Source organism: Centropristis striata, chromosome 20 (assembly GCF_030273125.1).
Source record: "Centropristis striata isolate RG_2023a ecotype Rhode Island chromosome 20, C.striata_1.0, whole genome shotgun sequence".
In the NCBI taxonomy this organism is placed as follows: domain Eukaryota; kingdom Metazoa; phylum Chordata; class Actinopteri; order Perciformes; family Serranidae; genus Centropristis; species Centropristis striata.
This window is the reverse complement of record NC_081536.1, coordinates 4346491-4923206: the sequence shown is the minus strand read 5'-3', so window position 1 is coordinate 4923206 and position 576716 is coordinate 4346491. Positions and strand designations below refer to the sequence as shown.

Here is a 576716-nt window from a genome sequence, read left to right as displayed (position 1 = left end):
TTTCCTTCTCTAAACCCCCTTGCTGTCTCCTAAATCACTTGTGCAGCACATGAGCCACCATCCTCACTCCCACAGCTGCACTTGCTCTGAAGCTCTGAACTACAGAAAGTGGTGTTGAGTGTAAGCAGATACAGACCTTCTGTCCACACCAGAGCTGAAATAATGACCAGGATATTTCTTTAATTATAAACTATGCAAATTTGCATAGATCTCAATTAAATGTCCTATCCATCTTTTTTATCAGTCCCGTTCAATAAATAACCAACAAAGCTTGTCATAAAGTATTTTCTTGGAAGTGTTGTAAGTTTTAATGATGTTTGACTTTTTCTGCTGATAGAAGAGTCAACTGTCTAATCCTGTATCTATTAGTTCCTGTATATAACTATTAAATCAATTATGTTTATACTACTAAACTAATTGTAGCATCGTTTTTCTTATGGTAGTAAATACTTCCTGTCATTTCACTCCATTTTAGTTAAAAAAGAGTTCAGCCCAAAATCAAAAATACATATTTCCCTCGTATCTGCAGTGCTGTTTATCAGTTTGTTTTGGTGTGAGTTGGTGTGAGTGTTAGAGACATCAACCACAGAGATGTCAGCATTCTCTTAAATGTAAATGCCCTTGCGAGCACTTTGCTTGTGGTGCTCAAAACAAAAATATATTTAAAAACTCATCAGCATTGTCTCTTTTCAAAAGCCATGACCCACTCAGATAATCAACAGGCCTTGTTGTGACCAGTTTCTTGGAGAAACTCTTTCTTTCTGGTATAATTCCAAAACAATCTAGACAGAGAAACAGCACTTCAGGTAAGGAAAATTATATTTAAAGCAGAAATTTGTCACATTATTGATCTCTGATTCTGACCTCATTAGAGTTAATTATGCACCAAGTTGGTTAAACCTTTCAAAAACACTTCCTGTATTTATTTTGATTTCAGTGTAATTAGTGTAAAAAAAAAACTATGTGCCATCTTGCTGCTGCACTTTTTTATTTATTATTATTTTATAGCATTCTTTAAGTCAGCTATGAAAGTCATGGCTGACAAACATGTAAACTTTAAATATGCCAACACTAGCAATACAAAGTAATTTTCTCAGATGTTCAGAAAAATACATAATGGTACAATCATACTTGCTTTGATCAGTCAATAGTGAGGCTTGTGTTGCAGTAAATGATGTGTGATTACTACATTAGGGCTTCTAAACACTTCAGCGAGGCCTATGAAGGATGTGAGATTGCCGTGTCCGTGTCATATCCCGCACAGGGTGCAGCGGAGGGTGAGCCTCAGGTCTGCTCCTGGTTAGCTCAACAGATCTTAATCTTCTGGGTGGACTGAGCCCAGCATCTGTGGTATTCAAAGACGATTGATGGGCAGCATTCCTTGATTTTTTCCCCCTGCCCTTCCCCGTGCCCCTCCCGTGATGTAATGACATTATCAATTAGCCCCCATTAATTTAGCAAAAACAAATAAGCACCACAGTACACCTCCCTTCAAGCATGTGGTTCTGATTTCCTGGCTGTTTGTCAGTGGCCGCTGTTTGGTTAATCTTTTGGCCAAGGTGCTGTGGCCAAGAGAGGTCATGCCTTTCTCCTCCCTTCATCTCGTTTCCTCACAGCCTTTTGAAGGGCTTCATCAAGTCTGTGGCACACTGTTAACTGTTAACTTTCCTCAATCTGTCTGGCTTGCTTTCTTTGCAGCCATAATTCTGATAAAAGTTACATTTACTGCTATTTTAGAACGTGTATCTGAAGTAATATAATTTTCTTAAGCAAATGTTGTTATAAATTGCAAGTATTTCTGCAAGTAGTAGTCCAAGGCTGTGGTGAAAAGTTAGCTATTGGAAGCTTTAAAGCTCCATTCATAATGTTAATAGTCAAATTCGAATGTGGTGCAGCTTTTTTTTTGCATGTCTATTTATTCTATTTAAATCTGATGTAAACATTAGTGGCTGATCTGTACTATTAGCTAGCTCAGAAGTACTAGGTGAGCTAGAGGCCTATGAATCAATCTCCAAATTCATACATACATACATACATACACTACTGGTCAAAAGTTTTAGAACACACCAACTTTTCCAGAATTTAATTGAAAATTATGCAGTTTAATGTCTCAGTGTACTCTGAAATTAATGCACATTTGCAACATTTAAAATTCTTTATTGAGCATGATAGTGTTTTGAAAGAAAAAAAAAGATTCAAAATCACATTTTATGTTGGACTAAAGGACAAAAAAAGACACAAAATTACTAAAAAAAGACACAAAATGACTTACAAAGACATGAAAAGAATTCAAAAATGGACAAGACCCCATAGAGTTAAGTTGTTAACCCACTTCTTGTTCCCTGAAAAAGGCCTACCGTTACTTGTATAATTCTGAAATGTACATTATCTTTCAGTTTTGGTTAAGCTTACCTTTTTTTATTTACCTCTGGCAGTTCACCACTTACCTTTGTACCATTTCAAGCTGTTCATTTGACTTGAACTGCTTGAATTTCAATAAAAAACTGGAAAAATTGGGGTGTTCTAAAACTTTTGACCGGTAGTGTACATACATACATACATACACACAAGTACAAGTGTTTACAAATACAAGTACAAGTACAAGTACAACTACGAGGCAAGAAGAAAAAATATTCTCTACATGAAACTGTTTGAGTAGTTGGGTCATGATGAAAGAGACATTGGTGTTGAGTTTTTCCATTATATTCAAGAGGAGGCAGATTTGTAGCTCCAACACTTAGCAACTCACACCAAAAAATGTAGATTGATAAATATCACTACAGAAAGGCGAAACAAAATGTATTTTAGATTTTTGGAGTGAATTCTCCCTTTAAACCTGAGAGTCCAAGCAGCTAACTTCAACAACTTGTTGGCTTGATTTATTTTTTTAGACAGTAGAAATAGTTTTTAGTGAGAATAACTGTGGTTCTTTTACTCCACCCGTTGTGGTTTAACTCAAAGATTAAATCTGCCCCCAGAAACCATTGTAGGCTGTAACTAAAAGCCCATTGTGCTATTTCTAAGTGAATCAGTGGATATTGGTCTCTGTAAATAGTTCTACCCATAATAGCAAGGATGGAACAAACACACACACACACACACACACAAACACACAAATATACAAACAAAAAATTAGGAGCAAATTAACCTACAGCAAACAATATCAATATGCATAATATGGATTTTATGTTATTTACAGGGAATTAAAGCTAAGTGGGAACACATTAAAATGAGCCTAAGGAGAAGTTGACAACCTCCACTGTGAGCCCCTGAGTCCCAGAGGAGCAGTTCATACATAATACTCGACCCCTGCAGGAAATTGGGGCTTCCCCCCCTGTATCTCTGTAAAACATATTCCACTGCAACAAAGGCTATGGAAAGTAGCCCGCTTTTTTATATTAATAATGAGGTTAAGACTGACGCTCATAGATTAGACCACAACGTCTGGCTGCACAAAGACGAGAAGTTGACCCCCTTCTCTATATCCTGACTGTGAAGTGACAGAGAGGAAAGAAAGTTACAGATCATGTTGAAGTAATTCTCTCTATATATAATAACTCTTTACTTTGGAATGTTTCACCACTGTTGGAGGCCTTTTACGGAAAGCGACATAGAAAGAGTTTTCGTTTTTATTAGTTTTCTGATTGTTATGACTGAACCGGTACTAACTTGTTAATTAAAAAGTCTTGTTGAAGAGGACCAACATGAAGTAAACACTAAAAAAACACAGTATGCACTATGACAGTGTTTACAGACTGATTAATAAAAAAAACATCAACAGATTTTAGTTTTGTGGCAGAAAACCACAATCAGGTGATGCAGTCATTAATGGTCAGTAATGTTCAGTTTAACATGAATTACAATGCTTATTTATGCTTATTTAGGAGTTTATGTTGCTAAAGGGACATAGTTGCAACGGTATATTTTATTTTAGGGTAGGCAATTAAATCAATATTTTGTGTCAAGTTATTGATTTATTTTGTAGGTTGCCATATAATAAGCAGTCTAATGAATAGCGAGAGGGTTATCATTTGCAAAATTATTATTTATTTTGCACACCATTAGTAGGTTTTTACTGCAAAAAACTGTTCTTCTGGTACACAAGAAGAGATGTGTTTGTTTGCAGCCACAGTGACAATGTTTTGTTGAGAAAAAAGAAAAGAAAAACTTAGCATGAGCAGTTACCATGGCTGGACAGATAAGGGCATCAACAGATAATCCGAAGAAAGGGATCACATATTGATTGATCAACACATGGTCGATAGTGTTAGCAGTACAAAAAACCCCTAAGTGTTAAATCTGAATACAAAGATGACTAAAAAGGTTTACCGAGGGTCAGTATCAAATACAAACCACCTGCTCCTGGGTCAGTGAATCTGGATTAGCTATAGGGGTTTGTTCTCTTTTCATTCAGTAAATCTTCTGTCTGAATGGCGTCACGCTGCCTTTACTCAGGCCACATTGACACTTCTCTGCGCCACTTCAATACTCATGGCTCATTTACTAACCAGGACAGATTTTATTGTTTCCAAGGACCACTTTTTTAAAAGTGGTGACATGCTCAATACGCCATGATTCAACTTGAACTTGAACTCATCGTTCCAAAACCATCAGGTGATGGAAAAGGGTTAAAGAGTTTATCTGCTTGCAGATTAAATGAAAAAGCAATGATTTTGGTTATGACAAAATCTTAATCTAGACTCCTGTGTTTTCTTGATAGCGGAGCACGTGTTGGTTATGTGATTGCTTCCCCTGCCTATCCTATTTACTTTAGACTGAAGGGAACAAAATCTCCAGCTTCTCCTCCTGGTTGCCACACAGTAATTCCTGAAGAGAAATCAAGGACCTTGAAGCGTGTTAATGCCCACATATTGAAGTCTTACAGCATGGTTAAGATACAGTACCTATGAGGGAGCACAGATAAGAAGGTGTGGACAGTGATGCGAAGTTTCTGTGCAGCATGTTTGTGCAATATTGCATCTAAACACTTCAAAGGTGGTGTGACTCATCTCTGGACTTTGCACCTGACTTGTGCTTAGCCAATCAGCAATGTACATATTTATCCCAGAATCAAGTCTGGATTAGCAGCTTTCTAGACAGCACTTTAAAGGAGATTTCAGCACGAGGTGTTAGATGTTTTTTCGGTTAAAAATGCAGCTGAATAATATTTTACAAAGCAGATAACCTTGTGAAGTTATTTATGTCTGTAGTAGGATAGATGAAAAACAGTACAAAAACTATGTGTTAACATAACATTGCTGGCCTACATTTTAGCCATAGTTCTGAGGATATGATGGCAAAAGCACAATAAGAGTTAGTGTTAATCACTGGCACCTAAGAGACCAACTCAGTGCTGCAACACACTGTAGCTGTGTCAAGGCGTACAATGCCATGATTGCATGCCTTTCCACTGCACCCCTCACTGAAGGGAATAACTCCACTGACCCATGATATTGTGGTCCTGATGGCAGCAAGGGAGGTTTTAATGGTAAAGCAGCTATAGCAGCTATAGGGACTGAAGCCTTGTTTGGGACCAAAGTTAGCAACTGTCTGGTAACTCTCTTACTTTACACAGCAAGGTACAAAGGCTTTTTTGTTTTGTTTGTTTGTTGTTGTTGTTGTTGTTGTTGTTGTGTTATTATATTATATTATATATATATATATATATATATATATATATATATATACACATACATATATATATACATACATATACATACATATATATATACATACATACATATACATACATATATATATATACATACATATATAGATACATACATACATATATACATATATATACACATATATACATACATACATATATATATACACATACATATATATATATATACACATACATATATATATATATATATACATATATATATATATATATATATATATTCTTATAAGCCATAATATATAATAATATAATATAATATTATGACTACCTGTTCTAGTACTATGATGTACTGTAGTTCAGCATGTGGTCTGTTTAAGTACCCCAGCAGAAGCTATGGCTTGATGTCAAACACTGTACTGTCTGTCTATTTCATTACATTCAAATGTATTTAAAAAGTGGAAAACTAGAATATAATCGGATTGATATATAGAATATCAGTGTTAACTGCAATGTTCTTCTTTCATTAATTAAAGTAATAAAGTTTCAATCCATTACTGTTCCCATCAGCTGTTGACGTTACATTTTGGTTAAATAATATGCATGCTTATCGCACTTTAAGCTAACTCTTAGCTTCATCAAGTGACACAACAATACCTGACTTGGTACGCAAAAACTGCTATATTCTGATACTGCTAGCCTGTTTCAGTGCTGTTGCCACATTTCTCTGTGGCACTTTATTTTGAATCACAGATGAAAGTGGAGAAAATGATAGTTATAAATATACAACATACACATATAGAAGCTGTAACTTTATTTCTGCAGCCTTTAGACCACTTATTGCTACTGATTGGTCAGTTGGACACCCCCAACATGATTTATGAGGTCTTAAATCAAGCCAAGTCAAGTTTAATTTATTAGCTGTCTGGCTAACTTGTGGTTAAAGCTTTTAAGATTTGTTAACATTTGTCTTTATTAAGCTATTGCCTTTAAAATATACTATGGTAGCACATGTGTACTTGGAGATATTTTAAAAGCCCTGATACATTAAATAATATTCTACACAATTTGGGTATGTTAGTGATGCTAAAAGTACTCTGGACATCATCGTTATATTCTGACCCATAATCACAGTGAGGACCATTCTCTCAGGCATTATTGCTATAACAAAACAACAGCTTCCTATTTCCTTCCTCTCACATATCCACAGCTGCATGTATGTATTGGCTGGGGGATAAGAGAGAATGGAATTTCTCCTTTGATTTATATGATGGACCTGGTTTTGACCCGGTACTACTGCTGGAAGTTTGCCATCACCCCATTTAGTTATCAGTAAGCACTTGAAAGTGACCAGACAACGTTTTTATGCCACGTTTGGGTCATTCTGGGCAGCTCGGGCATTTAAGGAGTGAAGTGTCTTGTCAGGTGTAATTGTAAATATGTCATGCACGCATGTACTCGCAGCTTCATTTATTACGTCTTAGCAGAATGGCCAGAAAGCTGAATTTATGAAGCTATCTCCAGTGACAGTTATGTTTCCAAAGTTTACAAAAGTGTATGATAATAAAAAGTGCAGGCAGAAGCCATACCTACTCTGTATGTTGTAAGTAAAGTTTCATTATCCTATGTTAGATACAATGGTACGGCAACGAGTAGAGTAGCTCCTTTTTTATCTCTAGAAGAGCTGGTAAAACCTTCCAATGACCACTTGTAAAAATGTCTGTTGGTAAGCTGTGTGGTAGTTGGATGAGCAGAAAGGAAATCTAGAAATAAATAAAGTGGATAAGCTCCATCTTTGCCCTACAGCCGACTGGGTACCTCTCCTGTCTGCATGATAATGCTTTTGTCAAGGCTTGTGACCCAGTTGGTACAAAGCGGGAAATTACGTCATTTGCAAATATGCTTTTATTCCATGATAGTGTATAATTGTACAAATGAAATGAGATTATCTCTCTAGTCCTCCACAAACAGCCATGCAGCTTTATAGGGGGGGATTGGAAAAGACTGATAATTTGCCAAAAAAACCCGTGGCGTGGAAGCATGTACTCAACCTTGGGCCCAGGTTATTTTAAGGAAAGCCAATCTTTGATCAGCCAAGCTGAAATGGCTAAGATAAGTGGGAGCTACATCTCGCGGCAGGACCGCGCACCAGTCTGATATTGCTATTTCCTCCCTGGTTTCTCAAGAGCGGTAAATAGCTGCTGCCCCCACCACTCCCCCCACTGCACCTCCTCCCCTCCCCCTTATCTACTCCCCACTTTCTTCTGGAGATCTCTGTCACTTTAATCCACAGAGTCTGCCGCTGGTTAACAAGGAAATCCTGTGTCAATTATCACCAACCACTTCCTGCTGGGAGAGCAGCGGGGAATCAAAGGGGTCTGAGAGTCTTTCACACCAGAGAGGAGCAGTAGGCCTAATTAAATGGCCCTTGTGTCCCGCTGGCTGCCGGTGGCCGGTTGACAGATAGCCCAGCCCAACGATAACCTCCTTCAGCTGATGATTGTTTTGATAGGGGAGCTAGTAGGCACTTTGGGTGCCCTAAGGTTGGCAGATTGCGATCCAGGGGTCCAAATTAACTCACATCCAGGACGCAAAGGTTTAAAGAGACAAAAATGAGGACTAAATTCTTTGAAATGAATGTTATCATAATGTAATGTTGGTATAACAGATGTAACAGATTCATGCTGAAATGGAATCCTGGCTATGAACGCTTTACAGTGCAACATGCAGTTTTAGAAAGTCCCTATAAGCCTTCACAAAAAATTCAGTCTCCTAAACTACAAGTCAGAAAAAAAAACAGTCATTAAAATTCTGGTTTCATAAATGTGGGAATGTGAACCCGCGATGCATCATTTGCACACTAGTGGGTGAAGCGTGCATATTAAGATTTGATATGCCATATTTTATCTCGATTCTCAAAACCCTGCGTTTGGGGAAAAAGGGAGGTTATTTGAAGCCCAAATATGCAACGCTCAATTCCCGGACCACTTTCAGGCGTGGGGTCTGTGAAAGCACAACTTAAGGTTCAAACTGCTTTATATCAACTTTAAACATCATATGGGGTCAGCAAATCACCAACCTGACTGCCTTGTAGTTGTCATTTCACTCTTAACTGTCACTTACAGGTATCTTGTGTCGCCTGCATAATGTCAGATTAAGCTATCACCCACAGTCACTGCCAAAAGTGGCTCTTTCTGTTCATTAAAAAAGTTACCTTCCAAAAACTCACCAGAATTATCATTTCAAATAGTGCCTGTATGAAATATGGTTCCCAGAGATTGGCTATGGATTGTGCATGATTGATAGAATAGGTAATTTGCGGGTCAGGTGGAAGTGAATGTGAATAAATGTGTGGTGAGCCTGCACACAGTCCAACTTTGTAGAATATTTAACATTTAAACAGGCTAAATATAATGCTGAATTTTTACATTGCAGCTGAACGTTAAGAACAAAAAACAGCTGAGCTGAATGAAGTTCATCACAATGTCTTCCCTCTGCCTCTCTCAGCCTCCACTCCTGTTGGAGACAGCATCAACCCCCAGTGCCTTGTCCACCTTTAAATTTTCATATGGAGGAAAGGGGCTGCAGAAAAACCAATTTACTAACAGAGCGACATCATCTGTTTGGCCGTTTATCTCTGACACACCACCCCTCAGTCCAGTGTTGACAGTACATGATATTCCATTAATCTGCCTAATGAAAATTTAACCAGTGTTATAAACAAATAATTGGCCATTATCCTCTCAAAGATCCCGAATAAATTACTTGGGCGTTTTTCATGGCTTCTGAAAGAAGAAGAAGCCGGCCCCTCCTGATTGATGTTGGAATAAATGCGGGGCCGGCTCCGACGCTGCGAGTGGGTCTCGGCTAAGCCTGTGATTGACTTAATGAGAGTCTTTGGGGTGAGTAAATGTTCCAAATTGCTCAGTCATTAGCTTTTGCTCGGCTGTCTGAAGATACCCCCGGATCTGCAGCGCGGGTCTCTCCTCTTGTACCATTCCGCCTGCAATTACATTTTCATTTAGAGCAAACCTCTGAAGTCCGATAGGCAGGCCCCTTTTCATTATGCTGGCCTCCTTTTTCTTTTTTATCTAAATGGTGTGAAATGTCTCTTCATTTAGACCAATTAAAGTTGAAAAAGACTGCGCTGTAATGAATTATCATACAAATTATTTACTTAATGCCACAATCTCTCTCCCTCTCTCCCTCTCCTCCTCTCTCATCCTCCTCTCTCTGGCACCAGGGATGCACAGAGTCAGGCAGACGGGGAATACGGTGTGAGAGGAGACGTGGTGGGAGTCCATAATGGATCCACTTTGAAATTGAAACTTCCTTCGAAATGATACACATTTTGCTGAGGTTATGTCTCTCTTTGGCATTTATCTATGCCTTGCACGAACCGAGCTCTGCATATGGACAATCTTGACTAATGGAGGAGGATGGGGAACCCAACATCTGAACAAAGGGAATAGTATGTCGTCAATATAGCTCATTTCAGATATTTCATTTCAGGAGATGTCTAAGCTCTTCTTAATTAAGGACAAGCTTATGGTTTCAAATTAACTCATTTAATTGAAGGGACCAGTTCTTGTCTGCAAGACGGTGTGGAGAATGTCTCCAGTCTCCTTCCGGAGGCTGTTGGCTGACACATAAACACTGGGAGAGTTCACAACTATCACAGCAGCCCCATCCATACCTCTGGGACCGCCTCTCTCTCTCTCCCTCCTCAATGAGACACACACTGCCAAAGACTCCCTCTATTAGCTTTTCACCAGCAGAACAGCTATTCAGCGCATATTCTCCAGCCATTATTTGTGTCAGCAGCCAATGCACCATATTAGGGCTGTTTTTCACCAGCCGACATAATGGGGAGAGGAATGAAACGGTATATTTTCTCTCAATGTTTTGTTTTTTAAAGCCAGTCAATTCACAGCCTGATCGTGCTGGGTAAAGCTGGTGGAGCTGAAGTGACTTGTCACCATGGAGACGGCAGCTTCTACTTCATGCCAGAGCAGTTCGGCTAAAGCCCCAAGATGAGGGGGCAGCAGAAAGGGGCTGTTAGTTTGTCCCCAGCCCAGCCACAGCTTCCCTTACTACAAATGAGGGGGACTGGCCCGACCTTAGATGGAAGCCAGATTTGTCACCGGAGGCCATATTTAAAAAAAAAAAAATCTCAGGCTGGTGAAATGTAAAGTCCCTGCCTGGATAAATTACTTTTTACGCCATGAAAAGTCCGAAATCTACGGGGAAAAATAAACCCAAGAGGGGTCAGTTTCAGAGGAGGTGTCAAAGTGTTGTTAAACACACTGGGCAATAATCTTAAGTACTCCATGATTTGCACTAATTGGTATGAAATCACCCACAGTGCTTAACTGCAGCTACCGCTTCGGTTTGCTGCATCTGCTCTATGTCAGGGCCGATTCTTTGTGACAGCCTGGAAATACAAATACAAAATTGCCATATGGATCGCCCACCTTTGAGCTTAAGCTACAGGTACAAAGACTGAATGGATTCTCACCAGAAAATCTCCTCTAGTGCTTTTTGCTTTCTTATCAGCAGTAAAGAATACAAGTGCTATTTGCTGTCATTATCAAGGAACACATAAAAGCTGCAGATATTCTCCTGTGCAAAGGGAGCTATTCTAAATATTATGACATGAAAATGATTTAAACACAATGACAGGATTGCTGTTTGGCAACTTAGACAAGTATTTAAAGTGGAAGGGCGACAGAATGTCATAATATTTCCAGATATGTTCATAATACAAAGCAATATGTTGCCTTTCAGCAGGAGGCATGTGATTGTGACAGTAATAAATGACTGCTGTGATAGGATACTGTAGGAGTTGCATGTCAAAACCACCTCACTTAGATCTGTCATGGGATAGCGAGTGTCCCGTAACCACATATGGCAAGACGGGGCTGTTTGCTCTCTCAAACATCAAGCTGTCTGGGTAATCATACCCAAGTACTCATTATGTGTGGCATGCACCCTAATGCATGCTAATTGCTGCTTATTAATCTAATACTTCCATTAACAGAGCTAACTAATTCTGAAGCAACATATAAACAATATAGAAGCCATTTATAATTGTTGATAGTAATTAAAAGGAAAGTTGCACCGGGGCTGCAAGATATTGGGAGAAAAAATGACATTGTGATTTTTACTTCCTGTGATTTACATTTTGATGAGAAATCATACAGTTTACAATTTCCACCAAATTACTTAAATAGCTCTTTTTGGAAAGAATTTTTCATTTTAAATTATTTATAAGTGGACTTCCCTATGTTGTGCTCTCCTGTTCCTCGCACATTTTCAGGTTGTAATTTGCATCTAGCAGGCCTGTTTCTTCTTTTTTTTTGTTGATAAATTGATAAGGAGTAATAGAGAATGATGCAGAGCCTGCATGTCACTCACATGCAACAACGTCTGTGTATCCAAGAACCCTTAAACTGGAGTAAATGATGGTATATCAGAAAGACTTCTTTTGTACATTAGTGTTTTGCTTCCAGCTTTGTGGCTCCGAACAGTAGTTGGGAGAACTCTGGCTTCTTCATGCTAACTCATTTAGCTTTCATGTTAGCCTTGCTCACAGCGATTAATTTGATTATATACTCTGGCAACTCTGCTGTGAATTCTGTTGTAATAACATAGCATACAAAAAGGTGCTATATTTCAGAATCAGGACAAGTTAACCCTAAATTCTAAAGGAGGTAGCTTTATCTTCTGTCCGAGTGCAGATCTTCAAAACAAATGTGTAAGTGGTGATTTCAAGTGAATAAAATGGCAACCTGTCATGAAATGCTTCAGAGCAGAGTCATGAGTCGTCTTAAACAGTTAGGTGACACGAGCGGAAATTCTTTATGGACCTTCAGGCTAACATTACCTCCCTGTTACTTTAACACAAAAGGCCTTGTTTCTTCAGTATTAATAACCAAGCCTCACCTAAAAAATTAATTTGAAACTATGCATACACTCCTGAATAGGAGAGGGTAAAACTATTAATTAAAAGTGGAACAGGTTCTTATTTTAGTGGAAAGTGGAAAAATTATGAGCCTTTGTTAAGGAAGGCCCAGGAGCAAAGCTTTCATTAGCCTACATGCATGGCAAAAGCAATTCATCAACTGTAATTTTGCCTCAATGGGCAAAAAAGAGGGATCAACCTCAGCATGCTATTTATGGAGATTTACGGAAGTCTGGGAAATGCTAATGTGATTAACATTTATCTACAACATGTTTCGAAATGGCCCTCATGTCCACGTTTTGCCTTTAAGATTAAGTTATTGCACTTGCTCGAGAAAAAAAATATAGAGTGATACAGAATCTGCTTTGCATTGCAAGAGCACACAATGATGATTTTTTTTTTGGGGGAGAATTCTCTGTCACATTAGTGGAGGATTTCTTACCCCCCCCCATCCCCTCCCCTCTCTCTAAATATCTCTCTTTATGTGTGTCTGTCCCTAGATGAAGGCGCGGCGAGCAGAGCGGCGCTTTTGTCCTACCGGAGTGTCTCTCTCGAAAATGTGAACTGTTCCACGGATTAGCTGAGCAGAGATTTATTTAATGCATCCTCATAGAGTATTGTTGAAATCTATTTTGGGATACGGAGCTTGCCAAGCTCTAAGCCTGGTAATATATGCCTGCTACAGTTTAAGAGAGAGGGTTCACAGACCCTCTTTATGTTGGGATCATATGGATCATACAGAGTCATTGAATATGAAAATATTGAGGGCTGGTAGCACATTTATTGTTTTCACACAGGGCCCACAAAAAGGCTTGTTTCCATGCCCTCCCTCCTGTCTCTTGTTTGTTTGGCCTGTTTAAATATTTGATGTCCTAGAGAATGATTGTGATATTCACCAGATAAGATACTGCACATGCATATGCCATGAGAGGCCCCTATTTAAGATAGCGGCTTAAGGTTTCTGAGAGGCCAACAAAGCCATGGATGGAAAAGACTGCAGTGCATTTGCATTTAAGCGGTGGATTTAGCTAGAGCAGAATGAATACTAATAATGTATCTAATTTAAAATGCTAAGTATTTACCTTAGAATTTATTCAGCCATAAAACCTTATAAATAAAATCAAAAGACACATTTTTATTCAATATCTATAATAGTGTGTTTACAGCAAAAGGATGGTCTATGTAAATTTCATAAAGCATTTATTGAGCACTATAAAATACATCACAAATGTAGTCACAGTAATTTACTTTCAGTTGAAATGCTTGAGACCATTGATCAGTTTCAAGTTGCTGATATCAGCAAAGTCCCGAAAAACTGAACCAACAATCCCTAGACTCTGACTACACTTCCCAGCATGCCTCGGGGGGATAAGGTTTGGACCGCTTCTCCTTACTGTGAACGGGTAGCAATGTGACAGAGAGTGACACAAAAGAGGAAAGCCAGGGGGTGTGCAGGAGTGGGGGAGAGGGAGCCGGACAAAAGAGAAGACATGGGCTTTGCACGGAGGACATGATAAAGCCAGGAGCATTATCGTCAGTGTGAAAGACGGGGGCCATACTTCAAACGGGATTTTCTCTCCATGACAGGATACTCCGCTGACGCAGAGCAAATAGCTCTCTGTAGCAGTATATAGCTTCAGGGCTTCTAGGCTTCTTTGTAAATTCAACAAACTACAATGCAATGATAGGATCTTATACAGAGGAACCAGAAAGCTGGGTATCAAAATTATAGATAAGTAAATATAACGGTAGCGAGGAGAAAATACTTAGGTAAAGAATTAAAACACATATTTTATTGGATTTTATTTCATTTTATGGTTGAGAAAAAGTGGTTCCTGAATAAATAAATGAGACTCACTTGAAAGCAATACTGGCAACTGCTGCATTATTTTAGCTGCTATAAAGGAGGCTTTAAGCTTTACAAATATGACTCTTGCAAGGAAGCCACGGGGTTCAATCAATTAGTCTGTGATTATTATTACTTCTGTTGTTATTACTAGTCCCAGCAGCCAGGCTGTTATGGTAACCCTAGACGCGGTCCATACTACTAATCCTTGCCCCTTCCCTAACCTTAACCTTTACTCTCTTAATCAACATCATATTCGGAGCAAGTGGGCAAAATATTTACATGTTATCTCTTGCAGCATTCAGTGAGAATTTGCTTTCACTCTGGGAATTCTCAGCTGGAGTTGTGTGTGCCGTGCATGTAGGAGTGTGTGCGTGTGTGTACAGTATATGCATGCGTGAGTGTGTGTTATTCTGTCCGGGCTCCATTGTTGGTTTTTCATCTTTTGTCTGAGTTGAAAGTCACAAGGACATTAGGGTCCCAATAAATTAGAAGAAGAAAGGCTCCCATTGTAGATGGGCTGTCGTGGGTGGTGTAACTGTGTCTTTATATAGATCTGTCTTGCACATTATGGTGTTTCTGACAAATAAGAGTTTAGGCTCGGCCTTAGAAGTTGTGGTAAAATACAAGATATTTTGAGTTCATAAAGGCAAAAAAGACAGTAGTACAGCGACCACAGCTAGACAAGTTTATATCCCAGACTGGTGGAAAAGCTCTTCTCTTATTTTGTTCAATATTCAACCCATCTGTCCTCAATTCTCAAAATGACTATTGAGAAGTTTGATCCAACAGCAAATATAAACTGGACAGCCAGATAAAGGAAAAGCACGAAAACATTGAAGCAAGCAAACATCGCAGTGAGACAAAGATATTTCCTATGCAAAGCTCGCACACAATGTCATGTGTGATAGCGACGAATCCCGTCCAAGTCACACGCAGGGGGGTTGGTGGGGAGACAGAAACGAGGTCGGCTGCCTGCATCTTCCAATGATTCCCCCTCTTAGCTTTGATTCTGCTGATCCAGTATCTCGCCATATAGCAAGGGACACAAAGCAGATTTCAGCTTTGGGCTAATCTCATTAAGAAACTCTAACCACCCCTATGAGTGGTGGGGGGGAAAAGCAACTCATTCTGCACTATGCCAGAGCCAAGGCTCAGGGAGGCAGGTGTAATGTTACATAATTAGCCTCTAAACGGTAAAAAGGAGATTATTGCAAATGGCCTACCAGCCAGCACATGCAGTGGACCTGGTCCCTGAAGACTCACAAGTCTAGTGGAGCTGAAAACATCCCCGGGGAAGTGATGTGTGAAAAAGGAAAAACAGGTTATTTGCAGTAAGTGTGTAATGTAGGGTGGTCAAGGCCCATGTTCATTTTGGCAACTTTTTTAGATTTAGTCTCAGTCATTAGATCAAAGTGCTTATTTGTTTTCATGTAAGTAATTTTTATCCTTTATCCGTTTAGTCTTTTTTAGCTGACAAAAAGTCTTCTTTTAGTCATTTATTTTAGTCAAAATGTTTTCTATTTAATTTTTCACCAATTGTTGTTTTTAAATCTTGGTCATGTGTTAATGTCCTTGAAACATTTTAGCATATTTAGGCCTAAGTGTCATCATCACTCTTCAACTGCACCTTAGTCAACATCCTCCTCCTCATTAGATTATATTTCAGTTCATCTGCTTTATCCAAGACCAAACACTTTGTCATTTTAGTCAAATTTATATTACATAGGATTTTATGTACTCATTATCTGATGAAAAATACAGGTTGAATGAGTAAGAATGCAGCCTGACTCAGTTGTCCCCACCTGGTCCGCATCACCTTGATAAGTCTGCGTTAATCAACCACCCGAACCCAACCAGACACACAAACCGCAAACTTTATGCCTTATAGAAGAAGTGGGCGATATGGCCCTAAAAGAATATCACGATATTTCAGGGTATTTTTGCGATAACGATATTCTTGACGATATTACAAAATACTGAAAAATATATAGAAAATATTATTTTTTAGTCTGTATAAATAATAAAAAATGTACAACAAAATAAAAAATCAATCATAAATCTAAAATGTAGTGTAAAGTAGTGGAAATCTCAACAGTTGCCAAATACAAAAAATGTACTCTTGACTTGACTTGATCAGCAAATAATACAAATAACCATCTAGGGGGGCATTTTTAAGTAAAATGCACAAATTTCATCCATTTTGAGAGCTACATGTTAGCAATCACCTCATATAACATTTTTCACAGTCAACAGAACTTTCCACTCGGACATGGAGTAGCCAGACAGTGTTGAAAAATAGCTGGCCAAGGGGTCTGGGGGCATGCCCCCTCAAGAATTTTTTTGGTGCCTCTCACACATTCTAATGCCACTATTCTGTCATAAACACTGATCTTAATCATTGCCTATTTTAATTAATTATTATAAAGGTGAATAAGGGTTCTTGTATGTTTTATTCTGCTGAGCAGAGACACAACGCAAAATAACTTTATAATATGAATAGCGTAAATATACTTTCAGTAGTTTAAAATGTGACGTTAGTGCAGCACATGGGACTACAGTCTAGGTAATTGATGGGAAACCCTTGCGGCGATTTGTCAAGAAGTAGGAATGTTGCCAATAACATGATATGCATTTATTTTACCGGTATAATTGCGAACGATACAACATGGCACATCCCTACATTATAGCAGCAACATTGTCAGGAGTGAGGAGGACATGAGACAGACAGAGGGTTTGTAGGAATAGTTTTGATTTTTTCTGTGTCCCTTATTTGTCATGCTTTCGCTGTTTAAAGGCTTTTAGTGTTATAATGTCGGCGGTGCCATCTTATCAACATTTGGCCAACATCTTGTCTTTGTTTGGGAAACAAAGGTTGTTGATTAACATATTTCGTCATAGTGTCTGTTTTGAGTGTAAGTAAGGAATTTAAAACAAAGTAGTTGATGGCCAGTTTGGGGCAATAGGAAGACAGCAGGAACCTGAATTGACATGTAGCTTTCCTCCATCTTTCTTCTCTTTCTCTTTACCAGTGAAAATGTTACTTTTAAATACATTAAAACTGCATGAGGGGAATTTAGTGAGGCCCAAGTTTGTGCCCCTGCTGAGATGTCCTGTCAACCACCAGCAGGGGCTCTGCTGCTGACTCAGGGGCAGAAATGGCTAACAGAAGAATTGATGAAGTCGGTCTGATCCAGGGAGCCCACACCTAGTCACTCATAACCTCAGGACTGGATTACCATGTCAGATTGTTGCCATATGTGGCACGGCGCACCACTCTGGCAATGACAGTGATCAACTACTACCGTTCACCATAACCATCCAACAAACATTACTGCCAGAGTTCAAACACTGCACGGACTCAAATAAAGGATTTCTGCACCACGTCCAAGTACAATACCCTATATTGTCCAGCAAACATGCTAATTAGAGAAACAGATGATCTGAAAGTCTCTCTGGGCAGAGCCAGTTAGGACAAAGAAAGAATGGCGGCATTCCTTTGTTGCCTCTTCAGACACGCTGAAGCATCGGCTCGTTGTTACATAAAGTTGTATAACAAATGAGCCTGGGCTCTTTGAACTGGCTGACCACACAAGCCTGGAAGAGTCACTAGGAGCCCAACATGTGGCAGCAATAAGATGGCCCCGCCCTCCGCAAGACATGTGGGAGACACTGCATTCCATTGGAGCTCATTAAAGCTAAAAAACAAATCCAACAAACACTGCCCCAGTCTTAAAGAACAACCATGAAATATGTAGGAGAGGACACGGCAAACGAATCTATTTATTCATCTACTTTTTAATTATTTCATTATTTCCATTGTCTGTTGCACGCCGAAGATGGAGAAATCCCCAAATTCTCATAATTCCATTTGCTCATCATTTCAGGAACTTTATTGAGTCACTGTGACTGACAGCTGAATTTTCAGACACGTTTTAAAGACAGTGACATTTACCATGGCTTTTATAAAGTGTACAGATGTGGTTTAGTGTTTAAACCTGTCATTGAATTTGGCTTATTTATAATGCTGTTTGTTCCACCAGTCTGCCCAGTTAAGCTATGTGTTGTCTGTTTAACTTGGCTATAAACAGACTGTTGCTGACTGTTTGAACTCCTCCTCATACATTCACATGAGCAAAAGGGCGTGCTTGTTTTGTTTTTTTTACTGTTATTGTAAAATGTGACATGATATTCAGTTTGCGTACATGACTTCACAACATGAGGCTGTGCATTATGAGGATCCCAGAGTGTATTCACTTAAGATTGATAAAAACTCAATAAAATCAAATGCCCACCGGGGAGGCAGCTTTCTCGCCGTAGCAGACATCTGGCATGATTATTTTCAGCTCTTCAGCTAATCCTCTCTAAATGTAAACTGAAGAAAAATGTGCCAAATGGCTTTAGAGCAAGACTGAATTTTGGACTTGTGGAAGATTTAAATGAGTTTTATAGAAATGTTAGAGGCATTATTGGAAAACACAGTGAGACAATTGTAATTACTTTTCAGCCTGTCACATTTATAATCATTATCCCACTTTTTAGACATGCCAATTTTTGACTCCTGTTAACCATTGCAGCTGTGGAGAAGCCACATAACATACAGCAGGGTTTTTTTCCCATGTTTTGATGTGCTTTCATCTGTGTTGCTGGGCGTTAGATGTTTGATATGTAGCGTTGTGACTGGAAACGCTTGAGTCGTGTGCATGCCATTCAGAGGTGGCCCAGTAAGAGCTAATCTACTTGTCAGGGTTGACTGCCAAGCATATCAGCCCACACACTTCACAATATGACTTTATTCATACTGTAGATCTGGGACATTAACTGTCTCTGCCCACCAGAACACAACACTTACGCCCACCGCTCCCCATGAAAGAAACCTACATTATAAGTCTGTGCAAGTGATAAAAACTGATCCACATCCTTTACACCTCACATCTACAACCCCCGTTACCTTAAGACTATAACCTGAGCCCTGTTGAGACACATGCTCTGCTCAAACATTCACTTTAACAGCACTAGCTTTATTTTTATGCGAAAAATCTACAGCATTTTGATATCTCTATTCAGTGGACTTCAGGAAAACTGCCAGCAGGATGTTTGGATAACGCTTTACTTTACAATGATTCAGTTCTTATACAGCTGAATTTAAAATAAAAAGGCTTAAGGGGCTATAATGTTTACAGCAGCTGTATCATTAGGGACGTCTCAGATGGCTACCACCATAGTCACAACAGATTCAGAAACATAAATGCTTTGTGATTAAATGATTCGACCCAAAAATGGATTTCATGATGACTCTGCTCTGACAAATGCGGCGATCGCTTCCAAGCAGATGACCTAAATCATCTTAAATAGAAAAACTGCACATCACTTCTGACTTGGAACAGAGAGATGCATTTGATCAGGCTTATGGCACATTGTACTATAATAAAAGTGGCTGGCATGATTTATTGTGCTTGAATAATGGTGCCTCATGGGCATTTCATAAATCTCTAATAGGGCAGTGACCTCAGTCGCCGTCACTTCATAAATCTATATCAACAAAATTGGAACTTCAAAACACACATAATATAGCAAATATGTCTAATATGTTTGCTTCAATTAAAGAAATTGAGCACAGGTCAAATAGGCAGGGTTCACATATACATTAAGAGTAAGAGCAATTATTTAGAAAGTAATAACTCCTTGATAAAGAAGAAAGGACACACAGACATCTGCAGTCGATTAAAGCCTCACAAATTTACAATGAGGCGGAAGAGGGATGTCAAGTATTCACACTAATTTAATACAGGGTCTTCTTGACCCAGCTATTATGAGAAGGATTCTTTTGCATAACATATTGTAATGATAATTTTAACTCTAAACCGTAACGCTGAAAAGCTGTCACAGAAAGGGCCGTTGCCAGATGGAAGAAATATCGCTCTGGACTGTATTATAGCGAGACAAAATGAAAATAAGAACGTATCCAAAGTTTACAATAGCAAAGCTATTCAAATAAACCAATAAATAAATGAGAGTACAAATGTGTAAGCCTCAGGGCAAAGAGAGGATCTCGCTGCCAAGTCACAATCTCAATCTCAGTTTGTACTGCACCACAAGGGGCAGTGTGCCGTACATGGCAAACAAGGGCTGCAGTGCTGCTTTGATTTACTGCAGGGGTGGGCTCACACAAGTCACTTAAGGTTGTCAAGTGTCTACGGCTGCATGGTGTAGGATAATCGGACAAGTGAAACAAATAATGGACATTTAACACTTTTACGATTTAATACATCTGATCCTTCATGTGAGACACATGCTTAGTTCCCTGTCTTTAAGTGTTTTTATTACAGAGCAAGTAGCAGGGTGCCTCATGTGTATCTGAAAAACCTTAAATTGTTGTCGAACTCTAGCTTGCACTATTAATACGATGTTCTAAGGGCAATATACTGTACTAATATTAACAAGAAACCTGAGCAGTAGTCCATTAATTCCAAAATGGCAAACTATTAATTTTCAATATGTCATTAAAATAGGCTGAGAGGAATGCTGAATATTTTATATGACCAATTAATAGCTTCTTAGTGGATGGATTTTATTTGAATTAGCAGACCGACCGCCTCACTCTCCTTTTTAATTTCCCAGATTAGATTGTTTCAAAGGAAAGGGAATAAGTTTTCACTGGTACTACTGACAATAGCAACATATGTGTGGGGGTATGAAGGTATCTGCTGAAGGTTTGTATATATATTTAACACTGATTCTAAAAATGTTGGCATGTTGTCAAAAATGTAAATAAAACAGAATGTGAAAATTTGTAAATCCTTTGTGAAATATGTACAAAGACCTTAAAGAACTTAATTTTTTTAATGTGCACTCTGAATTCTGAATTTGATGCATTCTGTATTTTATTTATATTTTTCAAAGCATCCCATCTTTTTGGGAACTGGGGTTGCATTACATTTTTCACTTTCCAATTATCGTGGCCAAAAGGATTCTTGATATATCATTGTCAATTGAAAATGATTATTAACAGAATATCAATATTTCATTTTAAATATCACAGTTATTGTCAATACTGGTGTATCATGAATGCATATATATATATATATATATATATATATATATATATATATATATATATATATATATATATATATTAGATGCTTTGTATTTCATAGTTTTAATATGACTTAAAAAGGAATACATTTAAGTACAGTATTTTCAAAAATAAGGAGTCTGTTTTAAGCATAAGAAACACTGGTCATTTTTATTTTCATATTCACGGTCGCACATGAAGTTGAAATAATTTTGTTTTCAGACACAATATTCTGTTAATTGTGGTTCATTTTTATTGTGATATGTTTGGAAGAGATTGATTAATAAAGTTTTGAGAAGATATATACTTTATCTGTCAATATTAAATCCTCCAATCATTTCACGGAAAGAGGTAAAAAAAAAAAATGATAGGCGATCGTGTATTTTCTTTATTTTAAGAAAGAAAATGTAGTATTGAATGTAAAAACAATTGAAAAAACATTTACATTATTTTTGTAATAAGAAATGAAACCTTTTTTTTTCATACAATAGCTGGTGCCTTTCAGTATGTTAATTTGATTAGAAAACATTACTGACTTTATGCTTCAGATTCCATTACTTATCAGTTTATTCCTTATTATCTTGCACATTGAAATGTAATATATATATATATATATATATATATAAAAATAATGTACCCACAGCTGTATATAGTCCACTCTAGTTTGCTGTATTAATTATACAATAGACCGGTGCATTGTTTGGTCATTTATGGATTTACAGTTTGGGAGTGCAGGTTTTTGGGTTAGCTTTACAAAAAAAAAAAAAAAAGCCTGCCAGCTGACCCAGTGAGGGGGGCTCCAGGTTGAGGTCTAAGTTGGGGGGCTGTGAGGGTGTGGAACTTGAGAGCACAACCTGAATCACTTTCAATCTATGTACCAAATTGATAGCGATGAAAATAAGACTCAGAGACACAAAAAAACACTTGTTTGCAGATTAATGTCTTGAATGGAGGATTGTGAGGGTGCTCTTTGTCGCAGGCCTCACATTGTGCCTCGGCTCTCACCTGAGACTAATGCTTAACCACACTGGGCTGAGCAGCACAAATGGGACCATTTTAAAAAAACAACAACTATAGTTTGCTTTACAAGAAATGTCCTTATATACTCTAGATATTTAGTAATAAACAAGTAAGCCAACTCATTGGGGGGGATCATTGCTACTGCAGCACAGTTTGTTTTTCCACAATGTCACATTTAGGCTCTAATATTCTGCGGGAGAATGAATATATTTGTTGACTAACAGCATGGATAAAACTCTTAAATATTCAGAATTTTTAATCTGGTTTAACATTTCCACCCGTTTTATGCAAATTACAGTCTATTAGCATAATCTCATTTGAGAATACATCCTTTTAAAGTAAAAGATTATAACCTATTTTTTTAAACACATATAAATCAAATGTTATATTGAAATGGTAATGTTTTAAAGTCTGTGTGCGCTGCAGAAAAGATGCAAATTTACATATATACTTTTTTTTTTGCATTAGTGGCTCAACACTACATGAAAAGATATAAAACGAAGCTAAAACCTCTATGAGGGAAAACATCCAACAGCTTAAATGTCTTGGCACACATGAAACATCCATTTAAAGAGCTACAATAAACAACTGCAAATATTCTCTTTGTGTCTTTTTGCCCAACATATATGTAAATACATCATTTCTACTGTTTTTTTTAATACTTTTCCGACACCAACACTGTTGTTGACAAGATTAAATCAATAGTGCTGGAGAGGAGAGGAGAGGAGAGGAGAGGAGAGGAGAGGAGAGGAGAGGAGAGGAGAGGAGAGGAGAGGAGAGGAGACCTTTGACCTTTAACAAACCCTTTATTAGTCCAATTTTATAATCACAAAAATGCAAAGAAATTAGACATACGCCCTTATCACTCCACAAAAAAAACAACCAAAGAAATAAATAAAATAAAATAGATACATATGTATACCCATACGGATACTCACACACACACACACACACACACACACACATATATCACACATACATATATATACTAGATATATACATATACATACACATATCACACATACATACACCACATATACATGCATATATATCATACATACATATACACTTTTTTTTGCTGGAAAGGAGAGGAGAGGAGAGGAGAGGAGAGGAGAGGAGAGGAGAGGAGAGGAGAGGAGAGGAGAGGACATTACCTCCAGGCATTTAAGTGGAAACAGGGTCTGTAAAAGCTTCAGCGAGATATTGGGATGGATAAAGATGTAAGAAAGAGCCATTATGCTGCTGAGGCGGGGGGACTCTATCTCTCTCTGTCCCCTCCTCCTTCCCTCTTTACGTCTACCTTGAACTTGTAAGGAGTTCAGCAGGTCTGAGCCTACAGTCCAGACAGGCCTCTGGAATGCGAGTGCGGCCACTCAAGCCCGTCTGACCTGCCACCATACCAGCTCCATTTCACTGGGCTAACTTACCTATTCATTTACAATGGGACTTCAACTTTATCTTCCCTTGTAACACAACATTAACTGCCAAAGAGCTGGAAATGCATTATCAGCCCGCCCCAAAGCTTGGATTGCTTCCCTCATAAATAAGATCATTATACGAGTGGTAATCCCATTAAATAGATCATTTTACAAATATCTAAATCCAATTAATAAAGTGTTTTCAGAGGGGGTGCAACAAACACTGCCTTTTAGAGAGCTGACATGCTCTGACTCCAGCTCTTTGTTCCTCACTCCCTTAGTAGCAAGGGTGATATTAATAAATACAACCCCGAGCCGGATTCACTCTTTGAAAGAAAACTGGGGTTCGGAATAAAAAAGTAAGTGAAAAATCTATAAAAATGAAAATATTTAATTATTTAAAGTTCATTTTATGGGGGGTTTGGAGAACCTCCCTATAACAGTGACTTCTTGCGTTACCTTTCACTTCGACATGTATTGCACTTGCTTGCATAATGTGCTTATAGGATGTCCTTATGCTGTAATCCTATAAAAATCCCTGGCTGGACTGGGCCGCATGAGCTAAAAGCTTTTAAATGATTGCCAGATGGTTTAACAAATTAACCATTTATGGAATTAATCCAAACTAGTTTCCTAAATCATTACCATAACTCATCAGCGCAAGTGCCCTCCAAGTGCCCTTTAACTTTTGGACGTGTGTTCCTGCATTGACCATGTCACATTCTCTGGACCATTAGCCAGAATATTAGAGACAGAAAACTGTTTTACTAATTAATTGCCGTTGCATACACTAACCATCTGTGAGCAAACGAGGCATTATAATCCTAAAGTAGATGCCCCTCAAGTGCTTGTGTTTGTTCCAGTGAACTAATAAAGTGCATAATCCGATAAAGGATGATATCCTAAGCTTTGATTGCGCCTGAAGTAGTTGTATTACCTTTGTGGAAAGTGCGCCTGGCATGGTAAGAATGTTTTCGTATCTTTTCATGGTTTTTAATTGCCAGCTGAAGCTGTTAGGAAAACAGTGCTGTGGTTAAATGAATTAGAAAACAGTGCCCCTGGGTGATGTTAACACGTTGCACTCTCTCATCTGAAGCGTATGTACGGCAGCTGCCAGTGAATGATCTATGTGTCATTTATATGGCTGTTTATGGTACAGAGTGAAGGAGACCACAGAATAATTATGGTTATGAATGTGTCTTTCACTATCTAGATGATTCTTTTGTCTTGGGGGTTCATTTTAATAACTCTGAGATGATTTAAGTCACATTGGCAACAGTTTCTACTGCACTCCAACCTGTCAAAGAAATCACAAAGCCAAACATATGTCTGTATCTGAACATGTGATACCATTAGAGTGAAAAGGTTTTTTTTTAATTCTGGGAAGCTCCATGTGTTGGGAGCAGGGAGGGAGTAGCTTTTAGCACTGCAGCAGACCACAACTCAGCATCCTAATGACAGCATCATTAGAAGTATCATAGCAGTAATTATTCTCTTCATCTCAGGGAAAGTCTACAAAGAGGGGCTGGTGGAAAAAAAAAAAGGCTGAGACCAATCTCCCCCTCTTCCACTCTGCTTTCCCCTGTCTAATCTGTCTTTTTCTAATGAAGAGGAGGAAAGCGAGAACAGTGGAAAGAAAGAGATGTCAAGATTGAGGTCGGCCGCCCCCCTCGCGGGGTCAAACTCGAGGGGTTAATACCTGGTGTCCGACACTGCACATAAACTCCGCTGAGCTCATCACACTAATTAAACAGACACACATCCTCTCGGAGCTCCGATGGCCAATCGCTGCCAGCTAAAAAAGCAGTCCATTCATGGAGGTTGGCAGGGTGTGCATGTGGGGTGGGCTAGGGAAATGCTACCTGCCCTTCCTCAGTTTGATTAATGTGAAGAACAATGGCGCTCTTGTGGCCCACCAGCCTCACTCCACTTGGTTCTGGTTCACCGCTCGAGGAGAGGGGACTGCATGTTCCAAACTCGTACCCCCAGACGAACCACCACCCAGTCTAACAACTTCTCGACGACTGCTGCTGTCTCCTCAACACCCATCTCCTCGTCCTCAGGCTAGTCGCGTCAAAATGCCGTCTGAACAAAAGCACACAATGTCATTTAAATCATGCAAAAAATAAGTCTTTAATCTATGAGAGCATTGTTTTCTCAAGAGATCGCTTGTCCTATAGTTGGATTTTCCTTTACTTAGCTGCTCCAGTCATTTTACTATTTAACTCAAAGAAACTGCAACTAAAGTCAACACCAGTACAGTCAAACTGAATACATTCATTTGAAAAATGTAACATGTTTAAAAAAATGTTTACACAAAATAAAGATCTGAGTTGTAGCTGAGTTTTAAATATTCAGTAAATAGGTATCATATAAAAAAAGAAGACCTAAGGAATCCATCGTTATCAAACACGGGCTAAATAAGGCTGCAAAGGCAGGCTACATTTTGGCAAAGAAAAACTGGCATTGCCATTTTCAAAGGGAACCCTCATTTGCCATTTGAGGATGAAAATAGGTTCTTTGGGTATACAGGAGTCTCCCCTTTACAGTAGGTATAGGTCATGATTTTCAAATGTTTGAATCCTCATTAAATTATTAAAAAAGAAGATAAAAAGATTGCAGTTGAGTCACAGAGCGACAAAATGGATATTTATTTATATGAAAATGTCAAGGATTATTTCTTTAATGTCTCATTTGTTTGTCTTTCTGCAGACTTACCAATCCTTAAGTGGATGCATCACTTACAAGTTAAGTTAAGGCCTTTATTCTCTGACCATCTTTCTTTCTTGCTGTTGCCATGCAGAGTAACAGACAACCCGCAATTACATTCAAGGGATAAAGACCTCAACGTCATCTCTCTGAGGGAGTGACAGCATAATGTTACGTGTGTCAAAACTTGCTTCGACATAATTAATTGCAGCACTCCCTGGACTCACAAAGACTTGTAGAGCTCTACCAATACTTTGCCAATACTCTCTGCCTCAGCTTTATCAAAACAGAGAGACAAATTGAGCCACCTGCATGTCTCCAAAGTTGACAACTCATCTCACTTGCAAATTGCAAGTATTTTACTCCCTCTACAAAGGAGTCCGTAGAGGCAAGCAAGCTTCGCACCAGCCAAGGCTTGATAGGTCTTCATGCGGCTACGTGACACTTTGAAAACAGTGTAGACATTTCATAATACTGGAGGCTGGAAAAGGAACACGCAGAGTCTTAATAGCGATCGTCCGTATGGCTGAGAGCACAGTGCTGGTCACACATTCTGAGATGTTTAGAGAAGTCCTTCACAATTATTTGCAATGTGTGTATGTTTGAAAAAACAAACCTTGACTAGTGTGCTTTAAAAGGCATATAGTGAGGACTATGAACTCAAGCATGTTGGTTGTTTGTTTAAAGACAAAATGTGCATGATAGTACCAGTATTTTTTATCAGCAAAATAGGAAGAATTAACAGATTTGAATGTAGGGTCTTGCAGAGATAACCCTTACTGAAATGAGCGTGCTAACCAGCTAACTACTCAAATTACTGAGACACTTGAAACACTGACTTTTATTTACATTCACTTTATATTTTTAAGTAAATTTTTATCTTGTCAGTAGTTCAACTCATATGTGAATTGGGATGTATTTATTGAGAATTAGTGTTCATGGAAGTTTGATTGCTGTATGTCTGGTACGTTCAAATAAAAAATAGTTATCACCAGGAAATGTGCTGGTGGGAATGTAGATGTAAGTGACTTACTGTGAATCGCAAAAAAGAGAAAAAAAGAGAAAGACTGAGAGGAAATGAGGCGAGAGAAAGATATTTCAATTCCTTTCATTAAAACTTACTACTTTGTATTTTATGGTATTGTAATCCTCTCTATGAGCAATTTTGTAATAGCATAAATCATTATTTATCTCAGATTAATTAGATTAAAGACCTTTTAAATCTCTTCTGGTGCAGAACGCCCATGGAGCTTCTCTTTTCACAGTGAAGAAAAACCAATAGATCTTTCCTGACGATCACTTTTTGTAGATTAGAGGATTGTTATTAATTGGTCAATTGGCTAATTGTTCTTTTTCTTAATTAGTCACCGCAGAGGAATAACAGGCTTTGTTCAGTGACCCTCATTTACAGTAATGTGCTTGTCACATTAGTAAGGATTCATGAACAAGCAAGCCACATGCAAGCCAAAATCTAAATTGTTGGGCAGAAAAATAGAAGTGTGTATTTGGAGAACTCCATACTAAATAATATAAATTATGAATCATGCCACTGATCCAAAGCATAAATCTTATCATGCATTGGCTATTGCAAAATAAAGGCAGCAAACTGAACACTGGAATTAAACTACTAATCTGCATATTGGAAGAGGAGAAAACAGCATCTATTTTTTTTATTTCATCTAAGCAGACAAGGTTTAATAGCACAGTTTATTTGCAGAAATACCTACTGTGATATATGCAGGATGAGGAAAGGTTGCACATGTTTACATTCACACCTAAGAGCTGCCTGGTATTCAAACTGCTATGCACAGAGAGCAGAAAATAATGGGTATGAAACTAAAGCGCCACTGAAAGTGTCAGTGTTTGTGAAGCTACTAGACTGTTTGTTAACACAGAAACAGTACTTCTAAATGAGTCTCAAACTGCACATCTACATTTAATAACAAAAGGACAAAAAGCATAACCTCTTTGGCAGAAGCAGCATCGAGAGCTTTATATGTTGTTTCTCCTAACACAGCCTGTAATAATCAAAGTAAAGCAAGCACCGATATTTAAGTCCCTCTCAGGTCTGTTGGGTCTTCGCTAGTGGTTCCTGGTATGATTTAGGCCCCTTAATATATATGACCACCACAGGCACAGCATATCTGAGGCAAACACAAACTACAAGAGTTTAGCAAATGGCTTTAGTTCTAAACAAAATGCTTTTCAAATAACTGTAATAGATATAAGCACAAGAAAACCACAGGAGATTTGCAATGGTATCTGACAGCATTTCAAAACTAGGTAAGAAATTAGGTAAAGTGGGCCTTAACCACTGGCTTCGGTCTGTGGCCCATCTAGAGAAGCGTGGGCAGGAAAAGAGTCATAAAACAACATGTGTCTAACTGCCCCTGCATGCAGCACATTAACCGCTGTGACATGCTCTGCAAACCTGCCTGATAACCAAAACATCCTCATGCCTGAACAACAGAGGCTTAGCACAGGTCAATCAAACAAGGCCTTTTTTGCATGCATTTGGGTTTTCCATTTTTGATTTGATACTTTATTTATACCAAGAGGTAGATTTGGTGTGCAGTCGAGTGAGATGTCTCAGCACAAAACACACAGCATACAGACATTAAGAACACAACAGACAGATGAAAGACACAATAACCATTAAGCAAATAAAAAAAAAAATAAATAAATAAAAAAAATTTCAAATATGATATTTTTTCATTAGCTGTTTAACATCAAAAACTGAGAAGACATGTAACCAATGACATCCAACTAAACTAAAAGTGATGGCAGGCAAAAATATTAATGTTAATTCTCTGAAAAGTCTAACTTAGCCCAAAAACAACAAGCTGACTGAATCCAGAGTCACTTCAGTAACAGGTTATTACTTTCTATTAGCACAGCATGCATTGATGTCACATCCTCCTGGCCGTGTCTCCTACTGTTAACTGTCCAATGCCATCATCTGTAAGATGACCAGAGAGCGTAGCTCAACAAGCAGCTCTGTATGCGAGACCATGAAGCCAGACACTCAAAGACATTGGCAGACTTTGCTGAGCTCAGCCCAAACATACAACACGGTCCCCTCAAACCTGGGCTTGTTTAGCTGCTGGCACCCGAAGGCATCAGTCAGATGTATGCCAGCTGAGCTGAAATGTGCCCACAGAGTACACACTGCAGCATCACTACCAGCACTCGTGCCCTCACCTTGTCTACCTTGGCACTTTTTGAGTTTGATGGAAAAAAAATGGCCCATTGCAAACGACAAGTCAAGTGCCAGACAGCATATTTATACATCTTAATTAGCAATAATGACGCCCAGTACCTGCCAACGGTCTCATGCCAGTGGTGACTGTGTCGTGTTGACTAGAGTGTGTGTCTGTTGTTTGCCTTCTACTTACATGAGAATTGCACAAATAAAATAGGTTAAAGGATCCTGTGTTTTGCTAAAACCATTAGATCCGATAACAAACATGTAATGATGATGAATCTTTAAATGCAGGTAACACTCGAGGATGAAAATGTTTAGTCTGATTGAGCCTGTTACATCACTTAATGATAACTAAGCTTCTATGTAGAGAAAGGTAAAAACCTGCAGGCTGCAGCATGCCTCATATTTACAGAAGATTATGAATGAGCAGGAGATGATTATCAGTTGCTCTCACAGTTTGTCATGTAACAGATCATTCATTTTAAAGGACCTGTCAGGACATGGTGAATGACTACAGCAGATTCTCATGATGTTTTGTTTCAAGTCTCCATGATTTGAGGCTGTGTTTGGATGCAAACATGTTAAGATCTGTCTTCAGCGATAAGTTTGAGCCCTGCACAGCGAGACATTCTTTATGGAGGTAATGGAAACAAGTTGCATGGATTTTTTACCGTGAAATAGGCTACAGCCATCCTCCTGACGTCTGGATTTATGGCCTGGTAATTCCCCTCTGGAGTAATTTGGCTGGTACATCTGCAGCTTAGCAGCATTCCAGCAGAGCTCTCCTGTGCTGTGAAGTCAGGAGATGACTGATTGATTGATTGTATTACTCTAGTTTTAACATGGCTTTACTGAGCTATTGCAGTGAAGTTCTAATGTGATCTATCCACTGCAAACTACAACTGCGGTTGACGCAAGCAGTGAGCGGCCTGCCTGCTGCTTCTGGGTTATCCTGCTGGGATGATCACAAACCATAGTTAAATAATGGACTTAGCATACGGTAATAACCCATAGCAATTACAATACACATACTGGCATACTTTTTTCAAGATTGCAGGAAATCCAACCTCCTTGCTGCTTTTACACTAGTGACCCCTGTACAAGCTCTTTGTGGTGCCAATTACAGGAAAAAATGACTAAACGCAAGCCAATGGTCTGCTGACAGCTCATGTTTCCTAGCTTTTAGGTGATAAGTCCCAGGCACGTGCTGCTCAGACAGTGATAATGAGACCAGCCGCTCACCAGCTTTCTGAAGAAACACTGCGGTCCTTCGAGTTCAACCTGTTCCCCCAAACAGCCAGGCCTGCAATAAACACAAAACATTCAAGTCTAAAAGAGGGTCTAACACACAGGGTGAAATCAGACTTGAGAAAGTTAGTTAGTGAAATTACTAAACTAAAAGTGACGAGTGTGTCATTATCCACTGTTACATGCTACTGTTTGTCCCTACCAGTGGTGTAAGAAGTATTCAGATCCCTGACTTAAATAAAAGTACTAATAACACACTGCATTCAAAACTTATTTAAGCAAAAGTGCAAAAGTATCAGCATCAAAATGTACTTAAAGTATCACAAGTAAAAGTATTTGTTATGCAGAATGGCCCCACACAGATTGTATTATATATTCCAAATTTATTTGGAAATTTTTGTATTGATGCACTTTTGTAAGCAGAGTTTTAATTTTGTAAAGATAGGGTAATTTTAACTACTAAATATACTGTAATGAGGTTTAGTTAAATCCTTAATTAAATTTAGAATTATATATATATATACATAATTCTAAATTGTTCATGTTTTATGTTAAACATTGACCTGTTTTTTATGTTAAATCTAGACCTGTAGAGTAACTAAAGCTGTCGGCTAAATGTAGTGGAGTAGAAAGTACAATATTTGCCTCTAAAATGTGGCGGAGTAGAAGTATAAAGTTCAAAATTGTACTTAGTACAGTACTGTACAGAAGACAGAAGACTTAAAAAACTGCCAGAGGATTGTGAGATCTGACTTGAGCTTTATGTAATTTTCGTCAATAGGTTCAATGCATGCTTCGATTTCGTTTTTCTGTTTTTTTTAATGGGTTGACATTCATCTACAACAAAAATACTGGCATTAATTGGATGACAAATATTATGCAAAGAGGCAAAGAAGAAGTAGAATAATGATGCAGGTTTTTTTTTTTTTTTTTTGCAATGCACAATGCACAATGTTTTGCTTGTGAATGAATGAAAAGTATAAAGTTACATAAATGGAAATACTCAAGTAAAGCACAGGTACCTCAAAATTGTACTTAGTACAGTACTTGAGTAAATGTACTTAGTTACACTCCACCATTGGTTCCCTTTACAGCCCTTTTAGTATAATGCTGCTGTATGACCTGTGTCCAGAAAATAACATGAAGCAATTCACATTTCACTATGTTATTGTTATGCTACATTAGCTGTCTAGGTGTAAATGTTGAATTGACATTAATATTTAGTAGTAGTTTCATTATAATATGTTTAGCTATTCAACTTGCTAGCAAAAAGTCCTCCACAGCTACTTTAGATAGCGAACATTAATGTTAGTAGCATCTATGCTATGTTAGCTTTGTGGAAGGTATGATGTATGGTAGCGTTACCGAAATAGTGAGTCCATTAAAGTTTAACTGTTCTTTGTTTTAAGTTACTCTTTTTATAACAGTTCTCCTCAAACCTTCATCCAATAACAACTCAAACACATTCCACAAAGATGATTGTTACATTAGCGATGTAGTGTAACGTTAACGTCAGAAAAAAATGTAAACATGACATTAAGCACCTTACTTAATGGCATTTAAAAACACTGCTAACTTAACTGCACCTGGTTCATTCTCATTTGTTTTAGACTTTTAACTTGATAGCAGAATTAGCCAACATCAATGTCTAGCTAGCGAGCGAGCAACAACCACGCAAAAACATCTTAGCTAAAGCGAGCTAAAGCATATGACAGCTAACGTAACGTACGTGAGCTTGTTAGCAACGACACCGCAACGTTACCTTAGTTACCGCCAGATATTATACAGGTTTGACATAGCAACCATCATTTAGCAAAGTATTAGTATTAATATGAATGCTTTGAAGTGATGCCACGCGACCTTGCTTTTTATGTACAGTAGGCAACGTTAGTTTACAGAAAAATGTGATAAAGTTGTTATGGTGATATCGGTTGATAAGGTCACTTACCTATCAAGGTGTAACTGCTCAGCAGTTCTGCGCATGCGTGTGAGCATTATTTGAAAGGTGGCATTGGTCTGTCAAAATGCCACTGAAAATCTTAAATAAAGATACGGAAATAAAGAATCAAAATATTCTCAACATATATTCACAGTAGGACACTATACCTCGTTCATAATCAAAAACATAAATAAAGATTTCATAAAACGTATTATTATAGGTTATTATTGTAACCGCTTTGGCTGAGGTCTGACCTGATATCTGACAGCTTCTCAGGTTTGTCACAACACTATAACTCACTGAATCCTGTTGCTATTTTGTACCTAACGCTATCCATGTTCAGTAAAATTTCTTGTCACAGAAATATTTTTTGTCCAATGACAAACCAAAATTGAGATATTGGACCATTTAATATTTGAGAAAACAGGATTGATGCTTTCTGCACACTTTACTTAACCTGTTAAACCTCTTTTATAAATAGAAATGTGCTGTATTTAAAAAAAAAACAACAACACCTCTCTGACTTGTTAAAAATGACTCACTTGCTTGTCAGTTGACCCTGTATTCTTTGATCTTTGACAAAAGCTCTGGCAAGAAAGAAAATAAAAGTTCTTTTCTATCTTTGTTTTAATGGACAAGGATAATTAATATACATATGTTTTAATGTACACAATAAACTGTATGCGTTCACTGACATCCCTTCTGTAGCTATATGAGTTCTGCTCCATCTCCTTCACCCTTGTTTGCTATTCAGTGTTGACAGATTCTCTCTTCTCTCTGGTAGTCATCTGGCTTTGTTCACCTGATATGAGACGCGTGGCAGCTATCAGAGGAAGACAATGCCATCAATACAATGCACAACGCTTGGTTCTACAGCACGTTTGACACCTGATTTATCTCAAGCACCTATTCAGATTAGTTAACTATCCAACAAAGAGTCCTGCGTCGGAGGAGTGGGTGGGGTCTGATACTCTGGGGAGTTGGAGGGGTTAACCTTGACATCTGGCCCCCGATCATCCAACAAGTTCAGGCCAGCTGCCCAAATAGGTCTGCTTTTTCCGCTTAAAACACCTCATCCATCTGCCGAATTTCTCCTCATACAAGTTTCTCCATGATTGCCCGAGGCGCTTCCATTCACAGACGCGTGCGGGGTGACACTGATCCCTGCTATGACGCCCATCCATATTTAAAGGGGTGTGCAGGTGACCTGTGGGTGGCCCTCTCTGGCACGCGTGGGCTCTCCTGCACCCACAGAATCTTACATAACACGTTTGTTGGATATTTCCTCAAATTACAGCAATATGATATAATGCACAATGAACTAATGGGCTTTAATCTAGCAGGCACTCAGGTGACACGTGCCGTACAAAAGCTGGGATGTGCGAAATTCGATCTGTTGATGAATGTGTAAGGATGACAATGAGCATGCCAATTAGCTTATGAATACAACAGGTGACACCTACATAAAGCCCAATTACACACTTATTTGTGTTCAGTGTCTCCCAAGGCAGGCTATAAGTTAACGCGGAAGATAAAAAATTAATCATGATGCATGCTGCCAAGTCTGTCAGACTGAATTATCTTGAAATTAACTTTATGAGCATGGCTGCATCTAAACTGACACTTACATTTAGCCTCATATTCAGCAAACTTTCACCTGATTATTCAGTCATCATAGGTGGTTATGTCCCTATTTCAATCACCTGTGTCAGCTAAAGATTGTTTCATTAGGGAAATTATTTTGTAATTTGTGTCCACGGTTACCACAACAATGCATCTTCCACCTTCAGCTCCGATGTGGCGTTCAGTGGCAGCTGCTGCGGTGTTGAGGTGAACCTCTTCAGGGACCACCAGACTGAGATGACAGTGGCGAGGTCGTGTTTTAACCTGCTATGTGCTATGCGGGGTGGCGGGGGAAGCAAAACCGTCCCACAAAGGCAAGCCCCTGGTAAACAACACAAGTGTTTCTTGTCCCAGAAGACTTCACACAGTCTTGTTGCACACATAGGCAAATTAGAGTGGAGTTTTAACAAGCAATCTTGCTACTCAGTTGTCAAACGATGCCACTTCTCTCTTTTGCCAGGAAGGCATGGGAATTTCTCCAGAACAAAAGGAAGAGTTGCTTTAAGGAGGGAGAACACACAAATCAGCACAATTAAAAACACTAATCGTGGTTTAACTGGCAGTGAGATGAGAGTTAATTGAGAGTGGCTTTTAATTTATCCGTAAGAACGATAGGACAGGTGTTAAACGAAAGAAACAGCTGAATAGAAATCCACTTTATGGAAGATTTGCATCAGATTTACACTGCTGAGTTTGATTAAGCGGATCTACTGCAAAATGTAAGGATGCATATCATACAATTTAATTTACAGGCTTTTTTTCCCTGAAAAAACCCCCCAGAAACATACAGCAGCCGTTTTATTTACAGTGAGTTTATTGAAAAAGACATTGGAATTTAATTATGATGGTGATGATAATATCTAAAAGTTAATGTTTGAAACTGTAGTACATGGAGAATGAGTGAATATTAAGAAATGCGTCACCAAATTCTTATGAATTAGTGCTTGTGTTGGCACTTTATATACAGTCATCATTAACAGCATTATTCTGTTATCATTTCACATACATCTTCTAGACCCCAACGTGATTCCAGAATTACAGTAATAAAAAAGCCATACATTCTTGTCCCCACACATCCAGGTATGAAAGTCTTGCATATTGGCTATTATGTGAAGAAAAAAAAAAAAAAACCTTCTCCTGTGAAAGGACTTTTTTTTTACACACTATACAATTCTCAGTTAAATACATTACAATAAGGTAGTGTGATGAGGGTTAATGAAAAGTAACCCAATCTAGTGGAATCAATAGTTTCTAGATCAGGAAAATGCCATATGATTTGGCAATAATAGAAAGTGTTACATAATCAAAACAAGTGTTTGACATGCAGAAATGAAAAGAATCCGAACACATTTACTTCATGTTATTACATTACAAAGCACGTGCCTGCAAGGCCCAGAACACATCTTCAAAAGTAGACCAACAATAAGATATTAAAATGTCATGTTAGGTCTTCACCATATTGGGGCACTAAACTCCTCAAATGATGTTTTAATTGTGTTGGCACCTCCACACTCCATACAATTCTGTAAACTCAACGAAGCTTTGCTAACTGGCGAGATCTTTTATAAACACAGTCATCATTTCCTTCAAAACTGTGTGCCACATTACAAGCACCGTCAGGGGATTTAGCGGGAGCTTAAGTCTTAGTGTCTGGCAGCTGTATGTGGCCTATGGCAAGCAGCATCATATTATCGGTAGAAGACTTAAAAGACTGCCAGAGGATTGTGAGATCCGACTTGAGCTTTATGTCATTTTCGTCAATAGGTTCAATGCATGCTTCGACAACATGGAAAAAATCCCCATAGGTTTGCACTGTTTGTTTTTTGTTTTTTTTAAATGGGATGGACATTCATCTACAACACTTACTTCAATGCATGTGCAAAACAATCTATATAAATAAATTTAAATTACGACACAAGCCTTGGCCAAATTTTATAGGAAATTTTGCCTCCAAGCATTTCGAGTGCTTTGCATATTCAAACACTGGCATTAATTGGATGACAAATATTATGCAAAGAGGCAAAGAAGAAGTAGAATAATGATGCAGGTTTTTTTTTTTTTTTTGCAATGCACCCCTTCACAATGTTGTGCTTGAAAATGATTTGAAAATGCTTTTCATTTAGATTTGTGTTTTAGCCTGACATCTTCCAAAGCACCAAATTATATTAAAACATAAAGCAAATGTAGCAATCAAGCTGAAAGAAAAATGACAGGCAAAATTAATTAATTTGAACTACGCACCCTACATTTTTCATTTGAACTAAATAACCTCAGGGTCCAAATGTGTTTATTTATTAAGACCTTATCTTTTGTTATTTCCTCATTCTAGCAGAGCAACGGTGCTTCGGACACATTGTAGACCTGAGTGTAAATCACCTGCAATGTGGCATACAACCCACATTCCAAAAAAGTTTGGACTGGCTGTGTAAACAAAGTGTAATTACCAAAACAAAAGTTTATCAGTTTGGACATAAAATACACTGTTGCTGTTCAGTTTTCAATTAAATATGTCACAAAGGATAAGCAAATTATGACATTCTCTTATCAGTTTTCAACAATGTCCCCTCTCTTTTGGAATCCGGGCTGCACAATAACTCTCACACACATTTGTTTTGCTAGCAAGAGAAAATGTCTTCAAACTAAATCGTTTGCTAACGTCAGTTTAGCCCAAATGACAGATGGGTGGTTTTATTCAGTTTTAGACTCTTATTTTTTTACACTTTTGAAAAGTAATTGACCTCGTGTTTTGACTGAACCTCAGACAGAATTAAACCCCAGGAAGCACCTTTTCAAACATTTTACAGCACAACAACATGTGCAAATAGGATGGAAGCCTAATGCGTCACTTGAGAAAATATTTGCCCTGTTTTTCTCGATTAATTAGATAATTACCTCAATAATGGAAAAAAAAGGCTCAAATAATTATCTTAATACTTCACAAAAATTAAAAGCAGAATATTTTGCTTTAATTATATTTTAAAAAATATATATAAACAGAATTTTTTTCTCACAATTAATTCCACAACAGGGCTGTTTCTTCCCATGAAAACTTCATAATGGCTTCAATAGCATAATGGTCTCAAAGTTGAAAATTCAGATAAGTATCTCATTAATTCCCGAAAAACAAAAGCAGACTGAGTTGCTTGAAAATTCTGCTACAGAGCATTTTTTCCGATGAATATTTTCAGTATTCAGAGATTATTATCTCATAAAAATGAAAATTTGTCAGAATACTAGGATAATGGTCTCAAAGTTGAAAAAGACTTGCTGAGTTGCTTGAAAATTCTGTTACAGAACATTTTTTCCCACGATTATTTTAAGAATTCCGAAATACTAATTAATGATAATAAATAATTATAAATTTAATGAATGAAAAGCAGGGCAAATTTAATTTTCTTAAGTGCTTCTGCTTCCGTAATGAAGTGATATTACAAAGTGACTATACAGTATGTACAGTGGAAGTAGTGAGAGCTTGGCAAGGTCCATAAACAACTGGCTAACTACTAATACAGACTAGTTAGTTAAAGCAGCTGGTAAAGCCTGGAACATGAGGAGAGAGTTTACACTTCAGCACACGTAGGAAGGCAATCAGTGAGAAGCTTTTCCAGAATGGAAAACAGATTCTTATCCACATATCTTCTTAATTAGAATCACATAATACTCGTTTTATGAACTGATTCAAACATGTTTAGCTTTACAAAATATGTGCAGATCAAATAACCATTCTCCAATACAAAGGAATTTATCCAACATCTGTGTCACACCATCACACGAAACCGAACATACCGACAATAACTTGTTGTCCATAATGAAGCTTTGTCAGACTAATAGAGAGAAGGAAGAAAGGGGAGAAAAATCACCCATATGAAATGATCTCTTTGGATACACCAAATACTTTAAAGGCAAGCAAGGTTCAATGGCCTTGTTAGAGTACTGTATATCTTCATACATTTCAGAATTATGTATTTCAAAGCCAACCAGAATACATTCATTAACGAGAGATTTTGGCTTCGAGTCCAAAAAGAGATCACACACCTTCAGAAATACCTACTTTCGCAGCAGCACAAATAATTAGTACATGACAAACTGTGTTTTTTAAGTGGTGTAACATTCATGAGAAACATAAATTAACAAGTGTCTTTGACTGTCGACATTCCATGGATACAGTGTAGCACTCAACTGTGATTTGGTATCATACAGTGTAAAGGTCAAATATTGTACAAGACTGAAAAGTAATTACAAAAAAATAGATATAAATACCAGAAATAATACCAGCTAAAAGACAAAGTGGATCATCGTTTGATAAAGAGGTTTGACCGATTATAAAAATGGAACTGTGATAATACAAAGTGTGTTTAACACTGTACATGAAGCTGCTTTCCACTCAAGAGGAAGAAACTATTAAAAATGTAAACCTAAACTTCAGTAAGTGATTTTACTGTTGTTGAACATCTAGCTCGAGCACAGGTATAGGTTGTTAAAAACGAAATAAAAAAAAACATAAGATTAACCGTTGACTTCATTTTAGTACCAGCAGTGCGACCAAACAGCCGCCTCGTCGTTCACCCAGTATTTGTTTAGTCGAAACTGATAAAATTCACAGAATTAAGGAGTTTAACATGAAAACAACATATGTTGTCATGACATTGGCATCACAGATTGAGGCGACATATGAGATGACATGAAACTGTGAAATGAGGACAGTTAGCTTCTGACACAGCCAGTCAAACTGTTGTTTGTGACACACATCGGTTGTTTACCTCTAACAATTATGAACCGATCATCATTAGTACTCAGTGAACTGCTAAGACACTTTTATCTTACTGTGAATTAATGTTTTGATAATACAAAAAGAAAAAAATAGCTGAAATACACTGAGGCACAGAACATATTTAATGTGTGACTAGGTAAACATATTGATGCTTATGGGAATAAAATGTAAAAAAAAAAAAATGTATCAGTAAGACCGTAATATGTGAATACTTTCAATTTCTTTTGATTTGTACTAACTTTACAGTGTTAATACAGCAGAAATGGTGATGAGGGATGGGGTTTTGGGATACAGTAGCGTTTTTACCATAAAGTACCATATAAATACATTAAAATAATGGAAAATGAAATAAAGATTGTTCAGCATATATCCGCATGTGCAGTTAGGTACCATTAATACAATCTTAAGAAAAAAATTTATTTGAAGGAAATGGAAGCTTGAACTCCAAGTTTTTCCAGTTAACTGAGTAAATATTAACTAGGGATGCACGATATAAGTTTTTTTATTCAGTGTAACAGTCTACTAATATGTTGGCCGTGTTTTGTGTTTGTGACTAAGCAGCCATAAGCTTTTGGTTCAATAAAAGCATTTCATTTCGTAATGAGTATTTAACACATTGACATGTCTGATTTGACTGATTATGTCATTTGAATTTTGCTCTGTAAGAGCCAACGTACTTTTGTAAGGTTTCACTGCTATTTTGGGCAGTGTTAAGTTAAGTATTAAAGGGGAGGCACAATAAACTCCAGCTTCAGCCTCAACCTTTTTTTTTTTTGGTCTAAGTAATATGTTGTTCCTGGTTTATTTTTATATAATGATGGAGTATTATGTAACCTCTTGTAACTGTATGATCCACCAGTTATACTCTGTATAAATGACCACTAAACTGTAAATAAGTTTTTGATAAACTTCACTAGTAAAATAAATGAACATTTGAAGAGTCAGAACTGTTTTTGTTGCGTCAACAATAGTGATGTTAGTAAGATTTGGTTCGGTCAGAGCTTTGGAACATTAAGTCATACATTTTAGCTCAGGTGTGCATAAACTACAGGTTAGTAACTCTCCTGAAATACATAAATGTGATATTATCAGTTATCTTATCAGTGTCGACCATTAGAAGCAGGTCATTTTTGGGGATCAGTATCGTGCATCCCTAATATTAAGAGATGAGTTTGACTCAAACATGTGATTAAAATGTAAACAAGAACATTACCAGCAGAATGTAAAGCAAGATACTCAAGTTTTGATTATTGCACTTAAAGTCAATAAAATGATCACTTTCAGAGAGTGACTGAGACCCTTCTCCGGTCTGAGAAACTTAAATGATAGTCATCACAAATAAAATAAAGAATGTCAGTAACTGATAACAGCAATAGTACATTTGTTCATTTTTTGACAACAAAAAAAAAAAAAAATAGAAATGCATGACTCAGTAAGCTAGAGGGAAACCAGACTCCCACAAACTGTCCAGCATCTTCTTACCATAACTCTCCTCCAGTCCTTCTAAGAATACCCATGAATCACAGGAGAGCAGAGTTCATCCACATCTGCAGCACAGAAGAGGCTCCGAACGAAGCCAACGCTGCCTCCATTAATGTGTTTCGTACTCAAGGTGGCAAGCTTGTAACTTGTGCTTCAGTGTAAACACAGTAACAGTAACTACAGCTTCATCTTAGCAACTACTTCACCGTCTTTTCAGCAAACTGCACACAACTGCGATTCAACCATCTGGTAAACAAGACTTTGCACCTTCAGAGCTTCTGGGCAGATGATGGCAGCTGTATGTGCAACAGTGGGCTCTCAAGTGCTTACAATATACAGTACAGGCCAAAAGTTTGGACACACCTTCTCATTCAATGCGTTTTTCTTTATTTTCATGACTATTTACATTGTAGATTCTCACTGAAGGCATCAAAACTATGAATGAACACATATGGAATTATGTACTTAACAAAAAAAGTGTGAAATAACTGAAAACATGTCTTGTATTTTAGATTCCTCAAAGTAGCCACCCTTTGCTTACTACAGCCATTCTCAACCTTGGGGTCGCGAGATGATTTCTGGAGGTCGTCAAATCATTTTGGAAGTCAGCTCTGTCTCCACTGTGTTAAAGTGTTAATATGTTTTTGTCTTTTTGGTCATTTAATGTCTTTTTTGCCCATTTTGTGTTTGTTTTTTTTCAGTAATTTTGTGTCATTTTTTGGTCATTTTTTGTCTTTTTCTGGTCATTTTGTGTCTTTTTTTGCCCATTTTGTGTGGGTTTTTTTTTAGTGATTTTGTCTTTTTTTGGTCAATGTGTGTCTTTTTGGTTATTTTGTGTCTTTTTCTGGTCATTTTTTGTCATTTTGTGGTCAATTTGAGTCCTTTTTTTGGGTAATTTTGTGTCTTTTCTGACAAATCCCAAATTAGCAAGTTATTACTTTACAAGGAGTCTCTGGCTTGAAGCTGACTGTTACAAAAAATATATAAATGCACAGACAGAGAGATGTTTTAGTTGTTGTCTGCTCCATTATTTGTCCAAAATTCGTCGTATCAACTGAGTTTGTCTGATCTGAACTGTGAGATTGTGTTCAGTGAGACAACATGCATGTTAAATTGGGGGTCGCGACTCAAAAAGGTTGAGAACTCCTGGCTTACTAGAATATAAGACATGTTTTCAGTTATTTCACACTTTTTTGTTAAGTACATAATTCCACATGTGTTCATTAATAGTTTTGATGAATTTACAATGTCAATTGTCATGAAAATAAAGAAAAAAAACATTGAATGAGAAGGTGTGTCCAAACTTTTGGCCTGTACTGTAGCTAAACCTTAACTTCAAAAATATGGATTTGATTTGACATGAATCGATCGACACTGATCCTTTAAGTACCTAAAAATGCACCGCAGTAAGTATTCATAAAGTAATTTTAAAATCTAGGAATGCAAAACGAAGAGGGCAAAATACCTGTGTCCTAAAATAACCAAAACATTGAAAAAGTATATAAAAACTACATATCTTGAATAAAAGTGTTTCTAAAGCAAACAACCTAAATCAATCATAAATTTGGCTTTGATCAATCCCATTTGTTCCCACTTATTTTAGCACATTATACTGATGCATGCTAATCTTTTCATCCTGCTTCTTTTCTCTCTACTTTTTACTGAGTTTACCCGCCTTCTTTTTTGGCTCATAGGGTGTCCGTAGAATGCTCGGCGTCTCCTCCATGACGCGCACAAGTAGGTTATCGATGTAGTCTTCCAGCTCCCTGATGTGGGCGTCCTTCTTCTTCACCACTTCTTTCTGCTTGATGAGTTCCTGCACAACTTCCTCAAAGGACAAGTTGCTGTAGGCGGCCACACTTTCCTTTTTCACCTCCTGGAAAATGGGAAACAAGTAAATAAATGCTCAGTTTAACTCCAGCAGATTTTGAGGTTACATGCTTCATAATCGCCATTTTTTTGCATAGCTTTTTCTTTGTAAAAGTAGACTAAAATGGTTGAATTATCTTCTATGAAATGTCAGTTTCTGATAACAGAGGCAAGATACGCTCCGAGTTCACTCACAATGCAACTGAGAAAACAGACTAATTAGACGTGTCGGCCTAACGTGACATAAACTGTCATGTGTTTATCCTTGTTCTCTGTTGCTAATAAAGACTAATTGAGAGTTGTTAAGATGAGACTCTCCTCAAGGGATTGAGCACTGACATGTCAATGAATTCTATGGCAGATGTGATGATCTAATACTGTGTAACAGTGTTTATAATGAGAATTGAGAGCAGTTTAACGGCTCTAATGGGACTCAACAGAAAGCAGCTAACATCTTGAGAAACTTGTTCTCCTTTTTTTTTTTTTTTTTGAAGTTTTAAGCATCTAAAAGTATGACCTCTCTAACTAGAGATGGTTTTGGCAAAAACTCTAACAAGCTTGACAGAACTTAAAGGTTGGGTCTATTATTTTGAGGTTTTTATATTATTATGTAGCTTTCCAGTAGTGTTCCTTGTTTATTCAAATTCAAACGTTCGGTCAAAGTACGTGTTTTAGCAGCTAAAAGCAACTTTTTCTTTTGCTCAATATAACTTTATCCAAAGGCAGTGTGTTTTAGGAACTGCTGTGTGGACACCACATTATTTTGGATCTGAGGCTGAAAATCATAGAATTACATATGCTAACTAAAACATCAAGGCATCGGTGGATTAACAACTCCTGTGTTCTGTGAAGTAAAATGACTGGTTTTGTCAAAAGAGTCTGGTGGCTTTGAAAATAATGATATGTAGTGCTTCAGATGGGGCTGCAGCAAGCATAAAAAAATCAATGTGTATATCAGTTTAAGTGTATGTATATTAGTCAAGTCAGGTCAAGTCAAAGTTTATTTAAAGAGTACATTTTTAAACCTCAGTTGACCAAAGCGCTGTGCAGTTATTAAAAAACAATAAAAATGGTACACAAAAATAGTAATAAATAAAGAAAAAACACAAAAAACACCCAATAAAAACAGTTAGAGTTAGAGTTAATAAGGAAATAAAAGAGTAAAAAGTAAAAAATATTACAATATTAATAATATTTTCACCGTTTACCTTGCCGTCACCCTGTACTGAAGCTGTTCTCTATGCTCTCTTCAAAGCCAATTGACTCTATTGACAAAAACAGTCACTTTACCTCACAGAACATAAGAGTTGTTGGTCAACCAATGCCTCAATCGTTTAGTTTGTTTGTAACACTGTGTGACTTTCAGACCGGAACTAACGTGGCGTCTACAGCACTATATTCTGTGCGCTGATTTTACAACCTAGCATGCCTATCGCCGAGTCAGTTATTTAACGTTTACAGCTTACTGTAGTAACCTACGTCACTGCTATTTATTAAGTGGGCATCTCGATTTCTAAAAAACAGTGTTTTTTCTCAAAACAGAAGACAGGAGGAGTCAGCCTTTAACAAAAAAGATTTCCTAAAAAATGGAATCTTTGTTCTGAGGTGGAAATGCCAGGCTGCATATTTTTGCAATTAAAGGTCAGGCTCATAAATACCAAAACAAGGATGCAACCCAAACCCGGCTTTGCTCTTTGAGGACAACCTATGTGGACAGAGCAGTGTGGTACGGTATGTGCAGATCATATTGCGCGGGTACGAGAGGAGCTGTAATCGTTTTTAATGAGGGACGACTTTATCGCTTCAGTGCTGGGCATCCTCCCCTGAACGGATAGAGCAGCAAAGCCTTCGCCCTGTTTAAAATACCACACTTATCAGCTTCCACTCCCATGCACCATTCAAGCCTCTACTGCTGGGTAAAGACAATGCAGAAAGACCTGGAGCGGGACTGCTTACCAGGTATCTTATCGCCTCTAACAGCACAGAGGCTACAGTGGGGCGACACAACCCAAAATGAAATATTTGCCTCCGAGATTAAATGTCCAATGTAAGGAGGGTTTCAAGAACAGAGCTCGGTGACCTATTCCTCACACACAACACAAAAAAGGCATCTCGCTGAAAGATACTGCACTTAAGCCATCCGAGAGGGAATAAGAGACCCGACAGACATATATATGGATGCTGGTTTCACATACAAGCATGTGTACGTGCACACGCTCACGCTGCCTCGCACGCGCGCGGCATAATAATCAGGAGCTTTAGTGGCTGGTGACAAAGGCCTGGAAATGACCATGAATTGGCAAAGTAATGATGACCATTTTTCTGCGATCAGTAGTGAGGAGAAGATAAGGCGCACACTTGGCATTCTCCAGTTGTGTCATTACAGTTTCTAATGAGCTCAGCTTTGAGAATCTAAAAGCTCAGTCCTTTGAAATCTCTCACTGCCCTCCCTCCCCCCCCTCGTGTGTGGTTAATTAGGGCCTTGAAGCGGAGGAAATGGGAGCTGCCATTTCTGCAAGGCACTGCGGCATGCACGGGGGCACATGTGTGGATACCGACAGCCCTCAACACCCACAAAGAAAGGTGAGGAAAGCTATTATCAGCATTCTCTTCCTCATTTAGCCATCACTTTAGCTACCGCTCCCACCGCTCCCTCATAAATACCAATTTTGCTGTGTAATAGTCAGCAAATTTGCCTTTTTGCCAAATAAGAAAAGCAAAAGAATTTAAGCTTAAAACAAACTACAAAAAAGGGTTAAAACCTCATGTACAAATAATGTAATCATCGAAAAAAATATATACATTTTCTCCAATTATAGAATAAGTGCAACACACTACTATGAAATTTCACACCACTTCAAATTAGAGAGATCAGATCAGACATGATGACCGATGTGTGCAGCTGCTAATTAGTTGAATGGCACATCTGAATTTTCAGAGGCCTCAGAGATCAATGTCACCAGCTGCTATGTCAAATGAAACTCAAGAGTTCTCAATTAAAAATCTGCATGGCACTACACAGAAAGTAATGACACAGATGCAACTGCTGGGGTCACTTCTTCTCATTTTTTTAAAATCTCAATCATTGTCAGGTAATACTGACAACGTGCAACAATATCACCTGACAAATCATTTGTTTTCACCAGAAGGGTTGTGCCATCTCTCATTACCTTTTTCTTGCCATAGATGTCCTTCGTCTTAGGTCCAAAGGTGATGTCTTCATTTCTTGTTGACTTTTTATCACTGCAAGGCAATCAGAGAGAAAGTCAGTATTTACATGAAGGCATTATTACTGTGAATATTTTATCACCACTCTACTAATACAGTGGCTCTAAGTGCTTATTCCTGAGCTGATAAAGCAGATTTGGATATTCGTGGTAACGGACATAGCTTATCAAGAAATAAAATATCCATCATGGCATGTTTTGTGAAATAGTTCCTAATAATATACTCTAAAGCACCTTTTTTGTATTCCTGCACCACATAATAAATGACCACTGAGCTACTGCATGACAAAAGGCTGCAGTAAAGATGATGGACTAGTGCCTATAGAGATAAGTGGTTAATTGGGTGGTCTATCTCTGCAGAGGATCTCATTACTATAGCTCAGAGGGCTCTGTTATCAAGCCCAGGCTCTCTAAAGAGCCACTAATGACACCTTCCACTCTGATAAACCAGAACTTAGCCACAGTGCTCACCAACTCTTTATGTAACACAGGAAATAGATGGAACCGGCTCGGTGGAAATGTTTAAACAACAATAGTTGACAACAGAATGAGAGAGAGAGAGAGAGTAGGAGGGGGGTTATCAGATATAGTTTTCAATCAACAAAGTATTTGAAACTTTATGGGAATGTAATAACTAATATCCTGTAGTATAGTGGTTGTCCCACGGGGTAGTAGTAGGGTCACATTTTGGGTTTCTGAGATTATTTATGGAATATGATGAAAAACATATAGGAGTGATTTGCTACAAATGTATAAGAACACATGCTGAAAGCAGATTTTGGCTCTGTGGATGGTGGCTAAATTTAAAGAATGGAAAAAATGGATATTACAGTGGACCATATTAGGAAGTTAGTTATTAAAGTTGTTTCCCCAGAATCCACCGGTGGACATGACTTCAGACAAATAAATAATTTTTTTTAAAATCACTAAAATAACACCATTTATCAAAGACAAAAAACTCTCAAAACAAAAATTATCGTTGTAAAAATTACACAAATCTAAGCATTAAAAAGTGAGATTTCATCAAACATTTAAAATTTCACCAAAAACAAACCATTTGCACTAACAATATCATGTAAAAAACATTAAATTCTGCACTGCTCAGTGCAAGTGTGAAGCCATTAATGACTGAGATGATCGATGATGTGATGTTTATAAAAATTAAGTTTAAAGAGCACGGAATATGTTCAACCTTTTTACCCATAAATGGGTAAATATAAAATATTATGCTTGCTAAATTGTTATCTAAAAAGGTGGCATGCTTTTGTGTTCATTATCTTGTCAATGTCTGTAATCATTAAGAGTTAAAATGGTATTTTGTAATATTTTATATACTTGCCTTGTTTTGTGAGCTGAATAAAGCATGCTGCACTGAAAGAGAGTTGTGTGGTGTATTTTAATTTTCATGACCCACAGAGAGCAAACAAAAAAGGACTACCTGGCTTTGTAGTTAGAGATGAACGGGTTAGTGTCTGCCTGCGAGTCTCCACTAAAGGGGTTGGGGGACCGCAGGTCTCCAGAGCTGCCCGACCGGCCACCGTTGCTGGTCTTGCGGCCTTCCTTCTTTCCCGTCACGCGTTCCAGTAGGCTGACCTTCTCCTTTTTCTCCTTCCGCTCCGCCCGGTCCCACAGCTGCCCGTGCTCCCCCTCGAATGGGTTGCGGTTGCGTGGGAGCGTGGCATACTTCTGTGGCAGGGTGTCACTGATATCAGTGAAAGGGTCACTGTGTGCCTCGCCATCCTGGTAGCTGGGCACCTCGCTCTGGGAACGCCTGTGAGGGCCGCCTGCACTCCATGGAAGAGAAACAAAAAGCAGAATGTCAACTTATGACCTAGATAATGCATATTATCTACTAATAACACTTAAAAAAAAAGGTAAAAAATGTTATTGTTTTGTTTAAAGTTTTGCGATTATTATGTCAGAATTTGCGTTGATGTAATCTGTGCTGTACCACTGATCATTAGAAGAGGTACATTCAAAACTGATCAATAGTTTCCTGTCCTTAGACCCTTTTTGCAGTTTTACGGAGATAAAGGAACACGTAAAAATCACAACTAATGTGTGTATTTACTATTTGTAAGTTATTTTTGGTGAGCTTTTTCCAACTAATACCACACCACAAAAGAAACCTTTATTTTGGGAGCAGTAAAGACTGTTTTTTATATTATTGTGTTCTTTTTATTGTGTTAACAAAAGTGATTTTGTTTTGAAATAGCTGCAGAATATGAAATCATCCATCTTCGCTCACTACATCACAACCTTTCTTACCCTCAAATGTGCTTAAACTACAGGTTATGAACCTCTTTTTGAAAAAAAAAAAAAAAAAAAAAGTTAAATTAGCAGGCTATTATCCGGTAAAAAAGTCCATATTGTGCATCCCTATCAGACAGTTTTGATATCTGCCTATTGCTTATATGTAAAAAAAAATCTTTATATATCCCTAAAGCTCTGTGACTCTTGTCAACCTCTACTGATAGCCACTAGACAATGCAAAAGCATCTCATTAAACACTTAATACATAATTATGACCAGGTAAGCAACTACAACATTGTGTTGAGAGACACCACACCACGACGCAAAATACTACCATTACTACACTGCGCTGTCATTTTAGTCCTAAAGAATGAGGCCTTTTATTTTTCATACATAGCTGAAATATTTGAGATATCTCCCCTCTCTCCTTGAAAATGAAAACATAAGGTAGCTATGACTCGCTGCCAAGTATTGAAACTGCAGAAAATCTGAAAAATAGAAGCTTTGGTCCTCACCACTTTCTTCTATGGAGTTCATGGAGTCCAGCTTGGGCCGAAAGTGAGTCCCAATGAGATCCGACATGGAATGGGCTGCAGAGAGTTTATGGGCCCCCGCGAGTAGTGGTCTCTTTGCCTTCGCTTCGGGCTGTGGTTGTGGTTCTGGGGCGAAGGACTGGCGGTTCGGCTCGGAGTCGCACACAGCTGAACGAGGCAGGATGGCTGACGATGTGTCACTGAAGCCGCCGTCGTGTTTGCGACCCTTCATTTTGTCCTTAAGCTTGGAAAAAGGCGAGCGAGGCTTCTCCTTCATGGAGAGGTCAAACATGCTAGCTGTCATGTTGTTCCTCATGAACTGGATGCTCACTTGGATGCGGCCTCGTTCTTTCCTCTTCTTCCCAGGCTTGGACTCCAAGGAATACCAGCTAAAATGAGAGTGGAGTGAATTCAATGAGACAATTTATATAAAAAGAGCAAGATTTAGGAAAATCTTCTGAGTTGATTATACGTAATTCAACATAATTCAGGAAGACTGGTATACAAAGTCAGAACGTGGTAAAAGTCTTTACACTATTACACAATATGACAAAAGGAAAAAATAGCCCACATTCTTTCTAATGTGCTCTACCTACTTCTTTGTGGACATCACTGAAAAGGCTAATTTGAGCAGACTAATCCAAAAGCTACACACAAATGCAGCAGCTTAAATCGTTTGAACTTTTTTTGACACAAGTGAGAATACAATTTATCATTCAGAGGATAAACATTATTCTTTGCAAACTGAACATAAGAAATAGCCTGCTGCTGAATAATATAGACCATTTCAGGCTGCTTTTGGGCTCCTATTTGTTTAACCTCTGCTTTTTCAACTGGAAGTAATGGGATTTATGCTTTCACTCTGAGCGAAATAAAGTGGCATTTGCACAAATCTGGCCTTTGTTCAGAAATGCAACGACAAGCAATTGGGAAATTGCAAAGCCGCGTCGCAGGGCAACCCAACAGTTCATACATGCTAATGAGACATATCCTCTGTGTTATAGGGCTTGTGGCAGTGTCCTTTAAGAAAGCAGCATCAGGATAAAACAACTACCAGTCAATGTATTTATAGGCCTGCTACTGATGCATTAATCAGGGAAATATTGCGGGTGTATTATTAACTATGGTCACATCAGTACACAATATACTGTATGCATTTGCACTCAGCCATCTCTATCATGGAGAAATTTGATCTGCGACTGCAATGAGAAGTCAACTAATGCTTGGTCAATGGACATTTTTGGACAATGGGTCATTTTTCATGCAAAAAATGGCAGAAAATGCTCTTGAATATGGACTTTTTTTTCCTGCTTTTTTCCGTTTTATATCATTTTAAACTGAATATCTTTGGCTTTTGACTGGCAAAACAAGACATTTTAAGACATCACAGTGGACTTTGAGGAACTGCGAGGACATGTTTCACGATTTTCTGACATTTTATAGAACAGTTAATTGAGAAAATTAATGGCAGATTTATTAACAATGAAAATAATCATTAGTTGCAGCGCTTGTTTGAGCAATTGCACTGTTTTTTCTTGAAGAAGCGAATTTACTTAGATGCAACATTTTACCTTAAAATCAGTACAGAATAGTGCATATTTGCATATTTCTTGTTCTCTTATAATTACTTATATTTCTTCCTGGATTTACATGGAGATTTGTTAATATCCCTTGAATTCCAGCATGAAAAATGAGCTATCACAGTTCAACCCAAAAAAAGCTGTTGGTATTGGCTTTTTAGAAACCACAGCTGTTGAACGCTATTCTAAACCGTCTAGCTCGTGGTGCAGGAGCCCAGTCATGAAAGGCCTTGCTGGGTCCGATTCCCAGGCTGTGCGCCGCGCTCAGTCTGATCAGCAGCCACAGCATGCCGCTGCCGTGGGGCCGGGGCTGCACCTCACGTGTGTCTCAAGGCCAAGATAAACCTCCCTGTGCTTGGAACCACAATCCTCCCACTCGGGCCCGGACCGCTGGGAAACTCCTCACAATCAACAAACACAGGTGTGCGATAATTATGGGCTGCCTACTCAGATATCAAGACGGGCTTTCCTCCCCAATATGTCAGTTCAAAAACATTGCGGATGGTCTGTGGTGAACACAGACCCACTGTGGAGTGTGGATATAGTATCGAGGGTCCTGGCGTCATTGTCAAGTATGCCTGCAGTGTGGGATTAGGCCAACAAGCAATGTGAGCATATTCATTACAGAACCTGTGTTGAAAACGTGAACGGCCTCGAGGTGCATCGACTCAGGCCCCTAAAACAAATAAAACCCATCCACGCTGATTAGAACATATTGTGATTCTCCCTACTGATGGGCAAAGAGGAAGTGTCCTAATGTCTTTCTATGTTGAAATATGCAGCGGGCTAATTAACACCAGATCCAGTTTGGTTATTCTGTTCCTGTTTGCTTAATGTGGGGTTAAAAAACGTGTGTGTGCTGAACTTATAAGGGTCAAAACCCCCCAAGTTCAGTCTAATATACAGTGTTACTGCCTACTCAAGCTATGATTGGACATTGGCTTAGTTTACTCTGCATTTATGCATGATGTGCTCAAGCATTTGATGCAGAAATTTCACAAAGGGACAAACCTTAACCAAGCATGCAGTAGGCACAGGGCAGGTAAACAGCCTAAACAAGTTACCTGTTATATAAAGGGGTGACTCACTTAAAACCCTTTTCAACCAAAAATTAAATGGGTTCTATTCTGACCGTTCTATTCAAACCATTATGGACATATCAGTATCTCTGAATATGTTGTCTGGTTTTCAATTTAATACATTTTATGCATGTATAATATCGTTAATTATTCTACAATAAAGTAGTCTTGTGTGTACCTTTTCAAAGTCACAATGGTGCCAAATCAAAGCACAAAGAAAAGGTCTATTTTCATTTCAGCACAAAAAAAAAAAAAAAAAAAATCACTATACGCTGAATTTTTCCCCTCTAAAATTGGTATCAGTCTCATAAATCCCATATCGGTCAGGCTCTAGTTTGCATGCCTAATTTTTAACTACTCTCCACATTTTAACCAAAATTAAACTGCATCAGAACCCGAAAAGTTGGATCGAGCTAGACACAAAACATTTGCCTATTTTCTTTGGTCTGAAGTGCGAGCCGAAGTGGGCGTGTCATATCTTACAGGCTGAAAAAAGAGGCGTCAGTGATAGTCTTCTACATCTTATCATAAATAATTGGTCAAAAGATATTTAAAAAACGGAAAAATAGCTGAAGAATAGTGAGAAAATAACAGAAAAAGCAGAGGAAGGCATTCAAAGCATTTCCACTAAATTAAAACACTAAGAGAATAAGTACACTCTACACAGAACAGGCCGAGATTCAGACCATGTTCCCTTGAAGCTGTGAAGAAAAGGCCAATCCCACCTTTGCCAAACAAAAGTACAGGAGTGTCTTCCAAGACATGTTTAGCCAGCTCCACTTGTTTCAATTAGGCCAACTGCTGCTCACCATGTCAGTGATCAAGCTAAAAATAATCTCTCAACAATGTAGGCCAATTCATTGCTAAGCCTTAAACAACCCAAGGTCAAAAAGATGGAAAAACTCAACCAATCAGTGGTCAGTAACTGAACACAAACGTACTACCAGATCTGTGATAGCTCTGTTAGTTAGTTTAACAGTGAAGAAACAATCTGGTCTTTCTGTAAAATGAGAACACCTACTGAGCTACAAAGAAATCTGCTCTTTAAATTAAAACACGTCCATCTAATAAAATGCATTTCTAAAACAAGTGCATAAAGAGAATAAAAGGAACATGTTGTTGTATTTAAATCATGTGGTGTACATGAATTTAATTAAGAACAGAGTGCAGAATATAATGCACAAAACACAACACATTGGTATTGTGTGTAGCCTAATATGGGAATAACACGTGTATAAAATGTGACAAATAACTATTTTAGTCCATGCTGTAATCCACTTATGACTGGAATTGTTCTGCAAATATTTTCCACTTCCCCTCAAAACTCCAGTCCTCTACAAACAACACACGCATGACTGTGAGCTGGAGCTGCAAAGTCTGTGAGTGCAAAACAAGTAATGCACACAAAAGAGCTCAAATACTGTACATGTGATTTTAAAGACGTATGAAATATGCTCTACCGAAAGTTATGATTCAAACGAGAATAATCAATTCAATTCAGTGGAATCCATAAACAGGCATACCCCACTGCTCAAATTTGAATTAGTTTATAAACTAAACTAATAAGCTCATAATCTAGGTTTGTAATATAGTTTTTTTCTCACTAAGTGCACCTTCCTTCAAATATTATTTAGAAAATTGTCAGACTTGTCTGTTGTAAGGAGATCCCTGTGGTTCTTTGAAGTTTTGCAACATTTAGGGGATGTATTATTGTCAACGCAGTGTGTAGGTAAGGGATGGATTATTATTTCCATTTATGATTTTCACTGCATTACTTTATGCTGCCCTGATAATACAAAATACGCATATGGCCAAAACATGTCTGTGTACATAAAGCGGAGCAAAAATTTATGTTGAGAATTTTGCAGTAGACATTGATTAATCTTTTCATTTTAAATTGGTGACTGGTAAATTTTTATGGGTGTTAAAAATGCATTACCAGAAATAATTTCGGCAATCATCAGAGTGTGGTTTGCAGTTCATCTTTTTTTAAACTTATTCCTGGACAACGACCAAATCACAACAAATCAATGCAGATCAGTACCTTTTTGTTTTTGTTATAATTGTTAATACATTTTTATATATTTCTACTTGTTTATATTGTAAATTGTTAATATTTTATTATATGTTTTACTTGTTTATTTGCTTATATTTCTAGTATACACTTCGGTTTACTATTTATTGTTTTTGCTATCCACTTTGCTACTGTAACACTTGAAATTTCCCTGTTGTGGGACTAATAAAGAACATCTTAATTGGAGAGTGTACGTGTCTTAGAAGAAAAGAAAGATCCCACACACTGCTGTTGTTTCGGCCACTCTCGACCTTCGTCAAGAGTATAAAAATGGACAGGCGATGGGCACTTGATTGGGCTCTGATTGACGGCTATGCTTTATAAGTATGTTGGCTACAGGGGATCAAAGATCCACCAGCTGGTCCAGGAGCTACTACTGGATGATGGCTGGTTCAAGGCTTTTTTTAGGATCAGTCAGGGACAGTTTTGCCTCTCAAATACAGCTTGTTGTCAAGTTTTTTTTACCATGGGTTAATATCTTGGACTTTTCTTCTACAGTATGTGATACTTACTCAGTTTTCTTTCGTTCCTTGTTATCAAAGATTTCATTAAGGTTGATGGACCTCTGACCGAGGAACTTGTCCATCCCGACCAAGGAGCGATGCATCACGATAAGGCAGAGTTCATACACTTCTGGGTTTCCCTCCAAAAGTAAACCAGGCAATTCAAAGGAGGCTTCCTCTCTCCAGACAGGGTTAAGCGTCTTCTCTGCCACAGATGTGGAATACTTTTCTTTGCCCAGCTGGATGATAGTGTAGGCATCGTTGGTGCCATTTTTGCCCTTAGGCTGTAAACCGGTTGCTTGAAGAACAGTGGCTTGGACATGGGTTGGAAACCACTTTTGAGACTGCTCGCTCAGTGACATTGTCAGCACTGGTTATCAACTGAAAGACATTAAAAAAGAACTAAATTATATTTTATGGATTTAGTGTTTTTAGTGAGTGTGATATGCAAAAAGCAACAAACATGATTCACTATAGTCTGCCGTCCATGTCAGTGTGGTTTATGTGCCTACAGCTGTGATCATTATAAGCAATGAAAAGCCTGACAAACTGAGCAAGCCTCATCTTCTGTCAAGTCACAGATGTCCAAGCCACTGGTGAGTCATCTGAAAAAACACAGAAGGAAGCAGAACAGCATCAGTATCTTTCCCAGAACCATAACATGACTCATGTGGGTGTACAGGGAACGTTGATGTTATGCCAACTAATATTTTCAGCCAGCTTTGGTAGCAGTCACTTGCACCAACATGTGATTTTGAAGTTATTTGAGGAAATATCAGACTAAAACAGAAGTTTCATTGTGTTATACGATTTTGAACATCCCCTATAAATAGACCTCCCTAAACTGGAGTATAAAGAAACTAGTGATCTCATCCAGTGACACAATATGGTATTGGTTGTTACTGAATTGGTGACTGACTCAGAGGGATGATGGAGTGATTTTGTTCACATATTACCTCTTAAATGAATCATATTTGAATACTAAGGTTTTAGACCAAGAATAACCTTACATTGTACACAAATTTAGTCAAGTAAAATGACCATGAGTGTTTTTTTCACTACATGCCAGCAGCTCCAGGTTTTATCTCTACATGATTCATCTCTTAAGTCTGCTGTTAAACTTGAAACGAGAGCGTGTTTCATTCATTCACAAAATAAACGTCACAAGGAAACTCGGCTGTATATGACAAATATGAATTTTCCTTTCAATTAGCAACTTTTCAGAGGTTTATCATATGATAACGAAATGAGCCGTTTCTCAGCTGATTGTCTACTCAAACATTAAGCAAAGTTATATATATTTAAACACAACATGTACTTATGAGGTTTAAACGGAGCTTTGCTATTGTTTTTGTTATATTCAGTTAGGCTGCAGGTTAACGTTAGCTGCTAGCTGCTGAGCTAGCAAGCACTCACAGCATCACACACACACACACACCAACACACACACACACACACATAGCTGCTTACCTCGGTGTCATGTTCACTAGAGGGACATTCAGCACTTCTGCTCAGCACAGACTGGCTTCACAAATACATTCATGCGACAGTTCCTGAGCAAGACGCTAGCTAATGTTACTTGTTGTTGATGCTGCTGCTGTTGCTATCCATTGCTATTCACTTCTGTCGGCCAGCGGCGAGCTTTACTTCCTAGTCTGACGTCACTTCCGCCTCACCCCGGTGAAAGTTCACTCATTAAATTTTTATATATATATATAAAAATATATATATATAAAAATATATAAAATATATAAATATAAATTATATTAATATATAAATATAAATATATAAAATATATAAAAATATAAAAAACTATAAGCGCGACTATATATATATATATATATATATATATATATATATATATATATATATACAGTTTTTTATTTTGAACACACAAGCTGGCGCACTACAAACTGCGATAAAAACTATTTTTAAAATGTAGATATGAAATTCCATCATCCGTGTTAAATATTGGAGTATGTATACAAACAATAGCTAAAGGCAGAAAACAAACAGGAAAAAGAGAATAATTAATTATATCGTCACCCTGTTAAAATAATCGCCGAACTAATTTTTTCAAGTTTTGCAGGACACACAAAAACTTCACCAAACGTGTAATGTATGACATTTATTGATAATTTCACTCAAAAAGGATGTAACAAAGGATGGCTATTGGCATAGTAATAACACTGTGTGTAAATGATGTAACTTAAGAGAAATTAATGACCAAGGCAATTTTTTGAACATGACTTTGTGACTTAAGCAAGATATGGTAACACTTTATTTTGGAGGAGTCTACATAAGAGTCACACAAGCCTGTCAGAAACATGACATGACAAGTATCATGAGCATTAATGTTACTTCAAAGTGTCATTAATGTTCATGACACATCCCATGTCGTGTTTATGACATGTCATGTCACTCTTATGTAGACACCTTCAAAATAAAGTGTTACCATATCTTGCTTAAGTCACAAAGGCATGTTCTTAAGTCACACATTTGACATAGGCCATTATCCTTAAGGGGTAAAATCACATGATCTGATCAACTGAGGATGTAGGCGATTTTACCATAGGTGGCCGGCGTCATGAAGCAAAAAACAACAACAATTTTGACAAAAAATGACTTAGGCGATTATTTAACAGTGTGATGACATTTAGTCACGCTCATAGTTTATGGTTTAAACACACAAGCTGGCGCACTACAAACTGCGACAAAAATCTTAAAAAAAAAAAAAAAGTAGATAAATATTGGAGTGTGTATACAAACAATAAAGGCAGAAAACAAACATGAAAAAGAGAATAATTAATTATATGGAAAAAATGATTAGACCACCCTTGTTGTCTTCAACTTCTTGCTCATTTTAATGCCTGGTACAAGTAAAAGGTACAGTTGTTTGGACAAATATAATGATAACAACAAAAAATAGCTCATAAGAGTTTATTTTAAGAGCTGATATCTAGACATTTCCCATGATTTTCGTTATTATGATTTAGGTTACTATCAAGAAAGCCATGGAAAATGTCTAGATATCAGCTCTTAAATTAAACTCTTATGAGCCAGTTTAGTTGTTATCATTATATTTGTCCAAACAAATGTACATTTAGTTGTACCAGGCATTAAAATGAACAAGAAATTGAAGAAAACAATGGCCTAATAATTTTTTCCATGACTGAATGTATCCCGCTGGAGGTGTGCACGTTAGCTGTACAGGTAAGCAGTAATGAGAGGCTATATTTTATTTTATACTCTCCTCTGTAAGATGTGGTTATGTATGTGTGTGTGTGTGTGTGTGTGTGTGTGTGTGTGTGTGTGTGTTTGGGGGTGCTCTTTACTTGAGAGAGGTAAATCATACAAACATGGGAAGTGCTTTTGTCTCATGAGTGGGACATGGAGGTGCAGATAAGGGGTTCACTTGAATGAACACAGACATGCTTGTCACCCCACTTGACAAGTGCATCTTAACCAAACACACCTGCCCATGTTGGTTTTATCGTTCCGCCGCAACCAGTGCAGTATGTACACACCACTGGCCTGAGGCTCCGGCTGGGCCATCCATCAAACTGAGATTATTGCACATATCTAGAGTACATCTCTGAATGAAATGCTAAGGCTTAGTGAAATATTAGGCTGTACAAAAATGTGAGGGAGATAGTGTATAATACATTTGAGGATCTCACTCTCATGTTTTGCATTAACTGTTGGTATAAACATTAGGGAAATAATTACAGTACAATGTCACTTTGTGTCACTGTATGAAGAATGTAGCAAAATGTAGCCTATTGGTATCACAGCTAGTGTTTAAAAATGTCTTTTTAGTTTAGTTAACATCATTTAGTGAAGTAAAAACTAATTTTCACCAGACAAACACTATGATTTTTACCAGTATTTAACCAAAGACATATTTGATAAACATTTTAATGGTAATGTGCATTCATTAACGCTCCTCTTAGGTTAGATTTTTCAGGAACAGCAATAACCAGGGGCATGTTAAATCAAAACTTCGTTTTAATACCTACATATAAAATATAATGGTTTTACATGACATTGTTTTTTTTTGGTTTGTTTTTTTTAATTTACATTTTAATTTTTTTTTTTTTTTTTAGGAAAAACTTAACTTTATTTTTTAACTTTCAAATGGGTCAATGTGACCCGCAACATAAGAGGAGGGTTAAAACGGCATGTTTGAAATTTTTCTTTAAATCTATATTTCATTATAAAATGCAAAGACATTCAATCCCTTAAAATAGTTTCCTAATAACACAATAATATCTGTAGGATTGGAAAATCCTTACAGCTGTTTGACAGTGTATAAATATTCTGTTCCTCTCTTTACCTAAGCTATATGATGTTATGTGAAAAGCAAAATGTGTCAATGCAATCTAATATCATGAATCATATCACAGTTGCAATATCAGTTTAAGTAATTGCAATTAGATATTTTTACCAAATTGTTCAACCCTAATCACATAGACCATAGATCAAAGGTGCTATGAGTAATTATGTCTACTCTACTTGATTAAATGTAAATATCATAGAAGGCTTGTGCCCCATTTTACACATTTTTAGACGTATTTGGTATATTTGGTATATATATATATATATATATATATATATATATATACGCATCAACATAATAAAGTAACTAATATTTTTTCAAACAATTTATTCACAACATTGTTTTTTTATCCATAGGCAGTTTCTCCAAAAAAACTTTCCTTCCAGAAAATTCACTATATCACTATTTGTAGATATTGCAATGTGGTATTACAAAAGACTGATGATTGTATCTAAATTACACAGTAGTGCTAGAATTTAAAATATAGTTGTGTGTGTTTCCACAAAGTTTGGCTGCACAGCGTGAGTTTCTAACTAAAGTATTAAAATCCCTTACTTCAATAAAAGTACTCACACTACACTGTGAAATTACTCCACTACAAGTAAAAGTCCTGCATTCAAAACTTACTGACATAAAAGTACAAAAGTATCAGCATCAAAATGTACTTAAAGTATTAAAAGTAAAAGTACTCATTATGCAGAATGAAGTCACTCAGATTGTGATATATATATCCTAAATATATTATTGTATGATTATTATTATTGATGTATTTATGTAAGCAGCATTTTAATTTTCTCAAGGATTACTTTTATCTTCTTAACATACTGTAATGAGGTCTCATTTCCACAAATGTCAAATCACTTTAAATGATGTTTATGTTAACTCTTGACCTGAAAAGTAACTAAAGCTGAATGTAGTGGAGTAAAAAGTACAATATTCACCTCAAAATGTAGTGGAGTAGAAGTGTAAAGTTACATAATAAATAAATGGGAATACTCCAATAAAGTACAACTCAAGGTTATAATAGTTTTGGATTTTTCATTAGTTTTAGTTTTAATTTCGTTGTGAATTTTTGTTTTCAAATTCAGCTAGTTTTAGTCCGTTTTTAGAGTGAGTTTTCTAGTTTTAGTTCAGTTTTTAGTTTTTGAAAATGCTTAGTTTTAGTTTAGTTTTTATTAGTTTTAGTGTTAGTTTTAGTTTTTTTGTAATGGGCTATGTGTTGGGTGCGAGATTCAAAGAGATCATAATAAATTTTGCCTTTATTTCCTTTGGTTTATTCATCTCAGCGCCAATAAGGTTATTAACTCTTACAGTTCTGGGTGTTTTGAATTTTGGTTCTAGTGTAGACGTCCCAGTCTCAGTAAACATATTTACCAATGTGTTGCATGTTCCAATAGAAACACTGAATTATGAATGAAAAAAGTTGACAAAAACAAAAACTAAGGACGTTTTCTCTATAATTTTAGTTAGTTTTAGTTAGTTTTGTAACCACACAATACAGTTTCAGTTAGTTATCGTTTTTTAAAAAACTCTCGTTTTTATTTTTATTTCAGTTAACGAAAAAAAAAAATTCAATTCTAGTTTTCGTTATTTCGTTAGTTTTTGTTAACTATAATAACCTTGGTACAACTTCATCTAAATTGTTTTTAAGTACAATATTCGAGTAAATGTACTTAATTTCCACCACTGCTAACTACACTTTGAAGATTTCATTGACTCTTGAGTGTATGGTGGCCGGCAGGGACAAAGCTGAAGACAAGCAGAAACCCAAAGACTTTAACAAGTGTTTTAGGGGCTTCCCTGTGTACACAGTGGAATATGCTTAAACTACTAAAGTATTAACACTGTACAGCTGCTGGTGTTTGTGATTTATTCAGTCCTGTCACTACTCACATTCCTTTTCAGGAATATTTTATAATCTGTTGTGGTTAGCAGCGTCAGGTTGAGCTGAATGAAATAACGACCAGAGGCGTGCATATACACCATCAGGGTCACCACACTCTTCCTTAATTTGACAATAAGTCAAACACTTTCATATATTACCCTCCATAGGAACATAATACCACTGTACGTCTCCTCTGTGAGATAAAACATGAAAGACACTGCATTCCAACATCACTTGTATCCTTTTATTACTCTCCTCTATTGAGAATACATTGGTGGATATAAAAACAGAACATCACGCTATAAATTAGAGAGTAGTAACGTAAGGACCTACTTTCTGGGGGGAATAACGCTGAAGGTCATAAACCGTCCGACATCTAAGTGAACCTGCATGCACGGCCGGGTCCACATGTTGAACCATATTAGCTGTGGCCCCTAACGGCCGCCATCCACCCTGTGCACATGGTTCTGGTTTAGGCCCCTTTCTTCAACACTAGATAGGTTGTTTTACATTTATTAAACACTTTAAAAAATCTCTGGCTGCAAGATTGTCCATCTGTTGAGGACAAGAGAAAATATATGAAAGAGGCATAAGGCGCAGCGGGGAGAGAGGAAACAGTTGTGATGTCAGTGCTGGTCTTAATGTGGTGCAGGTCTAAGTTCTGGACGGATGACTGATTTAAAAGGTATAGCTTTTAGCCGAGTGAACAGTTAGATCACAGATGAATTTTAATAAAAAAAGAAGGAGAAAGGCACACAAATCACCTCTGCTTTGCTCTCAGGAATGTTTTTGTGCACCGCTTTGATATATAGGTGCAGATGTGCGACTGCAGCGTGACGAGTGCAGCTAAAAAGAGCTGCTAAGCTGGGGCAACATGTCAGTCCGGTGACTCCCTAAAGGTCTGCCTTGTAACCTCCAAAAGAGTAACTAAAACTAACAATAAAACACATCCACAACTCACCGTTCAATATGTGTTGTTGTTGTTTACTGACTCAAAACAAGTGAAGTGTAGGAACATCTAGCGAATATTTGGTGAATTATCAATATTAGAGGAAAATAAATTAATTCTGAATCCAACCATCCAATTAGCATAGGTTTGTTTGTGCAGGAGGTGTTCCCTCCTGCGTGTCAATCAAAATATGTGCACAGCTCTCTACTCTGCAACCAGTAATTACACAATGTTCCCTCTTCCTCGTTTTACTAGATCTGATTGTGCCACAAAGGCAAAGCTGTGCAAAACTCTTCTTCTACCTTTGCAGAACAGGGTACCAGGATGTGTTGTGGACGCCAGGTTGCATCCTTCCTTGTAGAACCAGAGCGATTGTTGTGTCTACTGTTATGACTGTGGTCATATAATAGTTATTGTTTAGCAAACTGCATTTGTATGTGTGCCCTGTGTTTTTGTTTTCCTTTTTTTATATGCAGATTGGAGCGTGCCATAGCCGTGGTGTTATTGGTGGAGAGGTTCCACGCCTGGGCTGGGATTGGCTGCAGCTGGAACCACATGGTTTAAATGGAGCCAAGATGGCGGCCGTCGGTGGCAGCAGGCTTTTTCCTCATCCTCATCTTCTCCCAACCGGTTCACACCTTTTGAGTTAACTTGTGGTTTTGGACTTAATTCCCTCGTTTTGAGCAGTACGGGTGGGTTTGCCAGGTTTTGTTTCTCGTTTTCTCTTGTTTAAGTAGGTAGGGAGGTAAGATTTTGTATCTTTTGGTTTTTCAGGTAAATTTATTATTTTTAAGATAGGATTGTTTTGTTTGTTATTTTGGCTTTAGTCCACCCGTAAGTTGAAGAATATTTGTATTTACCTAAGTTCTCTTTGTAAATAAATATTTACCCATTCTTCAAACTTATCTTTGTTTGTGGCTTGGGAGATGGGGAAGATGGGGCCTTTTCATGTTGTGCTCTAGGCCCCCTAGACTGGGGCATAACACTACGTTTTCAGTAGTGACAGCAGGTCTAAGCCTTGTCCCCAATTCTTTATGTGACAAGGGACAACCTCTGTGGCTGAAGTGCAGCTGCTAATTACATAACTTTTTTTTATCCTACCAAAATAAGCATCCCAAATGAAATTTCTCCACTACAAGTAAAAGTCCTGCATTCAAAACTTATTGAAGTAAAAGTACAAAAGTACCACCATCAAAATGTACTTAAAGTATCAAAAGTAAAAGTACTCATTATGCAGAATGGTTATAATAATTATTATTATTGATGCATTTATTTAAGCAGCGTTTTGCTGTTGTCCAGATAGGGCTCATTTAAACTACTTAATATACTATAATGAGGTTTAACAAAAAAAATGTCTAATAACTTTAAATGTTTCATGTTTTTTATGTTAAATATTGATGTGAAAAGTAACTAAAGCTGTCAGCTAAATGTAGTGGAGTAAAAAGTACAATACTTGCCTCAAAATGTAGTATAGTTACATTAAATGAAAATACTCAAGTAAAGTACAAGTACCTCAAAATGATACTTAAGTACAGTAGAGTACTTTCCACCTCTGGTTGGTTGTGATTTTCTTGGAGAGAGGCTGTAGGTGCAGCTGAGGAGTCATTTTATTGAGCTATTAAATGGTCAATTAACTGAACTTTGGAGTGCTTTTCTAAATTCTCAGAGCCAGGATCAAACTGTCCACCCCGTTAGTAGTGGACCACCATATGAAGTGATGGGGACGAGGGTCAGCACCTCCAAGCTTGAGACTATGGTCTACTGGAAACCAATGCAGGGTAATGAAGACATTAATATATCAATCTACTGTTCCACTCATGAGCTCTGGATAGTGACTGAAATAACGAGATCGCAGACAGAAGCTGGTGAGATGAGCTCGGTTTCAGAGGCGGAGGACCTCTGAATAGAACCTCTGTTCCTTCATGGTGGAAGGAGCAGAAGTTGAATGTAGTTGATGTGGTTCAAGTATCTGATCAGAATGCGTCCTGGACACCTCCCTGTGAAGATATTTCAGGCATGTCCAACAGGGAGGAGACCTATAACAGTCTCAGAACATGCTGGAGGGATTTCATATCCCATCTTCCCTGGAAGAAGCTTAAAGAGACAGTTCACCCTCCAAAATATAGATATTTACTCTTATTCTACTCTACATTAAGAGGAGCAATATGTGACAAACAAAACTAACTAAGTGGACAATGCTATAACTAACATTGTGGAGAAATTAAAAGACTTAAGTGAGATGAATAGACTGAGAATTTTCTCTTATTTGGCAAAATAGTTAAATACATTTTGTGGGCACAAAATGCAGTATATTGTATCACAGTTCTCACCGTATCGCAAAATGCTTAAAATCGCAATAATATCGTATCGTGACTCAAGTATCGGGATAAAATCCTATCATGGGGCCTCTGCTGATTCACACCTCTACTAACTATACGTGTCCCCACCAGGCTGGTAATGTAGCGTCTTCCTCCCCAGCTCCACCCTCTCATCCAAATATGGTCACATCTGGCTCCAAAAAAGTGACGACGGCCAATGAAATGCAATCGTGGCTTCCAAACGGTAGTCCACAAACAAAGGGTCAAAGGGTCATTTTTTACCGAAAGTTAAGACAACACAAGGATTAAATAATTGCCTTGATAATTCTGGTAATACCTGAATGTGTTGTGGAGAAAACAGTAAGGGTCAATTGTTTAAAGACACTACCTATAAATGCAAGAAAATAAATCCAGATAGTAGCCTCTCTGTGTCCCTGAAGGCATCTAAATTAGTGCATTCTTACATGCACAGTTTAATGTCAGCAGCACACTCTGAGGTCATGTTCAGCGGGGCAGGGGAACAGGTGTTCGTCCTGCACCAGTATGAAAAGACTCTAGCCAGGCCAGAGGAAGCACCCACACGTGTATGCCCTGCAGTCAGCCCCGTACAGGATGAAATAATTCATCAGAACTGTTCAGAAGAGACATTGTGAGGCAAAGTTCAGAGGCATGCTAATGACAAGAGCATGTTCGCAGAGAAAAGGAAAACTGTCAGCTCTGAATGAATTGGGAACGGCAGAACAGAGGTTAGGCCATTTCAAACTCCTTATATCTTTGTATAATCCATGTAGAGGGCTTGCAAATGTCCAAAAGAAATTGGTGGTTTTGTAGCACATGGTTCATGCATTATGTTGTGCCCTCTTGGCTTCGGTGGATTTCTTTAGGCTGGTTCTACTACAGCGCAGCCTGTCGGATAGTCCCAGATGAAAAAAGGTGGAGAAAGAATATTGCTTTTTTGCCTCCAATCCCTGTCAATGCTATTTTGTCAATTGAAAATATAACATATGCAATACTTTAGTTTTTAAAACCCTGCTGCTCGAGACAGAATTCTCCATAGTCAGAATAAAAATGCATCTGCATTTTACAGTGGAATGATTTATAGTCATTTAAAGTAATGAATGTAGAACATGCTCCAAATGAGTGTCTCCAGATTACCATTTTTATAAGTCGGGGGAATGTATGGCGCTCTGGCATTTGCATAGCCAACAGGATATATGGTTATGTATCTTAACTTAACAAGCAGTGAGACATTTAAATGTAAAACAAATATTGCATTTTGGAGAGACTGCGCGCACACAAACACACAAACATAAAGTAGTATTACCTTAGCCCTACAGAAAAAATGAGTGGGATGTATCATTACGTTCAGCAGTCTTCAAAGCTAGAAGCAGAATGGAATCAGCTTATTACCAGTCTCTACAAGGATAAACATCCCACACAGCTACTCAGTCTGCACAGTTTTATAGCAATTTGCCTATATTAAGTATCAAATTAACATTTTTCTTCTACACACATATACACATTTCACACAATATAGCAAAGTCAGGCTAGGATGAGATGAAACTTTAATAATTCCTGCAGGGACGCTGGGCCTGTGGAGTTGAAAACTGAGAGGAATGACAATTGGGTTTACATAAAAAGAATAATTTATAAATAGATGTAAGAGTGTGAATTATCTGCAAATTTCGCATTTCAGTTTCACTACACTTGCACAATACATTTAACAGATATGGTCCAAATGGGCAGCGGTGGAATGCAACTAAGTACTTTTACTCAAGTACTGTACTTAAGTAAAATTTTGTACATTACTTGAGTATTTCCATTTTATGTAACTTTATACTTCTACTGAGCTGCATTTGTAAGGTAAATATTGTACTTTTTACTCCACTACATTTAGTTGACAGCTTTAGTTACTTTTGACATGAAAATCACGATACATTTAAAGTGATAAGATGTTTCCTTTTTAATTAAACATAAAACAGTATATTATGTAGTTAAAATGAGCCCTATCTTGAGGAAATTAGAATGCTGTTTACATAAATGCATCAATACAAATAATTGACTGATATATTTAGAATATATAAAACAATCTGAGTGGGGCCATTCTGCATAACCAGTTATTTTACTTTTGAAACTTTAATTACATTTTGATGCTGATACTTTTGTACTTTTACTTCAGTAAGTTTTCAATGCAGGACTTTTACTTGTATTGGAGTAATGGCACAGTGTGGTATTAGTACTTTTACTGAAGTAAGGGAGCTGAATAATTTTTCTCACTTTTTTTTCACTGTAAATAGGTCATATATTGGCAACCAGTCACAATATAGCATTATGAAAAAGCATGTGAATAACAAAGTATTGTATTGATCAGGAGTTCAATGCTTTTAAAAGACCATATTTGTCACTGATTAATCCCAAAACGGGGAAATTTCCAGAGAGCCAAACAGCAGAATAAACTAGAAATATAAGAGAGGTATTAGCAAATAAACAAGTAAAAAATATATTATATAAAGTATTAACAACATTTTTAACAAAAATAAAAACTTTAGGAACATTATTATATTATATTATTATACTTATATTATTTATTAACTAAATTCACTTTTTAGATCTTGATGATAAACAGATAATGAACATAAATACATGTGCATTTACATCAGCCCAGCTTGATTGTTCACCAAAATAAGAGTAAAATTTTAGTGGTGGTAGTGCTTTTGAAGAGCAGCAATTATGTTTTGCTTTTATATACGTTGTAGTAATTCAATAACATGGGTGATGGCAGACTGCACCTGTAAATGTGGTTTTGCTCTTAAACAAACCTGTTTACATTATTTATATTGAGTGGACCCTGACAGATATGGGATACAAATAACTTTTAAAGAGAATTTAACATTATTAAAAATTATACATACAATTGATTAAAAAAAACAAACAGAATAACGAATACATTTAAATAATATAAAATGCGAAATAAACATCAGTGCATTTTTAGTTTCAGTCAGTTGCTGACAATTTAAATATAGAATTGGTAAAAAATAAAAAAAGCTTTATAATACAATTTCCTAATCATCCCAAACATTGTTTCCATTGCATTATATGATCTATACATTTATATACACTACCGGTCAAAAGTTTTAGAACACCCCAATTTTTCCAGTTTTTTATTGAAATTCAAGCAGTTCAAGTCAAATGAACAGCTTGAAAGGGTACAAAGGTAAGTGGTGAACTGCCAGAGGTAAATAAAAAAAGGTAAGGTTAACCAAAACTGAAAAATAATGTACATTTCAGAATTATACAAGAAGGCCTTTTTCAGGGAACAAGAAATGGGTTAACAACTTAACTCTATGGAGTCTTGGGCTATTTTGTCCATTTTTGAATTCTTTTCATGTCTTTGTAAGTCATTTTGTGTCTTTTTTTTGGTCATTTTGTGTCTTTTGGTGTCTTTTTTTTTGTCATGTTGTGTCTTATTTTGGTCATTTTGTGTCTTTTTTTAGTCCTTTAGTCCAACATAAAATGTGATTTTGAATCTTTTTTTAACTTTCAAAACACTATCATGCTCAATAAAGAATTTTAAATGTTGCAAATGTGCATTAATTTCAGAGTACACTGAGACATTAAACTGCATCATTTTCAATTAAATTCTGGAAAAGTTGGTGTGTTCTAAAACTTTTGACCAGTAGTGTATATATATATATATATATATATATATATATATATATTTTGTGACAGGCAAATGTCAGCTGATGATATCTGCAACCGGTTGGACTCTTATATTGAGTGAATGAAATTCATATTAAAATGTATCTGTGGGTAATACATTAAAATCCACTGACAAGCGTTCCCAATATAATATCAGTGTTATTGCTCTGGCTCTCTGTCACTAAACACACTGCATGCTGAAGTGTTATGCTGAACCTGAATTAATAATCTACAGGAGACATGATGTGAAAAATGGATAGATGATTTCTTTGTTTTCCCGCAGGGCGATCTCCAGTCATTTATAAGGTGAGCTGGAGAAAGAGAGTCTTGACGGTTTGACAAAAGTTGCAGGTGCTAAGCAATTGATGCCAAAAAAACCCGGGATATTGCCCTAATTGTTTCCTTGGCAGCATAATGTCAGGAAGGTCATGAAAGAGAAGATAATGTTCCTCCACCTTTGGGTGATACATGCCCAAATAGATGACCTTTGTATTCTCTCTGCTAAAGGCCAAGAAAGTGTGAGCAGCTACAAATGACACATTTCACAGATTACCCTCGAGAAGACTTGTCAGGTTGGATGATAGCTGCCATCATCTGCCATCACGGATGTCAGCACCTCAGGAGTAGTGGTGGAAGAAGTATTCAGATCCCTTACTTCAGTAAAAGTACCAATACCACACTGTGAAATTACTCCACTAAGTAAAATTCCTGCATTCAAAACTTATTGAAGTAAAAGTTCAATAATCAGCTTCAAAATGTATCAAAAGTAAAAGTATTGTTATGCAGAATGGACCCACTCAGACAGGGCTCATTTAATTATTTGATGTACTGTATAAGATTTAATAAAAAAATAAAAAAAAGTCTAATCACTTAAAATTGAACAAAAAGTTTAGGTAACACTTTACAATAACCAACTAAGTGATGTTTATAGATGGTTTATAGACCAATTATTAATCATTTACAAAGTGCTATACATATTTAATCTTGAAATGTTTTCAACCAATTTCTTAAAGGTATATGAATCATTTCATAATCATTAACATACTTAATATGGTGTTAAAAATGTTATAATGAGTGCAACTAAAACTATTAATGAATTGTTAATTATAATTTAATTGTTTGTTAATAGTAAATTAACTAGAAACTTTTAATATACCATCTGTTTGCCATTTTTTAAATGATTTAGATAGTTAAACATTAATAAATTATCTATTTACAGTTCTAAATGGCCTATATACGGTTTATAAATGATGATTAAACATTAATAAATTATCTGTTTATCATTTATAAATGATGGTTATTGTAAAGTGTTACCTAGTTGCCTCCAAATGTAGTGGAATAGAAGTATAAAGTTACATAAAAGGGAAATACTCAAGTAAAAGTCCTGCATTCAAAACTTACTTAAGTCAAATTACAAAAGTATCAGCATTAAAATGTATTTAAAGTATCAAAAGTAAAAGGACTCGTTATGCAGAATGGACCCACTCAGATTGTTTAATTTATTCTAAATATATTATTAGATTATTTATATTGATGCATTTATGTAAGAAGCATTTTAATTTCCTCCAGATAGGGCTCATTTTAATTAAAAGAAAACATCTTATCACTTTAAATGTATCATGATTTTCATGTCAAAAGTAACTAAAGCTGGTAGCTAAATGTAGTGGAGTAAAAAGTACAATATTTGCCTCAAAAATGTACTTGAGTAGAGTATAAAGTTAGATAAAATGGAAATACTCAAGTAAAGTACAAGTACCTTAAAATTGTACTTAAATACGGTACTTGAGTAAATGTACTTAGTTACTTTCCACCACAGGAGCATTAGTGATCAAGAGTAGAAATTGTGTAACTCCAAATTTAAAGCCTTGTAGAACCTGATAATATAATAAATTCCCGTTAATGTAATAACCCCGATAATGTAATAAAAATCTGCACTTGAGTCCATTCAAAATGTAAAAAAAACTGATATTGTAATAACTTCCCGATAATGTAATAAAGTGCATTTCCCAATAATGTAATACACTTTTTTACCAATAATGTAATAAAGTATTACATTAATGGGAGGTTATTACATTATCAGGTTTTATTACATTTTCAATGGACTCAAGTACAGATTTTTATTACATTAGCGGGGTTATTACATTAACAGGAATTTATTACATTATCAGGTTCTACAAGCCTTAAAAGAGAAAATATATATATATACACTACTGGTCAAAAGTTTTAGAACACCCCAATTTTTCCAGTTTTTTATTGAAATTCAAGCAGTTCAAGTCAAATGAACAGCTTGAAAGGGTCCAAAGGTAAGTGGTGAACTGCCAGAGGTAAATAAAAAAAGGTAAGCTTAACCAAAACTGAAAAATAATGTACATTTCAGAATTATACAAGTAGGCCTTTTTCAGGGAACAAGAAATGGGTTAACAACTTAACTCTATGGAGTCTTGGGCTATTTTGTCCATTTTTGAATTCTTTTCATGTCTTTGTAAGTCATTTTGTGTCTTTTTGTGTCTTTTTTGGTCATTTTGTGTCTTTTTTAAGTCATTTTGTGTCTTTTGGTGTCTTTTTTTGTCATTTTGTGTCTTTTTTTGGTCATTTTGTGTCTTTTTTTAGTCCTTTAGTCCAACATAAAATGTGATTTTGAATCTTTTTTTAACTTTCAAAACACTATCATGCTCAATAAAGAATTTTAAATGTTGCAAATGTGCATTCATTTCAGAGAACACTGAGACATTAAACTGCATCATTTTCAATTAAATTCTGGAAAAGTTGGTGTGTTCTAAAACTTTTGACCAGTAGTGTATATTTAATGCCTTTTTTGGGGGTTTATGTCTATGCAGGAGAGTGGTGAACCAGTTGAGAGTGTGTGCTCCAGTGTCTGCTGAAGGTATGTGGTCATTGTTCCCAGGAGTGGTTCCTCGCTCAGGTCAGACACACTGCTGCCCTCCCATCATCCCTCTTGTTCCTCTTCTTCTCCAGGACACATCACTGACACTTTCTAATCTCCACTCACTACATCTTCACAAGGCTTAACATGTCTTCCAGATGTCGTGATCGCAGCAGCTTTAGCACGTTCACCACCTTTTTTAGCGGCGTGCTTTTAAAGCATATAGGTGCTGAACGTGCACTTTAATTGATACAAGTCCTCATACTTCGGTGAGGTGACGATGTATTGATAATTGGAAAATCATTTTTACATTGTCAGTGTGTCAACAAAGGTCAAGGTCTGTGATGGAGAAATGCTGAAGTATTGTCTAATTTTTGTGTCATATCACCCACAAAAGGTTACCTAGATGACATTAAGCGGAGCTGACATCTTTGACTGGCAATTTGAGGCTCATGACCTTTTTGTGATGTACACAGTTGGAACTGTACTGGGATTTCTTGATATTAAAATGACAGCTGATCATGATAATTTTAGTAGATCTCGCCTTTGTTAGAGGTCTTTAAGCATTAAGGTGTGCGGGACATTTCTATTTAAATGTTTAAGTCAGCTGAGGTGTGTGGTTTTACAAAAGCTGCTCACCGCTCCCACACAAACACAGCTACCTAAGGAGCAGTTAGGAATCAGGGCACTAATGACTCTTATTTCATTGCTGCTGTATTCACACTATACACTGTAAAAATAAAAATAAAAGGTAAGGTACACTACCGGTCAAAAGTTTTAGAACACCCCAATTTTTCCAGTTTTTTATTGAAATTCAAGCAGTTCAAGTCCAATGAACAGCTTGAAAGGGTACGAAGGTAAGTGGTGAACTGCCAGAGGTAAATAAAAAAAGGTAAGGTTAAACAAAACTGAAAAATAATGTACATTTCAGAATTATACAAGTAGGCCTTTTTCAGGGAACAAGAAATGGGTTAACAACTTAACTCTATGGAGTCTTGGGCTATTTTGTCCATTTTTGAATTCTTTTCATGTCTTTGTAAGTCATTTTGTGTCTTTTTTTGGTCATTTTGTTTCTTTTTTTAGTCATTTTGTGTCTTTTGGTGTCTTTTTTTGTCATTTTGTGTCTTTTTTTGGTCATTTTGTGTCTTTTTTTTAAGTCCTTTAGTCCAACATAAAATGTGATTTTGAATCTTTTTTTTTTACTTTAAAAACACTATCATGCTCAATAAAGAATTTTATATGTTGCAAATGTGCATTAATTTCAGAGTACACTGAGACATTAAACTGGATAATTTTCAATTAAATTCTGGAAAAGTTGGTGTGTTCTAAAACTTTTGACCAGTAGTGTACCTCAAAAGGTAAAATACCGGCAGCTGTGATTGCCAGAACTTCACCGTAAAAAAATACAGTGAGTGGGTTTTCTACTGTAATTTAGACTGAGTAGTGCCTTTATTTTTAGGGTAATTGTGTCCTTGTGACATTATGGTATTTCTCCATTAACTTTACATGAAAAAACTGTGTTTTCTACAGTTTAAAAGTTTTGTACCATTCCTTGTTTTACACTAATAAAGAGCGTCTACTACGGTGATATTGAATTTTAAATTTTACGCCCTATTTCTGAGGCAATTTGACAGTGTTTTACTGTAATTTCTGCAATCATTGTTTACAGTGTAAAGAAGAAAAAAAGAAGTGGATGTAGTCACCATGAAGTCACCTGTAGGTTTTATTTAAAAGCCTTTGAATTAGTTATTTTGGCTGTTGCCATCTTGTTTTTGTTGTTGTTGTTGTTGTTTTTATTTGATATTGATTGCAATTATATTTTTGGCTGGTGGAAAACAGATTATAAACAAAATACATTCCCCAGAAAAAGTCTTTTAGAATAACCAAATACAAGATATTATAAAATATTTCTAGGTGACACAAATGTTACAAATAACTTTCATGGACTGAAATCACACAATAAAAGGGTCAAAATGCACCCAAAGTTCACCACCAAAAACAAGTTCACAGCTATTTAAATGAAATGCCATTACTGATTATTTCAGAATACATGCACTGTATATGACCTTTATTAATATATGTCCGACTGCTTAGGAACTGAGTTGGAAATCACGTAAATACATGGTGAAAATGAACATTTGATCAAATAATCATCTGGTGATATTCTCAATAGCTTTAATGGATTCTTTGACCCAGAAAATGTATATTTTGACACAAAGATTGACCTTCTAAGTGGCTTGGAAGATATATTGGTTCTCATAGATTTTATATGGCTGCCATCTCTGATCTGCAATCTTGATAAAGTGGCTCCCATCAAAAATTGAAATTTAATACTGTAAACTACAAAAATGTCTGTATATCCATAACTGTACATCCATAACTGTACATCGTCCATTGTTATCACAATAAAATATTGTTGAAAAAAAAATTAAAAAATGAAACTTATGGTGATTGAGAGCATGTGGAAAAAATTTTGTGTTTTTTTCCGGCATGTCCCCTTTATTTAGCTAAGCCGCCTGAACATAATTTACACCATGAACATCACACTGTACTGAAGAATATTTGAAACTAATGATTGAGACCATAAACGGCTTATGAAATAGGGTCTCATAGACTTCTATACAATTTGAATTCATTTTGCAACCAATGAAGTCGCCCCCTACTGGCCATTAGAAAGAATGCAGATTTAAGGCACTTCTGCATTGTCTTCACTTTTCAGACCTGGAGGTTGCAGCTGGACTCTCACACACAAACCGTTGTTGAAATAATTAATGACTTAAAGAGAAACCAGAGTTTTCATCAATGCACATGCGGCAAATTGAGTATATATGAAAACTTCCAGTGTTGCTCCAGCGGGATTATCAGTAATATGTGAAACAAACTCAATCCATGCATGGTGACGGCACCTGACAGTTAATCCTTTAAATTTGAATTGATTCTGATAACAGCACGGTGCACTGTAAGCCTTTCCATCTGTTTGTAAATAGTTACCCATTTTCAATTATGAATATGTTAAAAACCTCATTCTAATGCCTGCAAAAAAGTCACATTCAGTCATGGCTTTTGCCACAAATTTGCTATTTTCCAGCAGAAAGGCCAATTTGATGCTCATCATGTGCCCTGGTGTACCTAAGAGCTGTTTAAAGAACATCAATGCAAAGAGGGATTAAATATTCCTGTATTTTGCTAATCATTTATGAAATGCATAATTATCTCAGCTGCTTGTTGAGTGGATTAGGAATCATTGATTCTCTCTCTCTCTCTCTCTCTCTCTCTCTCTCTCTCTCTCTCTCTCTCTCTCTCTCTCTCTCAGTGTATATATAGAGTCTACCTAACCCTTTCAAACTCCCCAATAGAAAAATTCTGAATAATACGTACGTATATAGTTGGCAGAGCTGCACTCCGGTTCATATTTCATGCAATGTGAATGACTAATCCATGAAATGTGTGGGTGGGATGATTAACACAGACACCAGCACTGAAAATATGTTTGCTTTGAAACTCTGAATGTGATATGAACATGAGACTATGAATAATTGGCAGAGAATGGGAGCCTGTGTAGATTTAGAACTCAGAAATGCAGTTTATGACTAATTGTGTTAAGTGAAAATAAAGTGCACTTTTGTTCCTTGGATAATTAGCTTTTTAATGTTGTTGATTGTGGAGGCTCTCCTGGGCTCCACTGCTTTTGGAGTGAGCCCTCTAGCTCTCCCATGGGGTAGCAGCGCTTGTTACATGTCAGCCTGCAGGCCAGAGGAGAGCATGGGAGGCAACACTTGTTAAGAAACCAGCATGCACAGAAACTGTTCCAACAGCTACACAAAGTGTTGGATTTACAGTCGGATTTTCCAACTTCATTAAAGTTGTTCCTCACTGAGAAACATGCTCGTTAAAGCCCATTTTTAGCAGCTTATTTTACACACATTTACACTCTCAATACATTTAGTTAATAAACGCACAATTTTGAGAACTCCCATTGATAACAGAGGTCATTTTCTTTACAATCAAGACTGCACATTGTAAATTGAATAATTTGGGGTTTTTTTAACTGTTGCTTGAAGAAAACAAACAATTTGAAGACGTGCGTTGGGTTCTGTATTCTGCACATTTCACTATTTTCTGTCATTTTATAGACTAAACAATAAACTGATTACTAAAAAAGAATCATCAATAATGACAAAAATCATTTGTTGCAGCCCCAAAACTTTGACACTGTTACAGCAGCAGCTAACTCTGATTTTTTGTGTGGATTAGTTCAGAGTAGTATTGCACATATTATTTTATTATTTTAAGAATAAATAACAATTCAGTAAACGTATATCTATATATTTATTGGTTGCATTTTGTTTGACAAAGTTAGGAAAGCATTGTTTAAGTTAAGCCTATTGCCTTACACGTAAAATAAGGATTATTGTCACTTCCACACAGCGAAACAGACAGTTTACTAATTAAGCACTGGTGCTGGATCAATATTCAATTCAATTCAATTCAAAGTTTATTGTCATATACACTATAGAAACACGTTTCCTTGCACAATGAAAATCTTACTTTGCCAGATGCCAGAGAAGACTGACGTGAGAAAAATAGAATTTGCTAAAAATAGGATAAAAAAATAAATAAAATATGTGCAAAAATAGAAAGAAAAAAATACATGTATGTAAATATATACGGTTTTGAGTTATAAATAGTCTTTAAAGTGCAAGTTGCGCAGTATGCTGTGCAATAGTGCAAGTCAAACGTGGGGTAACAGTAAGTTGTTGACCAAGAGGTAGTACAAATATATTCATTAGTGCATACATCATAATAACTGGATAGCTTATACTGGTTAATAGCTAGTTAGCTATTGTGGAGTCTGATAGCAGTGGGAGAGAATGAGTTCTTGAGCCTGGTGGTCCTGCATTTCACACCTCTGGATCCTCGGTGTCTTGCCATGTCTCTACACTGTCAATCAATATGTGCTGTGTGTGAGTCTGAGTGTGTGTTTGTGTGCTTGCATGACTAAATGCGTGTGTGTGCATGTTTGTGTATGTATACTTACAAATGTGTATGTGGGGCAGGGAGGGGTGGGTTTTGTCATTTTTATTGTTTGCTTTTATTCTTTTTTTTTTTTTGTAAAGCACTTTGTGTTGCATTTTTATGTATGAAAAGCGCTATATAAATAAAGTTTGATTTGATTTGATTTGATTTGATTCTGTGTGTGTCTCCGGCCAGTACCAAAGCCCAGGTATCGCTATCAGAACTGACAAAATGCATCCCTATGACACACGACAAACTATTTGCATTTAAAGCAACTAAATCATTGGCAACACTGCTACACTGTAAGAGACCAATTCCTCGGTTGGCCGATTAATCAAGCCAATTAATGCAATTTTGAGATAACCACCATCGGCCGATGCCTGCTTTGATGAGGCCAATTAACAAGAAGTGTCTACACACACATATGGAGGCAGCCTCGTCACTGTGCTGCTGTAGAATGAAGTCAGTAAACACCAGGGATGCCACTGCATTAACATTGTTTATTTAATTTTACAAGGAGATGCTGCTATTTGCTGATAAATGCCCTTGTTAACTCCACTAAAAGACTTTGTAGTTTTTATTTTATTTTGAAAATACTATTTATTTTTCAATCATAAGTTCTTTCTGCTGTCTTTTTAACAAGTTTAGTTTGATTACCTGAGTGCAGATCTACTTGCACATACAATACAGACATTAACAATGTTAATAAAGTGTTCAATAGATATTCAGAAATGTTGTTACATTTATTAAATGCAATGGGGAAAAAAATCAGATATATCTATTGTTTGCATCTGGTATATGCTGTCATGAGCTCTAAGGCCATGCTCCTTGATATGATAATAATTTTGCAGTTCTAATGCACAGAGAGGTTTGGATGTAGAAAATAAGGCCTTTGAACAAACCTTTCATATTCCAAGAGCTTTTTACTACTCATAAATATGCAAATAACAACATAATTCAAAAATGATTTGAAGTATTGAATAGTGATAAAGTTATGTACAAGTTTCAGTGATATTTTCCCCGAACCTGTGTTGTGTCAGGATCTCTTGCACATGCTCCCTGCAAAAAACTGGATAATTAGTTATTGAAAACACCTTGAAATGTAACTGAAATGTATTCACATAGCAGGAAACTATTTAAGGGGTGTGAAGGAGCGGGAAATTTTGCTTCAGAAAGAAGTGAAGGAAGAAGAGGATTTAGGAAAAGCAGAGGACAAAATAGGAGGCGGCGAGGAGAGAGGCAGAGAGTAATTACTGGATGTAAAGGCCACAAACAGAGCTCCTGCTGTCGCTGAAAAATCAAATCTGTCAGCAATTAGAAGGAGGCCAAGCAGCACTTGTCAGTGGACAATGGAGCGAGAGGAGAGGAGGTTAGCAATTATTAGAGCTGATAGAGTACCTTTATTTATCTAAACAGCAGGTTAGTTGCCCAATCTCCTCCTTTGTCACTTGTTGCTTATGTGAAAGGGGTACCACTTAATCCGAATAGTGTTCCTTGTGGCAACCAATGGGTATTATGCCCCAGCCAAGAGCTGGAGAGGGCTGCTTTTCAGCGCGGGGTAGAATAATCCAGGGGTTGATCTCATGCTCTTGCAATGCTTCCTTTGCTCAAAGCGCTGATCAGGATCCCTTACGTTTGAAGCTATTTATTGGAAGTTTAGGCAGGGAAGAGAAGGGGGGGCACTAGTCTAAAACATGTAGTCATTATCAAAGACTTCTGCTCCTCGAAGGGGCAAAAGCCCACAGAGGAGGGATTTGAGATGTGTGGGGAGATTATTTTCATTTAAAGCCAACTGCAAATACAGAAACTCAGTGGTTCTCACAGAAATATATCAGCATCATGTAAACTAGGGAAGACTCTCCTTTGTTTAGTTAATGAAAGAAATGGTATTACATGGCAGCTCAGGAGGGAATATTTTGGCAGCAAAAGACTCATATTAGTGGTTGCTAAGGATGTAAACTTCTCAATTAGTTTAGTACTTAAAATGAAAAAAAATCTCACCTGAGGTTTTAACACTGTTGGAGAGTGTTGAGCCAGTTTGATAACACAATATAATGCTGCAAATATTATAGCATCATGAACACACATTTTTTTTTATTTGGTCGTCTGTTTTTGTTGTTGTTGTGGTTATCCTTTATATTATTCTTTGTATGTTATTTGTGTGTACATTATGTCTAATTTGTAAATATGTTTCTGAGTCTTTGTTGTCTAGAATTGTGTTTTAGTGTTTTGTTTTCATATTGTGGCTCGTAATAAGTAATCCACTGTTCTTTTCCTTGTTTCTTCGTTAATAAAAAAAAAAAAAAAAAAAAAATGAACACACATGTTTCAGTTGACTACAGCATGTTCTTCATAAATGTTGATATTATTGTATTATCACTGGTGAAAAGTAACTAAGTACACTTACTCATGTATTGTGCTGAAGTACAATATTGAGGCTTTTTTTTCTTCATATTTTTGAGATACTTTACTTTAATATTTCCACATATGTAACTTTATACTTCACTGTGTTTTAGGGGCAAATATTATACTTTTAGCTGACAGCTTTAGTTACTTTTCAGTTCCAGATTTAACACAAAAATTATGATCAATTTAAAATGATTGTGCATGTTTATAAATTAAACCACCTAACAGTATATATAGTAGTTTAATTAGACCTACTTGGACGACAGTAAAATGCTGCATACATAAATGCATCAATCATAATAATCCAATAATATACATGGTTGCCCATTAAGTTGGAATAATTTTGTTTTCAGACACAATCCTTTGTTAATTGTGGTTTTATTTTCATTGATATGTTTGCAAGATATTGATTAATACAGTTTTGAGAAGATATACACTTTATCTGTCAAGAATAAATCACATTTTCACAATTTCATGGAAAGAGGTAAAAAAAAAAAATCCAACTTGTATTTTGAATATATAAAACAATCATTGTGGGGACATTCTGCATAACATTTTTCCCTTTTGATACTTTAAGTACATTTTGATGCTTATAATTCTGTACTTTTACTGAAATAAATCTTGAATGCAGGACTTTTACTTGTAGTGGAATAATTCTGCAGTGTTATATAAGTATTTTTACTTCAGTAAGGGATCTGAATACAGTTCACTCCACTCCATATTTATTTCCCCCCAAAAATAACATCATGTTGGGAATAAAAAAGTTCCTTACACTTTGTATAGGTTACTGAGTGCAGAGCAGTGTTATGCATGCTGTGTTTCCAGTGTTTGTACAACACGTCTGCCACATTAATATTATAATGTTTTCTCGTGGTGTCTATTAAAAGGTAAAAATTTGTTGGTGCAGTTAATTGCATCAGTATCTCACAGGTGCAGAACACAGCAGCAGCTTCACTGCAGTTTTTACATCAAGCAGCAAGAATAATTTCACTTTGACAAGTCAGCAATACTGCGAGGGAAGAAACGGGGTGAAGTGACTATAAATTATGAGATAAATTGCAAAGTTCATGGTTCTTCACATGGAAGAAGTTGTGTTAATAATTAAGGCCAAACTGAGAATTAAACTCTGTAATTTGCTGATGATGTGAATTCATTCCATTAATGACGTGTGTATATTTGTAATGTTTCTGACTTGAACTGTGGAAGTTAAAGAGTGCAGTATCTTATAATGCGCTTGATAACTCTTGTGCTGACACAGGCTAATTTCCTCAAACATCCTTAACTGGAGACGGAATTAATATCAACTTCACTCTGAAATGCTCTGTTGTTCAATTAAAATTCAAATTGGAAATTTTTATTAAAGATGTTTCAACTAACTTTAAGAATAACAAGAATCTGCAAAGTTTATTTGAAGTATCGTTGTGAGTGAGGGGGTTACAGTTTCTGGATAAACGTCTAAAAGGTCTTTCTAATTTTCAATATAAATATTTTTTATTTGCTTATGCAATTGCCTGAAGAGCTGTGAGTCATTTCCAATGTGTTTGGGCAAAATTAGAGTAAAGTTATTGCTGATTGTAGTGCCTGGACACGCTATCTCTGCAGCCCTTCTTACTTGAGGCCTCGTGAATCGTAAAGAGGAGGATATTTGCGGTGATACAGTCCGATTGTCAATAAAGTATGCAGAGCGTAGTAAAGCGGTGTCTTAAATATTCCTTTATATATGGAACCCAGATGTGAAAAATATGAAATCCCATAAATCACTGGAGGCTGATTAGCTCCCTACGTTTGGCCATTGAAAAATGCATAAGAACATCACTCATGGCTCAAAGCAGATTTCTGAAGATTACAGAGTTGCATATTTTCTAAATATTGACAGGTTTTAATGTGGTTTAGAGAGCACTCAGATGGGAGAACAAGCAAGCAGGATTCATAAACCGGAGCCTCCGACGGCTGATTCTTTAAGTCGACATCGAGGTATTTCCCCGTTTCTCACACATATAAACATGTGCTGCTGAGATGCATTACTGCCACGAGACAGAGAGACTCATTTGTACTCATTGTTAGGTTCAAACTTGTACCAAAGTGATTTCTATTTATCAGTTTTAAGGTCGGAAAAACAGAGAAGCCATTCATGTGGATTCGGGAGTTCAGTTAGCGATGCTGGAAAAAGTAAATCTAACACTCTTTTTTCCACCTTAATTTGAAGAAAAATTTGTCTGATTGGAAACTTTGTCGAGGAAAATTGGTGGTCGTGAAGAACACATGAAGAACATTGTTTCGTTTCTTGAAATTGCTTTCACAGCTTAAACAAATTTAATAAGACTTCTTTTGATTGACAGGAGAGCGCTCTCCCACAATGTCTTCTTTTTGCTCTCACATTCCTCGTCAGCAGCTGTGCGCCGTTTTGAATGAGATGAAGGCTGGAAATCTGTGCTGCACGCACACACACACACACACACACACACACACACACACTCATACACACATATGCTATCGACTTGGAACAAGTGGGACTTTTATACAAGTCTTAGCGGGCCTGAATGTGCTACTCATGACACATTTCACAAGTGTTATTTTGTGTCATTGAGAGTTTTGTAAATCCAGTCGGTATACAGTGCAAGCTACAAATCACAGCGGTTGTTATTAGAAGGTGTTTTGGACCCAAAAACACCTTCTGCATAACCAATTTAAATCAATTTGAGTTTTGCTATAGTCTGACATTTGCATTTCTGGAGAATGCTGCACAGGAAGTGATGCATTTTCTATTTTCTGCAGCCGTGGAGGTCTGTGCAGGTGGCACGGCTGCAGCAAAAAAGCAATCCAAAATAATTATTGCAAGTTTAAGTGTGATAAGAATGTATTATTGCAGATCAAAACCATTTGTTGACAAATGCAAAAGTTTTCTTTAAAATCCCAAAGTTTTGCTTGTTGTTGGGCTGAATTTTAAGGCGGGACCTTCGATTAAAGCTCTGCTGTCACTCCTATCGAGACTGAACAATAAAGACGTGTCTTGCAAAAGTTTAGGGTTTGAAAATGTACTTTTTATATGCAATAATCACTTTTTAATAGTAATAGTAAAACAATAATCAATAGTTGCTCTCAAATCTATTTTTCCATTGCAGTGTGGAAAGTTCTGCTCTCAAACCTGTTCTGTTTAATTGTATTATAATGACACCCCATAGATCTCCAGTACTAAAACACACAGTCAAGCACCGAAAATATCTCGCAAATAAAACCCAGATTACCACTTTAGTGAGTCTCCAGTGGAGATTATTTGTGTTCCAGCGATGTGTTTGAGTGTTGTTACGTTCGTCAGCTTTCCCAGCCTCAGCGAGTCAGAAGCACAGTGGAGGTCTGTGCAGGTGGCACGGCTGCAGAGCCCGGCGGGGCTTTTCTGCTCCCTCTCCCCCTTCTCCACAGGTGCTTATTAGCATATATGAGCTGCCACATGTTCCCAACCCGGCCACCGCCCGAGGGGGCCAAATCAGTCTTCGCCCATAATCTTCACAGCCTGACCAGGCCCTCGCTCCCACTAACAGGGGCACATGGCGTAGCGTTTATGAAGCACAGCAGAGGTATTACCCCAGCGTTTTCTCTCTTTTTTTCTTCACTCCTCCCTGAACTGCTGGATAACCTTTCTAAGCATCTGCCCCTTTATTTCCATATTTCAAGTTTAAGGTCAGGATGAAAAGAGATATCGATGCACATAATACATATATGTAAGAGATATCTATTCTCAGAGGCAAAGAGTAATTCAGTTGCAGACTTTACGTTGCGAATGTTCTGTTAACAGATATCAAACGGCTTCGTACTCGGCCAGCGGTTGAAATGTTTTGCACCTGGTCGGCATGACAGAAACCCATTGTCATCTTAACAGCCCCCCACTCTGTGAGACATGTGAATGGTTCCGCTGTGTGTATGTGAGAGGGCGAGAGGGGGAGCGCGGCTGGATGGGAGCTGTCCGTGTTTGAAGTGGGCATATGGTCGTCGCATTTGCATTTAATGCCCTTCAGATTACTTGTTTTAACTCGTGCTAAACACTTCACTCGGTTGGGGCTAATTTGATGAGGTCATGGTATGACCCCATGACCCCCTCTCTCCATGTTCGCTAAGTGAAACCAGCTGAGTCACAGAGTCAGAGGGGGGGGGGGGGGGGGGGGGGTGGAAGGGGAGCGTGGGGGGGGGGGGGGGGGGGGGTGGTGGAAGGGGAGCGTGGGGGGGGGGGGGGGGGGGGGTGTCTCTGCGTTGTGGCTGGATTGGCCTGACAGTCGCTGAGCCTCACTTACCCATCAATCTGGAGCGCCACGTTCACTGCTCAGCAGACACTTTGCTGGTGTGAAGCTCTCTCTCCGGCCGCCACGGAGCTCAGCAGCTCCCAAGCAAAGCATCTAGTCAAAACACATTCAATAGACCTGGAAAGAATAACAAATGCCCAAGCTCCTTATCACTCCACTTTCCACTTTGAAGATGTTTGCAAGAGCAGATTGGGCCAATATACATTCATCCAAGATGTGTGTGTGTGTGTGTGTGTGTGTGTGTGTGTGTGTGTGTGTGTGTGTGTGTGTGTGACCTGCAAGACCCCTATTAGGACATTTATTTTCCTTTGCATGGCTATACTTTCTTATGTTTCAAGACTCTTAACAAGAGGTTTAACTATGACTTTATAACACCAGTAATCTTAAAGGGACAGCTCATCCCCCTACATAAAAACTACAGTGTTTTAGGTATGGATATATAGATATAGATGCCCTTAGAGATGTATGAAATGCTGTTTAATCCACAGACCTTGCTGTGAGAAAGAAAATAGTTCCTTCATGAAAACTGCTCACAACAAGGTCTGTGGATTATCTTGAGTCATGGGTCATGATTTCTGTAATGGGACATTGCTGTTGACTTTTCCAAATGTATTTTTTGGAGCTTTCTGGCACCACAAATCAAGTGCCATATAGTGTGATTATATTTGAGAGAAGGCAGATATCTCAACTCTCGGCATCTCACGCCAGAGCGATCTAGACTGATAAATAGCACCACAGGCAGGTAACAGGGAGAATATGTGATATATTGGACAAAAAAAAAAAAAAACCCCAAACCCTATAGTATTTATGTATATAACATTTACATATATTACTGTACGTATGCACTTTACTGCCTTTTTGCACTTCTGGTTAGATGCTAAACTGCATTTTGTTGTATAAGTACCTGTACAATGACAATCAAGTTGAATCTAATCTAATCTAATCTAATTGATTGATTGATTGATTTTTATTTGACCATTCTTGATATAAAAAATATGAAACAGCAACCTGTGTCATACGCAATACAAATAGACAAAAAATAGTCAGGGATGACACAATAAAGCCCTAAGGCTTATTTCCATTGTGGTCCCTATAAGGCAGGAGACGGAGGTAAGTAGCATCTAATTTGTGGTGAACTGTCCCTTTAAGATTCTATTTTTTAAACAATATTTTTATTTTTGATTACATTTTAAACGTTGTTTTGCCGTCTATCATCATTTTAAAATAATGTTAGCTTATTAAAAAACAGCACAGCCATGCATAGATATGCATATGTAAACACGTACACACATACAGGCACACACACACACACACACACACACACACACACACACACACTCCTCTCGACATGAAAGGCCGTCCATAGTAATAGTAAAAGCCCTCTTATGGAATGTTAGTGAGGCCCGTTGAAGTACTGATCCACAGCGGCAAACCGGCTCTTTTCTATTGCTGCAGACTCAAGTGTTGTCCAGACTCCAGAGAATAGTCCCGTATGGTCTGAGGGGCTACATTTTCCTAACCTCCAAGGCCACCGCCGCGAAGGCGCCTCAAGAGAGCCTCTTTCGTGTCAAAGGGGGAAAGCCATTCAACTCGAGGACGGCCTCTGGCTTTTGATCAGTTCACAAGTTACAGTTTTGCCGAGGCCCTTTTTTCATGCAAATGGGAAATCTTCAAACACTGTGCGGAAATACATCTCTTTCGGATGTACCTTAATAGGTAGTGCTTTTAACATGGGAACTTTCACAGCCAAGGACTTGCTTGAAAGCCTCCTCAGAGTAGTGAAAAGCACGCTCAGCACCCAGGTGTAGACGGTCCCCTCTAAGAGCTTCATTCTGCCCTGCGTTCCTTCTTAGCCAGCGCCTTTGTATGTTCACTGGAGACTTTATTGACTCCCAATTAAGGGATTAGGATAAAGATTATTGGAACCATTTTCAAAACACATAACATTTACTGGCTTTCCCACACCACTTTGGATCACCACTCGTGTTTTGGCACACATTAACTTTATTGTTATAGATGGAACAGCTGTTTCTGAGCACAGTGTTATTAAAATCGGCGCTCTAATACTCGCGGCATCCAGGATAAACTGTTGTTTTTACAAAATTGTGTTTTTCAGAAGCTTATGTGCGACAACAAATTATGTATTTCCCATACATGTGCTCAAATAATTACATAATCCTAACTCGTGAGGCTATTCGCAGTGTGAGGCTACGTACATATATATACGAGCTCTATTCCAAGAGGTCTTTCCCAAGTGAGTTTAATTTCAAAGGTGTTGGAATGTCAGGTTTTATTTGGGGTGTCTCTGTGTTTCATGTGTTTCTCTTGGCACTCTGAAACTGCCCATTATGCTCCTATTAAAGTTCATGTTGCTGGAATATTGGGAAGAAGGAGGGGGTGAACCAAACTCTTGTCAAGGTCATGTTCCAATGGAAAGAGCCAACAATGCCAGTGCTAATCCCTCCCCCTCCACCGCGCTCTGACCCCATCCCGTGCCTTGTAGAACTCTGTGGTGGGAGAGGACAAGAGGCCCGGCTTGTTCCTATACTCAACCCGGCATTAGGCAGCCCAGAGCTCCTGGATTATCTGCCAATTAGCACCAATTGTGCCGGACGGCATTAATGTAATGTTCTATATTTTTTTAATACCGTTTAATTTTTTGCTCCTCTTCTCTCCCCTCCTTCTCTTTCGCCTAATCAAGATTGTCAGCACTCTCTTTTGCCTTTTCTCATTTAAAATAAAAGAGTTGGGGTTTAATTTGGCATTAAGGAGCGTAGAATATGCCTTGCCAGCAGAGCGTTTGTTGGAGAGAGAGAGAGAGTTAGCAGGGAAAAAGGGGGGAGAGAGAAAGAAGGGAGAAAATCATTTTATGGGAGATACTGTGAAGGACTTGTTTGAACAGGCCGCGAGCCTCAGTGTCCTGCTATATTAGTGGGGAAGTCAGCTTTGTGCCGGAATAACGTGTTGCCTCACTATTGTGCCCCCTACGGTGGAAGGGTTTGGTGGGTTTGGATTAGGAGACTCCATTACATTACCCTAATAACTGGATAAAGCCGCCTCATCCAGTGCAACTGATCCTCAAGTATTAGCGCTCATGGCTCGTTACAGCATTTCAGCAGCTGATCTGCAGACAGTTGATTTCTCATTATAACAGACTGATAGAAACACACAGCTGCAGCAGACGGTGCCCGAGCATGCCGTGATGTGCAACTTTCATCTCAAGAGAAAATGTGTTATTTACAAGAGAATTCCAAGGGACTATTACAGTCGTTTTCCACTGATTTAGATTGGCGTGCCAATAAACAAAGTCAACAAACCTCCCCGCAATTTAAAACGCTAAATGATAATATTTAGTCTGCTATGAGGGAATTTCCAGAGGTGAATTTTATTGCGGCAAAAAATGTTTTATACTTTGCACATAATTGACTCTGTACTACCCATAAAAGCAGCTAATCATTATAAAGCATGGCAGTTTCACACAGTTTAATTATACATCTGTTGCAGATGTTGGGGCATGTCACAGGCTGCATTATGAGAGCATATTTTTATTGTGATCTCTTTTCCCAAATAGTCTCATTTACCTTGTATAAGCTGTGCGAGTTGTTTCGACACAGCGCGAGAGGGAAAAATAAAGAGGAGAAGAAAGAGGGAGAGAAAATGAAAAAAGTGAAGGGAAAGAGTGTAACACGACAGCAAACCAAGTGGTGAAAGCAATGAGGAAATTTTTTATTAAAATGCTAAATTTTTGTCATTTTAGATCAAAGTGAATTGATGGAGAATGACCTTCATTACAACGTTTGAACATATAAAAAAAGCGCCGGCGTGAGAATGTGGCAGAGGAGCGAACAGATTACATATAAAGCCCAGCTTCTTTGATGTTAACTGTCCAGACCAATTAGGCCCGAGGACATGTGTGAGTCCTGACGCTTTCATGGATGGATTCAGGTTGACTCTCTGTGTGCTGCAACCACACACCAACCTGTCCCGGAAATTTCCTCTAAATTAAATCACATTTTTTACTGTGATTTTTAAAATCATTTTCATTAGCAGCAGTGGAATTAGTAGTAAAAGCAGTTTCTAGTAGAGTGTGCATTTGTAGAATTATAAAAAAAAAAATCACAAAAAAAGTGGATTAAAACATGCAACTAAATATCCTGTTATAAAAAGTAATTTAATATATAAATATGAGACGAACAGCGTTAAATCTCCTTACATGCACTCACAGTGTGTCCGAGGTCTGGCTGCTGTATGGGAGGAGCTCAGGTGAGGCCAGAGGCCACTGGTCATTAGCGATCCAGCTTCCCTTCATAGTGTTAATATGGGGTCAGGCTGTGGACTAGAAATCCACAATCACAGCTGGCACATTCAGCATCTCCACGGTTGCTGTTTTCACTAGTGGAGTGAAAACAATCCGCCTGCTGTTCCCCTCGGTCCGCCGGGCTGACCTTGCCCTTGGGCCACACCACCGTACACCACCCCAGCTGTTGTCACTCTACAGCGAGGGGGAAAAAGCCCCGCCGCCGCTGAGCCTGCCTGCCCCTCTTGCTGGGACCTTTTTCTTTGCTGTGGGCCCTTCCTGCAGGTGTGCTAAGGTCCTAGCTCCCCCTGTTTGATTACGGCGCAGGCCAAACACCAGGGCTCGCCTCCTCCCCGGTCCTGCGGGTTTGATTCAGGGCCTCCAAATGCCTTTTAGATCCCTAATCCTAAACACTTAAGCCCTTCCTGATGGGTTCAGCTCCAGGTCCCGGCGATTTAACCAATCCAAATAGAGAGAGCACTGAGGGGTCGAGTTCGGCCGAGTTGCCTTTTGCCCTTTTTTTCTTTTAATTCAGTGTATTAACCCTTTTCCCATTGATTAAAGATCTAAGGATGCAGTTGTAAAAACACATGTGTCATTCTTATATTTTAGGTAATGTTACTAACTCCTCACTCTTTACATTTTACACTGCTACTGCCACTTGTATCCTCACATTTACACCTTCACTTTCCAAGTGAATCCCTCTCATTCAACCAGAGATGCTAATAAATATGAACGCAGATAAAACAGTGGCTCGCAGAAAGTCTTTTAAAGATTCTGAAATTGTAAAAATATGTTAATTAAATTAATGTCAGGTAAAGTTCTGCATATACGTGACCATTAAAAGAACTCCAAAAGTTTAGTTTTTCTCACCAAGCGTTTAATTTTCCCCATTTTCCCCGTGCTGTTTGAGTAAACAGGGCTGTCCGGGCCTCCACCTGTTTCAGGGTGCTTGAGAAATGGACTTTTCCTGAAAAGTCTGTGACCTCTGACCTCTGCAGAGCAGGAAGGGGCTGCCAGCAGGCAAATGCCCTCCTGTGTGGCCAACTGCCATTTAACCCCATAATTGTTACAAGGCAGCTCCTGGCCGTCCAAAACTTGGTTTCCGGAAATCGCTCTTAAACAATCAAATAAACGCACATGCAGGGAATTTACCATGCCCACGGCCCTGAGACGGAGCTTGTGAAACAGTGATTACACATTCACTGGTTGGACTTGACACTTTTGAAAACATTCATAACTTTCTATATAAATGTATATCTGTGTTGATTATGTAAGACATATAATATATACAAACCATTCAAGGAACTTGGACAGAATATGGAGTAAACTTGTAAATAATATACAAAGAAAAGGTCAGTTATCTCTGCAGAAAATTACTTTTTTGCATGATGAAATGAATTTATGACAAGTTGAGAGGATAATAAAATTTGTATTTTTATGTTGTGCTGCAAAAAAAAAATGTTTAAAAAGTAATCTAGCTTTAAAAAAGCATGTTTTAAAGTTATGTCAACCACAACAAACATTATAAGCTCATAAGATATTAATTTTCCATTTTGAAAAATTGTAATTTTGAGTCCTACAAAATAGTACAATAATACAGTTCTTAATTGAAATAATGGGTGAAATAATTCTGCTCTTGCAGCCAACATTTCACCAGTTAAGATCATTTAATTTTTGTGTGGTGTTGAATCACAGCTGGCCTCAGGCTGTGTTGTAGATACAGTATCCACTTTACCTTTATCATGCAGCGCTCTGGCCCATCAGGCTTTCTATGTGGTTGGCTGCACTTGGTTATTTTTTCCATCCCTGCACATTTGCTTTTTGCTCGGCGCTCACCTCCAGACTCGGGCTTAGAGTGTTTCCCCAGCAGCCTTTCTGATAGCGGTGCGCTCGGTGATTGCTTCCCAGGATCAGAGCGGCATGCAGCACGAGCAGGCGGCTCAGCATACCACACATGCTGCGAGATCAAAGGTCATTCTCGGAGGCCCGGGATTATGGGGGAGGTAAAATTATATTTTTTATCCTTCTGCTTTGTTTTTGATCACCCTATCTGACCCACCTCAACCTGCACTCCCACGCCACCTCTCGCTGCAGCCCTTTTTACACTCAGGTGTTAGTTTTCAAGAGGGGGACTCGGGGGTGAAGGAGGGCTGAGGACTGCTAATGTAGAAAAACAACAGACAGATTGGATGCAACCTTGAGCAAGCGGGTTTGGAAAGAGCTCTAAAGAGACTCCCAAGGTCAGTGGATGTGGGAACTGCTGCTCTCTCCTGGGTCTGACGGAAATAGTGACCAAATCAAAGACGGCTCGTGAGTGATACGTTTACTGAGGTCACATCTATTTATTACTGCAGGAGGAGAGTATCACATATACAGCAGGTCTATAATGGAGCGGACAGTAATGATGCCTGATGTATGTCATCAGAAGTGTGAATGACTTGTCATCATTGAAGTTATTAGCCAAGTGACTACAGCTTATATAAACCTCATATTTACCTGAGTGTGTTTATTCTGCAGGAGCGTCACATTACTGCGTGTGTGCATGCTTTTATTTTGGTAATCAGGCCAGCAGAAGATGCTCTCCTTTCTAACTTTTAACTACAGAGAGCTGCACTTCATTTGCACGCCGCAGAGTGTGTAATTAACACAGAAAGCATTGCATTGTATTAATGTCAAAATTGTTCAAATTTGTAAACAAATAAAGCAAATACACAGTGAGAGTGTGTCATTGACTTAGTCTTGTAATTTCAAGGCTATTGCAATAAATGTCATGGTGTTTTCCACCATTGTAAAGACACCCAACATCAAACACTTTTAAAAGAAAAAGTGTGTATTCTAATTATTAATTCACAAAAATATTACCCTATGTGTCAGGGTATGTCTGTGGGGCGTATTTGTTTTGTAAATATTTTTTAAATATGTCTGCCACCCTGCATGTATTCATTCATCTGGCAGAATTAATTATGATGTTTAGTAAACGCTGGGTTTTAATGTTGACATTCAGGGAGTCCGAATTTATGTAGGTGTATTTATTCTAGTTAAACAACAAATACAAGTTTAGAGGCAAGCAAGAGGGCATAATAAAAGTGCTTGTGTTTAGTTTTATAAGTGTTTAAGCATATTCTGAAATAAAAGGAATTATGCAAAATAGGGGAAAAGGGCACAGATGATAATTGCATTTTAATGAGTTCAACCTTTTGACGCAAAAACAAAACTTTAAGTACCGTGTAACTACATAACTGAATACAATTCAAGCCAGTTCAATAAAGGAAATGACTATTAATCATTTAAAAATACATAAAAGTTGTAAAAAGTTATGCTTACTGTTATATTTAAATGGATTAACTTAATAAGTAGCTTCAGTTTAGCTTTTAAATGCACATTTTAAAGGCAACATGCATGTTTTAATGTAGCATATTTTCTTTTTTTGTGATTCCTCATCAATGTTTTTTTCCTGATACATCTTATAATTTAGTTTTAATATTAAATGCATGAGAGGAAAGAAGGTAAATACACACTTAAAAGGTGGAAACGTTAGTAGAGCTATATATATTTTTTGCTTCAAACACAAAAAGAAACAAACATCTACCCCACAACCAAAATAAATAAACAGTCATACGCTGTGGGAACATCTTGTAATATAAGTGTAATCTCTGTTTTTAAGATGTATTTTCTGCTTTTTTGTGGATGTAAGAGGCGAGCCGGATAAATAGTGGATGACGAGACCCTGCAGAGAGGAAGACGCTGCCCTCCATGTGATTCAAAATGCTCTGACAGAGTGGGAGAGGACCATTAAGTGGTGTGTTATTTACACATCATAAGCCAGTCTATTATATTGACATCCAGACGACCCAGTCCACCACTGTTCTGTGCACGCCGCGGCCTCTCTCTCTGTTTGCTCTCAACACCAGCATGCTGATTGGGTGATTTTCTGATATGACATTCCAATGCTCCGGACTATGTGCAAGATCTTTTCTGTCTGAAATAGTCCGAAAGCATTCATTACCCGCCGAGAAATGAGACAAAAGGTCAAGGAAGCGGTGTGACGGGGTGGAGCCTTGTGAAGTGGAGGTGGGGTTTACAATCCAATTGGGGATTAAGTTATCTCTTATATCTCTTACTTACAATAAATCCACACGTCTCCATCAGAAATGTCTTGTTTAAACTGTGGAGGAGCATGAAGCAAATGTTTGACTTTATTTAAAATTCATTGTTCAGTATTACATTGCCGGCTGGGGTGAGCCCCGAGATTGCAAAGGTGAGCAGACAGGCTGTATATTTTTATTCTGATCCAGAAATTGCAGAATTGCCATCCAGTTGTTGTCCTCCGCACCATTCTGCCATTTACCAATAGCATCAAAATATTTGACATCCTATAATGGGATCGCATCCAGAGTAATTCTTGTAACTACTGTTGACATAGGTGCCCCAAGTAAAATAAATCTATTTTGGCCATTGATGTGAATGAACTCTCTGTGAACCATTTCAAGCATTAATGCAGATAAAGAGAATAAATTCCCTTTACCCAGATCATTAGAATATAACTACCTCAGAGTTATTACTGAGGCTCCACTGTGAATACTTTGCAATAACATCTCAATAAAACTGTGGAACCATTTTCTACTCAGGAATATATATATATTTATACAGTTGCCCTACAAAATAAAAGATTTCAATTTCTGCAGAATATGAGAGGAATTACAAGAGTTTTACATTCAAAAGCTGGTAAGAGAAATTACACTTTCAATTTGTCTGAAATGATTTTCAGAGCTCAAGAAAATTATGTTGCTGTTTATGTTCTTCAAAAATCTCTCTCTGTCACACACACACACACACACTCACACACACTAGTACAATACAGTAGCCTTTGAAAATAGTCTTCACAAGCAGGGGAGAAATGCAATTATGAGAGGTCATCTTTTACCCCAAAATATTTGTTTAACCGTTTCAAGCACTGCAGGCACAAGTACAATACATGTTATGAATTTTGACGGGATCATCGACCAATCATAAGCACTTATGCAAAAGCAGAGAGGGACGCTCTGTGAAAACATTCATGGCTTCAATGTGTGATCACAACTAATCCAGCTGGGTTTTGAAAAGTGAATTATATATTCAATAGGTAAATAATATTGCACTTTCATATCTGAAGTATTTTTTAAATCATTATTATTTAGTTTGCCAGTATAGTGTTAAATATATAACACACCAAAGTTTGATCCTTAACTTTACATTTTTGTATTTTTTAACTGTATGTAGGAGATTATAGAAAATAGGACATGATAGGAAAAAAAAACTTCAGATGAAAGCAGCCAGTTATGTCGATCCTATTACAGGTTAAAAGTCTGGTGAGTAAAATAATAAGTCCTTGTTAGACTGAGGATCCATGCGAGCTCCTGGGAGACCCTGAGCCCCAGTTTGGGCACCACGAACACAGCAGACACAAGTACGATCTCAGTGTAGCCGCTCCAAGCATCACAGTGAAGTCAATGGACATTAAAACCATTAAATCTCTACATATTTATGCAAATAATTTTATTGTGTTTTATTTATTGGAATATATTAGAAATTAGACTTTTGATACTGCAGTTTAAAAGAGTAAACAATGCACATTTTAATGTTTATTTCCCTGCTTTAAAGTTGAGTCAGATCTTGATCTAGGCAGAGAGACGGGAGGGCAACGCAGCATTGCTTGTAAAAAGAAGTGTGTTTGAACTGTATGCATTGAAACTCTAATGTGGAAACTGACATGACTGAAATCTTCCAAAAACTTATATTAAATTATAGTAAATCTAAGCTGTACATTTAAATTGGAATTTTATTAGTTTTCTCTCAGCATTAAAAAAACTACTAAAAAATAAATTGGAAATGAACTCAAAATGAAAGTATTATCACTAGTGTTTATGTTTTATCTGGCAAAGTAAAAAAAAAAGGTGTTAAATCAAGTTAGAAAGACTTTATGTATCAACTTGATTAAAACATTTACTTGAATTAATTGCTTTAGAAATGACAGGTTTGTTAAATACATCTAAAACATTTTTTTTTTGCACACACTTGTATCAATTCATCTTAAAGGAATTGAAGTATCTCAATAAAAATGCAAAAATCCGGCGCTCTTAATTGCTAAACTATTAGGTTAATTAAATTAATGAGCATTTTTATACCGATTAAAATCTGCAGCTACTCGAAACTGATAAGTAATCTCATCCAAGAAGACTGCATCAGCAATAGCACCAGTGGAGTCTTTTACAACTGACTTATACTCTGACTATCTTTGTGTAATAAATACTTCATTCTCCGAGTCGAACGCTAGATTGAGGTTTTTTTTTTTAATAGAAAAGAAACAATGAAAACAAATGAGAAGCTGATTGGGATCTGTGGTAAACTTGGCAGACAATTTCCTCTCCTCACCTCTCCCATGAGTAGCAGCACCCACCGGGGCTGGAGGCGTCCCACTGGGAGAGCCTCTCTGTGGTTATCATACCCCATCTAGTGGCTGCAGTGGGTTAAAGGAGGACGGTGACAGCAGCACCTTTAGACTTCAGCTACATCTTTACACTAAAATGTTAAAACAGTCAAGATAGATACATATAGATTTTAGAGGGGGGGAAAAAAATATAAATAATATAATAATAATAGAGATTTTGGATGCAAATGAGTGCAAAATGAAAAGAAAACAGAGACGTAATTTAATTCAATTTGTTTGAATATCTCATTAAGAAGAGCCTCAGTGTGGTCTGACAGTATAGTAGTAGCATGAGTCTTTTAGGTGCAAATTCAATTTGATTTAGAAAAAAAAAGGCTTATGGAGGTGTTGAGACTGAAGCGGTACACGGTTCATGTTACAGAGATATGAAGCTATAAGAATGTGTGAAAGCAATGCCCTCTAGATCCCCTCTTTTCACAACCCTATTATCCAATTGAAAACTGATCTTCGGCGAACTCCCATTGTGCGCCTCTCTCAGAGAATAAATGCACCAAAATTGATCTCAGGTCTCTGAAGTGGGCCCGCGGAGCTGCAGTTTACACATGGGACCATTTTATTCACTTCTGGTGGCAATTTACAAACATGCAAAACTGAGAGCTCTCCACCACAACCTGAGAGCCAAACACAGGAGCTCCACCTGTCTCATAACCTTGTTGGAGCACAATTTTCCTGCCTACACAGGGGGAAAAATGTAGCTGTGACAATGTCAAACAATGTGTGTTAACAATTCCACTTAGTACAGTGGGACTGTCATGCAGAAAGAGCAGCCAGTTGGAGGATCTGCTAATGTATTGTGACTCCTGCTGTCAGCAGCTCAGCTCTACACTCTCTTCCTGTAATTTCCAGCCATCTCCACTGCATTGATACCGTTTCAAAAGGCTGAAGCTGTGGGGGCTATTAACTGTTTGCTCTGGTTTTGATGTTTTACATTGTAGGAGAGCAAAGAAAGATGCTTTCAAAACACCCATGTGGCCCAGCTGAATTAAAGATGTTCCTGTTGAAAGGATGATCAGACGGTTTTGTGCCACATTTAAGGGTTTCTTGTAAGTCCCGGCTTCCAGTCTCAAACAAGGGGGCTGTTTTTGTCACTTATTTTAGAAATCAAGCATCACTTACCCATTACCCACCCACTTACCCAAGATGCAAGTCTGTAAGCAATAAAAGAGCCCAAACCTAAAGCGCAAACTTAATAAAATGGAATATGTAAGCAAGGAATAATGTATTTTAAAAGTGCAGCATTCATAAGCAATATATAAACAACTGAAAGATGGTTTATAATATATATATATATATATATATATATATATATATATATATATATATATATATATATATAATAATTATCTACATTATAACACACTATAAAGTCATGGCAAGCAGATATAGTGTTTAAGTTTAAGCTAGTTCAAGGATTTATTTCAACCATAATTGGTGTATAAACAGATAATTGCTGATATAATAATGGTACAGTTGTAATCAAAATTGTTAACTATAATTATATCAATATATTATTGGACTTAAAGTGCTTATTAGATACATTTTATTTATTTCTGTAGGGTATTTATTATTTCCATTTGTAAGCCACTTTTAGAGGTTTCCATGATAATTTAAGTGGTGTACTAGCAATATATATATGAACAAAACCACTTCACATAACACGTGGTGTACCACAAGGATCTGTTTTAGGACCCTTATTATTTCTTACCCACCAGTATATATATGTTAATAAAAAAAATTTATGTGAAGGATTATGCCAAAGTGTCAGTAAATGGTGATGAGAGATTGAACTGGAAGAAACATTTTGAATTTGCTGGAAAGAAAATAGTTTTAAGTCATGACGGTTTGATTAATGTGCTTTGTTTAATAACTCCTTTGTGTCTTTTTTTGTGTTGTTTAGGGTTGGTGTTTTTGATAATTCATAAACTGTTCATATACCAGTTGTGGATGCTTCATATGATTTAGATTTGTTAAAAATACATTTTTAACAAATCTAAAAAAAAACCCAAACAATAATAAAAAAATGTATTTATTATGATTGTGCACAAATACATTTTACAAATACCTAAATGTGTCCTTACAGCTGCTTTTAATGACACTTTGTGTTTAGGGGTTTATTTACTTCTAAATGCTAAGAGACTGTGTGAAAATTATTGCTTTTTTGTTTGCTTTTTTTAAAGCAAGCAATATTTTCTCTGGATCGTACCACTGGCTTTGAGGAAAGAACAGCAATACTCTCTACCCAATATCTGACAATAAATGATTAATGGCAAACATAACTAAATAGTGAAAATAGACCCTCTCTATTTTTTAGAGCTGGTGAATATCACAGACAAAAAAATAGTTATGTGCGTGAAGAAGAAAAATAAATACTTAGTTCACTCCTAATCATTTTCATACAGTCCCTTAACAAAGGGGGTTAAAAAAGTGTTTCTATAATCCTATTTACCACATTATAGGGTTGTTTATGAGCCCTTATCTTGAAATTCCTACATCTCGGATTACACTTAAAGAATAGTTCTACTCTTGACCATATACCTCAGAGTCTGAATCAAAACAAACCAACAGGAGCTGCAGGATTGAGCTGTAAAGTTTCTCTGCTAGATAAAAAGCTGTCACAAGCCCTATTATATGGTTTATAATTATAAAGCCCTCAGCTGTTTCAACCTATTTCCTGAGCATCCTTTTAATCAGGCCATAACCACCATTACATTTGTTCATCCATTGGGTGATGCAATCCCTGAAGCCAAAGCTCTCTATTCATTAGATTGTTTTAATGTGCCTGAAAGCGGTTGTGCAAATAAACAAGCGGTTACAGTGAAAAGAGAGGAATCCCTGAGTCTAGCAGGGACTACAATCCAACTTGTGCCTTTTATCTTATTAATCCCACGCAACGTCATTTTGCAGGTCCCCGAAAAGGACTTATAAATTGCGTCTAATGGGCCTTAAATCAAGCACTAATTAAAACTGCATTAACCTTAATGAATCAGAAAAATTGAGACCCCAATTTATTGGAGTTGTGTTTATACAAGGGCTGGTTTCAATAATACATGACGCAACCGACTGTGTGGGATGAGCCGGTCTTCCTAATGCGAACCTCCTGTGAGTGTGTGTGTGAGCATCAGTGTGGTGTGTTTTGGCCCTCGTCGTCATTACAGGCCTTGTTAGAGGTTAACTTTAGCAACATTCAGGCGTCTTTAGCGCCGCGGAAAGGAGCCGGAGCCGCATGGTGCCAATCAGCGTCACAGGTGTTCATAATTGTCTGTCTAATTGCTTCATTACTGGTGAGGAGGCCTGAGCCCCGTCTGCGCTTCCACCACATCTGGATTTTGGGAAGCCCTCTCCAGCTCAAACGAGAAGCTCTCTCCTGAGTTTTAACATGTATCTGCTTGTTGCCGTGATTTCCCAGGAGCGCGTCATTTATTTGTACGCTGATTCTGACTCAAACGCCTTTAATGGAAATTCCCATGGCTGCTGGGGGTGGAGCACTTATGGCAATTTGTTGACGGGGAGAGAGCTCATTTGTTTAGCCGTGAATGATTGTGAAAAGACGTAAAAACAGAAAGAAAATACAACATGCAAATGATGTCAGTGTAGTCTTGTGCTCCAGTGGAGTACGGGGAAGTTTGTCCTCCCTCTCTCTGAGTGTGTTTTTGCGTGTTGTCCCAGTCACTTGTACGGTTAGAAGACCCTTGAGATTTCCCTCAAGAGACCTGCTGTCCTAATGAATCAAGCCTCTCCAATGTGGGAAGGACCTGAGGGAGAAAAACTGTGATTCTTTATTACTGAGGCTTCAGCAAACCCACCAAACTCACCAGAGGTCCCTCTTCACTCTTGTTATGTCAGATTCCTGACTACCAAATGACAAAACAAAAACCTGCACGGAAAGACCTTTAAAATCTTTAAAAATCACTCCTGAGTAGTCACAGTCTAATAGCTGCAATACTTCTCCCCCGTAAGGAAATGGGCGATAGATTAGACTGAGGTCAGCGCTGTTAATGAGACATTTAACATGCCATTTGCAGGAAGTGCCCCGAGATCTCCCCTCTCTCCCTCAGATAAGCTCTATGACGCCCGTGTGAAATGGTACAAGAGGGAGCCGAGGCTCAACCTCAAACCTCCAGCCACCTCTGCCCACCCACACGGGCTGTTATGTATCCAGGCTCACGTCAAGCCCGGGCCTGCGCGCGCCAATTAACTCCCACCCATATGGATTTCAACTGTGGCTTTTGGCAGATGTTTGTCCAACCCATCTCTCAATTTGGTGCACGAGGGACTTGGTGTCACCTTTTGGGAGTTTGGGAGATTTCTGTCAGATTTTGATTATCAGTCTTCATCAGGTGGATTGGTGTTTTCCCTGAGGTGAAATTACGGCCCGATGTGGCTGTTATTTATACATGCAAGTGATCTCAGTCGCCGGCAGTGCCAGCAGTCGCTCATGGGAGTCGATGCCATTGTTTGGCTGCTAAATCTGCACTAAAATTGCATGGAAAAACGTGGATTATATTCATGTCAAATGATTAAATTCTCTCCTATACAGTTAATTCAATTATTAAAGAGATATAGGTACAGTTTCTTTGTCGCCTACTGTCAGATGTACATGGGCATGTCTTGACTTGATTCTCCCTGACAACAGAGCTACAGGCTGCTGAGTCTTCAGTCAGGCATGTTGAGGTCCTCGGAGAGATCGATGGTGTTTCATATAATGTCAACACTCTAAACACAACATGCTAGTTTTGATTTGTATCATGCCTCAGACATTTCCGCCTCTTACTGATGCTTGGCGATTACACACAGAAACCCAACCATTATGACGTAATTATATTTGACATAATGAGCATCTTTTGTATATTGATTGTGTTAGAGCCTCCCGCACTCCACCCTGGTTCTTTTTTTCGATACTTGTTTTTTTTGTTTTGTTTTTTACAAAAGACTCAAAACGACTGAATAAAGTTTACAATTAATTTAAAGAATAATAGCCAAATGTTATGAGCAGCACTGGACTCTGCAGTGTTTTGGAGCACAAGACAGAGTACCAAAAAGTTTCAAATTTTTCTTCTGGGTGCAGGACTCACCACTACAATAGGTTGGGCTTGTCACAACTGGTTAATTTTGGGTGGTGACACAGCAGCCAACCGATACTGGACACCACTCGATATTTAATTTCAAAACTAGACACCTCATGTCTGTTTAAATTTTTGAAACCTACAGTGTTGATACTTGTGTGTATGTTTTTTACATTAAAACATTATTGAAAACCTATTTATTCTCCTTGGTGTTCAGTCCCAGCTAGGCAAGAATCCTTGGCTTTTTTACTTTTTATTGTTTTATTTCCGTTTAACTCTAACTCTGCTTTTAGATTGAGTTTTTATTACTGTTTTATTGTTTTTAGTATTTTACTGTTTTCATAGTTTTTCTTTATTACTATATTTGTTCATGATTTTTATTGTATGTTAATAACCGTACAGCACTTTGGTCAACTGAGGATGCTTTTTAAATGTGCTCTATAAATAAACTTTGACTTGGCTTGACCCTGATCTAGTTCTAACCGGTTTTCAGGAAAGGTTCAGTATGAGGGCTTGATGTGCTCTCTTGACCTGCAGCTCAATAGAGGAAGTGAGCAGTTACAGCTAAGCTAAGCTAAGCTAAGCTACATGTCCCTATCCTTCAAGTGTCTATCCGCCTCCAGAAAGTGGAAAACATGCTTCGGTTTGCCATTTCAGGCTACACCTTCTCCCCAACTACAAACTGGAGTCAACATTTCCCGCCATTGTCTTCCTCGAATTGACCCAACAGTGGGTATTTCAAATACAAGTGGTGAAATATTTCATGTTCTTTGCAGCTTATGTGCAATAGACTTGGCAGCAACACAATAGCTATGGGAGGTGATTTATTTTCTTAAAGTAATTAAATGCCTACTTGATCATTTTTTTCTGGGAAAATGTGAGAATGTGGCAAACAAATTAAAAGAGCACTCCATGACTAAACCTATCCCTAGGATTGGTGGAAACATCACAAGCGAAACAGGAGCCAAACCTTCTTAATCTACGTAGCGACATTCGGTAGTTTCTGAGGAAACAATTCGGAAACATGCATTCTATTTCTGTTTGCGCCCGATTATTAATTTCAATTTATGTAACCCCACTTACTCCCACAGTTTAATTAATGATGCTTGTTATCAGCTGTGTTTAAGAGGTAATGGACAATGCTGAATTTTGAGTGTTTACAGTGCTGGAGAAAAATCCCGCTTTACCCCTTTGTAATGGACTGCCAGCAAACAAGAGATTAACAGTGTTTGTCACTCTTCCTGCAGCTGTGTTATAGTGCAAAGCAAAGAGGGGAGGAGGGAAAAGGAATTAAGCACATAACTTTGAAATGGTGACTTGAAATAGCTACCATGGTCAGAAGAACTGGCATGCCCCTCCATCACCTAATCCATACCATAATTCCTGATCTAATTAGAGGGAGGCTCAGCGCTGCCATAAAAGAATAAAGAACACAGACAGACCGTGTGCCCAGGGAACGGAGGGAATAAGAAGTCAGTGGAATAGAAAGAGACAGAAGTAGGAGAAGGAGCAAGAAGAGGGAGGAAAAACAAGTGTACAGTGCAGTGAACTGAACAGGTAAACATGGCTGACCGCTGATTTAAAGCACCATGTAATGATCTTTTACACCTACTCACAAGCAGTATAACAGTGTTTCTATTTTGTACATATACAATAAATGTTAAATCTACTCATGACATTATAGACTGAACTGTAATACTATCTATGTGGAAACAGGGAACTCTTATTTAGTTCACAATCACTAATTAAGAGCAGCAAGATATCACGATTCATTTGGTTTACCTCATATTTTCAGGAGGAAAAGCATGAACAAAAATGAATGGAGCCATTGTCGATTTCAAGCTGTCAGAGTTAACTTCACACTTCAATTCAAAGGACATTGAATACTATTTTGCTACATAGCCTACTACATTACTGATGCAAATAGAAAAGTGATGACTATTGAACTGTACCAGCCAGGACAGACAACGCTCCAGACCGGCAGTATCCAAACATCTACAACAGCCTGATCAACTTTCCTTCGTGCTACTCTGGAGTCTTTGAAATGAACGAAGGAATCTTGATTCACGATGAATATTTACCTTTGTGGTCAACCGGCTAAAATTTGCTTTGTTGTCATTGGAATGGTCAGTGTTAATAATAATTAATCGATGATCGATTTAATGGTCTTTAAGAATTGGAATTTTTAATCGATCTGTGTATTTTTTTATTTTAATTTTATCTCTGACTGCCTATCAGTACTCACTGAACTGAAACACGGCCGAGCGTTCAGTTCTGCGGCTGTACGTCAATAATCCTAATAATAATCCTAATGAGTTGAGAATTAAGTTGGATAAAGCTACAGTTTGCAAATGGAAGTTGCAATAACAATTATAAACCCACAGAAATACAAGAGTATTAATTTGAGCAAAACTAGCTTACTGTATCAAACCTTGCTAGCATAAATTACTAGGTTTAATTTTATCAAAAACTTATTTAAACACAAAACACACTTAAATATGCAAGATTGCTGTGTAAACTTAACTCATGGCTCTTCTGGCGCTAGAACATAAAACATTGAACTCCTTGATGTTATCTCAACAGTTTAATCTCAGTTGAGTTAGTTTTAAGATCGACAGGAAGTATCCTTTCAAAATAAAAGCGTCTGTTATCAAAACAGGCTTTTGCATAGTACTGTATACAAATCTTTTATTTTGCCCATGTGTGCATGTTTTATACATACTGGAATATGTATAATAACATAGCGATTAATCGATTAATTGGTCGTTAACGTTATAGATGCTCAAGTTGGCATGTTTCTTCCAAATGCCCATCCTTAGTAAGTGTCCCTATTGTAAACTTTAGTTGTATTAAAAGACTTCAGCTGTTCATTTTGAATTACGGCTACACCTTGCTAACAAAGCTAGGTAGCTAGCATTAGCATTAACATTCATATGCTATTCATTCGTACCCTTAATATGACCCATAGTAGTGTTTCCCAGAATAGTGCTCTTACCCATTGCAGGAGATCGTTGTTGTGAAAAGGCAGAATTTAAAAAAAAATATTTTTGTATGCCAAAATGCCCTAATCCTAACTGAACTCATGGTAGTCCACAAACCAATGGGTGATGTCACCGTGGTTGCATTAATTATTTTTATTAAATCTATGAACACCCATCAGTGTGGGTCGTAATAAGCTGCACAAATACACAGGCTAATACAAATTATATTGCATTACTTTTCGTCGGTATAAAAACAGTGAATGAGAACAGCCTCTACACAATCATGGCAGTAATGATGAGCACAAATTACTAATGTATGTCCAAAAAAATAATAATTCAATAGTACACATTTTTTACTTTGTTTTGGCTTCGTAGACTATTACTCAAACAGCAATAACTTGAATAAAAGCAGAAATGTTGCAGGAAAACATAAAACACGTCCTCAATCTTTGTTTGTGGTGCCGGAATCTAACATTTTCCCTTTCATCTGGACAAGATGAAGTCATTTAAACCGCCCGAACCTTGCTCGGCTTCAAAGTGTCCGTTTGAGGTCTCAGACTGGACACTTGCTGCAGGTGCAGTGTTGGAAACTCTGATGCAACACCAGAAATGGTCGACCCCTTCCCATACAGAGGGGGGAGGGAGGGAGGAACGGCGACGGAGCGAAGTGAAGTCACCTCATGTGTCTACCTGGTCAGACATGCAGCCTAAATTCAAATTTCCAACATTTGAAGACCTTTCAAAACCAAACTGCATAAAACCAAGTGGGGAGATAAGATACCTCCCCTGGGTACTCAGGTGAAAGTAATAAAAATCATACTGCTGCCTCTCCAGATACAGTAGAGCTACAATAAGTTAGCTGAGGATTACGCTGTTGAATAGCCGGAGGCTGTGCGTGTATCATCAGCTTGGATAACTGCACTATTGCATACTACACAATCGTGCATTGCCAGTAATGTAGTCTGCACTGTGAATTACATTCATGGGGATGTCAGTAAACTCCCTTGTGATGTATCTTTGTGGGTTAAGAAATGAAATACACTGATCCACAAGTAAGATAGATGTGCTTACCAAGGTCAAGGAGGCTCCCCAGCGTAATTACACGACTAGCAAACACAAAGGGCATTGTTATTGGACAAGTATAATGCTGCACATTACCAGAGCAACACAGCTGTTTCTATCAGCGAACACTAGCTTGGGAAGACATAGGGCGGGCATCAATTTAGCCTACTTATCTAAAGTCTCTAATTACTTGGTTTATTTGATAAACAGAACAAGGAGAATCCTTAAATGATTCTGCAAGATCCAAAGGGGATTAATTTCTTACTCCTTGAAAAAACAAATCACTGGTAGAATCCCTTATTTCACTCTTTAATCACACATTAATTAGGAGCAATAGGGGCACCAGTTACACTTGGCATTTGGTGAGATTGCAGGAGGAAAAAAAAGGGTCTGCATTAGCCTCTCCAGAGGAGGAGGCGAGCACATCAGGCTAAGACAAAGACGACACAATCAGACAGAACAGCAGGAAGTGTGAGCTGGGAGAAAGGGGGTCTGAGCTTCTCAAGCCCCATTCCCGCACAAAGCACATGTTTTCTCAGGCAAACCCAGACTGGATACTGGATACTCACTGCACCCTGGAATGATAGCCTGGAATAAATATCGTACCACTGTTTTATTCTAATAGGCGACAAAGATCCATGCTGCTCTTAGGTGCCATCAATAGACATTATAGTCTTAAAGGAACACTCCACCGTTTTTTCATATTAAAACATGTTATTCGGTCAAGTAAGACGAGTTGATACAGACCTCTTGCGTCTCAATGCGTGCACTTAATCGCCCTGGCGCGCGGCGCCACTTGGCTAGCAATTAGCACAGTAATAAAAAATAAAAAAACTCGGCGCAGTAATATCATCACTCCTGAAAAATCTTCTCCCCTCAGGAGTGATGATATTACTGCGCCGAGTCGAAGTGCTCCCAAGTGCTATTCCGCCATACATTATAGTTATCCTTTTTATCCGCTTAGAAAAGCGCCACGTTTTATTTTGTGTCGCCATACTTGGTCGTTTAACTACTCGTGTAGCTGTATTTAAATAGGGAAAACGTGGAGGAGTTTGATCGCTTCTAACTGTCCATCTGTTTGGATCCTAATGAATGAACTGGGCTAAGCTAAGTGCTAGCCAAGTGGCGCCACGCGCCAGGGCGATTTAGTGCACGCATTGAGACGCAAGAGGTCTGTATCAACTCGTCTTACTTGACCGAATAACATGTTTTAATATGAAAAAACGGTGGAGTGTTCCTTTAATTACTACAACTTAGTGGGTAATAAAGTATGTTATGTTGTTGATAGAAATATTCTTATTTAGTCACAACATCTCTTAAAGAGGGGGAAAGCTCACACATACCAGATAAGAAGTCCATTGGTTCACACACAAGTATTAGTAAACCAAACTGTCAAAAGAGGAGAAAAAAAATCAGTAGACATGGTCTCACATATGGACCAGTTATGAAACAGCTTAACCATTAACACTGTTGAGATAACCATTAAGAGCAATTAGATTATGTGACAAAACATACAGCGCCAACACACAGATCACTGAAGTGAGAAACAGTTGCGCATGAACCTGTAAGTGTCTGTAATAGCAATAAAAGTGTCCAGTTTAGAGCGTGAGGAGCTGTCAGTGGAGGTTTGAACTCTGGGGGATTTCGCAGTTACAGAATAGCACCGCAGGGGAAAAAAAAGACTGAATGCATGGTGCAAAGCAGGGGTTAAACACATCAGCTATGTTTACATGCATGGACTCACTTAATGAATGTCCAATTAAGGTTGGTTTGAGTTATGCTATTTACAACCAGCTGGCAAAAACACATGGAAAGCCTCCTGTGTGCTCATATGACAATGTCAGTTCTTAAAGCTGCTACAAGGAGTTTTTAACTGGTTATGAATCAGTTTGGATTTAATACTGATGCCTCATAAGCAAATCAGACCTTTATAATGAATTATTATTTTAAAATGTTTCATTAAAAGTTGCATTTTCTTTCACTTCAAATGGCAAAATCAAATGCACGCACTAGCCAGATCAAGATCCGAAGGTGGTGGTGCTCATGGAAACACTACCGCTTTTGTCCACAGGGGCCGCCAAAATCAAAGTTCTTGTAGTGACTGCTTGTAACAGCGGTAGCATTATCATTTTGACTTCAAAATGCATTTATAACATTTATGTTTTGTTGCTATTACAGGTGTGAATCACCAGAGGTCCCATGATACGATTTTATCCCAATACTTGAGTCACGATACAGTATTATTGCGATTTTAAGCATTTTGCGATATGGTGAGTATTTGATAGATAGATAGATAGATAGATAGATAGATAGATAGATAGATAGATAGATAGATAGATAGATAGATATACTTTATTTATCCCAAGCTGGGAAATTACAGTGCGTATTGCGATACAATACATTGCGATTTAACTGTATAACTGCATTTTGCGTCCACAAAATTACAGCCTATTAGCCTAAATAGAGAAACTTTGCAGCTTTATTTCAACAACTTTCCGACACAATATCCTGACGTGATGCCTATAGGTTCCTTAGATCTTCTTGTTTCATATGATACCAGTATCTCCAGTATATTCCTAAAAGTGAGCCTGCTACAGCCTTTGAAAAAAAAAAAAAACGGCAAACATCTTGACCGCCCGCCGGCCTAAATATCAATACTTGGCGGCCATGAATCAATAATATATTGCCACGCAAAATATCGCGATACTAAGCTGCATCATTTTCCCCCTCACCTCTAGTTGATATATGGCCGATTTATCAAATGTCAGCTAAAATCCCAGTTATATAAAGCGACAGCAGCTTGTCTGTCGGCCTCTATGGCAGTGGCCGACAGGCTGTCTGAGGGGCGGAGGCAAAAAAATAAAAAGGGCACCATCTGCATGTGGTGCGACATTAGCACGCAGAGAGTTTTCTAGTATTCTAGTAGGCTATGTGGCTCTGCATCACGTCCTCTAAATGTTAAGGCCACTTCACATTTTCTAAACTGGATGGCACCAAGGGTGGGGCAGTCAACGTGGCTCCCTTCCCCTGAGTCCACCATTGCTGCTAACACAAAGGTAAATTGACAAGTCCAGAATAAGTAAAGGGTTTATTGGCACAAAATATTTGCACATTGGACATGTCGATAAAACACTGACTGACTTAGAACTGACTTAGAAGATACTAACTTGTTATTTCAGCGTCACATGTAACAGCTTGAACAACCACACTGTAATAAATTATTTTGTAGTCATTTCATTTTACTTAATATATTTGATAAAATGTATTTAATATAAATGCGTCCTTGATTTTGAGGCAGTTGTTTAAGTAACTTTAATATCAAAATGTTTGAGATAGAATCTACTTATTCTGATCACATTAAATATAATCTTTATGTGTCTGTAATTCTAAATCAAGAGCATTTTGAATGAATCCAACACAATAGAATTAGTCTGTTTTTAATTGACAGGCACTTCCTGTTAAGTTATTATTAACTCAACTTGTAACGTAGTTAGATTTAATTAATAATATTGCGTGCAATCTGTTGCCTCAATTTTATTGAGTAGTTGTTGTTTATCTTTTTTTACAGTGCATGTAGACCTGAAATTAGGTCATGACAAAATTATTATAACCCAGGTGGGGCATTTATAGTACATCTGGGTTATCATATGCATTTTGTTGTTGCAGGACATGCTTATTAAAGGGGTGGGAGTCATCAGACGACCCATGATACGATATTCTCACAATATTTGAGTCCTTATTGAAAATCAATGCAATTTTCCAATAAGTAAGTATTGCGATTACATATATTATTACCTTTTTCAACTACATATTATGTCCCCAAGGGAAGAAATTGTTACCATTGATTGTATCTAATAAGATTAAGTGTTCAGCCTATTCATCTTCTATCAGGTTAAATGCTGCAAAATAGAATTGTTAAGCAGGCCAACATTGTCATAAAAGCCTGTAATCAATGTTGCATGTGTAGAATCCTGTATAAGTAGTAGTGGATAAGTTTTATCTGTAATTTTTTCATTGTCATTAAGTAGACAGCTGTTTTAAGTGCGGTTTACACATTGATTATAATTCTGAATTTGCTATTACAGACATAATACTCTATTACAATATAAGTAAATAACGCAAAATAATTTAATTCAAATTAAAAATATTATAATAGTACCAATCATTTGAATTTGTACCTGCAATATTAATCTTGTATGTATCATGTATTTTATTTTCAATTGTTTTCCGTGTATGTATGTATATATTTTGAGTTTCTTATTTTGCACCAATGGGAGTTGCACTCCAATTTCGTTGTGTATGTATACAATGACAATAAAGGCAATTCTAATAAAATATTGGTAGCTGTCATGTTTCGATTTAATATTGCCATGCAAAATATTTTCCCCCACCGTTAGTGCTCATCCACATGTTTTCATTCAAGCTGTGAAATAACCTTTTAAAAAGCACTAAACCTTCAACATGACAGCACCTGAACAAAAATACTTCTCAATGATTTTCACTTAATATTTCGGGGGGTCGACTCCTCATCTAAGATGAAAACGGTATTGAACGCAATGAACAAAATGGCCTGTAAAATGTGTTTTGAAACCATTACGCTCTCAGTCTGTTTTCTTATTTCGCGAGCTTGAATAAAGAGGTAGCTTCTCAAGCAATCTCGGCCTTGTTTGTTTAAGGTAATTACTACTTGTCCTCCCATCCTGCCGGCCCAGATGATGCATGAAAATTACCATTCCCCTACTTCAATCAAAGCTGGAAAAAGAAAAGGGAGAAAGGGGGGAACAGAGGACGAGCAGATGGGAGGGGGAGGCGGTGCGAGAGGAACTCTGTGAGACACGCAGAGCTCCCTCCCTGCATGACAAGAAAGGGCACTGTCTCTGATTAATTAGCTGGAGTTGGTAATCAGTTTAATAAGACTGAAGTTGATGGTGAGAGGTCCCCTTTGGCAGAGCCACGCTAAGCTTAGCACTCTGTTCAGGGCCCTCGCTTTCTTCCACCAAGTAAACACGCAGTGTCTATTTACATAAACAGTTGTTTCTTTTTTGTGGGGGGCTAGTTTTCCTTCCAAACTGCCTGAAAGCCTAACACCACCGCTTAAGTCACTCCCAACAATGGCAGCGGGAATTGCAGACAAATTCATGAATTTTTCAACATATGAGAACTAATTAAATTGAGGCCTTTTTGAAATGAATATAGTGTGAGGTACTCACTGGCCCTACGCACACAAAGAGGGTTTAATTCAGCGATTGAATTTTGGCTTGATAGCATTCAGCCTTTTACCATGGTGAGCTATACAGATGGCTGGGGTCCTTTTCATTCTTTTCTCTCTTAATGGCAAATCTCATTACGGCAGTTATCACTGTATGGAGAACAAGAAGCGGACGATGGGCCACAAAGCCACGCGGTGCAGGAATTTGCTACCTGTCTGTTGCGGAACATGATACTTACTGTTAGGTCAGATCGTGATGAGATTTTAAAATGACACTTTGTTTAGATGAGTCATGTAACAGCACATATAAACTACTGTAGTTACGTAATAGCTCAGTTTTATAAACAATAAGCAGCAGAACAGACCAAATACATTTTATGGCGACAAGGGTTTAAAATGGACCTTTTAAATAGTTTAACATTTTGGGAAATACATTTATTTGCCGTCTCGTCAAGAGCTACAGGAAACCACTGATACCATTCTAATGTCTTTTTATTAAATATGAATCTGCAACACAAAGACAGTCAGCTTAGTTAACAGTGTTGGATAACTAACTACACTACTGGTCAAAAGTTTTAGAACACACCAACTTTTCCAGCAGTTAATTGAAAATGATGCAGTTTAATGTTTCAGTGTACTCTGAAATTAATGCACATTTGCAACATTTAAAATTCTTTATTGAGCATGATAGTGTTTTGAAAGTAAAAAAAAGATTCAAAATCACATTTTATGTTGGACTAAAGGACTAAAAAAAGACACAAAATGACCAAAAAAAGACACAAAATGACTTACAAAGACATGAAAAGAATTAAAAAATGGACAAAATATCCCAAGACTCCATAGAGTGAAGTTGTTAACCCACTTCTTGTTCCCTTTAAAAGGCCTACTTGTATAATTCTGAAATGTACATTATCTTTCAGTTTTGGTTAACCTTACCTTTTTTTATTTACCTCTGGCAGTTCACCACTTACCTTTGTACCCTCCCTAGCTGTTCATTTGACTTGAACTGCTTGAATTTCAATAAAAAACTGGAAAAATTGGGGTGTTCTAAAACTTTTGACCGGTAGTGTATGTTACAAAGTTTTGTGCTTAATGCTTAGTTACTTACTTAAATGACGTTAAGCCGGTCTTCTTTGCCATCTCGCCAGCTGAGCGACACACGAGCACTGGCACAACCACACGATCGGACACCTTCCGCTAGTAACAGCTAACATTACCATCTGTGGAGAAGACAGAACAGAGTAAATGCATCAGGGATGGAGTAACAGTAAAAGATGGTTTAAATTGCAAAACTAACATGTTTTGTTACTGCTTACAGCAAAAAGTAATCTCATTTTTGTGCAGCAACCAGAATGAGCATCCAGATTATACAAACTGGACCTACTAGAATATAGAGCGGGCCTCTATTCACCTACACTTATGGGCTATTAACTGCTGATAAACAGCCATTCAATGGTGTGATAACAACTTCATCACCTGCAGCACAAAGGCAGAGAAAATCCATTTTTGGAGGGATGGATGGATGTGTCAAACAAACACAGGATTTTCACCCAGGAGGCCAGTGTTAGTGACCCTGTGAAACCAAAAGACAGCATTGTTATTTTAAGTTTATCTGTTATCTTTCAACATAGATAAGTCATGCTCTACGTCACATACTTAACCGATGTAACATACTTAACTGTGTCCACTTGTTACATATGGAAGTAGCTATTTTAACCCTGAACCCCGATCTTTTTCCCAACCATGACCAAGTAGTTTTTGGGCCCTAACCCAACCAAGTATAGGAACTGTATCTGTAGCTTATATCCCTGATTGGACACATCTGCAATGCCGCACTTTCCAATGTTTGACGGTAATTTTGAATAAGATCCCCACCACCAGTGTAGGTGTAATTGATTTATACATATTTGACAATCTACGTGTGAAATTTAGTTTATGTACATGGAGATTTACATGTCTAACTACAATACGAAAGTAACTGATGAGAGAAAGCAGTAAGAATGCTCGGGTAACACTCTGGTGACAATCTTAAAAAGTACATCTGTAATTTACTGTGTTGTATTTTATTGTGAAGGACAGAAGTACGGTCGAAGTACGATGGTTGATAATGGTGATATTTATTTATTTAGCTTACCCAGAAACATCAAATTTCCCCCGAAAAACTACAGATAGCACACAGCTAACTCACCGGCGTTAGCATCATTTACTTATTCTGGTAAACCTGAGGCTAACGTACACGATTAAAACGATTTACAGTCTGAAAGATAAGAAGTTAGACTCTAGTTTCACACCACTTTATTAATTGGAAACATAACATGATAATTTATATTAGTAGTTAATGTGAAATTTTGATAGAATGTTAGCCAAAAGCTGTCTGATGTGGGATACAGTTACGCTAGTTTAGTGTCCCAATGTCAACAATGTGTTAAAAACATTTCACATTATTAAATAGACATGTCATATTCCATAAGAAATCATACAAACCATGGTGCATATGTTTTCATAAAAACATGTGCTCCAATATCAGCAGTTCAAAAGTAAACAGCAACTTATTTTTCAATTTGACAATTCCAGCTCCCCAAACTCAGACAAATCAAATGATTGGTCTTTTCTTTAACTACAGAAATCTATTTTCTGCATCATGTTCTCTGCAACTCTTTTCCTTTCTCCAGACCGCGGTTATAATTAAGACCATTTCTGGCTTATTTCAGAACACTAAAGATAAATGAGTCATATGAAGCCTCTCACATGACAAAACCTCTATAAAAGTATAATTTAACTTTCCACATTGTTCACTCTGCCACACTTAAATCTAATAAGTCATGACTTAGACTAGTCCTGGAATAAAAAAAACAAGTTGTTGCCGTCATGGCCGAGCAGTTTCTATCTAAAGTGAACTCAGAGGACTGAGCCAGAGATAAGGGCGCACCACATCACCCCGTGGCGTTAATGATCGTCCGCTGTTACAACACAAAGACAGTCAAGTAGCAGATAGAGCACCGAAATAATTTAAGCACTGCTAAGTGGTCCATTGTCATTCAAATGATAAATTATGCTTGGCAGAGGTTTTAGAGTCACTTTTACAAAGCGTTGCTATTGTTTGTGTCGAGACAAGGTTTTAAGGAGTCGGAATAGAGGGAATTACTTGGGAGAGTTTGGAGTTTCTTGGGGTTTGGACACAAATTGGTTTCCCTGCTCATCGGGCCTGCCCTGACTGTGAGACAACCCTCCGACATGGCAACATTAGTGCTTACAAAGGACCGCGCTGCTCACACAACAGTGTTGCAATGAAGATTTGGAGTCAACATGGAAGCTGAGATCTGTGTTAAAGCTGCAAAATGTTCAGGTGAAAGCTGTACCGACTTTCTATTACAGAGAGCATTTTACATCTTATTAGTAAATTATACGTTATACTTATTTACTTATCGAAAAAATGACATACATATGGTTATACATACTATTATTCAGATCCATTACTTCAGTAAAAGTACTAATACCACACTGCATAATTACTCCACTATAAGTAAAAGTCCTGCAATCAAAACTTACTGTAGTAAAAGTACAAAAATTTCAGCATCAAAATGAATTAAAGTATCAAAAGTACAAGTACTCGTAATGCAGAATGGACACACTCAAATCGACAAAAAAAAGAATCTAAGAACACACAGTTGCCCATAAAGTTGGATTTTTTTTTAACCTCTGTTAGTTCTGGTTTAATTTTTTCCTGAGATATGTTTGGAAGAGATTGATTAAAACCGTTTTTAGAAGATATACACGTCAATTAATAAAGCACATTGTCACAATCATTTCATGGAAAGAGGTAAAAAAAAAAAAATGAAATCCCAATTTTATGAGCAACCGTGTATATTTGGAATGTATAAAATCTATGTAAAGCTATAAATCTATGTAAGCAGAATTTTAAATTTTGTGAAGATAATTTTAATTATTAATTAAAAAAAAGTCTAATAACTTTAAATGTATCATGTTTTTCATGTTAAATCTCAACCTATAAAGTAACTAAATGTAGTGGAGTAAAAAGTACAATATTTGCCTCAAAATGTAGTGGAGTAGAAGTATAAAGTTACATAAAATGGAAATAGTAAGTAAAGTACCTCAAAATCGAGTAAATGTACCTACAGTATTTACTTTCAAATGCTACTTGTACTTCTTGTACTCCTTAAGCAGAAAGGCCCCACTCAGATTGTTATATTTATTCCAAATATATTATTTTATTGTTATTATTGTTGCATGTATGAAAGCAGCGTTTTCATTTTTCTCAAGATGGAGCTCATTTTAACTATTTAAAATAGTGTTATGAGGTTATGAGTCTAATTTTTAAAAAAAAGTCAAATCACTGTAAATTAATTGTGTTTTTATGGAACATATCTAAATATGTGCCTCAAAATGTAGTAAAGTAGAAGTATAAAGTTATATAAAGTGGAAACCTTTGTGGCACCTCAAAATGTACTAAAGCACAGTACTTGCACAGACTAAATGTACTTATTTACATTCTACCACTGTTTACAGCAAACACATAGCTGTACAGAATTCAGAAATGTGTGTTATTTGCTTATGTGGGTCACAAAGAGGCATCAGTATTAAATAGAGAGCAGTTAAAACTCTGTGTAGCTGCTTTAACACAAACTATGTATGTAACGTGAATCATTTTAAGTTCACTCATGGAAGTGGAGGTTAAAATGACCTTTACATTTAAGGGTTAATTCAGTGTTGCTGCCAGTGTCTTGTTGCAGTCCTGCATTATTAGTATTAATTGATCAATAACAAGTCTGGAGCAGTTTCCTCCCCCTTCTAATCAAGCCAGTGTTTGTAATTACCTGCTCTACAGTAGGTGAGTGTTCTTCATAGGAACTCAGCAATAAATTACCACACAAGCCAGACTTACTGAGGTCTTTCCTGGGACAAATCAAGTTAATGTTAATTACACCATTAAATTCATTTGCTGAGTGTAAATCCCCTCCGGCTGCTTGAGATCATGCTGTGTCCATTCTGAAGATACAAAGGGATCTCAGGCCTGTGTGTGTGTGTAAAAAATAAAGCCAGGACAGTGTGAATTATATACACTGTAAAACTTTTTACTGTAAAATTACAGTAAATTACTGGCAGCAGTTTTGCCAGTAAGTTACTGTAAAATTTACAGTACCTCTACTGTATTATAGAAATACAGGTCCGTTTACTGACAAACTGTCTTGTAACGCAGGAAAAAAATAGCATGACATTTGAATGTTTAACTCTAAATTGTGTTACAACTAATCCATTTAAACTCTATATTAGGATTGCTGGAAAAACAACACATTGTATGTGATTATTTCAGCCCAGACAAAAAAGAAATAAAATAAAACTTGTCTTATTTTCGAAAATAATGACTTTATTTCCCTGACATGCTCAGCTGAAAACAGTAAATTCCTGAAAAAAAAAATATAATTTTGATCGTTGGAATGCCTGAGCAATCATGATAACTCCCACAATGCATTGTTTTCACAGCAATGTACTGTACAATCATAATACAGCAAGTTACTGTTAGAATTTGACTGTAAATTTACAGCAAAGTCTTACAGTGTAGTAAAAGTGTGTTTATAGCAGACCATACTTTCATACTTTATATCAACTTTATATGAATTACGACACACTCATTATTATTTACCGTTCGTTTTTAATTTTTACCGTTCTACCTGTTACTTCCTTGTCACTACCTTTCAAAATAAAAGCACCAGTTTCACACTGGACGGCGCCTTTTCAAAATAAAAGCATCGCAACATTGTAAAACACCTAGAAAATGTACAAACATGAAAAACAAGCTATATAATACAAATACACCAATAGGAACCTTGCTAAAGGTCATTTACAGTTGTGTTTAAAACAAAGGGAAAAGTGATATAATGATTGGTGTATTTACTACTTTTTACTACTATATTTGATTTACTCCACAATAACAGTCTTATAATAACATGTATTTTTATCAGTAGCAGCTCAAAACAAGATAATTTACTGTATTTTATAAAGTGATTAAATTAATATTAAGCAGAATTTAGTTCAAAGTTTTGGTCCAGCCCCCGTAACCTTCGTGGTATTGGTCATGTGGCCCCTTGGGAAAATGAATTGCCCACCCCTGGTTTATAGACTATAAAGCATGCTCGTTGTTAGATATAGACTACAATAAAAGCTGTAACATTTTATTATAGCGCCATATGTTGGATGTTGTAACCTGGCAGTCCACATAAATGGTATTCTCTCTCTTCAGGTACTTGGCCCTGCTTAAGATGTCATTACCTCTGTTGGGACTGTTAAATGGTTCCATAAAGAAAAATGAAATATTCATTAACTTGGTTAATAATTCATTCAGATAAAATGCAGTATGTGGTTTGCAGAGTGAAGATGAATGCATAATGAGTGCACGCTCAGCATATTTGTGCTTGGGAATGTTTTTTATTTCGCGATAGCAAAAGAAGAGAATTAATTGAAAGTTCATTTTCATTTTTTTGTTCTATAAGTTATGCTAAATGATAAAATAGATGCTTTCCAAGCAGTTTCAAACTAAGAAACAATTAAGAGGGTGTATAAGTGACCCGCATACTACATACAGTATGGCTTTTAATTACGGAGGATGTGCATTTAAACTGTCTTTATCAAACTGTAAATGTTAGCTTGACCCAATTCCCACCGTTTGAGGGGAACAGTGTGAAGCACTTTGTACTCTGCTGCCTGAAAATTGGAACCATAACCTCTGCTTATCATGTGACAAGGCTGAAACAGTATATTCATAATTTCATGAGAAGTTTTGCCATTACTGAAAATATCCAGTTGCTGCTCCAGATGTCACATCAAAAGTGTCCAGACTGGCCACGTACAGAACCAGCCGTAAGTGTGTGCAGGCTGTTTCAGTTAACAGCGGAGTGGTAAAGTGTTCCCACACCGCCACACTGCAGTGTAAACAGCGCTCATCCAAACACTGTCAAACTAATTTCCTCACACCACAGAGGTTCATTTTGGCTTTCAGATGAATCATTTCTTTCTCTAATTATCAATTGTGACACCCACAATCACTGGAGGACTGTAGCGCTGAATAAATGGCATATCTTTTGTGTTATAATTCTGTGCATCTTGACAAACATGACCCATTAAACAACCCTGTGGCCTTTTTCAAGAGCGATGAGTACACTAATTAAAACTGCAAAACATCTGAGAGGGCTACAGACGTGCCAGAATTAAACAGGTCATTAAATCAGCCGGGGAATATGTCAACATCCACACGGCCTGTCGCTCACACAATGTTACTCTAGGAAGAAGGGAACAAATATACCTGTTGTGAACGAAAATGTGCTTGTAATTTACATTTCACACGTTAAAAGTTGTTGTTTTTTTACTATGGTGGCTCTGAGGTACAAAACACGACATTAGACAAAACACAATAAACAGGAAACACAAAATTTGGTAGTGATGTTACATGATCAGCCCTGTCTCTAGGTCCAAACATTTTGTCTGTCCTTCGCCAAAAAAGTCCTGCATTCAAAACTTACATAGGTAAAAATACAAAAGTATCAGCATCAAAATGTACTTAGAGTATCTATAGTAAAAGTACTCATTATGCTGAATGGACCCACTCAGATTGTTTCATATATTCCAAAAATATAATTACATTATTTGTATTGATGCATTTATGTAAGCAGTGTTCTAATTTTGTAAAGGCAGGCGTAATTTAATTACTTAATATACTGTTATAAGATTTCAGAGATCATGTTTTTTATGTTAAATCTCGACCTGAAAAGTAACTGAAGCTGTCAGCTAAATGTAGTGGAGTAAAAAGTGCAATATTTGCCTAAAAATGTACAGTACAGTACTTGAGTAAATGTACTTATAAGTACATTTAATCAAGTACTGTACTTAATTGCTCAATTTTGAGGTACTTTCCACCACTGCTTATGTGGCAGCTTATTATTATCCAACAAAGATCTCCAGTCTTAACAACTTAATAGGTCGTCTGTATGTACCACCAAAAATGACCCATATGGGCCTTTCACTGGTAGAGAGTGGACCAGAGCGTTTTAAAATTAAAAAAGTTTAGTTGAATTTATGCTACAAAACCACTTCTCTAGGTTTAGGGGGGGAAAAAATTCTGATTAGGCGTTATAAAAGACAGTTTGTAAAGTAAATAAATGCACCTAAATGTCAGAAGTGAAGTAGATATGAGGACGATGTGACTAGCGGAAGTGACAAGTTACTTAAAAATGTGACGCACGATAGATAAGTGATGTTTGAATCACATCGTTTACTTTCCTTTTCACATGGGAAAGTCATCGGTTTGTATTGGGTCATTTTAAGTGGAGAACAGCCTCATGACTCATATTTCAGTGTGCCCTCTAGTGGTCTTAGTTATTATTACAAAAGCCAAAGCAGAAGTGAGGATACAAGAGTATAAAGAATAACAAGGCCGCTCAGGGTGGGTGTCCCCAGTAATACCAAAAGTCAACATTGTTCCCTAAAATAACGTATCTAACCTAACTTATATGCATAGCTACGTTAAGTTCTAGATCAGTTGTTCTCAACCTCTGGGTCGGGACCCCAATTGGGGTCGCGAGATGATTTCTGGGGGTCGCCAAATCATTTTGGAAGTCAGCTCTGTCTCCACTGTGTTAAAGTGTTCATGTGTTAATGTGTTTTAGTCTCTTTGATCACTTAATGTTGTTTTTTTTTGGTCATTTTGTGTTGTTTTTTTGTTTTTAATTGTGTGTCTTTTTTTGATCATTTTGTGTCTTTTTTGATCATTTTGTGGTCAATTTGTGTCTTTTTTGATCATTTTGTTTCCTTTTTTTTGGTAATTTTGTGTCGTTTTTTAGTCATTTTGTGTCTTTTTTGGTCATTTTGTTTCTTTTTTGGTCAATTTGTGTCTTTTTTGGTCATTTTGTGTCTTTTTTTGTCATTTTGTTTCTTTTCTGGGTGATCTGAACTGTGCGTGTGAGATTGTGTTCAGTGAGCGGGGGTCGCGGACAACATGCATGTTAAATTGGGGGTCGCGACTCAAAAAGGTTGAGAACTACTGTTCTAGATCATGTTTTTCATCACCTACGTAACTAGCTCACACCTGGCAGTAGTTATTTTACATTAAAATTGTTTCCTTAAAGTAACTTAACCAAGTAGTTTTGTTGCCTAAATCAAATGTGACTATTTGACAAAGTTTAAAACCTAAAATATCTCTGACTGCGTATCAGAACTCACTGAACTGAAGTTGGATAAAGCTTCAGTTTGCAAACTGAAAATTGCAGTAAAACACAGAAATACAAGAGGATTAATTGAGCAAAACTAGCTTACTGTATCAAACCTCGCTAGCATGAATTACAAGGTTTAATTTTATCCAAAACTTATTTAAACACAAAACACATTTAAATATGCAAGAAAATTGTGAAAACTAACTTCATGCCTCTTTGAGGGCTAAAACACTGAACTCCTTGATGTTATCTTTACAGTTTAATCTCAGTTGAATTAACCATTAGTGTCACGACCGTCAGGAAGTCTCTTTTCGTCCTTTCAAAATAAAAGCGTCTGTTCTCAAAATATGCGTTTGCAGTACTGTACATCGTCACCCTGTTAAAATAATCGCCTAACTCATTCTTTCAAGTTTTGCAGGAAACACAAAAAAACTCCACAAAAAGTGTAACAATATGACATTTATTGATCATTTCACTCCAAAAGATGCAACAAAGGATGGCTATTGGCATAGTAATAACACTGTGTGTAAATGATGTAACTTAAGAGAAATAAATGACTTAGGCAATTTTTTGAACATGCCTTTGTGACTTAAGCAAGATATGGTAACACTTTATTTTGAAGGTGTCTACATAAGAGTCACACAAGCCTGTCAGAAACATGACATGACAAGTATCATGAGCATTAATGTTACTTCAAGGTGTCATTAATGTTCATGACACATCCCATGTCATGTTTATGACACGCTCATGTCACTCTTATGTAGACACCTTAGAGTAAAGTGTTACCAATATTAGTGTCAACAATAAAACACTGATGAACTAAACTGATAACTAAACAATTTTACCATAGGTGGTCGGCGTCATGAGGAGCCGATTATTTCAATAGTGTGACGATATATATCTTTTATTTTGCCCATGTATGCATGTTTTTATACATACTGGAGTATGTGTAAAAATATAGATGCTTGAGTTGGCAGGTTTCTTCCAAATGCCCATCCCTAATGTTTAGGTATGAGGATGAGGGGTGCTTATTCAGGAACAAACAGCTTACAACTAAAGTGAATTCTCAGTCATGTTTTGAGGGAAACATATTTTATGGCAGACACTTTGTGAAACTTTGGCTGTTTGGTTGGCAACAAATCTGCGTGGTCAAGTTTCGAAATAGATAATGATCTATTCTGTCTGCAAGGTCTGTTATGCAAGTAAGTCAGTGTTGATTTTCAGTTTTACACATGATGTTAACAGTGTCTTGATTGAAAGTCATGTGTTTTTATGACCTCCTCCATGGACGCCATGCTTCCACAGACTAAATAGAAACATTTTTGTGGTAAAAAGCCCCGAAACATAATCTGGGAGAAAATACTTATATTGAAACGTAATTGATAATGCAATCTTGATGTATGGGGCACCTGAAATGATTTGGGTTGTATTTTCTTTATTGTATTTTATTAAAAAGTTTCACAGCTCATGTTGTTTTGCCTCTATACAATAGTTGTTCCGGGAACAAGTGAAATTTCCTTTCTGTGAAAATTACATCCACTTAAACATGAATGAAGTTAATATAATATAATAGAATAGAATAGAATATATCTTTATTGTCTGTTCAACAGAGCAGAAATTTGTCTTTCGACACGGCTATAAAAATTCATGCAAAACACACAACAATTACATGAAGTGAGATAAAACTACAACACTTCAGTAAAAACACAACATCAATAAAAAGAAGGACGTGGGGTACAGTGTTACCGGCCACTATTTAGTATAGCGACTGCAGATGGTAGAAATTACTTTTTATTAATGTTTATGTTGTATATATATAGGATATAAAATATTACATAAAATATAAAATATTTTATGAATCTACTATTGATTGAAGTCTTAATTTAAACAGAAAATTCAATGAAAATCGGTCTAACAAGTTGAAGCTACACAGTCAATCATCACATTGCAGCTAAAATGTTTTCAAGGGACCTGAACAATAGAAACAAAGCAGCATTACCATGTCTGATGTACACATTAGGTGGGAGGTGTTTTGAACGTGGCTTGCCTTTATCAGCTGCATCTCAGAGATCTCTCCTTGGAGTTAATCCTCTTCTACCCGGCGATAGCAGCAAGTGATAGTGCTGATGTCGTGTTACCAGCAACATATGTTCCCTTTCATACAACAGCAGCTTTTCAACCATTTAATGGGATTGTTGTTGTTGTTTTTCTCCCCCCCCTACTCCACACAACAAACACTTTTCCTAGAAGTGGTTCGACATGTGCCCAAGGAATTTGTCTCCGCGTTTCACAACAAATCAGCCTAGGTCAGGGGCTAAGATTGGCCTCCAGGAACAGACTATTGAAAACAGCTCCTCAACATGACGAGAAGGGGAAAGTGGATTTTCCAGCTTAAAAGCAGAATCATCTCTGCTCAAGGCATTATCCTGTGTTCCAAGAGATTAATAAAGTGAGATGCTATTGATACGACGCCACGCTGCTCTTGGATCAGCGCTGGCCATGTTCACTGACAACTACTAGCTTTAAAAAATGGCTACATGGCTTTTATTAATGGAAAACATATTTTAACAGATGCCTTTTTGCCTTTTGCTTGGAATGCAAGCTCCTCCACTGAGATGATAAATGTGATAGAGAGCAAAACCTTCTGGAAAAGTTCAGAGGAGTTGTGTTATGTTTGTGAAGGGGATGATTTCTATGAAGCCCAGTCTATAATACTTAATAAACATACTTATAATGCATTAGAATCTGCTTATTGCACTGTATAACTATAGCTATAAACACATGTAAATATTCACAACAATAATCACTGCACATCATAATACTTTTTCATTGCCTGTCACTTACAAATACTGGTGTAAAACCCATATATAATATATATAATGCATTATAAAAATGCTTAAGATGTGATTATAGGGTTAATATTAGCATAATGCATCATGTATAACAGTGATAATAAGGCACAATAACAATATCATAATGTATTGCTACTATGAGAATTATAATACATTATGATCCAAGTGACCAGCAATTATAATACTTGACCATAAATCATAATAAAATGCTTTAAAATGTGTTATGATTTATGGTATAAAGCAAAATGAGTGCATATAACTATAAATATACAGTGCTATGAGCAGTTTAAATGCATTCCAAACATATACATAGTTGTAATGTATTATATACATGGACTTAATAGAAAGTTTTACCTTCATAAGCTATAAACATAATTATAATGCATTATAATCTTCTTATAGCACTGTTTAACTAAATCTATAAACACATGTAAATATTCACAAGCCTTATGACAACAATCATTGCACATCATAATACTTTTTCATTGCTGGTCACTAACAAATACTGGTTTGCAAACCCATGTCTATAATGCATAATAAATATGCTTAAAATGTGATTATAGGGTTAATATAACAGTGATAATAAGGAATAATAACAATATCATGATGTATTGCTACTATGACAATTCTATTACATTGTGATCCGAGAAAAAACAATGTCAGTAAGTGACCTGTAATTATGAAGTATTATAATACTGGACCATATAAGTCACTATAAAATGCCTTTATATGTTATGATTATTGTTATAAAGCAACATTAATATTTTTGAGTGCTTATAACTATAAATATACAGTGCTATAAGCAGTTTGAATGCATTTTAAACATAAACATAGTTATAATGTATTATAGGAATAGGCTTAATAAAAAGTTTTACCTTCATAAGCTATAAACATACTTATAATGCATTATAATCTGCATATTGCACTTTATCATTATACTTAAAAACACTCATAAATATTCTAAATGCTTTTATACCAACAATCATCAAATTTTAAAGCATTTTATAATGACTTATAAGGTCAAGTATCATAATTCTTTTTAATTGCTGATCACTTACACACACTGTTTTTGCAAACCCATGTCTATAATGTATTATACACATTCTTATGATGCCTAAAGTTACATTATAATGCTTTATAACAATTATCATGCTTTCTATAATGTATTACAGCTATGAGAGTAATAATACACTATGACCCAGTATGACCAGCAATTATGAAGTATTATGATACTTTTGAGTCATTATAAAATGCTTTATGATGTTAAGATTACTGCTATAAAGCATGATAAATAGTATTAAATGTATAATTATGCAATGCTATAAGCAGATTATAATGCATATAAGTATGTTTAGAATGCATTACAGTTGTCACCTCTATGAAATATACAATAATCACACCTGTAAATAAAAGATTATTAATCCATTTCTCGAGGAGTTATCCAAAAGCTTTTGAAGGCTCTAAAATGTGACTACTTTTTGTCTCGTTAATAAAGCATCTCTGATGTTTCCTCACTCCTCAGTCAAGATATATTTTTCATAGCAGTCATCAAAGTGAAGAAATCCCATGTTGTACTTTGATGTGCTTAACGCAGTTTTAACTCGCGTCTCATTACAGAGATAATTAATAGTTTAATTAGCACCAATTCTCACCAACTGACAGCTTCTCAGACACACAGTCATATGATTTGCTTGGATGGAAAATGATACCAAAAGCTTGATTTTTTACAAATTTCAGCGTTTGTTTCTCACACTCGTGTCATATCTAGGTTTGTTCAGCTCAGGTGTTTTGTATCATAATTGCCTTCAAACTTTTATTTCTGATGTTTAGTTAATTTTTCCTGTTTCAGCCTACACAGCAAAGCTATGAGAATCCTGCAGCTCACCAGGGGACAAAGTGCCCAAATATGTGCAATGCAAACAACTTAGGTGGGATTAATTTTAATTCTCATTACCTTGAAGCAAAGCAATCATTTTCTATGGTTGGAAAAAAAAAAAATATTAGCAAGCATTATGAATAAAAGTAATTATCGTGCTTGTGCTTTTTTGCATGCTGTTTGCAATTAACACTTCCTGGAATCTGAATGAGCGTTTCAGAAGCGCGAGTGGCTGTGGAGGCAAACGCTGCAGATCAAAAAAAGATCAAAGTGGGAGCGAGAGGAATCGACGCTTCTAGACGAGTTTACAGATGCTGAAGAGAGCTCATCACACAATGAGCGGCGAGTGTTAGGCTTCGAGAAACAGCGCGTGCCTCTTGTTCGGGCTGAGAAACAATAGCATGTCTCCCAGCATGGGTGAGGGCCAACAGCAAAGCCTCTGTTTCATGTCTCACCCCCTCCTCCTCCGTCTCCCCACCCCCGAAAAACGTTCACTCAACTTCCAGTTTACAACTGCTCACAACTGTTTACAGCAGCCAAATTTCATTTTCTTCTCCCAAATCCTATCGCACATTATCCTGTACATTGCATTAGGGCCCTAATCTTTCCTTTCTCTTCCTCGGAAGAAGAAAGGAGCGCCTTCGTGATTAACCCACTTTACAGCAATAAATAAACGCATCATCCAGTAATGTACACCAGATTTAATTTGAAGGGGGGGAGAGAAAAAAGGCCAGAACGCTCAAATCACTGAAATGTAATGAAAAATAACACAATGCAGACACCAATGGGCGCCTTAGGAATTAATTTGAATGCTCCATAATTTTGTCTCTCTCTTGTACTCTGTGGATTGGTTTTTCCTCAGCCAACTGTGTGACTTTTCCCCCCCTCGCGCTCTGCTGTTGAGAAGTCTTCAAAATATACAAAGAGAATAAAAAGAAACAGGATCAGCCCGCCATAAAAAACACGACTTTTATCAAATTAACTTAATAAAAAATAACAGTCGCTCCTCTGCGTTTTGTCACATGAAGCCCATGTTGCTCTTGGTTTCCCATCGTCTTTTAGCCTCAAACCTGCAACACAGGGAGAAAAAAAAATAAATTACTGAATACATTTGAGCTGTCAGCTTCAATCTGTGCGTGAGTAATCATTCAAAGTCCGGCTAATGCTGGTTTCAGTAGCTCTATCTTCACTGTACTTGAGCCCAGAGTGTCACACATGGAAGATATGATGGCAAACACAAACATGAGGACAGAGAGAGACGTCCTACCCCCAGGCTATTTGGTTCTTCCTTTTCTGCGCTGCCCTCAAAGCTTCCTCTTCCTGTTTGCGTTGCACATAGTCACGGCAATCAGCGGCTTGAGCGATTTTCACAGCCAGCTATTTAGAGGCAGACAGAGGAGAGGCCTATTAGAGAATGGAAATCAGTCTGTGGCGAGAAAAAGCCTTGTGACTGATGTGTCAGGGAGGCTTCTCGTCAGCGTCTCTGCGTCCCCGTGCTGCCTCCTCCACACCACAGCACCACCGCTACATGAATGCTGCCCTGCTCTTCCACAATTGAACACATTTTACATTAGGACTGGTGAAAGGGTACAAGGTACAGTGTGTGAAAATGTAAATTAACAAGTAAAATCACACATTTTATGTGTAATTAACATATAATTATGGATTAATTAAACATACTCTGCTTTATTTTCACTGTAACTCAAAAAAAAACAAGCTTGTTTACTCTCTACTCTAGTCTGGTTCATTACATACTGTATATGCACTTTATGTGTTTTTTTTATGCACACTGTTCATTGCACCTTATTTGTTTCATAGCACCAACATTTTTATACTGTATATTCATATTTATTCTGCACTGGAATTCTATTCTACTCCTTAATACATACTCCTTCTTTAGACACTTTATTTTTTATTATATTTTATTGTATTTTTATATTTTATTGCTTGAAGTATGCCTAGGTTGTTCTTTTATTTAATTGTGTTGTTATTGTCTATGTGTGTAATGCTGCTGCTACACGGTAATTTCCCAGCTTGGGATAAATAAAGTATATCTATCTATCTATCCAATAAGAAAAAAATACGCAAAAACATACATCACGATATTACTTGCAATAAATAAACAGATATTAAAGTTCTCCTGCTTTCAGTGGGCAACACAATGCTTTTTGAATGAAAGAAATGAAGGAAATTATTACATTCAATATTAAACAAATTGAACATTGAGCTGAACACAAAAGTCACCGTTAAAAAATAGAATAGTTCCATTTTAAAGCTATGAAGTTTCAGTTTTCTACTGATACTCAATTCAAACTAACTCAATAAATCCTTATACGCATCACAATGGACGTTCTACCAATTTGCCTTATTACAACTCTAAGCACCAGTTCCTTTCATTCACACCTTCCTCCTTCAGCCACGCACAGCAGAACAGCAGCACTCGTCTAATACAATCCCGATTACAAAAAAGTTGGGATGCTGTCTAAAATGTTTATATAACAGAATAGAGTAGATCTTTTGCTAATCCTCTGTGGCATATATGCAATTGAAAACTGTACAAAGAGATAATAATTTATGTTCAGACAGATATATACTAACTCTAAAATCTGAATTTAAAACACTCTGTTTGTATTTACATTTTACACAGTGTCCCAACTTTTTTGGAATCAGGGTTGTAAACGTCACTTGCATGTGTGCAGATTCTGACCAATCAGGCGATTCCTAGCAGCGAAGGGTTTTCTGAGAGTGAACAGCATTGTGTGTATCATGTGTAAAATAGAGACACACACTGAATGTAATATAATGGAATTATAATGGAATTATAAGGGCTGCACCAAATGTACCAAATGTACCAAATAGCTGGACCATTTAAAACCTCTGTTGAGGTTATTGAACAAGGCTTCAAAAGTCTGTCGCCATATTTTATGACGTCATAACCTCCAAAAAAAACCCTCCCCAATCTTTAAAGTGATTCATTGGATTAAATATGTCAGTTTGTTGAATTCAGGCATGAATACATACATAATTTGTGTGCAGCAAGTGGGAGAGCAAAATGTTTTTTGAGTGAAAATTCTGATTTTGAAAGACTAACCACCAACAAATATAGATTAAGCCAGAATATACTGTTAGATGTGAGATTTTTTAAGTCTATCTTACTACAATAAATTTGACTTTTGAACTTTACAATTGAATATTGTTTGGATCATAAGGATTGGAAACAATCCTATGCAGCCACCACTGGAATGTAACACTACAAGTAGTATGATAATAGTAATATTCAATATTAGTGTAGCCTCATCTTTGTCTGCAACTGTGCAGAAATACTGGTTTAACCACAATGAATGGATAGAATTGAAACATTGATTTAAAATTCAAAGGTCATAATTATGAATGAAAATTTTCAGTACAGCCTGAGTTACTTTATTGAATGTCCAATATTGCAGTCTTTAGCAATGTGTTTATTGTCCAAGTTGACCATAAAAAAAAAATCGACATATTGTGCAGCTTTACTGTCCAGCAAATCTTCTCCCCCAAGACATCTGGTGGTTTTGTTATGCGTTTTTGTATAAATATGAGCTTTCCTGTTTCTTAGAGGGATGCTTAAGCTAAAACAGTCAGTTGCCTACCCACTCAAAAAAAATGTTGATTTTTTATTATTTGTATAAGTCTTTAAATCAGGGAAAAGTGCCATAACCTCACTGATTTCATCTCATCGTCAAATATCAATATTACCTGGTTTTCTGTTACAGTAAATTTAATATCTGTAGTATATTATTTGTACTGTTAATAAGAATAAGGCATCACAGAACGTGAAAGGCATTTCTTAATACTTTTTGGACCACACAATTAATTTAAGAAGATAACTGGCAGATTAATCAATAATGAAAACAAACAGTAGTTGAGATTTTGTATTTATTCTTTAAAAATCCAACCCTACAGTATAAATAACACAGTGCTCAAAATGTTGATATATAAGAGTGTTTTGAGTGGGGGTGAAGTGCCCCGTAGCTCCATGAATTACAGGAGCAGTGTTTTATTAGAATTATTCTAATCAATTTTGCCTTTTGTTTGAGGTGTTTTAAGAGGAAGTCATATTTTTAAGCTCCTGGCTTATAGTTCCTCCCCCACATTGTTTCTTTCTTTGATTATTTCTTTTTTTTTTTGTTTAATGTGCAAATGAAATAACGGGAATAAATAAACAATGAGAAACAATGTTCAGCATTTTGCCATTTTTTTTTACCCCCTCCGCCTCAAAAAAACAACATAGCAATGGCATTTTTCACTCATCACCAGCGTAAAAGAGACTTTTCTGTTTGGAGTACTGCAGGCAGTCCCTGAAAATCACAAGTGAAGAGAATGACCGTGACTGCAAGAGGCAAACATTCAAATCCCAGGGAAGACGTATGTATTGTGAAGCAGAATAATCCCAATAACCCCAGTCACACAGAAGCACGGGAAACAAAGAGAAAAATCCTGCCTCCTCTGTCACTCCTGAGATAGGTTTATTATTCAAGCAAAGGCAAACTTTGATAAACAACTTGGAACAATTTCACCAAACCTTTGGGTAATTCTCTGTAATATTCACAGTACAATCAGGGGGGAAAGAAAGTCTTAAGGTAATGAAGAAATGTGCCACCACTGCGCCACTTGAAAAAAAAAAAAAAAAAAGACCTGCTGGAAAAAAATGTTTCAATTATAATTAAGTGGGATAAACTTTATTAGAAAGACTGAAACTAAAATATCTCCTAATGCATGCTGGGATTAAGCAGGTCAGAGCGAGCAGGCAGGAAAAATTAAACTCTAAAGGCTTTTTATCACCATATTTCAGGAACCAAGGGTGTAAAATGTTCTAATTTGGGATACATTAAAAGCCATAAAGGTCTTTCAAAAAGATTAATGGTACTTTGCTTGGATTTAAGATAAGGGCTTCGGCTGGCTGCAAGTACTGGGCTCCGGCTGGGCCCTCAAGGCATTCATCTATACAGTCACTGGAAGATTTGTGAAAGCGTCTGCATAACCTGAAGCGCTCATGCTACGACAGTTCTCCAGTTCTTTTGCCATTTTATAGGTTTTAAATTCCTCAAATCATGTTTTCACCTCTTAAAGAGAGTTATAACGGGTGATTGCTCCAACATTTGCAGGAGATCTGCGAGCAGATACAACCACACCAGGGTTTTTTTTTCTGCTGCTTGATGGAGTGGTGTAGATGCTAAATGCTTTAGAGTGTCTTGCGATGAACGCGGAGATTATAAACCAGACGTTTATTAAATTGTTGACAAATCTGAGAACAGCTCCTGGTCTCTGTGTTTGCAGAGCCCCCTCCCCACTTTGGCTCATTCTGGGTGAAGCTGCATGATGCTAAATGGTTTCATTTGGAGATTTACAGACAGAGATTTTCCTTTTTTCTCCCTCCACACCAGGATTACCCACATTAACCTGCTCTCCTGTGGGGTTGCATTTGAAATGCAAAAGGTCTTCCCTTCCCAAACATTCCAAAAGCAAAATTAAAACCCACTTCCATGCCCCTCATTTCTCCCCTCTTTTAAATTCACAACATAGCGTTTACTATATTTAAAGCATTAAAGGTCTTTAATTCTTTTCCTTTTTTATCAGTTTAGTCTACAATCCCTGATTGTCTTTACTGGGGCTCAACATTAATGTCAACCAAGTTACCTAGGAGACAGAACAGATCAAAGAGACAAAAAAAAAACCCCTCAAATGTCTGATTAATCAAGCCTGCAAACAGCTTATTTCTTTTAGCCTGCATGCAAGTATGAAAATGAGATTCCGAGAGCAGTACATTGTGCAGATTTGTTCATTCTTATCTGAACAAAGCCAGCGGCAGCTTATTTCATGGATCACTGGCACTGTCAGCGCTGTGGCGCTGAGCAGGTGACGGCTCCTCTTTCTGTGGCGAGAACAAAATTAGCAAAAAGTCGGCACAAATTAGCCTCTCATATTTTCAGTAATATGACATTATTTTTCATTTACTTTTTTGATCCACTTTTCAGGATTTTTTCCCCCTCCCCTTGCGTGCATCTTAGTGCCAAATCCTTTCACATCAGAGGCTGCTGGAAAAATAAGAATGAGCGTACAAAGCTGGAATAAAAGCAGGAGACAGGAAACCTCCTGCATTCTTTGTTTATGTGGCTCCTAAAAGGCAATTCTTCCCACTCCACTACATATTAATATACAATTAAGTGTCCATCACAGCCATGTTTCTCTCTCTTGTGTGGCCTGGGCACAGCGCTGTTAAAAACAAGGTTTATTCAGAGGATTAATACTCTGACCTTTGGAAGATTTAAGGGCAAAAAAAATCATGGTACACAATGCTGGCACTGCAGCAGCAGCAGCTTAAGGCCACTAGGAGGGTTAAGTCAATAGTACCGTTTTCTGTTCATTCATGTTTGGGTCGTCATGGAGATTCAAGTGGAGACCCAAACATGGGGCCCTAAATACAAAAAAAAAAAAAAACCCTGCCATGGCTGCTGTATAAGCCATACACAAGACAAACCAAGTCTGTCTTAATGACAGTTTCACACACTGTTTTCATCTGTTCTAGTGCATAATTTCTGAGGTGTTTGATAAATAAAGGAAGCATTAGGAAGTCTTTATGAGCGGCGCAGGGTTCACAAAATACTGTGGCAATTAAACAGCAAGTGCAGAAAGACAATAGCTGAATGAAAGAGGAGAAAAATACATCTCCATGTGGATAAAGTGTTAAAGCTCCTATTAACAATAAGAAATAAATGATGGCTTTAAGGAAGAAATGGCCTTAAACCCATTCATAAATTTCCTATCCAGGAAGCCTCTTCCAATTAAAACGTGTGAGAGGTGGATTAACAAGGGCTATATGGCTTTGCCTCGCTAAATCACCTCCCCGAGCTGCTCTGCTGCATTTGACGTGTAAACGATTAATGACCAGCCTAATTCCCTTATCACACTACCTTAATGCCTAAATAATGTGGCCTTAGTCAACTTTGGAAAGCAGGGCTATATAAGAAAGGAATGAATATCAGATTAGGCAGCTTGTGTGTTATTTCAGCATAATTTCTAAGGACTGAGGCGGAGGAGGGAGAAAAATGTGGTGCTGGCCGCAAAGCTTCAGTGTTGCAGCGACATCGGGGAGGTCAAGAGATCAAGAGGTCAATCAATACCACCCATATCGCATTAAAGAGAAAGGAAGGCTAGGTTTCATTCACTTAGTTCATTTTGACACAAGTAATAGACTGCAGTAAACACAGAGAATGCAAATCAACCAGTTTCAGGTTTTGTATGAGACAATAGATGTGATTCACAACATACAAACCTCAAAGGTTAAAAAAAAAACTAAATCTATCAATCCAATTACCAAAACTGTGGAGAAAATATCAAGATTCTTTACTTGAGTAAATGCAAAACCAATAAATATATATTTAATGTAGAAGTCCTGCTTTTAAAAGGCTATTTAACATTTTATTAGCAACATATAGTGAAAGAATCAAAAGTACTTAATGCAAAATAATGGCCCCTGAAAGTGTTATAGTCTTATGTATTGCATCATTAGATTATTCTTCCTGATGCATAAATGTGTACATTACAGTACACTATTTTATGTACTATACTGTAATGTACTTTATTACCCGTGTGTTTTTTATCTACTGCTGATTTTAATGAGTTTTCTCTTTCTTGTTTCTGGTTTCTGTAGCACTTTGAGATTTCTGTATGAAAAGTGCTTTACAAATAAAATGTATTATTATTATTATTATTATTATAGAAGGTTGCCACTAATTATTCACATTACCCATTAGTCTACTAGGTGTTTTCTCCATTAATTGTTTGGTCTTTAAATGTCAGTAAATAGTGAGAAATGGCCATTGCAATTCCCCAGTGCCAAAGGTGAATTGTTTAAACTGCTTGTTTTGTCCAAACAAAAGTGCAAACTACTTATTCAATCATTTAACATGCAGGACAGGAAGCAAGCCTTATATGTAAAGAAGCTGGAGCCATAAAATGTTTTGTGTTTTTGCTGAAAAACTGAATTAAAGCATTAATCAGTTATCATAATAGTTGCAAATTGGGCTATATTATGATATCAGAAGTTCGGTACACATTTATTATGGTCAAAAGGAATCTGATTATGATATTATTATAATATATCATAGAATAGAATCAATAGAATATTAACAAAATTCAGCTTTTACTGGGTTTTGTCTCTTTTTGGCAAATTAATGGCAAATTAATGTAACATAATAATGTTGTGTGGGGATGTGAAGAGATAGTCTGTAACCATAACTGTATAAAAGTGTACAAAAAGAAGAGGAATTATTCAAAAGGCACTGAATTATTACCATGAAATTATCATATGTGTATTATGAACATGATACCATTATTGGATCTTGTAAATATCTCAGTTATAATCATTCTGGTATTGCAAATAAAAACTTCTGTCCACTGACTAACTGAGTGATCGATTAATTGTTTTAGCTCAAATGTATACAACTGGGTAGTTTATCATATAATAATGCATCATATTTCATCGCATCATCATATGTTTTGCATGTGACATGTTAATATGTGAAGTAACTGGAGCTGTAAAAAAAAATGTTCTGGAGCAAAAAGTACAACATCTCTGAATTAAAGTTGAGTGAAAGTATAAAGTGGCATGAAATGAAATAATCAACTTGCATGGAGCTGCTACTAAGTATGGAGAATATCAATTATTGTGCTCAGTGTGCACATACAAAGTACATCAAACTTGTAGTTAAGCACACTACTTGAGTAAAAGTACTTAGTTACATTCAAATGCTACAGCTGATATATTGATTTCTGAACTGCAGCTGCAGCAGGTTAATGGTAACTTGTATTTTAATGGATTACGATGTGAACCTATTAATAATTACAATATGGCATTATTTCCATTACAATGCTGAGTCCAGTATCACAACATGCACCTCCATGTTTTTTTTACATAATCTTGCCTCCACTTTGACAAACAGAATGACAAAAAGAAAGCCACTCCAGGGAAAGGCACAGTAAAACAGCCATGTCTACATTTTTCTCCATTAGTAATCTGATGCTAGATACACATGACATGTCATCTTTAGGGAGTAGACAAAAAAAAAATCTCTAAAAGTTCGCCTGCTTTGTGCACATTCCATTATCTCGCCTCTTCTGAGTAGGGTAGGCTTATTAGCAAGCTTTGAACTCACACTTACAATAATATGCCATCAACAGTTTTATAAGCTAATTAGAAAAAACAGTTTAATTAATGAGTGACTGGCAATAAAATGGCAATCATGAAAAAAGAAACCGAGGGTGCTAAGCTTCCACTACCACCAATTAAGGCCTAATTACAAACAAATTATATATGTGTTTTGCTGTGGGCTTTAATTTAAAAAAAATGGCTTTAATTAAAAGAGAAAACATGCTAATTAATTAAACAGCACACAAATCTACATTGAAAAGTATGCTTTGTCTATCAAGTAATTAATGAAATACAATAATCCAAATGAGATTCCCAGGCATTTGATAAAAGCTTAGTACCCATTTCAAAATCCATTTCAAAATTAATGGGCGAAAATTTAATGTGAGTCATCCAGAGATACAATAAAAGTTCATTCAGTGATAAATTGCTTATGCTGAAGGAAAAATGAACAAAGAGGAGAGTTTCCCTAAACTCTGTGCGAGGTGGCCTGGGGGGGCGTGCAGGGGAGACGGAGTCGGCCTCCTACTCGGATGCGGGGCGGGGAAAGTCAGAATCTGATAAAGCTCACTTTCCACAAAGGCGCTGCTCATTAATTTTTTGATTACAAACACGGGGCATGGCGGGGAGAAGGTGGCAAGAAGAAAAAAAGGTGCTAAATAACATAAATATCATGAAACACTCTTAGTTCAGCTCTTTGTTTCAACTAAGCCACCATGTCTCCTCCGAAAAAATGCCGCGACACCTTTGTTTCACAGCATTTAAGCGAAGCTTTCCAAAGGGTAGATTTCAAGGACAGTGTGGCTTTTCCTTTCAGCTGCTGCTTCTATTGAAGCCGGGACATAATGAGGGATATTATAACCATCCGCAAGTTCAAACACTACAGAAACTATAAATGGCTCTACTTAATACATATTCATTAGGTTAATCATTGTACATTAAGTGATCTAACTATTAGGAGTGAGCTTTTCTTAAACAGTTTAGACTGATAGGGTTAATCATGCTCAAAACGGGGTCTTTAAAGAGGTCTGCCAGTCAAAGGTCATCCAGAGATCAGGAAGCAACTGGTCACAAATGAGGCTGAGTTAAGATTGTTGAGCCAGAGGGCTTCAGGCAACCAGTTAGCAATCCAACACAACAGCAGGCCAGTAACACAAAGCACAGCTCAACACTAGGCCTGCCACGATAATTACTATATCGACTTATTGTTAGATATATAAAAATGGCAACATGGTCTCACAGAAATCCGTGAAATAGCCACGGATTTTGCTTGACTCAAAATCCGTGGAATAGCCACGGAATCACTCAAATTTCCGTGAAACTGACACGGATTTCGCTACAATGCAAGTTAATGACAGTCATATCCCGTGGCTATTCCAACATACAAAGTGATTATGTACATTCACTGAGTGAATATTTAGAAAATAAAACATATATTTCTCGCTAGAAATGTGATCAAAATCCATTTTTATGCAGAAACAAAGTCAAAATATGAATTTTTTCACTAAAAATGAGAGAACTGTCCACCATGTTTTTTGTTCTGACCGCCGGAACCTTGAAAGTCACATGACTTGGAACAAACCAATAGGAACAAATATCAATGGGATGGCCACGGGATATGACAGTCTTTAACTTGCATTGTAGCGAAATCAAAAAAAAAAGTCAGTTTCACGGAAATTTGAGCGATTCCGTGGCTATTCCACGGATTTCGAGTTAAGCGAAATCCGTGGCTATTTCACTGATTTCTGTGAGACCAGGTTCAAAAATGGACACAATTGTTTTTTTCTGGACTCAATATATTGCCTTTTTGTGCTTTTTTGTGCTGTGTTTAAGGTAATGCTTCAAATGTTTGACAGACAGCAGGAATTGCCAAAAAAAACGAACTATATTTCCCAAGCAGCCATTCCAGCTGTTTATATGTTATTTTAATAATAGTCAAGTCAAGTCAAGCCATATTTATTTGTATAGCGCATTTCACACATGTAGCAATTTAATGTGCTTCACACAAAACAATGAAAAATAAAATAAAATAAAATAATAATAAATAAAAAAGAATAAAGTCATATAATACATAATGATTATTTCATTGCGATGTTTTGTTGACAAAGCCTGAAAGTCTATTTTATTTTGTTATAGTTTATTTATTAATGTTTTATGTATCTCGGATATTTAAATATTTCTTTTCCACATTTTAATTCCTATGTTTAATTTTCTCACGATTTAAAAATGTATTGCTGTGGAAAAGGATGTAGTTATTATGCTCTAATATAGTTCTAAAACTAAAACAACATCGATACAATGACATCGTTTATCGTGATAGTTTCTGGGAAAATATATCGTCCTAAAAATGTGTTATTGTGACAGGCTTACTCAACTCAAGTGGGTACGATGTTACACTGGGATATACACTGTAAAAACTGAAATTACAGTAAAACATGGTCAAATCCCATCAGAAATATGGCGTAAAATAAAAAATTGTATATCAACATAGTAGACACTTTTAATTACCGTAAATCAAAGACTAGCACAAAACCTTTAACTTTTACTGTCATAGAGTGTAGAAATAATTTTCATGTAAAATTTATGGAGAAATACCATGGTGTCACAATGACACAATTACCCTAAAAATAACGGGATTATTCAGTCTAAATTACAGCTGCCAGTATTTTACCATAAATTAAACAGATTTTTTTTTTTTTTTTTACAGTGACACCAGTTATTCACCATTTCCTTCTTCAAACAATGTAAGAAATAACTGGATAAGAGACAAAAATAGAATTAGAATGTGTTCTTGAAAGATCCACAGCTGTTCAGTATTTTTATAGACAAATAGACAAAGAAAAGCATCAAATAATTGTTTAATTAGTTAAATAGTTTCTGATCAATTCTATCAATCAACTAACCAGTAATCGAGTTACTGTTGCAGCTCTATTCCATACATACCTTCACTACAATTTAACGTAACTTTAAATAAGTCGACTTTTGGTTCCACACTGGGAAACAAACTGTTGTTTCCTGGGTCAGCGTCATGTGTTTAAACCATCCAGCTGACTTTGTCTGTTGTCTATTTAATTGTCAAGCAAATTTTTAGCAAAACGTCAGAAATTGGAGTTATAGACTGCGCTTTACGCATGGCTGTATTCAGGCAGTAGAAGTAGAGGTTGGGAACCGGAAACAAAACAAGTCGTCTTGGCGATCTAATACAGCCACGAATGAAAAATTGAGAGAGGTCTTCAGGAATTAGTTTCAATTGGGCAAGTTTGAATTGTTCCTTCATCTCAGCTAGTATTGTCCATGTTTCATGCTATCCGGAGATAATGGGAATATCCGGAAATAGGCTAAAAACAGGAAAAGTTGATCAGTTACGAGATTGAAATGTTTGCGTCACAACTTAGCACAACTCTTGTGTCGTGTAGTGTGGAGATCCTTTTCCACAACTGAGGAAGTCTTATAAAATTTTGATACTACTGATACTTTAAAAAATGCACATAAAACTATGTTTCTGGAAACACCGCTCGTGTGATTGGATGGAAATGTAGCCAGTTAATAAAAGGATCAATGAATATAACTATAAGGCCAACTTACTGCAGTAAACACCTGCTAGACACATTTGATCATCACTTGAATCAAAACTCTTAAAAAAGACTAATTTCAATAGGTCAAGTATCATTGACACTTTTCCTATCGCTATAAGCTCAACACCAGGTATTTTTTATATACTCTGACCCTCCATAGTGCCCAGCTCTTTTGCACTGAAAACAAAAACTGCCTTTTAAAACATACGTTTCTTTGCAGGCCTTCTTTCTTTCCTGTTGTTTCTGAAGAGGCCGGCAGCCATGCAACTACTTTTTATTTTTCATATTCTTTAGCTCCTGGAAGTAATGAAATGGACTTGACACCCCCTATTGTTACAGACTGAGAGAGTTTCTGTTTTGAAGTGGTAATGCCACTCTAATAGCTGTGATGAGTGCTATGGGGGAACTGTAAGCTCTAACATGGCGTGACAGTCTTTTGTGGTGAAATATGCCCACTTACTATATATAAAGTACAGCTCCTGACTATTTCAAAAGACCTCAGTGGCTCAGTTTCATAAAGAGAAAGAAGAGTGAGGCAGTAATTATTTGTTGTAAGGATAATGCATGAAATAGTACAATGAGAAGGTTAATTAATGTGACAAAAGAAGTACTGTACAGTAGCACTCATCTTGATTTAGGACACAGCGCTAAATCAAGACACCAATACAAGTCCTCTCTGTAAAGGATCATCATAGTAGTTTAGTACTACATTTTATTAGCTATGCCAATCTAGCTTTAGAATCTTGTATTTTTCTGATTTAAAAAGACTTGAAGTAGTATAATACTTAATTTTATTAAGGTAATTAGAGGATATTAGGTATAAGAACCTCGTAGCTGACTGTGAACGTTTTCTCTATGCCGACGATTCTGCTTTGTTAGTTCAAAATGTGTCAGTCAACTTCGGTACATTTCACTAAATTGAAGACTATAACTTTATAATTTTCCTCAAATAAACTTACTGAAACAGCTGCTAAAGGATCAAAGACTTTCCTTTTTAGCAAAATATTTGGTTCTTCCTGTCCAGATGGTTTCTAGATTGTGTATATGTATATATGTATTCTTTTTCTTCTGTTTTTAGCTTTTTTTTAAATCCTTTTTTGTCCGTCATCCTTTTTAATCCTTTTTATTAGACTGTTATGCTTTCAACCTGTAGCACATTGAGATTTCCTTAAAGGTAAAGTGCATTATAAATAAAATGTATTATTATTGCAATGGAGTCACAATAAAAGGTCACATCTTCTGGTTACCTTTCTCTTCTTTTTCTCATTCACTATGCAGGTAATGTATATTATTATATGGTCTTTCAAAGCAAGAACAGATCTAAGACTATTTTCAGGTGTTGAGGTGCACTAGAGACCAGCATAGATATAGTATTTGGCTCATCAATATTCAGCCAAAATATATAGATACGCTTCTACTGGATCAATCCTAAAGTGTGGAACAATCTGGGAGATAACCCGAGATACCAAGGAATCTACTTTCACTACTTAGTAATCATTTTTATCCATTCTAGGTATGAATACTAAGTGCATTATTCAGCACTAAATGTGTGTAACAAATCATATCAACCCAAAAATTGCTACAACAACTTATGGGACTTAGTTGAACATGGTAATGGACTTCAGATAGAAGATATATGTACTTACTGAACCACTACATTACATGCATGTACATTACTGATTATAGCTGATTTTTGACACATGCAGAAGTGCAGTAAGAAATAGGACATAAATTAAAAAATACAGCAACAACGATGGAGATATTTTACGGTAGAAGACTGGGGCCAGTTGGAGAAAAAAATTATGAGAGGATGATTTTTGTTTTCGGTAAAGTTGGAAAGATATTCACAGATTTGTGTCAATAAGTCATCAGAGTAACATTGTTTTCAGAGAAACGGTGTCTATCTGAACAGTTAGGTAGACTGCTAGCTACAACCTGATTTTCATAAATGTCATAAAATGAGCAATAAGCACAATATTTAAGGGTGTAGTTGAACTAAAATCCCTCAACACATAAATGAGCTATTCATGGTAGAAGGCTACCATGACTATTGTTTTGGGTAAAATCTGCTTTTATGTAATTTATGTGAGTTTTTTAGACATATACTGTATTATATTATATGCATATTTTTTCAACATTGTATTTAGACTTTTTTTCTCAAATTTAATGATTTTTTTTTTTCCTACCTGGTCCTAATCCTCTTCTGTAATATCTAGTTACAAGTGAGTAAAATGATGATCTGACCCAACAAACGCCACGCAGCGAAAAACAAAACTACAGAGGATAATATCACATTTTTATAATCGTTTCTCAAGTGGCCATTGGAGAAACTGCAGTTTGTGGGCTTCATTTTTCAGCCCCGGAGGTTGGCGCTTGGTCATACTACACTTTAGATGACATGAAAGCCCCACTGTGCTTTGTAGTACGGATGAGTTATCAGTTTTTTGCACTGGCTCATTTACCAGGAATGGCTGCAAAATCAATCTGTCAAATATGAGCTGCTGGATGCTATCAGGCCTCCTGACAGGCTGTGAGCCATTTATACTATGTGTGTCAGTCACTCTGTGCTATGCTAATTACTGAATTAATTATCCCATATGTAACTGGCAGCAGTGTAACATAATGTGCAGTCAGGATGGAGACCCAGTCTTCTTAATTGGAGGACTTGCACCTTTTAATCTAGTGAACTCGAAGGACTACTTTAAAGACGAGAAGCCTTTTTACATTATTTTGTGTCTTCTAAAGCTTGTGAAAGGGAATCTAAACGTGTTGAGGAGGATCAACAGACATCTTTATGAGAAAAGAATCCCTATCTGCATAGTTTAAAGGAATACATTAGGGAGCTCTGTCTAAGCAACATAGACATAAATAATATTTTGTTACCTAAAAGGGGATGTGATTTCTTTGCACCATCTTCGGGGGCGTTAATACTTTCACTTAAAAGCAGAGCGTGTCTTCATGAATTCATCTAAAACAAAGACTCACAGCCTTAGGAAATATTTAAAAACTGTAATGAGAATAAAAAACCTCAACCTGCAATATCCGAGCGGCGCGTCTCAGAAGTTTGACAGATGAAAGAACATGTATCTCAGAATTTGTAAGGAGCCTTCAAAACAGGTTTTTACCAAATTGTTTTAATGTTCAGATTAAAAAGAAGAAAGTAGAGCAAATGGAAATCATTAATTGATTTGAGGGAGCTCGAAACAGCAGAAACAAACATTTTCGTTTTATAAAAGGGGGGATTCTGACAGCAAGCGCTCTATCTTCCTTCCATTTGCCTTTGCTTTGAGGAGATAAGTGGGAAACCGTTAGATTGAGGATGAAAATACACTGAGACATTGTCATCCAACATGTACCAGCGATTTCTTAACAAAACAATGCCTAGAGGGACAAACAGGCCTCTTTAGTTCTTCACAGCTGTCGGAATGCTTTTGCATTTTTTGCGAAGAAAACCTGTTCCTATTCTTCCAGTGAAAAGCCTGCCACAATCATGTCTTGGTGTTATGACCGTAAACAAATTAAACATCTAAGCCATTGCGTACCAAATGAGCCACTCAATTATAACCTTGAAATTGATTCTGGCCACAGCGGGGATTATTGATCCTCTAAATGTTTGTCACAGTGCTCCTGTCAAAAGTGAACAGGAGTACTGTAAACAAACATTGGTCCTAATTCTATCTGCATTACAGGCTACATCGTTTAACATAAAATAATCTGCTCTAACTGACTCAGAATCTGTCAAACTTTTTGCCACTTTTCTGCACACTGAACGCTTTTTTTCTTTGTATTCCCAAACTGAACGATAAAGAACTTTACGTCGCACAGGTTTTTTGGGGGATTTCAAAATGGTCAATTGACTACACTCTTGTGAAATGAAGTTATCGCTGCTAAACAATGAGTCGTGGCTGCCAGACTGCTGTCACGTCCCATCACGGTTCTGGCAAGACGCGAGGCAGGTGCCAGGAAGGCGAGAACCTCGGCTCAGGCTAAAACCAATCCACCAGCGCTCTAAGAGGCTTTCTGAAAGTACAGCGCAGGTGCCACTCACAGGAGCTTTTGTTTAACTTCCCCATATTTGACCACTCTGCTAGCAGTTAAGATGGGAATATAAGGGCTCTGATGCTGCACACTAATGTCCATTACACACTGGAGATGCAGGGGCCATGCATGTAATGCCAATTCAGTTAATAGTACAACTGCTTCTTTCATTTTAAAACACAGACCCTTGTTATCACAGACTAGCTTAACTGACTTCTAAAGCTTTTTTTTTTAAAATAGCATGCATAAAATCTCATAAAAATACACAACCTGTGCTTCTGTTTAGAGTCTGTATAGTGTCATTTCTTGCTAATTATCACCTTTTTGGGTGACACGTCCAGTTTGAGGTCAGATAATGTTATCTACTGTGATTCATGATTCACTCCTACAGGGATGTAGCGACCTAGCTTAATCATCAGTACATAAGACAAAAACTTAACTTGCAAAGGTGCAAGCATGTGAACATTAAAAACACCAGGAAAGAAGTTTACTGTGACTGCTAAGGTGAATAGTGCTTGGAAAAAGTTGCTAGGCAACCAGCTGAACTCCAAGAAGTTACTGGTCCCGACCAAAATCTGCAGCTGCATCCAAAATCTCTAATATGCAAAAAATACCCAACATGTGTACTATCACTCAACATACTTTTGTGCAAATTAATACTTGTGGTTGCAGATGAAACAATAAGGTTTTTAATGTATAGAAATGAAAATTGAAGTTTTATAGCAGTTTCTCTGCTTTGACTACCGCAATGCATAGTGGGATATTTATGCCGGCATACTTTTGTGGGTTTTCACACTGAATTATTTTGCTGAAATAGTACAAAATTCATGGACTATTGGTTTCATTTTAAGGTTTGAGATATAGACCATTTTACAGTAGAAAGCTTTTGTACTTTCCCAGAGAGCCAGAATAGCCATTTCATCTTATTTACAGTCTTGATGCTTAGCTAAGCTGCTGACTCAAGCTTCATATTTAGTCCAACTGCATGAGTGGTACTGATTTTTCTCATCTCACTGCCAGCAAGTGATAAAAAGCATAGTTCCCAGAATACAAAACTCCTTCTTTTAAATCAAACAATTTGAGATTTTTTTAGTCAATTTTCGAAAAATTCTGCAACTTTAGCAACAAAATGTTTAGATTGCTTCAACTCTGACTGGCTTTTACTCCATACAATAGCATGGGCGGCTTATGGCATTTAGCCATTCTAAAGTAACGGACACAATAGGGAATGTTCCCTGATAAATTAAAAGTACATACCTATCTATAAAAGCAAGAAGCATCTGTGTGTCTGTGTGTGTGTGTGTGTGTGTGTGTGTCTAGGGCATATCTCGCTGACCGTTAGTCAGACTAATCTAAGATTTCATATGTGGCCTGTGCATGGCACGAAGGTGTGCATCCTTGATTTTGAAGATTTTTAAATTAATTTTTCAAAATATAATTATTTACATAGGACGTGTTGCGCCATTGCACTGTTTCCTATGGGACGCCTTTTAGTGGAGCTCCGCCCCATTGTGTGATAGGCCTACACCTGGTCAGTAACACAATTCACTCTGGATTTCCACGCCTGACTCATCTCATCTGTAAGTCTATTTAGCCTACCTATCTTTCGGAGTTTTAAAGTGCGCTACAAGGTTCGATTTTCCAATAATATTCAAATAGTTTCCAGCGAATATCAATGTTCAATGTGAATGTGCTGGATGGTGTGCGGATACATACTTCCTACGGTCACTGCACTAGTCTTTTCAATCTAGATTGTTTTGATGTGCCTTTACGTGTCCCTTTAAATAATTAAACCTGGTGGCCGTAACTTGAACCTACAGCACAGTATAGAATCCTTACATTACATTATATGGGAGCCTGCTGTGTTTGTATGCTCAAATATATTCTCTGAACCAGCAGCACCATCTACTTTGCAACTCTATTGCAATCCAGCACCAACAATGAAATGTGAGCCCATGGTGTTCTACATGTTTGTGTTGCTATTATTACAAAATGAAAAAGCTGATAGGACGCTGTAAGCAACATGCATCATGAAACAAAGAAGTTTAACTTTGATGCTCAAAGTACAGCAATTCCCCCAGTGGAGAAGTAACACCGCAGCTGTATGTCTTTTTAACCACAATTATATGTGTGTGTGGGCTACATTTTATGCTAAATTAGTTTCAAACCACTTGATCCTTGATGCCTGCCAAGGCGGTTAGTTACAAAACTTCAGGCACTGCATTTAGGGACATGTACACTTCAAAGGTATGAAACTCTTACCTGGAGAATGATTTAACAGTTGGCTTGAAAGCAATGTACCCTTCATTAAAAAGCAGAGCCAAAAGTCCTTTAGACACTGCAGCACTTCAAAACTAAGGGGAGGGCTTTCCATTAACTCAATGGAAAAGGGCTGCAGGACTGAATGGTGGGTGTCTGCGTGTGTTTTTGTTCCTCTATGTCTTTGCAGCAGAAATGGCCACGGATCCATTAGCCTGATTTGTCACAGCGGGAGCACCCCAAAGATCTCTTATCAGCACAACGTACCTCTCGAGTGGCGAGTCTGTCGCTCATCTCCTCCGCCTTTGCAATGTCCCCTTCAGCTATGGCCCTCTCTATGCTCTTTTCTAGGCCGGACTGCAGAAGAGGGAAAAAAAATTCAGATTTTTTTTTTTTTCTTGAAATAGGGGTAGAGAGAAAAAAAATCAAAGAGTAACTTCAAAAGTCCCCAGGGCCTTATTTTTAATATGATTGCCATTACTACAAATATGTAGATTTCCCTTCACAAATGAAAACCTTTTTGATTGGATATTAGTGGGGAAATCTTAGAAATGCTACAGGAGATTACCAAACATAAATGTGACTCTTTAATTACACATTTCCATTACAGGCCTAAGCAGAAGGGGGTGCAGAGAGGCCCCCGGTTACTGATGGCAAGGCAGTTCTGCTGTGATGAGCCTATCTGAGGAAGCGGAGCACCAGATTTCTTCAGCCCCCAAAATTTCATCATGCTCAAAAAATACACTGGAAAGAGGCTGTAATTATTAATGTGTCTCCTCTGATGTATTGTTTGAGGACCTTGACTCAACTGTAAAAGTGCGAGGATGATACCATCAGGCTTAAAAACGCAGAATTAGTATAACAATTTTCTCCAGAACTCTGGTTGCTTGGTCTTGATTTCACTTTATATAGTTTATTGTTCTGCATATAATATGTAGCTGACACTGATACAACCTGACTTGTGATCTCAATTATCGTCTATTGTAACTCTCTAACAAAACTCCAACTGACAGACCGCCATCTTTTATGCAATGAAACATGTTTTTAAGGTCACTGAAGAAATGCTGTTAGCAGATGAATAATGACATCCGGCTGCTTTGACAGCTTTTTCCTCAAGTGAGGGCTGTGTGAAAGAATTAAAAAAAATATGATATATTAATTACAAGGAACTGCATTTGAGGGATGAAGGAGCCCCTCATTATGTTGATGTGACAAGTTCTGTTTCATTCAGCTTGTTAATCATTTCTTTTATCCTTTTATAGTTGCCCTATTCAAAATGAGGCTAAAATCAGCAAAAACTCAATTTTATGCTGCTCTGAGATAAATTAAGCACAAAATACTCCAAAATAATCATTAAAAGGATTTCAAATTGAAATGAGAACAGTTCCCATTCACTGGGTCAGCTATAATGTTCATCAAGCTTGCAAATATTTTGCTTCATTGGCAATTTGCAAGCCTGTGCATAAAATGTCCATTCATCTTTAAGTGCAGAAATCTATCTGAAATAAAAGAAAGTTATAATTTATTTTAATGATGAATTCCACAGCAGTGGTACATACCCATTTATTATCTCACCATTAATTTAAATGTTCTAGCTGCAGTCACAGCGGTTGTATCAGGTACTCTAACCCTCTCTTTTGTCAAGTGAAATTTAGATTTTCATTAGGTTTCTTGCAGAGGAGAAAACCTACATTTCACTTTAATCTCGAGCACACAAGAAAGGAGATTCATCCTAATCTTATCACTAAATGTAGCCAAACATAATCCTTAATATTCATCTCAGTGTCAGGTTGAGTTAGCATAAGGATTCTTCTAATCCATATGTCATATCACATAAAACAATAAGTGGAGACAGTGGCACGGAAACACAAAGGATAGGAAGGTGTTACTAACAGCTACGACTGACACAGTATTAAACCTCTGCAGATAAGTTGGAAGGCAGAAGTCTTTGTTACCTTCGGAGGGGGTTTGGAACATGCAGGGGGATGAAATCGATCATTTACACCAAAATGCTGTTTAAGCTCATCCCAGTGCTTCTCCCGCTCCTCCTGACGCTCTCTGCTGACGGAGAAAATGTGAGTTAATGTTTATTACATGTAGCCCAGCACTGTGATAAGCCAAACTAGTGCTGTCCATCCTACTCTCTTCAATGTCTGTGCTAAAATCAGATCCATATGTCTAGATGAGCAACTGTCACACAGCATGGTAACATCATTAGTGCTGCTAAAAAGATATAATGTTGACACATACTGCCTCATCAGACTTCCTTCAACACAATACTACTATGATGCTACACTGGCTGATACTCAGAAGTTGCTGACTTGCAGATTATTTGGCAAATAATTTATCTGTTTTTGCATGTCTACTACAAATCACATTTTCTAAAGCATACAATTGTTTTTTAACCACTGAATTATATTTCTGTCCTTATCTATTGCAGCTTCCATGTCTGCTTTTATTTTTATTAAACACTGTTATCATTGTGTTATCGTGCTGCACAACGTCTGAGATTTGGCTGCATTCACATTAACGTTTTATTTCTGTAGGCCACAATTTCAGATACACACAGTTGCACAACCAAAATTACAAGAATCTTTATATAAATGAATTTATCTTTTTAGACATTATGATTTGGTACCTTGTCTCTGTCGGTTCCTCACTCTCTGTTCCTGCTAAATGACATAGGAGACATAGTTAAGGATTTATAAGTTAGTTTGCTACAAATCAGCACAGGCTAAACATAAAATTCAAGGAAAACTGTTGGGTCAATAAGGTCATCCGTCATATACAGTATTCAGAGTTTAATATAGATGAGAGTGTTATTATTATTACTATTATTTTATGTTATTGTGTTATAAAGACTGATTGGAATGCTTTTGCACACTGGACTAGACAAAATGCATGCTAACAAAAGCAGCCATTGTGGTTCAACATAGCACAAACAATACATTTTCATTGTATTACCACTGACACCTTTCTTGTGTCGTCTTCTTTTCTTTCTTCTGGGGACCTTCATTGTTGGCATTTCATCTTTCTTCTTCCGTAGATCCTGGAATTTCTTAAACACACACACAAACCAGTGGTGGAATGTAACTAAATACATTTACTTAAGTACTGTACTTATGTCTAACTTTAAGGTGCTTGTACTTTACTCAAGTATTTCCATTTATGTAACTTTACACTTCTACTCCACTACATTTTAGAGGCAAATATTGTACTCCACTACATTAGGCTGCCAGCTTTAGTTACTTTCAGGTTGAGATTTATAAAACACATGATCAATTTAAAATGTGTAGCTATGTTTATAAATGAAACCACATAAGTGTATATTAAGTGGTCAAAATTAGCCCTACCATTACAGTAAAATACTGATTATAATACTGCATCAATAATAATAATAATCCAATAATATATATAAAATATATAAAACAATCTGAGTGGGCTCATTCTGCATAACGAGTACTTTTACTTTTGATACATTAAGTACATTTTGATGCTGATACTTTTGTACTGTTAATTCAGTAAGTTTTGGATGCAGGACTTTTACTTGTAGTGGAGTAATTTCACTGTGTGCAATTAGTACTTTTACTAAAGAAAGAGATCTGAATTATTTTTCCAACAATCAATCAAATCAAAAATCAAAATTACTTTATTTATCCCGGAGGGGGAATTCAGTAAGTCTGTAGGCACAAAGGATCTTTAACACTGACACAAACTAAATTCACAAACTGAGACAACCAGACTGTCCTCTGCTGTACACACATTATGTTATAATATACACATAGTCCAATAGGCTTAAAACTATTTAACTCATATTTTATTAGCTTTAGAAGCACTGGGGGTTTAACATAAATTGTAAAAACAAGATAATAACACCACAGCTACACTGCAGCTAGCTTGTATTTCACACAATGAATGGTAAGCCCTGCTAACTGCATAGCAAATCAACATACTTGCCACATTTCCTGGGATATACCAGGCATACTGCATGTCGGGGAATCACTGTCTACATCACTGGCAGTGTGAGTGGACTGTGCCTCCACCACTGAGACTGTGTTTTCCCCTGCAAAGCTGTCACACTTCTCTCCCTCCCTCTTCTCCTCAACATTATCCTCCTCGTCATCTGGACTGAGGTCGTCTTCGGTTAAACCATTTGGCAAGAGTCCGCTGTACATTTAGAGTCAGTACTTTATAGTCGAATTATAAGATAAATATATGATTTAGCTTTACAAAAACGCTCAGAAATTGGTAAATTATAGATGTTGTTGCAGTTGTTGCAGCAGACGCTTATTTCCGGGTAAACACTGTGACGTTTTCGATTTGAGAGCGCCGATTGGTTGATAGTTAGCAATGTTGAGTACATGATCCAATCAGAGTCGTGCGTACAAAGGCTGAGAGGCAGGAGCTCGAGGATGAGACAAAGCCTCTTATTGGCTGTTTCGGTAAAAACGACGGTCAATAACAGTTTAGATTTGTTTGGCTGGCAAAGCGGGTTTATGTGGTAAAGTTTTCCGTCATAGAGACATTCACAGCATATAATAGAAACCCTGAACAAATTTAAGCAGTTATAGTCGTCTAAGGTAGTCTTTTTAGTGAAGTAAAGTCAAGAGCAGGCTGTTGTGGAGCATTTCTAATTGAGGTGAGCCAGGCTACTGACAGGTCCGTGAATTACCAGGAATCATTCAAATGTTAACCTATATTTGTGTCATGTTCTCGGCAAGATAAGCTTCCTTCTATGACCAATGGTTCGCAATTTGCTCAAAGTGCTTTGGGCATTACATTATTATTAGAATGATTAGCATGCAAATCTTGTATAGCCGCTGGCACTGGCACAGGCACATCTACCCTTAAATTGCTCTTTCACACTCATTCACATTAGGCTTTCTTTTGGTTGCATCTTATTGCAAAGCCAATAATCTACATAAATTATAGCCAGTATTTTGTGTGCCATATGAATGTAGACTAAAGAGTGAGACCTACAACACTAATGTATATTTAAAAAGGTCAATAGCCAGACTCAGGTAGGATGGACACTGCATATGGAAGAAAAAATAGAAAAAGTAGAAAAAGTATCTCAGGTAACCAGCAGTGTTGTAAATGACTGGCTGAGAATTGTGGGAAATTATTCAATACTGGTTCAATACTACTTAGTGACTTAAGCGGCAATGCCAAAACAACTACAACTACAACAAAAAATATGTATAATTTTCTATTTTGTTATTCTTTGCATTTAACATAAGAGACCAAACTGTTCAGGCTGACATACAGAAACTTTACCTCAATGAAATACATTCTGGCAAACATTGGCAAAATAATGATTTAAAGCAGATCGGGCTGAAATAACTGCCTAATTACCATTAATCCATTAACAGAAAATTAATTGACCAACAAATTGATCATTAAGCTATCATCTAATTAAATGTATCAAGTGAAAATGTCACACATTCTTCCAGCTTCTCATTGCTTCCACTGTAAACAATAAACAAAATTAATTTTATAATTAATACCTGGAGATATTTGAAGACATAATTATGGGCTTTGGGATCTTGTGATTGACATTTGTTAATAATATATTTTTTGACATTTTGCAGACGTCAAGATGAATCAGTTAATTGAAAAGATAATGGATAGTTTAATTGATAATGAAAATAGTATGAAGTTCAAGCCTTGCAGCGCTAAAATCAGAAACTGGCAACAAATTCATCAGACCTAGTATGCCAGCAAAGCTGCAACAATTAGTCTAATAATCAATTAGTTGATCGACAGAAAGGCAATCAGTAATTTTGGTGCAGTAACTATAGAAATTCAGTCTTCAGCTTCTCAGTATGGATATTTCCTACTTTTTTCTGCTTTGTAACATATTAAACTCAATATTTTGGGGGTTTGGATGACAAAACAAGACATTTAAAGACATCACATTGGACTTTACAACTATTTTCTGACAATTCAAGCAATTATTGGATTAATTGAGAAAATAATCTTGATTGGAAATAAAAATAATCGTTAGTTGAAGCCCCAGCTTCTAGCTTTGATACTCATTGTTACGGACAGGTTTTCGTCGCTAACAAAAAGGGAGTGAGTTCTTATGCCCAGCCCTGTCTTGTGGCCAAAATATATAAAAAAAAAAAACCTGGAGACCTTATATTCTCCTTGACCTTCCTGTACCCTCAGATGAGAGATTTAAGCAGTTGAGCTTTGCAAAATGTAGTGCATATTAAACTGGGATGATAAGGCTTACGCTATATTGAATGTCATCTGGAACATGTAAAATCTCGATCTCATCCTCTAAAATATGGAACCATTAACTGGTATCACTCACTCAGCATTATCCTGACTTTAATTACTTGTGTGACAAGTTGATGAGCACGGCAGCCTCTGAAGGTAAATGAGAGCTGCAAAGTCCCGTTAATGCTAAACAATTTTGGCATTACAGGTCTGAATCATTTCCTTATTGATTACTCGACTTTGTGTTCTATTTCACACTTGAATTAATGTCTCTCAGCTTTCCCACCATCCATCTCTCTGTCTCTCTGTCTCTCCCTCTCTCGCTGTGTCTCTCTCCCTGGCATGTGCTCCAGTTCATTATTTCCGTCATTTCTTGGTAATTTGGAGTTGGCTGTTTAAAACTTAGAGCCTCTTATTAAGTTTTGGCCATGGTGGATAAGAGGCAGGACTGTAAGAGCACAGAGATAAACTAATCATCTTAAAACCCTAATTATTAGTATCTTACTGTGACAGACTGTTTTTGCGAGCCAGCCAAATTGAGCCTCAAATGAGGAAAGGCATATCTGTGGAAGTGGTAATAATTTTAAGTCATCTCGATCTGGCTTGGTGTGGCAGAATTCATTAGTGCAGATTAGCACTGTGTGTACAAAGTAAATGAGATATCTAATAGCAAACGTGGAGGTCCGGGGACTCTTAATTTCCTTCCCAATATGAGGGATGATGTTAAGAGGTGATTATTTATAATTTTAACATTGTGACTTCTGCTGTGTAGATTCGTCTGCTCCTTTACCAAGTGGTTACACTAAACAGTGTCACTAAACTGTTCACCTCTCACCTTCCTTTGGATTGCAGCTACAAAAAGGTGACGTACCCCAAATCAGATTAAACTGCGTTAACTCTGATGCAGAGGCAAGCTGATTTTATTTTTTTTCAGCGAGGATATGAGGGAAGTTAATTATGTGTGTAAGGAGAAGGTTGGGGAAAAAATAATAAGATTACAAAGAATAATTTGCTGATATAATTACACCAAAATTGGGTACACACAATTGTAAAATACATGTATTGCTTGACCTGGGTTAGCCAGTGAAATAAATCCTCCTTCTATAGCCTTTGTTAATTTGTTTTTATCATCTCCAAGTGGTGTTTGTGCAGGCAGTTCAATTTGCATGTGTAATTCCACTGTGCAAATTGACAACAAGTAGATAATTCGAGGAAATAGGCTGGTTGCAGGCCCCTGCTATCTTCCCGAGCCTATTCATTTTGAGGAACCGCTGAGGCATGAAACTCATACATCAACTATTTCCTGACAACGCTTAGGCTTATTGTCCCCTAAAATGTCATTACAGCCATTATTTATGAAGCTAATTCATTTATTAAACCATATTTACTCTGACAGAATTTGTCACATTCTATCCATATCCCGCGCATTGCTTTTGAACAATGTCTTTCAATGAGTATGTGTGAGCACGTACGGCCTCGCAAAGTTTTGAATCAACTCTATTTGTCAGTCATAATAGTTGGAATATTGAGGGGGAAAACAGCAGCAGTTCTCCGTTTTATTGGCTTTATTCATGGCAAAAAAGAATATACCTTGCGTCACAGAAGTCTTACAGAAAACGCTTTGTAACAACCTGCTTCCTTTTCTGTGTTTTTGTCTTAACAGGGCAGAGTGTATGTAATCAGATGGATTGCAGCTATTTTAGCAGCACTGATAAATCCCCCCTCTGACAGCCTCCTTCCCAAATGAGTGTGCATTAGTCACTTTTAACGCATTGCAGTCAGACATGTGAAGCTAAAGAGTTCTCGCGTCGAGCCTCCTGGCCTGTTGCTGCTGACTTATGGATCTGTCAGTTTAGCGCAGCACACTTCGTGACAGTGTGGATAATTTGCAATTGTGAGTGATGAAGTAACACATACGGGGGGTCATACATTTTAATGTTACATGTTCGCTCTGGATAATTCCGTCATACCATTCTCCTGCATCTCTTTCTTTGGACTTACCTGTCACCCAAAAGCACTTATCACAGCAGTGGCGATGAGTTGTGTTTGAACTGTTTTACAATATTGATTTGGAGGCATGACATTTTAATTAATACTGGGTGTTAGCTGTCATATAGGCAGCCAGCCTCATTGGGTAGAATATGAGACAGGCGAGGTGGGGGCAGTGAAGATAAGACTAAAGCACTTACTGTGAAAAGGCTGTAAAAAGGGATCAATGTGGAGGGAGAGAGACAGTCATGGGCTGAATTTAAGGTGGGAAAAAAACAGTAATATCTGCGCTCACTGTATTTCTGTCAAGGTCTATTCTCTGGCCGATAACACAAATCACTGAGACACAGCGTGGCCCGTGTCTTCCACAGGTTGCAGAGTACATCATGTTATTGGGAGTCTGTGTTGCCAGCGTGCTAAGAGACAACCAGGGGGGAAATTAGGTAACTTTGTAGCACTCCATTGAACAGCAATAAGCTTTTAGGGCTTAGCGAGCATAAACACATTAAACTGATGAGATTCATCAGCACTCTTGTGTCAAATCTATTGTGCCCACAGGCAGAGCTCAGCGGCAGCAAACTGCAGATAGAGAGAGAGAGACGGGTTGGAGACAAACCAGTCCTGTGTCCTCTGGATGTTTCCTGGTTTACCCACACTGACGCAGGTGATGTATTAGCTAAAATATGAACCTCAGAATTTTGATTTTTGCTGTACTATTTCACCTTTTGACTCGCATAAATATTAGCCGCTTGAAATGCCTGGAACTAGCAAGAGATTTAGAACATGGCTCTAGGGATGTACCCAAATCTGAATATGTTATTCACAACAGCACACTTAATGCCACAAAAGCATATTTCTTCTACTCACAGTTGCTTGTTATTATCATAGACTGTATGTAAAGAGCTCCCCAAAAGTGAAGCCAAAACATCTCAGTCACCCCCTAGTGACTGGCTGCATTATAGGTCATAAACCCCGCCCCCTCCATGTTACTGGATTGGAAAAATCATTCAAAGTACACGTCAAAAATGTTTTTCCTAAAGGTGTTTTCTGTTCAAGTATTCATTTTTCTGATAAGTTTAGTTTTAATTTGTAATTCAATGTTTTTAATTGGGAGTGTAAGCTGTAAATGACTCACAGTTATTCAGGCTGCTGGGCTGAGTCTGGCTCCAAATGATGTCACCAGCGCAAGATGGCAGCGGCCATATCTGGGATATTCTGGCTTCACTTTTATAACTTCTTCTTTTCAGTTATCAAACATTTTTTCAGTTTCTAATAGTTTAGTGTCTAAGTGTTAAAGGGGGTGGGGGTGGAGTATTAAATATACAGTATGAGATGCAGAATTATATCTCACGACACATTATATACCAATAGTTGCCATGCCCATGAACATTAGGTTAGAAAATACCACATTTGCCCAATTTAAAAGGACTTTCGGTACACAAAGAGAGATCATTTTGTTGGATGAACAGTACAGATAGTGATATCTCTGTTCACCTTTTCATGGCTCCAAAAAATCAGTGGTTATTTTCCTAATTGAGTTATCACTCCATTTTTGATTATTGAATTAATGACTGTATTTGATGTAAGAATAATAGTAAAGAGTATTAAAAATATAGCTGATGCTGTGCTAAATTAGCTGAAGAGATAATTTACTGGAAGATATAGACTCAACAAAGAAAGCAAGCTAAACAAATGTTAGCAATCAAATATATAGCTTTTATATACAGGTAAGAAGTGGACAGCAAATTGTCTATAAAGCTTTAATGTGCATTTTGAGAGTAGATTGTGTACTGTATATGCAGTGTGCTTCCTTCATATGCCATTAAAAGCACTTTATCTAAATGTTATTGCACATGTTTATATGACAAATTAAATGATATACATATACAGTAAAATGCAAATTTGCTCTAACCTGCAAATATTTGGTATTTTTGCATGACTAAATGACTAAAATCATGAATCGAATGACTTATCCATTAATTGCATGATAACTTGAGCACAATAGATGTGTTTGTGGCCCGTGTGAAGCTGTGTTAAACCCACACGCAGCAGAGTAATTGTGGTTGTAAGTGAAAGTCTCTAAACAGCAACCTTTAAACAGGAGCACGCGAGGCATTTGTTCATTTGCAGTTAGTTCCCCATATTTGATGTTTAATTGGTGTAATCTCAGAGCTGCAAAGCTGGAGGACTTTACCCTGATAAAGTGATACATTTAAATTGAAATATTTCTTCTCAAAGGTAAGAAGGCCCTTCAACTTCATTTCACCATTTATCTGTTGTCTCTTCTTTTCCAAATCACTGTAGCCTCTTGCCTTTTGGATAGTTTCACTGGAGGCAACCAGATTGGCATGAAATTAGCTCAGTTTGAATCGTTATATGGTCCAATCAGATGAGCTGAGATTTAATCTGGGCTGGCCTGCCCTACCAGAGTCCGACCCCTCAGATGAAATGGACTACATATTCATAGGTTCTCTTGCATGGTTGATTATGACAGCATAGATGGAAGGTACAACCTTTCTTCTGTTTATCTTTATTCCATTTTTTTTCTGTGTGGGAATGAAGATTGAATTCTGAATATGAACCCCGACCCCCCTCCCAAATGAGTCAAAACCAAAAGACACAATGACATGGCACTCATCTTTCACCAGTCCAAATTAAATGATAAAAATAATCATATTTGCTAGTTCATATTTCATCCCAAGCCACAGTTTATTGTCTAATTTTTGAATACGCTCTATATTTCCAGCAACTGCAGACATATTTTGTAGCTAAAAAGTGTGCGTGCCTTTGTAGCTGTTCATTACTTTGCCTGCCATAAAATAATGCCTTGGAATAATGGGAAATATTACCTGATGAATTAATTATGATGATAGCATCTAGGGGAGGAGGCTTAAATGCCATCTTAAATTACATGCAGACATAAGAAAACTTTCAACTCGTCTCATTTACATAAAAGGAGCATACCTATGCATAAATATGAAGGCAAGTACATTCTCTGGCAGTTTATGGCCATTCATTGTAGAAATTATAAGTCACATAAATGAAAAGAAGTGTGACAAATGTTTCACCTCTACTTGTGAAATTGTGATCTTTTCTTCTTATATATGAAAAGCTTTCTGTTGTCACCTCTTGATAATACAGTGCAGGATTACTGGATGATTTTAATACTAACTAAATAATTTAATAAAAAAAACTATGTAGTATTATCTCAAAGGTTACACCCTATCAATTTAAAACTAAATTTGTTTTTACAATGAAGCTGTGGCAATTTTCCCATTATTTTATTTGAATGTCAGAAGTGATTGTCTCCTGCATTTTTAATTGACTTAATGGACAAAATGGCAATTTAAAAACAAGAAACGAAAGTGGTCAGTTCGCTGATAAGAAATGCTCAGTTGTACTGAATCAAAATACTGATGTAATTCATTGTTTTCTTTCATCATGTGCACTGGGCACCAAGGACCAATAATATATAACAAATAAAAGAGGTTTGGTAGAAGAGATTGGGGACAGGATGTGTTATCTGACGGACGGTACAGTGATTCAGTGCTTCAGACATAACTGGACTGAGCTGCAGCATTATTATTACTCAATACAATCACAATAATAATGTGTAGATATGATGTGATTGTAATGGATGCACCAAACCAAGAGAATCTTATCTTGATTTAAATATCGTCCTTTAAACATGCCTTCTTGGCCTTCATTTGCACATTAAATTATGTCTTTTTTTGTGGCAATTCTCAGCCCATATTGATCTCTTTTAACTTTCTAAACTAACTGATATATCGTTCGACCGATTATTATCAATCAATCAATCAAACTTTATTTATATAGCGCTTTTCATACATATAAATGTAACTCAAAGTGCTTAAAATTATTTAATAATTTATTTACTCAAATTATTATTGGCCGAAATTGGTCTAGCACAAGCATTTCGATAACTATTGGTATTGGCTGTCTGATACACGATTGATAATGCGGAAAACAATGCTTGGGGTGATTTAGAAAAGGTGTAAGCTCTTCATTTTATTTTTTATTAATTCTTTATTTCACTTGCCATGTTCATTTAGGTATTTTATTCGTATTTATTCCTTATTTTCTCAGTTATCATTTCTTGAATTGGTTGACAATGTATTATATTGTATGTATAATGTAAAATAATATATAATAATGTTAAATATTCATCAATGAAATTAATCATTTAAGAAAAAAGCCTTTTGAGAACCTTTGCAGAGTCATATATTTTTTTTTTCATTTCATTTTATTAATTCTTCTTTTCGAACCGAAAAAAAAATAAACAACATAAACTACAACAGCGTAGGCTAGATGCATATACATATTCATACACATACTCACATAGACACCATTAAACAGATGTACATAAACATATAAACATTTACACACATACAGTATATAAAGCCCTATACATATACATGCATCTGCCCCGTTTAAGTAATAAGATAGAAATAAGAACCAGTTAACTTAATATTCAATATCGGTGTACTATCAAAGAAAAGCTGTTACGCCATATGAGTTATTGGTACATTTTGGGCTCAAAATGTCTCGCCATGTGCTTCATTTTCAGAATTATCTGAATGCCTGCATGTATTTATTTGCAGTGCAATGCAAAAAAAAAAATCTATTTTTCCTCCTTCACATAAGAGCCCATTGCTAATTAAGCTCATGTGCACCTACAGTAAGTTCACAGGTAAGCTCTCCATCACGGCATCATGGCACAGGAGGAGGAAAAAAAGCCCCCATATTGTGGAAATCTCCTTCTCCTTAGAGAAAGAGAGGGGGAGAGAAAGTAGAGAAGGAATGCCTTGCCTTCCTCATTACACTGCTGTCATTTACTCTTCATCCCCCGTACTCTTTAGTGGCATTAAGACGGGATGTAAATTTGACAGTTAACGCTGTTAGAAAATGGCTAGTTCAAGAAGGGCAGGAATTAGAGATGGGCATTAGACGCTGATAAGCTCCTTTCCTCTGCCGCGGCGGCTGCTTAACATTCATGGGAAAGTCATCATCAAACAACGTTATCACAGCTCTGTTGACGGCTGAGGAACATCATCACTATGATAATTTTTTTTATAGCTGTGAGCCAAAAAAGCACTCTTTTATTTCAGCGGTTTGTTAATGAGATAGGAGCTTGTTGGTATGGGCAAATGCAAACTTGCCACTCTCCAGCGTTTGTTTGAGTCCCCCCAGCCTCCCCCCACATGCCTCCCACTGCACCCCCTCCACACTGTTTAATGTTGCGGGGAGGGGGGAGAGGTATTTTTATGTACTCCTTTCGAAGTGCTCTGTGTACATTGCTGAAGGAGGGCCTTTATGTGTACCTTTGCAGATCAGTCGCTCAAAGAGAGGAAAACACGGTTATATCAACAAACGCTCTCTCCTAACAGCCCTGTAGCTGGCACCTGTCACTCACCTGGGATTTAGCCATAGATCTGAATAGAGGGAGAGTGTTGATGGTTATTGAAGCTGAGCAAACTCCCACCAGCAATAGCTTGTGATCAACACTGCTTTTAACCATGAAAAGGCTTCTTAAACTGTCAGATCTTGAGGGCTCCAGTAATTACGGCTATAAATCATTTGCATTGTTTCTTCCCATTCAGTCATTACGTTGCTAACAGCTCGGTTCAGAGGTCCCTTGCACCCTAATGCCACTGGAGCAATTCACATGTGTGCTAGCTGCCAAGCTAAGCTAAGCAGCTTTCCTATGGATAGGGATGCAAACTGTGGGCTGTAGATACCAGAATCTGATTTTGGCTTTATCACTGTTTGTGTTTGTGGAGTGGGTTAAGAGAGATTTAATCTGTAGAAATCCTTACCGAGGGAGATGACAAATCATCTCTAACTTGCTCTAATTACTTCTAAAAACTTTTTGTGTGCGTTACAGTTAGCGAGCAAAGGTGGATGAGGATGATATGTAATTATACTAAAAACATTTCATTCATAATATAATTTGTTTTACAACTGGACACATGTCGATGTTAGACAATATAGCATATATATAATATTTGAATATATAATGATAAATAAAATTGTAATGATTCTAATGATTAAAGGTTCATATTCGGTAGAAAATAGATGCATCCATTCAAATGACGTACCTCCATGAATCCTGGCTATCCTTCCCTAAAATAGGACCCCATGTATCTTTTGTACAGCATCTTATTACGATGGATATGTAAGTTTGTAGTGAGCTGCGCCCTCTAGTGGCCGTCGAATTCTAAAGGACTCCGAGGCTGAATTGACGTTACGGCATGTAAATGTGAGAATAAAGAATAAAGGGTCTCCTTATGGAGGGATGGATAGGTAGGTGGGTCAAACAAAACAAGACTTTAACCCAGGATATAATATATAATATATAATATATATAATAATAACGTCTGTGCATCATGTTTTTTTTGTCATCAATGTAACTAATTTATTTCCGCTGGTCACATCGGCCATGTAACTACCTCACTCATGCATTTATTTAACTTATTTGATTACATCTTTTGTAATGCCTCACCATGTAGTTTTTAAAATGTCCCGATGTGTGCTATTGTCGTGTCTCACTTGAACTATTAGCTAAGCTGCCCCCAAGCTTCATGGTGGTTCTGCTCCGGTTCATCAGTACACTTAAACTTTCATAAAACAAGCACAAATATGGATATCTATAACGTTGAGCCTTGAGAGTAAGCCAAAATATCTGTTTCAACCTCTTGAGACTGAAAGTTCTGAGGTTAAATTAGTACATTTAAATCATTTACATTCAGGAGCATACATTATTATTGCAGTGTTGTTATTAATACGGTAGAAATATCCATATAAAAAGAAGAGCTATGGCGATGGAAGAGAAGTCAAGCACTAAACAAAGAATAAATAGCTAAACTACTACATCATGTCTTATTCGAGGTCCTGTCTCAAAGTTTATTATGTAACTTTTCCTTTCTTTAAAATGTCTAAAAACAACTAGACCTATGTTATTTATTTTGTTAAGTTGTATTATATACATATATATATAAATATATATACAGTACAGGCCAAAAGTTTGGACACACCCATCTCATTCAATGCGTTTTTCTTTATTTTCATGACTATTTACATTGTAGATTCTCACTGAAGGCATCAAAACTATGAATAAACACATATGGAATTATGTACTTAACAAAAAAAGTGTGAAATAACTGAAAACATGTCTTGTATTTTAGATTCCTCAAAGTAACCTCCCTTTGCTTACTAGAATATAAGACATGTTTTCAGTTATTTCACACTTTTTTGTTAAGTACATAATTCCACATGTGTTCATTAATAGTTTTGATGAATTTACAATGTCAATAGTCATGAAAATAAAGGAAAAACATTGAATGAGAAGGTGTGTCCAAACTTTTGGCCTGTACTGTATATATATATCTATAGATATATAGATATATATATATATATATATAGATATAGATATATATATATGAGTGGTAGAAAACTCCCATGATCCCATGATCCCAAGTTCCCAACGTCACCAAACGTCTTTTGTTATTGTTTGGATCGAATGACTCGTAGCAGCAGAAAATTACACATTGTGCTTTTAAGTATCCAGTAATTGTTTTTTATTCACATCTTTGTCTTGACTTTAGTTTTGCAACTTTCAGCACGTTTTAATTCTCGTCAACCAATGAGAAAAACAGTAGTTTTTGGTGCTTCTGGTTGAGTCTTCAGCAAAGATTTTTCTCTGGCACTCAACATGTCATAAGCAGGTAGAAGAACACACAGCAGCAAAGTGCCTGTCTCCACGATGCAGTGGAGCTCCTGGTAATCATTATGGCAGATGTAGAAAACCAGCAAAAGTCAACACTTTCTGGCATAGAATTACTCTAGACATAGAATCATGCATAAAATTTCAACATGTCAATTAAAATTCTGTGCTCTTACATACTGTAGTGTGAGGAAGTGCTTTTCACAGCTTTTTGACACAGAATCCTTAATGATGATTGCATGGCACCTCTGTTTATTGGAATTCAACAAATGAATGGATGCAAAACAACAGAAACAGGACGACGGAGCAACAACATTGTTATGTGACTTGTACCTAAAAATATGTTTTTTATGTGTATGAATTTAAAAAATGTTACTTTCTGTGTATATTATTTTATAGAACATGATGACATGGGTATGCCATTACAGTCATGGAAAAAGTATTAGACCACCCCTATTTTCTTCAGTTTCTTGTTCATTTTAATGCCTGGTACAACTAAAGGTACATTTGTTTTAGAGGTACATTTTACATGTAATGTCTTACATTTGTTTGTACAGAGGTTTTCTTTATAATGATTTTTTGTTACTATCAATAAACCCTCGAAAATGTCTAGATATCATCTCTTAAATTAAACTCTTATGAGCTATTTTTGTTGTTATCATTATATTTGTCCAAACAAATGTACCTTTAGTTGTACCAAGCATTGAAATGAACAAGAAATTGAAGGAAACAATGCTCTAATAATTTTTTCAATGACGGAATTTAAAGTATTTTTTACTGAACAGATTATATAGTTAATGCTATGACACTAAAATGAATTGTTCCACCATAAAGTCAGGAAGCCAGATGTTATTTAGACATCAACACAAATAAAAATCTGTTTGAAATAAAACAGTCGATAAACACTATATAGTACTTTGCCTTAAATTAGGGCTAGTTAACACAGTGAGCTTTGACTTATACAGCAAAGTATTAAACCTTATTAAAAGCCTTTATAGAAATGAATTGTGCACTCTAGAAAAACAAATCCACTTTATTGTTACTGTTTGTTTATTGCATATAGACTTTGTTTTATGAATTGATTGGATGGAAAACATTTGTTTTCACTATATAGAATATTTTCACTGAGCGATCGGTATGAGAACGGACAAAGCCGCAGAGTATGGTTGTGTAAGTCAGCTTGTTGTACAAGTTTGGAGTCATTTCATTCCTTGAAAAATGAGCACAATGCAAATGAATCGCAGATGTGCTGCAATCCTTTTGGATCCACAGTAATTCTGCCTTTTGAGCCGAATCCACAGCATTATCTCCACTTTGTAGTGGTCTCTGAGCCCATTGTCATGTTAGTTCAATAGTCCTCTGTACTGTAAACCACCATTGCTCTGTGTGAAGCTCTGTTATTTAGTGCCACTTTGGAGGATAGAGCTTGATCTGGTGTGTTTCTGGGCACAGAGTTCCTTTAGCGGGGTTGAGAGTCCTGAAAAGCATTGAAAATAGATGTGATCATTTACTAAAAGGATTTTTATTGCTTTGAAAATACTCTTTTCAATCAAGATGTAATTAACCCAGCAGTGATTTCATATTTTTAAGTGTTTGTTATTGTGAAACTATTCAGTTTTCTGATAAATGACCAAAATCTTCAGTAACACTTTCTATGAATCCCATGTCTATAATGCATGATAAACAAACTTAATAGTAATAGTAAAATTAGAACAATTTTCATAATTCTTTATATCAATAATCACAACACATATTACAGCATTTCATAATGACTTACAAGGCCAAGTATCACAATACTTCATAACTCACACTCACTAACATTGATTTTGCAAGACAATATCTATAATGGAATATATTCTATAGTCCTTAGCCTCCTATTCTAACCCTATAATCACACTATAATGCATTATAACACTGATTATAATGTATTACACCTATGACAATTACAATACACTATGAATCTACACAAAAAGTGACCCAAAATTATAAAGTATTATAATACTTGACCTTTTAAATCATTCTAAAATGCGATACTATTTGTGTTACAATTATTGTTATAAAGCATTATGAATATATATGAGTGCCTATCACTATAATTATACAGTGCTATGAGCAGATTGTAATGCATTATAAGTATCTGTCTAATGCATTATAGACATGGGCTTCATAGGAAGTGTTCCCTAGTCTAGCAGAAACATTTAGAGCTGTGTTGAAGGATTCTTTGTAAACTCCTCATAACTAAGCCACAGTTTGGTTTTCCTTATTTATGATAATGAAATGTAATTCCGCCCTTCATTGACATTACCATTGCTCCCATATTTCAAAAACCATTACTTAATCACATTGTCAAAATCCCCATTTCCTCTCATCAATCCTACACTGAGCTTTTTATTTGTGATCCTCTCTTTCTTTTGCCCTCACCCGTTTTATTCACTCCATTCCTCTCGTTCAGTGTTCGCTCCACATTGCTGTTTATTTCTTTGAGGATGACTGGATTACCCCTACTGAAATAGCTGTTACTCCGATTTTAGGTCATCTACCAAAATCCATTAGGGGAAAACATACAAATAACCCCACTTTTCTCTGCCATCCACAGTGGTCTGCTCCTGTTTCTCATCTTGTGGCTGCAGAGGCTTACCGTGCTATTAATAGTAGGTAATCTATCTCCTAATATATTTATGATTATTGTGTGGTGTTGGAAATAAACACTTCATGTGGTGGAAGGCTTTGGTCTGGCTTTACCACTTCTTCTTTATACTATACTAAACATTCTTGTGTCATTTTATTATCAATAACAGAGAGGCAATGAGTGAGCCAGCTGCAGCACTTACTCATAATTCATAATGTATTAATTTATAATTAGCAGGTTTAATGAAACTGATACTGCAATATTAGTTATTAGGTGTACAGTTTCAGCAGAAACAAATCCGCTCATTCAATGCAATAAAAAGTGGCCACATAAAAGAAATAAAGTGAGGAAGCAAAGAGCATTGAAGCTAACGAAGTGTATTACACACTTATTAAAGTAATTTTCACTTTGCCTCCCAGACCTGGCCAAAAACACTTTCAAATTCTCATTGTACTCCGAGGTAGGCTATGTGGAGCTTTTTTTTTTTCCTTGTTAACTTTGAAGTAAGCTCAAAAACGTATAGGTAGACAGGGGTGGCATCAAATAATCAGCAACTTCAAAAAGCATGCGGCCACTTAGCACTCCTAAAGCTAATGTCCCCGAGACATTCAGAATGGAAATTATTCAAACTCATTTAGTGGCAGCAAATTGGTCTAAGTTCAATCAGAAAACAGACTGACACTGAACAAGAAGTGCAGCCTAATTATACTTGTTTGTCAAATGAAAATTTCATTTGGGCAGAAATGAAACCTTCGAGCAACTTCTTTTAAGGTGAGCTCCTAGTTGTATTATCAGCTAAATGCAGTAAAATCCATAATCATATGATGATAATGAAAATGGAGCCAATGTTAACATTCAGGCTTTCAATGCCCCGGGCACACGGCGATAAAAATTAAGTACCATAGTCCTCTGCCAGGCACGCTGACACCCGGGCTGGTCTTTAGCCTCTTAGATGCGTTTTTGCATTTTAAAAACTTTATCAAAGCACTGTTGCAATGTGGAAAATGTCAACGTGAAATGCACTGAAGGCAAATTGGAATTTCATTAATAGTAAAATTATTGCTTTTGACTGATGTATTACTATGCTTGTTAAGAGCTGGAGAGTGGAACGCTCGTCTGTCTGGTCGGCAGTCTTGCCTCTTCTTGTCCCATGCCATTTGCTGAAAGTTAGAGATCTACTTTCCAGCTGAAAAATAGCAATGAAGTTCTGAAAGTTGCAGGAAGTGAAGAATATCTCGCCGGAGACATTGATTTATAGCGTAGCACTAAATCTAAGGAGGATGCATGTGAAGATACTGGGCTTATTGAAAGAAAAAGAGACGGGACGAACAGGATAACAAAGCTTTATTGTGTTAGATAACATAATTATCTGGGTAGTATATGTGTGTCTCTGTGCTGTTACATGGAGCTGATGTGCTCCTCATGATTGACCAACAAGGTGTCTCCTCATTGTTAAGCGTGGTGACATCTAATCTTAACTATAGGCCCCAGAGATCCCACCGTGGATTGGTATCACAGGTAAATAGAGCTAACCTGGTGTGAAGGTATCACTTCACTGAGACTTGTGCTCATTCATGAAGCCGCTGGTGTTTATTGATTTACCTTGTAATCCTCTCAGTGTCAATGGCGTCAATGATGGAGGAGAAAATGGGGAACGGCGTGTCAGATGGAGGACGTTTTCTGACAGCAAAAGGAGACAACAGATTAGCTTTAATGGGAATCTGGTATTCATGTTCTCCTGTGGGGTTTGGATGTGGGGCACTGGAAAGCTAGTATTATAATGTGGTCATTTGGTATTTTTTAAGAGCCTTATCTTTCATTTTCTAAGCTAAGGACATTTTCAGTGAGAAGATGTGAGAAGAGTGAGAGAAAAAATATATATGAATTAGCATTAAAGCAAAGAAATCAGCTAAAAGACCTGGCTGATACGACATGATAGATTTATTGTACAAGTTTTGAAATACCATATTTTTTAAATTAATCTCTGAAGAGTTGAAGTGAATTGGCGTCCAAGCTGTTGTTTTCAGGTTAGAGCAGCTTTTTAAAAAAAATTTTTAAGCTAATTTAAGAAATGTTGTATGTCAGCTATAGGCAGTTCCTTGCTTTACTTTGTGTTTTAACTCAGTGAAAAAGGAACAGATTCAAAACTGTCTCAGTCCGTTTCTGTGTAACTGTACATCTGATACGTGCAGAAGCATTTGACAGCTTTATGTATATTTTATTTAACTTTATTTTAATTTATTTTCCTTTTTTCCCTCAACATTTCCTGTATATTATATCATAGTGTCACAGCAAGGATAACAGATTGTATTTCCATGTTCTCTTCGGGCTACATACAATATTACAAGACAAAAAGTAGCTTCTGTTATTGGGCTGTACACAATTGGTTTGTAATAAAGACAATGAAGCTCTCGTCAAATGAAAGAAGTATTGAAAACAACATCTCTTCCAGCTCTCTTTTCCAAATAAACATGATTGCAGTGATTTAATATTCAGGACACATATGCTGCTTATTTGCAGGTAATTGTATTGTTGTGTTAATATACAGTGTGCCTCGCAATCTAATGAAAATACAAGATACAGCAATGTGCAATGTTGTGGAAATATAAACACACATGCTATACAATTGTGGGAAAATAATGACACATGATGCATAAAACAAAATGCTAAACACAAAAACATCTATTAGCTACAATAAAAGGGTTATACATTTTGAAGCTTATATATTATAGCTCAAAGGGATTGCTCAAAGAAATACCAACAGGACCATTTTCACAAACAGCGCTGATTTAATTGATCAGCTGGTAAATTCCAGTAAGCCCTGTTGATCCTCTCATGGCATGAATTATGGTATTTTGTCTTTAGACTGTCGGTACAGATAGACCTGATCACAGATACATGCCATGGTCAGTGGACAAAGGCTTCCAGTGAAAACAACAAGATTAACTAACAGTGAGCTTTGTATTTTATTTGATTGATTGCACAGACAAAATGTGTCCATATTCTCCAGCTAAACATATTAGAAATTCTACCTCATTGAGATGAAAATCTGATAATTACTGTAAGTGTAACATAGCAGTGAGTGAAGCCCATAGCAGTACCTTTCTCCTTTAAGGTCTACATTTAAACATCACTGACAAGTTAGATAGCTACCTGGTATTCAGCTGCAGGCTTTCTGTATTTTCAAAGAATTCAAATCACACAATGTTGTCACTCTTTTCATCTAGTTTAATGACACTATTAATTGGATTTGTAATGATGTTTTAAGCAAACTTATTTCAGCAGACATCTTTCAAGCAATGGCCTTCATGATAACGATGAATAGTGCATGTCTGGCATACGGGAGCTGCGGATTAGACGCCGAGGTGTTTCATAGTATTTGTAGTGGAGCTCTGACCTCTTGTGCCTCATTGTGGAAGTGCAAAATCCTCATGCTACACTGGCACTGGTGGTAATAACAAGCTCTGTAATGCAATATCGTTGTAAGTATGCACTTTAATTTTAAAAATTAAAGCTTCTCGGAGGCCTCTTTCACAGCTGCTCCATATGTAGCGCTTTATGAACCCCTCAGGTGACTTCCAGAGAAACCGTCACAATAGTCCCTGTAGGAGCGGGCTGGGTGACATTTTGAAAAGCCCAAAGAAAATGTTCCACAAGGATCCATTTATGGGCTGTTCACAGTGGAACTGTGAAGGAAGCTTTATCAGTTTCTGAAAGGACCGGTGCTGGTTGACCCAGGCTGCTGTACCCACCTGCAATAGAGCAAATTTGGAGTCAATGTCATCATCAAATCTGCATTTAATTAACATATGTGTAGTGGTGCCCCGTGGCTCTATTGTTTCACATGGTTCATGACCTTTGCTGCCTGATATCCCCGACACAGTCTCGTCATTGCTGTCACCCTCCACTGCACACACTTCAAGCATTAAAAATTCCATAATCCTTCAACAATACTGATTTCACTCCTGTCATAAGTCACAAAGCAGCAGGATAAGTGACCTTTTGCTACCTCTCCATGTTACTGTTGCTAACTTGGACAAACAATCCCACCTGGCATCGTGCCAACCGGCAAAACAATGGGACTGTGTCACCGATAGTCTCTCAGAGGCCACAGATAACTTTTGGAGACGGACCAGTTTGATATCATCAAAAATCCACCAAAAGGACTCTAGCATGCTACAGAAGGGAAAAAAAGTCAAAGATTTCATATATAGCGGAGGACACAGTGAGGTACTAATGCTTCAGGGTGTTTCTCTCAGAGCTAAAGGAGACTGTCACCTGACCTTACCATCTGTCGATAGCAAGTAACTCAAGAAATCTGTTTAATGGAGCTTCCAGGATCAACATGAGCTAATGTGGAAAACGATGAGGAAATGTTGATTACAGCTGGTACTTTGTATCACACTGAACATCGACAACTGACCACAGTTAGTGTCGCTTTATCTTTTTATACAAAAGCACTAAAGTGGTTATACCCATTCTTTATTGTATATTATAAAAGGATATGATAAATGCAGTTGATGCTGTGTAATAGTAACAAAACAATCAATGATTACACCAAGAAAATTATGCAGAAAATATAAAATCAGGACAGTTTCATATAACAGTGTCAGTGTTAAACTATTTACACAAGAACCTGAATTAATGCATGTAATGTGCAGTTCACCAACTTTGTTTAATCTGCTATATATTCTCAAATAACCATATCAAGCTGCCTTTAAAGAACCTAAAGAAAATAATGAAATATTTCACCATAAAACATTATATATATATATATATTTATGACAGAGCTGGTAGATTTAATCCATTATCGATTATCATTTTTAGATAAATTCAAAATATTTTCTCTTAAGGCATTGGTGGTCTCTTGAAGCATTTTGTGTTTGAATTGTATAGTCTGTATCGCCAGTTACGAGTTAAGAGTCCTGAATTATGATATAATATACCACTCAAAGTACTTTTTTATTGAATGCAAAGCAGATGTTGTTTTGTGGAAAATGTGTTTTTTCACGTGGCACATTTGATATGTTGAAGGAACTTTTATTCATCTTTATTCTCCTACTGTCACCTGTGATCTGTAAATCTCAAACTACGTGTAACGCGCGTATTTAAGCCAGTACAAGGCGAGTAAGGAGATTCATGGAATCCTTCATATTGCTTTTGCTATTGTTGATTCATCTTACGAATCCATCTTTGTCAGCCCGATGAATCCTAATGAAGCAGAAATCTGTCACATTTACTCCACAATGAGGGTAGCTGGCAAACTTTCTCTGGAAAATGAAACTATTATCTTCAACTAGACACGCACAGGGCTCAATATAAATAAATAAAGTCACACTTATCTAGTGGCCAGTGTGATTACTGTAGCCAAAGCTGACATCCAAATTGACTGGCTTATCATGTCGAAGTGATTTCAGCTGAGTGGAGACTGTAGATGAAAGCGAAATGATCTTTAAATAGTAGTTAAAGATGGCTGCTCGATAAGTTGTTCCACAACAGTTTTGATCAATGAAGCATGCATTCAATATATTGCCTATTTAGATATGTGAGATAAACTTAACTGGGCCTCTAAATGATTCATAAATTATATTTCCTTCAGTACAAGGTAATGACTTTATGGCCTTGTTGAATTACCAGCGCTGGGACGTATTGAAAATGCTTCAGGAAAATTACTGGGAGCTGGAAAAGACACATTGCGAACATTAGAGAATATTTCCTGATGTCTCTTGTAGGGCTGGGCGTTAATTCAATATGATAATCTATTGCCTTTCAATGGAATTGTATCATGATGAAATTGTTTATCGTGATACACAATTATGAAGTCTAAATTGATAGATTAAATTTTAGACTGACGTTTTGTTTTTACATCACACTTAACCACTCAATTCAATTCAAAATTTGCCTTTAATAAATGAGAAAATTCTCCTGCTACTGCTTGTCAATAAAAGACGAGAAAAGCGTCATAGAAATTGCACAGTCCATTTGCCATATTTGTTGAATTAACAGTTACCTGCTATATCTCGAAATATATATATACATATATATAATTTGGAGATATGGACTGAGACATCAGGATAGATTCTGGCCATATTGCCCAACCCTATTCTCTTGTAATTTATTTTTAGCTTTAATCAGAGCTCACCATTACTGGAATTTTGGGGCAGATGTGGATACCGATATTAAGGAGTAAAAAATATTGATGTTGATATATCACTCCTATTTATATTATAATGTTTAGGCAGTTTAAGTGTGCTATAAACCTAACCAAACCTAACCCTGCCAGTTACAAGAGTCCTTTTTACTTGAATGCAAAGAAGACATTTTTTTTCTGGAAAATGTGTTTTTTATGTGGCACATTTGATATGTTGAAGGAATTTTTAATCTGTAAATCTCAAGCTGTAAAGCATGTATTTAAGCCAGTACAAGAATCACCAATTACCTGCTATATTGCGTTATATATATATATATAAAATTTGGAGATATGAAATGACGCATCAGGATTTTGGCCATATCGCCCAGCCCTAGTCTCTTGTAATTTATTCAACTATTAATCAGAGCTCACCATTACTGGAATTTCGGGGGAGGATGCGAATACTGACATTATGGATTAAAAATTGATGTTGATGTATCACTACTATTTAATGTATAGGCAGTTTAAGTGTGTGTTTTTTTGTTCCAGAATGCAAATGTTACTTTCCTTAACATCTTTACACATGTATTTTGCTACAGTGACTTTAAGTTCTTGTCGTGTGTTGAATGACACTATAGGGTTGACTCGCTTACGTCTGAGCGCTCTCTGCTGGACGAACTATGTGATGACAACATTTCTAAAATAACCAAGCATCTTTTTCTGATTTATATTCTTTTAAAAAACCTTCATATTGGTGCATATCCAACAGAATTTACACCAATACTGATATAGCCATGATAAGCCAAAATAGGCCGCCAAAATCATCATCTGTCTGATATATAGGTCTGGCTATACTTTTATTAGGGGTGTCACGATTCTCAATCAATATTTATTGAAATTAGCTTTCAATTTCGACTATCAAAATCATATGCAGAATCAACTGTTTGAATAAAAACCTTAAAATCATAACGTTAGCCTCATAGCATATTTGCCTAAGTCATATTTGAACGTTTTCGGTAAACAAGAAAAAACACAATTTTTAGTAAGCCCATTGGTATTTTTAATTGATATTGTAACAGTAAGTTCAAATAGAAGTGTGAACAAGTTTGCATAAAAAATTAAACACATCGATTTCATAACAGATAAAAGTGACTTAGGCAGAATATGCCCTGACTAAGGCAATTTTTCTCTTTCATATAAATAATGTAGTTTGGTTTGTATGTAGCGGCAAAAATGCCTAAATCAAAGAGATGACTAAGGCAGAAAGTGATTTTGGACTCTAACATGTGTTCTGATAGGTTGAGAACATAGGCAATAAGGCAGAAAGATGCAGCAGTGGTAGGAGAGTAAAGGTAGGCAGATATCACAATTTGGCCAAAAAATGACTTAGGCAATTATGCTATGAGGCTAACGATAAAGTAAAAATCGAATCGGGGACTTGGAAAAGATACATTCATACACATACCAACCTGGTCTCACAGAAATCCGTGAAATAGCCACGGATTTCGCTTAACTCAAAATCCGTGGAATAGCCACGGAATCGCTCAAATTTCCGTGAAACTGACACGGATTTCGCTACAATGCAAGTTAATGACAGTCATATCCCGTGGCTATTGGTTTGTTCCAAGTCACGTGACTTTCAAGGTCCCAGCGGTCAGAACAAAAAACATGGCGGACAGTTCTCTCATTTTTATTAAAAAAATCTATATTTTTACTTAGTTTCTGCAGAAAAAATGGATTTTGATCACATTTCTAACTGAAATATATGTTTTATTTTCTAAATATTCACTCAGTGAATGTACATAATCACTTTGTATGTTGGAATAGCCACGGGATATGACTGTCATTAACTTACATTGTAGCGAAATCCGTGGCTATTTCACGGATTTCTGTGAGACCATGTTGATACATACATACATACATACATACATACATACATACATACATACATACATACATACATACATACAGGAAAAAAATAAATAAAACAATTATTTAAAAAAAAGGTATCTCTTGTTGAAGCACTCGTCTGGCCACAGGTGGAGTTAGTGAAAGCGGCCTTGAAGCAGTATTTCAGGAGGAAGCTCTGACTACCTCATGTCTAAAAGCCTACGAATTGAATTTGCCGTGCTCTCATACGACAAAGCCTGTCAGGTGGGAGCTCCGGCTGTGGAAAATGTCAAAGCTATTTTCCTCTTTACTAGTCAATGCAATGCTTGTTTAATAGTAATTGGAATCTTATCCTGCTGTTTGCTCATCATTTCCTGTGCCTAGTTATTCCACACCTAAACTCCATTTAAGTTTTTAATAACATTTTAGAATAGTTCCCATTCAGGTAAACAGAATCTGATTACCTTGATGGATTGGAAATGTATGTCTGACGGTAGTTTATTTGATTTATTTATTCAAGGGGCCTCAAATGGAGGCACTTTAACTGAGGCAAACAAATGGTTGCCGTACCTCTTTCCAAGAGCAGAGTGGTTTACAGAGACTGTGAGATTTTCTATTTTGTTAGCCTCCGCACTTCTCTATTCCACCGAGGAGAGAAACTAGAATGAAAATAATGTCTTCATTTGTTTGTTCGGACAGCCTTGTCAGCCTATCATTGTTGCAAGCCATAATGGGTTCCAGTGGGGTAGTTTGTGTGACTTAAGATATTTCTAAAAACGGAATACATGCACACTCAGTGCCAGAGGCCAATGAGCAGGAGTCTAAAACTATTCTGTGATAGTTTTGGATTTCCCTCTCTCTATAAGCCTTTCATTGTGTTAGAGGGTCTGCTTTGTACAAGTGCTTGCCAGCTGCTTACCAAATGAGGTTATAGTGTTTCCCTATCAACTGTAAATTTCAATAATTTGTTGGAGGGGCCTCTCGCTGTCAGTTTTTATCATATTATCAATGACGACTCAATTTTCCTCTGCCACTCCATCTCAAGCACTGACCCCCGGCCCTATTACAGTCCTGTAATGAAGTGCAATGGAGTGGTAATTGGTCCACATTATACCAGATCAGGTAACATTAGACTTATTTTCTTATCACAATGAGCCCTGCTGGTGACTCTCAATGAGAAACCAAACACAGTTCCTTTCTTATGCAGGCTATCATCCAAATAACATTTCAGCTCGAGACCCTTTCCCCTATTTCAGTTTTCCATTTCAAGATTGCACTCCATGTCCTCGGACCGCTGCTTTGTTTCTAGCTTCCTCCACTTTAAAAGTCTCCCAAACAGCCTCAGTGGCAGTGCAGATATGAGGTAGAGCTTTCCCGGGATGGGGAAGTACAGTAAATGAGACGGTAACACGACCATTATTTCGGCGATATTAGACGTACAGTACTCTGCTCCCCTTCTGTTGCAGCCTCCTGCTTCGGAGTGCTTGATGCTTAGTGACTCCAGTTTGATGTTTTTCACGTTATTCTGTCATTGTAGAGTTGCACAAGTATTTCACAGGCTCATGAAAAAGTGCAAAAATACTGCAAAATATAAAAAGGTTTAGATAACGCTGCATTTCACCCTGGAGTCACATTATGAGGCCATTATTAAAATCAAATGCAGTTGTGGAAATTGGTACAAATCCATTTTCTCAAAACCAATTACAGTAATTATGTGTCTCTCCCAGCTACAGAATAGATTTTTGAGTTAAGTAAGAAAAGTTGGTAAAAAAAATATTTCTGCCTAGGTTTAGATAATTATGCCAAAAAATGAAAAGTGTATTTTCTGGTGTAATCAACTCATATTAAAGTACACATCATTCAGAGCATATCGATCTCAACATGGCGTTAGCTAAGCCGGTGTTCTGTCAAGATGTGCTACTTAGCGGTTCTGCACATGAGTGGGAACATTATTTGATCTGGGATATTGGTCTATCAAAATGTGCTACCCCTGATATCTTAAATAAAGATATAACACAGTATCAAATTATGCTTCCCAATATCTTACAGTACACTCACCTTTGTTTTTAATAAAAAAGAAACATATATAAAGATGTCATAAGATTTCATTTGATTATTTGTCATTGCATATCACTACACAACAAAATTAAGATGACATCAATCACTTACTAAGCAGCACATAAGGAAGATAAAAAGTGAGTCAGCATAAATAAATAAATAAATAGATAAGGAGTAAAATACAAAAATCAATTAAAAAGTGTCATTAAAGTGCAACTTGTATTTTTTGGCTTAAAACAGTGATTTAAGTTGGTAAAACTTGGAAATATAAATTATTGTAATTTAGGGCAATAATGTAAGTTAGCACAACAAAGGAAGCCAGTTGTCTGCTCAAAAACAAGTTGGTGAGTTGTTGTTACTTATATCTTTAAGTTGGGGTTCAAAACAAGGGAAAATAGTTCTGCTAACTCTTATTTCTTTGTTGTGAAATGCAGGAAAGCGGTGAAATTCATTAGCGAAAGCTAGCGGCTAAGTGATGCTAGCGGCTAACTGCTGCTAGCGGCGCTGCTTGTTACAGCTTCAAGAGTATATATAGCGGCGTTACAATCGTGCCACTTCAGCACATCGCAGAAGTTAGCAGAAGTAAGGATTAAAAATTATTACAATGTAAAATTATAGGGTTTTTATTTATTTATTTATTTATTTTTTAAATAAAATTATAAGTTAGTACAACTTACAGTTGAGTTGAGCAAACTCAAAAACAAAACTTAAAATATTTAGTTTAATTGTCCAACTTAAAATTTTATCGAAGTTTGTTGCCATGAAATTTTGAGTTCACCCTACTTTTCTTTTTTTGCAGTGTAGCATTGCAACAGGGCAGAACAATGGCGGCTAGCAGCGAATGCTAACACAGCCAACAGTCCTAATGGGGGGCCGTTACAAAACAATGTTGAGGGTCCAAAAGGCTTTATCAGCGGCTACCACAACAGTTTGTTGTTGTTTGTTGTCAACAAAGAACAGAATCTCAAACTGAAACACACATGAAGGGAGAGTGACTTAATTCTCTGGTCAGGACACCATTACTCCACTGTATATGTATAGATATTATATACTATCTGTACATAGAAAATAGAACTTACTACTTTTTTAATTAGAGCAAGACCAATATGGGATTTTGGTTATAACCGATATGGTAATTTTTTGAGCTGGAATGAAAATAGACCTTTTTTATGTGGATTGTGCACCACTCTGCAAATGTACCCATAGAGTTACTTTCTCAAACACAAAACTTTATTTAATAATATTTAACATGAATATATATTATACAAACAATCTATTATATTACAGATAACTGGAAAAATAAATAATAAATAGGAATAAAATAAACAGCTAAATAAACATTGTTCCTGTTCAGTTTCAGTCAATTGCTGACTATTCAAAAAAGAAGAATTAATTGAAGAAAAATTAATAGCTAACCCCATTTCTAAATCTCATATTTTCTGCATTATATATTATGTAAAAAAAAGTTTTCATAATGGCACATATCGGACCGCCTATACTGATATTACAGGCCTTTGATTAATATCCGTTGGGCTCTAAAATTATCTTTATCTTTATCTTTAGTCATTCAGCAGACGCTTTTATCCAAAGCGACTTACAGGAAGAATAAAAGCAAACAATCAAGGTATAGTGCAATAAGAGCTATTAGTGCATCAGTAACTGCTAGTAACAATAATAAGTGCTGGTGACAATGTTAATGTGACAAAATTAATATTCTGAATTATGTGTATAGCCCAGCTAACATCTCAGAATGACTCGGAAACTGCACATGTTTCAGATAATATTATATCATATTTATTTTTATTTTTTTTATTTTTAAAAATGCAATTTCAATTTACAATAATATTATGTTACTTCTTTCAGTTTTACTAGGCTAATGTTATGGCCAACTTGTGGCCATTGAGAGGTTGTGATTATTCTTGTGTTCATTTTTTGTTTGTTATTTTTGTGTTGATGCCTGTTGTCTTTGTTGTTGTATGTCTGTAAATTGTGAGTGTTTTGTTTTGTAATGTACTTTAGGACCCCCTCGAAAACGAGAGGATTCCTCTCAAGGGGTTTATCCTACTCAATAAAATTTCAATAAAAAACAGTAACGCTTTATAATAAGGTCCTTAATAACCATTAATTAACAAGTAATAAGGCATTGTTCTCCCTTTAGATCCGGTAGTTGCAAAAAGCATAGTTAACTTATAGTTAACTTATAATAGATGAGCAATAAAGTATATTTTAATATCAATAAGCAAACAAAATAAGATTAATAAAGGCATGGCAAAGACATAATGGGTGGGTCATGGGTGTTTGTAATGCCATTATTAACACTTATATAAGCTTATAAACACACAATAATGTTAATAAGCATCTAGTAAGGACTTACAAGGGCCTTATTACTTGTTAATTAATGGTTATTACAAGGACCTTAATATAAAGCGTTACCGATGAAACTATTTACAGAAGAGCAAATATGTTTTGTTTTGTAATGTACTTTAGGACCCCCTCGAAAACGAGAGGATTCCTCTCAAGGGGTTTATCCTACTCAATACAATTTCTGATGATGGGTAGTCGTAAAGCAGAAACAATGCTCTTCCTGGTCAGCAGTAAACTGTCCATCTCTATGTAACGTTGACTAATGCAGTGCCAGCGTAGCCGAATATCACAAATCTGTTAGTCCTTGCATGAACCTTTGTGCTCCGGGAGGCAGGATGTCAGGTCTCTGTTGTGAACTGACGCACGCTCTCTGGCAGGGTCGCTCTGTGTGCTGAAAACACACTGCAGACTAAAAAGACAGGATATTGGATAACAAGGTTAAAATATAGAAGCGAAAATATTCTCTTATTAAACTCAGGCTGCAGGGATTTGATTTGAGCCACCTAATAGATAGTGGTTTCAAGGGAGCCCAAACAAAAGGTAACGGGCCGGTCATGCTTATGGTAGCTAATGGCAGAGTTAGAAGAAATTAGGGGATTCTTTTTCTACAGGAAATTGTACTTAAAGGCGGGTCATGGATCACCCTGCTCTTCACAGGCAGCTTCAGAAGTCAGAGAGTGAACTTCTGCCGCGGCCATTAAAAGGTCTACGTCGGAGAAAGAGGTCAAAGCAGGAACAAAACTAATTGCATTATTGAAGAAAGGCAAAGCTGTGCAAATTGATTTCGTGGCTGAAATTCACGGGTTAGACAAGTGAATAAACTCCTCTCTCTTGATTTTGTAACTATAATTAAAGAAACTGAAGATTGAGGACAGGGCAAAACCTACATATTATACAAGCCAAAATAAACCAAACACCAACAAAAAGGTTTTAAACTGTGAGCCACAGAGAGCAGCTTCTTGGCTTTGATTGGACAAGTGTCTGGAAGTTTGTTCTAAAGAGATGTGATGGTGTGGTGTTGGTGCATGTGGAAAAAGCTGTTTCAGGTGCTGCTGCAGAAACTCCTGTCAGGGCTTTGTTGGGCTGCGATCAGCTCCATTAATTCTCACACAATGATGGTGATCACTGGTGATTGCTTTGTGTTTATTGGCAATTCCTTCAAGTTGGTCGAGTGGGTTTAAGCCACGCCAGGAAAATATACCTCAAGTGTAGCCTTCGACACTTTCACATGCAGCAGTAATGTGTGTGGAAAGAGGTTTCAGCTCTGCAAACTCTCTGAAGTTTAACCACCTGTTCATACTTTAGACTGAGCCCTGAGTCATTTGATTTAACCCATAAGAACCCATGGTGACACCTGTGTAACAAACACTTTAAATCTTCCACAATCTCCCATATTCAGAACAGAAATGTGAAAAGTAGCTAATTTCAAAAAGCTTATTTTTGTTACTGACCATATTTCCTGAACAAATTAAAGTCACAATGTATATATATACACTACTGGTCAAAAGTTTTAGAACACACCAACTTTTCCAGAATTTAATTGAAAATTATGCAGTTTAATGTCTCAGTGTACTCTGAAATTAATGCACATTTAAAATTCTTTATTGAGCATGATAGTGTTTTGAAAGTAAAAAAAAGATTCAAAATCACATTTTATGTTGGACTAAAGGACTAAAAAGACACAAAATGACCAAAAAAAAGACACAAAATGACAAAAAAGACACCCTAAAGACACAAAATGACTAAAAAAAGACACAAAAAAACACAAAATGACTTACAAAGACATGAAAAGAATTAAAAAATGGACAAAATAGCCCAAGACTCCATAGAGTTAAGTTGTTAACCCATTTCTTGTTCCTGTATAATTCTGAAATGTACATTATTTTTCAGTTTTGGTTAACCTTAGCTTTTTTTATTTACCTCTGGCAGTTCACCACTTACCTTTGTACCCTTTCAAGCTGTTCATTGGACTTGAACTGCTTGAATTTCAATAAAAAACTGGAAAAATTGGGGTGTTCTAAAACTTTTGACCGGTAGTGTATATGTTATGGAGATGCAAACAAAAAGGAAATTAGTTGTTTGTTTTTATTTATTATTGATTTATTCTTATTTTGTGACTTAAAAACAAATCAGACAAAAAATGTATTGTTAAACAGCACTATTAATGTCACAATTTTGATAAATGTTGTGGAGATGCAAAGAAAAAGGCAAATCTGTGTCTCTGTAAGCAGAAAATGTGTCTAGTTTTTGTATTCAAAAATAAGAAATATCATAAACATAAATACCATAAACACCCAATGTAACGTATATGTCACATCACAGATCTTTGACATTTAGGAGTAGAATTTTTTTTTTTTAAAACATCATTATGTGTTCTATGTGGTCCACTTGGTCTGTGGTATATCCCCCATAATTTTCCTTTAAGGATAACTGGGTCTGGGTTCTTATGGGTTAAAGTTGTACATCTCTTTCTGCTTGAGTATTAATATCACAGTTTTTGCCCTTTACGTAAAGCAAAATATTTCTAATTGGTTATGAAACAGAGTTAATTTAATACTGATGCCTGTATATGGCCTACATGAGCAATCAAGTAGGCCTGTCACAACAGCCACATTTTAATTGTATGATATATTGCGCCAGAAATAATTGCAACATTATTGCAATTTTAAGACCATTTTATATCATTGATGATAATGATAGTATAATAGGAGTACATCCTTTTTAAAAAGCAATACCACTTTAATTGAAATGAGAGCAAAACAGCATAGTTTAGTTTTTATTTCCCAAATAATTTGGCTTAGGCACGACAAAAAGTCTTATAATGGCCAAGAGAACCTTGCTGTCTGTATGGCATCATGTTTAATAAAGAGGGTGATATCATACCATACATGGACATGGACTTGATAACTTGAGCTGAGCTTGATAAGTAGTTATTGTGATTATTGTAACATGCCCCATAAACATGAGCATCAGTGAGAAGATTGGCTATTTATATACAATTATTCTTAATGATTGTCACGAGAGTCAGATTCTTAGTAATATCAGATGAAACGGTAACGCTTTATAATAAGGTCCTTAATAACCATTAATTAACAAGTAATAAGGCATTGTTCTCGCTTTAGATCCGGTAGTTGCAAAAAGCATAGTTAACTTATAGTTAACTTATAATAGATGAGCAATAAAGTATATTTTAATATCAATAAGCAAACAAAATAAGATTAATAAAGGCATGGCAAAGACATAATGGGTGGGTCATGGGTGTTATAATGCCATTATTAACACTTATATAAGCTTATAAACACACAATAATGTTAATAAGCATCTTGTAAGGACTTACAAGGGCCTTATTACTTGTTAATTAATGGTTATTACAAAGACCTTAATATAAAGCGTTACCAATGAAACTATTTACAGAAGAGCAAATATTTACATTTTCCCAGACAAAGTTTGGTGTTGAGTAGCATGTAAGCAAGTTAAAAGGAAGGAGATTTTTGTGTCGAGAAATTTATTTTTAATGTCATATTTTGTGGTTATGGCTAATAAGCAGAGGATTTTTTTTTTTAAAAAGCTAAAAAAGACATTAGTGGAGCTTGGGCAAGTCCACATTGGTCAGTCATTCAACAGATGGAGAGAATTATAAAAGGATACAAAACCCATCCTGAATTGGCCCTCTTCATTCTAAAGAAGTATGTAACATGTTTAATCTATTAATGAAATACATCTTGAAATACTTCAATTTATACTTTTTTTCACACTTGCACTTCACAATTGCAGGAGTTAAAGGAAATTTCCATTTGTTTACATGTCATGTTCTTCATACTTGTAGCATTCCTGAAAGTTTATACATTATATAGTGAGTAACTTCGATTGTAAAATTAAAGTAAACAATAAGGTACATAAGTAGATAAGTTAATAAAAAGATAATAGTAAGGTTAAAAAAATATTTATATATACATTTTATTGTAGTTTTGTTTGTTTTAAAAGGAAAAATAGTAATAAAAGTCAGTTGCTTTTTTCTTTCACCCACTTTCAAAACAAACCCCTGTCCTAGCCAGATAAATATCTCTCCAAATCACAAAATGAAACTTCCTTGTAGGTGCTTTAAGTAATCAGTTAATTGACATTATTGCTCAGTTATAAATCATCATTTTGCATCATCACAAAGAGTTGTAGAGTCACACAGCAGTCATTTTCACATCTATAAAATGTGACCTATTGCCATGTTGGATTGTTGGCAGAACTCAGTGTCCATGGCATATAAACTACATTTTTGTTCAATTTTTGTAGGCACTGTGTAGCGCATAAATTCCAGAGTACATCTTCAGCTTTCCAAGGCAAAAAAGTAAGAAAAAATCCACACAACTGCACCAGAAGTTCATTAAGTTCTTGTGCATCCCTCCAAAAGCAAGACAAGCTGCATCCACATTCCCATGGAAGATTTGTCCGTATTCCTCCAGCAGTTTTCCTCTGTTGATGTGGTGTGGGGATGTTTTCTTTAGTTCAGTCTTCCACGCCAACCTAATCTTAAGCTGAGGAAAAGAGTTGGTGTTTGAAATTGTTGTAGAGTTCCTGCCAAGTAAAGATGCTCAAACCAACCCTGCAGTTAATACACTGCATGTTGTTGAGCCTGTCAACAAATATAATACATTTAAACCTTACCTATGTTGGGATACCTGCTCTTCTTCTGCTAGTTGTCTGCATAGTGACAGGTGATGGAGACGCTCTGTTGGCCTGTGTAAGTGATAGTCTGCTGCCCTCTAGTGGTTCTATCAGCGCAGTGCCTTGTGTTGTTGCAATCAGATGTTTGACGTTAATGGAAAATTTCTTGGAGAACCTGAAACTTCACATCCGTAGATATAGTGACACCTTACAGATGAATCATTCAGCTTGTTTGGGGTAAGAAATATGTACGTGTGTGTGTGTGTGTGTGTGCTTGTGTGTATGTAAGTGTGTGTCATCATTTTCATTCAGCATTTGAGTCCACACATAACCCAGAATCAAGATAAATAAACTGCTATGATTACAAGTTTAATCTTAAGCATTTATACAAAATACACCTTAACTAGAGCCTGATCGCCTATTTGAAAAACCCTACTTAGCCACAGATTATATATATTGTCTACTCTGCCTGTTGTCATAATTATCAATACTTCTGACATTTTGTTTCTTTGATTGTCTAAATATTCAACTATTTCTTTTTATTTATTTACAAGATTAACACTAACTTTATAACTATGCTATGTCAGAACTACTTATTTCTGTATTTAATTTATTTATTGTAATGTCTTAACACTTTTTTCTTGTATGATGCTCAGGATGTTTATTGTGATGTCTCTTACTTCAAATTCTGTCAGGAAATGTTATGTAAAATTATTAAAATGGTTAAATAAAAAGTTTAAATAAATAAACTAGAGCCTGATCAATACAAGATTTTTAAGAATCGATTAATTGTTGAGTGGAATGAAAATAAACTTTTTCTGTGTGACTTGTCCACTGACTTTACACCGATATGGCTATGCCAAAGTACTCTTTATTAAAGAATATTTAAAATGATTATGCATTATACATACCATGTGTTACATTGTAAACCAATTCCAGAAATGAACAGAGAAAATATAGAATAAATGGAAATAAAATAATTTGCTATATAATGCTGTATGTTCATGATCAGTTAATTGCTGACCTTTTAAATAATGTATAAATTAGGAATAAAATAAATAGATTAAAAAAAATCAGTGTGTGTGCAGTATCGGCCACTTAAATAAAGAATAAAAAATAAATAGTAAAATTAACAGTGTATTTTCAGTATCAGTCAATTGCTGGCCATTTAAATAAAGAATAAATAAAAAATAAAATAAAAAAAACTGTATGACACAATTTCTAAATCACCCCAGGCATCATTTTCTGCATTGAATGTTCTGTAAAAAGGGTTTTTATATCAGCGAATATCTGAAAAACATATAAGCCTACGCCATTAGATACTCACATGTCATGTCTATTGTAATACATGGTGTAGCTGCATAAATATCATATGGCCGTATAATGCATATTAAGCTTTATAATACCCAGAAACAGTGTATGAGCATTAAAGTCAGTTTTACTTCCAGTAAGATAAATAAACATGTAGTAGTAATAATAAGAATTATATCTGTGGTAGTAGGATTTTAAGCATAGGTAGCACGGTTATAATATTACTGTTCTGAGATACGTGTGTTGATTCATTTATATAGTTTATAGATTATATAGATATAGTTTCACTTATCACTCTTGAGTGTGAAACCCTGAAGCACTGCACCTTCACAAGGAAGTGAAAAAACGGAAGAAGCATATGACTCACACACAACAGGTGAACTGTGTGTGTGTGTGTGTGTGTCTGTGTGTGTGTATGTGTGTGTGTGTGCAGTATTTTTGAGAACAGAGAGCAAAAGTGTTTACTTCATAAAATAATAGAAGCTTTGTATTAATCTCATTTCTGCATCAAGGTCTGTGTCTGCATGTCTCAAACTTCACCACAGCACCTCTGAGCTACCTCTTCTTTTTTATTTCTTTACCTCTTCTTCTTTTTATTTCATCTTTGCCCTGAATAATCTACCATCTACCATCTACAGATGACTAATGAAAAACAGCCATGTGTAATCGCAGACATGTTGCACGACATGACACCGTGACACTGTGGTGCATTTCTCACTTCTTCAACTGTTTCAGGAAGTGGGGCAGTGTCACCAAAATCAGGAAACTAAGTGTAGCTATTTATACAACTGAGCAAAGGGCTATACAGTATCGGGTGAAAGCTAATGTAGTCTCAGTTGAAGAGGAAAGGAGCTAGAGTCAAGAAAGAAAGAAACAGAAACAAAAAAAAGGACATATTTTGGCAAATGATGCTTCTTGTGGGGTGATTTTCTGCTCTTTTCACAACCATGGAAGAACCCATCTCAAGTAGTAAATCAGGTAAATATGACATATTATCTTCTGCCAGTTTCAGCTGGTGAAAATATACGTAAAAGACAGATTTTTACACAGTATGGATAACTCTTTTTGACTGTTTTATTTTACCTTTAAAATACATGTTTATTTTATTTAACTCAATTTAACTGAAACTTCATTGACAATTCTTTTTTTTTTGAGCTAATGAAAAAAAAAGAGGAAGCACACATGTTAGCCTTCCTGTATGGTTAAATTTCCCACACGTCTAAATTTGAAACTTGTTATCGGACCATTAAGAAGCAGATGGCGAGTCGTCCGCCCTGTCAGCGGCCGCAGCGCTGATGAAGGTGAAATAGTCGTGTTGGGTTTCTTCTCCAGTTAGCGTGTACAGAGGTGAACTTGACCTGATTAAACACTGTAATGAGTCAAACAAAATTACTCTGACCAGTGTTGACACAGTGCAATGTTTGCACAGCTCCTTGTTGGCTCGCCACTGAAATATCAAACAAATCGGACATTCATTCTGTAACCACAGTCACCTTGACGTTTCACGGCCGGACAGCTGGTATGTTGTGGAGCATTTCCACGACAAACATTACCCACTGCAACATGGAGACCAACACATAATATGACCAGTGTCATATCATTAGTGTAATGTTCAGGCCTGATTACAGGATTGTGATTCATTTTCCACGTGGTCCGGCTGGATCAGCAGTGTTTAAGGAACTAATGATTAATATTTTCCAGTTTATCCAATCCAATCCAATCCCCTTTATTTATATAGCACAATTTTAGCAAACACAAGGTTTCCAAAGTGCTGCACAAACAATAAATACATAACACAATACAAAGAGATGTAGTAAACAATAGATCAGTAAGATGCGATAAGATGCAATAAATTAAAAATGGGATAAAAATAAATAAAATAAAATGTAAAATGTACTGCCCGCACAAAATAAAATATGCATGAATACAATAAAAACAAAAAATCAATAAAAACAAAAAAATACATAAAATCATAAAATCAACACTCTATGTGGTGTTAAAAGCCAACGAGAAGAGGTGGGTTTTAAGAAGAGATTTAAAATGAGACAGTGAGGAGGCCTGTCTGATGTGCAGCGGCAATTCATTCCACAGTTTTGGAGCTGCAGTTTAATGCTTTGAGAGCGCGTGAATGCATGCACTGTAATAATAATAATAATAATAATAAACTTTATTTGTATAGCACTTTTCTTAACAAAGTTGCAAAGTGCTTTACAGGCAAGAAATAAAAACATAGTGGAAGACAGAAAAAATTACAATAAAACAACAAAGCAAAGTAAAGTACAATGCAGACAAGTTGGAATCACAAATGACCAAACATAGAAGGCAAGGCAAGGCAAGTTTATTTGTATAGCACAATCAACACAAGGTAATTCAAAGTGCTTTACATACACATTAAAAACAGCAAGACACAATTGAAAACAGTAAAAACAGTCAATTAAAACAGGGAAGATACAGCAGGATAAAAAAAGAGATAAAATAATAAAAAGCACAAGTCAAACATTGTGTAGTTAAAAAGTAAGGGCAGTAGAGTAGAGCAGATACGTGTTAAAGTTAAGAGTACGCTGCAGTAAACAATAGTGTTTTTAGTCCTGATTTAAAGGAGCTGACCTCAGATCTACAGGTAGTTTGTTCCACAGGTGAGGAGCAGAATAACTGAAAGCTGCCTCGCCCCGCTTAGAAAGTGGCACGAGCTGGGTGAGAAAACAACAACCAAGAGATTAAGTAGTTAAAAAGGCTTTGCAAACAATATTGGGATATGAACTACCAAAGACATGTGAGATATTATATCTGTGTAATCTGACGAGGGAAAATGTACAATATGAAGACGTATATCTGGTTAAAATTCTATTGGCTGCGGCGAAGAAGGCAATCACCCGGAAATGGTATAGGGAGGAACCTCCCACTCTGAGGAACTGGCTGGACACAGTTGAAGAGATTCTCAACATGGAAAGACTCACATATATATTGAGACTCCAGCATGCAAAATTCGAAAAGAAATGTGAAAAGTGGACAGACTACAAATCACAATACAGAGACACCACCGAAAATTCTGATATCAGAGACATTTGAGTGTTATTTCTAAGAACATGTACCCCACTGACGCTGAGCTGTGTTTTCTATTGTTTTATACCAAAAATTAATAAAATTTGAGTTAAAAAAAAAAAAAAAGGCTTTGCGATAAAAGAAAGTTTTCAGTAGGGATTTAAAAGAGGCTAGTGATGTAGCCTGTCTGACCTCAAGGGGTAGAGAGTTCCAGAGACTCGGGGCCCTAACAGCAAATGTCCGGTCACCCTTTGTCACCAGCCGGGATCTAGGGACCACCAGTAGAGCCCCATCCACAGATCTTAATGTACGCGTTGGGACATAGGGGACCAGAAGATCAGCAATATAAATAGGGGCAAGGCCATTTAGAGCTTTAAACGTGAGTAAAAGAATTTTAAAATCAATTCTGAATAAAATGGGTAGCCAGTGCAAAGCTGCTAAAACTGGAGTTATGTGGTGGTATTTTTTGGTTCCTGTTCAAATTCGGGCAGCAGCGTTCTGCACCAGTTGGAGTTTGTGGAGGGAGCTCTGACTGATTCCAGTATACAGTCCATTGCAGAAGTCCAGGCGAGAGAAGATAAAAGCATGTAAAACCTTGTGTAAGTCAGAATGGGATAAAAAAGATCTAATTTTGGAAATGTTTTTAACCCATAAGAACCCACGGTGACACGGGTGTCACAAACATTTTAAATGTTCTAGTAATGTTCATGTATGTTTTCTCAAGTACATAAGTGTGTTTTTTAGTGTCCTACAGCTACAGTAGCTTGTTGAGAAGCCGTCCAATAAGGCAGTGTTATTTATATTTATTTATTATCGATTTATTACTATTTTGTTACTTAAAAACAAATCTGAAATGGAATTTGTTGTCTAACAGCACTATTAAAGTCACAAGTTTGATATATGTTGTGGAGATGAAAACAAAAAAGGGCAGATGGTTATTTGTTTTTATTTATTATTGATTTAATATTATTTTGTTAGTTAAAAACAAATCTAAAAAAATAATTTATTGTTAAACAGCACTATTAATGTCACAATTTTGATATATGTTGTGGAGATGCAAAGAAAAAGGCAAATTTGTGTTTCTGTAAGCAGAAAATGTGTCGAGTTTATTTATTTAAAAATAAGAAATATCATAAGGTCCACTTGTTCTGTGGTATATCCCCCATAATTTTCCTTTTTAAGGATTACTGGGTCTGGGTTCTTATGGGTTAAGCTGGAAGAAACAAGACTTTACAGTGCTTTTTACCTGTGCATCAAAACAAAGCTCAGCATCAAACATACTACATACTAATCACGCTGTCATGTATTCTGTTTCCCCAGCACATGAGCTGCTAATTCTGCACGCGTCCGAGGCACAGGAATGGGCGACGTATTTGCAGCAGATCTTGAAATCCTCCAGAAAATTCCGCAAAAGGTCAATTTTGCTGTACGCCGTCGACCCGGCCGATCACCCGAACAGATACGACTTTGAATCTTTCCAAAGCTGCAAGTGCATCGTGCTGCTGATCACGGGAGCCATCCTGGACATGCTCTGTGAGCCCGAGCTGCAGGAGGCTCTTCAGACACTCCTCCATCCTCCACATAGAGTGGTGGCGCTGCTGTGTGGCATCACAGAGGATGACATACCAATGGAAATGTTCCCAGACTGGCCGTACTGGAGGAAACTTTATGCTGACGACGAGCCTGCTGTCTATGTTTCCACTGTTTTGGAGTCAGTAGCTGACAGTACGCAAATCTTATCACACTTATATGATTTGTTTTTTGTGCATTTAAAGAACTCTTTTGTGGTATATTTTTTTAATCTTTTCACCCAACAGCTCTTTAAACTTCAGATTCAGAAGGGTATTAATTAAAGAGTCAGTTTACCCAAATTACAAACATATTATCACACTACTATTAACCTATTTATATAATAAAGTTTTGAGATAACAAACTATGCACCACTGCAAGGAAGTAAATACAATTTGTACTGTATAGTCATGGAAAAAAATATTGGATCACCTTTGTTTTCTTCAGTTTCTTGTTCATTTTAATGCCTGGTACAACTAAATGTACATTTGTTTGGACAAATATAATGATAACAACAAAAATAGCTCATAACATTTTAATTTAAGAGCTGATATTTAGCCATTTTACATGGTTTTCTTGATAATATCCAAAATCATTATTAGGGAAAACCATGGAAAATGGCTAGATATCAGCTCTAAAATTAAACTCTTATGAGCTATTTTTTTTTGTTATGATTATATTTCTCCAAACAAATGTACCTTTAGTTGTACCAGGCATTAAAGAGAACCAGAAATGAAAGAAAAATGTTTTTTTCATGACTGTATATGGTGGTCAAGATTTGACAAGAAATTTAAAAAAAAAAAAAACTCATCAGTATCAAACAATGTCCAAAACTGTTTTTGTTTTTCCGTGGGATTAATTCCGTGGGAACAGTACAAGAGACGTCTGTGGTCTGTGGTCAACACAAATTAAGTTCCTCTCGCCTACATTCTGTTGAGGTGGTGTGAAGAGTTTCAGAGGTCCGTACCTCAAACTTGAGCATATAAAAACTGAAACTAACATCAGAGAAGAAGTGTTTTTGTGTGGGTAGACTGAGCCTTTAGCCCTCATTGAGCAGTCAAATTATGTAGACTACAAAGGTTGCCAAAGAAGTATTTATGATAATCATTTCTCTGTTGGTTTTTTTAAAATTCAAAGGTAAACGAGTGGAGGCTGGGATTGAGCATGAAGCTCCAGCTGCAGCAATAACAGAGCTGGAAGTCACAGCAGCCTCTTCAACTGAAAATCCCCCCACTGAGGAAACAGAGGAATCTGTTCCAGAGGAGCTACAAGAAACTGTCCTGCAGGACGAAGAAGTGGTGAGCTCAGAGAATTCAGCAAGCGAGGAACTTGGTCCACCTGCAGAACTCACCTGCCTCACCGTTCAACCAAACAGAGTTCTGTGCGGGGTAAGACTGAAGTATTGATTGATTGATTGTCTTTATTTCGAACATGCAAGCAAGTAAAAAAACAACAACAACAAAAAACCAAGTTTAAATATTAATAGATGAATAAATAAAAAACAAAACAAAAAAGCAAAAAAAAAAATTGAGAAGACAGACACTTTCTGCAAGCTCGAAAGGGAGTAGGAAGAAGTAAAAAAACGTATCGAGTCCTACCCCTTAACAGGTCTCTATATCTATATACATATATATATATATATATGAATAATCAATATAGTCATATACAAATATTATAAACAATTATATATATATATATATATATATATACTATAAACAATTTATATTACATTGTAAATACCTATACATGTATATTGTAAATTACTATATAAATATAAATATTATAAACATAAATACAATTACTATGTGTATTACAAAACTACAGTCTACATATGTCCATGTTACAGAGGCTTTTCTAAATTTCTGTACTTTGTGAAGATGATGTCTTTATATTTGTTTTTAAACTGTCTTATGTTTTGGCTTTTCTGTACTTCCACACTTAACTTATTCCACAATTTAACTCTGTAAATGCTATGTATGATAATACTAATACTGATCAGTGCTGCTTTCATGCTGCTACTGTGTGTAATTAGCATGTATTCAACAATATTTCCTCCTTTTTTTCTTAACTGTGTTACACAGGTAATTAAGTGCAGGAATATAGAAAATTAACTCTATGGAGTCTTTTTGGGCTATTTAGTCCATTTTTTAACCCTTTTCATCCTGCCTGTATACACCACTTAAAAAATGTCTAAATGCCATGTTGGTATATTTCTTCTCAGCACAACCTCACCTATATGACCTAATAATAATTGCTTTTTTATTCTGAATTACTGGATCATCATTTTGAACCAAAAAGAAACAAAGAAATACCAACATAAATGGGATCTTGTGATTGTGTGTGATCCTGTCATTCAACTCTGGTTTTTATTCTGGTGTGACTCTATTTAACAATTTTGGTCATTTTGTGTATTTTAAGTCATTTTGTGTCTTTTTTGCTCATGTTGTGTCTTTTGTTCTGTCTTTTTTAGTCATTTTGTGTCTTCTTCTGTGTGTTTTTTTTTTGGTCATTTTATCTTCTCATGCTGCGTCCTTTTTGGTAATTTTGTGTCTTTTTTGGTAATTTTGTGTCTTTTTTTGTCATTTTGTGTCTTTTTTAGTCCTTTAGTCCAACATAAAATGTGATTTTGAATCTTTTTTTTTTACTTTCAAAACACTATCATGCTAATAAATGATTTGAAATGTTGCAAATGTGAACAAAGGTGTCAAATCTTACATATAAGCGGGTTACATCCAGTTCTATCATTTTATACAAAAGATATTTGAGCTTGTCTCCAGTTTTACTTGGTATATCATCATCATGCAGTTTACAGCCAGAACTTTAGCGGTAAATCTACAGTAGGGTTCCACGCTGCTTTGTTTTCTAGTCTGGATGTGATGAAGAAGTAAAGCTTTGGTGTTTTTGGAGAAGAAGCCATGTTCATTCTTTTTTCCATTCTTTTTTTAAGGACCCGGAGAGACTTTATATTATTTTTACACATAAAATAGATGATCAGTCGGTACCAGAGGTGGAGTTTTCATCTGAAAATGTAGCTGCAACAAGGGTCCCATGCACTGTGGAGAACGAATACACTTTAAGTGTTACTGCACCTGGTAAGTATCTCTAGGGAGTCATGGGAACTTAAACTGATTTTTTTTTCTGATCTTAAAAACTTGAATTTAAATGAACTGTTTTCTGTTTTCCCACTAGATATGGCTGCTGGAGTGGTGTCACTCACCCTGCACACTGAGCAGTCCTGTGTCAGTCTGAGCCCTGTAACATATTACACCAATATGGGAGAAGTCAGTCGGTGTCTTTTAAACGCCACTGATCCTGTTAACTTCATCTGCCAGGTGAGAAAATAGAGTTGTTTTATTATTTAAAAAATTGTTCTCAAAGATTGTCATTTATATAAATGGCTGTTGGGTCTATCACCTGTTAAGGTGTGTGACTATAGCTGAGCCTATAACAAAGACAGAGAAGTTGTGTCCACACAATATATAATGCTCCCATGAACATATATTTACAACCCAGATTCTAGAAACCATAGAACATAAACAAACTGAATGCAATTATTTGAACATCATTTTGATCTACATTCAATTAAATACAATACAAAGACAAGATATCTAATGTTCAAACTGAATTATCACTATAATAATCACTAAATGTAACTAAGTACATTTACTCAAGTACTTTGCTTAAGTACAATTTTGACATACTTAACTTCCACATATGTAACTTTATACTTCTACTCCACTGCATTTTGAGGTAAATATTGTACTTTTTACTCTTAGTTTCCAGCTTTAGTTACTTTTCAGGTCAAGATTTAACATGAAAAACGTTATCAATTTAAAGTGATTAGACATTTTTTTAAACAAACAAATGGTGCTCATATAAATTCACCTTTTATAATAATCCAATAATATATTTGGAGTGTATATATATATATAACTATTATATATATATATATATATAATATTTTGAACGCAGGACTTGTTGTAGTGGAGTAATTTCACAGTGTGGTATTAGTACTTTTACTTAAATAAGGGATCTGAATACTTTTTCCACCACTGCAGAACAAGACCTGTCTCTGCCTCTAAAGAGATCAAAACAGAGATTTTTGGGGTTGTAACTTTAATAGCTGTTCAGGTTATTGAACTCATTTTTTACTTTCAGGCCTTCAAGTTGACGTCCAATGCAACTGATTCACTGGACAAAATGTTAACTGACTCGTTAAAATCCAGGATGCCTGCAACTAGTCTTCAGCTGTTTGGAATCAGACAGATTGAAGAACACAACATGGCGGCAAGTGAGTACAAAACTCTGATTTCTTGTTTTATTAGTTGCCAAAGCTAAATATCCCAAAGTTGGGGGCAGACTTGCTGTTGTTGCAGATGAATTACAAGAATATTTTATCCATAATTTTTATGGTTTTAATTTATTTTTCTATTATTTACTTCTGTATTGTATTTATCTATCATCTACTTTACTATTACTGTTATTATTATCCTTTTTATTGTTATTATTATTTTATTTATTTATTTTTCATTATTATTATTATTAGGGGTTAAGGCAAGAGTTGGCCTTTGGGGCCTGATTTGGGAGGGGGGTGGGTTTGGGTGGAATTTGAAGTTCTACTGCCATTACTGATGCTGTAAACTGTATGAAAAAATGTTAATAAATAAATTGTTTAACCCTTTGATGCACAACATATTGACCCCCCTTCTAATGCACAGCATGGGTCAAAAATGACCCGCATTCATTTCCCATGTTATCTAATGCTTGCTGTGTGTTTCTGTGCTCTATCTTTTGATATCAACTTATTTTTGATTGAATATTCCAAGTATTCTTTAAATATCTTGTCTTTGAGAACAAGAGATCATTATTTAATTATAATTTAAAGTTTTTGTATTATTACATAGCTAACTTCTTGGCTAAGTAGCTTGCTAAGATAACTGCTTCACCAAGAAGTTAGCTAAGTAGTTAGCTTAGCAAGCTACTGAGCTAAATACTTAGCCAAAAAGTTAGCTAAGTAGTTAGCTGAACAAGCTACTTAGCTAAATACTTAGCCAAAAAGTTTTAAAAAACTAGCTAAAAAATAGATATTGGTCATTGACCCATGCTGTGCATTAGAAGGGTAGTGACACAAAAAGGGATTTATTTCAAAAAATGATAAAGGAAAACATAAAAATTAGGATGTATGATGATCAAAAACAAACTAATTGAGGAAAACCTGGAATACTGAATGATGAAAATAATTTATTGCAAAGATATTGAACATAAAAACTCTGTCGGGTCACTTTAGACCCATGTTGTGCATCAAAGGGTTAAAAAAAGAATTTAAAAAAAAAAGAATATTTTATCCACATTTGCATTGATTTATTACGCCTAAACCTCAGAAAGTGGAAGCTGCTTTCAGGAGTCATCATACACTAATATGAATGGTTTTATCTGACTGTTTTCTGTCCTTTAGATCAGCGTGATGAGGAGCTTCCCACGCTGCTTCACTTTGCTGCTAAATACGGCCTGAAGAAGCTGACCACCATTCTCCTCCAGTGTCCCGGGGCTCTGCAGGCTTACAGCGTGATGAACAAGTATGGAGACTACCCAAACACGCTGGCGGAGAAGAGTGGCTTCAGTGATCTCAGACAGTTCATGGATGAATTTGTTGTAAGTTCAGTGATGAAAGCTTGTCTTTATGTCGTATCAACATAACAACATGTTGGATCTTTTCTTCTCAGAGATAGATAGATAGATAGAGAGATAGATAGAGAGATAGATAGATAGATAGATAGATAGATAGATAGATAGATAGATAGATAGATAGATAGATAGATAGATAGATCTAAAAAACACAGAATAGAACAAGGACACTTAAGAAGTTAAAAAAGAAGATCAGTTGGTAGGGTGGTTGACAAGATGAAGGTAATAATTAAACTGGTGATATGATGGCAACAATGCTATAGTGACTAGACGGTATATAATAATAATAATAATGATAATGGTACAGTATATAATATAATATATATAATATAATATGAAATAATAGATAATAAACAATATAAAAATAAAATGAAAAATATAAATGAAGTAATTTTAAGTAAAATAATGTGATATATATTAATAATAGTAATAATAATAATAATAATAATAATAATAATAATAATAATAATAAATAAGGCCGGTAAGGCTGGTGTAATAATAATACTAGTATATTACAGTATATAGTAATAATAGTAATGGCAGCAACAGTATATATAATAATAATAATAGTAATAATATTAATAACATAGCAAAGTGTCGTGCGTAGATTTAGTGCATAGATTTAGTGCATTTCAGTAATAAGAGTCAAAATATTGTGTCTTTGTACTCAGTGTGTGCCCGTTTCTTGTGTTCAAACAAATGTAGGAGACAGCAGACATGCTCAAGTGTCACATTGAGGACTCCATCAACACAGACGAGGCTGCAAAGATCTATGAGCGAATGTCACCGACCTCTCAAGATATCATGATGAAGTACTCGGGCGGCTCAGAGGACATATATGAGTCAATGCTGGGGATTGACCCTGAATGTGCAGAGGACCTATGTAAGATTAACATGATTTTATTAATTGGTCTAATTGTGACGGCTACTGATCGCTTGGTTAAATGTTGCTGATGATGCTGTTGTTTTGTTTTTTCAGATGAAGTGATGGATGCAGTAGAAGAAAACCCAGAGGAAGCAATGCTGAGGAAGTTCTTCCAAGGTATAGATGTGAATAACTGAAGCAATGATCTTGAATAGCAATATTTATACTAGGGATGGGAACAGTTATTGATGATTGATTAATGGTTTTTAAGAATTTGGTCAATCACATGGAATTTTTAATCAATCTGTGTGTTTTTTAATTTTAATTTGATCTGTGACTGCATATCAGTATCACTGAAATGAAACACGGCCGAGCGTTCAGTTCTGCGGCCACACGTCAATAAACCAATGAGCTGAGATTTAAGTTGGATAAAGCTACAGTTTGCAAATTGAAAGTTACAATAACAATTATAAAACACACAGAAATACAAGAGTATCTACTGGAGCAAAAACATACTGTATCAAACCTTGCTAGCATGAATTACTAGGTTTAATTTTATCCAAAACTTATTTAAACACAAAACACATTTAAATATGCAAGATTACTATGAAAACTGACCTCATGCCTCTTCAGGGGCTAAAATGTAAAACATTGAACTCATTGTCGTTATCTTTACAGTTTAATCTCACTTGAGTTAGTTTAACAGGAAGTCTCTTTTCGTCCCTTCAAAATAAAAGCGCCCGAAATCAAAACATGCCTTTGCATAGTACTGTATATATGTATCTTTTATTTTGTCCATGTATGCATGCTCTTATACATACTGGAGAATCAATTAATCGATTAATTGATTGTTAACGTTATAGATGCTCACCCATCCCTAATTTATATTATATTATATTATATTATATTATATTATATTATATTATAGATTAGATTGGATTAGATTAGATTAGATTAGATTAGATTAGATTAGATTAGATTAGATTAGATTGGATTAGATTTATTTGTCATTGCACAGAAATACAATGAAATTCAATGCACTCACGTACTGGACTCATAAAAAAGCATAATAAATAGTAAATAAGATACATTCTCATCATCTCATCTCAATAAATAGTAAATAGAAAAGATGCATTCTCATCATCTCAGCGCTTAGTATGCTGTAGTATTATAAAGTAATATGGTTATTTTGTGGCTTTCAGCAAAACCAGCTGCCAGTGTAAAAAAGGACAATAACCAGCACCTTAAAAGTGAGGAAGAGGAAAGGGACTTGGATCAAATTGAAGAAGAGGAGGATCCATACAACCTCTGCCCAGAGGACATCTACGATGTGGTGGATGCAGACGGGACCTATATCCCAGGAATCATGAACCGTCCACCTGCCCCCATCCCCAGACCTGAGTCCGAGTCTGAGCCTGAAAAGCCTGAGAGGCCTGAGACCTACATCTCCAGAGGTACTGATCCGTCTCTTCTTCTGTCCCCAAAATGATCTCTTTATATAGATAGATAGATAGATAGATAGATAGATAGATAGATAGATAGATAGATAGATAGATAGAGAGAGAGAGAGAGAGAGAGAGAGAGAGATAGATAGATAGATAGATAGACTTTATTTATCCCAAGCTGGGAAATTACAGTGTAGCAGCAGCATTACACACAGAGACAATGACAACACAATTAAATAATTAAATAAAAAGAACAACCTAGGCATACTTCAAGCAATAAAATATAAAAATACAATAAAATACAATAAAATGTAATGTAAAAATACAAATAAAGTGTCTAAAGAAGGAGTATGTATTAAGGAGTAGAATTCCAGTGCAGAATAAATATGAATATACAGTATAAAAATGTTGGTGCTATGAAACAAATAAGGTGCAATGAACAGTGTGCATAAAAAACACATAAAGTGCATAATGACGGTATGTAATGAACCAGTCTATTTGTCTTTTTATGCATCAGATTTTCTAAAATTTCTCCCTAGAAAAACTAAATAACTCAATTTGTTTGACAGTGTTTTCAGATAAAGCTTCGTCCCAGAGTCCAACGATGGAAATGGATTATCCTGCAGGTAAGGCAAAGTTCAAATCATTGGAAATAACATCGAGATTTAAAAAAAAAATGACATTGCAAGTTTATAAACCAATTATTAATCTCATTCAGTGTGTTCAACCTCAATATGGAAGGAGCCAATTATATATTTTTATGATTTAAAATATTAAAAAGGTTAATGGAACAAGCCTGGCATTTCTATAATTCACTGTGATTTGTGGTAAAAACTTAATGACATATCTCTCCAGGTTTCCACTTTTTTTGGAAACTTTTGGGATAATGTTAATACATAACACAATATTAAACATCATTCTAGTTGTTTTTAGACATTTTAATGTGGAAATGTTACAAATTATCTCCATTTAATGCTACTAATGAAGAATAATACTAATGCTACTATTAAAGGTACTCTGCAGATTTAGATTATCAATACAAAAAATAAATCAGCTATTAAATTATGATATATTATTATTAATGTTAAATTAATTATTAATGTTTATTAAGTCAAGCATCCCAGTAGTATGAAAATTAACTTCTCCTTTGCCAGATGCAACGTTAAAAGTGATGAACACATAAATGCATCAATAACTATAATCCAGTAATATAATATATATACTGTATGATTTTTAAATGAGCCATTTTCAATAATGAGCACTTTTACTTTTGCTACTTAAAGTACACTTTTATGCCCATACTTTTGTACTTTTGTACTCATACATGTTATATATCAGTGGTTTAATCATGTAAACTCATTTTTAAATGAGCAGGGTTTTTTTTAAATTTTGCCCCAGCAGATCATTCTAGCTAACATTTAAATTACATGTGGGCCTCATTTCTCAGAGACAGTGGATACAAATAATGAATCAGAGAAATTACCCTTTAGATTTCAAGTCAATGTGGTTTCACAAGCCCCTATACGACATATGATACTGTAGTTATTTTGGGCGGGTGGTAAAGATTGTTGTTGGCATTCGAATGTGCCAGTTTGCTCACATATAATCAGACCTGATCGAAAAGATTAAGATTTTTAAATACTGCGCTTCACACATCTGAGCTTCTCTGAATCTGCCTGTTGAAGTTTGTCTCAACCAATGAGCTCAATTCTCACCAGCTTTACACATGAAACAGTTTAACAACTAAAAGAAACACCTTTTATTTTTACTGCACATTACTTTTTCCACTTACTAGGGAGGAAATAATCACTGGTGGAATTTAACTAACTACATTTACTCAAGTACTGTACTTAAGTACAATTTTGAGGTGATTTTAGTTTACTTGAGTATTTCCATTTTATGTAAATGTATACTTCTACTTCACTGCATTTTAGAGGCAAATATTGTACTTTTACTCCACTACAAAAGCTGCCAGCTTTATTTACTTTTCAGGTTGAGATTTAAAATAAAAAACATGATACATTTAAAATGATTAAAACAATTTTATAAATGAAATGACATAACAGTATATTAAACAGAGCCCTACCTTGACAACAGTTAAACACTGCCTAGATAAATGCATGAAAAAATATAATAATCCAACAATATATATAGAATATATAAAACAACATGAATGGGGCCTTTCTGCATAAATACTTTTACTTTTGATACTTGAAGTACATTTTGATGCTGATACTATTGTACTTTGACTTTAGTCAATTTTGAATGCAGGACTTTATCTTAGTGGTATAATAGTGGTATTAGTACTTTTACTTAAAAAAGACACATAATTACAAAAAAAAGACACAAATTTAAAAAAAAAAAAAGACAAAGAACTGCCAAAAGACACAAAATAAGAAAAAAAAGACACATAATTACCAAAAAAATGACACAAATTTACTTAAAAAAAGACACAGAATTACCAAAAAAATAACACAAATTTACTTTAAAAAAGACACAGAATTACCAAAAAAAATACACAAAATTACCCAAAAAAAAGACAAAGAACTACCAAAAGACACAAAATTACCAAAAAAATACACAAAATTACAAAAAAAGACACAGAATTACAAAAAAATGACACAATTTTACTAAAAAAAGACACAGAATTACCATAAAAAAGACACAAAATTACAAAAAAAAAGACACAGAATTACCCAAAAAAGACACAAAATTACAAAAAAAAAGACACAGAATTACCCATAAAAGACACGAAATTACCAAAAGAAGAACACAGAATTACCAAAAAAAGACATAAAATGACAAAAAAGGGGGTTATTTTATAACTAAAAAGGTTTTAGGGGGTTATTTTACAGGCATTTTTACCAGGTGTTATAGGCCTAAATGGGTTAAATAAGACATCTGAATACTTCTTCCACCACACGAAATAATGCAAGGTAGATATTTTCACTCTTCTGTTTTTTCACCCATGCAGCTCGGCCTGTGGGCGACCCTCCCCTTTCTACTTACGACCCGTACGCTGGGATGAAGACACCTGGACAGAGGCAGCTCATATCTCTGCAGGAGAGGGTGAAGGTCGGGGAAATTACTGTGGACGAAGCCGTTCAAGAGTTCAAGGCCTGGCAGTATGACCATGAGCGGAGGTCCAGCTCCATACGCTATCAGCAGGTAGATCAGCGGCACAAACTTTATTATGGTCCTTCAGGTGCTGATCAGTGGTCAAAAGATGGATCTAATGTGTGGTTGTTGTTTTTTTTGTTTGTTTCTTCAGGAAAATCTGAAGAGATTACGAGACAGCATCACCAGACGTCACAAAGAGAAAGAAAAGACAGGAAAGGATATCGGTAAGATTTATTAATTTATTTATTGATAGATCAAATGGCTCTAAACCTTTTTCTTATATATATATATCTCCTCAATAAACTGACTGTAAGCGTATTTTACAGTGATAAAGTGATTAATTTGCGGGCAGCACACAGCAGAAAACCATATCCTGTTGTTTGAAGAAAAGTTGATATTTGATGTGGTCTCTCATCTCTTAGAGTATGAGATAAGTGCTCCGCTGCAGAGGAACTTGTACTGGAGCACGAGAGAGACGTTAGAGTGTTCTGTCTACGAGCCGGCGCCCAGAATGTCGGCTCCGCCTCCACCTCCCCCGACCCAGAGCATCCAGAGAGGCAGCTGGAAGACAGGAAGCACGTCCAGCACTTCCAGTGAGTCCTCCTGATTTTTTTCTGTTCGTTTGTTGTTTTTGCAACACTTTGGCTCAGTGGTCAGAACTAGTGGTCGAATAATATGGGTGCCAATATTTAGAGAGTAAGACTGCCGATGGCCAATATAGGGGTGTGCCATATCGTATCGTTCACGATAATATCGGTATATTTTTTTTATGGTTAAGGAAAATGCATATCATGATATCGGCAATGTTCCTACTTCTTGATGTAGTTGTTAAAGTTGTTTTAATCACAAAAAGCTACATGCTTCCTGTCGCTAAACACATGCAGCTTTCAAAATAAGAGCACAGTGTGTTAAGAGAATACACCACAGAATTTACAAGAAGTCTGTCAAAATAAGATGCCTTGAATAAAACTTACAAAAACCTTTATTCTCCTTTACAAAATTTCATTAAAATATGCCCCCGGAACCCCTAAATGGTTATTTTTATTATTTGCTCATATTCAAGAGTCAAGAGTAATTTTTTTTGTTTTTGCCAACTGTTGATATTTCCACTTCAAATTACATTTTAGATTTTTATTTGTTTATACAGACATCATATTGTCTATATCTTTTTCCAAATATCGTCAAGGATATCGCTATCGCAAAAATAGCCTGCAATATCGTGATATTCTTTTAGTGCCATATCGCCCATCCCTAGGCCAATATATAATGCTGATTACATTTTTTGTTTGCATCTTATAAGATACAGCAATTTAATGAATGCAACAAAATTGCTCAACATTTATTTAACGCTGTTGTGGTTGGCATTATTTTTGTTTGCTTAAGAAACTCTGCACTCAGTCACTTATATTAATTTAAAAAGAAATGTGTCAACTTAACCCTCCTGTTATGTTCGTTTCTCAGGAACAGCAATAATGTTCGTGGGTCAATTTCACCCGGGGCACGTTTAATTATCTGAAAGTGTCAGAAACTAAAAAATACCCAATAATCATTGTTTATATTTCATTAATAACTCCATTACTAACCATTTTAATCAATATTTAGTGCAATGGTGTTCTTTACCTCTCACTGATCATGGTTCAATGAGGATAATTCACTAATTTTTAATTTTAAAAATGCATGTTAAGGCAAAAGACCTACATATAAAATACAATGGTTTTACATGACACTGATTTTTATTTTTTTTATTTGACTTATTTATTTATTTATTTATTATGGAAAAAACACTATTTTTAAACAAGAAATGGGTCAATTTGACCCACAACATAACAGGAGTGTTAATACATTTTCGCCCGCAATAAAAGACTACTTCTAAACTTTGTAGAAAAAAATGTTTACGTGCACCTAAATGCAGCATTTATCAGCTGATAGCAGCATCTCTTTGTTTCTGATTGAGAACGGAAACGAAATTTGTAAACCAACTTAAACCACACTGGCACGGCTGCCACCATATGTGACTGTAGACATCTTGTGGTAATCAACCATGTGAGCGGGAGCATCAGTCGATGTTTGTTATGTTGAAATGGCATCCGTCGTGTCTGCAACTTTTGACCCAAAAAGGCAACTAGAGGGGAAAGTTCTTCTGACTTAAAACAATATAAGATATTACTTGTTGTCCTCAAGGTTATAATAGTTTTGGATTTTTCGTTAGTTTTAGTTTTATTTTCGTTGTGAATTTTTGGTTTCAAATTCAGTTAGTTTAAGTTTTTTTTTTTTTTAGTTTATTTTTTGAAAATACTTAGTTTTAGTTTAGTTTTTATTAGTTTTAGTGTTAGTTTTAGTTTTTTTGTAATGGGCTATGTGTTGGGTGCCAGATTCAAAGAGGTCATAATAAATTTTGCCTTTGTTTCCTTTGGTTTATCATCTCAGCCCCATTAAGGTTATTAACTCTTACAGTTCCGGGTGTTCTGAATTTTGGTTCGAGTGTAGACATCCCAGTCTCAGTAAACATATTCACCATGTGTTGCATGTTCCAATAGAAACACTGAATTATGAATGAAAAAAGTTGACAAAAACAAAAACTAAGGACATTTTCACTATAATTTTAGTTAGTTTTAGTTAGTTTTGTAACCACACAATACAGTTTCAGTTAGTTATCGTTTTTTTAAAAACTCTCGTTTTTATTTTTATTTCAGTTAACGAAAATGTTTTTTCAATTCTAGTTTTCGTTATTTCGTTAGTTTTCGTTAACTATAATAACCTTGGTTGTCCTGTGTTCTCTACGTCTCTCTGGCTGCCAGAAAATGAAGCATTTCCTACCTTTGTCTAAATGAAATACTAATAGTCATGATAATGGTGGCCATATCATTATGTGTGAGAAATATGATACGTAATGGTTTGCCTCTCTTACATTTCTAGGTTGAGACGTTTTCTGATTGCATTGTTTCCAAACACTAGACAGTCCACAGCTTCCTTATTCTGTTTTAATACCGTATGACGCACAATGGGCGCCCTGCAGTGACCTTTTCATTTCTAGGGAATATAATTGAACTATATGGCTACTGTGTTTCTTTATGTTCCTCAAATTTAAAACTCTTCATTCAATGCAAAATGTTTTTCCTTTTTGTCCTATCTTGGTAAGAGCCAACCACTAAGAACAAAAATAAGAGGAAATGTGTTCATGTATGCCTTCCTGCATTGGGTCCAATGTGTCAGGTACAGTGGTGGCAAGTAATTCAGTAAATTTACTCAAATACTGTACTTAAGTATACTTTTGAGGTACTTGTACTTTACTTGAGTATTTCCATTTTATGTAACTTTAGACTTCTACTTCACTACATTTTGAGGTAAATATTGTACTTTTTACTCCACTACATTAAACTGACAGCTTTAGTTACTTTTCATTTTGAGATTAAACATGAATAACATGATGTATTTAAAGTGATGAGACATTTTTTTTAATTAAACCTCATAACTGTATATTGAGTAGTTTAAAAGAGCCATACCTTGAGAAGTTTTAAACACTCGAATAAATGCATCAATAATAATAATCCAATCATATATTTGGAATATATATAACAGTCTGAGTGGGGTCATTCTGCATAATGAGTACTTTCACTTTTGATACTTTAAGTACATTTTGATGCTGATACTTTTGTACTTTTACTGCAGTAAGTTTTGAATTCAGGACTTTTACTCATAGTGGAGTAATTCTTCAGTGAGGTATTAGTACTTTTACTTAAGTAAGGGATCTGAATACTTCTTCCACCACTGGTCAGGTATCTGTAAGCAAATACAAGTTTACAGGATGCTAACAACATTGCCATTCTGTCTCTGACTTTCTTTAAATTCATCGTTCTCACCATCCTGATCTATAGTGGTTTCTCATAACACTTGGTCTTCTATGTATGAACTGTACATACAAGATAAACATAGATTTAAACTTTCTTAGTAACAGCTTGTAATTCCTGCTAATCTGAAACACACAACCCTCACAAACCATTTTAAAGAAAAGGCTACTGACAGATGTCTCGACTTATGATGAAGATGCCTTATTCCTGTCATGTGTTTGATATTTTAAATTTCTCTTATAACTCTAGGAATGTAAATGAGATCAAATGGCAGAAAAACTGATAACAAATCTCTGAGCTTTGTGTATTTAGTATTTAGGAGATTCACTCTTGTTCTGTTTATTCTAGGCATTGTCTTAGATTAAGGTCACTACCGTAACGCAAACGTGCGGGGCCTCCCCGCGGCCATAAATATAGCCTATGTATTTTTATTTTTTGGGGGGGGGGGGTATTGATGAGCAAATTTCCATACCACCCTCTTCAAGTCCAGACTGCGCGCACGTTTATTTTCGATACTCAGCATGGCCAGCCCCGACAGTCTCTCTTGTGCCATGGTGCTTCTCAGATAAGTCTTAATTAATTTACGTTTTGAGAATGATCTTTCGGCACTTGCGACAGTTACAGGTAGAGTGAGAAACACTTTAATAGCCGTGGCAACATCAGGCACACTTGGCAATATGGAGTGGTGCTTTATGAATAGAGTGTGTGCCAAATCTTGAACTGAGCCACGCTCGATTTCTTTTATGGTGGACATGAACGCGGTTCTAAATGAAAGCACTTGTTCTGGAAAATCCGAAGACAAGTCATCTTCGTATTGGTCTGCTAAAGCAGCGGTTCTCAACCTTGGGGTCGGGACCCCAATTGGGGTCGCGAGATGATTTCTGGGGGTCGCCAAATCATTTTGGAAGTCAGCTCTGTCTCCACTGTGTTAAAGTGTTCATGTGTTTTAGTCTTTTTGGTCATTTAATGTCTTTTTTTGGGTCATTTTGTTTCCTTTTTTTGGTCATATTGTGTCTTTTTTGGGTCATTTTGTGTCTTTTTTGGGTCATTTTTGTCTTTTTTGGTCTTATTGTGTCTTTTTTGGGTCATTTTGTGTCTTTTTTGGGTCATTTTGTGTCTTTTTGGGGTCATTTTGTGTCTTTTTTGGTCATATTGTGTCTTTTTTTGGTCATTTTGTGTCTTTTTTTTAGTAATTTTGTGTTTTTGGTCATTTTGTGTCTTTTATTAGTAATTTTGTGTCTTTTTAAGTAATTTTGTGTCTTTTATTAGTAATTTTGTGTCTTTTTTGGTCATATTGTGTCCTTTTTTTGGTCATTTTGTGTCTTTTTTGGTCATTTTGTTTCTTTTCTGGGTGATCTGAACTGTGCGTGTGAGATTGTGTTCAGTGAGCGGGGGTCGTGGACAACATGCATGTTAAATTGGGGGTCGCGACTCAAAAAGGTTGAGAACTACTGTGCTAAAGCACTTGCTGATTTATACAGTTCATCACTGGATTTTGACAAAAGTTCCTGTGGGCGTAAAAACCCAAACCTCCGTGCCACCTCTTGCATGCCCTGAAACCTGTGTGTCACCTGCGCAATGGCAATGTCTAGAGCTGCTTAAAAAATACTGACACTTTGAAGTGCTCCTCTGCATTCGATAACCTTTCATCCTCGCATAACTCATCAAAGTGTCTTTTGGTGCGATCCCATGACTGGACAAGATTTTGCGCAGTTTCTTTAAGGCTTTGAAACTCCCCTCTGAGTGACACAAGGGTCTCAGATGCACTTGCTAGATATTTGCTTGCCTGCAAAATATCAATGTTTTGTTTTTGGAGACTTTGTGAAACAATAGTTTCCAGAATTTTACCCTGTATCACTGTTTTTATTTTAAATAGTCGTTTTATTTTACGTTCAAAATACAGACAATATCATGACCTGAACCCTAAATGTTACAGTAAAAAAAAAAAAAAAGTAGAAAAAAAAAAAAAAATGTTTTTTTTTACAGGCAGGGACGGGGCCCTATGGTATGGGGGGGCCCCCCCCGCCTCGCGGGGGCTGCGGGGGTATACTTTACGGCCCAGATTAAGGTCATTTTAAGTAAATTATTCAAAGACAAAACACAGACACAACAGCTTTCCTGAGAGTTAATCTGCTTTAATGTTTTCCCCATATTGCATTTTACATTTCACATTCATATCTATAGGGAGGTATAAAAAAAATCCCTCTTTTACAGCTTATTAAAAAAACGATTTTTTTATTATTATTTATTATATTGTTTGCTGTTAAAGGGATTTTTCTCTACTCCCCATTATGTTTATGTTGTTTTCAAGGAAAGCTCTCTTAAAATAGTATGGACACTGAGCTGTGGTTTAGTATGAATTATGGGTTATTTGTGTCTTTTATAAAGGAACTGTTCATTTAATTTCCTGTACTTTGCAAAAAAATGTAATATGTCAACAAATTGCTGAAAAATAAATGATAAAAAATCTCAGAAAAGAGCATACAAATAATGTAAGAGCACAAAGACTGTGCTTTGAAATGCAGCGATAAGCAAAGTTAGCAGAATTAGCCACCAGCCTCATGATTCTCACATGCAGTCCTTCCACTCTCTGTCTTATCTGGCTTTGATCGCTCTCACCTCTCCCTGCAGACATAGTTATATAAGTGGAACGTCTCTGTGGTGAGACTATGAAAGTGGTCTTACGCTATAATCCACCACAAGGAGTGACCTCAGGGAGACTTGAAATCCTGTGTTTTATTTCTCACATTAACTTTGTGTTTCTTTACATCAGGTACTGAGAGCAACAGACTGAGCACCCACAGCACCTTCAGCTACAGCAGCGGCACCGAGCCTGACTTTGAGGTGAGCATTCATTTGTTCAGTGCACAACACAGAGTCAACCTCACAAAGTCAAACACTGGCTTTTTTTGCTGCATTAGCATTTTTTGTGTTTCATATTTTTATTGATGTGTATACAAAAAAAAACAGAGGGACATACCTACATCAGGGTACATTGGTGTCGACATTAAACATGTTGTACACATCCTTAGATTTAAATTGTATGATTTTAAGAACAAACAACAGTCACACAAAACGAAACCAAATAGACTATACAGTATGCATTAGCATGTTTTATGTTTTATGTTTTATTAAAGGATCCCCATTAGCTTGTGCCGTGGCAGTTGGCTAGTCTTCCTGGGGTCCACATTCCAACAAGTAATACTCAACAGTCCTACAACAACTTTAACAGTAAAAATACATTCCAAAATACATTAGAAAAGTGCAGCACATTCAATTTAAGAACACAAAAAGAGGTATTTATTGAAAAATTGACAAAAATGGATTACATATGTCTCTACCATAAAACCGGATTTCAGGTAATCTCAGATTGAACGATCAGAATACTTTAATTTCTTTGTACCTTTCCCCTTTTTATTTTATTTTATTTTATTTATTCATTTAATTTTGGGTGTTTTCCAATCCCCTTTTGTACACTTTTACTTTTTTCTTTGATATTTTCTGTATTTGTCTATAGGTCTTCATGTTGATTGTTTGTTTGTTCATTTCAAAAACCAATAAAAAGTAAATTACAAAAAAAAGAAAAGAAAAGTGCAGCACAAAAGTTCATTACAAAATGCAGCACAAATTTAAAAGACAGTTTGTAGAATCAAACCATTGAATTATAGCCATTTGGATTAAATGTTTAGGAATAATTGGTCAAATGCATTTGATCAGAAAACAAATAAAATACAAAAAAAAACAATACAGCTTTAACCAGTATCATTGATTGTAATCCTGGACATCATGAAGCCAGGCAAACATCGCTTCTATAAAGAGTAGCGTGCTTTCAACCAAAATAAAGGAAAAAAATTTAAATAAACCCCCCCAAAAAATATAATAAGCCCAACACCTAACATTAACCACTGACTGCATCTATAAACCAAACAGAACCTTCACTTTCTCTTGTGGTGCTGCACATGTCTGACCCTGTTCTCTGCACTACGAGCATACATGACATAAGTTCATGTGGTAGCCAAAGAGTCTAGTGTTGGGTTTCATTCTGGCTACTTCAGTTCTTCAGTTCCTAAAATACATACAAGTCCATTGTACCTGTAGTTTAAAAGTTGTCAAAAGTTGCAGACTGCAAGACCCAAGTTTCTTTTCTTGTGAAACCTGTGACGTTTGGCACACATTGCTCAATAGTTTCTGAGAAAGCACTTGTCTAAGTGTTATTAGAAATGTGATGGTTTCAACTTTGACGCTCTTATTGAAACCCCTTCTCATATCATATGCATCTTGTATCTGATAAAGGTAGATAGGCCTGCAACTAACAACTTCCTTCTTCATTAATTATCTTTTAAAGGGGGACTGCACTTTCAACCACTCCATTTTCAAAACTCATACATGTTATTCACTTGGTCTAAGACCAAGAGTGAGTCAAAACAATATAAGTTAACATGAAATATAAAAACAAGGCTAGAGTAAAGTTCTCATGTGTGATGTCTAAAGTCTTGGTCTGAATTGAGAAAGGTGTTATGAATAACACAGAGAGCAGCCAGGGGGATGGTTTGTGTAAAAGAACATTTCCTGTTGCAGAACTAAGAACACTACTACAACTGAGTAGAGCTAATTTGGGCAAAAAAAAAAAAAAAAAAGGAAACGAACATCCTCTGGGTCAACCAAATCGGTCTACGTTCAGTGGGCGTGTTTGTAAAAAGTATTGCAAAATCACAAAAAAAGTTTTTACATTTGGCAAAGTTGGAAAAAATGTTACATAAGAGCAAAATGCAATAAAGTGCAATGGAACAGATTCAGCAAAAGAAAGACGATGTACAAGAAGCATATTCAGAACTCAAACTCAGTATGGTCTTCACTCTCAAAATATTGTTCAGATGCTGGTGCCGAGAGTGAGAACTGAGTTAGGTAAGAAAGCTTTTAGTTACGCCCCTTTATCAAGGAATCATTTGCAAAAGGACTTGAAACTGTCTGAGCTGATCACAATCTGGGAATTCAAATCAGTTTTAAAGGACAAAGAAATCGCTTCCCTCGGCCAGTTTGACTGCTACATATGAGTCGGCTACTGATGCTCACTCAGTGTTGTTCTGATGTCTATATTTGTATTTAATGTCTGTGATAACTGCGTTTAATGTTGTAACTTGTCTCTTTTTTATTATGCTTTCTTGGCCAGGTCTCTCTTGGAAAAGAGACTTTAAATCTCAATTAGGCTTTTACCTGGTTAAATAAAGGATGTATATATATATACAGTACAGGCCAAAAGTTTGGACACACCTTCTCATTCAATGCGTTTCCTTTATTTTCATGACTATTGACATTGTAAATTCATCAAAACTATTAATGAACACATGTGGAATTATGTACTTAACAAAAATGTGTGAAATAACTGAAAACATGTCTTATATTCTAGTAAGCAAAGGGTGGTTACTTTGAGGAATCTAAAATACAAGACATGTTTTCAGTTATTTCACACTTTTTTTGTTAAGTACATAATTCCATATGTGTTAATTCATAGTTTTGATGCCTTCAGTGAGAATCTACAATGTAAATAGTCATGAAAATAAAGAAAAACGCATTGAATGAGAAGGTGTGTCCAAACTTTTGGCCTGTACTGTATATATATATTAAAAAAACTGCCGCTCCTTCTCGGGGAAGAGTCACAGAGCTGTAGATTAGCAGCAGTCTATGTTTCTGCCTGTCACACACTGACGGACAGCGAGTGACACACAGCTGTTGGTTGTTTTGTTTTTTATTTTTTCTTCTTTTTTTGCTGGGACAGTTGGATTGTATGATTTATATATTGATTGTAAATATTGTTCAATGATTGTAAATATTGCTTTCTTTTATTGTTATTAGTTTTTCTTTTCTTTTAAAATGAATAATAGAATTATAATAATTTATTGTAAATATTACTTTCCTTATCTTATCTTTTTTTTCTGATGCTTGCTTTGGCAATATATACATTGTTACGTCATGCAAATAAATCCAATTGAATTTAATTGAATTGAATATATAGTACAAGAGTTTCTTAAGCCATTAACTGAAAGTTTAGCAGGCTGCTGTCCTCTGAGGAGGTCTACAGCAGCGACTAGTGAGGTGGAAGGACCCCGGACTGTGCTTGGATTATTATTTCAATTGTGGTCACATAAACAGAGTGACAGTGGAGCAAGGGGGATGAGACAGGCAGAAATGACGTATTTCCATCCAGCTTCCTTCCTTCATTTTTTGTTGCTGTTGCGTCCCCTCCTTCTGTAATGCTATAATGGTTTTCTGAGAATTGGCGCCTAACGTGTTATGACTGGAAACAAGCAGTCATTTGCATTTTCTTTTGCTGTTTTTAAAAAATATTTTTTGTGGAGCAGCTACAGACTTTATACTTATTGACATTTGTATGACACTTAGGTGATCCCCTATAATATTTTTCGATTATTCGATTAATTATAGGGGCATCTCAATAAATTAGAATATCATAGAAAGATTGTCAGTAACAGTTTTGTTTGCAGTGGATGAGCAGCTGTTGCTCTGATTATGTCTGTTTTCTTATTCATTTATTTGGACATAAAATACAAAGTTTTAAGTCATTTTTTGAATGTGTGTGTTTTGAATTTTATTCTTACTATAAAGGATAAATGTAACATCATCTTGTCTTTTTTTGACACAATTGTTACTCAAACAGGTACATAGGTGCATCTCAATAAATTAGAACATAATAGAGAAGTTTATTTATGTCAGTAATTCAATTCAAAATTATTAAACTTAATTTATTTAATTTCTTATGGCTTACATTTAATGAAGACCTAAAATTCAGTATCTAAAAAAATGTTTTTAATATTACAAAAGATATTTAAAAAGTATGTTTAATGTGGAAATGTTGGCCTCTGAAAAGTATGTCAGTCCATATGACTCAATACTTGTTTGGGGCTATTTGACTTGAACTACTGGAAATGGACATTTCCATCATATTCTAATGTGTTGAGATGCACCTGTGTTTGGTCTATAATGAAATTTAAAAAAAAAATCAAAAAATATTTATTAAGGTTTAGTCATTGCACTTTCCTGCATGTCTTCACCTCTATCAAATAAAGCCAACAAAGGCCAAAAAACAACTTTAAAAAAAGATCCAGTAATCAAAGTTTTTGAAGGAAAATGGAATGCTGGGTTTGTCAAAATGTGTTTTCACACTATACATTTAATTTTTTTTTTTTCAAAAGGACTCTATAGATAGTCTTCCTCCTCCACCACGACCTCCACGCACGTCTGATGCTCCACCCTTCACGGCTCCCCCCAGGATTCCTCCACGGGTCCCAGAGAGGTCAGTTTTCAGCCCGATGATCGAGTTTACTTACATTTAGTCATTGAGCAGACGCTTTTTTTTCTTCATATCTATTTTTTTTCAGTACAAGACATAACTTATTCCAAAGCTGTTTTCCACATTTTTGTTTTTTAAAGGGTACATTAGAACAAAGAACCACAAAAGAAAAATAAATACAAAACAAAACAAAAAACATAGTATTATAATAATATATAATAATATATAGGGAGGCAAAAAAGCAGAGAAACAGAAACATTAACTATTATACTAATAATACCAATACATAAATAAACACAGGATGCCAAGTATGCTCATTAAAAAAATAAAAAATAAAAATAGATTTTAAAAATACCTTAATAAAATAAATATATATATATATATATATATTTTTTTTTTTTTATTTATCTTTTTCTTCTTTCTTCTTCTCTTTATTTTCCTTAATGAAACAATTCATTGAATAAGCAAACAATTAAAAATGAATATCTTATTTACTTATTTATTTATTCTTTTGGCATTGCCTCTTGTAAAAAATGCATAAATGTGTCGGGATGAATTGAATATGTGATGAAGCCGTTAATATTTGTAATTTCATAACCTGCAATAAAGTAATAAAAAAATTAAAAATTAAAAATTAAAATTGGATGCATCAGACCGGGTCCAGAGAGGTGAGGGTACTCACATATGTGATGACAGGCTGCCATCTTTTATAAAAATTGGCTCTCAAGGAATATTTAATTTTTTCTAAAGACAGAAAAGACATTAAATCACTCATCTGAGCAGACGCTTTTATCTAAAGCGACTTACAGGAAGAATAAAAGCAAACAACGAAGGTATAGTGCAAAAAGAGCTATTAGTGCATCAATAAGTGCCAGTGACAATTCTTTAAGGAGTAGAATTATCGTGTGGTGCTAGGTTTACTGATGTTCCAATGCAGAAAAATAAATGAACTGAGCAATGTCATTCAATAAAATTGTATATAAAACAATACAGTGCAGCTGCTAGTGTAACAGAAGTGAAAGAGTGAGAGTGTTGGCGTGTGACAGAAGCAGAGGCGCAAATAAAGTATCTGCAGGCAGAGATGAGTGAGACAAGAGGCGACAAAGAGGAAACGTTCACCCACCAGTGATTCACAGCTGTGCATTAGCATTAGAAGGAAGTCAAAGTGAGAAGGAGATGAAGGCGGCGATGTTCATGTTCTGTGTTAACATATAAATATCTACACAGAGATGAGACAGCTCATGCTGTGAACATTTTAAAATAAAAGCTCAGATCAAAGTGACTCTAAAAGTGGTTTGATTGTTAAGTTAATTCCTGTAACTTAATGAAACTGACGGTCTCATCTCTTTAAAAAGTAATGTGGTTAACAGTACATGTGTGCTGCAGCACACTAGTTATAACTCATTTGGTTTGTTCAGCTGTTGAACACATTATATTTGATGCATTATAATGTACTGTGTGTTTATTTTTGCTGTTTGACCATGAAAAATCTTACTTGAACAGTAAGTCTTTAAACTGTAACTACTAAAAATAAATAAATAAATAAATAAAAATAAACTGTAACTACTAATATAATTCTGCTTTTTCTTTTAGAGAGTCTGTTCATCAGTCTGTTCAGTTGGCATGTAAACACAATATTTACAGCTATAATTTCCTAGCTTGGGATAAATAAATAATATCTATCTACAGGGCAGCTACGTGCCTGGCCTGTTGAAATCCCCAAGTTCAATAGTTCAATGGTTAAATAGTGTTTGGTGTCATCGCATTTCGCAAGTAATGTTACTTAAAAATAATTTGATTACATCACAGCAAGAGTTAGTAAGTGTCACATGCTAGTGGGATTCATTCTTGCTCATTCCATGGCACCATGAGATAATTTTCATGAATCAGATGTTCCAGTTTTTCCACTCTTTACAGTTTCTTTACGACTGCATCAGAATCAATGATATTACAGCTCAGTCTGTTTCTCGCAGGGTGCCAGACAAGATGCTGCATGAGCGCTACATCACCTGCCCGACCCGAGCACTTCCTCAGAGACCCTCTCCGAGACACGCAAACATAGCACCTCCTATACCTCGCCGCCTGCGGTGATCGACACATGTCTGCTTTTGCTGGGTTTAGTTTGAGTGTTTTTTAAAGAAAAAGACTGTGTGTTCCTCTGTTAAAAACAACAACATCAGAATTTAACAAGATGGATACACACAAAGAGACAGTTTCTTATTTTGTGTGTCTTTTGCTTTTATTTTTGTAAGTAAAAGTGTCCCTAACAGAGTAATTGAGTTTCCTGTTGTATGTGTATTTGTGTGTGAGTGAGTCTATAATACTTTAATGTTTATGTTATGGTGTGTTTTTTATTGTAAAAACCTTTTTCCTGTTATAACCCTGGATTATATTCATATACTGTAGTATTTAAGTTCTTTTTGTTCTAGGTCTTAACTTTAATGTGTTGGTTTAAAAAAGGAAAATAATTAATGGTGTAGAGTTCCTCAGAAAAATGTTATATTCCTTTTAGTACTTAATTGTGACATTTCATAGTACCTCAAATTATGTCACCATTCTTAAATGACTTAGAGTTTGATTATGATGAGTGTTTTGTTTTTTTTAGCTGTGGAGTTTTGTTGTACATCAGACTTTATGTAACCTCTTCATAATGAAATATAAATATAGTTATTTTATACACTTGAACATGTGGTTATTCTGATGGTCTCCTTCACAATCTGTCCAGGTTTTGTTACTTGTGCAATATGAGGTTTGGTCACTTGGTGGCGCTCCTTATTCTCTGTTTAATGCTGGGCCCTACTAAAATGTTTTCCACTTATGTGAACACTTTTTCCACAGTTGATTTTATTTCATTAAGCATGCAGCAGTTTAATCAAATTACAAATGACTTCACTGTTATGAATATACATGAATCCTGACTGCCAAAACTGTCCACTCAGAAGTTCAGTGAGGAGAGACACATGTGCAAAGTGTGAGAGAGTGCAACCAGACAGAACTTCTGGCCAGAACTTTTCAAAGTAAAACAAATAAACAGCATCAAAGTGAAAAAATAATAATCTGAAGACATATGTAGTGTCACGCGTACAGGCATGTTTTATTATTTAACTGCTTTGTGTGTAGATTTGTGGTTTATAATCCTATGCTGATTTCCCTCTGTTAGATAAACAGTGCTGCAATCCAGGCTGAGAAATACATTTATGAATGAATTAAGTAACATTAAAGGGACCACTGTTACAATTTTTTTAATTTTGTTTCCTATTTTAGAAATATCAAATCATTTAGACCCCAGTGCAACAAATGATTTAAGTATTTTTTTTTTTTTAAACCATAGCCCAAATCATATGTACTTAGATAGATAGTAGATTTTTACCTAATTGTGGTTTTAAGACCCACTAGGCCTATATTTGGTTTCAGTATCATTGTTCCGGTTTCCTTGGTAACATTAACTGCCCAGCATAAAACCGCAGACCCAGTTAGCAGCTAGCTAGGGAAAAAATTGTGGTTTTAAGCAGCTAAAGACCCTGATATGCTTTTATAAGAGCTCAACAAGCTCATGTGAGATTGAATATTGGACTTAAATTCATCAAGTGGTGTAAAACAGTACTTTTAATCGAGGCTATCAATGTGCCGTTTAAAGGTAATGTTGGCTAACACGGTAAAGCTAATGTTAGCAATGAACTTCACGCTAATGTGTCAGTGCTGTGTTCACAGCTTATTCGGCTGACCGAATTATTATATTAATGGGTAGTGCTTTGAGTTAGGTCGACACATCTCCGAAATATTTGTGTGACTAGTATACTGCCCAACAAAGCCTAACTGCAGTAACTACGCAATGGGTTAAACTGAGAAAAACAGCTTTAAACTTTTAAAACTTTTTTTTAACTGGCCAGCCAAATGGGTTATAGGTAGGTAAGTGATATGACACTTATTTCTAAATGTATTGAAATGTCATTTCAAATGCTCAAAATTCATGAAGATTTATTTGCCCTTTGACCCCAAAAATGTAGTTACTGCACTCTGGTTTTGAATTGCTGTAAAAGGTTCTAATAGTAACTACAATGTTTTAAAAGTGTTTAACATCTCTATTCAAATATGTGTGTGTGTTTTAGACATACTATTATAAAGTAATGTTATATTTTAGTCTTTATTATTTAATTTTTTTAAATAAAAATGCAATTTTTTTATCCATTTCCCTATCAAATAAACTTATAATTTCTATTATTCTTGTCTTCACTATTCAACACAATGAAATGAATGAAATACAAGGCTACACTGTATCACAGTGGATTCTGTAGTTAATGCAATTTTTACATTATTATTTCTCTGAAATAAAGCAAAACTGAAATCTAAAATGTTGTCACAAGATAAAACGGACATAAAGGAGTTCATTTTTAGTTATAACTCAATTTCGACCAAAAATGTAGTTACTGCAGTTAGGCTTTGTAGGGCAGTATACTGCCCTACAAATTTTTTCTTTATTTCAGAGAAATAATAATGTAAAAATTGCATTAACTACAGAATCCACTGTGATACAGTGTAGCCTTGTATTTCATTCATTTCATTGTGTTGAATAGTGAAGACAAGAATAATAGAAATTATAAGTTTATTTGATAGGGAAATGGATAAAAAAATTGCATTTTTATTTAAAAAAATTAAATAATAAAGACTAAAATATAACATTACTTTATAATAGTATGTCTAAAACACACACACATATTTGAATAGAGATGTTAAACACTTTTAAAACATTGTAGTTACTATTAGAACCTTTTACAGCAATTCAAAACCAGAGTGCAGTAACTACATTTTTGGGGTCAAAGGGCAAATAAATCTTCATGAATTTTGAGCATTTGAAATGACATTTCAATACATTTAGAAATAAGTGTCATATCACTTACCTACCTATAACCCATTTGGCTGGCCAGTTAAAAAAAAGTTTAAAAAGTTTAAAGCTGTTTTTCTCAGTTTAACCCATTGCGTAGTTACTGCAGTTAGGCTTTGTAGGGCAGTATAGCTCCAGCCTTTATTTCGGTTTTATTATGAAGTGACTAGGTTTTATTGTGAAGGGACGGCGGCCCGGCCCCCGGTGCTCGGTGCTTGTGTTGTGCGGCGGTGTTGACGCAGCTGAGGCCGGTGAGTGTGAAGCGCTGACAGGACGCTGGTGGAGAGCAGCCGTCGGCGCACAGAGCTCAGTGAAGTGTGTCTGCTGCAGCAATAACACTGGATTACCATCACACAGAGGTAAGCATGTTCCTGCTCTATCTGCTGCATGTCGCTGCTGCGGCTCTTTCATGTTTTCTGGGGATCCATTATTATTATCCCATGCCTAGTACCCTTTTTTTCCTCTATTTTTTTTTTTTTTTCTACATTGGCACCATAATAGCTGACTTTGTATTATTATGCAAAACCAGCAGCACTTAATGCATTTCTTCCCCATCACTCAGACATTGATTGTGAATTCAGCAGACTTTATCTAACATAAATGCTTTATGAGTCAGGCGATTTTGATTTTGCATCCCAGCAGAGAGAGGCGCTCTGGCTTTGGGACAGTTACTGCAGTACAGACTGATCCATACAGTGGGAATGCGACCCGCCATGGGTGCCGCACTCAGAAGCTCAATGTCTTGGAGAAAAGGCACATACTTAAGTCTGGTAATTAAAGGCTTCCTGACTTTACACATGCTAAATATTGCCAGGTATAATTTATTTAAAAAAATCTTTTCTAGTTTGGTTGTTTCTGAAGTTGTCAGGTAGCAGTGAGACATTGTAGCGGTTGTCATTGTGAGTCATAGGAAGCTACTCCACATGCATACAATAAGGCTGTGACATCAGGACCATGCACGTAATGGAATGCATATTATGCGGCATGGAGGTGTAAGCAATAGTTTATTGAATAATATTTCTCTGTCATTTTTGTCATACTCTTGTCAGATTATACTGTTGCCATATTTGATTGGATTATTTTGAATGGAGGGTAAATAGTTTGAGTCCATGAGGTGCATTAGATTCAAACAGGATGCATTGTTCTTTTAGAGGAATATTTTTAGTACAGTTTCTTATTTCCCACTTGAGGGACATCTGTGTGAGTATGAGCAGCTGTATTGTGCAACTGCACAGTAGTATTTGTAAGTATTCTCTGCAGTTTATTGACACAGTGGACCTGTATGTTAGACTTCATGCTCTCCCCTTGACAAACAGGTCTGCCTGAGGCCTCATAATGAACAGCATGTGACATGAACAACTGCCTCACAGCACAAGTGTGGAACTATAAAGACACATTGTGAATCAATAACACTCACCTCAGGTTGTACATTTCACAGTACTACAATTAGAGAAAAGGCAATTGTGATAAATGGGAAGTTGTACACCAGTATATGAAATATGGTAAAAGAAAAAACAGAATAGTGTTGATTATTGTGCTAATTTTGAGCTAAATGGCTACCACAGGTTAAAAAAAATTGCTCAACACCAGCCATTAAAATTCTTTAAATTCCAGGGTTTTTTATATCCTCCTAACATGTCCCTGTAGCGTATTTCTAAATATTTCTAATTGCAATGTGAACTCTGCTTCTCCGCTGAGTGTTCCTCAGTTTATGGATGCCATTAAATCCCAGGAGAAAAACAAAATAAATCATCACCCACATTGCAAAGTTAGTTTCTCCACTTTCAATGAGCCATGTCATCTCCCTCTAAAACTAAGCAGATGTATTTGTCTTGTTAGCCTGTGTTTTCATTCATAATTTTACTACATTGGGGACTTTCTTTTACTCCAAGGGATCTGAGTAACATGACGCTAAACAAGCTTGATAAAATATTAACCCCAGCGCAAATAATTAATCAAACTGCTCCGAGGAGAGAGGCACAGCACTCAGACTGATTTTCCAGAAATCCTACTTTCTGTGTGTCATTATGTAGACGTTTTGGATTCACACTGCTTGTCTTATCACTCGGACACATTCAGTATAGATAGTGTATCTAGACAGTGTTTACTCAGAAAGAACAGGACCTCCATTAGCTACATATCAGAGGACTTTACGTGTGTTTGACCAAGCCACAAAGAGTTATTGTTATTATCATAAGTGTTTTGTTATTGAGTGGAACTATTTTAAATCTCCCTGAAGACACAGCTTGTGTCCACTCTGCTACTGCTGAGTATTGACTCAGTCATATTTAGGCAGCGTATGAAGCTGGTTGACGACATGTCAGCAGAAGAGTTGTAGATGTTTACTCAGAGATTGTGAAAGGTTTGCGTGTGTAGATGGAAGTCATATAGGGGCTCAGCCGTCAGCTATTTGTTCAATCAGTCTCTCAAATAGCCGCCGAATTTCTTTGAACTTTTGCACATGTTGTTGTGCAATTAAAGCAAGTCAAATATCAACTATGTGAAGGAGAAGTTTGTGTTGATATAGAAATTATTCTCTATATTTATTTGAGATTGAAGTCTCAGTCTTCAAGGATGATTTTTGTCTGTATTATTCTAGTTTGGGGTGTCATAAAAATCTATCAACAGGATTTTAGAATACAGAGTCACTAATGTTATCCCATTGAGGCCTAAAACGCTTGTAAAACCTCTGGCCGATTTTAAAATAAGCCCCTAAAACCTGAAGTTTTTCTGGAAATTCAACAGAAGTGTCAACGCTTCTACTAAATAATAGATTTTTCAGCCTCTGTAGCAGATAGAAATGAAATTCAAAAAGTATTTGAGAGCTTATACAAATACTACAAAACGACGTATCCGCTTTCCAGGCTTCAATGGGTTAAAGCAGAATGTGAATGGCACCGACCAGTTATAAGCCAGTAAGATTGAGTTGTTGCTTATTGAAAGACACAATAAATCAAGGTCAAAGTGTTGCATTTCAGTCTTCTGAGCTTGACAAACAGAAATGATAACCTGTGGAGTAAGCATGGGACCTGTTGGTACGAACCCAGCACAGTTGTTAATATTTTATGAAGCCTGTTCAGAGTCACGTTACACAGATCCCCCTGGATTTGAGATGAGCCACCCTCGGGAACATGAATCTCAAAACTGAATTTCAAAGATTTGCCGGAGCCAGCTGGCCTCCAGATCACCCAGTCTAGATTTCTGCAAAATCATCTCCATTTTGTTTGGAAATTTGACACAGAATGTAAGAAGATATTTACTAGTTACAATATATTTAAGTTAAATGCATTGGTGGAAAACATGCACAACTCCATTACTTGAGTCAAATATTACTCTGATACAAGTAAGTTTTTAAAGTACTGAAATACTTTATTGATACACATATTATGTTGTTTTGTTGCCACAGTGCATTTACACAACCTAATGCCTCTGAAACAACCTCCTGAATGCACTGACTTGCTTGCTTTTTACTCACAAATGTTTCATTGCACATACTTATAGTAACAACCTTAGTTGTGAAAAGAAGAGGGTGCAGCGTGAAAAACTTTAAGACTATGATTTAAAGTACTTTGGAACCTTAGATTGTTGTGGAGTCAAAAGTGCAATATCTGATTTTCAAAAGAAGTGGCGGAAAAGTTTCTCAAAAACCGTATACTCAATTAAGCACACATACTAAAAAAACGCACGGTACAGTACTCAAGTAAATGTACTTTGTTACCTTTCACCCCTGGTTAAATGACCATGTGGCATTATAATTTGTTTGCTTTGCCAAATCAGTTTGTCTTTCTCTCTTTATATTGAAACATATATATACATAATATATCAGCTTTATACAGTAGTGTGGGCCTCCTGTCTGTACCCATGTGTTAAGAATGAGTATAAGTTAATTATTAGCTATTATTAATTGCTGTTCTGAATGAAATGCAGAGTTAAACTTGTCCAAAGCAAAAATATTCAATGATATGCTTCTCTTTGTTAACCCATTGAGGCCTGAAACACCTGTAAAACCTCTGGGCGATTTTAAAATAAGCCCCTAAAACCTGAAGTTTTTCTGGAAATTCAACAGAAGTGTCAACTCTTCTACTAAATAATAGATTTTTCAGCCTCTGTAGCAGATAGAAATGAAATTCAAAAAGTATTTGAGAGCTTATACAAATACTACAAAACGACGTATCCGCTTCCCAGGCTTCAATGGGTTAAGGTATATTTGTTAAAATGATTCCTATGTGTTTGTCAGAGCTCATGCAACCAGCTGCTCTGTGAAGCTGCATTTCAGCAGGACATGGACCAAAACCTTTGCAGTGACAGTGTTTGTAGAAAACAGCCTTGTCTTTACTGTGAATAACGGATGGCTTTGGACACCAGGTTTCTGTTTTCACTCCATGTTAATGTTACAACAGGTTGCTAAGCAACCCCCTCTTCTGCCCCCCCTCAGCCGCTTTCTCCATCTGCTACCATTGGCTGAAGTGGATGGTGAAGTGAAGTGTTATGCTTTGGCTTTTCAAGGTCCGTGACACAAAGAAACACCCCCCCCTCACGATCAAGAACGCATGTAAACAGGGCAGTGAAAAGACAATTTATGCTTCAGTGATGGATGTAAGCAGCACTCTTCAGCACGGACGCGCCACCTCCACCCTGCTGCTCTGCGTTGTATGTCACCAACTGATGGAAAACAACAGCATCACAGCAGTTGTTGGAAGATATTTTAATATGAAGCAGCATGTGTCCTCCTTACTCATCATCACACAAACCAGTGGTGCAGTGATGACAGTGACGCATAGCAGGTTTATAAATCACTAACAATAAAATATAATAAAAGTCTAATATATTGCGCCGTCACGTTAGGGGTGTGCCATATCGTATCATTCACAATAATATCGGTATATTTTTTTTATGGTTAAAAAAAATGCATATCATGATATTGGCAACATTCCTACTTCTTGCTGTAGTGGCGTAAGGCTAACAATTAAAGTTGTTTTAATCACAAAAAGCTACTTACTCTCTGTTGCTAAACACATGCAGCTTTCAAAATAAGAGCACGGTGTGTTAACAGAATCCACCTCAGAACTTACAAGAAGACTGTCAAAATAAGATGCCTTAAATAAAACATACAAGAACCTTTATTCTGCTTTACAAAATGTCATTAAAATATGCCCCCAAAACCCCTAAATGGTTATTTTTATTATTTGCTCATACTCAAGAGTCAAGAGTAAACGTTTTTGTATTTGGCAACTGTTGAGATTTGCACTTCACACTACATTTTAGGTTTTTATTTATTTATACAGACTAAAAAGAACATATTTTCTATATCTTTTTAAGTATTTCGTAATATCGTGAAGAATAATCGTTATCGCAAAAATAGCCTGAAATATCGTGATATTTTTTTCGGGCCATATCGCCCAGCCCTACGTCATGTGTGAAGCCTGGCTGTTATTGATGGAGCTGCCTGTTGTGTTTGTGTCTGGGTGTGACGGGACGCGTCAGACTGGGCCGGCATTCCTGAAATAGACAGATGATGGGGACCCGCTGCACGCTCATTTCACACGAGGATACCTTCATAGCACTTAAAATTGCTGGATTATCACATCGCTGTTTATATTCACGTTTAGCCGCCATATCCTATGACTCAATTATCAAGTAGTCCTGTCACATAGGCGCTCAGAGAGTTATATTAGGGAACACACTCAGAGCTTCCAATCCACGTCGGAGTCAAAACATCCAGCAGAGATGAGGAAACACTTTCAGCACTCTCTCAGACAATGATTTGAATTGTCATCACAGCTCACCTAATGTGGCCCATTATCTAAGCCAGGAGGAATCTGTTGTGCACAGCTGAGCTCGTTATCTAGTGATGACGCGTGTCCCTTATTCATATTCCCAAATTAAAATTGCAGAATATTATCTAGAGCCCAACTAGTTTATCGGTCAACCGATATTGTTGGCTGATATTGACCTATGACGGACATGTCAGTATTTACAGGTGGGGACATATATGTTTTCTGATATGCAGAAATATGAAAACTTTTTATACAGAGCAAATAATGCAGAAAAAATGACATGGGGTGATTTCGAAATGGTGACATTAGCTTTTTATTTATGTCTGATACTGTTTTTGTGTTTGTTTTTTGAGTTTGTTTTTTGACTGATACTGAATATACACTGATGTTTATTTAGCAATTTATTCAATTTGTATATTGTTTATTTAAAAGGTCCAAGTGATGCTGTGACTTATAGTACAATTTAGCTATTTTTGTTTATTTATCTTTATTATTTAAATGGTCAGAAATTGACTGATACTAAACATTCTTTGATGTATATTAAGCTAATTACTTTATTTATTTCTTCTTTATTTACATGGTAAGCCATTGGCTGATGCTTAACATATGGTACAATTTAGATTTTTTATCATTATTATTATTATTGCACAATCCACATAAAAAAGGTCTATTTTCATTAGAGTACAAATGATCCTCATATCAGTGAACAGTGAATTTTTCACCTCTAAAATTGCTATCATAAATCACAAATCCCACAATGGGCAGGCACTGATATTATCTGAAGAAAATGATCATTATATTGCAGTTGTTGTGGATTTCTTTCCAGTTATGTCACTCACCATGTCCCAGTTATTTCCTTATTTGCTCATAAGCTTTTCTTATTTAGAATTTTTCACTTTGCGCCTCCTGAAGTAAACTCTCGAAGCTCCCTAAAGAGACACACCGCAGGGCTACTTCAGTATTCAGTTTAAAGTTTATCCTCACTCCGGGGCCTGTGATCCAAGCTTTCTCACTCTTGGAGTGCAGCCCGGAGCGCTTGCTGTGAAGATGTATCACCCTGGGTAAACTGTCAGCTCACTGACATTCTTATTACACTGGCTCTAAAAGCCTAGCAGGCACGTTATAAGCAGGCTGGCTCTAACACAGCATCTGTAACAGCCCATGCGGCCAACTGCAGTCCTCCCCAGGACCGTCCCACGTGCCAACCAAGTGTTCTCTGTCCTGCAGATCTGGACATGGTCACGTCCAATAACTGTCAGGGCTTCTCATGGACACGCTGGCAGGCTGCGAGCCTCTCAGCGCCGAGGGACACATCTTTCATTGGCTGGTTTGACGGGTGCTTTTGTTTTTTTTTTGCCACAGAGAAAAGGACATTTTTAAAGGTCACAAACATCCTCGAATATGACCGTGATGCCACAGGATCGCTGTAAAGTCGTTATATGTTGCTGCAGTATTTCATTAGGGTTCAGAGAATTAAGTCATAGAAGCAGTGTTCATATAGACTCAGCTTAAGCTCCATCCATTATCAACATGGATGTGTAATCCTGCTCTGAGGCCTATAATGACAGCATGTGTAAGTTACATACATTTCCTTTTATGCTGCAGTTGTTTGAAATGAACTTCAAATAGCTTAGAGGAGGAATGTGTAGAATCCCAGGCTGCTGTCCAGCGTGGAAGCTGTTTATGGAAGAGAGTTGGGAGGGTGGAGGGGTCTTCTCAATTAGGGGGGATAAGCCGCTGCTCTGGAGCGGCCCTTTCGAGCCATGTTTGGAGCTATTTGGTGGGATCCACGCACAGCCCTGGACAGCTTCTCTCCTCTCTGCCATTTGTTGACAAAGCAGAAGTCAAACTGCGTTACGTAATAGCCCTTTCTGTCCGTCCATAGTACAGCTCAGCGTGTGATGAGAGCTCTTTTGTGTTAACATAGCTCACTTTTAAGGCGGCCTCTGACTGCCGCACAGAGACCCCCTGTGTGAAATACATCATAGTTCAACTTGGTACCACCACACCTTTGTTTAGTTTTCACGGGGGGGAGACGCTCAGCATCTGGAGCCAGATGCACATAAAGTGATTGTTGCTGTTCTGCTCCGCTGCTCATTGATCTCATAAAGCAATTCACGGAAAAATCAATTTTTATTTGAAAAAAAAGTACTGTATCTGCTCGGGTCAGATAAACTTGTTGGATGCCGTCCAGTTTGTTTTTCCCACATCTAATAAGATGAAGGCTACATGAAAGCAGCTTTCCTTTGATTGTTTTATTTATTACTGTAATTTAAGAGTTTTTAAAATGTTCCTTGTAAATGATTTATTTAAATTAAGTTCCACTTCCCACTATTCAGAAGCTGTGATTGGTCACATGGCTTTATTCTGGGCTTTATAGAGAGGAAATTAAATGATGTATCTCTGTAGGCCGAACCAGAAGTAGGATCGCCTTGGGGTCTATTGGGAATTCGCCTATGGGAATTGTGCATTTGATTTTGGATCATTGCAGAAAATAAGCTCTGTGGCAAACAAGTTTCTGCTGATGGTCTCCATCAAGCTAACCAGCTGTTTTGCAGCTAGTGAATAGGGCTGGGAGCGATACGGACCAAAAGTCATATCCCGATATATTTAGGCTGAATATCGATATATGATATATCCTGATATTTTTATCGCAAAGTGAGAGCAAATGTTCAGTCAAAGTCAAAGCCAAATATGACATGTCACAAGTAGTTTTATTGAATACGTTTACCTAAGTGAACATAAATACTGTATAACAACAGGAGTACCTTTTTTTTTTTAAACCAAAGCTCCATAAAGGCACATTTAAAAAAAAACAACTTAAATATAAATATGAGAAAAGAATGACAAACATTACATAACAAAGAAAAAAATAACTATATCAATATATGCGATATGGTCTAATTCCATATCACATTTAAGAATATATCAATATATTTTTTATATTGATATATCGCCCAGCCCTACTAGTGAAACCTAATAATTTCTTTATTAACCTAATCTACACTTTTTAAGGACACATAAAAACTTCAAAATTAACAAGTGGGGGTATTTACTAACGTATTTTACGTCATACAACAAAAATACAAACATCTCTCCAACTCCAATGCATCTTTATTGCATTTAAGAGGTTACATCCCAGGGCGCTAAAATGCTAACTTACATCCTGGCTTAAGAACTCATTCCTGTAGCGCCCTATTGTCAGTGGCAGTTCTAGACCATTTAAAACAGCAGGGACCAGGCTTCAGTTTGTTACGCTCCACAATTGACTTGGTAGATTTTTCTGCAAGAATAGCATTTTTTTGGCAATTGCTTCTGTTGTGAAAATTGCTAAGTACCCCCTTTTTGTGAATAAACCTAGCAAAGCCATACTGCATTGGATTAGCATGAACCGTGCATGTTTTTAAATGTGAGGCTCTTGATTTCCCATAGCTACCCAAGCTGAAGCTAGGCTAACTCTTTCATATGTTTGCACTAAGCTAATCAATGCCTGGCTTCAGCTCCATCATTAAAACATAAGAATAACACTGATCCTTTTTAAAGCGATTTAACATCTTTACAAATATTTTGCTGTTCCTATTATCCCAGTGAGAGTAATTACAAAGCTGCCGATGTGTTTTTGTATGCTCACCAGCTGTTCTCACAAAGCCTCTTCAGAGCTGAAAGAAAAATAGCAGTTATTATAATAAACTATCAAAAATTGATGACAGATTTTTTAAGCTTTAAAACACATTTTTGGCAAGTAAATAAAAAGCAGAAGTAAGATTGACGCAATATGTAAGCGCTCTAGTGCAGGCGAAGATTAGAGTCTCAATTTTGTCCAGATTTTCTGTTTTTTTCTCACTTATGTCATTGTCACTGAACGACATCTTTGAGTTTTGAAGTTATTGTTGTACAGAAAATTACAATGATGTCACTTTGGGTTCTGAGAGCTTTTTTAAATTAAACATAAAATTGAGGAATCAATTTTAAAACAGGATCTTGCTATCTTACAATTCTCTCTCTGAATCACTTATCAAATATTTTTGGCATTATAGCTCTATTCACACATTACCATGCAGTCAGTAATAGAAATTGTAGTCATTCATCATGTTGACTGAGGTATGACAACTTTATATACAGTTGAGTCATCCAGTAGTGAATTCCAGCCGTCCTCCACTGGTCTATCTGTCTCTCATCTATTGGCCCCGCAGGAGCATTTGGAGGGGGCAGGAGGGTTTTATATGGTGGTCTGCTGCACAGTTGTTGAGTGGGTGCCACATTCCCAGGTGGCATGTGGTGACAGCTCCATCTGGGCACGCCTGTTGTCAAAAACAAACAGACCCCCTACATAGCGTGGGTCAAGGTCAAAGCTGGGACCGTCCCACCCAGACAAGACCCTCAAAGCACAGCCAGACGCCCCAGGAGGCTTCAGAGGGACCTGAGGACTAAGGACTCGCTGTGCACATCATCGAGGAGGTAAAGCACCTCTCTAGATCCGCAGTGACGCTTTGGGACGATCATAGCCTTTTGGGAGTTTCTTGTTTTGGAAAGGCATTTTAGTCACAGCCAGAAGCATTCAGTGGGAGATTTATGCGTCTGTGTGCGTGTGTTTGGGTTTCACATAGTCGAGCTGAGAGCTACAGATTGGATGAATCATCTTGCTGTTGCTGCATATTCCTGCTTTTAGGTAATCACATAGGTTTGAGCTGAGTGTGTTTCATTGACTGTGATTTCCTGGCATCTTCACTGATAATTTTAATGCATGAATAACACCTACACTGTAAGAAATTAGAGATTTGTACAAGGTCTCTGAGATTCAGATTCAGATTCAGATTTGACTTTATTAATCCCACAGTGGGGAAATTTCTTTGTTACAGCCGCAAAGTTTCACACAATTAAGATAAAGATAAAAAATAAACAATCTAAGAAAAGACATTTAACAATATACAAATATACAATAATAATAATAGTAATAATATACTATATACAACTTAGTCTGAATTTTAATCTCAAGAGACAACCAGAATACATCAGAGCTCAGTGCTGTAGTTTGTGATAGTTGTTATAAGTCTTCCTTCATTTTCAAAGAAACACCAAAATCCTCATCCAGGTCTGTTGGTGCGTTATGAGACTGCTAGTCCTGTTTAACAATGTTAAATCACGATGCGTCAGTAAACCATGAAGCCCTGGCCGAGAATGTGAGCTTAAACCTCGCTAATACTTTTATCTGATGAGCTTCTCGGTTTCACTCGCTATCTGCTGAACTTTGATCCCCACAATTTAACTTAATTCCCATTTGTTTGTGCCATATAGATCTGCCTCCATTTGGGAAGCAGAGACATCTAAAAGCTTCTTAGATAATAAGGAGTGACGGTGCGCTTTGGAAATTGCATTTTTACAGGAGCCTGGCTGATAAAAGTCTCCTCTTATTATCCTGTTTGTCTTGGCCCAGTCACTGCTGGCCGTCCCAGAGCTCCTGCACTGGTTTGTCTTTTTCACAGGCTGGATGGATGGATGGCGTTCTTTGCCCGGCTCTGCTCTGAGGCATCTCTTCCTAAAAAGGCCAGAGGGTGATCTCTGCTCTCGTGTGTTTATACAGAGAGCTGAACGCTGCGTGCTGTCATCTTCCCATTATCTATCATATGTGAGAGGTTCAAAAACTCCCACATCTGTTTATATACTGTATATTTACCATCTTGGGGTTCATCTGAGGATATAAACGGAAGTAGAGTTGATATGGGTGTAAGCACTCCTCAAAGGAATGTCTGTTAATGGTTTTGGAAATGAGATCACGGATACATCGTCTCCCTGGGATGCAGGGGGTCAGGAAGCAAGTTGATTTTATTAAAGAGAGAAGGGAAATAAATACACAGCGCTTCTGATGCTCAGGGACAGCTCAGCTCCAAGACTGGAAGATGTTTTAAAAGGTTTTCAGCTTCGTGTCCCCCGGGGACTCGTTTGGAATCGCTCCCATTTTCCCTCATCCATTTAGGCCTATTTGTGGAGGTTTCCAGCTGGAACATGAGTCCCCTGCCTGTTCTGCAGGTTGGCTTATTTACCGCCATGTGTAAACATCGAGCACACACAGTCCCACGCAAACTCAGAGGGGAGCAAGCAAAGATACAACTTTAGAAATGGCTTAAAATTGACCTTATAGAAGAATTTGTAGTTTTTTCCAAACCTCATTATCCTTAGCTTACAAATGCATCCGTGAGTGTACATGTATGCTTGAGTGACTGTTTGAGTGCCTTTGTGTGTGTGTGTTTGTGTCTTGACTCAATCAGCCCTTTTCTTGGCATTTTAAATGGCGACGTCTCCTAAATCAGTCGTGCTGGTTGAGCAAAATAGGAGGCCCAGCGGAGCGAAGGGAAGTGTTTCACAGACACTTTTCTGGTGGCCTTGGTGTTGCTTCTGCATGCTCCACTGATGCAGCTCAGATTAACATATGTTTGTTCTAGCTCACACCCTCCCTTCTTGTCCTTAAAGGGGAACACAGATACACATTTGAATTCAAATGATTGATCCAGGACAGGCCAAACTTCCTCCTGAAACCAAAAGAACTTGTGGTTTTTCAGGGTCAACTGCACCTACAGATTGTTATCAGCAGTTTATCTTTTTATTTTAAGTGAGTTTTAACTCAGTCAACATTGAACTGAAATGGTTAAAATAGAATCATTATCCACAAATCTTCTTTCCTAATTCATTTCACATGTAGGAGCTGTAGACATCCAAGATGAGATTGTTTTTGGCTTTTTAATCATAGATATCACTGTCCAACAGCACATGAGTATCAGTGATATTGGTCTTAAAGTCAACAGATTGTTCTGCTGTTTGCTTCTTTTGCTGCAAATTTTAATATCAGTGAGATGAGTCTTTGTAGTTCTTATCAGGGCTGGATCCTACTAAGAAAGCAGTATTTGATATATTACATTTTGCCATATGAAACACTGAAGGTTATTGCTTTTTTAAAGCAAACAACTTTCCATTAATAAAGTAGTTCATACTGTGAATGTGTCATTGATTACTCATAAACTATGAAGTCTTGTGTGTTATAGACTAGATTTAAACAGATGACTGGAGGTCCACCGCCTTCCTGTCTGGCTGCATTGTATCTCATTTCAGTGTGTAACCCAACCATAGCACTACCACAATTTCATTAGCCGTATGCGGTCGTCAATTACAGCTATTGGTTGCATTGACTTTCTACAGTAGAAGCTACAGGCAAGCTATTCCATTCAAGGAATCTTCTCTGTGTGTAATATTGCTTCAGTGCTCAATAAAACAATGTACAGGCCCACACTGCAGCAAAGCACTAGCCTGGTTACCAAACGTACCCCGATCCACAACTACTGTTAGATATACTGATATCTGCATAGTGAAACATGGTTTTTCAGTGTGAATACACAACACATTCAAAATCACATGTGATTTTGTTAAGAAAAGTTTCGAACAAACAAAATAAACAGAAGGCATGTCACTTAAAGCAAATACGTAATAGGAATTTTCATTGTGTGTTGATTTTGGCAACTCCTTGGAGTATTCATGGGCATGACCGTCTCACATATACAGATCTTGATCTAATCCATTTGTTGAATGACTGACCAAGGTTGACTCGTGTTTTCACCTGTGCTCAATCTCTGTCTTTTAGCTTTTTTCTTTCTTTGGTCAGTTCCTTTCTTTTTCTCTTTTCTGATTCTTTCCCAGTATTGTTTTATTGTTTTATTAAAGGATCCCCATTAGCTTGTGCCGTGGCAGTTCGCTAGTCTTCCTGGGGTCCACATTCCGACAAGTAATACTCAACAGTCCTACAACAACTTTAACAATAAAAATACATTCCAAAATACATTAGAAAAGTGCAGCACAAATTTAAAAGACAGTTTGTAGAATCAAACCATTGAATTATAGCCATTTGGATTAAATGTTTAGGAATAATTGGTCAAATGCATTTGATCAGAAAACAAATAAAATACAAAAAAACAAAACAATACAGCTTTAACCAGTATCATTGATTGTAAACCTGGACATCATGAATCCAGGCAAACATTGCTTCTATAAAGAGTAGCGTCCTTTCAACCAAAATAAACGAAAAAAATTTAAATAACCCCCCCCCAAAAAATATAATAAGCCCAACACCTAACATTAACCACTGACAAAGTACATCTTTAATTTCTTTTTGAAGGATATTTTGCTTTTTTCTTGACGGATATCAACCATAAGCACAAAGTATAACATCAGAAATAAAAAATTGCTAAAGGGAACTCTCCTGCTGCTTCATTTTAAAGGCCAAATGTAAACTGGAAAATGTAAACATAGGCTCTTCTGGTCTGCATTTTGTCCTGGAGCCTGGCCCGGTGACAAGCATTAAGAAAAACTATTGTCTCGCTGATGTTCTCATATGCTTATATAGGTAATATAGTTGCAGGAATATTAAATAGAGGCTGTTTTATAATCAGGTAAAACTCACTGCAGCTGCTTTAATCTACTTTTTTAAACCAAATATATAAACATCGGTCGTGCTTAAACGTCATGACATGTGATTGTCTTTACTGCATTTTGTTGCTGTACCAATCAACCTCTTTGTATATGCCCGCAGGCTGATGTTTAATAATATATTTCATTGATTTATGTGCAGTATACTTCCCACATATCTGCTCCCTTCCTTCTCAACACTGTGTTGAATATTCAAATCCCTGTGTGTCTCCTCTAGGGCTCTCCAGAAGGGGGCAGCGTAAGACCGAGCACAACTCCCAGTAAGTCATCTCACTTTGAAAGTACCACTGAGTTATGATGCTTTTAGTTTAGTAATTGGATGCTGATGAAGCACAGAGACATTGAAATTATATTCAAACACACAAACACTTTTATTTAAAGCTGTTAATGGAACGGAATGATTCAACATTTTTCAATCTTTATCGAAATCAACCAGTAACCAGAAGCCAGTAGGAGTAGTAGCCACCACAATAAGAAATACAAAGGACTATTTAAAAACCCGTGCACCTCATATTTATTGTATATAAATTGTTCTTTTACTTTTTTTTACTTTTGATACTGTGTGCTTTTTAACCTGTTTGCTGCTGGAAACTCAATTTCCCTGAGGGAGCCATCCCAAGGGATCAATAAAGTTTTATCTAATCTAAATTCTTTCTCCTAAATTTGATGATTTTGCATTCACCTTATGAGTTACTTGAGATAATTTTCTAACAATTCAGCCACACTGAAAAAAATCTCCATGTCTTGTGTGTGTGTGTGTGTGTGTGTGTGTGTGTATTGAAGTCCCATCAGGTCCTCGAGCAGTCTGCGCTGTCAGGATCACGCCTCTGACAACCATGAAAGGCTCTCCTGACCTGATTCCTGCCGCAGGTGACGTATCCCTCCACCTCATCAATCTTTCAGTGCCTACAACTGTGGGACACCTCATACTCACAAAGAAAACTTAGAAGGATGCTTTTAAAACTCACTTGTTAACAACGTGATGTCACTTTAATAACCAGCTGCTCTACTTCGAGTTCTGACAGTGAGATCAGAGCAATTAGCTTTACAGGGCAGTCGGATATTAATTTGATGGCCTGGTTTTGATGTTACAGTGCTATTTCGGTCATTTGGGGCATGAGGTAGCAGTAACTTAGATTCCCAGCAGCTCTGGAGCAGGAAAACGCTGACTATAAGACTGCCATGCCTTGAACAATGAGGAGCTGTAGAGGTGATGCTCTTATTTTTGAATGTCTTCAGACATAGACCCCAGCAGAGTGTGCAAAGGGAAAGGAGTTGTGACTCTGAGGGCCACCCTGGTCCACATAGATGATGAGGGCTGCATCAGCGAAGAGCCAAATGTCATCACAACGCCAAGTAAGTCCGAGCGAATGCCGCAGCTGCTTCATAACAACTCTCCACATGATGAAAAAATATCCAGAGGACGGTAATAGTTGCGTGTGAAAACAGGACACGTCACTGTAGAATGTGGACGGATAATGTTACTGTAATTTAAGAAGCATTTCATCATGTCTATTAGTCGTAAAAATTCCTCACATGCCTTTCAGAGTTGTGTTTTGATATCAGGATTATATAACTGGTCACGTTTTGGAGTGTATGCTCATGCAGAGAGCACACTCCGGCCGCGATAAAGGGCGATTGCTCATATTTTCATGAGAGTGTCAAAGAGCTTTATTGTTGCGGCCGGCCCACACTGGCTGCCTTGACTGTGGGCTTGTTTGTTACGTAGAGCACATTGGGACCGGCCTGGAGGCTGGCCAAGGCTTTCGGGGGGATGCTTTAATTGTTGTACAGCCTGAATATAAAGGCCATTGGAACAAACAGCCTTTGCAGCTCACTGAATGGCCGCTTTGTTCTGATGACAAAGTTCAGAGATTGTGGGAGAATCTTTTTTTTTTTTTTTTTTCCTTTTCCTGACCATATTAACATCTCCCCTCCGAATCCTCCAAGAAAAGCAATCACGCCGTGCAGAATGAAATGGAGATTTATTTGATCAGTAATTAGCTGTTATGGTTTACTGAAATACTGTCCGTTTTAGCATCATCCCCAGTGATTTTATTCTTGCTGCGCTGGCTGCTGAACTGAGAAAGTTCTGGACTCTTTTCAGGTGGCTGGACAAGCCAGATTAATGGAGACAGCTCTAAAGCAGGATTGGCTGAGGGAGGCAGCAACATCACAGCTGATTTACCTCCTGTAAACAACACTCAGTGCCAGGTACGCTCACTTCCACCTCATTTAACACGGGATCTTTGTTCGGCCGTTTGTTGTTTTACACTTATGAGAACTGTGTGAGCTGTTTATTTTGAGGTCTTTATTTGATTTCATTGAAATTCCTAGAACAACTTTGCATGAATTTAACAGTGTATTTTATTTTATTTTCAGGCCAATTCGCCGGAAAGCATAAAAGAAAATCAGGCTCCAACCTTCACTGACATTCAGAACTGCATCACGCCGACCTCCAGCTCTGTTTATCCCTGCACTAGCACAGTTAACCCCACCATAGTCCTGCTGCAACACAACAGAGGTGAGCATACCACTGTGTGACTTGTGGAAAATAGGATTCAAGAAGCATTTTCAAATCTTTTTAAAGGGGACTTATTATGCTTTTTCAAATTTTTGTTGTATATACAGGGTCACCCATAAAGTTGGAATTAAATACCTTTGACCTCTTTCCATGAAATGATTGCGATAATATAATTTATTCTTGACAGATAAAGTGTACAGTCATGGAAAAAAAATTGTAGGCCATTGTTTTCTTCAATTTCTTGTTCATTTTAATTACTGGTAGGCCTACAACTAAAGGTACATTTGTTTGGACAAGTATAATGATTACAACAAAAATAGCTCATAACAGTTTAATTTTAGTGCTGATATCTAGCAATTTTCCTAAGTTTTCTTATAACCAACATCATTATCAAAAAAACATGGAAAATGATTAGATATCAGACATAACATATTAATGGAAATGAAACCACAACTAACAGAGGTTTGTGTCTGAAAACAAAATTATTCCAACTTCATTGGTGACTATGTATAATTATACAGTGTTGGATGTTCACATTAAATGTGGCCAAAGTATCACATAATATGGAAAATGTTATATATATAAATATATAATAATATATTTATTACCTGTTAGCAAAACTCTCAGGTTTGCAACCATTCTTAAAACTCTTTTTCCAACTGTTTTTTTCTACTCTTGGCTCAAACCGATGTCAGTTCGTGCCAGGTTTCTATATTTGGTCATCTTGTCCAGTTACATCACTGCAATATTTGCATTACGCACACTGCTACATGTAGCTACATGCTAACATCAGGGAAACCTGTAATCTTGGTTGCTGATGTTGTTAACTTCTCCCCAGTTTTGTATCACATTCCTGCTCAAACATGTTTGTTATGGTATAGTTTTTCATTCGGAGGCTTTTATTGCTTATTTTTCATGATGAAAAGTGTTGCTACTGTGCTGTTATTGCACTGGGACATGTAGCTACATGCTATCATCAGGAAAATTGTTAATTTATCCCTAATTGTGGATCAGATAAGTGTTGGAACAAGTTTAGATTTTGAAGTTTTTGGTTTTAAAAGCTTCTATTAATTATTTTTCATGGCATAAAGTGCTGCTACAGTGCTGTTTTTGCACTGGCACATGTAGCTACTTACTAACATCAGGAAAACTGTAATTTTGTTTGCCAATTTTTATTTTTTTCACACCAATTTTAGGTCACATTCCTGCTGGAACATCTTCTCGTAGAAAACCAAAAATACATTAGTATGCCAGAAAATTAGCATAATATGTCCCCTTTAAGTTTTTTTGTGAATATGCTTGTCAGCTTGACATTTTATCTGTAAATTACTATTAACAAGCTGTCTGTGATTCATTAGCCTTGTCTTGTTCTGTGTCACACATAACCATCATTCCTCACTTGTGCTGCATTGCTTAGTCACATTGCACTGTCCTGTCCTTGTCTGTCTTTGTCTCACAACAGAGCAGCAAAAGCATCTTTCTCATTTTGAAGGTATGCACTGGGGTCCTGCTGATATTTCTAATGTATTTTTCATTTCTTAGACTTAGCCAACATCAGTCACAGCAATATTATTTGTTCCTTCACTGAAGCATCTGTCACCCTCCCACTGCCATGACACAGCCTGTTAAATGTGTTAGCCACCAGCTTCATAAAGTGAATGAGTCATGTTTTATGCGTCAATGTGTTGAAAATATTAGGAATGTTCATTTGTTGAACAGATTGTACCAGGCAGTAAAGAAACATCATGGTTATGAGTTCTTCTCTATATGTTTTTCTGCAAATCACATTTATTTTTTCCTTATATATTGCTTCTTCAAAACCTGCGTCGAACCAGATTTCATGTCTGTTTGCTATAGCAACATAAAGGTTACATAAGAGCTAGATTAAGATTTTACACTTACTTGGCACCTGACACATTTCTTTATTGGGGGTCACATTAAGTGTCACATGCTACATATGTGCTACGGATATACCTCAGGGTCAGCAGTTTGTATCATGAAATAGCTTTGCTACCATGAAGTAAAGGCACAGAAATGGAAAATTACAAAAAATACGATATCAATATTCTTACCATGAGCATGTTGGAAATGCAGTTTAGGGACACTTGAAAAATGAAAAAACATTATATTTGTATATATTCTTCAAAGGAAATGTACTTTTTGTGATATTTATCAGACAATTCCTTATTTCCCAATTGTTAATATTGTAGTTTTTATTTATTGTGTGTCATATTGTGATGTAAAATGATATAGTTGTTGATTCATTCGCATGAAATGCAACATTTTTAAATTGTTCCTTGGCACAGAATATATTTTGTGCATTACATGAAGCATATGACATACAGTGCCCAAAGACTCTCCATGTAGTTTGATTCACATGCATACTAATAATTAAGTGGCATTAGTATTAGACCACGGCCTCAAATACACATATCTTTTGTTCATATTTTGCTGCCTTCCATTTACTGTATGCAGCCCACATTATCTTTATACCTTCATGTAATTCAATACTTTTTTTTTGCATTATTTTGCCAGAAATGTGCTGTGAACTTCAAATTAGACGGGCTAACAGGGTTTTTGATGTTATTTGTTACAGACCCAACCCCAGAAAGGGACAAAAGCCCTGATCCTGGGAGAGACTCAGTCAGTCCAGTCCCTGATATGGACTGGAAGAGGCTGAGGCTATCACTGAACTCCCCTGTCCTCAGTCCTCTCAACAAGCCCATTGTGCCTGTACGGGTGAGCCACAAAACCTTCTGTCGAATGAAGACAAATCTACTCACTGCGGATGTTTAATGGCTGTTTTGTTCATTTGATACACAGGTCTCTAATGTTACAGTAAAAGAGTCTTTATATAAAGCACATTACTTTACAATATTGTATTGAGGAATGACCTTTCTGACACCCTGAGGGCACCACAGTCCATAGACAGTTTTTAAAAAGGACTAAACACTTTTTAGCAAATCTTTTGGTTCTTCCCTTTTGGATGGTTTCTAGGTTTTTATTTTATTTTTTCTGTTTTTAGCTGTTTTAAATCCTTAAATATATATATAATTAGACTGTAATGCTTTTAACCTGTAGCACTTTAAGTGCATTATAAATAAAATGTAATAATAATAATAATTATTATTATTATTATTATTATTATTACATTTTATTTATAATGCACTTAAAATATTTATATTATAAAATAATTATCGTTATTATTATTATTATTATTATCATCGTTATTATCATTATTATTATTATTAATAATAATAATAATAATAATAATAATTATTATTATTATTATTATATATGATAATAATAATAATTATAATAAAGTATTTTGTTGATTTATGCTTATTTAGATTTTTTTTTCCTTTTTTTATTATTTATTTGCAATAAAATTATTATACAGGAGATGTTTCTGACTTGTAATAGCCGGTGATATTCCAGGGTTGCATACATTTGTCTGTCATCCTCATTTATTCATGAAAAATGTCCACACCTTCATTTCAGAACACTGAAAAGTCCAAAGACTGGTACAAGACCATGTTCAAACAGATCCACAGAATACCCGGTAAGAGAAAATCATCATTTCCACATTATGTCTTGTGACCATGTCTGATCTGTTTTGCCAATCATGTTCCTCTGTTGGTGTCCAAGCCCTGTGTGTGTGTTTCTATATGTGTTTGTATGTTATGTCACGCTGTGCTCTGTCTCTCCATCACTGTGCTCAGGGCCTATTGAGGAAAACCCTTACCGCCCCACCTACATTTTCCCCGAGAACTATGACATTCAGATGAAATCAAAAGGTATCCGATGGCAGTGACTCCACTCTCGCTGGCTTTACTGATCTGCAGCCATCTCTTTCAAATACTTTAGCTGTGTTTAACCCTTTCATACCATGGGGCAAGAAATCCCTGAAGATGCCCAAAGTATTTGAAAGGCTTTTACCTAATGTTTTCTGATTTCTGTTCCATACCATGTAGCCGCTTTTTATGTTTGAAATTCACTGCAGGTTTCGTGCAGATTTCCTCGTCAACTAAACTTTTAATGTACTGGGACATTTTTAAGATTTTTGGATTCAATAGGCCTATTTACAGAAGATATTTTGACATGTTGGAAAATGGAAAAGCACAGGTTCACATGATAAAAGGAACTTTATTGGAGGCCTTGTTTTTTAAGTGTATATTAGCGTGTAAGACAGATTCTAAAGCTTCAACTTCAACTTCTTCTCCACCTGTTCCATAAACAGAAGAAACATATCTGGTGGCTATGACTGATTATATTTCACCATTTTACGTCCTTGCTGCATTCCAAAAATTGAACTAAGTTAATCTAAGAATGCAGCCACTGGAGTATAAAAATAGGCTCTTAAGAACGCTTGCATGCTGCATCAGTGTCACTCTTGCTCTTAAGTGTGCTTTCAGCGCTATTAAGTGTGCTTTCAACTGCATTGACAGTAAAATATTTTAGGGCGTGAAAAATGCCGTTATGTGAAAAATGTGTCTGGGCATTATTAGAAATGTACAGTGGTGGAATGTTACTAAGTACATTTATTCTAGTACTGTACTTAAGTCAAACTTTAAGGTACTTGAACTTTACTTGAGTATTTTCCTTTTATGAAACTTTAAACGTCTATTTTACTCCATTATATTTAGCTGCCAGCTTTAGTTATTTTTAACATGAAAATCATGATAAATTTAAAGTGATAAGATTATTTTTTCCCTCATATTAGTACATTATGTAGTTAAAATGAGCCCTATCTTGAGGAAATAAAAATGCTGCTTACATTTATGCATCAATACAAATAATATAATAACATATTTTGAATATATAAAACTATCTGAGTGGGTCCATTCTGCATAGCGATTACTTTTTACTTTTGATACTTTAAGTAAATCTTGATGCTGATACTTTTGTACTTTTACTTCAGTAAGTTTTGAATGCAGGACTTTTACTTGTATTGGAGTAGTTTCACAGTGTGGTATTAGTACTTTTACTGAAGTAAGGGATCTGAACATGTCTTCCACCACTGGAAATGTAATAGCTAGTGCTTTTAAAGTTGATGCTGGGCACAGAAAGTGAGCAGATTTCAGCTTCTGCTGCTTCAATTTTAACCAAATATGTATTTTGCCAGTCCCCCAACCTAATGGAAGTATACATTTATAAATGTACTGTACCTTCTAATTAATTAAATTGATTGGGCTTTTAAAATATAACTTTTAAAGCAATTACTGATGAACATGGTTTTTTACTTTGATATTGACATGTTGAAGGATGATGCACGAAGCCTTGTAGTGTCATTTTACATTCACTTAACTAATTGTAGCAAATTCCAACACTAATTACTCATGGCCTTTCTCTTTTTAATGTTATTAATGTAATATTAGAAGCTTCAGAAGGTTGATTATGCAAATATTTCATTATTTGTGAACGTCATCATCACCCTACAGAAAAGCATGAGCAGTCTTGTGATGTAGTGTGCTGTTGTCGCCACTAGATGGTGCTGCAGTCCTGCACAGAGACTATGGACTGTTCTGTCCTGTGTAGAGTCTCACCATACAACCTTCATACTGTGCACCTCTTCTAACAAGCTTCATCAATCAATGCTATGTAGATGATTGAGGTTAGGTTTTAGTTTTGGTTCAGACATAATTTGTATGCACAGAAGGAGCTGCCTAAAAGCTAATTTTTCATCTTTAGCTGCACCGTGTGCATACAGTATATTCTCAGTCTCAGCTTTACATGATTTCCTCCATGTGTGGTTGTTACTGACATGATTCTGTAAATGTTGTTCCGCATCATCACTTATTCAGAGATAATTGTGAGTGTGACCTTTTTTGCTTTACAGTGCATTACTTATTCAGAGAGCCTTGATGCTCGTCGATGCTTGCATCCCTTTTTAGCTCAGTAATGCTTCCTGTAAAGGGCTTTGATTTGACACCCTTTGATTGTGTTTGGTGATGTTTGCTTGGCCTAATGGAAGGTGTGAGACATAGAGGAAACACAGGGAAAGGGTCTTTTTAATACCGTATGAATTATTTAGTTTTTGCTTTATTCATTACTTTTTAAGTAACAGAGCATAGGTCGATACAAGCTGTAATAAATGTTTCTTGTTTGTTGTCTGCACCTCTTTCAGACGATGGTCCCACTCCCCTTGGTTACTTGGAAGAAGGTGAGTTTTAGAATTGGGCTTTCATACTTGAGTAAACTTAAGGTTGTGCCCACTTAAAGCCACTTAGCAGCCCTCTAGCATTTGCATTTACACTTGTGACATTCATCCATGTGAACTGTAGTGTGTAGTACACGACATCAGCAATGGTGAGCCTAGGTTGTTTTGTTTTTTTTGTATTGTTTTTCCTTACTATAAGTATAAGTATTATTGTTATTGCAATGCATACAGTGTTTTTGGTTTTGTTTCTTGTTTCTTTTGTTTGTTTGTTTTTTATTTTGTTTTGTTGTTGTTGTTGTTGTTGTTGTTGTTGTTTTTTGGGGGGGGGGTAATTCATACAAAAAACAAAAATTATGTGAGCATTGGTCCAAGTTTTCTTTTGTGAATGTTGTATTTTTGTACATGTTCCGTACTATCAGCGCTCAATAAAAATAAATGTCAAAAAAAAAGAATTGGGCTTTCATGTAAAACTGTATATTATCCATTATAAGTATTTATTGAGATGTATCCAAGATAATACTTAGCGTTTAATTTACACATTGCTAACCATTCAGTTGATGCATTAATGCTGTCGATGTGCCTGTTTTCAGCAAGAGCTGTCCCACGCTCAAAAAGTGATGCCGAGGTCGATTCTCGAGGCCGGTCGATGCCTGTGCCAACACGGTCCTCTTCCCTCAAACCGTCTGCCAAAAGGTCAGCATCCTCCATCTGCTCCAGCCCTCCTTATGACATCCACTTTGATACTAAACACAAAAGCACACTGTGTTCATGTTTGTCCGAGAAGAAAGGAGATGTTTACGATTCAGAATACTTAAAACACCACGATAAAACAGTTATATTACTCGCCATAAATATAAGAACTCCTGTTAATGTCTGCTTCCCTCTGAACCTCAAGCAGTTTCTGGAGGTTTTTATTGCTCCTGTCAAATTTTACACTATGGAAACAGCACAATAATGACTAAAAGACAATATATTTTTTGCAGTTTAACAGTTATAACGCCATAAATTGCTTAAAATTCAAGTTATAGACTTTGATCATTTCTTTCAGAAAAACTTGAAAAAATGTAATTTAAATATATACATAACATTGTACAAGTATTGTATTAATATAGTATTGGGGGGGATAGGAACTCCACTTGCTATACATATTACACAAAACTGATGACATTTTTACAACCTCTCTTGTCCTCTCCTCTTTGTACTGTGTAAACAACCTGCAGTTCTGTCCAAGTTTCACTGAATTTTAGTCACATGACTGTGGGTCTCATCATTCATGTCATTCATGACTTCACAGTTGTACTACAAAGCACAAAATGCTGTGTTTTTACAGGATCTGCTTGGTGCAAATGTTTATACATTTATATTTAGTAAAATTGTAAATAAGACATTAAGAGTAAAGTGATTTTTGATCAAATATAATCTTATTAGGCTTCCATTTGGTTGGTGGTACCATTCATCACACATGATTTGTTCAAGGACCATCAGAAATATGAAAATACAACAATAAGAAAACATGCTTTTAAAATGTGCCAGTAGGTTTTGGGATTGAGAGGGTTAAACACATGGTTTTTCTGTGATATAAGCCACATGTATCTTCTTAGAGTACGACATCACATCCAGAAAAAAATGTGTCTTGTGATGAACAGTTTGTATTGGTCTTTATTTACATACAGTGCTAGTAAGCATGACTAAACATGGATATGCACCGCAGGGCAAAAACACAATTTCTTCTTCCTGACTTTGCAAATCTAATGTTATTTTTCTCCCCATTGGCTTCTACTTCTGTCTCCCCCCCAGTTTGTGCTGGAGTAGTGATTAGTCTCGCACCTCTTCACACACACATGTCAGCACTGACACAAGATGATCTACTCTCAGAGAAATGAGTGATAGAGTGATGAAGGAGGACAGGTGATGGAGGATAAACTGTTACCCAGTAGAGCGGCAGATGACATGTTGAGAACTGACCTTCCTCTTTTCTCGGGGGTTATGTATGACGGGGGGCATTGCCAAACACGTCTTTGTCCATTTTGGGAAAATGCTGCTTGATGTTTGTGATGCCCAGAAATAATTTAATTGAAGAAAAGTGTTATTTTGTGGATTTGGCATTTCTTATTTAAGTCTCATTTCTGTCCTTTTACGAGTAGTAATTTTAGCATTAGCTGTCTATTACAGTAAGAAATTCTCCCAGGAAATGCTGCACTCTGTTTTTCGTCACCAAGTCAAATCTTGTTTACCTTATCGAATTACTGACATGGCTCAACCATGAATTGGATTTTCTGTCACATCATCATTAGAGTTAGAGAGAGACAGGAGGAGAGAGAGCCGGGATAACGAGGGCGGACGTCATGTTTGAATTAAAGAAAAAAAAAAAACATCTTAGCCTATGCTGGTTGCCATGGAGACTACTTGATAAGGATTGGCTCTCTTCCATCCCACACCCCACCCCTCCCTGACACCCGCCTCTCCACAGGAACGAGTGGGAGCCCCCGGATAAAAAGGTAGACACCAGGAAGTACCGCGCCGAGCCCAAGAGCATCTTTGAATACGAGCCGGGGAAATCGTCGGTGCTGAAGCTGGAGAGAACGGTATGCTAGCCGCCTTCCTGTCTGCCTCTATGTCTCTCTCTCTCTCTCTCCTTCTTTCTGTGTGCATGTTGTGTAAGCTGTCCCCCACTCCAACCCACCATGCACACCCCCACCCACCTCTGTATCTAAGCTCCCGGGTGGCAGCTTCACTAACAGCTCGGAAGGCGACGTATGTGCAGCCTGAATCGCCATGTGCACCACATTCCTAAAGGGTGTCCTGTTGCGGTGACACATGATCCTGCTTGGCGGCAGGGGAGTATCACTTACAAGGATAGCCATTGTGTTCCTCTCTTCAATTTAAGGTTATTGGGCCGAATCAGCAGGGTGTGAAAGGATCCCAGGCAGATACTAAACATGGATCCTGTGTGTGTTTTCTTGAGAGGAAGTGTAATGCTCTCTAGCCTACTTTCGTCTCTAGCCGTGGCAGTTTGTGCTGAATCAAATGGCGCGGCATTATTCAGTGTCCTTGAGGGCTGTCTTCTGAGGATGAGCTTTGTTGTGTATAATAGATAATTGGTGGCTGCTCCCTAGATCTACAGTGTGATATTTACCCAACGAATACATTTACATTTCTGACGTTTCAAGTCTTTTTATGTCCCTCTTACATAATGGAGGACGTGGAGGTGATCAGTACTGTGATTAAGTAGTTAGTTGATTATGTAATTATTGTTTGTCTGACGCTCGGTTACATCAAGGTAGTGGATGTCCTTAGTCCAGATCTGGCCCAATCCCAGTGACAACAAATACAGTCATTAGAGAGAGTTCGCTCCAGTTCATCCTGGCACCGCTGGACAATAATGGACTCTGTTGTCGCTCACTTATCATGGGTCAGCGTTCTTGTCGCTGGTTATTTTCTACGTCAGGTCTATTCTTTGTACTCTCTGGTGCTTCAAGTTGTGTTGGCAATAACTTACTTTAGACCTTATGAATAATATATATTTTTAAGATGATTATATTACATTGCATGTGTTGTTGGTGTTGATCGGTAAGTGTCTGTCGATTAGAATAAAAAAAAAAACATGTAGTTCACATTGAACTTTTTGAGTAAAAGACTAATTTTCAGTCAATTTTGATGCAATAGCCATATGTACATATGTTCATAAAACCTTTTTGGTGGCTGAAATGGTCCCTCCTGTCCATACTGGCCTAACTAGTTCCAATGAAAAGGATGCAAAAACTGCACTGGAAAGTCCAACAGGCTTTAGCAGTCAAATCAAACTACCAACGTACCTTCCAAAGACCTAAAACCATTTTAGTGCAAAATTTCTTCTTTGAATTTAATTAAACAGTGTTTCCGTACTGAGCTGCAGTAGAGGGAAAGTAACCCCAGCGTCTATTGTTCGATTTAGCTTCTGGAATAGGGGCAACTATGTTGGGGTTTTGGAGTTGCTAGTGGACGAAAAAAACAAATATCCAGGCAAAAACTTCCCCTTCCCCTTCCATGCACTTTTCATTGTTTAAAGTCCAATTAGCAACTTGAGAAGCGAGAATGAAGTTGAGAGACAACGTCTACGACTGGATTGTTGGAAGTTTGCTAAAAAGCTAAATCGTTATCAGATTATAGCCGATGGTTTCCCAAATTACATTTCGTCCAATGTGTTCCACTTCTATTACTCTCCACATGGATTGTTTACCAAAGCCCGCTAAAACATGATTGGCCAATACTACTCGGACCACAACCTGACTACGAATGGCTAACTGAACAACTCAGATGCCAAAATATTCTCTCATCACCTGATTATAGAGATAACAGTAACCTGTAACTTTCTGAATCGACGTATGTGTATGTGGATATTGTATTAATGGAAGAGTTTGATGTTTTGGGGAATATGATTATTTGCTTTCTTGTTAAGAGTTAGAGTGGTTTCTTCTTTTTTCCCTATTAAAGGGTCTTTTTGAGGAGTTTTTCCTTGTCCGCTTCAAGGATCAAAGGACAGCTGGTGTCGCACCTTGTACAGTCTGTAAAACACTTTGAGGCAAATCTATAATCTGTGATTCTGGGGTATATAAATAGAATAGAATTGAATGAGCAGAATGGCACCACTCTCATATTTTTTCATTAAATGTATAGCTTGAACAACCTCACAGTGAAAAGACACCAACTTTTGTACGGATATGATACGTTAATTAGCAAGAGGTGTTGGTAGTTGGATTTTGTTATTGCTGGAGCTGTTTCTTATCTTTATGCTAAGCTAATAGGCTAAATGATAGCTAGCAATGAGAACTGATAAGATTTTGTCAATACCAATGTCATTATTTTAAAGTTCTGCATATCTGTGAATTTGTTAACAAAGCCTTTATTGATTGCTGATCAATTTTCTGTTTGGAAAAAAGGCAGGCCTAGATTGTAGAAAAAGGTCTTCCAAAATATACGACCACAAATATTTATTGTTCCTACCCTTCAAATACGACAAGCGGAAGCAAGTTAAAAAGTAACTCCTGTGTGAGAGTCCTGTGTTTGTCTGACCCATCCACAACCCTTCCCGCTTGTGGACCTTGTTGTTCTTTATACTCTGTTTCCTCCTTTGCTTTTACAGTCAATGACATCACTTCAGCTGAGGTGTCCTTCACAGTAACTATTGTAGATAACTACAAACATAAATATGGGGTGTTTTAAACTGCTGTACAAATGACACATTGGACCATTTTTTTGTCCAGTCTCTGAAACACAATAGACCAGGGGTGTCAAACTCAAATACACAATGGGCCAAAATTTAAATCTTGAATCAAATCGCGGGCCAACATTGAACAAATAAACCTTTTAATATATACCAAACATGTTTTGCTTTAACATTGAATATGGAACCAGCAACGCTTATAAACATACAATATATAACTAAATAGTGCAGACATGCAAAATCAAATTTCAAATAAAAAACACATCAATGTCATTCATTTATTAAATAAAAATTAAATAAAAATCGTATGCCTCTTTTCTATTTGCATCCTTCTGATTTAAATATCAAAATGAACTTTTTCAACAGGTTGATAAATTCTGACTTTCTTTTCGCCATTTTTGGGAAGGGACAGCTCGGAGACAGGTCTAGCTTGATGTTGCTATGACGACTGTCACAGAGGAGCGTTTCTGGGTCCTGTCCTGATTGACGCGCCAAAAGAACAGCAGGGCATTGTGGGATTTGTAGTATTAGCGGTAAATGCGCCGTATAATACCGGCGGGTCAGCATTTATAGTACAATAATTATATAATAATTTGGTATTGCCTCGCGGGCCGAATAAAATTACACTGCGGGCCAAATTTGGCCCACGGGCCAGAGTTTGACACCCCTGCAATAGACCAACAGTCTTTTAAGGAAGCCATGCTTTGGATAATTTCTTCCTCTATGCCATGACTCCTACTGGTTACAGCAGCTTAGATAAATGTGTTTTACGGCATTGTTTTGCAATGTGTAACCTTCTGAAAAACATGCTGGCATTGATGAGAGGAACTGATACACTGGGAGGCATATGATTAAGATGGATTAGACAATTTGGAACCAGTTCTCAACTGGAACCGGTTCTTGATACCCACCCCTACTGTCAGCTGTAGCTTCATATTTACCATCAGAAACAACAGTGGCATCAAACCTTTCATCTTACTCTCTGCAAGAAAGCAAATAAGTAAGACTTGAACAAATCTGAATCTATCCTTGATGTATAGTCGTGAAGAAATCAGGAGGTACCTTCTTCAATGGAAACACAGATAGTATTGCTGATAATTATTGTGTTGGGTACAAACATGGGCTCAATCAACAATATGTGACAGGCTCATTACCTTTGTGTGTATATTCTGTGCTGTCTGAACTGTCTTCTCTTTGTCTTTCTCCTCTCCTCTCCTTCTCGTTGCCATGCCCCTAGACTCAGGATGTAAATCCAGAAGATGTAGATTTAGAGAATGAGCCTTGGTATAAATTCTTTTCAGAGATGGAGTTTGACAAAGCGGTAAGTGGTCGCTGTCTTTAAAGTGACAGTATATTATATTGTATTGCATGTGATAACATCCATGTTTAAATAATGTCTAAACAAACTGTTCGTCTATAAAGACTACTCCAGTTTCCACTCCCACTTTGCCTTGCAATATTCTTCTGAATATGTTTTTTTTTTTATTTAATCTGTACATAAAAAGTTATGACAGCATGTGTAAGAGGAAAACAAAGAGTTTCCTCTTGAACTAAGTTTACTACCATGTGTCCCATCAACGTGACTTAATGAGACTACTGAACAACCTTTATGCATCCTTTTTCTCATCAACTCTTTGTTTACTTTAAATCTTCACTGTTTTTGGACGTATATCAGCAATCCAGGAAACGCTTTTTTAAGCCCTTGATATAGCTGCTGTCATCCCCCCTCATCACCTCATACAATTTAAAAGGAGTTTGTCCCCAGTAGCGTCTAAAATAGACAACTGAGATCTATTTTTGCCCTCTTCAAAAGTGTCTCTCAGCAATTTATTTGTATCTGTGATGCTGAGTGAGCATACTCAGCTAGGAAACAGAAAACTGTCTGACCACTTACGTTAGTTGTGGCTTTTACCCTGTGCAATTTATATAATTAATATTTAATAAGGCTGATTATTGATTAGGATTTGTTATACTGCAGGAGGAGAACAGGTGTCCATGATAAACAATCAGTTAAATTATTACAGGGCTGTTGTGAGTTTATAGATAGATAGATAGATAGATAGATAGATAGATAGATAGACAGATAGACAGATAGATAGATTACTTCATTCATCCCCGAAGGGAAATTCGGTTGTCACAGCAGTCCGGTATTCAAGTACAATAAAATACAATAGAATAAAATACTGAGGTAGCATAAATAAAAACAACAATAGAAAAAAAAACACAGAATAGAACAAGGACACTTAAGAAGTTTAAAAAAGAACATCAGTTGGTAGGATGGTTGGCAAGATGATGGTAATAATTAAACTGGTGATATGATGGCAACAATGCTATAGTGACTAGACGGTATATAATAATAATAATAGTACAGTATATAATATATATAATATAATATGTAATAATAGATAATAAACAATATAAAAATAAAATGAAAATGAAAAATATAAATAAAGTAATTATAAGTAAAATAATATGACATAATATATAATAATAATAATAATAGTAATAATAATAATAATAATAATAAATAAGGCCGGTAAGGCCGGTATAATAATAATAGTAGTATATTATTATCACCATCCTGTTTCTCTTGCATCAGCATCCCTGTTCCTCTATGTTGTTAACTCGTCACCCCAGAGGAACACATTGTTTTGTTAATTTTTGATGTGCACTTTGCCAACTACTATACATATTGTAAGCCTGAGGCCTGGCCTGGATGATTCATCCAGAAGTCATTCTACACTTGTAGAGGCTGCAGTCCTTACAAGCATTAGGCTCCAGGATAATCCCAGGCCCTTGAAATAATAATTGCTGCCAGTCTGCTATCTGGTATATTTACCAAAATACCCCAACGGGCACAGGCATGTTGAAGCAGTATACAGTGTCATGACACATCCAGGCCTCGGGCCTTAGTTGGCACCAGACGAGCGTGGCACTGGCTGCCCACAAACAGATGTTGGTTCTACTCGCTGGCTGTCAGTCAGAGCCACACCGCCACACCCTGGATCATATGAGGTGGCACCACTGACTACGCCATGAGGTCATGTCCTAGCATCAGGCAGACACGGAGGCAGGGCCTCTTGTTCAGGTTAGTGTATATATGTGGAGGAGGTTTAGCGGTGGAGGAGGTTTAGCAGTGGAGGCGGCCGACTCTGTCTCATGGCAGCCTGGATGTTTGCCAGATGATCTGGGCTCGATGACTGGCTCCTGTTTAATGTCAAAGTCACTTCTAAAGCTGCACCTGGTATGCGTAGCATTTGACCTTAAGGCCCAGCCAGACACTCTGGCTCATTGGAGTTTGATTGACATATCAGTACTCACTATGTATTACCAAAGGAGAGATATGGTTGGAAGTCTGCAAAAACCACACTGCTCATGGGTTAAATGAAAAGTTAAGCCTTTGTGGCTCTGATCCAGTTAGCTCTTATTAATAACCTTCAGAGTGCAGTGGAGAACCATTTCTACTAATGAAGTAGTATTATAAGAGGGGGAAACTTGTTGACAAGGAGGGTTTTTTTTTTTTTTTGGTTTTCTAGTGTCTTGTTTGTCAACAGGAATACAGAAACTCTACTGGCCAAGTTTTCATGAAGTGGAAGGGTGTAGTATGGGCCAAGGAGGAACCCAATACATTTTGGAGCAGATCCGAATCACAGGGTGGGCACACAATTATTTTTCACTTTTGTTAACTTTGCAAGATAAGGCATTTGGCCTTGGCAGAGGTCTGCGCTGTCCGAGTGCTCTAACAGTCTTTTTGTGGTTTCACACCACTAATTATCCAGTTGTCGACAAATTACCTCTAAAGAGCAGGCTTAGTGTAAGTAGCACTATAGATAATCCTACAAGACTGCACTATGTTCTCTTCTTATTTATCCTGTCCTGTCAAATCATCATCAATCATCCACCAGCAATCACTCCTAGACACCTTAATAATAAACTTTATTTGTATAGCACATTTCATACAGGAAATGCAGCTCAAAGCTCTTTACAATAAGGAAATTACAGGCGAGTGCACATTACAAAACACATAGAATTAACATAAAAATGGATAGAAGGAGATTATGATTGGCAGATTATTGGCAAACAGATCAAGGGAACCGTGAAATATGATAAAGAAATCATTTTTCTTATTATTCTGACAGCATACGAATGGATTTGCTTCAAAATCTAAAGGGTTCTTCCTTGGCCCATACTACATCCTTCCACCAAGTTGACATACGCTTTGGGGAACTAGGAGGGACATTTTTCACTGTTTTCTTACAATTTATAGAAGAAGGGATTCATAAAAAAAATAAAAAGCAGATTAATCAATAATATTGGGATATATTTAGGATGTTGCAACTGTGTTTTAAAGTGTGAGGGGTTATGAGATGGCAATTTAGCTGGAGATAAGAGGACAGTACATTTGGAACATGAAATTCAGGCCAGTAGTTTTTCTGTAATGCTGACAAACAATCAAACAAACAAACCACACCGAAACCCTAACCTCCTTGACGGAGGAATGCGATGAAACAGAATACATAAAATGCACAACATACGCTGGAACATAACACCGCTGAGTAACACCTGTGTATATTCACAGTAATGGACCTCTTGATTAATATTAACAAGAGGAGTCTGAGGACACACCCAGTGACACTTACTGTCAAACATGGACTCATCGATATACGTGGCTAGCTGGAACTGGAATTCCACACATAACTATGGTCAGGAAGAGTGTTTTGGCCCCCTGCAACCGCCAGAGTGACTCCATCTGTCGAGCATATGCTGACGAGGGGGCTGCTGCCACACTGTCTCAGCGCTGAGTTACACAGACGCCCCCCACACACCCACCACCACCTGACATATTCTAAAGGAGGCAACTCGGTAAGCCCGCCAGCTCATTGTGCGTTCATATTTAACCTCTGTTACACACTTAGCCTTTACCTTTAAGCATTAAGCGGAGAGATGAGGGGCGCTCATGGCTATAACCGGCCCTTCACACTGGGGGAGCTGTTTGTTTTCATGAGTACATATCAACACAAATAAGGTGCTGGAAAGAATGAGATTCATGTTACCATGACCTACTCATGATCGCTATTTTGAATATGAGTAGCCGGGGACACCTGTTAGGAAACATGCACATGAAATTGTGCAGAAACGTTGTCATCGGTGTTCCACTGACTCACAGAGGCCTCCGTTCATGTCCATATACAGCTTCGGACATTTCACACTCTTTGCTGCTTCGAGCAACTACTTTCATCTTTATCTGATCAGTCACACCAGTTTTAGCATCTCTCTTTTACGCTCTCCACCCCCTAGCTTCTATCTGCCCGTTTTATTTCTTAAGGTGGGAAAAAAAGTGGAAAGAGTAATGTGATATTAAGTGATATCAGTGTGGGATTAGTGTCAAACTGCCCAGTTTCTCCCTTTTGTATGAAGAAAAGTTCACATGAACTGACACTAATCAGGCATCTTGTAAATAACCAGATTAAGATTCCATTCCTTTACTCCAGATAAGCCTTCCATGCTTGTTTCCTGTTTACTTTCCACTGATGCTGTGTGTGTTTAAGCCCAATTACCCAGGGGTGCAAGAGGACACTATCTTGTCCCCTTGATATCAGATTTGATGTGGGGGGGGGGGGGGGGGGTAGGGGTAGGGGGTGATACAAGACATCGCGGAGCAAGGAAGTGCGGCAGATTATTCAATGACACTGGTGTGTTCCCTGAGTCGACATGGAACATTCGGCTTTATAAATAGATCGGACTACAGACCTGCCAGGCTGATGTTCTGTTCTTATAAAGATAGGCATTTATTCTGAAAGGTTATAAATGATCATCCTGCCCTGGCAACTAAGTGGAAAGGCATGTTGTGGCAAATGAGCTGTCGAGAATGCTCCTTGTCTGGTCATCGGTGTGTGGAAGCGGAGACTTGGCCGCGCCGTGGGGAAGTGGATGTGGTATTAACAACAGGGCCAGGCTGGCTGGGATGGGGATTGTGCAATCGTATTTGCAAACAACACTTGCGCTCTTATTCATAGTGCCCGTGTCACGTCTGTTATTTTTACCTGCTGTGACGTCCGAAAAGAGGAAAGCAACAGAAACAGTGGGCTAAAATTAGTTGGCTTTAAACCATTCAAAATGCTAGTGGGTTCTACCACACTTGTGTTTTGGAGATAATATCTGCTTATGAATACCCACCTCCTTTCCTCTTGTAGTCCTTTTAAACATTATTCACTCACTCTGTGCTCACAGTTTATTTATTTCTGCCTTTATGTTTGTTCTCTTTGTCTTTATAACATTGTTATAATGATCTGTCTACAATGAATATGTTTTACTGTATTCTTTACTTTGTCTTGAAGCATTTGTGTCTCTTTTTGGCTCTTTAAGTGTGTGAGATAGAGTGTCGAGTGCGTGCGTGCGTCTGTCTGTGTGTGTGTGTGTGTGTGTGTGTGTGTGTGTGTGTGTGTGAGTGTGTAATTCGGCCTGCTTGCACCACCAGCTGGTTAATTGTCCCCCGGTCTGGTCCGGTGGTAATGAGAGTGACTCAATACCAGACAAAAGAGACGGCTTCACTGAGATGCAGCAGCCCATTGGCTGAGCCTGTGACAGCCCCCTCCCCGCATGGGCGCCCCCTGACCGATGCACGCCCACCCACCCCCCAAACCCCCCCCCTCTCCCACTCTCCTCACTGCCGCTTGTTTTCTCCAACTTGCATGCAGGCCAAAACACACGCTTTACTCCTCCATGCCAAGCCCAGTCCAGAGAAGCTAAGAACCCCGGGTGCTCGAGACAAAAACCCAGAGCAGCGAGTGAACGGCACAGAGGAAAAGAAGAGAGAATCTGAGCGTAGCTAATGCCCCTGCTTCTGTTCTAGCTGGAGGAGACCTTCCTGTGGATCTATCAATGACTTCTTTGTTTGGTTTGTTGCAGAGTGCCCCCTCTTTCAGCCCCCTGGAAACAGCCTCCGACCTGCAGCAGTAGTAAGTCCATGCCTCCTTCTTATTCCAATACTTGTGCTTTACATCTCACTTCCTCCTTCAAGCATGTTGATGATTATTTAAGGCATGTTATGGGGATAAATGTCAGTGAGAGATTTCTCCACCCTGTAAAGCTCGCCCACCCTCAGTGCGGGGACTCTTGCTTCCTGAGGAGATCCTGTTAATAAGGCGAAAAGCTAGCAGAACAGTGTGTCCTCTGTCTGTATTTCATGGTGTTTTTTAAAGGGGGGGTGGGTGGTTGTAGTGTTGAGACATGGCTGCTATGTGGCGATTTATTTAAAGACAGCAACCTGGATGTCACTGGGAGAGAGGGAACTCACCCAGCTGCTGCATAACTTTAAAACCGTTATCTTCCTCTGAATGGGTGTGTGTGCACAACTATGAGCGGCAACTGGATTATGAAAGAGGATGCTAGCTGCTACTAAAACAAAGCTTAGCAAGCCTTTGATCTTTTTTGTTTTTGTCCGATGAGATTGACATCTTCTATTTTTGTTTCTGTAATAAAATGTAAGGAATTTAAGACTGAGCCATGGTGACTGTCTCGCGCTTCAGCCCAGGGAAAATAAACTTCCTCTCTCCATTTCTGCAAAGAACTTTCCATCTGCTACAATCATTATGTCATCCTGGCCAAGTATTTGAAAAAAACCCTTCCCAAATCCAACTTTTTAATCCCTTGATTTGTTGTTAATTTTTGGAAGAAATTGTCTCATGGGTAAGGGGTGGTGGAAGTTCACTCACCCAAACTTTTCAAAGGAAACCTCAAGTCATAAACTGTCTTCCTTCAAAGGCACATATGTTTAGGGCCGGATGTTTTTGTCCCTGGGGTCCATTTGAAGTCAGATACATTTTGAAGAATGTTCTTGTAAAGATATCATTTCATTGTAAAATGCAAAACCATATGTGCCAGTGTAGTGCCATTAGATGAATGAATTAACTCCCAAGTGCATGACAGTTCTTACTAAAATATTTGGAAGATTGATATAGATCATCCTAAACTGTATGTATGACCTCACACTAAGAGCTGCCATCGTGATGCACAACACATGCTCACTAAGTGATATTTAAAGGAGCTCCTCATCATTCCAGTGTGATAGATAAACATTACAGTAAACCTGCTGTACATCCTGTCACTGATTCTCTCAGGTAGCATTCTGACTCATGATTTAAAGGGACAGTTCATCTCAATCAAAAAATATATGTTTCTTTTTACCTGTAATAATACTTAACAATCTAGAATGTTTTTGTGAGCTGGAGATATCGACCGTAGAGATTTCTGCCTTCTCTCAATTATAATAGAAGTAAGGTGCGAGACTTGTGCTGCTCAAAGCGCCTAAAATATAAAACTCAACAGTCTTTCTTTCCAAGAATCACAACCCGGCTTCTCAAGATAACCCACAGACCTTGTTATGAGCAGTTTGATGTAGGAACTATTTTCTTTCTGGTGCAGTTCCTCCAGGAAACTGCTCACAACAAGGTCTATGGGTTATCTTGACTCACCGGGTCATGATTTCTGGAAAGAGACAGCACTTTGAGCAATCCAGTTCCATTAAATATGAGAAAAGGCTGACTTCTCTTCGGCCATTACCTCCGACAGTCAGCAGCTGTTGAGGAGCACTACAGGTATGAGAAAAATATGTTTTTTAGGGGTGAATCGTCCCTTAAACCAGGACCACCCCAGGAAATTGTCTGCCTCCCCTGCTGATATCCTGTATATTATTATATCCTGAATATATATTATTTCAATACTTCTGAGTAACGTCATGATCTTAATGGCTCTCTGCAGTCAGCAGTGCACACAGCTATGAAAGAGCTTTTTGTATTGAGGTAGTGAACAAGGAGACTAATGTAACCATACATGTGTGCAAGCTTGTAAAACTCTGATTTGGCAACTCTGCAAATGTAAAAGCCCATTTTGGAAAATACATTCCTCTTTTTCCTAACACTGGTGAAAAAAGGGGTTTGTATGGTTTTTTAATTGATGATACTGGAGGCTCTGTAAGTTTAACGATCATGTTTGTCTGCACAAATAGAGGTGCAGTGTGAGAAACACGTGAGCGGCATGTGAAAGAGAGTAAACCTGACAGTTGTACAGGTGCATGCCATGCGCTGATGCACCATGTGGGAATGTTCAGGGAATATTTATAGAGATCCGTCCAGTCGGCCTCTCTGGAATGCCAAGATATGTGCGGTAGCTAATGCCTTCTCTCAGCCTCTGAATTCTGCACTTTTTTTTCCTCAAGTTTGTTTTTTTCTGCCTCTGATTATTTTGTCTCCCACAAGTCTGCGAAGACAGGAATTACCTCAAGATACACTAAATAAGAACCATATGACAGCTCATTACCCAATTTGTGCGCCTCTGGTTATCATAAAAAACATGTAACACAACTCCTCAGAATTGAATTTGAATGTGCTTAATTGGCTGTCTGCGTTCCTCTCGCCGCCATCTAGCTCCTCGAGCAAGTCTGGACACAGCGAGGTGGAGAAGGACGGAGGATCCCCCACTAGCGAGCCTGGGGCTCCAGAATGCGACCGCCATGTTTACAAGAGTGTCCTGGAGGGCGGCGACATTCCCTTACAAGGTCTACGGGCCCTAAACAAGCGCCAAACCAGCTCCTCCTCCTCTAAAGGTAGGATAACAGACAGTCTGCATATGTTGCCAGTTAAATGGCAGGTGTGTGTATGTTAATGGGTGTGGGGGATAGACAGGATAGATGGCCATTAAAGGTCTTTCCTGCTGAGACATAGCCAATGACTACAGACACTAATGTTGGACAAAGTGTCAGACAGGGATACATGTGTTACCGTTTACCTTTCTGTTGGAATCCACACATTTTCTTTGCTCCCAGACCTCACAGCATTGGCCAATCACCTCGCAGCATCCATTCCCCCAGCAGCTTTTGATTTATTATTGATGCCATGGATGTTTCCATCAAACGTGTGTTGGCCATCTGCTTTGGAAAACTCATGGAGGGAGTGAGGTTGTCTCGCTAAGTCGATGGAAGCTAACCTTGGAGAGTTTCCCCCCTCCCCTCCTCTCCTGCTCCAGTTGTTAGCCGCCGGTCGCTAGGCAGGCTTAGGGCAAGACTCCAGAGCGTTCCAGCGCCAGGGAGAGCGGAGGGCCAGAGAGGGGATGGATGAGGAGGGGACCAGCGAGATAAACAGACAGGGGTGAGATAAACAGGAGGGACACAGAGGGTGGGTCGGCATGAGGAAGTCAGCTGTCAGTGTGAGGTCAGGGGCTGGAATGCCTGCGCACATGGCCGGGGTGAGAAACGCTGAGAGAAGATGTAAGGGAAGAAAAAGGAAGGGACAGTGTGACCCAGTACATGTCGTTACATTACATCTGGGAAGGCACACAATGGCTGCCACTTCAGAAACTGTCCTCTCAGAGTTAAAGTTTGATATCGTTAGCCTCATAGCATAATTGCCTAAGTCATTTTTTGGCCAAATTGTGATATCTGCCTAACTTTACTACATACAAACCAAACTACATTATTTATATGTAAGAGAAAAATTGCCTTAGTCAGGGCATATTCTGCCTAAGTGACTTTTATCTGTTATGAAATCGATGTGTTTAATTTTTTATGCAAACTTGTTCACACTTCTATTTGAACTTACTGTTACAATATCAATTAAGAATACCAATGGGCTTACTAAAAATTGTGTTTTTTCTTGTTTCCCGAAAACGTTCAAATATGACTTAGGCAAATATGCTATGAGGCTAACGATATACTTCTACAATAGTCAGTTTTAGCTGAGTTTTTACCCAGTTGAATTAAAGTACATAAATTTTGCACTCCAGTCAACTGACTAGCACGCTCCTTCATTAGCCTCCTGCTCAAAGAGATAACAAAGTGTTAGAAACCAAACACTTCATCATGTGTTTCTGTCTTGTGCTCATGAAATAAGAAAATATCTGTTTTTTAAAAGTGAGCCTCCTCGGGGGCTTTGCAGCAGCCAGGACTCTTTACTTGCCACATGCCTTGGAAAGAATATCTAGCTCACTTCCTCAGTGTGTGTTTTTTGGTAGATATGAATGTGACAGATGGGTCACTCATGCTACAGAAGTGTCTCACAGTATGCGAAAGTGTTGTATCACTTCCAGGTTCCATCTGTTGTGCTATCACCAGCGTAGCATAGCCAGGAACTGACACGATATATGTCTCAAAGGTCTTTGACAGTCATGTTTTACTGGGCAGGTTGACTCAGGATACATTTTTTATTTACGGCCATGTAGGGGAGTAGTATATTAACAGCTGTGCCGCGGGACATTTATCACTGCAGCCGCGTGTTTAATTTTCTAAAAGTAGAGGAGGAGAATATATGCAGGGGGTTGAAGCGGGACAGGCAGCAGTCATGTGGGTGGAATTATTTGATTTTTCCCCCCTTTTTTTAATCTTTTTATTTTTAAATGTACTGATACTGCAGTCAGTGTTAAGAATTCCTATATGACCTCCAACATCACATGACATTTCATGGCATATTGCTGTTATAATACTTTTGTTCCACTTGTTATGTTTCTGTTTACAGTGATATTGATAATGCAAGAATCTGTTAGAGGGTAAATTTCCCCTTGTTCCATTTTTACAAGGCATAATTCTTCACTGCAGAACCATGCTGTTAGTATAACAGTCATCTAAGGGTGCTCCGGTCAGGATTTTTGGGTCTGATCACCAATCGCTGAAAGCATTATCAGTTGATTACGGATCATCAATCAATCAATCAATCAATCAATGAAACCTATAGCTTTATTTATTTATTAGCAATATTATTGGCCAAATGCAAATCTGTCTTCTATCCTCCAATATTATTGTAATTTATTCCGATTTTATTCCAATATACTTGAGATAAAGAGAAAAAGTAAATGAATAGTAGGGAACAAAACATAAAAAAGGGAAATAAATCACACCCTTTGTCCTCAAGTCATTATTATGTGTAACAAGTGAACAGCCCAAATAATAATTATAATGAAATTAATCTACTCTGAATCTACTTATTCTCAAATAAACAGAAGCACATGGCTCATTATTATGCAGAATGATGTCATCAGACCTTTCAGGGTGCAGATATTGTGCATCATCATTCCAGTCAGATATTCTACTGTCTATATGAATTAAGAAACATGTTTTGCTGCTCCAACTCCTCCGACATAATGCCCGATGCATGCACTGCCACACTGACCAGTTAAGCCATTTTTAGTGTGTTTAAATACATTTTCTCGTGTGTTTTTGGCATCATCTGATTGGCTCTACTAATCAGCCTTTGAACAAACAAATATTGGTCGATATGGTCAGTGGCTGATCGATCAGAGCACCCTTATAGTCATCTATTACTTGATGCACAATGCATCAAGTCTGCTTCCTCTTTTCATCTACTTTTGATGGAACTTGTTCTCTACTTTAGAAATGTGCCTGACTCTGTTTTAGTGTGTGTGAACCTGTGACCATTGTAATCTAATATGTTGTTTATTCTGTTGTCCTGCATGCTTGCCAGTGGATTATAAAGGTGGGAATGGCTATATAATTTCACCCTGCTCCTCTGTAAATAGTCGATCGGTTCTTGCCAGTAATGCAATAGGTAACCAGTGTAAGAGTATGAAGCCTCTATCTGCTGCCAAAGCCTGCATTCCCCAAATCCTGCCCTCTAAGTTCAAGCCCAAGCTGCTGCCGCCCAGTGGTGACAGTCAGGAGAGCAGGACTAAAGCTGTCAGGCACCCGAAGGCCCACAGCTGCGAGGATCTGTACACGGGGCCATGTGACTCAGACTTTGCTGGAGCAGAGGAAAGAGAGAGCGGGCAACATTCAGACTCTAAGTCCAGCTGTGGCACTGAGTGCGCGGACGGCCTCAGGAATGTTTCCCCTGCAATTAGGAGGAGCGCATCTGATTTTTCCAGCCTGTACCGGACAATGCATCACATCCAGCGGCCCAGCTCGGTCGGCTGCAGCCCCAACGGCAGCGTCCGTAGCCTGGCCTCCCTTTTTGAGAAGTCAAAGGCCGACGGGGGTGAGAGGTCAGAGGAGGATGACGGGGGGAACATTCCACGGGATGCCGTGTCGTCACGGGTCAATGAGTTTGAAATGATCATCCAGCGGTCTAGCTCGGCACCCAGCCGCTCCTCCTCCCTGCCCACCCTGCACTCCGGCCACAGCCACAGCCCCAACCACAGCCCCGCCCACCTCTACATGGCCTCTGCAGTGTCAGCGGAGTCCCTTCTGGTGGCTGACGCCACCCAGATAGATGCACGCTCCCCAGCGGAGGCAGAGGGCAAGAGCTGTGTGGAGGAGGCCTCGTCAGCAGGCAGTTTGACTGTGGAGCCTGCTTCCTCCTCAGAGGACAGTCACACCACCAGGACCGTGTCCCCCTGCAACACTGAGGCCGAGGTTGAGCAGATCTTCAGTAAAAGTTCCCCAGAACTAATCCACCAAAATGTTAGTGGATCAAAGAGTCCCTCAGCACTGCTTACAGCCTCCCCTCCTCAACACAACCATCTCCACCACCACCACCACCACCACCTCCTGCACCACCTGAACCATCAACTCCTCCTCAAACCCAGCAAATGCAAAGGCTCTTGCCCGGCCTCCTACACCCGCTTCACCACCATCCTCAGGCACGAGAGGCAGCAGGCCACGACCCAACAGGAGAAGCCACTGGAGAAGAAAACCACGCTGCCGGGGAACCTCTTCCTCATGGGCCCCGCCCCCTTCAGGTTACGGAAGAACCTGCAGTCCCATCAAACTCGGAGGACCCTGTTGGCCACCAAGGTGATGATGGGCGCCCAGAGGCCCTGCGCTTTGTCTCCTGAGCCCAGACCTCTGATCCCTCAGCGCCTGTCCTCCCTCGAGGTCCTGGAGAGGCTGAGTAACGGGGAGGGAAGCAACACTGACCACCTGAGTAACGGGCAGGGCTTGGACGCCAACGGGAACCTACTGCAGCCGCTGGCAGCTCACCGCAGAGGTGGCTATCTCCATCCCTTCACCACTGTCACCCTCCTCTCTCCTCCCTTTGTGGTCACTCATTTATCTCGGCTCTCTCTTCACCTTGTGTCCCTTTTCTCCACAAAGCGACGCCGCCGCCCTTCATCTCTAGTCTGTGTGCTGTGTTTAGAAGTGACAGGGAAGCCTCCATCTCATTCTGAGTGTGCTGTTTGGTGCTCTCCCATTTCACTGTGAATGAGTATGGTCCCACAAACGCATCAAAACACTTCAGTGACTGTAGGAGGTTCAGGCAGCTTTTGGTAATGTATATATCTCCTGGTGACATCAGATTTGAGTTGTATGCAAGAGTGCCAGAGCCTGCATAAGCCTTACATCAACCGTCTTTTATTACATGCAAGATAAATTAAGATGAAACATTATTGTTGTCTTTTTTATGATGAAAAATCTTCTCCTTACACGGGCAATTCATTTGACCCTTTTACTAAATTTCCCACCATTCTCTGTAATGTTTAAGCAGGATATTTCAATATAACATTGCATACGCTCTCTCAAACTGATGTTTCACCATGTCTGTTTTTTTCTGTTTTGGGAACAAATACATCTGCCATCTTTCATTCTCTCACCATGAAAGGTTTGTTTTAGCCAGACAGGATGTTCCCTGCTTTGATTTTTCTTTTATGTAACAGCCGGGACTTCATAGTCATTACTTGTGGCCCTTGCTGGGACACAGAATGAAACATTTATTGTGGTGTGGGTTAAAAAAATAAGTCATGAAGATACCTAGCTAATATATAAAAGGTGAAACTTCAGTAAACTAATGGATGCTGGTTGGTCGATCAGTAAAATCATGATGTTGTGTTTATTCTTTTGGCCAAGATACAGTAGGTTTCATATTTTCTTTCCTGCATTTGTTTTTTCATGAACACACATCGGATCATTCTGTGTTCATTCCTATGTGCATGCGGGAATACATTTTTGCTTTTTGGATGTGTGTGTGCTTTTTGTTTTAGTGTTGCAGAGATTATGGTGTTCATTCAAAGCATGCGTAGTTGTACTTATTGTACTTTTTTATGATTCTGTTCATTGGAATTAAGGAGTTGACTGCAATATCATCATCTTATATTTGAAACGTTTTGTGTTCTGAGTCTGATTTGTATTAAGTTTGATGGAAAAGATGCTTCACAGCGTAATCTTCTTTCTGTTTCTGTTTCAGACTCGTCCCCAGTTCCCGGGGAGAGCCAGGATGAAGTGTTGCGAAGGCGTCACGGTGACAAAGAGGTGAACTTTCACCTCACTGACAATACTTTAGTCAAGAGCTGTGTTATGAATGAGGAAGTCATTTATTATACATAAAAAAAGAACCTGTCGCATGAATAAAAGACCATAAGATATCTGAAGGGGACAAACAGTTCAGTGTGGTTTCCTGGCAGAAAATCTTGGAGGAGCAGCGGCGGCTGAAGCGGGAACAGGAAGAGGCTGACACGGCGTCGAGACGACACACAGGCATTGTCCCGACGCACCACCAGTTCATCACCAATGAGCGCTTCGGAGACCTGCTTAACATCACAGATAACTCAGAGAAGAGGAAATCAGGCATAGAGGTACAATGCAGGGATGTGTCTTATCCTTCTGTAAGCAGATGCTTTGTCACTTTGTGTGTGAGTCAGGCTGAAGAGAGGAGGAGGGGGGTGATGGGGTGTCAGCAGGATTTCTACAGACACAGATGGTTTTCTCTTCTGAGTCAGGGTCGGTTGAATTTATCACTGAATGTCAGCAGCAGGCTTCCAGGCTTCACTTTGACACTGTTTAGTAGCTGCTGTATATATCAGTGTCACTGGAATTAGTTGCACCCTTGTTGTGTTTACCAAAGTGTGCCTGCTCCATTGGCAGACCAGTCTCACAGTAAACAACCTCCAGTAAGGTTCGTACTGGGCGTGCTCCAGAGGACAAGTAACCCAGTCTCTCACAAGCACCTCATTCCTGTCATTGTGGGAATATTTATGTTCAGACGGGGCACTGAAAGGACGACTCGGGCAGATTTACAGCTCACAACAAATTCCAGAAAAAGTTTTTCTTAAAGGGAAAACTCTGTATATATATATATATATATATATATATATATATATATATATATATATATATATATATATATATATATATATATATATATATATATATATATAATATAATATATTTAGAATATTTTTTACCTTGCAGTCAGACAGCACTGTTTAAATTTTGGTCAATGTGTTTTTATTGATTGATTGATTGATTGTCTTTATTTCGAACATGCAAGCAAATAAAAAAACAAAAAAAACAAGTTTAAATATTCATAGATGAATAAATAAAAAACAAAACAAAAAAGCAAAAAAAAAATGAGAAAACAGACACTTTCTGCAAGCTCGAAAGGGAGTAGGAAGAAGTAAAAAAAACGTATCGAGTCCTACCCCTTAACAGACCTCTATATCTATATACATATATATATGATGAATAATCAATATAGTCACATACAAATATTATAAACAATTATATATATATATATATATACACTATAAACAATTTATATTACATTGTAAATACCTATACATGTATATTGTAAATTACTAAATATATATATATAGATATTATAAACATAAATACAATTACCATGTGTATTATTGATTTTTCATTTACGAAAAGTACAGTCACGACATGAACAATACAAACATAATGAACAGAGAAAGATCTAAATCAAGCACAACATAAAACCAGCCAACAACAAACCAGCAAATAAAAAAATCCCATAAAAAATAAGCACTGTTTAAATGTATGTGGGGCTAGCTGAAGCCGTTCTCTAGGATCTCTTCAAGGCCACCAGACTCCATCGAAAAAAACAATAATTTTAGGAGTTGTATGACTTTTAAAGAGTTAGTTCAGATTCACCAAAGTCACACAATAACACAAAAAACTAACCAATCGAGGCGGCAGTAGACCAGCAACTCACGTGTTCTGTGAGGTAAAATTTGTGTTTTTGTTGATGGAGTCTGGTGGTTCTGTAGACAGCATAGAAAAGCTTCTGTTTCCCATCAGAAAGGGCTGTCTGATGGCAAGGTAAAGCAGTGGAAATAATTAAAATATAGTGTGCACTTAAAGTGATATCGATCTTTTTAAGGTGGCTACAATCCAGTTTGCTAGTATGTGTGGCGAAGGCACACATGACAAAACTAATAATAATAATAATAATAATAATAATAATACATTTTATTTGGAGGCGCCTTTCTTGGCACTCAAGGACACCGTACAAAAGGATAGGAAAGAAACAGCAATAAAATACAATATAAAATACAATACAATACAATACAATAGACATATTGACATATTGGACAGGGTAAAAGTCTTCAAAGGGAATAGGCAGTTTTAAACAGATGTGTTTTGAGTAGTGATTTGAGAAGATCAAACTCATTATAGTCAGTATATAGAAGCCAAAAAGAGACATAATTGTAGGTGCATAAAGGTATGGAGTATTTGGATTATTTCAATGCCTCAGGACGATATGAAGAATAATATGTATGTGGTTATGAATTAAATATGACCCAAGTTTCTTTTTATATTACACAGAGAACTCCAGCCATGGCTCGCTTCGACTTCAGAGCAGAAACTCTAAAGTGAGTCATCCATCCATCCATCCATCTATCTATTATGAGTCTTGCAACAAGTGGTATTTGTTGCATACTTCAAAATTGTTTCATGTAAGTAAACAATCTCTTTGAAACACTTGCAGGGAATTACCTTTTCAGAAGGGAGACATTGTCTACATAATACGACAAGTTGATCAAAACTGGTATGAAGGGGAGCATCACGGAAGAGTCGGCATTTTCCCTCAAAGTTATGTTGAGGTATGTGAGTTCTCTCTGTGTTTCTCCACTCGGAGAAGTGAAACTAGGACAAATATTTGAAATGTTTCGTTCAGTTTATCATATTTTATTTCATTATCAATTGCAGTGTTAGAGATGGTTTGCATAATGTTTTTGCTTCACAGTGTGATTCAATTTGTATTTTCTTAGTCAATTCTTTTTTTTTTTGTATTTGTTGCCTCCTCCAGCTCCTTCCCCCCACAGAGAAAGCCCAGCCAAAGAAAATGGCCCCAGTGCAGGTACTGGAATATGGAGAGGCTATCGCTCGCTTCAACTTCAATGGGGACACAGTGGTAGAAATGTCCTTCAGAAAGGTACGGAGTGTGAATTAGTCACTACAAACTTATTTAGGAGCACTTTAAAGACACTTTTAAGGATCTTCTGACACATACAGTACAGGCCAAAAGTTTGGACACACCTTCTCATTCAATGCGTTTCCTTTATTTTCATGACTATTGACATTGTAAATTCATCAAAACTATTAATGAACACATGTGGAATTATGTACTTAACAAAAAAGTGTGAAATAACTGAAAACATGTCTTATATTCTAGTAAGCAAAGGGTGGCTACTTTGAGGAATCTAAAATACAAGACATGTTTTCAGTTATTTCACACTTTTTTTGTTAAGTACATAATTCCATATGTGTTCATTCATAGTTTTGATGCCTTCAGTGAGAATCTACAATGTAAATAGTCATGAAAATAAAGAAAAACGCATTGAATGAGAAGGTGTGTGTCCAAATTTTTGGCCTGTACTGTACAATAAAGATGCTTTTATCATTTTGTTACTCAGCTTTGTTTATAAAAAAAAAGGAATTTCAACAATATTAGTTAAGGAGATAGTTTGGATGTATTGAAGTGAGTTACATATCCACAATGAGTGTAATCTGCAATCAAATACACTGACTATGGAGAAGTATCTACATCTCCACTATCCCTTTAACATATTCCAAACCAGCCTCTTTGCTGCATGTCCTCCCCTCTCTCTATCTCCCCTGCCTGCCTTGTCTCCCTCCAAAATATCTGAAAAACAAACAATGTTTTGAAGCTATGAAATCTGTGTCTGCAGGGAGAGAGGATCACGCTGATACGCAGAGTTGATGAAAACTGGTATGAAGGCAAAATCTCAGGCACAAACCGCCAAGGAATCTTCCCCGTCACCTACGTAGAAGTGAACAAACGGCCCCGGGTCAAAAATGGAGTAGAGTATCTGGACCCTCCTGTCAGTCAGTCCCCACAGCGCAGCACCAATGCTTCTCCTCAGGTAAGGAGGCCAAACTGGGATACATTTATCGATACATTCATCTCAGAATCCAGAAGTTCTCTCACCTTGACACCCACTTTTTAATTTAATTTTTTTTTTTACCCCATGAATTTGTCTCATCTTTGGTTTCCTTTTCTTTCTCTCATCTCCTCTTCTTCTCTTTACTTCCTCCTCCCACGTTCCTGTTGCTCTATAAAAGCTGTATCGTAATCGTCTGACCACCTCGCCCCTGCCCCTCCCTCGCTCCCCCCGCCGCTCCGTGTCCCCCGAGGTCCACGCTATCTCCTCCGAGTGGATCTCCCTGACTGTGGGAGGAGGGAGCCCTCCTGCCGCCCCCACCCCTCCCTTGCCGCCGCTGCCCACCGTGTCCTACCGCTGCGGCGAGTACCTGCCCCCGCCCTACTCCGCCAGCCCCGTGCCTCACATCACCGGCAGCCCGTACTGCGTCTCCCCCGTGGCCTCCCCATCTGCCTCCCCTCTTCCCCCGCCTTACCCGCCCAGACCCAACTCAACCACTCCCTTCCTCACGTTCACCCCACCTCAGGGGGGGGACTACCTGCTCGCGCCTCCATCGGGGCCGGTGCTGGAGGGCTGGCTGAGGGGGGAGAAGGATTTGACAGAGGGGGAAGGCGCAGAGGGGGACAGGGGGCACGCAGCCCCGGGCAGCAGGCAAAATAGCCCTGCAGAGGTATCTTCTGCATGGTGTGCGGTGTTGCATCTCAGGCTCACTCAGTTTGATTCCCTTAATTAGATGTTTGATGACGTACAGAAGCCGACATTTCTTTGTGGAAGACGTGACTAACTTGAAGTTGATTTGAGCCCCATGGTTGAATCTGCTGGTTTAGTGGAGGCAGAATAAGAAAATAAACTTGCCACACTGCTTAAAGCTGCAAGTCTGCATGTTATTGTGTGTGCGCTACTAACACGCAAGTGTTTTACAGTGTCTGTCAGTGTTTATTTAGCGAGTTTCAGATTTCCCAGCTGTAAAGGACTGTAAGTGGAGCTATTGTGCTTGCATTTCCAGGATCGATTTGAGAGCTCAATTTACTTTCTGTCTATAAAATTCAGCATTTGGTTGCATGTTGTTGTTGTTGATCCATGCAGAGATGTGACAACTGCTGCCGTTGGAGTTGGGAAGTTTATTTAGGACAGTGACATATTTATTAGTGAGTATTTATAGGTTTCACATGTTGGCTTGTGTTTCAAAAGCTGCTGCGAGGTTGAAATGTCCACCTACACAGAAATGCAACCTGACTGTGACTGTAGTGTGACGGTGTTTACAGCAGGTGGATACGTGGTGCAAGCTTTAGAGAAAAGCTTTTATTTTGAAATGTCCTTGCTGATTTGACATTTTTGTGTTGCAGTTTGTGAAGAATGAGGCTGATCATCATGGCCGGAGCTCCAGAAGCCCTGTGATGCTGTTTGACATCCAAGATAACAACAATGTTAACTCATTTGCGGTAAGATGGTGCAGAGCTTTGTTAAGTGACTTCATCATCTTTATCACTTTTTAACCCATCACCTTCAAAGATCCATTTGACTCACATCACCTTTAACTCTCATTAAGTCTTGTGGTACATTTTGTGGTTTGACATTTTGGGTAGAAATGTATTCGCTTCATGCTGAAAGTTAAATAAGAAGATCAAAATCACGCTCATATTTGTTCAGTATAAAGCTGGTGGTAGCAGCCACTGATCTTAGCTTAGCATAAAGACCAAAAATGGGGAAACAGCAAGCCTGGCTTTGTCCAGAGCTTATGAAAATCTCCCACCGGTGCCTCACTTATTAACAAAACATGTTAAATGGTTTCTTGTTTAATCCGTGCAAAGATCAAAGGATTTGGGAGTTAAGTGACACATTTATCTGCACGTGAAAGTCACCAGAGGAGTCCTGTAATGCTGCCGTCCCATATAATAGACAGATGAGGTGGTTTGGCCACAAAAAAACTTCAAAAAGGGATGTTGAAGAACCAGTTAAATAAGTATGAATGGTGCAAAAAATAATAATAAATTTACATTTAAACAGAAGTCGACAAAACAAAACTGCTGACATCCAAATCTATTTCTGGGCACTTATCCATACAAATGAGCACACTAACACACAAGGAAGGAAGGAGGGTGAATACAGGTACAGGTGCATCCCAATAAATTTGAATATCATAGAAAAGTTTATTTATGTCAGTAATTTAATTCACATTATATAGATCCATTACACACTGACTGAAACATTTCATGTCTTTATCTATTTCATTTCTTCTAATTATAATGATTATGGCTTACATTTGATGAAGACCTAAAATTCAGTGTCTCAAAAACGTGTAATATTACAAAAGACCAATTTTAAAAAGTATGTTTAATATGGAAATGTAATATGTCCATCTATATGCACTCAATACTTGGTTGGGGCTATTTGACTTGAACTACTGGAAATGGATTTTTCCATGATATTCTAATGTATTGAGATGCACCTGTATACTCAGACAGTGTGAGAAAAAATATGTGTTATTAAAGCATGTAAACATGTTCTTGTAGAAACCCAAAATACAAGTATAAACCTGAATATGAGCATAATATGTCCCTCTTCAACCCCAGATAACCTAGCTTTCATTTTTAAACTCGGTCTTTATGCTAAGCTAAGATAACCAGCTGCTGGCTTCAGCTTCATATTAAACGAAAAGACATGAAAGCTGAAACTCATCTAATTCTCAGCAAGAAAGCCAATAAGAGTTCCTCAGATTACATTTACCAAAACTTTGAGCTATCTCCTTAATCTGTACCTGTCATCTTCCCTTTAATACTGCATGTTCATACTGAGTGGAATCCTGTGAAAAAGTGAACTAATATTTCATGTTTCCTGTCTACATGCTCTCTCTCTGGTGTCTTGCCTCTCCATGCCTCTCCTCCTGGGCTCCACCAACGCCTCCTCTGCTTTTTCTCCTGGCTTTTAACGGATCACTTCCTTTTCTGCCTTGCTACTTACTGGACCCACCTTCCTGTTACGCCCTTCACTCCCCTCCTCCCTCTCTAACTCCTCACCCCCTTCTTCAACTTCACCTCGGCCTCTTCCGGGACGCTGTCTGTCTTTCTCTGACGACTTCATCTTCTACTACTACTACTACTACTAGGAGGCAGTGTGTAATGAGATCTTGAATATAGCTGAGACCTCGGTGAGGTACTGCAGCACCCTGTCCCACCACCCTCATGACTCTGTCCATAGACTGCACCCCCACCCCAGTAAACAATCTCTCATCATTTCCCAGCAACCCCAGTCACACAGCAGCAGCCCGGAGCCGAGCCGTCTCAGCTGTGGAATGTGAGTCAGATCTGTGTTTCAGTTTCACTTTCTCACCATCTGTTTTTGTGATTTAATATGACATTTTTTTTACTGATTCATTCTCAGCTATGCAAGCGTTATTATATATGTATCCCTGTGTCCCGCTCCAGTTTCCAGGCTCTGTACAGTTATGTGCCGCAGAACGAAGACGAGCTGGAGCTGCGGGAGGGAGATCTCGTCAGCGTCATGGAGAAGTGCGATGACGGCTGGTTTGTCGGTATGTGCCTGCAGGCCTCGGGGTACATTCCTCAGAGACACAGTCACACTCACTGTGTCACATCCATCCTTATAGGGTTTCTGCACGGTGACAGCAAAGGACTGTACGTGTGTAATGTGCATGCTCAGGGCAGAAGCAGACTCATTTTCACATCTTTCCATATAGTGTTTCTGAAGAATGACAGCAGGGGATTGAGTGCAGAGTTACAGGATTTTTCACTTACCCAGCAAACATTAATGGGACTGTGACGTCATGTCCAAAAATGGACAAAAATGGTTACTGTCCAACGCCAAAAATAGCAACAAGGTTATGAGGTGAAAGGCCAGGTGGTGACGTTGTTTCCACGTCCAATAATGGTCCAGTCAGACCCTCTTACAAACCTGGGAATATTATTATTATTGCTAAGAAAATGTAAAATTCACGTGACTTTGTTTTTTTAATACATTTGATTGAAAATTAATTTGGTTGTGATCGGACAGCCGCACTGTTACATCCAAAGACTACACAACAGTCTTTTTCAACACAAAAACATTCAGCATTGTGCCAACTATACAGTCATGGAAAAAATGATTAGACCATTGTTTGCTTCAATTTCTTGTTCATTTTAATGCCTAGTAAAACTAAATGTACATTTGTTTGGACAAATATAATGATAACAACAAAAATAGCTCATAAAAGTTTAATTTCAGAGCTGATATCTCGACATTTTCCATGTTTTCTTCATAATAGCCAAAATCATTATCAAGAAAACTATGGAAAATAGATAACAACATAGATATTAGCTCTTAAATTAAACTCTTATGAGCTATTTTTGTTGCTGTCATTATATTTGTCCAAACAAATGTACCTTTAGTTGTACCAGGCATTAAAATGAACAAGAAATTGAAGCAAATAATGGTCTAATCATTTTTTCCATGACTGTACATACCTACGTGTAAAATATATTCCCTATTGTCTCATTGTTTTTAAGCCTACAGTGTTTGAAAGAGTCAAAAGTCTTTATCCAAGTGGTGCTTCATTAGATATGGGAAAAATTGCCTCCAGGGCTGGCCTTCTAGACAGGTGTATTATAGAGGCTAAAATATGAAATTGTTGAGATGGATCGATCAGCAGGTCAAGGAGACTGGGGTTTGAGTCCCGTGCAATACAGAGAGCATTGCTGTATTCAGACGTGTTATTTTCAGTTTTTCTGATGTATAAAGCTGCTGACTGTGTGCATACATTTTAACAAAGTAGCTGAATATGCCCATTGTGGTAACAACGTTGCTAGAGCATCCAGGAAGGACATCCAGCTGACGTCCAAGTAACGTCACGGCTTCATTTTGGAACTATTTTTGAACCCGAACGGTCATTAAATGTCTCAGTGTTTGCTGGGTAAATTCAGATATAGCTTAAATATATTATTTTTGTATCAAAACAAGGTCGTTTTAGCCTTTAAAGGAATACTTAAACACCAAAATGATCATTTGTAAATTAAAACCTCACCCTGTGTTACCTTGGATTTAAGGGAAAAAAACTTCTGGAAAACTGAGAAATTCTTGATAAATTGAAGTAATGACGCCAAAATAATATAAAAAAAAATTTACATATATAACAAAAATTTCCATGAATATAATAATATAAGTGTTTGGGAGTCACTGTGCATACAAGTGGATAAATGGGATTTTGATTATGCAGCAGAGAAGGTCTTGATATAGTTAGTCTGTTGTTAAATGCAGTCTCCCTTTCACTTCATAAATAAAGAGTTTTGTTTTTTTTTCATACATATCTTTATTGGGTTGTCAGGACATAATAGATATTCAATCAGAAAAGGTACAATTCACCCATTTTTCCCCCTTTTACAACAACCCCCCGCCCCCCGAACCAGAGAGTTACATTCACATAAAATAAGCAAAAAACAATAAATAGTAATGATAATGAGAAAATACAACTCTCTCCCCCTCAAAGAAAAACAGGAGGGGTGAACAGTAGCCAAATAAACAATAATAAAAAACGAAAAATAAAAATAAAAATATACATATATACATACATACATACATATACATACGTAAATCAAGAGTTTTATAGGTTTTCAGATACTTAATTTACCGTTGATGCAAGAAAAGTTTTCTTCAATCTGTAAAATAATTCTATTACTATTCTATTATTTTTGCCTGATCCATGTCTCTGTTTCTTTTCCCTTTCTTTTTCTACAGGTACGTCAAAGAGGACAAAACAGTTTGGGACTTTCCCTGGGAATTACGTGAAGGAGGTGAAACTGTAAAGATCTCTTATCCGGCTGTAACACATGGTTGCCTGTCAAGCTTGGGAAGTCATAACTATCGCGCATGGCTGTTGGTTAGCATAGTCATTTAGCCAGGCGAATCCATTTTGTCTGGGAAAGTGATCGGTTCGGCCTGAGGTATGTCAAACTGCACAGGGAGGCGGAGACGGAGACAGCTCACTGCCCAAACCTCAGTCTGGTGTACACCTTGACAACATTTTACACACTTCTTGACAGAATTCGTCCGTCTCCACATGTGGAATTTTCTCCATGAAAACCTACCGCAAAGTAGCTTTTATTGTACAGATAATAGCTTCCATCTTGTCCATGTAATTTACAGCACACAAGTGTTTACGTAGCACCTCATTCAGGAGGCTGGCAGCAGAGCAGTGTGAGGATTAAAGAGTGGATCTTATTACCTGAACTGGACTTGGGAGGATTCAGAATGTATTTTTATGGGATGTTTGTTTTGGAGCTGTTTGTCATGAGCTACCTTTCAGGACCAGAGGTGGTTTTTATGATTTGCTGTGTAAGATGCAAACCACGCCTTTACTTCCAAAAGAAAAGCTTCAGTGTTTGGATCAACATACCAGACATGTATGAGATTTAAAGTGGTGGTTCATTCTTGGACTCTCTCCAGCAGACAATTTTCCTCAGCTTCGATTTGATGGCTTAAATCCAGCGCTCTTCAAAGTTTTAACCGACAGTTTAACCCAAAAACCAAAAATACATATTTTTCTTCTTAACTCTAGTGCTTTTTGGCAGTCTGGACTGTTTTGGTGTGAGAGTGTTGGAGAGATAGACCATAAAGATATCTGCCTTCTCTGAAATATAATAGAACCAGATAGGACTTTACTTGTGGCACTCAAAGGGACCAAACAATCTGTTTTAAAAACTCAACAGCAATGTCCCTTTTCAGAAATCACAGATAGATAATCCACAGAGTCAGCTGTAACTTTCAGGTTCAGGTGAGCAATTAATATTGAACCGTTCCTTCTGTGCAGTGACACAGTTGGCAGTTACGGTTTGGTAGAAAGAGAATAGTTTCTTGCAGCTGTTGAGTTGTTCAAATATAATTTTTTGGCGCTCTGAGCAACACAAGCAACAGACAACTACAGGTGCATCTCAATAAATTAGAATATCATAGAAAAGTTTATTTATGTTAGTAATTCAATTCAAAAAGTGAAAAAAAAAACACATTAAATAGATCCATTAGACACAGAATGAAACATTTCATGTCTTAATTTATTTATTGAAGACCTAAAATTCAGTGTCTCAAAAAAAAAAGTAATATTACAAAAGACCAATTTTAAAAAGTATGTTTAATATGGAAATGTTGGCCTCTGAAAAGTCTGTCCATCTATATGCACTCAGTACTTGGTTGGGGCTATTTGACTTGAACAGGAAATAGACTTTTCCTTATATTCTAATTAATTGAGATGCACCTGTATACGGCTGATATCTCCAACACTAAAACAATCTAGATTGATAAATCACACTACAGATGAAAATATGTATTTTTGATTTTAGGGTGAACTGTCCCTTTAAATACTCACATATGAAGCCTCTTTAGAAACTGGTGTGACATTTTACTTTGTATTACATTTTAATCATCATTAAGTCAGTATTTGAAGAACATCACAACATTCACCACTCAGTGCTACCTGAAAGCTTTAGATACCGGTTCAGTATTGCCTTCACTTTCTATCCAAAGGTTGTTATACAACAGTTATTACAAAGTCATGTGCATGACGAGAAACACTAAAATGTGCTTAAAGTGTGCTTCTCTTTCCCCTGTTCCCACAAAACACAAAAACAGGAAACGTGTTGCATGTCTGATAAAAGTGAAGAGAAACTGTATATGCACATCCTATATTTTCACAATCTATTTATTTGTCCTTTTATACCTCTTACGTCCAAATCCAAGTGAACTGTTTGCTGATGGGTGGTGCCTGTAAGGTAGCTGGTGGTAAAAAAAACAAAAGAAAGAGAACGCCTGGCTCCAGCGCAACCACAGGACAGGCGTGGTAGCACTTAACTTCCTGTTTGGTCATTTAGGGAGACTCCAGCTAACAGATAATAGTAGATTAATCACAAAAAGCTACGAGTGAAGCCAACAAGGTGTCTTAGAAAATAATCGTACTGATTTTTAAAAGCATATTGAGATTTTAACCATGCCCTTACTGACACGATTGTATGTTTTAGCCATGTAAATGTGTACAGAAAACTTTTAAGAGGCCTTCCAAATATGGCTACATATTTTCATATGTAATGACTACAACATGGGTAATACAGTTAGTGGAATGATTTCAGCATTACTACAGCATGCACTGTAAAAAAAAAAAAAAAAATCAAAAAGAGATTGACGAATCAAATCAGAGCATGAAACACGATCGGCTTCAATAATCGCCACCTTTAGCTTAAAGCAAACAGAGGTGATGACAGGGTTAACAGGCTGCTCTTTGAGCTTCAATAGCTCCCTGATGGAGGATCGCTTTGAATATTGCTATCAAAGCATCAGAGCCGAGTACAGAGCTCCCACATCTTCAGCACCATCAGATTCCTGTAACAGACGCCACATGTCAGAATAGATCCTCCACACGCACGGACTGCAACAAGATAGCTATTGTTTTTCTCTGCTTGTGTTTTCATCAAATTCCTCGTTGTCATCAAACCGCTGCACTGTGCTCATCAATCCTTGGAGCTGTCAAATAGTACTTGCAAATAATGCTCGGTGCTTGTTTTGACCTGCTCGGACTGGCACGCGGATGCAGTTTGTAGGGAAGTATTTTAAGTTGTGAGCTTTCTGACGCTCCAAGTAGCTGATCCTTTCCCACCAAATCCACACATTTCTAATCAAACGGTGCCAGACTATCAGTGGGCCTACCTTTTTTTAGTATCACTCTTTATGATTGCCTTCAAAAATCAGATACTATAATGTGAAGTATTGAAAGATAAAACAGTGCTGCCCTACAAAGCAAAAAGGCAGTAACTGCATTTTTCGTCAAAAATGAGTTATTATCATTTTCATGACTTTCAAGGCATCCTTTGTTATGTGACAAAACATCATATCTCAAATGTGTGTCGTTTTGGAGAAAAATGGTAGTCGTTTGTACAGTAACTAAACTTACAGGATTACATGATAACTTTAAAGTCATTTTTCTCAGTTCTGCACTCTGCGTAGTTACTGCCTTTTTGCTTTGTAGGGCAGAGTAGCTCTCACTTAGATCTAAAAGTGTATGTTTACTATATCTTTGTTTCTTTGAATGTGTTAGCTTCAGTTGTGCAGTGATGATGAACATTGACCTGATTGGATCGTGGTTTTGAAGCTGTATCTGGCTGCCACATAGACGATATATGAAGTTTTGACAAAGTGCATTAGTTTAACGAAATTCAGTAGCAAACAAGTGTTTCATCCTGTTGAGACTGAATCACCACTGACAGGTTTGCCAACGTCAGCAAAGGAATGTTTTCTCAAGATAACACACTGCATTATGGGTTTGCCTGTATAGCACTGATATAATATTCAGGTATTTTGTTACACCACAAGAGCATGTTTTTCCCTCCGCTGCTGGCTAAACATTTTTGTTCCTGTGTAACTCCAGCTCTGCATGAATGTGCTGATAGGTTGGGAGTGTGTTGACCTGTAGGTTTTTTCTTTTTTTTTTTTTTTAAAACAGCGTTTCTTCCCCCGGCAGAACAAAAGGAGAGATAAACAATCACTCATAACACAACACACTTTAGATTGTTTCTGTCATATTGTGCTCCAGAAAAACATCACAGGATGTATGAATGTATGAATATATGAATGTGGCGCAATGCACACATAATATGTAAAAAAAGAAAAAAAAAGAAGAAAAAAAAAAGTCTGACTATTGAGCAGCATGGCACAAGAAGGATTGTAAATATGTAAAATAAAAAATAGACTGCGAGCGACTCTGTCACTTGCAGTGGTTTATTTACCTGAAGGATTTTTTGGCAAAGCACAGAGTGGAGCATTACTGAGCACAGGAAGTTTGACGCATACGTACATTACGCTGCCATTTGTGACGATCATAATGCCTTATGTTAGATGCAAAATTGTGCCTCATTTTCATTATTTTTTTTGGAAAATCACTGAAATGTACCCATGACATATTTAATGTAACCATGGTTTTTCCCATTAGTCCTAGTCTCTGTAATGGGAGAACATTTACTAAGAACTTGTCAGTTTCTGTGCAAGTACCTAAAAGTGTGACACAATGCTTTAACTTAATGATTAATAATCATGAGAATGAATTAGTTTGATGAGACACACAACCTGCAACAGGTTTGGTTTGTTTGCTTCAATTTGCAGTGCTGTTACATTGACAATATTAAAATAAAGATACTATACACTGCTGTGACTTCGGTATTATGCAATATTTAATAAACCATTTAAAACCATTTGGGGCGTTACTTGTATTGATTTCTAGTAGAGCTGTTGGCTTTTATAACATTTTAAATCCTGCAACATATAAATATTTGTCTGTAAATAATAAATATTTGTTGTCGTGTGTGGCAACCTCCAGGCATAAACCTGCATTCTTTCTAATAACCAGCAGGGGGCGACTCCACTGGTTGCAAAAAGAAGTTGATTCTGTAGAGGTCTTATAATAAGTTTATGGTCCCTATTGATTACTTGTATTGATTTCTGGCACAACTGTTGACTTTTATAACATTTTAAGTCCTGTAGCATATAAATATTTGTCTGTAAATAATAAATATTTGTTGTCATGTGTTGCAACCTCCAGGCATAAAACCTGCCTTCTTTCTAATGGCCAGCAGGGGGCGACTCCACTTGTTGCAAAAATAAGTTGATTGTATAGAGGTATATAAGAAAATGACCCGGCTTCTCACTTGATTTATTACCTCAGAAAACATTCTCATAATAAGCTTATGGTCCTGATCGATTACTGTATTGATTTCTGGCAGAGCTGTGGACTTTCATAACATTTTCAATCTTGTAGCATATACATATTTGTCTAAATAATATAGATTTGTTGTTGTGTGTCGCAAAGCTCCAGGCATAAAACCTGCCTTCTTTCTAATGGCCAGAAGGGGGCAACTACACTGGTTGCAAAAAGAAGTTGATTGTATAGAGGTCTATTAGAAAATTACCCTTCTTCTTACTTGATTTATTACCTCAGAAAACATTCTCATAATAAGTTTATGGTCCCGATCGCTGGTTTCAAGTCGTCTTCAGTTAAACATAATGTTTATTTGCTTAAAATTACAACCCTGTGATGGGTTGATATCACTAAGATTGTCACTAATTGTTAATATCTTGCTTTTAAAATAAGTTATAAGAATGAAAGGAAAGCCTATTTCAACCCAAGACCATAAGCTTCTTTATAATGTATGCATGACTATTGTAAAATGTGTTAATGATAAGCAATTGTGACAAATCCAATCCAATCCAATCCCCCTTTATTTGTATAGCACATTTAAACAACACAAACGTCTCCAAAGTGCTGTACATAAAATCAACAATAAAACAAACAATTCCATATACCAATCAGCAATAAATAATAAGTGTATAAATCTAAAATGATGCCATAAATAAAACAATACAATCAAACAGATAAACATAGTAAAATAAAATAAAAGACATAGTTAAAAGTAGTAAAATAAATAAAAGACACAGAGGACCACAAAACTCACGCAGTGTTAAAAAGCCAAGGAATAAAAATGGGTCTTGACAAAGGTTTATCAGTGGGTGCACATTGTTTTTAAAGGCACATTGTCTGTGGCTATAATGTAATGGTGAGTGGATGTAAATTTATGTGAGCTAAAGGTGGAGCTGTTAGCTGAACTGTGGATCTGCTGATCTTTTGTTTTAAGCAGCTCATCATTTAAACTACATCGTGGATAATTATTTAAATGAATGCTACATGGGTGAATTAAGATAGTAAAGAAGTCAGGAAAATGTCTGTAATGTCAGTGAGTTTACATAAATAGTTATGGTACTTATTTCTGCAAAATTCCATTAGGGTGATGACGTTGACAGATGTGTTTGTACAGCCTTAACAGTCAGGAGTGGAAGTACTTTCACTAGTTTATGTCTTACAACATTGTAAGGGCTTCACTTTAAGGCCCTTACAGACTTGTCTGGCATGTCTGGAGGCCTGCTGAGGATGTACAAAGAAAGGACGTGTTTCATTCAGTCAGTCAGTCTGCCCTGAGCTTTTTCTCTCCACTTTCAGCAGAGATCCCCTGGCAGGAATTCAACTTTTGGGAGCGGCACATTCCACATCCTGGGATTTAGCTCTACCATAAATGGTAAGCTTGCATATAACACGGTGACGTACCGGCAGGCCGACATCCCTAAAACAAACACTGGAGTTCATCTGAGAGCAGAAAAACACGAAGAGGTATCACTCTGCTCTGCTTTTAAACAAGTTTTATTCAGGTAAAAAGTTGATGTGACAGAGGCCGAATACTAAAAGCATTTAAGAGCTGACGTTTCATTTTTGTTGGTCATATAAAAACTTTAAAAGGTTCACTACAAGTCTGTTAAATGTTTTTGAACTGGTATGTATTTGTGCTGGATGGTTTTGGCCACAAATCAAGTACAAATTCACAAATGTATTCAACACAGCCTTGCAACCAACATTTTTATCCAACAGAGATGTTAAAAACACAGTTTGTGTCTGTTAAATAACAGTTTTGTTTGCAGTGGATGAGCCGCTGTTGCTCTGATTATGTCTGTTTTCTTATTCATTTATCGGGACAAAAAAAAATACAACGTTTTTAGACATTTTTAGAATGTGTTTGTTTTGAATTTTATTCTTACTATAAAGGATAAATGTGACGTCATCTTGTCTTTTTTTGACACAATTGTTACTCAAACTTGTACATAGGTGCATCTCAGTAAATTAGATCATCAAAGAAAAGTTTATTTATGTCAGTAATTCAATTCAAAAAGTGGAAATAACACATTATATAGGTCCATTACACACAGAATGAAACATTTCATGTCTTAATTTATTTAACTTCTTCTAATTATAATGATTATGGCTTACATTTAATGGAGACCTAAAAAGTATGTCCATCTATATGCACTCAATACTTGGTTGGGGCTGTTTGACTTGAACTACTGGAAATTGACTTTTCCATCATATTCTAATGTACTGAGATGCACCTGTAGTGCATAGTGAATTTGCTGGGGACATGGGTGGATCATGAGACAACGTGCAAAAGGCCCCAAGACCTCTCCTACATAGACTTAATAGTCAGGTTTTTTCTGTTGTAAATAAATATGTTTTAATATACACTAAGTTTACACAAAAAAACACAAAACAGATATGTTATACTCACCAAAAAAGTAAGTTCAAGCAAAGAAAGCACACATATTGATGTTATATTTCGTCACACTGTTAAAATAATCGCCTATGTCATTTTTGTCAAAATTGTTTTTTTTGCCTAAATCATCTCCTCATGACGCCAGCCACCTATAGTAAAATCTCCTACATCCTCAGTTGATCAGATCATGTGATTTTACCTCTTTAAGATAATGGCCTATGTCAAGTGTGTGACTTAAGCAGATTTATTATGCCTAAGTCAAACATGTCTTTTTGTGACTTAAGCAAGATATGGTATATGGTATATGTCATGTCATGTTTCTGACAGGCTTTTGTGCCTCTTATGTAGACACCTTCAAAATAAAGTGTTACCATATCTTGCTTAATGTTCAAAAAAAGTCATTTATTTATCTTAAGTTACATAATTTACACACAGTGTTATTACTATGCCAATAGCCATCCTTTGTTACATCATTTTTGAGTGAAATGATCAATAAATGTCATATGTTACACTTTTGGTTTTTGTGTTTCCTGCAAAACTTTAAAAAAATTACTTAGGCAATTATTTTAACAGGGTGATATGTCGTCATGTCTACAGACTTTCTGATAAACTTGGAATGTCAAATTTCAAATTCAAAGCTTAATATGGATGAGGGTGAAAAATCTAAAGGTCTTTTATTTTGACATCCTTTGGTGTCCCTGAGCCCCTTTTCTGGCTGAGCATCCTGGTACTTTACAACAGCATGGTACACATTAATTCATAGCTTTATCCTCATCCTTCATCCTCCATCCTTTGTTACATAATTTTTTAGTGAAATGATCAATAAATGTTTTCTTATTCATTTATTGGGACAAAAAAAATACAAAGTTTTTAGTCATTTTTAGAATGTGTTTTTTTTTAATTCTTACTATAAAGGATAAATGTGACATCATCTTGTCTTGTACACATTAATTCAAAGCTTTATCCTCATCCTTCATCCTCCATCCTTTGTTACATCATTTTTGAGTGAAATTATCAATAAATGTCATATGTTACACTTTTGGTGAAGTTTTTTGTGTTTCCTGCAAAACTTGAAAAAATGAGTTAGGCGATTATTTTAACAGGGTGACGATTTTAGTTTCCGGGACCTTCATAAAGACAAAAAAAAAGTTGGTCCGATCAGCCCTGGTGTGTCCTGAGCAGTGATCCACGTTGTGAATACACGATCTTTGTGCTCTCACTTTATCAGCGTGGAGACTTCAAACTCTATTCGTCCAAGTGTAACCTGAGGGCCCACCCACTCCTCTGATGCTGCACGGCCAGACTTAAACTTCTGACTATCGATTATTGCACATGTCACAAGCAGTAGGAAGTCAGCTGCTTCTCTGAGACACATCTCCACACACAGCGACACTCGGCTCTGTTCTAACCCACATCACCGTCATGCCTCTCCGGGTACAAGTGATGGGTCCTGGCCCCTGGGGCTTCAGGCTGGTCGGCGGAAAGGACTTCGAGCAGCCGCTGACCATTTCCCGGGTAAGTGTTACATTGTAGCCTACTTCAGTAAACCACACGTGAGCTGGCTGTCCGCACACACTAACACCTCTCGTTGTTTCTTCTTCTCGACTTTTCTGAGAACAGACTGTTGCGTTAACAAAAGGCTAACGTGACTTCAGAGGCTAAGCTGCTATCACTGTAATGTGGCTGACGTGAACTATTGTTACAGTGTCGGCATGTTCAGTTACCCACAATAATGCGCTATCCAGTGTTAGCTTCAGTTTTATTTCCTCATTTCAGGTTATTTTGAGAAACTTCAGTGTACAGGTTTAACAAAAATAGTGTCGAAATGACCAATGCAATAGGTATGTCGTCATGTCTACAGACTTTCTGATAAACTTGGAATGTCAAATTTCAAATTAAAAGCTTAATATCGCCACACTGTTAAAATAATCGCCTAAGTCATTTTTTTTTGGTCAAAAATTAGTTTTTTCCCCCCACAAATCATCATGGTAAAATCGCCTACATCCTCAGTTGATCAGATTATGTTATTTTACCTCTTTAAGATAATGGCCTATGTCAAGTGTGTGACTTAAGCGGATTTATTACGCCTAAATCAAAATAAAATGTGACTTAGGCAATTTTTTTAACATGCCTTTGTGACTTAAGCAATATATGGTAACACTTTATTTTGAAGGTGTCTACATAAGAGTGACATGAGCGTGTCATAAACATGACATGGGATGTGTCATGAACATTAATGACACTTTGAAGTAACATTAATGCTCATGATACTTGTCATGTCATGTTTCTGACAGGCTTGTGTGACTCTTATGTAGACACCTTCAAAATAAAGTGTTCCCATATATTGCTTACGTCACAAAATTGCCTAAGTCATTTATTTCTCTTAAGTTACATCATTTACACACAGTGTTATTACTATGCCAATAGCCATCCTTTGTTACATCCTTTTTGAGTAAAATGATAAATAAATGTCATATGTTACACTTTTGGTTTTTGTGTTTCCTGCAAAACTTAAAAAAATTACGTAGGCAATTATTTTAACAGGGTGATATGTCGTCATGTCTACAGACTTTCTGATAAACTTGGAATGTCAAATTTCAAATTAAAAGCTTAATATGGATGAGGGGGAAAAAATCTAAAGGTCTTTTATTTTGACATCCTTTGGTGTCCCTGAGCCCCTTTTCTGGCTGAGCATCCTGGTACTTTACAACAGCATGGTACACATTAATTCAAAGCTTTATTGGGCATCTTGCATGTTTTACAGTTATGAATCAGAATATGACCCTCCACTGTGTACTTTGCCTGAGTGGCGGCTGCTGTTCCTGCTGTAAATGTTGTTACAGTGGTCGCTCCACTCCACCCATGGAAAAGTGATTAGGAATTCCTGGACTGAGTCTCTCTCTCTTAGTTTCAATCCTTTATCTTTGATAGAGGGTCTGCCCTCCAGGCAGCTCTCAGCCTGAGTCGCTGACTGAAAACACTTCTCTGCAAGTGGGTTTGCCTGTGTTTACTGTAAATAATGAAATGTGTGTAAAGGTATTTCAAGGTCAGAGTTAAACAACACAGCAGGAGGATTAAGCTGTGTTGTTTTTGCGTAAGTGGTGTTTATTTTTCAAAGAATCTTGCCAGAAATAGATTTTTAAAGGTACATTTCATGTCAAATACCTTTAAAAGCTATAATCCAAGCTCACATTCAGTCCAAAAAGTTTCTTATCAGTTATATGTCCTGTGTTGTAGGTCACTCCTGGGAGTAAAGCGGCCCAGGCCAACCTGTGTATCGGTGACATGATTTTGTCTATCGACGGAGAACCGACGGAGAACATGACTCACTTGGAAGCGCAGAACAAGATCAAGGGATGCATAGACGAGATGGTGCTCTCCGTAGACAGGTAGGATGTAGCAACATGTGCCAGACTTATAGTCGTAGCCGCAGGCCTGAAAAACACTGAGTAATATGAGACAGCTCAGCTGCAATCCAGGTGTTCAGCAAGTGACGTGGTGTTGATTCATGCTTTTTTTTTTTTCTTTTTTTTTTTACAAGTCTGCCCTTTTGTTTTACTGGCTTTAGTTTGAGAAGTGTATGTGTTGTAATTCAGTGCATTACATCATAACTTTCTTGTAGATTTCAAGCAGTAGGAGTGTTGAAATGCACTCAGCAGGCAGGTTGAAGCAAATGTGTTTGTTCAAATTAAGAGGGAATGTATTGAATGCAGGGCCCCACCCTGCAGGGGAAGCAGAAGAACGTACCTCCAAGGGGTCTGTTGCATTCAAAGACACAGGCATGGTGTCCAGTTTAGAGCCAGACTGATGTGGGATTTTTCTGTGCAATGCAAATAGCAAATTTTGTGAGGAAAAAAATGCACTGATTACCAATATAACCTAAATGTTTGAGCTGGAATGAAGATACACCCTTACCATTTGGATTGTGCACCAATATGATTATGCAATGGTACTAAGAAGGCTGCAAAATAACTTTATTAAGGAGTATTTAACATTATACATGCAATGTATAACATTTTCAACAAATTCTGGATTGTGTACCAATATGATTATGCAATGGTACTGAGAAGGCTGCAAAATAACTTCATTAAAGAGTATTTAACATTATACATGCAATGTATAACATTTTCTACAAATTCTAGAGATTAAAACTGCAAAAATTTAGAATAGCGACACTATTTTTAAATTACACCCAGCATTATTTTTGGAATTATATAAATAAAAAATAAAAAAGTTTTAATATCTGCACATATCTGACAACAAATATGCTGATACCAATATGTCTTTGATCATGACCAACATCAGCCAATAATCTCCTTTGACTGCAATCATGTTCATGTACGGCCATGCAGTACAAAAATCTCTATATTTAAAACTAATATGTATATGATTATTTTGTCATTTCAGCCTTTATCTGTAGTCCTGATGAATGCTTCTTCTTCTTCTTCTTCTTCTTCTTCTTCTTCTTCTTCTTCTTCTTCTTCTTCTTCTTCTTCTTCTTCTTCTTCTTCTTCTTCTTCTTCTTCTTCTTCTTCTTCTTCTTCTTCTTCTTCTTCTTCTTCTTCTTCTCCAGGTCAGAATCTAAAATGTGGTCGCCGCTTTCATCTGAGGGAGGGAAGACAAATCCGTACAAGATGAATCTTGCATCAGAGCCAAAGGTGTGTGTCTCCACATCAAAGCAGGATGAGCTTTTAAAATGACTACCCCCAACTCTCTCCTTTTATTTAGCCTGATCCTTACAGGTAGCCATAGAGTTTTCTAGAAGCCTACACGTTCTTTTCCCACCGCGCCCACAAAGCCTTGTGGGTTGGGTTTTTTTCTTTACACTGCCAACGATGAAGTCATTGTTTACTTCCCAACAGGAGGTTTCCTAGGAGACGGTAGTTTATCAGCCAAGCACTGACGCAAGCCTCAGTTCCTGCCCGCTGAGTGGAAAGTTGCGGCCAAAGTGTGTATTCATGTAGGAAACGGTGTGATGTGTCTCAGGCTCTGTGTGTTTCACAGGTCACAGATGTTGTGCATTTTTCTCACACACACAAAAACACGTGTTTGAAGCACTTGTCTGGAGTCTGTCACTTTGAAACCAACGCTTCATGCTTTTAAGGCCATTACTGAATGCTAGTCTTGTCGCTTATTTTGTGTGTAAGTTTATACGCTCGCAGAGACTCTTGAGAATTCTAAAATGTAATTGTCAGATGTTTAAAGCATGAGCTATATTTGGAGGCATTTCCGTGTTCCCACTGTGAAGCATGAGCTAGATTTGGAGGAATTTATGTGCCCACTTTCATGTCATGCCACTGCCATGACGTTATTCTCTTTAAAGACAGTTATAGCTGGCTATAATTAGCTGTAATTATGGCACAGTCATACATTATCCTGTTAAATTATGTGTGACTAGAAGCAGCAGTTTTAAGAAGCAAAATGAGACTGTTTTCATTTCCAGTTGAACAATATTTTCAGGTTTTTAGTCTTCAAAAGGGTGCAGCTGCAACATTATTGAATTCATGGGAAAATGGGAGTCTTCAGATATTGAGTAATTCCTAACTGTCATGATGGCAGCTGCATGTTTGTGCATGCTGATAAAAAGTTTATTGGAAGGCGTCAAAAGTTGTGGCCATCATTGCATCAAGTCTGCAGTATGAGTTGCATGTGTCAGACAGTTTTTTCACAAATCTCTGCACTCACTTGCATGGTGCTTGTTCTCTCACGAAAACTTTTTAACAGTACAATTTTCCACTTATTTTGTGATACAGGAAGTGAAACACATAGGCTCCACCCACAACAGGAGCGCTCTGCCCTTCACTGGTTTTGGCTCCAAAGTTGTGACCAACCAGTACAACAGCCCCTCTGGTCTCTACTCCTCAGAGAACATCAAGGACTTCAACTCGGCTGTGGACGAAGTTCAGACCATGAGTTCAGCTAATGAGCCCGACAACAAGTAAGATACACCTGAGATGATGCACCTTTAGACCAAGTGGTCCAAGCTGAGACTGGATCCTCACGGGGTCTAGAATAAGTCAAGACAGACCACAAAGCAAATGATGACCTAAAATATAAAAGCATTCAGTCAGTATGGATGTACACTACTGGTCAAAAGTTTTAGAACACACCAACTTTTCCAGAATTTAATTGAAAATGATGCAGTTTAATGTCTCAGTGTACTCTGAAATGAATGCACATTTGCAACATTTAAAATTCTTGATTGAGCATGATAGTGTTTTGAAAGTAAAAAAAAGATTCAAAATCACATTTTATGTTGGACTAAAGTACTAAAAAAAAGACACAAAATGACCATGAAAAGACACAAAATGACAAAAAAGACACCAAAAGACTCAAAATGACAAAAAAAAAGACACAAAATGACCAAAAAAAGACACAAAATGACTTACAAAGACATGAAAAGAATTTAAAAATGGACAAAATAGCCCAAGACTCCATAGAGTTAAGTTGTTAACCCATTTCTTGTTCCCTGAAAAAGGCCTACTTGTATAATTCTGAAATGTACATTATTTTTCAGTTTTAGTTAAGCTTACCTTTTTTTATTTACCTCTGGCAGTTCACCACTTACCTTTGTACCCTCCCTAGCTGTTCATTTGACTTGAACTGCTTGAATTTCAATAAAAAACTGGAAAAATTGGGGTGTTCTAAAACTTTTGACCGGTAGTGTAGATTGTTTATGACTCATTACATCAATATATCATCAATAATCTGATGTTGTTTAAGGGCTGATTGTTGATTTAGAAGTGTGTGTGTATATTGCATTTGTTTTGCATCAACATACTATTGTTGTATTGTGACAACTTTTATGTAAAGCTATTATTTTCTTAACATTTTATGAGGATCCAGCCAGGAGATATCATTGATAAAGTTATAGTCACACACTTCAAACTGCCAACACAAAGGCTGATTGCCTAAATCAGGGGTCTCAAACTCAAATTACCTGGGGGCTGCTGGAGGCAGTATCAAAATGACCAAAAAAAGACACAAAATTACTAAAAAAAAAAAAAGACACAAAATGACAGAAAAAAACCTAAATTACTTAAAAAAGAAACAAAATGACCAAAAAAAGACACATAATTACCAAAAAAGCAACAAAATGACCAAAAAGACACATAAGTACCAAAAAAGACACAAAATTATTATTTTTTTAAAAGACACAAAATTATTAAAAAAGACAAAATTACCAAAAAAAGACACACAATTATTAAAAAAAAGACACAAAACTACCAAAAAAAGTAAAAAAACTCACATTAAACTTTCATATCAAGGTGGGGGCCACAAAATATCGTCACAAGGGCCGCAATTGGCCAGAGGGCCGCAAGATTGAGACCCATGGCCTAAATAAAACCAATTTACTCATGGAACCTTAACAAAAAGTAAACATTTGTAGTAAAAAAAGACAATGAACACAACTTTATTTCAAATAACTATGAAGCTATTAACATGGAAAAACGGCTGTGTTTTCATCCAAAAGGTGTTTTGTTTATTTCCTGGCTGAAATAGAGAACAATTCAAATTTTTCTGACTGGAATTAATTTCAGTTAATTGAAATAAAATCATTTTTAAAATGTAAAGTGTGTCCATATACCATCAAGTTAAAATCAGAAAGGTCAAAGTTCGACAACATGCTTCACTCCCTCCAGGTTGATTACATGCTTTAACTTCATGTTAATGTCACTCGCTTGTTAATGATGATTTACTGGAGTTTCAAAGTCCGTTTGGTTGAAACGACCCCCAACAGATTTTTCTACTATCTTCCAACAAGTCTTCAGGACAAGAATGCATTTCAAAAGTTAGACTTTGATCAAAGAAGTCCAGTGTTTACTCTTAAAAGAAAGGATCACAATGCATCTAAGAATCGTTTTGTTTATTGATTAAAACCAGTCATTCATAGGTCACTGATTGGTCTGCTTCTTACTGCTGGAATAAGTTAACTCTGAGTGAATTTCTGATTAGTTTGCTCAGCAGAAAATGAGCTTGCCAGATAAAAAGGCCAGCTCCCAGATGGCTGGGTGATACAAGTCTTTACAAGTCCCAGTAATGTCTCCTATAAAGACGTGCTCACTCTAGTAAAAAAAAAAAAGTGAGTGTCACTCACTTAATACTACCTTTAAACCAGGAAATATGACTATGAGACAATATGAAACTATTTTAAAATACGTTGGATACTAAATAGAAGTGTAACTCTTTTTAGTCCTAGTGAAAATAAGAAAGATGCAAGGTTTTATGATCTCTTGGACTTTTATAGCCATCAGTATCAGGAATAATAAAAAGACTGTTTGTTTTTTTGTCTCCTAACAATGTTTTGACATTCAAACAGTGGTGGAAAAAGTATTCAGATCCTTTACTTAAGTAAAAGTACTAACACCACACTGTGCAATTACTCCACTACAAGTAAAAGTGCTTCATTCAAAACTTACTGAAGTAAAAGTACAAAAGTATCAGCATCAAAATGTACTTAAAGTATCAAAAGTAAAAATACTCATTATGCAGAATGAACCCACTCATACTGTTTTATATATTATTGGATTATTATTATTGTTGATGCATTTATGTAAGCAGCTTTTTAATTTTCTCAAGGATTGATTTAATCTTCTTAACATACTGTAATGAGGTTTACTTTAAACATTTTTAAATTGATCATGTTTTTTATGTTAAACCTCAACCTGTAAAGTAACTAAAGCTGTCAGCTAAATGTATTGTGGTAAAAAGTCCAATAATCACCTCAAAATGTAATGAAGTAGAAGTATAAAGTTGGAATAAAATGGGAATTAAAATTAAAATGGGAATACTTAAGTACAATTTTGATCAAAATTGTACTTAAGTACAGTACTTGAGTAAATGTACTTAGTTACTTTCCACCACTGCATTTGTGACTCCTATAAACATACTAAATGTGCACATTTGTCTCGTAGAGCTCCATCAGATCCATCACAGGCAGGCAAGCGGCCGCCTGTAGCTGATTCAGAGGTTTACAAGATGCTGCAGGAGAACCAGGAGTCCGACGAGCCTCCTCGACAGTCTGCCTCATTCAAAGTGCTGCAGGAGATCCTGGAGACGGGTACGGGTTACTGCGCTTTATTACTCACAGCTAGAGTGTTTTTACACTGGTCTGTTGTGGTTTGCTTGATTTATCTATTTATCCTGATGACTTGTTGCTTAGAATTACAAAACCCTGATGAAAAAACAACCTGGTCTCACAGGAATCCGTGAAATAGCCACGGATTTGTTTAACTCAAAATCTGCGGAATAGCCACGGAATCACTCAATGCAAGTTAATGACAGTCATATCCCGTGGCTATTCCAACATACAAAGTGATTATGTACATTCACTGAGTGAATATTTAGAAAATAAAACATATATTTCCCGCTAGAAATGTGATCAAAATCCATTTTTATGCAGAAACTAAGTCAAAATATTGATTTTTTCACTAAAAATGAGAGAACTGCCCGCCATGTTTTTTGTTCTGACCGCCGGGACCTTGAAAGTCACGTGACTTGGAACAAACCAATAGGAACAAATATTAACTTGCATTGTAGCGAAATCCGTGTCAGTTTCACGGAAATTTGAGTGATTCCGTGGCTATTCCACGGATTTTGAGTTAAGCGAATCCGTGGCTATTTCACGGATTCCTGTGAGACCAGGTTCTATTGCTGATGTGCATACAAGTAAAGAAAATGTTCAGAGTGTTGATCTGTGTGTGTGTGTGTGATGTTTGTAGGTGATCCTGATAAACCGTCAGGATTCAGGAGTGTGAAAGCACCCTCAACAAAGATTGGATCCTCAGTGGGGAACACAGAGAAGTTGCCCATGTGTGACAAGTGTGGATCTGGGATTGTGTAAGTGTTTTATGATTCCTCAGTACTGCAGCTTCAGTGATATTGACTGTTTGTCTTGCTTTGTGTCTTCACTGTTGGACAACTTCCACATTGTGACGCAACAGGACGCTCCTCAGTCTTCTCTCTCTGGAGTTTGTCTCCACCTTGTGGCTGAATGTAGTGAAGGCTGATTATAAAGTCTTGTAGCAGTGGTTGCCTTGAAATCTGCCTACATTTATTGATTATCTTATTTGAGTGGACTTTGCTGTTTTGGATATTTGTTTATTTGTTTATTGAATGGATCCCCATTAGCTGACGCCTTGGCGACTGCTAGTCTTCCTGGGGTCCCTAAAAAGACATAGAAAATGACATACAAACAACATTACATACAAAAACGGTACATACAACAAAAACAATAACAAACTCAATTAATACATACATGCAATACTGTTAAAAAATTCCACATTCATATTTACCCGACAAATGCTATACTGCAAAAATCATTAATTCAGATGTCTATAGTGTCCATATCAGCTGTATACACTTATAATTTGTAATTTTATTAGAGAACATTTAAAAGAAAGAATCATCCGGCTACAGATATAGCAGAGAAAAATAAATAAAATAAGAAAACAAAATAAATCGCAACATATTAGAAATCATACAAAATGCCTTACAATTCTGTGTTCTGTGGTGTTATTTGATTTTACCAGACTGCATATTTAGGGAATTTGCTCACATCAAGTCTAGTTAAGATCCACTTACTGACTTAGTGGATAATTATGTGTCCAGACACTCTTTAAAAGCCTTTTGATGATAGGATTTGTTTCCTTTTATTTTTTTTAAACTTTCTTTTTATTGATTCTTCAGTGAAAAAAGAAAACACAAACATATAATTATACACACAGAACAGGTACATCAGACAGGGTATATCCATAGCAAAATACAATGGCAGGTTTTGTTCTAAACAAAGGGCTTGCAGAAATTAGGCTGATGAATCGGGTCTAGAGGCATTAACCCATTGAAGCCTGGGAAGCGGATACGTCGTTTTGTAGTATTTGTATAAGCTCTCAAATACTTTTTGAATTTCATTTCTATCTGCTACAGAGGCTGAAAAATCTATTATTTAGTAGAAGCGTTGACCCTTCTGTTGAATTTCCAGAAAAACTTCAGGTTTTAGGGGCTTATTTTAAAATCGCCCAGAGGTTTTACAGGCGTTTTAGGCCTCAATGGGTTAAATGCCTTTTGATTATAGGATTTTCCGTGTTTCCTTTTTAAATGTCTTGTCTTTTTCTGGAACCAGAAAACAAGAAGCAACACCAATTTGTTCCAGTGAGATATTATCTGTCTTTATTGAGCTTAAAACAATTGGTATGCAGGTTGTATAGTACCAAGTCATAAAGAAATGGTTTTCCTGTGAGAACCTGACCTGGACTCCACCCAGCATGTTTAGGATGAGCTGAAACACTGACTGTGAGCCAGGCCTGATTACCCAACACCACTGTTGGACCTCACTAATGCTCCTGTGGCTGAATGGGAGTTAATCCGTGCTGCCAGGTGCAGAAATGTTGTGGGAAACCTTCCCAGAAGTCTGAGGCTGTTAAAGCAGCAGATTGATGCCTATTCTGTTCAGCAATCACATATAGGTGTAATATTCAGATTTCTAAATACTTTTGGCCATGAAGCATGAACCAAAGGAAACGGAGCCAAATTCTTTCAATCTAGCTCATGAATTACTGTCCGGATAAACATAATTTTTATGCTAACTAGGGACAGGAATAATTAATCGATCGATTAATGGTCTGTAATAATTTGGTCGATCACGTGGAACGTTTTTGATAGATCTGTGTATTTTTTATTTTGTCTCTTGACTGCGTATCAGTATCACTGAACTGAAACAGCGTACGTAAATAAGCCAATGAGCTGAGAATTAAGTTAGATAAGGCTACAGTTTTCAAACTAAAAGTTGCAATAACAATTATGAAACACACAGAAATACGGTATTCATTTATTATTATTATTATTAGTAGTAGTAGTAGTAGTAGTATTAGTGTTAATTTGAGCAAAAATAGCTTATTGTATCAAACCTTGCTAGCATGAATTACTAGGTTTAATTTGATCCAAAACTTATTTAAACACAAAACACACTTAACCCTTTATCAGGCGAAGAACCGTATTTGGTAACTTCAGCGGATATCCAAAAATAAAAAATAAAAATATTTTGAGAAAAAAGTTGCAAATTTACTAGATTAAAGTGGCAGATCTACAAGAAAAAAGTTGCAAATTTACTATATTAAAGTGGCAGATCTACAAGAAAAAAGTTGCAGATTTAAGAGATTTAAAGTAGCAAATCTGTGTGGAAAAACGTCACAGATTTATGAGAAAGAAGTGGGGAAAAAAGCAACTTTTCTCGTAGATTCACCACTTTAAATCTCGTAAATCTGACTTTTTTCGCACAGATTCACCACTTTAAATCTCGTAAATCTGCGACTTTTTTTCTTGTAGATTTGCCACTTTAATCTAGTAAATTTGCAACTTTTTTCTCGACCCCATTTTGATATCCACGGAAGTTACCAAATATAGTTCTTTGCCTGATAAAGGGTTAAATATGCAAGATGCCTGTGAAAACTAACCTAAAACATTGAACTCCTTGACGTTATCTTTACAGTTTAATCTCAGTTGAGTTAGTTTTACAATCGAAAGGATCAAGTGTCTTTTCATCCTTTCAAAATAAAAGCGTCCGTTATCAAAACAGGCTTTTGCATAGTACTCTCTATACATATATATATTGATATCTTTTATTTTGCCCATGAATGCATGCATATATTATCGATTCATTGATCGTTAACATTCTAGATAATTGAGTTGGCAGGTTTCTTCCCTAGTGCTAACCAAGTTAAATTTGATCTTTTTGTCTCTTCTTCAGGGGGATGGTGGTAAAACTGAGGGACAAGTTCCGTCACCCCGAGTGCTACACCTGTACAGACTGCAACATCAACCTAAAACAGAAGGGACATTTCTTTGTGGAGGACCAGATTTATTGTGAGAAGCACGCACGTGAGCGGGTGACCCCACCCGAGGGCTACGATGTGGTCACCGTCTTCCCCAAGTAGAGCGCCGCCCGCTCCGCTCCGCCTCGGACTGCACGCCACTATAGGACATCATGACATAATCCAAGACATTCCAACCTTTAGCTCGTGCTACTCCTAAGAGTATAAAATGGTCTTCTCTGTCATTATGCTTCAGTACAGTCACTGGTAGGCAGGACGGTAAAGAACTACATCTTTGAAAATGTTGATTTGCACATTAACTTTGGCATCTACGAAAAGGAAAATCTATGAGATGATGACATTCAGTATTTCTCTGTCGTAAAAAAAACAAATTTTCCATTTGAATGGCAGCCACTGTGTTTAAGTAATATTTGTCTTTGTACATGTTCAGTTTGCTCTTTTGAATCATGGAAACAATGAAAAACTCTTTCACCCCAAGGGACATGTTTTCTACAGTTTTATTAAATAAATAGACCTACTTTTATGAAAAAAATAGAAAAAAACACACATTTGAACATCATTACCAAATAAATATTTTTAGCTTAAACTAATTGTCTTGTCTTCCTAAATCACTGATTGTGCTTCAAACTGTGAGTGCAACAGGGTCATGTAATCACATTCTAAAACAAAAATTAAACTTATGGCTTACTTTTTTTTAAAGTTTTTTTTGTTGTAAACTCAATTTAAGTGCTTTTTAAAGAATATATTTACACCAAGGATGCACCGATAGTGAAATTCTGAGCTGATAACAATATTTAAAATAACAACGTACGGAAAAAGGATCAATATCAGGTCAATAAGTCATCAGAGGAACATTGTTTTCAGTGAAAAGTCACAGCTATCCAAACAGGTAGACTGCAAGCTACAACCTGATTTTCATCAATTTCATAAAATGAGCAATAACCACAATATTTTAGAGTGCAGTAGAACTTAAATCCCCCTCCATATAAATGCTGTTCTTGGTAGGCTACCACAACTATTGTTTTGGGAAATCTCCTTTTATGTAATTTATTTGAATTGTTTAGACATATATTAGACATATTGAGGAAAATCAGGTTTTAGCTTGCAGTTTACTTCACCATACTCAAAAACTTGACTTTATTCTCAAAAATTCGACTTCTTTCTCAACATTGTACTATTTCAACATTTTCTTGAAATTTTGACTTTTTTCTCAACATTGTACTATTTTAACATTTTATTAAAATTTCGACTTTTTTCTCTAAGTGCATAATGATTCCCCCCCCCGCCCCCCTCCTCTCATTATTTTTTCTCCTACATGGCCCTAATCCTCTTCCGTACAATTGGCTGATTTTGTTTCTTTGTTTTTTTCTAAATTATTTAATTTCAGTTACTTAAAACAACAATTTTAACTGATAAACTGTTTTAAACTGTTTAAAACTATTTGTTCCGAGTCTGAGTCAGAAAAACAAAATTTAGCCAGTGCAAAATTAATACAACACATATGTCAAAATCAACATCATTCAGGCCGATTGCAGACAACAAACCAAACCGGCTGGTGCCGATAATCGGCCTATCGGGGCACCTTGACATACTGGCGGTCATTCATATTTCCTCATGAAAAGTCAACAGTGCCAAGTGTTTGTGCCGCCACTCTCACCACCAAATGACTTGAAATAAAAGGTAACACTGGACTGATCTCTTGTTAAAATCTTACACTTCATTTGTTGAGCGGAAGTGAAACAGTTTCTGGGGTCAAAGTCAGCTGAGGTCCCATAAGCAGACTCTGCAGGTGATGCTGAGTCCCACTCGGCGGATGAAACACTCAGCGGGCTGCTCAGATCAGACCCGGAGTATTCCGGCGCGTGTCCGCGTTGCTCGGCCATGCGCAGAGTCTGAGTCAGAGCCCAGATGTAGTTGTGGGCGAAGCGCAGAGTTTCGATCTTGGTCAGCTTCGCGTCTTCGGGCAGCGCCGGCAGGATGCTCCGCAGCGCGTCCAGAGCCGAGTTCAGGTTGTGCATCCGGGAGCGCTCTCTGTCGTTCGCCTTCATCCTGCGCCGGCCCTTCTGTCCGGACTGCTCACACCTGCCTCTGTGTTTTAGGCTTTTCACTGAGGAGGCTTCAGGCGGAGGTTTCTGAAGCAGCTTTTCACCGGAAGTGTCCCCAGCTTCATTCACAGGGCTGCGAGAAAACCTGCTGAGCGTCAGCGCGTCTCTGGATGTGCGCAGGTCACTGGGGGCGCACTGCGCTTTAGGGGACATCCTGTGCAAATGAAATATTATTTTTAACAGAATAAAATATCTATAATGCATAACAACAAATATAAAACAGCATTTGCCACTTTTTAGAGGTATTTTCAATAATCAAATAATTAATAAAGAGTAATTTAATCAAGTCCTGTCTCTAAAAATCTGTCATTTTTTAAGCTTTAGAGTCTGAAAATCATTATAAAAAGCATTTATAAAAGCATCTAAGGTGCCACTCATTTCTAACGCAGGTTTTCCTTTTGAAATTAAGTGATAAAAAGAGACATATGGCTGCAAAAAGATGAAGCTCCAGATTTGGACAGACTTGAGATGGATGGATATATTTGCACTTACTTGACAGGTGATGTTTGGGTGAAGAGACAGCCAGTCGTCCTTGTTGAGCCTCTTGTAGCTGGAGGCAGCAGACACTGTATATGTGCAGCTGACAGTGAGGGATGGATGCGCATCTCTGCTATTTTATATGGCCTTTATCTTATCTTTTTGCACGGTGGACGCCTGAATCAACAGCGCCTGTCAAAGGGGCCAATCAGCTTCCAGGCAGCGCGTCCTTCACCCTCTCCCCCTCTCCCTCTCATTCTTCACACTGCTCTATTTCTTTGTGTATTCTTTGTCATTTTCAGTCAAAAACATGTGTGCGCTAAAGTGCCATGCATAATAACAATATTTTAGAGTGAGATTAAACTTTTTCTTTCCTTGTGTGCCTTTAAAATCAGGGAGCATTCAGGACCACTGCTGGTTCTGAGCTTCTTCTTTACTGTTTAGTATATCATTGTATTATATAGTTCATATTAAGTATTTATTACTTAATCTCAGAGCCAACATAGAGATAATACTATTGGGGTTTTTTATTTATTGGGGTTCAGTGAGTACACGCTTGTTTCTGATATTTAAGGAAAAAAATCTGAAATTCAGTCAGATCTGCAGCTGAACTGTATTTTTGCCATTTAAAGTTCAGGACCTGAAGAGTTATACGCATAAAAAGGTTCTGACATACACTATATAAATATATAAATATATCTGTCCTCTTTTTACGCATAGAAAGTCTTCCTCCACATTCAAACTTTATAAGAATAAACTGAGTCTAGATGGTAAGTGCTCATCTACATTGGAAGCTCTCAGGTTCACTCATTACTGTATTTTACTGTCATAGTTTATAATGTTAATAAAGAGACGCTGGAAAGGTACTTAACTTGGCTGGTTATCGTGTATTTTATGCGTAAAGGCTATGGAAATGTGGGAAATTTTTCACACATTATTATATTTATTCCTAGAAAGCTTTTAGCAGGCTTTTGGAGCAGGAATTAGCTTTTGCAAATCTTATCAGATATCTTTATCTATAAGGTTACTTGTTATGCCACATTTTACGCACTCATAGTGTTGGCACATGCCGTGCAGAATACAGAGTGGCCATGGTAACTTTGCAAACCGGCTTCTCAAATCACGTTCAAGTGCAGCACATGAGTGAAAACTGTGGTAAGAATAACAGCAGCTTCGCGATTAAATTATAAATAAAATGTTTATTATAAAATATGTGTTGCGTATTTTGGTTGCCACATGGCCTGGTTAGGTTGGTATTAAATAACTTTAAAGTGCTGCAGTTTTGCTCCTTACATGAGTGTTGCAAAAAGAATCATTTAAGGACTAAAATAACTCTTTGTTAGTTTAAGAAATTTGATCTATATCGAATAAAATGTTATTTTTAATGCCACATATATTTGGACAAACATTTGCTTTATGCGTTAAAGCGCAAAACTCACGTAGTTGGACAGATAATTACGCATGGGGCCACCCAGCACAGAGCATTCAAGAGGGTGAAACCTGTTGTGTGGACTGATAGTACAAAGGCTCTTGTTGTGTGCCACAACAATAAAAGCTCCATATCTTCTCTAATGTGAGTCCACATGTGTGCGCTATGACATCTCCAAAAACATGTCCACTATCGCTACAACTCAGGGGCGCATTAGATTGTGTATTGTAACTTTACTTTTAGAAAGTTAAAGATTAGTAAAATATGTCAACAACATGCAGACACGTGTGAGCTGAGCTGAGGGGGAGCGGGGGAGTGTGGCAGAGCTCAAACATGATTTACAATTGCCAACAAAGGATCACAAAAAGCTCTCCTTAACTTTCTGTCTAAATATGTGTTTTGGGACCAATCTGATAACCATATGCTTTCAATAAACTGGACAAATACACTAGTGAGATACGAGATGGTGCCTTGCTGTTATAAAAGGCACGAAAAGTCTAAAGTAAACTGAATATTACCACTTTACAAATAATCATTGATGCCAAATCCATATTCGGGTAGCATGGACAGGTGTGGGTTTGAAGTTAGTCAGTGTCTCTCCTTGATTTTTTATCAGTGTGCTGTAGTGTCCTGCTTGTTATGCAAAGTGTAGGCAAACATAAGCGGCCAGTTGCTGTGGAAATAGCAGATATCGGAGCAGACTTGGTACGAAAAGTGATTTAACAATATTTAACAATAAACTGAGTAAGCTCCGGAGCAGGTGATACCTGCCCGATGCTCCTGATTAATACTTCCTCTACTACTTCACTTTACAGTCTCCTTTGCTTATTTATTAAGCGAAATCTATTTATTATTATTTTAGCAAACAGAGGTACCAGGTGGGGCTTTATTTTCGTCTTCAGCTTTTTGTTTGAAGGACGTTTTGAGGGGGGCAATCAAAGTCCAACAACTCGCTGACCAGATTGTTGTCATCCCAAACTAGCAGCGAAGCCATTCAATGTGCCCCCCTCCTCTTCTTCTTTCTGCCAAAGAGCTGCCGGGAGGGGGAAAAAAAGAAAAAGGAAACTTCTTCAAGAAAGAAAAAACATCTTAAAAACATTTAATTGCAACCCGGATGCCATATGTACACCTCTTGTGAGACCCCTCAACAATGTGACTGCTTTTTTAGAAAGTATGGAGTGCGCCTTTGGAGACGTGTGCGCTTTTGGAGAGGTGCGCGCGTTGTGACCAGAATGACCCTGAACACACTTTACACAAGAAGTAATTCACTTTTAATGTGCTTTGGAGTTCCCTTTCACAGGCAATGCATTGTACCTCTCACCTCAGCTTTAGAAGACAGTGTACACCAATTACAGTGGAATAGCTGTCCTATGGACACAGTTTGTCTTTTTGAAAAGATGTAAAGCACGAATAGGGCCGAGGCTGCAAGTCGCCCTCTTTCACTCCCTTAAACTAATGCACTTTGTTTTTTTCTTTATTCTGATAGCTTGTTTTCCATGTTAAACCGTGTGTTCATTAGTGGCCCTTTGTGGACAAAAAGAACCAATGTGCATTTTCTACAAATGGATAAAATCCATAGAAGACATGTGGCATTAAGGATAAGTTTAACTATAATTTACCTATTGAACATTTATATATTGACTTTTATATGAAAAGTTTATGCATCAGGAGGACCTTTTTTGTTGGGCATTTGTTTTGAAAGTCTTAAGAGACATCCAGGTTCTGTGATGTTCTCTGATTATCTGACACACATTAAATACCTTATTTCATGTTTTGACATATATTAACCATATATTAATTTAGCTGACTGGCAATAATACGCTATCTGGTCCCTGTAAACGGTGGTAGAAGAAGTATACAGATCCCTTACTTCAGTAAAACTACTAATACAAGACTGTGAAATTACTCCACTACAAGTAAAAGTCCTCATTCAAAACTTATTGAAGTAAAAGTATAAGTAGCTAAATGTACTCAGTAGTACTTGTTAAGCAGAATGGATCCACTCAGATTGTTTTATATATTCCAAATATATTGTTAGACTTTTTCTATTGATGCATGTAAGCAGTGTTTTAATTTGGTAAAGATAGGGCTCATTTCAACTATCTAATATACTGGTATGAGGTGTAATTAAAAATAAAAAAAAGTCTAATCACTTAAAATTGACCTGAAAAGTAACTAAAGCTGTCAGCTAAATGTAATGGAGTAAAAAGTACAATATTTCCCTATAAAATGTAGTGGAGTAGAAGTATACATTTACATAAAATTGAAATACTCAAGTAAAGTATGCATAGTTCAAAATTGTACTTAAGTACAGTTCTTGAGTAAGTGTACTTAGATACATTCCACCACTGCCTGTAAATGTGGATCTGGTGGACAAACTGACATTTTTCTCACAACTCTAATAGAATAAAATCACATAAGGAGTCAACAGAAGGATTCATTGTTTGAGAAAGGCAGACCACTCTGAAATCTTAAAGTAATTGGATCCCAATAAATTATAATTAGCTGATATTTACATATTTTCTGTCAAGATGTAAAAAAAAAAAAAAAAAAAAAAAAAAAAAAAAAAGGAAGATAATTTATTTTTTAATTTTGGTAATTTAACAAATGAGCACATGGATGTAAGTAGTGCACAAAGTAGCCTGGGTTATTAACTAATTATTAGTGGAGTAACATTACAAACCAGCCTGTATAAAGGATAATAATGAGAAGCATGTCACACAGTTTCAGCCATTCTGTGCACAACAGGATCAGCTCACAAATAAAAAATAAAGATTTTGCTACGTCCATATTACATTAATATTAAAACAATAATACATTTGTTGTTTTTTTTGTACAGTAACATTTTCACTTTAGTTCAACTGCTTGAAAACCATGAGAACGGATCTATCGTAGTAGGAAAAGTGATTTAAAGTGCAGCATGTTTCCTCATCACGCTGTTGTTGATGTTGTTGCAGTGCCGCTGCTCGGCGGCTCGAGGCGCTGAAAAACAACTCCTAACGATGCGTTCATGTGATGTCGAAAATGTGGAAACCATAAGTAGAATAAAGGTGAACAGTCTGACACAGCTTTAAATATGATTGTGCAACAGAATTATTTTTAATTTTGCAGAACTTCACTAACACATGACTATTTTCATGTCACGAAAGGATAGAAACTTAATATGTAGTGCATGCCAGAGTCGTCCAGTTGAACCCACAAATCTCTACATTTGGTGAATTGAATTTTTTTGTATAAACTTAAGGATTAGATTTTATTTTATGGGTTGAGAAAAAATTGTCCTACTTTTTTGACAAGAACCCTTTGGAACATGTTAAAAAAATCTTTGTCACAAAGATGGAAATAGGTCTGATTTTGTTAACTCATGGGAAGCTGGTGGGTCCCTGAAACAGAATGCATATGAATGTAAATGAATAAATAAAAATAAAAAATGTCACGGATTTTGACTTAGAAGCTCAGTATTTCTAAAATCCCGGATGTGTTTTCTAAAGGTTTCAGGTTCATTGATTGGAAGCCCACGAGTAAACACAACCAGAGAAAAAAGTCTGGTCTCAATGCAGGCTTTATTTAGGTCACAGGGAAAATTATGCAGCGTTGGACTCAGACTGATGTAGCAGGATCCCAGTCAGAATGTGCCCCAATTTCTTTTTTTTTTTATTAAAGTATTTATTTAATTTTTAATTTTTCAACGTATAATACAAACACTTACAAACAGCCGAGACAGACACCAAAAACAGACAGGAAAAAAAAAAAAAAAGAAGAAGAATAAAATAAATAAATTAAATTAAATTAAATTTAGAATGAGCCCAGATTTCTGTAATAATTCATATTTCATATTTCTTGGGCTGGGCCCGCTACGTACAGAAACTGGACTTACACACAACCAAGTTCTATTGACCAGTTACCATGACAACAGCTGCTCATGCCGTACAAAGTTTGTTTTACACAATGTGTGTGTGTGTGTGTTGTTCTTACAGGTGAGTATCTATGAGTTACAAAGCCTAAACATGATAAAATACAACTTGTAGTCACGTCTTACTTCTGTGAGAACCCAAACTGTGCTCTCTCAGGCCTGTGGAAAAGAGATTATAAAATCACTAGCATAGTAGAAAGCTACTCTGGTGCACAGAATTAGCAAATTACAGTAACTATCTGAACTGTTGGCTTTCTTATAATTATCCAAATATAACAAAAAAATCGATACAGCATCGTATTGCGATATTTTGCCTGGCAATATTATATCGATTCATGGCTGCCAAGTATTGATATTTAGCTGTCCGTCAATATTTCCTGTATTAGTTTTTTTCCAGAGGCCGTATCGGGCTCACTTTTAGGAATATATACTAGAGATACTGTAAATAACACTGCAAAGTTAGGCTGTTTTTTTTTAATGTTTCATGGTTTCATGGTGTTTTTCAAAGTGGTCATGTGACCTCTGATGTCATGCTGTCTCGATGAAAATAGGCTCTTTGGGTTATTGTGTATCATTGTGGAGAAATAAAAAGATTGAAGTGAGATGAATAGACTGAGAATTGTATCTTATTTGACACAACAATTATTGATTGAATTACATTTTTCTGCAGAAAATGCAGTTAAACAGTTAAATCGCAATACTCACCGTATAGCAAAATGCTTAAAATCGCAAAAATATTGGATTGCGACTCAATTATCAGGATAAAATCGCATTGTGGGGCCTCTGATGATTCACACCACTAGTAAATACAGTCATGGATAAAATATTAGCCCACCCTTGTTTTCTTCAATTTCTTGTTCATTTTAATGCCTGGTACAACTAAAGATACTTGTTATTAATGATTTTGGTTATTATCAAGAAAACCATGGAAAATGGCCAGATATAAGCTCTTAAATTAAACTCTTATGAGCTATTTTTGTTGTTGTCATTATATTTGTCCAAACAAATGTACCTTTAGTTGTACCAGGCATTAAAATGAACAAGAAATTGAAGAAGACAATGGTCTAATATTTTTTTTCAATGACTGTAGGTCTGTTTTTGTTAGCTCATGTGAGGCTGGTGGGCCCCACACTCCTGAAACAAAAGACAAATGAATGTAAATAAATAAATGAATAGATACAAATAAAAAATGTAATGGATTAAGGCCAGAAGCTCAGTATTTCTAAAATCCTGGTTGTGTTTTAAAGTCATGGAAAAAATGATTAGACGACCCTTGTTTTCTTCAATTTCTTGTTTATTTTAATGCCTTGTTCCAATAAAGGTACATTTGTTTGGACAAATATAACAAAAATAGCTCATAAGAGCTTAATTTAAAAGCTGATATCTAGCCATTTTCCATGGTTTTCTTGTTAATTATTTTGGTTATTATCAAGAAACCCATGGAACATGTCTAGATATCAGCTCTTAATGACTTAATGCAGTTCATACAGTTAGAGAAAATAAAATACACTCTCAGGGGATCTAGGGATAAATTCTTTTCTGTTTGGGATCCAGTGCTGACATACTTGAGTAAATTTAAGGTTGTGCCCACTTAAAGCCACTTAGCAGCCCTCTAGCATTTGCATTTACACTTGTGACATTCATCCATGTGAACTGTAGTGCGTAGTACACGACATCAGCAATGGTGAGCCTAGGTTTTTTTTTTTGTATTGTTTTCCCTTACTATAAGTATAAGTATTATTGTTAATGCAATGCATACAGTGTCCTTCATGTTTTGTTTTGGTTTTGTTTCTTGTTTCTTTTTTTTTTCTTTTTTTTTGTGTTTTTTTTTTTTTTGGGGGGGGGGGGGGGGTAATTCATACAAAAACAAAAAGTTATGTGAGCATTGGTCCAAGTTTTCTTTTGTGAATGTTGTATTTTTGTACATGTTCTGTACTATCAGCGCTCAATAAAAATAAATGTTAAAAAAACACCCCAATATCTATGTTGTTATTTATTTTTTCCATACTTTTCTTGATAATGATTTTGGTTATTATCAAGAAAACCACGGAAAATATCTAGATATCAGCTCTTAAATTAAACACTTATGAGCTATTTTTGTTCTTATCATTATATATGCCCAAAAAAATCCTTTAGTTGTACCAGGCATTTAAAGGAACAAGAAATTGAAGAGAACAATGGTCTATTCTATCATTTTTTCCAAGACTGTATGTGTTATTATTGCTATTGAATACACTGGGTGTTGGGGTTTACTACGAGCACTAGAACGCAGCATCAGCTCTTGCCTAAACCCTTTAGTTGTGGGCCTCAAAATGTGCAACGCTGCAGTTTCTTGAACAGTAGATCTACAAATCATACGCGGTCACGCGCACCAGCTGACTGACCTGGTCAGAGCTTTGTCAGATCTGCGCATGTCCGCATCAGGCGCAGCTTTAACAGCCTGCTGGTTACTTCCTGAATCAGGGTTAGCTTGCTGCTGTGTTTGATAGTAGCATGTAGATGAGAGCTGGAGACTCAAAGCAGCCTGCTGGAGGTGACTTTCCTGAGTAGCAGACAAAAAAACAGCACTTTCTCCTCGACAACATGGATTACTGGGTAGGTGTCGCTTCACTTTAGTCTGTTTTTATCTGAGTGCAGACAGTGTGGGACACAGGACGGTGAGCGGTGCAGCTACAAGGCGCTTTGAGAGGCGAAGACTTGTTTATCTACAGAGACGACTTGTTTTGCTCTCAGTGATGCTCCAAGTCCACAAACAAGCGTGTGTGACTGTGACCTTTTATAACAAAGCCTTATGTTACAGAACTGGTGTTGTAGAAACGCTAAATTAACCCTATAAAGCCAAGTGTATCATATTTGATACTCAAGTTTTTGAGACCTCTACATCATCAGTGTGATATTTTTTTCCTGAAAAACCTGACGTGTTGAAAAAAACAACAACCGAGCAACAAATTGCACAAAAATACAAGATATAGCAAAATGTATATGCAGGTTCCACTGGTGAATCAGTCATTGCTGCGTGAAAACTTAATTTAAGCAGATGTATGATGATGTGTTATATGGAAAAAAATATTTTGCATGTTTAAGGAAAAAGTTTAAAAGAAAGTAAAGCCTTAAAAGGTTAAAAATGTTGGGTTTTATATGTTTTTGTTAGTTCAAGAAAAACAAACTGTGAGCAACAAATTGCACAAAAAGAACTGATGTATCAAATATGATACAAATTAGAATCATATATCCCTATTGTTTTTGGATTTTTAACCCTATAAAGCCAAGTGTATCATATTTGATACACAAGTTGTTGAGACCTCTACATCAACAGTCTGATATTTTTTTTTTCTGAAAAACCTGATGTATACATGTGTTGGAGATTTAAAAAAACAACAACTGAGCAACAAATTGCACAAAAATACCAGATGTAGCAAAAATGATACAGGTTCATTGCTGGGTGAAAACTTAATATCAGCAGATAAATTTTTTTTTTCTTGCATATTTGAATTAAATGTTAAAAGGAAAGTCTGAATAGGATAAAAATGTTCGGTTTTATGTTTTTGTTAGTTCAAGATAAACAAACTGTGAGCAAAAAATTGTACAAAAACACCTGATGTATCAAATATGATACAAATTAGAATTCATATATGCAAATTTATTTATTTATTTTGTCAGCAGGTTCAATAAATACTCAAGTTTTTAAAAAATATAATTTTCTGGCAATTATTTCATGGTTCAGGCTTTATAGGGTTAAGCAGATGTATGATGTGTTATATGGAAAAAAATATTTTGCATGTTTAAGGAAAAAGTTTAAAAGAAAGTAAAGCCTTAAAAGGTTAAAAATGTTGGGTTTTATGTTTTTGTTAGTTCAAGAAAAACGAACTGTGAGCAACAAATTGCACAAAAAGAACTGATGTATCAAATATGATACAAATTAGAATCATATATCCCTATTGTTTTTGGATTTTTAAAAAAATTATCTGTCAGCAGGTTCAATAAACACTCAAGTTTAAAAAAAAAAAAAAATCTGGCAATTATTTAATGGTTCAGGCTTTATAGGGTTAACATACTTTGGTTCCTGCAATAGGACACTTTGCATAAAAACAGCCCCAGTGTGTTTTCAAACAGCTACAATATAAGTAGACACACGTGCTGCATTCACATGACTTCATGTTTTTTGCTTCTGTTATGTCAAAATCTGGTTTATTTTTTCCTAATGTGCCTGGTAGTGGGGTTTATACAGCTCCTTTCCATTGTTTATTGTATCAGCCACTGTTTAAAATTAGAGATCCTGTTCAACTTAAATCTGCAGGAAGCTTAAACAAAGCATTAGTTTCAGTGCTGCCACCAGAGAGCTGTTAAGATTTGTGTGATTTTTCCTTAAAGGAGCAGATAACTTTTTTTTGTTGATATTATCTCAGACAGACAGAAGAGTCAGCACTAGGGGGCATCTCGTCTGACACACATCTGCTGTCAGTGCAAGATTAACCTCAAAAACTGACTGTCAGAGTCTTGACTCATCCAGATCAATGCAAGGCAGAGAAAGAAGAAGTCAGAAAGCATATTTTTTCCGTCCAAAGTTCACTTCATGTCACGATAGCCCCGAGGCTTTGTATCTGGATCCTCTTTGACTCAAAGCTGATCTGATGTTCTTACTCAGAGTCTGTTTTCCCTTGATGTATCCAGGAGCAGCCACCTCACACCCAGTACATTTCCATGAGAACATGACCTCCCCTCCGAGACAACAAAAGCTCTCCTTACAGAATAGTCAAATGTTGTATGAAGGGGGAGCAAAGGCATGGGCGTCCACTGCTCAACAATGACTCGGACAATACTGGTACAAGTGTCTTTGTGTGAGCTCTGGATATGTTTTCCTCAGGCAGAGAAGTGTTGGATAACAGCGATGACTTGCCTTTTGCACTGATGTGAGATAACACGCTTTAATCTTTTCTTTATGACAGATGCGTGACAGTGATCACTGATGAGCTTTTCACCTTTACATACATTTATAATCAGGAAAACCTCGAGTCGAGCCTCCCAGTCAACATGCTTGTTTTCCGTTGCTTCCCATACGCCTCTATGCAGCTGATCTGGCCAAACCTGTATAAGAACATGTTATCCAAGCAGGTAACAGGCAGGTATGACAGCCATAGTGTGGGCAGTGGGGGCGGACTCCTGTGTTTCACTGACAGCTCTCCATTTAAGCTTCATTCATTAAAAACAACTTGATATTGTCATTAGGAAACTCTTTATGTAGTTATTTTCACTCAGGGAGGATGCTCTGAATTACATGGAATAACAGAGTTCCAGTGGGTGCTGGGAGTCCTTGAAAACACTTGAATTTAACCTATTGACGCCTAAAACTTCCTGTAAAACCTCTGGGCAATTTTAAAATAAGCCCCTAAAACCTGAAGTTTTTCTGGAAATTCAACAGAAGTGTCTACGCTTCTACTAAATAATAGATTTTTCAGCCTCTGTAGCAGATAGAAATTAAATTCAAAAAGTATTTGAGAGCTTATACAAATACTACAAAACGACGTATCCGCTTTCCAGGCTTCAATGGGTTAAATGTGGTGGTTTTAAGGTTGAAATAAGTTATTGGATTTTTAATAAAGTGCTTGAAAGTGCTTGAAATTTAGGTTAAATACAGTCATGGAAAAAAATTATTAGACCATTGTTTTCTTGAATTAATTGTTCATTTTAATGCCTGGTGCAACTAAAGGTACATTTGTTTGGACAATCGTAATGATAACAACAAAAATAGCTCATAAGAGTTTAATTTAAGAGCTGATATCTAGACATTTTCCATGGTTTGTGATAACGATTTTGGTTATTATCCCATGGAAAATGGCTAGAAATCAGCTCTTCAATTAAACTCTTATGAGCTATTTTTGTTGTCATCATTATGATTGTCCAAACAAATGTACTTTTAGTTGCACCAGGCATTAAAATGAACAAGAAATTGAAGAAAACAAGGGTGGTCTCGTTCCAAACAGGTGACAATATAAACATTAAACTTTGCTGTGCTTTCCTTAACTTGTTCTGTGAAATGCTGTCATAAAACATAATTTTGATTGTTACAGTTACATCTAATTTCATGTGTTCAAGAAGTGAAATAATCAGTATACCGTATATAAATATTTACCACAGCTGTACTGTAAAGCTTCAAAAAACGAGATCTTAATGGATAAAACACCTTGAAAATGCTTCAAAGGTGCTTGAATTTGACTTTGGAGGTTTAGGAGCTCTGATGAACTGTTTCAGTTGCACAACGGAAACTCATTGTACTTTTATGGGATGTTGATATCAGGCGGTGCAGACAGGGATTACTTAATTTTGAACCTTAAGCTTTTCTCCATCTGATTGTGGCTGATGTTAAGAAACAAGGGTCCTTGTTATCACACTGCCTGTTCTTGTGTCATAAAAACAACAGACATGGAGAGATAATGGAAAGATAATTTTGCTGATCTTATGAAATAACATTCGGTTAGATATTGCTTTTTTAGGCTCAGTTTGGTCATTTTCAGGCTGCATTTTTACACTCAAATAGACATTTGACCCAATACACACTTTTTCAGGCTTCAAACTCAATGCACAAAATATGATTTTTAGTTCCGTCTATGTTGAGACGGACTTCCTGTCGTGTGTGATCATGACTTATTGCAAAACATCCCCTCAGCTGGCTGGCTGGATGTGTTGTTGCCGGTTTGGGAGCTGGGAGGAGTCTGTTGATAAGTCGTCTAGGCAGCTGAGAGCGTTCTCTCACTCTCACCTGGAGAACCCAGAGAACACTTGTTCTCCTGCTGACAGTGTTAGTGTGAGGGGAAACTGAACTCTGTAGGCCTGAACATGTCTTCTGATGTAAGTACTTATGTTTGTGAGCTGTGATATTGGGCTAAAATACAAGTTATGCTGAATACTAGCCAGGATTAATACAGTTAAATTATACTTGGATCTTCAACATTTTTAAAGTTGTCTTTTTATGAGGTTTCTTTGAAAAATGTGTTTCCTGCCTTTACAAGTTACAAAGGTACTCTTTGTTTAAAAACTATTTTTTTCAGTTTCAAGGGGTTGGTCTGTTTCCAAATTCAAGGCTCAACACTGAATTTGAACAATTGAACAATTCTAGCTGACTATAACTTGGACTGTATTTTAACAGCATGCAGGAGAGCTGCAGCGATTAGTTAATAATCAATGTGTCAAATAACAGAAAAATAATTGAGTGACTTGACTTTAGTCTGAAATGGAGAACCTGAAATGGATAGAAATACATTTAAAAAAATATTTTTTTACATTTTATAGACCAAATGAATACGTAACATGAGACAATAATTGGCAGATTGATTGAGAATAAGAACTACTTGGTAATAATAATTAAAAATATATATATATTTTTTTTACATTTTGTAGACCAAACGATTCAATTACTTGAGAAACTAATTGGTAGATTAATTGATAATAAAAAAGAATTGCCCTACTTGACATTTCCAGACTGATTTGGGGTTTAATTTAAAGTATTTTAGCAGAAAATATGAGGCATTATTACTGTGATTTAATGTCAATATAACAGTTAGGACAATTACAGAAAATATCATAATTAAAGTCATTTTTGGTCAATATTAAGATCAGAGTTGTTTAAAATGATGTCTCTTGACTTTGGAAACATCATGCATTTAATGAACTTTAAAAAAAAAAAAAGTAAAAACCAAAAATAGCTCTAGAGGAAAGAGGAACATCAGATCAAGAACATCATTGTGAAAGTAAAGTGGCACTATAATCAATCTTGATTGTGCTGTTATCAATCAGTGGAGGCCAAATTCGTTAAACAAAATGATGTCAGCCATGGATACATTAGAACATGTGAAATGCAGGTTCACAAATCATGCATCTTGTCTCAGGAAATCTAAAAAAAAAAGTAATTGAAATTAATTAAATCAGCCTTAATTTGAAATCAAACGGCCATGATGGTGTCAAATCATGAAAACAGCAGAGAAGAAAAAGACAGATGTATCTGCAGCAAGGTTATTATAGTTAACGAAAACTAACGCAATAACGAAAACTAGAATTGAAAAAATATTTTCGTTAACTGAAATAAAAATAAAAACTAGAGTTTTTTAAAAAACGATAACTAACTGAAACTGTATTTCGTGGTTACAAAACTAACTAAAATTATAGTGAAAATGTAAATAAAGGAAATAAAGGCAAAATGACCTCTTTGAATCTGGCACCCAACACATAGCCCATTACAAAAAACTAAAACTAACACTAAAACTAATAAAAACTAAACTAAAACTAAGCATTTTCCAAAAAAATAAAAACTAATTAAAACTAGCAAACTCACTCTAAAAACTAATTAAAACTAACTGAATTTGAAAACAAAAATTCACAACGAAATTAAAACTAAAACTAATGAAAAATCCAAAACTATTATAACCTTGATCTGCAGTGATGTGCGATTCTCGTGTTCTTTTTTTTTTTAAAGCTGCCGTAACATATCCTAATGCATGTGTGTGTCTCTGTGTCCAGAGTGCCTTGGAGGTGTACAAGGAGATAATCCTGCTGTACCTGGAGGAGGGCCGGCGGCAGGTTAACTCGCGCTGTGGGGACCTGGAGCCGTGGCAGATCATCGGAGCCACAGTCATCACCACACTGGGAGTGGTTTGGCTTAAAGGCTTCCTCTTCCAGCAAGAAAGTAAGCTTTCACACGTGAGCCATGGCTTCAAAGCAGGGGTGTTAAATCAGACGTGATAACACATGAAACTGTACAGGCCATGGTCACAGAAAGAGCCTTTTGAGTCGGTGCATATATATTCGTCCAGTTTAACCCTTTATCAGGCAAATAACTATATTTGGTAACTTCGGGTAATATTTCGAGAAAAAAGTTGCAAATTTACTAGATTAAAGTGGCAAAACTACAAGAAAAAAAGTCGCAGATTTAAGACATTTAAAGTGGCAAATCTGTGCGAAAAAAGTCGCAGATTTACGAGAAAAAAGTGGGAAAAAAGCAACTTTTTTCTCCCAGATTCACCACTTTAACCCTTAATAGGACACTCATTGAAATACTTGCAAATTCCAAATTTTAACGCTAGAGAATATTGGAGGATATTACAGACTGTCAGAATGTGTAAAAAAAAAACATACGGAAATAATATGTTGAGAAAAAAGTTTACGAGATTAAAGTGGCAAATCTACAAGAAAAAAATGCGTATTTATGAGATTTAAAGTGGTGAATCTGCGAGAAAAAAAGTAGCTTTTTTCACACTTTTTTCTCATAAATCTGCGACTTTTTTCGCACAGATTTGCCACTTTAAATCTCTTAAATCTGCGCCTTTTTTTTTCTTATAGATTTGCCACTTTAATCTAGTCAGTTTGCAACTTTTTTCTCGACATATTACCTGAAGTTACCAAATATAGTTATTTGCCTGATAAAGGGTTAACAGTATGAGAGTTTGACTGCAGTGCTGTAATCTGCAGTCATCTGTTAACTGTTACATCAGGTTTGCTGCTTATCTACATTGTGTTTCAAAATGTGGTCTGAGCAGTTAACTGAGTAGGATTTTGATGACATTTCTAGATAAAAGTGTTCCTTAGGCAACTTTCAAAACTTCTATTTAGGTTTTTGAATGAAGTACTTCATGATGTCATCACCCTAAAATGAAAGAAAAAAAACCCCTTGAACAAAATCCTTCCTCATTGATTGACTCCCTTTGTGTGGACAAGACAAAGAGCTACACATTTCAGATTGAAAAAGAATATTTCACTAGATAAAAACATGTTGTGGATTTTGAAAGTCATTAAATTTAAATCTGTTTCACTACATTTTGACTTTTGGACACAAGATATGCCAACGATCACCACCACTGGTACCTAATTCTTCAAATAGTATAATTTTCGGGCCTAATATCTTTATTTGCAACTGTGCAGAAACACTGGATTTTAACAGAAAAAATAGACATGCATAAAACAATAGCTTTGCAGCATTCAAATGTGGATTTAGTCAAGTCAAGTTGTTAATCCGTCAGTAGAGTATTTGCAAAACAAAAAGTTTCAGCCCAAGGTGTTAACACAACATACCCCAAATGCAACATAGAGGAAAAATACACAAAGATGAAGTAAAAGAATAAAAGATTAAAATGAGATGGATAATCTCTTATCTCCCAATGTGGGAAGTTTTGGCAGCCAACACTATGAGCAGTGTAACAGTAATGCAGTAAAACTGAATTTATGAGACAATTGAGAATTTGAATTTCAACATTATAAATGAAGCCTTGAGGCTTTAAACTTTTTTTGCTACAGCCCTGGTTTCCCTGTTTATTCTGCAGTTAGTGTCTTCTAATCAGTGTTGGAAAGTAACTAAGTACATTTACTCAAGTTCTGTGTTTAAGTTCAATTTTGCGGAACTTGTACTTTACTTGAGTATTTCCATTTTATGTAAATTTATACTTCTACTTCACTACATTATGAGGCAAATATTGCACCTTTTACTCCACTACATTTAGCTGACAAGTTTAGTTACTTTTCAAGTCGAAATTTAACATAAAAGCCATGATAAAGTTAAAAGTGATTAGATATTTTAAACCTCATAATAGTAGGTCTATAGTACATAGTTAAAATAAGTCCTATGTATACAACATCAAAACAATGCTTACATAAATGCACCATTACAAATAATTAAATAACATATTTAGAATATATAAAACAATCTGAGTGGGTCCATTCTGCATAACGATACTTTTCTACTTTTACTTCAGTAAGTTTTGAATGCAGGACTTTTACTTGTAGTGGAGTAATTTTACAGTGTGGTATTAGTACTTTTACTGAAGTAAGGGGTCTGAATAGTTTTTCCACCACTGCTTCTAATACAGTACCTGTTTCTCTCGTACGTGTGGCCGACAAAATACCTTCAATCAACAGGACTTTCTAGATCTGCTATCAATCAATCAGTGGTTAAATTCCTCAGCAACAAGGTCAGCTCCACCCGTCTGCCTTCAGCTCTGAGAGAGTGAAAGTCAGAAGTCAGAGAAGGAAACTTGCACGTCTTCAGTGCTTTCAGGCTTTTCAGAAAGAAACCCTTTGTGAATATGCTTCAGATTTCCCTCGACCACGTCTTGTCTTGTCGCGTGATTATAGCTCACAGTCAGCTGTTTAATGTTTGGGGTTGAACATGTGCCAGCCTCTCACCACAGCTGCTGCCTTGTGTCTTGTGTCTAATAGGTCTCCCATCCCGGATCAAGAAGCTGTGCTTTCGACTCATCAGAAAAATCCCCTTTGTTGGCGCAACAGTGAGTATCAGTGGTAATGTGTTCCTTCTTTTCCCAGCAGATGTGCACTGACTCTGGCGTCTCAGACTCCATGAGTCACTCTTGGATGACTGGGTACAGCCAGCAGGGGGGGGAGGAGGAGGGGGGTCAGACCTTTAGCACACTTACCATCATGCACTGGTGATAACATTCGGTTACTTCTGGTCATTATGTCACCAGCAGAGAGCTCAGTGTGAGGCTTTATCAATATTTTACATAAAGTGCTGATAGTACAGTGGACATGTCACGTTCAGTCTGAAACACTGTTGCTTCACTCATGTTAGGGACTTACTTAACCCTTTAAAGCCAAGTGTATCATATCTGATACACAAGTTTTTGAGACCTCTACATTATTAGTGTGATATTATTCATTTTTTCCTGAAAACCCTGGTGTACACTCCCCTAATAATAATAATAATAATAATAATAATAATAATAATACATTTAATTTATAGGCGCCTTTCATGTCACCCAAGGTCACCTTACAAAGTCTAAAATCTTAAACATCTTTAAAAACAAGACAACATGCTAAAAACAACACAACATGCTAAAAACAAGACAAAGCCTAACTGCAGTAACTCCACAAAGTGTGAAACTGAGAAAACTGCTTTAACCCTCTAGAGTCCATGAAAGCACCGGCACATTACTTCTTCATGACGTGAAGACATAAAAATGAAGCAATCCCTCTAAAGTTCTGGCTTGAAACTCCATGCCTGATTTTTTTTTTTTTTTTGATTATATTCGGCCAAGTAAAACTTGAGATAATGTCAAATATATTTAGTATGAAAATATAGAACTAGACATTATCCTCATTGTACCTGTTATATGTAATACTTGCATCCTGTATTCATATTTGCAACATTTAAAATTCTGTGTATTGAAATATAATTTTCAAGATCAGATTTTATGTTTTCCTTTGTTGCTTTTGGGTTCAACATTTTTATCAAGTCAGTCAAAGTTAAACATTAATTATCAGGACATAAAGGTGAGGTAACGCTGAAAAAACTGATACCAACATGACATGGTAAAGATTTTTTAACAGATTTTTTAAAGGACATAATAGTCCAAGAATTCAGAGGGTTAAAGTTTGTTTTAATGTTTTTTTAACTACCCAAATGTGTTATAGGTAGGTAAGTGATATGACACTTATTTCTACATGTGTTGATGACGTCATTTTTATGCAAAAAAATCATGACTATTTATTTGACCTTTGACCCAAAAAATGTAGTTACTACACACCTTTACACTGTAAAAGGTTCTAATAGTAATGCAAAAAAAAAGAGAAAAATATTGCAGTACAACTACAATGTTACTGTATTCTTTCAGCTTTCATATTTTGTTTTCAGTGAATAAACATTTCCAAATTGATTTTGTAATAAGTACATTTTAAAAGTGTTTAACAGCCCTATTCAAAGATTTGTGTATTTTGGACTTAATATTGTAAAGTAATATTATATTTTAGTCTTAATATAATTTAACTCACTTTTTTACTTAATCACTATCTAGATAATCATTTCCCTTTCAAATAAACTTATAATTTCTACCATTCTTGTCTTCACTATTGAACACAATGATTAAATACAAGGCTACACTGTCTCACAGTCAAAGTGAACTTACTTCAGTCTGCTTTGGTTTTGAGTTGGATTTTGTAGTTACTGCAATTTTTATACCTTTATTTCTCAGAAATAAAGCAAATTTGAAATCTAAAACTTTGTCACAAGATAAAACAGACAGCAAGGAGTTCATTTTTAGTTTTAACTCAATTTCAACTAAAAATGTAGTTACTGCAGTTAGGCTTTGTAGGGCAGTGTACATGTGTTGAAGAAAAAAAAAACTGAGCAACAAATTGCACAAAAATACCAGATGTAGCAAAAATAATATGCATGTTCCCATGGTGGATCTGAAAACTTTATATCAGCAGATGTATGATGTTGTGTTATATGGAAAAAAATGATTTTGCATGTTTGAAGAAAATGTTAAAAGGAAAGTCGAAGTCTTAATAGGTTAAAAATGTTGGGTTTTATATGTTTTTGATAGTTCAAGAAAAACAAACTGTGAGCAACAAATTGCACAAAAAGACCTGATGTATCAAATATGATACAAATCAGAATTCATACATGCCTATTGATATTGGGTGTTTTAAAATGTATTTGTCAGCAGGTTCAAAAAACACTCCAGTTTTAAAAAATTAGAATTTTCTGTCAATTATTGCATGGTTCAGGCTTTATAGGGTTAAATGTTTTTCCTGCATGCACAGACAGTCGTAAAGTAACTCTGTCCTCTCTCTTTATGACAGATCCAGAGCCAGCTCAACAAGGCTTTGGATGACATGTCTGCTAGTCTGTGCACTCTGAAGGAGGGGATGAGCTACACTAAACAGCTGCCCTCTAAAGGCCTCTCTCAGAGCCAAGTGCTGGACAAAATCAGAGAGTACGAGACTCTGAGTAAGTCATCACTCATTCCTGAGCTCCATTATCTGCACAGCTGACTTCCTGAGGAGTAGTTCTAGTCTTCAGACCCTCTTTTTTTTTAAACTTATGTCTTCTTTTGTTGCAGATGAGGTGCAGTGGGAGAAAGGATGTGTTTCGGGTGCAGTGTACTGGGGTGATGAATCACTGACCAACCTCTTAGTGAAGGTATGAATCTTCTCCAGACTTTCTTTTTTATTTTATTTAACTTTTTTATTGATGTTTATGCCAGACAAATACAAACAAATACATGTTACCTTGTTACAGTTACATGGATAAGAAAAACATCTTATGAGCATTTATCAATATCTGCCCAGTCTTTTTTTTTCTTTCTTTTTTTTTTAAACAAACAACCAAAAAAGAAGAAATGCAGTCCAGCAACAATGTAAAAACAAGCCAGATCTACAACACAAAGCATAGATCCACAGAACAGTGGCGGTTCTAGACCAATTTTACTGTGGGGGCCAAGGAGGGGCCAGTGTTTAATCAGAGGGGCACATTAGCACATGAAAAAATGGCAAAGATGATATTTAAGCATTCAAAATCTTTGAATGTCTTGAAAAAGACACAAAATGACCAAAAAAGACACAAAATGAGAAGACAGAATAACCCAAAAAAACCCGCAGAAGACATAAAAATGACACAAAATGACCAAAAAAGACACAAAATGACTTGCAAAGACATGTAAAGACATGAAAAGGATTCAAAAATGGACAAAATAGACTATAAGACTCCATAGAGTTAAACTATTATACAATGTATACATTCTGGGTTCCTTTTGTGTACAATAAGATATTGTTTGAACAAAAAAAAGGTTAGAATTTATCCATTGTTCATTTTTATAAATTGATCATTTTATTATTAATTTGACACAGGGGCCACAGCAGGGGCCAAAGGCTTCTTCACGGGGGCAGTGGCCCCTGGAGGCCCCTGTGTAGAACCGCCACTGCCACAGAACAAAACAAGACAAAAGAAAACACCCCAGGAAGTCTACATACTAGACTTTCAAAGCACAAATAGTCAAGGTTGAACTTGGTTGTTAGCTACAGTAAGCAGGCCTTTTGTTTCTTTCTTCTATCTAAACTTGTCTTTTGCTCCTAGGTCTATGGAGATTTTGCCTGGAGCAACCCTCTCCACCCGGACATCTTTCCTGGCGTCAGAAAGATGGAGGCAGAGGTTGTCAGAATGGCTTGCACACTTTTTCATGGTGGACCGAACTCCTGCGGCACAGTGAGTCAGCATAAACAAATGCTCAGAGGTTGTATGAGATAAGGATGGATGGACACAAAGCATTTCAACACAACTCTGCCTTCTTGTCCAGGTGACTTCAGGAGGAACTGAGAGCATCCTGATGGCCTGCAAGGCGTACAGAGACATGGCGTATGAGCGTGGTGTCAAATACCCTGAAATGTAAGAGCACCTTTAATAGTTCCAATCCAATCCACTTTATTTATATAGCACAATTTTTTTTTTTTTCCCACAATATTTTTTTTAATTTTCAGTTTATAACACTTTGACATACAGCTTTTACATTCATGGATCGTCATTCAACTTCCATATTTTCAAATAGCTGCATTTACGTAGACAGAAAAATAAAAACAAACAAAACATAACACTTCGAACAGGTATGCTCCTCCTGTTAAAGAAAATGGTAATCAATATACAATTGAGTATCGTTAGTAATTGGTGTGAATTAAAACACATATATAGAAAAGCAATATGAATCTGACAAGACCGATATAGCACAACTTTAGCAAACACAAGGTTTCCAAAGTGCTGCACAAACAATAAATACGTAACACAATACAAAGAGATGTAGTAAACAATAGAACAGTAAGGTGCAATAAGATAAAATAAATTAAAAATGGGATATAAATAAAATAAAATAAAATAAAATGTAAAATGTACTGCCGGCACAAAATAAAATATGCATGAATACAATAAAAACAAAAAAATCATAAAATCAGCACTCTACGTGGTGTTAAAAGCTGTTATTAATGATTTTGTCTTCTTCAGGTCTTCTTCTTTGCTAGTTCCTTTAACTTCCTTTTCATTATTTTAATATTTTTCATTTTTGCTTTTTTCAAAATTGAACATTTACAGCAAAATATCCCATAAAGAAGTGCATCACTAATGTATCAAATGTGCCACAATGCATTTGTCCTTTTTGAATGATCCCGGTAAGAGTTGAGATCATTCATGGGCAGTTTTGAATTTTTATATTTAAGGATGATAAAAATTTATTTATACAAACATGTTCAGAGGTGTCTTTTCATATAAGTTTCTCTAGTCGTATAAAATTATCCATTTCTGTACTTCACAGTCCAACTGGTACACGGTCCTCTGACTTTTATTTTAGTGCGACACGTTTTTGGTGATAATTAATATTATATAATTTATAATATAATAATAATAATATATGCCCTGACTGCAGTTTAAACTGTTGAAGTTACCCAGAAGAAACATTTTAGCGTCCACTATGAAGCTAGTCCCATTGATTTGTGATATGATGTTTATGGAAGCCTATTTCTGCCCATGTGATTTAAAAAAAAAAAAAAAAAAAAAAGATCCTGTAAATCATGTTAATGAGACATTTTCTAAAAAAGAATGAGCATCTTTAGTATCTCTAAATAGTTTCTCAAATGACTGACTTAGTGTTGCAAAATAATAACTAGCTATCTTAAAATAATGACTTGGTATATTTTCAGAAAGTTTCTTGTGTTTTTGTGTAAAGTCATTATTTTGAGAAAAGTAAGTCATTACTGTAGAAAGTTTCTCATTATGTTGTCCTTTTTTCACTGTGTGTTTAAATGTTATTTTACTGGAGGAAATCGGCTCCATAGATGTGACTAACGAATTAACTAGTCATTTTGCCCTCCATTTCCTCCATTTTTCACACCAAAATAATACTATTTCTCACCCTGGACAACATTTAATACCATGATATAAGATAAGATATGACTTTATTTATCCCGCGGTGGGGAATTTTAGTTGTCACAGCAGCTCAAGATACAGACACATAGAAGACAGAATAAAGAATAAAGAATTTAAAAAATAAAACATCTACATGCATTATATACATTTACATACATATTTTTTTGTGTTTGTTTGTTTTCCTGAGAGTACAGATATTGCACATTGGAGAAAATATATTTTAGCATGTTAATAAATAAATAAATCAATTAATAAATATATTTAAATATATAAGTGGTATATGACATATATAATAAAGAAAAAATACAGAAGGCCTAATATGGCACAACTCTACATAATTATGGTCATGCCAATATAGAAAATTCTAAACTAAATTTACAACAAGACATGGGACTATTTTGTTTTTCACAAGGGTTAAAGCTAACATTATTTTCGTGTTTTTCTTCTTCTTGCAGTCTTGCTCCTGTGAGCATCCACGCAGCTTTTGACAAAGCGGCGCATTACTTTGGGATGAAGCTTGTTCATGTTCCTCTCGACAAGAAAACCATGAAAGTAGACGTGAAGGTGAGAAAGCAGCCGACACAGGCAGCATGTGATAATTAAATGCTATTCTTAGACGTTAATTATTCTAATATTGTGTCTTCTTTCTCTTCAAGGCTATGAAGAGAGCCATCAACAAGAACACGGCCATGCTCGTATGCTCAGCTCCTCAGTTCCCTCATGGTATCATGGATCCCATTGAGGAAGTAGCCAAGGTTAGAAGTGAAACATTTTTCACCCTAAAAAAAGCCTCAGAAATGAAAACGGGGAAGTCAAATCTCTGAGACTTTCCCTCGGTGTGTTTCAGCTGGCTGTTCGCTACAAGCTACCGCTACATGTGGACGCCTGTCTGGGAGGATTCCTCATCGTCTTCATGGCCAAGGCTGGTTACACACTCGCCCCGTTCGACTTCAGGGTAAAAGGAGTCACCAGCATCTCTGCAGACACGCACAAGGTAAGGAGTGGTTGGGTTTTGCCTTCAAGTCAGCGCTTCTTTTAACCCTTTATCGGGCGAAGAACTACACTACCGGTCAAAAGTTTTAGAACACCCCAATTTTTCCAGTTTTTTATTGAAATTCAAGCAGTTCAAGTCAAATGAACAGCTTGAAAGGGTACAAAGGTAAGTGGTGAACTGCCAGAGGTAAATAAAAAAAGGTAAGCTTAACCAAAACTGAAAAATAATGTACATTTCAGAATTATACAAGTAGGCCTTTTTCAGGGAACAAGAAATGGGTTAACAACTTAACTCTATGGAGTCTTGGGCTATTTTATCCATTTTTTAATTCTTTTCATGTCTTTGTAAGTCATTTTGTGTCTTTTTGTGTCTTTTTTTGGTCATTTTGTGTATTTTTTAAGTCATTTTGTGTCTTTTGGTGTCTTTTTTTGTCATTTTGTGTCTTTTTTTAGTCCTTTAGTCCAACATAAAATGTGATTTTGAATCTTTTTTTTACTTTCAAAACACTATCATGCTTAATAAAGATTTTTAAATGTTGCAAATGTGCATTAATTTCAGAGTACACTGAGACATTAAACTGCATCATTTTCAATTAAATTCTGGAAAAGTTGGTGTGTTCTAAAACTTTTGACCAGTAGTGTATATTTGGTAACTTCAGTGGACATCAAACTGGGTCCCCATGTCTCTCTGTTTGGTCGTAGAACCACATGATCAGACTACGTCACAGACAGTGACACCATGACATCTGATCAATCAGTATGATAATAATATAATAATACTAACTTAATTGATCTTGACCTCCAATGTAAAAATGAAAAATCAAGCAAGAAACAGAGGTAATATTTCGAGAAAAAAGTTGCAAATTTACAAGATTAAAGTGGCAAATCTGCCACAGAGTCACAGATTTACAAGAAAAAGTGGGGGAAAAAAGCAACTTTTTTTCTTGCAGATTCACCACTTTAATCAAATTTTATAAGGGGACTCCAGGTCACTGTGAAATTCTTGCCGGCCTTATATAACTTGCATTGCCAATGTGATTTTTTTTCTCAAACTAAATAATCAGCTGTGGGTGTGTGTGTGTATTTTCAGTAAAGCAATAGTAGCAATAGGAATTTAAACAGCAATGTTTAATCTTTACTGGCTCCAGGCCATACTTTTATAGCTATTCTTATACTGTGTGTCACTGCATTCCTCTACAGTACGGTTACGCCCCCAAAGGCTCCTCTGTGATCCTCTACAGCGATAAAAAATACCGTCACTATCAGTACTTCGTAGCGCCAGACTGGCAGGGGGGAATCTACGCCTCGCCCTCTATCGCAGGCTCCAGGCCCGGAGGGATCATCGCCGCCTGCTGGGCCACCATGATGCACATGGGAGAGAACGGATACATAGATGCAACCAAGAAGATCGTCAGCACGGCACGCAAAATCAAAGCAGAGTAAGATGCTTATTGACGTGTTAGAAACAACACCAGAGTTCCTCAAGTGTGATTTCATACATCATTTAAATTATTTCAATTCAATTCAATTCAATTGGCTTTATTGGCATGACGTAACAATGTATATATTTCCAAAGAAAGCATCAGAAAAAAAAAGATAACAAGATAAGGAAAGCAATATTTACAATAAATTATTATAATTCTGTTATTAATTTTAAAAGAAAAGAAAAACTAATAACAATAAAAGAAAGCAATGAAAAATGACTAAATGACCACATTCAACATTTTTACATCATTTTGTTGTTTTTTCTATTGACAGAGTCTCTAAGATTAAAGGTGTGTTTGTGTTCGGGGACCCAGAGGTGTCAGTTGTGGCAATAGGATCAGATGTTTTTGATATTTTCCGTCTGTCAAACGCACTGACGTCAAAGGGCTGGAACCTGAACACGCTGCAGTACCCATCCAGGTACATATTAGAAAAAACACAACACAACAAAAATGTAAAATTCCTATGAATAGTCAGAAGTTTTACAACTGTATGACGTTCTCTTTTACAGCATTCACATTTGTTGCACAGTTCTGCACACACAGTCGGGAGTCGCCGAACACTTTGTTCGTGATGTCAGAGAGCAGGTGGCCATCATCATGAAGAACCCCAAAGAGAAAACCACAGGAATGGTGAGCTAGCTCTGCTTACACACACATTCACCTCGCATGTACACACTGACTATAGAGTATTGTTGTTTAAGAACTACATTTATACAAGTAGTTTCTAATATAGTCGGTATGTGTGCATTTTTATATCAAGTATGAGTTTTTTCATCTCAAACAACAAGTAAATACACTGTAGCAGTCCACTAAACAAGTATACAGAATAAGTTAATTTTTAAGTAGAGAGTAGAGAAACCAGCAAACACTGTGTTGTCCATTTAAAGCAGTCGATGGCGTTTAAATGACAGTTGATATCAGTTCTCAGAACCGATATTTAACCGTTTTCCTTTGAAGATCCACATTTGCAGTAACACGTACCCGGATACTTGTTACTGTAAAATTACAGCAAAATCACTGCAAAATGACTAGCAAATGCTAAGCTAACAATCAACACTTACTTGGTTTGGAAGGTGCATTTTTTTTAGATTAGATTAGATTAGATTTTATTTGTCATTGCACAGAAATACAACGAAATTCAATGCACTCAGGTACTGGACTCATAAAAATAAAATAAAAAAATAAATAATAAAAAAAGCATAATAAATAGTAAATAACAAGATACATTCTTATCATCTCATCTCAATAAATAGTAAATAGAAAAGATACATTCTCATTCTCTCAGCACTTAGTATATTCATGTCATTCATTCACTGTACCATCAATTTAGTGCCATTGTGTGCATTAAAACAATACTGTAATTATATAAATATATACATACATATACATTTGTAATTCATGTTTACTTATGTTTACTGTAATATGAATTGGGATGCTAATTTTGTATTTATCAGAAAAAAATGCCATTTCCTTTGAATGTCTTTTTAAAAACAAAAAACAAATGCTGAACAAGACATTTTAGGCAACCAAAAAGTTACAATTAACTTTGATGAACTGAAAGGGTTAAATACTTCTCGGACAGCACCCAAAGGCAGGGGTTGCCCCCCTGCTGGCCGCTAGAAAGAATGCCGCTTCAAGGCATTTCCACAGTAGCTTCACTTTTCAGACCCGCAGGCTACGTCCACTTCTTTTATACAGTCCACGGTTGAATTGTATTCAACATTTGCTGCTATTATTAAGCCAGGTGTGAGACAATTTCTTTGTACTGAGACACGACAAAGTATGTGAAATATGTTTTCCAGTCTCTGTTGTTCACCACGCTGTTGGTACACGTGGCATTTTGTTTTTCTGCTGCCCAAGTTGATGACTCAAGATGGCACAAAGCTGCATGGGCTGGTTAATGCGTCAGTTTAAATGGAGTGGGAACTCCACCCAACAGGCTCAAACCTGCTCTGTGCCAGTCAGGTTGGTTCAGACGTCACCTTCAGTTGAATAACAAAAATGAAAAGAAAGGCCATAAGTTGAGCAGTTATAGCATTTGTGTGAAGAAAATGACTTAAATCATGATACGATATTGTTGCGATTTTAAGCATTTTGTGATATGCTAAGTATTGCGATACAATATATTGCGATTTTACTGTTTAACTGCATTTTGTGTCCACAAAATTAAATTAATTATTAATTAATTAAATTAATTAAACTAAAGATTCTCAGTCTGTTCATCTCACTTCAGTCTTTTTATTTCTCCACAATGAGAGTAAAACCCACAGACTGACCAACAAAGTATTCAGTTGAACTGAACTGATATCAAACATGTATGGACGACAACAACTGTAGCATTTTCTCAAACTTTTCTCAACGTTAAGCTTCACTGCTCTGAATTTCTTTTTTTCAAATGAAACATAAAAAAAGCCTAACTTTGGACAGGATATCCTGACACATATAATGGTACCTAACGATTCCTTAGATCTTCTAGTTTCCTATGATACCAGTATCTCCAGTATATTCATAAAAATGAGCCCGCTGCAGCCTCAGGAAGAAAACAAAAACAGTAAAATACTGACGGCCATCGCAACGCTAAATATCAATACTTGTCGGCCATGAATAGATATAATAATGCTACGCAAAATATTTTTTCCCCCAGCTCTAATATTTCATATTTGCAGCCCTCAAAGCATTATGGGAGGTGCAGTTTCGAACCTTAGAGTGTGATTAAACTAAATAGAAGTAAGACAAAGTATAATAACAGCAGCTGGATTTTTGTCTGATGCTGCAGTGTCAGACTTTAAAAAAAAATCCTGTTCTTACTTCATCTACAGCAGGCATGTCCAAACTATTCCATAAAGGGCCTTGTGGCTGCAGGTTTTCCTTCCAACCAAGCAGAAGCACAACGTGCACGAGTCATTTAATCAACTGATCTCAGTGTTCAGTCAAATCAGGTGTGTTCTTAAGCAACAATCTGCAGCAGCATGACCCTTTTATGGAAAAGTTTGGACATGCCTGATCTACAGTATACTGTACATTCACAGCTCAGACAAAATCTGTTCTCTGGTGGTTGGTAAAAGACATGCTGGAAGATGTAAGATAACACTAAAGGAAGCAGGAAGTTGTGGCAGGTTTCTAAAAAACAATGAAGCACCAAATATTTCCTGAAATGTTCTTGAAACCACATACTGCTGATATAATCCATTGGTGTAAAAGGGGTTTTTTATGTCCTGGGATGTGTTGGATCCCTCCTCTGTCTCTCTCCCTGAGGTTTCTTCTTCTTTTTCCTCTGCTAAAAGGGTTTTTTGAGGGGTTTTTCCCCGGCCGATGTGAGAATCTAAGGCAGTGGTGTCAAACTCAAATACACAATGGGCCAAAATTTAAAACTTGAATAAAATCGCGGGCCAACATTGAACAAATAAACCTTTTAATATATACCAAACATGTTTTGCTTTAACATTAAATATGGAACCAGCAACGCTTATAAACATACAATATATAACTAAATAGTGCAGACATGCAAAATCAAATTTCAAATAAAAAACACATCAATGTCATTCATTTACAATAATAATATAATAATTTGGTATTGCCTCGCGGGCCAAATAAAATTACACTGCGGGCCAAATTTGGCCCGCGGGCCAGAGTTTGACACCCCTGATCTAAGGACAGAGGGTGTCGTACCATGTACCAAATTTGTGATTTTGGGCTGTATAAATAAAATGTATATGGTTCGATTTGAATTGATATGCTGTGCTATATTTTGTTGATAAATAACAGATTGTACATTTCAACATTTTAAATTTACTTGGGTTGTAACAGGGTAATAAGGCGTAATAAGCTATGCTTCAGCCTACGCCTTTTCGGTCCAAATGTCTATTATCAATTTTCTCTCTCTGTTTACATGTTGTTTACTTTGATCAATTTTTTTTTTTTTCTGGTTTGTTTTGATGACATGTATTGACCGAAATAAACAGATACGAAACGAAACGAAACGATATGCTTCTAAAACTCCTTTGTGTCTTCCTGCTGTTTCAGGGAGCGATCTACGGCATGGCCCAGTCCATCCCAGACAGATCCATGGTGACGGAGATCTCCCGAGGTTTCCTGGACTGTCTCTACAGCACTGAGGTGGCCAAGTCGAACACCAACCACATGAACGGCAACGGCAAAGCCCACTGAAGCAGGACTGGGCCCCTCCTGGCCCCGACCCCGACCCCACCGCACGCAGGGAAACACGCTCACCTCCTCCCAGAGCTCTGAGCTAGTTGCTCAACGGTTGCCTTATCTTGCATTACCTACACCATACGGAAAACATCTGCAAAGATCTTTAAAAAGCACAAGCCATCGTCATTTTAATCAGCCCAGAGGGGAAAATCGATTGCGCCTCTTTGGCACGGAGAGAAAAAAATGACTGGTTCCAAACGAGTTTTAGTCTTTTCATTTGATTTTATTAATGTAGTGAAAGTGTGTTTGTGAATGTGTGTGTGTTATTTTATTCGTTTAAAAAGTTCATTTCAAATTTAGCTTGTGTTTGACGCATATGTCTGTCATAATCTCTACTGATTTACATCTCAAAACCATTCCAGTTTTTTTTTTTTTTTTACTGCCGGAACATTTCAGCTTGTTGCCATCACTGCTTCACTCTGTGATGACTCAGCAAAAAACACAGACCACTGAAAGCTTGTTAGGAACGCTGTGCCGCCCTCTAGCATGAATCCTGATGTACTGCTTTAGGCTGGCTCTACATGTGGAGGCCCGTCGAAGGTGAAAGTTACCATCATTATCATCATGCAGTAGTGGTTCTCTGGAAAAACAGCGTTTTAATGTAAAAGCACTGCAATGCCCTGACAAGAACATATCAGGTTAATATGTAAATCACTTGAAACAATTCTGATGTTATGGTAGAAGTTTGTCTGTGAGCATGAACATGCATGTCTTTGTTTGTTAGCACTTAGTATGAGGACATTCTTTTTGTTTTAGGTCTGCATTCGTAGTCCATCTACAGTGGTTGGATTTGTAGACAGGGAGAATAATTTGCATAGTGGGAGCTTTTAATGTCACCAGTATCCAATAAAATTTAAATGAGGGAGAACTTGTAACCAGGCCATGAATATTTTAAAAGTGGAATCCGAAGCTTATTGGCTACTTTGGTTATGTTTTTCAAAGTTGGAATATGATTTCCACACAGTAACTGGCTTGTAAAGTAAAGCAATGTAATTTAACATCTTTTAATAACAGACTGCACTGAAGGTGGTTTACCTGGTTTACTGTTTATTCTCTAGAAACTCAATGTTTCCTCTGTAGTCTGCGTGTACCACTTTGTTTTAATCATTTGTCTCCTAATTCAATCTACCTCAGTTTTGACTCAATGCAAATATCATTTACTCATCCAGTGAAACATGTTCTAACAGGGCATTTATGACATCATAAACTTCATAATGTTAGGGCTTTTAACAAACCATAATAAAGTGTTCTTAGAAAAATATATATACTGATAATGAAAGGAAACAGATCCACTGTGATGGAGGTGTTTTTGATCCACAGACTGACAGATTTGATACTTTCATGTTGGGAGAAACCTACTCTCTGCCCTGTCTGAGTGTGGATATCCATTCAGCAGGATATGTTCACATTTACTAACAGGCATTCTGTAACACCAAAACAACCTTCTCGTCTTGTTTTTTTTTTTCTTTCTGTTATGTGCTGTCGATCTAATATTGCTTGTTGAAATTGTGTATTTCCATGAAATGATTTCCATGTTTGTGCAATACATAACTTTTCCATTTATGAAGTGAAACAAAGGGGGAATGCTCTACTATAAATGTTTAAGAGATTAGAAAGAAGTGTAATGACAGCCTCGTTAGTGTAATTTAACCATTTGTGTGACCACTGGGTGTTCTTTAATCACTTAATTTGTGAGTCTTCTTTGTGAGCGTTTGTATTTTCAGCAGTTGTGTTTTTACAAACTGAGCAGTTTTAAAGAGATTAGACATGAATGTATTTAGGTTCTTACATATGCGGGGGTTTACAGAGGATACTACATCCCCACTAACAACTGTAGCTCATACCATCATCATATGTACATCCATCCATCCCTCCATACTCCAATACTGTGCCCAGTAACGGCATGGAAACGCCATGCCCGTGCAAAAAAAAAAAGACTTTTTCAATAATGATTCTTCCTGTTTTGCTTGGAGAAATATCTTCAAAAAAATGTGACAATTGAATGGCCTTTTGAATAAAAACTTTTAATGCAAATTTCTCTTTAAGCATTGACTACAAACTGTAACAAGTTCATCAGAGGTTGGCAGAGAAAATCGAAAAATGAGTCGTTTTCGCAGTTTACGGGGACATAATGTAGCAATAATGAGCGTTCACATCTGTCTGTGCCTTCAGAGGGTTGAACTCATGACGTCATGGCAGATTTTCTCTCAAACATCCTCAGGGATTTGGCTTCATTCATAACTGAATCATCATTAGGGTCCATTGGTCTTTCAAACACACACACACAGGGTGGACAAACAACACAAACACCTCATAATACAGTCATTGAAAAATTATTAGACTAGTTTTCTTCAATTTCTTGTTCATTTTAATGCCTGGTACAACTAAAGGTACATTTGTTTGGACAAATATAACAAAAATAGCTCAAAAGAGTTTAATTTAAGAGCTGATATCTAGACATTTTCGATGGTTTTCTTGATAATAACCAAAATCATTATCAATTTGTCCAAACAAATGTACCTTAGGTTGTACCAGGCATTAAAATGAACAAGAAATTAAAGAAAAAAAGGGTGGTCTAATAATTTTTTTCCATGACTGTATAATCAAATCAAACCTTTAAGCTTTAACAGCTCTTGTCAATTGTTTTTTGAAGTAATGGTTTGCATTATATTGTAAGGTGTTTCCACTGTTGTCCTGCCCTGTGCACTATGTCATCAAGTTCTGAATGTACACGGTTTAACCCATTGACGCCTAAAACTTCCTGTAAAACCTCTGGCCGATTTTAAAATAAGCCCCTAAAACCTGAAGTTTTTCGGGAAATTCAACAGAAGTGTCAACGCTTCTACTAAATAATAGATTTTCCAGCCTCTGTAGCAGATAGAAATGAAATTCAAAAAGTATTTGAGAGCTTATACAAATACTACAAAACGACGTAAACGCTTTCCAGGCTTCAATGGGTTAAAAATGTGTTCATGTCAGAGTGCATCCATGTTAAAAAGATTTATTTGGAGTCAGGAAGCACCTGCTGGGTTCTCCTGATCCATAGCAAACACTGTTAACCCACTCTAAGCAGTGAATACACTCTTAGTTGACCGCAGCAGATGGTATACAGCGCTGTTTTGTTGTTTTTTATCAATAAAATGCATTCACTCTGATGGAAAAATCATTTTCTGGTCATTTTTTTAAAATTATGACAAGAACAGTGTGGCAGAAAATAACATTTAATAACAGAAAAGTACAAAAACATTGGCACAGAAGACACTAGTTGTGACAGAGGGATTGTTGTGAATATTATCTGGAATGTTTGCTGAGAAATGACTTTAATGTGTAAACATTTTTGCCATTTACTTTGTCTGATAATCTCATTTATTCACCAAGTGTAAACCCAACAACAGCACATTTTTAGAAACACATTGGACCCTTTGCAATCTAACATCTACAGCTACATGTTTCACAGTTCATTGAAAGTAACTGGTTCATATTCTTTGGATTTGCAGACACATCTCAGATTCTCAGATTTCTCAGTGAAAGTGACATATGAAGAACTGTCACTTTCAGTTCCACTGCTGAAATGACTGATAATGTGTTGCTCACATCATTGACGCCTGGTCAACGAAGGTGGCCAAAGTGATGTCTCGCTGGGACAGTCCTGCACACTCATGTGTGCTGAGAGTGATCTGGACCTGAAAATAGAGCAGGGAACTTATCATATGACTAGAAAGGTCTATCTATACTCAAATGATTGTGTGCTTGCTTTAGCCAAAATATGGTGGTTTAATCACAAAGTGATAAAAAGTTGCATATCAGCCAACTTCATAAAGGCACCCACTCTTGCCCTCCCATTGACACATAATAAGGCAAATATCTATCCTAGCCTCCATCTGTAACAAATTGAAGTTAAAGTGATAAAAGCAGATATTAATCTGTAATTTTTTTAATAGTATTTTTTGGGAAGTGGACATTTTTGGCTTTTTTTTTTGATAGATTCAAGGCTGTGATAAAAACATATACCCAAGCCAAAATGTATTTATTATATGGAAAGTAACTACATTTGTTTTTTCTTTGAAAAAAAGTGACATTGTGTAATCAAACTGGCATTTAAAGGGTTAGAATCCTCAACATCTTTGAATGTTTGGTAGTTTTGAGCAGGGCGGAAGTTGTTTAAGAGGTTTATTGGGTTTATACATTTTTTGATATCCGAAATATATCAAGAAAAAAAAAAACTTTCAAAAAATAATGCCATATGTAGTATCACAGCCAAAATGATGGTAAAAAAAAAGTGAAAAATTACAAAATTGTTCGAAAATGTCCCTAGTGATACCAGAGTTATAATTATGTCTTTAAAAGAAGATAATTGGGGGGGGGGGGGGGGGTTTGTATATATTTTTCGACCAGGGGCTCGAATACAAAAGTTTAAAATGTAAAAAAAAAAAAAAAAAAAACTAATTTCAGTACGCATTAACGTTAGCTAATGCTATAATTAGCTATAAACAACACTGACGTTTTTGACGGTTACATCGCAAGCACGAATGTTAGCTTTCAAGTCCGAGCCGTGTTTCTGTCCACTTGTTGAATGTGAATTCAATATTCACTCTTTCACTCTCACTCTTAGCTCTGTTTAAGTCTCCATCAACCTGACAGAAATATTTCGCTTTTTTATCCAGCTGCGAAATGCTCCATTATAGTTACTGCTAATGTTAGCTAGTTGCTAGCTAACTTCGTCTGTCGGAAGAGGTGTTACGGTTTAACTGGTGACCATGTTAACTGGTGACTTTCAGTCGGATGTTGAAAACTTTTAGAAAATACTGTAACTGTCAAAATTAGTATGTGGTCTTTGGGGTCTATTTGTATCTGCATGTGTCATGTACTAAAACTATTCAGCCCTTTCTAACCTGAAAAGGCATCCATGTCACCAGATAATTTGGTCATTCTTTAATCCGTAACACCGGTCGTTTTGTGCTGAAAGGTTAACTAGCGTATCGTGAGTTTATCGATGCTGGCCACATAGCTGAAAGACATCAGCATTTGCAAGGAAAGTTGCTTTGCACAGCACAAACTCACCCTTTACTGTCGAGGTTTCTCATTTGCTTAACACTATACACCTATGTGCGCTTGTACGTTTTCTTAAAGTAGAAAGTTGTGTTTATTAGCCAACTTTAGTGGACCTTTTTCACAGCAGACATTGTGGTCGTAGTTGGGAAAGCACAGGGGAAATTAATAACATTAAGGGTGGCTTAGTTCCATTAAAGTGTCCCAGTAAGGTATTTTCGTGAGCCAGCATGCAAAATAACCATCCCTTAAGAGGAATGCAGCTATAATTTAATGTTATTGAATATGCCTTTGCTTTTCAGGCAGTGACTTGTCAAAAATTTAAATGTGAAAAGGGTTTTTGTGAAGACAGCCCTTTGGCAAAGGAGCATCTCTATTAATCTTCAGATAAGAACAGTGTTTTTCATGATTATGCTGATTCATGTAGGTCATGATAGCTCCAGTACACTGTCACAAAACTGGCCTCATAAGTCACAATTAGGTTTCTATACCTTATTATAGACATTGAACCACTCAGGATGATGATCCATCTTCTCTGCTTGTAAAGCCACTCTGGACATGAAACCAAAAGCCTGAAAAGAAAAAGGAGTCATGCAGTTGTTTTTATACATTATGTACAGTAGTTGCTAGTTATGTGAATTGTTTGTTAATTATAATAGTAGAAACCTGGTTAAAGTCTTTAAAAATAAACTCTTTGTAAATGGCATCCCGTCCCACAACCTCCACCCACTGAGCGTTGCGTAGCAGGGGGAGTAGGTGGGCCCTCTCCTCCTCAGTCAGACTCTGGATTTTACCAGCCTGGTAGGAGAGAACAGAGGTTACAGTAAAGCAGATCTGAGAGGGGCAGTTTCACAAACACAAACTGTGATTGGTTGCGCAGGATCCCATCTGGAAACAATGAGAGGCTGCATTCCTGGTTTTAAAACTAGCTGGTTCAAAGGTATGTGGTGGTGGTGGGAAGGGGAGGGGGCTCAGTTTTGGTCATTCAGTTCCTAATCTTGACACATGATGCAGGGTCACATGGATTTTAAGTTTCAGTCAACCTCCATGGCCCTGACTGCACTCTAAACTGCACGGTCAACATTTCACAACATTCTCCAAATAGATGTTTGATTTTATTGCACAATGATTTAAGAGGGGACTTTTGAAGGCTTTGTCCCCAGATGAGCGGTCATGCATGTACACCAGAGCAAACAGATGTCACGATCACCGCCTGAAACAGAGCAATGACATCAACAGGTATCATAGCAACACTCTAATCAGCTCAATCAGCAGAGCGCCTGGGCAGCACACAGACAATACCCACTGGCTTAACCTCTTCTATTCATCACATGCAGTGGCTTAATGCACACACAAAGACACAGAAACAGGTTTTATGTCAGTCTTATCCCTGCAGAATTATTAGGGCAGATATTAAACTGTTTCATCTACACAAGTCACTCTGCCATAAAACATTATCTAATGGAGTTTTAGATTGTGAAAGTGACTAAATGGCAACAGGTGTGTGAGGCGGTAAGCAGCCCTGTGTGGCAGACTGGACACACACTCTAGAAAGGTTGTGTACTCACCATGTTTGCAGAGTGTTTTCATGCACAGAGGAGGTTCAGCTGCAGCTCCCTGTTGCACAGAGGCAAATCTGCTGTGGCAGCTAGTGAGAGCAACTGGAATGAATCCATCCGACACATGAGCTGTAGGTCCCGCTTAGCTGCCCTTGCAGAAGCCTGAGCAGAAATCCTCACTGCTGATAGGCTGCTGGGCAACCTGTCAGCATGTGTTTAATCATAACTGTCATCCGTTGCACAAAGCAGGCGTGAGGCCAGCTATTGTAGCAGGATTCAGTAAACAATGCTGCACAGGCTGTGTTTGCTGTGTAAAGAAAGAAGGACAGGAAACTGCTCCTCTTATACACTCTTTAATGCATTTTATATTATAAATGCACATGTATTAAACACAAACCTAAACTTGAGAATAATATCACACTCTAGATGAAGTCTCTGTTCAACAGGACAGGAGATTTTAAATCAAGGGCTGCTTTTCGCCCGACTGGAGTTCATGTCAAAGGTTAATGAGTTGCTCCTGTGAGATTGCCCCGGTGAACTCATCTGTCATAGCGAGCGCTCAGGGAAATGAACTGGTTAATGAAATGAGGAGAGGGAGAGGATGTGACAAGTGATCAACATTTAACAGTTGGCTGGGTTGGGAAATGAGAATGGTGCTTTAGTGTTTTGTTTAGAAAGGAAGGCTTGGATTTAGAATGAAACCATTAGACAGGAGTCAAACTGTTGTATATAACTGTGTTTGAAATGTAGCTTATTGCTTCTACATTAATACACACTAATACAAGCTTTTTAAAACTGGCAATGTGTCTATTGTCATCATTAAATCGTATATTTTTTATCAACTCAACTCCAAACTTAATTCCAAATAAATGCATTACAAACCAGCTTAAAGGAACCACCAACCACGCAGGCGTGCTGCCCTTTGACCACTTTTTATATTGGTGTGAGTGTTATAAATATGAGCAGTGGAAGTAGGAACATGGAGGCCAGGAGAGCGCTACAAGCTAGTCTAACTTTGTTAATCCTTGTCACCAGCAGCTATGGAGGACATTTAAAATCAGGTGAGTCTTCAGATTTGGATCATTGTGGTGTTAAACAGTCAAAAGTGTTCCCGAAGTAACGACTTGATGCAGGATTCCTATAAAGAGCAGCCACTTTATGTCAATCCAAGAAATGATTGCACTTTTTCAATCAATGTTTGGTCTCCATAATCAAGGTTAACATTCAATTATGACAAATGGACCTGTCGGTGTATGAACTTACTCAGTCAATAGTATTGAGTCAGTGTTATGATCTTGATAATGATAGTGATCAGATACACCCTTTGGCTATCTTATATTTATGATGTACAAAAAGCTTTGTGTACTCCATAAATCAATGCTGGTTTGAATCTATACAGGGCCCACTCTGAAAATGGACCAGGCTTTGTTAACATTTCATAACCAGCTGACAGAAGAAGTGCAGGTCTTCTACACGTCAGATTACTGCTACAAGGTAAAGAATATTTACTCTCTCTGCTCCCCTCCATCTGTTTGTCCAAGATACAAACCTAATTCCAAAAAAGTTGGAACGTTGTCTTATTGTCGTTGTTTATTATTACTGTCATTGTTGTCTCTATTGTTCTAATTTGTAATTGTTTCATTGTTGTTTATTATTACTGCCAATGCTGTTTTATTATTGTTTTGTTTTTAATTGTTTATTGTAAGGTGACCTTGGGAGCGCCTATAAATAAAATGCATTATTATTATTATTATTATTATTATTATTAATAAACTTAAATACAAAATGAAATTGTGAATACTTGCTTATCCTTTTTGACATATTAAATTAAAACTGTACAAAGTAAATATGTAATGCAGTCTTTCTGTTAAAATGTTTGAGTTACCACTGATGTCATCATAATGATAAATTCCTCCTGTTAAATTCCTGTTAAATTTTAAGATCTGTGTATGAGAAGCAGCTAGTAAATTTATTACATTTTTTTTTTCTCTGCATTTTTGTATGTAATTCTCAAAAGTTTCCTGCTTCTCTGACCTCTATACCAGTAATTCCCATCTCTTTTGGCTTGTGATAAAAACAAATTAAGATCTTCTTGCGGACCATTGTCACAAGTTAGAGTAATTTTTCCTCTTAATATTTGTTTCAATAAAGCATGTTAGGATATCAGAGAAAAGGACCCCTTATCTTACACGAGAAAAAGTGAACATTATAGGAAAGAAAAATGAACCCAACTTTGCATAGATATATTTTTCTTGTTTACATTATCTTGACAAACAAATTGTCTTCAGTGACGCCTAGATTTTTCATCTTTTTTCTTTCTTTCTATTTCTCTTCTAATTCTGATTCCTCACATATTATTTGTTTAGTACAACACATTGCATGGCATGGCACATATTATTTCTGTGTCTGACAAATAAACCTTACAATCTAAAAATTCCTATACCTTTAATCATTATGAGATTAAAGGTATAGGGAAGACCTTTGAGTGTAAAGTAAATGAAGTCAGTGTTTCCCTGTTTATACTTCTCAGTGTGTGTACCAGCATTTAGTCACTGTGAAGCCCGACAACAATGCATCTGAGGTGATCAGCACTAAATTCACTCTGAGTTTGCAAGTGACCAGGACCAGGAATGCAACTCATTGCGGGTAACAAGTTTAACATTCTAACAAGCTTCAATAACATCAAACCACCTACTATCCCCAGGGGTAAAAATGCTGATTTGTTTTCTTGTTTACTCATATTAACTGCCTGTGGGAGTGTATCGCTCTTGTTTCCAGCCATGATATAGTGTCGTGGCATCCAATGATTGCATCAGCAGTCTGTGAGATTATTTACAGGGCTGGGGGAGTAATCCTGACCTGCTTTCTGGACCTGAGTGATGCCCTCCCTTAAACTACCTCCCCGGGTATCGACCAGGATCCTTTTTGGGGTTAATAAGACCTGACATTCCAATATTGATGAAAAGGGCTCATTAAAGCTTTAAAGCTGCACGTCCTCAGCGGGGACGTTAACTGGAGGAGACAGGTGGCATATTTATAAACAATCAGGACTGTCAGGACACCAGGACAGGGTTTTTCCATTTGGGGGTCACCTGTTCACATGGAGCCAGAGATTCGGTTGCAACATGACGAGCCTCTGGTGCTTTTTCTTGCCCTCTCAGAGGTCTGATCTTGGGCTTCCTAGATCAATGCTGAGGTCTCTAACCAGACTGTGCTGCTATTGATTTCCTTTTCCCCTTTGAAAAAACACTCCAAGTGATAGCTAGTATGTCATCCCAACAGTGGATCAATATGAGCGTGTAATGCATGTTTTTGGGGCCTGAAACTGGAGATGACGAGAGGACAGAAGGGTGCACTTTAAGTCTAAAGACACTAGGTGGTGCTCCTGAGCTTCATAGGAGTAAAACCTTCAGAAGGAGATAAAAATACCTTTTTTAAAAAAAAAATCTTGTCAGGAGGAAAACAGCAGCAAGTGGATGAAAAAGTTATTTAATGTATGCTTCTAAGGAAATATAATGTCAAACAGGATCAATAAAAAAAATCCACCTGTAGTTTTATGTGCTTTTAAGGGAATTGTGTCTCCATATTTCACTTTTTTGGATGCAGGTGGAGTCGGGCATATGAAGAAGGCGGTCATTACACTGTTTGGATCCAGATGTCAGGGGGCGCCAGCAACCCCAGCTGCACTGAAGCTGTGGGTAAAGAACCAAACAATACATACCTGCGTAAGTTCTCAACACTGATGAAGAAAACATGGTGACATTGAGAAATCAGTCGCACAGTTTTGAATAACGGACCGAGGGCGAGCCGGATTGCTTTGGGGAGACACAGTGACTGTAACCTGTGTCCACGCTCAGGCCAAGCCTTTGATCCACTCTCTACTTAATTGAGTCAGCAAAGAGGAGAATCGCTCTGCTTGTCCACATCTACCAGCAGTAATACTCACCCGTCTCCTGGGACATGATGTGTATTGATCACACAAGACATGCTTTCTTGAAAAGGGATAAAAGAAAAGCTTTTCTGTTTGTTTTGAAGGCCTGGCTCCACGCGTGGAGGATTGTGGGTAATACATTAGGGAGTGTGGAAGGATTAGGGCGTAATGGGATTTTGAAAGCGTCTCTCTCCATAATGTACACTCTACTTAACAATATTGCAGATTATGTTGTAGATCAGACTTTTAAGGCCAAGTAGCCATTATCCAAGCAGATATATGGTCAGTGTGACGGCACCCCTCACAGTATGATGAGCTTCCATTAGCTCTGCAGACCAGTGATTATACAAACTCCCCATAGGACTTGCTCAGCTTAAGTAATGGTCTGGTCAGCAGCTCAAGACAGGTTAGAGTTGCCCTGCTAGGGAATTTTCAAAGTTTACTTCAGTGTCTCAGATTGATTGGCCGTGGGGCTTCATGAGGTCATTTGATGGCTGCGGTATTCTTCAAGGGTTTGTTTTGTGTGCAGCTGCTATCAGATCCACCCTTTAATCATGTTAGTACTGTATTCTGTGTTGTACCACAAACCACGAGTCACCTGCTGAGGGCTTAATTCGAAACAAAGAAATCCACAATATCGACTGCAATCAAGTGTTTGTTCGACTTTAGCACGCATGCCGATGAACTGAATTTATTTCCAGTTGTTTTGAACAGCGTCCATTTATTTTCTGCTTATTCTAACAATAGGGAGTCATAGCCGTAGCAGAGATCTGATGTTGTTTCACTTCATGTGCTGAGAGCTTTATGGTGTTTTTATGAGTAGGCAGCAGAGATGCCAGGACTTTTCCAAGGCGATTAAGTGACCACTCTTTGTTCAGAGTGGATGTCATATTGTGGATTCAAGCTCAGGTTAAAATGGCTCCTTTTTGTTTGTTTTTCCAGCGAAGACAAACATTGCATGTACTGCCCCCGTATTTCCTGTGCTTTGACGCAAGAAGACCATAGTCATATCTCCTGAGCATATGTGTTATAGTTTTATAATCAGTAGCACCGCTGTATGTCTCACTGATTGTTTTGAATGCTGCAGGTAATAATGTAGCAAACTTGCTTTTTTTGTTTGTATAGAAAAGGTCAGATTAAAGGTATACTGTTCAGGATTGTCCGAAAAAACTATCGACTAATGATACAAAAGTAATCCCTCTCAGTCATCACTTATGACCCACTAGACATGTGTGGCAGTGTCTATATCTGCAGAAATTCTGCCCTTTGTGTGCTTTTTATTTTGCTGTGTTTGGGAACTTTCTAGACATTACCTAATGGGATCAATACCATTGAATTGGTTGAAAAAAATGCAAATTTTGCAAGTTAAAATGCATTTATTGCAAGTTGAAATGCAAAGCAGACAAAGCTCCTTCAAAAACAACAGTGAATACTCAATACTCCATGTTACCCCATGCTCCTCTGTGGTTTGCTTCCGCTTCCCTCTGGCGTGCAAGGATCAGTATGGAAAGTGTCATCTATTTACCGTTAATGAATGCCTTGACATAGTTCAGCTGCTGGTTTTGCTGCATCACAATAGAAATTGTATAAAAACATATATGATATGCAATTTTATACCATTTGGCCAATAAAAATATCTGTTCATGTCAACCAGGTCTAATTAAAATAATGAATCCAGCTTTTACCCCAATCTACAGTCATGGAAAAAAATTTTAGACCATCCTTTTTCTTCAATTTCTTGTTCATTTTAATGCCTGGTACAGCTAAAGGTACATTTGTTTGGACAAATATAATGATAATAACAAAAATAGCTCATAAGAGTTTAATTTAAGAGCTGATATCTAGACATTTTCCATGGTTATTATCAAGAAAACAATGGAAAATGTCTAGATATCAGCTCTTAAATTAAACTCTTATGAACTATTTTTGTTGTTATCATTATATTTGTCTAAATAAATGTACCTTTAGTTGAACCGGGCATTAAAATGTACAAGAAATTGAACAAAAAAGGTGTTCTAATATTTTTTCCCATGACTGTATGTTCTACAATTTAGATTCTATTATTTCTTGAACAGATAAAAGACATCTCAGCTGCAGTGTCTGCCCTCTCGTAAACCTCATCTTGACCCTGCTCCTTTCTATGATGCCCTCTGGCAGACCAGCTCTTTCCCTCTGTCTTTGTTTTCTTGTCCTTGTTCCAGTCCAGCCATTCAGCCTGCAGGGTTAGATTACCCAGATAGATCGACCAAGTTTTCCATTAGGTCCTTGTTTGTCACTTGAGGGATCCCCTTTGACACTGGTTGACTGACAGAGAGCCACAAGGGAGTCCAGAGGCGAGTAGAGCAGACAGTTTGGACTGCTAATCGGGCCTTTTATCCCTGGTCAGATCCTATTCTGATAGAGATGTTTAGTATAAAGGTCCTGACATGGACTTCCAGACAGAAAGAGTGACGTAAGGTGGTACAGTATGATTACACAATTGGTAAACATTACTTTTTCTTATTTTCCAGCTCTTCTTGTGGCAGTCCTCGTAATGGCTATCATCGCTCTCTTATTTGTGTTGGTACCCTACATCTACAGGTATGTTGTTGTTTTTTTTTGTTTTTTTTACATCACCCACAAACTAATACCATCCTGCACTGATTCCTCCTCCATCAGAACCAGTCAGCTCAAAGTTGTCCCATTCACAGGTGGCGTTGTACATCAAAATGTATTAAGACCATTTGCTGCCAAGGCCCACAGTACTCAGTGGATAATGTAAGTAAAATGCTGCTTCTGATGAATGCATTAGATGAATATTTCAATAAATGCAATGAGAAGACACAGATGAGTCATTTGATTGATTCGATTTAGATAAATCATAAACCAATCAAATGAGTGCTGTGTCATATCGGTATCAAACTGTACAACTTTCAGACACTAAACATCTCACTATGAACCCTTAAAAACCACAATTTTGTTCATGAATAATGTGCACATGAGAAAAATGAAATGTGTGGAAACCCTTTCTATGAATACTTTTTATATTCTTGGATTTTTCCAGAATTTGAAGCATTTAAAACTCAACAAAGCACATGTGCCAATTTTATTTCTTCACTGCAGAAAAACATTAACTTTCTTTATAATCAAACATTAAATTTGCCTTGTTCCAACAGTAACATTGCATTATTTTTATTGGCCAACTACATCCAGCCTGAGATGCATACCAAAATTACTCCGAGACTCCAGTCATCAAGACGTTTGGGAGACACTAATGGAATGATTGATACAAATGTTAGCAGAGCCAATTGTACAGCAGACTTGCATGGAAGTGATAGAGCTCCCTATCCGTCCAATCATCTCGCTTGATGGCAAGAGCTGCTGTGTAATTTTGGTGAGCATGAATGGCTCCTCTCATTCTTCCAAGCAAGATGTCTCTGTCTTCCATATGCTGTCTGGATGGCATGCAGATCCATCATAACATATTAGTGTTGGTGTCTTCCTGCTCTGGCTCTTTAAACTGCTGCATGGAGGCCAGCGAGTCAGGCTAATCCAACTGAGAGGGCAACAGGCCAGAGTCATCTCAATGCTGCCTTCACAGGGAGAAGGAAAAAGAGGCGCCGACACACAGCACAGAGGATGACCCGCGATAGAAAGATGGCCAACATCATTTTGAGGAGTTCTGACCCATGTGGCAATTGGAATTTTTGGTTTTGTCAACATTTTTACATCTAAGAACAATTTTAGTTACGTAAAATCTTCAAACAAGTTGGAATTATACTTACTGCATACTGTGCACTGTATATTTTGTGGTTGCTACAAGTATATGACTGTGTTGCCATTGTATGTATTTCTAAATGTGTCCTGTTTTCAGTCACTGCACTTCTTACACAGAGGTACAGAAAACACACAAAATAATATGACCACTTCAAGATAAAGAACTTTAATTATAATGTAATAATCATAACTATTTACTGCTACAGAAGAAGGTCTTTTTCAAACTTTAAAGTGGCTGTACACAAAGTTCAGAGCATATCGATACAAAATAATAAGAAGATTTGGCACGTTTTTCTTGGGCACAGCCTACATACTCAGCTCTGCTGCTTATCCCACAAATGAATGTTCCTTACAAATGTGGTACCATTTAAAAGGGGAGACTTCAGGCTTTCCAACGGTATAAGATTTATTGCCAAAAAGCATTGTTACAACAACAAAATAATCTACCCAACCCAAATTGCCTTACTTTTTGTGCGTTGTTTAGTTGTTTACTGCTATATTAATGTTCTCAGTGTTGTGTACAGCCCCTTTAATGCCAATTAGGTAACAACTTGTCAGCTATTAAAACGTCTTGTAATCAACATTTCAATATTTAGGCATCCAAAGCAACATGAGGCAACTATGAAGGCACCTAAGAGATAAAAGAGCTACATTAAAAGCTGTGATTATCAATAATTATATATCAACACTGAACCAAATGTGAAAGGGCATGTTTATTGTGGCATATGTACAGAAAATTATTAGAGTCTGCAGTTCCCCACAGAATTAAAGTGTTTTAGCATCTTCAGCTCATTGTTTTGGTTTTCTCAGGAGTTGGTGGAGACCAAAACAGAGCTAAAAGTAGAGTGAATATTGGACTTATATCCATCAGGTGACCAGAAAACATAACTCCAAATAAATGCCTCTGTTTCTTTATGTCTGCTAATACATTTGCCTTGTCAACTTTACGAGGAGATAAACTTTCAGTGTTGTGTTTCACTTTGTTCCGCTGTCCCTGACTGTCAAAAATGACTTGACATTGCATTAATACGTTAAAGTAGTCACAGACAAATGTGGCTATTTAACATATAACTTTGTAGGAGACAAACTTGTTTACTTACTTACCTTAAAGACAAATTTCTGACATTTTCTCTTCTATCTTATTGTATCCACAGGACATAAGCTGTGAAGCTGAGCACAGCACCACTAAAGCTAAATCAACACGTCTGCGCTCACTGGACACTTTCCGAGGGTATGTACGCCATCAACAACCATCCTGTTTATCAGTCTATCACCACATGCGGCTTGTTCACATGCTAATTCTTTTTACAGCAGTCTGAGGCATGATGAAGATCTACAGGCCCGGCATAATGAATAATTACAGGGGTCACAGTCTGGCCACATGCTCCCCCAAGCTTTTGTTATCAGACGGTATAGCTTTGGGCATGATTTCTGATATCAGTGCGTCTCGGGTTTGGAACAGTGTGTTTCTGTTGGACAGGAGTGATGCATGTGATTGAATCTGGGCTCCCTGCTAGCCTTAATTGTGGCCTGGGGGTAGACACAAAGCACGCCTCTCTGGAAACAGGATGCTGGTGTGGCTTTGACCTCCCCCTTGCCAAATAATTGATGTAATAATACCGTCAACATATCAGCACACATCCACGCGGTCATAGATCTCCTGCCAATATGGAGAGAGCGAGAGGAAATCCAGCAGCACAGAGGCAGCATCCAGCAGACAATTGGCATCTTCTCCATCTGTGGCTTCCTTTTGGATGAAAAGTCATCTGAAACCATCGTGCATATGTGCTGAATTCAAAACATCGCATAGTTTTTATTTAGTTTGGGAGCTGAATTGGTTGAGTACACTAACATCAGAACTTGCAAAAGGGTCAAGAAAAGGCTATATTTCGATTTCATTTCCTTTCAGTTATGCTGCCTGCCGCAGTCCTGCTCAATCTTATTAGCTGAAATGTCACTCTGGGGTTACAGATACTTGTCACATATTGATGTCCTGATAGGTAATACTGGAAATTCTCATACCTGACAACACACTTAATCAAACAGTGACTCAGCGCTCAAGATTAACGCTGCAACGGCCTCCTCAGCCCTGTGACTTATGATCCATACTCCCTGATAAGTAACAACTTTCTGCAGAGAACAGACACATCATCTACCATAAATGCTGAGGCATTTCTGAAGGCAAAAGGCTTTTCTTCTGAGCTGAAAGGTTTTTCTGATCATTGCTCAGGCTCCACTGACATGATATACAGAGAATAGTGGGGTATGGTTGCACGTTAATTTTTCTAAAAGGATTTGGATTTTAATCTTGTGTCGCGCTGCTAAAAGCCTGTCGCCGGTTTCCTTACTGCTGAAAATCGCACCGTCAGTAGTTAGCAGTGCCACACAACAGAAGGAACAACTATTACTGCAATACAATGAATTGCCAGTTGAATTTAGCACCAGGTGGCTGAGTCATTCTGTGCCGTATTTTGACTAAGCTCCAAGCTTTCCTCCGGTTCAGTTTTCAGATACGCTCTGATGTTTGGCCACAAAAAATAAAACAAAAAAAACTTGGCATTTCCACTCAAGTAGTAATTTATTATGGCTAGATTGAATGCGTGCATGTGTATTTGATATGACCAGCACAGTAGGTAACTCAATACTCTGCAGTGATAGAGTGTAACTATCCATTTGCAACGGGGAAATGTACTAAGCTAACACTCTAATTGGTAATGCATGTACAGTGATTCAAATCAAAGAAGCCCATAAGCGTCTATCAGCGAGTCATAACCAGTTGTCACTGCTGCAAGAAAGACACGTCTATATGTAATATGTTAGCTATAAATCATGGATACTGACTCCCAGACATGAATTAGGTCTATTACTGAAGTGACAAATGCTCATTGGAGAGCTTCACGGGGATATTTACAACTTCAACCTGATTAGGAACCAGCAAACAAGCCTGTGGTGTTTCAACCTGGACTTTATATTGTATTAACTTCAAAGTGATATCATTGCACATCATATTAATTAAGTACTTATAGTTTCACTAGGGTCCCATGTGTGTGGAAGCGCTTATTCCCAATCAGACACCCAGGGTGTTTTGATTAACAAGATGGTCAGTAAGCCCTCGATATTACAGGGATTTTCAACGGGTCTCATCTGGCCAGCGATTTAACCTCTGTCTTTATCACTATGGCGACTAATGGATATGTGCGTCAAAATTTAAATGAAAGCCCGTATGCAGAGAACATGGACACATGCAGCAGGGTTTTCTCTACTTTAATAGCCCTTTTGAGATGATAGTGGCCGATTAAAATCTCGTATCAGCAAGTTGGGGCTAAAAGAGCAGTAATGGCTTTGGTGCACCTCTTAATTGAATCTGGGCAGAAAAACAAGAGGAGGCAGAGGTAGACACAGTGTATCTTATCAGAGTCTTGTTCTTAGAGGTTGTCCTAATTGTATTATGGCTCTTAAAGACCCTCAATGATATTTTTTCTTTTTGATTAAATGAATTTAAAGCATAAATTCAAGCATTTAGGATGGCGAAAGGCTTGAATTTTTGCCTCGGAGCAAACGTCTGCAGCCACTTGGCCATGCAAACCATTTACATTCCCCTGCAAGTTAATGTTGTGTAATGGCTTCCACCCATTTTCTGACATGCAACGCAAACACCTCCTCTTCCTCCAGTGTCTGATTCAGTGAAGCACTCCATCACGTGTGCTGTGTTTCAGCAGCCTTGGCCGGTGCTAAAGTATAAAGTGTATCATATATTAGACGCAAAGTCTTTAGTCAGCACTCCTGCTCGAGGAGATCCAGAGGACAAGTGTTCATTTCCTGAGTGATTCATAATGCTTAGATTGCATTACCTTGCATTTGGAGTGTGACAGAATAAAAAAAAGCCCCTCCTCTGGCCTCTTTAGCTTTAATTCAAAACTTAGATGTATTAGTAAGATGGTAAAAAAAAGTAGTTAAATATGAATGTTTTAGGCTTCATTTTCAATAGTTTTAAACCAGTTTTAACCCAACCTATTTCCATTATTTCACTATATTGCATGAAGAATAATCCAATTATTAGTGATTTACTCATGAGTGTATATAATGCTTACTCATTGTAATGTCTTTATAGGTTTTCCCTGACAGTGATGGTGTTTGTGAACTATGGTGGAGGAGGCTACTGGTTCTTTCAACATGCACCATGGAATGGTTAAGTAAAGTAGAACACATGCACTATTTTGTTTCCCTTCATTGACATCTGCTATAGTATACAGGTGCATCTAAATGAATTAGAATATCATAAGAAAGTTTATTTATGTCAGTAATTCAATTGAAAAAGTGGAAATAACACATTATATAGATACATTACACACAGAACGAAACATTTAATGTCTTAATTTATTTAAATTCTGATTATAATGATTATGGCTTACATTTAATGAAGACCTAAAAGACAGTGTCTCAAAAAAAATTGAATATTACAAAAGACCAATTTTAAAAAGTATGTTTAATATGGAAATGTTGGCCTCTGAAAAGAATGTACATTTATATGCACTCAATACTTTTACTCAAGACTTTTCCATCATATTGTAATTTATTGAGATGTACCTGTTGCAGGTGTAGGCTACCTCAGTCTACGATGTTAAAAAAAATGTTTTTACATTTGAGTCAACTAAAATATGCTTATGCTCTAAATTATGCAACTTCAACTATAATAATGTAATTTTCAGCATTTTTAGGCATTTTAAAATTTGACCATTTTTGACAAAAAAATATCAACATACTATAGTATGTGTAGCTTATATTCGGTGTTAAAACAATATTTTAACATTTTAGTCAACTAAAATGTGAATTATAGCTTAGTAAAGTCTACGCCTCAACACCTTATCTTCTAAATTTTGTGTATATTATGCTAGCTTTCGATTCCAAATATTTCATATATATATGTCCAGCTTTCCATGTGCACTTTGCTCCTTACTGCATTCTGACAAAATCTTATTAATAAATGTTCATTATGTCCTATTAGTAATGTTGGTAGGGTAATTTAGACTTAGTAGGCTGTTTTATCTTCATTGTAAGACCAAAAATAAGGTTTGCGGCTCCATTCTGACGTTTTTTCTCTTTTTTTGGCCAACAGTGGCTCTTCTGTTAGTAAAGGTTGCTGACCCATGGACTATACAAATAGATTTAAAGGGATGGTTCAGATTTATTAAAGTGAAGTTGTATGAGGTACTTACCCATAACACCACTTCAAACTATCCCTTTAATAGCTGAAAGAACCAACAGCTGTTCAGGTGGTTTCATGGAGCCAAATCTTCTAAAATGATGCACGCCTTCTTTCACATAAAGCCAGATATGAAATGAACGCGTGAACTCAAAGCTATTACTCAATGACAGCATACACATCATCACGTCTGCATTTTCTGACCCATTGTCGCTAATTATGACAAACGAGTCTCACACCAAACACACAGGACGCCATTCTTTATACGAGCCAATCAAAGGCACGATCCATAGATTTTTATTGTTATTAACAACCAGGGAGGAGAGGAGAAGGAGGAGGGACGAGTGTTTAAACGGCAGCTGGGAGAACATGAATGACTCGTACTCGCCTGCTGCAGCAGCCATTGTTGAAAGGTTACGCTGACTCCCTTTTCACTATGTAAATAAAAGTTGTGTTCTTAAAAAAAAGCAAAAATGTCACTGCAACTTTTATGGAATCCATGTCATTGTTTAGGGGTGTTCTCAATTTAAATCTTATAATAGCCTCTTTGTCACATCTACAAGGGTGTATCGATTTCTTGGGTGGTTTGATTAATCTTCTCTCTGCTGCTGTCACAGGAGTATAGATATTTATTCACCTTTTCAAAATGGAAAGTTAATGACTGAAGCAACACTTTAAAGACATAACATTGTTCCTAATTCACCTCGTAGTCCTTGTGGATTGCAGAGATTAGAAAAGGGCGAGAACTGTGAACCCTGTGTAATGACATCAAATTCTGTGTTTCTGTTTGTCTATTGATGTTATTTTTTCCTCTGGATTTGTTTCAGGCCTAACTGTGGCAGATCTTGTCATGCCGTGGTAGGTAGAGGACCGCCAGTCCTATTCTAATCTAAACAAATATACATATTTTTTCCATATTTACGCGTTTTAATAGTGCTGTATTGTTTATTGTTTATTGAATGGATCCCCATTAGCTGACGCCTTGGCGACTGCTAGTCTTCCTGGGGTCCCTAAAAAGACATAGAAAATGACATACAAACAACATAAACGAAAACAGTACATACAAGAAAAACAATAACAAACTCAATTAATACATACATGCAATACTGTTAAAAATTCTACATTCGTATTTACCCGACAAATGTTATACTGCAAAAATCAGTAATTCAGATGTCTATAGTGTCCATATCAGCTGTATACACTTATAATTTGTCATTTCATTAGAGAACATTTAAAAGGAAGAATCATCCGGCTACAGATATAGCAGGGAAAAATAAATAAAATAAGAAAACAAAATAAATCGCAACATATTAGTAATCATTCATTTGGTGGGCGGCATCAAGTGCGTCTTAAGTAATTTTTTGAATGACAATTTGTTTGTCGATTTATTGAACGATAGATAACTGTGCGTTTGAATATGTTTGTTCTTGTTGTTGGAGGTATTAAATGACCTGAACTATGTATTGTGTTTTCTTCCAGGTTTGTGTTTATTATTGGGACATCAGTGGTGTTGGCTTTCAGATCCATGCAGAGGAGAGGAGTTACCCGCCTGCAGCTGCTGCGCAAAATCTCCTGGAGAACAGTCGTCCTCCTGATGCTCGGCTTCTGCTTCCTCAACTACTCTCCAAGAGACGGACCATGTAGGTGCAAAACATATAGCACATGATTGTTGTTGGAACAAATGCGTTATATATGGAAGTGCTTGTTCTGTACTTTTTGTTTTGTTCTACACTGGGGACATGATGAAACCACAGACTCTAGCATGCTTAGTCATAATATGTCCATTTGTTACATATGCTGCACTGTAAATCATTAGCAGCATGGGGGGACTGAAAAAGGCTTTTATTTTGTTAATGCATCTGTTAGTCTGAAAATGGAGCTTGGTAAAACAAGGTAGTAAACAAGTATTATGTAACATCAAATTATTTTAATGAAGATAACAAGACATTTTACAAGACACTTTTTCTTGTCTTAGCATTATAGTAAACAAATAATGTTTTTGTTTTTGACTGTTGGTGGAACAAAGCAAGGCGTGGTAACATTACCTTTTTGGAAAAAATAAAATATACAGTATATACTTTATTGAAATGTTCACATATGTAAATATACAGTTATACAAATATATACATATACATATCTTTGCAAATGTAAATACAGTTATACCAAACATAACACATTTTTTAATTTTTTCAAATGTGACACAATGGTAACATTACCTTGGTTTAGGAATTGTCCTAGGCATTTGTTACTTTTTTCCAAACCAAATTGATATTCTATAAATTGAAAAAATGATCAGCAGACTAAATGATTATGAATATAATCACCAGCAGCAGCCATAATGTCAGCTAAAATATTCCCAATATACAACTTAAATTTGCTGTGTTCATTATATGCTCAACCTAACAGCCTCGTTTCCACAAACTGGTTTGTCAGGTAACAAAGACAATGATGGCGAATGTGTTTAGATCTAGATTTGTGATAAAAGCCAAAGCTGCAGGGCTGTATCGGGGTTAAAGGAGGCGAAGCAGGCTGAAAATCCCCATTTTATGGTCCACCTGGGGCCGCACAGGGCGCCCTTCACACATTAGCCATCCCCAGTGCTAATGGACTTTCCTGGGTGGACGTCTGCGTAACTGGGTTAACAAAAATATTGTTATTGTGTGTGCAGTCTCAAAATCTAGCACCAGGGGACGTTTAACAGAGGCAGATTGAGCAAAAACAACCACTGCGGTAATGGACAATTACAAACAGATAGTGTTACACTCTTCGGCCCCATGCAGCTGCTGCAGAGGCTGCTGGAGCTGATCATAACAGCACACTGACTTTTACCATAAACTGCAGCTTTGCCCTCTGTCTCCAAGGACGTCCTCTGCAGTTCAGTCCCAGGGTTTGATCTAATAAGAGAATGGAGTCATACCGGCTCAATATGTTAAACCGTTTCAATGTCAGACGAGACAGAAGAAGGTGTTAACCTCTGACAGAAACTATGAGTCATTTCAAATAAACGCTGCCGCCGTTAGATGTCCAAATCATCGTCACAGCAGTAACCTTGAAACTTGAAATAAAAATTGTATTTTTATTTTGTCACTTTAATGTAAGAAGTACATGCTGCTTTGTTGGTTTAGACGACTAAAGAGCACTTTTAGTAATGGATTCACTTCAGATTCCAATAGATAAACACATAAAAACACATTGAGTTGAGGATAAAAACATGGCTGTTTCTCGTGATTCCTTAGAAGTTGATGTTTTTGACATGAAACAAATTTTATTTTTGCTGAAGGCGACAGTTTGTTTTTTAAAGATTTAATCTCTGACCGTTTGACATTGTCTAATCTTTTTTGGATGGTGACAAGTTACAAGAAATGATCAGTCGGATGAAGACGAGGTCAGAAAGTCAGATTAGAACCCCTACTGCTGAGTAGCCTTCAGAGGACGTTTAAATAAGAATAACCCTGTTTTTGAAAAAGTTTTTTGTCTCAGCTATTTGCTCTACTTTCTGATTGCTTTATTCAGTTCTGCTCACTTCCACCATAGAATCATTATTTCATTCAATCTATCACTGAAAGTGCTCAGAGATGGGAGGTAGACAGCAAAGCTTTCACTTCCTAAATAGTATTGAACGTCAAAAAGGGTCTCAATTTCACACAAAAAAACCTACATAAATTGATCTGAAAGTGAAACAAAAGATGTTAAAGTTTCCTGCAGTTCACCTTAAAACTGTCAGGATGATTTTTATTTAAGTGACACTTCCTTGGGGGGCGGACACAGTAAATTATCTTGGTGGTGGTGTAACCTGCAGATTTAATACATGTCATATGTAAGAGCTTCCTCTTTTCCTGGGAATGGAGACATTTCCGCCTCTTATTTGATTTGTACAGATCAATGATTGGGATTACACTGTTTTCACAGCACTTTGTGCGGCAAAGAGGTTTTCAATTAACTAATGTGTAGATTACCATCAATCTCTCAGCCACCAGCCAATCTTATCCTCCCCAATTTGTCGAGACAAAGAGATAACTGGGAATCTTTGATCAGCTTCCCACGTTCTTGACATGTCCGTATCCTGAAGGCTGACACCAATTCCCATTGTGTCATGCTGTCCATCATCCTCAGGAAGTCGTAGCACTGTAGAGGAATGCTCTCACGTCCAATATTGTCAATTTCCTGATTTATAATTTGCTCAAATCAGCAGGAATAGCTTTACATTACTGAGTTATATCCCTGCATGTACCTGAGTGGAAAGGTCATGTGTTCATTGTTGGCTAAGGCTGGACCAAAAGTCATATCCCAATATATTTAGGCTGAATATCAATATACGATATATATCCTGATATTTTTATTGCAATGTGAGAGCAAATTCAAAGCCAAATATGACATGGCACAAGTAGTTTTTATTCAAACCGTTTATTTAACTGAACATAAATACTGTATAATAACAGGAGTTCCATAAAGTGCACATAAAAATAGCCTATGAATATAAAATAGGCTAATCTTTTTCTGAAATAAATATATTTCTATGAAAAAAGAATAACGAACATTACAAAAGAACTAAATATGACAAATCCTAGTACTTTTATTTGTCTTTTTATCTCTAACTCTGTTTTGGATTGAGTTTTTATTACTATTTTATTTTATTGTTTTACTGTTTTTAGTATTTTATTGTTTTCATTGTTTTTATTTATACCTATTTGGGTATGATTTATTCTATTTTAATAACTGTACAGCACTTTGGTCAACTGAGGTTGTTTTTAAATGTGCTCTATAAATAAACTTTGACTTGACTTGACTTGACTAGTAAGAGCAGCATTTATATATAAAGAAAGAAAAAAATTGAACTATATCGATAAATGTGATATATTCTAATTCCATATTACATTTAAAAAAAAATATATATATATATATATATATATATATATATACAGTACAGGCCAAAAGTTTGGACACGCCTTCTCATTCAATGTGTTTCCTTTATTTTCATGACTATTGACATTGTAGATTCATCAAAACTATTAATGAACACATGTGGAATTATGTACTTAACAAAAAAGTGTGAAATAACTGAAAACATGTCTTATATTCTAGTAAGCAAAGGGTGGTTACTTTGAGGAATCTAAAATACAAGACATGTTTTCACTTATTTCACACTTTTTTGTTAAGTACATAATTCCATATGTGTTCATTCATAGTTTTGATGCCTTCATTGAGAATCTACAATGTAAATAGTCATGAAAATAAAGATAACGCATTGAATGAGACGGTGTGTGTCCAAACTTTTGGCCTGTATTGTGTATATATATATATATATACATACATTTAAAAAAAAATAATAATAATAATATATATATATATAGATATATAATTTTTTTTCTTTTTAATGTAATATGGAATTAGACCATATCACATGTATCGATAAAGTTCAATTTTTATATGCTCATATATATATATATATATATATATATATATATATATATATATATATATATATATATATATATATATATGGCCCAGCCCTAGTTGATGCTGTGTGTTGTTGGCTGTGTTCCAGTGTCCTGGTCCTGGCTGAGGATCCCTGGAGTGCTCCAGCGTCTGGGCTTCACCTACTTTGTTCTGTCCCTCCTGCAGACTTTCTGGGGCCAGAAAGAAATCCCAGTGAGAGCGGTGAGCAGCTCTGTCAAATCCACTTTAGTTTGTCACTGCACACCAGGGGAAAAAAAGAAAAAGTCCAGCCTGGAACAACACATTTATAAACAACTGATTCACTTCGTGCACCTTTGAGTCCTGGGTCCATTTTTGTCATTTGGTGTTTTTATGCCTCTGATAGCTGCCAGTGATAGCTGTGACCGGAGGCATCATGTGTTTCAGGTTTTCTGTCCATCCCACTCTCATGGACACAATATCTCGGGAAAGCCTGAAGGGATTTTTTTCAAATTTGGCACAAACAGCCACTTGGACTAAAGAATGAGCTGCTTAGATTTTGGAGGTCAAAGATTCAAAGTTACAAAACACATTTTTGGCCGGAACTTAAGAAGACGCATAAAGATGAAGATTTCCTTTTATTAGTCCCAGAACGGGGAAATTTCAAGAAATACAGCAGCAAAGGGGATAGGAAAAAAACCTCAGCAATAAATAGTAAACAGCAGTATAAACTAGAAATATAAGAGGTATTAGCAAATAAACAAGTAAAACATGTTAGCATTAACAATTTACAGTATAAACAAGTAGAAATATAAAAAGAATGAACAATTAAGACAAAGATAAATGAAAAACTTATGAACATTATATACAATGTAGACAGTCAGCAGTTGGATATGGACCATAGACTACTGCACATATGAATTAAATTATAGAAATATTGTACAGTGTTTATGGTGCAGTGCTGGTTGTAACATGCTGATTATGTCAAAAATTAACACAAATGCTTAATAGGATAAAATGATAAAGTGATGACATTTTATATTCCAAAGGTGGTCAATGGTCAACTTCACTGTCAGTACTAATAGAAGGGGAGATTGTGTAACATGATGAGCTAGATCATAGTTGCTAAAAGTGCGGCTCGTGGGCCAATTGTGGCCTTTAGAAACATTTTGTGAGGCCCTCGAACATGCCATAAAATGCATTCATTATATTTTAATCTTTGCTGCGTGGGTTGTCTCCGGGTACTCCGACTTCCTCCCACAGTCCAAAAACATGCACTTAGGTTTAATCGGTGACTCTAAATTGCCCGTAGGTGTGAATGAGAGCGTGATTGTCTGTCTCTGTGTGTCTCTGCCCTGTGATAGTCTGGAGACCTGTCCAGGGTGTACCCCGCCTCTCACCCAATGTCAGCTAGGATCTGCCCCATTCCCCCAACACCCATTCTGATAAGAATGAATGAATGAATGAATGAATGAATGTCCATTTCAGCACTTTCACTTTCAGTAGCTTACTTTTTATACACTACCCAGCTACTATGTCACTGTGTCAATCCATCATTGGAAACTGTTTGGAAAAAGTTTGGGCACTTTCAAAACATACTGGCAGGTGATTGGATTCACCATCTGTCAATCACTGTCAATCACAGGCTGCCGAGGCCGAATAAGAGAAAAGCAAAAACATCTTTTCCATCGAGAAAAATCCTCCGTTCTTTACTTTTCTTCCAATGGAGATAATACTCTGCACTTCTGCTAAGACAGATGCTACTGCATCATCTATGCTACCTTCTTTGAGAGCTGCCATTGTTGTCCTGAACAAACCGTTTCCTCTCCGTGTCATCACACAAACCGAACCCCCTTTAGCTGTCATGAGCCCCTCACAAGATGCTGATTGGTCCAGACACAAACACGTTTTTTGACGCCTGACATGATGGATTTTCTTGTGATATGTGATCCCTTTATTCTGGAATGGCAGTTCAATTCTCGCCATATCACAAGATCATGCAAGTAGGAGTGCATATTTCACATTTGGTTGGGTACTGAATTGGTGACACTCATCTTTGGTGCCCACCTTGAAACTGGTGGTTGCATTGATCGTCTTTGCTGGCAGGTTGAAGATGCGTGTATGAAGCCACCACGTTTTAGAATTTGTAGCTTCTTTCCAGAAACTACCATATTTGAAGCATTGTGTACACTGTCACTGTTACAACTCTTGGTTCTGTTCTCGTTTTATGTTATAGTTTGCCAAAAGCTCACTGGTTGTTCTGATAAAGTTCTCTATCACTTCTCTGTATTCCTCTGTAAAAAATAATCTCTGAGTGAAATCTGCATGTGTTTCAGTAGAAATTCTTCACTGGAATCATACATGTAATTTAAGCAGTGGTGGAAAAAGTATTCAGATCCCTTACTTCAATAAAAGTACTAATACTACACTGTGAAATTACTCCACTACAAGTAAAATTCCTTCTTTCAAAACTTTCTTAAGTTCATGTACATAAGTATCAGCATCAAAATGTACTTAAAGTATCAAAAGTAAAAGTACTCGTTATGCAGAATGGACCCACTCAGATTGTTAAATATATTCCAATATATTATTGGATTATTATTTTTTATATTTTTATGTAAGCAAAGTGTACTTTTCTCAAGATAGGGCCAATTAATACTTAATATACTATTATGAGGTTTAAATGAATAAAAAAGTCTAATCACTTTTAATTGATCATGCTTTTATGTTAAATCTCGACCTGCAAAGTAATTAAAGTTGTCGGCTAAATGGAGTGGAGTAAAAAGTACAATATTTGCCTCAAAATGTAGTGGAGTAGAAACAAAAGTAACCTAAAAAGGAATTACTCAAGTAAAGTACAAGTACGTCAAAATTGTACTCAAGTCCAGTACTTGAGTAAATGTACTTAGTTACATTCCACCACTTAATTTAAGTGATAACTTCCATATTGCCAAAAAATACACTAAATACATTTTATTAAGTTTCTTCAAAGTCTTCACAACATATAGTATATGAGTCTGGACAGATGTAAACTGTAACCTTGACTGGCGGAGGCACAAAACCACAAAGTGCGAATTCTAGTTCTTTTTTTTTTTGCGATCAATTATTTTTATTTTCAAAAGAGAAGGGCATGAAACAAGACAAATACAGTAATACAACAAGTAGTATTCACTTCCCTTTACCCACCCACCCCTCCCAGGTTAGCGACATCCCCCCTCCCTCGATATCCCAAAAAGATCTTCTACATTAGATACAGCATACATCACATAGTACATAAGTCATATCAATGTCCTATATGCCAAAGTAAGTATATGAAAATAAACAAAAAATTACATATATTTCAAGTAAAAATGTCTTTCTCAACTCAGTAAATCTTTAACCATTGCCACTGCAGAGGTCCAGGTTTGGATTGTTTTCTGACTAGCTCTATGCATTTTTGCCACAGACAACTCCATATAGAGTATGTTCAAAAATGATTGTAACCACTGGGTGCGTGTGAGTGTGTGGGGGGGCTTCCAGCGCAAGGCCAGCATTTTCCTAGCTGCAGTCAGCCCCGCTAATAGAGTGCGGGTCCGAGCAGAGGACAGGTTCAAAGATGAGGTGTCATTTAGAAGTAGTATTTTAGGAGAACATGGTATGTCTACCTCCAATAGGCCTGATAAAGTGGAAGATACCAACTTCCAAAAAATCGCCACATCAGAACACTCCCAGTACATATGTAAGAATGATCCTACATGACCCAGAGAACATAGATCACAAATAGGCGAATGTATGATCTTCATGAAGTACCTCTTTCTTGGTGTTAGATACATTCTATGTATGAGTTTGAAGTGTATAAGTTTATGATTAAGATTCTTTCATGTTTCGTCTAAATTGTTCCAGACAGTCAACCAACACATTTCATCACTGGTTAGATTAAGGTCGCCTGTCCATACTCGATGAACAGCCAGGGGTCCACAAGAGGATGCTAGTAAAAAAGAATAAAGAGCAGAAACTAGGCCTCTCGACCTTACTCCTACATCTACTAACTTGTGCAGCTTGTGAGTGGGGAGGAGAGTACCCCAGGGCACACCGTACGCTCGCATCGTGGACCTTAGGCGCAAATAGAGGAAAAAAGATGTACCCGGTATATCATAAGTGGCTCGTAGATCAGTAAACGATCTCAGACCCCCACCATCACAGACATCAGACAAAATGTTAACCCCTCTGTCACTCCACTCCCTGAAAAAGAAGGGCACCCTGCCAGTAAGTAGAGAGTAGTTATGGAAAATAGGGCTTTGTGCGTGCCACTTCAACATACAGCCAGTCACCTTCTCTACTGAGCGCCACACAGTCAAAAGAAACGACATAATGGGGCCTAGTTTTAATTTGGAACGCTTAATGGAGAGGCCTGAGTGTATTAAATCTTGAAGGCGGTGAGGGGAGGCTAAATGTTCTTCTATAGGTCTCCATGATAGTTGTACTTGGGGGTCCAGCCAATTGGAAAGTGGGCGTAGCACATAAGACCAAGAATAGAATTTAAAGTTAGGGACCGCAAGCCCCCCATTCCGTTTATTGCGTTGAAGAGTAGTTAGCTTAATACGTGGACGTCTCCCACCCCAGATAAACTTCGATATTATATTATGCATCTTGTCCCAATAGCCTTTAGGTGGGGGAAGAGGTATCATATTCGAATAAAAATTTACTCTAGGAAGGACGTCCATTTTAATTATGGACACACGCGTTTGTAAGGAGTTTGGGAGACGCGTCCACCTCTCCAAGCCCCCCTCCACTCGTTTCATAATACCCTGGAAATTTTTGTTAGAGATGGAGAACAAGGAGGGAAAGATATCCACGCCCAAGTATTTGAAGTTCCCAACCCCTGGTATGTGTGTTGGTAATGTGGAAGTGTCGAGAGATGAGTTAAGGGGCATCAGCGAAGATTTAGTCCAGTTAATTTTATAACCGGAGATGGAGCTAAATTCCTCAAACACCTCTAACACTATCGGAATACACGCTGGCGCATTATTTACGTATAATAGAATGTCGTCTGCGAATAATGATATATGATGTGAAGTATTACAGAAGGATATGGGCGAGAGAGAAGGGTGCCGCCTAATCGTTTCCGCCAGGGGTTCAAGGGAGAGAGCGAACAAAAGAGGGGATAGAGGGCAGCCTTGGCGGGAGCCTCTTGATACTGGGAAGGAGGAGGAATACATGTTGCCCGAAAAGACCATAGCTGAAGGATTAGAGTAGAGTGCCTTAATCATCTTAATGTAGTTATTACCAAGACCAAAAGCTTCCAAGACCAGCCAGAGATAGTTCCATTCAAGTCTATCAAAGGCTTTTTCGGCATCTAATGATAGAACAGCACATGGGGTCTCAATATCCTTAGAAAAATAGATTGTGTGGAGAAGTCTACGCAAGTTATCAGCTGCGTGGCGCGTTTTTATAAACCCAGTCTGGTCGTGATGTACTAATTTGGTCATGAGTGTCTCAATCCGTGAAGCCAGGACTTTAGCATATATTTTTATTTCTGAATTCAAAAGTGACAGGGGTCTGTGATTGCCACAGAGGGAGGGATCCTTATTTGGTTTAGGGAGAACAGTGAGAATAGCAGAATTGGTGTCCCGGTCGAATGAGCCCTTCTCCACAGCTGTATAGATCATAACCAGCATGAATTGACCTAGCTCATCCCAGAAAAACAAGTAGAATTCAGGGGGTATTCCGTCCCACCCCGGGGATTTTCCCTTTTTCATCCTCTGAATGGCCCCTTTTAGCTCTATCAGTGAAATAGGCCTTTGTAGGTTATCTGATTCCTCTTGGTTTAGGATTGGAAGATTTGCCTCCCGTATAAAATTTTTATAAATAGAAAAAAGTTTACTTTCTGTATGCACTGTAGACTGGCAGTGAAAAGGCTATACCACTAAATAGAAAAAGCAACAAACTACAGAGCGAAGGTTATAACAAATACTATGCTCCAGTGTTCATGAACTTACACTCTGATAGATGATCCAATTAAAATTGAACAGGTGGGATCTGCCATCAGTCCTGAGCATGTTCATCCAGCAAGCTATTGTCCAGCGATTGCTCCATCGTATCCATTCGCCCGATCCATATTGAGAAAATCCTCGGCTTCGGTGTTTGAGTTAAAGATTTGTTGATCCTGTCCGCGGATAAGCTTCAGTCTGGCCGGGTAAAGTAGGAAGGCTTGGAGACCTTGCTTCCTCGCTTCCTCCATAGCCGGCGAGAAAGTCCGCCGCCGCGTTACAGTGTAGCTGCTGAAGTTAGCGGAGAAGCAAATCTCTCGGTCCTGAATCTTGACAGGCGTTTTCCGTGAAGCTTGGAGTATTTTGTCCCGGTCTGTGAAGCGGAGCATTTTGCATATTAGCATACGAGGACCTCGGTTACCTGTAGCCGGAGGGCCGACGCGGTGCGCTCGCATGATTTCCATCCGTTGTTCACTCAGGTTAGGGAACCATTTCAGGAGATTTGTGGAGATATACTGGGAAGCATTGGGTCCCTCCTCGCCCTCGGGGATGCCCAAAATACGCATGTTGTCCCTCCGGTTTCTATCCTCTAAGTCCGCCAGCTTAGCCTCATAGTCCGTTAACTTAGCTTTGTTGCTCTTGGTGGTATTCTCCGTCTTGTCGACTCTTTTGCAAAGGTCGCTGTAGTCAGTACGGAGCTTAGCAACATCCCTAGTGCAACGAGACATCTCTGTTTTTATTTCGTCGAGTCTTCCATTTAATCCTGCGAATTGCGTCACCATAAACTCACGCTGTTTTTCCAAGGCCGTCTCTAGCATAGTGGTTAGCTTGTTTCCCTGCTCACCCTCGTCTTCCTCAGACGACTAGTGGTTGGGGTCAAGAGGTCTGGCGGATTTTCTAGGCTTCGGCATCTCGCAGGGTGGATGTTTAATTCTCACAGCCTGCTCAAAAGTAAATGCTAAGTCAAATAAAAAGGTAGTTTTTCATTTAAATGGGGGGGATAAGAGCAGGAGTGAAAGTGCTACGCAGCCATCCTCTCTGCAGGTCACGTGACTCCCGAATTCTAGTTCTTATTCCTGGGCCGATCATACACCAAAAATGAAGTTTGATGTGAAAAAAATAGTCATTTTTGTACCTGAAGACCATTTTACATTAACATGATTTGTGCTCTGTGTGATGCAGACTCACTGGTGGAACCCCGTCCAGGATGTGGTCCTTTATTGGCCCCAGTGGCTGATTATCATCCTGCTGGAGACTCTGTGGCTCTGCATCACGTTCCTCATGCCTGTACCCAACTGCCCCACGTAAGCAAGGCTCCCTCTGTAACATACCTGACCCAGTCCAATCAAGTCATTAATCCACTGTAACCACATATGCTTAAAGTGTAAATGTCTCCATGCCGAGGTGATCTCCAGTTGGGGCTGTTGCGCTGCAGCAGAGGGTTTAGTGTGCACCTTGTGTTGCTGGTGTTATGAACCGCCCTGATTTATGGGCCTGTGGTGGATGCTTCAGAGGGCATAATTAGCCAATCTCAGTCTGTCATGTGCAATAAGAGGAGCGGAGGCAGAGGATCCATCTTCCTCGCTCTGTGTCTCCGGCTCAGTGCTGCTTTTTGTGTGTTTTTCCTGAATTTCTGTGACCCTGCATGGCATCAGTGTTAGAATAGTCAAAATGGTAGCACTTATTTCTTTATCAACATCTGATTGGTTTTTATTTTTTAGTGGAATTTGAGAGCACAGATCTCATACATAGCTTAAAGCTGTCAGATAGAAAACCAGCCTCATGTTCCGAAAATTCATTTTTGGAGACGTATATTTTGTTTTATTATGTTTTAAATCCCTCCTTTTTTAAATTATTTTGTTTGTTTGTTTGTTTTGTTTGTTTTATTAAAGGATCCCCATTAGCTTGTGCCATGGCAGTTCGCTAGTCTTCCTGGGGTCCACATTCCAACAAGTAATACTCAACAGTCCTACAACAACTTTAACAGTAAAAATACATTCCAAAATACATTAGAAAAGTGCAGCACAAAAGTTCATTACAAAATGCAGCACAAATTTAAAAGACAGTTTGTAGAATCAAACCATTGAATTATAGCCATTTGGATTAAATGTTTAGGAATAATTGGTCAAATGCATTTGATCAGAAAACAAATAAAATACAAAAAAAACAAAACAATACAGCTTTAACCAGTATCATTGATTGTAATCCTGGACATCATGAATCCAGGCAAACATCGCTTCTATAAAAAGTAGCGTCCTTTCAACCAAAATAAGCGAAAAAAATTTAAATAAACCCCCCCAAAAAAATATAACAAGCCCAGCACCTAACATTAACCACTGACAAAGTACATCTTTAATTTCTTTTTGAAGGATATTTTGCTTTTTTCTTGACGGATATCAAGTGGTAAATCATTCCATATATTTTGTCACTTTTTCAAACCTATAAATTGTCTTTAATGCTGATTATACTGTATTGTTTGCTCTCAGAGGGTATTTGGGAGCTGGTGGAATCGGTGATAACGGTCTTTACCCAAACTGCACTGGAGGCGCAGCAGGATACGTTGATAGATGGATGTTTGGTGATAATATGTTCAGATACCCCACATGCAGAGTAAGATCTTTCATTCATTATTCTATCTATCTATCTTTAAACCTTGCAGGTGTTATTAAAACAACCTTTCTGGTCCTTTTTATCTTGCTTTTCCAGGAAATGTATCGCACTACGCAGCCCTTTGACCCAGAGGGGCTTCTGGGTACAATCAACTCGGTTGTCATGGGATTCCTGGGGATGCAGGTGAGAGGAATCATTTATTTCTTCTGTGTGATTCAACAAGTGATACAAAAGTATTTTTAATAGTTCAGAGTTTAGAGTTAAGTGTCCGTATTTGTCTGTTGTCTTTATTAAGTTCCATATTTCCTATTGCTAGAATAGAGAAGTGCATGGTAGTGTAAGTTTAGTTTAGTTTTAAAGTTATTTGTTGAATGAAGGCTAATTAAAGGGTCATTTCACTCTTTAATTGCTTTTATGATATCTGACATTTCATATGTGAAGCTTAAACAATTTTAACTTTACATTTGAAAAACTGCAGTTCAATAATCTGTCTTTGCAGGAACAGTCAGTTAGTATAAATCACAGACTTTGCCAAGAAACATATGTTGGTCTTGTGTTACATAATTGTCTAGTTTTCATTATTTCAAAGAAACAAAATTCGATTCACATCCATTGTACTTAGTCTGGGAGAAAATACTGTGTTTTTCTGTGATTTCAGTGAACTTCCCAATATGTGCTTGTAATACTGGCCTCTAATTGGCTGAGAGTAGCTTTTGTTATTCATATTGAACCAGATTTGTTCAGTGAATGCTCACTGATCAAATGCAGAAAAGATATATAAGATTTATAATCAGTTGTTTAGAAACCAAAACCAATTAAAACCATGAGTAGCTTTGACATTTAAGACTACACTGTAAACAATTGTCTTGTAAATTAACAGTAAAATACTGGCAGCAGGGTTGCCAGCATTCTTCTGTTAATTTTACAGTTCACTTACTGTTATCTACTTTACAGTTTGTGACTGTGATAAAACCACATACTGAATTACAGAACAATCCTGTATCTCCTTGATTTGACAGTAAAATACTGATACTGCAAACATCATCTAACAAATAAAAGTAGTAGTTCAACTTATCCTGTGATTTGCTCAAGAAATGCAGGATTAAAATGGATGTTCCAAGAAAGGGAAGACCAGAGTTGGCTGAATGTCTCCTCTAGAAATACAGCAGCTTTCCGTATTTTCTCAGCCTCTCTGCTGTTGATTCTACCATAACTCCCAGAATGCAATGCTATTCATGGTATATTACAGTATTTTATGGGAAACAGCAAACTACCTACAAATATTGCCCAGAATGCATATTTCTACAGTATAATACATTTTTAATGGAAAACAGTATGTTACTGTCACAATTTGGCTGTTTTCTTACAGGAATTTGTTATAGTGATGATTTTTTAAAGTGGAGTTGTACGAGGTACTTATCCATCAGTTTAGGGGTTTAGGTTTAACTCACAAGCAAACTAGCCACCAAGGCAGTAGTATTGAATGAATTGAATTAATTTTATTTATTTAGGACAGACAGTACAGAGCAATTAAACATTGCAACATGAAACATGAGACATGAGAAGATGGTTGTACAAACAGGCTTAGCAGAATTGCTATATTTCACCCGGCTGTCCGTGAAGAGACCTGGGTAGGCAAGATGTTTTTGTAAGATTAAAATGTCTTGTTATATTATTAAAATAGCAATTTTTGCTAAATTTAAAATGCTTTTTTGATATTATAAAACAGTGTTCAGTGGTTGGTTGGGCCGACCCTAGTAGACCAGCAACTCCTGTGTACTGCCAGGTAAAATGACTGCTTTTGAGGAGTTTAATGGTTTTGACAAGAGCATAGATGGATATGAGAGACTCAGTTCCTCCTCCAAAAGATCTGATGGATGCCAAGATAAAGCTGTGGAAATATAAGTATAGTGTACACTTAAGATCTTTTAGCTGCTCTGCCCCTCGACTCTGGAACAAACTCCCTCAGTACATCCGCTCTCTAACAACACTGTCAACCTTCAAGTCACATCTCAAAACGCACCTGTTTAGACTAGCCTACCCTAATATATTCATCATTTTTAAATTACAATTTTTCTCTGTACTGTTTTAGTGTCGTTTATTATTACTGTCATTGTTGTTTTTATTGTTCTAATTTGTAATTGTTGTTTATGATTACTGCTATTGCTGTTTTATTATTATTGTTTTGTTTTTAATTGTTTATTATAAGGTGACCTTGAGAGTCCTGAAAGGCGCCTATAAATAAAATGCATTATTATTATTATTATTACTTACGCTAATATATTCTTCAGACCTATTTTTTTAGGTGGCCAAAGAGTCTTTTGCTGCTCCCCGTCCACAGTAGAACATTACTTAGCCTGTGTGCTGTACTCCTGCCTGCACACTGGGGGTGTGCCAACTGCCATCTATTGTGAGCAATACTATGGATAACAACCTCATATAACCCCACTTCAAATCTGAACTATCCCTTTGATTTGAATTTCTTACTATTACTCCATTACAAACTAATAATCACAGTTAACTGACTGAAGACTACAGTTAACTGTGTACTTAAATGAAGGTTATGCGAAAGCCGCTTTCCCGCTTAACCGTAAGTGCACAGCTGCCCTGCTTTAATGACAAAATGTTGCCAGAAAGTGAGGAATGAGCTTTGGGTCTTTAGACCTGAGGCTCTGGTGGTGACTGTGCCACTTATAACCATTTGTGTTGTGGGAAGTAGCCACGCAAAAGCAGCCACATTGCTCAATTCCCGGTGGGCGGTTAGAGCTGAGCCCTTCAGTCAGCGAGTCTCAGACAACACGCCAGGTGTCCGCTGCCCTCCTCATGCTAATGTCCTCGGCTGAAACATATTCGTCATCACCAAATTAATCAGAGGGTGTGGAAGACTTACACCTCACATCTGGCTCAACAGGATGGGAGAAATGTGAGCGCCACGTCAGGGACACTGCACTGACACCAGCATCCCAGGCCTATTTGGTTACCCAAGGACAAATCCATGTACACAGCGGTTGTTGGTGTTTACATGGTATTTCTCATTAAATTCAGGATGGAATTGGTTGTGGTGACTGTGCTTATCTCTGTCTCCTTCTCCCCAGGCTGGGAAAATCATCATTTACTACAAGGGGATGAACATCCACATCCTCTGTCGATTCCTAGTGTGGGCCGCCATCCTGGTACGTGACATCATGTGGAGGTTTTAAACCACAGCTGGTAGAGTAAATGAGAATAAAAGTCAATTGATAATTTAAAACCAAGACAACAAATCACTTCGTCCTGCGTCTGTGACTCACACAGAGCTGAGCACTTTTATGGTCTTGCTGTTTTACTTCGCCTTCGCAGGTAAAACTCAGCGACATGTTTTTGCAGCCACTCGGGTATTAGTCATAGCCGCTGAAGCCATTCATTAGCAGGACTTTGTAGAGGACATGTGTGTGATCTCAGTACAATTAAACAACATCCATGTGTGGCTGTGTTTCCGGGCAGACATGGGTATCCAGCGCCTCAGGGGGATACACACTGTCTCTCATTGCCTCCGCGCCTCAAATGTGGTTTTAGATTAGAAGAGTTGTGCATATTACTTACAGTCTGCTGCAGCCAGAAGCATCTAATGAAGAGCATGATTAATTCATATACCTGCACACTAAGTCTCAACAAGCATTTAAAGGCAATCACACGGCAGTATGGATAAAGGCGTAAAAGAGAAATAGATTAAAGTCCATTCAGAATAAAAAGGCCCATTTATTCATAAATCTGCTCATAGGTCATATTTGTTTTGGATCTGTGTTCATTCTGGGTGGTCTCAAAACACAAGAAGAAGCAAGCTGGCCTTTCTTTCATTTAGAGGGGGAATGAGTCCCACAGGGAGAAGCCAAGTGTTACACGAGAAGGCCCGTTTTGCATTTCTAAACCTGCGACAGAAGGCTGTTATTCTGCTCTAACGAGATTGACAGATATCCATGTAGAAACGTCAGGCTGGGGCTGTTTGTACGTACTTACAGTGAGATGCTTCACAGATGTAGCTGGTTTTGCAAAACAGGGTTAGTGGGAGCCTGCATGCTGTGGAGGCAGACATCCTGAACTGGCATCGCTGTGACCTGAAGCGATGACGGAGCTGGAGGAGCTGGCCGCCTCACTCAGCCTTTGAAATCAAACTGTGCAGGATGAAAAGAAAGGGCCGGTAGACGCAGTCGGAGGAAATCACAGACACAGATCCCATTAGTTTTAAGCCATGTCATTGTTGCAGATTTCTTTGCCTTTTCTGTTATTTCAGGTTCCTGCAGACTGGCATGTGTAACTGATTGACCAATTTGATTAAACCACACTGAAGGTTTTTAAACTAAGTAAACAATTCCATCCATTAACTGTGTTTTATCAGGACTACAGGCGTCCATTGAAGTTTATTGTTGTAGCCTAATATCACATGCAATATTTTAATGGAGTTTTCAGGCCAACAGTAGTCATTGTTCCTCTTTCAGCAGGTACTAAATCCACTAAAAATCTGTGAAGCTGCATTTAGGCAGAGCAGGAACTAAATACAGACATCAGCATGCTGTTCATGTTAACATGCTAAAGTTTGTAAGCAAGTATGTTTACCAGGTTCCTCATTATAGTATCCATTCTTCACTTAGCTCTAAACACAAACGAAGTACAGCTGAACTGATGGGAACGTCAATAGTTTAGCAGATATTTGGTCATAAGGGTTCCTTAAACCAGTTTAAGAGTCATGTTTCAAAGTAAATTTGGTATAGCATAAACCCCTCCCAGATATCATCAATCAATCAATCAATATCCTTTATTTAACCAGGTAAAATTCATTGAGATTAAAATCTCTTTTTCAAGAATGACCTAGCCAAGAAGGCAGCACCATGATAAAATAAGAACAATCAACCACAATTCTCATACACCACATTCAACATAAATTAAAGTACATACAAGATCAGGGACAAGACTATATGAAGATTGAAATGAGTACAGTTAAAAATTAAATAAATAAACTGGTCACAGATGAATGAATAAACCCGGTCGTTATCAGAAAATAGTTTTACAAACAATCATAAGATCTGTTTCTCTGCATTTATTTGAACAGACAGTAATGCAAGTATCAAAAGATGGACAATCAGCTTTTCAACTTTTCCCCACTAGTGTTCCCATGTGAAATTATTGCTGGTGTTCCTGGCACAGAGTCAGCTGGATAGCTTTCCGTTTTCCTCAGAGGTACCAACAACACCGGACACATTATATCAGTGGTGGAATGTAACTAAGTACATTTACTCATGTACCGTACTTAAGTACAATTTTGAGATATTTGTACTTTATTTGAGTATTTCCATTTTATGTTACTTTATACTCTTACTTCACTACATTTTGAGGAAAATATTGTACTTTTTACTCCACTATATTTAGATGGCAGTTTTAGTTACTTTTCAAGATTTAACATAAAAACATAATTAATATGAAATGTTTGCTAACATGTTTTAAATTGAACATCATAAGAGTATACTAAGTTGTTAAAATGAGCCCTACCTTGGGAAAATTAAAGCGGTCCGTACATAAATGCATCAAAAATAATAACCCAACAATATATTTTTAGAATATATAAAACAATCCAAGTGGGTCCATTCTGCATAAAAAGTACTTTTACTTTTGATACTTTTAAGTACATTTTGATGCTGATACTTCTGTACTTTTACTTTGAAATTAAGTTTTGAATGCAGGACTTTTACTTGTAGTGGAGTATTTTCACAGTGTTGTATCAGTACTTTTACTTAAGAAAGGGATCTGAATACTTTTTCCACCACTGCACTACATATGTTTCCAAACAAACCGCATAACAGAGATGGTGACAATGTATTTTTTGTCCAGTGATTTATATATGACTATATAAGTAGCCTGGCTACTGTCAAAAGCAAGAAACAACTATAAGAATCCCAGTTTGAACTAAAAGCCCAAATCTCAATGTTATGATAAAGGCAAAGTAGAAAACTTGGAAGTGTTAATAAGAAGGTAGGTTTTATTACTTGCTGATCTAGCATTGGCAGAGAGGATGTTTTTTTTTATCACTCCTCCTCTTTACCTTCAGCCAGGCTTTCAACAATTCTGTATAGTGATAACTTAAAGCAAAAAAATGTCTATCGCCTCTTTAATGCAGTAAATCCAATATGAGAAGTCCAGTAGTGCGAGGAATGGGTCTTTGAGAACCTGGAAGAATCCTGCTTGTTTATGTTCGAATCAATTGAAATTCTGTTGTGAGAATTTAATGTCATTAACCTCAATTCCTTAAATGACAAATCTCCCCATTATGTCTCCTGGTGTTGAATCTTATTGACTATCATTGTGGAGCGAGTGACTGGAGGGAGGTGAAATAAATTAGATCCATTTGGCTTCTCCCAGAGGCACAGAGTGATAAAGTAACACATGAGGAAATAAATAAACATTAGGGTTTTATGTTTTTCCACTGTATCTCATCGTGCACCGGTGATGTGGACGCTACTCAAGATTATGATGTCGGAGATATTCACGATCATGTGTTTATATCGATATTGATGCAGGGACTTTAAATCCTGGTTAACTAAAATAGAAAACAACAACAAAATAGATTTTCTCACATTGCAATGGTTGCCAGAGAGAGCTGGCTTTTTGTATTGATTCTGGCAAGAGATAGAGAGCCTGGTTACAGTAACAATACAACATATAATCACCCCACGTGTTCTACTGTTTTGTTTTGGTTCCTTCTTTAATTTCAGCTGCTTAATCTAGTAAAATTAGTTTTAGTGATTGGCCTGCTCTTCATATTGACTTTTCTAATGGGATTTCAGAGCTGAACAGCCTCTTGTTACAGACATGTGCTCTTGACATTAGCAGGTCTCCTCGTGGAGGAGGGAGCTCATTTCTGCAGGCACCCAACCACAGGATTGATATTATGCACAGGAGGTTCAGAAAGAACCAGAAAGTGTTGATACAGTAAATGACAAGGCAGCCAGGTTTTACACCACAGTTCACTGTAGTGTGATTTCTGTGGCGGATTGATATTCAGGGGCGGCCATGCATCTTCCTCCTAATAAACAACAGCCCCTGTTAATTAAAGTCCAACGATCAGGCTGCAGAAGTGAGAGATTGAAATTGAGCGATTGCCCCACATACCAGCCCCGTCCCACATCCTGCTGCCTGGATAGCCTGGAGACTCAATCCAGCCCCGGCTAGGCTATTTCCACACCATCGATTCTGTCATCTATACACATGATGGATATCCACCTAACAAGCATGTTTGGATTCTCATCCACTGCCCTGGGTTTCTCTCCGGAGCACAAAATGTTTTCTCAAGTATCTAAATCATATGTAAAGGTGAATAGATGAGACTATAAAAGCTTTTTATTGATGAAGAGTTTGTGAGATCATACATAGCTCATCTGTATGGGTGTTAAATGGGACATATTAAGCTCATATTCAGGTTCATCTTTTTTTATTTGGGGTTTTTTTCATATTTACATGCTTTTAATGTTTACAAAAGCATGTTATTTTCTCATACTGCCCGTGGCTGCTGCACCTCTAGTCACTCTCTGTCTGAGACGCTTCGTTATGGTGCCTGTCTCTTTAAACTCCCCTCCCAAAACAAGTCCAGTCTGCTCTGATTGGTCAGTGTTTCCAGGTCTTCTGCATCTGTGCTCTTGTTGTCTCAGCTCCATCTGTCATTGTTGCAGGAGGAATGACTGGTCAAAGTATAGCGACATGTTTTAATGTGAAAACTCGTCAATGAAAGCTTCTAATTTAAAATCTACACAATCAAACATGTTCCAGCACGAATGTCATCCAAAATTGGGGGTAATGCTAAAAAAAATGATGTTCCCATACAGTAAAGCCGCATTCTCAATTATGATTTAAAGGAAATTTACTGTCTATCCTACTTGCATTTTTTAGACACAAGGTTAACGCTGTGATTTTAACCAAACCATGTTAACGTTAGAACCTGGTCCCACAGGAATCCGTGAAATAGCCATGGATTCGCTTAACTCAAAATCCGTGGAATAGCCACGGAATCACTCAGATTTCCGTGAAACTGACACGGATTTCGCTACAATGCAAGTTAATGACAGTCATATCCCGTGGCTATTCCATGGATAGTTTTTCCTATTGGTTTGTTCCAAGTCGTGACTTTCAAGGTCCCTGCGGTCAGAACAAAAAAACATGGCAGCCAGTTCTCTCATTTTTAGTGAAAAAAAATCAATATTTTGACTTAGTTTCTGCATAAAAATGGATTTTGATCACATTTCTAGCGAGAAATATATGTTTTATTTTCTAAATATTCACTCAGTGAATGTACATAATCACTTTGTATGTTGGAATAGCCACGGGATATGACTGTCATTAACTTGCATTGTAGCGAAATCCGTGTCAGTTTCACGGAAATTTGAGTGATTCCGTGGCTATTCCACGGATTTTGAGTTAAGCAAATCCGTGGCTATTTCACGGATTTCTGTGAGACCATGTTGGAATTGGTTGCAGTTTGGTTAGGTTTAGGCACCACGACACACAGCAATTGCATGGAAATCATTCATAAAATATCATGGTTTGGGTTCAAATTACCAAGTTTGTAACATAAATAAGTCAATGATGATATTTGGTTTCACGCGGGGCACAAATAGCGGTCTCCTGAATGAAAATCTTCACTTTTTTGACCAATCCATCTGCCCGATATCGATGTAATGCACACATCTGTGGACTTTGGTCAGAAACATTTTTTGTTATCATTCAAGAATAAAAATAGATTCCCTTGAATCTTGGTTGCATGGGAACTTACTTTATAGTAGCCTGGACTGAGATTACAAGTTTCCCTAATGTTAGCATGTATTGTAAACACTGCATTAATGTGCCTGCATCAGGTGAGTGTATATAGAAATCTGTCATAAGGTCAGTTTGAGCTGAGAGTAGGAAAAAAATGATGGAAACCATGTGTTTTGAATTTTCAGAAATCTGAGGTTTCTGCCCACAGAAATTACTTTTACAGATGTTTACAACATTATTTGAAGCTTTGGCCACATTTAATATGAACATCCATAGTGTACTAGTATATAGAGTCATGTAAAAAAATATTAGACCATTGTTTTCTACAATTTCTTGTTCATTTTAATGCCTGGTACAACTAAAGGTACATTTGTTTGGACAAATATAATGACAACAACAAAATAGCTCATAAAAGTTTAATTTAAGAGCAGATATCTAGCATTTTCTATGGTTTTCTTGATCATAACTAAAATCATTAACAAGAAAACCATGAAAAAAGGCTAGTTATCAGCTCTTAAATTAAACTCTTATGAGCTATTGTTGTTGTTATCATTATATCTGTCCAAACAAATGTACCTTTAGTTGAGAGTAGGAAAAAATGATGGAAACCATGTGTTTTGAATTGTCAGAAATCTGAGGTTTCTGCCCACAGAAATTACTTTTACAGATGTTTACAACATTATTTGAAGCTTTAAGGCCACATTTACTATGAACATCCATAGTGTACCAGTATATAGAGTCCTGTAAAAAAAATATTAGACCATAGTTTTCTACAATTTCTTGTTCATTTTAATGCCTGGTACAACTAAAGGTACATTTGTTTGGACAAATATAATGACAACAACAACAATAGCTCATAAAAGTTTAATTTAAGAGCTGATATCTAGCATTTTCTATGGTTTTCTTGATCATAACTAAAATCATTAACAATAAAACCATGAAAAAAGGCTAGGTATCAGCTCTTAAATTAAACTCTTATGAGCTATTGTTGTTGTTATCATTATATCTGTCCAAACAAATGTACCTTTAGTTGAGAGTAGGAAAAAATGATGGAAACCATGTGTTTTGAATTGTCAGAAATCTGAGGTTTCTGCCCACAGAAATTACTTTTACAGATGTTTACAACATTATTTGAAGCTTTAAGGCCACATTTAATATGAACATCCATAGTGTACTAGTATATAGAGGCATGTAAAAAAATATCAGACCATTGTTTTCTACAATTTCTTGTTCATTTTAATGCCTGGTACAACTAAAGGTACATTTGTTTGGACAAATATAATGATAACAACAACAAAAATAGCTCAAAAAAGTTTAATTTAAGAGCTGATATCTAGCATTTTCCATGGTTTTCTTGATCATAACTAAAATCATTAACAATAAAACCATGAAAAAAGGCTAGGTATCATCTCTTAAATTAAACTTTTATGAGCTATTGTTGTTGTTATCATTATATTTGTACAAACAAATGTACCTTTAGTTGTACCAGGCATTAAAATGAACAAGAAATTATAAAACAAGGGTGGTCTAATCATTGTATAGTAATAGGTCTCCTTTAATTAGGCTGTAGAGTGGACTTCAATGGGTGTGACTCTGTAGGTGTGTGTCTTTGAAGAGCACCACATTCTAGCGTGGATGATCAAATTGGTTTGTTTTCAGTCCAATATTGTGTGTGAGACTTGATGGACCATGTTCATGTGACTTTTAAGATAATCGGTTAATCTGCTGGACTTGCTTGATTCTGTTGCCCCATGTTTTAGCAGCCCAATACGGCTTGCTTTATCGCCCTCCATCGATTTGAAATCTGTTTCATTTCCACCCTCAGGGAATCTCTGCAGCCATCCTTTCTAAGTGCACGCGAGACGGAGGATTTATACCTGTCAATAAAAACCTTTGGTAAGTGCTTCCTGACCCTCTAAATCCAGCCACTTTTCCTCACAAAAGAAAGGATGGGTTTCCAACAGGCACAAATCAAGGCTGCTAAAACACGCGTTTACTTACCTCTAACGACAGCTACGACTGTAAATAATCACCCGTGCTGTCGGGAGTGTGAGGTGGAGCGGTTATACATCCTCCCAACATGATCACTCTTCCTTACGGCCAGGAAAATAAAGGATGCTTTATCCTCTCTGCTCTCTCACTACACATTTTACCAGCTCTGTGTGATGGAATGGGATCCGAGTGTGGGAAAAGCATCTGTGTAACCACAGTGGAAGCGCTCCCAAACTACCATATGCCTTTTTGGTAAAACAAAGCACGGCATCTTGATAAATGTTTCAAATGGTTTTTGCGTGAAATACAGCGCAATTACTACCTCAGACATAGATTACTTTACGACCCGGGCATTTGTTCCACTCCCACATTCCCCTTTAATATGATGTGAATCATTTTAATGTTGCAGCAGGAAGAATACCATTTCATCTGTGATGTGTAAGCAAATTCTTCATGATGTTCCACAGGGGCCCCCACTAACGCTGCGCTCATCCCTTGCCATTACCTGCCTGGCTTTTATAGGCAGTTCATCATACACAGGTTATTGAGCTCTTGAGTACAAGTCCCTGCCTGGATGTCTAGAAGTAATTAACTCCCAGCTAAGAGTCCTTTTTGGCCCCACTTCAGCTAAAGATAAAATATAAATAAATAAAAAAGCCACGGCGAGGAGGCTCCGGGAGGCAGCCATTTTACATCAGATGGTATTACATCAAACATTCTTGCACTTAGGAACAGACAGGGACATGGTTGGCTGGCACGGCTCCACGGGGCACGTGCCAAGGATCCACTGCTGATGCTTTGGACCAATCCAGCAAACTGCGGGACAGTTTGCTGGATTGGCTCGAGACCCCTGGGTGTTATTTATCTGCAGTACAGGATTGATAGACTCAGTGTTTTTACACCCTTGTTCACACCAAAACCACTCACATTTTAGCCATGCCCGGGCGTACAGAGTAACATGTTGCTGTTGTTGTCCTTCTGCAATAAGACTATACAATTCATCTACCTCTGCCAGAACCAACATTACTGAAATGCACTAAATCTTTGCACTAAATCTACGCACGACACTTTGCTATGTTATTAATATTATTACTATTATTATTATTATATATACTGTTGCTGCCATTATTACTATTATTACTATATACTGTAATATACTACTATTATTATTATACCGGCCTTACCAGCCTATCTATTATTATTATTATTATTATTATTACTATTATTATTATATATTATATATCATATTATTTTACTTATAATTACTTTATTTATATTTTTCATTTTATTTCTATATTGTTTATTATCTATTATTACATATTATATTATATATATTATATACTGTACTATTATTATTATTATTATATACCGTCTAGTCACTATAGCTTTGTTGCCATCATATCACCAGTATAATTACCTTCATCTTGTCAACCATCCTACCAACCGATGTTCTTTTTTTAACTTCTTAAGTGTCCTTGTTCTATTCTGTGTTTTTTTCTATTGTTGTTTTTATTTATGCTACCTCAGTATTTTATTCTATTGTATTTTATTGTACTTGAATACCGAACATCTATCTATCTATCTATCTATCTATCTATCTATCTATCTATCTATCTATCTATCTATCTATCTATCTATCTATCTAAAGTGTGTGTGATGGTGTGTTCGTCCAGGTCTCTGTCCTATGTGACGTGCATGGGCTGTTTCTCCTTCCTGCTGCTGGGAGCCATGTATTTTATCAGTGATGTTAAGGGCTGGTGGGGCGGACAGCCATTCATATATCCAGGTACTGTTTATTCACAAATCAAAGGGCCTAATGTACTGTGTTACACTGCTGTTTCACAATGAGCTCTTGTTCTGTCTTGTGTTATAAATTCAGCACACCCTTCTCCTTTTATAGAGGTGCGTTTATACTGAGTTACTGACTGGAATATGTTGGATATAGTTTGCCAAGAAGCTGTGTCTATGTTAAGGAGTTAATACGCTGTGGCAGTGCAGTACAACATGTTTGATCTAATGTATTCCTGTCTAATTTATTTATATTTATTATGTATTGTTATGTTTAGTTTTTAGTAGGTCGTGGCAGTGCATTACAACATTGTTGATCTTTATTTTTGCTTTAATTCACTTTAATTTATTACTTTTATATTATTTATTAAATGTCTCTATATTATTTATTTTTATTTATCTATTTTATGTTTTTTGCTTTTTTTAAATTTTCTTTCAGTTGATTTTTTTCATTATTTTTTTTTACATAAACATTTTTTAAAAATTGTTTTTCAGTTGAATTATACTTGAAATTCAAGAAAATCCACTAATCAAAGAAAGTTTTTTTAAAAAGTTAAATAAATGTATCATGTCAAAATTATTCATTTAAAAATTCAAGTTTATTTTTAAAGGTTTTGCAGAAGTTTGCACTGAAAGTAGCATGATTAATGTACAATAAATAAATGGGTAACGCTTTATATTAAGGTCCTTGTAATAACCATTAATTAACAAGTAATAAGGCCCTTGTAAGTCCTTACTAGATGCTTATTTACATTATTGTGTGTTTATAAGCTTATATAAGTGTTAATAATGGCATTACAAACACCCATGACCCACCCATTATGTCTTTGCCATGCCTTTATTAATCTTATTTTGTTTGCTTATTGATATTAAAATATACTTTATTGCTCATCTATTATAAGTTAACTATAAGTTAACTATGCTTTTTGCAACTACCGGATCTAAAGCGAGAACAATGCCTTATTACTTGTTAATTAATGGTTATTAACCCATTGAGGCCTGAAAAATCGCTGGGCGATTTTAAAATAAGCCTCTAATTTTCTGGAAATTCTGGAAAATAAAGTGTCAACTCTTCTACTAAATAATAGATTTTTCAGCCTCTGTAGCAGATAGAAATGAAATTCAAAAAGGTATATGAGAGCTTATACAAATACTACAAAACGACGTATCCGCTTTCCAGGCTTCAATGGGTTAAGGACCTTATTATAAAGCGTTACCAATAAATTATAACAATGACATTTTTTCAGCATTTTTAAAGAAGAGGATTCATGTTCATTAACAACATTTGTTCCTCTCCTCTCCTCTCCTCTCCTCTCCTCAGGGATGAACTCCATCTTTGTATATGTCGGCCACTCTCTCCTGGGTTTCTACTTCCCCTTCAGCTGGGAGATGCGCTCCCAGTCCAGCCACTGGGAGTGGCTCTTCCAAAGCCTGTGGGCTACTGCACTGTGGGTGCTCATCGCTTACCTGCTGTACAGGAAGAAGTTCTTCCTCAAGATATAAACCAGGATGATCATATTTTTCCTTCTGTAGATGCCATTGTTTTATTCTCATTTCTAAACAAACACTTTTTATATATAGATTACTATAACATCTGTTGGGAAAGATCTGACCTACTGCTCTTGGCTTTATCATTTCAGTTTACTTTTCAGTGATGTGAAACCTACCCACGTACATTTGAATGAATTGTGCTGATGCTAAAGTCATCTGATAAAGCAAGCAGCACAAAGGATGTGCTGAAAGTATTTATGAAACACAAGCTACAAAACATGACAATGTTTATCCATGAAAGGCGTTAAATCAACACCCAGAAGACGTCTGATCCACTGTCCGTGTGGGCAGCGAGGATTTATTTCATGCCACTTGTTTTGTGCTCTGAATAGACTGATTAAATCAAATATACTGAGGTGGTACTTAACAAATTAGGCCGAGTGATTCCACTACACACCAGGCCAGCCATTATGAGTCTGTTGCCATGGCCACTCCTTCTCCTTCTGTGTGTGTGTGTGTGTGTGTGTGTGTGTGTGTGTGTGTGTGCAGATACCATCTGCTGTCCGAGTGACAGTACTTTAATAGGGGTCAAGATGCACGGCTCACAAAGGAGTGTCATTAATGGGACCGACACCTCTTGCACTCATTGTATTAGAAAATCAGTGAAATTACACAAATCCAATTCATCAGAGAAGAACGACGAGCCTCTCAAAGAGCCTTTTTTACATTTTACATATTTAAAGCTACTCAGAAACAGGCTTTGTTCCTACACTTGGGTGATCATATCGCTACATGTTTGACAGTCCGGTTGAGTGATTTATTGATATTTTTGTAGCATGTATACATGACAGTATTGAACACAAACACATGAGTGTGCCCTGGGCATTAGGTCAGGTGGTGTGTACATCATGAAATGACCATCTAGTTAATGAAATGAAATCATGCTCTTCCTCCACAGTGAAATCTTATTACACACTGCTCAGTAACCGTAATAACATAACTCATATTCAGCTACAACCTTTTCAATATCAACCTCACAGTGGAAACCTTCTGACTAGAGCTCGACCGATTTATTGGGTGGCAGATAAAAGCCGATATTGGCCGATCACAGACATTAGTATCGGTCTCTGTGTGTGTAAATATATGCCGCAATATGAAAAGCATTTTACAGAACAAATCGTGCCCAAAACAGTGCTAGGGGTAATTTAGAAGTGGTGTCATATAGATAATTATTTTTTTATTTAAATGTTCAGCTATTGACTGATACTGATCATATAGGGAATTTTGGGACAAAATTGCACCTTTCATGTTTGGGTTGGGCTCTTAAATAAATAAAATGATAATGCATTTTGTACATACACCTGCATCTCTTCAGGGTTCCAATTAATTTAATTACTGTACAAGTAGTCGGTCCTAGTAGAAGATTATTTGATGACGATACCAAAGTGTTCCAACTATCCCCACTCTCCCTTAATCTATGGTTTCTTCTTCTTGTTGTTTATAACCTACTTGATACAAATGAGACACATTGAGGTCAGGTGGTGTGTACATCATGAAATGACCATCTAGTTAATGAAATGAAATCATGCTCTTCCTCCACAGTGAAATCTTATTACACACTGCTCAGTAACCGTAATAACATTGCGTAATATGGTGTAGTGGTTTTGGTAATTGTCTCCTATGAGCAGAAGTTGTTTGAATCCCTGTAGGTGCATCCTGTCTTCTTGAACAGGACTCAAGTCCATAATTGCTTTCCCAAACTACCGTGCCAGCAGTGGAAACGCATAGATGCATCTTCTGGAGATGAAAATGAGAATCAATACAGACTCACCACGAAGGTCTAAAGATATCTTTTGTGTTTTTGCATGCAATGATAAAGCTTTGTATTTAAATATAAGCATTTAGCTGACTCATTCTGAGTGACTTACAGGAACAGCAACGGCGTGATTAGCTCCAAACCCATTAGAAACATTTCAAGAAGCTGTTAAAGATCACAAGGGTCAAAATAGGAATGTCTAGACTGCCGAGATGACTATTCTGCTTATGTTTCAGATTGAATTTCTGCTGAGCGCATAGCCACAGAAACATTGTCAGAAAAAAGCCCATAAGATAACATTGTGGTTCCACATACCATGACTACACCACAACATTTCCTTGTCTCTATTGATTTTCATTGAGCATATGTCTCAGGATACCTATAGTCTGTCATATGGAAACTTTATCCCAGATACAGTGTTCTCATGCACACCGCTCAGCTTCTTATATCACATAATGATCCCCACTCTCTCCCTTGATAGAGCGAGCAGCATTACATTCACCCTATAGAGTGTAAGAGAACATATTTAGAGTACAGTATTTGTTAACATGCAAGGATAATGTGATTTCTGGAAGAAAGTCAGTAATTTCTGGGGAGTTTTTAAGCAGTAACTATTGTAAATTGACACTAGGTAGAAGAGTTATGTGTACAGATGGAAATAAAATCAGTATTGTGTGGCTTAGACCAGTAGTTCTCAACCTTTTTGAGTCGCAACCCCCAATTTAATATACATGTTGTCAGCGACCCCCACTCACTGAACAGAATCTCACACGCACAGTTCAGATCACCCAAAAAAGAAACAAAATGACCAAAACAGACACAAAATGACAGAAAAAAGACACAAAATGACCAAAAAAGACACAAAATGACAAAAAAAAGGACACAAAATGAACAAAAAAAGACACAAAATGACCAAAAAAAGACACAAAATGACAAAAACAACACAAAATGACCAAAAAAAGACATTAAATGACCAAAAACACATGAACACTTTAACACAGTGGAGACAGAGCTGACTTCCAAAATGATTTGGCGACCCCCAGAAATCATCTCGCGACCCCAATTGGGGTCGGGACCCCAAGGTTGAGAATAGCTGGCTTAGACTACCAGAAAACTGGATAGAATAGCTAATCTGCATATTATTGTGATATGTATTTTAAGTACAACAGCAGGTCCCAAGCCAGCATAAATGTAAATGTAAGAATTTGACATAAAGTTGTATATAAAATGACTGCAACTCTTTCTTTTTTCTTTTTCCTTTTGTTGACTTCCTGCTGATTTTTCACCGTTGGTCCAGTTTCTTTTTAGCAAGTTAGAAAGCAGCTACGTCTCATATACAATCTCTCAATATCAACCTCACAGTGGAAACCTTCTGACTAGAGCTCGACCGATTTATTGGGTGGCAGATAAAAGCCGATATTGGCCGATCACAGACATTAGTATCGGTCTCTGTGTGTAAATATATGCGCCAATATGAAAATCAATTTACAGAACAAATCGTGCCGAAAACAGTGCTAGGGGTAATTTAGAAGTGGTGTCATATAGATATTTATTTATTTATTATTTATTTAAATGTTCAGCTATTGACTGATACTGATCATTTTGGGAATTTTGGGGGGTGAATTTAACAAAATTGCTCCTTTCATGTTTGGGTTGGGCTCTTAAATAAATAAAATGATAATGCATTTTGTACAGACACCTGCATCTCTTCAGGGATCCAATTATTTTAATTACTGTACAAGTAGTCGGTCCTAGTAGAAGATTATTTGATGTCGATACCAAAGTGTTCCAACCATCCCCACTCTCCCTTAATCTATGGTTTCTTCTTTTCTTTTTTTATAACCTACTTGATACAAATGAGACACATTGAGAAAACCTCAGACAGCAGGTGCCAATATAATAGTGTTTTTTCCCCCCACTTGGTAAAAGTTGCAGGAGCTCATGAGAAGCCCTGCTGTCCCCTCTGCAGCCCAGTGAGCTCCAGTGTTTTTGCTCCATGCAGAGACATTGATTGGAGAGCGATTGCTGTGTGAGTGACTGGTGTCCTGCCCCGGGGCTGCAGCAATGCATCACTCCACACCATCCTGTCACAGAGAGATCCCTCACTTGAACGACAGCCTTTAGCCTCGGACAAGACCTGAGAGGGGTTAAAGGTCCCTCAGAGTTTGAACAGAGTCAAACTGCTTGTCTTACTGCAGGTTGCTGATTTTTTTTTGCACTTATAAGCATCATTTATGGGCAGATATACTGCACATGTCTGCTAGTGAGTAGAGAATGCCACCTTTTAAAAATGTTTGCATCCACTGATGTAGATATATAAATGCAGCAGTGCTACTAAGTGACGTGATAATTTCAAAATAAAATGCATTTTTAAGCATAATTTATGGGCAGATATACTACACATGTCTGCTAGTGAGTAGAGAATGCCACCTTTTAAAAATGTGGCATATATATAAATGCAGCAGTGCTACTAAGTGACATGGTGATAATTTCAAAATAAAATGCATTTTTAAGCATAATTTATGGGCAGATATACTGCACATGTCTGCTAGTGAGTAGAGAATGCCACCTTTTAAAAATGTTTGCATCCACTGATGTAGGAATATAAATGCAGCAGGGTTACTAAGTGACATGGTGATAATTTCAAAATAAAATGCATTCAAAAATAAATGATTACAAGGCTTGTTTTTTAATGAAGCAGTGATTAAAAATCAGCACACCTGGTACCCATTTTTAAAAACAGTCCCTGTGCCTTTAAAAAGCACCATTACGCATTTAATGATAATTGTTAATAATTTTTTTCCCCGCAGAGTGTTAATGAGGTGACTGACCTGCTGTTAAATTATGCTCTTAAATTTCCTGTAGATGCTGAGCAGCCTGCTGCTGCGGAAGCAGCGGGGCAGTGAGTAGTGAAGCAGTGAGCCTCCTCCCCCCTCCCCGGTCGGTCAGTCAGTCAGTCAGCCCAGCAGCCAGCCAGTGGAGCCGCACACAGCAGCCTGTCTATGGGACACTGAGGATTTCATCTCCCTGCCTGCCTGCCTGCCCGGAGCTGCGCGCACAGGAGGACACACTCTGGTTTATACAACGCCGTCGCTTTTTCTTTTATCGTCCCCCACCTTTTTTTATTTTTGTGCAAAAATTCATCGCTCGAAGGAACTTTTTTAAAATCTCGTTTTCATTCAGAAACTTTCACTTATGGTTCGCGAATATGGGGTCAAGTTGTGGTTTCTCTCGTGGAAACATCGTTGTGGTGCTGTTGCTGCTGCTGGAAGGTAAGGACCAGCATCACTTTAATTGATACTCAAGATGAAGTTGGAAACAATTTTAAATATGCAGCATGTTGCACTAAAGTATGTTTCCATGTGGGGGAAAAATTGAAGCAAACCCTAATAATTATTTTTTTTATTATCATTTTTTGTTTGTTTTCTTATCCTCTGCCCAGTTTGATACATTATCTGTTAATTTGGCTGCATTTTTAAGTCTTATTTTAATTTTCTCTCTCCTGTCAGTTTTTGTCAGAGGTAATTAGTTGTGGTATGAGCACAGCAGGGGCTAAAATATGTTTGGTTTGGGACATACTTTAAATTCTCAAAATTTATGATTCTCTGTAAATCTGACTGTCATGGAGAGGGATGAAGAGAAATACAGAGAGGAAAGATTTCTGAGCCAGTGGACCTAGCTCAGTCTAGATGGCAACTGACAAACACACATGAAATTGGCTGCTCATGTGTAAAAGCTAAATTGCTTTTGCTAAATTGCAACATTTTTTAGAAGCTGAGTGACTTTTAAAGGCTTTTTCCAAGAACTATGTGAAATGGCACGAACACAATGCCGGCACTGTTTCATGCTGCAGAAAGTGATACTTGCATTGTGCGCTGGTTGTTATGTGTGGTATGGCACACTGGAACCTAGAGTCAAATGAATACAGCCGTATATCATAATATTATAATCCCATTCACAATCCCACAGCCCAACTGTACCAACACTGTCCTCCCGTGCTGTCTATATTTAAAGTGTCTCTCATAACTCAGGAGTGTGCAGATCTCAGTGTGTGGCGAGCATGTCAGATGTGATGCTGGACAAATATAGGCCATTGTGTGGAATTCCTGAATTTGTTTTTGGACTTCAGAGGTTACTATCAGTGCTTTCATCAGGGACACAGAGTGTAAAAGTGAGATTATATCACAGTGTTTTAGTGGAATTGGAGATGTGGAATGTGTGTTAATTTTCAAATGAATATGAATGGCTCAGTGCTATTTTATGCCTGCAAAACTGAGCTTACAGTACTAATAAACTACAGGCCTACGTAATCGCCCGAGGGAGCACTTTCCTGCAGTGTTGTCAAAATGATTAATGAATTTTTTTAGGTGCCACACTTGTATGTAATGCTCTCTGCTGATTTTTCACTGTGGCAGACGTGTTCTCATTAACAGTATGATGCTCCTATCAGAAAAGCCCCTGCACACATTTACATCACAGCTCTGCTTTGTTCTGCTTGTATTGTCACTGAGGCTGTCACTTCCTCAGATATATATATATAGATGAGCCCAGTTCGATCTCATATGTCAAGGACGTGCTGGTAATTAAACGGGTGGTGAAATCTACACCCTACGTAAATGCGGCGCTCCTCACCTGCCTGTTTGTTGCAACAAAAGACCCACACTTGTTCAGAGGGGAGAAGAAGCGAGCTGCGGGCAGGTGTGCAGCAGCTGCTCCTATCTCTAGGCAAACACTGGCTGTTTGTTTTCTTTAGGAAAATATCGCCTGTTATACAAGTGCACACACAGCTCAGATTGCACGTTAACTGCCCTCAAAATGACACATCAGATTGATTTTTGCTGCATATGTTCAAGCTGATGAATTTGTTGCACTTTTGGAAGATGCTCTAAGTTAACAATTCACCAAGTGTGTCATTTTCGAAGTAATCTAATCATGTTGTGATGCACTTTTTGTATCATATCGTCTCTTACGTCAGCTGTCATCACCGTATAAGTCATTTAATGTTTGTGAGAGTCTTAGGTAAGATAGTTAGAGTTTGGTAATTCACATCTTCGCTGTTCCAAGTTACAGGTAACTCATTAGTTTAGAGTTTCTTGCTGAGGTAATCAAACAAAAGAAAATTGGCAATCAGCGCTCACTATAGGAGTAATCAGCACTTTTAAATGTGGCTGCGTCGCCGTGCACTTAGCAGAAGTAGTAAAGCAGTTCAAGGAATAAATGAGAGTGAATTTAAGGCTGTGCGCCTCTCTGCTTATGTGGTTAGAGATCTTGGGGGTTTGTTGCAGTTTGGATGGAAAATATGTTTCTTGCAATCATGTTTGAGAAGATTCAAGGCACTGGAACCTTCTGGTCAGTCAGGCAAGGCTTTGTTAAGATTTGAGCTTTTGAGGTCAGGAAGAAGCGTATTTGGACATCAAGAGAGCTTTTTTTGAAATACGTAAAAATGAGTGATGAGGGCTTATGGACTGGTAGCCTTGCAGAGGTTAAAAAATACATATAGAAACTCAATAGTATCTTTGGTGACTAAACCTGGTGAAAGCCTTTATTGCAATTAACCAAATCCTCTTAACAGACACTTCTGTGTAATCCATCACGTCCCTAAGAAGAGCCACAGATGTTTTCACATAAAAGCATCGATCCGTTTATCTTCCACCCTGACCTTGCTACTGTAGCTTTGACCCCGCTTTACCCTCTGACCTCTGAAACCTTAACCAAGCAGTAATCTCCAGTGATGACCCCCGCACATCCGAGAGGAAGCCACGTCGCTCCTCCTCCTTCTCCTCCTCGCATTAGAATGATCATTTTCATCAGCATCCTTTCCCTTTTGAGAAGGACCAGACCAATAAATCTCATTTGATGCATGCTGCTATTTGATTTAGCTCCTTATTGCATTATATGATTTAGTAAAGCTTCTGTCTTGTGCTGCCTATGGATGCATCATAAATCTTGTCAATTTTCTACTCCTTGCTGTCACGACGTCTCTTTTAGGATAATTGAAAAACATCATGATACAAGTTGTTTGCCGTAGACTTTATCTTTTATCTCAAATTGCGTAAAACTGTGGAGCTTCTCTTTGTGCCTCTCTGTGGCTTTCAGTCAAAGCAAAAATAAATTATTTGAATACTTGTCCATGGAGCTGGCACAGTGAATATATTTTTTTAAAGGTTTAGTTTATCTTATTCCAACCCTCCTTGGATCGGCAATAAACTACAAATTCTAAGACAATTTTCCTCCCAAAAGCAACAATTAGATGTTTTTCTAACAGGGAAATAAAAAAAGAGGTTAATAGGTAACACTAAACATGATCTATGTACCTATTGGGACAGTTGCATAATCATTGTCATGTTTGATCAGGAGCCGAGTGTTGCAGTTTCAGCCTTTAAAGTTTGCCATTATGACTTTCATTTAAAGCTCCTCTTTTAGCCAGTGCACGCAGTTTTTAATCACCAAAACGCTGGAAAAAAGGCAACATCCAATCACATTTTTGACTAAACTGCTCCAGCTTTTTAAAACACTATGCCCAATACAGGAGAATCATCCATTTTTTTGTTACTTCCATTGCTGAGAGCCTTCGTCCCAACCTCCAACTCTAGACTGTTGCTTCTGCTGCTGCTGGCGCTGCATGGATGCTGCTCCTACCTGTCAAAGCTCTCTGTCTGATCCTCTAGTCAGTTCAGGGTCACACTTCCCTCTCATGCATGGGTAGAATCTAATTTGCTGTGGTGAAAGGACAAGGAGACATTGATTGAAATTTCGCCCTCGGGGCATTTAGTCCTCTCGTTTCACATGGGGCCTCGACAAGTTATTTTCCAGTCGCCCAGTGGTGCGCGTTGTGTTTGACCCATCATTTACATCAATGAGCAAAACAAAAGGAGCGAGCTCAGCTCATTTGAGTCCACATGGTCGTGTGACAATGCAGAACTGGATGTGTGTGAAGGTGCTAAATGTACCAGTTTTACACATGGAAAAAAAGACAATTGTAGCGACAGATTTGGCTTCTTTTTGTTAAATTCAGACCTGATTCAAACCCTTTGAACCCTCTCGCTGGCAAAGAGAATGCTGCTTAGTGCCCCTCCTCCTCTACCAGCCCACCCCTGGCATCACCCTGTGTCCATTTGTTTGCTCCTTCACTTTACTGAAGTGGGTAAACATGTTGGACATTATTTTTCCACCCAGCCTTTCACTCCCTCCATCACCTGCCAGGGCCAGAAACTCTGAGAGCTTCACTTCCATTTGTACTGGAGGATCAGCGTGCACCACTCTCTGCCATAAAGCAACAGCCCTCTCTTTGTTTCCATACTGTAATCCATCAGATTCATTGTTAAACCTGTTGTGGTAACAAGCAGTCAGTAGCTAAAAGTACCACTCATCTCAACAGTGCTCTTTGTACATTAGGTCCTGCATGGTATTTCAGATTAAACATGCTAAAGACTTGATGATTGTAAAATACTACACTCAGTATTGTTAAAGCACAAGTGAAAAAATACAGCCTCAATGGCATATACTTTAGATTTAATTTATTGGAATTAAAATTTTTATTTCACTGACCACTTGATACAGTAAGATAAAGGTATATCTATGTCTGATTTTAGTCATGCTAGAGGTGTAGTTCAAAGGATAGAAATGTTGCTCTGTCAATGTGTCTTTGATTGTGGAAGTGCCTTAATCCTACATTCTTTTTAATGGCCAGCAGGGGGCGACTCCACTGGTTGTAAAACGATGTCGAATTGTATATTATATGTTATATATATATATATATATATATATAAGTCTTTGAGAGAATTATGCATCTTCTCACTTGATTTATTACTTCAGTAAAGATTTTCCTTATGAGTTTGTTGCTGGTTGCTGGTTTCAAGTCTTCTTCAATACAGCATTGTGTTTATTTTTATAATGTTGGTCCCACTCAGAGTAAAATAGACGGTAAAGCAGCTTATGATTCAGGGCGGGGCAGACTCTTGATTCACAAGTTGCTAAGACGATGCACTGTGTGTTACTTTGACTCTTTCACGGTGTGTTTTTATCTTATCAGAGGTAAATGTAACATTTTTGTTTGTCAAAAAATGCCTTGTTCAGCTTTCGTTTGCACGAAGAGACACTCCAAAGAGTCAGATGTTTATTGTGAATTACAGATGCACCTTGCTAACCAAGCTAGCCAGCGAGCACTAGCTAATAACATCCTCCTCCCCAGGTCTACCCTCTCATCCAAATACATATCTGGTTCCAAAATACCAATACTTTTTAATGGCTAGACTTCAAAAAGGTAGCCCACAAACAAATTGGGGACATCATGGTGTCTATCCCTACTTCTTTTAAACCGTCTTTCGACTGTCAACAACAATTGAGTTGATTGCCATTACATTTTGTACCACGCCATTATTAGATCAACCCTCTGACTTGTCCAATACTTTGGTTTGTGTCCAAATACCTGCAAAACTAAAGTCACTCCCATGACAAAGTACTTTGTGTTTAGTGCTAATTAGCAAATGTTAGCATGCTAGCCTGCTAATTTACGATGGTGGGCATAGCAAATGTTAAGTCTGCTCAACATCACAGTGTCAGCACTGTCATTTTAAGTCAAAGTCAAAAGTCAGCTCTATTGTCAATTCTTTACATGTGGCAGACATACAAAGGACTCGAAATTAAGTTTTTAACAATTTTAACAAGATTTCTAACACTAAAGTAAACAGTAAAAGTGCACAGGCACAACAAATACAGACAAACCTATCCTAACACTAAAGTAGACAATAAATGAAGTGCACAGACAAAGACATTTACTGATACTAAAATAAACAATTAAGCATGTTAGCATAGTGTTACAGACATTAGTGTTTTGCATTAGGACAGCCCCTCAGAGCAGCTAGCATGGCTGTCGCTTTCATGCAAAGTAATCGATGTTTATCCTGGCAAATTAAAAAAAGAATATGAAAATAAGAAATTTAAAAAGTGAACTTGGGTCAGAAAGCCCTTGAATCAGTCATCCATTAAGCTGAAACCTTTGTGAAATCTTTACTATGAAAAGGATTTTATTGTATTTTACTGCAGGCAGCTATCGTCTCTTCCTACTACTGTGTGGATGTCGGTAAATCTGATGGCTTTTTACCACCGCTGTGATTAGGATAGAGATGTTTTATCGTAGCAGCCTAATGATTACTGCGTCAAACTCGGTCCATGATGTACCACGTGTTCAATTTTTGATGCCACTGTTGCTCCCACAGGAATTCTTAAACTGAATTTGTAGTTGCAGCTAACCCCTGAGGAGATGTACTATTAGATTTCTTGATGACTGATGAACATGGTTCATTGGATCCCAGCTCTTGTATTCCTAGAGGGCTAATTGGATTACACTATGGTGTAATTGATTATTATGTTACGGTATGCATCGCGGTAAACTGAGTAATCTACCTGGAGCCTGACTACCCCCTCCGAACTGTGATCAGATATCATATTACTCTGATGAAAAGTTTGATGAGTGTGTCATCATAACAGGAAATGACTCTCTTTCCTTATTACTCCTCATTGTTTTTGAGATTGAAAGCATCACAATCAGGACAGGACTATATTAAATCTAGGTTCTGGATATGACGAAGCAATCACGCATACTGGCTCGCAGGAAACCAAGGGGGAGAGATTTCCAAACATTATGATCAATAATAGCTTTCATAAGTGGAATTATAGCTCAATGTGCAGCTTTTTAGTTAATTGAATCCTTGAAGAGAACCATTCCCATAACTGTTACGTCTTTGCAAGCAAAGTAATCATGATGAGGTTTCACAGCGATTATGATATTTATTGTATTAATATCACCGTGATATAACTGGGTAGATGATCCTTAATGCTGCTGGCTGCAGCTACCTTGTTAAAGAGGATTTCAAAATGTAGAAACTGTGGCTGTGAAATGAAACTCGTGCAGCAGATGTAATAATTCTGTGGCCATGCAGCTAAACACGTGGGTCCCTATTATGTGCAGCGGAGATGATTGCACACATGCAGCCATCAGCCTTTCTCCCCGCTTGTCTCATCAGTGGAAAACAATCAGCATCACTGTTGATTAGTACGGTTATTGATCGGTCTGCTGCCAGATACACGGCCTTTCCAATGGGTCGTTACCAGGGACAGATGCAGCGCACGTTGACCTTGGGGAAAGAAAGGGCACTGACTGGACTGAGCTCTCACCACAGTCTACAAATAAGATTTGTGAGGGAATGAATCACGCAGCAGCCGGGTCACTTTTTTCCTGATCTTCCATGCTGTTGACAAGGATGCTCGGTGAGGACGTCTGGGTGGGAGACCCTCGTTTTGTTTCATTGAGACTTAGAGGGACGTTCGCAGAGGCCGCCTGTGGGTTTCGTCTAGCACATGAGCTCATAGCTGGTAAATCTATCAGCCGAAGCACGCATTGAGCTAATTGAGTTCCTGTCTTTGTCTGGGACGACGGAGAGGGCGTCCCACCCTATCAGCTCTGACCAGTCCTAGACACGCCGTGGTCTGTGGCTCACTGAGCACATGGTTTCAGATTTTGTGATGAGCTCGTGTCCTTTTTGTCCTTCCGCAGTTAAAATATGAGACAAAACTGACACGGGCTGTAATTAACTCTAAAAACTGCCATACGTGTGCAGACGGCTGAGAGGTTTTTTTTCCATTGTTGTTGTTTTATTCACCAAACAAGAGACGTACGAGTTCAATTTCACTATCCACTCAGCAGTACATGATATCTATTGTAAACATGGATTGCTACAAGAGTCCTCCTGTTCAAACACTGGCTTTGTTTGCAAAATTAGTTACTCCGGCTTTTGAAGAAATGACACCGTATATGGCGGCTAAGCATCTGTTTTATAGGTGTTTGAGGGCTGTAAAAGGTCTGCTTGTGGTGGTGATGTTTACACACTTTGAGTTATGGGAGGTCAATGCGGTCCCAAAAACAGCTTATTGTCCATGCATGTGTCATAATATGAAAATCATATTTGTCAGTGTTCCTAAGGCAGAGATTTGAAATAAAAGCTGCTGTTTGGTCGAAGATAGGTAATAGGAATAAATAATCAATTATCGAATAATGGTTGTTAAGAATTTGGTCGATCAAGTGGAATTTTGAATCAATCTGTGTATTTTTATTTTATTTTAATTGTATCTATGACTGCATATCAGTATCAATAAGCCAATGAGCTGAGAATTAAGTTGGATAAAGCTACAGTTTGCAAACTGAAAGTTGCGATAACAATTATAAAACACAGAAAAAAAAGAGTATTAATTGGAGAAAACTAGCTTCCTGTATCAAACCTTGCTAGCATGAATTACTGTTTAATGGTTTAATTTTATCTAAACTTATTTAAACACAATAACACATTTAAATATGCAAAATTACTGTAAAAAACTAACCTTATGCCTCTTCGGGGGCTAAAACATAAAACATTGAACTCCTTGACCTTATCTTTACAGTATCGTCTCTTTTCGTCCTTTCAAAATAAAAGCATCCATTATCGAAAAAAGGCTTTTTCATAGTACTGTATAAATATATTTTATTTTGCCCATGTATGCATGTTGTTATACATACTGGAGTATGCGATTAATTGATTAATTGATCGTTAACGTTATAGATGCTCCAGTTGGCAGGTTTCTTCCAAACGCCCATCCCTAATAGGTAATCTGTTAATTTTCCCTTCCAAAATCAAAAATATCCCATATGGATCAGGCTCTTATTATCCATGCATGGTCATAAGACGTGAAATGTCGTTACTATCTGAATTTCCGTCATTCTCGTGCATCATTTAGGAAAAGCTAGTGAGTCATGCTTTTTGGAAAATCTTCATCATGGCTTCACAGACCTAAGGAGAGGTCTGCTCGATCCATCCAATTAATTAGTTTTGATATAAACTGCTTGCTTTCTGTTGGCTTCGGTCCTGGAAAGAAATTGAATTTTGAATGATATAAACTATTTGTGTTGCGTGGGGTCCAGCCACGGTGGCTCCCAGCCAAAGCCAGCATTCATAAATGTGTTCGGCTCCCGCTGGTTAACACGTTGGACTCTCTGGTTTTATTTGCAGAGCTGCTGTCATCTGCTCTGTTTGATTCATGCTGGTGTCATGTGTAAGATAATTGTGGATTAGATTAATCTTATTTATTTATCTGATAAAGGGCTGAAGAGAAAGAAGGAGGGTTTTTTTTTAGCTTGTCGAAGATCAAATTTAATCCAGGATCTTTAGCATCTTTGCAGATTAATACAGCCATTAGTCTAATAATGTATGATGATGATGATTAAGCTGCAGTTCTCCACTCTTTGGGCCTGTGTCAGTAAGATAATAGCTCCCTCTAATGGCCATTTTAGGTACACAGATGGAGACAAACATGAGTTTCCAGGCAGGAAAAGTACAATACTTCCTATATTTTCTCACACAAAACCATCATTCTCTGTATTATTTTGCTCCTTAAACTCTTATTACTCTATTAAAAGTTCTTTCTAACGTTTAACAGGTGTTATTTAATGTTGAACTACTATAATAAGACAATTGATCCATTTTTTTCTTCCTTCTAATCTCCTGTAACACGGTGCTATTTAATTACATTAGAAAAAGTACAATGTTTCAGGCACAGAGGGATCAAACAACCTCATCGTGCGTCATCGTTTTTACTCGAGAGGAAACTTTAGATTATCCTTTCGTGCTCCTTTGGGCTGGTTAGAAGTCTACGGCTTGATCATTTTTAAATGACATCCTGTGTTATGCAACTCAGGAAACAAACACAGACAATTCAATCAGGTCATCTTATTGTGGGTAAATACCACATCCTTTGCTTGCTAGGATGATTTTTTTTTTATTTATCTGAAAGTGGGACGTCCCTCAGAAATAGGGTTGGATTTAAATTTTAGGTATTGGCCAAAACACCCAGCAAAACTCAGAAATAATAGTTAAAGGATGATGATGAATGAGTTGTTCCAGTGACTGCTTTTATGACAGAATGTAATTCTTCTTATTTTATTTTGTTGTCTTATTTCATGCTTCTATCTTGTCTTTCTGAGAATATTTTTAAAATAGGGCATTAAGTTTTCTCCCTGTCTTGAATGAACTTTTTGAAACATGCAAAAAAAATTAAAAAAATTAAAGAAAATTGGAGCAATAATAATACTAATAGCAATAATCTTTATTTATAGATCACTTTTCAAAACACATGTTAGCAAGTTCTTTACAAAGACAAGTTAAAAACAGGCTTAAAACAACAGATACATGTCATGTTAGAAAATGACATCATTCTGTGCAAGATATATTCATACAAACAAATCCATTAGAAAAAATGCGTAGCAAGCAGTTGGATCCTTTTTTGACAGCAGCACAATAAGAAAACCATTTTGGGTGGCCTCTATCCGATCCATACACCTAATGGGCTGTCATGATGCCATTTTTTATGGCAAATGAATTATACTCAAAATATGAGTGAAGGGTGGTGGAGAGAGTCTCTAACAATGACTGTGCAAAAGCGTGCAAAAAGAACAATTATAGTTAATGGATAGTGAAAAGGCAGCCAGATGAACTGAAAGGGAAAGAACAGAAAGAAACAGAGTTTATTTAAGAGGCACTGGATTACTTACAGGCTATTATAACATATATTATTGACATTATATGAACATTTCATTTTTTTGAATATCACACTCATCATTAATACTTATACTTTACTGTGTATATCTCTGCATATATTCAAATATATTTATTCATCAATAGTTATACCACTACATGCAACAACTTATTTAACCTATTTAACATGCTGAAATATATTTTCTCCAATGTGTAATATCTGTAAAATGCAAAGTACTTTCAGGAAAACACACAAACACAAAACACAAAAAATATATATTGATAATAAATGCCAAATAGCAGAAATGTATGTATAGAAAGTGTATAGAATGTATGTATATGTCTTATTTTTTATATTATTATTCTGTCTTCTATATCTACAGTCATGAAAAAAATATTAAAAATAAATAATAAATAAATAAATAAATACATTGTTTTCTTCAATTTCTTGTTCATTTTAATGCCTGGTACAACTAAAGGTACATTTCTTTGAACAAATATAATGATAACAACAACAATAGCTCATCAGAGTTAAATTTAAAGGCTGACATCTAGCCATTTTCCATGGTTTTATTGATAATAACCAAAATAATTATCAAGAAAAGTGGAATGGAAAATGGCTAGATATCAGCTCCTAAATTGTCTCTCTTCCATGACTGTATGTGTCTTTTTCTTGAGCTGCTGTGACAACTTAATTGCCCCACTGCGGGATAAATAAAGTCATATCTTATCTTATCTTATCTTATATTGTATATAACACCCCTAATACCTACAAAAAAATGATTTGCGAGATAGAGCAAAAAGCCTTCAAGACACTTTTTAAAGCATGAACAGGAACGGTTCTAATTTAGTTTGTGATAAATTTAGCAAAATGGAAAATCATCCCTAAAATCTGAGTCATGAAACTGACTCCCACCCTCCCAGCAGGATTAACAAACAAGTGGCCTGCTGTTTGTTTTTGTCTCAGGAACACTTTTAATAAAAACCGGGCTGCAGCCGAGAGTGTATCTCCATCCTTCAGGAAGGACGGCCACATTTTATCCATCAGCTCGGCCTCCTGTCATCCAACCCCCGCAAAATTAAATCAATGTCTGAAACCAGAGCCGAGGCCTCAACTGCACCAACAGAAATAGAAAATCTAGTTTTGCTGTCTGCTAATGACATTAGTGCGTTCCCTAAATGGTCGCCTACCGTCGTCAAAGAGGAACACAACAGGGATATAATTACAGGAGGAACACTCACATCTCCACTTTCCTGTAAAACACGCAGCCTGCTGTAGCTCTTTATGGATTTCCCCCAATACACACATGCACACATACACACCCCCTTCTGGCAGGTAATGATTCATTTCTCCTCCATATCATGTTATCCCTCGTAATTAAACTTCTCAAGGTGAACACAAGGAGAATCGGAAACCACATGTTATTGACCGTATGTGAAATTCATTAAAAGAGCTGCATAAGTGTCATTTGAGCCCTCCTTTCAATTTCCGCTAACGGGAGACATGAAAGATGAATCACAGGAGGGGAGAAAAACTGAACCTGTCACATATGTGTTAATTTCCATTCAGTGGCCAGACAGCATTGTCAGTGTGTATTGTTCCCACAGGTAAATATCCAGAAAGAGATGTCTGATAACTGCTCTGTAATAAGAGGTCTCAGCAGCACTCTGAGGCCGTATTTTCAGTTATCACAATGTTTTCCTTGAAGAGGAATATAACCAGATTCTCATGAGATTCACTTGGCTGCCTGCTTTTTTTTAAACATCTGCTTATGTCTTCTTTCTGCAGGAGCAACAGGGCTGTACTTCCCTCAGAATGAGTACATTGAGACTGTGTATGTGGGCCAGCTGGCAGGGACGCCCATCTTGCAAGTCCACGCCATGCTGGACAGCGACTCTGAGCGGCCACATTTCTACTTGTGCTGGACGAGCACACTGAGACGTCCAAACTACGTCTCCTGGTTCAACCTGGACGTCAACACTGGAATACTGTCCTTGAACAAAACCCTGGAAGAGAACGACTTCGCCTCGCTATGTGAGTTGATGCGAGCATTTTATTGGTAATGTATGGCTTCTTTTCAGTGCCAGGTACACATGAGAGTAAATTAGCTTCCTGACGTTTATGCTCTTTGCATACTAATAATGCTTTGGCTCCATGTTCAGGTCTCTGCCCCTCAGGATGGTAATGTAATTGCTTACTGGGTAAAAAAAAAAGAGCTCGGCCATCAAAAAGAGCACTGTCTGAGATTAAAACGCTACTATTTTTTTTTCGTTTTGTCTTCAGATCAACCCTCATGGTCTGTGAAGAAGTTGTTCGTGCATGTCATGGTTTTACCTAACTTCACCAAGAAGAACCTGTGCACCAGAAACTACCCTCGGATCACCCTGGACTTTGTCAACGCCACGATGCCCCAGTGTGCTCAGACAGATATGAAGGAGCTCTGCTTCCCTCACAGAGACACCTCCAATCCCCACATCACAGAGAACAGGTTCCCCGGGGCCCTACGGCAACTCAGGCGTCTCACCAGACTCAACGTCTGCCCAAACTACACCATCTCTTACAATGTGGAATCAGGTTATTCAGTTCAATTCAATTCAACTTTATTTATAGAGCGCATTTCATGCACAAGGCAGACTCAATGTGCTTCACAATGCATACACATAATTACAGTTAAAAAAAACAACAACAAAAAACAGAAAAAACTAACAAAAATCAATTACAAATGAATTGAAGAGTGCAGGTAGACAAGCTATTCCATATTCACCACATACACACTTACTTACTCACTCATGTGCACCCACTCCCACAACCACACATGCACACAGTTCAACCAAATGCTGTAGAGAAAAGATAGGTTTTTAATCTGTTTTTAAAAATGGCTACTGATGTGGCAAGTTAGACACCTTAAAGAGAGACACTGTAATATGAAATAATACAACAACAAAAACAACAAAAGTTGAATTTATAAGCAAACACCATTGCTGCTACTGTTAGAGGGATATTTTTGATTTATTGAAGAGCTACTTATCCACAGTTAGTGTATTAGCAGGGAAACAATGTACTGCTGTGGACAGGAGCAGCAGCAAAACTTATTTTAAAAATGAGTTTACATGTACATTTCCTGCTTTATCTTGTTGTAGGATAGCTCTGTTTAAGTTTGCATGGGGGAACTAAAGTCGGTACAGGTGCATCTCAATAAATTAGAATATCATAGAAAAGTTTATTTATGTCAGTAATTAAATTCAAAAAGTGGAAATAACATATTACATAGATCCATTACACACAGAATGAAACATCTCATGTCTCTCATTTCTTCTAATTATAATGATGATGGCTTACATTTAATGAAGACCTAAAATTCAGTGTCTCAAAAAAAAAATTAAACTCCAATGTTCTGCGAATGCAAAAAATTGTCAAAGGAGTATATTGTTAGTATCTCAGCTAAATGCTATCATTGCATTACTCTACCTTATAGCCACAAGTAGTGACAACTGCATAAGTTACCAGTCTTTAAATCAAACATAAACCATCTCTGACTCAGTATATTTGCTGACTATACCTCGTACACAGTGGTGGAAGAAGTATTTAGATTCTTTACTTAAGTAAAGTACTAATACTACACTGACTCCACTACAAGTAAAAGTCCTGCATTCAAAACTAACTCAAGTAAAAGTACAAAAGTATCAGCATCAAAATGTACTTAAAGTATTAAAAGTAAAAGTACTCTTTATGCTGAATTGACCCACTCAGCTTGTTTTATATATTCTAAATATATTATTAGATTGTTATTGTTGATGCATTTATGTAAGCAGCGCTTTACTGTTGTCAATGTAGGGCTTATTTTAACTATTTAATATACTTTATGTGGTTTAATTAAAAAAACATGCCTAATCACTTTAAATTGATCATGTTTTCATGTTAAATCTCGACCTGAAAAGTAACCAAAGCTGTAAAAAGTAAAATATTTGCCCTTGAAGTGAAGTAGAAGTATAAAGCTACAAATGTAGAAATACTCAAGTAAAGTAGAAGTACCTCAAATTGTACTTAAGTACAGCAGTTGAGTAAATGTACTTAGTTACATTCCGCCTCTGCTCATACCAAGGTTATTATAGTTAACAAAAACTAACGAAATAACGAAAACTAGAATTGAAAAAACATTTTCGTTAACTGAAATGAAAATAAAAACTAGAGTTTTTAAAAAAATCGATAACTACCGGTAACTGAAACTGTATTGCGTGGTTACAAAACTAACTAAAACTAACTAAAATTAAAGTGAAAATGTCCTTAGATTTTGTCAACTTTTTTCATTCATAATTCAGTGTTTCTATTTGAACATGCAACACATGGTAAATATGTTTACTGAGACTGGGAACTAGAACCAAAATTCAAAACACCCTGAACTGTAAGAGTTAATAACCTTATTGGGGCTGAGATGATAAACCAAAGGAAATAAAGGCAAAATTTATTATGATCTATTTGAATCTCGCACCCAACACATAGCCCATTACAAAAAAACTAAAACTAATAAAAACTAAACTAAAACTAAGCATTTTCAAAAACTAATAACTAAACCAAAACTAGAAAACTCACTCTAAAAACAAATTAAAACTAACTGAATTTGAAAACAAAAATTCACAACGAAATTAAAACTAAAACTAATGAAAAATCCAAAACTATTATAACCTTAGCTCATACACACCTGACTCTAGTTTTTCTTCCTGTTGCCTACAGATACTCCGGCGCCATTCGCTGTAAATGAGAACACCACGGAGCTGGTGGTGACGGCTCCGTTGGACCGCGAGGAGAGCGAATGCTACAGACTCCTGCTGGTCTGCACAGTCCGGACAGAAACACTCATCACCAAGGTGGAAACTTCTCTGGATGTTTTTGTGAACGACGAGGACGATAACGCACCGTACGTGAATGGAACAGACACGGCGGATATTATCATCGGCTTCAATCGGACAAAGGTAAGGAGAGATGCTTCTTTGAGGTTCATTACTAACTGTAAGATGTCCACTCACCATTGTGAATTATACTCTCGGGCAGTAGTTCTCAACCTTTTTGAGTCGCAACCCCCAATTTAACACGCATGTTGTCCATGACCCCCGCTCACTGAACAGAATCTCACACGGACAGTTCAGATCACCCAAAAAAGAAACAAAATGACCAAAAAAAGGAAACAAAATGACCAAAAAAGACACAAATTGACCACAAAATGATCAAAAAAGACACAAAATGACAAAAAAAAAAACACAAAATGACCAGAAAATAAACAAAATTACCAAAAAAGACACAAAATGACCAAAAAACAAACACAAAATGACCAAAAAAAGTCATTAAGTGACCAAAAACACATTAACACATGAACACTTTAACACAGTGGAGACAGAGCTGACTTCCAAAAGGATTTGGCGACCCCCAGAAATCATCTTGCGACCCCAATTGGGGTCCCGACCCCAAGGTTGAGAATAGCTGCTCTCGGGTAGGATGGCCTGCTCTGGCCACTCGAAGGGCTAGCCATTGGTATACTTTCATTTATAAGGCAATATTGGGACTGCTGCCTTCGTACATTTGCAGCTTAATTACTGTGAGAAAGAAGAGTTGGGTAAAAGGGCATTTGTTTTTTTATTTTTTATTACTTTATTGCAGGTTATGAAATTACAAATGTTAACAGCTTCATCACATATTCAATTCATCCTGCCACATTTATGCATTTTTTACAAGAGGCAATGCCAAAAGAATAAATAAATAAGTAAATAAGATATTCATTTTTAATTGTTTGCTTATTCAATGAATTGTTTCACTAAGGAAAAGAAAGAGAAGAAGAAAAAGAAGTTTACTCTGCACCTTATGCATGGAATATGCGCCAGAAAGAATGGAAATTAACTGAATTTGTTTCTTTGAGCACTTTTAAATCCAAACTAAGAGTTATTGAGGCCAATTCCATAACATGCACTTGTTTCTCATGACGTGTTTAAGGTCTGTATGTTATATAAATATGTAACTGTATTCTGTGTTTGCTGCCTCTTGGCCAGGGCTGCTTTGAAAAAGAGGTTCTTAATTTCAATGGGATATTCCCTGGTTAAATAAAAAATAAAAAATAAAAAATAAATAAAAAAAGACAGAGCTGATCAGTTTTGACTGTTTTACAGATTCACTGTTGAATTTTATCTTTAAAAAAATGTCTCACTTTTTTCCCCCCAGGGTGGCTCTTTTGGCGCTTTGTTTGTCTTTGATAGGGATTTAACCTCCACCTACCCCATAGACCAGACTCACAATAAGTATGTGGGGACCTTGCTCAATACTGACCGATGGATCAAGGAAACATTTGACATAAAAGGCACCTTTAGTGAAAAGAAGGCAGCTATTGGAGGAATACGAGAGACCGTTTACGACTACCGTAAGTAGCAGTGGAAGCAGGCGCTAATACAATCAGTTTTAATGAACCCTGCAGTTTTTAATTCACGTTTCCTTGATTTTAGAGCTTGTGCTGAAGAGAAACCTGATTGTGACTGAGAACGCCACCCTGCAGCTGGACTACCTGGTCAATGACACCACCTACCCCGGTCTGGAGGGAACAGTGCTGCTGCACTTCAACGTCACCATCTTACCCGTCCAGATCCGCTTCGCTAACATCACACACATGTTCTCGCTGACACGCAGAGCTTCTGCTTATGCACAGGTATGTCATGTCATGTCGCCTATGTCGATCATATAGAGGCATCAGTACTAAAGTGTTGACTCACTCTGAAACATACTGAGAGACTGCCACCTGCTGGTGCAGGAAAAAACAAACAAAAACAAACAGAAGTTCATTAATCAGTAGGGTGAATTCTACGGAAGAGGATTAGGGCCAGAAAAAAAAAATCATTATTAAGTTAGAGAAAAAAGTTGAAATACAAAGTCGAGAATAATGTTGAAATACAATGTTGAGAAAATACGTTTATAATATTTAATATACACTACACATTATAATAGGGTAATATGTACCTGTAGACATATGTGTGAGAAAAACACGAAATCATCTTAAATGACCAAACATGTCACTGAAAAACAGTTTTGTGTCGACTACAACAAAATGTGGAGCCAAATGCAAATTAATTGATAACAAAAGTGCAATCACAGGGCAGGATAAACTGTCCATCATGATGTTTTCATTATGCCAAGCTTCTTCTTAAATTAACTACCGTTTTTAAACTTTTTAATCTCTTGTCCCATCTCCTCTCAGGTTGGCAGAGTGTGTGTGGAAAACTGCCAACAGTTTGATGGCTTCAGGGTCTCGTACCGGCTCGAGGTGCCAGATAAGAACGTGTCAGCTGAGGTGCAGTCCTGCTACACCGCGGTAGGCATCACCCAGGGCCCGGACGAGATGTGGGGACTGCTCTACGTCAACGACTCGGAGGTGCTGCGCAGGCCCGAGTGCCAGGACCTGCAGTACCTGGTTGTAGCCCTGGAGGAGCACACAACGCTGGAGGCCAGCACACAGATCCACATCATACTAGACGGAGAAGGTGAGACTGTAGCAAACTTTCCTAATCTGTAGGAGGGCTGGCCCCTCTCTACCTTTAAAAACCTCCTGAAGACCCAGCTCTTCAGAGAGCATCTTCTTCCTAGCACCACACGATAATTCTACTCCTCAAAGAATTGTCACTAGCACTTATTGATGCACTAATTATTATTGCACTATACCTTGATTTGTTGTTTTCTCTTCCTGTAAGTCGCTTTGGATAAAAGCGTCTGCTAAATGACTAAATGTAAATGTAAATGTAATGGCTTGGCTGTATATTGGTATTACGAGTTATAGCGATATATTTTAAAAGGGATATATAGTTGAGATAATACCGCCATACCGATATGTAATATCTTTTGATGTTGCCTTAACTTATGACCACTACTTGTTTGCTAATATTTGAGGAAGAAATGACACATTTTTTACAATTAAAAGTTGAATTCAGAAGTAAACACCATTGCTGCTACTGTTAGAGGGATACTTTTGATTTATTGAAGAGCTGCTTATCCACAGTAACTGTATTAGCTACAGGAGCAGCAGCAAAACTTATTTTGGCCATCCAAAAAAAAATTGTTTACATGTACATTTCCTGCTTTATCTTGTTGTAGGATAGCTCTGTTTAAGTTTGCATGTCAGTAACTCGGTTCAAAAAATGGAAATAACACATTATATAGATCCATTACACACCGAATGAAACAATCCATGTCTTACTTTATTTAATTTCTTCTAATTATAATTATAAGATTACGGCTTACATTTAATGATGACCTAAAATTCAGTGTCTCAAAAAAAAATGTAATATTGCAAAAGACCAATTTTAAAAAGTATGTTTAATATGGAAATGTTGGCCTTTGAAAAGTATGTCCATCTATATGACTCAATACTTGGTTGGGGCTATTTGACATGAACGACTGGAAATTTACTTTTCTATGATATTCTAATTATTGAGATGCACCTGTAGTTCCTAAGAAAAAAAAACAACGGTTCTGTAATTTGGAGGTTTTTCAGATTTCGGATTGCAAATGAAAAGCATCTGAATCTGATGAAATTGCTTCAAAAGGTGGACAGTTTTCAATTTGATTAAGTCTTTGAATAAAACAGGTTGATGATGATTTCTTGTGGCGTTGAGTTAAAACTAAACACTTTGCATATTTTGTTTAAAATGCAGATATATATCGTAGATCGCCATTCTGCCTAAAAATGAGCTTTTATCCATATCGCCTAGCCCTAATCTGTAGTGAAGTGCACACAGGATGTTTTTAGAGGCTAAAGTTAGTTCACTTTTCTCTGGATACAGTGATCACTTTCTGCTATTCAGGACACAGTTTGTGTCTCATTTCCTAACTAATTCAACACCACCACAAGGCACACATGTGCATACACTCTTCAACAGTTTTCCCTTCTCCCACATGTCCTGTAAAGATTTGCTGATGTGTGTTTTGGCACTTGTTCTATGTAGCAAAGAAGGCCAGTCAGGAGAGCCAGCAGTTTCTGCCCTGTGCTGAAAACAAACAGCGAGGAGACTGTGAGTCTGTCCGAGGCCTGGGGGCGACGACGGGAAGATGCCAGTGGAGGCAAGGCAGCGAGAAAGGTACATTGCATCTAATGAATGCTTATTATAAACACATAAGCCTTTTCATCATCATCATTCATTGTCATAACCTCACTGAATCATGTTCATATTAATTATGAGAATGCAGAGTCATTTAATTAGAACCAAATGAGATGGTTTCCACTGAGAACATATTTCCTGAACGGTGGTAATGGAACAAATTAAAGCACCAGATCCAACATGTGTATCCTTCCCACTAACATCCTTTTTGCGACGAGAAGTAACAAGAGTCATGGAAAATGTGGTCGGAACTGTGATAAATACAAGCACGGACGATATGATATGATCATGGATGGATTACTGAACGGGCCGACCAGAACAGGTCCTGGCCTTCGCCTGCAAAAAGAGTCTCAAAATGACCACAAAGAGACACAAAAACAGGCCAAAACAGCTGCAAAGAGACCAAAAAGACACTCTTAGCAACCATAAATAGGGGAAAAACTGAGAAAGAGACACAAAATGACTATTAAGACGCACAAATCAGCTACAATGAGACACAAAATGACAACTAACAGACACAAAATGACTAAAAATAGACACAAAACAACAACAAAGAGACACAAAATGACTATAAAGAGACACAAAACAACAACAAAGAGACACAAAATGACTATAAAGAGACACAAAACAACAACAAAGAGACACAAAATGACTATAAAGAGACACAAAACAACAACAAAGAGACACTAAATGACTATAAAGAGACACAAAACAACAACAAAGAGACACTAAATGACTATAAAGAGACACAAAACAACAACAAAGAGACACAAAATGACTATAAAGAGACACAAAACAACAACAAAGAGACACTAAATGACTATAAAGAGACACAAAACAACAACAAAGAGACACAAAATGACTATAAAGAGAACAAAACAACAAAAAAGAGACACACAAAATGACTATAAAGAGACACAAAGCAGCTACAATGAGACTCAACATGGCTACAATGGGACACAAAATGACTGTAAAGAGACAAAGAAACAACAAACAGACACAAAACAACTACAAAGAGACAGAAAAGATATACAAAATGAATAAAAAAAATGGGCAAAAAAAACACAGACTACTACAGAAAAAGACCAAACACAAAACCACAAAGACAAGCATAACAAAAAGGCTAAACACCTTTTATACCACTGTTGAGTCTACTGTACAGTCTGTCTTGTTTCGTTGTTAAAGCTGCTACCTTTTTTCTTCTCAGGACTTAAACTCAAGACAATCTAAAGACAAGCTGTGCAAACTTCAGCATGTGCTAGTCATCTGGTAATGTTTTTCCACTTAAGTTTATCTCTCCTTTTGTGTTTACGTTCCAGGAATATCTGAATATTACTCGACCTGCTCCCCAGACCTGAGGACTTGCCCGGATAGTTTTTGTGACGCCGTTGAAAGCAAAGATATGTCAATATGTCCACAAGACTGTACAAGTAAGAAACACATGCACACATTTTAAAGATGTAAAACACATTCAGTGTCACATATAAATCAGTAAATAAGACTTGTTTATTTGTCTCTGAAGGGGAAAGTGTTACCGGAGGTCATGAGCGAGGCCTAAGGAACGGGATCCAGGCCGGCTACGGGACCTGCTACTGCCTCTATGGGAGATGCTTCTGTGAGAAAGAAGATATTGAGGGTGAGGTGTCATAAATCATACCAAACTGACGATAAAAGAGTGAAATACGGCTTCCAAGAGGTCCTAATTCATGTCATCTCAAGAATGAAGCACAGATGGATTGCTGCTTCCTTTTAAAAAACGACTGTATTGTGCAACTCTCTCCTCCAGAGCCGTTATGTGACGACATGTGTAAGACCATCATTGCCACGGCTCTGCTGCTCTCCTTCATCGTCTCCATCCTGCTGTCCTCATACTTCATCCACCGCTACCACAAGAACTCCCCGAAACCCCCGATCGCCTCTGCTGAGATGACTTTCCGCCGGCCAGCTCAGGCTTACCCAATCAGCTTCCCCGCTAACAACTTACGCCGCGGCTCGCAGGAATCCATCGAGACAGACACCTTTAAAATACCCGTAAGCTGCTTCTTTTACACTTGAAACCAGTTTTTTTTATCTGTACAATGTACAGGTGGGACCAAGTCATTGTTTTGCAAGTCACAAGTAAGTCACAAGTCCCAAGTCCAAAGTCCCTAGATTGAGTTTCGAGTCCTTACGGGTCCTTTTAACCCTTTATCAGGCGAAATATTTCGAGAAAAAAGTTGCAAATTTACTGGATTAAAGTGGCAAATCTACAAGAAAAAAAATTGCAGATTTAAGAGATTTACAATGGCAAACCTACAAGAAAAAAAAGTTGCAGATTTAAGAGATTTAAAGTGGCAAATCTGCGTGGGAAAAAGTCGCAGATTTACGAGATTTTAAGTGGCAAATCTCCAAGAAAAAAGTTGCAGATTTAAGAGATTTAAAGTGGCAAATCTGCGTGCAAAAAAGTCACAGATTTACGAGAAAGAAGTGGGGAAAAAAAACTTTTTTCTCGCAGATTCACCACTTTAAATCTCATAAATCTGCAACTTTTTTCGCACAAATTTGCCACTTTAAATCTCTTAAATCTGCAACTTTTTTCTTGTAGATTTGCCACTTTAATCAAGTAAATTTTTTCTCGACCCCATTTTGATATCCACTGAAGTTACCAAAAATAGTTCTTCGTCTGATAAAGGGTTAACAACAGAGTGATAATATTTACACGTATCGTGTATGGTTTTAAAATCTGTATTTATTTATCAAAACTTATTTTGCAAGAACAGAGCATATTGCACTTTAACTAGTTCCACAGCAGCTTCTATCCTGTCTTGCCTCATCTTATATTGTCTATGTGTGTTTTTTTCTCAGTAATTTAGCAATGCTGCTAGCAAAGTTACTTAGCCGAGAAGCTAGCGTTAGCATTCATTCAAAACTTACCGTTCTTTGTGCAACTTCAAATGTCGGAAGAAGTTTGAAGTTGTTGCGTCTCCGTCTGTAATCTTCGACCCGCATATTTTTTGTTGACCACTTCGTAGTTTTTATAGCCAAAATAAACTATCTTTAGTATCATTTTTGCCAACTGGCACCATTTTTTGACAGTTCTTCTTCATTGGTTGACCTGCAGTTTAATTGGATGGATGCTGTCAGATCAAAATAATGTGGATCGAATTTGATGTTGTGCCAACAGCACACGTCAGAAACACACAGACACACACACACACATCTTCACAAAGAGAGATAGCACGGTCCTTAGTAACAGACTTTTTAATCTTTGGTTTTTGGGGAAAGTAGCAAGTCTTTTCAAGTCAAAAGGCCCAAGTCCAAATGAAGTCACAAGTTATTAGTCCAAGTCGAGTTGCAAGTCTCTTTACATTTTGTCAAGTCGAGTCAAAAGTCATCAAATTCATGAGTCTGACACGAGTCCAAGTCATGTGGCCCGAGTCCACACCTCTGCTGTACAGTATGTTGGAATGGTTAAGAAGTGAAAAAATATTCATGTGTTTTTCAACAGGAGGATCCAAAGTGGGAGTTTCCTCGTAAAAATCTCGTACTTGGCAAGACTTTAGGAGAAGGAGAGTTTGGGAAAGTCGTCAAGGCAACAGCATTCAGGCTGAAAGGAAAAGCTGGTTACACCACTGTGGCTGTGAAAATGCTTAAAGGTAAGACAAGCCAGCTAGAGACCAGACGAGCTGCAGAATTAATGGTGACACATGAGAAGTGAAGTCTAAAAAAGATGAATGGTTTCATCATTACAATACCTTCTTTCCCTCCGTGATAGAAAACGCCTCCCATAGCGAGCTGCGTGACCTGCTGTCAGAATTCACTTTACTGAAGCAAGTCAACCACCCGCACGTCATCAAGATGTACGGAGCGTGCAGCCAGGACGGTAAGCCTGCAGGCCTCCTCCTGCTGCCATGTCTCAGGGCATGTGTGTGTTGAACATGCACTCTAAGTGATGCATTTCTCTCAATAGGTCCATTGTATCTGATCGTGGAGTATGCCAAGTATGGGTCGCTCCGCAACTTCCTGCGAGAGAGTCGGAAAGTTGGCCCAAGCTACATGGGCAGGGACGCCAACCGAAACTCCAGCTACCTGGAGAACCCAGATGACAGAGCGCTCACCATGGGAGACCTGATCTCCTTCGCATGGCAGATCTCCAGAGGCATGCAGTACCTGGCAGAAATGAAGGTAGACACAAAAACACTACAAAGAGGTCAAAACAGCTGCAAAGAGACAACAAAGAGACTCTCAGCAATAAAAAATAGGGGGAAAACAAGGACAAAGAGACACAAAATGATTACAAACACAAAAAAACAACAACAGAGAGACACAAAATGACTATAAAGACACACAAATCAGCTACAGTGAGACACAAAATGAGTAAAAACAGACACAAAATGACTACAAGTAGACTCAAAGTGACTACAAACAGAAACAAACTGGTACAAAATTACTACAAAGAGACACCAAACAACTAAAAAGAGTGGAAATAAAGGTATATGACGAGTTGGAGAAGAATTGCAAATGTAGTTGGAACATTTCAGTTCAGTTCAGCTTTTTTATTTCAAACATGTGCAAGTAACACAACAAAGTCAACTCAAAAACAAACAAATCCAATGAGAATAATCAAAACAAAAAATAGCAATAGTCAAAACAAAAGCTATAATGTGAACGCAACATGTTCAAAAAGGAGTAGGATGAAGCATATGCTGATTTAAACCTAAACCCCTTCTCCACTACTCAATTAACACATTTTTTTTTCCTAAACATACATATTTACATAATACATATATAATACATAATACATATTTGTGTGTCAATTTAAGTCTAATGAAGTTCCAATGAAACTTCTGAAAGAATATGAAGATTCAGCTAAAGTTCCAGCATTTACAGGTAGAGTATCAGCTAAAGACTAAAAGCTGAACGGCATTAAAACATTAGCTGAGGGGTAAAAAGATAAATTTAGTTGATGTGTTTTGGCCAAAGTAGTTTACATTTCAGCTGAAATGGAAGAGCTGAAGCCTCTTCAAGTGTGTGAACGAAGCAGTTGAAGTGTCATTTGGTTATGTAAGCTCTGAGCGGCACTTTAATTCAGCATTTTGCTCCAACAGCTTGTTCACAGGGACCTCGCAGCACGAAATGTCCTTGTGGCTGAAGGACGAAAGATGAAGATCTCAGACTTCGGCCTCTCCAGAGACGTGTACGAAGAGGACTCGTACGTTAAGAGGAGCAAGGTAAAGATTAGTGCTTATCTGGTCTGTCTACAAAAAAGTTTTACATTTAAAGTAATACAAATTAACGAGGTCTCTCTCTGTTTCCCAGGGCCGTATACCTGTTAAATGGATGGCAATAGAGTCGTTGTTTGATCACATTTACACAACACAAAGTGACGTGTGAGTACAATCATCAAAGGAAACAGTTAGTCATAGGATTATAGGGTTAAAACTCCAAATAAAATAACCCTCCTGTTATGTTTAATTATCCAAAAGTGTCAGAAACCAAAAAATCCCTATAAACATTGTTTATATTTCATTAATAACTCCATTACTAACCATTTCAATCAATATTTGGTGCAATTATGTTCTTTACCTCTTACAGATCATGGTTCAATAAGGATAATTCACTCGTTTTTCATAAAAATTTCATGTTAAAACTTTTTTTAAATGTACATTGGAAAGATCTACATATAAAATACAATGGTTTTACATGTCGTTGAGTTTTTGAAAATTTTATTTTCACATTTAAAATTTTTTCTTCTTATGGAATCAGATTGACTCGAACAGTATCTATGTAATATAAACATGCAAATATGTGAAATGAACCATTTTCATTTTATATGTTGATTACACTCATTAAGCCAAGCAGAAGAAGTTTCATCCCGAAAAAAATACTTTTAACTATTTTTTTTATTTATTTTTAAACTTTGAAATGGGTCAATTTGACCCGCAACATAACAGGAGGGTTAAAATATAAAACAATATTAATATATAATATTTTGTCCTCTAAGGCAGCTATTCTCAACCTTGGGGTCCCAACCCCAATTGGGGTCGCGAGATGATTTCTGGGGGTCGCCAAATCATTTTGGAAGTCAGCTCTGTCTCCACTGTGTTAAAGTGTTTTAGTCTTTTTGGTCATTTAATGTCTTTTTTTTGGGTCATTTTGTGTCTTTTTTGGTCATTTTGTGTCTTTTTTTTGTCATTTTGTGTCTTTTTTGGTCTTTTTTTGTCATTTTGTGTCTTTTCTGGTCATTTTGTGTCTTTTTTTGGTCATTTTGTGTCTTTTTTGGTCATTTTGTGTCTTTTCTGGTCACTTTGTGTCTTTTTTTATCATTTTGTGGTCAATTTGAGTCTTTTTTGGCCATTTCTTTTCCTTTTTTTGGTCATTTTGTGTCTTGTTTTAGTCATTTTGTGTCTTTTTTTTTTGGTCATTTTGTTTCTTTTTTGGGTGATCTGAACTGTACGCATGAAATTCTGTTCAGTGAGCGGGGGTCGCGGACAACATGCATATTAAATTGGGGGTCACGACTCAAAAAGGTTGAGAACTACTGTTCTAAGGGAACCAGTGGGAGTTTATTTAATCTGACACTGATATATACTTATGAGCTCCTGTGTTTTCTTCCAGCTGGTCCTTTGGTGTGCTGTTGTGGGAGATAGTGACACTGGGAGGAAATCCATACCCAGGCATCGCTCCTGAACGCCTCTTTAACCTGCTAAAGACCGGCTACAGGATGGAGAGACCAGAGAACTGCTCGGAGGAAATGTGAGCCCCACTCTGTTACTCTGCAGCATCTCCTCTTCTCTACTGAGAGCAATAACTCTCCCCTCCACCGCACTGACACAAGTCATGGAAAAAAAGACTGTTGGGAGGTTTAAATGATACTTATTCTCACCCACTGTGAAACTTTTTTTCCTCTGCAGGTATAACCTCATGCTTCGATGCTGGAAACAAGAACCAGACAAGAGGCAGACATTCTCAGACATCAGCAAAGAACTGGAAAAGATGATGGTGAAAAGTCGGGTATGGTGGAGCTATACGATACATTATAATAAGTTATTCATATTGTTCCGCAGGAGGGAAGCGAGTGGGAAGCTATTAATCAGCCCTTTTCCGTGCATTACTGGCGCAATTTTGACAAAACTTTGGTGATGCATCATTGAGATCTGGCAGTAAGAAGTTAGTAGAGTTTTATGCTTTCCATGCTTTTTAGATTTGCAGCCCCATAATGAGTAGTATATCATTTCTGGTGGACGTTGTGTACGGTTGGCTTGAGTCACATACACACAGTGGTGGAAACAGTATCAGATCTCTTACTTCAGTAAAAGTACTAATACCACCCTGTAAAATTACTTCACTACAAGTAAAAGTCCTTCATTCAAAACTTACTGAAGTAAAAGTACGAAAAGATCAGCATCAAAATGTACTTAAAGTATTAAAAGTAAAAGTAGAATTATTCGCTATGTAGAATGGACTCACTGAGATTGTCCAAATACATTATTATTATTATTATTATTATTATTATTATTATTATTATTATTTTATTTTATTTTATTTTATTTTTTTATATACTTTATTTTGAAGATTACAGTTATGCAAAACAGGACAACTCATTCCCACAGGCAAAGTAGTATAAATAATAAAGACAAACAAATAAATAATAATAGTGATAAAATAATTATTTAGGAAAATAAATAAAATACATAAATATAAATTATATATATATATATATATATATATATATATATATATATATATATATATATGTGTGTATATATATATATATAATTTATATTTATGTGTATATATATATATATATATATATATATATATATAATTTATATTTATGTATTTTATTAAGCTTTCATTTACTGTTGTCAAGATAGGGCTAATTTGACCCATTTAATATACTATTATGTGGTCTAGTTAATAAAACATATAAAAGTATCATGTTTTTATGTTAAATCTCAACCTGAAAAGTAACTAAAGCTGGTTTACAGCTAAATATAGTGGAGTAAAAAGTAAAATAGTGAAGTAGAAGCATAAATTTACATAAAATTTAAATAAGTAAAGTACAAGTACCTCAAAATTGTACCGAAGTACATTACTTTAGTAAATGTACTTAGTCACATACACACATGCTGTCCTGTGCTGCTTCACTGTATGACCCGTCACTCTTCCCAAAACGATTTAGATACCATAATTAGCGTTTGAAGAGCAATCCTAAAATGTGGCCTTGGGCGGCGTAATCACAGAGCATACCAGTCAGTCTCCTGCTGCTGAAGTGAGGCTAAATATAGAGCGTTTAAGGACACGGGAATGTAGACGTCCCAGAATGCAGCAGGCCACTTCTTCTTCCCTCTGTTATCAGAAAAAAGGAGGTCGTGTGCATGTCACTTGATGTAACGAGGAGAAATTATTATTTCCACGCGTTTAATTTCACGTCAGTGGACGTCACTGCACTGCATTTTCATCTCCAGACATTATTTGTTCATTATACAGTCTAATTTTAATAAATAGCTATTCCTAAATTATTATCTAATATTTAATATTTGCAGTAGTGACCGGGAATGCCATGAAATGTGTAATTATCCAGTGCTGCAGTATAATGCAAACTTTTTTGTACTTTTTTCCTGTAGTCTCAACTCTGCTCCACTCTTGTTTTGGCTGTAAGCAAATATTGAGTTTAGAGGGAAGGATTGTGTTTCAGTGTAATTTCAGCATGAAATTCAAGACCCTGTTTACTTTAGTGTTTATAACATTTTGTAAAACTTAAAGTTTTGAACAATGATATCATGGGTAGGCATCACTATTTGTTTAATACATACAGTCATGGAAAAAAATATTAGACCACCCTTTTTCTTCAATTTCTTTCTTTTCTTTCTCCTGCTACAACTAAAGGTACATATGCTTGGACAAATATAATGATAACAACAAAAAATAGCCCATAAAAGTTTAATTTAAGAACTGATATCTAGCAATTTTCCATGATTTTCTTGATAAGAACCAAAAGCGTTATCAACAGGCATTAAGATTAACAATAAATTGACAACTTTACTTTTTAATTGACAAGTTTACTTTAGTGTTTATAACATTTTGTAAAACTTAAAGTTTTGAACAATGATATCATGGGTAGGCATCACTTTGTTTAATACATACAGTCATGGAAAAAAATATTAGAACACCCCTTTTCTTCAATTTCTTGTTCATTTTAACTGCTGCTACAACTAAAGGTACATGTAACGAGGAGAAATTATTATTTGCACACGTTTAATTTCACGTCAGTGGACGTCACTGCTCTGCATTTAGCACGAGTGCACTTAACCTCTGTGAGCCGCCGCCTCAGTAATCAGCCTAATCACACCTTCATCTGCTCTTGTCAGGATTACCTGGACCTGGCGGCGTCCACGCCAGCCGACGCCCTGCTGTACGACGACGCCCTCTCTGAAGAGGACACACCACTAGTGGACTGTAATAACGCCCCTCTCCCTCGAACCCTCCCCTCCACATGGATTGAAAACAAGCTCTATGGTAGAATCTCCCATGCATTTACTAGATTTTAGAAACAGGACACACAACACAAGCTCTCTTTTTTGGCAAGTTGTGATTGGCTTTCTTTCCGTAGTCCAGTGTGCGTGACTGTGATCTAGGCATGCCTTTTTTGCTGATTAATGCTGACATATCTCCCATTTCATCGTAAATGAGAGGCTCAGTGAAAAAAAAGATCTTGTGTCTTGACTTTTGTTGTTTTACTTGGACCTGCTTCTAATGTACATGAATGCTGACCAAACATTTGTAAATATTGAATATACCCTTCATTTTTAATTTATACGGCACTGCTCATATTCATGCCTTTTTTGTCCGCATTTTTATTTCATTTTACTTCACTGTAGTTCATTCTCTCACTCACATCACATCTCCATTGTCATCATCACACCATTATTCGTTTGCATTGGAAGAAACAGTGTGTAACATTTGAAACAGGTCCTTGCTGAATCAATCACTCACTGTGTTTTTTAAAAATTCCAGATTGTCTTAAATTTCCTGACTTTATAATGTATATTTGCTGTTGATCTATATTGATTTCACAATGCTGAACAGAAAAACAGTAAGGCTTTTGAACGCAACTCTCATGTGACGTTATTAAAAAAGAAAAGTACTCAATCTGCATTTCTGAACAGTTAGAGGAAAGCAGCCATAGGTCAAATACAAAGAACTCGATAAATAATAAATGATTTGATCTTTCACCTTACGGGACGTATTCAAAGCCATACTTTTACACCTCTGAGAGTCAAATCAGGGTGTCTTGTTTCAGAGACAGCCACTAGAGAGTTCGATTTAAGAGCCTTACTGTCTGCACGCTGTTTATCTTTCACTGAGTGCAGAAAAATGATATGTTCTCGTTTTTAGGCATGTCATACCCGAACTGGCCCGAGAAGAGCCCGGTACCGCTCAACAGACATGATGCCACTAATCCAGTCTTTACAAGATATGCCAATGATAGTGTTTATGCAAACTGGATGGCTTTGCCTTCACCCGCTACTAAAGCTGTGGACAAGCTCGATAGCTAAAGACAAACCAACACTGTAGAAAAGATGACTAATTGGTAGATGTGTATATTTCTATAAGACTGTACATATACGATCTGATGCTAAAGTTGGTTCCCTTTTATTTCTGTTGCACGGGTATTTTCAACGTTTAAAACTGGGGTCTTTTTGCTGCAAAAAACGGCAGGATCAATGTAGACCACGCTTCATTCAGCTCTTCAGTATGTTAATTATTACCTCACGGGTCATGTTGGCCAAGTTGTATCACTGCATGACTATTGTACCAGATTGTATGCCAGTGTCAATGTCTTTTAAGTGCCTGTGCCGCTTCTACAATAGCCTCCAATTATTAATGTGCGACTGTGAAGATCTTGTTCCAGCCCAGGAATTAAAGGGGACGTCTTTACCATCACCTGCTGTAGACAGCTGGGATTGAGTGGACAAAAGCAAAATGCTGAACTTGTTCTAAAAGTGTAAAGTTTCTACTTTTAGAGGACTGACTGTGCTCCTTGGAAATGTCAAAGACCCATTTTGTGTTTCTCCCACAAGATGTTTCGAAGCTGTTCTTGCCAAAGAAAAGTAACACAGACATGATCAGTGAACAGTTTTCTTGCTTTTGTTCTTGTTTTTGTTGTCTTTTTTTTTACATGAAAAATATCAACTAGTGAGTGCTACTCCAGTGTAAGGACATGAGACTTAATGTAGATTGTGAACATGTCCCGTGTCAGACTACAGTTCACTTTTTGATTCACTGTAATGGCAAATCTTTGTGGAAAAAGTATGATTATGTAAACTGATGCGTGTTATCATTATGTTGTTATTATTTGATTACGTTTCAATTAATAATAAACGTTTAAAATGTGCTATTCAAGGCTATTTACCTCATGTCTCTGAAAACAGATGGTAAGTTTATGTTTTTTTTTTATTTTTAAATGCAACTTATTTTTTGTTAGTTCACATAAATTACTATTTGTTCAACACCACAATATAAAGTTCAGTCTCAGTTCATCTCCAGACATTATTTGTTCATTATTCAGTCTAATTTTAATAAATAGCTATTCCTAAATTAGTATCTAATATTTAATATTTGCAGTAGTGACCGGGAACGCCATGAAATGTGTAATTATCTACTGCTGCAGTATAATGCAAACTTTTTTGTACTTTTTTCCTGTAGTCTCAACTCTGCTCCACTCTTGTTTTGGGTGTAAGCAAATATTGAGTTTAGAGGAAAGGATTGTGTTTCAGTGTAATTTCAGCATGAAATTCAAGACCCTGTTTACTTTAGTGTTTATAATATTTTGTAAAACTTAACGTTTTGAACAATGATATCATGGGTAAGCATCACTATTTGTATAATACATACAGTCATGAAAAAAAATATTAGACCACCCTTTTTCTTAAATTTCTTGTTCATTTTAATGCCTGCTACAACTAAAGGTACATCTGAAATCTGAAAACCATGGAAAATGGCTAGATATCAGCTCTTAAATTAAGCTCTTATGCGCTGTTTTTTGTTGTTATTATTTTTCCAAATATCTAAATGTACCTTTAGTTGTACCAGGCATTAAAATAAACAAGAAATTGAAGAAAACAACGGTCGTCTAATCATTTTTTCCATGACTTTAAAACACAACCAGGATTTTAGAAATACTGAGCTTCTGGCCTTAATCCATTACATTTTTTATTTGTATTTATTCATTTACATTCATATGTATTCTGTTTCAGGAGTGTGTTTCAGGACTAACACTAACCCACCAGCCTGAACCATGAGCTAACAAAAATAGACCTACAGTCATGAAAAAAAATTATTAGACCATTGTTTTCTTCAATTTCTTGTTCATTTTAATGCCTGCTACAACTAAAGGTACATCTGTTTGGACAAATATAATGATAACAACAAAAAATAGCTCATAAGAGTTTAATTTAAGAGATGATATCTAGCAATTTTCCATGATTTTCTTGATAAGAACCAAAAGCGTTATCAACAGGCATTAAAATTAACAATAAATTGACGAAAACAAGGGTGGTCTATTAATTTTTCCCATGACTAGGTTCTATGATTAAGGATTCTTAGGTTAAAACATACAACATGAAATACTATACATGTCACCCTTTATCTATTCTGTTATCAAGGTTTTGTCAATTTAATTTGATGGATCGGGTAAAATTTCACAGTTCTGGATTATCTGGTTCATTTGTGACTAAAAACACAATACAGAATCTGTCAGAAAAGAAAGTGAATATAAAGAGAGTATTGATTCATTTAAATAGCTCTGTGATGGGACACTGGTGACCTGTACATGATGTCCACATAATGTGTCCCAGGATAGGCTCCAGACACCTGCCACCCTTAATGGGAATTAATGAAGGAAATGAATAAATAACTAAAAATAGAAGCCTCATGGGAACATTTCCTGGTTTACTTCTAGTGATAACAGATCCATGTTTGAACATTAAACAAGTGATCTGTCTCCAGTAACAGCCCACTTCAGAGATAATTCAATTCAGAGTTGTCAGCTAATCAATCATCACAGATAAGAGGCATTTTTTATCACTTAGTGCAGAGAAATACAAAACAGGACAGACGCTAAATAATAATAATAATAATAATAATAATAATAATAAAGTACAGTCATGGAAAAAAATATTAGATCACCCTTTTTTTCAATTTCTTGTTAATTTTAATGCCTTGTACAACTACTGGTACAACTGTAACTACCGGTACATTTGTTTGGACAAATATAATGATAACAACAAAAATAGCTCATAAGAGTTTAATTTAAGAGCTGATATCTAGCCATTTTCTAGTCATTTTCCATGGTTTTCTTGATAATAATTTTGGTTATTATCAAGAAAACCATGGTAAATGTCTAGATATCAGCTCTTAAATTAAACTCTTGTGAGCTATTTTTGTTATTATCATTATATTTGTCCAAACAAATGTACATTTAGTTGTACAAGACATTAAAATTAACAATAAACTGAAGAATATTTTGTTCATGTTCACTGAGCATGCTTTAATTAAAAATATGGCATAAAAAGATAATTCACTCGCGTTCTAAAATAACAATAGTTATTAATAATGGGGAGGTTTTCTGCTAATAAAAGGGTTATTATTATGAACAAGGAGCTTCAGCGTGTTTGATGACGTCACATGTTAGCACAGCTCCCATTGGTTAGTTCTTGACCGGAAGTAGACTCCGACCCACTCTTTTCTCTTTGCTCCGTGGCATTTTGCAACACAGACTCCCTGCTGCTGCTGGTTTTATACTAAACCCACAGCTGTAGGCGCAGGCAGGGATGGAAAAAGGCGGAATAAGGTGAGTAGTTGGTTTTACACTTTTATAACTGCCCAGCCGACTCTCTAACGGTTATAAAATAACGCGAAAGCGCAGCGAAGCTCTCACCGTCGCTAAGCTAGCTACAGAACGGCGTCAATATCCGGTTTCGACTTTTCAAAATAAGTGTTCAAGAAAATGCATGTGTAACAATTTCCAGGGTGACATAACGTACTGAAATCTGGACAAACACTTTAATCGAGTCCACTTCATCTTAAAAAAAGATACATGTGAGTACAGCACATTTGTTGCCATCTCCAAAATATGTGCATTAAATGCCAAACTTCAATTAAAAGTAAATTAACTGTAAAGCTCCAAGACAGCAGGCCAGGAAGAGTTTTCTTTCCAAATAAAACACAAGGGTAACCAAATCAGATCATTTTAATGACGTGTTGAGAAATATATGGTATGTCATTATTGTAAACAACCCACTTTTGCCTACTTAAGTAGTATCTTTAGCAACCATTAAGTCACTTACCTAGAATTTACAAGTCCCTGTTGATGTATTAATATGTTGTCTTTATGAGTTTACTGCCACCAAGACAACAATTTAGACATGAGATGTCCTCGTACTCAGACCACGATACAAATGTGAAACTTGTACTTTGTGTTCTTGCCAGTCCCGTGTGGCATTTATCCTTATCCTCGTCCTTGGCAGCTACAAAGAACACATGGCTAAGATAAATTAAAGACTAACTCACTGCAAGTGAAGCACTGAAGTAATGACTAGCATTAGTTTCATGTGTTTTTATTTGCATGCAAAGGTGTTAGTATGTTGAGCGAGCAGATGTCACAACTGATAGGTTTAACTTTAAAAGTGACAAAACCGCAGGAACTGACATTACAGAGCAGAAATCCCCTTAAGTAGTGCAGTATGAACATATAAACAAAGGCTTCTTTGTTTTTCTCATTATTGAATTCTACTGAACTTTACACTCTGTTTTTCAGCTTTGTGTCTGTCTCTGTTTTCCTGGCCGTATTCAAACATCTTGCAAAATATGACTTTCCTTTTGGATCCTGAATGGGCTCTTATATTCTGCCCAACAAGCATTTTTCAGAGTACAGTTTGTCTGTTATTGGTTCCTGTTTTTTTTTCCCGCACTTGTTAAAACCTTAAGACTTACTCATCAGAAGGGCGTCTGTGAATATTTCCTGTAATCAGTTGTGATCTTCAAAATGTCTAAAGTCATGTTTCATAGTAAGGGTTTACTTTTACTCTTTGGCAAACATTCACCTCCTAGATTTCTGTTCATTGTGGCATTAAACTCTCATTTTCAAGAGAAACAAAAGTAAAACCGAAGTGTTTTGAGGAAGAGAAAAAAAGGTTTTCCATCAAGCAACAAAAATATATTTTCTTACTGCTGTATTGGGTTTTGTTTTTTAAACATTTGGTTTCCAGCTCTGGCACTTTGGACTTAGATTCCTGCTGGTTTTCATTATAGCCGTCTTGGGCCTGATTTACACCTGTGGGGCCAGGTGAGGACTGTGTGTGTCTGGATAGAAAAACAGCATTACTTTGTTGGCAAAGGGCTGGAGCTGTAGGTTTCATTGTGTGACCTTCAAGAAACAATAGTGTGTGGAATGTGGCGTTGTAAAGGCTCCACAAGGCTGAATACTGTCTGTCCATGTATGGGATCTGTTATAATATAAGTCACACAATAATCAGGAAGAACATTTGAATAATATAGTTTAAAAAATGTATTTAGTTTCCCCATGTTCAGTCCTTTCAATCCACAAGATGCCTCCCTTTAAACAGTTAATTACAAAGCTGTGGACGGTGTTGTGCTTTTATTTTGAAAAGGAAGCAGGAAGTCAAGCTCGTAGCTTGCTGCGAGCTTAACCACCAGTTTTCCTCTGCTGTTGTTTAGCTGAGAGCTCGTCGCCGTGTGCTAGCGCTCCAGGTGAAGCTAAATCCTCCTGCCCTGTTTCTTCAGGTGGAAATGAAATCTTTAAAATGTCAAATCTTCATAGAAGTTGGACACGTGTTGAAGACGTTGTTACAGAAAAATGTTTTATTCATTGACTGAATGGAATTCTTACTGGCAGGTTGGTGAATTACTAAGGCTGCTTGAATGGTAACACAGTGTGTATTATCAAGTGTCATTATCAGATTATCTCACGATAATCCCCAATGTTTAAATCTGAGCCAGTAAAACTATTGTTGTCTTATTGTGGATTTCTATTTAGGTGATCATCGCATGGATCTACACAGGACAAATGTATGAAGACACTTACAGGTTGGAGCCAAGGAAAATGACATAAAGGCCCTCTCAGAGCTCTAAGATGATGTGCAGAAGCACATTGTAAGTGATGTGATCAGAGGGCAGAAAGGGAATGCAGACTAGTCAGCTATAGCTTGTATGCGAGCGTGATGCCCAGGCGGGGGTTGACGCTCCAGGGCCGGGTCCGCTGGCTCTTCCTGAGCCTCTTCCTGCTGCTGGTGCTGCTGCTGTTCGCGTACCTGCTGGAGTGCACCCCTCCAGCAGACGTCAGCCTGGCCCTGCCCGGCATAGCAGGGGAGACCTACGGGAAGGAGTACTACCAGGCCCTGCTGCAGGAACAGGAGGAGCGCCACCTGAACCGCGCCGCCAGCCTCAAGCGCCAGATCGCCCAGCTCAAGCAGGAGCTGCAGGAAATGGGCGAGAAGCTGAAGCTGCTGCAGGACAAGAAGGAGCTCCCGGGGGTGCAGGGCCTGGCCGAGACTAAAGACCAGGAGCCGGGAGATCTGCTGGAGTACCTGCACTCCCAGATCGACAAGGCTGAGGTCAACACGGGGGCTCGTCTCCCCAGCGAGTACGCCCTGGTGCCCTTTGAGAGTTTCACCTCGTCCAAGGTGTACCAGCTGGAGATGGGGCTGACGCGGCACCCCGAGGAGAAGCCTGTCCGCAAAGACCGCAGGGACGAGCTGGTGGAGGTCATAGAGGCGGCGCTGGACATCATCAACAACCCCGATGAGGAGGACGGCGTGGAGGAAGACATGCCAATGCAGAGACAAACCTACATAGAGAGTCACTTTACTGAAGGTAAGATCTGTCTACCAGACTGCAGACTAATGAACCATCACTGTCACTGGTGTGTTTTCTCGAACCTGGTCTCACAGAAATCCGTGAAATAGCCACGGATTTCGCTTAACTCAAAATCCGTGGAATAGCCACGGAATCGCTCAAATTTCCGTGAAACTGACACGGATTTCGCTACAATGCAAGTTAATGACAGTCATATCCCGTGGCTATCCCATTGATATTTGTTCCTATTGGTTTGTTCCAAGTCACGTGACTTTCAAGGTTCCGGCGGTCAGAACAAAAACAGTTCTCTCATTTTTAGTGAAAAAAATCATATTTTGACTTAGTTTCTGCATAAAAATGGATTTTGATCACATTTCCAGCGAGAAATATATGTTTTATTTTCTAAATATTCACTCAGTGAATGTACATAATCACTTTGTATGTTGGAATAGCCACGGGATATGACTGTCATTAACTTGCATTATAGCGAAATCCGTGTCAGTTTCACGGAAATTTGAGCGATTCCGTGGCTATTCCACGGATTTTGAGTTAAGCGAAATCCGTGGCTATTTCACGGATTTCTGTGAGATCATGTTGGTTTTCTCACTGCTGTTTTCATATTTCACAGGACTGTACAGGACCGAGCGGGACAAAGGGACGCTTTACGAGCTCTTCTTCGCCAAAGAAGAATCCAGCAGCTTCCGCCATGTCACGCTCTTCAGACCCTTCGGTCCTTTGATGAAAGTCAGGAGCACATCTGTAGAAACATCTGGACTGATCATTAACATCATTGTGCCGCTGGCGGGCCGAGTAGAAACATTCTCACAGTTCTTACACAACTTCAGGTGAGAATGAAACTGTGTGTCTGTTAGACGTGACCCAGCATGCTCGCTTCAAATGTGCATCCAGGTGACGCAATGCCCTCAGGTGTTGTCATTGTTCCACAATAAAAACCTCAGCGTTCATGTTGTTAATTCCCAATATGTTTTCAGGGAGGTGTGCATACAACAGGACAGACGAGTCCATCTCACGGTGGTTTATTTTGGGCAGGAAGGTCTACAGGATGTGAAGTCATCTCTGGAAAAAACATCAAGGTCTGTCCTTTCACTGACAAAGCGCTTTTGATATGCCTGTGCCAGTTCAAAATCAAATAGTCTTTATTGTCATTATATAGTTCACTATACAACGAAATTGAAAGTGCCACTGCATAAGGTGCATAGTTATGACAATCATAACACAAAACAACATGAGTAAAAACATTTAAAAAATACAGAGCTAAACAAGGACAAAAACAAGAAGAAGGACATGTGATGTAATAAATAAGAATAAAAATAAATAAATGGCCAGTAATTGTTTTTAGTATACTGATTTGGTGGTCAAACTCTAGGCACAACATATACAAATTGTTATAGCTATTTTGTTTGTTTCTCTAAGCATTCTGTATATCTCCTCTAAATGTCCCTTTTTATTTTATTTATTTATTTAGTATTATTATTATTATTTGTTTGGTTTTATGTGTATGTATATGTATGTATGTATATATGTATATTTTTACTTTTATTTTTCGTTTTTTTTATTATTGTTTATTTGGCTACTGTTCACCCCTCCTGTTTTTCTTTGAGGGGGAGGGAGTTGTATTTTCTCATTATCATTACTATTTATTGTTTTTTGCTTATTTTATGTGAATGTAACTCTCTGGTTCGGGGGGCGGGGGGTTGTTCTAAAAGGGGGAAAAATGGGTGAATTGTACCTTTTTCTGATTGAATATGTATTATGTCCTGACAACCCAATAAAGATATATATGAAAAAATAAATAAATAAATAAATAAATGGCTACTTAAAAAACTTTGTGGTAGTAATGTGCTGTGGGAATTAAAATCTACTACATTTGTTGTTTTCAGGGAGGAGAGCTTCTCCAATTACACTCTGATCCCGGTGGACGAGGAGTTCTCTCGAGGTCGGGGTCTGGATATCGGAGCCCACGCCTGGAAGAAAGGCGACGTCTTGATGTTTTTTTGTGACGTTGACATCCATTTCACACTCGAGTTCCTTAACACGTGTCGTCTCCACGCTGCCCCAAGTAGGTTTTTACATATTATTGCTCATATTTAAAACCTTTTTGTGCTTTTGCTACTCTAAGTTGCACTTTTTGTTTGTTTTGTAGATAAAAAAGTGTTTTATCCAGTGGTGTTCAGTCTGTACAATCCCGCCATAGTCTATGGAAATTTGGAGCTGGCTCCACCCACTGAACTCCAACTGGTAAGGACTTAAAATCTCAAATTTCTGTCTTGTAGAAATATGATTTAAATCTGTTTTGTTTAAAGATCCCTGCTGCACATGTTTTAAGTTATAAAAAGAGGCTATCTGGAATGATAATTTGCTTCTGATATGGATCTCCCACAAAAACAGTTTAACTACCTGCATCGACTTGTTTTCCCACATATATGTAAATATAGTTAAAAGTTTAACTACACAGGAGCTCTCCTTGCTCACTGAACAATCAATTCTCACTATATATGCACTGGAGGTTTAACCTTTATGCCTCACTTTCAGAAAGCTGCTGTAATAAAATAAAAAAACATATTTTTTCAGCCTGGGATATTTAACCCTCTTGTTATGTTGCGAGTCAAATCGACACATTTCAAAGTTTAAAAATCTAAAAAAAATAGTTGAAAGTATTTTTTCATAAAAAGAAAAAATTTAAAATAATTGTAAAAAAAATCAACATCATGTAAAACCATTGTATTTTATATCTAGGTTTTTCCAATGTTCATAAAAAAAGATTAACATGCATTTTTTAAATGAAAAACAGGTGAATTACCCTCACTGAACCATGATTTGTGAGATAAAGAACACCATTACACTAAATATTGATTGGTATGGTTAGTAAAAGAGTAAATGCTGAAATATAAACAATGTTTATTGGGATCTTTTTTCAGTTTCTTACACTTTTGGATAATCAAACACGCCCCGGGTCAATTTGACCCACAAACATTATTGCTGTTCCAGAAAACAAACATAACAGGAGATTCATCACCAACATTTATTACTGAGGTGCAAACATCCAAATGAAGTGAACAATATGCAAGGCACATTTTTGAGTGAAAAAGGAGATCTGTGTGTGTTGTAAATAAGAATCTTTTTTTTTTTTTCAAATAGATTCACAAAAAAGACGCTGGATTCTGGAGAGATTTTGGTTTCGGAATGACGTGTCAGTATCGCTCAGATTTCCTAAATATCGGTAAGCACTGGTCACTTCATATATATTTTTTACATTACATTACATTACATGTCATTTAGCAGACGCTTTTGTCCAAAGCGACTTACAATAAGTGCATTCAACCTGATGGTACTAGACATAGACCACAGGAATCAAGTAAGTACAGAACTTTAAGAGCTAACTGTCATTGCTAAGGAGTGCTATATGTTAACCCATTGAAGCCTGGAAAGCGTTTACGTCGTTTTGTAGTATTTTGTATAAGGTCTCAAATACTTTTTGAATTTCATTTCTATCTGCTACAGAGGCTGAAAAATCTATTATTTAGTAGAAGAGTTCACACTTTTTTTTCCAGAATTTCCAGAAAATTAGAGGCTTATTTTAAAATCGCCCAGCGGTTTTTCAGGCCTCGATGGGTTAAAGAAGAAAAGAAGAGAAAAGAATAAGAGTTTTTTTTTTTGCTCATTTTGCTCATAAACAGCTGACAACGCTAACCAACAACTTGTGGGTTTAATTCCTGCAGGTGGGTTCGACCTGGAGGTGAAAGGCTGGGGCGTGGAGGACGTCCACCTGTACAGGAAGTATCTCCGGAGCGACCTGATCGTGATCCGGACGCCGGTGTCCAGCCTCTTCCACCTGTGGCACGAGAAGCAGTGTGCGGACGAGCTGACGCCGGAGCAGTACCGCATGTGCATCCAGTCCAAAGCAATGAACGAGGCGTCCCACTCTCACCTGGGCATGCTGGTTTTCCGCGACGAGATCGAGACTCACCTACGCAAGCAGGCCTTCAAGACTCAGAGCAAAACGGAGGAGTGAGATAGCCTCGAACACACACACACACACACACACACACACGTCATCATTCCAACGTCGAGACTGAGGTGCTGACATTGTTATCGCACTACAGCAAAGACATGTTTACATGGATCCTTCTGCATTTCACCGCACAGCTGTAGACAAATGAATGTACAAAAACGAGCATTGATCAATGTGAAACTTCACAACATGGTACAACAGCACTAACAAACAGATAAACAAGCAAATTCAGTCATATTTAACCTGCTGAAGGGGAACTAACAAGTGGTGAATCCTTTGGATTTAGGTTGACATTGTATTTTACATTATAACATCAATTCAATAAGCATGCCGTTATAATCCTGGGAAACATAACTTCTCATTATACCTGCTTCAAAGCAACCAGCTTATTCACCGTTTCTTCTGCTTAAAGGGAAACCTCAGTGTTTTTCAACCTGCACCAGATTTTCCCAGGTTTTTGTGTGTAAGTGAATAATGGGGGCGACACTTTTTGAAATTGGTCCAGGATTAAGTGAGTGCTGCAGCAACCGACCAATACATGCGTCAATGTACGTCCATTAAAAGTGCTTGTTTCAGGGGTTTTTTTGGTGTCTGAAAAGATGATCGAAAGTTGGAGAAGTCTCTTTCTAAAATCAGTAAACAGTAAAGTAAAGTAAACAGTGGACACATGAGTGAGAGTTAAAGGGAAGAGTTTGTCATGTCGGAGTACAGAAAGAGAAGCTTAGTTTTATAAAAAGAGCGAATACTAATCAATGCGTTCTGGGAATCAAGAACCAGTTTCAGTTGAGAACTGATCCAAATTGCAATCTGAATTGTACACCTCTGAGCTTATGAATTTGTTTTTCAGACAGTTGCATATTTCTTAGTTTCTCTTACTTGACTAAGAACCTAAATGTAAAAAAAAATCTGTCAGTAATCTCTCATTTCATCAACATAGAAATAAAAACAGATAATAAATCTGATTCTCAATAAAATAAAGGTTTTTATGTATAATGGTATTAGCAGGATAATAGCAAAAAACAATCACTTAATAAGTCAGTAGTGAATTCAAAATATCAACAGATTTATGACTGAATATAAAATATTTTAATAGGTTAAAATACTGTGTGGAGTTTGCATGTTCTCCCCGTGTCATCGTGGGTTCTCCCCGGGTTCTCCAGCTTCCTCCCACAGTCCAAAAACATGCACTTAGGTTTAATTGGTGATTCTAAATTGCCCGTAGGAGTGAATGAGAGCCTGAATGGTTGTCTGTCTCTACAGTCAGGAAAAAAATATTAGACCACCTTTTTTTTTTCAATTTCTTGTTCATTTTAATGCCTGGTACCACTTAAGGTACATTTGTTTGGACAAACATAATGATAACAACAAAAATAGCTCATAAAAGTTTAATTTAAGAGCTGATATCTAGCCATTTCCCATGGTTTCCTTGATAATGATTTTGGTTATTATCAAGAAAACTATGGAAAATGTCTAGATATCAGCTCTTAAATTAAACTCTTATGAGCTATTGTTATATTTGTCCAAACAAATGCACCTTTAGTTGTCCCCACGACTTGAGTGCGGATAAGAAAATGAATGAATAATTGCCTCAGAACATTACATTACTGCCTGTTTTGTGACCATCAGCTGTAGTATTTGTGCTCAATACTGCTCAGATTTCATAAAGTTGTCCCGATTAGACACTTTAGACACAAAATCATGGGAAAAAGTATCACCCAGGTTAAAAAACACTTCCCTTGAACTACCTTTCACTGCTGAATGTGACCTCCGCCAGTAGATTTCAGGTGATTTTTGCATCCCAAAAAAAAAAAAATCAAACAGGACCGAATACAAGCAGCTGTAAATGTGTAGAGTGGCTTTTTAACAGAGAGAAAGAAGCTATAAAAGGACGACAGCTAACGACTAATATAAGTATTTATTTAGTGTTAACAAAAGGAAAAATAAGAAGTTGCACTTTGTTAAAAACAGAAGTTTAAAAAATGCAAGTTGAGCCCATAAGAACCGGTACATTTCTGCTGACTCCCAGCTGTCTGCAATCTGAGGATGAAAATTACAATCTTTGCTTTTTACAATATATTGGCGATGTGTATGGAGTTGTTCTGTTAGTATTATATTTATAGATCGTTTCAGACTGGTATTGTGGTAAAAAAAAAAGGGAATTTGTTGTGTTTTTACGTGACAGTCAGTCACTATCTTCCTTTGCTTCCTGAGTGATCAGTTAACAGAGAAGCATGCTGATTAAATAGTTAAAGAGCCCGGAACAAAGATGTTCTTATAGCATGCAGCGCTATGATATCAGGTCTATGTGGACCAGTATTACTGTCTAAATAACATTATTAATACGATTTATGCCCAGTGAGAATGACTCGCATCATGATTCCTAATACTGGACTGAGTTTGAATGTTACGGCCACTCCTGTAAATACTTTCTAATGTTTCTTTTGTTTCATACTTGTTGAATACTTTGTCGTACGTGCCTACATGCTTAAGGTGACATGAAATGTTATTCCATCTCATAATGAGAGCTGAACTGTTTAAGATGGAGGTGTGATGTTAATGAGTACAGCTGTAAAAACCCAACAGAACAGGCAAGAAGTGCTTTATTTTTCTCACAATGAAAGCAGTTTACTCTTGCATCTCATCCTGTACTGTAATTCTTTTTATCAATGTTTTTGCTAATATTCCAGCTTTTTTGTACATAGTCTTGCAGTCTCCTCGCCCTGCAGGAGAAATGTTACATGTCTTCCTCTCAGCATTTCACAACAGTTCAAACATACAGAAGCTGTGCAAGGAAATGATTTATTTTGAAATTTTTGGCTATTAAATAAAACGTACAGAAGGCTGCACTTAAGTCATTTCTTCATATGATTTGATGAAACATATTGTCGCGTAAACCTCGACCAGTTCTATAATTTATACTATAAAAATGTAATATCAAACATGTCAAGTGTCTTTGAATCTACAAGCTCATTTGTATTCTTAATTTAAGACAAATGGCATAATACACTTGTATTATTAGTCTGTATACAATAAACTACATGAATAGAAAATAAAAGAAAATAATAGAAAAATCAAAATCCAGGAAAACGAACATGAAATAAATCAAATGGGAAGTTTCAACAGGCTTATTATCATTGAATTAATGTGCTAGCTGTTCTGGATGGACGCCCATGGTCTTGTAGATCTCTTTCAGGATGAGCAGCGCTGTGTCTTCAGACGTCCTGAAAAACAAAACGCGTGTTAATACAAAGCATGTAGCGTCATCTGCTCACAGTGGCTGAGCTGCAGGCCTGACAGGACAAGCACAGGTGGAAATGATCAAACGAGGGCTGAATTCTATTAAGCTGCTTTGGTTTCAGCTCTGTTTTTTCATGGGAGACATTAAGACTTATAGCAGGAAAAGCACATGTGTCAGCTGTCTGATTAAGTGATTAGTGTGGCATTATTCACAATAGCAAGAACCTTAAATCAGCTAAACAGATTAATTCAGCCAACTTTATTTTTTTTTTATTCAAACCCATTTTTCCTACTAAACCTATGTTTGCTATCAAAGGTCTATATCAGGCGGCAATCTCCATGTCTGAGCATGGAGGCCAACCAGGAAGTGCCTTAAACCTGCAATCCACCGAAAATTCCAGCAGGGGGCGCTAAGTTTGGCTGCAAAAAAAATCTGCCCATTCATTTCAGTGCAAAATTTGAAAACTTCTCACTTGATTTATTACCTCAGAACATTTTTTTCAGGACAACACTATGGTCTCAATCACTAGTTAAAAATGATCTTCAAGACAATTTGATGTCAATAGTTCTAATAATGGCCCCATTTAGAAGAAAATAGGAGATAAAGAATCGTATGATTTGGGGCGTGGCTACAGGTCACTGACAAGGCGAGCCGTCACCAGGAGAGAAGCAAAGCAATGCGTATCCACGGCAACGTGTCAATAAAGTTATATATAACGTTATATAGATAGAAAAGAGGACGTTTACAGGTTTGGTCTCATAACTTTGACCCTTTCACTGTATTTTCACTCAATGACAGTTTATTTGAACGTTTTGTTCAGTAAAAATGTCTTGTTCAGTGTTTGGTTGGACTAACAGACACTCCAAGGAGTCGCTGCTCAGTTTTCTGAGGTAAGAAAGATACATTTTGGTTTTGTTTTTTTGCTAGCCAAAACTAACATCCCAGTTAATGCTCCAATTAATGCTAACATGAATTAGCAGCTATGCTCTATATATATTTGTAGTCTACGTCACTGGCAGCTGCCTGCACAGACTGGTGGCAAAAAACTCAGAGGAAAACAGTTGCGATCTATAAAAACAATAAGGAAACGGAGGAAAACAGACTAGTGTCAGGGGCAACGATGTCTGGCTGTGCCGTCTTTCTTTTCTGTCAGAACAGAAAAAGAAAGGCGTTCATTCTTATCAATTACTTTCATGGAAGATGCCCTTTGAAGCTAGACAGAGATATTTATGGTTGCAAGGCATTAAACAGACAGACTGGAGCGCTGAAATCATCATGATTGCTGAATAATTAGATGGGATTATAAAGTTTGGTGTAGGTAGTCAGACAAATAGCGGCAAATTCTTACATCTGAGAAGCTGAATCTGTATTTTTGTTTGAAAAATGATCTATTCAATTAATATTTCAATTCAATTATCACAATAGTAGTTCTTGTTCAAATTGTAAGTTAGTGGAGGGACTGAATTTAAACTTTACACTTAAAATAGCGGTTGAATTTCCCCATTGTGGGACCAAGGTTATTATAGTTAACGAAAACTAACGAAATAACGAAAACTAGAATTGAAAAAACATTTTCGTTAACTGAAATAAAACTGTATTGTGTGGTTACAAAACTAACTAAAATTATAGTGAAAATTTCCTTAGTTTTCATCTTTGTCAACTTTTTTCATACATAAACCTTTTTGGTTGATATGAAATCTATTTCATCTATCTGGTTTTATGACTTAATAAACTTATTGGGGCTGAGATGGATCAGACAAAGGAAATAAAGGAAACATTTATTGTGACCTTATTGAATCTGGCACCCAACAAATACCCCATTACAAAAAAACTAAAACTAACACTAAAACTAATAAAAACCAAAAAATAAAACTAATCAAAACTAGCAAACTCACTCTAAAAACGAATTAAAACTAACTGAATTTGAAAACAAAAATTGACAACGAAATTAAAACTAAAACTAATGAAAAATCCAAAACTATTATAACCTTGTGTGGGACTAATACAGGAATGTTAATCTTAATGTGAAAAGTCCTCCGTACCAGTAGCAGAGGTGACTCTGGAGGGCGAACAGGTACTCGTTGAAGCTCTCGATGGGTTTCTCCTGCAGCACGTAGTCGATGCGGTTCCCTCCGTTCAGCATCCCCACCTTCACCTGAGGCTCCTCTTCTTTTGTTGGCTCAGGGCCCTCTGGGATCTTTTGCTCTGTGAGAAAAAACCAGGATGGAGTTAGAAAATATCTCACAATACAGAAAACAGCTTGATCGAAGAGTCACAAATCAGAGAAACTCACCCTCCCGCGCCCGCTGCTCCTGTTCTTCGATCTGATTGGCTACCATGGCCAGCTCGGCCTGAAGCTGGGCGGTGGAGGTGTGAGCGCGAGCGAAATCATTGAGCGTCTGCCAGGCGCTCCTCAGGGAGCTGATGAAACCCTGCTTCAGGTCAGAGCCCATCCTGGTGAGACTCTCCTTCAGCTCTGAAACACAAAGACATCCATCACTGATTGATTAAGGTTTCCAACACTTATCTTCACAGAGATACATCCATTATACTTGACCAATTATTAGACATTTATTCCACCAGTTGCCCATATTGTCCTCTTTGTCGTGTCTTTTTTGTAAGATAGTTCTTTCACCTTTGAAACCTGCACAAAAGGCCACTGATGCACCAGTCTGATTAGGATGTACTCAGGCAAAAAGAAGTCCATTGTGCAGGCAGGATTCATGTTTTTGTTCATCTAGTTTCCAATTCAAAGTAGTGATGGGTGCCAACTCGATTATCTATAATGTTAACGATCAATTAAATGATCAATGGCTTTGTTTTATACATACTCCAGCATGTATAAAAACATGCATTCATGGGCAAAATAATATATATATATAGTACTATGCCTGTTTTGATAACGGACGCTTTTATTTTGAAAGGACGAAAGAGACTTCTTGTCTATGGTAAAACTTAAGATTATTGTAAAGATTGATTAAGATATTGTAACAATAATATCAAGGAGTTCAATGTTTTATGTTTTAGTCCCTGAAGAGGCATGAGGTTAGTTTTCACAGTAATCTTGCAGATTTAAATGTGTTTTGTGTTTAAATAAGTTTTTGATAAAATTAAACCTAGTAATTCATGCTAGCAAGGTTTGATATAGCAAGCTAGTTTTGCTCAAATTCATACTCTTGTATTTCTGTGTTTTTATTTCTGTGTTATTGCAACTTTCAATTTGCAAACTGTAGCTTTATCCAACTGAATTAGGGATGGAGGAGCTCAGAGAGGTAAGGCGGGGCGAGACTATTTAAAGATTTAAAAACAAATAAAAGAATCTTAAAATGGACTCGAAAATGCACCTGCTGACTTTATCAATGCCCAAAACCTGTTTGGTTGGTGCTTAGTGCCCCAGTGTACACAAAAATAAATACAACATAAACAATAAAACTATAATAATCCAACTAATGAAATAGCTCCTACACTCTTAATGTGAACATTTCAGAGACTTCATTTCAGCTTACACTTTTCTGCAAAAGCAGGAGAAAATCACTTCTCTGTGTTTTTTTTATGCCACAGCACTTTGAATGTAAGAATAGAGTCTTTGTATTTTGTCACCACCACACAAATTAGGGCACTCCACCCATGAGGAGCAGAGCATGACTGTAGTAAGACTAAACAAGTCGGTGTCTGCTCCCCTGAAGACATGGAACTGTGTCAGGATGTATTAACTCATGGCATACTTTCATTTCCTTGTAGCAACAGTAAGTTAAGTATAGCCGTCTATCTATATGATGTGATGTAAGCAGAGAGTGGTGAGTGAGTCGTACCCAGATGAAGCCTCTTCCTCCCTTTGTGATGTGGGACCAAAACAGGCTTCAAGTCCATGTCTGGGATAATCATGGGCTCAATCCTGTACGCCACCGGGTCCAACTGGAAGAAAATGAGTCAGATAGTAATTTAGAAAAGAGACTCATTTATTGAAAATTGGGTTAGGGTTAGAGTCATAGAACACTGTGTGTTGCAAAAGCATCTGTGTGTTTTGTGTCTGTTTTGTTTTGACTTGATCTTTGTTTGTGCTGCTGTTCTGTCTTGGCCAGGACTCCCTTTAAAAAGAGATATTTTTTAAATCTCAATGGGACCTTTCCTGCTTAAATAAAGGTTTATTAATAATAAAACCAGGGTTTGTGCATCTTAACAGTAAAATTAAAGCACTTTTAAAACACCTAAAATGACAATTTCCAGAGTTTTGACATATTTACATCTAAATCTACAGCAATTAATGTATATTGTCACTTTGTTTATTTTACCAGCTGTTCATATTAACTTTGAATTTATGATTTGATCATGATCATTTCATGACTGTTAATTTCCAGAGAAAGAGATCAGCAGAGGACAACAGAAAAATATGTTGAGTTTCATTTCACATATTTATTTACATGAGTGATTGTGTGGATGAAACATTGGATTATGTTAAAATAAATAATCATTTTTCAAGAAGTATATTCAAATTCAGGCATATTCCTAACCTTTGCAACATAATGGTTTAAATTAAGCATTTTCAAAACTCTAAATACTTTGTACAAACCCTGTAATATGTACAAGCCTACAATCAAAAACAATATGTCTTATTTTTTATATTCTTTATTCTGTTTTCTATGTCTACGTGTCTGTATCGTGAGCTGCTGTGACAACAAAATGTCCCCACTGCGGAATAAATAAAGTCATATCTCCCTCTCTAATAAAGGAGCTACAACTCAAATAATCTCTATAAACAAACATCTGCATATGAATGCAGATATCTGCAGGAAATGGGACAACATTTAGGTTCTGGTTTCTGTTTGCAGTCTGAGCAGTGTTGACCAATCCCGTTTGAACAGGATTTGGCTGTAAGGTAAACAGTCCACGTGGAAAGCAAACACTGACTGAAATGCAAACTCTGGACCAATCAGCTATCATCTTATGATTATTTTGCCTTTTTAAAAAAGCATCTGCATTCAAATATCCATCATAAACTGGCTACTTGTGAACCAATCTGGTTGCAGATCTCTCAACGCTGACTCCATTCTTGCATCTTAAGCTGCTGATCAGACTGTGAACAATAAACAGCACACAGAAGAAGAAGAAGAAGAAGAAGAAGAAGAAGAAGAAGAAGAAGGAGGAGGAGGAGGAGGAGGAGGAGGAGGAGGAGGAGGAGGAGGAGGAGGAGGAGGAGGAGGAGGAGGAGGAGGAGGAGGAGGAGGAGGAGGAGGAGGAGGAGGAGGAGGAGGAGGAGGAGGAGGAGGAGGAGAAGAAGAAGAAGAAGAAGAAGAAGAAGAAGAAGAAGAAGAAGAAGAAGAAGAAGAAGAAGAAGAAGAAGAAGAAGAAGAAGAAGAAGAAGAAGAAGAAGAAGAAGAAGAAGAAGAAGAAGAAGAAGAAGAAGAAGAAGAAGAAGAAGAAGAAGAAGAAGAAGAAGAAGAAGTAGTAGTAGTAGTAGTAGTAGTAGTAGTAGTAGTCCTGGCCCAGACAGAAGTACTGTAAGGATGATCCTGTAATGCTGTTTTGTACTGCAACATTGTACTATGTTTTATTGGGTCTAATGATTAGTTTGTATTACTTATATTTCATTTTGAAACTCCATGGTGGATAATTTCTTTTTCTTTTTTCTATTTGCTCTTTAACATATGTCTACCTTTCCCAGTTTGTTCAAAGTTCTCAAATGTAATACGTTTAACTTTCTGTATCTTGTTTCTTGTTTTGTAAACAAAAAACCTTGATTGTGAGTGCGAGAAATACTATTGTATATTGTCTGAAAGTAAGCACTGTATGATAATGCTCTCACAAAATAAAATAAAAAAATGAAAAAAATAAAAAAGAAGTCCTGGCCTGGATGTCTGTAATCCAACTACACAAGAACCCAGAAATACTGTCGTTGCCCCCAGAAGCTCAGATTGCAACTCCAGCAGGAAAATCACTAGGAAGCATCTGGAGCTTAATTAGCAGTAACTCCTTCAGGTTATACAGGGTTTAGAGCTGCTTACCGGATGGTAAATATTGAAGAATCCTTTGCAGGTGGGCAGCTGGTACATCTCTCCAATCTTTTCCAGTCCTCGCACCGTCAGGAACATGCCGATCGGAGAACCCAGGGCAAAGAAATTCATCGGCTCGAAGTCCAGAGCGTGGTAGACCACGGACACCTGCAGGAGGAAAACAACAATTTGGATAATTATGCTTCTGCTGAGTAAATGTAACTTTCCACTTCGCTGGTGATTTAATAATCCTTTTACCACAGATTTACGAGGGCACGGTTTGGGTTCTCAACTCATGTTTAGGCTTGGTAACTTATAGATTTGTGTCCGTAAGAACAACACACACACACACACATTGTGTACAACAAACATGGTGAACAGCTGTTATTAGTAGCTGGTATGTGGGCGGGCCGAGCCCAAAAATAATAAAATGTAAGCTTTTATAGTGTTCGTGGCTCACTCTAACTGATTTCCTGTTTGAGTTTGAGTTTATTTATTTAAAACAGGGACAATACATATTAATGAACATATACATGTAAATATGCAAGATTATAGCCAACAGCTAATTTCCATCTTTAGGCCCTTTGGCAGGTTGATGTCAATACCATAACAATAACAATAAAATCAATAAAACATCGATAACAACAAGTTGGCAGTTGGCCTTCATGGCCAGAATGAGCAGGAGGAGAGAAAACGTGTCCTTGAGCACAATAGAACAGAAAAGAAAAAGAGAAGCAAGAACAATGAAAAGTATAGTGGATCATGGAACATACAGGCCAGGGGTCAAGGGTCAGGGAACCAAACGTATTTCACTAGTGTTAAACGCTATGTTTATTATATCAAAGGGTTGATTAAAGTGCAGAGTGCTTAAGTTGCTTAATTTGACTTGTGCTTTTAATTATTTTATCTCTTTTTTTATCCTGCTGTATCTTATTTTATCCTATTTATATTTTTATTTCTATTTCCATGTTTTAATTGACTGTTTTTACTGTTTTCAATTGTGTCTTGCTGTTTTTAATGTGTATGTAAAGCACTTTGAATTACCTTGTGTTGAATTGTGCTATACAAATAAACTTGCCTTGCCTTGCCTTGCCTTAAGTGTTAACCCATTGAAGCCTGGAAAGCGGATACGTCGTTTTGTAGTATTTGTATAAGCTCTGAAATACTTTTGGAATTTAATTTCTATCTGCTACAGAGGCTGAAAAATCTATTATTTAGTAGAAGCGTTGACACTTCTGTTGAATTTCCAGAAAAACTTCAGGTTTTAGGGGCTTATTTTAAAATCGCCCAGAGGTTTTTACAGGTGTTTTAGGCGTCAATGGGTTAAAGTGTTAGGTGTGTAATTATATTGAGGTATTGAGAGCTTACTTTATCTCCAGTGTGTGTTTACTCCTGGGCTTCCAACCTATGAACCTACAGAGACCTTTACACTACGTTTAGAATCAGCTTTGACATTTTCCCTCTTTTACCTGTCCAGTGCCAACTTCAAAGTAGTTGTAGTCGACGTGGACGGAGACGGTGTTTCCCACTGGAAGCTTCTTGACGGAGGGATCAGGAGGAGCTTCAGCTGCTGGAGCGGGCGCCGCAACCGGACTGACCTCTTTGACCTCCGCTTTCTTCTCCTGGGCTGCCTGACGTGCAGCCTGCACACATCACACCAAGACAGACACACATAAAAGAGATTAATCTAATGATTTATTGGTTTGCAAGTCTCACCAGTCTGGTGCTCAAGAGACGAACGTACCTGCTTATTCACTCGTTCTTTGACAAACTTGGCGATCTTTTTCCTGGGACCCAGTGGGATCCCCATCTCTTTCAGGTCCTCAACAGTGCACATAAGCTGCAAGAGCGCCAGAAAATGACAATGTGAAACATCAAATCATCCTCTTTTCAAAATTTAGACCACTGCATTTATTTTTTTTGCAACATTGCCGATGTCCTAGACCACAAACCCAGCTGGACTTTAAAAATTTAAGGCAACACTTTTGTTATGAAGTCAAAAGTGTTGCCTTAACTGTTGAAATTTACTGTCAGGAAAACCATTGAAAAAAACAAAATATATATTAATAATCAATGTCAAATAGCAGAATTGTATGTATATAATGTGTATAGAATGTATGTACAGTACAGGCCAAAAGCTTTTGGCCTGTACTGTATATGTCTTATTTTTTATATTCTTTATTCTGTTTTCTATATCTATGTGTCTGTATCTTGAGCTGCTGTGACAACTAAATTTCCCCACTGCGGGATAAATAAAGTCATATCTTATCTTATCTTAATAAAAGCAGGCTTTTATTCTTACAAAAGATTCTTCATCAATCTTCTCCTCATCGAAGGTGCTCTTGTACTCAGACAAGCCCAGATGTTCCAGCATGGCGGAAAGATCATGAAACTCCTCCCCCTCTTCTTTGGGCTCCTCTTCCACAGCTGGAGGGCTGACGGCGTTATTTCCCTGCGTAACGGGGGCTGCCACCTGATGACAGAGGCACAATTTACAATTTTGTATAAGATAAGATAGAACTTTATTCATCCCGAAGGAAATTCTGGTTCCAGACTGCTCCAAAGTTACAAAAAAAATTACAAAACAATAACAATATAGGATAAAATATTTTTTTAAAAATGAACAAAATGGGCAACAATATATAATATAAATATAATTATAACAACATAAAAATAAAGCGTCTATGGAATAAAGTGAGTTGAGTGCAGATGACATGGCAGGATGTAATAAATAGATATATTGCACATGATAATGAATATAATATAAAATTGTATTGCACATGATGTTAATATTAGCCAGTTTTGCAGCATTATTAAGAAATGACTGATTATGCACATCAGAATTTAAATAACTAAAAAATGTATACAATTAATACTTGCATAATAAAAAGCTGATAGCAGAATAATAGGTGTTAAGATGCATATTCAATAAGTTCAGTTAACTGGTGTTTGACCTGTTTGGTGTCTCCATTAGCAGTAGGTACGATAGGCACAGCCTGGGCAGAGGAGCCATTCTTCTGATTTGACAACAGGTCAAAGAGAATCAGAGAACCTGCAAGTGCAAAGGAGAAACTATCTGATGAAGAACTGAAGAGAAGATAAAGCTAAAGGTGTAGAAATTAATAATCAACCTGTTTTATTACCTAAGCTGTGCCCGGCCACTGACGTGCCTCCTCTGTAGTCTGGGTTCCTCGTCATGAACAGGGCGTAAAGTCTGTTAATCTCTTGGGCAACTGTGTCCATGATGGTCTGGCAGTAAGTGGGACTGTTGTAGAAGAGGACATCTAACAAAGTCTCATTTGTAAAGTGACGTAAACGTCCAGTGCTGGGTAACGTAATCTTCTTGATCCTCCTACAAAGAGAAATAAGAAACAATGGTAGAATTAATAAAATGTTAAAATAAAATATCCTTTAATAGACAGTTTACAGTATCCTGACTATCTGTTTTTTAAAGATTTTTTTTCTTCAGAAAAACACTGTATTATGGGATGTCCAAAAACTGACAAAAAGTCACTATAGTGCATCAATTTTTGTCAAAAATGGTTGAATTTTAAAATGCCTGAAAATGCTAGAAATGGTCCAATTATACTCTATACTCTACTCTATACTACCACATATATCAAATATGTGGTAGTATAGTTTGCCCAAAAATAGTGAAAAAAACATCATATTACGGTAATACCAAAAATGACCCCTCACATGTCGGTTTTGTCAAAAAATTGTCAAATTTTAAAATGCCGAAAAATTGCTTCAAATGGGTTAATTATAGTCTGTTGATACATATTAGAGCATAATATGGCCAGAAATTACAGAAAAACACCATATTATGGAATGTCCAAAAACTGAAAAAAGTCATAATATAGTATGTCGATCTTTGTCAAAAATGGTCAATTTTTGAAATGCCTAAAAAATGCTTAAAATGGATCAACTATAGTTTGTTGGTACATTTTAGAGCATAATAACTCTACAAAAAGAGAAATAAGAAATAACAGGATAGTTAATAAAACGTTAAAATAAAACATCCTTTAATAGACAGGTATATTGAGTGTGGGCCCTGACATGTTCCTTCATTAACACAAACACACACTGTAGTTTATTTTGAGTCAAACCAAACAAGCTGCTGAGTCACAAGAGCACAAGAGCATAAGTATTAATCCACAGCTCAAAATAGTCCCCCAGCAAACTCTTTTCTTCTCTCAAGAAGGTTTGGATAAAGATCACAGTGGCCAGCTGTTTTTGAGGAAATTACTGAGGCTTTTTTTAACTGAAAGTATATTGTTGTGAACTGTATTTAAATATTTATGTCTTCAAAAGAAAGAAATGCACTTGGAGCTGGGTAGAAGAGAGAGACTTACTAATGCAATGCTGGTTTTGGCCTTTTTATAGCTTTTGCTGACAGTAAGAAAAGATAGAAAACTTCACTCACTTCCATAAATTGGCTGTCTTTTTGTATAACTAATGGACTTTGGATGCATCTGACATTTCCACATGCAGTATTTCAGTGATAGACTATCGTCAAAGCAATTATATATACAGTCATGGAAAAAAATAATTAGACCACCGTTGTTTTCTCATTGCTTACTTGTTCATTTAATGCCTGGTAAAGCTAAAGGTACATTTGTTTGGACAAATAATAAATAACTAAATAATATAATATTAATGACGTATAATACATTATTTATTTATTTATACTATATTTCTATAGCACCTTTCAAAAACAAGGTGCTTTACAAGGTACATTATCATGGAGGCAATACAACAGTTAAAACAAAAATAACAGAACATCATCAAAAACAGTGAACAAGCAAAAATAATAGGATACAATATTAACCCTTTGAAGCCTGGAAAGCGGATACGTCGTTTTGTAGTATTTGTATAAGCTCTCAAATACTTTTTGAATTTCATTTCTATCTGCTACAGAGGCTGAAAATCTATTATTTAGTAGAAGCGTTGACACTTCTGTTGAATTTCCAGAAAAACTTCAGGTTTTAGGGGCTTATTTTAAAATCGCCCAGAGGTTTTACAGGAAGTTTTAGGCGTCAATGGGTTAAAATATGTGTAAGGACGTTAGAAATCATTGCACAAATGCCAGTATAATAACTCTTATGAGCTATTTCTGTTGTTATCATTATATTTTTTCAAACAAATGTACCTTTAGTTGTACCAGGCATTAAAATGAACAAGAAATTGAGGAAAACATTTGTCTAATAATTTTTTTCCATGACTGTATATGCAAATTTGAGCTCATAACCATTCAATTGAACCCTTCAAACAGCAGCTAATAATAATCACCAAATGTTGATGTGAAAAACAGTTAACCTGTCCCTCCTCACCTGTCCACCCCTGTGGCGTCTCCGTGTAGAGCCGTGTGCCACTGGACAGGCAGGAACTCCACCCTGCTGATGGCGTGCTCATCCACCGGCTTCTTAAAGTGACTTTGCAGCAGCTTCAGTGACACGTTGCGGAAGTCGTCCACTGAAAGCGGAAGGATTTGTACAGTTTATTTCAGAAAAACGGTCAAAATGATGGTGACACTAATACAGGCAAACTACAGGATTGCTTTAGTGCTGTACTCAATGTAGTTCTCTAAAATATGAAGCTTTTATTGATGTTTTTAATGAAGCTTCAAGTGTCTGACGCGTTTTGTGACATCTTCACCCTAAACAAATTATTTTTATAATAATAATAATAATACATTAGTTTTATATAGTGCTTTATCAACACTCAAAGACGCTTTACATAACAGAAAAAGTAAATAAATAATAATAATAAATAAATAGGTGAGTTTTTAAGAGGTGAGTTTTAAGGGATTTCTTGAAGATGGAAAGTGATTGGGAGTCGTGGATGGATTTTTATTAAATAAACATATTTTAATTGATACAACTTGTCAGTTTCGTCAACATAAACACGTGTAGGAAGCAGGCTAATCCAATATGTTAAAATAAAAAACATGTTGTGAATTTTGTAAATGATTACATCTTTTCTTTTTTCAGTAAACTTTGGCTTTATAATGCTCTGGAGTTATTTGAAATTAGCCACCACTCAAATCTAATTCTACAAAAAGTAAATAGTAATACTAATATTAGTGTTCCCTAATCTTTATCTGCCTCTGTGCAGAAATAAAGACATCATCTTTACAAAGTACAGAAATTTAGAAAAGCCTCTGTAACATGGACGTATGTAGACTGTAATTTTATAATATACATGGTAATCGTATTTATGTTTATAATATTTATATATATATATAGTAATTTACAATATACATGTATAGGTATTCACAATGTAATATAAATTGTTTATAGTATATGTATATATATAATTATTTATAATATTTGTATGTGACTATATTGATTATTCATATATGTATGTATATACTGACCCGTTAAGGGGTAGGACTCGATAAGTTTTTTTTACTTCTTCCTACCCCCTTTCGAGCTTGCAGAAAGTGTCTGTTTTTTCAATTTTTTTGCTTTTTTGTTTTGTTTTTTATTTATTCATCTATTAATATTTAAACTTGTTTTTTTTTTTATTGCTTGCATGTTGGAAATTACGTAAGCCCTGAACCGCAAGTGAAGAAATTTTTTTTTGAGATGTCATCATTTGTTATTTCAAGATAATATCTCATTATTTCGAGATAATACACATATGTAAAAAAAAAAAATAAGAATTAAAAAAAAAAAAATCTTCCAAAAAATGTTTTTTCTTCAGATATTAGAGATAATATCTGAAGAATTTCGAGATAACACACCTATGTAAAAAAAAATTTTTTTTTTTTTTTTTACATAGGTGTATTATCTCGAAATAATGAGATATTATCTTGAAATAACGAGATATGATCTCGAAATAACAAGATCACATCTCAAAAAAAAATTTCTTCACTTGCGGTTCAGGGCTTCTGTACGAAATAAAGACAATCAATCAAAAAGAGTTCAAACTGAATTTCAGCCTTGGCTTGTTTGGTACTCACCACACTCCACCATGCTCCTAAACCTCAGGTCACACACGGGACCGATCCCATGGACCATGAACACCAGGTGATCCACCGTTGGGAGCTCACCTGGAGAACATGCACAGGATGGAAATGTTACATTTTACTCGACTCACTGATCTACACAGTCACTTATTCCCCTGTTCACATAATAAAATGCACCTTAAATCTGACCTGAAGTAAGTTAGAATTAAGCCACATTACATTTACAACCAGATAATAAAAGGCCTCTCGGTTAAATCGGACTTAATTGTCCCTCGTAAAGTGGACTGATAGCTTGCACTTCCTCTAATGTCTTTCTAAACGCCTCATCTCACTTTATAGAGTCCTGACGATCTGTTATTCTTAGGATTTTTTTCAGAAAAGCATTGTCCTCGGATCAATGAGTGTATTGTTTATTTCTATTTCCACAAGGACTCTAAAAGGACATGATGCAAACTGAGTTTTAAGTGCCTGCACTTAAGAGTTAATTAAATTGGTACAAAGGAACTTGACTACCATCCGGCACTTCATCATGGTCATCATCAATCCCTCTCTTCACCACTCTGGGCCTGGTCTGCCCGTCCTGAGTTGTGCCCCACTCGTCTGGCATGGACGAGGCCTGAAACTGCACAATCACCTACAGGAGGTAAACAGAACTCATTAAATCAAACTCACATGGATTAATTAACACAAAGCCACCACAGAACGCTAATCAGACGAGGGTTTACCTTTGGATTGTGCATGACAATGGTCTCTCCTGATGGGAACTCCAGTCTGCGGTGCCACTGGTTGGTGGACACGGCTTTCTTATATTCGGCCTGAAGTAACAGACAAATATGTTTTTTTTATTATTATTTATTTACTTTTTCTGTATACACTACTGGTCAAACGTTTTAGAACACACCAACTTTTCCAGAATTGAATTGAAAATTATGCAGTTTAATGTCTCAGTGTACTCGGAAATGAATGCACATTTGCAACATTTAAAATTCTTGATTGAGCATGATAGTGTTTTGAAAGTAAAAAAAAGATTCAAAATCACATTTTATGTTGGACTGAGGACTAAAAAAAAGACACAAAATGACAAAAAAAGACACAAAATGACTAAAAAAAGACACAAAATGACCAAAAAAAGACACAAAATGACTTACAAAGACATGAAAAGAATAAAAAAATGGACAAAATAGCCCAAGACTCCATAGAGTTAAGTTGTTAACCCATTTCTTGTTCCCTGAAAAAGGCCTACTTGTATAATTCTGAAATGTACATTATTTTTCAGTTTTGGTTAAGCTTACCTTTTTTCATTTACCTCTGGCAGTTCATCACTTACCTTTGTACCCTTTCAAGCTGTTCATTTGACTTGAACTGCTTGAATTTCAATAAAAAAATGGAAAAATTGGGCTGTTCTAAAACTTTTAAAAACCGGTAGTGTAAGTGTCTACAATGATTTATGATAAAAGAACTGCAAATTCGATGGAACTAGAACTAGCTGTGTAAAACAAAAAAGATCAGTTTTATGATGTAGCTGTGAGACAAACCTCCAACTTGTCACTGAACTCCTCAGAGTAAGGAATAAAGCGACTGTCTGTGTCCCCTTTGTAGAACCAGGAGCAGCGCCGGACCTCCGTCGGCTCCTCGTCCCAGTAAACTGCAGACCGCATGCGGTCGTACAGCTGCACGTCGTAACGGCCTCCATCTGTACGAATGACCACATTCTCTGGGTCTGGTTGAACTGGAAGAATAAAACAGACCACAGTGTAATTTTGTTGTGAGGCGGTCATGGTTAGATGTTCTGATTTCTCTGGAGAGAAACATTCACGCAATATTAGAGGTGTGAATCAGCAGAGGCCCCATGATACGATTTTATCCTGATACTTGAGTCACAATACGATATTACTGCTATTTTAAGCATTTTGCGATACGGTGAGTTTTGCGATACAATATGTTGCAATTTAACTGTGTAACTGCATTTTGTGTCCACAAAATTAAATTCAATCAAGAATTGTTTTGTCAAATAAGAGAAAATTCTCAGTCTTTTCATCTCACTTCAGTCCAACCCACAGACTGTCTTCAGTCAAACTGAACTGAACTGATATCAAACATGTATGGATGACAACTGCAGCATTTTTATCAAACTTTCAAAAGTTTATCAAATTTAAGCTTCACTGTTCTGATTTTTTAAAACTCTAACATTAAGAAAGCCAAACTTTGCACCATTATTTCAACAACTTACCGACACTATATACGCTGATGAACATGGTGCCTATAGATTTCTTAGATGTTTCATATGATACCAGTATCTCCAGTATATTCCTAAAAGTGAGTCCGCCGGCCGTCAGAACGCTAAATATCGATACTTGTCGGCCATGCAAAATATCATGATACTCTACTGCAGGGATTCCCAAAGTGTGGTGCGTGGACCCCCAGGGGTGCACGGGCTGCTGCTTGGGGGTGCGCGAGATGAAAAATGTAATGGCGGTCTGATAATTACACAATTACACAATAAAGACGTGTAAATAATTCCATTTTTCCAACTCGTGTTATGATGACGGGTTGTGTTAGGTCCACGCTCATTTAAACATGCTGCAATTTTTGTTCAATGTGGCTCAAAATATAACATTTACCCGAATGCATCTGCCTTCTGCCTTTGTTGCATTATTTTGAAACGGTGTTTCAGATTAATTCAAATGCGAGAGCGCATTGTTGTGATTGTGATTATTTTATTATATATGTGTTCTGGTCATTTGAACATGATTAAACATGCCGCCTTTAATATGGCGATAAAAAAGCTTATTGCATTTTGTTGTGTTTTTTAAGGTGTGGGGGTGCATCAACCCGGTTTGGACATAGAAGGGGGTGCGCAGCTAAAAAAAGTTTGGGAACTGCTGCTCTACTGTATCAATTTTTTCCCCACCTCTACACAATAGTGCGTGCGGTGTGTCATCACACCTGAATTATATGTCTCCTCCAGCTGAAGGGAGTCAATGATACTGAAAGGGAGCCAGACGCTCTTTGACTCCACCAGCTTGCAGTAGAACCAGTGAGGCTGAACAGGCTCATAGACGTTGTAGTTGTACTGCATCATGGGACCAGCGGGGACGATCGCTCCGGCGGTGGTGGCTGCAGGTGGAGGCGATGGCATCTGTGTGGGAGGAGGCTGAAGAGACGAGAAAGAAGATACTGATCACTCTCCATTAACCCATTGACGCCTAAAAAGCCTGTAAAACCTCTGGGCGATTTTAAAATAAGCCCCTAAAACCTGAAGTTTTTCTGGAAATTTAACACAAGTGTCAACGCTTCTACTAAATAATAGATTTTTCAGCCTCTGTAGCAGATAGAAATGAAATTCAAAAAGCATTTGAGAGCTTATACAAATACTACAAAACGACGTATCCGCTTTCCAGGCTTCAATGGGTTAATGATGATACAAACAAATGCAACACAGTCACTGATTAGCTTATTTCTACCTTTGTGAACGGGGGTCCTGGCATGGGGAATGTCTGTGGCGCAGAGCTGAGAGCGTATGGATTCTGCTGAGGTGAATGTGTTGGTGGCAGGACTTCCGGAGCTGGAATATACGGACTGGCTCTGCTGCTGATGGGGGTGTGTCGGTACGGATTATGACTCTGATGCTGCATCTGGGGAGGCGGTGGGGTCATGGTGGTGGGGGGAGGAGTGTGACGCCCCATAGGGCTCTGGTAAACTGAACTGCCGTACGCTTGAGGAGCAACAGGGCTCATTTGTGCTCCTGGATGGGGGGGTGGGGCCATGCTGACACAGCTGGGGACAGAGACCGGACCTGGTTGTGTCGGTGCTGCTGACAGCGCTGGCGGCGGGCATGGCGACTGGCCGATGGCGGCGAACGGGTCACTGCTGGTTACCGGGCTGGAGAAGTAGTTGAATGTGGAGGGGGCTGGCCCGTTCCCAGAGGTCTGGCCTAGAAAGCTGTCTTCTTCTCCAACATCAGTGGAATCATCTGATAGATTGAACAGTGATTTAAACAGGGAACATTCAAAACACAACAGGGGAAACAGGATGTCTAGAGCAGTAGTTCTCAACCTTTTTGAGTCGCAACCCCCAATTTAACATGCATGTTGTCCACGACCCCCGCTCACTGAACAGAATGTCACACGCACAGTTCAGATCACCCAAAATAGAAACAAAATGACCAAAAAAGACACAAAATGACCACAAAAGACACAAAATGACCAAAAAAAAGACACAAAATGACCAAAAAAAAAGACACAAAATGACTAAAAAAAAGACACAAAATGACCACAAAAGACACAAAATGACCAAAAAAAGACACAAAATGACTAAAAAAAGACACAAAATGACCAAAAAGACACAAAATTACCAAAAAAAAAAGACACAAAATGACTAAAAAAAAGACACAAAATGACCAAAAAAAGACACAAAATTACCAAAAAAAAAAGACACAAAATGACCTAAAAAAGACACAAAATGACCAAAAAAAGGAAACCAAATTACCAAAAAAGACACAAATTGACCACAAAATGATCAAAAAAAGACACAAAATGAACAAAAAAAAGACATTAAGTGACCAAAAAGACTAAAACAAATGATTTGGCGACCCCCAGAAATCATCTCGCGACCCCAATTGGGGTCCCGACCCCAAGGTTGAGAATAGCTGGTCTAGAGAACAGCAAGACTGCAGCTTAGGGCTGGGCAATATGATCCAAAAGTCATATCCCGATATATTTAGGCTGAATATCGATATACGATATATATATCCCGATATTTTTATCACAAAGTGAGAGCAAATGTTCAGTCAAAGTCAAGTATGACATGTCACAAGTAGTTTTACTGAAACCGTTTATTTAAGTGAACATAAATACTGTAACAACAGGAGTACCTTTTAAAAAATCAAAGCTCCATAAAGTGCACATCTGAATAAAAAAAATATCTTATATAAAAATAACCTATGAAATAAAATAGGCCAATCTCTTTCTGAAATAAATATATTCATATGAGAATAGAATAACGAACATTACAAAATAACTAAATATGACAAACCCTAGTAAGGGCAGCATTTAGATGTAAATAAATATATGTTTTAGAAACTATATCTATATATGCGATATGGTCTAATTCCATATCAGATTTAGAAATATATCAATATTTTTTTTTATATCAACATATCGCCCAGCCCTACTGCAACTAATGCTTATTTTAAAAGGTTTAGTCTATGACATGACAGAAAACAGAAAAAAAATAGCCATCAAAATGTCCCAGAGCCCAGGAGGAAATGTCCTTAAATGTCAGGTTTTTACCCAACCAAAACCTAAAGATATTCAAATTACAATTATATAAAACAGAGACTAGCAAGTTCTCACATTAGGGACATTTAAATCACTTTCACTTTCTCACTGTAATTGATTAACCAACCAACCAACCTGTTAGCTGTATATTTATAGTACTGAGTACTCATTAGAATAAACACTTGACGAGGAGGATTCTGGAAAAGTGGGAACATTTAATAAATAACCCATTTCACATAGTCAGGCGGCTTAGCCAAATAAAGGGGACACGCCGGACAAAAGCACCAAATTTTTCCCCTATACTCTCTATCACCATAGGTTTAAATTTTTGGTAGGAGCCACTTCATCAAGATTGCGGATCGGAGATGGCACCCATATAAAGTCTATGAGAACCAATACATCTTCCAAGCCACTTAGAAGGTCAATCTTGGTGTCAAAATCTACATTTTCTGGGTCAAGGAATCATTTAAAGCTATTGAGAATATCACTAGATGATTATTTGATCAAATAGATATGTTCATTTTCACCCAGACTGGTAGGTCTTCAAGTGCTGCAGCAGGGAATCCTGAGTTGAAAATGTTTGGAATCAATGTTCACGGGAGAGTGAGGACTAGCTGCCATGTACACTGCTCAAAAAAATCAAGGGAACGCTTTCATCTCATGTCAGATCTTGATCAACAAATTATTTACAGTGAGTCATCTAGTGACATTCTCAACAGCTTTAAATGATTCTTTGACCCAGAAAATGTAGATTTTGACACCAAGATTGACCTTCTATGTGGCTTGGAAGATATAGAGTTTCTCATAGACTTTATATGGGTGCCATCTCCAATCCACAATCTTGATGAAGTGGCTCCTACCAAAAATTGAAACCTATAGTGATGGAGAGCATGTGGAAAAATTTTGGTGCTTTTGTCCGACGTGTCCCCATTATTCTTAAATCTGGTCCTAAGCCTCCTGACTAACAGCTTTAACTGCAGCTAATTCAGGCAGAAGGATGTGACTAATTAAAAGACAGAAATTGTTTTCATCACTTGGTTCCCAAATAGCTGCACATCCTCTCCATGTAGAGGACAGTCGGACCCAAACACACCACTGTCAACCAGGCTAACCTCTCTGTCATGTCGGACACGCTGTTTCTTTCTGTTTCTCTTTCTTTTTTTACACTAAATGACAGCTGACAGCAGCACAGGAACAGACTTAGTTAGTTAGCTAGCTAGCTTAGCATGCTAACGACCGCTAATGTTTAGACATTTCCTCTGTCGGTATTTCTTCTCACCTCCTGACAGCACCGCCGGACCAGTGGCCTGACTCACTGGCATGAAAGGCAGGTTAAAGTTAAACTCCGGAGCGCCGCTGAAAAGTAAATTTGCACTGGTGTTGGGGACATTATTATTCTTTCTATCTGCCATTTTTCCTCTAGAATTACACGTAGCCACTACTGGCGCAGGCAGGTAGGAGACGCTCACTTCTGCAAACAGCCTTTTCCCTGCCCCCTCACAGATTTCACCGATCTACAAATCATCAACAGTGACCAGCAGAGGGCGCACATTGTTTGTAGATCTACTAAAATCTCGCAGGTTTAGTTCGTTGGTTGTAGGAAAAACAAACACTCTTGCTCACTACTGCCACCTACAGGCCGTTGGATCCCTTTAACCCCATAAAGCCAAGTGTATCATATTTGATACATACGTTTTTGAGACCTCTACATCATCAAAAACCTGATGAATACATGAATTGATGATTAAAAAAACTGAGCAACAAATTTCACAAAAATACCAGATGTAACAAAAATTATTTGCTGGTTCCATCTGTCATTGCTGCGTGAAAACTTCATATCAGCAGATGTATGATGTTGTTTTATATGGAAAAAAATATTTTGTATGTTTGAGGAAAATGTTAAAAGGAAAGTCAAAGTTTTATTTGGTTAAAAATATTAGGTTTTATATGATTATGTGAGTTCAAGAAAAGCAAATTGTGAGCAACAAATTGCACAAAAAGACCTGATGTATCAGATATGATCCAAATTAAATTCATATATGAAAATTGATATTGAATTTAAAAAAATGTTAGCCAGTTCAACAAACACTCCAGTTTTGAAAATGTAGAATTTTTTGGCAATTATTTCACGGTTCAGGCTTTATAGGGTTAAATGCGCTAAAGGATGTATCTAGCTATCTAAAATGAAGAATGGTGTTAAATAACAAATAAATTAATTTGCTCCTCATTTGACCTCCAACCTTAAAACCAAGACACATTTCCCAATGAAGCACAGTAATTCATCCAGTGTGATAGCTCCGTGCTCCAGTTCGAAAGTTTCCAAATCATCAACAGTGACCAGCAGAGGGCACACGTTGTTTGTAGATCTACTAAAATCTCGCAGGTTTCTTCTTCTTCTTCTTTGTGTTGTTTTATGGCGGTTGACAAACAACTTTTTGGTGTATTACCGCCACCTACTGATATGGAGTGTGGACCGGGACTTTACACATTCCTGAGTTTAACTAAATAATAATAAAATAAAAAAAAAAAAAAAAAAAATTAAATAATTTTTTTTTTTAAAAAGGAGAAATCTCGCAGGTTTAGTTCGTTGGTTGTAGGAAAAACAAACACTCTTGCTCACTACTGCCACCTACAGGCCAATTACACATACTCTTCTTCTTCTTCTTTGTGTTGTTTTATGGCGGTTGACAAACAACTTTTTGGTGTATTACCGCCACCTACTGATATGGAGTGTGGACCGGGACTTTACACATTCCTGAGTTTAACTAAATAATAATAAAATAATAATAATAAAAATTAATTAATTAATTAATTAATTAAAAAAAAAAAAAAGGAAAAAAAGGAGAAATCTCGCAGGTTTAGTTCGTTGGTTGTAGGCAAAACAAACACTCTAGCTCACTACTGCCACCTACAGGCCAACTACACTTACTCTGAGCCGTTGGATCCCTTTAAATGCGCTAAAGGATGTATCTAGCTATCTAAAATGATGATTGATATTATATAATAAGTAAATAAGTTTGCTCCTCATTTGACCTCCAACCTTAAAACCAAGACACATTCCCCAATGAAGCACAGTAATTCATCCAGTGTGATAGCTCCGCGCTCCAGTTCGTCCCTGTACACAAAACAAACGCACCACGCTCTCCGGCTGGTGACGCAAGTTTCCCGCCCTCACTCCAGCCATCCTGTGTGTGCGCTGAAAGTCCACAAAATAAATAGTGTTTTCACCAGAGGTTTTTACTTTGATATACTTTATATTCTTGGGAACACTTGTCAGGTGGCTAACGATGCCTTCCACTCATGACTGGATCGACAACCCGCTCGGTGTTGTTGAAGGGATGTTTGGTAAGAGACACACCGGAACTTCACTCCTTGACAGATAACGTGAACCTCGCTAGTTAGCTCCGTTAGCTCCGCACCATGCTAACTTACTATGCTCATCCCATCTGTGCATGCTGCTCCTATCCTTCAAGAAATCGCAAATAATGCAATAAGACCAGGGTCGTTACTACCAATGCTGATTTAGCCCAGCTTGTGCCCGCACTGCTGTCACTTTTAGTTACAAGAAGAAGCGCAGGGTGCAGTTTAAAAAGACCAATGTGCACACATACACACTGGAAATCCACAACATCATGCATCCTGGGGTCCTTAAAGGGTCTTAAGAGTCTATTAAAATAGTCTTAACTATATAAGCACTGAATGGATTTGGATGCGATGTCCAAAAACTGAAAAAAGTCATACTATAGTATGGACATTTTTGTCAAAAAATGCAATAAATGTCCCAATTATAGTGTAGTTGATACATACAGAAAACACCAGAATATATGGGATGTCCAAAAATGTCACCTTCAAAAAATCATACTATAGAATGTTGATTTTTGTCAAAAATGGTCAAATTATAAAATGATGAAAATGTTTTTTTTATATAGTCTGTTGATACATAATAGAGTATAGTTTGTCCAGAAACGACAGAAACACCATATTATGCGATGTCCAAAAACTGAAATAAGTCATACGTGTGATCTAAAAATGCTATAAATTGCCCAATTATACTCTATTGATACATTTGGTAGTATAGTTTATCCAAAAATAGTGAAAAAACAATATTATGGAATGTCAAAAAATTACCCCCTCATAAAAAAGTAATACTACAGCATGTTGATTTTTGTCAATAATGGTCAAATTTAACCCTATAAAGCCAAGTGTATCATATTTGACACAAGTTTTTGAGACCTCTACATCATCAGTGTGATATTTTTTTCCTGAAAAACCTGATGTATACATGTGTTGAAGAAAAAAAAACTGAGCAACAAATTGCACAAAAATACAAGATATAGCAAAATGTATATGCAGGTTCCACTGGTGGATCAGTCATTGCTGCGTGAAAACTTCATATCAGCAGATGTTTGATGTTGTGTTATATGGAAAAAAATATTTTGCATGTTTGAGGAAAATGTTAAAAGAAAGTAAAGCCTTAAAAGGTTAAAAATGTTGGGTTTTATATGTTTTTGTTAGTTCAAGAAAAACAAACTGTGAGCAACAAATTGCACAAAAAGAACTGATGTATCAAATATGATACAAATTAGAATCATATATCCCTATTGTTTTTGGATTTTTTTTTTAATTATCTGTCAGCAGGTTCAATAAACACTCCAGTTTAAAAAAAAGAAGAATTTTCTGGCAATTATTTAATGGTTCAGGCTTTATAGGGTTAAGAGTCTATTAAAATAGTCTTAACTATATAAGCACTGAATGGATTTGGATGCGATGTCCAAAAACTGAAAAAAATAATAGTATAGTATGGACATTTTTGTCAAAAATGCAATAAATGTCCCAATTATAGTGTAGTTGATACATGTGGTAAAATAGAGAAAACACACCAGAATATGGGTTGTCCAAAAATGTCACCTTCAAAAAATCATACTATAGAATGTTGATTTTTGTCAAAAATGGTCAAATTATAAAATGATGAAAATGTTTTTTTTTATATAGTCTGTTGATACATAATAGAGTATAGTTTGTCCAGAAACGACAGAAACACCATATTATGCGATGTCCAAAAACTGAAATAAGTCATACGTGTGATCTAAAAATGCTATAAATTGCCCAATTATACTCTATTGATACATTTGGTAGTATAGTTTGTCCAAAAATAGTGAAAAAACAATATTATGGAATGTCAAAAAATTACCCCCTCATAAAAAAGTAATACTACAGCATGTTGATTTTTGTCAATAATGGTCAAATTTAACCCTATAAAGCCAAGTGTATCATATTTGACACACAAGTTTTTGAGACCTCTACATCATCAGTGTGATATTTTTTTCCTGAAAAACCTGATGTATACATGTGTTGAAGAAAAAAAACTGAGCAACAAATTGCACAAAAATACAAGATATAGCAAAATGTATATGCAGGTTCCACTGGTGGATCAGTCATTGCTGCGTGAAAACTTCATATCAGCAGATGTTTGATGTTGTGTTATATGGAAAAAAATATTTTGCATGTTTGAGGAAAATGTTAAAAGAAAGTAAAGCCTTAAAAGGTTAAAAATGTTGGGTTTTTATATGTTTTTGTTAGTTCAAGAAAAACTGTGAGCAACAAATTGCACAAAAAGAACTGATGTATCAAATATGATACAAATTAGAATCATATATCCCTATTGTTTTTGGATTTTTTTTTTAAATTATCTGTCAGCAGGTTCAATAAACACTCCAGTTTAAAAAAAAGAAGAATTTTCTGGCAATTATTTAATGGTTCAGGCTTTATAGGGTTAAGAGTCTATTAAAATAGTCTTAACTATATAAGCACTTAATGGATTTGGATGCGATGTCCAAAAACTGAAAAAAGTCATACTATAGTATGGATATTTTTGTCAAAAATGCAATAAATGTCCCAATTATAGTGTAGTTGATACATGTGGTAAAATGGAGAAAACACACCAGAATATGGGATGTCCAAAAATGTCACCTTCAAAAAATCATACTATAGTATGTTGATTTTTGTCAAAAATGGTCAAATTTTAAAATGCTGGAAATGTTTGTTTTTTTATATAGTCTGTTGATACATAATAGAGCATAGTTTGTCCAGAAACGACAGAAAACACCATATTATAGGATGTTCAAAAACTGAAATAAGTCATACGTATGTCGTTTTATGTCAAAAATGATCAAAAAATGCTATAAATCGCCCAGTTATACTATATTGATACATTTGGTAGTATAGTTTGTCCAAAAATAGTGAAAACACAATAATTTGGAGTGAAGTACTTTCTTACCTTTAAACAAAGTGCAGGGACAAAACAATTATAATTTTAATTTCTTAAAAGATCTTTGTTTGTTTTTTACTCTTTGTCTTTATTTACATTATATTTTATGTCTGTTACTAATTTGAGAAATTAATTTATTTCAATTTCCCATAGACAAATGCAGCTATTTTGTATGTCTCTTGATTGTTCTTCACACCACAACAGTTTTATTCCATGCCTACTTTGGGACTATCTTTTATCTAATGTCTAAACAAATTATGTTTCTGTTACTAGAAAAAATGAATTACATTTTCCTCTCTTTTGTTATTTTTTTTTTTTTTGAAGCCGCCATCAGGCTCCAATCAGCCAGTGGTGGAATGTAACTAAGTACAATTTGTTAACTCAAGAACTGTACTTAAGTACAATTTGAGGTACTTGTACTTTACTTGAGTATTTCCATTTTATGTAACTTTATACTTTTACTCCACTACATTTTGAGGCAAATATTGTACTTTTTGCTCCACTACATTTAGCTGACAGCTTTAGTTACTTTTATTTTACTTACTTACATAAATGCATCACAACAAATAATCTAATAATACATTCTGCATAACGAGTACTTTTACTTTTGATACTTTAAGTACATTTTGATGCTGATACTTTTGTAGTTTTACTTACGAACATTTACTCAAGTACTGTACTTAAGTACAATTTGTATATGGAGTATTTCCATTTATGTAACTTTATACTTCTACTCCACTACATTTTGAGGCAAATATTGTACTTTTTACTCCACTACATTTAGCTGACAGCTTTAGTTACTTTTCTTTTCTTTTTTTTTACTTTTTATTTAACCATTTTAATAATTTTACATAACATTTCCTGACAGAATTTGAAGTAAGAGACATCACAATAAACATCCTGTGCATCATACAAGAAATTCTTTTGTTATTTTAGCAGCTTCCCAGAACAATCCCAACTCAGGATGGGAGGCGAAAGCGGTTGAATTCTTTAAAGAGCATCTGAAAGAGAAGGACTCTCATACCCTGGTAAGGCCGATCTCGGATCCTTTCAGCACGTAAATCACACAGAGACGCCTGTAAATGTCTGCTTCGGCGGTTGTCAATGACAACCACCTTCACTTTGGTGCAGGTCCCGTCTCTGAACGACGTCCCTCTACACTACCTGAAGCCCAACAGCCTGGTGAAGTTTCGCTGCTTAATCCAAGACATGTTCGATCCGGAGTACTACATGGGAGTGTATGAGGCTGTTGACCCGTCCACAAAGGCTAAAGTAAGTGCTTAATGTCCTCTCCTGTGCAGCTATTTGCATCAATACTGTCCTCTCATGTGTCCAGTTTCTTTGCATAGATAATGTCTGATGTCTTCAACTCATTTTACTGTCTGATTATCCAGGTGCAGCGATGTGGGAAGTACAAAGACGTGACAGACTGCGCTGTAAGTCGTCCTCTGCTAAATCACTCATAAATACAGTACAGGCCAAAAGTTTGGACACACCTTCTCATTCAATGCGTTTCCTTTATTTTCATGACTATTGACATTGTAAACTCATCAAAACTATTAATGAACACATGTGGAATTATGTACTTAACGAAAAAGTGTGAAATAACTGAAAACATGTCTTATATTCTAGTAAGCAAAGGTAGGGGTGTGCCATATCGTATCGTTCACGGTAATATCGGTATATTTTTTTCATGGTTAAAAAAAAATGCATATCGTGATATTGGCAATATTCCTACTTCTTGATGTAGTGGCGTAAGGTTAACGTTAGCTAACAATTAAAGTTGTTTTAATCACAAAAAGCTATTTACTCTGTCGCTAAACACATGCAGCTTTCAAAATAAGAGCACAGTGTGTTAACAGAATCCACCACAGAACTTACAAGAAGACTGTCAAAATAAGATGCCTTAAATAAAACATACAAGAACCTTTATTCTCCTTTACAAAATGTCCCCTAAATGGTTATTTTTATAATTTTCTCATACATTATTTTTTTTATTTGGCAACTGTTGAGATTTGCACTTCACACTACATTTTAGATTTTTTATTTATTTATACAGACTAAAAAAAAAACATATTTTCTATATCTTTTTAAGTAGTTCGTAATATCATCAAGAATATCGTTATCGCAAAAATAGCCTGAAATATCGTGATATTCTTTTAGGGCCATATTGCCCACCCCTAAGCAAAGGGTGGTTACTTTGAGGAATCTAAAATACAAGACATGTTTTCAGTTATTTCACACTTTTTTTGTTAAGTACATAATTCCATATGTGTTCATTCATAGTTTTGATGCCTTCAGTGAGAATCTACAATGTAAATAGTCATGAAAATAAAGAAAAATGCATTGAATGAGAAGGTGTGTCCAAACTTTTGGCCTGTACTGTACCTCAATTCAGCAACAACGTTGCTCACAACAACAACACGTTTGTTTGCAGGTGGAGTTTAACCCCATGAACACGGTGACTGCAGAGAGACAGACCTTCTACTGTGTGCCAATCCCTGGAGAGAACCCCTGGGTGAAAGAGATATCCTCATTTGTACAAATAATGTGTTGAAATGCTCCTCAAAACTGCTTTTGATTGATTGATTGATTGATTGATTGTCTCTATTTCGAACATGCAAGCAATAGAAAAAAACAAGTTTAACCCATTGAGGCCTGAAAAATAAGCCTCTAATTTTCTGGAAATTCTGGGAAAAAAAGTGTCAACTCTTCTACTAAATAATAGATTTTTCAGCCTCTGTAGCAGATAGAAATTAAATTAAATTCATTTGAGAGCTTATACAAATACTACAAAACGACGTATCCGCTTTCCAGGCTTCAATGGGTTAAATATTAATAGATGAATAAATAAAAAAAATAAAAAAAAGCAAAAAAATTGGAAAAAAACAGACACTTTCTGCAAGCTGGAAAGGGGGTAGGAAGAAGTAAAAAAACGTATCTAGTCCGTCAGTATATACATACATATATGAATAATCAATATAGTCACATACAAATATTATAAATAATTATATATATGCATATACTATAAACAATTTATGTTACATTGTGAATACCTATACATGTACACTACTGGTCAAAAGTTTTAGAACACACCAACTTTTCCAGAATTTAATTGAAAATGATGCAGTTTAATGTCTCAGTGTACTCTGAAATGAATGCACATTTGCAACATTTAAAATTCTTTATTGAGCATGATAGTGTTTTGAAAGTAAAAAAAAGATTCAAAATCACATTTTATGTTGGACTAAAGGACTAAAAAAAGAAACAAAATGACCAAAAAAAGACACAAAATGACTTACAAAGACATGAAAATAATTCAAAAATGGACAAAATAGCCCAAGACTCCATAGAGTTAAGTTGTTAACCCATTTCTTGTTCCCTGAAAAAGGCCTACTTGTATAATTCTGAAATGTACATTATTTTTCAGTTTTGGTTAAGCTTACCTTTTTTTATTTACCTCTGGCAGTTCACCACTTACCTTTGTACCCTTTCAAGCTGTTCATTTGACTTGAACTGCTTGAATTTCAATAAAAAACTGGAAAAATTGGGGTGTTCTAAAACTTTTGACCGGTAGTGTATATAAATATTATAAACATCACATTATCATGTGTTCTTTGCTGCACACAACTCAAGATGGAAGTATTTTTTAAATGCTACTCTCTAGTTTTCCCTTAATTTTGTGGCACAGCTGTGCCGGCTCCAGCCAAGCCAGAGTGGTTCCCTCCACGTCGTACGCACCGACGAGACAGAAACGCAGCTACGAAGAGGACGACGACATGGACGACATGGACACACAGCCGCAGAAGCAGAGGGAGACGCACACTGGTACGGAGCAGAATGCAAAACATCCATTTATTGTTTTACGACTGTTAAGGTGTTTAATAGACACCCGTTATATTTTATTTGATATTTTGCATGCATGTAAATTCTCACTGGGAGGTGAATGCTGTGTTTTAGAGCATTTTTGGTGCAGTAGTTTGAAGATTTTCCCTTTTTTTTGCTCCGTTATGTGACTCCTCTCAGCACCTGCTTGTAAAACTGACACATGAATGCAACATTCTGTTGGAGTTGCCTTTAAAAACTTTGGAAAATGTAGGAAACTACAAACTCTAATAGAAGTAAAAGTAGGGTTCTTTTTTATCTTTTTGTGTATACATTAATAAAATTTTACTTTATTAATTTTATATTTTCTTCAGAATATTCTGGTTATATTATTTAGGTTTTTTTAGTGTCAATTGCATTCTTGCTTCTATTTATTGTTTTCATTTTTTATTTTATTTTATTATAATTATCCTTATTTATTAATTAAATTGTTTCTTTTATGGCAAGGAATGATGTTTTTTTGGGAGGGATCCTTTTTTTTTCTTCTTCTTTTTTAATTTTGTTTGTTGAAAATAAGCTAAAAATGTTCGACCGGCAGGGTGCTTTTATTAATTTTATATTATTTTCTTCTGAATAGTCTGGGTATATTATTTACTTTTTTTAGTGTCAATTGCATTCTTGCTTCTATTAATTGTTTTATTTATTTATAAAAATATATTCATTTATTTATTAATTTCTTTTGCAGAGGACGTTGATTTTTGGGAGGCGCCCTTTTTTTTATTAGGTTTTTATTTTTATTTTAGTTTTTTAGTTTTGTTTGCTGAAATTAAGCTAAAAATGTTCAACTGACGGGGTGGTTTCTTTTTTAAAATTTTATATTTTCTTCTGAATATTCTGGGTATATTATTTACATTTTTTAGTGTCAATTGCATTCTTGCTTCTATTAATTGTTTTATTTATTTATAAAATGTATTCATTTATTTATTAATTTATTTTGCAGAGGATGTTGATTTTTGGGAGGGGTCCTTTTTTTATTTATTCGTTTTTTATTTTAATTTTACTTTTTTAGTTTTGTTTGTTGAAAATAAGCTAAAAATGTTCGACCGACAGGGTGGTTCCTTTTTTAAAATTTTATATTATTTTCTTCTCAATATTCTGGGTATATTTACATTTTTTAGTGTCAATTGCATTCTTGCTTCTATTTATTGTTTTATTTATTTATAAAATATATTCATTTATTTTTTAATTTCTTTTGCAGAGGATGTTGATTTTTGGGAGGGGTCCTTTTATTTTTATTTTAGTTTTTTAGTTTTGTTTGTTGAAAATAAGCTAAAATTGTTCGACCGGCAGGGTGCTTTCTTTTTTTTTAAATTTTGTTAATTTTATATTATTTTCTTCTGAATAATTTGGGTATATTATTTACATTTTTTAGTGTCAATTCCATTCTTGCTTCTATTAATTGTTTTATTTATTTATAAAATATATTTATTAATTTATTTTGCAGAGGGTGTTGATTTTTTTTATTAGTTTTTTTGTTTTATTGAAAATAAGCAAAACTTGTTGTACAGGCAGGTTTAGACACCTGAAAAATGTTCGATATCAGATATTATCTAACACCAAAATAATGGTGGATATTTGACACAAACTGACTGCTCCCTTTCTCGCTGCAGCTCCTCAAAGTCAAACGGAGCAGCACGGGAACGGAGACTGTAAGCGGCGGGAGACAGAAGCTCCCTCCAACCAGACGGCTCCTGCCTCCCACCTCGACCTCAACTTCCCCCTGCCAGGAGAGAAAGGCCCCTCCTGCCTGGTCAAGGTGTGGTAACTTTTCTCTTACTTTCATAGATAGATAGATAGATTACTTTATTCATCCCCGAAGGGAAATTCGGTTGTCACAGCAGTCCGGTATTCAAGTACGATAAAATACAATAGAATAAAATACTGAGGTAGCATAAATAAAAACAACTATAGAAAAAAACACAGAATAGAACAAGAACACTTAAGAAGTTAAAAAAAGAAGATCAGTTGGTAGGATGGTTGGCAAGATGATGGTAATAATTAAACTGGTGATATGATGGCAACAATGCTATAGTGACTAGACGGTATATAATAATAATAATAATAATAGTACAGTATATAATATAATATATATAATATAATATGTAATAATAGATAATAAACAATATAAAAATAAAATGAAAAATATAAATAAAGTAATTTTAAGTAAAATAATATGATATATAATATATAATAATAATAATAATAATAATAATAATAAGTAAGGCCGGTATAATAATAACATTAGTATATTACAGTATATAGTAATAATAGTAATGGCAGCAACAGTATATACAATAATAATAATAGTAATAATATTAATAACATAGCAAAGTGTTGTGCGTAGATTTAGTGCATTTCAGTAATAGTCATCACTTCGTCAGTGATTTATCCCTCATTAAACATGAGGTGATTTCAGAGCCAATATGAACATGTTATGACTCATAACTCATATTTACACAATTTGAGTTCAGCATTTCACATCTAAAAATACAGGATGGTTAATTTAGTGCTGAGATGAGGTGTCGGATGATGATTGTGCCATTTAAAGGGGTAAAAAAAAAACGTTTTTCAAAATAATGACTGTATCTAAAAAGAAACCTTCTCAAAAGTTATAGTCATTATTTTAAGAGTTTGTCATTATAATACAGACAAACATGGCTCGTCATCCACTGAAACAAAATCCTAGAAGTTCCTCTGTTGTTCTTGATGGACTGATACCTCGAGAACAGGTTTGACACAAGCTCAGCTTCCTGACAGTAAAAAGGAAGATGTTTTTTCAATTTGACACCAAATGAAACCAGTTTGTTTACTGCAAACTCCTTAAAAGGTCTGAGACACACTGCAGAGGAAGTAGAGCTCATCAGTTGGTACATTATAATGACATTATAATCTGTTTTTTTTCTCCATCACATTGAAAAGTTCATGTCACAAACAAATCTACAAATTCATTAAACAGACAAAAAGTAAATTATTAGGCTGATGTATAACTGCATAAGAAACATTATCAGCTGGCTAGACCAGCTATTCTCAACCTTGGGGTCGGGACCCCAATTGGGGTCGTGAGATGATTTCTGGGGGTCGCCAAATCATTTTGGAAGTCAGCTCTGTCTCCACTGTGTTAAAGTGTTCATGTGTTAATGTGTTTTAGTCTTTTTGGTCACTTAGTATTTTTTTTTTGGTCATTTTGTGTGTTATTTGGTAATTTTCTGTCTTTTTTGCGTCTTTTTTTGTCATTTTGTTTCCTTTTTTTAGTCATTTTCTGTCTTTTTGGTAATTTAGTTTCTTTTTTGGGTCATTTTGTGTCTTTTCTGGTCATTTTGTTTCTTTTTCGGGTGATCTGAACTGTGCGTGTGAGATTGTGTTCAGTGAGTGGGGATCGCGGACAACATGCATGTTAAATTGGGGGTCGCGACTCAAAAAGGTTGAGAACTACTGGTCTAGAGAACAGAAGCTAAAAGCTGCGTGTGTTTGGCAGGTATACGAGGACTGGGACAGCTTCAAACTGAACGACACGCTCGAGGTGTTCGGGATCCTCTCGGTCAGCCCGGCCCTCAGCGCTCTGGCTGAGGAGAAGTAAGACTCCGTCAGAATCCAGTATAAAGAGTCAGAATCCAGTATAAAGAGTCAGAATCCAGTATAAAGAGTCAGAATCGAGTATAATTCCCGTGTGGTGGTGATCTGCAGAGTGCCCGTTGCTCATTCTTGGCGTGTCCCCACAGAGACGCCTCCTCGTCCCTCCTGGACCCTGCAGAGAGCCTGATGGAGACGGCGGAGGAGCAGAGAGTTCACAGCCCGCCGGCCTCGCTCGTCCCTCGCCTCCACATGCTCCACGCCAGGCCGCTGCCACACAACAACCCCCTGCTGCCCGCCGCCACCCTGCAGGACAACAGTGCATGTAAGTTTAAATAGCAGTTTTCTTTTTCCTGTGTGTGTGTGTGTGTGTGCAAGGTGCTTAAGGTTAATTTTTTTGGGCAGTCTGTGGCCTAGAGGTTAGGAATGAGGCTTGTAACTGGAGAGTCGCTGGTTCGAATCCCCGTACTGACAGGTCTAGGACTGAAGTGCCCTTGAGCAACGCACCTAACCCCCCTGCACAGCTGTCAGTGCCACAGGTTGGCATGGAAACCCGCAGCAAGACAGAAAAGATGGAAATAAATAATTAATAAATGTATAAATATCGCCGTTATCATGCTTTTTATGTTAAATCTCAACTAACTAACTAAATATATATCGTCTACTCTGCCTGTTGTCATAATTATCAATACTTCTGACATTTTATTTCTTTGATTGTCTAAATATTCAACTATTTCTTTTTATTTATTTACAAGATTAACACTAACTTTATAACTATGTTATGTCAGAACTACTTATTTCTGTATTTACTTGATTTATTGTAATGTCTTAACACTTTTTGCTTGTATGATGCTCAGGATGTTTATTGTGATGTCTCTTACTTCAAATTCTGTCAGGAAATGTTATGTAAAATTATTAAAATGGTTAAATAAAAAGTAAAAAAAAAAAAGAAAAAAGAAAAGTAACTAAAGCTGTCAGCTAAATGTAGTGGAGTAAAAAGTGCAATATTTGCCTCAAAATGTAGTGAAGTAGAAGTATAAAGTTACATAAATGGAAATACTCAAGTAAAGTACAAATACCTCAAAATTGTACTTAAGTACAGTACTTGAGTAAATGTTCGTAAGTAAAACTACAAAAGTATCAGCATCAGAATGTACTTAAAGTATCAAAAGTAAAAGTACTCGTTATGCAGAATGTATTATTAGATTATTTGTCGTGATGCATTTATGTAAGCAGCATTTTCATTTTGTAAAGGTAGGGCTCCTTTTAACTACTTAATATTCTGTTATGAGGTTTAATTTATAAAAAATGCCTAATCATTTTTAATTTATCATGTTTTTATGTTAAATCTTGACCTAAAAAGTAACTAAAGCTGTCAGCTAAATGTAGTGGAGTAAAAAGTACAATATTTGCCTCAAAATGTAGTGGAGTAAAAGTATAAAGTAACATAAAATGGAAATGCTCAAGTAAAGTACAAGTACCTCAAATTGTACTTAAAGGAACACTCCACCGTTTTTTCATATTAAAACATGTTATTCGGTCAAGTAAGACGAGTTGATACAGACCTCTTGCGTCTCAATGCGCCCAGTTCATTCATTAGAATCCAAACAGATGGACAGTTAGAAGCGACCAAACTCCTCCACGTTTTCCCTATTTAAATACAGCTGTAATATGTGCAGTATATCATCACTCCTGAAAAATCTTCTCCCTTCAGGAGTGATGATATTACTGCGCCGAGTCGAAGTGCTCCCAAGTGCTATTCCGCCATACATTATAGTTCTCCTTTTTATCCGCTTAGAAAAGCGTCACGTTTTATTTTGTGTCGCCATACTTGGTCGTTTAACTACTCGTGTAGCTGTATTTAAATAGGGAAAACGTGGAGGAGTTTGGTCGCTTCTAACTGTCCATCTGTTTGGATCCTAATGAATGAACTGGGCTAAGCTAAGTGCTAGCCAAGTGGCGCCGCGCGCCAGGGCGATTGAGTGCACGCATTGAGACGCAAGAGGTCTGTATCAACTCGTCTTACTTGACCGAATAACATGTTTTGATATGAAAAACGGTGGAGTGTTCCTTTAAGTACATTACTTGAGTTAACAAATTGTACTTAGTTATATTCCACCACTAGCTAATTGGAGCCTGATGGCGGCTTGTTTTGACGTGTTGCACATATCGCTTTTAGAATTACAAGTGTGTTTTCATCCCACAAGAAGGAGACTGTGTGAGTAAATATGAGTTGAATAGTGTGATACTTTCAGCTCAGGAAAAACAAATCAATATTTATGTGTGTCATGAAAAACCCATGTGGGCGATTTTTGGTAAAACATTAAAACCCATTTGACTGGATTTTTGTTTTTTGCTTTAAACAGACAATATAACAGGTTTACATAATGCATATTGACAGTGGCCCTTTTGTAAACATGGACAAACACAATTTGTTATGACTCATAACTCATATTTACACAATTTGAGTTCAGCATTTCACATCTAAAAATACAGGATGGTTAATTTAGTGTTGAGATGAGGTGTCGGATGATGATTGTGCCATTAAAAGGGGTAAAAAAAAAAAACGTTTTTCAAAATAATGACTATATCTAAAAAGAAACTTTCTCAAAAGTTATAGTCACTATTTTAAGAGTTTGTCATTATAATACAGACAAACATGGCTCGTCATTCACTGAAACAAAATCCTAGAAGTTACTCTGTTGTTCTTGATGGACTGATGCCTCGAGAACAGGTTTGACACAAGCTCAGCTTCCTGACAGTAAAATAAAAAAAATAAAAAAAGATGTTTTTCTCAATTTGACACCAAACGAAACCAGTTTGTTTACTGCAAACTCCTTAAAAGGTCTGAGACACACTGCAGAGGAAGTAGAGCTCATCAGTTGATACATTATAATGACATTATCATCTTTTTTTTCCTCCATCACATTGAAAAGTTCATGTCACAAACAAATGTACAAAATGATTACACTGACAAAAAATAAATTATTAGGCGGATGTATAACTGCTTAGGACATTATCTCAATTACTTTAAATACAAGGCGACTAAATATTGCAACCATATTTTCAGTTTTGGCGACCAAAAGCTGATGCTTTTAAAAGTCAGTGTTGAGCCTTGAACATGAGCTGATTCTAGCTTTTTAAATGCCTCTTTTTAATATACAGTCATGGAAAAAAATATTATATCACCCTTGTTTTCTTCAGTTTCTTGTTCATTTTAATGCCTGGTACAACTAAAGGTACATTCGTTTGGACAAATATAATGACAACAACAAAAATGGCTGATAAGAGTTTAATTTAAGAGCTGATATCTAGACATTTTCCATGGTTTTATTGATAATAATTTTGGTTATTATCAAGAAAACCATGGAAAATGGCTAGATATTAGCTCTTAAATAAGATACTGAAGAAAACAAGGGTGGTCTAATCATTTTTTTCCATGACTGTATATCTATTTAACACATTTTGGTACTTTTCTTGATGAAATTATCATTTTAAAAGTAATCAGATTTATCTTTTTGTCTTGCCTTCTGTGCTCCAGTACACTGTGTGCATCCAGCTATTTATAAACCCTGTTTAAACAAATGGGCATCTTAGTCCAGTCATGTTATCTTGTCGCCCTCCAGCTGTGACAGGAAGCAGAAAAAAAGGGTCCATTATATCATGATGCTGTCCAGGAGAGGAATAATGCAGCGAATGTTCCACTGTAAAGCTGTAAAGCACCATGTCCTCAGTAGACGTCCGGGCCTGTTTAAGCTCTTTGTCCTTCCTCCTCAGTTTTATCTTCCACCCTGAGCGAGATGGCCTCCGTCAGGACGGAGCTGCTCACATACTTCACTCACATCCTTCTGGGAGACGCCCTGGCTGCAGAGTACCTCATCCTGCATCTCATCTCTGACGTGTACGTTCACTCTGACCTTTAAAGTCCAAACATGAACCTTCCTGTCTTTTTTTTTTTTTTTTTTTAACTTAAATTTTATTTCAATTTTTGCAGCTTATACAAACATATATATTATGCAAATTCACATTTAGTCTGCTGTTTTTCATTTGTGATCTGCTTAATACAGCATTAAAGCATATACATCAGGTCAAATATGTATAAATGATATGGTTAAACAAAAGTAACACAAACAATAAGTAATACAATAAGTAAAATAAAATAAAGGTAACATGACATTATTGTATTAATATGGTCATGGCAGGTCTCTATCTGTGAAGAAATATATCTTTTTGAAGCCTAAACTTATTTAAACACAAAATATACTTAAATATGCAAGATAACTGTGAAAACTAACCTCATGGCTCTTTGGGGGCTATAACAAAACATTGAGTTAGTTTGAGTCTCTTTTTCGCCCTTTCAAAATAAAAGCATCTTATCAAAACATATATATATATATTATATATATATATATATATATATATATATATATATATATATATATATATATATATATATATATATATATTAGTACTATGCAAAGGCTTTTTATTTTGCCCATATATGCATGTTTTTATAAATACTGGAGTTAATTGATCATTAACGTTATAGGTAACCGAGTTGGCAGGTTACTTCCAAACGCCCATCCCTCCTTCACAGTGTTGACAGGTTGATTCTCTTGCAGCTACTCCAGACGGGACGTTCTCCCACTGGGCAAGTTCACCTTGAACCTGAGCGGCTGTCCGACCGTCTCCTCGTACACCGAACGCGTCTATAAGATCATCCAGCAGCTCGTGCCTTCCGTGAGTGAACCTTCCAAGCAACTGCATGGACTGTTTATTAATCTATTGTATTTTTGGTTTAAATAAAAGACACTGATTTGGTCTTTTTATCACCCTGCAGTCTTTCTATCTGGGCATGAGCCTCCAGAATATGAACCAGATGCGCTTAGTGCCAAAGAAGGACTATGTTGCCAACCGGCTTGTGAGTGGAGCGCTGCAGCTGGCCAGAAACACTTCCCTCTTCCTGGACGAGACCCAGCTGGAGCAGGGACAGCTGGACACAACAGGTGAGGCTTTTAGAAACCACGAGGGGACGACACTGAGAGGACGAGCCGTGCAGTCCGTGCAGCTCTCTGCAGGCTGTGTGTGCACGCCGTTCTGTTATGATTTGATCGATCTAACACTAACCAGGCTGCTGCTGCTGCTTCTGTTCTCTGTGTTTGTTTTTGTCCTGTAGGTGTGCATAACGTTACGGCCCTGGGCAACCTGATCTCGTGGCAGAAGGTTGATTATGACTTTAACTACCACCAGATGGAATTCCCCTGCAATATTAACGTGCTCATCGCGTCAGAGGGCCGCTCGCTGCTGCCGGTGAGGACAAAGACGGACGAGGCGTGCAACCGCAGCACGAAAGCTCAGCCCGACCCACTACTGATCTTTTTGAAGCCTCAAGGAGTTAGAAGTTATTTGTTCCATGTGATAAATTTCCCAGACCTTCTCAATCCACATATTGTATGTTGGAGGGTTTTAACCATTCAACAGTAATACATTTAAGAGCTGAAATCAGTAATATTTGTAAAAGATATTTTTTCCCCCTTCCAGTTATGTAATTTGGTATTAGTCCAAACATTACCATCTTGGGATCTTTATTAAACCTTCCTGTCTTTTTGCATGCTAAAGCCAAACAAGCTTTTTCACTTCACAACAGATGGGATGGGAATAATTAATTCATGGTCATTAATGGTCGTTAAGAATTTGGTCATCACGTGGAATTTTTAATCGATCTGCGTATTTTTTTATTTTAATTTTATCTCTGACTGTGCATCAGTATCACTGAACTGAAACACGGCCGATCGTTCAATTCTGCGGCCGTACGTCAATAAGCCAAAGCTACAGTTTGCAAACTGAAAAGTTGCAATAACAATTATAAAAGACACAGAAATACAAGAGTATTCATTTGAGCAAAACTAGCTTACTGTATCAACCCTTGCTAGCATGAATTACTGAGTTTAACTTTATCCAAAACTTATTTAAACACAAAATATACTGAAATATGCAAGATAACTGTGAAAACTAAGCCTCTTTGGGGGCTATAACAAAACATTGAACTCCTTGATGTTACCTTTACAGTATCACCCCTCGTGAGTTAGTTTGAGTCTCTTTTTCGCCCTTTCAAAATAAAAGCATCTTATCAAAACATATATATATATATATATATATATATATATATATATATATGTTTTGATAAGATTTCCTTCAGCCTCTCATGAGACGAGCGGCGGCTGACGCTGGAGGTTGTTTCCAGCCGGCGTCACGCTGTCATCTCAGCAGCCCCTCCAGCCGGGCGGCTTTAGCTCGGGTCTCACTCTGTTGCAAACAGCCCGAGGAATGCGCTGCGAGCTATTCCTGTGTGTTGGTCTAATGGAGTTGCCATGGCGGCAGCTGTGTGCCACAGGAACAATCCTGGGAGATGTGTCAGGCTCGGCCATCTATTAGCCCCACAGTGAAGGGCAGCGTGCTGTAAACAACTCCCAGGGTTGATTAGAAGTCAGAGGGGCACGGCCGTGTTTACATTGAACAACTATCGGCTGACGATCAGCTCGCAGAGGCTTTGCTGCTGTCTGGCGTGCTGTGAAGTTTTGAGAACATGCCAGACTAGGCAGCAGGCAGGGCCTACTTCTGCATAGCAACACCTGTGAAAAAAAACTAGAGATGCATTTAACTTTTTGCATGTGGAAAGTTGTTCCCTAGCAGTGTCCAATGTTTCTGTTTCTGTGTGACTCCACAGTCAGACTGCCAGATCCACCTACAGTCTCAGGTGGCCCCCACCCACATGGAGGAGCATCTCAGCATGCAGCCGCAGGCGTCACAGCTCAACAAGTTCAGGATGTACCTGAGCGTGGCTCGCATGCTCGACTACAGCATCTCTGATGAAATGACGAAGGTGAGACACGATGTCCTCTGGCAAAGGGCAAGAACCATGGTGGAAAATTGAGATGAATTACCCCTTTAAAGCTGAAAAATGATTAGAGCACCCTTGTTTTCTTCAATTTCTTGTTCATTTTAATACAAATAAGGTACATTTGTTTGGACAAATATAATGATAACAAGAAAAATAGCTCATAAGAGTTTAATTTTAGAGCTGATATTTAGACATTTTCCATCGCTTTCTTGATAATGATATTGTTATCTAGAGCAGCTCAACCTTGGGGTCCCGACCCCAATTGGGGTCGCAAGATGATTTCTGGGGGTCGCCAAATCATTTTGGAAGTCAGCTCTGTCTCCACTGTGTTAAAGTGTTCATGTGTTTTACCCTTTTTGGTAATTTTGTGTCTTTTTTTTTTATCATTTTGTGGTCAATTTGTGCCTTTTTTTGGTCATTTTGTGTCTGTTTTTGAGTATTTTTGTCTTTTTTTTGGTCATTTTGTGTCTTTTTTTGTAAGTTTGTGTCTTTTTTTGGTCATTTTGTGTCTTTTTTTGTGTGTGTGAGATTCTGTTCAGTGAGCGGGGGTCACGGACAACATGCATGTTAAATTGGGGGTCGAGACTCAAAAAGGTTGAGAACTACTGATCTAGAGAACCATGGAAAATGTCTAGATATCAGCTCTTTAATTAAACTCTGAACTATTTTTGTTTGTATCATTATATTTGTTACAAATGTACCTTTAGTTGTACCAGGCATTAAAATGAACAAGAAATGTAAGAAAACAAAGGTGGTTTAATATTTTTTCCATGTCTGTATTTCATGCCCAAAAAGTGGATTTCTATGTTAAGAATGACACATTTTTTGTTAATAATTTGAAAGCGGAAAAAATAATATTAGCATTCACTGCAATTAACAGAAACTGATATCAGTTTAATAAGTTTGAGCTACTTGTATCTTCATGCAAGCCTCTGTGTGTCTGTTGAATATGAAATCTGTCCTTTAACTGCTCGTCCTTCTCTGGTGTCCCAGTCCGTCGAGGATGACTTTGTAGACATGAGGAAGGACGATCCGCAGAGCGTCACCGCAGAGGACCTGCACAGGATGCTCGTTGTGGCGAGGTGAGCCGTGATTAAGTTTATATAACTTGCTTATACTTGGCATTTCTTTCCTTTTTAGCGAGTGAGAACAACAACACCAGTCTGTAGAGCCTTCTTTAAAAGCAAAGTGTTAAACAAACACAACAACAGCCCATTATGACCAATAATATAAATGCCAGATATGACATAAGCAGGGGACAATCACTTCCTAGGGCAGGACACCAGTGGCGGACTCAGACTGTTTGAAGGGCAGGGGCGAAAAAATAAAAAGGGCCCATTCTGCACCACATGGGCAAAAAGCTATGATGCATCATGTTTGATGGAATAGTCCTCATCCTTGATTACAATTAGCATTAAGTTAAAAGGAGATCCAGATCAAAGTAATTAATGATATGGTACTGACAATTAAAACCATCAAAGTCCGGAGTCCGGGGCAGAAAATTTGTACATTTTTAAGTAAAATGCATCACTCTTGTGCACTTTGAGAGTTAAATGAGAGCAAAAACCTCACATAACATTTTTCACAGTTGGGTGATACTCTATTATAGAATCTTTATTTATATCCTACTGTGACATTTTTGTATCACTGCAGATCATTTTCTTCACTGAGATTCTTTTTTCGCACTATTAGTCTAGACGGATTTCAGAAAAAAGGCCTCCTATAAGAAGTGAGGAGCATTTATGGGTACAAGTCAGGAACCGGCCTACCTTACATATCTCAAGGGTGCTGAGTCCAAAAAAAATGGTTCCCAAGCAAAATTTTGAGTTTTTGACCTTCTAATTTGTATATCAAATGGCCACCAAATTGCCCATCTTGCTCATGGTCATTGGACCATTTCCCCTTATTTTTTTTGTAAGTAGGCAATCAAGATGAGGAAATTAAGTTTCTGGATCTAAAGTCTAGAGTCAGAGCAAGGATATAGTGGAGGCTCAGTGTCTTTTTTATGTATATATATATATATATATATATATATATATATGTATATGTATATATATATATATATATATATATGTATATATATATATATGTATATATATATATATATATATGTATATATATATATATGTATATATATATATATATATGTATATATATATATATGTATATATATATATATATATGTATATATATATATATATGTATATATATATATATATATGTATATATATATATATATATATATATGCAAAATACCAACTGGAACATTTAAAAGTGATATTGATTGAATATTTATGTCGGCCTTAAAAAATGACACAAATAATCTCTAATCTCACCTTAAAAGTTGGTATTTTGCATATATATATATATACATAAAAAAGACACTGAGCCTACACTATATCCTTGCTCTGACCCTAGACCATAGATCTAGAAACTTAATTTCCTCATCTTTGATTGCCTACTCACAAAAAAACTTGGGGAAAATGGTCCAACGACTGAGCAAGATGGGCAATTTGGTGGCCATTTGATATACAAATGAGAAGGTCAAAAACTCAAAATTTCGCTTGGGAAACATTTTTTTTGGATTCAGCACCCTTATATAAGTAAAGTAGGCCGGTTCCCGACTTGTACCCATAAATGCTCCTCACTTTCACTTTTTGGACAATTCCATCTAGACTATATTGCAAAGGCACTTTATCATGTTTTCTAACTTGGCATCTAATTGCACTTTTCTACTACGGGTACAAGCAGACTATTAATACTATTAATCCGCTTTTTGCTTTGTTATCCATTGCGGTCACCCCTCCCGCCCCCCCCCCCCCCCCCCCCCCTCTGAGTCCGCCACTGCAGGACACTGAAACGTTATCTCAGGAGGGTGAATGTGTGTGTCTGACTGTGCCTGTGTGTCTGCAGGTTGCTGTCTCTGAGCCTGGGACAGACGACTCTGTCCAGAGACAGCTGGCTGAGAGCCAAACACATGGAGATGCTGCGAAGGAGCCGGATGGAGCAGCAAAAGTGTGTCAACGGCAACGAGCCGTGATCACACAGAGAGGAGACAAGGTGGCCTTTGTTTTTGATACCTAAAAATCAGTTTGTAATAAAGAATTTTTTCATGTCGTATAGTTCATGTTGTGTTCAACTTCTTTTTTTGGAAAAGATTGAGATGTGTTTCACTGAATTGGATGGATGGGTTGCAGCTCAACGTGTCTTTAGTCTTATTTTGCCTCAGTTTTACAGCCATGCCAGTTGGTTTATAAAAGTGTTGATGCAGACCAGAAATACTGTGAAATACTTCACATAAAAACATTCCAACCTCAAAAATATATTTTCTTTTTGAGTCTGTATATACAGTCTTGGAAAACAATTATTAGACCACCCTTGTTTCCTTCAATTCTTGTTCATTTCAATACCTAGTACAACTAAAGGTACATTTTTTTTCCCGAAAAATATAATAACAAACATGGCTCAAGAATTTAATTTAAGAGCTGATATCTAGTCATTTTCCATGGTTTTCTTGATACCAAATCATTATGATCAAGAAAAGTACCAAAATGTGTTAAATATATATACAGTCATGGAAAAAATGATTAAACCATCCTTGTTTTCTTCAGTATCTTATTTAAGAGCAGATATCTAGCCATTTTCCATGGTTTTCTTGATAATAACCAACATTATTATCAATAAAACCATGGAAAATGTCTAGATATCTGCTCTTAAATCAAACTTTTATGAGCTATTTTTGTTATCATTATATTTGTCCAAACAAATGTACCTTTAGTTGTACCAGGCATCAAAATGAACAAGAAATTGAAGAAAACAAGGGTGGTAGAAAAATGTTTTCCACTGTATTTAGCTAATTTCCAGCCTATATAAAGAGCTAATTGTTTAATATGCTGGCATGGGGAACACCTGTTAATTTATTTGACAATTATGGAAGCCCAATTCTGCCAGTAGAAGGGAAAAAAGACTCAAACTTAGCCATGTGATGAAAATAATGTCATGAGAAACCTCGAAATAATCAGAGTCAATACGCTTCTCATGTTGAGAATGTTTCTCATTTCATACCGACATAACCAGTAACTTATCTTGAGATATTAAGTCATTATTTAAGAACAGCTCTCCTTATTTCCAGCCTATATAAATAGCTAATTGTTTAATATGCTGGCATGGGGAACTCCTGTTCATGGATTTGACAATTATGGAAGCCCAATTCTGCCAGTCGAAGGGGGAAAAAAGATTAAAACTTAGCCATGTGATAAAAGACTGTCATGAGAAACCTTATGGAAATAATCAGAAGAATTAATTAGTTTCTCATGTTGAGAATGTTTCTCATTTGATACCAACATAAGTTAACCCTCCTTTTATGTTCGTTTCTCAGGAACTACAATAATGTTCATGGGTCAGTTTGACCCGGGGCATGTTTAATTATTCAAAAGTGTCAGAAACTTAAAAAATCCCAATAAACATTGTTTATATTTCATTAATAACTCAATTACTAACCATTACGATCAATATTTAGTACAATGGTGTTCTTTACCTCTCACAGATCATGGTTCAATGAGGATAATTCACTCGTTTTTCATTGAAAGTGCATTTGTTAAAGGTTTATTTTATATATATTGGAAAGACCTACATACAAAATACAATGGTTTCACATTACATTGATTTATTTCTTTTATTTTACATTTAAAAAAATTATTCAACTTTTTTCTGCTATTTTTAAACTTTAAAATGGGTCAATTAGACCCACAACATAACAGGAGGGTTAACCTAACTCATCTTGAGATATTAAGTCATTATTTAAGAACATTTCTCCTTATTTTGAGATTATTTTGGAGTAATTTGCTCAAAATGACTATAAGAAACTTTTAAAATAATGACAAACGTCAAAATATAACATCTTTTGGGATATTTTCTCACTTCAGTTAAGTTTCTCATGATATTATACAGTATATTGTTTCCATCATGAGGGCAGAAATGGTCTTCCATAGACAATAAACCTCATGCAACACTTGTGCACTCATTATTTTTTTATTCCAACGGAATATCTTCCTAGACAAAAAGTGTACAGTGCACTTTGTTATCAAGTAACACGTAAGAGGTTAAGAATAAATAGGATACTTTAATATACAATACAATCTCAGTACACCGTGGAAAACAATGACAACAGTCAGTTGGTAGAGAGGAAAGATGACCACAGACATTCAGATGAAATAGTGCTAATGCTAGAAAATGTGCTTCGACAGTGCAAATCAAATGCTTTAAGACCTCTAAAGTCACATGATAATTTGTCATGGTCCGGGGTCCTAATGGGAGGGGAGGACGACCTCTGACAACAAATGAAGAGGTGGTTGCAAAAGCACTTGGTGTAAAAACAAAAAAGGAAAAAAAGAGAAAAAAAAAAAATCTCACCCAGCAAACATAGGAGCAAATATAACTGCCAGCTTTTGCATATAAAAACCAGACACCAACACTCTAGCACTGTGGTCTCTATCGGGAATGTTGAGGACTAATGTTCCTTTTTTTTTAGCTTCACACAGCAAGTTTGGGACAGAATACGATTTCTGCTCTGCTTGGGAACTGCTCCAGTGTTCGAAATCCTGCAGGAAGTTTTAAAAAAAACAACCTCTGCATTAAAACTTTGCGTTACAGCTATTACCTTAAAGCTTTTGGCAGCACCACACACTATCAGCAGGTTCAATATCTATATAATGTAGCAGCCAGGGCTACAATCTCACTTAACACAATTATAGTCCGATAAAATATACATGTATCCCACTTCTAATCTGCTGGTGAGCAAGCTGAATGCAAAAAAACAACAAACAAAAAAAAACAGGCAGATAGAAGACATAATATGAAACGTGTGACTGCATATCTTGGGATATTTCAGCTCGAAGCAAACCGGATTATTATTCTTCATCATAAATAGACACAAACATACAAAGCAGTGTGATCAGGTCGCCTTGGTTCATTAGGAATTCTTCTGTAACGAGGTCATGTGAGAAACATTTTGCACTGGATGACAACTGGAGAGTGTAACGGTTGAGCAACGAGGCAAAACCTCACTTCTGGAGGTTAACGGAAGTACAATATAACAATGTTTGAGGCTTCGTAGCACATAAAAATAACTAAATACAAGCAGCAAACATACTGTACAGTACAAACACACACCCGACACACCTCCCAAACCTGCTCATATAAATGGAGAACACGAGTATGTGCCGGTGGATGAAATATCCCAAGATACAGCCTGACGACAGACGGTAACCCTGAACATGATCTTTTATACAGTACACCAAATGTAACATGTAAGAATGGACTTAAAAAGGTAGATTTTGCCATAAATACCTGATATACATAATCCCACTTCAATTCCCTGTTAAGGCAAATATGCTTTCAGTTTGGGGGAGTGCATAAAAGCGTCAGTGTTTCTTATAATTGGATGGGTGCAATTGCATATATATCTACTATATGCTACTCTCATGTCTTTGTCAACATGCAACGTCAATGTACAACGCTGGCCGAGGACTCAAAGTTCAAACAAACCCTCTTTAGGTAATTAGTACAACCGTTAGCAGAATAGTTATTTCATTATATTTATCTATCAAAAGCAACTTCCAACCAGTAGTTTTCTGGTTTTTTCATGGTTAGCGATGACACTCCTGGGCGACCTTTTCAAAATATAATGCTCATACCTCTTTGAACATATTAAGATGCCACCCTGCTATCAATACAAAAAAGCTTAAGGGAAGGCTGTACTCAGGGAACAGATAAACATACAATACTCACTGTACATATCAACAACCAGGATACTCTTACTAAAGGTCTTGTGTAGTCATTATTTCTATAACAGTATATCTGCTAAATTACACTTGACAACATTGATATTACATAGGATAAACTACGTACAGTATGTCGTCCGGCGGCTAGTTTCTGACAGCTATACAAAGGGTAATAGTTTACACAGATTTGTCCTTTGGGAATCACAAAAAAGATATTTGGTCGGATTCTACAACAACTGTTACAAATCGAAGGCTATTACGAGGTCTAATATCACAAACGCCAATAAAGTGACCTGCACATACAGGGTGGACGTACAGTACGTGATAAAGTCAGATTGGTCTTTCAACACGCGGCTAATGCTTATCTGCCCTGTCAAAATCAGCTACCGTTAACCTCACATGCAAGCACTGTGGGTATAATAAGACTAAGGGTAGTGACATGTTCACATGCACAAAAATACTCAGCATATCACTGCAAGTACATGAGTTATAAACATCTTAAATATCTTCTTATGTCTTGTTATTTGTCTCTTAGGGTAATAATCCTTCCATGTTTGATCAGAAAACTGCACTTACAGAACAGTTTACTTCAAAGGTAGCAGTATTTCTGGAGCGATTTAGGATTTAGATGTACATACACGCTATTCAATCAAATGTTCTACTGTATAAAACATGGGAATTACAATATGATTGTGCTAGGTTGCATGGCAAAAGGGATATTATAAGACAATGAGCGCTCTCTGATGTGCTCTCTCTGTGCATGTAAACATGGTCACTGTCATGTTAGGCTGAGGGATATATGTCTAACTTCTGTACAAGAGTCTTAATTAACAAGGGCAACTAAAGGGCAGAATTTAGGAGTGCATTTCTTGGCCGAGTAGTGACGCTATGTGCAAGCTTTTGCTACTGCTACCATACAGGAAGTTTTCTACGCGACGTGCGACTACAAAATCCTGCTACAAGGAAAGCACTAGATCTGAATGATCCTGGTCTGGCACTGTGTAAACATTGCCTTCAGCTCGTTCTCTTGGGCTTCGTTGACAACAGTGTCTGGCTCCGGACTCTTCTGTACCTTCGCCACGGCAAAGTTGATGCCCTGGGTGAGTCCCGCCTGGGTGAGGCTGGCCACCTGCACCATGGAGCTCTTGATCTTGGCAAAGGGGGACACCACTCGGCTGCCGTTGCTGTCGGCGGGCGAGGGGCCGAGGCTGCCCTCCAACTGTGAACACAGGCTCCTCTGGGAGCCTCCCGAGGCCGCGGAGCTGGGCTTCTGGACGGTGAGGAGGTTGGAGCCGGAGGTAGTGGAGTCGACGTCTAGCTGGGACGGCCTGGGGAGCTGGGGCTCCTGCTGCGGCTCCGAGCTTGGCTGCTTGTCCGAGTCCGCTAGGGTCTTATTCTGCACAGGCACGGCAGGGTTGAGTAGGGGGACGGCGGCTGGAGGCTGCTCTCCAAACACCTCCACGGGTTTGGTCTGTGCGTCCTGGATGAACTGGTGGCAGTAGGCTTCAATGGGAGTACCAAAGTCAATCAGAATGGCTTCTTCAGCCACCGAGGCGGCCCCTGGGGACTTGTCTTCGCTGGCTTGCGGGGAGCTTTCCTGCTTCCCGTCGCAGCCGGTGACTCGGATAACAGACGGGATGTTTAGCTCCACGCTGCCGATGGACTGGGAGCGGCTGCCCAGTCGTGGATTTGATGCTACGATGCCGCAGCTGGGCAGCACATAGTCCACGTTCTCTAACGAACCGGAACACGGGTGCTCCGGGTCAGAGTTATAAGAGTCGGAGTCATCTGACATTTCAGAGTGCCCGTCGCCGATATCTTTTAGCACTCCTGTGTTGGGGTTGTTGTCTGAAGTCTCCAAGCTGCTGTCTGACTTCCACAGGTTGACGTGCATAGTTGGCTTTAGGAAATTGACCTTAACGTCAGGTTTGGAGAAGGTGCCCAGCCTCCCGAGGGGCTTGAAGGGGCCAATGTTTACGTTCGTCTTGGTCTGTTTCACTTTCTGATTGAGAGAGGAGAACTTGTTGAGGAGGAAACTTTTGCCCTGAGCGAGTCCAGAGCTGCCCTGGCCCTGGTCAGCAGGTTTGTTCTGAATGCCCATTATATCCTCATGAGGTTTACTCTGCCGCCTGGAACACAAACAAGCTCTTGTTATTAATTAAAAGTTAAAATTGTACTTTGATGGCTGCAAATGTTTACCTTCATTGCATTTAAATATGTGAAAAAGAGACTAATTATTTTATTTTATTTTATTTTTTAGACCGTTTGTTTGTCTGTCTGTTTTCGCCATGTGGCTTTGTATCGTTGTTTTCATTCTTGTTGTTGTGGTTATCCTTTATATTATTCTTTGTATGTTATTTGTGTGTACATTATGTCTAATTTGTAAATATGTTTCTGAGTCTTTGTTGTCTAGAATTGTGTTTTGTTTTCATATTGTGGCTCCTAATAAGTAATCCACTGTTCTTTTCTTTGTTTATTCGTTAATAAAAATAAAAAAAAAACAAAAAATAAAAAAAGAGACTAATTAGTACTCACCTCTCCAGCTTCTTTTCAACCACCAGCAGGTCCAGCCCCGTGGCCTGTTTAGTTATGCGGAGCATCTCAGCTATGCACTGTAATGTGTCTGAAATATATCAACAATGTGAGTCTCAACCAGTAAATGCAGTTTTTTTTGTGTGATCTCAAACATTTCCTATTTTGGAAAGAATTTAAAGAACTCCGTCCAACCTTTTCCGTCATCCTCCGGATTTCGTGTTGCTGCTCTGAGCGTGTGAAAGTATCCACTCGTCTCTTCACTCCTGTAATGCAAACGCATGCAGCAGAACTTTGGCTTCCCAAACAGAGTCGGCTCTGGACCTGCAACGGAAAAAAACATAACTTGTAACTTCCAGTTTTTTGTGAGGCACTTTCCTCGTATGAATCATAAGTGAAGATGTTGCTAAAAGGTTACAGAGAAACTGTTAAGGACACTTTTTGGGAAGTGTCGAGTGACTAAGTGAGTGTACAGAAACTTCACTTCTCCTTTGACTCTAACTTACCAATTTCGATCTTTTCCAAACCCTCTAAATTGAGGCGCTGGTATTGGTTGACTTTATCTGCTTCTTCATCGTAGCTGCAAGAAAACAAATGCAAACAAAAGTGAATCCAGTGTAAAAAAACTTAACTAAAATGTTTGCAAACAGTACAACTGTTGCATAGTTACTACAATCAGACTTACTAAGCAATGTAATAGGCTTTGTCAGACAGAAGCAGCAGCACATCCACGTCTTTGTTGGTTGCATCAACGAGGCTGGAGCAGAAATAAGAAACTGCATCATGAAAAGAGCACTTAACCCATAAGAACCCATGGTGACACCCTTGTAACAAACACTTTAAATCTTCTAGAATCTAAGTTTAAACCCATTTAACAAATCTAACCCATTAATAGGCTGTCCTGTATTGCATTTAACTTTTTCTGACCATTTTTCCTGTCCTGTCACAATTTTGATACATGTTATGGAGATGCAAACAAAAAGGCAATTTTTTTGTTATTATTTTGTTACTTAAAAACAATCTGAAAAACAATTTGTTGTTAACAGCACTATTAATGTCACAATTTTGATATATGTTGTGGAGATGCAAAGAAAAAGGCAAATTTGTGTTTCTGTAAGCAGAAAATGTGTCTAGTTTATTTAATTTAAAATACGAAATATTATGAACACAAATACCATAAACGCCCAATGTAACATTTATGTTACATTACAGATCTTTGACATTTAGGGGGAGTATTTTTTTTAAAAAAAAACATCATAAATGTGTTCTATGTGGTCCACTTGGTCTGTGGTATATCCCCCATAATTTTCCTTTAAGGATATTTGGGTCTGGGTTCTTATGTACGGAAGCCCTGAACCGCAAGTCAAGAAATTTTTTTTTGAGATATTATCTCATTATTTCGAGATAATATCTCGTAATTACAAGATAATATCTCGTTATTTCGAGATAATATCTCGTTATTACCTATGTAAAAAAAAAAAATTTTTTTAATTTTTTTTAAATTTTTTTTTTTTTTACATAGGTGTGTTATCTTGACATCACGAGATATTATCTCGAAATAATGAGATAATATCTGAAGAAAAAAAAAATTTTGGAAGATTTTTTTTTTTTTATTTTTTTTTTTTTTTACATATGTGTATTATCTCGAAATAATGAGATATTATCTTGAAATAACGAGATATGATCTCGAAATAACAAGATAACATCTCAAAAAAAAATTTCTTCACTTGCGGTTCAGGGCTTCTGTACTTATGGGTTAAACTAACATAAACTACTGAACACACAGTATAAATATTACAAAGGACGGGGCAGCGAGCCACTAACCTCATGTCACAATTGATGAGTGCCCAACCTCCATGAAACTTCTCATCATCCGGCAGCAAAAGCTGCATGTAGGTCTGCAGCAGGAGGCTGACCTGCTCCTGTGCTCCCCTCTGGCTCTCTTTCTCCTTCTCTTCATGCTCCTTCTCCTTACTGAAGATGGAGTACAGGTCCTCCGTCACCGGCAGGCCCATCATTAGGTCTACAGGGAGAGGCAGATTTTAAGACCACGCAATATGGACACATACAGTACAGGCCAAAAGTTTGGACACACCTTCTCATTCAATGTTTTTCCTTTATTTTCATGACTATTTACATTGTAGATTCATAAAAACTATTAATGAACTCATGTGGAATTATGTACTTAACAACAAAAAAGTGTGAAATAACTGAAAACATGTCTTATATTCTAGTAAGCAAAGGGTGGCTACTTTGAGGAATCTAAAATACAAGACATGTTTTCAGTTATTTTATACGGAAGCCCTGAACCGCAAGTGAAGAAATTTTTTTTTGAGATGTTATCTTGTTATTTCGAGATCATATCTCGTTATTTTAAAATAATATCTCATTATTTCGAGATAATACACATATGTAAAAAAAAATAAGAATTAAAACAAAAAAAATCTTCCAAATTTTTTTTTTCTTCAGATATTATCTCATTATTTCGAGATATTATCTCGTAATTACGAGATAATATCTCGTTATTTCGAGATAATATCTTGTTATTTCGAGATAACACACCTATGTAAAAAATAAATATATATAATATAAATATATATATATTTTTATTTTTATTTTTTTTACATAGGTGTGTTATCTCGAAATAACGAGATATTATCTCGAAATAATGAGATAATATCTGAAGAAAAAAAAAATGTTGGAAGATTTTTTTTTTTAATTCTTATTTTTTTTTTTACATATGTGTATTATCTCGAAATAATGAGATATTATCTTGAAATAACGAGATATGATCTCGAAATAACAAGATAACATCGCAAAAAAAAATTTCTTCACTTGCGGTTCAGGGCTTCCGTAATTTCACACTTTTTTTGTTAAGTACATAATTCCATATGTGTTTATTCATAGTTTTGATGCCTTCAGTGAGAATCTACAATGTAAATAGTCATGAAAATAAAGAAAAACGCATTGAATGAGATGGGTGTGTCCAAACTTTTGGCCTGTACTGTACACGGCTGTACTTTGCTTTTGTTTTCCCGTACCGATGACTGCTTGTCTGTAAGCGTCCCTGAAGCGGTTCAGATAGTAGCGGTTGGCTGAGTTCACACCATCCTTCATCACACCAGCCAGTTTCCTCTCCCCCGTCCTGGTGAAATCTCCCTAAAACAGATCACACAGTTTCTGTTAAATATGGCACACCTCACTACTGTTTGTTTACGCAAACACTGATCCAGATGTGTAGAGGCCGTGACGTTACCTTGAGAGCTGCTGTGCCTGCGTACTGTCTGCTGATGGTGTCTCCATTGTTGGCCCACATGATCTGATAAATCCTGTAGCATTTGACAGGCAGAGGCTGCTCCGGAGGCATCACGCCTAGTTTCTTAAGCTGCACAAAGACAGGAGACATTTGGTGAGTTTATACTGCATCAGTGGGAAATGTTAGCCTCTATTTACTTACACAGATGGAGTTAGACTTACACTTGGAATTGTTGGATTCCTAGAAAGAAGCTAAAAAAGATCTAATCTGCTATCTGCTGTACAAGCATAGACAGCAGTAATCTGTTAAGTAAACAAACTAACAGAGATTCCTGTTGCTAAGTGAACCTGCTGAATCCCAACTTTTGTAAAGCACTATGTAATCCTAGTTTTGTGTGTGTACAAGATATAAAATTTTATTTTTTTATTTTTTTTAACTAGGTTTTCCATTTCACTTTTATTTAAATTGTATATCCTTTTAATTGTAATGCATTTGCAAACATCATACATGTTTGTTCATTTTAATGTTGTATATCTGAAATAACCTACTTCATGTTATCTAACGTTATACTGTATGCTTTTATATTTGTATTTTGTTTCTTTTGTCATAAATTATATTTGCCTATTTTCTTCTTTGTTTGTTTTGGTTTCTCATTTATTGAGTCAACGTCTGTCAAATGAAATGTGTTATAGAAATAAACTTGACTTGACATATATATTGCATGCAGTTAAATATTTTGTATCTCAAACTTTACTAATACAGGAAATAGTGAAATACATCTAGAAAGCAGCACCTACAACGTATAGCAGATCATAATAGTAAAAGTTATTCTCAGTGAGAAATGCATGTCAGACAAGGGACAGATCTCACCTGTTGTTCCATCACCGCCCGAGCAAAAGAAGCCTGGACCACATTGGTCCTGTCCAGACAGTCCATACAGTTGACTCTAAAGAAGCCCTCCTGCTGGCAGATGACTCCAGCCTGATCCACCCTGACAGAGGAAGATACATTCATATAATTATTATCTAAAAGCCCCAAAAGTATTGTATTGTAAAAGTATTGTAGCCAAGTGGTTCATTGTTGATAAAACTAATTAAGCCCCAATGAACAAGAGCATGAGCAAGAGTTCATGATATCAGCATATAAAATCATGGAAAAAAATATTAGACTACCCCTTGTTTTCTTCAATTTCTTGTTCATTTTAACCCATTGAGGCCTAAAACGCCTGTAAAAACTGCCTGTAAAACCTGCCTGTAAAACCTGCCTGTAAAACCTCTGGGCGATTTTAAAATAAGCCCCTAAAACCTGAAGTTTTTCTGGAAATTCAACAGAAGTGTCAACGCTTCTACTAAATAATAGATTTTTCAGCCTCTGTAGCAGAAAAAAATGAAATTCAAAAAGTATTTGAGAGCTTATACAAATACTACAAAACGACGTATCAGCTTTCCAGGCTTCAATGGGTTAATGCCTGGTACAACTAAAGGTATTTTTGGGGGATAAATATAATGATAACAACAAAAATGGCTCATAGGAGTTTAATTTAAGATGTGATATCTAGCCATTTTCCATTGTTTTCTTGATAATGATTGTGGATATTATCGTAGAAAACAATGATCTAATCATTTTTTACATGACTGTATCAACACTTACCAGGCCCACTTCATGTCAGTGATGATATCAGAGATCGCATCTGTCAGTATTTGCACGTTCTCAAACTTCATACCTCGGCTGAGAAACAGGATACAAGAAGCATAAAGGGGAAGGAAATGAAACGTGAAAATAGTACGACTTCATTCATGAACAAGTCACCATGCTGAGTAGAGGGTTTTTGCTTACCAGTGCTCGTGAAAGTCGAAGGAAACATATGTGAGGTTCGGGTTGTTGTAAAGCAAGACTTGCTTCAGATACGCGTCACCAATTATCTTCTCCCGTCCACTTTGATCCACTAAGTTAATGATGACCTGAAGAAGACAATAAAGCCTATTTATAACGTTTATGCACCTCAATGTTCTTCCAGTAAATACACACTGAGATGATAAATGTTAGAGGAAGTACAAAAAACTGTCATCAATTCTAGAAGAGCATTAACACTACACTCATCCACAGATGACAGAATAACATCTGTGGTCTGTAATCACAGTTGTGATAAATTTAGAGTCAACTGTGCTCACACATACACACTGAGGCAAAGCAAAACCCACCTGCTTTTTGTAGAGTTTGAGCTGTTCTTCAAAGTGATCAGAAAAGTAGGACATGGTCTCCTTCTCACCTAAAAGAGAAAAATATGCATACAAATGATTTCAACATAATTGAATCTGTCTACGAGACCTAGTGTGCAAATTTTCACTTCACCTCAAGATGCAGCAAATTCCCCACATCCAATCTACAATTACTCCAAATCCCAAACAGAGAATCATTTATTTAGTGGAGCAAGGACAGGTGTCTAAAACTCCAAAAGAACACTAATACTGAAGGAAATGTTGTTGCTTTTTCATAAAAAAGTTTGTATCATTGTATGAAATAAGTTTCTAAAAAGATACTAGCCCATTATTAAGAGATACTGAGTCATAATTTTGAAAAGTTTCTCATGACAATGACTCTTAGTATCTTCTTCCCCCTCATCACAATGGCAGAAATGGACTTCCAAACTTTTTTAAATGTACAACTATGCAAGGCCCACTTCACTTCACTTTAGACACTCTGTAGCAGCTATTCTCAACCTTGGGGTCGGGACCCCAATTGGGGTCACGAGATGATTTCTGGGGGTCGCCAAATCATTTTGGAAGTCAGCTCTGTCTCCACTGTGTTAAAGTGTTCATGTGTTAATGTGTTTTAGTCTTTTTGGTCACTTAATGTCTTTTTTTTGGTCATTGTGTGTGTTATTTGGTCATTTTGTGTCTTTTTTTTATCATTTTGTGGTCAATTTGTTTCTTTTTTGTGTCATTTTGTGTCTTTTTTGTGTCATTTTGTGTCTTTTTTGGTCATTTTGTGTCTTTTTTGATCATTTTGTGACTTTTTTGATCATTTTGTGTCTTTTTTGGTAATTTTGTTTCCTTTTTTGGGTCATTTTGTGTCTTTTTTTTATCATTTTGTGGTCAATTTGTGTCTTTTTTTGGTCATTTTGTTTCCTTTTTTTGGTCATTTTGTTTCCTTTTTTGGGTGATCTGAACTGTGCGTGTGAGATTCTGTTCAGTGAGCGGGGGTTGCGGACAACATGCATATTAAATTGGGGGTCGCGACTGAAAAAGGTTGAGAACTACTGCTCTGGAGGACTGTATGCATGATATTGCAGTTCTGCTGACCTTTCTCTAAGCGTGGCCGGGGATTGTAGCGGTACCCTGCCTGGCTCCAGAAGACAGGCACGGAGCCACGAGTCTGCACAAAGGACAGAGTGTGGCTGTGCACGTGGATCAACTGCTCTGTCTCCACATAGTTAGCAACGTGGCCATCGGTATCCACTCCTCTGCGTTTGTACCTCATCCCTGCAGGCAAGGAGAATGCACCAACACCATTCAGATTATTTATATCACAGATCATGCTTCGGTTGAAGAGACAAAACTAATTTGTCTGTCGGGTTATTCACAGCGTACTTTGAAAAAAAAATCCTATTTGGATGTGGTAATCGGTCTTAATTACGCAACATAACCCAAATATTCGGGCTTAATCAGAGTTCAGGCTTTCTCTCGGCCGAACTGACAGTAACCGCAGCTTTACCTGCGCGGTGGCGGCTACGTCTGGAGATCAGGGCCACGGTGAAGCGGGGATGGATGTCATCGACGCAGGTGACCTCCTGTGGTGGAGTCTCAGGGCTGCTCCTCTCCTCGTCGGACGTCTCGTTGTAGTTCACCACCAGTTCCTCCACCTGTACAAAGCCCTGGATGATCGGTGTCACCCAAAAGTCCACCTCTGGCACCTGGGGCGTTCGGACAGTTAAAAATAACAGCAGGACAAGAAGATTAAAAGGCTGTTTGCCAGGATGACAAGGAAGCACTTTGCATGCAATCCTATCCCAAGTAGATAATCTTGCATAACTCAGAGGTGTTAGCCTTTCGATTCACTGAGTATTTTTATACTCTTCTGGTAAAGCTCTGCTAATTATTCACACATACAACTGCCACATTTACACAGCAAGGCCAGTCATGCTGTTGGAGCTGGCAAATGTACAAATGTAAATGTAAAAGCACAGCAACTGTCATTAAAAAATGTGTTTCGAAAGTCAATTTATTCGGTTCTAAAATGATAGAAATATAGCATAATTTGGGTGGGTTATTTTATTATTATGTCAACTGTTCTTGGTGTAAATCTCCAACCTTGCCCTCTGATTGCTATATTTGGGATTCCCAGCCCCTCACTTGCACTGAACTCCATGCAAAAAGATATTATAGCTTTCACATCCCTACTTGCAAGACGTTTATTATTGTTACACTGGAAATCTGCTAAATCTCCTTCTACTTCCCGTTGGCTTAAAGACACCATGTTTTTTTTAAAGCTTGAAAAAATTAAATATACATTAAGAGGAAGTACAGTCAAATTTTTTCACAAATGGCAACCTTTTATTTCCTATTTCACTAATTTAGAGGTACTGCCTGATTGAATTTCTGCCTATTACTGTTGTTGTGCATTTTATATTGCATAATTGATCAACAGTATGTTTGTTGGTTGTGATGTGCCGAGGTGGGGCGTGGGTGGGGGTTGGGGAGGTGGGGGTTTACACTGCACTCTGTAATCTAATTTAATTATATTTCTTCTACAATTCTATCAGTGTTTTTGTTCATTTTCGTTTGTGTATGTGTATATGTGACTGTTTACATGTACATATATGTATAAAAAATAAGAAAAGGATAATTGTATTCATGTAATTTAAAAAAATTTTATTGTGTGTTTCAATAAAAATATTTTGGAAAAAAAAAAAAAAAGAAATATAGCATAATTGCACCACTAAATATTTCTGTGTAGAAGAGTAATTTACCTGAAGGTCAATAATGTCTTGGATCATGTGTTTATTCCAGAAGAAACGATCGTCCACCTTTCAGAAAGGAAAACAATGACTGTCAATAACATGGAGGGGTGTTTGCTATGTAAATATGAAAAATAAATGAGGCAAGTTGTGTAGCGTGTTTCCCTCCACACCTGTTTCCACAGGGGTAGTCCCGACTTGTCTGAGTCTCCCTGACGCTGCACAGTGTTCGTCAGGTCGTAGGTCATGCTGTAGTAGAAGGAATCTGAGTCCATGAACACCTTGTACAGCTCATCCAGCAGCCGCCTCTCCAGACGTTCCTTCTCTTTATTCTCCTTGACCTGGAAGGCAGGGGAATACTGGATTGGGTGTGTGGATAGAAAAGAGTGGTAAGTTGAAAACCAAAGAAAGAAAAATCCCAAGAACGTCAAAGCTTTGAAGGATAGAAAAAGTAGCGTGTCGTCTTGAGAATGACAAAATACAATGTTTATAAAGTGACAACAAAAAAATACCTTTTTCTTGATGGGCACAGCCACATTAGATTTGATCTGGCTGAAGGTTTTCATCAAGAACTTTGACTCATCGGGAGACTGGGCCAGTTTCTCTGGTTTGTCGATTCCAAAGTGATGCTTCTTGCAAAGCTGAAAAAGAGGATTCTCTATCAAATCCATGCAATGAAACACATATGGCTGTGATATTTAGAAAGTTAAAGTTACAATCTCAAAGGTTTTTTTCTCTTCGGTTGCACCAAAGGCGGTAAGCAGCAACCGCAGTAGGGTTGGCCTGTCTACCAAACATCATGATGACCAATGATATCGTCAGTGAAAGTCATCCAAACTACTCAGATCATGTGGGCACAAAATCCAATCTGTTGCATTAGCTCAGCCTGCTGATTCCACTATCGCCGCTTGGGATTTTTTTTCTGGAAATGTCACATCGGACACCCAGTTTGTAGTACTGCAAATGCAAGGGCTTTCATGAAGTCAGCCCACCACACGGGTGTGTATGTGACAGAGCGAGTGTTTGCTTCACATTTTGTTTGGGGGGCGGGGCAGCTCGTCCGATGTCCTCTTCTAATTTCACAAGGACAGTGCTTTTTCTTCGTTCATTTCATTTAAAAAGATATTGCATGCCGTGAACGGATATCCAGTTGTTCGTAGATGATGCAATGTTGTTTATATACATGTTATAGGAATAGTTATTGACTATTTCTGTAACACATTGCCAACAAAAATCGCATTGACCAAACATGGTCAGCCATATACTCGGTTTTGACTTAGTCTTGTTTAAATGAAAATCTTCAAGGTTATTACTTTAAAGACATGGTCAATTTGCTGAGGACACCAAAATTTATTAAATTTGGTACAAAACAGAAAAAGTATATCACTACCCACTACCCGTTTCCAAAAGCACAACAATACAGTACTCTACGTAGTTCTAATTTCACAGTGCAGTGAATAATCTAACAGCTACATTGATCTATGGGATGTCTAGGCACAACAGGGATGGACGGGTCATTCTGCAGGACATTATACAACAGGACTGGGTCTAAAAGTCTATCCAGGAACGATCGTCCTGCTACGTATTTACTCACTTGAAAATATTCTGTCTCATCATCCATGAAGCTCCCCTGAAAGACTGAAATCTTAGTAATGTTCAACTTCCTCTACGATCAGTTTCACTGATTATGTCTGCACTCTAAATGTCTAAATGTAACACATCTTTTAATAAGTTAAAAAGTTACTTTGCACCACTGTCAGGCCACCAGAGATGAATCATATTGTGACGCATACAGGGTATTATTGGGCACATTTAATGTAATAATTAAATACAACTTAAGATTCTCATGAGTACTGTTACAATGACTATCAGAGGGGCTGAGTGCAATGATTAAAACACAAGTACATGAACAGTGCTTCTCATATCTCATTACAGTGTCAGTGTACACACCTCCAGCTCGAGCTCCTGCGGCTCTTCGTCGGAGAGAGGAATGACAGCTATCTTGGTGATCTTGTAGACATTGTGGTTGCCTGGTAAAATGCCCACCAGTGCTTTCTGGCGGATTAATACGAGGCCGAGAGGAAGGTCTGCCAAGAGGAGAAAGAAGAGGGGGGAGTTGCGTCATGGGTGCAGAATTCCTCACATTCTGAGAGGTGTGAAGAAAGCAGCTGCACACCAGCCATTAACTGCAGATTTTTTTAATAAGGTAACACAAGATGTGCAAATAAATATCCAAACCATGCCTATCCCTATTATTCAATTTATGTAATTGTCCATATATTTTCTTGTAAAAAGGTGTAATGTTTAATCTCAAACTTACCTACCCTGAGCCATCAACTAAATCAAATTTTTATCATCAATTGAATCATCGCCATCAGCTCACTCCTCTTCATAACTGCACACATTTCTGAGTACTTTGACACATTTTTTTAACACCTTTTCTTGTGAGTAAGAAACATGCTAAGCGCTGGATCATTCTGGAACACAAGTGTCCGCTGCACGCAGACAGGAAATACTGGTAAAAAAATGTTTGTAGTCTGTGCAAAAGCAAAAAAAAAAAACAGCTTGTGAAAGATTTTTGATTCTCCACTTACCTGTGTGAAGCTGAATCTTTCCAATGACACCTTCCACCAAACCCAAACACACCGGATTCCAAGCTAACAACAGGTCTGTTGCTGAAATATAAATATGAAAAGCAAAACATCAAAACAATGATGTAGCAAAAACAGCTCAGAAAGATATGCTTGAGGACAGATAAGCAGCCAGGGTCAAAAAGGTGTTATGCAAGTGCCACTTTGTTTTCTCAAGCCTTGAGTTATCTAATGAAAGGTTTGAGTATGGGCACCTTTTATATCAGAAACAGACAAATAAATACCAACAGCTTCATCTACAGTGTGAGTTTACCCAACAGAAAGTAGCTCAAAGCGGTTGTGGTTGGGTGATTTCCTGTCACCATGCAAAAACATGCTTTTAATAAATACCCGGTTAGTCTCGCTTAACCAGAAAATAAACAAAAAGACACGGTCTAGAAATTGCCGAACTTACAGCTGTGTGTGTGTGTGTAAACTGTGAGAATCTAACTCAATCTGTGTAAATCATATTGTTCTAGAATTTTGTGATTTCAGCAAATCTGATTGTTGTCTAAGGAATCAATGTAATTTCATGCAGAATGTGATTTACACCTCTAATATTGTGATAGGGGTTGCCTTTTCCTGTTTTTTAAGATGCATTACAGATAAGATAAGATAAGATAAGATAAGATAAGATAAGATAAGATCCAGTAGGAAATTCTGTTTCCAGATTGCTCCAAATCCTCCAAAACAATTACAAAAAGTACAAAAATTACAGTCTAAGTAAGGTTAATCTCTAGAAAGTTCTAGCTGCTCTATTTTAAACACTGCCTTTACCCACTTAGTCATTGTATCCACATTACTGAAGATTACTTATCATAAAACCTCATTATGTAAATATATTGTGAAAGCACCAACTGTCCACCCTACAATATTGTCACATGATCAATATTAAGGTATTTGGTTAAAAATACTGTGATATTTAACTTTCTACATATCACCCAGGCCTAGTGCTTATAGTTTTTTTTCTGATTTGTCATGGTATTCAAATAGGAATCGAGCTGTTTTTTTTCTTTTATACTAGTATTGCCTCACTGTCTCCATTTATGAATATTTTCAAACATCAGGCCAAGTTGAAGTCAGTCGTGACACAAACTGAACGACTAAAGAGAAACTGGAATGCATGCTAGGCATTGGTGACGAATTAAACATCACAGCAGAGAAATTGGAAAAGTATGAGGGGTGTGGCTAAGGGTGGAGAACACCAACTGTAGGCAGCTTGGACAATGGCTCTTCCTGTTCCAACAGTCATGTACAGGGAGGCCCCTAAAGGAAAGGTCTTGCAGAAAAAAAAAATGCTAAAAAAAAAAAAAATACCACAGCTTTACTCAGACTGTGAAATATCATGGAAATACTTCACTGTGTGCTTAAGAGTGGAGTGGAAACCCAGTGAGGAGTGGAAACCCTTTTTCCAATTAAATAATGAAACAGTGGTGCAACTAAAAACCTGTTCAGGATGGCTGCACAGCCATACAACTTCAACGGACAGAGAAGAAACACACTCTACTGACTCCAATGAAACTTCATTTTTAGTTCAGCCGGTCTTTCACTTCAGATGAGAATATTTAATTCTCACTGTATTTCATTGAAAAATCATGGCCAATTCTTTGCCACAGCTACACAGCAGCACTTCTGCAATGTGACTAAGCTGTAACACAGGGGCTCCTTTGCACTAAACATGCTTGTACTTGTATTTACTGTGCTACATAATACACCAGTCTAACATGTTAGCCTCCTAGCACATCTGTTAAACTGTCATTTAAAAAAAAGATGCAACATGAAAATTATATGTTCACCTCCTTTACAGTGCAGTACTGTGTCTGTTTGCTCGACAGATGAAGTGAAGAGTCACATTTACCTGAACATAAGAAACAGAGCAAGAACTTTGGAGTCTGTTTGGGGTGTTGGCACTCTCGCAATGAAAGCTCAGACGATGGTTTCAAGACTTCAAGGAATGGCGCATTCAGACAATATCCATATTTTCTTGTTTTGTTTGACGCATGTGGATCATTTAGAGCGGTTTAATGGCCACGTTAGCGTTAATTTTGAGTCACAATGACAACGAGTAGGGGATTAAACTATAAACCGCTGAGGTGTTTAACCCTATAAAGCCAAGTGTATACAGTAATTTTTGAGACCTCTACATCATCAAAAACCTGATGTCATTGCTGCATTAAAAAACTTCATATCAGCAGATGTTGTTATGATGTTGTGTTATATGGAAAAAATATGTATTTTGCATGTTTTGAGGAGAAAGGAAAAGTGAAAAATGTTGTTGTTTGATGTTTTTGTTAGTTCAAGAAAAACAAACTGTGAGCAACAAATTGCACAAAAAGACCTGATGTATCAAATATGATACAAATTAGAATTCATATATGCAATTTATTTTTTTTAAATTCGACAGCAAGTTAATAAGCACTCGGTTTTAATTAAAAAAAAAATTGAATTTTCTGGCAATTATTTCATGGTTCAGGCTTTATAGTGGTTAAGACACAAGGTGACAAAACCATCAGCAGAGTCATGCTTGACAATAAAAACACGTGTCTTTTTAGTTCACTCTAATAGATAATAATGCCGACTGGTAGTTTGTGATAAATGGCCGGCTGCGGTACAGAAAGCTGTCATCCAGTACGTACCAGGTCTGACGGTCATGGTCCCGTCTTTTCGGCTGCACCACAGAGCTCGGTCCCCGCTCTGCAGAATGTAGTCGTCTTTGGCTTGGAACAGCTCCATTTTGTCCCCCTTTTACGTGTCACAAAAACGGGTCGGGAGCCAGGTACAGGTGATTATCTGTAGCTAGCCAGAGAGCTAGCGACTGGCTAGCCACGGTTAGCTCGGTTAGCCCCCCACAGGCTGGTGAGCTACGGGAGCTAGCTAGCTAGCTAGCTACCTCTAGAGCTAGCGGCAGCAGCTGGATGCGTGTCGGATCTGTTTATTCCACTTCTACGCATACTGGTAATCACATTTCCTTTCTAGTGGAGACGCAGCCCTTCCTTGCCACAAGTCATGCTGGTCCCAGTAGAGGCAGAGACACATCAATGGGTGAGACTCACTGTGTCCCAGCAGCTGCTGCTTGCAGTTCAAGACGTAACCGACAGTTTCCTGCTCTAAACAATAACACGTGACCTGCTGCGTCATCACCGGTGTGCAGGTACTGGCTATAAAAACTACTCATGAAATAAGACATGTGAACGCACTCTCATACACTTTAAAAACTTATTCTCAGAAACCCCATAATAATATAAAGGGAAGCACCGTATACCCTATGTGCCTTATTATGTTATTTTATATATATATATATATATATATATATATATATATATATATATATATATATATTTAATTCTACATATACTGTAACTGACATTTTTCTTTATATGTCTTGTTTATATACTGAATGCCTGTATTTCCTTCATTGTTAATAAATATCAACAAAAAAAACCAAGAAAATCAAGAAAAAAACTACTCATAGTGAATGCACAGACTTTATGTACTTCGTATTCTCTGAATAATAATATACACATACCAATGTATGTGTATATTATTATTATTATTATTATTATTTTACTACTATTTTTCCTGATCAGTTCTATGTTTCATGACATTTGTTTCTTGTAATCCCTTTTTGTCTGACCTCATGATTGTCATGTTCCTTAATTGTCAATAAAGACAAGATTATTTTGGTTATTATATAGAAAACCACGGGAAATTAATAGATATCAGCTCTAAAATTAAACTCTTTTGAACTATTTCGTTTTTTTTATCATTATATTTGTACAAACAAATGTACCTTTAGTTGTACCAGGCATTAAAATGAACAAAAAGGATGGTCTAATAATTGTTTCTATGACTGTTTATCGAAAATTCCTTGACATTGATAACAAAAATGTACTTTATGCAATGGTCTTTATTAACTTCATGTCTTGTCATTATATGATTTTATTACCATATATTCATAGTGGACTCCCCATTGAGATGATAGTAAAAGTTAACAAGGTGTGACTTTATTAATTTGTCTTTTATCAGCCATTATAGTGATGCTTATATGCAGTGGTGTAAAAAGTATTCAGATCCTTTACTTAAGTAAAAGTAGTGTATTCAAAACTTATAAAGTAAAAGTACAAAAGTATCAGCATCAAAATGTACTTAAAGTATCAAAAGTAAAAGTACTCTTTATTCAGAATGAACCCACTCAGATTGTTATGTGTATTCTAAATATATTACTGTATTATTGTTATTGATGTATTTGTGTTAGCAGTCTTTCAATTTTGAAAGGATAGGGCTCATTTTAACAACTTAATTTACTGTTATGTGGTTAAAAAAATATTATTTTTTAAATTCAAATACCTTTAAATGAATCATATTTAACTAAAAAGTAACTAAAGCTGTCAGATAAATGTAGTGGAGTAAAAGTATAATATTTGCCTAAAAATGTAGTGAAGTAGAAGTATAAAGTTAAAGAAAATGGAAATACTCAAGTAAAATACAAGTACCTCAAAATTGTACTTTAGCACAGTACTTGAGTAAATGTACTTAGTTACATTCCAACACTGCTTATATGTCAAGGAAAGCACGACTTCCCAGCTACAGCACCTCTTGTTTAAAGAAAGGCTAGTGCCGGCTAAATCTGGGGAAATTAGGTTATTATGTCAGCATAAAATAATGTCCCTGTTCCGTTGTTATTTAAAAAACAACACAAATAACACCACATACGCACATTTTAAGTGTCCCCACCCCACTACGAATAAGGGGGAAAAAATGTTGTCAGTTATGACTCAGTGGGGCTCTGTGGGAAAAGGCAGGGAGCAGCTAACAGCTCAGACTGAGTCATTAATCTTACCGTTCACTCTTCAGTGTAAAAACTAAACCCGATTTAAGACAGCTGAAGACTAGACTCAAGAAAACATCCTCTAATCCAAAGATGGAGCCCGAGCATACTCATAAATTATTAAAATATGGATGCTTATGGCAGAGAGTAAACATGGTGAACATACTGCATATACATAAATATGATAATACCTAATGCTCTAAAGCAGGGGTGTCAAACTCTGAGCCAATATCAAATTATTATATTATTGTACTATAAAAGCTGACCCACCAGTATTATACGGCACATTTGCCGCTAATACTAGATTTATTATTGTTATTTTATTTTTAAATGTATTAACCTGTTGAAAAACTTTATTTTGATATTTAAATCAGAAGGATACAAATAGAAAAGAGGCATTTTTATTTAATTTTTATTTAATAAATTAATGACATTGATGTGTTTTTTTTATATGAAATTTAATTTTGCATGTCTGCACTACTTAGTTATATATTGTATGTTTATAAGCGTTGCTGGTTCCATATTTAATGTTAAAGCAAAACATGTTTGGTATATATTAAAAGGTTTATTTGTTCAATGTTGGCCCGCGATTTTATTCAAGTTTTAAATTTTGGCCCATTGTGTATTTGAGTTTGACACTCCTGCTCTAAAGAAATAAATAAAAGAAAGAACCCTTTAGAATACAACTGACATGCTCCTGAATAAAAATATTTCTTAGACTTTGCAGAATGTGTGTAAAACCCAGATATTAGTCAAAATCCATGTCAAATACATTTTTATTTTCAAACATACCAGTGTGACTTGCTTTCAACAATGCATCAGTCTGCTACTCATAAACAGTGATTAACACTCCACCACAATCCATAATTTGTAAAGGTGTTAGGCAGTGACTCTACCCTATAGATGGCTTATGATCATATCATAGTGACAAATTACTACACAAAACATTAGCGTGATCTTAAAAACATTTTGGAACAATTTTAAATCACAGATTGAAGTTTTGTTGAACTTCTTCCCTTTATGATTTGGGTACTTTCTCACAGTTGGGATTTTTTAAGGCTTTTAGGCCGTTTTGTGTTTATTACAGATTGTGGCTGTGGTATTTATACATTCTGACAATCTTGAACTGTGATTCCTCGTTAGCATCAAGTGCTGATTGTCTGACATCTCAAGTAAGATACATATCTCACCTCCATTTGTCATTACACATTCATAAATGTACCAAAATACTATATAATGATATAAATACTGATATAGTGTTTTTTTGAAATAACAAGTAAACCAATGCACATACAAACAAACACATCAATCAAAACTTGTGTAACTTATATATTTCAAATGAAGTGCTGCTGATCTTTCAGCATGATATATTTCAATGATGGCAAAGTGCAAAGACGGCAAAATCAGTAATGCACCAAAAAGCAGCATCTAATAAACATATTCACTGTGCTCTGTGACAAAGCAGCTCCAACATGGCCAGGTGGCTATAAAGGGGGAAATGCTTTTCTGTTGACTGAGTTTTGCAGTGAATTCTGCTTTAAAGCCCCAATGTTTGCACTCGTGTACTAACTGATTTGCTGAGTGGATTAAGAAAAGCTCCATACAATATTTGATCAAGACAAAAGGCAACCACACGTAACATTTCTTAAGAAAATACTTCTACTTTTCTTCCATTTATTTATTGATAAAGGCCTCTTATTCAAACTTTAATTTGACTAGAAATTGTTGTCAACATCTTGATCATGACAGCTGTCTTATTATGAAGACATTGGCACAACATAGAAGGCAACAACATTGGCTTGAAAAACATGATTGCACTGAGCTACCATCAATTATGTGCTGAATGGCAGGAAATACCAACACTGTTAATCAATGCATGCAACTTCCACAAATGCTGTAGATAGAGGAGGAGGAGAGTTAGCCAGAGCAGACTTGTTCACTATCAAATATACAGCAGGTTAACCTGCTCCCCTCTTGATTACAAAGTGTGAAGTCATTATGATATCTCCTTTGACAGCTCGACATTCTCCTTGGTGATCATTCTGGGCTCTCCTTTCTGCATCAGGTTGTCGCCCTCCATGGCGGTCTCGCTGGCCGGCCTGGCTGGCTGATCCTCCAGTTGCTCCAGTTCTTCCAGTATGTTCTGAACACGACGGACTCCGTCCCGTCTCGCCTGCCGTACGTCAACGCGACCCTCTGGGTCAACCGAGTCCAGCGCTAAGAGCTCTTTGGTCAGCAGCTCCTCCAGTAACAAGTATTTCTTATCATTCTTCTTTCCATCAAAACATTTCACCTCATGCTCCAGTTTAGCAACCCGTCCGACTATCTGCTCTACTTTAGCCAAGCCGGGGTGGACCGGGCACTGAGCAGCCTGTTCAGCCTCCACCTTTACAGGTGGGGTCTCTGGGGGGGCAGGAGTCGTGTCCTGGACTTCAGGTTTTGGAGGTATTTGAACTGTGATATCTGCAGTGTGTTGTTGTGGTTGCTCTGGTTTCTGGGGCTGCTGGAACGGTTGCTGCATTAACTGTTCAGGATGCTGAGGCTGTGGAGACTGAGGTGGTGCGTGCTGAAACTGTTGGGGTTGCTGAAACTGCTGGGGTTGCTGAAACTGTTGGGGTTGCTGAAACTGTTGGGGTTGCTGAAACTGCTGGGGTTGCTGAAACTGTTGGGGTTGCTGAAACTGCTGAGGTTGCTGGAACGGTTGAGGTTGCTGATGTGGAGGCTGTTGGAAGTGTTGAGGTTGCTGAGGCGGAGGCTGATGGAACTGTTGAGGTTGCTGAGGCTTTTGGACGTCAGTTTCTGTGTGCAGCGGCTGGGGGAGCTGCGTGTTCTCGGGCTTCTGCTGAGCGATTTGTTGTTCCTGCTCCATTTTCTGGGGCGGGTCTCTTGTGAGGACGTGCTGCTGAGCCTTAGAAATGAAAAAATTAAAAAATCATCACAATCTGGGTCAAGACATGCTGACGTGAAAACTCAACAATTTTCCAATCAAACACTCTAAAGCAGCTGTTCTCAACCTTGGGGTTGGGACCCCAATTGGGGTCGCGAGATGATTTCTAGGAGTCGCCAAATCATTTTGGAAGTCAGCTCTGTCTCCACTGTGTTAATGTGTTTTAGTCTTTTTGGTCACTTAATGTCTTTTTTTTGGTCATTGTGGGGTTTTTTGTCATTTTGTGTCTTTTTTTGATCATTTTGTGGTCAATTTGTGTCTTTTTTTAGTCATTTTGTGTCTTTTTTTGGTCATTTTGTGTCTTTTTTTTTATCATTTTGTGTCTTTTTTTGGACATTTTGTGTCTTTTTTTGGTCATTTTGTGTCTTTTTTGGTCATTTTGTTTCCTTTTTTTAGTCATTTTGTTTCTTTTTTGGGTGATCTGAACTGTGCGTGTGAGATTCTGTTTGGTGAGCGGGGGTCGAGGACAACATGCATGTTAAATTGGGGGTCACGACTCAAAAAGGTTGAGAACTACTGCTCTAAAGTAAAAGTACCTGTGGTCTTTCTCCCATCACCTGCGTTACAATAGGTGACTGGCTTCTAATATGAGGTTGGAGGTGAATAGAAGAAGCGTCGCGGTGTTGGGGCATCACTATCGGAGAAGCTCTTTCCCGGGGAGGAGGCATCGCTGCAGAGTAGCCCGGCCATTCGTCGGACTGGAGGCGATGGTAGGGCTGCTGGTGCTCTGAGTAGGGGACGCGCTGAGAGTAGACAGAAGGATTTAACTGAGCCTGTGGTTGTGTTTGGCCTCCTCCACCCTCATGGATCACTGGGATGGGGATGTAGCCTGCCTGAAGACCAGTGCTGCTGGGCCGTGGGGGTTGGTGATGCGGGACGGTGTAAACCTTGGAAATATATCAAAGTCAAAGTCAAATTTATTTATATAGCGCATTTACCGACGGCTGAGCCGCACCAAAGTGCTTCACATAAAAGTGCAAAAAGTGCAATAAAATATAGAATTGACAAAGTACTTAAGTATTTTAAAGTACAAATTAATTTTTTTTTTTAGTATTTCTACATTTACACATTTCGCCAATATTGAGCAGAACATATTCTAAATACAGCCATTTTTTCTCCAAATTATGTAAAATTTGTTATATACCATAGTGTTGCAATGTAAACATGGATTGTATTTTTTTCTCATTTTAGTTCACATTTATTTTCCTGTATATAATCTGATTTTTATGGGGAAAAAATGACTGGTTACACTAACTGACTGCGTTAGACATTGACCCTATAGTCAACACTCTCCTGGATGCCAGGAAATGACACTCAGTAGGAAAACAATGAAAATGCTCACTAACAAAGGTAGAAAAAGTAATATTTTAATTCCTCATAGCTACCAAGTGAGTAGACACCTGCCATTGACAGCTAAGGAATTGACAAAGGTAAAAGAAACAAAAAAAAAAAAAAAAACTTTAATTGTAGGCAAGAGAAAAGAGGTGGGTTTTTTAAGTGAGATTTAAAAACATTTAGGAACTGTGCTGCACGGATGTGGAGGGGGAGGGAGTTCCAGAGTCTGTAACAGTGAAAATTCAGCATTTTGTCATTTATTTTGCATGCAAAGTAGACAGTATGGCAGCATGCATGCTCAAACTAACCTCCGGTGTTGGTGAGACTGGCGAGCTGGCCTTTCCAGTCTCAGAGGGGCAGCTATCAGAAGGTCCATGTAAAGGGGATCTGGGCCTGCAGTGGAGCCCTGGCGTCGGGGAAGGCGTCCGCCCATCGGACCGGATGTTCTGTACGCTGGTCGGCTGGATGTAGGAATAACATGGATGCTGCTGCTGCCTCAGCTCTGCACCCTCATGGAAGACGGGGATAGGAACATAACCTGGGCGCAGAATGGGGTGCTTCATCTCTCTCACATAGCTCTTCTGTGTCTCCAGAGGGCTTGGTTCTGGTGGTATGTTAGGTCCATTTGCTGACACTTCTTTGACCTGAAACAGAACCAGTAGATAGATTTAATTCAAAACGTTATACAGGTGCATCTCAATAAATTAGAATATGATAGAAAAGTTTATTTATGTCAGTAATTCAATTCAAAAAGTGGAAATAACAAATTATATAGATCCATTACCATTTTACCATAATGATTATGGCTTACATTTAATGAAGACCTAAAATTCAGTGTCTCAAAAAATGTGAATATTACAAAACACCAATTTAAAAAAAGTAAAAGTATATTTAATATGGAAATGTTGGCCTCTGAAAAGTATGTCCATCTATATGCACTCAATACTTGGTTGGGGCTATTTGACTTGAACTCCTGGAAATTGACTTTTCCATCATATTCTAATGTATTGAGATGCACCTGTGTGTGTGTGTATATATATATATATATATATATATATATATATATATACATACATATATATATATAATCTTGTGATTTATTTCTATTACAAGAAATAAACAAACTAAAAGTAAGCAACTAGAAAAAATATTAAAACTACTCCATGTACTCAGAATATCTTTAAATGAACATTTTAGTCAACACTGTTGTTGCTTTACTTCTTATAAAGTTTTAAAACACAGAATTGTTTAAAATGTATCAGTGTGTATAGCCCTTTACAGAAACCTCCTCAAATATGTCTGACGTTCTGATGTTCTGATTCCAAAACCTAAGGCTTATATTAATTAGGTTATTCGATTATTATGAGCAATTAAAAGTTATGAAAACTATTAAAACTAACAAAACGATAGAGGATTTACTTCTAATCTTAGATTTACATCTAAATTGAGAAACTCTGCACAAGGGAACCTTCATAAATTAAACATTTCATCTGAATATGTGGAGCTTAACATGTCTGCAGAAAGAATTCTTACAGAAGATTAATAAATACAACCAAATGTTTTAACTTGGAGGTATTTTTCAATAGGAAACTTCTCTCTCTCCTGAGATAACTGCAAAGGTTACAGGTTAAAATGTGACATTTTCACAAGGGGATGCCAAATGTATCGCCTCTGTGAGTATTTGATAAATGAAATGAACTTGTGATTAACACGGACTTTCGGGGTCATTTCCAGTCACACTGTTGCTGTGTTTGTTTGTGATATTTTAATCCACTATCTGAGTCAGATAACCTGTCACCTGTCTGAACTATTTGGCTCACAATAGTTTGACACACCCTCTAAACTAACATACTATGAGCTAATCATCATCATGACAGAGAGAAAGAGAGAGGGAGAGAGAGAGAGATAGAGAGAGAGAGAAAGAGAGAAAGAGAGAGCTGTTTTTTCTCTGCTGATTGACAAACTTTATGAAGACTAAAAGGGTCAATATTTGTATTATTTTTGCCTGTGTGTGAAGTGAATTTCTTCATTATGTCAGTGTTATTTGACCACATCTGTTCTGGTCTTGTCTTTAATAAAAAAAGAACATAAATAATCCCATAATACATTTGTATGTACACAAAACTAATAACCACACTGAACGTAAGTCCTTATTGTTGCCCTACAACTGCAGGAAACTAATCTCTATATAAAAATAGCATAATATCTCACTCTGCAACATTGGTATCAGTGACAAATAAGGGTTGGCAAGATGTTAAATGGTTTAACCACAAAAAAATGATAAATATTAAATACTTCATCCACCTACATTGTATTTAAGTGGACTTATACATATAAGTACTTAATTTAAAAAAAACATCAAATTAATTTCTTTTTTTAGTATTTCTACATTCACACATTTCGCCAATATTGAGCAGAACATATTCTAAATACAGCCATTTTTTTTTCAAAATTATGTAAAATTTGTTATATACCATAGTGTTGCAACGTAACGTGGATTGTATTTTTTTCTCATTTTAGTTCACATTTATTTTCAATCCAATCCAATCCAATCCCCTTTATTTGTATAGCACATTTAAACAACACAAACATCTCAAAGTGCTGTACATAAAATCAACAATAAAACAAACAATTCCATATACCAATCAGCAATATAAAAAACAAGTGTATAAATCTAAAATGATGCCATAAATAAAACAATACAATCAAACAGATAAACATAGTAAAATAAAATAAAAGACGTAGTTAAAAGCAGTTTTCCTGTATATATTCAGATTTTTATGGGGGAAAAAATGACTGGTTACACTAACTGACTGCGTTAGACATTGACCCTATAGTCAACACTCTCCTGGATGCCAGGAAATGACACTCAGTAGGAAAAAACAATGAAAATGCTCACTAACAAAGGTAGAAAAAGTAATATTTGAATTCCTCATAGCTACCAAGTGAGTAGACACCTGCCATTGACAGCTAAGGAGCAACAGGTCTACTGTTAGTTCAACACTCTGTTAATGATATAAGTGCCTCAAGCTCTTCTTCTACCTCATAACAACAAATAGCAAAGCCTACAAACTGCCTACAGAACAAAAAAAAACTGCATTAATATTCAAACCAGCTGCATTTTACGCTCTAAGACAAAAGTTATAAAGTAGCTGTGAACGACCCTTTGCCCTCTGCCATTTCAGTGCGGGACACTGCACACTGCCAGCACCATTGCACCAATTTTATCCCCTGACAGCTGTGTCTTTCTAGCAGATTCTTCGGGACACTAACTTTGGACAACAGTGTCTCTCTCTGAGACGAAAGATTAACAGCTGGCAGCCTGTGGGGTTAACTTCAGCCCACGGCTTGTTGCTTTTCTTTCTCTGCAGACCTGTATGATTTCACAACATGTAATAAATACAGCTGGACATTATAATAATAAAGCAGCCAGCGCCTCTATAGTCAATCACACTGTAGTGAAGTGGACCGGCCTCAATCCTTGTAAGGGAAAAAGTTTAATGTAAGCTGGACGTCGCAGTGTTTTCCACCATGAAAGAAACGTGATGAAAAAAAATACTGGAAGCCCGTCTTAGATAGCCTTACACATTGCATGGTGACTCACCGAGTAATAATAGTGTTAGATCATGACACGGGAACATAACGGGGCTGATCACCCGTTATAATAGGCTTATGAGCTGTCTGTGAGGGGGAGGTGACGGTGCCAAACAAGGCCTACAGTCAACAAGATTAATATATAACAGTGATGTAGCACAACGCGTTTCTTTAGCAGCGCACCAAAGAAAAACACGCACTATTTTTTTATCGACGCATAAAATAGTGGTGGAGGAGTTGTACAGCCGCTGTTGCGTGAATATGACACGCAACTTTATCCCGCCGCTCTCTTACCTTTTTCGTGTCGTGTCGCGGGTCATTCCAGGTTGTCGTGCGGTTATTGTGATCCACAAAGAAGGGCCATCCAGTCTGAGGGTCAATTTTCACTTCCCAGCCGAGGGGAAGAGGGTCGTTATCATTATTAGCCATTGTCAGTATCGGGGAGTGGGTCTTCATGCCGTTCATGTTGCAGCTGGCTGTCGAGTACTGAAACATTTTATACAGGCGACGGACGCTTTAAAGATTCCTTGAAGTGACGTGGGAAAAGTGGGCTGGAAGTTTCTCGAAATAGCCGGGTTAATGTTGGGGGCGGACAGCGCTGGATACTGTGCCATGGGTTCCCAAACCTGCTATGTCGCAGACCCCCTAACATAGACACAGAATAAACCTCTGATCTGCATCACATTTTTTCAACCAGGGAGCTGCGCCAAATCAGAATAGGCTGCTGTGGAGTGTTTTTCTTTTGTTTTTCTTATTTAGTCTCATGGGCAATACGCATTGATCAACACCACTGCAAAATTGCCAGTGTTATCATGGGCGAATTATAAGATAATGTACCTCTGGGCACAGACATGCAAAAGCCCCCCTAACTCTCCTATATAGAAGCAAGATGCATAGACTTTGCAGTGGTTTTGCCTCCTTTTTGTTATTTTTTTGCTTCTTTTTTTTAGTCGTTCTACACATTTTTGTGGGTTTGTGTCTCTGGTAATTTTGTGTATGGTCCATTGTGTCTCTTTGTGGTAATTGTGTGTCTCTTGTAGTCATCCTGTCTTTTGTTTTTTTGGTAATTTTTTTATTCTCATGGACAATACGCATTGATCAACACCACTGCAAAATTGCCAGTGTTATCATGGGCGAATTATAAGATAATGTACCTCTGGGCGCAGACATGCAAAAGCCCCCCTAACTCTCCTATATAGAAGCAAGATGCATAGACTTTGCAGTGGTTTTGCCTCCTTTTTGTTCTTGTTTTGCTTCTTTTTTTAGTCGTTCTACACATTTTTGTGGGTTTGTGTCTCTGGTAATTTTGTGTATGATCCATTGTGTCTCTTTGTGGTAATTTTGAGTCTCTTGTAGTCATCCTGTCTTTTGTTTTTTGGTAATTTTGTGCGTCTTTGCAGTTATTTTGTGCCTTTAATAGAATTTTTGATAATTTATTATATTGAAGCGATATAGGAGATTGACATGAATCAAAGTAGTCATTAAATCATTATAGGCAAGGATTTATTTTTATTTTCATTCATTTTTGGGGGACAATGTACATTGATCGACATAACTGCAAATGTGCAAGTGTTAGCCTATTTTTCTTTTATTGTACCTCAGGCTGATGTTAAATTGGCCATTATAACAACAAGGTATGATAAGATAAGATAACATAAGATAACATAAGATAAAATAAACCTTTATAAGTCCCACAATGGGGAAACTGCACTGCTCAAACAGCAAGTGGATAGCAGAAAGAAGGATCAGTATAAACAAGGGTAGTGTTAAAAAAATAGCATAAATAAAAAAATAAATATAAAATAAACAAGGGGCGATATAAAAGTATAGAACAATATACGTGATGTGGGCAGATATAAACAAGATGTAAATAAAACCCACAACATAGCCTTTAAAAATAGAACCAGGGGAAAGCTAAACATGAACAGCTGTACAGGATTAGAAGAGACAGACAGCATCATGTAAAGTATTGTAAAATGCAGGCAATTCATACAAGACAATGTTATGTATGCAATCAGCCCAAGGAATTGAAATATGACTAAATAAAGTCACATTACATTACAAAAGACAGGTAAAACCGGAATAAAGGCAAGCTGACAAACACACAAAAAGCCAAGCAAACAAGAGCAAACAGCGTCTATGTTAGATAGCAGGTCTGATTGTTTTCACTGCAGCTGTGGAGAAAGTGACTGCAATAAACATAATGTCTTATTGTCTCGTGCTGACGATAGTATCTCAACCCTAATATTCCTGGGACATCCTGTGGCCCCTCAGTGACCCCTGAACAACTTCCTATCAGACGAGGGAATCCCAAGCTTTTTCATAACAAAAGGTTTCCCAAATAGATGCACTCAGACTCCCACATAATAAGTCTTGTCCAAGGGAAGTCAGTCTGGGTTCGCTAGAATTTGGTACACAATTACATAACAGTGGTGGTGTGATACAGTGTGGGCACAGTGACACCTCCAATGACAGATCTGCCTTAATCACAGGACTACTCCAATTCAGCCTCATGCTATGAAAGAAATACTAGTAAATGTCAGAAAACTCATCTTGGCTGGAGACTGTCTGGAATCATTGCATGGATTTTTAGAGATGCAGAGATTGCAGTTGAAGATGATTGATTTCTTTATTTCTGGACACCTTAAAAATAGTAAGCAGATTGGCAATAACAAAACCTGCATCACATAGCATGTGGAGCCAATTCCTGCAACTGAGTGGTTGTATGTGTTAACAGCATGTACATTATCTTTTAAAACGCCAACATACAGGAGTTTGTTGATAAGTCAGCTCCAAAAACATTTTTCAGTAGGAATATTACAGGCCATTATATTGTAGTGACATGATGTGAATGACAAAACAGTTATTGTGTTTGGTTTTTGATAGTGAAAAAGTTTAAATCAGGTCTACATTGTTCATTTGTATGTGCCACAATGATTGATGCCTTTAGTCAGTGTACTCATTAATACAGTGATAAATCACATTGACAAAATGATTATCAGATTCTTCATTCTGTGATAATGTTGATGTCTTTCTAATATTTGCATGCTAAGACCAGGGTGAACTTTTGCAAGCCTTTCAACCAGCAGCCTACTGAATGGATATGCATTTGCTAACACCAGCTGAGCCATGTCTGAAGGTTAGGTGGTGGTTAAGAAGTGGCTTCTAATGGAGTAAGTCACCTCAGTGTTGCTCAAAACAAATTCAAACAACTAAGCCTTTATGGGAAGACTGTAGAGAAATTTGTATTTTTTAAAAATATAAATATGATAATTTTGACAAAGGATAAACCTTACCTTTTGACCATTTATAAAAATATTTCAAAATAAAAGCACCTGCCAAAAACTCCTTAAAGTTTCTGTCTTTGGCGCCCCCCAGTGCAAGTATTAAAAAACAAAAAAACCCAAAACAAAACACAAAATGTTTTTACATACTCCAGAGGTACCCCATCAGTCCCTAAAACAAAACAATGATCTTTCACCTCCTTAGAAAAACATATATTTATTAATTCATAAATGTTTTATGTTATTGTTTATTCATGTTTCAATAGAAAACTAGTTTGGCAATGCAAAATAACCCTAAAAACTAAACAAATGTAGTTTGATTTATTTCCTTAATTTGATTTGTTGTCCTTTATTAGTCAGCACTCAATCCACTAATAAAGTTAGAATGACACTGCTATGAGACAGAATGTGTTAGTCAGAATGGAAATTATCTATTTAAGCAAATTAGCTTAATAAACACTTACATAGTGTAGAAATGTCTAGAAATGTCCCCGTGGTTCGAGAACCACCTCGAACCGTCAGCCCCGGTGACTAAATCATACGCACCCTTTGCATCCTACTTCAAAATAAAAGCATCCTACTTCCAGTCGCCTAATGTGATGAAGTACTGAATGTGTTCGCTGTTTTTGTCTTTTGTATATATATATTTTAACTATTTACCAACAAGGTAAACAGCTATATTTAAGAAATACATAATTCCCACTGTTGGAACTGTATAATCGGGGCTTTTCATTACCTCACCCTGACCTCTCTCCTCTAACACACGCAACCACCCACGCGCGCCTGCTCTCTGGACTCCCAGCGTGACGTACACCCTGGCGTCCGGTTAGCTAGCTTCTAAGCTAGTTAGCTAGTTGGTGAAACTAGTTAGTTGACAGTGTTCTCCAGAGTCGGTTGACGTTCGCTGTCGACATTGGCCATGGACGACGAAAGTCACCCCAAAACCCTGTAAGTAATTTTAGGCATCTAACGGCGGCGTTAGGTAGCGTTATAACCCGCTAGCTTCGCTAACGTCGGGAACCGGTAGCTAACTTAGCTAATGCTAACGCTACTCGCTAGCCTCGACAACATGTAATGATTCACTAACGGCAGGTTAGTTAACGTAAGGTTGAATACAAACATAGCACGCGCTGAACATTAACTGACACGTATGTTCAGTGTGCAAGCGTCAACGGCTGCAGCTATCTGACGTTAGCCGTTAAAACCGTTGGGCCAGCTTGTCAGTCAAGCTAATGAAAATAACGTCACATTAGTAAGACGCCAATTACACTGGAAAAAAACGTGTTTTTTGGCCCTGTAATTATTATTCCAATCTTCATATCGTTACCCTGTTCAAATAATTGCCTAACTCATTTTTTCAAGTTTTGCAGGAAACACAAAAAACTTAACCAAAAGTGTAACATATGATATTTATTGATCATTTCACTCAAAAAGGAACAAAGGATGGCTATTGGCATAGTAATAACACTGTGTGTAAATTATGTAATTTAAGAGAAATAAATCACTTAGATAATTTTTTGAACATGCCTTTGTGACTTAAGCAAGATATGGTAACACTTTATTTTGAAGGTGTCTACATAAAAGTCACACAAGCCTGTCAGAAACATGACATGACAAGTATCATGAGCATTAATGTTACTTCAAAGTGTCATTAATGTTCATGACACATCCCATGTCATGTTTATGACACGCTCATGTCACTCTTATGTAGACACCTTCAAAATAAAGTGGTACCATATCTTGCTTAAGTCACAAAGGCATGCTCAAAAAATTGCCTAAGTCACATTTTATTTTGATTTAGGCATAATTAATCCGCTTAAGTCACACACTTGACATAGGCCATTATCTTAAAGGGGTAAAATCACATGATCTGATCAACTGAGGATTGGTGATTTTACCATAGGTGGCCGGCGTCATGAGGAAATGATTTAGGCAAAAAACAACAACAATTTTGACAAAAAATGACATAGTGTGACGATATAAATTCTACAAAGAAATACGAATTCAGTGCTTTTACTTTAAAATAGCAGTTTTTCATGTAGTGCATTACTTAGTGATTGATTGTTATTTTGTGTCCTCAGTTTTGTATGTAAATTGTAAGTAATATTCACTAAACCAGTTCATTGGCTTAATTAGTTGATATTTCCAAGTAAAATGTAATTGAGGGACATCAGTGAATCTGCAATTTACGTGTGTATTTTAATAAAAAAACAAGTGGTTCTATTAAATAAATATTACTTAGAAACAGCCTGAGTAAAGATTACAAACACTTTCTGTGTGGAAAAACTTGCCTAGCTTTTTTAAAGTAAATGCCACTCCAATTGTTTTCAGTGTAACCACAAGATAACGTTAGCACCCAACATAAACTGCGTGTCCTTCACCTTTTCAGAATAGTTATCACAATCTGCACTACCTCATCGTTTCGTCTCACCCACAGCTTTCACTAAATGAACCGTCTCTTTCCCCTGCAGGTACGTGGGAAACCTTTCCAGAGATGTGACAGAAATTCTGATCCTGCAACTCTTCACCCAGATTGGGCCTTGCAAAAGTTGTAAAATGATCACAGAGGTGAGCAGCCAGGTTTGTGTAGTTTTATCTTCCTGTAAGTCTTTATTTCAATTTAAATTGTCATCTCTCAAGGCCTCCAATGTTAAATCAATTAAACATAACTTTTATTGTTTGACCCTTGCAGCACACAAGCAATGACCCCTATTGCTTCGTGGAGTTCTTTGAACACAGAGACGCTGCTGCAGCCCTTGCAGCCATGAACGGGAGGAAGATATTGGGAAAGGTAAGACAATCTGCCTGTGATCCTTGTTCCTTGTGTATAAAATGTTTTTCTGTTTCTCAGGTTCTCTGTCATAGTTTTATATGCTCTCTGTTACTCTTTCAGGAGGTCAAAGTAAACTGGGCCACCACTCCAAGTAGCCAGAAGAAAGACACGTCCAGTAAGTGCTTACCTATTCTTCTCCTAATCTGCTGAAATCAAAGTTTACCAGGGAATTGTAAAATATTTCTCTCCTTTGTCTATTGTTTTGTTCCAGATCACTTTCATGTGTTTGTGGGAGATCTGAGCCCTGAGATCACCACTGAGGATGTCAAGGCTGCATTTGCACCTTTTGGGAAAATCTCGTAAGTTTTCACTTTAAAGGATTTTTTTTTTCACGTGCAGTACAATAACTTGAATGCAACAATCAGTGTAAGAATATTGATTTTTCATGGGTTTCTCAATACTAAGGTATTTTATAGTAATCTTCTGTTAACTGGTGTAGATACCCTGGTGTTTAAGAGGTTAAGGGGCAGACCCAACATGATCTCACAAGAATCCGTGGAATAGCCACGGAATCACTCAAATTTCCGTGAAACTAACACGGATTTCGCTACAATGCAAGTTAATGACATGTCATATCCTGTGGCTATTCCAACATACAAAGTGATTATGTACATTCACTGAGTGAATATTTAGAAAATAAAACATATATTTCTCGCTGGAAATGTGATCAAAATCCATTTTTATGCAGAAACTAAGTCAAAATATTGATTTTTTTCACTAAAAATGAGAGAATTGTCCGCCATGTTTTTTGTTCTGACCGCCGGGACCTTGAAAGTCACGTGACTTGGAACAAACCAATAGCCACGGGATATGATTGTCTTTAACTTGCATTGTAGTGAAATTTGTGTCAGTTTCACGGAAATTTGAGTGATTCCGTGTCTATTCCATGGATTTTGAGTTAAGCGAATCCGTGGCTATTTCACGGATTCCTGTGAGACCAGGTTCGGCAGACCATGCAATGTCCCCCCTTTCTTCAATGACATCTCCCCCACACCACCCAGCTCCCTCTCTCCTCTCTCCGCTATTGAATAAAGGCATAAACTGCCCCACTCAAAATAAATGAAGATTTTACCAGAGAACATAATGATTATTGAGAAACAGACTCAAAACTGTGAAGGGGAAACAAAAGCTTGCATGAGACTACAGGTCCTGGACTATATATAAAGCATCTTTACAGACTGATGAAGCTATTATAAATATTTTTGATTGACTAGAACTGCAAATGACCACTGAATGTCCACTCTTTTGAGATACAGAGAACTAATAATCAGTTAGACATGATAGATGGATAGAAGAGCAGGTTTTGGGAATTTTATGTATACTGGATTAAAAAAACCCCACAAAGAATGAAGTTAACCCTTGTGACATCCAATGCATTCATTTAGAAGTCAACAGGAATAGGTTATGCTTAGGAGAATCAATTATTTATTGTTTCATCTTCAAGTGAATTCTTTTAAAAATGTACATTGTGTAAAAGATATACACTACTGGTCAAAAGTTTTAGAAAACACCAACTTTTCCAGAATTTAATTGAAAATGATGCAGTTTAATGTCTCAGTGTACATTTGCAACATTTAAAATTCTTTATTGAGCATGATAGTGTTTTGAAAGTAAAAAAAAGATTCAAAATCACATTTTATGTTGGACTAAAGGACTAAAAAAAAGATTCAAAATCACATTTTATGTTGGACTAAAGGACTAAAAAAAAGACACAAAATGACCAAAAAAAGACACAAAATGACTTAAAAAAGACACAAAATGACCAAAAAAGACACAAAATGACTTACAAAGACATGAAAAGAATTAAAAAATGGACAAAATAGCCCAAGACTCCATAGAGTTAAGTTGTTAACCCATTTCTTGTTCCCTGAAAAAGGCCTACTTGTATAATTCTGAAATGTACATTATTTTTCAGTTTTGGTTAAGCTTACCTTTTTTTATTTACCTCTGGCAGTTCACCACTTACCTTTGTACCCTTTCAAGCTGTTCATTTGACTTGAACTGCTTGAATTTCAATAAAAAACTGGAAAAAATTGTGGTGTTCTAAAACTTTTGACCGGTAGTGTACATCCAGGCATATAAACATAGTTGATGATGGAAATATCACATGAAAGTAAATAGTGGATTGAACCTCTAACCATCACATGTAATACTTTAATTATAAATACACCCTAACAGATGGAACAGCTTCATTTACGTTGTTGATTACCAACACAATTCCTGTAAGTCGCTAAGAGCTTTATTTAATTTACTTCCTCATAGTTTGTGTAATGTGTTTCTGATTCATGACTGAAATGTCAGCTTTTAGCCTACTCTTGCTTTTTTTATTTAGGGTGTGGTAAGTAAACTGTATGTCAGCTGTGTGTATGAACCTGAACGGCTTTTAGTTGTGGGTCTCAGTGAAGTAATAGCACTTTGGTTATCTTACAGAAATGCTCATAGGATTGGACAGGAGCTTGAAGGCTAACAGCAAGGAACTGTGCACTCTGGAGACTCAGATGTAGTTTTTTTTCTCTATTTATTCCATTCTTTCCATATGTCTTTATTTGTAGATGCTTTGTATTAACATGATCTAGCTTAGATTAACAAATTCCAATACTCAATGTGTTCCTCTAAATCTTTGTTTAAATTGTCTCATTTTTGATTTGCTTAGTGTTGTTTGTAGTGCAATGATCCTCTTCCGAAAATTCTAAAAAAATGTCAATTTCTCAAAATTTGCAGCTCCCAAACTCCATACTCCATATTGGTGGTAAAGAATTGACCAGGAAAAATAAAGAAATCTGTTATCAGGCCATGTATGCCGTTTAATTCCTTTTTTCTCTTTTGATATTTTCTATACATTTCTTATTTTTAGGAAGAGCACCAACTGCAGATTTTAAGAATGCATGGTAACCAATATAATCTGTTCCTTTGTGAATTTAAACTAGTAGCCTACTGTTGAGAAAATTGAACAAGTGGTGCTCTAGTGTCAAGGATCAATTAATGAATCTAAAATCATTTAAAGACAATAATGCAGCCTGCATGTTTTTGTACTTGTTCTTTTATTTTCGTTTCAAGTTTTGCTTTAAAAGTTAAATTACGAGTCAGTGCTGAGCACGAGGTCATGATAGCTAACTTACATTAATGTAGGACAGAGTAGAGGATTCACAGTTCAGTGTGTTTTGCGTGGTTCCTTTTAGTTTGAATAATTTAAACTGTGAGATGCACTGAAGTTATTTTCATTTTTCCCTCAAGGGATGCCCGTGTTGTGAAGGACATGACGACAGGCAAATCAAAGGGGTATGGATTTGTGTCCTTCTACAACAAACTGGTAAGGCTCCAGTGCAAGAACACAGACTGAAGGTTATTTCTATTTTCTGTTTATTATCCTACTTTAATGCATTTACAGTAATTTAAATACAATTAATCATAGTTGAAACCATAGTCAACAACAACTTGAATCATCCAACATTACATAGTTTCTTAGTTACCATCACTAGTTTCAATATTACAGAGAGAAAAAAACAGTAATGTTTATTTTTAGAACTGATTATCCTACCAGTCAATTTTACAGATTAGTCAAATCCAGAGAGGTAACTGCCTTTGATTTGTTTTTTATAGGATGCAGAGAATGCCATCATTAACATGGGGGGACAGTGGCTTGGAGGACGCCAAATCAGGACCAACTGGGCAACACGTAAACCACCAGCTCCAAAGAGTGCCCAGGACAGTAAGTTTTAAAGGCTCCATATTAAATTAGTAAGACTTTGGGGGGAAAGTCTAGGTATAGGGTAGCCTGGGTATACCCATACTGCCTTGCGCGCTCAAATTTAATTTCGAACCTCCATCCAGTCTGGCAACCAGGGCCGTTTCTTAGCCCTGTTTTAGGGATCCAATCACAGAGCGGGGAGGGACGGCAAGACGATGACAAGTACTACTCGGCAGACGGAAGCTTGTAGTTTTCCGGATCCAACATGGCTGCTGCAGACGCGAATCTCTTTAGCTGTAGATGGTGTTTTAAATAGTTTAGAGCGAAAGTTGAAAGGCGAAAGGTCTCTCAGCGGCTCCGCTGTCCCCCGGCTTGGAGCGAGATCACCGGCGTCACGGTAGAGGGGCTATTAGCAGGGCTATTAGCCGCTAGCGGGGCTAATCACCGGCGATACCGTAACGCCGGTGATGTCGCTACGAGCCGGGGGACAGCGGAGCCCCCAGAGACCCGCAGCAGCTTGTTTATTGCCCATAAAATCAGTGGATGTGTGTGGCTGAATGACATGAGGGGGAATAAAGCGTGAAAATAAATAATCTTGCAGAAAGCGAGAACTGGAGAAGCAAAGCAGCAGCAACACTCTCTCACAGACACACACACAACAAACATCCATTTCTGTTGCTCTACTACGTCATCTGGTATAACTGATCTGATTGGCTAAGAGCTACCTACAGACGCTTTGATAGACATTCTAAGCGCCCAATAAACGGCTCTGGAGGATCGTAAACCACACCTCCTCTACGGAGAAATGAATGGCTGGTTTCCAGACTAGACCTCATTTGAGATTAGTCTGGTGTTAGCCAGGCAAGGTATAGGGAGGAATACAGACCTAAATCATGTAAACGTATCCTAGTAGAAACCAAAAAGTATGAACCTTAAAATGGGCATAATAAGTTCCCTTTTAAGTCCCTGCACACCCACTGACTGTACACCCACACAGGGATTTCACTTCTCATGTGAGTAAATTTCGCTGGAAGATTTCAGTCTGACTGCACCATCAGGAATGTGTAGGAGTGTGCAGACGGTATTGAACTGACTTCCTCCTCGCTCTGTTAGCTTTGTTGAACCAGCCAGGGTGGGACAAATTACACCTTTATCATTCTCATTGGCACATCTGAGTGTTGTGCAACATGCAGCATAGTTCTGCCCAGAGCGGAGGCCATTTCCAGTAATTCAAATCCATTTCCAGTAGTTCAAATCCATTTCCAGTAGTTCAAGTCAAATAGCTCCAACCAAGTACTGAGTGCATATAGATTAGCATGTAGCTAAAACCTTCGTTTTCCACAACGTTGTATGACCTCAAGTCTTTTCAAATGAAGAAAGTAATAGATTGTGTTATTTCCTTCACACATTCTGAATTGGGAGGCAGCCATGTACAGGTGCATCTCAATACATTAGAATATGATGGAAAAGTCAATTTCAGTTCAAGTCAAATAGCCCCAAACAAGTATTGAGTGCATATAGATGGACATACTTTTCAGAGGCCAACATTTCCATATTAAACATACTTTTTAAAATTGGTCTTTTGCAATATTCCAATTTTTTGAGACACTGAATTTCATGTCTTCATTAAATGTAAGCCACAATCATTATAATTAGAAGAAATTAAATAAATTAAGACATGGAATGTTTCATTCTGTGTGTCATGGATCTATATAATGTGTTATTTCCACTTTTTGAATTGAATTACTGACATTAATAAACTTTTCTATGATATTCTAATTTATTGAGATGCACCTGTAAGTATCATACCTTACTGTACCAGACTTAATTTTTTAGCTCTAACATATCCCATTTGATTATAGGCAACATAACTGCAGTGTAGGTAATTTAAGAAATATGTCACAGCTTTGACTTGGTTTAGTGTTTAACCCTTAATAGGACACTCATTGAAATACTTGAAAATTCCAAATTTCAACCCTAGAGAATATTGGAGGATATTACATACTGCTAGAATGTGTTAAAAACATACAAAAATAATAATATTTTGAGAAAAAAGTTTATGAGATTAAAGTGGCAAATCTACAAGAAAAAAATTGCATATTTATGAGATTTAAAGTGTTGAATCTGGGGGGAAAAAAGCTGCTTTTTCCCACTTTTTTCTCGTAAATCCACAACTTTTTTCGCGAAATATTACCTGAAGTTACCAAATATAGTTCTTTGCCTGATAAAGGGTTAAGCGTCAACTTTGTGTATAAAGGTAGAAACATTGTGGCTAAATGTTGTTTGTTTTTATTTCAGATGGCTCAAAGCAGCTGAGGTTTGATGACGTAGTGACTCAGTCCAGTCCACAGAACTGTACCGTGTACTGTGGAGGCATCCAGTCAGGATTATCAGGCAAGTGTCATGTCCTTTACAGAAACCCTTAGTCACTCTGTGGTAGTAGTCTCATCACTTTCCTCAAATAGACCAAAGAACTAACCACATCAACTTTTTTTCTGTTTGATTCTTTCAGAACACCTCATGCGACAGACCTTCACACCGTTCGGTCAGATAATGGAAGTCAGAGTTTTCCCAGAGAAAGGCTACTCTTTCATCAGGTAATGCTTCAGTCTATTGCATCATTTGACCTCTAGGTGTCAACACAAGCACACAGCATGACTCAGTGGCAGGCCAGTCTGTGCCTGACTCCGTGTCAGTGGCCTGGCCTGTTATGTATGTCAGTTAGCTCAATTTCCTGAATTGCCTAATATAAATTCTGTTTGGTATATTTGAATGCTAAGCTGCTGTTTTCCTTCTCAGGTTTTCCTCCCATGACAGTGCTGCCCACGCCATCGTTTCAGTGAATGGTACAGCCATCGAAGGACACATAGTGAAGTGCTACTGGGGCAAAGAATCTCCTGACATGGCAAAAAATCCACAGCAGGTATAAAAAAAAACCATAACTGATTATAAAACATTAAATGTAAAAAATATTTACATTTATTAGCACAATTTTAACTTCATTAGATGACATTTCTGATCCTCCGCACAAACTCCCCTCCTTTATTGTAATGTATTTGTAAATTTTCTGATTTGTTGTATGATGTTTATGATGTTCTGCATTGTTTTTTTGTTTTTTGTTTTTTTTGTTGTTGTTTTTTTCCGTGTTGTAAGGCGACCTTGAGTGCCTTGAAAGGCGCCCTATTAAATAAAATGAATTATTATTATTAATTATCTATAATAATAATAATAATAATACATTTAATTTATAAGTGCCTTTCTAAGACTCAAGGACACTGTACAATAATGTGAACAAGACAAAACAGGGAATGAAAACAAGACACAAGAAATAAAACAAAACAGAGTGCGGTTACAAAAAATATAACAGTGAGAAATAAGAGAGAAAAAAGTGTCAATTATACAGAGTAAGCTAATTGGAACAGCTGAGTTTTGGGTCTAATTACAAATTAACTTTTTTTTTTTTAGAAAGTTGAATTGCATTTCTTTTTTAATCTGTCCTCTTCTCACAGTATTTGTGGATGGTATTTGCTCATCATTGAGCATGGATGCTGTAATATGTAATTATGTAAATAATTAAGTCCTATATTCACTGTTTCCTGTCCGTTGGCATCACTCAGGTTGAATACAGTCAGTGGGGACAGTGGAACCAAGTCTATGGGAATCCGCAGCAGCAGCAGCAGCAACAACAACAACAACAACAACAGCAGCAGCAACAACAACAGCAACAGCAGCAGTATGGGCAGTATGTGACCAATGGATGGCAAGTTCCCTCCTACAGCATGTACGGCCAGACGTGGAACCAGCAAGGATTCGGAGTCGAGTGAGTCAATCAATCAATCAATCTAACTTTATTTATATAGCGCTTTTCATACATATAAATGCAACTCAAAGTGCTTTAAGAGTAAACTTTCTGTTTGACTATATTGTCAAAGGCCAGAAGACTTGCCTCTGTCAATATATGGTGATAAATGTTGCCTGGACCATGATCTAATTTTAAACATTTTCTCTACATTTTCTCTAAACTTAGAATATGCACAGCCTGGAGAGCATGCATTTATTTAATCATTCATTCAACACAGTTGATTTTTAAATGTAATGACCACAGTTCTACTAATCAGAATCAGAAATAATTGTTTTATCCCTGGAGGGAAATTTGGTTCCAATCCAGGTTCTCCAACAATAATAGAAGAAAAAAAAAGCAAAGAAATATTTTGCACTACTAGTTTTTTAGTTTGGTTTTTAGTTTGGTTTAGTTTGTATTTTTATTTTTTATACTATTTTTTTTTTAATCTTTAGTCTATTTCATTTTTATTATTCTATTTTTATTACCTTAATCTGTTTTTACTATGTACTCTTAAAATATATACATATATATATATATATATATATATATATATATATATATATATATATTTTGCACTACTAGTTTTTAGTCTGGTTTTTAGTTTGGTTTTTAGTTTGGTCTTGGTTGTTTGTTTGTTTGTTTGTTTGTTTGTATTTTTATTTTTTATACAATTTTTTAAAATCTTTAGTCCATTTCATTTTTATTATTCTATTTTTATTACCTTAATCTGTTTTTACTATGTACTCTTGCTGCTGCAACACCTGAATTTTATCCCATGGGGGATCAATAAAGGAATATCTTAACTTATCTTATGTATTCGTAGAAAAAACACAAAATATACAGGCCCCCAAAAAATATATAGTCTTAAAAAAGTCTAGCTGAGTTTAAATGCTTTTGCAAGGATGTGATTTTGATTTTATTTATATTATTATTATTATTATTATTATTTTTTTTTAAACCATTTCTTTCTTTTTATGTTTTGATGAAAAGACTTGACAAGATGTAGAGCAACATGTATGTGCTGTTTTGTTTTTCTTCAAATAAAAAGTTTAATAACAAACAAAAAAAACAAGTCTATCTGAACTAATCTAACTGGTTGTTGTTGGGTTTTGTTTCTCACAGGCAGTCCCAGTCCCCAGCCTGGGTGGAAGGCTTCGGATCTCAGTCAGCTCAGGCTGCAGCTCCAGCTGGCCAAGTCATGTCCAACCTGGCCAACTTCAGCATGGCCGGCTACCAAACGCAGTGAGCCGGCCCTAACCTAAGCGTAGTACCGAGAGGATTTTGTTAACCCTTTTAGACAACACGGCACTCTTTCATCTGGACAGCTGCTGTGGTTTTAGAAGGGCAGGGGCCATATTCACAAAGCCTTTGTAGCTTCTAGTTGCTCCTTAACAGCCAGTTTAACAATTCTGTTTTAAATCTACAGTGTCAATTGAAACTAAGAACTTTTCTAAAAAAAAGTTTATTTGATGATAATTCATAGTTGTGTTATGGAAAAGTGTGCTTGGGCTTCTGAAGTAAAGCCAAACCAACTGTCTTTGTCTAAGTAGATGTTAAAGGACACACCAACTTTTTTGAATGTTTAGTCGGATGAGAACTTAATCCAGTATGTGATAAATGGGACAGACACACACTGAATAAATTGGAAAATGGGACAAACCATCAAAAAGTTGGTCAGGGCTCTAACTTAAGGCCGGCTCACCATCCTGGGGACACAAAAAATTATTATTACTATTATTATTGCCTAAATCAGAGAAGTTATCTCTATCTCTTTCTCATTGGAGCACACAGATGCCAGATAGGTGGCCTTATTATGTGCGTGCACACCCACAATGTTTACAAATGTAAAAAAACAAATGGTAACAGAGTTTACAGATATGACAATAAAAATGTGTTAATTTATCATTTTAATGCATGTGATATAAATATATCAGTGAATATGTATATGCATATATATGCGTATATACATGCTTTTATAAAATGTGAGGAAATTTATGATAATTAATTATTTCACTGGCGTTTCATTTATGCCTCAATTTTAATGTTAGAAACAATTTTATTGTGGAAAAACACATTTTTTTAGTTGGGACGGGTAAAGTATTTTCTTCGGGGCAGTTTGAATTGTATTTGGGAACAGTTTGGGATGGTGGTGAACAAAGTTAGAGCCCTGGTCAGTGTAGTCCTTCAAAACTAATTGTGACCCTCACATTCTCAAAATTTGGACAAAAATGTGTCTGAAAAACATAAAAATGTACATAGAATAACATAACTGACGTGTTATTTTATTGGGGTTAAAAGCACATTTACTTCAAGCCATCGTATTTCTCCAGGAGCTCACTGGAACACGACAAGGATTGAGATCCTAAAAAACCTAATAACATTAATATTGAATTATCAAACTATAGCAATATCTGCTCTCAGTTTGCCAATATGCTTTTTAATATTTTTGGTGTTTGTTACATACTTGTCAAGATGTTTATTTACTTATCTCTGGGGCATTTTTCTGTCATTTTATACAACAGAATACAAAAACTCCAACTCGAGTCCTCATACATTGATTAAGTTCATTTTTGTGATAGAGGTCAGTTTGTAAAAAGGCATACGTTATTGTACAGATCAAGCCAGGATGATTGGTCACCATGAATTTGTGCTACAAACTGCACTGAGCCACAAGAATGAACCAAACTACTACATGTTGGTCTGGGCTTCGCTTCGGCTCATAGCTAGAAATTCAGTCCTGTTTTGATATAGTAAGAAAAAATGCTTTGTGAATAGAGGCCCTGGAACGGTAGTTTACCTTTCCAGTATATGTGAAGAAACTATTTGTATAAACAACTGTGGCTTTAAAGGAGATTTCAGCGGGATGTGGTCTCTCTTGGGTAACTTTTGTGTACATGTGACCTACACAACTCTTAAAAGCAAAAAAAAAAAAGTTTTTTTCATGTTTTGTAACAGAGTGATCAGCATGTTCTTTGCAGACTTTTGATGGATTTTAGTTTACACTTTAATGTAGCCTAGAGTGGACTGATTTATAATCCCGTGTCTCACAGTAAAGGCTAAAGCATGTGCTCACTATATAAAGAAAATATTGTAAAAAAACGGCATATCCCCCAATCTTTGTAAAGACTGTGTGCTGATTCTGGGGGCTGGTTTCCTGGAAAGAATCTTAAATCTTTTCCTCCTTCCTCTTGATAATCTCTTTTAATTTCTAGTCATTTCTTTCTAATGGCTGTGAGAGTGACCTTAGACTTAATTTAGCATCAAAACCAGCCCCTATCGATATTGAATCATGTTTTAGATTTTGCAAAAATGCTGTTCTTTGGTCACTTACTGTAAAATGGGATGGTTTTGTGAAACATTTCCGAAACATAGAAATTGATTTGTCAAGGCAGTATGCCTTTTAGTGCATTCTATATGTCCATAGTATTTGCAGAATATTTCCATATATTCCAGGAAAAGTATTTTAAACAATCACTGGCAAATTGTGACTAGAGGATTTCTCAGAGACGTCCTGCCATTTGGATTTAATTTGTGCCATTCTGTACAGTATATACTCCTTTTTAGCTCACTCTCCTTTTCCTGTTGTACTAGCTGACAAACTTGATAATGTTTTTGTTTGTTTGTTTATCAGACCTTGGGGGATGTTTGTATAATGAAACAGGGTCATGTTGGCTGAGAGTGTAAATATAAAACCTTTATCACAAACCTTCATGAAACGTAAGAAATAATGTACATATTGTAGGTAGAAATGCCATCATTAAATTTCAGCAATATGATTTATGAATAAGCCTTAATTGATGTGTTAGTGAATTCAAACTTTTTGTGTTATATTTGCAGAGGCTCCATTACAAATCTAAATTCTCTTCCATTGTGGATTTTTTTCCATTTTTAAGTTTGTGTGCCATTTTCAGAACGTAGCAGGAAGAAGGTGATGTTTCAGCTTGAACTGCACGCTTATGACATGTAATACATTTGTTGCTTAAAATATTGAATGTAATGGCAATTTGCTTTTATGACAATAATACATATACAGTTCCAGTCAAAAGTTTGGACATGTCTCATTCAATGTTTTTTCTATCTTTTTTATTATCATTTTTAATGTCATAGATAAATATTGAAGACATCAAAACTAAGAAATAATGTGGAATTAAGTTGTAAACAAAAAAAGTGATGAACAAACCGAAATATGTTCGATATTTTTCATTCTTTAAAGTATCCACTGTTTGCATTGATGACAGCTTTGCACACTTTGGCATTATCTTAATCAGCTTCATGAGGCAACTGGAATAGTTTGCAATGAACCAGTGTGCCTATTCAAGATTAATTTGTGGAATTTCTTACCTTTTTTGAAAAGAAAACTCTTTTTGTTCATGAATTTCTGGTTAAAACAAAACAGAAGGAGGATTGTACAAAGATGTTGGTAACATAGGCCATGTAATAGTGTAGAACAGCAGTTCCCAAACTTTTTTAGCCGTGCACCCCCTTCTATGTCCCAACCGTGTTGACGCACCCCCAACCCCCCACACCTTCAAAAAACAAAATGCAATAAGCTTTTTTATAGCCATATTAAAGGCGGCATGTTGAATCATGCTCAAATGAGAACACACATATAATTAAATAATCACCATCACAACAATGCGGTCTCGCATTTGAATTAACCTGAACACAGTTTCAATATAATGCAACAAAGTTATGCGCAAGCTTTCACTTTTAAGAGCAAAGAGGATGATGACAGGCTCAGGATCAGAGGCAGAAAGCACATAAGTTGGGAAAATGTTATAATATTTTGAGCCGCGTTGAACAAAAATTGCAGCAAGTTTAAATGAGCGTGGAGCTAAACAACCCGTCATCATAACACAGGTTGGAAAAATGGAAGAAGATAACTTCTTCTACGCTTCATTTTAAGATGAAGTGCATTTTGGATAGCCTGCATTTATTTATTAATTAATATTACAGTTTTTGATTTTACATTTTACAAAGGAAATGTTTATTTACACTTCTTTATTGTGTGGGGGAAAAATTGTAATTGTGTAATTATCAGACCGCCATTACATTTTTCAGCCCGCGCACCCCCAGGGGTCCATGCACCACACTTTGGGAATCCCTGGTGTAGAAAGTAAAATACTAAACAAAACACCCAGAGAAAAAGCAACAAATAGCACATGAGTGATTTCCAATTCCTGCAGGTTACATTACATACTTTGTACAGTCCATTTCCTCCAGACTTTTATATATTGGTCAGATTGCAGCCTTAATGAGAAAGTCAATGTCTCCATACAGTGAATTTACAAGCTATTGCAATCCAATCATTTTTTGATGCAAGTTAACCTGCAGCCACTTCAGTGTAATGGATTTCTTACTTGCAGCCAAAAGGACTGTGTATAGTTACCTACGTATCTTGGGCCACGATATTGTCCGGATATTTGCCCAGGTATAATAGGCAAGGCAAGGCAGACTTCTGTCAGATAATGCACCACTTCTCCCAGAAAATTGTTGCAATTGCAAATGCTTTGGTATTCACATGTTTATTTATTTTTTTTGCATTGGCACAACACAAAAAAAAGCAGAGAAAAAAAAGCCAAATCTGATCATTCAGAAGTGCAGGGGTGCCAGTGTTTTTGGCCATGACTGTATGCTCAAATATAAATTTAGACAATGAGTTATAGCAAATAAACAAAAGCAAAACAGTATACAATAATATATGAAGAATAGGACTGTATTGAAAACGTGTGAAGCATGAATGAACTGCTGCTGCTGCTGCTGCAAAAAAAAAAAAAAAACTAACAAGAAAAATAAGACATGATTGGGCCAAAAACCCCTCAAGGAATGGATGTTAGACCAGTAAAGATCTGTGCTTTCAGTCAAAATTTAAGATTTTTGGTTTCCTACTGCTGTGAACGGATTGATTCTGGAATGTGTGTTTCCCACCATGAAGCCTGGAGGAGGAGGTGTCATGGTGTGTGTGTGTGTGTGTGTGTGTGTGTGTGTGTGTGTGTGTGTGTGGTGACACTAGTTGTTGTTGGCGATTTAATCAAAATTCACACCCAACCAGCACGTCTGCCACTGCATTCTGCAGCGTCATGCAATCCCATCTGGATTGTGCTTCCTGGGACCATCGTTTGTTTTTTAACAGAACAGCGCCCGAACACACACCGCCAGGAGTTCATTTACTTTTAACCCTTTATCAGGCGAAGAACTATATTTGGTAACTTCAGGTAATATTTCGAGAAAAAAGGTGCAAATTTACTAGATTAAAGTGGCAAATCTACAAGAAAAAAAGTTGCAGATTTAAGAGATTTAAAGTGGGAAAAAAAACAACTTTTTTCTCCCAGATTCACCACTTTAAATCTCATAAATCTGCGAATTTTTTTCTTGTAGATTTGCCGCTTAAATCTCGTAAACTTTTTTCTCAAAATGTTACTTTCGTATGTTTTTTTTTTACACATTATGTAATATCCTCCAATATTCTCTAGGGTTGAAATTTGGAATTTGCAAGTATTTCAATTAGTGTCCTATTAAGGGTTAAAGTGGTGAATCTGGGAGAAAAAAGCTTTTTTCCCACTTTTTTCTCGGAAATCTGCGACTTTTTTCGCGCAGATTTGCCACTTTAAATCTCTTAAATCTGCAACTTTTTTTCTAGTAAATTTGCAACTTTTTTCTCGAAATATTACCTGAAGTTACCAAATATAGTTCTTTGCCTAATGCCAACAGTGTCCAAAGCTGTCATCAAGCTAATTTTGAACTTAGAATCTAAAATATGAAATTTAGCCTTGTTCACTCAATTCACAATATAAAAAATGATGATAAAGAATAAACATTGAAAGAGGAGGCCAACCTTTTGACTGGTGCTGAACAATAGAAGTGATGTTTAATAATTATAATAAAGGATGATATCAGTTTTCCATTTAAACAGGAAAAACTCAAGAAGTGACTTCAAATAAAGAAACGTTTGAACCTGGATGTTCAGTATATTTATTGGACATTAATTAAGTTTGCTTGACACAAAAAATTCTCAAAGCGAAACATGAATTCACTGTAGAACTTGAGTTATTCTACCAGACACAGTAAATATATATATAAACATATTTAACAATTAGTAAACTGAGGTTCTGATCTTTTGTATAATACACTAAACAGCATGTGTTTTCTCCAAAACCTGAATTATAATGACCACATTTAAAAAAATAAACTTCCTCTCCAATGGGATAATGATTCCCAGATCCAATTATTTTGTATTTTATGTAAATATGGAAGTGAACAAAGGTGATGAATAATTACTGAAGCATTATTCCCTGTACAGATAATTAGGGAATTATTTTCTCAACTGCAACATTAATAGACATTAAACGACTAAAGCAAAGCAAGCATCACTTAGTCCGATGTCAGGTCACCTATGCACCGCATAATATTGGATTATATTACATAAATTCTCTCTAACACTAATAATATGTAGATTTAGATTCAGGTCTCATCTACAACTTACATTGTAGTCTACATATCTGAGCGTATCCAGTTTATTGTATTAGCTTTAGTGCAAGTCATCTAGAGCAGTAGTTCTCAACCTTTTTGAGTCGTGACCCCCAATTTAACGTGACCCCCGCTCACTGAACAGAATCTCACACGCACAGTTCAGATCACCCAAAAAAGAAATAAAAATCACAAAATGACCAAAAAAGACACAAAATGACAAAAAAAGACACAAATTGACCAAAAAAGACACAAAATGACTAAAAAAAGACACAAAATGACCCAAAAAGACACAAAATGACCAAAAAAGACACAAAATGACTAAAAAAAACACAAAATGTCCAAAAAAAGGAAACAAAATGACAAAAAAAGACACAAAATGATCAAAAAAAGACACAAAATGACCAAAAAAAGACACAAAATGACCAAAAAAAGGAAACAAAATGACCAAAAAAGACACGAATTGACCACAAAATGATCAAAAAAGACACAAAATGACCAAAAAAGACACAAAATGACAAAAAAAGACACAAATTGACCAAAAAAGACAAAATGACTAAAAAAAGACACAAAATGACCCAAAAAGACACAAAATGTCCAAAAATGACACAAAATGACAAAAAAAGACACAAAATGACAAAAAAAGACACAAAATGTCCAAAAAAGGAAACAAAATGACAAAAAAAGACACAAAATGACCAAAAAAATACACAAAATGACCAAAAAAAGACACAAAATGATCAAAAAAAGACACAAAATGACCTAAAAAGACACAAAATGACAAAAAAAAAAGACATTAAGTGACCAAAAAGACTTTAACACAGTGGAGACAGAGCTCACTTCCAAAATGATTTGGTGACCCCCAGAAATCATCTCGTGACCCCAATTGGGGTCCCGACCCCAAGGTTGAGAACAGCTGATCTAGTAAGCAAAGAAGTTCCAAAATGTATTTATACAATATTTACATATTTCCATGAAGTGAGTGGCTGTAAGTTAAGAGCAGCTGAGTTGTGAATCTTCTATATATTTGTTATACTGTCAGTATATTGTTGATCTGATCGCCCAGTTTTCGACAGACTGTGAACCTTGTGTGATGCATGAAACATTTCTGAAACATTGCCGACCCATTCAGCTGACTTCCAGATAAGCCACGATGTGTTTTTCTCAGAGGTTAATCACATGTGACAGTCATGTGTGGAGGTGGTGCGAACTGCTGGTCTCCTGGTCGACACCTCAGCCTTCGTCCCTCTGTCCACACACACCAGGACGCTGCCATCTGAAGCCGTGCCATCAGTCTGGATGGGGGTGATCCAAAGTGAAACATTTCATACTCATAGGAATAAAACTAAGAAAGTGAAGTCGATTTTACAATTCACAGGGTTGGTACGGGTGCTTGAAATCCTTGAAAATGCTTGAATTTAAATGTTGTATTTTCAAGGTTTAAAAAGTGCTTGGATTTTGGATAAAGTGCTTGTAAATGCTTGAAATTCTTACTGTATTTCTCTTGCAATCTGACTATATCCATCTATAGACTATAGATAATCACATGTTCAATGTAAAAAATAGGGCAAAAATAGTAGCCTATCTGAAATGAAGACCGTTCCTCCTAAAAGTGGTAGTGAAATCTCCCCCTTTTAGTATATAAGCACTCATCTAAAATATTCAATTTAAAAAAGGTGTAATATACTGGAAAAGCTTGAAATTTGACCATGAAAGTCCTTGAAAAATGCTTGAATTTGAAAGTTGTATTTTCAAGGTTTAAAGGATTTTGGATAAAGTGCTTGTAAATGCTTGAAATTCTTACTGTATTTCTCTTGCAATCTGACTATATATATCTATAGACTATTGATAATCACATGTTCAATGTAAAAAATAGGGCAACAATAGTTGCCTATCTGAAATGAAGACCGTTCCTCCTAAAAGTGTAACACCATCTCTGTTGGTATGGTAGTGAAATCTCCCCCTTTTAGTATGTAAGTACTCATCTAAAACATGCAACTTACAACAGGTGTAAGATACTGGAAAAGCTTGGAAATTGCCCATGAAAGTCCTTGAAAAATGCTTGAATTTGAAAGTTGTATTTTCAAGGTTTAAAAAGTGCTTGGATTTTGGATAAAGTTCTTGTAAATGCTTGAAATTCTTACTGTATTTCTCTTGCAATCTGACTATATCCATCTATAGACTATAGATAATCACATGTTCAATGTAAAAAATAGGGCAAAAATATCTGAAATGAAGACCGTTTCTCCTAAAAGTGTAACACCATCTCTGTTGGTATGGTAGTGAAATCTGCCCCTTTTAGTATGTAAGTACTCATCTAAAACATTCAATTTACAACAGGTGTAAGATACTGGAAAAGCTTGAAAATTGACCATCAAAGTCCTTGAAAAATGCTTGAATTTGAAAGTTGTATTTTCAAGGTTTCAAAGTGCTTGGATTTTGGATAAAGTGCTTTTAAATGCTTGAAATTCTTCCTGTATTTCTCTTGCAATCTGACTATATCCATCTATAGACTGTAGATAATCACATGTTAAATGTAAAAAATAATGAGTAGCCTATCTGAAATGAAGACCGTTCCTCCTAAAAGTGTAACACCATCTCTGTTGCTATGGTTCAGTGAAATCTCCCCTTTTAGTATGTAAGTACTCATCTAAAACATGCAATTTGCAACAGGTGTAAGATACTGGAAAAACTTGAAAATTGACCATGAAAGTCCTTAAAAAATGCTTGAATTTGAAAGTTGTATTTTCAAGGTTTAAAAAGTGCTTGGATTTTGGATAAAGTGCTTGTAAATGCTTAAAATTCTTACTGTATTTCTCTTGCAATCTGACTATATCCATCTATAGACTATAGATAATCACATGTTCAATGTAAAAAATAATGAGTAGCCTGTCTGAAATGAAGAGCATTCCTCCTAAAAGTGTAATACCATCACTGTTGGTATGGTTCAGTGAAATCTGCCCCTTTTAGTATGTAAGTACTCATCTAAAACATTCAATTTACAAAAGGTGTCAGATACTGGAAAAGCGTGGAAATTACCTTGAAAGTCCTTGAAAAATGCTTGAATTTGACCACTGTAAAGTGTATTTTTTTATGTTTCATGGTGATTTTTCAAAACTCTAATGTGATGCTATCTCAATGAAAATCGGCTCTCTGAGTTCAAACAAGTCTCTTCTTTACATACAGATGCATCTCAATAAATTAGAATATCATAGAAAAGTTTATTTATGTCAGTAATTAAATTCAAAAAGTGGAAATAACACATTATATAGATCCATTACACACAGAATGAAACATTTCATGTCTTGATTTATTTAATTTCTTCTAATTATAATGGCTTACATTTAATGAAGACCTAAAATTCAGTGTCTCTAAAAATTAGAATATTACAAAAGACCAATTTTAAAAAGTATGTTTAATATGGAAATGTTGGCCTCTTAAAAGTATGTCCATCTATATGCACTCAATACTTGTTTGGGGCTGTTTGACTTGAACTGAAATGGTCTTTTCCATCATATTCTAATGTATTGAGATGTACCTGTACATGGCTTCCTCCCAATTCAGAATGTGTGAAGGAAATAGTCTATTACTTTCTTCATTTGAAAAGACTTGAGGTCATACAACGTTGTGGAAAATGAAGGTTTTAGCTACATACTAAAGACACTGGAACACAGGTTTGTGACTCTGTCGCGACGTTATTTCACGGACACAGCCGCATCGAAGCTATACAGAGCAGTGAAGTTGAGGAAAGTTTGATAAAATGCTGCAGTTGTTGTCGTCCATTCATGTTTGATATCAGTTCAGTTCAGTTTGACTGAATACTTTGTTGGTCAGTCTGTGGGTTTGACTCATTGTGGAGAAATAAAAAGACTGAAATGAGATGAATAGACTGAGAATTTTCTCTTATTTGACAAAACAATTCTTGATTGAATTTCATTTGTGGACACAAAATGCAGTTAAACAGTTAAATCGCACTATATTGTATTGCAATACTCACCAAAATGCTTAAAATTGCAATAATATCATAAGTTCCGGGATAAAATCATATTTTTTTGATTTTTGATTCCATACTCACATCATTATGGGTCACAGTCAGTTTCCTTGCCGTTTCTTTCCCTTTGGTTTTGTCTTGTAATCCCAGTTTCTCCATAATCAACTCCATCCTGGATGTGATGCCTTCCACAGAGGCTTCAAGGTGCAGAACCTGCCTGGTCAGTCTTTCATGGTGACAGACAGGTAATTCAGTTTTTGGTTAACATCCATTGTAATTATTTTTCATTTAAATGTAATGTTTCTTGTTTGAGGAAAAGACAGTGCTTTACATATTTAATCGTTAAATGTTTTCAACCAATTTATTAAAGGTATATGAATCATTTCAAAATCATTAACATACTTAATATGGAGTTAAAAATATCAAAATGGTTTGGAACTAAAACTATTTATAAACAATTAATTATAATTTGATTGTTTGTTAATGGTAAAGTAACTATAAACGTACATTAATAGACATGTTTATAAATAAATATACATCCATTTGCCATTTATACATGATTAAGTTAGTTCAACATTAATAAATTATGTATTTACCATTCTAAATACTCAAGTACAAATACCTCAAAATAGTACTTAAGTACAGTGCTTAGTTACATTCCACCAGTGCATAAATCAAATATAAAAACTCTTCCCACCTTAGGAACTGTTCCCGGTCCACCACGGTGTGACTGGAGTGGTTCTTCTGCTCATTGGATGTTACAGGAGGCTTCTCTAGTAATTCTTTCTCATAGTTCATCCCAAGATTGTTGAGTTCAGCACAAAGAGCATCCTGACAAAACATGCAGAACAGCATCATGAATTCATTCTGACAAAAATGAACAAGTGAAACTGTAGAGTCTACACTGTAAAACATAATCTGTTTAATTTACGGAAAAATACCGGCAGCTGTGGTTGCCAGAATTTCACCGTAAAACATACAGTGAGTGGATTGTCTATTCTAAATTTAAATGTAAATATCAGCAAAAACTAATTTAAACTGAATAATAATAATTATTTTTAGGGTAATTGTGTCATTTATTCACACATCATGGTGTTTCTCCATAAATTTGTGTGAAAATGTTATATTTTTACAGCAAAACTGTGTGTTTCTTCCAGTTTATGACAGAAAAAGTAAAAGTTTGTGCTATTCTTTGATTTACCGTAATTAATGGTGTCTAATATGAGGATGTACAATTTTTAATTTTACGCCCCATTTCTGATGTATTTGACAGTTTTTTACTGTTATTTCTACAAACATTTTGGTAACACTTTACAATAACCGACTAAATAATGTTTATAGATGGTTTATAAACCAATTATTAACCATTTACAAAGTGCTATATACATATTTAATCTTTAAATGTTTTCAACCAATTTCTTAAAGGTATATGAATCATTTCAAAATCATTAACATACTAAATATGGTGTTAAAAATGTAATAATGAGTGAAACTAAAACTATTAATAAACTATTCATTAAATGTGATTGTTTGTTAATGGTAAATTAATTATAAATTTACATTAAAGCATTTATAAATGGCTAATAGATGGTATATTAGTTAGTTAAACAGTAATAAATGATGTATTTACCATTCTAAATGGCCTATAAATGGTTTATAAATGATGATTAAACATTAATCTGTTTACCATTTATAAATGATGGTTATTGTAAAGTGTTACCAACATTTTTTACAGTGTATCACACAAACCCTCTTTTCCTCCAGCTCGATTTTCATCTTCTCTTGTTCGTCTTCGTCTAGAATGTGGTTTCCGTCGTGGTCAAAGCGTGAGAAGGCTTCAGTGATTTCATGATCAGCATGTCCCATCCTACGAGATCATCAGAGCGGTGAGGGTTATGTTTAACACTGCAGTTAGCGTTTTACTTTTTGTGTTGATATCTGTCACTTACTCTTTCAGAGTTTCTCTGAAATCCTTGAATTCAATTTCTCCAGATCCAGATCGTAGCGCCTTCTGAACATCTGATATTTTCTCCTTTTTAAGTTTCAACTTTGTGAATGTCTTCATATAGCTCTGAAGTACAAGAGAAAAGCAATTTGGATATAATTCTTGCAAAACATCATACGTACAGTATAGGCCAAAAGTTTGGACACACACCTTCTCATTCAATGCGTTTTCTTTATTTTCATGACTATTTACATTGTAGATTCTCACTGAAGGCATCAAAACTATGAATGAACACATATGGAATTATGTACTTAACAAAAAAAGTGTGAAATAACTGAAAACATGTCTTGTATTTTAGATTCCTCAAAGTAACCACCCTTTGCTTACTAGAATATAAGACATGTTTTCAGTTATTTCACACTTTTTTGTTAAGTACATAATTCCACATGTGTTCATTAATAGTTTTGATGAATCTACAATGTAAATAGTCATGAAAATAAAGGAAACGCATTGAATAAGAAGGTGTGTCCAAACTTTTGGCCTGTACTGTAGATGTATTCATTTTTACATTAATCTGATTGTCTTTACCTGTTTGATAATGTCTGTAATCTGTAGCTCGTCTTTTTGGGAGGAGAGCTCCTCCTTCACCTCAGAGTATGTGTCGTTTATGATGGCCAGAAACATGTTCTGAGGGACAGATACGTAGAGATAATGAGGATCTTTTAATTAAAAATAATGTGTTAATATTAGGTTATTTTACACACGGTGCACTAAATTATCAATGTGAAATCAGTGTGTGAGCTCCAAGGTTATTATAGTTAACGGAAACTAACGAAATAACGAAAACTAGAATTGAAAAAACATTTTTGTTAACTGAAATAAAAATAAAAACGAGAGTTTTTAAAAAAACGAGAACTAACTGAAACTGTATTTTGTGGTTACAAAACTAACTAAAACTAACTAAAATTACAGTGAAAATGTCCTTAGTTTTCGTCTTTGTCAACTTTTTTCATACGTAATTCTTTTGGTTGATATTAAATCTATTTAATCTATCTGGTTTTATGACTTAATAAAGTTATTGGGGCTGAGATGGATCAGACAAAGGAAACAAAGGAAACATTTATTGTGACCTTATTGAATCTGGCACCCAACAAATACCCCATTACAAAAAAACTAAAACTAACACTAAAACTAATAAAAACTAAACTAAAACTAAGCATTTTCCAAAAAATAAAAACTAATTAAAACTAATGAACTCACTCTAAAAACTAACTAAAACTAACTGAATTTGAAAACAAAAGGTCTGTAAATGTAAATTTGTACAAACAAGATTCTAGAAATAACTGTATTTAATGTCATATTTATGAGATATTTATATAGATGGGAGCTTAAAACGAGTGAATTTATGTGACTGAGTCAGCTACTAAGACTACTGTGTGTGCTTGTTCTGTAAAGCAGTAGTTCTCAACCTTTTTGAGTCTCGACCCCCAATTTAACATGCATGTTGTCCGTGACCCCCACTCACTGAACACAATCTCACATGCACAGTTCAGATCACCCAAAAAAGAAACAAAATTACCAAAAAAAGGAAAGAAAATGACCAAAAAAGACACGAATGGACCACAAAATTATCAAAAAAAGACACAAATTGAGCAAAAAAGACACAAAATGACCAGTAAAGACACAAAAATACCAGGAAAAAAGACACAAAATGACCCAAAAAAAGAAACTAAATTACCAAAAAAATACACAAAATGACTAAAAAAAGACACAAATTGACCACAAAATTATCAAAAAAGACACAAATTGAGCAAAGAAGACACAAAATGACCAGTAAAGACACAAAATGACCAAAAAAAGACACAAAATGACCAAAGAAAAGACATAAATTGACCAAAAAAGACACAAAATGACCAGAAAAGACACAAAATGACCAAAAAAAGACACAAAATGACCAAAGAAAAGACACAAATTGACCAAGAAAGACACAAAATGACCAAAAATGACACAAAATGACCCAAAAAAAGAAACAAAATGACAAAAAAAAAGACACAAATTGACCACAAAATGATCAAAAAAAGACACAAAAGGACAAAAAAACCCCACAATGACCAAAAAAAGACATAAAGTGACCAAAAAGACTAAAACACATTAACACATGAACACTTTAACACAGTGGAGACAGAGCTGAATTCCAAAATGATTTGGCGACCCCCAGAAATCATCTCGCGACCCCAATTGGGGTCCCGACCCCAAGGTTGAGAATAGCTGCTGTGAAGGATGTATATTATTGCCATCATTAAAATAACTAATCTTGTGTAGCAGAACAACTTACCAATAAAACAAAGAAAACAAAGAACACGTAGGTGACAAAGTAGATCGGCCCGAGAACTCTGTTAGCACGATCGATAGCGTCGTAATCAAAGTCTCCCAGAATAATCCTGAACTGTGTGAAGCTGCAGAAATAAAAAAAGAAAAAAGGTTGATTTATTAATGCTCAATCATCCTTTTTAATTATTTCCTGCTGGGCAGTTATTGTGGGCACTGCTTACATGCACTTGACGAAGGTGCTGAAAGAATCAACTTCCGTCCCAAAGAGCAAATATCCAAGTTGTGCATAGGCGAAGAACACGATGAAGAACATGATGGCGAAGCCCAAGATATCTTTAGCACATCGACCCAGCGTGGAGGACAGCTGAGTCATGGTCTTGTTAAAACTGATGTACTTGAAGACCTGAAGAACAAGAAGAACACATGGGATGATGCTATACTGTAATAAATTATTCTGTAGTCATTTCATTTTACTTAATATATTTGATAAAATGTATTAAATATAAATGTGTCCTTGATTTTGAGGCAGTTGTTTAAGTAACTTTGATATAAAAATGTTTGAGATAGAATCTACTTATTTTGATCACATTAAATATAATCTTTATGTGTATGTAATTCTAAATCAAGAGAACTTTGAATGAATCCAACACAATAGAATTAAAACACTAAATTACTTAAAAAAGACACAAAATGACCCAAAAAAGACACAAAATGACCCAAAAATACACAAAATTACTATAAAAAAGACACAAAATGATTAGAAAAAGACATAAAATTACCAAAAAAAGACACAAAATTATTTTAAAAAGACACTCATTACCAAAAAAGACGCAAAATTACCAAAAAAAAGACACAAAATTATTTAAAAAAAGACACAAAATTACCCAAAAAATGTATGTAATTCTAAATCAAGAGAATTTTGAATGAATCCAACACAATAGAATTAGTCTTTTTTTAATTGACAGGCACTTCCTGTTAAGTTGTTATTAACTCAACTTGTGACGTAGTTAGATTTAATTAATAATATTGCATGCAATCTGTTGCCTCAATTTTATTGAGTAGTTGTTGTTTATCTTTTTTTACAGTGTAAAACCGGATTATTTTTCTAAATAATGTGTTGGAGTGAAAGATGTCAGTACCTTGATCCATGCAAAGAACAAGTTCACTGCATTCATGTTGTTGTACTGCATTTGCCAGAAGGCCAGAAATTCAAAATCGGCGTAGATACCAGGTTGCTCCAGCAGTTTACCAAGCAATTTGTCCACTTTGACGGTTCGGAAGATATTGAATACAATGGCAACGATGGCGAGCTGGGAAGGAGAATAATTTCTTAGATGCAAAGCTAAACAGAAAACTGTTCCTAAATCAAATAAGAATTACCCTTTTCTTACCATTATGACGACAATATCCAATATGTTCCAGATGCTTTTGAAATAAGCGAGTTTGTGGATTCGCAGCTCAAGAATCTCCTCCACGACGTAATAGAGGATGAATAAGCAGAAGACCATCTCGCAGCCCAGGATGAAGAAATCCCAGTAGGTGATGTAGCGGATCAGTTTCACTGTTCTGATCTGGTAGGAAGGGATCGCCCCACCAGTCGCTGGGAATTCAACCACCAACCTGAACGAGTGGACACAATGTTGGTCAGCCAGTGCATACACTGTAAAACATAATCTGTTTAATTTGCGGAAAAATACCGGCAGCTGTGGTTGCCAGAATTTCACCGTAAAAAATACAGTGAGTGGATTGTCTATTCTAAATTTGAATGTAAATATCAGTAAAAAACTAATTTAGACTGAATAATAATTATTATTTTTAGGGTAATTGTGTCATTTATTCACACATCATGGTGTTTCTCCATAAATTTGTGTGAAAATGTTATATTTTTACAGCAAAACTGTGTGTTTCTTCCAGTTTATGACAGAAAAAGTAAAAGGTTTGTGCTATTCTTTGATTTACGGTAATTAATGGTGTCTAATACGGTGATGTACAATTTTTTATTTTACACCCCATTTCTGATGTATTTGACAGTGTTTTACTGTTATTTCTACAAACATTTTTACAGTGATCAATAAGTGGATATTGTCAGTAGTAGGGATGGGCTTTTGGAAGAAACCAGCCAACTCCATTATCTATAAAGTTAATGATCAATTAATTGATTAATCGCTGCATGTATATGCGCAAAATAAAAGATATATACTCATGGAAAAAGTTATTAGACCACCCTTTTTCTTCAATTTCCACGGTTTTCTTGATAATAACCACAATCATTATCAAGAAAATCATGGGTAATGGCTAGATATCAGCTCTTAAATTAAACTCTTATGAGCTATTTTATTATTATATTCGTCCAAACAAATGTACCTTTAGTAGTACCAGGCATTAAAATGAGCAAGAAATTGAAGAAAACGAGCGGTTTAATAATTTTTTCCATGACTGTATATTCAGTGCTTTGCAAAAGCCTGTTTTGATAACGGATGCTTTTATTTTGAAAGGATAAAAAGAGACTTGATCCTGTCGATTGTAAAACTAACTCAAGTGAGGTGATACTGTAAAGATAACGTCAAGGAGTTCAATGTTTTATGTTTTAGTCCCTGAAGAGGCATGAGGTTAGTTTTCACAGTAATCTTGCATATTTAAATGTGTTTAAATAAGTTTTGGATAAAATGAAACCTAGTAATTCATGCTAGCAAGGTTTGATACAGTAAGATAGTTTTGCTCAAATTCATACTCTTCTATTTCTGTGTGTTTTGTTATTGTTATTGCAACTTTCAGTTTGCAAACTGTAGCTTTATCCAACTTAATTCTCAGCCGCAGAATTAAAAAATACACAGATCTATTAAAAATTCCACATGATCGACCACATTTTTATCAACCATTGATCGATCATCGATTAATTCATGCCGTCCCTAGTCAGCAGCTCTCTTTACCTGATGACACAGAACATGTTGATGTTGGCGTTGTATGTGGAGAAGTCGATGAAGGCTGCTCTGGTTCCTCGGTCGAGCCAAAGGTTGGTCACCAGTTCCTCCAGTATGGTGGAGCTCTCCTCTTTGATGCGACTCAGGTCTTGGTAATATCCCGCTCCACTGTATGTGGTCAGCAAGCCCCAGTGAGAGGAACCTTTGACTTCTTTCTCTGTGTGGTAGCTCCAGCTGCAAGGAAGAAGAAGAAATGTCCTGATTCTCTGGACATCATACAGATGTACGTCCCGAGAGTCAGAACTGAACTGGGCAAAAAGGCTTTTAAATTTACTGCCCCGTCTACCTGGAATGATGTGCAGAAGTACTTGAAATTAGGCGTGTTTCTATTAGGTTCTTCTCCCTCTAGTGAGCCGCTATGGGTGTGGCTTGGGAGAGAGGATCCGCCCAAGATCACCGGTTAACGGCTCAATTAGCGGCTCAGAAAGTACCCGTCTCAGGTAGATACTTCTCTGAGCCGCTATTAACTAGTTGACGGTTGAGGCGTGACGCTGAGGGGTTTAACATCTCCGGCTCTAACTGCAGCTGGGAGAGACCATTGCAGGAGGACTGGGCCGCTTGTGAGTGCTTTGGGACGGTGTCTAATACTTGTTAAGAAGAATAGGAACAAGTCTCCAAAAGCCTCCAGTAACACCAGAAAAAGTCACTAGATTTGTCGTCACTTTTTTGAAAAAGAGTAGCTATAATAGTCGCTTAATATAGCAACAAAGTCGCTAAGTTGGCAACACTGCTTGCCATGTCAGTTTACAAAATTACCTGTATGGGAACAGAGGCAAAGAGGAACTAACTAGTGGGCGGAGCCAAAACACTCGTTCTCCAAAAAGTACTCAGAAAGTACTCAGTGGAAACACGCCTATTGACCCGTCTTGTAACTCTGGGGGAATTCAAGTCAATTTTAAAAGACACAGAAATAAGCTCAATTGGATCTTGTGATTGCACTGTGTAATCACGCAATCCAACTCTTTTTTTTCTTGTAGTTTGTGACTGTATTTTGTTTGTGTCTTGGAAAAGAGCTCATTGATCCCCACTGGCTACCTGTTGCAGCCTGCATCAAATTCAAATCTTTAATGCCTACAAAGTTGTCTCCAGTACTGCACCCAGCTACTTGAACGGCCTGCATATGTTACCTCACTACCGCTGTGCTCTTCCAATGAACGGCACCTGGCTCTGACACCCATTCGTCAAAGGCAATCCAGACTCTTTGCATTTCTTGTTCCCCGTTGGTGGAACGCACTACCAGTTCCTACCAGAGCAGGAACATCCCCTTCTACCTTTAAAAAACTCCTGAAGACATTTTTGGTTCTTGGTTTGAGAAAGGGAGATGGCTTTTGTAAAGCACTTTGAGTTGCATTTATATGTATGAAAAGCGCTATAAAAATAAAGTTTGATTGATTGACTGATTGATCTTCTCTTCTAGCACCACACAACAATTCTACTCCTTAAAGCAGGGGTGTCAAACTCTGGCCCGCGGGCCAAATTTGGCCCGCAGTGTAATTTTATTTGGCCCGTGAGGCAATACCAAATTATTACATTATTATTGTACTATAAAAGCTGACCCGCCGGTATTATATGTTTATAAGCGTTGCTGGTTCCATATTTAATGTTAAAGCAAAACATGTTTGGTATATATTAAAAGGTTTATTTGTTCAATGTTGGCCCGCGATTTTATTCAAGTTTAAAATTTTGTCCCATTGTGTATTTGAGTTTGACACCCCTGCCTTAAAGAATCATCACTAGCACTTATTTCTGCACTAACGCCTCTTATCACACTATACCTTGTTTGTTTCCCTTTTCTGTAAGTCGCTTTGGATAAAAGCGTCTGCTAAATGACTAAATGTAAATGTAAACTCAATTAGTTTTTTTACCTGGTTAAATAAAGGATACTGAAGAAGACCTTTTTTCTAAACCTCTCTCGAGTCTTACTGCGTTCTCAAAGTAGCCCTGCAGGAAAAACAGTGAGCAGCTTACGCGCTTCCATTGACGAGTCCGAAGCTGAGGTCGTCCTCCTTCTTGTCGCTGTAAACGTCGAAACATCCTGTGATCTCGTTTTTGAAGTCGCCGTGGACCTTGCAGGAGTTGTTCATGATCTTGATCTGCCTCATTCTGGGGACTCCCAGAAGCATGTTCTCGTAGTAGATGAAGGACTGGTCCCCGCTGTCCAGGGACTGGTTGTTGTACCATTTAGTCCAGTAGAGGCCGTCCAGCAACGGGCCCTGTGAGTACTGTCACAGAGAGAACGGGTGCAGGCTAAGATGTTTAAGTTAATTTCTCACTGTGCACTGTAAAAAATGTTTGTAGAAATGACTGTAAAACACTGTCAAATTAGATCAGAAATAGGGCGTAAAATTAAAAATTGTATATCACAGTAGTAGACACTTTTCATTACCCAAAATCAAAGAATAGCACATAGCAATAGAACTCTTATTGTCATTAACTGTAGGAAACACACAGTTTTGCTGTAAAAATATAACATTTTCATGTGAAATTAATGGAGAAATACCATGATGTGTGAATGAATGACACAATTCCCCTAAAAATAACATGAATATTCAGTCTAAATTACCGTTTTTGTTGATATTTACATTTAAATTTACAGTAGGAGACCCACTCACTGTCATTTTTACGGTGAAGTTCTGGCAACCACAGCTGCCGGTATTTTACCGTAAATTAAACAGATTATTTTTTTACAGTGTGCACTGTAAAAAATATTTGTAGAAATTACAGTAAAACACTGTCAAATTGCATGACAAATAGGGCGTAAAATAAAAAATTGCATATCACCGTAACAGACACTTTAAATTACCGTAAATCAAGGAATAGTACAAAATTTTAGAAAACACAGTTTTACTGTAAAAATGTAAAACAATTCATGAAAAATTAACTGAGACATACCATAATGTCACAAGGACACAATTACCCTAAAAACAACAGGAATATTCAGTCTAAATTGCAGTTTTTGATTGTATTTACATTTAAATTTACAGTAGAAAACCCACTCGCTTTTTTTTTACGGTGAAGTTCTGGCGACCACAGCTGCCGTTATTTTACCGTAAATTAAACAGATTATTTTTTACAGTGTGGTAAACATTGAGGAAGGAATCTAGAGAAGAACTCACAGTCCAGAAGTCGGCCATGGTGCTAATGGACTGAAACTTAACCCCACTTTCACCGGCTGTATTCACAAACAGGTCCGTCATGGCTTTAGTGTAGTAATAGGTGCTGGAGCTCGTCATCCCGTATGTCACTGAAAGACAACGTGATCACATTGTTTTTTTGTTTTTTTTAAACATTTGTTTATTGATTTTTCAGTGACATAACAAAATCAAGAGATGACATTACGAGAGTCAAAACAGTGTCAAGTGTAACAAGTAAAATAATAATAATAATAATAAAAATAATACATAAAATAAATATAAAATAAAAAAAAATAAAATAAAATAAAATAAAATAAAATTAATAATTAAATAAATAAAAATGGAAGCGAACAACAAATACACAGAACAAAACAAAAACACAAATAGGTCACCCACTGCTAAATAAAAGTCTAACAATATGTTCACTTAAGCAGAGATAAATAAAAAACATTCCCAGCATGCTACAAAATCACACAAGAAAAACTCACAAGATCACATTGTTAACAGCCAATCATTGATTCCTATCTGGCTTTGCTCAGGCTGGGCTGTAAATGTCGGCCCCATTCAGCAGCACCAGATAAGACTACTCCGAACCTGACACACACACACACACGCAATGTCTCATTGAAGACTTGTTGTTTGGCTGCGTTTGTGTCCCTGCCGTCAAATGGATCCAGATTAGAAACCGTAATTTGTTTGAAGAGAGAGCACGCTGGCTTGACGCAAATAGCCTCTTCAAACAATGTAAATTTAACAGGGACAAAGCAACAATGGAGCAGGCCAAATGCTCTTATCGCTAAAAGGCCAGGGAGCAGCACCCATGTTCGCTTTCACTCCTAATGCTCAGCCGGACAATGGCTTTCAGGCGGAGGGATGGGGAGGGCATTTGTGGTAGATAAATCAACAGTCCAAAGTGGCCTATACTGTAACACCCTGCCAAACACTGAGCACTCAGTTATTGTACAAGTTTATTCATTAGGGAGAAAAAAAACCCTGAGATGAATCATCTTTTTATCTAGGGTGTCCTTACGTAAAATACAAACATGAATTTATGGGACAAAGATGTTCAAGTCATAGAAAAAACGAATACAATAAAACAAAGTAAAAAAAACAAACATGACAATAGAAAGAAGAGAACATTATAACTACTCGGAGAGGCCGAAAACAAATGTTTGCCAGCAAAAAATATAGGTAACACTTTACAATAACCATCTAAGTGATGTTTATAGATTGTTTATAAACCAATTATTAACCATTTACATACATATTTAATCGTTAAATGTTTTAAACCAATTTCTTCAAGGCATATGAATGATTTCAAAATCATTAACATACTTAATATGGTGTTAAAATGTTAAAATGAGTGCAAAACTAAACAGTGAGCACTCAGTTATTGTACAAGTTTATTCATTAGGGGGAAAAAAAACCCTGAGATGAATCATCTTTTTATCCAGGGTGTCCTTACGTAAAATACAAACATGAATTTTGGGACAAAGATGTCCCACAAAACGAATACAATAAAACAATCAACAGTTCCATTGAAAAAGTAAAAAAAAACACATGACAATAGAAAGAAGAGAACATTATAACTACTCAGAGAGGTTTGCCAGCAAAAACATAGGTAACACTTTACAATAAGCATCTAAGTGATGTTTATAGATTGTTTATAAACCAATTATTAACCATTTACATACATATTTAATCGTTAAATGTTTTAAACCAATTTCTTCAAGGTATATGAATGATTTCAAAATCATTAACATACTTAATATGGTGTTAAAAATGTTAAAATGAGTGCAAAACTAAACAGTGAGCACTCAGTTATTGTACAAGTTTATTCATTAGGGGAAAAAACCCTGAGATGAATCATCTTTTTATCCAGGGTGTCCTTACATAAAATACAAACATGAATTTATGGGACAAAGATGTTCAAGTCATAGAAAAAACTAATACAATAAAACAATCAGCTGTTCAATTGAAAAAGTAAAAAAAACAAAAAAACATGACAATAGAAAGAAGAGAACATTATAACTACTCAGAGAGGCCGAAAACAAATGTTTGCCAGCAAAAATATATATTTAAAAAAATACAGTGTATTGTAGGTGTAGCATTGTGCCATGTGAATCATGTACAATTTAACTTAAAATAGGAAGACAAATAATTTTTAACTTGTGAAAATAACTAACTTAACTTGATTTAAAAGAAGTTAAATTACTTTAACTTCTTTTAAATCACTTCTTTAAACCCACTTTTACAGAATTGCTTTTATGTAATGTTTTCTATTTTACTACTCATTTTAGAATAGAATAGAATAGAATTCTTTATTGTCATTGCACAAAAATACAACGAAATTGGATGGCAGTCCTCTTGGTGCTTATAAATTAAAAATGAATAAATAAAGGCAAATAGAGTTCTAACATAATACAAGACAAAATAAAACATACTTGTCCAGCTATTCACAGCCATTCACAGACAGCCCCCTTCTCTACCCTCCCATATTCCCACATACATTCACATACATTCTCTAGTGCATGTTTTTGAACTTTACTTTTTACTTTTTTACTCCTTTTACCTTTTATTTTCTGTGTATCTGAGAATGTCTTGTGATTGTTCCTGCTCTGTCTTTTATTGTTTTTCTTTCCATGAAAGAATTGTTTTTAGCCTTATGAATTCATCTGCTCTCCGTCAAAGCACTTTGTAAGCTGCTGTTTTTAAAAAGTTGCTATATAAATAAAGTTATTATACTAAGGATCATATATTTGAAGGCAAGTTACTCCAGTCTAAAGGAGCCTTAAATGTAAACTCTCTAATTGTTTTAAAAAGCAGGAATGCAGCAGAAGTAATTGAGTCGAATGTTTAAAACTGAACAATATGGTACTGTTTTAGGTAAAAAGGATATTTGAAAATATAGTTAAACAAGTGATAAATTTAAAACTAATTGCTGAAATTTATTCAAGTCGACATGAGATAAATAAATTAAGGAAATCCACACAAAAAATGAAATTCACTTCATCATAATTCACTATGTTGGATTTAGTATTTGAGACAAATTTCCAATCTGTCACGTTATGGTCCATTAAGGAGAGAAAAGTATCCATTCTGGTACATACCGTCTTTGGTCATTTTCAAGCGGGCATGACAGCTTAACAATAAAAAAAAAAAAAATAAATAAATTAAAAAATATATATATATATATATGTATTAAATTCAGGAAAGTAGCTCAGGAGCTTAAAGTTTCTACCTGAGAGCTGTCATTGCTATGAACACCTCTAAGAAATAAATAAAAAAAACAGTAAACATCTCAAATACTGTGGAACAACAGTGCAATATATTTATTTTATGTGCTATAACTCCCATTATGTCCCTTTTAAATATCACAAACTGGCTGCTTCCCCTTCTTCTTCTTCTTGTGCTTTTTTATAGGTTTTCTTTTATTTTTTTTACTGTGTTTCAGTCATTGTATTCTGTTGCACTAAAACAAGAGCTGCTCTTTTTAATTCTGCTGTACTTCTGTGCAGTGACAAATAAAACTATTCTATTCTTTTTCATTCTAAATCAGGTTTCCACAATTTCCCTCTACATATCTACATATCTTCCCCTTCTTCTTCTTGTGCTTTTTTATAGGTTTTAAAAAAAAATGTTTATTATGTTTCATTCATTGTATTCTGTTGCACGAAAAAACAAGAGCTGCTCTTTTTAATTCTACTGTACTTCTGTGCAGTGACAAATAAAACTACTCTATTCTTTTTCATTCTAAATCATTTTTTTTACAACTTCCCTCTACATATCTAAATGTCCAAGGTGTATAAAACACGTTCCTGTGCAATACTGCATGTCAGAGAAGCACTAAGAATGAAGAAGAACTGTTCAGCGAGGCTACTGATCATGATTTTTGACAAGCATAGACATCCATATTACAAATGTAAAGTTTTGAACAGAATAGTTCAAAAGAGTACTTACAGAGACATATATCCACCAGGAACACCAGATAGACCAGGAGCTCCCGTAGCGTGGTCCGGACAAACAATTCTCTGTTGTTTGAGGTGTTTTCAGTCAACGTTGTGCCCCACAAGCCTACGGACAAATGACAGAGTTTTATGTCATTAAAATACAAAATTTCAAGAAGGTGGTTAAAACAAGACCCACCTACAATAGGAGAATGGCTAGATGTGGTCCATGATATATATACAATGGAAAAGTTATCCTACTCCCTCAAAATCCAGACTGACAAATTTTCTAGAATATGGTCTAAATGGACTGGGTATGTTGATCATATAGGCCTAAAATCAGATTTTGAGTATTTTTTGTTTTTGTCTTGTTGTAATTATCTATGTGTATGCATGTCCCTTTTTCTTTATTTATTTTCTTTCAGAGAATTAAAGTGAAACTCCCTCTTATGTTCGAACTGTTCATAATGTTAATACATAAAAATGTTAAAAAATTGGGTCTGGGAAGAAAACTGATGTTGATGGATACTGATCTATGGATACAGAATGAAAATCCTGATGGTTATCTTTTCTATGATTTAGTTTTCTTTTCCTTTCTTTGCTTTTCCTATGTATCAGGAACCTGTACATATAAGAGAAATTATGTTTTTTTTTTTAAGAAGAGAAAATATCCTATGTTGTATGTAACCTGTTGACCTCAATAAAGATAAAATTAAAAAAAATAAAATACAAAAATACAAAATGTCATGCCTTTCATGCAGAGGCTGTATCAACCTTGACCCTGGGTTAAAATAAAGTAGCTGGTGTTCCAATTAAGACCTAAATTAGGCTACAAGATGGTCAATATATTAAAAAAAACATTGAGTCATATCAGTTGATTGTATCGGTCCAGACAGAACCAGAACCAAGGAAGTCTCCAAGGTGTCATCCATATTTATTAAACTAGCTGTGCAGAAGTCAGATATAACAGAAATACATGTTGTTGATCTGCAAATCACCAAATCAAAGCTTTCTGAGACACAAACGCTGCTAGAGTGCTGATTCTCATTCATCTTGCAGATTATTTTGCTTCATAAAGAGCCTGAATACTGTATTTTTTAGTCAAGTACCTAAACTTGTTCCAGCATAAATCACTTTTAAATTAGACTTTCTCAAGTGGGACTGCACTTCTGTCTCTTTGAGCTTCGATTCGGTGATTTGCAGGTCCAAAGATGACACCTTTGGGGTAAATAAAGTGTTTTAAATGTCGAAAAAAAAATAAAATAATAATGTTTTAATATGTGTTGTAATCTGAGCTGCACTGTAAAAAAAAGCCTGTTGTTTTTACGGTAAAAAACCGGCAGCTGTGGTTGCCAGAACTTTACCGTTTTTTTTTTATATTATGGTAAAATGCACTGTTGATTTCACGTTTGAGATTGCCATTTTATTCTTTTTTTTACTGTATAAATAAAAGTTTTTTCCATCAAAAGAAACGCTGTTTTGCCATATAATTGACAAGAAAATACTTTATAAATGAAAACGCATGACTTAAAGATTTTACCATTAAATATTACAGTATAATTTTGTTAGACATATGGTATTTAGTACATTTAAAAGTGAGAAAAAGTATCTTTTACAAAAGATAAATGCAAAAATTACAGTGGCGGCTTGTATATATATTACATTAAATACATATTACAGTGTATTTTACAGTGGAGTAATGTGTTTTTCAAAAAACAAAACTGTAAAAAGTACTGTTTTGGCTGATGCATACATTTACGATGTTACATTGTTACTGAAACTGAATTAACCCATTTATCATTTTACGGTCTTTTACTGTCGTGGTTTAGCAGTTTTTCACTGTAAAATCTTGCGGTGAAAAACTGCGTATTTATAAGTATTTTCTTGTCAATTATATGTCAAATCTTTTGACAGAAAAACCTTTTATTTATACGGTAAAAAATGGAATAAATGCAATCTTAAACGTGAAATCAACAGTGTCAATATCTTTTTACCGTAATATTAGAAAAAAGTTGCACCGTATTTATTACGGTAACGTTCTGGCAACCACAGCTGCCAGTTTTTTACCTTAAAAACAACAGGTTTTTTTTTTTTTTTACAGTGTGAGTGGGTTCCTACCTTTGATAAAAGAGCAGCAGCCCCTTTGTTTCTTCACCAGGCTTTGGTCTGTGGATGGAGGTTCCTCAGGGAACGGGCTGGGGCCGTCCAGTTTGTACATGCTGTCCATGGAGCCCTGGAAGAGCGGCTGGGGGTTGTAGATGGTGCTGACAGCTCGGGGCAGGGGCGGAGGGGAGCCGCAGTAGCCCTGGTTCACCCAGGCTCCGTTACCAACGCTGTCCAGCTCCACCTGCCCAGTCAGGTGGCTTTCAGCACGGTTGTTCAGGCACTTCATGCTGCTTCTTTTCACACCTGTCTGTCTCTGTGTGCTGCTGGTGTTTGGATCAGAGAGGGAAGTGAAGCAGAGCGCTGCAGGCAGCTTCTGAACACCTGCTGGAGAGACGATTATAAAGAGTGGATGACATAAGCTGTGGTGAGGGAGGAGCTGCTGGTCGTCCGCTGGAGCTTTTGTAGTCTTGAGATGGAGATTTAAAATACACTGAGGTCACAAAAGGGGAGCTGTTCTAACTCAGCATTGACGTAATTGTATCCTTTTTTTTTGGATGGACACCTTCAACAAGTTTTACCCAAACACGCCACATTAAACCATGATTTGGTCAGTGATTCATTTATGGTAGCAATAAGCAACACTGCAAAAAAAAGAAAAGTAGGGTGAATTCAAAATTTCAAGGCAACAAACTTCAATAAAATTTTAAGTCGGACAATTAAACTTAATATTTTAAGTTTTGTTTTTGAGTTTGCTCAACTCTGAATTCTGATTTTGAACTGTAAGTTGTACTAATTTATAATTTTACATTATAAGTTAGAATAATTTTAATCCTTACTTCTGCTAACTTCTGCAATGTGCTGAATGATGCCGCTAACATCAGTTACCCGCTAGCATCAGTTAGCCGCTGGCTTTCGCTAATGACCGGATTTCACAACAAAGAGATAAGAGTTATCAGAACTATTGTCCCTTGTTTTGAACCCCAACTTAAAGATATAAGTAACAACAACTCACCAACTTGTTTTTGAGCAGACAACTGGCTTCCTTTGTTGTGCTTACTTAGCCTACATAATTGCCCTAAATGTCAATAATTTATATTTCCAAGTTTTACCAACTTAAATCACTGTTTTAGGCCAAAAAAACAAGTTGGCTTTTTTGCAGTGAAAGCATTTGGTAGAATACAATAAAATAAAATAAAATATAACAACTGGCAGTGAAGCAGAAGAGCCTTCTATAGATCTGTACAAAACCACATATGTTTGAAAATACTGGTTGTTTGATAATTATATATATATTATACTGTGATACACAACTCCAATTTCTCAGACAATTTGATTGCAGTTTTGTTGTTCCATCGCACTTTAAATTACCAATCAGTTCAATATGATTAACAAATTGGACTCAAGCTTGCAACTCAGCTTTTCTATCCTTTAAACTCCATTACCCAGAATACAATGGTGCATGTAGCTCAGGACCAGGTTCTTTCTGCAGAACAGTGGTGCAGAATAATGTCAAGGTCAAGCTAGGAACCCAAATGTGGGTCAAAATAAATTTGCAAGTTTTTTCAGCACAGCAGCTGTGTGCAGGAGGTTGTTCGTTCATTCGGTCGTTCATTCATTCATTCATGCATTCATTCATTCATTCAGTTGGATTGTTCTCTTTCCTGCTTATCCCAAGCATTCCGCTTATGGGAATATCCCAGTGTAGTAAAAGAAAGTGTTTTAAACTAAATTTGATCACTCTGCATTTGTATGCATGCATATAAACACTTTTATCTAGCTTTAGTTGAGACCTGCAGTCACGGTTTTTGCCCTAGGAGGCTGGCATTTGGCGAGGTGCTCATGGTGTGTGTGCTAATGCATGACTGCATAAATGCATGCATAACTGCATAAATGCATGCATGCATGCATGGTGTTGCAGCAATTCTGAATTCACACTTATTTATCTATAATTTTACTTATAACTAGGTTCATTTTGCACTTTAAAAAAACTCATTAGTCAAGTATTTAATTCACACAGTAGTATACAAAAATGAGCAGAAAACATGTTATATTGTAATTAATATTGTTATCTAGATATAACATGACCCATATAGGGATAATGTTTTGGCCAGCCCTAACTGTAAATGTCCTCTTACAGAGAAGGCTGAATAATTCAGCAGCTAAAAGACAATCTCATTTGTTTTGCCCTCTCAATTACTTCCATGCTGAGCACATTGTTGTCACTATTGATTAACAACTCAACCAATAACGCGCTGCTATTGAGGAAATCAATTAATTGCATGTCGATTATATTTTCTGTCACCAACTGTTAGCGGCTTGTGACTGAATTAATGAGAGGAGTAATTGCAGTGTCACTGATGGTCTCCGCCTCATTACCAATACGTACTTTTGACTCTGCCAGCTATTCATTTTTTACACGCCAACTGTCAGAAAGCGTTTATTACGTATGCAAACATTCAACGTGGCATATGAATCATTATGACCATCTGTATCAGAGTTTGGCACCTTTTCTGTTCGCCTAAGTCCCTGCAACATTTATCACACATGTGTTTAAGTCTTCCTGGCTAATATCACTCATTAATCAAGCAGATAAATTAATGAAAATATAGTTTGTTGAATTCTTGTTTCATATATTTGATATATGATCTCTATCTACATATTTGTCTTTGTATATATGTTTATTTAGTGTTATTAGAGGCATGAAACAAACCACACTGGAGTATGAAATGATTAAAAAAATCCCACATAATCCAATAATAACAACATAAATCAAGTGCAGTCTAATAAAATGCATATATTGTATAAGCAGTTGGACAGTACAGTTACTGCTCTGCTTGCATTATATTTTAATGCACATAGAGTTTGGGTCCAGCTATGGCCGTTCATGCTTCAGCGGCTGTGAACAGAGCGATTACACACAGCCATTACCACACAATGGAGTTTAATTTCTGCTCCCCCTCTGAAGCCGTGCTGGCAGGATCTGGCACACAGGCTTCCTTAATCTGCGGCGGCTTGTGCCACCATTCAAAACTTTTTCAAATCTGAAACAATCCCTTTTCAGCGGCTGATGATTGCCATTTAAATCAGTCGCCGTGTGGCTCCAACAATGGACGGTTGCAGATCATATGGTGCATCTATACTTACATTACACTGTCCTGTAGCAGAATTGAACCCATTTTACATTATAAATTATTATTTATACTTATATATATATATTATTATTATTATTATTTATACCATTATACTTTAAAAACTCAAAAATGTGCCTTTTTTTATAGAGAACATTTAAGAATAGAATAGTTACAGTCATGGGGAAAAAAATAGAACATTTTTTCTTCATTTTTTTTTGTTTATAATGTAACAAAAATAGCTCATACGAGTTTAATTTAAGAGCTGATATCTAGCCATTTTCCATAGTTTTCTTATTAATGATTTTGGTTATTATCAAGAAAACCATTAAAAATGTTTGTCAAATAAACAATTGTACCTTTAGTTGTACAAGGCATTAAAATGAACAAGAAATTGAAGAAAAAAGGTCTAATATTTTTTTCCATGACTGTATACTTACATTACACTGTCCTGTAGCAGAATTGAACCCATTTAATACTTTAAAAACTCCAAAATGTGCTATTTTTTATAGAGAACGATTAAGAATAGAATAGTTACAGTCATGGCGAAAAAATAGAACATTTTTTCTTCATTTTTTTTGTTTAGAATTTAATTTAATTCCTGTTCCTTGTTTGATAATAACAAAAATAGCCCATACGAGTTTAATTTAAGAGCTTGTATCTAGCCATTTTCCATGGTTTTCTTGGTAATGATTTTGGTTATCATCAAGAAAACCATTAAAAAAGGCCAAGATATCAGCTTAAATTAAACTTGTATGAGCTATTTTTGTTGTTATCATTATATTTGTCCAAAAAAATGTACCTTTAGTTGTACCAGGCATTAAAATGAACAAGAAATTGAAGAAAAAAGGTGGTCTAATATTTTTTTCCATGACTGTATACTTACATTAGACTGTCCTGTAGCAGGATTGAACCCATTTAATCCTTTAAAAACTCCAAAATTTGCTTTTTTTTTATAGAGAACATTTAAGAATAGAATAGTTACAGTCATGGGAAAAAAATATAACATTTTTTCTTTATTTTTTTGTTTATAATTTAAATCCTGTTCCTTGTTTGGACACATATAATGATAACAACAAAAATAGCTCATACAAGTTTAATTTAAGAGCTGATATCTAGCCATTTTCCATGGGTTTCTTGATAATGATTTTGTTTTTTATCAAGAAAACCATTAAAAAAGGCTAAGATATCAGCTCTTAAATGAAACTCTTATGAGCTATTTTTGTTGTTATCATTATATTTGTCCAAAAAAATTTACCTTTAGTTGTACCAGGCATTAAAATGAACAAGAAAGTGAAGAAAAAAGGTGGTCTAATATTTTTTTCCATGACTGTATACTTACATTAGACTGTCCTGTAGCAGAATTGAACCCATTTAATACTTTAAAAACTCCAAAATGTGCTTTTTTTAATAGAGAACATTTAAGAATAGAATAGTTACAGTCATGGGGAAAAAATAGAACATTTTTTCTTCATTTTTTTTGTTTATAATTTAATTCCTGTTCCTTGTTTGGACAAATTTAATGATAATAACAAAAATAACTCATACGAGTTTAATTTAAGAGCTGATATCTAGCCATTTTCCATGGCTTTCTTGGTAATGATTTTGGTTATTATCAAGAAAACCATGAAAAATGACAAGATATCAGCTCTTAAATGAAACTCTTATGAGCTATTTTTGTTGTTATCATTATATTTGTCCAAACAAATGTACCTTTAGTTGTACCAGGCATTAAAATGAACAAGAAATTGAAGAAAAAAGGTGGTCTAATATTTTTTTCCATGACTGTATACTTACATTAGACTGTCCTGTAGCAGAATTGAATCCATTTAATGCTCCCAAAATGTGCTATTTTTATAGAGAACATTTAAGAATAGAATAGTTAAATGATCGCACTCAGTCCCTTCAATGTGGGTCTGTTTTAAATGTTTATTGATGATGATTTTGGTTCCCCCGTTGACGTAAAAGTGTCTTATCTCAGAGCACAGGAGCTCAGGACAAAAGGAGGATTTATTCCCCAGAGAGCAGAGCGAGGAGGTGCAGCAGACATGACCTGCCATTACTCCTGCTGAGAGCCTGACACACACAAAACAAAGGACATGCTGTAAATTAGTTGTTCTCCTTGACAACCTTTAGTTTTATAGTTAGTTTCAAGTTTAATGACCACACAAAGGAGACAAAGTGAGATAATATGAGGGTTAAAATGCCAGAGTTTTCTAACAATAGAGTATATTTTGCACAATAAGTGTTTTTGAGGATGTAAAAGGGAATCAGCTGAAAGGAATCGGCTTTGTTTAGTTAAAATAGTATAAACTTAGCATGTAATGTAATTATGTACAGTAGATACAGTATAAAGCACTTTACATACAGTACAATACAGTAAAACAATCCCATATTTTACCATCATAATTAGCTTCTGAGTGTGATGGAAGACAATCAGGGATAATAAAAAGAACAAGAGAAAGCTTTTTCATACAAAATAGTTTTTATTTTTGATCAAAATCTATAATTCAACAAAATAGAGGTCTGCATGTGAAAAATAACATCTATTTTCCATCTCTACAAACACATACTTGCATACAATTTGACGAAATAGTTACATATTGACTTTAACGATGCAACTAAGACCACAATGATTTTCTCAGAATCCATTGAACATTGCACATTTTAGGGCCGTATCAAAATAACTGATAAAAAATAGCCTGTATCATCACCAGTACAATCTAGTGGTCATTATATAATGACACTACATTTTCAGTCGTTGCTATAATTTGAACAAAAAAAATGCTCAACATTGCTGGGTTTCCTAGCAAGAATAAAAGAAATAGAAGTCTTTCTGGGAACTAGATAAATACGAAAAGAAAAATAATGCAATACAAATGTATTTACTGTCTCCTGGTTTGAAGGAGAAATATTCACATTGTCACTCACATCCAACAACATGACTGATTGTCTACCACGTGGCAGCAGTTTTTTTTATGCATGGACCTGGTGGCCGTCGAACTGATAGGAGAAGGACGAGTGCATGTAGTCCTGATCGGAGGCCGAGTCGTAGCGCACGAGGCACGGGTAGCTCTCCGGCTGCACGCAGTCAAACTGCAGGTCCAGCCACTGCCTGTGAGGAGCGTTGTGTCTCCTGGCGTCTGTCAGGATCCGGTTCAGGGCCATGATGTAGCTGAGGGCCATCTGCAGGGTCTCATACTTGGACAGTTTTTTGTCCTGGCCCCACTGGGGGACCACTTTCCGTAAGCGATCGAAAGCCGTGTTCAAACCCTGCATCCTCTTCCTCTCTCTGGCGTTGGCCGCCATCCGTCTCCTCGTGGTGGTCTCGTATTTCTCCGGGCTCTTGGAGTCCCCCTCTGAGGACTCGGATCCAGAGTCGGTGCAGCTGGCTCGCCGAGACTTCATGGTTTTCTGATTGAAGGGTCAAACCGGTTTGTATGTATGTCCTCAGGTCAGGAGAAGCGTCCAGTGTCCAGTTCCTCAGAGGTCTCCTGTTTTGTCCTCCTGTTTCTCCTTTGTGTCAGGTCCTTGTAACTCCAGATAGTGGGACAGCCTGAAGAGTCCAAGGTGTCTGTGATCCTGGAGACAGTGAGGGAGCAGCTTTTATAAGATGGAGCAGAAGAACAGGTGGCAGCAGGTGGAGTCCCGGCCCACCCCTCCACCCCACCCCTCCATCCTCAATATTGCATATAGAGAAACACACCCATGCAGACTCATAAACACCCACACCCACTCTCAGCACACACACACACACACACACACACACACACAGAGGCATATATACACACACTCAGCGCACACACAAACAAAACCTTAATGAAATTCCAATTATCCTGGGCTGGGCTATCTGGCCGTGGCTTCACTCACAGCCATGTGTCACAAACACCAAAAGTCTACCATCTGGTAGCACAACTCACCACAGCTGATGGTGCAAACAAACTTTTAAAGGGCAAAAATTATGGATGTAGTTAAAGTTATGTTCCCAGCAATTATGTACAATAAGAAAAAAAGACCTACCTATTAATTATTATGGATCAAACTCCTAATTTAACTTCTAATTAAACAGAATATTCAAAAAATATGGATTATAATTACAGAAATGTATTTGTAATTTAATAAAATATCAGAAATGTTGCAAAAAAAGGCAATAAAAGTGTCCTTTTATGTTAAAATTCAACTTATTGTATATGCAAACATAGCATCTCACCTCGACTTATAATAAAAAGTTGACTTATAATAAAAAAGTCATTATGGATCAAACTCCTAATTTAACTTCTAATTAAACAGAATATTCAAAAAATATGGATTATTATTACAGAAATGTATTAGTCATTTAATAAAATATCAGAAATGTTGCAAAAAAAGGAAATAAAAGTGTAATTTTATGTTTAAATTCAACTTAATGTATATGCAAACATAGCATCTCACCTCGACTTATAATAAAAAGTTATTTTTATTTATTTATTTATCAATATTTTACAAGTTTAAATATTCTCTGCTTTTCTTGCAATGCGTCCCAGAAATACATCTTGAGGGATCATAATTAAATATTTAATTAATTTATAAATTAAATATGAAATCTTTGGCTACAGTCACCTATAGGCTACAGTATGAATCCATTAAGGTTTTATTCATTACATAAGTCAGCTAACAGGCTGTTTGCCCTTTCACTTCTCGTGTAACTGTCTCATGTATCTGTTCTCCATGTGATAATAATCATAATCTGAGATTAGCCCCAGGCAACAGAAGTGGAAGTGTGGCCTGTAACCTGAGGGATTTTAACAGCACATCAGGGGATTATGGCTCTCAAACAATATGTGCCAGATTACTGCACCATCTGAGAGTCTGAGAGCAGTTTGAACAGGTAAAAAAGTCTCTTTATATGTTAGAAATACACCAGTCTGAAAGGGTGTTTATCGGTCTTAATGAATCACAGTATGTGGGATGCATTAATGTTCCTTATGTACTGGGGACCACATGTGAGATAAATAATTGATCTGTTTGGTGGTCCGAGAAAAATGAGACAGACAGAATAATTTGTCTGTCTGTCCTCCCCATCTGCCAGCATTGAATTCTGTAATTCAGGAGCATAGATCTGACTCTGTTACAAACAATGTGCTCACTGTCAACACACACAAAACAACCGTACAGGGCTTTTAGTCTACTTTAAGTTTTAATGACAATCTCAGTATTTCCCTTTTGAAACACATTAAATTGTAAATAGTAATTTGTTTCTATTACTAACTACAATACCTATTAGTATTAGAGTATTTATTCTACTTTACAGTTTATTTTTTCTCTACAATGTATTAATCTGTCAGCTGTAGTTACGTGATTAAATATATTATTTATAAGACTTTATTTGAACTGAGGTTTCCCTCATTTACAGTGACAACAAGTACATTTACAAGCAGTACAGAAATACAAATTCAAATGACTGAAAATAGACAAAAAATAATAAGTAAAATGCTATTTAAAATGACCAAAGCTAAAAAAAACTGTTGCAGACAGTTGTGGGAAAGTCTGCAATAAAGCTACGAAATTGAAAAAATATGATATCTCATAAAGCATAACCAATATGGTTTAGAGGGGACAAAATTCACCAAATACAAAATATTGCGGCTGTTAAAATGTGTTTTTGTGCTGGAATGAAATGTTGAGTGTGCATTGATTTTGCTGAATTTTGCATTATTATTATTATTATTATTATTATTATTATTATTGTTTGTTTGTTTGTTTGTTTGTTTGTTTGTTTATTAATAATTTACTATATATTATTATGGACCTTTTTGTGCATCCTTAATTAAGTAGAATAATGATATTTAATATTAATTAGAGTATAAATTATACAGAGAAAATAAAGAATAAATAAAATAATAATATAAATAAATAAAATGTAATAAATAGCTAAATAAACATCAGTACTACACAGTTGAAGTTGAAATAAAATAGTTTTTTTAACTCTTCCCATGAAATGATTGTGACAATTTCATTTTTGAGAGATAAAATGTCAGTTCTCAAAACTTTATCAATCAATCTCTTCTGATATGACATATCACAATGAAAAGGTGAAAGGATTGTGTCTGAAAACAAAATTATTCCAACTTTATGGTCAACCATGTATTTGTTCAGTATCAGTCGTTGCTGAACATTTTGATAAGAATAAAATAAATAATTATACCATTTCTAAATGATCCCAAGCATCATTTTCTGCATTATATGTTCGATAAAAAATGTTTTCATATTGGTTGATATCAGACACTATATAAGCTGATACCAATAGATACCAAAGTGTCTGTGATTGGGCGATATATCGTCATGGTAACACTTTATAGCCGACAACATGTGCTGTTTAACAGCAATAATGTTCATGGGTCAATTTGACCCAGGGCATTTTTAATTATCCAAAGTGTCACAAAATAAAAAATCCCAATAAACATTGTTTATATTTCATTAAAAACTCCATTATTAACCATTTTAACTAATATTAGTGTAATGGTGTTCTTTACCTCTCACAGATCATGGTTCAATGAGGATAATTCACTTGTTTTTCATAAAAAATGCATGTTAAAATATACAATGTACATTGGAAATACCTACATATAAAATATAATGGTTTTACATGACATTGATTTTTTTTATTTTATATATTTTTAACATATATGTATATCTATATATATTTTAATTTATTTTTTTAAACATTTTTTTTAATGAAAAAATACTTTTAACTATTTTTATTTTTTTTAGATTTTGACACTTTGAAATGGGTCAATTTGACCCGCAACATAACAGAAGGGTTAAACAAATTTGCACTGTAAAAAGTTGTCAGTCTGCATCATAATAAGTAAAATGCTATTTAAAATAACCAAAGCTAATTTGTCACAAAATTCACCAATTACAAAATATTGTGGCTGTCAAAATGAGTTTTTGTGGTGAAATGAAATGCGAAGTGTGCATTGATTTTTATTAATATTATTATTATTATTATTATTCTGCATCATGAGTACTTTTAAAACGTTTACAGATTTTGAGCAAAACTTGTATAATTTTTGTAACTTGCAGAACTTTAACTGCTACTTTCACACCATGGTATTAGTACTTATACTCGAGTAAATGATCTGCTGCTTTATTTTCTGCTGTGCTCCTTTGTCAGCTCCTGACCCTGTGTGCTGACAAACTCAAAGCTTGGCTGTAGAGGCAGGTTATGAATGATTAATCACTGTCGGAGGCCGAGAATAATGCCCCGTCTCTGGTACTGGGTCATGGACACAAGCTGATGCTGTCTGGTCATTTTGGGATGGACTGGTTAGCTGTGCAATTAGGCATATAATCCCATCTACCAGTTGGTTCATTGATTACAGATTGATGTAGTTTGCCAGCTGCTGCTTGTCTTGTCTGAGGGCCTCGTCTCAGACGTGGCCCGGCCCTTCCGTGTCTTCCACCCTTTTTTTTTTTTTTACCACCCCTCACACGATTGGCTTGTCTGAGCACCGATGGCTCTCTGTCAAAAGCCATATGTCACAACTGAGGAGTGAGCCGTCTGCTCTCTCTGACAGAGACATGTACCCTCATAAATCCAGCTCTCCTTATGGAGAAATGGAGATTAGGGCACAAAGCGTATGTTTCAGTGCAAGAGAAAGTGTAAGAAAAGGATTCCCTCAGCATGTGAGGTTTGACTTGATAAATCTCATTATGATTACAGGATTAATTTATAGGAGTAGTGTGAATAAGCCTGTACTTAATGAGGCTAGAAAAACACAAAGTGTGCCACTACTTCTGGTTCCGTGTGGACTTTTATTGCTGTTTTTTATACCAAACTTAAACTTTTCTTTCATTATTGTGTCCATACTGCACTGAAAGAAAAGGGAAAAAAATTAAATACCATGTTCATTTTCCATATAAGTGAGTTATGAGTGTAAAAAAATAGAATATAGAAACAACATTTTGAAAAACAACTCATTCAAAGCCCACAGATATGAACTACCCAGCAACACAGTTAACAAGTAGGTCTGGCAGCTGGTCAGATGAGTCGGAGGATAATTAGGTCACGTAAGGTGAATGTAATTTTATGCCTATTTGAACTCTCTTCCCCTCTAATTGGACTGATTAGCAATGCTTAATTGGCTTCTGAGCTTTGCTATTTCTTTTGAATGTGGCCTCAGTTTAAGCTAATATGGCTGATTACAGCACCACAACAAGCTCAGGGTTCTCACTGCAGAAATGTACATTAATTTCACAATAAACTGCCAGACTACAGTCTTAAAATTCAACAATTCTAAAAAACAAAGGGTGAACAAAAGACTCAAAACTTCATCAGTTGCACAAAAAAAAACTGAAAAGAAGTAGAATGATTGTGAGCAGCATGCAGAATTGAACCCACCTGTTCCAGCAAAGTAAACAAATCACTCATTTGAATAAATATAACTTTATTCTGAGAAGGACAAAACTATTTTACAATGTGCAACTTTACATCAGTTGAGTGTGTGCTGTCAAACTTTTCTTCAATAAGTTTTTAAATCAACTTAAAATTGATCTTAATCAAAATTCAGTAATAACCAACTGACTTGTTGGTGTCATTTTATTCATCTTTTTTTTAGTTATAACAAAGTCTGTTTTACCAAAAGCTCTTTGCTTTAAGTCTCATCTGATAATGCATCTTGAACTGCAAATACAGTCGCGACAAATCTTTGTCTGCAACCACTAACCGTGAATAAAATTCACCTAAAATGTTATTATTATTATTATGACTGAGCAGACACAGTGCGTTTAAGTTATACAGCATTGTACAGGTGCATCTCAATAAATTAGAATATCATAGAAAAGTTTATTATTATTGTCAGTAATCCAATTCAAAAAGTGGAAATAACACATTATATAGATCCATTACACACAGAATGAAACATTTCATGTCTGAATTTATTCAATTTCTTCTAATTATAATGATTATGGCTTACATTTAATAAAGGCCTAAAATTCAGTGTCTCAAAAAAAATGTAATATTACAAAAGACCAATTTTAAAAAGTATGTTTAATATGGAAATGTTGCACTCAATACTTGTTTGGGGCTATTTGACTTGAACTAGTAGAAATGGACTTTTCCATGATATTCTAATGTATTGAGATACTCCTGTGTATTCATCAGCCATTGGCATGCATGCACATGAAAAAACATGGTGCAAAAATGTGAACGTCAAGAAATAATTCAGGTAAAAGTAGAAAGAATCCCACCTTGCTGGAGCCATTCGAATGAACTGCTCTAAATGGCACATTCAGATGTCTGTTAATAAACTTTAAACTATCTCTGATTGTCAATAAACAATAACTTAAAAACTACTTTTTATAGAAACTTTAAAATAAACTCTTACTACCAGTACAGATGTATATGTTTTTTTAAATAAAAATAAAGCAGTGCTTGTACCACTTTGAGAACAGGACTTACAATTAAGAACAGATGTTACCACCAACATTCAGCAGCAGCCGCACTAAATCGTAGCTAAATATGATGTAGAAAACAAATCATTCAAACCTGTCACAGAACACTGTTGAACTCCACTGATGGCTCATGAGCTAAGACTTTGCAAATCTGTTTTTTTCTGTGTGTGAAACACTCTTCATATGACTCAGAGTAAATAGGAATGGTGACAAACCCAACTGTCAGTGCTGATAGCTTTAACACAAGAATTCTTTGCCATTCTATCACTTCAAACGCTTCACACAAATCACATGACAATCTGCTCGGATCATTATGAGAAATAGACAAAACTATTTCACAATGTGCAACTTTACATCAGTTGAGTGTGTGCTTTCAAACTTTTCTTCAATATGTTTTCAAATCAACTTAAAATTGATCTTAATCAAAATTCAGTAATAACCAACTGACTTGTTGGTGTCATTTTATTAATCTTTTTTTTAAAATTTATAACAAAGTCTGTTTTACCAAAAGCTCTTTGCTTTTAGTCTCATCTGATAATGCATCTTGAACTGCAAATACAGTCGTGACCAATTTTTGTCTGCAACCACTAACCGTGAATGAAATTCACCTAAAATGTTATTATGGTAACGCTTTATAATAAGGTCCTTAATAATCATTAATTAATAAGTAATAAGGCATTGTTCTCGCTTTAGATCCGGTCGTTGCAAAAAGCATACATAACTTATAGTTAACTTAGAATAGATGAGCAATAGAGTATATTTTAATATCAATAAGCAAACAAAATAAGATTAATAAAGGCATGGCAAAGACATAATGGGTGGGTCATGGGTGTTTGTAATGCCATTATTAACACTTATATAAGCTTATAAACACACAATAATGTTAATAAGCATCTTGTAAGGACTTACAAGGGCCTTATTACTTGTTGATTAATGGTTATTACAAGGACCTTAATATAAAGCGTTACCGTTATTATTATTATTATTATTATTATTATTATTATTATTATTATGACTGAGCAGACACAGTGTGTTTAAGTTATACAGCATTGTACGGGTGCATCTCAATAAATTAGAATATCTCGAGTAAATAGGAATGGTGACAAACCCAACTGTCAGTGCTGATAGCTTTAACACAAGAATTCTTTGCCATTCTATCACTTCAAACGCTTCACACAAATCACATGACAATCTGCTCCGATCATTATTCTCCGTTTTTAGCGCTCTAGGGGAGAACTGTGAGGGTCACCCTGCTGCAGAGTCACAGCTCCTCGCTCTCCAGCATGGCCTCCGGAGGGGAGCTGGAGAACAGGATGGGGTTGGTCTCCGACGTGGGGAAAGCTGACTTGATGTCGAGCCCCTGGCCCGTCAGAGCGGCGTAGCGGCTACCGGTGCGCGGAGCCTTTTTCATGGGCGCCGGGATGCTCTGATGCCACTGTGCTGAAGTTGCAGCAGATAGCCAGATAGTAATTACTACTTAAAGAGTGACAAAGCTCAAAAATGTGGCACATTTCTTGAATAAAGCTGAGAGTTTTGCACAGCTATGCAGAATATTCACCATAGATATCAAGCCTGCTGGTGCACGATATGACTCCAGCCTCGTTTTTCGCTGACACTGTGTACCAGCCAGCGTCCTCTTTTCTTGTCGGCTGGATGAGGAGACACACGTATCCTGTTGCATCCTGGCTCATGCTGAAACAGAAAGATCATGGAGAATTCATTCCAGTTCCAATAGAGATCTTTGAAACTATAATAGGGGATATATGATTATATTACTACATTTAGCTGACAGCTTAAGTTACTTTTCAGATCAGGATTTAGAATATAAATCAGTATCAATTTAAAGGGATTTAATAAACCTCATAGCAATATATTAAGTGCTTAATATACCTAAATGCATCAATGCAAATAATCCAATAATATATTTAGAATATATAAAACATTGGGTCCATTCTGCATAATGAGTACTTTACCTACGAGTACTTTAAGTACATTTTGATGCTGATACTTTTGTACTTTTAAGTTTTGAATGCAGGATTTTAATTTCACAGTGTGGTATTAGTACTTTTGCTTAACCCGCTTGTTATGTTGTGAGTCAAATTTTTTTTCAAAGTTTAAAAATCAAAGAAAAATAGTTAAAAGTATTTTTTCATAAAAAGAAAAAAATTAATAATTTTTTTTTATATGTAGGTCTTTCCAATGTACATTAAAAAAAGTTTTAACATGCATTTTTTATGAAAAACGAGTGAATTATCCTCATTGAACCATGCTTTCATTGCTCTAAATATTGATTGAAACGGTTAGTAATGGAGTTAATAATGAAATATAAACAATTTTGGTAACGCTTTATATTAAGGTCCTTGTAATAACCATTAATTAACAAGTAATAAGGCCCTTGTAAGTCCTTACAAGATGCTTATTAACATTATTGTGTGTTTATAAGCTTGTATAAGTGTTAATAATAGCATTACAAACACCCATGACCCACCCATTATGTCTTTGCCATGCCTTTATTAATCTGATTTTGTTTGCTTATTGATATTAAAATATACTTTATTGCTCATCTATTATAAGTTAACTATAAGTTAACTATGCTTTTTGCAACTACCGGATCTAAAGCGAGAACAATGCCTTATTACTTGTTAATTAATGGTTATTAAGGACCTCACTATAAAGCGTTACCACAATTTTTATTAGGATTTTTTAGTTTTTTACACTTTTGGATAGTTAAACATGCCCCGAGTCAAATTGACCCACGAAAAAGTATTGCTGTTCCTGAAAAACGAACATAACAGGAGAGTTAATTAAGGGATCTCAACACTTTTTCCAGCTTTTTCTTTTGCCTGAAACAGCTAAACAGAGACTCTGAACTCCCACTGACCTGATTCTGTCCTTATTTCTAGGAATGGTGTCATTGTCTTTCTTCCAGAAGATGACTGGAGGGGGCATACCCACCACCCGACACTCCAGTCGGACTGGAGTCCCTTCAGGAATCCCCATGTTCTGCAGCTTCTCCAGGAACTGGGGCGGGTGCTTCATCTCTTTCTCTAAAGTAGACATGACTAAGATTACTGGAACTGCCAAACACAGTATAGGACATCACTAGCCTGGGTATACCCAGACTGCCTTGCACGCTCGAATTTCATTTCGAACCTCCAGGCAGTCTGGAAACCAGAGAGGTTTCTTAGCCCTGTTTTAGGATCCAATCACAGAACGGGGAGGGACGGCAAGACGATGATGCGTACTACTCGGCAGACGGAAGCTTGTAGTTTTGTAGTTTTCTTACAGATCCAACATGGCTGCAGCAGACGCGAAACTCTCTTTAGCTGTAGACGGTGTTTTGAATAGTTTAGAGCGAAAGTTGATTTTAAAAGATGAACAATGTTTGACTTTACACTCCTGTTTCACCACGAAAAAGGATGTTTTAGCCTTGCTTCCGACAGGATTTGGGAAAAGTCTAATCTACTAATCTACCAACTAGCCCTGCTACTAGCCCCGCTACTAGAGCCGCTAATAGCCCCGCTACTAGCCCCGCTATTAGCCCCGCTACTAGCGCCGCTAATAGCCCCGATACTAGCCCCGCTACTAGCGCCGCTAATAGCCCCGCTACTAGCCCCGCTACTAGCGCTGCTAATAGCCCCGTTACTAGCCCCGCTAATAGCGCTGCTAATAGCCCCGTTACTAGCTCCGCTACTAGCGCTGCTAATAGCCCCGCTACTAGCGCTGCTAATAGCCCCGCTACTAGCCCTGCTAATAGCCCCGTTACTAGCGCTGCTAATAGCCCCGCTACTAGCGCTGCTAATAGCCCCGCTACCGTAATGCTGGTGATCTGGCTACGAGCCGGGGGACAGCGGAGCCGCCAAGAGACCTGCAGCAGCTTGTTTATTAAAGCTTAAAAAAGCTTGTTTATTAAATCATAAAATCAGTGGATGTGTGTGGCTGAATGACATGAGGGGGAATAAAGCGTAAAAATAAATAATCTTGCAGAAAGCGAGAACTGGAGAAGCAAAGCAGCAGCAACACTCTCTTACACACACACATAAGAAACATCCATTTCTGTTGCTCTACTACGTCATCTGGTATAACTGATCTGATTGGCTAAGAGCTACCTACAGACGCTTTGATAGACATTCTTAGCGTCCAATAAACGGCTCTGGAGGATCGTAAACCACGCCTCCTCTACGGAGAAATGAACAGCTGGTTTCCAGACTAATCTCATTTGTGATTAGTCTGGTGTTAGCCAGGCTAGGACATCACAATAAAAGTCATTTATTTCTTTTCATTGATTGTCCTTACCCACAACTTTCAGCTCTAGACTGAAGGAGCTCTGTCCCGCTTTGTTGCTTGCGATGCACGTGTACGTGCCGGCGTCCTTCTGCGTCGTAGGATCAATGACCAGAGAGTGGACGCCATTCTCACGCACCAACATCCTGTGGTAAATGTCTGGATAGATGGGCCTCCCGTTGACCAGCCACATCAGCTCTGGGTTGGGTAGGCCGCTCACCTGCATGACAAAAAAAACGTTGAAAGTAGGGATGTAACCTGCCAACTCCATTATCTATAACGTTAATGATTAATTAATCGCTTAATGTTATGTTTTTATACATACTCCAGTATGAATAAAAACATGCATATATGGGCAAAATAAAAGATATATATACAGTCCTATGCAAAAGCCTGTTTTGATAATGGACGCTTTTATTTTGAAAGGACGAAAAGAGACTTGATCCTGTCAATCCTAAAATTAAATCAAGTGAGATTAAACTGTAAAGATAACGTCAATGTTTTAGCCCCTAAAGAGGCATGAGGTTAGTTTCCACAGTAATCTTGCATATTTAAGTGTGTTTTGTGTTTAAATAAGTTTTGGATTAAATTAAACTCAGTTATTCATGCTAGCAAGCTTTGATACAGTAAGCTAGCTTTGCTCAAATTAATCCTCTTGTATTTCTGTGTGTTTTATAATTGTTATTGCAACTTTAAGTTTGCAAACTGTAGCTTTATCCAACTTTATTCTCAGCTTGTTGGCTTATTGACGTCGCTCGGTCATGTTTCAGTTACTGATACACAGCCATAGATAAAGTTAAAATTAAAAAATACACAGTTACACAATATGGCAGCCATTTATGGATTATTATACTAAATATAACCCAGTGAAAAATTAACAAATGTAAATTTTGGAAAACCTGACATCCTCCGAGTTGTATTATAATATTTAAATCTATTTTATTTGTAAACCTTATTTTTGTTTTGATATTTGATTTGACTCCACCTAGGTTTTTTTTGTGGGTTTTTTATTTTTTTTATTTTATTGCTTTTATTTTTCTACTATCATTCTGCTCTTTCGTGTTGATTTTAACCATGAATGAACATGTACATTCTTTATTTTTGTATGTGAACAAAAGAAAAAAACCCCAATAAAGAGAAGTTTGAAAAAAAAAAAAAGTCCATGTGAACGACCAAATTCTTAACTACCATTAATCAACCACCGATTAATTATTCCCATCCCTAGATCAAAGTAAGAGAAGCAAATGTGCATTAATTTATTTCTGCATTAAAACCCAGACTGGCTGCTTACCTTACAGTCTAGTCTACACAGTTTCCCCTCGTTAGCGAGCATGTCCCCCGGAGCCTGGAGGAAGTGAGGCCGGAAAAAGCGCTCCTCGGTTGGTTCACCTTCAACTTCCTGTATGCGAGCTCGTACCCTAAAAAACATGAGCAGGGCGTATAATGAGGCACAAACGCATGCATCCATGGTGGACAAAATGTGCTAAATATATCAGAGCGGAAAACATCTAATAATAGTCTGGTTGGTCATGCTGCAGAGGGCGTCCTCCTACCTCTGCTGATCACACTGCACACTCAGGCCTGCTCACCTCTGGGAGTGAATAGGTGTCATTCGGTTTCGGGGAGGTCCTGTTTGGACTATCAAATGACCTGAGCAGCTGATTCGTCCCTGATGGTCATTAAATATGAGATATCAGTTTTTGTAGCTGAAGAGAAGACGTTGACAACATGAGCAGTAAGTGTGTAGTAGTATCACCTGTGGATCAATCAGCTATAGAGAGTTGAAGGAATCATTCTAAAACCTAGAAACAGTGGCGGTTCTAAACAGGGGCCTACAGGGGCCACTGGCCCTGTGTAGAAGCCTTTGGCCCCTGCTGTGGCCCCTGTGTCAAATTAATAATAAAATGATCAATTTATAACAATGAACAATGGAACAATTTTTTTTTGTTCAAACAATATCTCATTGTACACAAAAGGAACCCAGAATGTGTACATTGTATAATAGTTTAATTCCATTGAGTCTTATAGGGCTATTTTGTCTATTTTTGTATCCTTTTCATGTCTTTACGTGTCTTTGTAAGTCATTTCGTGTCTTTTTTGGTAATTTTTGTCTTTTTTTGGTAATTTTGTGTCTTTTTTTGTCATTTTTATGTCTTCTGTGGGTTTTTTTTGTGTTATTCTGTCTTCTCATTTTGTGTCTTTTTTGGTCATTTTGTGTCTTTTTCAAGACATTCAAAGATTTTGAATACTTAAATATCATCTTTGCCATTTTTTCATGTGCTAATGTGCCCCTCTGATTAAACACTGGCCCCTCCTTGGCCCCCACAGTAAAATTGGTCTAGAACCGCCACTGCCTAGAAATGTGTTTTGAATTTTACAAGTCCATTTCTCTTGTAGAGGTGTGAATCCCCATAGGCCCCAGGATTCAATGTAATCCCAATACTTGAGTCATGATGCCATATTATTGCGATTTTAAGTATTTTGCCATATGATGAGTTTTGCGATACAATATATTGTGATTTAACTGTTTAACTGCATTTTATGTCCACAAAATTAAATTTAATCAAGAATTATTTTGTCAAATAAGAGAAAATTCTCAGTCTATTCATCTCACTTCAGTCTTTTTATTTCTCCACAATGAGAGTCAAACCCACATACTGACTAACAAAGTATTCAGTCAAACTCTGGCTTTTTTAACCATGTGTAATTATGTGTTTATGAAATTGCACCGTCCCCTTTTAAATAAACTAATAATAATAATAATAATAATAATAATAACTGAACTGAACTGATATCAAACATGTATGGACGACAACAACTGCAGCATTTTATCAAACTTTCTTCAACTTTAAGCTTCACTGCTCTGAATTTTTTTGAATGAAACATAAAAATAAGCCTAACTTTGCTTCGAGAACTTCCCGACACCATATCCTGACACACATGGTGACTATAGATTCCTTAGATCTTTCTTAGATCTCCAGTATATTCCTGAAAGTGAGCCCGCTACGGCCTCCCGAACGCTAAATATTGATACTTGCCAGCCATGAATAGATGTAATATTGCTACGCAAAATATCTCGAAACTATGCTGTATCGATTTTTCCCCCCACCTCTATTCCCTTGACTCAAAGTCAATGGTTTTTTAAATGGGTTTTGTGTTTGAAAACTGAAATAAGGGCTATGGTTAGCACAGGCGTAAGAGAGTTTCACATTTTGTTCTACAACATAAAATATGTCAGTAAATACCTCTGAATTTTGAAGTTTTTGCATGAATTAAAAGATGCAGTTGATATCTAACTGCAGTAGTTGCATTACAATTATTTTCAGCTCAATGGTGCTGATATTAACTTTTTACTTCCGTGAAAGTTGTTCATTCGTGAAGATTATTCTTGCTGAACAAAACATTTAAGAATCATAATAAGTCCGGCAGAGAGCTTATTTTCTGCAAAAAATCCCACATTACAATGCCATTGACTTTTTGTTGAGGGAACCAGGACAAATGAAACTTGTGTTGGCCTGCAAAAACACGTCATCCATGCAGCACTCTAATAAAAAAGCTAATGGATTTTGAGATTCCCACCAAGGTTATTATAGTTAACGAAAACTAACAAAATAACAAAAACTAAAATTGAAAAAACATTTTTGTTAACTGAAATAAAAAGAGTTTTTTTAAAAACGATAACTAACTGAAACTTTATTGTGTGGTCACAAAACTAACTAAAATTATAGTGAAAATGTCCTTTGTTTTCGTCTTTGTCAACTTTTTTTACACATAATTCAGTGTTTCTATTTCAACATGCAGGAACACATGGTAAATATGTTTACTGAGACTGGGATGTTTACACTTCAACCAAAATACAAAACACAGAGAACTGTAAGAGTTAATAACCTTATTGGTGCTAAGATGGATAAACCAAAGGAAATTAAGGCACATACCCATTACAAAAAAACTAAAACTAACACTAAAACTAATAAAAACTAAACTAAAACTAAGCGTTTTCAAAAAATAAAAACTAAACTAAAACTAGCAAACTCACTCTAAAAACTAACTAAAACTAACTGAATTTGAAAACAAAAATTCACAAACGAAATTAAAACTAAAACTAATGAAAAATCTAAAACTATTATAACCTTGATTCCCACCAGTGCATTCTGCCTCTTTTGCTCTCTGCACTGATGTTTACCACCATGCAACCAGAGCCCAAACAAACACGATTGGTCAATAGAACTTGAACTATAAACACGCTATAAACAGAAACCAGAACTCTTTTCAAAACAGCTTCTGCCTTCATGTGCAGGTATCTGTTTGCAGGGATTACCTGAGGATTAGCTGCCATGATGGTGTAGTTGCCATCGTCGTCATTGGTGGTAGACTCTATATGTAGAGCACAGGTCCCGTCCCCCTCTCTGATCTTCTTATAGTGGATGTTTTTCCTCAAGATCTGCTTGCCGTCCTTGAACCAGTAAACCTGACGAGAGGCACGGATGTGGAGGATAAATTGTGACACTGGCTAAAAAGCCCATTTGGATTAGTTGAGACCGTCATCAATTTACTGCCTGGGGACACATAGTTGCTAGCTGCAGGGCTTTAAGTGGCTGAAAGCCTTTTCCCTTTGGGGAGTAAAGGCCCTCTCCCTTCTTTTTGTTTGTTTTATTGAGACTGGATTGAAACTTTTCCCTGGTTGGAGTGCTGCCTTCTTTCCTTTTGTGGATTATATATTTTTTGGTGGATTACCTTTTTCTATTTTTTTCACTTGTGGATTACCTTTTTTTCGTTGGGGATTATATTTTTCTGAACTGTGACACTTCAGCCTAGATTGAGGCATTTTCTGTTCTTTTGTACATGCCGTAATTTCGGGATCGCCCTCATTTATTATTACTATTAACATTTTGTTGCTATCAAAAATCTCTAGCCTTTCTACTTTTATAACTGAACGGTCGCTCCTTCATTTTTTAGTGGTAACTTTAGTTCGCTGTGTCGGCCTGAATTGTTACAAAATGTGAGTTATGAAAGTGACAGATTTTTACGCTGTGATTTGTGCATTTGACTTCTCACCTTTGGAAAAGGGATTCCCACTACTTTACATGAGAAAGTGACGGGCACGCCCTCCATGGCTCTGTAGTTCTTCAGCTTCTTGTCAAATATGGGCGCGATGCACTTTCCCTTAGGAACGTCATCGTGCTGCACCTCATCGTCAGACTCCTCCACCGGCGTCCGCTCCAAACGGAACTCGATCTCGCTCATTAGTCTCTGCTCAAAATTGGACACTTTGTACTCCTGGAAGAGGAAAAACCACCATTTAAAAGTAAAGGCCAGTTCATTTATACGTCCATCTGTCCCCTGAATACCTGCTCATAATAACATGCGTACCTGGAAGGTCGACACACTGAGATATGCAGTATGCAGCAATAATCAAAAACATGAGACAACGTGCATCTACAGTCATTGAAAAAATGATTAAACCACCCTTTTTCTTGAATTTCTTGTTCATTTTAATGCCTGGTACAACTAAAGGTACATTTGTTTGGACAAATATAATGATAACAACAAAAATAGCTCATAAGAGTTTAATTTATCTTGATAATAATCAAAATCATTATCAATAAAACCATGGAAAATGTCTAGATATAGATAGATAGATAGATAGATAGATAGATAGATAGATAGATAGATAGATGGATGGATGGATGGATGGATGGATGGATGGATGGATGGATGGATAGATAGATCCCAAGCTGGGAAATTACAGTGTAGCAGCAGCATTACACACAGAGACAATGACAACACAATTAAATAAAAAGAACAGCTCTTAAACTCTTATGAGCTATTTTTGTTGTTATCACTATATTTGTCCAAATAAATGTACCTTTAGTTGTACCAGGCATTAAAATGAACAAGAAATTGAAGAAAACAAGGATGGTAATCATTTTTTCCATGACTGTATTTGTCATGTAGCAACCGTGGTCTTAAAGTATCAATCCGTAACTTTAAAGGTTCAGGATTGTGACTTTAAACCACTTGATGAGGATCATGCAGCAGCATCTGTCCAACAGAACCATTTCTGGTTCATTTTTCTCATCCAAAAAGACAAAATAATGGCTGAAGGTAAAACAGAGAACAGAGGGAAGATGAACTGCAGAGTTGAAAGACAAAGCAGGAGTTTATTTTAAACTGTGAGGACAATATGCAGGTTTGTGAGTTGAAGATTTTTTTTTTTTTTTTAGAAAGGGCGAAGAAGGGTTATGGACGATGGAGTATTAGGGCCACATTTAGAAAAAAAAAAAAAAATTTACGAGATTAAAAATCGTAAATAATTCATTAATTACGAGAATTAAGTCAAAAATATTTAATTAATTACGAGAATTAAGTTGTAAATATTTAATTAATTACTAGAATAAAGTAAAAAATATTTAATTAATTACGAGAATAAAGTTGAAAATATTTAATTAATATACGAGAATAAAGTAAAAAATATTTAATTAATTACTAGAATAAAGTCGAAAATCTTTAATTAATTATGAGAATAAAGTCGAAAATATTTAATTAATTACTAGAATAAAGTTGAAAATATTTAATTAATATACAAGAATAAAGTTGATAATATTTAATTAATTACGAGGATAAAGTCAAAAATATTGAATTAATTACGAGAATAAAGTCGAAAATATTTAATTAATTTACGAGAATAAAGTCAAAATATTTTATTAATATACGAGAATAAAGTCGAAAATATTTAATTAATATACAAGAATGAAGTCGAAAATATTTAATTAGTTACTAGAATAAAGTCGAAAATATTTACTTAATTACGAGAATAAAGTAGAAAATATTTAATTAATATAAAAGAATAAAGTAGAAAATATTTAATTAATTACGAGAATAAAATCAAAAAATATTTAAAGTCGAAAATATTTAATTAATTACAAGAATAAAGTTGAAAATATTTAATTTAATTACAAGAATAAAGTCAAAAATATTTAATTAATTACGATAAATATTTACAACTTTATTCTCGTTATTTATAAAATATTTTCTACTTTATTCTCGTAATTAATTCAATATTTACAACTATATTCTCGTAATTACTTCCATATTTACGACTTTAATCTCGCAATTAATTTTTTTTCTTTTCTAAACGTGGCCCTAATACTCCGTCATAATTACGTCATGGAAAATGTCAGTTAAGTGAAAAAAACTGAAGAATACAGCACTCCACATCTATTATTTTATTATATACTAAAATGTGGTTTATTCGTGCAGGTTATATATTAGTTAACAACATCTTGAGTGTTTGATTAAAGATATTACACAGTATTTAGACAATAACGTTTCGTAATCTCGGCCGGAAACATTTTATTAACCCATACAGCCTCGAGCAAAGCGGTGCAGATCCTTGTACCTCATCATAGTTAATGACAGTAGCAGGAATGTTTGGTCCAAGGGGTCTGCTCGCTGTTTTCCCCTCAAAACTCAGCTTCTATGAGAGGATAGGGATGGAGGATGAACACTCACAAACGTATACTGATGGAATAGCACACAAGGTAACTGTTAACAGCATGCGTGTGTTTTATGTTATGCTACATGGTAGGGTTGTCAAAAGTATCGATACTCAAAAAAGTATCAATACTAAAACGTTGTATCCGGATACGATACTCATTTTCAAAAGTATCGATACCCAAAGTATACACAGTGTCAGTTTACATAAATGTTGGTGACTGAAAAGCAAGGTTATTATAGTTAACGAAAACTAACGAAATAACGAAAACTAGAATTGAAAAAACATTTTCGTTAACTGAAATAAAAATAAAAACTAGAGTTTTTAAAAAAACGTTAACTAACTGAAACTGTATTTTGTGGTTATAAAACTAACTAAAACTAACTAAAATTATAGTGAAAATGTCCTTAGTTTTGGTTTTTGTCAACTATTTTCATTCATAATTCAGTGTATTTATTTGAACATGCAACACATGGTGAATATGTTTACTGAGACTGGAACCAAAATTCAAAACACCTGGAACTGTAAGAGTTAATAACCTTATTGGGGCTGAGATGGATAAACCAAAGGAAATAAAGGAAACATTTATTATGACCGCTTTGAATCACGCACCCAACATATAGCCCATAAAACTAACACTAAAACTAATAAAAACTAAACTAAAACTAAGCATTTTCAAAAACTAAAAACTACACTAAAACTAACTGGATTTGAAAACAAAAATTCACAACAAAATTAAAACTAAAACTAATGAAAAATCCAAAACTATTATAACCTTGCTGAAAAGTGTTATTTTCTAGTAGTCAGGCGGCTTAGGACCAGATTTCAGAATAAAGGGGACACCAAATTTCTTCCACATGGTCTCTATCACCATAAGTTTAAATTTTTGGTAGGAGCCACTTCATCAAGATTGTGGATCAGAGATGGCACCCATATAAAGTCTATGAGAACCAATATATCTTCCAATCCACTTAGAACATCCATCTTGGTGTCAAAATATGCATTTTCTGGGTCAAGGAATCATTTAAAGCTATTGAGAATATCACTAGAGATCTGACATGAGATTAAAGCGTTCCCTTGATTTTTTTTTGAGCAGTGTACATCACTCTCCCGTGAACATAGATTCATTTTCAGCTCAGGATTCCTTGCTGCAGCACTTGAAGACCTACCAGTCTGGGTGAAAATGAACATATCTATTTGATCAAATAATTATCTAGTGATATTCTCAATAGCTTTAAATGATTCCTTGACACAGAAAATGTATATTTTGACACCAAGATTGACCTTCTAATTGGCTTGGAAGATATAGAGTTTCTCATAGACTTTATATGGCTGCCATCTCCGATTCACAATCTTGATGAAGTGGCTCCTACCAAAAATTGAAACTTATGGTTTTAGAGAGTATGTGGAAAAAATTTGGTGCTTTTGTCCAAAGTGTCCCCTTTATTTAGCTAAGCCACCTGACTATAATTGTTATTGTTTATTGTGTTTATTTATTTTTTGCACTACCTCAGACCTGAAGCTTGTTATCATGGTTGCAGTTTCTTTTTGCACAACTGTTTTTTATTATAAATATTTAACCTGTGGTTCTGTTCATTTTTACATGTTGCATTTTTCTTGTTAATAAAAAAATATTTCTGTCAAATTTTGGGGTCTTTGTTTTTATTTCTTGTGGTATCGAAAAAGGTATCGAGTATCGAATATTTTCCTGAGTATCGGTATCGAGTTGAACATTTTAGTATAATGACAACCCTATTACATGGACACACAGCGATGAATGACTGGGGAGGGAATGATGGCTGATGCTCTGCTGGATCGAAGCGAGTTCCTCATTGCCTCTGAGTCAGTCTGAGTGATTTCATGTCACTTTTAAATATCTTTTTATACATCTACTTATGTATTCATCCCAAAATTAATGCATAAGTAGCAACCTGGAGACAAGTGGGAATGCAGCAGTCATTGGTTAGTATACATATAGTTAACTTTATCTTTAAAGCTACAGTTGGTAACTTTATTGAGATACATTTTTGTGATATTTGATGAAACCATGACTATATCCTGACAGCAACACATTGGACATAATCCATGATCAGTGGTGGAATGTAACTAAGTACATTTACTCAAGTACTGTACTTAAGTACAATTTTGAGATATTTGTACTTTATTTGAGTATTTCCATTTTATGTTACTTTATACTTCTACTTCACTACATTTTGAGGCAAATATTGTACTTTTTACTCCACTATATTTAGCTGACAGTTTTAGTTACTTTTCAGTTCACAATTTAACATAAAAACATAATTAATATGAAATGTTTGCTAACATGTTAACATGTTTTAAATTGAACATCAAAATAGTATATTAAGTAGTAAAAATGAGCCCTACCTTGGGAAAATTAAAGTGGTCTGTACATAAATGCATCAAAAATAATAACCCAACAATATATTTTTAGAATATATAAAACAATCCAAGTGGGTCCATTCTGCATAAAAAGTACTTTTACTTTTGATACTTTAAGTACATTTTGATGCTGATACTTTTGTACTTTTACTTCAGAAAGTTTTGAATGCAGGACTTTTACTTGTAGTGGAGTAATTTCACAGTGTTGTATCAGTACTTTTACTGAAGTAAGGGATCTGAATACTTTTTCCACCATTGTCTATGATTGAAAACAACCAAGCAGAGGCGAGAAGTCTCTAAACAAGATTACCATGTTGGAAAACTGTTACGGGGGCAGTCACACTGGAATTAGCTGTCTTAAAAAGTCTTTTTCTTTGTCACTTTCAGGAAAAATTTGAATTTCAGGCCTTAAAATGTCTAAAATTCTCTTAAAATCCCATAAAATGTCTTAAATACGATTTTGAAAGGTTTTGATTTTTAAAAAAAAAGGAAAACAAATGCATAAACTCCAGTCTCGCTTTAAAATGTTTCGATTTTAAAATTCTAAACAAATACTGTCAAATATCAGTTCACAATAGAGAGGCTTCTGGTGTTTTAAGTCGGGTTAAGCATTTTTTATTCCAATGTGAAAGAGCTGTGAAAAAATTCATATACTTTGCAGTGAATCCCGGCCTCCGATTTTCCTTCATGTCTTTTGTACTTTTTTGCCAGTATGGATGTGAAACGGGTCATAAATTGTGTTCATTTTTACCGCTAAACCACGATGGCGTTGGAAGTGGAAGTCTCACTTTTCGTTAAATTCAGACTTTTTTTTTTTACCCAAGTTAAAAGTATAAAGTAGTCTACTATCTTGAATGTAATAGCAGCTGAAATCTACTTTCAGTTTACCAACCTTTTTAAGCTTAATCTTGTGAAAATAATTCTGACTGAAGCCATCAAAAAAGCAGAAAACAATCAGAGCTTCAGAGCTAGAGATTACAGTACCTGTTGATGTGCAAATTGTAGATTATCGTCTCTAAGTCGAAGCTTTTTCTCGATGTCCTGGAGGAGAGTTTCTCTGCTTTCACGGATGTCTTCAGTTGAAAGACGGCGCACTTTGTGTACGCTCTTCCTCAGCCTGAAGAGACAGAAAGAGAAATGTATTAAAGCACTGTAGTGTTATGTTATTATTATTATTATTAGTATTATTATCATTATATATTATATTATCACATTATTATTATTATTATTATTATTATTATAATAACTACTACTACTACTACTATTATTATTATTATATACTGTTGCTGCCATTACTATTATTACTTTATATTGTGATATACTACTATTATTATACCGGCCTTATTATTATTATTATTATTATTATTATTATTATCATCATTATATATTATATTATCATTATATATTATTATTATTATTATTATTATTATCATCATTATATATTATATTATCATATTATTATTATTATTATTATAATAACTACTACTACTACTACTAATATAATGCAAAATATAAATATACAAATATAATGATAACAACAAAAATAGCTCATAAGAGTTTAATTTAAGAGCTGTTCTTTTTATTTAATTGTGTTGTCATTGTCTCTGTGTGTAATGCTGCTGCTACACTGTAATTTCCCAGCTTGGGATAAATAAAGTCTGTCTGTCCGTCCGTCCGTCCGTCCGTCCGTCCGTCCGTCCGTCCGTCCGTCCGTCCGTCCGTCCGTCCATCCATCCATCCATCCATCCATCCATCCATCTATCTATCTATCTATCTATCTATTTACCCTAAAGGAGCTCCCCTGGGCAGGCCCATGGAGTTAGTGGGCTGACTCGGGGTGAGGGAGGGCAGGACGGAGCTGAGGAAGGCGACGGGGTTCTGGATGGGGGAGGGGCTGGAGCCGCTGGAGGTGGGCGAGGAGGCCTGGGGGGGCGACTGGGCCCGTATGGCGAACACGCTGTTCAGGTATGGCGCAGACAGCGGCGTGGGCGAGGACACGAGGGACGAAGGGCTGGCGGGAGACTCCAGCACTCTGGTGGGGAAGATCCTGGGCGGCGGGGAGAACGGCGGGAGCGTCGGGGAGCTGGCTGCAGACGAGTTGAGCTCCGCCGCCAGCTCGTGGAGCAGAGGGACCGGGGACTCTGTCGGGGACGGACTCCTGACCGGAGAGAAGGTCTGAGCGGCTATGAACTCTTTGGGCCGGGCGTAGTTGAAGGTGCTGGAGGTGGGGGTGAGGTTCATGAGGGAGGCGTGGGTGCTCCTCAGCAGCGGGGTGGGAGACGTGATCTGCTGGAAGGCCGGGGTCGGGTCCGTCGGGGCTGAGCTGAGCCTCGGAGCAGGAGGAGGAGGAGAGAAAAACTGGGGTGTCGGTGCAGTTTTGGCGAGAGCTGCGGGGGACAGGTTGAGGTGGGAGGCGTGGATGGTGTTCATGTGGGGGGCTGGAGCTGAACTGAACGGGGGAGGAGGTGTTTTCAGCTGTGGGGCAGGTGGAGGGGAGGTCAGCAGGGAGGAAATCTTTGGCTGAGGAAGTGAAGGAGGGGAGCTCAAAGTGCTGACAGGAGGTGAAAAGGTGGTGCTGAGTGCTGGAGCAGAGCTGAGAGAGGGAGCAGGAGGAGCGGTGGTGAGTGGAGGCGCAGAGCGGGGCGTCTGCTGCGGAGGCGCCGTGGTGGTGGTGGTGGGGAGGTACGGCTGGAAGGGGGGCGGATGGGGTTCACGTTGCATTCTGGGGGACCACAGAGAACCTTCGTTGGAGCTCTGGGCCTCCGGCTGGATCTGGATCTGGACTTTGGGCTGAGGCGGAGGCTTGGTTTGGGTCGGAGGTTCGGTCTCCTGCTGCTGCTCCATGAGGACCTGGTTGTGCAGGAGCTGGAGCTGGGCGGGGTCCCTGTGGATCAAAGCAAAACTGGATTTGAAGATCTACTAAAAAAATGACACTATACATGGTGAGAAATAGAGCAGCTCAGTGCTCTGCTCTCATAAATTAAGTCCACGCTGTAAACCCCAGCAGGAATGAGCCAAAGTCAGCATGAAGAACACTCTGCCCTTTTATGGGCTACCAACAAGCAGCCTGCAAACAAAACACCGTGCAAGCTCTCCACACCTTCACATTTCTAATCTCATCTTTAAATTTCTGCAAATTCAGTTAAACTAAACAATACAGGACAAACTGTCACATTTAACTTTGTGTTTTAAGCCTGTGACGTAGTAAAAAAGCAGTAAACATCTCATCAAACCAAACAAACAGACTTCAATAACAACATTATCTGCAATATTAGATGAACTAAAATGCATAGAGGTTCACTTACAAATAGAAAATGCCATCTTTAGTCTTAGATAGACGGAAGGTCCACATTTGAAGTCCTTGTGCATTCATTTATGAAATGCAACTGATACAGCTGCAAGTTGAGCCGGAGGAGGAGGAACCTCCCTCCTCTCAGCCGGTCTGCTTTGATCCAGAACCAATTTAGATAACCTGACTACAAAAAGCTCCTTCTCTCAAACTAAACTGTTGCAGGCTATTTTCAAACCCCTGTCTTAGTTTAAGAGTTTCAGCACGGTTGTGAAATTTCTGAAACTCATCCACCTGTATAGGCCTGTCACGATGACACTTTTTTTAGGACGATATATTTTACCACAAACTATCACGATAAACGATAGTATCGATGTCATTTTAGGACCATTTTATGCCACTGATAATGAAATTAGAGTATAATAATCCAAGTACATCCTTTTCAACAGCAATTATGTTTTAAATCTCAAGAATATAAAAAATTGGAATTGAACTGTGGAAAAGAAATATTAAAATATCCTAGATTAAGAAAACATAAATAATTAAACTACAATCAAAACAATTAAAATAGACTCAAAAAATTGCACTGAGATAAATATTTTAATAATATTATTTTATATTACAAATAACATATAAACAGCTGGAATGGCTGCTTGGGAAATATCGTTTTTATTTCAGCAAATTCGTACTGCCTGTCAAAAGTTTACACAATACTTTAAACACAACACAAAAAAGTATGTAAACGATGATATATCGAGTCCAGAAAAACTATCGTGTCCATTTTATTTAGCGAGCGATAAGTCGATATAGTAATTATGGTGACAGGCCTATAGCTGTATTTGTTTGGCTCTTGTTTACTCACAGTTTGGGTTTAGCCAGTACTGGTGGTGGTCCTCTGCTGCCTGACATGGCGCTGTCATCATCGAGCTGGCTGGATCCATCACTCTGTTCCTCCTCCTCATCCTCAGGTAGTTTAAAGTGAACACGCAGGCCGACCCTGGAGCCAGAGCGAGACACTTTGTGGTTGGTGGTGGTGCCGGTCTTTGTCTTTAGGCAGGAATTGGGAGGAGGGTCAGGGAGCGGCACCACAACCAGGCTCCCGTTCTGATGGTTCGGAGTCTCCTTGACTTTGGTCACCGAAGGCGCCGCCGCTTCCCGCTCAGCTGACGTCTCCACCGCAAACTGAGAAGTGAAGGGTTTGGGGTACGAGAGGACCAGCCCGCCACCGATCTGTGGTTCTGGTCGCGCTCCTCCGCCTGATCCAGGAGGGTTCTGGTGGAGGTAGAGGGGATCCAAGTTCGGGGTGCTGCTGCTACGGGAGTTGAGGTTCAGGCTGGAGGGCTCCAGACTGGGTAGACTGGTGCGGAGGGGGCCCGGGCGCAACATGCTGGAGCTGTGGGGGTCCAGGCGGAGGGTGCTGGTGTTCAAGGGGTCCAGGCGTAAGGTGGTGGAGACGAGTGGGTCCAGGCGGATGGTGCTGGAGTGGGGCTTGATGCTGTTGGTCACAGTGGTTGGCTCTGGTTGGGGGTTCACAGTGGGAGCTGGTGGAGGCTCCACTGTCACACTGCTGAAAGGCCTCACGTGGTTGCTGTTGCTGCCATTGGCTGAGGAGAATCAGAGGCAGATATCAGTATTTTTTCATGTGCTTTTATAAGAATATAAGAGCTGAAAGTGAAACAGAAGTGTTACCTTTGACCCTTAGTGGAGCAGCGCTGGACACCGTTCCATATTTGTTGCTTGCTGTACAAGTAAACATCCCCGAATCTTCAGGATAGACCTCAGCAATGACCAGAGTGCATATTTCCTCTAGAGGCAAAAAAAAAAGAAAAGTGATACTCACATAATCTAGTAGATTTGGGTTTGACTCTCAACTAGAGTCTTAATACACAAAGGAAAGATAGAAGACTGCAGGGAGGTTTCTTTGTGTCACTGGGCTGAGAGTCGGTGTGCAGCTCAGCAGGTTGAAGTGATGTGCAATACCTTATATGGTCGAGAGTCAGGGGAAAGCAGCCCTGGCTTATGTACTGAAGAAGAGCAAGAAGCCTTAGCCAAGGACTATAAACACTTGAGCAGATTAATATGTATACACAGCAGCATCACATACAGGCAGAGAGACAGGCAGCTGCTGGGCTGCAGTCAACACTTGTGTTTTTGACTGATGAGGACTTAATATGATCCTCAAGCATCGCATGAAGAAACTGCAATAAACATTATGGTATTAGAATAATTCACTGATCACATATCACAATCTGTGCAATTACTTTTATTTCTCATTTTTAAAATTTTCTAAAATAAATATTTTTAGTACATTTCTGCAGCTGAATTCCAAATTTCAACACTTTAAAAAAATAAAATAATATGGCACTATTTACTTTTGGGCTGTGTATTGGCAAATCGGTCACCTGAAAATCTTTTATATTAATATAAACATTTATTTGATATTTTTGGGCTCATTGAAATTCCACTGATTGGAACTGGATTTGATATAAATACTTAAAAAAAAAATGTTTTAATGTCTCAGCATTTTGTCAGTGGACATACAGTACACCAAAAGCATTTTGAAGCAAAGTGTAAATGCTAAAAATTGTATTTATATATATATATATATATATATATATATATATATATATATAAAGTAGAAAAAAATATTAATCTGTGAAGTTTTTATAGCATTTTTTGGGAGTTTGACTTTTTCCCTGTGTGTTCTGTTGGACCTATGTTAAATTGTAAACTATAATCTGTAAAACAAAATAAAAACACCTCGATCAAAAAAAAAAATCTGGCTGCTGCATACATTTCGATGCCCCCAAAAATACATGAACCACATTTGCTGGGCAGCAGCAGGTCTTACTTTTCTGCAGGATCCTGAACTCAGGACAGTCCTCTATGAGTTCCCCCTCTCTGTACCAGTCCACTCGAGGCAACGGGACCCCTTTCACACGGCACTCTAGCACCACCAGCTGGCCTTCTGATGCATGGAGGTCCTGCAGGGTCTGTTGAGATGAGACAGTATATAAGTTTCATTAATAAACACATACGAGACAGTAGCAGTATGCATTCTTATGAGGATGTTTTTACCTTTGTGAATACAGGGGACGCCATGATAGGCTGGCTGTTTAGCCCTTGTGGATAACTGTGGATGGAGGTTTGACTCTGGAGATAAAAACACACAGAGGAAATGTTAATTTAAGCAGCTTCAAGAAGTTTTAACTGGTTGTGAAAGAGTCTCAATTTAACACTGACGTCTCTATATGACAGAAGAAAACAGTTCCATCAGTAAGAAGATTTGCTAATGAATTATGCAGATCAGAAGAGTCTATGTTTACATTTTCCCAGGCAAAGTTTGGCAGTGAGTAGTACATTAGCCAGTTTAGAAGGAATTTTATTTTATTATGACATTATATTTTGTGGGAATGGTTGATTCTGGCGCAGGATCAGCTAGGAGAAAAAGAAAAGAATTGCCTAAAGATGGAGATGGATTTAAAAAGATTCAAAACCGATCCTGAATGGGCCCTCTTCCTCCTAGACTGTTTGTAATGTATCTTTTTTTTTCATGCAATACTATGTATTGAGTATGACATAAAAAGCAAATCGCATGTTTCTTTCGCTCCATTTTAAAACAAACACCTCGCTAGTCAGATTGAGATCTTTACAACATGAAGCAGTGATGCACATGGAAATATTACCACTTTTGTCCACAGGGGGAGCCAAAATCAACCCAAAATAAAAGTTCTTACAGTTTTTTTTTAACCCTCCTGTTGTGTTCGTTTCTCAGGAACACCAATAATGTTCGTGGGTCAATTTGACCCGGGGGCATGTTTAGTCATACAAAAATGTCAGAAACCAAAAAATTCCTTAATAACTCCATTACTAACCATTTCAATCAATATTTAGTGCAATGGTGTTCTTTCCTTCTCACAGATCAATGAGGCTAATTCACTTGTTTTTCATACAAAAAATGCATGTTAAAACTTTTTTTGTGTGTACATTGGAAAGACCTACATATAAAATACAATGGTTTTACATGACATTGATTTTTTTGTTAATTTTATTTGACATTTTTAAATGTCTTTTTATGAAAAAAATACTTTTAACTATTTTTTTTAATGATTTTTAAACTTTGAAATAGGTACATTTGACCTACAATCAATAATTGGATAGATGTGACAATAGATATTTATACCATGGAAAAGAAAACCTTTTCTCTCAACCTAAAGTTAGACATATTTATGAAACACTGGGAAAGATTGGTGCAGTTCATCAGACCTTTAAGACCGGATTTTGTAAAGCTAACAAGCTGAAGAAACTTTTAATTTGATTTCCTTTTTTTTTTTTTTTTGGGTCTCCCGCTGTATCTCAGTGACATGAATACAACTGAATGATGCCCAACTGCTACAGACATTTATATTTATTTATTCATGTTATGTATTTACTTTTTGCCTCCATACCCCTCTGGATGTAGATAGTTAAATTGTATATTAACGGATGAAGAAGTGGATAACTAGTCTTTGTGGACAATGCAGATTCCGGTCTTGTCAGATTCATATTGCTTTTCTATATATGTGTTTTAATTCACACCAATTACAAACGATACTCAATTGTATATAGATTACCATTTTCTTTAACAGGAGGAGCATACCTGTTGGAAGTGTTATGTTTTGTTTGTTTTTATTTTTCTGTCTATGTAAATGCAGCTATCTTAAAATATGGAAGTTGAATGACGATACATGAATGTAAAAGCTGTATGTCAAAGTGTTATAAACTGAAAATAAAATAAAAATATTGTGGAGAAATTGTATGTCTTTGTTTTTGTTTTTGTTCTTCACATATTCATATTATTATAAGGGAATGGACAATTAAATGAACATTTGGAACAAGAAGCTATTGATACAAGACCCTTGGCTCTGTACAATTTTGATACTAACAGCTGTAAATCAATTTGTACTTGTCAATTGTTGTGAAATTTCCTAATAAAAAGATAATTACAAAAAAAAAAGAAATAGGTAAATTTGACCCACATCATAACAGGAGGGTTAAAATACACGAAACTAATAATTGAGGAAGCTCATGTTTCAGCTCTTCTACCTCAGGTTGGGGTGTTTCTGTTGGAGTTGACAGGACCGGCAGCACAGACGTGACCACTGAGTTTAACGGCAGAGGAGCAGCTGTCTGCAGTGGCGCCGGCGTGGATGTGACAGATGTTGACGCCTCCTGAAAACCTTCTGAGAGTTCTGAATCGACCGGTGGCAGAGTAGGAAACACCTGCACAGGTGATGCTGTGGCCTCCTCCTGAGCAGGGGGAGCTGTGGCTGTTGCAGGTGTCTTAGGCTGCTCCGGGACTGGAAGTATAGTGGCTGATGTCCGGACTGGTAGAGGAGCTTCTGGGATGATTTGATTGGTTGGTGGAGAGGAGAGCGGCTCTGCTGGCTCCTCAGCAGCCGGTTGGGACAGAGGAGGCTCTTCCTCTGCTGCAGGATGAGTTGATGGAGGGGAAGTTTCCCTCTTCAGCCTTTGGGGGGAACAAAAAGAGAAAAGGTCTCATTTAAGAAGAATGTAATCTAAATTTAATGTGGTAAATTTACAGGAAAAAGATGAATATAATCTAAGTTTAATGTGGTAAATTTAAAGGAAAAGGCTGGATATTATCTAAATTTTATGTGGTGAATTTACAAGAAAAAGCTGAATATAATCTAAGTTTAATGTGGTAAATTTACAAGAAAAAAAATTGATTTAATCTAAGATTAATGTGTTACATTAACTTGAAAAAGCTGGATATTATCTAAGTTTAATGTGGTGAATTTACAAGAAAACGCTGGATAATATCTAAATTTAATGTGGTGAATTTACAAGAAAAAGCTGGATATTATATTTGTTTAATGTGATTAATTAACAGGAAAAAGCTGGATATTATATTTGTTTAATGTGGTTAACCCATTGAAGCCTGGAAAGCGTTTACGTCGTTTTGTGGTATTTGTATAAGCTCTCAAATACTTTTTGAATTTCATTTCTATCTGCTACAGAGGCTGAAAAATCTATTATTTCGTAGAAGAGTTCACACTTTTTTTCCCAGAATTTTTCCAGAATTTCCAGAAAATTAGAGGCTTATTTTAAAATCGCCCAGCGGTTTTTCAGGCCTCAATGGGTTAATTAACAGGAAAAGGATGGATATTATGTGAGTTTAATGTGGTAAATAGAAGATAATCTTTAAAATGTACTCCTCTTTTGGAGGGGAAGTTTCCCTCTTCAGCCTTTAGGGGGAACAAAAAGAGAAAAGGTCTCATTTACAGGTGCATCTCAATAAATTAGAATATCATAGAAAAGTTTATTTATGTCAGTATTTCAATTCAAAAAGTGGAAATAACACATTATATAGATCCATTACACACAGAATGAAACATTTCATGTCTTAATTTATTTAATTTCTTCTAATTATGATTATTATGGCTTACATTTAATGTAGACCTAAAATTCAGTGTCTCAAAAAATGTGACTATTACAAAAGACCAATTTTAAAAGGAATGTTTAATATGGAAATGTTGGTCTCTGAAAAGTATGTCCATCTGTATGCACTCAATACTTTATAAGATTTAAAGAAAATTTTAGATATTTAAGGCCTTTATGTAATCGTATTTAGGATATTTTATAAGATTTAAGATCATTTTAAACATTTTAAAGGCCTTAAATTCATCAAATTTAAGACATTTTATACGATTTAAGATAATTTTAGACATTTTAAGGCCTTATATTCATCATATTTAAGACATTTTATGGGCCTTTGAAAAGTATGTCCATCTATATGCACTCAATACTTTATAAGATTTAAAGATAATTTTAGATATTTAAGGCCTTTATGTAATCGTATTTAGGATATTTTATGAGATTTAAGATAATTTTAAACATTTTAAAGGCCTTAAATTCATCGAATTTAAGACATTTTATAAGATTTAACATAACTTTAGACATTTAAGGCCATAAATTCATCGAATTTAAGACATTTCATAAGATTTAAGGTCATTTAAAAGTTTTTAAGGCCTTATATTCATCATATTTAAGACATTTTATGAGCCTCTGAAAAGTATGTCCATCTATATGCACTCAATACTTGTTTGGAGCTATTTGACTTGAACTACGATAAATTGACTTTTCCATGATATTCTAATGTATTGAGATGCACCTTTAGTGTTGCAGTAAGGCAGCTAAAGGTCCGCAGATATAAAAAAGTGTGTTATAGATGATAAAAACTCACTGGGCTACGTGTTCAATGTGCTGCTCCGCCTCAGAATCCGAAGAGGAGGCTCCTGTTTGATTGAACAGACAATCACACACACGGTCCATCACAACAGTGATTAACTTTACTGTGAAAGTGTCAATAAGGAAGCAACATGAGATTCACCTTCGACATAGATCTCAGCCGACGTTGAATCAGTGCCATAGAAATTAGATGCGAAGCAAGAGTAGCGTCCGGTATCTTCCTCGAAGGCCTCGGCGATGATCAGAGAGTGCAGCTCTCCGTCGGTGATGATCTGAATGTCTGGACTGTTCTCCAGCTCCTTGCCCTCACAGAACCACCTGTAATAAACATATACAGCAAACTGATCAGTGCAACTTGACACCATAAGCTTCCTTTAATGTCAGCTTTTTCAGAAATTCTAATATCTATTACTAACCCTTGTAGAACCTGATAATGTAATAAATTCCCGATAATGTAATAACCCCGATAATGTAATAAAAATCTGCACTTGAGTCCATTGAAAATGTAATAAAACCTGATAATGTAATAACTTCCCGATAATGTAATAAAAATCTGCACTTGAGTCCATTGAAAATGTAATAAAACCTGATAATGTAATAACTTCCCGACAATGTAATAAATATCTGCACTTGAGTCCATTGAAAATGTAATAAAACCTGATAATGTAATAACTTCCCGATAATGTAATAAAAATCTGCACTTGAGTCCATTGAAAATGTAATAAAACCTGATAATGTAATAACTTCCCGATAATGTAATAAAAATCTGCACTTGAGTCCATTGAAAATGTAATAAAACCTGATAATGTAATAACTTCCCGACAATGTAATAAAAATCTGCACTTGAGTCCATTGAAAATGTAATAAAACCTGATAATCTAATAACTTCCCGATAATGTAATAAAAATCTGCACTTGAGTCCATTGAAAATGTAATAAAACCTGATAATGTAATAACTTCCCGATAATGTAATAAAAATCTGCACTTGAGTCCATTGAAAATGTAATAAAACCTGATAATCTAATAACTTCCCGATAATGTAATAAAAATCTGCACTTGAGTCCATTGAAAATGTAATAAAACCTGATAATGTAATAACTTCCCGATAATGTAATAAAAATCTGCACTTGAGTCCATTGAAAATGTAATAAAACCTGATAATGTAATAACTTCCCGATAATGTAATAAAAATCTGCACTTGAGTCCATTGAAAATGTAATAAAACCTGATAATGTAATAGCTTCCCGATAATGTAATAAAAATCTGCACTTGAGTCCATTGAAAATGTAATAAAACCTGATAATGTAATAACTTCCCGATAATGTAATAAAAATCTGCACTTGAGTCCATTGAAAATGTAATAAAACCTGATAATGTAATAACTTCCCGATAATGTTCTTACAGGTTCTTACATTATCGGGAATTTATTACATTATCAGGTTCTACAACCCTCCTGTTATGTCCGTTTCTCAGGAACAGCAACACTGTTTGTGGGTCAATTTGACACGGGGCATTTTTAACTATTCAAAAGTGTCAGAAAATAAAAAATCCCAATAATCATTGTTTATATTTCATTAATAACTCCATTACTAACCATTTCAATCGATATTTAGTGTAATGGTGTTCTTTACCTCTCACAGATCATGGTTCAATGAGGATAATTCACTCGTTTTTCATTAAAAAAATGCATGTTAAAAAATGTTTTTATGTACATTGGAAAGACCTACATATAAAATACAATGGTTTCACATGATGTTGTCTTTTTATGAAAAAATACATTGAACTATTTTTTTAATGATTTTTAAACTTTGAAATGGGTAAATTTGACCCACAGCATTTTTTTAAAATTTGGTTTTACATTTTTTCTTTTTATGGAAAAAATACTTTTAACATTTTTTTTTTTTTTTTTTACTTACTTGAAATCGGTCAATTTGACCCACAACATCAGAGGAGGGTTAAAAGATACAATCTTATGACAAAAAAGGGATTAGTGAGTTGGTTTCTTTAATCAATTACTTTTTATCGCTATATTTCGTATTTCATCCACCTAAAAAAAACTTACCTAAAATGCGGGTCAAATTGACCTATTTGATAGTTTAAAAATATTTTTAAAATTAGTTAAAAGTATTTTTAATAAAAATAAAAAAATAAAATAAAATAAAATTTTAAAAAATCCATGTAATATAAAACCATTGTATTTTATATGTAGTTTTTTCCAATCTACATGAAAAAAAGTTTTAACATGCATTTTTTAAATGAAAAACAAGTGAATTATCCTCATTGAATCATGATCTGTGAGAGGTAAAGAAAATAAATATTGATTAAAATGGTTAATAATGGAGTTATGAATGAAATATAAACAATATTTATTGGAATTTTTTAGTTTCTGACACTTTTGGATGATTAAACACGCCCACATTACCTCCTTTTATTGGGTTAAATGAAGGCCAAAGTAAAGGTTTATATAGGTTAATTTCATACCTCAGTGACCCTTTTCCTTTAATTTGCCACCAATCAGTGAGTTTACTAGACTCATTTTCAGCAAGCTACCTATTCTTCCGCTTCAGAGATACTAATGTTATGTGACTTAACTATTAATTCAGTAGGATATCCTAAAACCCTCCTCCTTGCTTTATTATTTAAAGCCCCCATCTTCACACAGTTCTAGTTTTCCTTTCTATTAACCTTCTGACACCATTTCTATGAGGCCGGTACCATGTGGTGTCTCTCCCTGTTCTCTAATCGTGCCTCTGGCTCGGTGCCACTCGCTGGAGTTATGCAGGCCAAGAGAAAAATGTTTTGATGAGCAAGCGCTATCCCTTTCCCTGTAAGACAAGAAGCAACACCAGCGTGCCAGTTTAGCTGCTTCAATGCACTGTTGATGTTGTCAGGATGAGGAGCGATTGATCTAAAGGCTCTGACAGTAAAGTGTTTAGTGTGTTAAATGGACTCAAACCAGGTAACAGCAGGTTGGCATCCTATAGCCCAGTAGTTCTCAACCTTTTTGAGTCGCGACCCCCAATTTAACATGCATGTTGCCCGCGACCCCCGCTCACTGAACAGAATTTCACACGCACAGTTCAGATCACCCAAAAAAAGAAACAAAATGACCAAAAAAGACTCAAAATGACCACAAAAGACACAAAATGACCAAAAAAGATTCAAACTGACCAAAAGACACAAAATGACCCAAAAAAGACACTAAATGACCCAAAAAAGAAAAGGAAAAATACCAAAAAAGACACAAAATTACAAAAAAAGACACAAAATGACCAAAAAAAGGAAACGAAATTACCAAAAAAGACACAAATTGACCAGAAAATGATCAAAAAAAGACATAAATTGACCAAAAGACACAAAATGACCCAAAAAGACACTAAATGACCCAAAAAAGAAAAGAAAAATACCAAAAAAGACACAAAATGACCAAAAAAGACACAAAATGACCAAAAAAAGGAAACAAAATTACCAAAAAAGACACAAATTGACCAGAAAACGATCAAAAAAAGACACAAAATGACCAAAAAAGACACAAAATGACCAAAAAACCCACAAAATGACAAAAAAAAAGACATTAAGTGACCAAAAAGACTAAAACACATTAACACATGAACACTTTAGACAGAGCTGACTTACAAAATGATTTGGCGACCCCCAGAAATCATCTCGCGACCCCAATTGGGGTCCCGACCCCAAGGTTGAGAATAGTTGGTATAGCCAATAATCAACATTGTAATCTATGATTTTATGCTACATAATTAGAAATAAATGTGAAAAACTCCTATTAAAATGTGATAAATGACAAAAAAAGACCTTCTACCTGGCTAATATCACATACCAGGCATTAGTAGCATACATTACATTGGAGTTGCTGTTGGCAACAGCCTATTTATTGATTGTAAATCTATAATAGTAAACCTATATTTTTCCCTGTCCTGACCAGCAACATGTGCAGGAGCCTCTACGTCAGAGCACTTCTATTTTCAGCAGCATGACATCTTGATGCTTTTTAAAATCCAGCCAATAAACTCACAGGAATGAGGTGATGTGTTACTCTCTGGCAAGACGTCATCAAACAATCATAAATCATATCGAAACTTTTAACAGGATTCATAGATCACATGCAGTGGCGGAAAGTAACAAAGTACATTTACTCAAGTACTCTACTTAAGTACAATTTTGACTTACTTGTACTTTACTTGAGTATTTCCATTTTATGTAACTTTATACTTCTACTCCACTACATTTTAGAGGCAAATATTGTACTTTTTACTCCACTACATTTAGCTGACAGCTTTAGTTACTTTACAGGTCGAGATTTAACATAAAAAAAATACATTTAAAGTGATTTGACTTGTTGTTTTTTAATTAAACCTTGTAACAGTATATTAAATAGTTAAAACAATCCCTAACTTGATCAAATTACATTTGATTACTTGTGCTGCTTACATAAATACATCATAATATTAATCTAATAATATACTTGATATATATAAAACACTCTGAGTGGGTCCATTCTGCATAACGTGTACTTTTACTTTTGATACTTTAAGTACATTTTGATGCTGATCATTTATTACTTTTACTTCAGTGAGTTTTGAATGCAGGACTTTTACTTGTAGTGGAGTAATTTCACAGTGTGGTATTAGTACTTTTACTTAAGTAAGAGATCTGAATACTTCTCCCACCACTGATCACATGTAGGAAACACTTTTTGGGGAAAATATGCAGGCAAAAGATGAAGAAAATATCCAAAAGTCCAGACTTTTACAGAAAAAAACGATTGAAAACACACACAGCTTCACTCAATATCTGTCCCAGTTCCACACACTGGTATGTGCTGCCAATGTTCTGAGGCTATGTCATTTCTGATGATTAAGGGTCTAAATTGAAAGCATGAGTAGTAGAGGAGCTTAATGTGGTAAATGTAAAGGAAAAAACTGGATATTTTTAAAATTTTATGTGGTGAATTTACAAGAAAAAACTGAATATAATCTTAGTTTAATGTGGTAAATTTAAAGGAAAAGGCTGGATATTATCTAAGTTTAATGTGGTAAATTTACAAGAAAAAGCTGGATTTAATCTAACCTTAATGTGGTAAATTAACTTGAAAACGCTGGATATTATCTAAGTTTAATGTGGTAAATTTACAAGAAAAAGCTGGATTTAATCTAACCTTAATGTGGTAAATTAACTTGAAAACGCTGGATATTATCTAAGTTTAATGTGTTGAATTTACAAGAAAAAGCTGAATATTATATTTGTTTAATGTGGTGAATTAACAGGAAAAGGATGGATATTATGTAAATGTAATGTGGTAAATAGAAGATACTCTTTAAAATGTACTCCTCTTTAGTCTAACACTAAAGGTAGTTAGTGGGAGAAGATGTCCCAAAGTCCAGACTTTTACAGAAAAAAACGATTGAAAACACACACAGCTTCACTCAATATCTGTCCCAGTTCCACACACTGGTATGTGCTGCCAATGTTCTGAGGCTATGTCATTTCTGATGATTAAGGGTCTAAATTGAAAGCATGAGTAGTAGAGGAGCTGGAGGATCTGAGCGGCAAAGACCCAGCTCACTGCACCTGTCAGAGCTATTTTCCCTCTGGACTTCAGAACCAGAGAGGAGATTCCCTCTGGAGCCCGAGAGCTCTGACTGGCTGACCCAATCACATACGCATAAAGCTAAACATAGACTCAGGATTCACACAATGCTATACCCTGACGCACGAGAGGCAGAACACCACTGCAAACCGATGGGAAATATGAACCTGACGACTCTATTTTGACTCTTTTAAGTCATAACAGCAGGGGGAAGGCAACAAGCAGAGACATAAAGTCAATAAAAAGAGCTTCTGGAAGTAACATTTTAAATAGAATTCACTGAAACAGAGCCCAAGTGTTCAGGCTTGTATGTTTGCAAGACCAAAAACAAACCATATAAAGATATGATTGAGCAATAACTGTATGAATCATCTTACCAAAGTCTTCATGTGTCTGTCCAGAGCTCAGAGGATTCCATTATCAGACACGACTACAGCTCGCAGTGCCAGTCCGGTCTAAAAATGGCCGAGAGCTACATTCTCCCCAGACACGTTTATGTTGGTGGCTCAACAATGTTCAGCCAGACTAACAAGCCCATGCCCCCCTATAGTCTGAACCCTCAGCTTCACTTTAACTCAAGGCTTTAGTGTCCTGGGGCTGCAAGTCCAGCGTGGGGTTAACACATATCTAACAAATCTGAGCACAAAAGAGCACAAGATGAGCATTAACAACTGTGTAAATTAGAAAGATAGATAGATAAATACATCAAGAAAAAGCTTGATATTATCTATGTTTAATGTGGTACATTTACAAGAAAAAGCTGGATATTATTTAAGTTTAATGTGGGGAATTTACAAGAAAAAGCTGGATATAATCTAAGCTTCATGTGGTAAATTTACAAGAAAAGGCTGGATATTATTTAAGTTTAATGTGGTAAATTTACAGGAAAAAAGCTGAATATTATCTAAGTTTAATGTGGTAAATGTAAAGGAAAAATCTGGATATTATCTAAATTTTATGTGGTGAATTTACAAGAAAAAGCTGAATATTATCTAAGTTTAATGTGGTACATCTTCAAGAAAAAGCTGAATATAATCTAAGTTTAATGTGGTAAATTTACAAGAAAAGGCTGACTATTATTTAAGTTTAATGTGGTGAATTTACAAGGAAAAGCTGAATATTATCTTAGTTTAATGTGGTGAATTTGCAAGGAAAAGCTGAATATTATCTTAGTTTAATGTGGTGAATTTGCAAGAATAAACTGAATATAATCTAAGTTTAATGTGGTAAATTTACAAGAAAAAGCTGGATATTATCTAAGTTTAATGTGGTACATCTTCAAGAAAAAGCTGAATATAATCTAAGTTTAACATGCTAAATTTACAAGAAAAGCTGGATATTATCTAAATTTAATATGATGAATTTACAAGAAAAACATTAATATAATCTTAGTTTAATGTGGTAAATTTTAAGGAAAAGGCTGGATATTATTTAAGTTTAATGTGGTGAATTTACAAGAAAAAGCTGGATATTATATTTGTTTAATGTGGTTAATTAACAGGAAAAGGATGGCTATAATGTAAGTTTAATGTGGTAAATAGAAGATAATCTTTAAAATGTACTCCTCTTTATTCTAACACTAGAGGTAGTTAGTGGAATGCATTGAGAGGTGTATATTTTGACTGTAAATGGTCATTAATTACTATAGCACCCTCACTAAAATATAATGTTATTCTTATAAGAATGACAAAAAGCCAAAAGTGATTATCATTCGTTGCTCTGACCACCAACAAACAAACAAACACACACCTACACAAACACACACTCACACCATTCAGAATCAGCTGTTGGCTATCATCACATGCCACTTCTGTCTGGATCTCCCAAGAAAGAAACACCATGCATCTTAAGTCACACTTCTCAAAACACTTGTGATTATTATACAGCATTGTCTGGGGCCCAGACATGGCTCCATCTTTAAAGGGATAGTTCACATACTAAAGTAAAAACACCCACATCCACAGCAGCACATTGCTTAGCTTCCCTAACTATATATATACTGTGTACCTAAGACACACACACTATCTTTGATAGGCCAAGATATATCCTGAGTGGGATATTTTAATCAGGGTCTCTGCACGTTTCAACAAGACTTTTTAAGACTCATTTAAGACCATAATGAATATAATACATAATGAAAATCGGAGGCCCAGAATTACTTGCAAAGTATATGAATTTATTCACAGCTCTTCACATTGGAATAAAAAATATTTAACCAAACTAAAAACATCAGAATCCTCTCTATGTGAACTAATATTTGTTTAGAACTATAAATTCTGATTGTTTAAATTCTGACTGTTTTATTCTGACCGGGCTGCACACACTGCAAAAAAAGAAAAGTTGGGTGAACTCAAAATTTCAAGGCAACAAACTTCGATAAAATTTTAAGTTGGACAATTAAACTAAATATTTTAAGTTTTGTTTTTGAGTTTGCTCAACTCTGAATTCAGATTTTTGTCAACTCAACTGTAAGTTGTACTAACTTATAATTTTACATTGTAATAACTTTTAATCCTTACTTCTGCTAACTTCTGCAATGTGCTGAATTGGCACGATTGTAACACCGAAATGTCAGCTAATGTTGCAACCACAATTTTGAGTTAGCATTGATACGCTAATGGCTACTCTTGTAGCTGTAACAAGCCGCTAGCATCAGTTAGCCGCTAGCTTTTCGCTAATGACTCGTAACAAAGAAATAAGAGTTAGCAGAACTATTGTCCCTTGTTTTGAACCCCAACTTAAAGATATAAGTAACAACAACTCACACACTTGTTTTTGAGCAGACAACTGGCTTCATTTGTTGTGCTAACTTACATTATTGCCCTATATGTCAATAATTTATATTTCCAAGTTTTTCTAACTTAAATCACTGTTTTAGGCCAAAAAATACAAGTTGACTTTCTTGCAGTGCAGGTACTTAGTTCTGTTTTCGTAGTTATGTTACAGCTTCCTCAAAAATAGAAACAATGAAAGATTATATTGGGCTCTGGTATACATCCTGTTTTCTAACATTACCATATATTTTTTTAGCAATACTGAAATATAACACTCCATTACAAGTTAGTAAGTAAGTCCTGTGTCGAAAATGTCACTTAATTCAAAGTATCTACACTTTATTAAGCGTTTTTTAAAAGAAAAAAGTGCTTATAATTCATAAAAATGGCCCCTGTATATGTTATACTATCAAATATAATGTTATTGCATTACTATTAGTTTGCAGTAATGTATTTTTTGCTTTACAGTTGAAGTCAGCAGTGCAGTGAGTTACCTTTTAACTTTTGGCAGTTAAATCTATAAATATGCATTGTTATTATAGGATCATCTTATGTAAAATATTAAGTAACATATAACTAAAACTGTCAAAAATTGGAGCATAAAAAGAGTAAAACTGATATTTCTTTCTGAAGTGAAGTAGTAATAACAATAATAATAATAATAATAATAATAATAATAATAATAATAATAAATGTTATTTATAATGCACTTTACATTTAAGGAAATCTCAAGTGCTACAGGTTAAAAGCACAACAGTCTAATTATAAAAAGGATTAAAACGGATAGTGTAGTATAAGTACAAAATAGCATAAAATGGAAATGCTTCAGTCAAGAAAAAGTATGTAAATTTGAAACTCAAGAACAGTGCTTGAGTAATTGTGCTTAGTTATATTCCATCCTGGACACCTTACCCTGAGCTCTAGATCTGCTAACATCTTCCCAAAACAAAAGCTAATCCACATGGATCCAGATCCTCTTTTACATTTTTCTTCATTGAGAGAAATGAAGGCTCATTTTAAAAGAGCATGGAAGCAGAAACTCTAAGAAGTAAAGAATAGAATATAGAATAAGTCTTTATTTGTCATTTGAAATTCAAAGTGCTCTCCAGTAAGTGCAACATTTAAGAGTCTATAAAAATATAAATATAAAAAGAAAAATATGTACAATTCAAAATACCCAGTTTAGACAAACACATAAACACACATCTACATCTAAACTAACATCAGGACTTGTTTGACTTACCGGACTTCAGGCACGGGGAGTCCTCTTACGATGCAGTCCAGCTGGACCTTGCTGCCCTCTGGAACCTCCCTGCTTTTCAGTTTCTGGATGAAACAAGGAGGCTCACACGCCGGCTCCGCTGGATATGGACTCTCTGTCAGGGCACAGCTCTCAGCCTGCTCCTCCTCCTCCTCCTCCACCTCCTGGGAAACAGGCTGGTACTGCTGCTCCTCAGTAATCCTGCTGTCCTGAAACTCCACATGCCCAATCCCAGAGTCCAGCTGCTCCTCTGGTTGGTGGCTCACAGCGGGGCTCGGTCTCTCCTGCTCCCCCTCTACGGCCATGCTGGAGCGCTCCCTGCTGTCCGGGCCGAGGACGTAAACCGTCCCGTCTGTGTTCTGGGTCTTGTTCTGGTTCCTACTCCTGTGGGGTTTGCACGATCTCGGCCGTACCCGCTTGGAGCTGTTGGCCTTGAAGAGAGAGGAGAGCTCCTCGATGAAGTCCGCCGCCTTGTTGAGGAACTCCTTCTTGGACTGGGTCTCCATGCCGTACGGGGCGTTCCTCGCCGTCCTGTCAAAGTTTTCGAAGCCCTCACCGGCGTCCCTTGTGTTCCTGGTCATGTTGTCTTGCCGTGCGGACGCTTTGTGCATCTTTCTGTCTGATGTGAGTGTTGTGTGTGATGCTGGCAGGGCGAAGGGCGCCGTGGAGGGAGCAGGAGAGGGGTTAGCGAAGGGGACAGACGGGGGCTCGGAGGAGGAGACGGAGGAGAGGTTGGATGACGGCGCGACAGAGGCTTTGACCTCTGACCTCTCCTCTCGAGGCTCGTGTCCGATGGCCTGGCGGGCCAGGTTCACGCTCTTATCCAGCTCCTCTTGGCTGAGGAAAGCTGAGAGGTCTGGGAACTGGGGATCATTGTGGGCCACGGAGTCCTCCGCCTTGCCTTTGAGCGAGCCGTAGATCTGGAGGCGTGAGGACGAAGCGTCCGAGCGGCTCATCTCGCTGTGGCGCTGCTGGGCCCGGGCCTCCGCCAGGTAGCTCTCCCTCAGGAGCTGAGACAGCGACGGCGGCTGGTCGATGTTGTTCTCCTGCATGCTGAGAGAAGAATCACAAGAGAATCATCATCATCAGAAATTTTATTGAGTAGGATAAACCCCTTGAGAGGAATCCTCTCGTTTTCGAGGGGGTCCTAAAGTACATTACAAAACAAAACACTCAACAATTTACAGACAACAAAGACAACAGGTATCAACACAAACATAACAAACAAAAAATGAACACAAGAATGAACACAAGAATAATCACAACCTCTCAATGGCCACAAGTTGGCCATAACATTAGCCTAGTAAAACTGAAAGAAGTAACATAATATTATTGTAAATTGAAATAGCATTTTTAAAAATAAAAAAAAATATGACATAATATTATCAGATCAGAATAAATTTCATTCCACACACACAATCCAGGTTTTAGTTTTTTTTTTAGAATGATTTCCCTACACTGCATCACAACACAATGACAGAAAATAGAGTTAAAGGTTCTATGTGTAATTTTTTTTACAAAATCCTGGTTATTAATGACACCGTGGCTATTAAGTTAACCGCAGTCAGCATTATGTTGCTCACACTCCCGCTCCGTAGACGCAAGATCGCTTCCAGGGCAACTGAAACCAGTTGCTGTCTGGAATATAGGTCATCAATCTAAAAACATACAGTATGACAAGCAGAACTGAGAGGATTAGTCCTGAATGAGTCATTAAGTGCTCTTCATAAAATTTAAAGCCATTTAAACAAGTGCAACTTGACTTAGGTTCACACCTGACTAGCAGTAATGTTATTTATTTAAATTTAACTTGCAGTAAGTGGGGTGAAACATACAGTGTTTAAAGTCACTGACATGTTTAACTGACCTTTAAGTGACTAATGAAGTCAATTACCTCTGTCCATTCCAATGGACATCACTTTTCTAGGATGTCTAGCTTTAATTACTGTTATCTGACTCCACCCAAATGCACAAATGTATTAAATTGGACGACTATAAACCAATCACAGTGTTCCACATCATCTAAAGTGGACTACAGTAGAGCCACACCCCCTTTCAGCAAGCATGGCCGACCGTGAGGCGAGGATGAAGCTTAATACACCTTTAAATCTCCGATACATATTGTTAAAACAATTTAATTTGTGTTTAAAGTAAACATGACATGTTGTTTTGCTTCTATGTCAAAATGTCATATAAAGAATTTGCCTAACAAGAAAAAAACACCCGAAGAGAAACGGAAAAATAAGTAGTTTTATTTATTCTTTATTCTGCTCTGATCTGATTTTCTAATGAAACAATCAGCTTATAATGCATCGTATAGATTATGTCAGAGAATATACAACTCAGGAGACTTGAATGTACTGTTTACAGTTTATTTTTGTTCAAATAATACAATATATGTGTAAAAATATATTAACATTTTACCCTGAACATTTTTTCTTGTTGTTGAAAATAAAAAGGTCTCATTTATCATCATTTTTACTATAAGTCGTGTCAAATTCTCTCTCCATTGGAAAGGACATAAAAGGTATTTTAAACTGTGATTACTTATGATTTATGGGTGCATAAAGTGTAGAAATCCACCATGACAACATTTTGTTCTGAACATGTTTCATAGATGAAGAGCCAAGATCTTGTTTTGATCCCTTCAGATATTCGGTGCTATGCACCTTGGATACGACTCACATTAATATTACACTTGTGAAATATTTGAAACAAACACTGAAAATGAATACTGTGGTTAAAAGCAGGGGATATGTGGTAAAAATAGTTTTTTATTTTAGCCTAATTTCAGCCTGGACGCGGTATCAGGTTCATGCACTGAGACCAGATCTGGTGGGATCCGGTCCACCTCACTACCAGCGACACGTATGTGACGTTTGCACAACTTTTTGACACTAGGCATGAGCAAGTTATTGAATCCAGACATGAGATAGGGTACACATATGCTACTGACACTCAAATCAGCGCAATTAAGAGAGACAGCGATGCCCTTCCAACAGACCTGAAGCTGCAGCTGTTGTGTACATTAATCCTTTGCAAACAGGCTCCAAGCCCACCGAGTCATATCTAATAATAGCGAGGGGTCAGTTTACATGAAGAAAATCAACACAAAAAAAAAAAATAGCAGTCCCTGTTCATCCCTTGTGCCCTTGTTATCCTGATTTTTGATCAGCCACAACAGTCATTAATCAAATTACACAAACAGAACTATAATTATCTTCAATGGGTCACAGCTGAGTGAGATAACACAGTTGCAGCACACACAAGATGAACACAGCAGCACAGGCAGGTTATGATAATTCAATTGAACTTTCAAACAGAAATAGACTCGAGCCGGTCTGAGGCTCAATGTCAGAGATTTTCTGAGTCTATACATATGAGGCTGATGGCAGAAGACAGTCAACAGGACACAGAACAATTAAATTAGGGGGGGGTGTGTTTTACCTTCAGAATAAACCCAGCTGGCCCCTTGTGAAGGACTGGTAAATCCTCAGAGTGCACCTGTGCTCACACAGGGAGGTTCCGGTCTTCTGGCTGCCACCTGGGGAAATCTTGGACTCAGGCAGCTGCCCGGACTTCCCGGTGTTTAAGTTCACCTTGGAGTTTGGGGGAAATGTGCAGTCGAGAAGCTAGGGTAACCTGTCACCAGTAGAAGTAGCAACATTTGTCAGTGCAGTAGTCGCAGGTTATTTTGGGGAGGCCTGGCCCATGTGTCTGGGTGGTGTCCCAGCTCATTGGCCGGGGAGGGGAGGGGAGAGCAGGAGGAGGAGGGGGGCACGCTGTAAAGGGATTCCTCCTCCAGTGGTCCGTCAGAGACCACAAGCCCTACAGAGTCAGGAGCAGTGGCGGTTCTACACAGGGGCCTCCAGGGGCCACTGCCCCTGTGAAGAAGCCTTTGGCCCCTGCTGTGGCCCCTGTGTCAAATTAATAATAAAATGATCAATTTATAACGATGAACGATGGAACAATTCTAACCTATTTTTTTATTCAAACAATATCTCATCGTACACAAAAGGAACCCAGAATGTGTACATTGTATAATAGTTTAATTGTGCAATAAAAGCTAAATATAAAGATCATTCTCACTGTACTGCACTTTCAAAATAAGAATAAAAAGTAGGCCTAATTGTGTACAAAAATGAGAAATGTCATTGTCGTACAAAAATAACTGTTAATGTTGGTAAGTCTCATTGCTTCAATCAATGTAGTTCTTCCAAATATGAGACTTTTAGCTAAAATAAAGGTTTTAAATGCTTAAATATCATTTTTGACTATTTTTAATGTGCCCCTCTGATTAAACACTGGCCCCTCCTTGGCCCCCACAGTAAAATTGGTCTAGAACCACCACTGGTCAGGAGCCCCATGTTGAGCCTCGCAGACATTAATGTTAACCCTTTGATGCACAACATGGGTAAAAAATGTCCCACATTCATTCCCCATGTTATTTAATGCTGCTGTGTGTTTCAGTGCTTTCTTTTGATATCAACTTATTTTATGATTGAATATTCCAAGTCTTCTTTGTTGTAGAGAAAAGTAATTTGACACAGTGTTGAGTGGCTGTTATACTGCCCCCTGGTGATGGCTTTTGTACGTTGTTCTGTTCTGAATAAAAACACGTGAGACCACAATAGGTTATGGGCCCAGAGCGTCGCTAAAAAGCCGTGTTGTGATATAAACAGTGTTGTGGGATTCACAATGGAAGATAAACTGTTTATTGACAAGCTGAGCGGACCAGAGAACTGGGCAACATGGAAATTTCAGTTGGAGCACTTGCTGAAGGCAAAAGGACTGTGGGGCATGGTAATGGAAACGGATGTGCTAGCAACAGGAGCTAATGCTGCTGCACAAGCTGAGTTTCAACGACGGAAAGAAAAGGCATTTTCCGTCTTGGTGCTGAATGTAAGTACACCCCAGCTGTACCTGATAACAAGCTGTCAGACCCCAAAAGAAGCGTGGGATACGCTCAAAGGACATTTTGAGAGAGACACTCTTGCAAATAAACTGTTCCTAAAGAAAAAATACTTCAGATGTGAAATGAAGGAAGGAGAAAGTTTAATTGAACATTTAAAACGAATGAAGGAACTGACTGACAAGCTTGGAGCAATAGGTGCTGTAATTGAAGAGGAAGACCAGATTGTAACTCTCCTGGGTAGTTTGCCATCAAGCTATGCTACTATTGTCACTGCATTAGAAACAAAGATGGACAATTTGACACTGCAGTTTGTTCAGCAAGCATTAATAAATGAAGAACAAAAGAAAGTGCAAGCAGATGATAATGGAGCTGCATCAGGTGGTGCATCAGCCATGTCAACGCAAGTTCGTGGAGATATGCAGCCTAATTCTAAGGCAGTCGGAGCTGACACATCCAGCTCATGGAGATGTTACAAATGTGGAAAAGAAGGTCATATAAAGCGTGACTGTCCAAGAGGAAAAAAGAAAAATAAAACCCACAAGGCCAAAAGCATGATGTGTGAGGATACTGAAGAGAGTGCTTTTGTAGTTAAAGAGACTAATCAGAATGAGATGTCACAACAGGCTCAGTGGTTGATTGATTCTGGAGCATCAAAGCACATGACTTGCTACAAAGAGTGCATTCAAGACTACCAACAGTTTTCAGAACCACAATCTGTAAAACTTGGTGACGGCAGGGTGGTGGATGCACTAGGACTTGGCAACATCAAACTTAAAATGACATTCAAAGTCAGTGATGTAAAAAATATCACAATGTACGATGTGCTGTATGTTCCCAAGTTATCCGGAAATCTTTTCTCAGTGGGAGCTGCTACAAGAAAAGGAAATACAGTGCAGTTCAAGAAGTCTCGCTGCTACATACGTGGAAAAGATGGAACTCTCCATGGAATGGGAACACAAAGATCTGATGGGCTGTATCAGCTGGACGTCGAGGGAAGTTTGCCTGTGTGTCACGGTGCATCAAGTGCATCAGTAACAGCCAGCCTGTGGCATCAGCGCCTGGGTCACACCAGCAAATTAAAGGAACTCAAAAATCTGGCAAGTGGAGTGGACTTTACTGCAGAGAAAGAAGCTACCTTCTGTGAAGCCTGTGTGGAGGGCAAGCTGTCTAGAAAACCACACAAGCCAGTGGGAGAGATTCGCTCCAAACGTAAGTTGCAGTTGATTCATAGTGATGTCTGTGGTCCCATGCAGACTGAGTCAATAGGTGGAGCAAAGTACTTTGTGACTTTCATTGATGATTATTCCAGATGTTGCAAGGTCTACTTCCTGAAACAAAAAAGTGAGGTTCTCAGCAAATTCAAGGAATTTGAAAAAACATTCTCCAATGAGTGTGGACACAAAGTCACAAGGCTGAGAACAGATAATGGTGGGGAATACACATCCAGTGAATTCCAAGAATACTTGAAAGCTCAAGGTATCCACCATGAGATGACTGTACCTCACACACCTCAGCAAAATGGTGTTGCTGAAAGAAAAAACAGAACACTGATTGAAGCAGCCAGAAGTATGCTGTCTCATGCTAAGTTGCCAAAAATGTACTGGGCAGAGGCTGTAGCAACTGCAGCATATATACAGAACAGGTTGCCCACATCTGTTCTGAAGAAAGCGACACCCTACCAGAGATGGAGTGGCAAAAAGCCGGACATGAGTCACATGAGAGTATTTGGCTGTGTTGCGTATGCACATGTTCCAGACACAGAGAGAAGAAAACTGGACAAGAAAGCTGTGAAGCTTCGCTTCATGGGATACGCAAACAATGCAAAGGGCTACCGTCTCTTCGACGAAGAAAAAAGGAGGATTCTCATTCGTCGAGATGTCATCTTCAATGAATCTGACTTCGGCTGGAAACAGGAAGTGGATGTATCCTGTTCAGAGAAGGAAACATGCATCAATACTGATGAACGGGAGACATCATCTGACGAAGCCACCGTCAGTGAATCTGCTAGAGAAAGCAGCAGAATCAGGAAGCCTCCAAAGAGATATGGATATGATGAGTTTGCTGACAAAGTAACTGTTGATCATATTGCCAATGTGTGTTGTGTTACAGAGCCAAGCACACTAAAAGAGGCATTAATGAGTCCAAATGCAAAGGAATGGCAGGAAGCGGCTGACTTGGAATATGAGTCACTGCTAGAAAATGAGACGTGGGACTTAGTGGATTTACCAAAAGATCGCAAGGCA

The 576716-nt window shown here is 36.8% G+C and overlaps 19 protein-coding genes across 38 annotated transcripts; 9 read left to right on the top strand and 10 right to left on the bottom strand.

Moving 5' to 3' along the window:
- Positions 1 to 40975: 40975 nt before the first annotated feature.
- On the bottom strand, positions 40976 to 55689 carry LOC131993311 (rab11 family-interacting protein 2). The gene is made up of 6 exons (XM_059359156.1): positions 55515 to 55689; positions 54054 to 54649; positions 48791 to 49197; positions 47461 to 47806; positions 45966 to 46038; positions 40976 to 42802 (listed from the first exon to the last, which is right to left on the bottom strand). The coding sequence occupies exons 2-6, from the start codon at positions 54404 to 54406 to the stop codon at positions 42578 to 42580; spliced, it is 1404 nt and encodes a 467-aa protein (XP_059215139.1). The 5' UTR covers positions 54407 to 54649; positions 55515 to 55689; the 3' UTR covers positions 40976 to 42577.
- Positions 55690 to 121839: 66150 nt separating this feature from the next.
- Positions 121840 to 144242, bottom strand: fam204a (family with sequence similarity 204 member A). 10 transcript variants are annotated; one of them, XM_059358775.1, is made up of 7 exons: positions 143896 to 144242; positions 142907 to 143000; positions 142581 to 142614; positions 141898 to 142003; positions 140210 to 140299; positions 122154 to 122263; positions 121840 to 121956 (listed from the first exon to the last, which is right to left on the bottom strand). In XM_059358775.1, exons 1-7 carry the CDS (start codon positions 144115 to 144117, stop codon positions 121905 to 121907), a joined length of 708 nt encoding a protein of 235 aa, XP_059214758.1. In that variant the 5' UTR covers positions 144118 to 144242; the 3' UTR covers positions 121840 to 121904. The 10 variants fall into 10 exon arrangements, with proteins under 10 accessions (XP_059214758.1, XP_059214759.1, XP_059214760.1 ...); XM_059358776.1 differs by having other exon boundaries at positions 141898 to 142000; XM_059358777.1 differs by having other exon boundaries at positions 142581 to 142611.
- A 230-nt stretch (positions 144243 to 144472) lies between these two features.
- Positions 144473 to 207010, top strand: pik3ap1 (phosphoinositide-3-kinase adaptor protein 1). 2 transcript variants are annotated; one of them, XM_059359775.1, is made up of 19 exons: positions 144473 to 144581; positions 148715 to 148820; positions 158497 to 158551; positions 181304 to 181708; positions 182690 to 182940; positions 184500 to 184644; positions 184742 to 184884; positions 185711 to 185843; positions 187008 to 187204; positions 187943 to 188120; positions 188217 to 188279; positions 189305 to 189556; positions 190117 to 190173; positions 192522 to 192715; positions 192819 to 192891; positions 193090 to 193260; positions 199289 to 199359; positions 203724 to 203824; positions 205795 to 207010. In XM_059359775.1, exons 2-19 carry the CDS (start codon positions 148791 to 148793, stop codon positions 205910 to 205912), a joined length of 2637 nt encoding a protein of 878 aa, XP_059215758.1. In that variant the 5' UTR covers positions 144473 to 144581; positions 148715 to 148790; the 3' UTR covers positions 205913 to 207010. The 2 variants fall into 2 exon arrangements, with proteins under 2 accessions (XP_059215758.1, XP_059215759.1); XM_059359776.1 differs by lacking the exons at positions 144473 to 144581; positions 148715 to 148820; positions 158497 to 158551 and adding an exon at positions 177698 to 177919.
- Positions 207011 to 208900: 1890 nt separating this feature from the next.
- LOC131993144 (sorbin and SH3 domain-containing protein 1) lies at positions 208901 to 262402 on the top strand. Its single transcript, XM_059358901.1, has 28 exons — positions 208901 to 209062; positions 223170 to 223212; positions 223736 to 223822; positions 224192 to 224308; positions 225060 to 225166; positions 225335 to 225476; positions 226939 to 226968; positions 228073 to 228215; positions 228978 to 229038; positions 229199 to 229273; positions 231604 to 231639; positions 232227 to 232329; positions 234107 to 234221; positions 238077 to 238160; positions 243749 to 243798; positions 246265 to 246443; positions 249310 to 250770; positions 251965 to 252029; positions 252182 to 252352; positions 254349 to 254395; positions 254512 to 254626; positions 254833 to 254958; positions 255716 to 255910; positions 256110 to 256598; positions 257275 to 257370; positions 259035 to 259222; positions 259354 to 259460; positions 261656 to 262402. The coding sequence occupies exons 3-28, from the start codon at positions 223789 to 223791 to the stop codon at positions 261721 to 261723; spliced, it is 4404 nt and encodes a 1467-aa protein (XP_059214884.1). The 5' UTR covers positions 208901 to 209062; positions 223170 to 223212; positions 223736 to 223788; the 3' UTR covers positions 261724 to 262402.
- Positions 262403 to 270294: 7892 nt separating this feature from the next.
- pdlim1 (PDZ and LIM domain 1 (elfin)) lies at positions 270295 to 282462 on the top strand. Its single transcript, XM_059323877.1, has 7 exons — positions 270295 to 270561; positions 272284 to 272435; positions 273620 to 273704; positions 274800 to 274984; positions 277962 to 278107; positions 278769 to 278886; positions 281792 to 282462. The coding sequence occupies exons 1-7, from the start codon at positions 270469 to 270471 to the stop codon at positions 281976 to 281978; spliced, it is 966 nt and encodes a 321-aa protein (XP_059179860.1). The 5' UTR covers positions 270295 to 270468; the 3' UTR covers positions 281979 to 282462.
- An 884-nt stretch (positions 282463 to 283346) lies between these two features.
- Positions 283347 to 284134, bottom strand: neurog3 (neurogenin 3). Its single transcript, XM_059359945.1, has one exon. The coding sequence runs from the start codon at positions 284132 to 284134 to the stop codon at positions 283499 to 283501; it is 636 nt and encodes a 211-aa protein (XP_059215928.1). The 3' UTR covers positions 283347 to 283498.
- An 8130-nt stretch (positions 284135 to 292264) lies between these two features.
- Positions 292265 to 315213, top strand: sgpl1 (sphingosine-1-phosphate lyase 1). 2 transcript variants are annotated; one of them, XM_059359088.1, is made up of 14 exons: positions 292265 to 292395; positions 298312 to 298477; positions 301000 to 301067; positions 303382 to 303529; positions 303642 to 303721; positions 304655 to 304783; positions 304875 to 304963; positions 306943 to 307051; positions 307144 to 307242; positions 307335 to 307481; positions 308681 to 308919; positions 309239 to 309385; positions 309477 to 309597; positions 312991 to 315213. In XM_059359088.1, exons 1-14 carry the CDS (start codon positions 292384 to 292386, stop codon positions 313132 to 313134), a joined length of 1698 nt encoding a protein of 565 aa, XP_059215071.1. In that variant the 5' UTR covers positions 292265 to 292383; the 3' UTR covers positions 313135 to 315213. The 2 variants fall into 2 exon arrangements, with proteins under 2 accessions (XP_059215071.1, XP_059215072.1); XM_059359089.1 differs by lacking the exon at positions 292265 to 292395 and adding an exon at positions 295785 to 296646.
- A 1171-nt stretch (positions 315214 to 316384) lies between these two features.
- On the bottom strand, positions 316385 to 319954 carry pcbd1 (pterin-4 alpha-carbinolamine dehydratase/dimerization cofactor of hepatocyte nuclear factor 1 alpha). Its single transcript, XM_059359090.1, has 4 exons — positions 319797 to 319954; positions 318895 to 319026; positions 318720 to 318800; positions 316385 to 316862 (listed from the first exon to the last, which is right to left on the bottom strand). Exons 1-4 carry the CDS (start codon positions 319797 to 319799, stop codon positions 316770 to 316772), a joined length of 309 nt encoding a protein of 102 aa, XP_059215073.1. The 5' UTR covers positions 319800 to 319954; the 3' UTR covers positions 316385 to 316769.
- Positions 319955 to 320766: 812 nt separating this feature from the next.
- On the top strand, positions 320767 to 361726 carry si:dkey-192p21.6 (uncharacterized protein LOC565246 homolog). Its single transcript, XM_059359087.1, has 18 exons — positions 320767 to 320848; positions 321187 to 321281; positions 322318 to 322433; positions 323394 to 323512; positions 326229 to 326298; positions 326409 to 326475; positions 328629 to 328705; positions 331586 to 331662; positions 333505 to 333535; positions 334157 to 334317; positions 338223 to 338335; positions 345244 to 345365; positions 346548 to 346671; positions 346768 to 346854; positions 349767 to 349844; positions 357275 to 357345; positions 359115 to 359227; positions 360551 to 361726. Exons 1-18 carry the CDS (start codon positions 320767 to 320769, stop codon positions 360730 to 360732), a joined length of 1785 nt encoding a protein of 594 aa, XP_059215070.1. The 3' UTR covers positions 360733 to 361726.
- A 3623-nt stretch (positions 361727 to 365349) lies between these two features.
- On the top strand, positions 365350 to 396604 carry ret (ret proto-oncogene receptor tyrosine kinase). The gene is made up of 20 exons (XM_059359869.1): positions 365350 to 365808; positions 377888 to 378133; positions 378383 to 378673; positions 380831 to 381069; positions 382307 to 382502; positions 382585 to 382784; positions 383331 to 383613; positions 385072 to 385203; positions 386544 to 386654; positions 386747 to 386860; positions 387011 to 387255; positions 388712 to 388859; positions 388979 to 389086; positions 389174 to 389388; positions 390312 to 390434; positions 390523 to 390593; positions 391822 to 391959; positions 392118 to 392217; positions 394578 to 394725; positions 395605 to 396604. The coding sequence occupies exons 1-20, from the start codon at positions 365745 to 365747 to the stop codon at positions 395763 to 395765; spliced, it is 3333 nt and encodes a 1110-aa protein (XP_059215852.1). The 5' UTR covers positions 365350 to 365744; the 3' UTR covers positions 395766 to 396604.
- Positions 396605 to 398924: 2320 nt separating this feature from the next.
- csgalnact2 (chondroitin sulfate N-acetylgalactosaminyltransferase 2) lies at positions 398925 to 407444 on the top strand. 2 transcript variants are annotated; one of them, XM_059323902.1, is made up of 8 exons: positions 398925 to 399061; positions 401267 to 402102; positions 402713 to 402929; positions 403077 to 403178; positions 403986 to 404164; positions 404249 to 404343; positions 405244 to 405325; positions 405825 to 407444. In XM_059323902.1, the coding sequence occupies exons 2-8, from the start codon at positions 401451 to 401453 to the stop codon at positions 406115 to 406117; spliced, it is 1620 nt and encodes a 539-aa protein (XP_059179885.1). In that variant the 5' UTR covers positions 398925 to 399061; positions 401267 to 401450; the 3' UTR covers positions 406118 to 407444. The 2 variants fall into 2 exon arrangements, with proteins under 2 accessions (XP_059179885.1, XP_059179886.1); XM_059323903.1 differs by lacking the exon at positions 398925 to 399061 and adding an exon at positions 400759 to 401125.
- Positions 407445 to 408927: 1483 nt separating this feature from the next.
- sec23ip (SEC23 interacting protein) lies at positions 408928 to 429126 on the bottom strand. Its single transcript, XM_059359551.1, has 18 exons — positions 428877 to 429126; positions 425783 to 426291; positions 425265 to 425472; positions 423854 to 424047; positions 423044 to 423133; positions 422832 to 422952; positions 422313 to 422402; positions 420679 to 420820; positions 418489 to 418697; positions 418300 to 418397; positions 417648 to 417818; positions 417090 to 417185; positions 416815 to 416988; positions 415358 to 415513; positions 413168 to 413270; positions 411649 to 411831; positions 411398 to 411560; positions 408928 to 409338 (listed from the first exon to the last, which is right to left on the bottom strand). Exons 1-18 carry the CDS (start codon positions 429007 to 429009, stop codon positions 409257 to 409259), a joined length of 2922 nt encoding a protein of 973 aa, XP_059215534.1. The 5' UTR covers positions 429010 to 429126; the 3' UTR covers positions 408928 to 409256.
- Positions 429127 to 430755: 1629 nt separating this feature from the next.
- Positions 430756 to 451339, top strand: mcmbp (minichromosome maintenance complex binding protein). Of its 2 annotated transcripts, none has more exons than XM_059358741.1 (16): positions 430756 to 430942; positions 434805 to 434893; positions 434997 to 435137; positions 435260 to 435301; positions 436303 to 436393; positions 437556 to 437693; positions 439361 to 439506; positions 441226 to 441323; positions 441470 to 441645; positions 445098 to 445221; positions 445943 to 446060; positions 446161 to 446326; positions 446497 to 446630; positions 448048 to 448203; positions 449215 to 449303; positions 451135 to 451339. In XM_059358741.1, exons 1-16 carry the CDS (start codon positions 430885 to 430887, stop codon positions 451259 to 451261), a joined length of 1893 nt encoding a protein of 630 aa, XP_059214724.1. In that variant the 5' UTR covers positions 430756 to 430884; the 3' UTR covers positions 451262 to 451339. The 2 variants fall into 2 exon arrangements, with proteins under 2 accessions (XP_059214724.1, XP_059214723.1); XM_059358740.1 differs by having other exon boundaries at positions 430758 to 430942; positions 434802 to 434893.
- A 1984-nt stretch (positions 451340 to 453323) lies between these two features.
- On the bottom strand, positions 453324 to 471465 carry inpp5f (inositol polyphosphate-5-phosphatase F). 2 transcript variants are annotated; one of them, XM_059359500.1, is made up of 20 exons: positions 471015 to 471465; positions 468343 to 468423; positions 467699 to 467835; positions 466261 to 466389; positions 465922 to 466107; positions 465761 to 465817; positions 464506 to 464704; positions 464094 to 464273; positions 462993 to 463060; positions 462628 to 462752; positions 462442 to 462519; positions 461662 to 461782; positions 460792 to 460920; positions 460577 to 460694; positions 459360 to 459558; positions 458221 to 458292; positions 458042 to 458115; positions 457731 to 457859; positions 457539 to 457626; positions 453324 to 457132 (listed from the first exon to the last, which is right to left on the bottom strand). In XM_059359500.1, the coding sequence occupies exons 1-20, from the start codon at positions 471109 to 471111 to the stop codon at positions 455974 to 455976; spliced, it is 3426 nt and encodes a 1141-aa protein (XP_059215483.1). In that variant the 5' UTR covers positions 471112 to 471465; the 3' UTR covers positions 453324 to 455973. The 2 variants fall into 2 exon arrangements, with proteins under 2 accessions (XP_059215483.1, XP_059215484.1); XM_059359501.1 differs by having other exon boundaries at positions 465922 to 466089.
- A 2214-nt stretch (positions 471466 to 473679) lies between these two features.
- Positions 473680 to 482134, bottom strand: bag3 (BCL2 associated athanogene 3). Of its 2 annotated transcripts, XM_059358746.1 has the most exons (4): positions 481377 to 482134; positions 477797 to 478132; positions 476690 to 477040; positions 473680 to 476114 (listed from the first exon to the last, which is right to left on the bottom strand). In XM_059358746.1, the coding sequence occupies exons 1-4, from the start codon at positions 481575 to 481577 to the stop codon at positions 475203 to 475205; spliced, it is 1800 nt and encodes a 599-aa protein (XP_059214729.1). In that variant the 5' UTR covers positions 481578 to 482134; the 3' UTR covers positions 473680 to 475202. The 2 variants fall into 2 exon arrangements, with proteins under 2 accessions (XP_059214729.1, XP_059214730.1); XM_059358747.1 differs by lacking the exon at positions 476690 to 477040.
- A 2851-nt stretch (positions 482135 to 484985) lies between these two features.
- On the top strand, positions 484986 to 500492 carry tial1 (TIA1 cytotoxic granule-associated RNA binding protein-like 1). 5 transcript variants are annotated; one of them, XM_059358949.1, is made up of 12 exons: positions 484986 to 485314; positions 486838 to 486946; positions 487059 to 487157; positions 487260 to 487314; positions 487411 to 487498; positions 490434 to 490509; positions 490800 to 490908; positions 493186 to 493281; positions 493400 to 493484; positions 493687 to 493810; positions 494505 to 494707; positions 495854 to 500492. In XM_059358949.1, the coding sequence occupies exons 1-12, from the start codon at positions 485286 to 485288 to the stop codon at positions 495975 to 495977; spliced, it is 1197 nt and encodes a 398-aa protein (XP_059214932.1). In that variant the 5' UTR covers positions 484986 to 485285; the 3' UTR covers positions 495978 to 500492. The 5 variants fall into 5 exon arrangements, with proteins under 5 accessions (XP_059214932.1, XP_059214933.1, XP_059214936.1 ...); XM_059358950.1 differs by having other exon boundaries at positions 484994 to 485314; positions 486838 to 486934; XM_059358953.1 differs by lacking the exons at positions 493687 to 493810; positions 494505 to 494707; positions 495854 to 500492 and having other exon boundaries at positions 484996 to 485314; positions 486838 to 486934; positions 493400 to 493488.
- A 2820-nt stretch (positions 500493 to 503312) lies between these two features.
- pkd2l1 (polycystic kidney disease 2-like 1) lies at positions 503313 to 522919 on the bottom strand. Its single transcript, XM_059358947.1, has 15 exons — positions 522646 to 522919; positions 520541 to 520654; positions 516563 to 516690; positions 515415 to 515668; positions 513396 to 513620; positions 511857 to 512085; positions 511605 to 511775; positions 510687 to 510868; positions 510470 to 510590; positions 508723 to 508821; positions 508139 to 508260; positions 507939 to 508056; positions 506887 to 507020; positions 506274 to 506415; positions 503313 to 503493 (listed from the first exon to the last, which is right to left on the bottom strand). Exons 1-15 carry the CDS (start codon positions 522917 to 522919, stop codon positions 503374 to 503376), a joined length of 2433 nt encoding a protein of 810 aa, XP_059214930.1. The 3' UTR covers positions 503313 to 503373.
- A 5818-nt stretch (positions 522920 to 528737) lies between these two features.
- atoh7 (atonal bHLH transcription factor 7) lies at positions 528738 to 529389 on the bottom strand. The gene has a single exon (XM_059323809.1). It carries the CDS (start codon positions 529167 to 529169, stop codon positions 528738 to 528740), a length of 432 nt encoding a protein of 143 aa, XP_059179792.1. The 5' UTR covers positions 529170 to 529389.
- Positions 529390 to 536184: 6795 nt separating this feature from the next.
- On the bottom strand, positions 536185 to 573063 carry mypn (myopalladin). Its single transcript, XM_059323893.1, has 20 exons — positions 573006 to 573063; positions 569541 to 570611; positions 560058 to 560233; positions 559911 to 559962; positions 557750 to 558173; positions 555743 to 555817; positions 555516 to 555657; positions 554354 to 554470; positions 553527 to 554268; positions 551162 to 552259; positions 550360 to 550492; positions 546880 to 546957; positions 544536 to 544757; positions 543799 to 543948; positions 541070 to 541149; positions 540772 to 540898; positions 539493 to 539700; positions 538078 to 538243; positions 536755 to 536888; positions 536185 to 536636 (listed from the first exon to the last, which is right to left on the bottom strand). Exons 2-20 carry the CDS (start codon positions 570608 to 570610, stop codon positions 536458 to 536460), a joined length of 5373 nt encoding a protein of 1790 aa, XP_059179876.1. The 5' UTR covers position 570611; positions 573006 to 573063; the 3' UTR covers positions 536185 to 536457.
- Between the last annotated feature and the right edge of the window lie 3653 nt (positions 573064 to 576716).

What these genes read in the sequence shown, in the direction of transcription:
- fam204a (XM_059358775.1), bottom strand. Translation starts at nt 144,117, where the DNA reads ATGTACAGCGGACTCTTGCCAAATGGTTTAACCGAAGACGACCTCAGT. An exon ending in TATCCCAGGAAATGTGGCAA is followed by an intron (nt 143,001 to 143,895) that starts GTATGTTGATTT and finishes TGTGTGTTTAAG; the next exon opens with AAATTCCAGGATCTACGGAA. An exon ending in ACAGACTCGCCACTCGAGAG is followed by an intron (nt 122,264 to 140,209) that starts GTACGTTGTGCT and finishes GCCTCTAAATAG; the next exon opens with CTGGCTGTGAAAATCGCTCA.
- csgalnact2 (XM_059323902.1), top strand. Translation starts at nt 401,451, where the DNA reads ATGCCCAGGCGGGGGTTGACGCTCCAGGGCCGGGTCCGCTGGCTCTTC. An exon ending in AGAGAGTCACTTTACTGAAG is followed by an intron (nt 402,103 to 402,712) that starts GTAAGATCTGTC and finishes CATATTTCACAG; the next exon opens with GACTGTACAGGACCGAGCGG. An exon ending in CAGTTCTTACACAACTTCAG is followed by an intron (nt 402,930 to 403,076) that starts GTGAGAATGAAA and finishes ATATGTTTTCAG; the next exon opens with GGAGGTGTGCATACAACAGG.
- atoh7 (XM_059323809.1), bottom strand. Translation starts at nt 529,169, where the DNA reads ATGAAGTCTCGGCGAGCCAGCTGCACCGACTCTGGATCCGAGTCCTCA.
- neurog3 (XM_059359945.1), bottom strand. Translation starts at nt 284,134, where the DNA reads ATGTCCCCTAAAGCGCAGTGCGCCCCCAGTGACCTGCGCACATCCAGA.
- pkd2l1 (XM_059358947.1), bottom strand. Translation starts at nt 522,919, where the DNA reads ATGAAGTGCCTGAACAACCGTGCTGAAAGCCACCTGACTGGGCAGGTG. An exon ending in CCTGGTGGATATATGTCTCT is followed by an intron (nt 516,691 to 520,540) that starts GTAAGTACTCTT and finishes GTTGTCTTTCAG; the next exon opens with TGACATACGGGATGACGAGC. An exon ending in TTGTTTTCTTTGTTTTATTG is followed by an intron (nt 508,822 to 510,469) that starts GTAAGTTGTTCT and finishes TCTGTCCCTCAG; the next exon opens with AACATGTTTCTGGCCATCAT.
- pik3ap1 (XM_059359775.1), top strand. Translation starts at nt 148,791, where the DNA reads ATGTTTCCTGGTTTACCCACACTGACGCAG. An exon ending in AGTTCATGGATGAATTTGTT is followed by an intron (nt 187,205 to 187,942) that starts GTAAGTTCAGTG and finishes AAACAAATGTAG; the next exon opens with GAGACAGCAGACATGCTCAA. An exon ending in CCTCCACGGGTCCCAGAGAG is followed by an intron (nt 203,825 to 205,794) that starts GTCAGTTTTCAG and finishes TGTTTCTCGCAG; the next exon opens with GGTGCCAGACAAGATGCTGC.
- pcbd1 (XM_059359090.1), bottom strand. An exon ending in TTTTTAAAGACTTTAACCAG is followed by an intron (nt 318,801 to 318,894) that starts GTTTCTACTATT and finishes TTTTCTTTTCAG; the next exon opens with GCTTTTGGTTTCATGTCCAG. An exon ending in GGTTCAATGTCTATAATAAG is followed by an intron (nt 316,863 to 318,719) that starts GTATAGAAACCT and finishes CTCTATTTTCAG; the next exon opens with GTCCAGATCACTCTCAGCAC.
- LOC131993144 (XM_059358901.1), top strand. Translation starts at nt 223,789, where the DNA reads ATGAAAGGCTCTCCTGACCTGATTCCTGCCGCAG. An exon ending in GGCAAAATAGCCCTGCAGAG is followed by an intron (nt 256,599 to 257,274) that starts GTATCTTCTGCA and finishes TTTGTGTTGCAG; the next exon opens with TTTGTGAAGAATGAGGCTGA. An exon ending in AGCCGTCTCAGCTGTGGAAT is followed by an intron (nt 259,223 to 259,353) that starts GTGAGTCAGATC and finishes GTCCCGCTCCAG; the next exon opens with TTTCCAGGCTCTGTACAGTT.
- bag3 (XM_059358746.1), bottom strand. Translation starts at nt 481,577, where the DNA reads ATGTTTCAGTACTCGACAGCCAGCTGCAACATGAACGGCATGAAGACC. An exon ending in CAGTCTCACCAACACCGGAG is followed by an intron (nt 477,041 to 477,796) that starts GTTAGTTTGAGC and finishes TATATTTCCAAG; the next exon opens with GTTTACACCGTCCCGCATCA. An exon ending in TGATGGGAGAAAGACCACAG is followed by an intron (nt 476,115 to 476,689) that starts GTACTTTTACTT and finishes TTCATTTCTAAG; the next exon opens with GCTCAGCAGCACGTCCTCAC.
- ret (XM_059359869.1), top strand. Translation starts at nt 365,745, where the DNA reads ATGGGGTCAAGTTGTGGTTTCTCTCGTGGAAACATCGTTGTGGTGCTG. An exon ending in TCGGCTTCAATCGGACAAAG is followed by an intron (nt 381,070 to 382,306) that starts GTAAGGAGAGAT and finishes TTTTCCCCCCAG; the next exon opens with GGTGGCTCTTTTGGCGCTTT. An exon ending in AGAGACCGTTTACGACTACC is followed by an intron (nt 382,503 to 382,584) that starts GTAAGTAGCAGT and finishes CCTTGATTTTAG; the next exon opens with AGCTTGTGCTGAAGAGAAAC.
- mypn (XM_059323893.1), bottom strand. Translation starts at nt 570,610, where the DNA reads ATGCAGGAGAACAACATCGACCAGCCGCCGTCGCTGTCTCAGCTCCTG. An exon ending in CCCAGGGGAGCTCCTTTAGG is followed by an intron (nt 550,493 to 551,161) that starts GTAAATAGATAG and finishes CTGTCTCTTCAG; the next exon opens with GCTGAGGAAGAGCGTACACA. An exon ending in TGGGAATCCCTTTTCCAAAG is followed by an intron (nt 543,949 to 544,535) that starts GTGAGAAGTCAA and finishes GCCTCTCGTCAG; the next exon opens with GTTTACTGGTTCAAGGACGG.
- LOC131993311 (XM_059359156.1), bottom strand. Translation starts at nt 54,406, where the DNA reads ATGTCACTGAGCGAGCAGTCTCAAAAGTGGTTTCCAACCCATGTCCAA. An exon ending in AAGGAACGAAAGAAAACTGA is followed by an intron (nt 49,198 to 54,053) that starts GTAAGTATCACA and finishes CTCTCATTTTAG; the next exon opens with CTGGTATTCCTTGGAGTCCA. An exon ending in ATCTCTAACTACAAAGCCAG is followed by an intron (nt 46,039 to 47,460) that starts GTAGTCCTTTTT and finishes ATTGCCTTGCAG; the next exon opens with TGATAAAAAGTCAACAAGAA.
- sgpl1 (XM_059359088.1), top strand. An exon ending in CCATGAAAGTAGACGTGAAG is followed by an intron (nt 307,052 to 307,143) that starts GTGAGAAAGCAG and finishes TTTCTCTTCAAG; the next exon opens with GCTATGAAGAGAGCCATCAA. An exon ending in CCATTGAGGAAGTAGCCAAG is followed by an intron (nt 307,243 to 307,334) that starts GTTAGAAGTGAA and finishes GGTGTGTTTCAG; the next exon opens with CTGGCTGTTCGCTACAAGCT.
- tial1 (XM_059358949.1), top strand. Translation starts at nt 485,286, where the DNA reads ATGGACGACGAAAGTCACCCCAAAACCCT. An exon ending in TGGCAAAAAATCCACAGCAG is followed by an intron (nt 493,811 to 494,504) that starts GTATAAAAAAAA and finishes GGCATCACTCAG; the next exon opens with GTTGAATACAGTCAGTGGGG. An exon ending in CAGCAAGGATTCGGAGTCGA is followed by an intron (nt 494,708 to 495,853) that starts GTGAGTCAATCA and finishes TGTTTCTCACAG; the next exon opens with GCAGTCCCAGTCCCCAGCCT.
- mcmbp (XM_059358740.1), top strand. Translation starts at nt 430,885, where the DNA reads ATGCCTTCCACTCATGACTGGATCGACAACCCGCTCGGTGTTGTTGAA. An exon ending in CCTGCAGGACAACAGTGCAT is followed by an intron (nt 441,646 to 445,097) that starts GTAAGTTTAAAT and finishes CTTCCTCCTCAG; the next exon opens with TTTTATCTTCCACCCTGAGC. An exon ending in CTGCATCTCATCTCTGACGT is followed by an intron (nt 445,222 to 445,942) that starts GTACGTTCACTC and finishes ATTCTCTTGCAG; the next exon opens with CTACTCCAGACGGGACGTTC.
- pdlim1 (XM_059323877.1), top strand. Translation starts at nt 270,469, where the DNA reads ATGCCTCTCCGGGTACAAGTGATGGGTCCTGGCCCCTGGGGCTTCAGG. An exon ending in AGCCGCTGACCATTTCCCGG is followed by an intron (nt 270,562 to 272,283) that starts GTAAGTGTTACA and finishes CCTGTGTTGTAG; the next exon opens with GTCACTCCTGGGAGTAAAGC. An exon ending in ATGGTGCTCTCCGTAGACAG is followed by an intron (nt 272,436 to 273,619) that starts GTAGGATGTAGC and finishes CTTCTTCTCCAG; the next exon opens with GTCAGAATCTAAAATGTGGT.
- sec23ip (XM_059359551.1), bottom strand. Translation starts at nt 429,009, where the DNA reads ATGGCAGATAGAAAGAATAATAATGTCCCCAACACCAGTGCAAATTTA. An exon ending in GGAGGAGACATATAATTCAG is followed by an intron (nt 424,048 to 425,264) that starts GTGTGATGACAC and finishes TTATTCTTCCAG; the next exon opens with TTCAACCAGACCCAGAGAAT. An exon ending in TTGTCATGCACAATCCAAAG is followed by an intron (nt 422,953 to 423,043) that starts GTAAACCCTCGT and finishes TACCTCCTGTAG; the next exon opens with GTGATTGTGCAGTTTCAGGC.
- si:dkey-192p21.6 (XM_059359087.1), top strand. Translation starts at nt 320,767, where the DNA reads ATGGAGGCCAGGAGAGCGCTACAAGCTAGTCTAACTTTGTTAATCCTT. An exon ending in CGTCAGATTACTGCTACAAG is followed by an intron (nt 321,282 to 322,317) that starts GTAAAGAATATT and finishes TATACTTCTCAG; the next exon opens with TGTGTGTACCAGCATTTAGT. An exon ending in GCAGATCTTGTCATGCCGTG is followed by an intron (nt 333,536 to 334,156) that starts GTAGGTAGAGGA and finishes GTTTTCTTCCAG; the next exon opens with GTTTGTGTTTATTATTGGGA.
- inpp5f (XM_059359500.1), bottom strand. Translation starts at nt 471,111, where the DNA reads ATGGAGCTGTTCCAAGCCAAAGACGACTACATTCTGCAGAGCGGGGAC. An exon ending in TTCGACTTTCACGAGCACTG is followed by an intron (nt 462,520 to 462,627) that starts GTAAGCAAAAAC and finishes CCTGTTTCTCAG; the next exon opens with CCGAGGTATGAAGTTTGAGA. An exon ending in GTTGAAAAGAAGCTGGAGAG is followed by an intron (nt 457,133 to 457,538) that starts GTGAGTACTAAT and finishes TTTGTGTTCCAG; the next exon opens with GCGGCAGAGTAAACCTCATG.